Raw genomic sequence first — 571,881 nt, 5'->3', positions numbered from 1 at the left:
GGGTGAGGCTCGGGGTCCTCCTGAGTTCTGTCGGCAGCATTCATCTTTTTGTGGTTGGAGGACTGAAGTCCCATTTTCCTTTTGGCTGTCAGCCAGGGGTCTCCCTCAGCACCTGGGGGCTGCGCTCGGGTCCTAGCGACATGGCCCTCTCTTAACATGGCAGCTTAATTCTTCAGGGCCAGTCAGGGCTTTCTCTGCAGTCTGCTGTGACGGAGCCTCGCATCGTGTGGTGTAATCTATGCCATCGTCTTTGCCTTATGGTGTAACCTGACCCGTGTAACCTATCATATTTCAGGTCCAGCTCACACTCAAGGGAAAGGGATTATACGGGGCACGTACACCAGTGGGTGGGAATCTTGGGGGCCACCTTAGATTTCCGCCTATCACACCGGCTCAAGCTGGCAACTCTACTCATGTCCTTTTGAGAGCCCTGAGCTATGGTGTAGGAGGTCTGGGTGCCCTGAAAGAGCAAGCAGGTGGAGAAGCCACCTGGAGAGGGGGCGGCCCTGAAACTAGAGGGGGCCCAGCTGAGTCCAGCCGAGTCCAGCCTTCCCGCCATCCCTGTCAAAATGGCAGACGTGCAAGTGAGCGATCTCGGATGTTCCAGTCCAACAGAGCCCCTTGAAGATGGCAGCCCCAGCTGAGCACAACCAGCACCCTGGGAGTTGTGAATGACCCCAGAGCCTTTCACCGATTCCACCTGCCACAGCTCCTCGTTCTGGGAGGAAACATCGTTCTGCCCGTTATATTTCTGGGTGATGGGAAACCTGTCTCTTGCCTGGAAATTGTCCCTAGTACTGTCTCTCTTCGGGGGGTGGGGTGGGGCCATCATTGAGGGGTCTCTCTGGTCCCAAGGCTCCCCTCCTCATTCTCTTGAGAAGTGGTATGGCTGAACGGAGGAAAATTCTAGACAGGAAGGCCAGGGACCACTGTTACCTTGCAGTGTGGTATTAGAACTATAACCATAATTTCTCTGGGGCCTTCCATGTGCTGGGCACTGTTGTCAGTGCTTTACAGATACTAACATATGACATGTCCACATAATAACTCAACATAGTAACCCTGAGGAGTAGGTACTATTTTTCCCATTTTCCACAGGAGGACCTGGAGGCATAAAGATACTGACTAACTTGCCCAGAGTCACACAGTTAGGAAATGCTGGAACCCATCTCTTCCCTGGACACCGTGATTCTGATTTGAAATTTCTAGAATTTTAGGGTTCTAGGAAGTTTAAGATTCCATAACTCTTAAGGTCCCGGTAGCCTAAGAGTCCATTAGTTTGAAGATTTTAAGATTCTCGGATTCCAAGATGCTAGAACTCTCAGATTCCAGGTTGAAAAAGCAAAGGCTTGCCCTCTGTGGGAGTGGGAGTTGGGGGACAAGAGGGGGGATGACACAGCTTGAACCTCCAGCCCTGCTCGGTCCTCGGCTCCAGCAGTTATGGACAGCTGCCCCTTCAGGCCCTGACTTCATTTCTCTGAAACCTGAAACCTCTCTTGGAACGGGGAGCCCCTGGCGGTAGCGGAGCAGGAGGGAGGCCTCCTGGCCCCATCGCGCCTGCAGCACCCGCGGAGAAGGGCCAGAATAAGCATTGAGAACAGGACTTGGAGTTCCCTGAGAATGATAACATTCTCTGCATCCCGCAGACCCCAAATAAACCCACGTCGCCCTCAGGCGCTGCTGAGGCCTGGAGGCCCGAAGAGGGAAGGGAGGCTAATGTTTCCATAGGGCCCACCACCCTGGGTGTTGTGTTTTCGCTGGAGTGGGGGGCCACATGTCCCGGGTGGCCCAGGCAGAGCTGTGTGCTCCAGACCCGTGGGGAGGCCGTCCAAGGCCTGGAAGCGGGGCTGGCCGGCTGCATTCTGCAAGCACAGATAAGGAGCCGGGGCAGGGTTGACATGTGGAAGCATTTAGGAGTCGGGGAGATCGGGCTCTGTAGAGTGAAATGTCCTGGAGGGGCTGGGGGCCCCGGGGTGACTGACTCCAGTGGCCTCATTCTACAGATGGCGAAACTGAGGGGCAGGGGGTGGATGCCACGCACCATTTGGCACAGTGTGCAATGAGGCCTCTGGAACTGGCCCCGGCCCCGATACAATCAAACCCCCTGCTTCAGCTACACCTGACTGGTGCCTTTAACCCAGGCACTTTCTCATCTCTGGGCTTTTGCCCATGCTGGGCACTCTCTCTGGAATATCCTTCCACCTCTTCTTTGCCTGTTGAAATACTTAGCTTTCAAGGCACAGATCTGATGCTGCTTCCTCCAGGAAGCCTTCCTTCATCCTCCTCCAGTCTCTGATGTCCTCTTGCCCCCTTCTCTGAGCACTGAGAGCATTTCATCTGCCCCTTTCTTTTGCTACATACTACGTTTTCCTTTCAGGTGATAATTGCTATTTTTCTTCAGATACTATAGGCCAGGCGATTTACATGCATTTTCTTCTCCTTTTAAAAAAATCCTCATTTTATAGATGGGCAAACTGAGGAACAGAGAAGTTAAACAACTTACCCAGGGTTGCACAGCTAGTGAGTAGCAGAGCCTTGCCACAAACTCAGTCTGGCAGCAAAGGCCATATTTCTAACCATTTTCTGTATTTCCTTTTTATTCCAGGACCTCACATGGTGTCTTGCACCTAATAGGTATGTTCAATAAATATTTATTTAATCAGTGAAGGAAGAGCTCTAATAAGAAAATAAAATTTATCTGTAATCTTACCACACAGGGATTCTGGGAATTCATCCTGTAGATTTTTTCTAATATAAGGATAGACTTTTTTTTTTAAAGATTTATTTATTTATTTACTTGTCAGAGAGAAAGAGAGAGAGCACAAGCAGGAAGAGCAGCAGAGGGAAAAGCAGGCTTCCCACTGAGCAGGGAGCCCCATGCGGGGCTGGATCCCAGGACCCCGGGATCATGACCTGAGATGAAGGCAGACCCTTAACCGACTGAGCCACCCAGGTATCCCAGGATAGGCTTTTTATCATCATTTTGAGAAGCATAGAGCAGGCATCAATGTACAATATGTTTGACATTTTATTAATTTTTTTGGATATTTAATAAGTTTTTGTTGGGTGAATGAAAATTCATAAACAACAGTCTATGCATATTAATAAGATTTGAAGAGCACCACAAGGCTTAGCCAAAACATTTCCTCTGCCTGACCACAGTGGTCCAGAAACTTCTATCATTACACTCACTCCTAGATCAAGTCACTGCTTCCAGGAGGTCCTGGCTCAATATATCAGTTAACCGAGAGAATCAGCTTTTGGGAACAGAACTGTTCTAGGTTCTAATAGAATGACAGTCATCTTTTCTAGGTTAAGGACATTCTCCTTTATTTCTAATTTGTTAAAAAGTTTTTCATTTTAAATCATGAACGGGTGTTAAATCTCATCAAATACCTTTCCGGCATCTAACAAGAGGAGCATGCTAATTTCCTCCTTTCATCTGTTCACATGGCAAATCAGCAGTAAGCACTGCTCGTGTTGAATCATCTCTGCGTGACTAAGTTAAACCCAACTTGGTTATAATGGATTATCCTCTTTTTAGATTTCTGCATTCAGCTTTTTAATACTGTTTAGAATTTTTGCCTCTATGTCAAATTGGCCTATAATGATCCTTTCTCATACTGTTCTTATCAGGTTTTGATATCATATTTGTGATAAACTTCATGTGGGAAGTTGGGAATAGTCCTTCTTTTTCTATATTTTGAAATAGCTATATAAGGACTGGAATTGCTTGTTCCTTCAGGGAAAACTCTGGGTCTGAAATCTCTTTTAGGGAAGATTTTAAACTACAAATTTAGAATATTTCATCACTACAGGGCTACCTAGATATTTTCTCTTTTCTTTCTTTCTTTTTTTTTAAATATTTTATTTATTTATCTGAGAGAGAGAGAGAGAGAGCACATGAGTTGGGGGGAGGAGCAGAGGGAGATGGAAAAGCAGACTCCCCACTGAGCAGGGAGCCTGATGTGGGGCTCCGTCCCAGGATGCAGAGATCACAAGCTGAGCTGAAGGCAGATGCTTGACCGACTGAGCCACCCAGGTGCCCTGATATTTTATTGTTTCTTGAGGCAGTTTTGGCAAATTGTAATTTCTTCATTTCAAATCTATTTTTATATTTATGTGCAAACATTTGTCATAATAGTTTCTTTGAATATTTGTAGAATATTTAATAATAACTCCTTTCATTCCTAATTTTCTTCCCTTTTTATTGAGATACAATTGACATACAACATTATTTTAGCTTCAGCTGTATGATGTAATGATTCAATATTGGTATATGTTGTGAAATGATTGCCAAATGAGCCTGGTTAACCTCCATCACAATACAGAGTTACGTGGTTTTTTTTCTTGTGATGAGCACTTTTAAGATTTATTCTCCTAGCGACTTTCAAGTACGCAGTCCAGTGTTGCTAACTGCAGTCACCATGTGGCACGCTAGCATTCTCTTATTTAGTCCCACAGTTGTCCTCTGATGGATCAGGAAATTGAAGCCCTAAGCGGTAAAGTTACCTGCCAAAGGTCACACCCCCAGAAAGTTCGAGAGAATAGATTCACGTCTGGGTCTGACTGGCTATAATACCTACACCCAAGCTGCCGGACTCCCACCTCCCTAAAGGTCACTTATCTTCCAGGCCGTGGCTCTTGCTCATGCTGCCTTTTTATTTTTCACCGACGCATCTGCCTCTACTGTTTGTCAGCTTCTCAAGGGCAGGGCTCCTGCCTTCCTCGCTGAGCTGTTCCCCAGAAAAGGTGCTCAGTGAAAGCTGGATTAATTGGACCCATGAAGCGCTGAGGTAGAATATTGTAAGGGCCCCCATGAAGGGTCTAGATGGTGAGTGTCCAGGGTGTTCCTGGTCTCTTTTGTCCCTGAACCACCAGGACAGTGTGCTGAAAGCTGGGAGCTGAGTTCGCCTTGAAACATGGGGCAAGAGGAGAAGTCAGAGGATGTATGGGAGCCACGGAGAGGTCTATTCAGTTGGAGTGGAGCCCCTTGATGCTGAAAGTTGGGAGCCATAAGCCACAGCAGGAAACATGCTGAGGCTTGGGAGAGAGGCCGTGAGGACGTGTGGTGGTGGGGGACGGGTGGGGATGTGCGGTGGCCGGGGATGGAGATTCCAGCGCAGCCCCGGGAGGAACTTCACTAGACATCTCCGCCAGCCTCTCCCAAGGTGCTTGCCTCTGTTTTCGGCGACAAGGAGCTCACTACCTCACTGGAGGATGATCCTGTGGTGTTTTCTGGAAGAATTCCTGGGATAGGGGCACCTGGAGATGATGGAGGAATAGATATGAATCAGTGGAAGGTCAGGGAAGCCGTCAGGGACCCTTTAGCTCCTCAGTGCAGACCGACTGGATGCCGTGTGTCACCAACACAGCGCCACGGCCCAGTGTCTCCAGCTACCCTGTCTTCTGACCGACAGCGGATCGTTGGGTTAGTTTTGCAGCCCATTCACCTGTGCACAATGCATACATCAGGCCCCAAGCTTTGGGACCCGACAGGCTGGAGGCCAAATCCCAGGCTCACCACGACCAGCCAGGTGCTTTTACATGAATGGCATAATCTCTCCAAACCCCAGTTTCCTCATGTGTAAAATGGGCATAAGCCCCGCTAGTTCTCAGAGCTGTCGAGCAATCGCCCACGGGCGTGCCTGGAAGGTGATGGCCATCCCTACAATGGCAGCTCGTCCTCATCCCACCCTTCCACATCTTACCTCTCTACCTGGCCACCAGAGGTCTTCCTGTGGTTCCGGTCACAGTGCATGTGCCCACAATGGCAAGCCTCCATCCCCTCTAGAAGTTTCTGGAATTGTAGATGGGCTATCAGCGGCCTCCTGGTCAGTGGCTCTTAGAGCTGAGACCAGGAGCATGGGCCAACTGCCAGAGTTGTTTGAGTCTCTGGTGTCCTGGTTCCAAGGTTTCCAGGCCCCTGCTTTCTTCTCCACCCTCTCTCCCTTCTCCTGTCCCCTCTGTCCCCTCAGTGTGATTCCGCTTGCTCTCCTGTCTCCCAGCCTTTGCTCATAGTCACGCTTCTGCTTGGAGCACTCTCCCCCTCACTCCCCGTCTGGCTACCTCTTACTTCTCCTTTAGGTTTGGACGCCACCTCCCGAGACCCAGATGGTTTGGGTGCTATGGCTTTCCCCCAAGACTGCAGGGTGGGTATTGGGTGAATGTCTTCAAAGGGCCTGGGAAAGAAGAGACATCTTCAAGTGTCCTCGTGGTGGGCAACCACTTGTTCGTTCATTCATTCGTTCATTCATTCATTCATTCATTCAGCAAACATTCAGGAGGCTCATGTTCTGGCCAGCTCTTGGCTGGTGCTGGAACACTGAGGGGACATGGTAGAGTGTAGGCTTAAGGGCAGCAACTTGGGTGTTAGGCTGACAAAATTGTGAGTCCTGATTCTGCCACTTTCTGTGTAACCTTGGCAACTAAACTACCCTCCAGCTTTATATCCCACATCTGTAAAAAGGGGGAGTACATGGGCCCTGGTCTCTTAGGATTGCTGCGAAGATGAATGGGGATAATCCGTGTTATGTATTCGTTTGCTGAGGCGAACACCACATACCGGGAAGTTTAAACAACAGAAATGTATTTGCTTACAGTTCTAGAGGCTGGAAGTCCAAGATCAAGGTGCCAGGAGGGTCAGGTTCTGGGGAGGCCTCAGGATGACTGCCTTCTTGTGTCCTCACATGGCCTTCCTTCTGTGCATCAGTGCTGTTGGATTGGGGCCCCACCCTCATGACCTCATTGAACCTAATTACCTCGTTGAAAGCCTTTTCTCCAAATGCGGTCACATTGGGGGTCAGGGCTTCAACATATCAGTCTTGGGGGTACACAACTCAGCCCATAGCACTATGTTAAGTGGTTGGCCATGCTGAGCACAGTGCTTGGTGACCACTGTAACGGAGTCTCAGCTTAATGGCTGCAGGATATTATTATTATTGTTAAGATTTTATTTTATTTTTTTACTTTTTTAAAAGATTTTATTTATTTGACAGAGAGAGACAGCGAGAGAGGGAACACAAGCAGGGGGAGTGGGAGAGGGAGAAGCAGGCCTCCTGCTGAGCAGGGAGCCCGATGTGGGGCCTGACCCCAGGACCCTGGGACCATGAGCTAAGCTGAAGGCAAACGCCCAACGACTGAACCACCCAGGCGCCCCATTATTAAGATTTTAAAAAAAGATTTTATTTATGTATTTGAGAGAGAGAGAGATCATGAGCAGGGCAGAGGGATAGAGGGAGAAGCAGACTCCCTGCTGAGCATGGAGCCCACGTGGGACTCGATCCCAGGACCCTGGGATCATGACCCGAGCCGAAGGCAGATGCTTAACCGACTGAGCCACCCAGGCGTCCTGTTATTAAGATCTGAAGAACACTACATGGCTTGCCAAAACCAGTCCTGTGTCCCTCAGAGTCTCTGGATCTGCTGGTGGAAACTGGCCTGAAGATAGGAAATAATAACAAGGGGATGGTGGTACCCAGAGAGGGGTGTGCAAGGGTGGGGTCAGGCAGCCACCCGGGTCTCTGACCACAGTGTTGTGCTGCCCAGAGTTGTGACCTCACAAGTCAAGTGTGATTCCCCAGCAGGCGGGGACCCTTGTCTGACCCACCTCTGCGGCCCAGCATGGGGTCCTGCCCCGGAGAATGTGTGACGGCTAACTGGATGAACTTGAGAGCGTGAATGGGTGATGGAGATGGGGGGGCTGGAAGGGAAGGAGGGTGGATGGCTGAGCGGGTGATGCGCTGGGAGGAGCAGGAAGAGCTGCTCGGGTTAGTTAACCCTTTTTAACCTTGGCTTCTCCAGCTAGAGAATGGGTCAGTGGCCGTAGAGCCCACACAGGTGGCCTCGGGGGGATGTGATGAGACAGCGCAAAGCCCTTGGCATTACTGGACGCTGCTTTTAGGCAAAGGAGCAGGATGCGTTCCTGGACCGGGGCTGGCGGCTGACCGCGGCAGACCAAGTATTGCCCACTCGGGCCTTCTGGTGTCCCTCCACCCTCCAAGGGGACAAAGTCAGCGTCTGGGGAGACGGGACTGCGTCTGGCTGGGCAAGGGGGGCCTCGGAGCAAATAGTCACCCACCTGTGCCCCTGCATAACTAATTTCCTGCTTCAGCTCCTTTACAAGCCCTGGGAGGTAGAGTAGCATTTTTAGAACCATTTGTCAGAAGATGCCGCTGAGGTCCAGGGAGGGAGTATGACTTGCCGAAGGTCACAGCGCAAGCGAGCCCCAGGCAGAGCTGGCTCCAGGACTCCCTTGTCTTGACTCCCAGCCAGGCCTCTTTGCCCTGCCCCTGCGGGAGGGCTCTGCGGCCAAGCGGACGCATGCGGTGGCCTCCAGCTTCCCGGAGAGCCCCAAGGCGTCAGGTGCACTACAGTCTGTCTTTTTGGTCACCCCTCCACTCTTTGGGTGGCCAGCTTCCTCTGTGAGGATTTCTTGTGTCCCTCAACTCAGCAGAGACTCCGGAAGGGGTCTGAAGTTGAGGTTTTGTGCAGGCAGAGCTGGGCTAAGTGGGGACTTCGATGACTCAGGGCCAGTTCAGTTCCCCTGGAGCCAAGCACAGGACATTTCGATGTGCCCTCCTCCACCCCCCACCGGGAGCAAGTTACATCTCTGTGCCTCAGTTTTCACGGACTTAAAATGGGTACAGTCATAAAGTACTTAGCTCACTGTGTTGTCACGGGGGTCAAATGAAATAATCCACAGAAACACCCAGGAAACATTAGATATGAACAGGATTTGCTTCCTCCTGGCCGGGAGAGAGGAAGACAGACGTTTTACAATTGGGTTCTTCTTGGCCTTGGGGAAGTCCACAGCTTGGGGGTTATGCAGGGGGAGAAAGGGGGGCCATGCCCATCTCCCCACATGCCTGAGCTGAAGTGGGAAGACACCAGGCTGCAAGCAGCTCCCTGGCCGTCTGATCCCCAATGATAAATCATGACCATGTCTTTAACAATTATTTAAAGCTCTTGGCTGAATGCCCATCCTGGAGGGGCCACCTCAGCCTTTGTCCAGTCGTGGCGGAGTGGGGGGAAGCTTGCACATCCCTTATGGAGCGTGGCTTCTTTTATTCCATTATTTTCATAATAGACTCACTGACACAATATTATTCTTGGCCCCAGCTCAGACCCTCTGCTTGTGTTCAGAGGCCACAGGCCTGGCCAGGGAATGGCAAACTTCCCATCAAGGGGGTGGTGGGCACAAAGGCTCAGCAATTTCTTGTCCACCAGAGTATTACTGGCAGGCTGAGGAGGGAGTGAGTCTTGCACAGTTAAGAGCCTGGTTTTAGTGAACTGCAGGTCTGGGGCTGGGCTCCGGCTACTCAGTGCTGAGGGGACAGAAGTGAGGCAAAGTGGGAGTGGGAAGGAGTTTGGGTATTTTTCTGGGTTATCCTTTCATTAATTTAGCAAACATGTATATTGAGCACATGTGCTGGGCATTGTCTCCACTGTATACATGGCCAAACCTGGAAGGGCTTTTGAGGAGCATCTGGAACAGTGATTGTCACACTGTGCCTCACGGAACCCCAGGGTTCCTTAGAAGGTAGAAAAGGAGTGATGCTCTGGGTCTCTCATGCCATCCTCAGACTAGGCAGCCCTGATTTTTTTTTTATTATGTTATGTTAATCACCATACATTACATGATTAGTTTTTGATGTAGTGTTCCATGATTCATTGTTTGCGTATAACACCAGTGCTCCATGCAATACATGCCCTCCTTAATACCCATCACTGGGCTAACCCATTCCCCCACTCCCCTCCCCTCTAGAACCCTCAGTTTGTTTTTCAGAGTCCACAGTCTCTCATGGTTCATCTCCCCCTCCGATTCCCCCCCTTCATTCTTCCCCTCCTGCTATCTTCTTCTTCTTTTTTTTAAAACATATAATGTATTGTTTGTTTCAGAGGTACAGATCTGTGATTCAACAGTCTTACACAATTCACAGCGCTCACCATAGCACATACCCTCCCCAGTGTCCATCACCCAGCCACCCCATCCCTCCCACCCCACCCCCCACTCCAGGAACCCTCAGTTTGTTTCCTGAGATTAAGAATTCCTCATATCAGTGAAGGCAGCCCTGATTTTATTTTACCTTTACTTTGGGTTTCTTTGTAAGATTTTATTTGAAGAAAGGATTCAGCTGGTAAAGAAAATTTTGAGTACCACTGGTTAACTCCCTTATTGTACAAAAGGGGAAACTGAGGTCCAGAGAGAGCAGATACTTGCCTCAGATCACCAGACATTTGTAGAGTAAGGATCCATCTCCTGGCTCCTATTTATGTGAGCCCAGAGCCCCATATGTCAAACTGTCAGAGACTAAGAAACACTGTTCTAGAAGCAAGTGTGCAGATGGCCTGCCCGGTCATGACCGCCTCATGTGTGAGCTTTCTGTCCAGGTATGTGTGGGGGACCCCCATGAGTCTTAGTTTTCTTCAGCTTAGTAAAAATGGTCTCCATGAGCATTCAGCAAGAGCATCACCAGGGGGCATCCAACTGTCCTGCCCAACCTCGAGGGTCAGCTTCCAGAAACCACCAAGGGAGGAGAAGTCCAGGGTCAGGAACTTTGGACCCACTGGGGAAGACACTGCTCGGGAGAGTATCTATCAGGCGGGGTCCCAAGAAAAAACAGATGGCACCCTCAGGCTTGTTAATGGAGGTGTGAGGGCTTTTTTCTTTAAATTGTGCTAAAATAGGGGCGCCCAGGTGGCTCAGATGGTTAAGCATCTGCCTTCTGCTCAGGTCATGATTCCGGGGTCCTGGGATCCAACCCCACATCGGGCTCCCTGCTTGGTGGGGAACCTGCTTCACCCTCTCCTACTCCTCCTGCTTGTGTTCTCTCGTTCTGTCAGATAAATAAATAAAATCATAAATAAATAAATAAATAAATAAATAAATAAATAAATAAATAGTGCTAAAATAGGAGCGCCTGCATGGCTCAGTCGGTTAATCGTCTGCCTTTGGCAGGTCATGATCTCAGGTCCTGGGATTGAGCCCCACATCATCGGGGGAGCCTGCTTCTCCCTCTCCCTCTGCCCCTCCCCCTGCTCATGCTTTCTCTCTCTCTCACAGACTCTCTCTCTCAAATAAATAAAATCTTAAAAAAAATAAATTGTGCTACAATAGACACAAAATAAAATTTACCATTCTATTTTTAAGTGTACAGTTCAGCGACATTATGTACATCCACACATTGGGCAACCATCACTACTACCCATCTCCAGAACTTTTTCCTCTTCCCAGAGAGAATCTCTGTCCTCATGAGACACTAAGGGCCCACTGCCCGAGCCAGGCAGCCACCAGTAGCCATTGTCCCCCTTCCTGTCTCAATGCATTTGCCTGTCCTGGGTGTGGAGGTGAGGCTTTAAGATTTTTTATTTTATTTATTTATTTATTTGAGAGAGAGAGCAGAGTGAGCGAGAACACGAGTGGGGCAGGAGGTGCAGAGGCAGAGGGAGAAGCAGACTCCCCCCCACCCGCCCCCCCAGCAGGGAGCCCGACACGGGGCTGGATCCCAGGACCCCGGGACTACGACCTGACCCGAGCTGAAGGCAGACGCTCAACCGAATGAGCCACCCAGGCGCCCCGAGGCTTTGAAAGGCACTATTTACGAAGGTGTGGGTGGGGTTTAGGAAGAGCAACAGGGTACGGGGTACAGGGCAGCAGCCTGGGCTGGTAACTCGGGAAGCCGTTACCTCCCCAGACCTGCCCGGGGAAGGTGGGAGTGGCCTGCAGGGGCACAGGGCGAGGGCGGGGCTGTGAGTGGAGGGGCCATGGAAGAGGGTGAACTCGAAAGCAAGCCCATGGAAAGCCTCAGAACTACTGAATGACACTAAAATAAGGAGAGAGGTAGCGGGACTTAAAAAGCTCTTGTGGCACTTTGTACGGGTCGTATGTGAATGACCATGGGAAAGTATAGTGACTTTCCGTGTCCTGTCCCTCGCCCCCTAGCAACTTCTCACACTCAGCGACTTGCCTGCAAATTTGTTTTGCTCTGATCTGCGCACGGCGAGGTGCCCCCCTGGGTGTCAGATCCCCCATCCCGGTGGCGGCCCGTGCCGCTCTGATTGCACAATGTGGCAGCATTGCTGACTTCTGCCCGCCCGCCCTGCACCCCAGAGATGCAGAGTAACTTGGACGTTGAAGAAAGAACAAGCCTCGAGTGTCCTTTATTTAACTTTTCGCAGCTGGGTTGAGGAGGTATCTCTTAACTTCCCTCACCAATACCTGGGCCATGGCATCTTAGCTGTGCCCATGTGACCGACTTCCGGCTGAACCTCTCATCACCTCCCATATACGTATGTGCTCTCTCTCTCTCCCTCCCTCCTTTTTCTTCCTGCATCCTTGAATATTCTAGGCCCAGCCTACCACCTGAGAGCGTCCCCTCCGCACCCTCGGAGACCCTGCTGCCTAGTGCCTTCCTCCATCCCTGAGAGGATGGGTGAATTCTGATTTTCTCTGTCTGGGGAGAATCCTCGGGGGATCCTAACCTTGCGGCCCCAACTTTGGGCTGGGCGCTCAGGTGGGAAGCAGGCACTGCTGAGAGGTGACATCCCTGTGTTCCTTTCTGTTCTCACCTTCTTCGATTTAATAGAAATTGTCATGTGCCCATTACTTTCTGGGAACTTTGCACATACTTAATTACCATGACAACCCTGCTTGGGAGGCATTATGAAGAGGAGAAATTTGAGGGGTAAAAAGGCCAAATGACATTAAAGGTCACAGAGCTGCCTGTCACAGAAATTAAATGGAGGTAGATTGGTCTTTCCGACCATTGGAGGTAGTGAGTTCCTGGGCTCTGGAGGTGAGTAAGCAGAGGCTGAACGGCCCCATGTCATGGAGAGAACATGGTCAAGAAGAAGGTTCCTTCTTGTCCTGAGCTGCCAAGATTCCAGGACTAGGTCTAGCCTAGAACTAGGTTCTGACGTGGATATTTTCTAATTGGCATGTGCATCTTGGGAAGTGCAGCTGGGCTGGGCACCTCAGTGAGGTCTGGCCCTGCGGGGAGGGGGCAGGAGTCCTGGTTGCCAGGGGTGCAGAGAAGGGTAAGAGGACGGTGCGCTGGGAGAAGCGGTCAGGTAATGAGGTCACCTCTTCCTTCCGGTTCTTGCTGGTTTTTCCTTGTTGCCCTGGGCTGGCCTCTGAGTCCAGATGGGCAATACAGGCATACTTCGGAGATACTGTGGATTCGGTTCCAGACCACAGCAATTAAGCAAATATTGCAATAAAGTGAGTTAAATGAATTTTTTGGTTACAGTGCCTATAAAAGTTATGTTTACACTATATTAGAGTCTGTTATGTGTGCAATCACATTATGTTGTAATCACATTATGTCTAAAAAACAATGGATATACCTTAATTAAAAATATTTTATTGCTAAAAAATGCTAGCCAACCTCTGAGATTTCAGCAAGTTATAATCACCCATCACAGATCACCGTAACCAATATAATCATAATGTAAAAGTTTGAAATATTGAGGAGTTCCAACACACGACACAGAGCCACGAAGTGAGCAAATGTTGGAACAATGGCACCCATAGACTTGCTCAGTGCAGGGTCGCCACGAACCTTCAATCTGTAAAAAATGCAGTTCAGTATCTGTGAAGCGCAACAAAGCGAAGTGCAGTGAAATGAGGTACGCTTGCATTTAGAAATACATTCCGTTCCAAACGGAAGTGTTACCAGCGTTGCAATGTGCTCTTTATAAACCAGCCCAGGGCGGGGAGCAGGAGCGCTGGGTTTAATCTTGTTGCTGCTGCAGCTTTATGGTGTGACTTTGGGCAAGCTTCCCCAGTGTCTAATGAGAGGCCGGGGAGGCTCGTTGCCGAGGACCCTCCTGGTCCTGATGTTCAGTGTTCTGGGAGGGGAGGCAGGCTTGACCCGTGGCTGCACTAGGCGGCTCTGGAGTAAAGGTAAGTGGTGGTGGGTGTTGATTCGGTTTTCCCCTGCTCCTGCCAGCCCCCAGACTCCCATTCTAGCTGAGCTTCTCCCCAATTCCTGAGCCTCGGAAACTGAATGAGATTGTAAATGTTGTCTCGAGCTGCTTTGGGGGTGATTTGTTATGCGGCTATAAATAACCAAAGCACTCTTATGTCTGGGATCGGATGGCAGCAATGGCCCGGTGGCTGGCGGAGGGCTGAGGCCACAGCAGTACCTGGTCACGGGTCTCATCATTCGGGAGGCCAGCCCGGATTCTTCACAGGGTGGCCGTCACAGGCTCCCCAAAGCAGCAAGGGGAGCCGAGTCCCATGGTGATGCTCTGCTTGCATCACATTTGCTAACAACCCACTGGCCAAAATACCTTACAGAGCCAGCCCGGACTCGAGGGGTGAGGAAACAGGCTCCACCCCTTGACCACTGGGGAAGAATCTGAGGCCACTTTTTGCCATTACAGAATTCGAGGCTCATGTACAAGCTCCCACTGCCCTGATGCCCCTTCCCTCTCCACATCCTCACTCTTAGCCTCTGAGTCTAAATCAACAAGTTACTGAGCACCTGTTATGTGGTAGGTGGTTTCCCCATCATGGCTCTGGTTCATCCCTAACAGCAGCCCTTGCAAGGAAATCCACCTCACGGGTGAGGAATGGAGGTTCCGAGAGATCAGGTGGCCTGAAGTCATAAAGGTGGTCACTGGCAGAGCCAGGACTCCAACTCAGGTCAAGGAATTCCAAGTTTGTTATTAGTTTTACTTTTCCTATCAAGGTGCCCAGAACTTTCTATTTAACTTGTTCTTTTCAGAGACACACAGGCAGAATATGTGGAGACTGGTCCCTGGCTGGATCCTCCCCAGGAATCCCTGTTCTGGGACTGCTGGTTGGCACTGAAGGGGATCCATCTGTGGGGCAGGAGGTTTGGGCAAAACGAACAGACTCTAGGGGGCGACAAAGGCCAAGGTGCCTTCTCATTGCTGCCCCTAGTTCCTCCATTCCTGCCTTCCTTGCCTGTGTCTGTCCTCAGAGAAGAGAGAGATGCTGGCCATTAGGAAAAAAAAAATCATTCACCTTCAGGCACTAAGAAACTAGAAGAGGAGTGAGAGAGCAGGGAGGGAGGGAGAGAGGTGAGAGAGACAGAGAGAGGGAAAAGGAGAGGGAAGGAGGAGGAGAGGAGGAGGGTTTTAGTGAGGCTGTGTGACCTTGGCTAGGTCAGTTCATCTCTCTGAGCCCTATTTCCTCATCAATAAAAAAGGACCATCTTATGGATGGCATGAGAAAGTACGTGTGACTACTTTGGAAACTCTAATGTGCTGTAAAAATATCCATGAATACTGCTGATAGTGTTATAATTCTTATGCCACAGTAGGAGAACTTAAGGTTGGAAGAGTGGAGTGTCAGAACAGGTGTTAACGACACATTTAACACCTCATCTCTAACGGGCAGCTTAGGTGTCAAGAGAAAACTGGAGTTTCCTGGTAGTAAGAAGCTACCGCAGGTAAGATGCCTCATTGACCTAATTATACTTCAGGTTGGGGGAGAGTTGCCACATTACAGGTACGTAATTGAGAAAAATACCCGATAACGTACAGTTGTTCCTGCAATCACTCACTTTGTCTTCAGGGTCACAGTCCATGTCTGTGGGTATACTGGGACATCTATATCCTGTAGAAGCTCGGCAGGTCATCAGCAATTATGCAGAACATCAGAGTGCCTTTTTTTTTTTTTTTTGCATCCCATGCATATGAAATTTATTTTTTTTAAGATTAAAGTATGATCTCAAGACATATGGAAGCATATTAGTGTTTCATGTGCATTTCTGCTTTGGATAAACACAGAGTTCCCTTCGTTTCTCCATTAACTGCATTGCATATTGCTGGAGGTTAAACAGCTTTTCTTGAAAGTTAGCGAAATACTTTCGACAGATAGGTGCTTAATGTCTAAGTTATAGGACTTGATGGATCAATTTGTCACAAAGACCCACCTCACACCACGCGGAAAATTCTCTGACCTCTTCAGGAAGACTGGGCAATTTTTACTGCCAGTGACAGCCCTGACTGGTGTGTGGCAGGTCATCTCCTCCACAAATGCTAACTTTTTTCGTGCATCACAATGAAATCTTTTTGAAGACATTTACAGCAGTAATTAGGGATCCAAATTTAAGTTAACAACCGAGTCTGTGCTATTATTGTAAAACACACACCTGAAGTCTCATTGCTTAAATGTGACAACTCTTGACAACTTGTTCCTCTTCTTGGAGGCTTGCCCATTCTTGTAAAATACATTCTGAACTCAGAAATTCTAAACCGTAAAGAACAAATCTAGGAAATGCTAGTGACCAAGAACAATGGAAATGGCCTGGTGTAGCTTACTGATAAGAGAGAGAAAACCAAATGTTTTGAACAGGCCTTGATTCTACCTAATATATTAAAACAATTCAAAATTGATACTTGGGATACTTTTGCCACATGTGAACGCATGAAGTGCTATGCCTGCAATGCTTGTTGCTGCCACTAGGCGGTGGTAGTGTCTCCAATGGCCCAAGAGTCTGAGCTTTCTCCTTGTGATCTATTAAGTGTCAGAGACTGACACACTGTATCTAGCCAATCAATTACTGCTCTCCTCACCCACTAAAATAAGTCTGCTTTGAGCCATGATTCTGGCACTTAACTAGTTGTGAGCTCTTGGGTAAGTTAGCTTTCTCATCTGAGGAGAGGGCGATAAAGTGTCTTCTAGTACTTAGGCATTTTCTATTTGTAGAACACTTCCCACCTCACCTACTGTAGTTTGGCTATGTACGTCCAGTGCCTACTCACTCTGGCGTGAGGTCAACGTTCACAGCTCTGCTATGAGCTGTGGAGGGCAGAGAGCACGGTTTATACTGGACCAACCCCTTACACTGGTACATTTATCAACCCATACTTCCCCAGTAGCAATAGCTACTATTTATTGAGCATGTACCCATCTCAATACCAGTTGTTTTAATCCTCATGGCAACCCTATAAGATCAGTATCATTTTTATGCCCATTTTACAGAGGAGGAAATCCCCAGGGTTGTGAGAAAATTAAATGAGTTAATGCGTAAAACGTGCTTAGCACTGTGCCTAGGACATAGCAAGTGCTCCTTATTTACGGTGCTTATTATCCACAGAAGAGGGGAGACAGGCCGGTAAACTGAGAAGTATAAAGCAGCAAAGCACAAGGGCTAGAGAAGCACACAGGAGGGGACAATGAACTCTTCTTTGTGAGGGATCCAGGCAGGCTTTGCAGAGGAGGCAACATGCAAGCTGGATAATAAAGGACAAGTAGTGATGGCAGAGTTGTTGCTTGTTTTTCTAGTTTGGTTCTTCTCTCTTTTTTTTGTTTTCTGAGAGAGAGAGCGAGCATTCTTGTGCACGAATGGGTGGGAGGGGCAGTGTGGAGCCCAACATGGGGCTTGATCTCAGGACCCTGAGATCATGACCTGAGCCAAAATCAAGAGTTGGATGCTTAACTGATTGAGCCACCCTGGTGCCCCACTTCTCTTCTTCCTTTTAATAACAGGAACAGCCTTCCCAGATTTAGCAGGACACATGGCCACCTAGCTAGAGATGATAATTTCCATGTTTCCTTGCAGCCAATGAAGCAATGGGACTGGGTTTCTACTTCGTAATGTGAGTGGAAGAGAAATTGCTTGCCGCAGCTTCCTGTGGTTGGAATGTGGATATAGTGTGGGTGAACTCGTTTGGTCATGAGGGATGGCAGAGCAACAAAATACAGAGAGAAACTCACCAAGAAAAAAGAGAGTGAATGAAAGTAAGTATAATCAGAAATGAAAGATGTTATAACTGGTACCACAGAAACACAAAGGATCATAAGAGACTACTATGAACAATTATACACCAACAAATTTGACAACCTAGAGGAAACTGATAAATTCCTAGAAACATACAACCTACCAAGACTGAATCGTGAAGAGAGAGAAAATCTGAACAGACTGATTACTAGTAAGAATGAATCTGTAACCAAAACCTCCCAATAAACCAAACTCCAGGACCAGATGGCTTCAATGGTCAGTTCTACCAAACATTCAAAGAAGAATTAATACTAATCATTTTCAAACTCTTCCAAAAAATACAAAGGAGGAAATGCTTCCAAACTTATTTTACAAGGCCAGTATTACCCAGATATCAAAACCAGAAGGATGCCCCCAAGAAAAGAAAATTAGAGGCCAATATCCCTGATGAACATAGGTGCAAAAATCCTCAACAACATTTATTTGCAAACCAAATTCAGGACATTAAAAAGATCATATACCATGCTCAGGAGGATTTATTCTAGGGATGCAAGGATGGTTCAACATCCACAAATCAATGTGATATACCACATTAACAAAATGAATGATAAAAATCATATCACCATCTGAGTAGATGCAGAAAAAGTATTTGACAAAATTCAACATCTATTTATGATAAAAAATTTTAACAAAAGGGGGTATAGAGGAAACATAACTCAAGATGATAAAGGCCATATATGAGAAGCTCATAGCTAACATCATATTTGGTGGTGAAAAGCTGAAAGCTTTTCCTCTAAGGTCAGAAGGTACAAACTTCCAATTATAAAATAAATAAATCAGAGAGATATAAGGGATAGCATGGTGGCTATAGTTCATACTGTATTGCATATTTGAAAGTTGCTAAGAGGGTAGATCTTAAAAGTTCTCATCACAAGAAAAAAAGTCATAACTATGGATGGTGACAGATGTTAACTAGATTTATTGTAGCGATCGTTTTGCAATATATATAAATATTGAATCATTATGTTGCACACCTGAAACTAATAGAATGTTATATGTCACTTATAACTCAAGATGTGTGCAACTGATGAATCACTGAACTCTACCTCTGAATTTAGTAATACACCGTGTTGATGAATTGAATTTAAATTAAAAAAACTACTCAATTAAGAAATAAGATTTCTGTGAAGTAAAAGTCACCAAAGAAAATTAAAAAAAAGAAAAAAAGAAGGAACCTGGGTCCCCGGACGATCTTGGGGAGCACAGCTATCCCATTCACCTTGGACGACATGCCTGTGTCCAAACCATTACAGGAGAGAGACAGAAACTGCTGTCCTATTTGAGCCACTATATTGTTGGCTTTCTTATCTGAAGCCTCTTACTTAGTCTGAAGACTAAAGAGTACAGTAGGCAAAGAATAAGGAATACTTGTAGGGCAGAAGATGATCATGTCCAAAGACACGAAATGTGAAAGAAGTTAGAAAGTTTTAGGAAAATATCTCACAGGATATTTTTGAGGGCCAAATGAGAGAAATGTATGTAAAGTACTTAGTACGGTACCTGAAATGAAAGTCACTTTTTTTTTTTTTTGTCTGAGGTAAATGTCTTTTCAGGGCGTCATCTATAAAATGAGGATAATGTCACCTGTATGATAGAAACAGAGGTTTGGAACTTTCTGTTCTAAGACAGTATGAATAACTTGGGGGAAATTCTATTGGGAGCAAGATTTAAAAGAGAAATAATTACCAAGAAATTACTGCGTACTCTGCCTTCCATTGATTTAAATAATTTAACTTAACAAAATCTCTGGGGCTCTTCCATTACTCAGCTCTAGCTAACACTTGTCCTGCTCAGTGGGCCCTACAAAGTATTAGTAGTCCCTTGAAGGAGCTGTGTATATTCAGGGCTCCATACTCTTTATAAGTGGGTTTTTCAGTGCTTTCTCCTCCAAGATAACTCCTTGTATTCCCCCTGCGAGACTCTGTGCCAACATCGTGTTTGCTGAGACCTTCTGGGCAGATCTGCCTGATTCTCTGTGTGTGACAGGCATCTCCAGCAAGCTGTATATTCCCTCCTATTACGGGTTCAGGCATCCGTTTTCCCTGCTAGGTTGTGAGCTCCTCCAGGGCAGGGAGCATGAGCGGTTCACGTTTGCTGCCCCAGCACCCCACCAGAGTAGGAGCTCGGTTCACCTTCGCTGAGTCAACAAGGTGTTTTGGGGCAAATACGCAAAATCAGCCGGGGCATGGGTAGATTTTAGGGATGTTAGAACGCCAGATGTAAGAAAAGAACATTGCTTCTCATTCATACATCAGTGCCTGAGCTTTGTCATTTAGGTGGCCTTAGTTCTTCTTTTGGCTTTCTGAAAATGCTCTTCTGTAGTGGTGGGAGGTCGGGAGGAGTGGCACCACACGGGCTTGGTACTCAGACCTAGCTTCTCACCGCAGCTCTGTACCAACTTGCTGGAGAAACTTGCTGAGATGGAGCGGCCAGCCTTTCTCCTCTGGGGCTCAGTTTCCTCAGCTGTAAAATGAGGAAAAAAATCCTGTCTCCTGACAGTGTTGGGAGGATCAAATTCATGTGTAAAGAGAAGTTCCTAGGCTTTTGTAGAAATGTGAGTGCTATTAGTTGTGTTCCTTAAGCTGTCCGCCCCCCGCCCCCATCCCGGTCTCCTCCTTATGAGTTTCAGATTGTGTGGTGATCAACAGTGTGGCGTTTTGGATCGAACGCTCTGGGTTACCTGCCACTCACTAGCTGTTGACCTTGGACAAGTCGGTTCACTTCTCTGTGGTCCAGCTTCCTCATCTGCAAAATGGTGAGCACTGACCTTAAGGGATTTTTGTAAAGATTAAGTAAACATGATGTATAAGTATATATCTGTATATTATTGTATTATTTTCTTTATATTTCTAATACTTAATAGAATAGTATATTATAGGGCACCTGGGTGGCTCAGTTGGTTAAGCATCTCTCTTTGGCTCAGGTCATGATCCTGGGGTCCTGGGGTTGAGCCCCGTATCAGGCTCCCTGCTCAGCGGGGAGTCAACTTCTCTCTCTGCCCCTCCCCCCTGTTCGTGTTCTCACTCTCTGTCAAATAAATAAATAAAATCTTAAAGAAAGAATAGTATATTATATATTCCATTCTACATTCTATTCTTACTACCTTATCTATAGTGTATTACATTATAGACAATAATATCATCATATATAGGATATATTTATATACAAATACAACTTATAGTAGTATCTGGCATGCGGTGAGCACTGCGTAAGTATTTGTCAGTGTTTCTCTCTCTCCTGGTGGAGGGAGGTAGGTAGCAGGAGAGCAGCAGGCATCTGAGGAGATCAGAAGAGGGGGCTTGACAGAGGGTGAGGCCCCGTGGGAGAGAGGGGGCACCAAGGGCACACTCTCCTGGCAGATCTTAACTTGGGAATCTCTGCATGCTGGATTCACAAGGTACGTGCTGCTAAAATTAATGAAAGAACCCAGGTTTGCAAATGACCTTCTTTTAAGAAACTCGGTGTAATTCTAGATCACCTCTCTAAAATACTGCTCTCCAACTCCCTTGCCTTTTGCAATGCTTGCTAGGGCGTCAGGAATAGGCATGGGGCCCCGAGTGTGCACCAGGAGTTATGCAGGCCTTGCAGGCCAGGTTATCTGCTGCAGCACCCCCCCTCCCCCTCCTCCCCCTCCTGAGCAGTGAACCATTGCTTGTTTGTATTGAGGTAGTAATATGGCTGAGAACTCCTGGAATGGATAATGCAAATCCCCAGATAATCCCAAATTCCATATTAGCCAGTAATTTTCACTTCCCTCTCTGCAGCTGAGTCTCTCCCAGAGCTTCCTGATGGGGGTCCGATTACCTGGCTGGCCTTTTCCACACAGGGACATTAGCACGTACATTCCTTGGCACCAGGTGGGTACTTGGGAATCACTTGTTTTTTTTTTTTTTTTTTAAGATTTTATTTATTTATTTGACAGAGAGAGACACAGCGAGAGAGGGAACACAAGCGGGGGAGTGGGGGAGGGAGAAGCAGGCTTCCCACTGAGCAGGGAGCCGGATGCGGGGCGATCCCAGGACCCTGGGACCATGACCTGAGCTGAAGGTGGACGCTTAACAACTGAGCCACCCAGGTGCCCCACTGTTGAGTGACTGACAGGATAGCTTCATTGTGGCACTGACGAACCAGGGCTGTCACAGGAGAGGGCTTACCACGGGCTGTGGCTGCATGAGCCCATTTCATCTGCACCATAACTTAAGGAGATGGGGATTGTTATCCCCATTGCACAGATGGGGAAACTGATTCTCAGAGGGGCGAAATAGCCTAGCCAAGGCAGTGGCAGAGTCAGAAAATTGGGCAAAGGTGGGAAAACATGTGGGCCAGTTAGAGGGGGCAGAGGACCTCAGAGATGTAGAGTCAGATGTAAAGAACCCACACAATAGGGCAGGAACTCTGCCATTCAGACATCAGCAAAGGAAAGGAAGAGGCCGTGTGGCAGAGTGGAAACTGTCTAGTTTAGGAAACAGGAGGCCTGGCTGCCCTCCAGTCTTGCGGGGACTGGTCTGTGTGACCCTCCCTAAGTCTCTCTCCCTCTCTGCGTCTTAGTTTTGGCCACTCTCTTCCCAGGCTTCTAGGAACTTGAGTCCTCTCAGTTTCGCTCGGGTCACTCTGAGATTCCCAGGTCCCCATGGGCCTGGCTCTCTCAGGGGCCCCAGTGACGCCTCTGCTACTTTCCCTAACCCAGAGGTGGCACTGGGGGAGGGGGGAAGGGCACTGTCCTTCCTCTTCCTCTGTATTCCTCCTCCCGGCCCCCTCCCCTCTCTCGTCCTCGTCCGCCCCTTCCTCCGAGCCTCTTCTTCCGAGCCTCTTCCCCAATCCTCCCCGCTCCCCACCCCTCCCCCAGCGGCCGGGGCGCGGGCCGGGCGCGCGCTGGGTGGTCCGGCGGCCGGGGGCGGGCGGTAGCCTGCAGGCGTAATTGGCATGCACGCCGTTGTAGCTGAGACCGCTTAATAAAGCATTACATATCTCACCGCTTCCATATTTCATTACCTCACGCGGAGCCCGTGAGAGGGCCCTAATGGGAGTCAGCTGTGTTTTTACTTTCTGTTGTCGGCCGGGACGGGTTTCTCTGCGCATTCTTTGAAATGAAATAATGTGATGCACGCCGCGATAAGGGCCGGCCCGTAATGAGGCCCAGGCCGCGGGGCGGCTGCTATTGCTCCAGGTGTCGCGTATTTGGGCTCCGAGGACGGCGAGGAGGAGGGGGCGGCGCCGAGGAGGAAGGGGAGGGGAAGACGCGTGGGGAGGAGGGGGAGGGGGGTAGGAGGGGCAGGAGGGGGGAGGAGGGCGGAGGAGGGGAGGAGGAGTGGAGGGAGGGGGTGGGGCCCTCCTCCTAGGAGCGGGGGCGGGGGTGGGCGGAAACCGGGGAAGGAGGAGGTGACAGCGGGATGCGGCAGAAGAAGACAGATTCGGCGAGAGGCAGGGACAGTGTCTGGCTGGAAAGCCAGCCGCCAGGGGTTCAAATACTGCCTCAGCCCTGACTGTCCCTGGAATCCCTTTGCCCCCTAATACTCAAAGGGTTGCTGTGCTGAAACAAATGAAGGGGATTTGTAAATAGGAAAGGGCAGCATCCCACGCATGGAAAAAATGGAATCATTTATCGTGACAAAGGAACCGATGCCCTTTGAGCACCCCCTCTGGGCATGGCACCTGCCAACAATTTCAGCAGCCTTGCTTACTAAGCTCTGTTACCTGCCCTTTACAGAGGAGGAGACTGAGGGTCAGAGAGGTGGCAGAGTGGCTCCAATGCACACAGTAAGAGGCTGAGAACAGCCTTCGTCATAGAACCAGATGGAGACAGGAAGACATGGGGAAAGAGAGAAAGTTGGGCCACTGCCATCTGATTTGTCTACCCCCGGCTCCCCGCCACCCCTCCGGCCCCCCAAATTGGGCTTTCTTCTCCATCCTGTGTTTTATAGGCTTCCTTGCTTGGGCCTGAGGATTTGTCTTCCTATTGGGATGAAGTGGAGGGTGGGCAGGCTTATGGGGGCGGGCAGTGGTATGGGACCTTGTAGGTGGAGCAGGCTGGTGGGCTGGGAGGGGTGGGGCCCCGGAAGCCCCCTGTTCTGAGTACTCTCTGTTCAAAATTCTGTAGCCACAGCCCCTTGAAGTAAAGGTGGCTCTTTGTAATTCAGCCAGCCAGACCAAAAATCATCTCTGCTTCTGTGTCCCCTCTGTCTCCATCCCTCTTTTCTCTTCCAAAAAATAAAGTCTCTTCGAGGAGTCTTGTATCTCCTTAGGGTCTCTCCTATCCACGTACTCTCACCGCCACATCCCACCCCTGCATGGCCCTGGGGCAAGCTTCCAGGCTTGCTTCTAACCCCTCAGGATTCTTCTGAAAATGCCCACCCAACTCGGCTGCTTGGTTCGGGGCTCTCTGTAGCTCTCAGGAGTGTCCAGCTTCCTAGACATGCTGCCCAGGCCTTCCCTGCCAGGACTCAGGGACCTGCCCCACCTCCCCAGCTCCATCTCTGTTACACTCCAGCACAGACCCTAACAAACTAGGCGGCTCATCTTTCCCCAAGGTCATCATCAGTGATATCTCTGAGCCACTTGTTCATCCCGCTCCTTCCGCTTGAAGTGCTCTTCCCATGTGGACCCACCTTCAGAGTCCTGCTCAATCTCCGCGCCTCAGCACAATGACTGGGCGTCCCAGGAAGGCTTCTCTCCAAGCACTCCTGTGCCCCCATTTCCAAGCTGGATATGCACTCTTCCTTCTCTGAGCCCCAGTTTCTCCATTTGTCTGATGGGCGGTAGGGGGCTGATTTCTGGGCCACACCATCTCGTGACTTGACCCGACTGGGTGTTAATTTCTTCCTGAAGTAGAAACAGATAGTTTGAGATTGTCGCGGGGTTGGATGATAACTGTACTGCGTGTGCCCCCCACGTGCCAGGCATGGGACTGGCACCGCATGTGCACTGTATACGTGCACGGCTCAGGGCGAGGGGGCAGTAAACGGAGAAGCTGGGGTTTGAAGCCAAGTCACCCCAATCCCCGAGCCTGTGCATGTGCGTGTGTTTGTGTGCATGTGTGCACATGGGCACGTGTGTGTGTCTGTGTGTGTACGTGTAAAATAATGGCACACAATGTCGGTGGAGCCCTTTACCCTTCTCAAAACTCTTTCACCTCCAGGAGCCCTTTGAGGCAGGTTAGGACGAGGTGACAGGGATGTAAGGACACAGATGGGCCGCTGCCTGCCTGTGGACACTGGCTCATCCTTTAAGACCTGGGTCAGATCTCGCCTCTCCACAGAAGCTGGCTGGAATCTCTGCTCAGAACCCCCTTTTTTCCGTCCCTGTTCCATGCATTGTGCACATCTCTCAGGCCCGGCTTGCAGTCTGTCGCTCTGAGATCCCTGTTCGGAAGACCATGAGCCCCTGAGGGTGGGGCCGAGCCCCACTCTTGGTCAAGAGAGAGCTAGGTGGGCCCAGGGGCGTAGGATGTGCTTGTGAATGACCGGCCAGGCAGGGCAAGTTCTGAGGATCACTGGAGATGTACGCAAGTCCCCACTCACAGAAAAAGTGCAATAAATGGCAGCTCCTAATATTGTCACGATTTAGCACTAAGCTCTTGCTTTGGGCCAGGTTTGATGTTGCAATCCGTCTTTTATTGAATTCTCACAACATCTTTATATGAGATTGATGTTACAACCCCATTTTACCCATGAGAACACTGAGGCTAAGGACAGCTAAATAACTTAGCTGAGATGACAGAGCTCATCAGTGGCAGAGCCAGGGCCCAAATCCAGTTGCATGCGCCTTAGAGGCCCGTCGCTTCCGCACGCATCACACAGATCAGATTCCTGGCTGCTTGTGTTCCCTGGGCCTGTCAAGCAGGGTTCCTCTATTGATTAACATGCAAATGATTTTTTGAGAGAGGGCTTAAGTGTAGTTTGGTCCCAGCCAGCCACAGCTGAGATCTGCAACCCAAGCCCCAGCCCTTGCCAACCCGCTCTATCAGGTTTTCATCTCTAGAGTGATTGACGGGTATTTTTTTCCCTCCCTGACCCAGAACGCCAGGCCTCCAATACTACTGAAATGTTTGCACAATCTTGAAGCATTTATTTAAAAGTTGCTTTTCCCCAAAGGGCCCGGCCTCAGCCAGATCCTGAGCCAGATCCAAAAAAACAAACAAATCCTATCTTTACAAGCTCCTCAGCTGGGCTGTGTGGGGCGGGTGGGGGTAGGGGGTCTCTTGGGCCTACCTTTCCCTTGGCTGGCTGACAGGCCCGCCCTGGGGGCAAGGAGCCTGCCTGCCTGTTTACAGCCCTTTCCAATTCACAGGCCAAACAGGAAAGGGGTGGGGGCTCGGGGAGGGGGCAAATGTCAGAAATCACAAATAACACAGTTGCTCCTCAAAGCGATAGGCGGTGGAGATGTGATGGGGATGTGGCTGGGTGGCTTTCTTGAATGAACATGACAAACTCAGGCCCCAGCCCCAACTTGGCAGGTCTCAGCACTAAGTGCTCAGCCCCCTACAACCCCCAGAGTGTCGAGGCTGGGGGCAGGGGTCCCTCGGGAGGTGTCAGAGCACTTGAGTGCTAGGCCTGGTTGGGTCTGTGAGCTTGGAAAAGTCCCTTCTCTCTGGCTTCCACCATTGTGGGACCACAGAGGCAGCTGGTCTCCAGCCCTGGCGTTCTCTGCTGCTGAATAATGCCCATTCTAGACTTTTCTTCCGGGCAAATCAAGGGGGAGAGGGGGGACTCCTATTTACGGACGGCATTTGTGTGGGGCTGGTACCGTGCTTGGCACTTTATGGGGATTGTCTTGTTTACTTTTCACAACAGCTCTGAGACCTACTCCCTGTTAACCCCTTCTGCAGGTGAGGAATCCAAGGTCAGGATGGGAGCGCCAGGCCTGTCAGGGCCCCTCCTCGCTGTCTCCTGGTACCTCCTGGCAAAGTAGTGTCGTTCCTGTGGACCATGGAAGGCCTGCTTTAGAACACGGTCTGTGCAGAGCGTGGCGTGGCCTGCCTTCATGTGCCCCATCATGGCACCGAGGTGACGGAAGTGCCGTGCAGACGGGGAGGCCGAGAGCTGGCAGGGGGCAGTCTTTTACCCAACTTCTCACGGTTACTGAGGGGCCAGTTGGCCACACATGGGCAAATTGAGGCCTGGGTCTCAGAGGGCCCCAGCCAGTCCCCGGAGGTACTGCCTAGGAAACCAGACTCAAATGTTTTGATTTTTATCCAAAGCCCCCTTCGTGTGCAGCCTCCATGCTGGGTTCCCATTGGGCATCATCCACCCCTGAGGCTGGCTCTCTGCTGCCAGAGTTCTGGAAGAACTCACAGTCTCTAATGGCCTCTGTGCCCAGGTCCCTGCCCCAGGCAGGGTGATGGCTACTTCAGCTGGGTGTCATTTCTCACACAGACCGGGCATTCCCACACCTCCGGCTCAGCCTTCTCGAGTATTTCCTGTGTCATCTTGGGCGAGCGATTTCAGTGGCCTCTGTGAAAGGGGGACCTTCTACCATGGTGACCGTGCTCTGTGACGACTAGTCCAAGCTGATGGATGGCAGCTGCTTGCCCCTCTTGCTCCTTCCAGCTGGCCGTTCTAAGTCTGGCTGGGAGCTGCCGTGGAGTGACCAGTCGCTTGACTGGCTTCTCCTCGCCCCAGCCACCCACTCTGTGAGCAATCCGTGCTGAGTTTGGGCCAGCATGATGACCTCAAAACAATTGTGCACACAGGCTGGGAGCTCTGGGAAGAGGCTCCCCCTCTCCCATCTGAGAACCCTGCTGGGGCTAGGCCCCTCTGACTGCCCCCCGTGTCTGCAGAGCCCAGCACGGAGCCTGGCACCGAACAGGTGCCCACTAAGTACGTGTTTCTGAAGGAACACAACCCCGGGCAAGTCATTTCAGTTCTCTGAGCCTCCGTTTCTCCTCTGTACAATGGGGATAATAACACTCCTTAACTCATGTTTATTGTGAAGATTAAGAATAACAGTCCGTGAAAAGTGTTGAGGAGAGTGTCTGGTGTGTACTGATAATGATCCCGTGTGAAGGGGATCTCAGTGAAGGTTCAACATCACACAGCCAGAAAGTAGCAGAGTTAGGAATGAAATTCAGGGTTGTCTGATTCTAGAATCTGGAATATTGACCAGTATTGAATGTGCCCTGAAGTAGAGATCCCTGGCTGACCTGCGGCATCCGCTTTCTCCCTATTTCAGAGTCATAGAACCTCCAGGTTTTAGTTGAGCACATGGCCAGCAAGAAGAGACCATGTTTTCCAGGCTCCCCTGTGGCTGGCTGTGGCTGTGTAATCGAGTACTGGCCAGTGGCTGCGGTTGTGTGGGGAACGACCTGGAAGTGTCCTGAAAGGGAGTGGGCATGCGCATCCCTTCCCCACCCTCCTCTCTGGTGGTTGGGACTCTGACCTAAGAGCTAGAGCACCAGACATCAGACATCTAGGATCATGAAGTGACAGCAGGAGAATGAAACCATACATGGACATACAGACAGAAGGAACTGGGTCCCTGACAATGCAGGATCCATCATAGCAGCCTGTTCTTGAAGCCGAAGAGAAACTTTACTCTGTTTAAGCCACTGTTACTTTGGGTATGGACATAATCCTGATTACTTCACTGCTTCTCGTTGGTAGACTGTCAGTAACTAAATGTGTCCTGCCGTAACATCGATCAGACTGTGGCGTTTTAAAAATGACCTGGCTTTATCACGAGATCAGGCCCCGTGATGGCAGGGACCCTGACTTCTCACTGCTGGTCTCCACGGACTGGTTCGCTGCCAGGTACCCAGCAGGTTCGGTGGTTCTCGATTGTGACAGCTTAGCTACCCTGGAGCCCCATTTCCCAGAATTCCCTTCCCTACATGGTTCTAGGTTAGCGGGGGCTGTAGGAGATGCTTTGCTTGAGATTTGGAAGGTGGCCGTGCAGCGGCGGCTGTATTTTTTGTGTGTGGGGCCCGAGTTCACACTCCGTCACTTCTTTGCTGGCTGGGCTTCATGGGCTCCGGGGCTCCTCCAGCTCTCGCCCCATCTCCTGCTTCAGCGTCCCTGACCTCTGGACCTGCGGGGTGTGCAGCTTTGTGCCAAAGAGCACCAGCTTCTCCTAGACGACATCCAGTCATTGAAGTTAGAAGCTTAGAGTGGTAAGAATCCTCGTGGCTCTAGTTGGTCCTTCCTTCTCCTAATTCACAGCGACTTCGCCTCCTCACTGCCTGCCCTGGGGTCTTCAGGTTCTAGACCAGACATGGAAGCACGCAGAAGATCTAACCAGCTTTCATGATTGCATAAGATCAAATCCTTACAATAAATCCCTTATTCTGTGTACTTTCTTTTTTTTTCCAAAAAGATTTATTTATTTTTTATTTAAGAGAGAGAGAAAGAGAGCTCACGCATGCGCGAGCAGGGGTAGGGGGTGGGAGATGGGAAGGGGCAGAGGGAGAGGGAGAGAAAGAATCTCAAGCAGACTACCCACCCAGTGTGCTGAGCCCAACATGAGGCTTGATCCCATGACTCTGAGTCCATGACCTGAGCCGAAATCAAGAGTTAGATACCCAACCAACCAAGCCACCCATGGGCCCCTCTACTATCTTCTGATTAAATCCTGATTGAACATAGGTATTCAATAAGCCCTTATTAAATGAATTAAGAAATGATTTATATGACTGGTCCTCTGATATGTGGTACCTGCTAATGGACATCTATCTCTACCTCCTCGGAGGCTGAAGCAGGTAGAAGAGGACTTAGGTTCAAACTCTAGGACCATATTTTTCCCCATCCTCATGGACACAGCATGTTTAATTATGTCCAAGGGGAGTCTGAAGGGGCCAGAGAACTATAGGGAGCTGGGGGAGAACATAAGATGGGGCTGTGGGGCAATTTTTGGATGGCTTGAGTGCAGGCTCCAGTCAGTCTGACAATACCTATCTCTGCCCCAGAATGGGGACCTAGGGTAACTTCTGCTTTTTTGATCAGCCTTTGTAGAAAGGACAAGGAGAAATACCTTGGTTAATGTATCTGAATCTTTGATTTCATTTCCACTTAGAGGATTCAAGGGATGTTGTTGGCTCCTTGTAATGCCCAGAGAACCCTCCAACAGCTCCCCTTTAGCCTCATGATAAAGGTCAAGCCCATTAAATCTGTGTGCAAGACTTTCTGTGACCTCATTACTTCCAACTGGGGTTCTCCTTGAACCACAGCCCATGTAATAATGTCCCACATCATCTGGGCTTCACTTCAGTGAAATTGAATGAATCAGATTGTAGGTCTGTACACTGATAAGTTATCTTCTGTTATTCTGTGCCATCAAGAGCCTCAATTTTAAGATTGAATCCCCTCCCCCCCTACACACACCCAGGTCAGGAGGCCCTTCCTGGAAGTAGGGGAGTTAAGTCCAAAGTTTATATCCCTTAAGAGAGAGCTGTTTGCCTGTTCATCCATCCATCCATCTGTCCGTCCATCCATCCATCTATCCATCCAACCATCCATCCATTCGTCTATCCACTTACTGTCTTTCCAGTACTCTCTGATTTTACTCTGGGCCAGGCTTTATCCTGGGAGCTGAGGACCCAGAAATGAATCAAATAGATTTCCTGCTCTTGAGCAGTCCATAGGAGGATAGACAGTCTCATTTTCCTGTGGCAGGTTGGGTGGGGCTATATAATTTATCCTCAAGTGATGTTAATGCTCAATAAACATTATTTTTCTTCTTTCCCTTTTCCTTATAAGACGACTCCCAAGGGTTACTCCAGTTGAGTACCAGGGAGATGCCCCTCAGAATGGAGACTGACTTTCTCCTCCAGTTCATTTTGGTTGGAGGGACTACAATATAGTTCACTCCTCAAGAGCCTTTGGGAATTCCTCCACCTCACTGCATATGGAATAAAGTACAGATTTGTTAGTAAGGCAATCAAGAAATCCCAGACTTCTTAGTAGAATCTCTGTCTCCATCCATCCACCTGTCCATCTGTCTGTCCTTCCACCTATCCATCTGTCCATCCAGCCATTTATTCAGTCAACAAACACTGATGTCTTTTCTCACCTTCCTTTACTTCTTTTCTGTCTCTTCATGCTCAGTGTTTCTAAATGGCTAGCTTCCTTGGCCTCATGCCTGTGTGGGCAGGCTCTTCTTGTCATGTTGGGGTGAGGGCTGCTGCTCCCCATCTTTGCCTATTACTTCCTACTTTTTCTTCAAGGCCAAACTCAGAGGTCACTTCCTCCATGAAGCCTTGTCAACCGTCTTCCCTCTGGGTTTCCATTCCTAATGGCTGGTCTCATGACGGGACATACATATCATAGCACTGTTTCTGGGTCTTTCTGTGGCATACTGACCTCCACCTCCACTTTACCAGGGTGGCCTCTGTGTACCGTTGTTTAGGTTGCGTGCTGCACAAGAACAACCAGCTGAGGGATGTGCCCTGATCAGGGCTGCCTCTGCCCCGAGGACAGAGTGTCCCTCCCCTCCCCAATTCATACAAAGGTACCTACTCTCCGAGTGATAGGTTCAAGTGGCTGAGCCTACCCACAGGGGGCACGTTTTTCTATTATCCCACGCAGGAGTTATTTGAGCTGGTGGTGGCCTCCCCTGATTCTAATTTCGTAGAGGCCGGGATCATGTTGGGTTCTCTGTTCCCCCAGCAGCACCGGGTCTCAGAGACCTCTGTGAATGTTCTTGGAAAGAAAGAAGGAGGAAAAGGAGAGGGAGAAGGAGAAGAAGGCTATCAGTAGCAAATCTCGGTTCCCTGGGCCTTTGAGGGGGAAGGACTCAACGCTCACCTCGCAGGGAAAGGAGGCTTCTGGGCTGATACAGTGGTGGCGGCAGGTTTGTTTGGAAATTCTCCAGTAAGTGGGATGCTTGGACCTGTCACCCAGTGACCTGGAGAGCTTGCTGGAGGACCTGCAGACCAGGGCTCCTCCAAATATTGTTTTAAACTGATTGATGCCACACCAGGCAGAAAAGGGGCAGGCATTTTTCATACATGAAAAACAATACATTCTGGGGCCAAAATGAAATTATTTTCCATTTATACGATAACAGGCAAGGAGACAAAGACGATGTTTGAGGACATTTAAACCCTCAAAATCATTAGTCACTGTCCCAGCGGGCTACACAAATAAATGATCAATGCACAGAAAAACAAGGCCCTCCGAGGTGTTTGCCCAAGACCACTTATGTGTCAAACAGACTTATTAGATGTGAAGGGAATGATTATTTGTACAAAGTGAAATGAACATGTGCAATAATATTGTAAAATGTTTATTAGTCTAGAGTGTGCTGAACGTTCCTAAAATATATCAGCTTCTCAGCTTGCATTTAATGTACTGTTATAAATGATATCACATCCTTCCAAGCCGATTTTCCGCTTAATGTTAAGCTTCTTTGCTGGGGAAATCGTGTTTTCAGATCTCAAGTATGAAAACATTGTGGGGTTAAACTCTCCCCTCTCCTCCTCAACGCCCACCTCCATCAGTTACCTCCCTATAAAACTTGTCCTGAGTCTGGCCGGGAGGGACAGGGCAGTTGGTCGGGCCAGATGGTGGCTAGAAAAGGAAAAGGCGGTGAGTGAGCTCTTGCGGTGGGAACGTTAGACTGGAAATCCAGACTCAGATTTCAGGATCTGCTCATGAATCCCCAGCTGTATGACCTTGGGAAAGTCCCTTCCCTTCTTTGGGCCCCCATCATCTCCATCAGGAAATGAGAACCTCTAAAGAGACACCCAGAGCTAAACATTTGTATATTCTAAATCCCTGCTTGCTGAGTCACGAGTCTGCATGACCAGACGAGACACTGGAAGTGAACAAATAAACTGCTATAGAAAAAGTCTTATTTTTTTCTATGATGTTGGCAAACTTCTACTCAGCCCTCAAGGCCCTGCCCAGATTTCCCTCCTTTGGGAAGCCTTCTCTGATCTCCTAAGCAGTCTGTCAGTGAGTTTTCTTTGCTCTGACAGTACCTCATCCTCATGTCTGTTACTGTACTTCTCACCCCACCAGCCCGTGGTGTCACCATAGCTCTGTCACCAAAGCCAGGCACAGAATTGCAGCTCAGGGCATAGTTACCGGATGCCGGATGGGGAAGAGCAGAGCTGGTGTCCGGTGTGACCTTAGACATTCTCCATCACCTGGCCTGCATTTAAAGGTAGGAGTTTCAGCTGGAGCAGGGAACGGACCTGCCCAGTTTGCCCTTTGGCACCAGTGGAGTTCAAGGGATGAAGAGGGGCTTTGCAGGCTTTCTGGGAAGGGTCAGGTGGAACACTTCCTACGATCTTTCACCTCCCCACTTACTATGGTCTGCATGTTTGTGTCCCCCTTAAATTCATATGTTGAAACCCTAATCCAGAATGGGATGGTATTAGGAGGTGGGCCTTTGGGAGGTGATGAGGTCATGAGGGTGGAGCCCTCCCCGAGGCGATTGACGCTCTTCTAGGAAGAGACTCGGGAGAGCTAGCTACCCCTCCCCTGCCCCACCCTCTCCACGTGAGGACACAGGTGCTGTCCTCGAGCCAGGAAGAGAGCTCGCTCTCACCGAACCTGACCGTGTGGCGCCCTTATCCTGGACTTCCCAGCCTCTAGAGCCGTGAGAAAGAACTTCTGTTTAAGTGACCTACTCTAGTAAGTTGTTGTAACAGTGCAAACTGACTAAGATAGCACCCAAAAAAGGGGGGCAGGGGAGCCCAGCCAAATCCCATGTCCTAGGCCCTGGCAGTCATGGGAGGTGGAGGTGGTGGGCAGTTCTGGGCATCAGGTACGGGTATGGGGCTGGCTTGGGAGGTTGTGGAGGTGGATGGGCAAAAGGGGAGCTTCCGGTTTCCTGGCTGAGTGTTTCCCACCCCCCACTTCCTGTTTCCTTGAAGGTCTCCTGCAGTGTGGTCTTCTGTGGGCCTAAATGATGGTCGGGCCCCTCAGTCCAGGGCAAGCTGATAGCTGGACATGCATTCGAGAATGCTGGTCAGCTCAGCGGCTGCATTTGTGGGGGCAGGAGGTTCAGTTGAGGGAGGAGTCGAGCAGGTCCGAGCAGGGCAGGGATGGAGCCCCCTCCTCCTCCCAGGAAGGACAGAAAGCATCCTACATGAAAACATACACTAACAGAGGAGAAAATAAAGTTAGCAGTAAGTCATCAAGGCAAAGAGAGCAAAGTGGAGGAGGGTCGAATGGATTCAGGAGGGACTCCTGCCCTGAGGTCTTGCCTGCATTTCATTCTTGGCTTCCCAGCAGAGCAGACACAAGCAAGTAGGCCGTTTATAGCGTCCACGAGGTAAACACAGGCCCTTTGCTTAGAAGAATCCCTGTGGCTGGGCACCTGGGTGGCTCAGTTGGTTAAGCGACTGCCTTCGGCTCAGGTCATGATCCCGGAGTCCCGGAATCGAGTCCCACATCAGGCTCCCTGCTCAGCAGGGAGTCTGCTTCTCCCTCTGACCCTCCTCCCTCTCATGCTCTCTCTCATTCTCTCTCTCGCAAATAAATAAAATCTTAAAAAAAAAAAAAAAGAAGAAGAATCCCTGTGGCGTTGAGGCCTGAGAAAAATGTCCCCTGTGAGTTCTTTTTTTTTTTTTCCAAAGATTTTATTTATTTATTTATTTGACAGAGAGACACAGCGAGAGAGGGAACACAAGCAGGGGGAGTGGGAGAGGGAGAAGCAGGCTTCCCGCGGAGCAGGGAGCCCGATGCGAGGCTCAATCCCAGGACCCTGAGATCACGACCCGAGCCAAAGGCAGACGCTTAACGACTGAGCCACCCAGGCACCCCTGCCCTGTGATTTCTTAACACGGGGCAAACAGCGTCCTCCACAGCTGCCTGGCAGCAACCTAAGCTGGACTTTCTCCCTCCTCTTCCTCTTTCTTGTCCTGCTTCCTTTGTTGCACCTTCTTTTTCTCCTCTCTGCCTTCTCCTGTCCGTGCACGGTTAGTGAAGCTGTCCTGAGGACCCAGGAGGTGCTCAGGTTGAACCTGGGGAGCCAGTAGGGCACTTGGAGGGGGGGGAAATGGGCCCTGGCCTGGGCTTTTGTCGGCCTGGGAGTGGTCCCCGCCAAGCAGCTGGGCAGGGCACGTTCCGGGGCATCCCCTCGGAAGGGCAGATGTGCTATATTGAGCATCTTCTACTGAGTGCCCTCTGCGTGCCACGTGTTGGGCATGTCCTACCTTAACTCATGTAATCTCACAACCTCCGTTCAAGGTGGCTCATCTTGTTCTCAAGGTCATGGGCCGACTAGGAAGAGTGGCTCTTGGTGCCAGGTCCTTGGATTCCCAGCTTGCCCATGATGGCTGCACTCTGCAAGCTTGGGCATGTCTGTGGTCTTGGGTTTCAGTTTCCCCACCTGTACCCTGAGGGCCAGGTACCCCTGAGGGTTGCTTTACCCGGATGGTCTGTGGTTGCCTGACTCTCTGAGTCCCCCTCTTCAGTGGGCTGGGGTGGGGGCAGTGGGGGAAACACAGGGACTGCTTCTGGCTTTGCCCTAAATAATGTGGATCCTCCTTCTCATCCTCCCACCCTCACCCTCTGGGTAGAGGCTGCTCCTGCCTGGTTGCCTCGGGTCTGTCCCTGGATCGGGCCTCTCCCTGCCCCGTCGCTGCCGAGAGGGACTCTGCTTGCCTGGTACCTGCATTCCGCAGGCGGGCCTGGAGGCTCACTGTGTAACTCAGAGTCCTTCCCGTGTCCACGCGACTGGGCCCCTGCTTACCCTCTGACGTTCCCCCCACTCCCAGTGCTCCCAGCACCCCTCGCACCGAGACAACCCTTGTGACTTCCACGTTACTGACGGCGACTCGGACGGCCGTGACTGACCACACTCCCAGGTTTCCGTGGCTTGGTGCGTCAGCTGGTGTCTTGCTCACATTCTCCTGGCTCATGCGGTGACTCAGGGACCCAGGAGCCTTCCATTTGGTGGCTCAGCCATCCCTAGTGTGCTGGGGTCCTCTGCGCTCCACTGGCCCGTGGGGGTAGAGACCTGACGGAGCACGAGGTGGGTTTCTGGCCCAGGCCCATGGGTGGCACATACCACTCCCTCGCATCCCATCTACGGGAACCTAGCCCTGTGGCCACATCGGACTTTAAGGGAGGCTGGGAGGCACAGCCCAGGTGGGTGCTCAGGATGACGCGGAAGTGCGTTTGCTGAACAGCCCGTCAGCCCCTGCCGTGGCCTCCAGAGACTTCTGCTTTACCTTCGGCAGGACTGAGGCCTGGGCAGGCAGTCTTAGCACCCCTGTTTCACAGGCTTGGAGAGGCTGTCCTGCTTGCCCAAGGTCACGTAGTGACCCACTCACTAGTGGGTGGCAGAGACCAGGGCCTATGTGCTCTCAAGTAGGAAGCTGCCCAGCCCCCCCCCGCCCCCAGGACCTCCCCAGACTGGGGCTTCCTTCAGGCTCTTTCCAGGCTCCACCCGTGTTAGAGGTGACCAAGAACCTGGCTGCCACTTTCAGGTGGCAGCTTCTGGAGCCCAGGACCGTCTCTGCGCCTCTGTCGGCCTTGGTGCGTGGCGTGGGGCCGGCCATGGGCCTCTCACAGAGCACCGAGCAGGGGCGGGTTGCTGAAAGGGAAGAAGGCGGAGAGAAGGAGAGTGGGAGGAAGGAAGAACCAGTATGCGAACCGTGTGTGAACAGGTGGCGAATGCATGAACGTGTCTCCTGCATGAACAAAGAGCTTCCCTCACCATGACCAGGTGAGCCTTTTAAGAGCAGGCAGCCCATATCACTGTCCTGCTGAAATCCCTCTAGCAGCTTCCCTCTGCAGGCAGAGTGGAATCCCAATCCTCCCCTCACCCAATCCCACACCACTGGGCCCTCCCTGCCGGCCCTGCAGCCACAAGGGCCCGCCCTGACCCCTGGGAAGAGTGGACACAGGCCTGTCTGGGCCCCAAGGCTGACCTGTGTGTGTTCCATCAGCGGGTTCCCTAGTAGTCGGGCCTCTAGTTGGGTTTGTCCAATGGGAGGCACCGCAGGAGATCACAAGGAGGGAGTAGAGCGGGTGAGGGTGTTTGCTCCCCTTGCTCCCCCCCTGCAGGTGCCCTGGGCTGGCTGTGTCTCTTGACCAAAGCCTATCACTTCTCTCAAGGAGGCTGACTCTAAGTTCCAGCCACCATCACCCCCTGCAGAGCGGTGACCGCTTTGCCGCCCCCGGGCCCTGGCTATCGCTCTGGTCCTTAGGTTTCCCCGCATCCTCTCCTTTTCCATTACCTGCTCTGTAAAGAAACCCTGCTTGAAATCTCCTGTTTTGTATGTGCTCCTATTTCCTGTGGTGACGCAGACTGATGCACCGCCCATCTCCTGGCCTCTGTCCTTGCTGTTCCCACTGCCTGCTATATACTCTTCCCTCTGGTCTTTGCATCAGCAGCAACTTTTCAACTTGAAGCTCTCGGCCTGACTGCCACCTCCTCAGGAAGCTTTCCCAGAGAGGAGCCAGCTTTAGCCAAGGGGAACCCCTCACTGGTGAGTCTCACTCCCTTGACCCTGAGTGATTTCCTTCATTGTACTTATCCGGGTTTGGAATGTTTGTCTGGCTTTCTCCGCTGGCACGGAAGCTCTGAGAGACCAGGGGCTTTGTCTCCCTTGCTTGCTTCTGTGTCCCCCGAGCCTAGGACAGTGCCTCGCACCGAGTAGGCCCTTACTACAGATGGCCATTGAATTTATAAATAAGATGGATTTAATGTTCAAATCAGTGAGTAGCATAAATGAGTGAACGTGATTGGCAAGTATATAATCTGAATTAATTTAAAGGAGGAGTGGGTTTTGGCAAATCTGTAACAAATGAATGACTGGGTAGATGTGTGAGGGAAACAAAGAGTCAGTGAATGACTACAAGAACGGGTGTGTGGGCTTGTTTGACATTCAACGGACAACGCAGCTGTTTCTGTCTCCTCGGCACAACAGTGGCCTTTTGCACTTGATCTTAGCCAAAAGGCTGAGAAATTATGAACAGGAACCCAGGAGGTGAGGCAGCGTCCTTAGGGTGTGTGTGTGGGGGTGCAGTCTGGAACAGGAGGTCCCCGGACATCTGGGACGTGGGCAGAGTGCGGCGCTGTGACAGACCCTAGCCTCTTGATGGAGGTCAGCAAGGATGGACCTTCTGCCCCACAGGTTCTGATTTTGGACCCTGGCTTCTCTGCCTCAAAGTAGCTCCTTTTCCCACCAGAGCCTTTTCTTTTTTTAAAGATTTTATTTATTTATATGACAGAGAGAGACAGCGAGAACAGGAACACAAGCAGGGAGAGTGGGAGAGGGAGAAGCAGGCTTCCTGCAGTGCAGGGAGCCCGATGTGGGGCTTGATCCCAGGACCCTGGGATCATGACCTGAGCCGAAGGCAGACGCTTAACGACTGAGCCACCCAGGCGCCCGTTCCACCAGAGCCTTTTCTGTTGGAAAGTTCTCCTGGGAAGGGCACACCTATCAGCTACCTACTCCTGGGTGCAGATTCATAAGAATTGCTCACACAGCCAAAAAATCATCACTGGCAAGCTTCTCCGAGAAGTCGTTGTGCTGAGTGAGCCAGGCCCTGTCGCCACACTCAGGGGCTGGTGGTCCCGTGGGGCATGGTGAATAAAGTGGGGTCCACCTATGGTGCCGTGGGAGTTCAGCAGAGCTTGGGCTATCAGACCTCTCCTCAGTGAGGGAGCACCCTACGGGGCCCCGTCAGAGGCTAGGGGAGGGAGGACACATGGCCAAGCAAGTTGGGAAGGTGATGGGAGGCCAAGGACACCGTCTCCCAGGCCAGCATGGCACCAGTGTCTTCTTCATGCTCTTCTTGGCAGGAACGATCTTTTCTCATCCCTGAGCTCCTGTAGCCCCCACCAGGGGCAGAGAAATGGCCATTCCCTTTCTCGGCTGGACCCCAAGGCCAGAGAGAGGAGGTGCCCTGTCTGCGGTGGCACACAGAACCAACACCTGCCTCTCTCTGCCATGGACAGAATCCATGTCTCACCGCTGTCCCTCGGCACTTGCACGAGGCCAGGAGCTTGGTGAGGGGGCAAGGCAGCCGCGTGGAGTTGAGCAGCACTTCTCTGATCCAGGTGTCAGTGTGTGTGTGTGTGTGCGTGCACGTCCTGATGGGAACTGCAGAACCCTTCCGCTGCAGGTTGAATTGCGTCCTCCCAAAATTCATATATTGAAGTCCTAACCTCTAGAACCTCAGAGTGTGGACTTATTTGGAGGTAGGGTCTTTACAGAGGTAACTAAGTTAAAATGCAGTCGTTAGGGTGGGCCCTAATCCAATCTGACCGGCGTCCTTATACCAAGGGGAGTTTGGGGATGAAGACTCACACCATGTGAATGAAGATGAAGGCAGAGATTGGGTGATGTTTGCACAAGGCAAGGAACGCCAAGGTTGCCGGCAAACCACCAGAAGCCAAGGGAGGAGCAGGTTCTCCCTCATAGCCGCCAGAAGGAGCCAACTGTGCCAGCACCTTGATTTCGGGCTTCGATACTCCAGAACCGCGAGACAATACATTTCTGCTGTTTAAGCCACTCCGTTAGTGGTATTTTGTTATGGCAGCCTGGGGAACCTAATAAACTCTCCCTGGTCTGCAGGCTTCTAGGGCTTTAGAGGTGAGGACCTACTGTGTGCAAGCTTGAAGGGGCAGCACAGTGTGGCAACAAGAGTGGACAGGGGGCAGGAACTGAGTTCTGGTCCCAGATCTGCCACTCACTTGTTGGGCTCCACCTGTCTGCTTATGAAGCAAAGGAGTGGGGGTTCAAGATTTCTAACCGGTGCTTTCTTAGGAGAAGTGAAAAGGGGGCCCACCCAGCCAGGGTGACGCAGGGAGTGAGCCTGAGAGCTCAGCCTTCATTTCTTGCATGGTGATCACTCCTTTGCCCTCAGTACCTCCTAACTGGGTCCACGGCAAGCCTGACCTCGCCTCCTCTGATGTTCTCTTCTCAGCCCCTGGGTGGCCTTGGTGGTGATGGTGGTGGTGATGTGTGTGTGTGTGTGTGTGTGTGTGTGTGTGTGTGTGTGTGATGAGGCCTGGCTGTTTGGAAAGGCATCTTCCTGAAGGAGGGAGCAGTGAGTAGGCCCCACTGGTATTCTGTGAGTTCCAGTGCGGCCTCCCCAGGCTGCCTGGATGGGTGGCCTGCGGCCCTTGGACCCACAGTGCAGAGGCACAATATGTCTTTGTCTGGCCAGGGCTTCTGAGGACCATGGAGGCTGATTACATGCTCCACCAGTATTTTCTTGGGGTCCCTAGTGGGAGGCTTGGTGCCCTAGCTGTCTTTCTGACTTCCCTTCCTGCCTGCCTCCAATGCTTTCTGAGAGCCAGCGCCGGGACTCAGGCCACTTCGCACCAAATGGACAGCAACATCTTAAAACCAACAATTTACAATTGTCAGATGGTTGCAGAGTGTTCCTCTGCCTCCCTGCTTTTCAGTGCCTTGAAGACTGAATTCCGAGGAAGGTCGCCAGTGAGGTACTACAAGGCTCTATCCTCAGCCAGGGCTGGAAGCTACTGTCAGTTGTTAATTTCATGGAGCTGAAGGGACAGTGAAGATGCTGGTTGGCAGAACCAAAGTCAGAAAGGTTCAGTGTTTGAAACATGGGTTTGAAAAGTGATTGCCTGAGTTTATGGTGGTGAGGTATGTTTCATAGTTCTTTGTGTGAAAAGAATCTGGAGGTCATAGTGGTACCCAAGTGCAGTGCAAGCTGACCATGCCAGAGCAAGGAAGCACAACTGAGGTTGCATTAATGTAGGTATGGTTTCTTGAGCAAGGAGGTAACAAGTCTGTTGTTTCTGATTCATCTGACTCCCTATTTACCCAACACAGGAATTCTGCCTGCAGGCCTCCAGTGATTAGGAGTTCTCCCCCTGCTCAGCTGGCTCTGTGAGAAAGTTCTTCCTTGTATTCGGCCTCCTTGTGATTTTATTCAATAATACTTTTCAAGTACGTACTGGGTGCCATACTGTTCTTATCTTTGTTCTCTGGTACTCATTAAGCTTATTTGCTCTCCTATCCTCTGAAAGTTTTCTGTGTTTTCTAAACAGTGATCCATCTTTCAGGCCTTCTCTTCTCTAGGGAGGCAGCCCTTCCTCCTTTACCAGTTTTTCCCAGGACATGGCTTGGCGAACCTTTCTTTTTTGGTTGTGACCCACATTATCATTCTCCCATTAATCTTTGTCTTGAACTCCATTTGGAGTCTGGTGAGATCACTACCTCCCTTGTTCTGATGACGATATTCTTATTGATACAACCAGAGGTGGGAGGCCCAGGTACTGTGAATCCCTAAGCCTCAGTGACCAGAGCTTGTGACCCTCGCTTTTTCTTCAGCAATGGCTTATTCATTCTCTCCCGAAGGGACCTGCATTAAATCCCACAGTGACTGAGACAGCTGGGCTTCATTTTCAGCCTCATCCTGGCTACAGCCTTTCCTTTCCCCATCCTCCTTACTGTTGTACCAGAACTGTTTCCCCCCACGCCTGGCACCCTAATCAGGGCTTTCCAATTTTAACCTGTCTACATTGAAAGGGTTAATTAGTTGGAGTGCCCTAAGGCCTGGATCAGAAAGTCACTTTCTCTCTCTAGGACTCAGTTTCCTCATGTGGAAAATGAGGAGGCCAGTCCAGCTTCCCTCCAGAGCCCTCTCTGGCCCTGATATCTGATGTGCCAAGTGTGAGATGTGGGCCTTCCCACTCCCATGACCTGCCAGTAGGATCGAGGTTTTGGTGGCACCACTCACATCACACACGGTGGAGGAGGCTCATCAGGGTCAATGGGGAGAAAAGTCCTCCCCCTGCTACCCACGGATTGCAGGGAGAGGCGCACCCCCCCCCCCCCCGCACCAGGAGAACAAACATTAACATCCACGTGTTCACCCCTCCGAGGAGCAGCAATTAGGTCTAATCAAAGGTGGGGGGATGTGTGCTTTCGCCGGTGAATCCCCTTGGCCTGGGAGCAAATCTCCATCTTGGCAGGAGGGACTTTTACTTGATCGGGGCTGAGTTCTATGAGCAACTGTAAATTCTCAGTAAAACAGCCCCGTTGGGCCTAATTTCAACCACTTAACCCAGAGGTTGCATTCTTGAAGTGTTCTGCCAAATGCATCCGTCTCCCGGCCGGGGAGAGCACAGCTCCTGAGCTCTGTTGCACGCAGCAGCCGTATCGCCATCAGCCCTTCAGCTGTCACCTGCCTCAACGTGAGCTCGAGACTTGGAGTCCCCCACGCCCCTCTCCTTCCCACTCCCACCCGAGGGAGTTGCCCAGGGTCACTTCTTGGCAAATGCAGGCCTGCATTGGCCACCGCTGCTCCTGTCTTCAGAGGCCAAACAGCGGGGCAACTCAGGGGAAACCTGGTCAGCTTTGGAAGCCCTGTCTAAATGCCTTGCTAATTCGGTCGGGTGCTAAGTCAAGTGGGCCACACAACAGCTGAAACGGGCAAGCAGAGCCCAAACGCCTGGCCGGCTTGGTTAAATATCAGTCAGCTGCTCCGAAATAACCCATCGGTGTGGGCCCAGAAATGGGTACCTTCAAAGGAACTGGGTCACATGATAATAAAACACTGATTCAGTTTGAATAACGAGTCAACTTAGTCAAATCATACCAGAGCAATTGTTCAACTCAGTCAAGCAAGCAATCAGCTTGATCAAACAGTGCTCAAACAATCTGTCTTTAGAGCTAAACGAAGCCCAAATACCGAACCAGCTCCACATCTAGCCATTGGCTTAGACAATGCCAGAACAACAGGTCAGCTGGGTCAGATGATAGCAGACACCCGGTCTGCTGTAAACAGCCAATCGACCACCTCAAACAACGTCAAAATATTTGGATTAATTCATTCAAACATCCAGTCAGTTCAATCAAGCCCAGTCAGCTCAGTTAATGGATGCCAAAACACCCCCCAACTGAAACAGCCAGTCGGAGGGAGCTACCCGCAACACCAGCAACTGGTCAGCTTGGTGAAACCAGCAATCACCACGGCCAAACAAGCAGGCAGCCCAAGAGAAGCAAAAGCAACAGGTCACACTGGTCACCAAGCAGTAACAAAACACCCACTCCGTTCTGTCAAACAACCTCTCAAGCGGGAGAGGCTGTGTCTAAACATCCAGTCAGTTCGATGAAGAGCTAGTTGTCTTGATACTGTGAAACCAAAACAACCACTTAACTTGGTTGAATAATGACAAGGCCGAGTACTTAGAGAGCACGTCAGCTGTGTCCAGCGTTTGCAGGCCAGCGGTACCGGAAGAGAGGGTGGACGCTGCCAGGCAGATGGCTCACTTGTCTGGACGTCACCCACACGCCCATCTGTTCAGTCTCCGAACATCCAGAGAGAAATTAGACCTGTGCCTCGATTGGGTAAATAAACTTTCTGACGTGGAGGTTGGGTTTCTTGGAGAGAAACGGGTGGAGGGGAGAGGATTGGAGAACACTGTTTCTGTCCCTGCCCCCAGCCTGCAGTTGGGTGAGAAAAGCCCTCGCCCATGTTCCTTGTTGCAAAGGGTTAGGGATGGGGAGACTTTTCTCCAGGGACTGGACCAGCAAGGGGGGAGGCTGCCCAGTGTGTGCAGTGACCTAGTGAGCCACGGCCCAGTGTGTTGGGGTCGTTAATTCTCAGAGCCAGGAGGCACTTGCCCCGTGGCATGAGCCTGGTTTCTAAGCCCGGAGCCCTTCACTGGGACCAGAACTTTCCCAGCAATTCCAGGAGCTCTGGTCGTCTCTCGTACCTGGCTTACTGACGCCAGTGACGCCGCTGAGCTTCTCCTGCATGCCAGGCACTGGGCTAAGAAGTCCTTTGCAGACTTCAGCACACGCTGTCTTTATAAAACTCAATGAGGTCAGCGCTGTTATGACCCCCATTTAACTGATGAGGTTATGGGGCCTCGCAGAAGTAAAGAAAGTTGACGGAGGCCCCGGAGCTATTGAGTGGCAGGGCCAGGATTCGAAACCAGCTCAGACTTTAGGAGCCAACTGTCCCTTCAACACACTTGTTGGAAGAAGGGGTGAAGGAAGGAGTCGGCTTGCACTGCAGGACGCCAAGCTGTGACGGTGCATCAGAAGGCCCAGACGCGTCTGTCTTCGTGGTGGCCCTAGGGAAGAGGTCCTTCACTCTGGTGGAGACTCAGGTGTAGATAGGTCAGGAGCCTGAATTTCAGGAAAGCACACCCTCACCTTCGAGTCCACCCTGGTGCTAACCCCTCTTGCCCAGGAATGCCAAATGGGTATCACTCACTCCCCCAGAGGCCGTGGGCCCTGGGGGACATGGACCTACAGGCGGCCTTGACGTTTGGCTGATAGGACAGGGGGCAGGCGGCTTCCTGAGATCTGCCCAATCCTCCCCACTAAAAGCCCCTTTGGAGCCTGCCTCCAGTTCCTGGGCAGCAGGTTTGAGTCCACTATTGACCACAATTGACACCCTCCCTTCATTCAAGGAAAGTCATGTTGACTCACTCCCCACATTAGGCACAGACCATTTTATTGAACGCTAACGCAAATCACCGGGGCAGGAAATGTCGTAAAGAGAAAAGTAATCTTCTGACGGAAAAATAAATTATCAGCAGTGTTCCGAAGGAAAAGAAACATTCTTAAATAATTTCTCTTGCTGTTGGTATTGGCTGGCAGTGTGGGCCAGCCAAGCAAATGGTAATTTCCAAATTAGATTATACATTATGTCATATTAGTTTTATATTAGAAAAACAAACGGGATCAGAGGAGAAGTGCCAAGGTTGGCGGGCCGTGCTCGCCACGTGACCGGCTGTGTTTCCACTGCAGAATGTTTAATGATTCCGGGAGAGGTGGAAGAGCAAACATTCAGACCAGAAGGGGGGCGGGGGCCGAGTGGCTGCGGAGAGGTGGGCCCTCCCGGGCGGGAAAGGACAGGTCCCAGGCCAGGCCTCCAGAGTGTGGGTGGCAGGCAGGTCGGGAGGCAGGGAGCATGCTCGGGGCCCTGGTCCCATCCTTTGCCTTCAGGGGACCTGGACCCTCCCTGGAGGGGCCGTTCCACAGCGCTGGCTTCGGAGTCAGGCGCCATGGTAGTAAGTGTGCAAGGAACAGCAGGTGGAGGTGCCCATGTCAGGTCCCAAGAAGGGAAGACCTGATGGGGTCCTGTTGATGTCCTCCCTTCCCCACAGAGCTGTCCTTGGGCGGGGCAGATGGGCATGCCAGTGTCCCTCCAGAGTGCAAAGCCAGGGGAATGCTAGGGAGGCAGGCTTTGATTCGGAGCCCTGCTGCCAGCTCACCTTTTCTAGGGGCTTCTACGTGCCAGGTGATTTACCCGTACTTGCGTATCTACTCCTCACAGCAATCCCAGCCCGGCAGGGGACAGAGGGAAATGGAGAGCCGGAGGGCTTGAGGAACCTGCCCGCGGTTGATCTGGTGGGAAGTGGCAGGGCCACACGGACCGAAGCTGTAGGTCTGCAGTGTTCACCGCCGCAGAGTTGGGGGATGCTTGTGCCCACAGGAGGAACGGACGTTCGGGGATGGGATGCCGGTGCGTGGTAGAGAGCGGACGATGATGACCTGCCGGTCGGGAGGGTTCCTACAGCCATGGAAGACCCCTGACTTCTAGAGCCCCTTTCTCCCTAAGAACTCTGCTCCGACTTCTCCACTTATTTGTGTGTGAATTTGGGTAAGTATCTTTTACCAAACTGTGAGCTTCTCACGGGCAGGGATCTTGTCTGATGATCTCTGAATACTCTGTACCCCGGACAGAGCTTGAGACTGCAACTGATGGTCACAGCAGAGACAGGAAAAATAAGAAATCAAGGTGGCTAGAACTGGAAAGGTGTCAGGGGCTTCGGAGCCTGGGTCGGGGTTCACGGACCTCTGGCATCTGCTCGGCTGCTTCCCAGCCCATGACGAGCACCACTAACGAGCCACAGAGCTCCTGCCCTTCGAGTTCTCAAGCAGTCACAACCGGCCCATCCACGTCAGCACCCACAGGGAGCCTATCTGCCACTGCGGATCTAGCCCACCTTCTCGTTCGCAACCGAGAAAACTGCTAGCATAGGGAGAGGGAGGTAGCTTGTCTGAAGTCCCACCACCAGTCATGGCCAGAGCGAGATCAGGAACCCACCTTCCAGAGCACACAATGAGGTTAAAGGGGAAGACTTAGAATGGATTATTTAACAAGGGTCTGGTAATTAAGAACCACATGCCTACCTCTGACCACGTGGAGTTTGGATGAAGAGATAAAAGAGAATCTAGGGATCAATCAGGCAGTAATGCAGGCTGGTAGCCCATCACTTTGGACACTCCTGTCCTCAAAATATTTTCTATATTCCCCAGGACTTCTGGGTTCTAGTTCCAGATCTTTCCCTTTGGTAGTGTACATCTTCTCTCTGGACCTCAGTTTTTCCATCTGTAAATGAGGGCGGGCACGGTGCTCAAGCTCTTCTGAGATGTAAAATCCCTTCTGGCTCCAATATTCTAGGATTCTGTGGTCCCAGAATTCAGCCCAGATTCTCCCCAGACTCCACTGCTCCGTGGAGGGAGCCAGGCCCAGGGGAAGCTGCAGTAATGAGCTTGGACCACCAGGGGGAGAGGGAGCATTCTGCATGATTCCTGCTTACCTTCTGTTCTGAGCCCCCTGGTGGCCTGGAGGGTTACTGCAATTCGGACTGACTTCCTGTATCCTCCTGGAGTACTCAGTACTCAGCTCCTGGGGATGATCTAATCTGAAAACATGTGTATTTACTTACCGAATCCACCTTGAGTCCCTCCTCTGGCTGGGTCCCCTTGCTGAGTGCTGGGGACCCACCCCTGCCCTTGGAGGAGCTCACAGTCCAGTAAGGGGGAGAAATGCACGGAGGCCACCCAAAGGCAGCACGAGCTGTGACTGGGGTAGTGGAGGTCCCATGGGAATGCTGGGCAACCTTCCTGGTAAGTCTTCCTGGAAAAAGTGATGTCTGAGCCCAGTCCTGAAGGATGAGGCAGAGCTTGGCAAGAGGGCCGGGGGCTGGGGAGTGTTGGGGGGGTTAATGCTCCAGGTAGAGGGAAGAGCATAAGCAAAGACCCAGTTGTGGGAGATGGAGTGAGTCACAGGTGAGCTGCAGGGCGTGCTGTGGGCACTACCGTGTGTGTGAGTGGCAGGGCTGGTGGGCAGCGACAAGCATTCTTTTGCTCAAAAATATTTATTGACTCTCTACTGAACATCAGGCTAAATTGTGAAAGGCCTTGAATGCAGTCCCAAATCCCAAATCATTTTCCTTCCTGGGCTCTGGCCCGTGTGCCCAAAACAGTTATAAGAAGAATTGATTTCTAAATTTAGTTAATTACTATTTGGTTTCTCCCGTCTTCCCATGGAGATAGCTACACTCGAGGGAGTTGGGACAGGAAACTGGCCTCGGGACTGGGACTAGCATCGGGCACCTTGTAGTCTAGAACAGGTGAGACTGCAAGGGTGGGAGTCCAGGCTCAGCCTGGCCAGCTGGCCTCTCCGCCTGGATGCCACTCTCCCTAAGGACACGAAAGCCGGCAGCCTCCCCCCGCCCGGAGCTGCCCGCCTCACCAGTCTCTGTGGTTGGTCCCATGTCTGGCTGTTTGCACGCGAGGCTGGCTGGTGCATGGGGCACAGTTGAGCGCCGAGGCTGGAGTGAGTGGTTGAAGGGCAGGAGGGCAGGGAAATCCCTTGAGGTAAGAGGCTTGTGAAGGAAAGTCCCGGAACAGGGGGGAGGTGGTGTCTTAGCCAGGAGGCAGAGCCCTGTCAGCGCGGGGCGGGCCCAGACCCTGGAAGAACTGGTCCTGGTGGAAGGGAGACAAGAGGAAATGATCATGAACCGCACGATTACAGTGTGCCAGGAGCTGTGCTCGTGGTCTCTCACTGAGGTGCCGCCATAACCTTGTGAGGGAAGGCGATTCCCCATGCTGGGTTGGGTTTGATAGCAGTAGCCCAGGCATGGAGAGCTTACGTGACTTGCCCAAGGTCACAGTCAGAGAGTGGTACTGTTGGGGTCAAAACTCAGTCTGTGGGACTCTGCCGTCGCTTCTCTGCAGGGTGCCACTGTGGCTCTTCGTATTTCTTGCCTCCCTTTTTTCCAAGATGTGAGCCACAGCCCTCCTGTTCTCTCTGTCTGAGACACCATCTCTTCTGTCCATATTCTTTACTTGGTGAAATTCTCATTGTTTTCAGGTCTGTTTCCTATGTCCTTTGTGAAAGGTTCTTTGACCCTTCCGGGTAGATTTTATTTTATTTTGTCCATCCATCCATCTATCATCCATCCATCATCTGCCATCCATCCCTTTCTCCTGTAACTTGTGCCAGAGGGATTTCTGGCTGTCCAGGTAGCTTGTCGCTGGCTCCTCTGTGATCCACGGCCCTTTGCCCACAGCCAAGCACCACCACCCTGACGGCCCCTGTCGGCCCCCCAGCCTGGGAGCTCGCCGAGGGCAAGAGCGGGCCTGACGCTTTCTGTCCCTGGTGTTGCTTGACACAGAGGCTGCTCCCTGTCCCCCTCACCTTGCCTCTTTTATACAGAAAAATCCTTAAATTTCGCCTGTTCTGCAAAGAGAGAATTTCCATGTCTGGAGCGACTTTGGGTTGAGATTGAGAGCATTTTTTTTGGTGCCAAGAGAGACACTTCCAAATAGCCGCTGTATGATGGGAGAGCTGAGCTGGGGATGCTGCTAACAAGGGGTTCCTTTTGCTTTCCCTAAGACCACAGGGTTACCCTAGAACTGTAGAGCATTCTGGATATTTCAGGGATGCTAGGCTCACCTCGTCAGCCAGGGCTGGACAAATCCTTGCCTAAAACTGGGGAAGGCACAGTGACTCAGTGTGTTTCTGGGGGCTCACAGGGGCTTGTTGGGCGGTGAGCCAGTTCGAGATGGGATGGGCTGAACCTTCGTCAGTTTTTTCTAGGTTATGTTGTGGTAACAGACACACCATAGCGTGCCCCAAATGGGGGCTTTACAATAACAAGTTCACTTTTCCCCCACATTATATTTTGTCTGTGGTGGCTGTGGGCTGACTATGGCTCTGCTCCGTGTGTCCTCTCTATTCCAGGATCCTCTCGAAGCAGCTGTCCCTCTTTGGGACATGATGAACTCAGGGCAGAGAGCAAAAAGAAAAATGACTGAGCCACGCAGTAGCTCTTAATGTTACCTTCACTCACACTCTGTCAACCCAAGCAAGACCCATGGCAGAATCCAATGTGAAGGCCTCCCGTGGGCGTGGGGAGGTAGAAAGCCTCTTATGGGGAAGAGGGAGTGAATAATCTGGAGCGAGAACACAACCTATCCCAGGTCAGGACCCTCATGTGGACTGAAGCCAGCTCCCTCCATCAACCTTGTGTGGCCCAGGCACAGGCTTTCTAAGGTTAAGAATCTGTGGTGCCTGCGGAGAAAACAGATCCCCAAATTGGACATCCTAAGTGTGACTCGGGCTGTGGGGCTTACATAGGAGTGCAGAGAAAGTAGGGCAGGAGGGGGCGAGCCAGTCAGGAGAGCCTTCCTTCTATCCCTAGCCCGGCAAACACCTACTTTTCTTTCATGGTCCAAATCTAAATGCCACCTCTGAGAAGCCCTTCAGGATCTACCCTCCGAGCCAGGTTTGGTGCTCTTCCTCTGTGCTCCTGTGCCCTTTTGCTTTTCACGTTTCGCCCCTACTTCACAGTGTGTGACAGATGTTTATGTGCCTGAGTTCCCAGGGAGCAGGGGTAGGCTGCTCCGACCCGCTTGTGACACTTGATGGTGTGCGTCTCTTCCCAGGTCCATTTCAGTGGCGTCCTGTGGGCAACTTGAAAATTGGCCACGGTAGGAGTATTTACATCCCAGAAAGCAGCAAGCCCCACAGATAAGGACGGTTTTCCTTCCACAGGGGCAGTCTTAAAGCCTTGCCACCAGCCACCGCCCCGGAGTGTGGACAGCACGCGGGCCCCACTTCTGTCTTTGTACAGGGTCTGGTGGAGGAATGGTTGTTCCACAAGGCGTGGCTGACTGAGAGTGAGTGCACTTAGGACAGCGGACAGAGCGGCGAAGGGCCGCATGTGAGGCCGGGCTGGAGTGCCCACCTGTGCTTGCTTCCTCCTAGGCCCTCCTCCTGCTCCCAGGCCCCTGGCCCGGTGCTCACTGTCCCCTGGGAGCCATATGACAGGGCAGAACACAGAACATGCAAGCCTTTCTGGCCTTTGTCCTCCAAATCTCTGAGCTTTTGGAATTGAGGGTGTTTTTAGAGCAAGTGAGCTGGAGAAGGCTAAGCTGAGTGTCTTGAAGAAGCGTCAGGGGGAGGAGAGGAGGGACGTGGCCAGGCTTTGCTGGGAGGTGTTGGGAGCCCCTGGAGGCAGGGCTGGGGGGTGCCCCCAGGACCCGGTGCAGGTGGAGAAGGGTGGCCAGATAGGTCGGGTCAGGTGTTGTGGGGGGTGGGGGGACCTTCAGGTGTGATTGGTGTGGAGCTGTGCTCAGGGGCTAAGTGCCCTGCCCCCAACCCCACACCTTAATGTCACATAGGGTCCCCCAAGTATGGAATCACCCCGGAAACTTGGGGTGAGAAGTCCCCCAGATTGAGACCTGAGGTTTATATGGCCACTCATGCATGATTCAGGTCAGAGGCTGGTGAATGTTTTCTGTAAAGGGTCAGAGAGTAAATAGTCTCAGCGTTTTGGGCCACACTGTCTCCGTCACAACCCTGTACCTCTGCCACCGTCCAAAAACGAGCGAGTGTGGCTGTGGTCCCATAAAACTTTATTTATGGACACAAATTTAAATTTTATATGATTTGCATGTCTCTTAAAATGTTCTTTTGATTTTTTCCCCCCAACCACTTAAAAATGTAAAAGGCAATCTTCACTGGCGGGTGGCGCTAGATTTGGCCCCGGGGCCAGAGCTGGCTGACGCTGATGCAGGTGGCTGAGTGTGTGGACAAGCCGGTCCATCGGTACACGTCAGTGGGGTCCCTGCACCTGGACAGAGGGGGAGGGAAGACACACTGGTCCGGGGAGCCCAGCATGAACCTGTCTAGAGGGAGGACCCCCCCCTTCCTCTCTCCCCCTGCAACCGGCTCCTGCTAGCCCTGCTCTGGCTCCCTGGGCCGTGCTGCATTCCCCAGCTTTCCAGGGTGCTTGCCTACAAGAAGCTGGGCCCTCGGCGGGCGGCTGGCCGAGCCGCTGGACTCAGCGCGGCAGGTGGGCCGGCGGTGTTCAGTGTCCGGGAAATGAGTGTGGACACGGCGTGGGCCCAGTGGGGCAGCCCACCCTGGTCTGCCCAGATCAGGTTCCCGGCGGCGTCTGAGCACTGTAAACACAGCGGCTGGACAGGCCACCTCTCCTGAGGCCCACTGAAGGTGGCCGTGCCCACGAGGAAAGCAGGATTGGGGCTGACACTTTGACATAAACCACAGGGCAGCGTCCGGTGGCTGGGGAAGCCCAGAAGCCCCCCTCCCCGGTGCCCCCATGCTTGCTCTGGTGGCAGCTGCTCAGTTAGCTTCCCCTGTGGAGCCAGGGGGTCTTTGGAGTGGGGAGATCCCTGAGAGATCCCCTAGCTACCCCTCCTGGCAGGCTTGGGGAAACTGAGGCCCAGAGAGGAGTAGCCACTAGCTTAAGGCCAGGCAGCCATTGCCAGACTGGACTAGAAGCTTGGTCTCTAGCATCCCAGGACAGGCCTCTGGGCCCCTCCCAGGGTGATCTGGAGATGAGAGACCTGGGACTGTGCCTCTTTGCCTTCGGCTGCCCCAGTGGAGGTTCCTTTGGACCCATCAAGGAGCACTGGAAGAGGAGTCAGGAGACCTGATCATCAAACCCACCCCCGACTGAGGGCCCTGGCCACACTCCTCGAGTTGTGGAATGTTCATTTTGAGATGAGGACACAGGTTAGGAGTGGTCAAGTGACTTGCCCAAGGTCACTCAGCTAGTCAGTGGGAGAGCCAAGATGAAGCCCAGGCTTGTCAGATTTCAAAGTCTGTTCTTTGTCATGACCTCTTTTTCCAGCCCCAGCCCTGAACTTGTTGTGAGACCCCAGGCAGATCCCTGCCCTTCTGGGCTGCTGTGGGTGGTCTCCAAGAGCTCTCTAGGCTCTTGGGATGCTGAGCTTGCTGCCCACCTGAGGATCCCTTGGTTGGGGCTGAGCCGTGGCCCAGATGCCCTCATACAGACCCTCCCCCTGTCCGTCTGACTTCATGGGAATCTCATGCTGTCGGCCGCAGTCCGTGACACATTCCCAGCCCTCTGCCCAGGACCACGCGGACCCAGAGCTGGGCCTAGCCCTAGGCTTGCTACGCGCTCCGTAAAGGACTCCAACAGGGCAGGTCTCACTTCTCCTTCTCGTCTTGCCCTGGGCCCAGCTGCTGCGGAGGCCCTTCGGTCAGCCACAGCCAAACCATACCCAGGCGCATTCCCTGCATGTCCGTGCTTCGGTGAGTGCACGTAGGGAGTACGGTTGAGGAGCACCTACTGTGTGTCCGGCTGGTAAATGCCCAACACGTGCTGGCTCTTGCACCTGCTGTTCATGCGGGAGCCCGTCTGTGGTAGCTGCAGGCCCGCGTGTGCTGAGATGAGCACTCAGTCACAGGCATGCGGACACGCGGTGCTTGTGGCCCTCGATGCCTGCAGCCGCTCGTCGGCGCCCCATGTCCGGGTGCGCACCCTTTGGAGGACACACACGTGCCCCCACGTGCCCCCACAGACGCGCACCCCCGCCCAGGCACGCTCTCGCGCCCGGGTCCTCTGGCAGCTCTGGCAGGCCTGTTGCCACCCAGACTCGGGATTAACAGTCCTCTCTGGGGTTTTAGACTTTTACCTTTTTGTTCCTGACACATTTCAAAGTTCTCTTCAGAATTAGATCTAAGGATGGGGGGCTGGGGGACCCGAGAATGGAAAAACAGGCAATTTGGAAAATTCCTGTCATTTTTGAATTCTTTCCAAAGACACCCACGAGAGCCGCAGTGGGGTCTGCGATGTCCAGCCTTGGGCTGGCCCCGCCACTGCAGCAGGTCTCCCGCCTCCCCCTGGACCGGCCCAGCTTGTTTGCTGACACCAACCCCCCCCAACCCTGGTTGCCTCACCCCCACCGCGGGGTCCTGCTAGAGAGCTCTGTGCGCGCTTAGCTTGCTCCTCCCCAGACAAGGCCACCCCAGCTGCACACGCCCTACTGTATGTTGACAATGACAACATCCGCCGCTGAGTGCTTGCTGAGTGCCAAGCACCGAGTGCAGGCAGCGTGTTCCAAGTGCTTTGCATAGATCGATGTATTTTCACAACAAACCTATGCAGTGTGAACTCTGGCTATGATTAACTTACAGACAGAGACCGAGGTACAGAGAGGTAAAGCAACTGGCCCTAAGTCACACAGCCAGGAAGTAGAAGAGCCAGGATTCATGTCTCAGCAATATGGCGCCAGAGTCACCATCTTCATTGCTCCACTGTGCTGTGTCTTGGGACACAGGGCAGGGTAACCTGGAGAGGGTCCAGGACCTCGGACCTCCAGGGGAGACCAGGAGGAGAGGACTCGTGGGCCTACTGTGTGCCAGGCCATGTTCTGGGAGTGCCCGCTGGCCCATCTGCCATCAGATTGCACCCCACAAGCTCTCCTCCACCCTGCAGATGGAGGGTTCCTCCTAATGTCCAAATGTGGCCCTGCGGGCTCAGGCCCTCTGGGCTGGCATGGTCTCCTTCAGGGTCCTGGACTTCACGCCGTGAGTGTTCCCACTGGGGGGCAGCCAGGGCTGCAAGGGAGAACGCTCTGCTAACCGGCTGGGCCGTGCAGTCATCTGAGGCCCTGCGGCGACCCCGTGACAGGCACAGACGTGGCTGCATCTTTGACTCCAGTCCCGCCTGGCTGCCCGCCCGCCTGCCATCCACATGGTGAAAACACCAAGGAACAAGGGCCTTCCTGTCTTCCTCTCTTTCCCCCTTTTCTAAAAATAAGCTGGAACCTTCCCCTCATCTGCCCCCAATTTTCTCCTGCTTGACCCCAATGACCCCGCGCCCTCAGATGAGGCCACATGTGTGCCCACTGCTGGACAGATGGGCCGACCCCGCAGCGCAGATGGTGGGAGCGAGGAGCCTGCCCTGGCCTCTGCCCCGGCTCAGCCGGCCCCTCCAGCTATGCCCTTTCTGGGAACAAAGCATGGAGCCAGCCCCTGGGTCTGCGGGTGGGGTGAGGGAGAACTTGTTTATGACAGGAAGCTCCACCCAGGTTTTATGAGCTGTCATGATCATAATAATCATCGCCCACATTTGTATACACTAAGCACTTTCACATCTGTTATCTCCTTTGGTCCATGCAACAGATCCTTGGGATTGGTATTATTGTTAATACCCCGATTGAGCGGATGAAGAAACCAGAGAGGTTGATCTACTTCCCCGAGGTTGCACAGCTGGGGGCAGGGCAGGGCCAGGATTCAAATCCAGGTCCTCAGGTTTACATTTCTGTGCCTTTGCACCATCCCTCTGGCTGGCTTATGTCGGCACTCAGGAGCGGTTTTGTGGTTCGTGCGCAGGCAGCTCTGCGGTGTTCTTCCAGCCGCCCTTTGTTGAGGGCGTCCACGCGCGTGGGGCACGGCACTGGGAACTCCGGCACGATCCCAGGGGAGGGAATTATTGAACTTATTTTGAGGAGGAGGAAGCTGAGACCCAGCGCCGTCGTGGGACTTGCCAAGGCCGCTTGCTGGCATCGGGGTTTGGGTTGAGGGCTACCCAACTCCAAGGGTTTCCTTCCGCAAGAGAGTTCGCGACAGTTGGTGTCACGTACGTCATTTCAATTAATTAATTTCACCAAACATGTCTCGAGTGTCTGCTCTGTGCCACGCAGGGGACACAGGGATGAACAGGACACACAGACCCCACTCTAACGGGCTTCATGATCTAGCAGGAGACAGACATGTGAACGGCAATTATGGCTCAGGGCGCTAAACCATTATTAGCCCTGATAGTCAGCTTTGCACGGTGTTTATAGCTCACTGAGGGCCCCAGATGGAAATCTGGCCGTTTCCATGCCTGCTGAAAATGGCCTAATGGCTTCCCCGTGGCTGTAGCTTCACATCTGAGCCTCCTGGCCTGGGATTCGGGGACCTCGTGACATGGTAGAGCCTCCCTCTGCATCCTTGACTGCCTGCCTCGCTCTGTGCTCCCCACTGCCGAGCTTCCAGGGGTTCCTCACCTCATGGCTTTATCCCGCTGGCCTCTGCCTCCAATGCCGCCTTTCCCACCCCAACTTCTCCTGCTTAACTCTTACGCAAAACTGTGCTCAGCTGATACCAGCTCCCCAGGCTGCCTGGGGATAGTGGTTCCTGCTCTTGGAGTTGTGTAAGCCAAGGATGGCAGATTGGGGCAGAGAGACAAATCACTTAACTTCTGTGGTCCTCAGTTTCCCCTTCTGTAAGGTGGGCTGGAGAATGAGACCTAGCTGTAAGAAGAGACAGCCGGTTAGAGGGCAGCTCAGGGGCTGGTGGGGCTCCGAGGAGGCGTGTAAGCAGCCTGTGGGGCCGGGAAGCTTCCCGGAGGACTAACACCGAGGGAGAGCCTCGGATGGGGTTGCCGCCTGCTGACACCGAACGTCATGCTTACTATGTGCGGGACGCCGCTGCAGGCCCTTTGCAGGTGTTAAGCCATTTAATCCTTGCAATAGCTCTACGAGGCTCACTATCCCCATTTTACACCTTAGGAAACTGAGGCACAGAGAGATTAGGTAACTTGCTTAGGGACACACAGCTAAGGAGGGGCGAAGCCTGGATTCTAACCCAGGCACTTGGCCCCAGCATCCACACTGTAGTCGCCTTGCTATCTAGAAGAGGAAGAGGAGTGGGGGAGGGGGGAGGGCAGGGCCCACTTAGACTCTGGGACAAACATCACCATATTCAACAAAACAAGAGTGGATGCTCTCATCTCTCCATGCCCCAGTGAACAGGGCAATACCCTCCCGGTTGGGAAATGTTTGCTCCGGCTCTGCCCTCCCCAGGACAGGGAAGGCCATCGCTGTGTGGGGAGCACCTGGGCACCTCCTGCCCTGCCTGGGTGTTGGGGCCCCGGCTGGGCCGCGGTGACAGCTGCCACTCTGAGGCCAGCAGGGAGGCATTCTTCTCAGGAAGGGAGATCCAGCGAGAGAGTAAAGGACCAGTGTCCAAAATGGCAACTGGAAGCTGAGATTCTGGACTTGGAGGCCAGAGCGTCTCCTTGCTGGTGGTGCTCGCCATCATCACTGACTCCTGGGAACTGCTGCATGGTCAGCATTGGGCAGGAAAGCCTCTGTTCAACATCTAGCGCCAGGCCGGCTCACGGCGCCTGCTCAGTCACTGGGCACTCCCTTCCCTTCCTTGAGGAAGCGAGTGAGTGAGCAGATGAGGGTAGGAGTCAGCTAGGAATGGGAGAGGGCTTTTCCTGCTCAGCCCCACCTGCCGAGCTGGGCAGCCGGGAGCTGGCAGAGTCTGCTCCACCCTGTCTCCTGTCCCCTGCCCTCCCCGTGGAGCACACAGTCCAGTGTCAGTCCCTGGCCGACGCCAGAAATCTCCCTGCACCCCAGGCTTCTGTCCCCAGTCTCCCAACCCCATGCTGGTGCAGGGTCCTAGATGTAGAGTTATGGGGCTGGGTCTTCTAACCTGACCAGTGGACTCATTTCCGTCTGGAAGCCTGGGGGCATTGCTCAGTCTGTGAGGAGCCCTGACAAAAAGTGACTCTTCTCCCTCCCCTCATCAGTAGGGGCTTATCCTGCCTGTCACAGCACTTTTCCTGCCTGCGACCTTTCACAGCCCATCCTACTGATGGAGAAAAAAGCCAAGCCAGGCGAATGGCTTGCGCACGACCAAGGACCAGAGCTCAGGACCCTTACCACAAAATCACAACCACCTCCCCCTCCCTCCCTCTCTTTGCCTTTCCTTCCTTTTTTCCATGAGTATTGATGTGGAGGATGGAGGGAATAGGAGAATAGATGAGGTGGGCATTACGAAGTGGAGAAATTCCTGGGTAGGAGTCAGGACCCTTGAATTCTGGTCCTGGATTTGTCATTAATTTACTGTGTCACCGTATGGAAGTCACTTTTCCCCCTCAGCCTCAGGTGTTCTTATTAATAATTTGGGGAAGGAGGCTGCCCCTTCCATCCTTTTACTTGGCAGACTTATTGTAAGAATTCATTCAATGAAACGTTTCTTTGTTCTAACATCTGCCTACCCATCTGACCATCTAATACCCTCCCTCCCTGCCTTCCCCTTCCCTCCTTCCTTCCTTCCTTCCTTCCTTCCTTCCTTCCTTCCTTCCTTCCTTCCTTCCTTCCTTCTTTCCTTCCTTCCTTCCTTCCCCTCTTTCCTTCTTTCCTCCTTCTCCTCCTTCCTTCCATCCATCCATTCATCCATCCATCCATCCATCCATCCATCATCCATTCTCTGTTCACCATCTCTCACACCCACTACTCACTCATCCCTCCACCCGTCAGCCCATTCCTCCATCCTCTGTGTCCCGGCTGTATGCCATGCACAAGAAGAGAAGGACCATACCATTCAAGGCCTGGCTTAATCACCTCCAGGTGATTTCCCATTTTCCTTTGTGGAAACTGACTACTCATTCCTATTTCTTCCCGGACAATGTCTGGACCTCCAGTATCACACTCACCAGTCTACTCTTTGTTGTAGTGAGTCCTTAACCAGACAGGAAGGTCCTGAAGGGTGAGGGCTGCAGTTGATCTATGTTGGCATCCTTAACATTGTCCAGCCCTGAGCATCAGTGAACCTTCTCTGAGTTTGCAGCCTTGAGCCCATCCCAACCCAAATCCTAATTCATCCTCAGCTTTCTGGGATAGTTTGAACTAGGTAAGGAGCCTAGGCATCTGCATGGCTAACAGTCGCCTCTGGTAGCCTCTTCTCCTTGGGATCATAGTTTTATTCTCCTAAGAGAGAGACATCTTCGCTCCCTCTTCGGAGATCCAGAGAGATTGCATCTGACCCAGGGTTCCACAGCAAACTCGGGGGAACCTTGGGCCAGAAGCCCAACCTCGTGCCAGCTGGTAACCCACATGGTCTCACTCGCTCAGCAGCTGCCCATGGCCGGCCGGCTCTGAATCACTGATCTCCCTGTCCATCTTTCCCTCCCCCGACCTGCCCAGCCAGCCAAGCTAACCCTGCGGTACCAAGGCCTGCTGGTCATACTGGCCAGACACTGGGGCTGGGTGGGGATGGGAGTGTGTGGAGTTCCTTGTTTTCTGACTCAGGCCTGGTTCAGAGCCACCAGGCCTCCTCTGGTTGGCTGGGCTAGCCCATTCTTTCCTGGTTCTGGCCGGCTCTGGCGGTCCCCTGGGCCACTCTGAGTGACGGGGCACCAGGCATTCATTCCCCTGGTGCCTGCAACGTGTCACTGGTAGCTGAGAGCTGGCCCCCCAGCTTCTCTACTCCCAGAGGCCAGTCCCCGTAGGGAAAGTGCCCTTGATGGGCGGGCTGTAAACGAGCTGTCAGCAGAGGTGGTCTCACTCCAGCTGTTCCTCCCGCCTCTCTCCTCAGAGTCTTGCTAGCTCTCAGCCACATTGGAAGAATTAGGGGCGGCTGGCAAAGGGAGGTGGCTGGTTCCCATGGCAGGGACCATGCATAAGTCCTAACACATTGGCACAGCGTGCGTGCGCTGGCTGCAGGAAGTGGGTGCTGGCCATGTGGATGCGGTCCTGGGTACTCTGCGGACAGGGTCTGCCCAGAAAGCCTTTCTCCCTGACTTGCCTCATAGCCTTTCTGGACCAGGGAGAAGCCTCTGGTAGTTTTCTTTTTTGCATTTGTTATAGCTTCTACTCATTGCGTGTAGAAAGGGTCGAGTCTGGGATGTAGTTCTTGGGCCCTCTGTTGATGATTCTCTGTGTGACTTTGGAGGACCCCTCTCATCTCCACATTCCCATTTCCTTGTGGGGCTGCTGTGGTCCTAAAGGTCATTGGATCTACCTCTTGGCATGCAGATCTTTCCCGATTATGAAGAGCCTTGAATCTGCTCTCTTGACCCTTGACATCGGAATACCTTCTAGATTTTGTCTGTTGGTTTTCTTAAACCCATTTTACAGATAAGGAGACAGAGTCTCAGAATAAAGGTCATGCTGGGAGTCCCATAGCTAGAAAATGGCATAGCAGGTTTGTCATATTACCAAGCCCATGATCTTTCAACTTCTCTGTGCCCTTCTAGAAGTCCGGTGTCCTACAAGTCTTGAGTGCCTGCTGTATGCCCAATCCTGTGGGGCTAGAGGGTAGGTGGGGGCCATGGTCCCTGCCCTCATTGAACCAGGAAAGGCAGGACTATCCCAGTCTGGGCAGGGCATGCGTCCTTCGGTGGCTCTGGCATATCCAGCACTCACCTCGCAGAGCTCCAGGGCCGGAACTGGCGACACATGGATTTGATTGCTTGGGAAATCTGCTTGGGGGGCCTGGGGTAGGGGAGCAGAGGTGGAACAGCTGATCAGCCTAAAAATAGCATAGCTTGGAATTCCTAGGGGCTCCAGGGTGCCCCATTCCAAATTTGGAAGTGGCCCGGAGTGTTCTTTGTAGCAGGCACCCTCTGTGGGTGGCTTTGCAGGGACTGGGCGGGCACCATCGTGGTAGCACTGGGCAGGGGAGATCAAGGGCCAGGTCCGCGTGCAGCCTCCTCCCAGCTGAGCAGTACAGGCGAAGCAGGCCCACACCTTCTCCGGACTCCTGCTGGTCCTCTTGCCCTGGCTGCCTGATAATTCCTGCCCTGGCCACCTGGAAAGGTGGTTAGGAGGATGCATTTAGATAAATGTAAACTGTCAAGTACTGCATATATGTCTGTTGTCACTGCAAAAGGGAGGGCACTCTGGGAGGATAGATTTCATGACAGTCTCTGGATGTTTGGGATAAGCCTAAACTCTCTCTGCTGAATTCACAGCTTCCAGTGCCTTCCTGTGACTCCCAGCCTCTTCTAGATGTTCTCTGTTTCCTTCCAACGAGCTAAAATCAGAACAGTCCAAGTATGGAATGAGCTGCGCTGACAGGTAGTGAGCTTTCTATCATTGGAGGTATTCAAGACAAGGTCTGACAACAGCTGGCAGAGAAATCATCTATGGCTCAGGCTAGATGCTGCTGAACTTCCTGACCCGCAGAGTCATCTGTCTAGAAAGGCTATACTTCACCTGCTCTCTCTACCATGGATATGCCTTGTGCAGATCTGAGGCAGATACTGTGCCCCTGGCCCTTCGGCAGTGCTCTAGAATAGACAGCCTCAGCACCTTCACTGCCCCTCAGTGCCCAGGGCCCCGTCCTCGCCATACCTGGGCCTCCTTTTCTAGGCATGTAAGCCCCCGGGGCCTCAGTTTCCTACCTGCAAAATGGAGATGCCAACGCCTGGCACTCCGGCTTGGCAGAGCAGTGTCGGGACAAGATGACACCATCTACAGACACCTGGGAAACCACGAAGTCCAATTCCCCTCCAGCAATTCTCCTATGGAGGAGAGGATAGGCCGAGGTCCCAGGAGAGGGTACCGGCTCAGGGCCATAGATGGCACGGCCAGAGCCCACTCTCGATGCCAGGATTGTGGGTGTCCAGTCTTGCGCTCGGAGCACATGCACGTACCAAAGAGGTCTGGAGGCACGATTAGGAACCTGAGGCTGCGTCTCCACTTCCTGGCTGTGAGGCTTGGGGTAAGCTCTGTGCTTCTGTGCTTTAATTTTCCTCTTAGTACATTGTAATGTGCACCTGCTGGGTGGTGGAGGGAATCCAGTGTGATCACACGGGGAGGAGGCAGCACAGGGCGGGCAGGCCCGAGAGGCCTGAGAGCTGCCTCGGGAAGGTGCAGGGGGCTGGCAAGTCAGCTGGGCTTCGAGGAGAGAGCGGGGAATCATGTCTGTCTTCAGCGGGCCTCCTCTCGTCAAATTCTCATCCTGCACGTCTTAGCCCAAAGGGGCCTCTTCTAGAGGTCCTCCTTGAGCCACAAGCAGCGCAGGTCCCGTCTCCAGCTCCCTTGCACTTTGTGATACCTGCTGACAGAAACTTTTCTTCAGACTGTGGGGGACACAAATGTGGGTCTGAATGCCTTCCTAGCTGTATGAACCCGGGCCTTAGTTTTCTCAGCTGTGAAATGGGCACCCACAGAGTCAACCTCATGGATTTGTAGTGAAAATAAAGTGTTCGGCTTAATATCGAGAATGTGTAAAACAAACGGTAGCCACTGTGATGATGAGCATGACATTCATTCATTCATTCATTCATTCATTCAAGGAGCCTGGACATGCCCCTTTTCTGGGCCCCAGCTGGGCACTAGGGACACAGTGAGGGAGCAGTCTCCAACCTCCGGGAGCTCAGAATCTAGGTGAACAACCTGCAAGCCCACCATTCCAACCCAACACAGTACAAATTGCAGTGGGGTCCTCTAACACAGGAGGAGCCCCCCCACCCAGAGACTGGAGCCAGCAGGAGCCAGGGAAGGCTTCTCAGAGGAGGAAGCCTTGCAGCTGAGAGCTGATGGATGGGTAGACTTTGGTCAGGCGCCTGCAGAAGGGCTCCCCAGGCTGAGAGTGCAGCATGTGCCATGGTCACGAGGTGGGAAAGACGGCAGGGTCCCCTAGGCAGGTTGGGGTGGCTGAGGCATAGAGCAGAATTCCACCAAGTTCTGGGGACCATCTCCTCTCCCCAGATAGCCCTGGAGAGCCATGGCCAGAAGGACCCCACAGGAGGGGCAGGTTTTGATGATGATGATGAGGAGGAGGATGAGGATGATGAGGATGATGATGAGGATGGTGTGACAAGGATCTGATGCTGTGGGTGGCACTGTTCAGGCCTGGATTCCTCCATACTGCTGCTTGCAGTTGGCTTGTACATCCTCCCTCCGGGCAGGCTGTGCAGACACTGGGAAGTGATGCGCCTCGGGGCTCTAGGTAATCAGACAGGAGCTCCACAACCAAGAATGACCTGTCCCTGCATGCCAGCCTGGAAGGGCCTTGAGGTTGTTGAGTCTCCTGCTGCAGGGCTGTGTCCACCTCTGTGTCCCCTGCGCCTGCTATAAGGTGGCACTAAGCAGGTATTCATAAACGTCCTAAAATCAGAGCCCCTATGGCCATTCAGATGGAGAAAGGGACCCACCGAGAGGGACAGGTTGTCACAGTGACAAAGCGCCCCCCCCCCCAATACCAGTTGGCCTCGTCTATTCCACCCAGCCTGTCAGACTCCTGTTCCGCCTTCAGCCTGGTGCCCAGAGTCCTCCCCTGGAAGAGCCTGCGCCGCCCGTGCTGGCCGTCCCCTCTGCCCTCCCTGGGTTCTGAGCCCTGATGCCAAGGGCCACCGGTTGGCAAGCTGTGACCTTCCGAGGACTCCTTGAAGGCATCCTTGTCTTCTTGACGAAAGGCATCTGGGGCCCACCAGCCCCTCCTCGCCCAAGCGGGAAACACAATACGCCGATAATGATCTAATATTTATACAACGCCTTTCTACCAGATGCATCCCAACAAAGTTTACAAGCTGTCCCTGCTGACGGCACGATGTACTCCAGATCTCTCCGGCCCCGCCCCTCATCCCAGGTCCCAAATGCCTGCAGCAACTCCAGATCCACCTGAGGTCGGGGAGCACCCCATCCCCCCTACCCCCCAGGCCCAGCCATTCTCACAGCCTCCCTGGGCTCCTGTGGGGAGCTCATCTATGCTCCTGACTGGGGAAAAAAATGCTCTCCAAAGGAGACACAGGGCCACACCGGGGGCCAAACAGAATGGAAGTTTGGCCAAGACTCACAGCACCCAGCAAGCCTCTCCCCAGCTCTCCCCAGCCTCAGCCCCGCGGGTGGGACCGAGGGAGGGCCCGGCTGCCCAGCGTGAATGCGCCTCCCCAGTCACTTCCTCCGCGGCCACCGGCTCCATGAATGAAGATTTGTGTTCGTTCCCTCCCATAAATTGCCCCTGGTCACCAGGGCCATGTTCTGTGTCAGAGTCCCTGACCACCGGCCTTGGACAAAACCTGCTTTGTGAAGTCCGGGTAAAAGACAAACAAATGATTATTACCTTCATTTATCCCTCCCCCCACCTTCTTTTCTTGGCCTGGAGTTAAGACCTTTTTTCTCTGTCAACAATCTTGACTTTGTTCCCTGAGAAGGAAACAGCTCCGGGAGGGCCTTGCAGAGATGCTGCTGGCAAGAAAACCGTTTGGGAGGAGGGTGAAAAAAGACAGAGGTTACAGGAAATGGCAGACATTTTTTGTTGAATTAAACCATTAGGAGTGACCCCCAAACCAGAGCCAGGCAAAGGGAACAACTGGATACATTTAGGTCAGGACAAGCAGCCAAGTGAGGAGCTGAAACCAATTACCATAAATGAATGTTTCTCTTTTATTCACGACCACCGTGCCTGTTCCCAGGATGCTCTTGGGCGTCTTATAAAAACAGATGAACTCTCTGGTTTTGTTCGGGGAGTTATTAGCTAATGCAACTGTTGGGCAATTCATCAAACATTAGCACATGCTGCCATTAATGACCAAGAGACGTTGTCACTGGCTGGTCTAAAGCCACAGGGGCTACCTGGACTTTGGAGCTCAGGGTAGGGTCTTCTCCTTGGTGGGGCCATTCACTTAAGCTGTTGGTGCCCTAAGAGTAATAGCCATTCTCAAAACCTGTCCCTCCTGTGGGGTCCTTCTGGCCATGGCTCTCCAGGGCTATCTGGGGAGAGGAGATGGTCCCCAGCACTTGGTGGAATTCTGCTCTATGCCTCAGCCACCCCAACCTGCCTAGGGGACCCCACTGTCTTTCCCACCTCAGGATCATGGCATATGCTGCGCTCTCAGCCTGGGGAGCCCTTCTGCAGGCGCCTGACCCGAAGTCTACCCATCCATCAGCTCTCAGCTGCAAGGCTTCCTCCTCTGAGAAGCCTTCCCTGGCTCCTGCTGGCTCCGGTCTCAAAGTGGGGGGGCTCCTCCTGTGTTAGAGGACCCCACTGCAATTTGTACTGTGTTGGGTTGGAATGGTGGGCTTGCAGGTTGTTCACCTAGATTCTGAGCTCCCGGAGGTTGGAGACTGCTCCCTCACTGTGTCCCTAGTGCCCAGCTGGAGCCCAGAAAAGGGGCATGTCCAGGCTCCTTGAATGAATGAATGAACGAATGAATGAATGAATGAGTGAATGGCCGATCCCTGTACAGCAGTGCCTTCCTGTGACTCCTATAGTCACAGGAGTGACTATCTTTCCATCTATCAAAGAAAAGGGACTGTGGTTCTTCCCATGTAGGCTTCTCCCTGCTTTGGAGCTGCAGGGAACTGGCATCCAGCTGAGAGCCACACAGAGACATCACACGGGGAGGAGAAAAACCTGGGTTTGTGGCCTGGTGCAACTGCTTCCTCTCTGCAGGCCTCAGTCTCCTTGTCTGTGAAATGGGCTAGGTAACTCAACTCTGAAGCTTCTCGAGAGAAGAGTTGCAGAGGGATATATGATCTTGGGGGAGGGAAGGAAGCAAACTGAATTAAAGCTGCCCTGCCGCATACCCTGAATAATTCTGACTTGGGGAAAGACATGGTTCAGCTTCTTTATAGCCTTTGGCCAAAATGACCCTCCCTGTGTGGGTGGGGAAAAAAAGCTGATCTTCAGAGTCAGGAGGAAGTGGGTCCAGTCCTGCTCAGCTGCATCCCTGCTTTGTAACCTCAGGCAATTCACACCATCTCTTGGAGTCTTGGTTTGGGTTCTGAAAAATGGGACAATAGTATTTCACACCCCAGGGCATGTCAATGCCTGGAAAGGGCTGAGTCTAACTCCTGGCCCAGAGCCCTCAATCTGTCACCTTTTCTTTTTCTTTTTCTTTTTTTAAGATTTTATTTATTTATTTGAGAGAGAGAGAGAGAGAGCACATGAGAGGGGGGAGGGTCAGAGAGAGAGGCAGACTCCCTGCTGAGCAGGGAGCCCGATGTGGGACTCGATCCCGGGACTCCAGGATCATGACCTGAGCTGAAGGCAGTCGCTCAACCAACTGAGCCACCCAGGCACCCAATCTGTTACCTTTTCTGTTGTTTCTCACAGATAAGAGATTTTGTAGCAGTCTCGGTGTTGCAGAATGAACAGTCTTCCGCCCTGCTGATTCCGCCAAAATGTGTTTCCAACCTAGCCCCGGCCGCCCTGCCAGACTTTGCAGCAGGCCTTTCCCTGCTGAGCTGCGCTGTCTCGGGCTGGCTGGGGCTGACATCTGCCGGAAAAGCAGACCACCTTCTTGGATTTTCCGTTTGCAGTTGGGAGGGTGGCAGGCAGAGCAAATCACAAAGCCGGCTCCGGTTCCAACTCCTGCTCAGGCAGGGCAGGGCCCTCAGTGCGGGTGAGAGATTGCCAGGAGCTGGCCTGCGAGGGGCTCAGACGGCAGTGGGGCACGGGGCACAGACGAGCCAGCGAGGATGGCGGGAACGGCTGCACCCGAGGCACGGAGGGTGTTCCTGGCTACGGGGAAGGACTAAGGCTAGAGTCCTTTCTCTGGGACTTCAGGCAGCTTCTTTTACCTTTCAACCTCAGTTTCCTCTCTCTGTAACATGGAAACAAATGTAGGCCCCTAGTCCCTTATCTGACATGGGTGGGGCCAAAAGTGGTCTGGAAGCCAGAATGGTTCAGATTTTTAGAAAGTAAGGTGCATGCTGTACTTTCTAAAGCCCCTGCGGCTGGGTGAGGAGAGCAGCCTGGAAACAAACACAGGATGATTTCTGCGGTGCAACGCATGACTATTCATATTACGTCCGATTAGGAGAGACTGTACGTAGCCTTGTGTAGGTTCAGTTAGGGTTTTTTGATGTGACATGAATTTCTGCAAATGTATGGAAAGGCTCTTCTTTCTCAGAGCTTTTTGGATTTCAGAATTATGGATAAAAGACTGTGCACCTATAACATCTATGCAATAGGATTGTTGTAAAGATGGCAGGAGACAGTGGAGGGAAGGCGGCGGGCAGACTTTCAGGAAATTGGGAGGTATCAGCTCCCCTTGACCAGTGGTTCTCAGTGTTGACTACATATTGGAACCGCCTGAGGGGCTTTAAAACTACTGATGTCCACACCCTCCCCCAGGCAGCCTGGGCCTGCGGCTGTGACAGTGAAGCTTCCAAATGCATCTTGGGTGATTCTTTTTTGGTAACACCTTTATCGAGACATCATACCTAGACCCAGTAATTCACCCATGTATAGTATACCATTCGGTGTCTTCTAGGATAGTCACAGACTGGTGTAACCATCACCACAATTTTAGAACACTTCATCATCTCAGAGAGAAGCCCTGCACCCTTGTCCTATCATCTCCCTCCTCGCCCAACCCCTCAGTCCCAAACAACCACAAATCTACTCCCTGTCTCTTGCGTTGGCTTATTCTGGGCATTTCATATGAACTATACAATATGTGGTGTTTTGTGACTGGCTTCTCACTTAGCATAGAGTTTTCAAGGTTCATCCATGGAGGAGTTTGTCAGTGCTTTTTGTAGCTGAATGATAGTCCATTGAATTGACGTACCGCATTTGGTTATTCATCTCTTGATGTACATTTTAGGCCACGCTGCCGTGAACATCCACGTTCAAGTTTTCGGGTGGACATATGTTCTCATTTTTCTTGGGTATTCACCTAGGAGCAGAATTGTTGGGTCACAGGGTAACTCCGTGTTTAACTTTTTGAAGAAATGCCGGACCGCTTTCCACAGTGGCTGTGCTGTTTTGTAGTCACACCTGCGGTGGGTGAGGGCGCTGGTGGCTCCAGGTCCTTGCCAACACCTGTTAGTGTCTGCCTTTTTGAGCACAGGCATCCTGGTGGCAGTGGGGCCGTATCGCATTACAGTTTTGGTGTGCATTTCCTTGACGAATGACGTGGAGGGTTTTTGTGTGTGTGTGCTTTTTAGCATTTGTCTATCTTATTTGGAGAAGTGTCTTTTCAGATCCTTCACTCATTTGAAAATTAGGTTAATTTTTTTTTATTACTAAGTTTCAAGGGTTCTTGATGTGTTCTAGATATTAGTACCTTATCAGACGTATGATTTACAAATATTTTTTCCCATTCTGTGGGTTGTTTTTTCACTTTTTTGATACTGTCTTTTGAAGCACAAAAGTTTTTAATTCTGAGGAAGTCCAATTTATCCATTTTTTCTTTTATTGCTTGTGGTTTTGGTGTCAGATCTGAGAATCCATCTCTAGATGCAAGGTCAGGAAGATTTACACTGTGTTTTCTTTTTCTTTTTTTTTTTTTTTTAAGATTTTTTATTTATTTAGTTGACAGAGAGAAACACAGCGAGAGAGGGAGCACAAGCAGGGGGAGTGGGAGAGGGACAAGCAGGCTTCCCGCTGAGCAGGGAGCCCGATGTGGGGCTCAATCCCAGGACCCTGGGATCATGACCTGAGCCGAAGGCAGACGCTTAACGACTGAGCCACCCAGGCGCCCTACACTGTGTTTTCTACGCTATGTTTTTTTTTTTTTTTTAAAGATTTTATTTATTCATTTGAGAGAGAATGAGATAGAGAGAGCATGAGAGGGGGGAGGGTCAGAGGGAGAAGCAGGCTCCCTGCCGAGCAGGGAGCCCGATGCGGGACTCGATCCCGGGACTCCAGGATCATGACCTGAGCCGAAGGCAGTCGCTTAACCAACTGAGCCACCCAGGCGCCCCTCTACGCTATGTTTTATAGTTTTGACTCTTATGTGTAAGTCTTTCATCCAGTTTGAGTTAATTTTTTATATGGTATGAGGTAAGGACCCAACTTCATTATTTTTGTGGGTACCTATCCAATTGTTCCTCCTTGAATGATGCACGTAGACTCTGAGAGCTACTGGTCTAGAATGTAAACCCCAGGAAGGCAGTGTTTGTGTTTGCTATGTCCTTGGCACTGAACACAGCAGCACAGACATGAATGAATGGATGGAATGGATGGATAAATGAATGAATGAATAGATGATTAATATCTATATCCCTAAGACTCCAGTAAAGGCAGATGTGCCATGAGTCAGAGACTCTGAGCATCAGATCAATAAAAGGGCTAGGTGTGGACGGGGACCAACTTTCTCTCCTTCTGAGGAGAAGCCCCTCCTGGTATGGCAGAGCTTATCCAAGCCTCTTTTGACATATCTCTGGTGGCGCGGAACTCCCTCCCTACAGATCTAGTCACTGGGGAGGGGTCTTGTTGACCTGAAGGGAAGGTCTTCCTTGCTCAGAGCTAAAACCTGCTTCCTGTAGCTTCTCTCTCTTCCCCCAGCCCCAGCTCTGGACCCCCGCCCAGTAACCAGCGTCATCTGCTCTGGGCCAGCCCTGGAAGTGGTGAATGAGGATGAGTGTGGTTTTGCCTCCTGCAGGCTGAGCAGCCCCCAATCCTCACAGCATGGGTTTCCAGCCCCTCACATTCTAGCTGCTTCTTCTGCATCCAGCCCAGCTATCTCTGTTCTGCCAAGGGGAAGGCCCAGGTCTTGACACAGTTTACCACTTGGGATCTAACCAACCAGCTCAGAGGAAAGTGGTTCATTTTCTCCCTTATTTTGCACCCCTGACCTCTATTAATTTAGCCTGAGTTCACATTAGCTTTTTAAAAATTAGCCCCAGAGTGCCTGGGTGGCTCGGTCAGTTAAGCATCTGACTCTTGATTTGGGCTCAGGTCATGATCTCAGGGTCATGAGATGGAGCCCCGTGTCTGGCTCTGCACTCAGCGTGGCCTCTGCTTGAAATTCTCTCTCTCCTTCTCCCTCTCCATCCCCCGCTCACACACTCTCTCTCTCTCTCTATATATAAATAAATATGTAAATAAATAAATAAATATATAAATAAATATATATATACACTCTCTCTCTCTATATATAAATAAATAAACAATCTTAAAAAAACTAGCTCTAACACACACTGCTTACTCAGATAACGTAACATTATTATGTACACAATATATTGTTATATGTAACAATTTAATTAGTGTCATCAATAACATATTGTGTTATGTTAACACTGATGATGACAATCATCCACTGAATGTTTACTCTGTGCCAACATTATGCTCGGTGCTTTATAAACACTGTCTCATTTGATCCTTTATTAAGCATCATTTTTATACCCATTTTAGAGAAAGTTGAAACTCAGAGAGGTTCAATAGCTCACCCAAAGCCATAAAGCTTGGGTTTGAACCTGCGTTTGTCTGACTTCCAAGCCCCTGATCCTAAGTTCTGTGCTCTCCTGCCCCCGTGACTGTCCTCCGGAGGGTGGGACTGCTTCCTGTGGAGCCTGGGGCACACCACGCCCCAGTCCCTGCTCTGCCGTCCCGAGGCCCTGCCACCCCTCTGCAGCTCTGGCCCCCCCATAGTGTCTCCAGCCTGGACAATACTCTGACCCCGTCAGGGATGTGTAGAGGCAGAGTCTTTAGAATTCCCTCCAGACCCTGTCTAGCCTAAGTAATAATCCTTCCAGTCACTGGGGACTGCCTTGTTGTACCTCCTCTTGGGATGGAAGAAGAAATGAATGTAGCACCTTCTCTTTCCTGACGCTCGGTCCATCCCAGAGCATTGCGGCCCGGCACAGGTGCGCAGGGCCACCTCCTCATTCCGAGGAGGAGGAGGGACTGGGAGTCTCGGACGGAGGAGCACCGAGACCAGCGAGGCCTGGGCATGGCTCTGCAGCTTTGCCCTGTGGCCCCCTCCAAGGAGACACTCACTCTTCATGCCGCCAGCCTGCCTGAGCTCCTGCACTGGGAGCGAGTTGAGTGCCGCCTGCCGGGCCCCCGGAGGCCTCTAAAGAGAAGAAACGCTCGTGGAGCCACTTCCCAAGTTCGTTAGGCCCAGTTTCAAGGCCCAAGTGGGCTCCAGAAGGAGAAATAGCTGGTGTTTTATTTCCAGCCAGTGTAGTTTGACCAATTCACTTCACTTCGCTTCACTTCAATTCATTAGAACAAATAAACTAAACATGATTCCTACCTCTTCAGCCACTCATCTATTCATTCATTCATTTATTCCGTGATTCCCTTGTTCATTCAGCACTATATGTAATTATTGGTTCATGCATTCATTTCCTCTTTCGTTCATTTGTCCACAGACCTGCATGTCCTCTTTCTCCCCTCCTGGCACATTTGTAGAGCAGTCCCTCATCCCCCCTCTACATTTTTCTCTTTACTTTTCTCCACAGCACCTTCAAAATAGACTGTCTGATGTACTTACTTGTTTTATGCATTTCTGACTCTGCTGACTATAATAAATGGGGATTTTTTAAACGATTTTATTTATTCATTTTAGAGAGAGCGAGTACACGTGGGGAGGGGCAGAGGGAGAAAGAATCTGAAGCAGACTCCACACTGGGTGCAGAGCCCGACACGGGCCTCAACCCCACAACCGCAATATCATGACCTGAGCTGAAACCAAGAGTCAGCTGCTTAACTGCCTAACCGCCCCCCCAGGCACCCCAATAAATGGGGACTTTGTCTATAGCTTTTATTACTAGATCCTCAGTGCCTAGCATAGTGGCTGGGGGGATTCAGAAATGTTTATGGAATTAGTGGACTCACTCATTTATTCCATAAATCCAGCCCTAAGAGACTTCTGGAGAAAAGGTTGCTTTTGGAGGGGGTCAGGATGCAGGATAGCTGCTTGGGGGTCCTGTGGACTAAGCTTTAAAGGCTAGAATGCTTGTGTTAGCAGAGATGTTGGGTGATGGGTAGCCCCCACTAGGTTGACGGGACAGCTAGCGCAAGGCAAGTGGAAAAGTGTAGATCGTGTTTGCAGAGATGTTCCTGAGGCCAAACGGCTGGACCTGGTGAGTAACTGAATGTGGAGGCTGAGGGCGAGGGAAGCTTTGGGATGAGTCGGGTGATGCGTTGGAGAGTCTGGGTGGAAGATGATGTCATTAACCAAGGGGGACATTGGGGGTTTCGAGAGGAGAAGGAAAGGTAATGGCTTCAAGACCTCCCTTTCAAAAGCAACTTTCAGTTACAATTTGACCCACCTTTTTGTGTTGTGTCGATTTTATTTTTGATTCATGTTGTCTGGTTCTACCAAGTGTCAGGAGAAGAGAGCGTTTTGGCCGCCTCATTCATCCCTGCTGTCCTACCTCTGGGTGTCTGTGAAATGTGGCTTGGTGTGGAGGTGGAGGGGGTCACGTAGTGGAAGGCCCGCCTGTAGGCTTTCCTTTGCTGTGGTCGGCAGGCTGCGGTGAGACTGGGCTGGGGGTCGAGGCATTAGTGTTTGACGCTTGGACCCGATCACCTCCCAATGATGGTCCACCTTTTGAAAATTATAGATAAGCCGGCTTTGGAATTTTGAGCAAACATCAATCACAGCTCCGCAGCTATGGATTTTACGTGAAATTATAGCCAGAAGAGGAAGAAGAGCGGGAGGAGCAGCTGGAAGACTTCCTGGGGGAGGAGTCTTTGGAGGGCCGTTTCCTGGTGGAGTGAACACAACCTGCCCTGCGGGGCCCAGAGGGAGAGGTGAGGAGGCACTTGTCAAGCAGGAGGAAGGACCTTCTCACAGTTGGACTTTTCCAAGGATGGAAAGTAGTGACCCTCCTGATCTATGAAGTGTGCAAGCAGGGGCTGAACGGCCAACTCTTAGGGAGGCTGCCAAGTGGCTTCTTGTTCTGGGGGGGTGTAACTGGAGTGGACTTCACTGTAGAGGTAATTCCAGGACTCATATCCTCAGCTGCTAAAAGATGTCGAGATTAAACATGTCCCATAATTGCCCCTGCCCCACCCTGAGAAGGCCACGTCCCTCCAGGACCTAAATCCATGACCTTGAATGATGGAAATCAAGGCATCATAATAAGCGTTCCAACTAATGAATGAATGAATGAAGAAAAAAAGGACAAAGGCTGGTATCACCTGTCATTTTGTAATACTTGAGGAATGAATGGATCTTGACATTGAGTTTCAATGGGTGATAACTATCCCAGAAAGACACACAGCCAGACATTCTGAACTTCTGATGAAACAGCACAATCCCACCCATCGTCTTGCCTGGGGAGTTTGAGCCTGGGCCTGATCAACGCTCTGGATCCAGCTGCCAATTTGAAGGAAAAACGGAGGCCAGACTCCCATGGTGAATGGCACCATGCATGTGCGATCAGTAAAACCAAGACTTTGAAATCTACAGGTCAAAGAGCCAGGGTTCTTCCACAGCAGGAAAAGTAAGGGAGGGAGGGGGCAGCTGGGGATTAGGAAAGACCTAAAGGACATCTCGGGGGTAGACAACAGGCAGGATTACATGACAGTGTCTAGGGATGTGCTCTGAAGGATAAAATCACAAGGAAAAGCAAGAAAGAGATTCTTAGAAAAGTTAGGATGGTGGTTACTTTTGGTGAAGGGAGAAGGTGGTGACTGGGACAAGTCACCCGGCCGGCTCGTGGGGTGGGGGTGGGGTGGGGCTGGGGGGACGGCCCTGTTCTAGTTCCTGATCGTGGTATGGTTGCAAGAGTGTTCCCCTTATAATGGTTCATTCCACTATGTGTTCGCTTTGTGTGAATCCCTGTTCCTTTATGATGAAAACGTTACAAAGATGAAGTCATGTATGTAAGGTTTCGGTATTGCTTCTTGAATCCGATACGTGTGTGTTGGCAGCCCCTTGTCTGCTCCGAGTTGGGTGACCTTGACTGGTGGTCAGGGTCTCTCTTCTAGCCTCCTAGATACTCTGAGATGTAGAAATGAAGAGAGAAAGAATGGAGATAAAGGGCCGAGATGGAGAAAAATCATTGCTTAAAACCCCCCAGCCACAATAACACCAAGGAAGCAGCCGTCTGCGAAGTTTGCAGTTCTCCAGCTAGATGGATGCAGCCCTTTCTAATTAGCCCCTCTTTGGGGAAGGAGTGTTATGGGGCCAGGTCGGGGAAAGGAAGAGGAGGTGAGGAGGGAGCCCGGTGCTTGTGAGGAGCCTGAGGTTGTCTTACCTTCTGTCCCATGGGGTTTTCACCGCCTGGCAGTATTCCCCTGGGAAGCTCAGCTTGTCTCTTGGGCCTCCTGGGAGAGGTGCTAGTAAGTTTCACGTGCGATAAGGCACAGGAACATATTTAGATAAAAGCAAAATCAAGTTGAAATCTCTTAGGGGATGGTGTGGAGAGGTTCTGGAGCCAACTCAGTGACTCCAAGGTTTACAGTCTGGTGAGCAGGGAGCCTGGCCCTTGTCCTGTGCTGGAGGTGGTCATCAGGCCACCAGAAGCGTGTGTGTGTGTGTGTGTGTGTGTGTGTGTGCGTGCCTGTGTTGGGTCCTGGAAGGCACAGGCCTGACCTGGCCCTAGGAGCTTCAAATGGGGTTTTTCTGGGATGGGCCAGGCAGGGGATGCAGTAGAGAAGTTCAGCTCTGGGAGTTAGGACTTGTGGCACTGTCCTGAATGCTGTTGTGTGACTTCAGGGAAGCCACATAACGTCTCTGGTCCTCTGTTGTCTCACATGAAAAAATGAGAAGACAAAATAAGATGGCCCAGCAGTCCCTCCCAATTTTAATTGTGAAGGACTCTAAACTGGAGGAGTTCTTGGGCTGGTATTTCTTTGACCCTCATCCTGGGTACCAAAGAGCTTGCTTTCTACAAAAAGCCTCCAGCCTACACTCAGGCCTCTCTCCTGAGGGAGATGCTTAGCTGCCTTGAGATCTTTCTCATTTCTTAGTCTTTAAAAAGGAGGTGCATCTTTAGCTTTCTGGATTCACTCCCAGAGCCTGCGGTGCCCACCCGCCCGCTGATGCGTTTGCTCCCAACCCCGTGCCTAGCCCCCAGCCTACAGGGTGGATGGGGCGTGGGGGTGGGCACTGCCATGTGTGGCTGAATGGACGGGTGACCTGTGCAAAGTGAGGGGTAAATGAATGGGTGACAGAATGCTGTGAGCTCTTGTGGCTCATTTCCCTCACCTCCTCTACAACATGGATCCCGGGACACCTGGAAAGTAAAAAGTGGAAGGAGAAGTACAGATCGTCCAGGCTCATCCTGCTTCTCTCCAGTTTCGGAGACTGAGACCCAGAAACAGTAAAGGAGGACTAAGGCTGCCTGCAGCTGGGCCTTGAGGGGACAGCAGAGCCAAGTCTCACGAGTGACCCTCGCCCTGGCCCAGGGCTCGTGCGGGGGACACTGTCCACGGGACAAGTTCTTGCTGGCAGCTCCTGATAACAGTAAGTTATACCTCCATGTGCACAGTACTTTACAGTTTCCAAGAGGCCATCACCTCACCCTGGCACCAGCTCTCTAAGGTGGGCGGGCCGTGCACGGCTGGCCCTCGCCAGTGTTCCGCTGGAGGAACTGAGGCCGGCATCTCTTCTGTGTGGCGGGGGCTGCCATTTCTTCCCATGGGCCTGAGGAAGAACACCTCAGCAGCTGTGCAAGCGAGGGCCCCCAAACCTGGGCTTCCTCAGCTTCATGGTGCCCCTGCTTCTGAAAGTGTGTGTGCACGTGTGTGCGTGTGTGTGTGTGTGAAATGGGGTCGGGGCCAACATCAGCTGAAGTTGGATGAGGAGGTGGGTCAGGCATGGAATGCCAAGGTGGGGGGTTTGGGTTTTGCTCAGCCCCGCAGGTGTGATGGTGACATGCCCAGAGTGGGCTTTAGGAAGGCCCCTCTGGCATGAGGGAGGGTGGACTGGCAGCTGTGAGTCTGAGGCCGGTGTCAGGGGAGGTGTGAGGCTGATTTCTCTCCTCTGTTGGGTGGGTGGCTGGCAGGCAGGCTGCTGGGTAGAGCAGGATGGGGGTTGGTGGGGGGCATCTCTAGGAACAGTGTAGTCTTCAGCCCGTGGGAGAACAATGAGCTCATATATGGGGAGCCATAAGGCAGCAGAGCGGCATCCGGCCTGGGACCTGGCTGCCTAGCCACATACTCTCCATGGAAATGAGTCCCACCCAGAGCTGTCTCCGCAAGGGCCGGCCACTGGCGGGTGGAGAAGGCCAGGCAGGCCCAGGCCCTGGGTGCTGCTGGGGACCCGGGTGGCTGCCAGAGGCATCAAGACCACCCTTCCCCATGCTGGCCGTGGGCACCCAGGGAGCTTTATGTGTAGCGTGTGTGTATGGGAGAGCCAGACAGCTGAGAGAGGTGTGTAAGAGTGACGAGAGGACACATGTGGAGCCGAGTGTAGGTGAGTGTGAGGCTGGGTGAGACAGCTCTGCACAGGCACGAAACGGGCAGTGATTGTGTCTACATGTGTGTTCCTGTGTGTGTGAGACTGTGAGGTGAATGTGAGCATGCGTGTGTCACTCCGTGTGGGGCGTGTGAGAGTCTGTTGTGTGTGCGCACCCAGGAGCCATGTAGAGGTGGGGGGGGGGTTGGGGAGAACAGACACCTCGTTTTCTCTATCCAGCAGTTTCCGGCAGACTCCCTGGAAATGGGTGGCAAGAAGGTGGCAGGGGATTGAGGGCTGGAGGTGAGGGGCGAGCTCCCAGCCCAGAAGCCCTTCTCAGGGCTCAGGGGTTCAGGGGCTCAGGGCTGCCAAAGGCCCTCAGAGGCCCTCCCTCCTAGACTAATGCTCACCTGGGTCCACAGCAGTGCTTTGGGGGTCTGCCTCCCGGCCAGGCGCTCTGCTGCCCCTAACCTCTGTGCTCCCCGCCATGTTTCCAGGCCCAGGGCTGGGACAAAGTGGGCTCAGGAAAGCCTTTCCAAGTGAGTGACTTTTAGAACTGGCAGTAGCCCTCGCTGTCCGCTGGGGCAGAGACTTAAAACCCAATTTGGCTCTTGGGGTGGAGGAGACAGCCCAGTGCTCAAAACAAAACAAAACTGGATGGCCAGAAGCATGACCCAGAGGCTAAGCTCTGTTCCAGACCTGCTGTGTGATACTGAGTAAGCCCCGCCCTCTCTGGATGATGGATGGATTAGCCTGGATGCTCTCTCATCTTAAGCTCAGAGGGGACAATGAGGCCTAGCTGATCTCCAAACTCCATTAACAAAGCCTGTGACCCAGCTGAGCAGAAATGTATCTCTAGGCTCCTGAGGGCAGGCACTGAGCAGGATCCAGCACTGGAGGGCACACAGTAGGGCCTCAGGAAGTGTCTGATGAGCTGGAGTGGTGACTCATGTCCTCTGGGGGAAGGCCACTGGGTCAGCGCTCCAGGGGACTGGGCTGGGACACACCTCAACTCCAGGCTCTGGAAGAGTGAACAAGGGGGAGGCAGGGCCACTACGAGCCCCTTAGGATTTCTTTGTGAGAAGTAGAAAAAGGCGCCCCCTGTGGGTGGACGCATTATAGCAATGATGAGACCTGTGAAAGTCTTGGGAGCACCCGCCAGTGCCAGGGAGGGTTTCGAGCACCTTCCAAGAAACCCTCTCACCGACCCCTCCTGCGAGGGAGGCAGTATCAGCCCAGCTTACAAGGCGAGGACGCGCGGGCTCCGAGGCAGGCGGGCCGCGGGGCCTTCAGCAGAACGCAAGGGCCACATCCTGTGCCCCGACCCCCGCCGCCACCCCGCATCCGGATCCCCGCGCCCCTCCCGCCCCGCCGCCGCCCGCGTCCGGATCCCCGCGCCCCTCCCGCCCCGCCGCCGTCCCGCTCCCCGCGCCCCTCCCCGCCTCCCCGCCCAGCCACCACCCCGCGTCCGGATCCCCGAGCCCCTCCTGCCCCGCTGCCGCCCAGCTCCGTAGCCGCCCCGCGTCCGGATCCCCGCGCCCCTCCCGCCCCGCTGCCGCCCAGCTCCGTAGCCGCCCCGCGTCCGGATCCCCGCGCCCCTCCCCGCCTCCCCGCCTCCCCGCGCCCCTCCCGCCGCCGCCCCGCGCCCAGCGCCCCGCCGCCGCCCGGGGCTGACCTCCGCAGGCGGGGCGGGGGATTTTCACAGCGCGGCTTCCCGAGAGAGCGGGATTAAGGGGAACTGCTCGGGTGGGCCGGGGGTGGGGGAGCGGGCGGAAACCCAAAACCTCCGCAGCTGTTTCCAGTTTGCCGCCCGGCTGGACCTCGTGGGGCGCGCGGCGACGAAGGCGGTGCACCTCGGAGCGCTCTCCTGCCCCTCTCGGAGGCTGCCTCGCTGCTTCGCGTGTCCTGGCTCTGCCGCTCTCAGTCCCCACCCCTCCCGGGCCGTTTCTTCATCTCATTGAATCAATGACCTCGTGGAGTTCCCCGGTTCCTCTGAAAGGGGGGATGCCTGGTCTCCTGATCCCACGCTTTCTGCGGTCTGCACAGGACCCTCTCCGCCCCTGTCCACGCACGGAGGTGGCCCTTCTGGCCAGGAGCAGAGCGGCTCTCGAAGCCCAAGACTCTGGGCTCAGGTCAGGACAGGAGGGCGCCTGCACCAGGAGTCATGCCAAGGGCCCTGGGGATATGCTTGACCTCTTGGCCAGGCTCTCCTCTTCCGTGCTCCAGACCGTGTTTCTTGGGCACCTGCTTCACCTGCTTCCACTCTCCACTCCCCAGATTCACAGCATGGGAGTCTCCATGAGGGGCCGGGTTCCGGCGCTGCCTTCAGACTCCTCGCAGAAGTCAGGGAACCTCTTCCTCCCCATGATCTCCAACTCCACCCCTGGAGGCAGCCCAGACAGGGATGGGGCAGTGGTGAGGAGCGGGAGCCTGGGCTCTTGAGTCAGACAGACTTGGATGCAAACTCTGCGCCACTCCATCCTAGCCGTGCTGTCTGGACAAGACACCCCGAGACTCAGCTATGGAATGAGGTGGGCTTCGGGCAAGCAGCAGGCACAGGGCTTGGTACAGAACGGGCTTTAGGATACAGGAGTCGCTGCACCATTCCTCTCCAGCTCAAGACTCCATATGACCCCGCCACTCTCCTGTTCCGATGCCTTTCAGGGCTCCTTGGCACCTACAGAATAAACCCCAGATGCCCCTATTGGCAGTCCAGGCCTTCCGTGATGGCTGTCAAATTTACGGTTCAGGTTCTTACATAACTCCCATGAACCTGAAGGAAACTAAAACAACATAATCTCTGTTCTCCCACTGCTAGGCCTTTCCTCAGCCTGTAACCTTCACCGGGAACACCTTTCCCGCGACCTCCCACTTGTCCACATATTTATGCCACTTAAGGTCTGCAAGGCCTTCCATGATGTCTTCTGTAGCCATTCAGCCAGAAGAGGGACACTTCTTCATTGCTTCGCATGACCACACAGCTTCACTGAGAACCTTGGTGCCAAGCCCTGAGCTAGGCACTGGGGACAGAGAAAGAGTCAGACCAGCCACGCACTTGGGTAGCTCCAGTGTGGTGGGCAGGGGGATGAACTTCATCCCTGGCCTGTGGGCAGGAGCAGGGGGTCTGCCAGGGAGAGGAGCCTCAGGGAAGACAGGGCTGAGGGCAACCGGCAGGGGCTGCCGAGGGCACACTTCTCTCCTCGGCATGCTCCCCACCTAGCCCTCAGCACTTGTAACTCCCTGACAGTAGAGTTCCTGGCTTGTCTTAGAGTGTAGTCCCAGGCCAGCAGCCGGGCTCACCTGGCCACCACTGAGGCAGGAAGACCCTCCATGAGCAGGGGGCGCCAGCTTCCACTGCTTACCTTTAGGCCAAGGAATTTAACCATTACATGGGCGAGCACAGTCAGTGATACCTGTATTTGATCATTGCTTCTGTTATTTCCTAGCTTTACAGCCTGGGCAAGTGCCGGGGCTCCTGGAGCCTTAGTCAGTTGAGTGTCCGACTCTTGATCTCAGCTCAGGTCATGATCTCAGGGTCATAAGATAGAGCCCTGAGTCAGGCTCCGCACTCCTCATGCTGTCTGCCTGAGATTCTCTCTCCCTTTCCCTCTGTCCCTCCCCCAACTCTCTCCCTCTCAAAATAAGTAAATAAATAAAATCTTAAAAACAAAACCTGGGCAAGTTCCTTAATCTTTTTTTTTTAAAGCCTCATTTTCTTCTTTTGGAAAATGAGGATAAAGGAGATAATATAGAATGGTTCTCAAACTTGAGTGTGTATCTCCTGGAGGGCTTATTAAAACAGACTGCTGTGCCCCATCCCCAGAAATTCTGATCCAGTAAGTCCCAGGTGGGTGGTGTCTTTATTTGAAGGTATTAAAGAAAATCCAAATAAATCGAGAGACATGGGAACAAGTAATGTATACACAACAACAACAACGACAACAACAACACACACACAGACACATAAATATGGAATATTATTCAGCCATAAAGAAGTAAAATCTTGCCATCTGTGATAATATGGATGGACCTTGAGGGTATTATGCTAAGTGAAATAAGTCAGACAGAGAAAGACAAATACCATATGACCTCTCTTATATGTGGAATCTAAAACAAAAACAAACACAAACTCATAGATCTAGAGAACAGATTAGTGGTTGACAGAGGTGGGGGATTGTGGGTGGGTGAAATGAGTGAAAGGGGTCAAAGAAACAAACTTCCAGTTATAAAATAAATAAGTTATGGGGATATACAGCATGGTGACTACAGTTAATACTGTATTACATATTTAAAAGTTGTTAAGAGAGTAGATTATAAAAGTTTTTAATCACAAAAAAGTGTTTTTTGGTAACTGTGAGGTGATGGATGTTAACTAGACTTACCCTGGTGATCATTTTGCAGTGTATGCAAATATCAAATCACATGTTGTACACCTGAAACTGATATGTTATATGTCAATTATACTTCAGTAAAAAGTTAGATGATTAGAAGAACCAAATATTAAAAACACAAAACAAAAAAACCCCCAAAACTTTAAAGTATTAAAGAAGATCCAAGTAAATGAGAGACATATCATATGAATGGATAGAAAGAGCCAAATGCCACGAAGATACCAGTTTTCTCTAAATTAATAATACAGCTACTGGATTAAAGTCAAAATCTCAACATTATATGTGTGTCTTTGTGTGTTTGTGCATGTGTGTATATAATTTTAACAGTGCATTCTAAAATTTGTATGGAAGAGTTAAGATTCAGAACAGTTAAGAAGCAATTGAAGAAAAGGAATAGGATGGTTAAATTTGCCCTAGCAAAAAGCAAGACTTATTTTAAAACCTTAGTAATTAAGACACTGTGTACATCTGGAATAGATATGGTTGTGTAAATCAACATTTTTCTCTTTCTCCTAGAAATCATCCAAAAGCAACAAAAGGAGTGAAAAAATAAACTATTTTTGGCAAAACTTGAGGACAGGTATTATCCAAGACTCCCAAATATGTGTAAGAACTGTCCAAAGAAGCTGAGATTAGGATGAAAACAAATAGGAGGAAATGAGAGAAAGAAGCTCAGAGAAAGATTTCTTTGATGTGATAGCCAGGCAAAAATATTTTTCCAAAAGGTAAGGGGTATATGTAGAGATACACTAACTGTATTGCTTGTTTTTAAAAACAGGTGCAATGAATGGGCTAAAGGGAAAGCCTTCCTGGATCTGATTTGGTTGAGAGAAGCTGAGGAGCCAGGGCTATAGAAAGAATCCTGAGGGTGAACCCCTTTGTGGAAGCAATTTATTTCTGTGGCAGCAGAACAGTTCTTCTTGTGAAAACCAGCCACCCTGGGATTCTCTCTTATTACCCCCTTTCTTTTCCTGTCCAAAGCATCTTTCTGTCCAGGAAAACTGAACCCAATTCATTTAGTGTTAACAGGGATCTTTAGTGCTATTATCAGGAGTAATAGCAAGGATCTAACAAAGCATCAATACAAAGATACTATAGGAAAAAAGGAGAAAAATATTCAGAAAAGTTTATTGAAGGGCAAAAGAGAGAAAAGTTGCCACAGAGCCAATAAAAATTGGGAACATTTTACCATGAATTAAAAAATCTTAGTGAAAATGTTTTATCTATGAAGACAACAAAGCAAAGATAAAAGAATACAGGGAAGAAAGGATAAGATCATTGGAGGACATAACACATGAGCTGGTAAAATTCAAGAAAGGAGTAGAAGAGAAAGAGTCATCTAGAAGTGAAGAGAGCTCAGAGCACAAAAGAGAAGGGACATTGAAGAAAAAAACCCACAGTAGGTGATACAGAGAACAAATATGAGAAAAGCAAGCAAGCAAACAAACAAAAAACAGAAATATAGATGTTTTAAAAAAGGATTTGAGAAAAGATGCTTAATATAGAAAATAGATGATCCAACTTATGTACTTTTGGAGTCTCTAAAGCAGATACCAAAGGAATAGCACCAAATAAATATTGAAAGTTTGGATTCAAAAAGGCTTTTCATGAAATGAAGTAGACTTGACTATATTTAACTAGAAAGATAATTCCAAGACATAGCTTAGTAAGTTTATTCTACTTCAAAGATAAAGAAAGGAGTTTTGGTAACCCTGGTAAGTTTGGATCACAGATAAGAGGAAAATGTATCAGAACAGACTCAGACTCATTCAGACTAACTTTTAATGTTATTAGACAGTGGAATGGCATCTATGAGACTCTCCAGGGTAGAAAATGAGACCAGAGGACTTCTAGGTCTATCCCAACTGCCCTTCAGTTAGTAGTCCTTCGATTTTAAAGGCTTCTAGACAAGCAATTTTGACATGCACAATTTCAGGATGATCAATCAACAGCGAATTAGGGAACCTACAGCAAAAAGACTGTAAAAGCGAAAACTGTGAAGATTGGGTTGAAGAACGGAAAATAAATTACACTCCAAAGAAATAGAAATGGAACAACTCACATAAACTGGGGGGTGGGGGTGGGGGATGGGAGTAAGAAGGTTGGAGGTGGAGCATTTGTTGTGTGCCTTGACTTTATAACTGAGAGCAAAAACATATTATTTTGAAGCTGACAAATCAAGTAATTGAAGTGTATGTATATTTGCCAGTAAGGGGTGTATGACAAAAGGGTAATATTATGGATAGAAATTGGGAGGTGAAAGAGTGGAGGGGAAAAGGGAAGAAAGAAGTGCACTAATTTTGTCATTGTCTGTGGGAGGACACTAATAAATACTGTCTAAAAAATAGAGAACTGAAGGAGTCCTCTCAAGTTATAATTATGAATATAATCACTAAAACAAAAATGGTTTTTTCCAGCTATCAGAATAACTTCACCCCCCCCCAAAGAGATCACCTAGTAAAGAACCTGAAATAACTTCAGTATTGAAAAATGTGCACAAACCAAGACCAAACGTATCAGTCCTATCAATAAATGTGAATGGGCTAAACTTACCTATTGAAAGAAAAAGATTTTCAGACTGGATCACAAAGAAAAGAAGTTCTATGCCACCTAAAAGAGATACTCATAAAACAAAGCCATTGAGATAGGCTAGAAATAAAAGTTTTGGCAAAGATGTATCAGTCAAATGTAGACACTAAGAAAGTACACATAATCAGACAAGAAGGCTAATTTGGCTTCGGGCCCCAAAAGCATTAAATGAGTCAGAGACAGACACATTATCATGTAAAGATTGCAGTTTATAATTAACATATTTATTAGTTATTGGCCACTGCATATCAAATTATTCTAAAACTTCATAGTGTAAAACAATAAACATTTATTTCCACATAGTTTCTGAAGATCAGGAAATCTGGAGCGGCTTAGCTGGTGACTCTGGCTCAGGGCAGCCCACAAAGTTGCAGTTAAGCTGTTGGCTCAGGGCAGCAGGCAGCTGAAGGCTTTGTGGGGACTGGCGGGTTCACTGCCAAGCTCACTCGCTTTGCTGTTGGCAGGAAGCTTCAGTACCTCACTCACCATGTGGGCCTTCTTGAAATATGGCAGCTGGCTTCCCCCATAGCAAATGACAGGGCAGGGGGCAGGATAGAAAGAGAGAGAGAGCCCAAGATGAAAGTGGTGGTTATCTTGTATAACCTATTCCCAGAAGTGACATGTATCATCAGTCCTTCCATATTCAATTGGTTGTAGAGACCATCCCTGACATAACGTGGGAGAGGACTACATAAGCGTGTGAATACCAGGAAGCATTGTTCATATCGCTTATAAAGATTTATCTATGCACAAAATAACATAGCATCAACATTCATAAGACTGAAACTTTAGGCGATATGAGGAAAAATAAATCATCAATACACTAGTAACAGCAGACTTAATTCAGTGATCTTAGTACATGATAAAACAAGTGGATAAGAAATAATTAAGGCTAGAGAAGACTAAATGTCATTTTATTTTATTTTTTAAAAAGATTTTATTTAGGGCGCCTGGGTGGCTCAGTTGGTTAAGCGACTGCCTTCGGCTCAGGTCATGATCCCGGAGTCCCGGGATCGAGTCCCACATCGGGCTCCCTGCTCGGCGGGGAGTCTGCTTCTCCCTCTAACCCTACCCCCTCTTGTGCTCTCTCTCTCTAATAAATAAATTTTAAAAAAATAAAATAAAATAAAAAGATTTTATTTAAGAGAGAGAGAGCACGAGCGTGGGGAGGGGCAGAGAGAGAGGGAGAAACAGATTCCCCGCAGAGTAGGGAGCCTGATGTGGGGCTCGATCCCAGGACCCTAAGATCATGACCTGAGCTGAAGGCAGATGCTTAACAGACTGAGCCACCCAGGCGCCCTGACTAAATATCATTTTAAAATCTATATTCTAAAAGCAGATAATCCACCTATTTTATTCAACTGCCCATAAAATATTCATGAATAATAATTTAGGCCACAAAGAATACATTGAAAAATTACAAAAAGTAAAAATAGTTTGGACAATATTCTCTGGTTACAGTAAGTCTGAAATAGAAATTTAATACTAGACTCAGAAAACAGAAGGGTCCCTCCATCTCAAAATCGAAACAAACAACAATAACAAAAGCCGTGGGTCAAAGAGGAGATGAAAACTAAAATTGCTAGGATATTTAGAAAGCTAAGTCTGATGAAAACACCGCATGTCCAAGCCCATGGTATACAGCTGTGCTCTCAGGCCAGGGCCGCTCATGGGTGAGTGGATAAGACAGAGAGAAACCCCGTCTTCTAACACCTAAACTTTATCAGCAACAAAGTGATATTTTGGCCTCCATCTGTGTTACTCTCCATCAGTTCAGAATTTGGGCAAAGCGAGGTATTATTTGTTGGGATTCCCCAAGGCCCCAATACCACTAGATGATGCAATGGGACAAAAGAAAATAATTAGAGGTATAAAAGCTGGAAAAGAGGACATAAAATTGCCACTATTTGCAGATGATCGTGTTCCTGGAAAACCTAAAGTGTTCGAGCCCCATGTTGGGTGCAGAGATTACTTAAAATAAAATGCTTAAAAAAAGATAACTAAGTGAGAAATAATACTTGATGCTCATATTTCATCAAAACGGTAGTTTCTCTAAGTTATAAAGTAGTCCTTGAAATCAGTGAGATGAAGAACCAAATGCTCAGTAGAAAAATAGGCAAAGGATGTGAACAAGTGGGCCACAAAAAAAGGTTCTACTTCACTCATAATAACAGAAATACAGATTAGAACTACACCAAGATATCATTTTTTTAAAAAACTTGTCAGAATGATAAAAAATACCCGAGTTTGAAAACATGCTCCATTGGGAAGGTCAAGGAAACAATGCTGGTAGAGTGTAAACTGGTACAGTCTCTAGGGAAGACACTCTGGCAAAAATCGATCAAACTGCAGGTGTATGTATTCTCTGTATTAGTCAGGGTGCTCCAGAAAAACAGAGCCAATAGGATATAGAGAGACGGACAGAAACATAGGTACAAGAGGAGGTTTATTATAGAAATTGGCTCTCGTGGTTCTGGAGACTAAGAAGTTCTACAACCTGCCTTTTGCAAGTTGGAGAATGGGGACAGCTAGTGGTATAATTCAGTCCAAGTCTGCAGGACCAAGAACCGACGTCCAAGGGAGGAAAAGATGGACGTCCCCAAGAAGAGAGAGAGGGAATTTGCCCCCCTGCCTTTACCTTTGTTTCCTATTTGGGCTCTCACTGGATTGGATAATGCTAAGCTGCACATAATCACCCGAGGGTGGTTTTCCTTAATCAGTCCACGGAATCAAATGCTAATCTCTCCCGGAAATACCCTCACGACACACCCAGAAATGATGTTTCATCAGCTACCTGGGCATCCCCTTAGTCCTGTCAAGTTGCCACATGCAATTAACTATCACATTCTCTGACCCAGCAATTCCATTCTAAGAATCTACTCTAAAACCTAGTGTGTACATAAAGGATATGATGTTATCAGAGTTCTTTGTAATAGCTAAGATTAGTAGCAAACTAAGTGTCCATCGATAGAGAAATGGCTTAAAGAAACTATGGTATACACATTATTTCCATGCAAAGTAAAACCATAAAACTGTACAAAAGAATGAGGAGGTTCTCAATGTACTGACCTGGAAAGATCTCCTGGGCCTAGGTTCGGTGCCTAGTGTATATGGTACATTACCATTTGTGTAGAAGATAGAGGAAAGGATATATATTTATATTTGCTCAAGTATACAAAAAATGTGTTTATCTGTTTAGAAGTGGGAGGAGGACAGATGTGGGGGGGATACTTTTTATTTTATACCTTTTTACTTTGTCCTATATCAATGTGTTACCTATTCAAATAAGTTAATGCAATTTATGAAAATATCATAAGTGAAAAGATATAATACTTGACACAGGTTTAGATAACAGAGCAATGGATCAGAGTAGAGAGACTAGAAAGAGACCCCTATGTATATGGAAACTTTTAACACTGTGGAGGTGGCATTCCAAACCAGTGGGAAAATGCTGGACAATTCCATCAGTTGGGTTGGGAAAATTGTTATCTACTTGGAAAAAGTAAAATTGGACTGCTAACTCTCACTCTGCACAAAAACTAATTTTAGAATCAATATGGAAAAATATGGCAAACAAAAACGTAACCGTTTCGGAAGAAAACATAGAAGAATATCTTTATGCCCTCAGGGTATGAAAGGATTTCTTAAACAATTCACAAAAACCAGAAACAAGCATGGAAAAAGATGGATAGATTTGACTCCATTAAAATGTAAACATTTATGTGCATCAAACGATACTATAAACAAAGTAAAAAAGAGAAGTCACAGGCCGAGAGAGGAAATTTGCAACACATAACCAAAAAAGAGCTTTGTATTCAGAGTATATAAAAAGACCTGCAAATCAATTAGATCATGCAAAGGACTGCACAGAAAAATCAAGGTATAGGAAGAAGGTATAGGAAGGAGCAGTTCACAGAAGAGAAAAACTGAGTAGCCAATGGATGTTTGAAACAGGGCTCCATGTACTGCGAACCAGTGAGAAGCCAAGTGAAATCACTGTGCTTGTAGTAGGGCACACAGCCCATTTGCCAACATGGGAGAGCCTGACAATTTCAAGCGCCGAAGAACCACACGGACCAATGTGAGCTCCTGAGCCTTGCTGATGAGAGTGTGAGTTGCTCCCGAAGAACAAGTGCGTGATTCCTGATAGACACACACACGCATGTCGTGTATATATGAAATCCCCCCACAAGGAGACACGCACAGGAATGTTCCTGGCAAAATTGTTTGAAAGAGTAAAAAAAAATTAGATGCAACTTCAATGTTCTAGAGAGGAAGTGATGAGCAAATGGTGGCTACATTGAAAGCACTCTGTGGAACAGTGAAAACGAAAGAACCAGAGCTGCATCAATCTATGGGGGTAAATCTCACACACACAGTATTGGACAATACCACCACCAAAAAAGCAAATTGCAGAAGGATATAGAGTGTGATAAAATCTGTGTGACATTTAAGGTCAGGCAAAATGACACTGTATAATGTTTATGTTCGGATGAACTTTATATAATATGTGAAGGGGTATAATAAGAATGTAAGAGCATTCATAAAGATAGGAGTGGAAAGAATACATCATATCAAAGAGGAGGATTACCTCTCGTGGGAGGGGAAGGAATGGGGTTGGGAGAGGTGCTCAGGGGTCTCCAACTGTATGCGTGTTGCTTTATTTCCAGTCTGGATGCTGGGTATGTGGGTGTTGGTTTCTTATTCTCTACACCTTCTGATGTCAGACATATCTTATAATCGTAAAAGATTAAGAGTTCCCTAACAACAGTAATAACTAACTAGAAAATACAGAGGGTATAAGATGCCTTTTGTTTTTTTACAATAGCAGGAAAAACTATTAAGTATCTGGGAATTAACTTACAAAGAATGTAATGTCAAACTCTGTGTAGTACCAACAAAATGTCCTCCTCCCCCACCCTCACTCTATTTTTTGATAAGGACGATTGATGTCTTCTTAATTGTATGAGCTAATGCTTGTGAAGCACTGAGCACAGACCTCACACACAGCAAACATGAGTTCAATGGGATGAATTATGATAGTTCAATACACCACCCCATGATGTGGCCTCTTGCACTTTGCCTTTGTTGGGGGCTTCTAAAAGGTTGAGGTAGTGTGAATGTTAATAGAATTAACATTAAGTTAATTATTCATCAGAGGTGTGTGTGCGTGTGTGTGTTCTATTTACAAAAGGAGAGAGCAGGACCTAGAGAGGGAAAGGGACTCCCTGATGATGCCCAGCAGGTCAGTGGCTGAGCCAAGACTAGAACGTGGGGTGGGGCAGAGAAGGTGAAGGAGGGAACGTGGTGAAGGGGACTGGCAAGGAAAGAAAGATGGGAAGGAGGAAGAGGAGAGAGAGAAGGGTAGGGACCTAGCGAGGGGCTGAGGAGGTGGCTCCGTCTGCGTCTGTCTGCCAGCTCACTTGGAACGGAAACAGAACACCTGTTCTCCCTCTCTCACAGTCAAGCCCACCTCAACGTCCTCTTCTGGGGGAACTTACTTGTCAGCCTTCGTGGCGCTGTTTCATTTTCCCAATCTAGTGGCATCCTTTGGCCCGCTGGGCACCTCCAATTCTGACTGCATTTCTCTGCATTCTCATGGAAAACCACAGGTTCCTAAATGGTCCCAAATACAGTGTCAGCCCCAGCAGGTTTCACCCAGGAGAATCCCTGGAGTTTGATGAGGGATGAGGCTTCCTCCAGGCCAGTCCCTGGTGAGACACTGAGCCCCAGAGGAACAGGGTCATCAGTAGGGGTGGAGTGGGTCCCAAACCTGGGGACAGATGATTAAGGATCTCAGGGCCATGGGAGAGCTCCCCACCCTGCTGTTGTAGACATCCCCACTATCCATCTCACCTGCCCCATCAGCTGCATCTCTACTCACAAGGTAGTGAAGAGCAGCCTTTTGGGATAAGGTTGAGGACTCCTCAATGAAAAACATTGCATCCCTGCTGAGGGCACAGAATCATACATGGAGAATAGACATGTTACCTCCCATAATGCTGGGGCAGCCACTCACCGGTGAGGCAGGAGATAGACCAGAAAGTAGGGAAGAGTGTTGTTTCCCCTTCAGAGTTTGGAATTCTGTGTTGTGTAATCTTCATACTAACTCGGCAAGGTGGGCGTTATTGACTCCAGTTCATGGAAGACAACAGTGAGGCTCTGACAGGTAAATTACTTGGCAAGGAAACTTAGTGAGTGTTGGGGCCCATGGTCATGGAGTCAAGCCTTGAACCTAGAGACATCTGATTGCCTAACTAGCTCTTTCTGCTAATATTCCAGAATGCATGCTGCTGCAATCACATGGAAGGGAATAACATTAGGATTATTATAGAAAGAGAATGCAGAGTCCAGGGGAGCAGGCTGTTGCCCAGACACAGTGGTGGGATCATGCAGCAGCCCAGAGACTGCACTGGGAAGACGCTCAAGAGGTGATCTGGCCGGTCCCAGTCTTCAGGCTACCGACTCTCTCTAGGCAGCCGATCATCTGGTCTCGTCTCCGAGTTCTCCTTCCGGCTGGTGAAGGCTTAAGCCCACGAGCTCCCTGGAAAATCCCTTCTTCATCTAAGCCTGCGTCCCCCCCATTGCAACCATCATCACCCCGTGGGATGTGAACCTTGGCCCAGGGCGTAGCTGCTGAGCCTAACTGCAGGCGCAGCTGGCTGTGCTCCCCGCACTGAACTCCTCCTTTGAGGCTAGGGCCAACCTCCTCAGGTAGAGATGGAAATATTTTAGTGGCATGGTGAATGGTGGCAAGGGGACCTGCCTCCGGGCTCAGGGCACAGCCCCCAGTTAGAATGGACTGTGCTCTGGGGAGCCAGATGTGGATCCTGTTAAAAGTCATTATCTGTAGTCCGCGATTTCTGCATCCTGACCCTTGTGCCACGCGGGTGTGTGCATGCTTGCGCGTGTGTGGTGGACGTGTGTGTGTTCATCGTGGGTGTGTATATGTGTTGCCATAGATACAGTGAAATTGCTCACGCACCCACGTCCCTGCCCCACTGTGATTGCTCATTTCTGTGTCTGTGATTCTTCCCCTGGACCGGGACCTTCCTGTGAGAAGTGAGTCCAGTCCATCTGTGCACTTCTAGGGCCCCACCCAGGGCTGGGCACAGTGTAGGTGTCCCATGAATGTTTGATGAATGGATGAATGAATGAAAGAATGAATGAGTGACTCGGTGTTACGGTCACGATGCTGGCCCTGGGCTCCTGCTGCCTGGGTTGGAATCCCAGTTACTCCACTTACTAATCTTCCTGTGCCTTCGTTTCTCATCTGTAAAGTAGAGCTACATAATGCCTGCCTCTGGGGGTTGTTCTGAAGACTCAGTGAGTCAATATATGAAAAGCATTGAAGATGGCACACGGGGAGTGGCATGGTAAATATTAGTTGTAATTATTATTATTATTGCAACTAAATCATTTATTCATTTATTCAATCATTGCTCATTTTTTTTTCCCATAAAAATTTCCTCTGGTGCCTTTTCTGTGCTAGACCATGGGTTGGGCACTGGGGTCATGGGTATCAATCAGGCAGCCCTTGTCCTCATTTGGGCAGGGATCGGGGAGACAAACGCAGATAAGAATAATTGTATCCCAGGGGAGGGACCCAGTGCTCAGCAGGACGGGGCTCAGGGTCAGCAGACCCTCGTCTGGGTCAGAGAAGCGTCTCCTCTCGGAACTCACCGAGAATGTGGGAGCTCTAAGGAGAGGCACCCACGTAAATGGGAGCTGGACCTGGGAGGTCCTTGGGATCTGGGGGTCTCTGCTCAGCCTTCATGGACAGCTGAGCCCCCAGATCTGGGGCCTTTGATTTCTCATTGACTAATGTGGCGTTTCATTGAACAGAAGCTTCCTGTTAAATAAAAACAGATGAGGTTTTAAAAATAATTCTAATTGATTCCATCCCTAGAGTTCAAATCGGTAGCTCTATGACCCAGCCCAGAGAAGAGGCTTAGGTGTGCAGGCACGTGTGTGCCCACATGTATGTGCACGTGTGTGAGCGTGTGCGTGTGCAGGTATGTCTGGACAGACGACAACAGCGGTCGAACACCAGCAGTGCGCCTGTCACGGTGCGAGGCATCTTCCCGACTTGACTGCCTTTGGTGGTCACATCACCTCTAGGAGGTGAGGACTACGGTGAGCAGCATTTCCAAGGAAAGAGGTCAGAGCCCAGAGAAGTCCAAGATCAGGAAGATGTACGTGGTGGAGGCAGGGCTTGGTCCTGCTCCTTTCTGACTTCAAAGCAACACACAGTGAGGGATTATGACAGGGGTGAGACCAGAAGGTCAGAGAGTCACTGGGCTTGGGTGATGAGGCCAGGGACTGGAGAGGCACATGGTAACAGCAAAGATAATGCCGGACACCATCTAGGGAGCCCACCTGCCGCATGCAAGGTGCTGTCACCGTGATTGACGGATGTCAAGCCCTCACACTATTTCAGGGAGGGAAGTGGTATTATTCTAATTTTTCAGATGAGGAAACTGAGGTTCAGAAAGATTTAAAAACTCCTCCGAAGTCATGTCACTAATAAATGTTTCTGACTCCTGAGCCCTTGTTTCTTTGTGGATATTACATATGTTGTCCGCACATGTACGTGTGACGGGAGGTGTGGATTGTGGCTGTTTTTTTCATCATACTGTGTTTAATTCTCATGCTAGGAGGTGTGAGCTGCTTCATTCATTCATCCATTCGGTCACTCAATACCTGCCCTGGCCTGGCCTGTTGTAGGTGCTGGGGACACCTGCCCGCAGGAAGTCAGAGCAGAGAACGAGACAGGCAAGGTCTCCGCTGGTGGGGGGCTGTGGGCAGAGAAAGACAGCAAGCCCTTCAAGTAAGACACCAGGAGAGCTCCAATAGGTTGGGAGTGGCTATTTTGGTAGGAAGGGAGAGGCATTTGCAAAGATAAAAGCCAACCAGGCGGTGGTGTTCCCAGGAAGGAACATTTGAAACAGAGGCAGCAGCTATGGCAAAGGTCCTGGGGTAGGAACGGTCTTCATGCATTTGAGGACCAGAGATCGTGAGAGCAGGCGAGGACATGAGATCAGGCGGCAGGTGCCTGGGTCAAATAGGGCCTGGTAGACCAGCCCAAGGAGACTGGATTATGTTTTTGTTGCAGTTGGGGGCCAGTTAAAACAAGCCAGGGTGTGGCTTGAGCTGATCTGCCCTCTTGAGGATCGGATCAGATCGGTCAAGCTACAGATTGGAGAGTGTGGGGGAGGAGGTGGGACAATGTGGCAGCAGCAGGCCCTCTGGGGAGCTCCCACAGAGTCCAGAAGAAAGCGGCTGGTGACTTGGATGAGATGCCATGGCAGAGGGGCAGAGAGGTGGACAGACTGGGATAGGTTTCTGAGCAATGAAGATTTCTGTGAGGGACAGAGGCATCAAAGATGATCCTTGGGTGAGCAGCCCGGTGAATGGTGGGGTCTTTGCCTGGGATGCAGGAAGGCTGGGGAGGAGCAGGATGTGCAGGTCAGTTGAGAGTTGAGCGGGGAAGTGGGAGGCGCCAGTTAGACGCCCAAGGGGATGCACCTGGAGTCCGTGGCTGTGGATTTAGATTTGGGTGTCATCAGCATATGGACAACATTTGAAGACAGACCAGCTGAGATCACCTAAGGGAGAGTGAAGGACAAAATTCAAATGAGCCAGGGAAAGAGATGCATATCCATGAGTCGGCCATGGTTCTCTCTTGAACCAGCAAGTCCGAAGTGCAGCCTCATGTGGATCTTTCCGGGCAACCATGGGCCAAGCACAGGGGCTTCCAGGGAGATCAGCTCTGTTATTTCTATTAATTCCTAACTACAGGGACTGCTGTTCACTGAGCCTCAGTTTATTTATCTGTACAATGGAGCAAGAATGTTCCCCCAGAGAAAGGGATGAGTTAATGATTGTGCAAACACTATGAGCACGAGGGACGGTACTGTTGCTCTGGGTAGGTCCTGAGAAGGAAGGAAGATGGTTCAAATATTTTGAAGTTCTTGTTCAAAACTGGTTTCTCTCAAGATTTCGATAGACCTTGCCAGCTGCAGAGCCCAACCAACCTCAAACCCATCCATAAGGGGCCTCCTTTTGAGACTCTTTCTGGCCTCCTCCCTGAGCGGGAGGGAGAGGGGAGGAAGGACTTTGTGCCAGATTTGGGAGAAGGAGCTAGGCTTGAGCAGCTCAGCGCCCCCTCTCTCAGAGATCAGCCTGCTCACAGAGCCGTTATCCAGGCGACCTGGCCTCTTATCTGCCAGGTCCACACTCATTTTCACGTGGGTGAGCCAAGCCTACAGCTCTGGGGACCTTTACTTTCTCTCCACTCCTTTGTCTTCCTCCCTGAAGATGGTGGTGAGCTGGCTAGGGAGACGTAGCTGGGGTTTCCTTTCAACCCAAGTCCGTGTGGCACACCTGTATGCACTCTGTGCAGACCCTTGACGGGCTGTCTCGGGAAACGGGTACAGCTGGGAACAGGTCCAAGAGGGGATGGGACCTAGAGCTGGAGGGTGCAACCAGCACCCCTCCTGTGGGCAGGGTGGAGACAGCCAGGGGCACACCAGTCCAGACCGCTCTGGGGGACCCCGGGCCCTCACACCCAAGTTGCAGGGCAGACATCTCCGCCGGAGCCTCCACGTTCACGCAGCCCTGCAGAGCCCCCCACCCTCCCCACACGTCCATTGCCCCTTCTGTGTGGACAGAGCTGCCGCGCCTCTCTGTCTCCTCCTTCTAGACTGTGGGTGCTGTGAGGGCAAATGCACATCCGTGTCCTTAGCACGGGGATTCAAGCTCACGTGGAGCTGGCCTGCAGAGGAGTGATGGGATGAGGGCCCGAGGCCACAGCCCCAGAGCTGTGGGAGCGATGGAGAGGTGGGGAAGCAACGCGGGGCGCTGGGGGGCCATCTCAGTGGGCACGGGGCGGAGGGGGCAGTGCCTGTTGGGCCCAGTCCCAATGGATGCAGCCCTTGCAAATGGCTCTGGGGCTTTCTGAGGAGTGTGGGAGCGCTGCGTGCCTGGTTACCCCTAATTCTAGGTCTGGTGTCTGAAACACAGGGGGCCGAAGGAGTTGGTTGTTTACATGGGGAAATTGTAAATGGGAAAGATAAACGTTGGAAAATTAGGCACTGACCCGTGGGCTCACCGCTGGGACAGGGAAATTCGAGCCGAGCTCATGGAAAAACTATAACCAGAGCCGGCTGGACTGCTCCGGCCCAGAAGAGCAGATGGGGGCAGCCATAAAACCTGACCCCTTCGAGTCAGCCAGGCCAAGCCACGCACTATTTTTAGATGCCTGTATTATTTTAAAGCATTCCTACTCCTTGAAACGCCGCCCTTTGCCCTCAAGTGCGGTGTGGTCAGCAGCAAGTCACCTCACTTCCCCGGGCCTCCACCTCTCCGTCTGGGGAATGGGGTTACCTCTCTGCCTCCCTGTCAACCAACGCGGTTCTACTCGGCTTAAGGGGAGTGCTTTTTGCTGGAACATCCCCGAACTCTGGGATTGTGATTCCCACCTTTGTGTTTCATCCTGCCTTGGAGGAGAAGGAATGTGGGCTTTGTAGCTAGAGCTAGCATCCTGGTACTCCAACTTCCCCAGCTGGGTGATGTTGGGCAAAGTTACTCAGCTCAGCCCTCTGTGAAAGGAGGGTGTGGTGGCAGTGGATGGCCTTCTCCAGGCCCATCTTAATCTACCTTTCTAACTCCCGTGCTCCCTGTCCCCTTGTCCATGTGTGATGACTGGAGGCTTCCTCCTCCCGCCTGGGCCATGCACTGGCAGATAAGTGCGAGGCTGGGGCCGAGTGTTTCCCACAGGAGTAGTGCCTGAATGATGGATCCTGAGAAGGGAGCAAGGGTTCGCCAGAGGGGAGACAGGAGGGGGTGGTATTCCGGGACAAGGGGGCCCTGTGAGCAAGATTGCAGAGGGGAAGTTCATGCAAATGAAGGCCCACACAGGGGGGTTGGGGGTGAGGCAGGGGACAGCGGGACACAGCGGTGCTGGAGAGGGACTCAGGCCTCTAGTAGAGTTTGCACTTATGCAGCCTGAGCGTGGTGGAGAACCACTGAGTGTTGAAGCAGGGGAGTGGTAGCCGATTTGCCATCTTCCCTCCCTGGAGGCCTCAGTCCGGCCAGGGGCCAAAGCAGTTTTTCTCTGGGTGTTTCACAATCCCCAGTGCCCAGCATGCACTTTATTCCCATGTGGCCTCTGGGTCCTAGTCCTCCCAGACACCATGTCTCCTAGGGCAGGACAAGTCCTTTAAGGTCATCTGGTCCAAACCTCCATTTAATAGATGGAGAAACTGAGATCCAAAGAAGGGCAGATTTAGGACTGGGGTCTAGGTCTTCTGACGCCCAGCAGGGCCTGTGCCCGCCCCAGGCTCTACCTCTCAGAGCCCGGAGCCCGCCTGGCACAGGGGAGTGGAGGCAGGCGGGGCTGGGCCGCAGTCTGCGTGTGCTGGCTTCTTGGGATTCGGTCAGTCTCTTGAGAGACCCCTTCACATCCCTTCTCCTCCCATCCATTTTAAGGGCAAGTTGCTTGTAAAACAGTCAAAATTAAGTCATTTATAGCAGAGGAGTTTGGAGCAGGTTATAAAAATGTGTGGCTGGGGGGTAGGGAAATTGTTTTTCTTTTTCCATTTCTCTTCTGACTTTCTCTTCCAAGAGCTAAACTGGAGTTGTCTGGAGCCTGGTAAACTCTTGAGACATGAACACCAACAAGGGCCTAGTTGTGGAGAACTGTGGGAAGCATCACATAGGCAGGCTCTTCTAGGAAAGACTGGCTCAGAATGGGCACCTCCTGAGGAGGAGCCTGGCATGGCTGACCCTGGAATTCTAGATCTATGGTCTCAGTAGTGTCTCTGAGGAGTTTCTTAAGGAGAAAGAGGAGAAGTGGAGAAAGTCAAGGAGAAAGCCAGTGGGGGAGATCCAGACAAAGCAGAGTTTGGGAAAGAGAGCCCCGTGGGGGCAGGATGGGGCAGCCAGGTGGAGGCTGGTGGGGGAGAGCACTTCAGGCCCCCTGCGAGCACTTCCAACCTCAGGGGCCTCCTCCCCCCACTTCAGAGGCTGCTCCTTGACCTGCTCTGTGGCTGTGAGAGTCTAAGGAGATTATGGGGTGTCATAGCACCCTGTGAAAGCCTCATGAAGCAAGGGAAACATTTTGAGTTATTATTTCTGAGGGACCATCAAGCTTGGTGCTGGGCCCTGGGATAACCTCAGCTGAGAGTGAGCCCATCCTGGAGCTCTGAGCGGGTACCTCACCCTGCGGTCCTGTCCTGTGGATTCACCGTCCAGGATGGTTGCTGACCTACCCACCTGGGAATGTGCTGAATCAACAAGCACGGCACTTCTCTGTCCGGTCTCCTCTCTGTCCACTGTCTCCCCGAGCCCTTGCTCCGGACCTAGGAAGCAGGCAGGGCAGAGATCATTTATACCATCACCGGGCAACCTGCGCAAAGCCAGGCAGCTGCTGAGTGCAAGAGGCAGATCTGGAGCCCAGACTTGCAAAGCTCAGCTCTGGCTGCTAGGACCCCCGGATCCCTAACAGATGAAGGTGGCCGGTAGCCACAGAGTTGGTATAACTTCACAGCAGCTGCTAACATTTCCCAACACCCACCTTGTGCCAGAGCACTTTCCTAAGCACTTTCAAGGGAAGCATTACACTCGTTTGGTCCCCATATCAACCCCATGAAATAGGTGCTATTATCATCCCACATTTTATGGGGAAAGAGGATAAATAACTTACTGGGGTGGGGGATGTCACACAGCCAGGAAGTGGCAGAGCTGGGATTTGAACACAGGTAATCTGGCTCTAGAATCCATGTTCTTTTTTTTTTAAATTTAATTTAAATTCGATTAATTAACATGTAGTGCATTAGTTTCAGAGGTAGAGTTCAGTTGTATATAACACCCAGTGCTTATTATATCACGTGCCCTCCTTAATGTCCATCACCCAGTTACCCCATCCCCTCACCCATCTCCCCTCCAGCAACCCTCAGTTTGCTTCCTAGAGTTAAGAGTCTCCTATGGTTTGTCTCCCTCTCTGATTCCATCTGATTTCATTTTTCCCTTCCTTCCCCTATGATCCTCTGTTTTGTTGTTTAATTCCACAAATGAGTGAAATCATATGATAATTGTTTTTCTCTGGTTGACTAATTTCACTTAGCATAATACCCTCTAGTGCCATCCATGTTGTTGCAATCTGGACCCTCAAGTCTATGGTCAACTAATCTTCGACAAAGCAGGAAAGAATATCCGATGGAAGAAAGTCTCTTCAACAAATGGTGTTGGGAAAATTGGACAGCCACATGCAGAAGAATGAAACTGGACCATTTTCTTACACCACACACAAAAATAGACTCAAAATGGATGAAAGACCTAAATGTGAGACAGGAATCCATCAAAATCCTTGAGGAGAACACAGGCAGCAACCTCTTCGACCTCAGCCGCAGCAACTTCTTCCTAGAAACATCGCCAAAGGCAAGGGCAGCAAGGGCAAAAATGAACTATTGGGACTTCATCAGGATAAAAGGCTTTTGCACAGCAAAGGAAACAGTCAGCAAAACCAAAAGACAACCGACAGAATGGCAGAAGGTATTTGCAAATGACATATTAGATAAAGGGCCGGTATCCAAAAATCTACAAAGAACTTATCAAACTCAACACCTAAAGAACAAATAATCCAGTCGAACAGTGGGTAGAATCCATGTTCTTAAACACTAGCTGTATGTCAATTCCCTGGGGACAAGGCCTAGCCAGGGGACAGCAGGGGGAAGGGGGCTGCAGAATTCCTGGAAGAAAGTGGCATGTGATGACTATCTTATTCTTTCCTGAGATTAGCTTCTGGCAGGGAGGCTGGAAAGCCCCAGGCCTGTGGTGGGAAAGGCAACAACTCTGAGCTCCAGCAACAGGCTTGCTTAAATCTCTTGGTCCTGGAGGATCTCATATGTCAGGTGCAGTTGACAAGGGCAGAGCACCCGCCAGTCTCCGTAGGCTTCCCCAACTCTGTAAGTGGCACCATCAAGCCCCAGATTTGAGAGCCAGAAACCTGGGCCTGATCCCTGATCCCTCCCTGTCCCTTGACTCTTCTGTCCCACAGTCAGCCCTCTGTAAGTCCCGTCAGTCCTGCACCCGAATACGTTTTGAGTTTGCCCACCTCTCTCTGCTCCTGCTGCCACCCTACTGGATTAATCGCTTTCTGGTAGGTCTCCCTGCTCCCCCTCTCACCCCACCTATAATCCATTCTCTGTACAGCTGTTGGAGGGATTTTCTTAGATTATAAATCAAATCACATCATTCTTCAGCTTAAAGCTCTTCGATTGCACTTAAATAAAATCCAGATTTTTGGCCATGGCCTAAAAGGGCCGGCATGACCTGGCCTCTGTTAATCTCTCCCACTTCATCTGTGCCTCACTTACCGTGCGGGCCAGACTGTTGTGTTCCTGCAGGATACCAAGTGGGATTTTCCTCCTCAGGGTCTTTGCACATGCTCTGCCCTCCATCTAGAACAGTTGTCTCTCATTCTTCCCCAGGTGATCCGCTCTCCCTTCTCATCAATGTCACCTCCTCAGAGAGGTCTTCTCTGATCACCCCCTTGTTGGTTTCCTTCATGCCGTTTGTTATGACTTGGAATTATTTCAGTTGCTTGTCCACGCTTCACTTTTCCCTCTAGAATGTCAACTCTGCAAGGAGACACAGAGTGTCTCTCTCGTTCCTATTTGTATTCCCAGCACCTAGTGTTGACTGGCACGTGGCAGGGATGCAGTAAGTATTGTTGGATGCATGAATGAGTGAATGAATGAAACCCACACAGCCCAAAGGGAGTCTCTGGAAGCCAGAGGCAGATTACAGTTGCTTCCACTTACCAATTATCTCCTTCCCAGCCCACCGTGGCCCAGCCCTCTGCTCACAGGCGGCCCCTCTTTTGTGTCTGCCTTTCCTCCCTCAAATCTCTCGGGTGGCGTATTTGCTCATGTTTCCTGAAACAGCCTCCCCGTTTCTGACCCTGGTCAGGCTCTCATGAGCTCATTTAATGTACATGATCAAACTTTAAGGTAGGTGCTGGATCATTCCCATTTTACAGGTGGGAAGAGAAGAAAGGTCAAGTCACTCTCCCAAGGCCAGTGCTAGAAAGTGGAGGAGTCAGAACTCCAGAGCCCATGCCCTGCAGTGATGCACATTTGGACGTGTCTCTCCCACATGCAGGACTGTTCAGTGAGTCGGCTTCTCATCCTGTTGTATTTCCCCAACTTGCTGGATTCATAAGAATCACCAGAGCACCTAACATAAATACAGATCCCCAGTCCCTTGCAAATGAGGGATCCAAGGATCTCTATTTTTAGCCATTGCCACATTCTGATTCTGAAGATCAGGCAAGTTCGGAATATGCTGGCCTACACGATAAAACCACAGCTGCTCAGTCTAGCCTGCAGGGCTGTGGATAGAGCAGCCTCTCTCCACTCCCCTGGCTCTATCGATCCATGGTGCCCCTCGGGCCAACCCTCCGTTCCATCCGGTGCAGTAAATGACGCCTGAGAAGTGCATGAGGGGTGCCGCCTCTGAGCCCCTGCTGCCGTTCCCACGCTGCTGTGCCTTTCCACCTCCCCTTTCCCGTCTCCTCCTCCTTCCTAGACGGTCCTGACCGATGCTGGCCGCTTCTGCTGACGTGTCCTGCTTCCCCACTTGATGTCCACCCTAGTGGCAAGGTTGTGCCTAGGGCTTAGAATTCCAGAAGTTCAGAGCTGGAAGGATTTGGAAACTGCCACGCAAACTTTTCATTTGACAGATGAGGAGACTGAGTCGCAGCAAGAGGAACGGACTATCTGAAGTCACAGAGTGTTGTAGCAGAGCCAGGATTAGGTGGATCTAGGGACTCCCACAAAATTCAGTGAACTTTTCGCATTTGCCTCTCAATTGGGTATTTCTAGAACAATCCATCCTCTGGTCATGAGAACGTACGGGCAGATAGTGGGCTTCTTAGTCATTCACTCAACTGACTCCGAGTTCCAGCTAAGGGCTGGAGGGGGATGTCGGGTCTGCCCCTTGGAGCTCACGGACCAGGGCAGAGACGGGACCCCGGCATCAGGAGCCGTTGGCCAGTGGCCATCACCACCATCGTCATCCCCTGATGATGCCTTACCTGATGGCTTACTTAACTGAGTGACTTCCGTACGCCAGCCCCGAGTCAACGCTTACTTCTCGCCACAGCCCCGGGAGGCAGGCCTTGCTCCCTTCCTCATGTCAAGGCAGTTCCTCTCGGAGCCGTCAGTCCAGTTCCCAGGGTGGGGACCCGTGGACGAGAGGGGTCTTCCTTCTGCTGGCTGGAGCAGGGATAACTTCCGGAAGAGGGCCGGTGAGCTCGCCCTGAAGGACGAAGAGCTGGGGCTGGACGATGTCCCGTGAGGAGGACAGGGCGGGTAGAGAGAGGGCTTGGCGGGGAGAGGGGCGACAGGGGAGGCATGTGGAGAAGGGTCCCGGCGCCAGGGCAGGGCCAGGCGTGCAGTCCGCCCTGCTTTCCCCGGGGGGCCCATACCAACAGCACCGTCGTCAAGAGCCGGCGTCTCTCTGAACTTGGAAACGGGGGCCCGGGAGCCCGGCGAGGCCCGACAGTGGTCACTTGCCAAGGCACGGTCGGGGACAGCTTCCTGCCACCAGCCCTTCCCGGCACCCACCTACAGGACTCTCCCCCAGGGTGACTGTGTGAGGTGCGGGGAAGCAGGCGTCCTGGTGGCGGCCGCCGAGGGCCATGTGAACGCCCCGGGCAGGAGTGTGTCTGTGTGCGGGGCACGGGCCCGGGTGTGGCATGCGTGTCGTGTGCGAGGTGCGGGGTGCCTGAGTGTGCACGCACGTGTGTTGCCGAGGACCCTGCTGTCTGTGTGTCGCTGTGAACGCACGTGTCTCTGAGTCCCGGGGGGAGGGTGTGTGAGTGTGTGTGGTGCGTGTGAGGGCTGGGGGTGTGGGGCCGTCCCGCGCACATGTGCGCCCCTCAGCTGGTGTTAAACACGCTTCGGCCAGCTCACTAGGTAAACATTCAATAATGTAATTTGGAAACCCCGCTCCCCAGGGCCCCGCTGTGTGGCCAGGCAGCTGGTGGGTGGTGGCCGGATTAAGATATTAGCGCATTAATGCCATATCAAAGCCCAGCACCCTCAGCCTCGGGAGTGTTTGCTGACAGCCCCACAGTGCCCAGGGCTTCGTGGGCCCAGCAGCCCCCGCCGCATCTCTCTCTGAATCACAAGGAGGCCTTGTGCTCAGAGGCTGCTCTGAGAGCCGCGGGCTCCGCAGACATGAGCTCATGCCTGCCAGTCCCTTCGGGAGGCGGTGGGTGGCCTGCCAAACCACCAGGCCTCATCCCCACCACAGGGGCCGGGCCATGGGAGGAGTGGGAGCTGGGCTTCGGGTCTGAGCTGGTCTTTTGACCTGGGCGAAGCAGGCGCTTGCGTGTTTGTTGAATGAATGAATGACTGAATCTCTTTCCAGGAACTTTCTTGAAATTCCTCAATAGCATGGGCTGAGTTCCTCTCACCCTGATATTCTCAATGCCGAGCAGTGCTTGGTACACAGTCGATGCCCAGTTACTGCGCACTGGATGGAGGGACTGCTGACAGAGAGAGGAGGACGGGGCTGGCAGTCAGGAGGCCTGGATTTGTGCCTTCCATTTGCTTGGTGGTCCTGAGGGAGCCTTCTACCTGCCTGGGGACAGCCGGCTCTCGTGAAGTGAACAGTGATGCTGAGTCAGGCCTTTAGCACTAGTGTCTGGGGGTGGGGGTAATGGCTGGCTCTGACGCCTTCTCCTGGGAGCCTCACATGAGGAGGGTTCGGGGTATTGATGCAAATCCTCGTCAGAGGAGGTGCCCAGGACTGACCAGAAAAGCAGAAGCCATGCAGACTCCTACCCAGGGGACTCTGGAGGGGTGAGGGAGGAATATGGGCCTCAGATGCATGGCTGGGGTGTCCGAGCTGGCATCTCCAGACAATTTAGCCTGACCCTCCACTGAATAGCTGTGTGAACTGAGGTTGAGAAGAGAAGGGACGTGTCCCAGGTCACCCCACAAAGCGACGTCCAAGCCAGGAGGAGGGCCAGTCCCTGAGCAGAAGGAGTCAGCCGTGACTGGCAGCTGAGCTCGGCAGGGAAGAGACTGTGTCGGGAAAGGAAGAGGTGAGGGAATGAGGCTGGGGGCTCAGCGTGGGTTAGGGCGTCGGGCTCGGAAGTGCAGAGCATTCTCTGACAGGCTGCTAGACAATGATCAGTTTTGTCAGTAGTAAAAGTAAGAGTCAGGGGCGACAGGATTAGTGATAGTGATAGAAAGCACCTCTGACGAAGATCTCCCTGAACACCAGGTGTTAGGTTAAGTGGCCTACGCATTTTGTCTTATTCATGTCCACAAAACCCCGTCCTCACAGAAATCTCAGAAAGGGAAAGTTATTAGTCCCGTGTTGCTGCCAAGGAGCCAGTGTGCAAACCCGACTCAGAATTCTTTACCACCAGATGACACTGTGGTCCCTTGAGGTGGGGGGCGTCCTGCCTCTGGGACCTGAGCAGAGGCTGATAGGCCCCTTCAGGGAACCTGTGGAGGGGTCCTGGCCTTGGGGACAATGGGGGAGCAGGGAGATGATTTGTGAGTCCCTCCTGCTGTTTGCTGCAGGTCTCGGACTCCAGTGAATCTATACTCTCGAGAGTCAGTGTTTGAGGATTTTGCGTTGACTTCTACCAGACAGCAAAATCATTGCTCCTCCAACCTTGAAAGGAGCTAATAAAAATAATGAGACAGTCTCAGAGGCCCCCATCCACTTTCTAGCCCAAGGGGGAGTCAAGTCCAACAGCAAATGAGGGACATAATGGAAAGAGCAGCCTCTCTGCTTTTGGGGACTCTTGATTCCTGGAATCCTAGTTTTTCAGAGTTGGGGGTTCCTTGGAGGTTACTAACTTGAGGCTTACCCACACTGCTGCTTCAGTTCATTCTTACTCCGCTCAGCTCAACTGACTTTAGCTCAACTCAGCTGAACTCAATGCCATGGAACTCAGCTCAGCTCAACATGCCACAGATCAAACCCAACGGACACGATCCAACCAAACCAAACTAATGACCACACTCTCCAGCTCTCCTCACCCCATTGCAACTCAAATCACAATCCAAGCAGGAGAAGGAGCCTGAGCCAAGATACGGCGGCCGTGGTGCTTGCACGGGGGACAATGGGGATGGGCACACAGCGAACAAGGTCAGCACACTGGGAGAGAAAGCACCAGGATGGGACGGATCGGGAGGGGGCCCGGGGCCTCGCTGCCACAGCCGCATGCCAGGCTGCAGACACAGCTTTGCCCACCTTCTCTACCCGCCTGCATCCCAGCTGGGGCTCGCCGTTCTTTGGACAAGCTCGACTCCTGAGAGAAGGGAGAACCTCAGAGCTCCACCTAGGAGCCGTAGGGAGTAGCCGCTGCCTGCCAGAAGCCCAGAAGAGTTCTCAGGAAGCCCCTGTGAGGGCAGGCCCAGCCACAGCCCCTCCCACATGGGTGAGATTCCCCATAGCTCAGCAGCATCTGGAAGCCAAATTGCCTTCCTTTTCCAGAAGCTCCAGAAAAGAAGGAAATGAGTGTCCTCTTAGAGCAAGCTGGGGACGGCCATCTCTCCATGCCTGGTTTCCACCCTGGCCCTGCTACTTGATAGCGTGTGGCCCGGGGCAGGGCACTTTGTCTCTCCACCCCACAGTCTCCACATCTGTTACATGGAGCCCTCACATGGTATTGTTCATGTCCAATTCGGCCACTTGAACTTGACCCCTCGCACAGTGCCTGGCACCCAGCAGCTGATGACCAACTAACAGCCTCCTCCTGCTTTACTTCCTCAACAGTGGCCAGGCCCTGGGCTATGGAGAATGAGAGCGATGGAAAGTATCCCAGCTCTGTGACTGGTACCCACCATGTAATCTTGGAAAACTTCCCCGCTGTCTCCTGGGCTTCAGTCTTCTCAAGTGAAGATAACACAACATTTGTCTCATAGCATTTGATATGGGACAGTTGAACATACCGAGCATAGATCGTGGCACCGAGTAAACATTCATTAAATGTTTTTATTATAAATACATACCTACATACATCCTTTTCTTGTTGTTGACCTCCTCTCATCCTATATGTAAACTGGAAAAAGGAAAAAAATTCATTTTCCTCTGCTCTGGGCCTCAACTTCTCCACCTGTCAAGTGGGTGTGCTCTGTAACTTTCAAAGCCCCCTTTCTCTTATTTTCTAGGGTTTCCAGGTTAGGCTGGCTCAAGTGTCTCAGGGTCCGGTAAAGGCAGGGGGCCATGGGGTTGGGGGCAGTTTCCAGTCTTCTGGGGTGAGGCCCAGAGCGTCCCTGAACCACAGCCCCTGCAGGGCCCAGGGAGCCCCTCGCCCCTCCGCCCTTCCCCAGCGCTGCCATGGGAACAGTGCACACCGATGTGCAGCAGCTTGTGATAAATATGCATGAATGGGCTGTGGTCGCGCCCCTCCTCAAGTCCATTTGGGGCACCTCAGTGAGCTAATTGAGGGCAGCCATTGTCCCTGCACGCCCAGCGCCTGGGCCCCATTTTCACATTCAAGTGCCTGGCCCTGGTTTAAAGTGGCCCAGCGGCGGGTGCTATTTCATGCAACAAAAGCCCCCCGAGAGGGTGGACAGAGAAGTCTGTGGGCCGGCCCATTGCCCGAGCCCCTCTCTGCCCCAGGCCCGGGGGAGGGGCCAGACCAGACCACCTGATCTCAATTGAGGCAGAGGCGGCAGGATGGGTACAATGGGTGCTCAAGAGGCCCGTTCAGCCGCCGGGATGAATAGAGGGGACGCTTTCCCTTCAACCCCCTCTTAGAACCTGGTATAATTTCCCCCTGATGGGGAGGAGGGTGGGCTCTCCAGGATGAGAAGGGGAAGGGGAGAGGACAGGCGGTAATAAAGCCAGAGGCTCTTTGGAACCCACCCAAAAGGCCCTGCTCCTTTGCCCCCCTCCCCAGCCAGGAAAACAGCCACTTAGCCTGATGATGGCACAAGGGGCCTTCAGTGAAGGGCCACAGGTAGAGAGGGAGAGTGTAGTCCAGACTTGGGGTGTCTTACCCCAGCCACAGCTGCCATCCTGAAGGGGCTCTTAGCTCAGATGCAAAGGGGATTTGAACAGCGAGACCCCACCCCACCCACCCACTCAGGGGTGGCCCCCTTCAACTGTCAGAGCTGAAGGCTGGGCCAGGCCATGGAAGTGAGCTCTGCATCCCAGCTGTCAAAGAAATAGCACCAGTATGGAGGAGAGGCCAGGAACAGGGGAGAGGGGTGCCCCACTCTCACTCCACCCCCCAGCGGGGAGCACAGAGCTGGTGGCAAGGCTGGTGTCCTGAGCACTTCTGTCCTAGCACTCCCTAAATTTCACCAGCCCAGGGCCCAGGTCAGTCCTCAGTTTAATGATGAAGAGACCCAACTCGGAAAGCTGAAGCCACTTGCCCAAGATCAGGAAGCAGAAGGCAGCGGGCCCAGGAGAGAGGACAGCCATCGTGGAGACGGCCCTCGGCTCTGGCCGTGAGCCCGGCTCAGCCAGCAGGTGGGTCAGAGTCGAGGACAGAACCTTGGGGAATTGAATCTGTTCAGAAGTCAGAGAAGGAAGTGGCCAATGAAGAGGACAGTGGGAGAACTGGAGTGAGCAGTCTCAAAAACCAAGGGAAGAGAAAATGTAAAGGGCACCAGATTTATACTAGCAGGAACAGACAGGCCTCCCTAAGCAGGCTGTTTGGGGGGAACAAACTTATCTGGGGTTCTGCCTTTTTTTCTTTCCTCTGGCTTCTGCTCATTTTGCGAGCATGGTTCTCAAGTCTTCCCCTTAATTCTGTGGTTCACTCAAAAGCTTCCTAATAAACCCTTCTTCCATCCCCCTCCCTCCACCTCCTCCACCTACTCTTCCTCCTTCTTTATCTTTCCTTAAGTTAGCCAGAGTTGGTTTCTGTTACTTGCAACTACTACCCACAACTGGTCCATTTGGAGACCTAATCACTGCTGTCTCTAAGCTGAGGTACTAATTCATACTAAGAAGTGGGGTTGATAGAGTCAGGAGGGCCTTTAGAGATTACTGAGCACCACTTCCCTACTGTGAGGACTATGGGGAAGCTAAGGCCCTGAGAAGTGACGGGATTAACCTAGGATCACACAAAATTCATGTCAGGGCTGGAACTTGAGGGCCATCCAAGGTTTTCATGAGTGTCCATCCTTCTGGAGATATTTTTGAGGTTTTCTATGATTTTCCCAAAGGAACAACTATTAATATCTTACAGCAGGAGCTCTCTGTGGTTGGATTTGAGTTGATGATGAATATTTTTGGCACAGGAACAGACCACGGGAGGTACATTCGTGTTGAGGCTTGGTCATCTAGTCCCCCAGGCTGTGGGGTGGTGGCTGCACGGAGGGCTAGCCCGTATTTTGAGGCCAAAATATGGAGTGGACCAATGATCAGCTTTGATGAAAATCCCACAAATGTGAAATTCAGGGAGTTTCCTTATAAAATCTCAAATAAAGGAAAAATTGCGGAGAAAGGAGGGAGTTGAGAATGCTTTGGAGAAGAGCGTGAGGGGCCGAGGGTGTTGTCATAGGCCAGGGAAAGGGGCCATGATCAGTGTGGTGCAGGTCCCTCGTAGATACGCATCCCTATGAGATTACAGACATGCAGGCGGCAGCCATACATTGGGAAGGGCTGTGGAGCTAAAACTCTTCAGGAAGTGAGGTCCCCATCAACAGAGGTGTGCAAGCAGCTACTGGTGCCTCCTGAGATGATGTTTACTGGATGGAGATGAGACATATTCCTTTTATCAGGATCTAGAATTTCCTCAGACACTGGGTGGTTTGGGTTTGCCGAGTGAAATGAAACCACCTGGAACTGCTTGGCGAATAATTTGCCAGGGGAAAGGCCGCCCACCATGCCAGGCCAGGAAGAATATCCACGAGGGAGCCACAGTGGATGGGCCAGACCACAGCCTTGGCGAGACCAGATTATTCCATCACACTGGCAGACGTTGCTAGGATGGAAGAACTCCGGGGGCTGTTCAAGAGACACGATGCCGTTGGGAATTATGGCAGCGCAGAGGGGGTGATTCTGAGCGCAGCCGGATCCCTGTCACCCCCGGTGGGGACCGGTCAGGTGGGTGGGGTGGATGTGTGTGCTTGGCTGGGCGCCCCCTGCCTGACCATCAACAAATATTTTATTGAGCAACTGTTGCGTGCTAAGCCCCGTGCCAGGAGCCGGAGACAGCAGGCCCTGCTCTCGGTACCTAGCATGCAGCCGTGGGAAGGCGGTGATAACAGGTAGCGCTTCCGTAGCGCTTACTCTCCGCCAAGCCCTGCTCTAAATGCTTCAATCAGTCGGGAGAGGAGAGGTATGCTGCGGAAACAAGGCACCCCCAACTCTCAGAGGATTGAAACGACCCAGGCCTATTTCTCGTTCATAGCACATGTTCATTATGGGTCAGCAGGAGATATATGGCACCCCCTCCTGGGAGAGGCAGGACCAGGGGACACGGCAAATTCCACAGGGTCTCTGAAGGCCTCCTCCTGGAGGTGGCACACACAACTCAGCTCATACATCACAGGCCAATGCAGCTGCCTGGCCATGCTGGGCTTCGGAGGCAGTGGGGGGTTCAGTCCCGCCGAATGCCTGAAGGAGGGGAGACCCAGCCTCTTCATGAACAGCCAGGGATCGCCACAGGGCTGTGTGTCCGTGACAGAGTTGAGCGTCACCTCAGCCCTGTGGAGTAGGTCATTTGATCATTCCCACTTTGCAGACGAGGGAACCAGGGGCAGAGAGGCCAAGGGACCGTCCCCAGGACCCAGAGCTGGTGAGGGGCAGGGCTGGGATGTGAACGAGGTGGTCTGACTCCAGGGTCCGTGCCCTTGACCGTTGTGCCTCACGACCACACAGAGAAACAGGAATGATAGGAAACATGGTGGCACTGGCCAAGGGGCTAAGGGAACTTCTTGCAGCGAACCCCGGCCCAGGATGGCGTGATGGTCAAGAACGGCCTCTGAGGATGGATCCTTTGTCCTGAGCCAGGAGGGCTGAACTCATGCTGCCCGAGTGGAATCAGAAGAGGGGGCCTTCCGGGCAAAGGAAGAGTGGCTGTGACGGTCTGTGGGCAGGGGGAGGGGGGAGAGCACATGGCACAGTGAAAAGCCTGAAGCTGGAATTCAGCAGGTGAGGGGCCAGGATGGAGTGATAAGGGATGCACTGTTGTGTGATCTTTACAGTGGTTTCTGGGGGCTGGAGCGGGGCTGTGAGGGCACAAAGATGACTCCAGCCTGGGGGCATCAGGGAGGGCGTCCTGGAGGTGGTGACATCTAAGCTGGATAAAGGGTTAGGGGAGAATGAGCGTGTATCAAGAAGAAGGAACAGCATGAACAAAAGCCAGGAAGGAGGACGAGGAGGCATGGAGGGCCCAGGGGAGTGTGGTGGGCTCCACCTGCCTGGAGCTGAGGGTGGGAGCTGAGCACAGGGCAAACTTGCAGCACCGAGGGTATCTCTGCTTCCCTTCATCCTGGATACTGGGAGTTTGGAACTCATGGGACAGAGAAAGGTCTGTCTGATCTGAGACACTGATTGAGAACTTACTGTGTACCAGCCTTGAACTTGGGGGTCTCCCAGCCCTCATCTCCTGTGTGGAATCCGTGACCTTTGGGGCTAGCTGAGTGGGCTGTTTCCTGCAGCAGGCATGCTCTGTTCTTCTCTGGCTTCCTTGTGCAGCTGCCTGGACTCCGTGGATAGGCCACCGTCTGACTTCTGGGCACCAGAACGCCGACCCCGACCTGCTCTCTGTCTGCCAGGGCCACCAAACCCCTTTTCTTGGTGGGCAAATTAGGAACACACCCAGTGTTCCATCAGATGAAGCCTGGGTCCTCAAGAGGGCAGCTTGTCCACTCTGTGTTTCCGGATGGGGCTACCTGATCCTACACACCCTGGGGGTGCCCACCTCCAGGCTTTTGCTTAGGCTGGTTCTCCTACCCGCATGGCCTGCAGGCTCATCCTGACCCGCAGGAGTGGGGAACGCATCTGCTCTGTTGCAATAAGGAGACCAAGCACCTCAACGGAAGTCAATTTACCTCAGCGGCACTCCTACTATGTGCTCTGGCCCTTGCTGGGCACTCGGAGAAGCAACTGCTTAACGGCCACCTTCACCTCCTCTGTCCCACCTGAGGTTTCAATATGTAATGTGTCCAGAGAAAAATGAATTGTCTTCAGCACGTACTGGCCGTCCAGGTGGGGAAATTCAGAGGCATTCTCAACTCCATTCTCCCTTTGTGCCTCAGTCTGTGCCCAAGCCCTGTCAGTTCGCTCTTCTAGGCCGGCCTCGAATCCATCCCTTGATCTCATTCCGTCCACTTGGCCTCCATGCGGGCCATCCTCATTCTCCTACGGAGCTTGGGGCGGCCTCTTAACTGGTCTCTGCACACCACATTGCAGCCAGGGAGACCCTTCAAACACTCAGATTGAATCCTGGTTTAATTATAAGCATTGCCTTATAATCTTGAAACCCTTTCATAGTTGACCTCAGAATAGAGTCCAAACTCATTAGCTTAGTATTTGGGGCCTTGTATCAACTCCCAGGCCACCCCGTTCTCCTACCTGAAATTGGCCCGGCCCCTATTTTCCACTTAACTGAGCCTTTCTCGTCATTCTGGGCTCTACTCCAGCCACTCCTCTTCCAGGGAGCCTGCTCAGCATCCCCAGGACTCAGAGATTTCTCCCACTTCCTCCAGCCTTCCTGTCTATCCTGCTCAACTCTGTCCCAGCTGGATTCAGCTATTTACTTCCTCCTCCCTCTCATCCTTCTTCAGTAGATATTTTTGGGCAGCTAGATGCTAGATGGTGGTGAATGAATGAATGAAAATATGACATGGTAGGGGCGCCTGGGTGGCTCAGTTGGTTAAGCGACTGCCTTCGGCTCAGGTCATGATCCTGGAGTCCCTGGATCGAGTCCCGCATCGGGCTCCCTGCTCGGCGGGGAGTCTGCTTCTCCCTCTGACCCTCCCCCCTCTCATGTGCTCTCTCTCATTCTCTCTCTCTCAAATAAATAAATAAAATCTTAAAAAAAAAAAAAGAAAATATGACATGGTAATAAGCGCTATAATAGAAGGAAGCCTGGAGACTGTGGGAACAGAAATGAGGGTGCATCTGACTCTCAGGGGGCAGGTGTTCAGGCAAAGCCTCCTAGAGGAGGTGAACATTGAACAAAAGTCTTTAAAAGGGGTAGATATTTTCTAGGAGAGAAGAGTTCCAGGTAGAAGGAACAGCATGTGCTAAGCTGAAAAGTGGAGAGTATGAGAGCAGACGTAGCAAGAGATGAGACTGGGGGCAGAGGGCAGTTAAGCTAGGGACAGAGCATGGAGAATCTTGTAGGCCTTAATGCTGACTCCAGAGGAGAAGGTTTTAAGGAGGAGCAGGACCTAAGCTCTATGGGGCTTTAGGAAGATGACTTTAGTAGGCTGGGGCCAGAGATGTGAGCTAGAGGTGATTCAGGGGACCAGATGGATTCCAGAGACATTTAGGAGGTAGGCCAGGCAAGTCTTGGTGACTGATAGGATTGGTGGGGGGTAGGGTGAGGAGAGGAGAATGGTCAGGATTGTGGAAATCCTAGGCCCTTGGGCTCTGACTGCAGTCCACAGTAGGTCCCATCAAGTACCTGGACCCTGTCCCTGGAGCTCTCAGCTTGGAACTCTTGATATTATTTACACTGAACAGATGCTGGTATTTTTTGTTTGTTAGTTTTTGTTTTTGTTTTCTTTTGGGTGGGGCCTTTAAGGCCTCAGAGGGGATGCCCTGGAGGCTGGCCCAGGGGCCTTCCGTGCCAGAGGGTCTTGGCTGAGATTCATGGAGCTTGAGTCAAGTCTGGGCGCTCAGTGTACACATCCCTATCTGCTCCTAGGAATGTCAGGGTCAGGAGTGGGGGGATGGAGCGGGGGAGGCCACAGAGGCCAACATCTTGGTAACCAGAGGGACAGTGGATACCAGGCAGGCTGAGCTCTCCTGAGGCCTTGGAGAGTAGGGAGTGGATCAGAGTTCGATTTGCACATTTATTGAGCTATTACCATGTGCCAAGTCCTGTACTAATTGCTGGGAAGTTGGAGAGACACACATCTTTGCCCTTGGAGTGTACCCAAGACTCTCCAAAATAAAATAAACAAAGGGTTTCTGCTTTTAGCAGCCCCAGAGCAGGTGATGGAGTCTGGAGGGTATGAGAGGAGGGGAGAGGGGGCTCAGGAAAATTGGGGGGCAGTCCTGGCTCAGGTTTTATGTGGGCACTCTACTTCTCTCAGCTGGGCCCTGGCCTGCACCCCACCCCCTACTCACCCTCGCCTGCTGGGGGACGGGAGGCTTCCCATGGACTCTGTGACTGACTGCTGACTGCTGGGGGGTGAGCCGTAGGTTGTCATTCTCCATGGGCCACATCCTTCTTCATGTGGGCACTACTAGAGACCTTCTTTCCCTCTGCTCCACCAGCCCAGGGATGCCTGCCTTTGGAACTCCTCAGCATGGACTGTTAGCTTTATTCCTGAAGCCTCAGGCTCCCTACCACTCCGGATAGCTCTGGGATCTTGATGTTTCTCTCATTCATTCATTCATTCATTCATTCAACAATTTTACTTATCCTTCCATGTGGGCACTTGAGCAGGCACTGGGGATACAGTGATAAACACAGCATTCAAGCCTCAGTTTTCATAGAACTCACCACCCAAGAAAGAGAAGACAATAAACATAATTATAATAGAGTGTGAATGAACAGAGCCTTGAGAGCCCAGAGGAGGGGCTCATACCAGGATGGGGAGTTCAGTGTAGGCCTGTGACGTCTAAGCTGAGATCCTAGGATGGGTGGTAGTTAAGTGAGGTGTGAGGATGAGGGTTCCAGGTTGAAGGAACAGCTTTTGGAAAGACATAGACGTAAGAGAAAGCACGGGCATTTGGGCACTGAAGGAAGTGTACAACTGGGGTTATCAACTATTCCTGACTCTCCCCTTCTGAGCACATGGGAGGGTTGCCTTTCCTGGTCACCCTGTGGTTGGATGGTTTCATATGACTAGTTCTGGTGAGTTGTGAAAGGAAGTGGCTGCCACTTCCAGGCTCAAGCATTTAATTACCAGTGTGAAACCTTCCAGGGCAGTCTTTCCTTCCAACACAGTAGCTGACTGACAACTCTCAAGATGGCGGCTGCTCCAGTAGCTGGGGACCCTACGATGAGTAGAGCCCCCTGTCAACCCTCAATGTCTCAGCGTGAGTGAGAAACATTGATATTTTAAGCTTCTGAGATTTCCGAGATGTTAGTTACTGCAACATAACTTAACCCATCTGGACTAGTACAGTGACAGAATGGGGAGTATTTCCTATGGATAATTATTTAAAGGGTTTTAAGCAGAGAGAAACCAGGTAAGATTTGTGTTTTAGAAAGATGGCCCTAGCTGCCTGGTGGGGGATCTGGACATGAGTCCAGAACAGGTTGCAGTGACCCAGGCATGAAATGGTGAGGCCTGAGAGTCGGGGTGGAAAGACGTGGGTGGCTTTGAGAAATCTGTGGGAGGAAGAACGGACAGGTCTTTGGGGCTTGGGAATTGGGAGGAGAAAGCAAGAGAGATGTCAGGGACAACCCCCAGTTCCAGGATAGGGCACCTGGTGGATGGCAGTGCCTTCCCTGAGGTGGGGACACTGAGGAGGGATCACCTCAGGGGGATGAAGAGTTCTGTTTGGGATGCGCTGGGGCTCAGAGGCTATGCGATCTCAAGGAGTGGGGGGTTCTGGTAGGTAGTTGGCTCTATGGGTCTCCACTCAGGAGAGACAGAGACAGGCTGGAGTTGAGATCTGGGGGGCCGAGCACAGAGGTGGTAACTGAAGCCACCACCAGAGAGCTTGTTCAGCTCCCTCAGAGCTCCGAGGGAGAAGAGCAGGGGCCCCTGGATAGCTCCTGGGCAGAGAACAAAGGAGGCGCAGAGGCACCAAGTACCCCAAAGGGCAGCACGTTGTGATTGGCCCAGTGCTCTGGGACAGGGACTCCTGCCCAGAGGCGATTCTTGTCCAGCGGCTGTCCCTCGACTCTCAGGCCCTGGATGTTCGGGGACCTGAGTGGGTCTCGGTCCCCTCTGGTCTTCCTGGGCCTGCAGGCCGCCTATTACCTTTCAGAAAATCAGTATGTCCAAGGGTGGCGACAAGGTCAGCATTCAGACGTCTCCGTGCATATCTTCAGATGCTGTTATTCTAAGACCCCGTGACCTGGGCCCACAGGAACCTCCTCCATCTCAGATCTCTGGTGGCTGAACAGCCTGAGTCGTGCACTTGGGCCTTGCCCACGCTGGCTGTGTCTTGAGCCTACGTGTCTCCCGTGTGTGAACTCATCTCTCGTCAGATCTCCTGGGTAGGGCAGACGGTGCCTTTGCAGACTGCCACCCCCAACGGTGCCCTTGAGTCCTCTCGGGAATGTGGGGACCTGGGGAGTCGGGCCTCCAGCAGGGACTTCACTGCATAAGCTCCAGCCTCTTCTGAGCCCCTGAACTCAGAGGGTGCCAAGAACCCAAAGCCTCTTTGCCAAGTAACTGGTTCGCAGCAGCTTCTTCTCCAGGGCGGGAGAAGGCGGGCTAGCGGAAGAGCCTAGAATCTGACCTGAGCCTGTTTCTGTGAGCAGGTGGTCAGGGCTTCCAAGGAAGGGGCAGTGGGGTGGGCCAGGACTCCGGCCCCGGGCCCCTGGCCTGTCCCTACTGTCCTTTGATTCTCCATCTGGAACGTGGGCCATATTAATGATTTAAGGAACAACGGTCGTAAGGCCGAGGTTCTCTTTCCAAACGCCAGTGTTCCCTCCTGCAATGAATTCCAGATGGCGGGAGCTCTCAGTGAGGGAACCGGCCCCTCCGAGGATGGCCGTCCCCCCGCAGAGGGACGGCGGGCCGGGGGCGCGCCAGCAGTCTCCTGACACGCCGGCCTTTACAAGTTACCCGACCCCTTTCCAGTGGGTTTAAAACCTTTTTCTTTTTCCATGCAGATGTTCCTCCGGGTGAGCGATCTTTATAGTTTTGAAAAGATTATATCAGTTTTCCAGGCGATTGTGTTACTGTATTTCTTGCCCCCTCCCCCTCCCCTTAATGGGCCTGGAAAGGCCGGCTCCTCGCTCAGACAGCACTAGCCGAGCGTCGAGCCGGAGGCCTGAGGCCCGAGCCCCGAGTCAGGCGAAAGCCAAACAGACCGCCCCCCGCCTCCTTCCGGCCTCCTTCCGGCCTCCTTCCGGCCTCCTTCCGGCCTCCTTCCGGGGGCGGCCGCTCTGGTCCGCAGGCCCCGAGAACTGCTTGGGCCGTGCATTTTTCGATGATTATCAAAGGTGTTAAAATAGAGACAGAGGCACATGTTTGGCTCGAGGGCGGGAGAGGCCGCCGCACAGTTTTGCAGGCTTCAGCTGTCTTGAATCAAAACTATCACTTTGATACTGGAAAATCATTATGAAAATGTTAGTTTTGGGCCTGGGAGCACAAAGCAAAGATTGCTTGGAAGGCCGAGGGCTCTTCATGTAGCATTTGCGTCCGGTCCAAAAACAACCTCTCCCGACTGTTGGGTTTCACCTTTATCCAGGCTTAGGGGTGGCCCCGTCCTGCCCTGCCGCCTTCCAGGACGCAAGAGCCAGCCGGAGGCCACCTAGTCTTCAAGCTCCCCAAAGATGGGAGCCGGACGAGGTCAGGGAAGGCTTCCTGCGAGGGAGGGATACGCTTCAGGCCTTGGAGGGGAAAAACAATTCATGCAGGCAGAGAAGGCAGGAAAAGGGAAATTGACTTTTTCCAAGGGCCTATTCCGTGGCAGGCTGCTTTATAGGTGTGAGGTGTAGAGTGGTTATGTCACCCCCGGAGGCCCCCGGAGAAGGACGTGATGTTCAACCTGCACTCATCTGACCCCACTGGCCAAGAGGGAGAGAAGGAAGAGAGGAGAGGGAGGCCGGAAGCATGTGGGCCTGGGGTGGGGGGCGCATGGTCAGCAATGGTCCTGGCGGCAGTGACCCTGGAGATGCCACGCCAGTCAGGAGGACTTCATTCTAGGAGACCCTGGAGGATTGAAACCACCGCTAGGCAAATTCTAATTTCTTCATGTTCCAAGGCCCTTTACCCCACTCTCTTCACAGAAAGGAGGAGATGATAGACATTTACTAACCTACTGTGTGCTGTGTTCTGGGAAACCGAAACAAGGAAGGCACAGACCTTGCCCTCGTGATGCTCATGGTCCACCAGGGAAAGCAAAGGAAGGACAGGGGCTGCAGGAGCCCAGAGAAGAGAGGCTCCTCCCTCATCCTGAGTGCATAGGAGGTTTCCTGGAGGACTGGATGCCTGCTCTGAGCTTTGGAGGATGGGGAAGAGATGGCTGAGCTGAGTCTTCCAGGTAGATGTGAATCGAGGAAAGAGGCTGCCTTGAGGGAGGGGCACTGCCGGCCAGGGCTACCGCAGCCCCAGGAAGATTGGGGGGAGCAGTCCCCGGGGCAGTATGGCTGTTGACAGAGCTGAGTCTGGGCTGCGCCAATGATGTTCAGCCAGGGAGATCTTGAGCGAAACACGGAGTCACCGCCCCTGGGGACTCTGAGCTGCCCCGGCCCCACTGAGCAGGGGGAGGGGCGGGGCTCTGTCCCGGATGTGGTGGCTGTGGGACTCCGCCATGGTGCCAGGAGTTGCTCAGACTCAGGGCGGAGCTGCTGCCTTTAAACCCGTTCGGGTATGTTCTGGGACAGAGGGAGCAGATGTGTGGGGGCGTGTGGCCCCGAGGGAGGGCCTGGGACCAGTAAGGGGTGGACGAGGTTGTCCTCACCATTGTTTGCATGGTGGTTAGTCATTGGCATGGTGTTCCCTGATAGGCCATCCCATTTCATTCCACATCACTCCCAGATCTTTTCTGGTACCTTCTGTTTGGCACCTTGGGCCTCATTCCTGTCCTCATGTGGTGTGGCTTCAGCCTCTAAAGTCCTCCTTCCCCGAAATGTTTTACCTCCACGGTTGAGGCTGTCCGTGCTGGTGGGGCAGGGGTCTCTGTAGAGTGTGCTGGTTCTTGGGAACAACCTGACCTAGCTTTAAGTCTGAGGACTTGAAGTCAAGTCACTAACTTGTTGCACGACTTGTGGTAAACTCACTCACCTCTCTGGGTCTTGGTTTTTTGAGCTAAGGATCCCTGTCCTATGTGCCTCCTTCCCCCAAGGGTTGGAAAGATCAAATGAGGTCAAGGATGATGGCAGCCATATTATATTTGTTAGAGGCAGCCTGGGGCCAGGGAAGGAGTTGCATAAATCCTGGTCCCTGGCACTTACTGGCCATGCATGGCCAATCCCTTTACTTCTGGAGCCTTAGATCCTGCACGTTCTTGCAGGCCAGTGGTGGGGAAGTTCCACGCTTGATCTCAGCTCCCCACTAAAGTCATCTTTTAAAGGTGTAAGTAGAGAATTGAGTAGAGGCCCTGTTGAAAACATTCTGAGGGCTTTTTATTGTCACCAGACTAAAATCTCATGACGTCGCCTGCTCTCTCGGCTCTCTGCCCATAAGGAGGAAATGAGTTGAGCATTCCCTGTTTCAGGGCCTTGGCACATGCTATTCTTTTGCATGGAACACTCTACCCCAAGCCCTTCCTCTGGCTTATTCCTACTCAGCATTCAGGTCTCAGCTTAACTATTATTTCTTCAGAGAGGACTCCTTTACCTCTCCCCCCCACGCCCCCACAAAGCATATCCTTTTCAAAGCATTAACCCAATTCATAAACTGCTTTTATTTACTTGTCGATGGTTTGTTTTGCCCATCTGCTCTACACTGTGAACTCTATGAAGTCAGGGATAATGTCAGTTTTGTTCACTGTATTCCAAGTACCTAGCCCAGTGCTTCACCTACAATAAATGCCTAGTAAATATTTGTCCAACTGAGTGAACTCTCCAGTAAACTTGGAGGTCATTATTAATGTGTCCATGTTGCTTATAGGGAAACAGAGAGGAGAGGTAACTTGCACGACTTCTCACAGCTAGGGAGTATAGTTCGGGCATTAACAATCCCGAGGGCTTATGCTGGGAAGTGGGAGAATCACCCGAGTGGGGGACTGGCCCAAGAGAGGTCTGCTGCCTTACCCCTTCGGCCCCTCAGTGCCTCCACGCTGGGCAGCTCAGTAGGGCTGAGCTTGGTGGGCAGCCTGAAGCTGTCCTGAGTGCTTGCCGCCTACAGGTGCAACCCACATGAGCAGGTGAAAATGCAGAGGTGCTGACAGCTCTCAACCCTGCACGCCCGGGGGCATCTGGTTTGGATTTGGTCAGGGTTTTTACTAGTTGTTTTAGAGACACTTAAGCCTGCACATTACACCTTGAGCCCACCACATGGCTCCTCCAGGGCCTCTTTGAGCCACCCAGGGGCAGAGAAAGGGCATCCCACGTATCTGCCACAGGGAGAACGAGAGGTCCCTGCCAGCGCCCTGTTGGGGACCATGTGATCAGCGATCCCTGCTGTGCCGCGGGTCACGCCGTGCAGAGATGCGGCAGATACGGGCAGAGTCCAGCCCCGACCCGCCGGGATCTCTGTCATTTGATCCTAACATCACATTCTAGCATCATCTCTCTCTCTCTTCTCTCCTCTCTCTTCATTCTCTCTCTCTCTCTCTCTCAGTGCCCCTCCATGTCGCTGACACCTGAGATGTCCACCTCTTGGGAATATGCCCTCTGCCTCCAGCCTCCCTGCCTTTGCAACACACTTGTCCCTGCAAGAGTGGCCTCGCCAGTGTGGGACAAAGAATCAGGAACCCTCTTCCATGAGCGAGGCAACTGCAGAGGGCAGAGTGGGGAGGTCGATTGCAGCTCCATCCAAGCCAGGTCTTGCCATCCGAGCTGCCCAGCAATGGGCCCACCTGCCTCCGATTCACCCACCTGGAGGCCAGGAATGCCTCCATTAGGAGGAAGTGGGGCCAGCCCGGAAAGTCTGCTTCCAGCTGTGGCCTCTCCGTATCTTATTGGGAGTCCTTCTGCCCCTGGCTTGTATTTTAGAGGTAGCCACATGCCTCAACAGAGCTCCTGCCATTTGCCCCCATTCTCACTCTTCAGGCCAGTGTCCTCTCCATGGCACGTGTCGCTTGCCCCCTGCCCCGGTGCTGTGGCGGGAACACGTTTCCTCTGAACCCGGTTGTGCCACAGGGCTGGGCTGGCTGGTTGCACCAGAGCATGAAACAGGGAAGCCTCCGACAGCTCCTGTTGTTTCTGTGGACCCTTCACGCAGGCCTGTGATTCTAGATTTCATTCATCTAATTTTGTAGGATTCTATTACTGGATACTTTTAAGGATTCTAACACCTTAAGAGTCCACAACTCTCGGTTTGTAGGATTCCCCGACTCTAGACAGCCCTGTACTTGCAAGTTTCCGGGGCCCACCCCGGCCCCCATACACATTCAAGAAATGTTTGTTGCATGATTCCCTGGCTCTGGAATTCTGTGTATTTCCCAATTTCCAGGAGTCCCTGAGTTTGTAATTGATCGCTTCATTCAGCATTGACAGAGACGGAGCTGCCCACTTTCTAATCAATCAGCTGTGGCAGACAGAGCTTAGGAGAGTCAGTATTTGGGATTGGGAGGTAGAGGGGGTGGCACGCCACAGAGCTGGGCCAGTTCCTTTGTAGCTCATTTCCTCTACTTAGATGAGGGCGGTAGGACAGAGGCTTTGGGGTCAGCTTTTGCTGGGGCAGGGCTGAGTCCTTGATAGAGTGTGGCAGGAGTCAGCACGTACGACTCTAAATCACACACGCACCAACCCGCGGGGTACAGCTTGAATGCGTCTCCTGCCAGCACAGAGCCATGGGAAAGCTGCTAGGTACTCCCCGCACTTCTTGGGACTCTTGCAAAAGGAGATGGGAGGCTTCAGGGTCTCTAGCCCCTCCAGGGATGGAATCTCTGAGTGTTTGAAGGCAAAAGGGATTTTCATTGCTTTCTCCAGGGAAGAAACACAAGTGGCTTCTAGGTTGTCCTCTCCTCCTGCACCAGAGGTGAGCTACACCCTGGACAGGTGGGATCTGGGTTGGCTTGAGGCTGAGCATCTATGAGTGAAGACAAGGTCTGACTCTGAGGAGTGATCCCCCAAGGCAAGAGTGATGGGGTTGGCATCTTGAGGACAACAAAGAGACTCTGTCCAACATTCTTGGGGAAGCCCTTGGAAGCAAGATGCTAGCCTGAAAATTAGAGCTATTTAATCACGGCCACACACAGAGAACATGCAAGGGGCTACAGGAATCCCAGACTGCTTTGGAAGGGAGGTTGGCCATGTGACTTCAAAGGTCCCTTTCTGTTGAAGGAGTTTATGATCACATTCAGGATGTCAGAGCAGGATGGGGTCTTCACTATAACTTAGGGCCACCTCCTTCACTGTACATATGGAGAAACTGAGGCCCCAAAGAGGAAATGACCCCCTGGGTGAGTTGATTGCAGAGGTGAGACAAGATGCCCATGATTTTGTCTCTGATCACTGTGGACCTTTTGTTATTAGCCATACATGGAGGTCAGAGATGTGACTCTCTTGGCCCCCAGATTAGAATGATTGTAAGTAACAGACCTTCAGAATGAGTAGGACCTGGGTTGGAAGACCAGCTGGACCACTTGGATGGGTGTACTCAAGCACGTTAATCATCCCAAGCCTCAGCTTCTCATGTATAAAATGGTAATAATAAGACCCACCTCAGAAACTTCCATGCCCCCTCTTCTCAAACTATTTGTGGTGAAACACTATTTTTTATTTTCAATCTTTTGTTGATCAGTAATACTTTCATGAAATAGAATAAAAGTTGTTACACCAATGCCAGCTGAAATGTCAATTTCTGTAAACTCAAACTGGTAACTAGTCAGGGGCTGGCTGGCACTGGGCCCTGGGATGCACTTGCAGTGGAGTTGACCTAGGGTGCTCAAAGAATTTCTTGAGTAAGTTCAAGGCAGAGGCAGGAATCAGCACGCATCACCACATTGTCATGTATGAAGCCCCTGCTCAGGGGCTGGTGGGCTACGTACATTATTTTGTGTGAGATCCCTCCTGCCTGCCTGGTGGCATGATGACCTCATTCTGCAGGCTTCTCTTGATTTCCATGTTCCTTGCCCTGAGAGAAATGCCCTGGATGATGATCAAATTGTATTCTCTGTTCTGTTGTGCTCTGGAGTTGGCTTCGGAAGGGTTATTCAGGTTGACACAATGAACATTTCCTGTTGCTGCTTGGGAAAATGCTTCTCTGGCCCTGGTGAGAAGCTCTGGTCCCCATCCAGAGCAGATGGCATGGGCCAGGCATCTCCCCCAGCTCCTCTGGCAAGGGGACCTGGCCTGCGGGAAGCTCCCGGACACTGGTCCCTTGGGTGGTTGGGCATAACACTCTTCAGGTTGGCAGGAGAAACGAGTCTGTACCTTGCTGTGCCATTCCGAGTGCATGCTGGAAAGGAGATTTATGGTGGCAATCTGGGGGAAGGGATAGTTTATCTTCTAAACGAAAACTTTGGGAAGCCTCTGCTTAGGACCCAGACCTCACAAGGATCTAATTAAAGGCCTATTAGTCAAACTAATTCCTGACATGACATCGGTTTGCATTAGACAAACATCTTTGACTTTTCAAACGCTCTCTTGGGAGCCAGGACTTGATTGTGTGACATCTATTGATACATAATCGGGGAAATGGCTGACAAGAAATTGGGCCATCTGATGCCAGGGGTTTTGAGTGCTGGAAAATCATGAGGGCTGGTTTTATTTGGTTGGCAAGTGTTCAGCTCATAAACCCCATGGGGCACCATTTCTCTGCAAGGTGATCCCTCTCATGGGTTTGTTGATTAAGTAAATAATTAAAGACCTAACAGGATTTTTGCTGGTGTTTGGGCCAGGCCATGCCATTGGTCCCTGGGTTCCTGTGACCAGGCCAGGACCCAGAACACAGTAGGTATTCAGGAGTGGGGCCGAAGGGAGGGTTTGATTATAGGAGCCTGGCCACAAGCAAATCAGCGCCGTCTGTATCCTTGCGAAGAGCAGAGGCCAGTGGAGTGGGTGTGTACATACAGTGACGCGGTGACCGAACCCTGGGGCAGGACAGGCATGGGCTGTGACAGTGTGTGTGTGTGGGGGGGGAGGGGAGCGTCTATGCATGCTTCCAGAGGCAGAGGCTCTGCCTCATGCAGTTCCGTGTCTGAAAGATGAGATGTCCGCCTCAAGCATCAAGATCTGGACGTTGTTCAAGTGATGCTGGCCCATTGGTACCTCCTCATTTCCCATCTCCCTCATTCCATAATAGGCACCTGTGTATGAGGCCTGGGGTCAGAGTCAGGACCCAGTTGTGACCAGGATCAGGACTCATGCTCTAAAAGGATTAGGATTCAGCCTGCAGGTAAGCCCAGTCTGAGTTGGGCCTAGGGCTTAATCTATAACTAGGTTCAGGGCTTACTTTCCTATCCAAGATTATGGCTGAGTCAGTAAGAGGATGGGGGCTCCATCAAGAGCCAGGGTCAGGGCTCACTCTGCAGTCAGGGTCAGGAGCACAGTCTGTTTTCCCTTCTGAAAGGTCTTGGAGGCAGGAACCCGTTCCTGACCATCTCTTGTTTCATACTCTTGCTGCACAGTAACCTCTCAGATAGTGTTTATTAAATTGAACTCTGCTGATTTGAATCAAGACCGATCACAGTCTTTAAGGATTGTCCTGTGGCAAACACAGACTCGGGCATTTCCTGAGTGACCCCATCTGGCACCCTGTCCCATAGCCTTTCTAGGTGGTGAGCTTCTCACTATTGGAGGTATGCAAGCCCAGTCCCACATCAAGCTGAGGGAACAGGGGATTGTGGTCTCAGCAGGGATAAGCCGCAGTTCAGAGATTCAGACCATGGGCATCCGGCTCTGGGACACCAACCGTTAGGGCAAAGAATCCGCAGAAGCAGCAGCTGCCCAATCCCCAGCTGGGGGCCAAGCCCTAGCTTCCGATTGTTCCCCATGTCTTCAGCTCGTTGGGGTCAGCCTCATCCATCAGCGATGCTGCTTGTCATTGGCCCTCTGACAGGCCTCTGGCCGCCAGGGTCTGCTGCTTGGTGAAAGCCCTTATTAAAATTAATCTCATTTTTACGACGGCACCATCTATCTTCTGTCCAGTGGGAACTCAGGGGTCACTGTATTTTTGTTTACTGTCAGCCTACTTCCTCTGGCCATAAATTGCTTTCCTTCCCAGCTGAGCTGGAGCCCTAGAGAATAACGCTTTTCTCTTTCTTTCTTTCTTTTTTTTAAAAGTCAGCCCTGCTTGGGTTGCCTCATTTCTCTCGCCTCCGCCGCTGCCCTCCATCTGCTCTCTATTTAGGGAGTCTGACTAGTTCAGTTTTTCCTGTCTCTAGGTGGCAGCCACCCACACTCTGTCTTCCGTTCCTCTCTTCTTGTCCAGAGAGTACAGCGTTTCTGCAAGTCTAAGAGATAGAGGCTAAGTATCTGTCAAAGGCAGAGCCTTGTGCTAAGGCCACCAGGGAGCACAATCTAGTAGGAGAGACTGAGAGGGTACACACGTGGTTCTGTCTAGGGTGCTCTTTCTCCTAGAGAACTCCTACTCACCCTTCAAAACCCAGTTCTCATTGGGCCTGCTCTGGGAAGCCTATCCTGATCCTCTTCCAAGATTGAGTTACTTGCCATGTTCTCTGTGTTGGCACAGAGGACTTCTTATTATAGCATTCCCATGCTCTTTTATAATTATCTGTTTATGTATCGTTCCTTCAAAGTGGGGAAAATTTCTGTATTAGTTTCTTAGGGAAGCCATAACAAAGTACCACAAACTGGGTGGCTTGAAACAACAGAAATTTCTTCTGTCCCAGTTCTAGGGGCTGGGAAGTCTGAAATCAAAGTGCTGGCAGGGCCGCGGTCTCTCTGAGGCTTCTAGGAGAAAACCTTTCCTTGCCTCTTTCAGCTTCTGGTAGTCCCAGGCATTCTTGGCTCGTGGCAGCCTATCTTCAGTCTCGGTCTCTGCTGTTCCATGGTGTTCTTCCTGTGTGTCCCTGTCTCTGTGTTTCTTCTCCTCTTGTAAGGACACCAGTATATCAGATTAGGGGCCCACCCTACACCACCATGACCTCATCTTAACTAATTTCATCTGCAATGACTCTGTTTCCGAATAAGGTCATATTCTGAGGCCCTGGGGGTTAGGGCTCTGACTTGTCTTTTCTGGGGGACACAATTCAGCCCATAACAATCTCTTATTCATTACATTCCCAGCATTCTAGCCCAACCCTTGGGTTGTAGTAGGTGCTCAGGAGACTATATCACATAATTAACACTTTCTTAAATGAATATATAAAATATATAAATAAATAAAATAAATAAAATACAAGGTCGCAAAATATGTAAGCCCTAGTGAGAAAAAGGGGTGTTCCATGTACCAAGTGGAAGAGAGACGAATTCCCCCTGGGGGCTGCTGGGAGGGCATTTCCACGGGACTGTGAGGAATAAGTAGAAGTTCAGCTGATGCAAAACCTAGAAGAATGCAACAAAGGAACAAAGTCATGGACGTAGAGTTAAGGACTATTCCCTGGACCCGAGGGGTCAGCAGAAGCTCGGCAGGTAGACTCTTCTGCAGTCCTATGGCTAGGAACAGCAAAACCATCACCGTAACCCAAGTTTCGGTGGGTTTCTAGGTTTTCTCCAGTATTGTGTCTCTCGCTTGCGTTAAAAATCAAGTTCCCTTCCTGGTCCCTGAAAGACCTGGGGTCTTTCTTGGGGGTAAGATCTTGTCTCAAATAGGCAAATCACGGGTGTTTCTCTTTGAGACTTGTTGAATTTATGTTCTTATTGTGGGTCTGTGGGCCTCTGCGGATTCCCAAGGTGGAAGCCCATTCTTCAGACTGGCACGTGGAGGCAGACCGCGCAGCGGGGTCCGATCCCTTCCAGTGGCTACCGGGTATCGGGAGCAGACAGACCACAGAGACCTGCTGCCTCCCTGCCCTCCCAAAGTGCCTCACACGCAACAATTCCTCCTGCATTTAAAAAACAAAACCAACCATGTGTGCACAGGACTGTGGTCGGCATGGACAGAACACCCTTCACCTTTTCCTCGTGAAAGCCTTGCGGGTCGTTATCCCCACCCACGAAGCTGCGCATCAGCCTGTGTGAAGGAAAGAGCGGGACCCAAATGACTCCAGGGCGGACACACCGGGCTTCCATCTGGGCTGCCCCGTTCACTGACCCAGGCCTGTGCTTCCGCGTCCCGAGCTGTGGGGGAGGAGTCTGGGGGGCACCGCCCCGGGGGGTTCTGGGAGCAGTAAAGGAGCTAACCCGTGGGACGCGCCGGGCAGCGCCTGCGCAGAGCTGGCCGGAGAGGAGTGGCCGCCGCGGTGGGTGCCGGGAGCTTGGCCGGCGGCAGGAGGCGAGAACGGGATATCACGACGGGAACCGTCGGCTGCGGGCCTTCCGAAAAGTCCCCTGCAAGGGAAGGCTGCTTCATGAAAGGAGCTATTAAGAAGGAGCCAGGGGACAGGGTCTCCAAGCAGCATCTTCACGAACAAAGGCCTTAGGGCCGCAAGGTGAGGGTGCTCGGTCTTGGAGGGACCTGGACTCAGGAAGCAATCACTGGACACCAGTGAGACGAGGCAAAAAGTATCACTTTACGCCGATTCTGTGTATTTATGTCAGTCTTGCTTATCTTTTTTTTCTTTCTTTATATGTTCTGATAACTGAGTTTAATTTTTCCTCTTTATATTCTTATAACTGAGTTTGATTTAATCTTTTAAAATGTGCTGTTATTTGAATCTAAAAAATGGCAATAAATCAGGCTGGGGAGAGTCAGAGGATTCTCAGAGGACAGCTTCTTCGTCACCATCCTCCATGCGAGCAGACCTTGCCGACTGCTTGGTCCCCCTTCCTCCATCGGCACGGAGCCCCTGGCCAGGCCTGGTGTCCCGCCGCCTCCCTCCCCCGGAGCCTGGCAGCAGCTCCTCGCAGGAATGGGGCGGCCCATCCCTTCTCCCTCTTGTCCCCGTGCTGAACTGCTCTGCTACTTCGGGACAGCAGATTGGCATTCGGGGGCCCCCCAGGATGTGACCCAACCTCTCTTTCCAAACCTCTTTCCCACCCCTGCCTTGAACGGATACTTCCCTCTCGCCAAACTGGACAGCTTGTATGGGAAAAGAAAGGAAAAACCATTAGGCCCCGAGTGCAAAACCACAGTTAAAAAAATGTCCATGTGTCTATAAAGTTTGTGATTCTTTCTTTTACCATGTTTCCTGACATGACTTCCCAGCCCTCCCCACGTTCTATCTACTGCCCCCACACCTTGGTCCAGCCCAGCTCCTCTGCCTCGTCAGAGAAACGTGTGTCTGCACAAAGCTCCTGCCACCCTTCACTTTCCCATTCCTTTTGTCCTGTATCATTTTCTGCCTTGTATTATGCTTCCTTTTTCTATGTTTCCTCTACTGGGCTCTGAATTCTTTGAAGGAATAAGCCATTTGCCGTTCGTTCGTTCATTCATTCATTCATTCATTCATTCATTCATTCATGCCATTGAACGGTCAACATGGTGGGCCTTTCCTGGGCTATGATGATACCAAGATGAATGAGATGGGTCCTTGCCTTCAGAGAGTTCAACTCTCAGTTGAAAAGTTAAAAAGCCAGTGGTTGTTAGCCTCTGGGGGTCTTTAACCCATTGAGATTTCAGTGAATGCCCTCACCCGCGAGAGTGTGCACACAAAATATTGTCTACCCCTCCAGTTTCCAGACCTCCCAGAGCCACGGGGCAGGTTCAGGAGCTCCGGATGTAAGGGAACAGAGATGAACAGAACACCTACTGTGTGCCTGTTCCTGTAGAAGGTGCTTTAGCTGTTGTGTCTCTCCATCACCACACCCCCAGCCTCCCTTGCTGCCTGGCAGGGGGCTGGCACACCCAGAGACTCGGGATGAGCAAACCTGTGCCTGTCTGAGGGGCATGGCTCACCCAGAGCATTCGACCACTGCTCGGGCCACTCCAGCCTTCTTGTCCCTGCCCTGCTGAGGGATGGAAGGGCAGAGTGGAGACTGTTCTCAAAGGCAATGGTTTTGTGTTTCTCTAAGAAAGAGTTTCCTGTTTTAGACTTGTCACTGGAACAGAATGGCCTCTGGCCAGCTAGCCTCACTTTGGGAGGCAACTGTATTTGGGAGTTAAAATGTCACAGGCTTATCACATGAGAGCCTCCGTCTGGGCCCCCCTGGCATTTATGCCTGTGTCTGCTCATTACAGCACTGGAGCGGCTGGAGTGGGTGAGAAAAGTCGCTCAGACTCACCCTTCCAGGCCTGGAAGTAAGGAGAAGGGACAGCTCAGACAGTGGGGAAGAGAAGACTCTAGTCTCCAGGGGCTGCTGTCTGGAGGTCTCCCCATGGCGGCATAGATGCCAGACCTTCATCCTTGAATGAGGCCATCTTGGGGTGTGTTTGCATGAAAGAACAATCTAGAAGTCTCTTCTTAGTCGCTTTTTCTTTTTTCTCCCTCCAGCAGAAGATTTGTGGTATCTGGGAAAAAAAAAAAGGAAAAACTATTAGGTCTTGAATGCAAAACCACAGGACTTTTAAAAAAAGTGTTTATTTTTCTGCAAAGTTTGTTTTTCTTCCAATGGGAGCCAAGACGCTCTCTGATGCCGGCCTCTGCTGGCAGCTGGGAGCAGTGGAAAAGATTGCTCTGGATGGAAGAAGTTTGCTGACTGGGGAACAGCAGGCCCAAGTGGACCGGGGGTCTGACTCACATGTCTTCCTGCGAGTGGCTCATGTGTGGGACAAGAGGTTGTGTCTGAGGGGAAGGGGACCAGGGGAGACCATGTGGGCAACCCATGGCCTGTCTTCACTGGAACAAGAGCTTTCTGGACTTCAGGGCAAAAATGATGGCTGCCGGTTCCTGAGTCCCTGCTGTGTGCCAAGCACGGAGCTAGGTGCTTTCCATTTATATCATTTGCTCCTCACTGGAACTGTGAAGTTGTTACTATTACTCTTTCAGAACTTGAGGCCGGAGAATATAAGTAACCATCCCCCAGGGGCTAGGTGACACAGCTAGGATTTGAACCTGGGTCTGATCCGATCCCCATGCCTGTGCTCTGAAGTTCTGTTCTGTAGTGTCTCTCAAATAACCTTGGGCAAGTTACTTAAGCTTTCTGTACCTCAGTTTTCCAATCTGTACAATGAGTATATTGGGATTTGGGGGAAGGTTCAGAGAAAGATTTCTGCAAAGCACTTAGAGTTGCATCTTCCATGTAATCATTATGTGTTTGCTGGACTAATAGTAGTGGTTATTATTCCATTGCTCACAGGCTTGTGCTTGGCAACTTGGTGTTGGAGGACAGGAAGGAGAAGGAGACGCCCCTGTCCTCAGTGGGTGCACAGTCTGGTTGCACGGCAGGCCCCACCCTGGGGTGTTGCCTCCCCTGGTGAAGTCCTGAGTACCTAGTCCTCCCTGATGGAGATGTCTGGCCATCAGGGCCTTCCTTCACAGACATGTCTTGCCTGCCCAATAGGGGCTAGGCGTCCTGTCATTGCGGGTTCACAGGGGAGGGTCGCGTGAAGTTGCTGCTCTGGGGGCGTACGTGGCTCATTGGGAAGAACAGATGGTCAGCAGAGGATGACCACACGGTGTGGTCAGCGCTGTGATAAAGGGACACACTGTGATCGTGTCCACCCCGCCCTCACGCCCATACTGCATTCCACTTTGGCTCTGACCTCAGCTGTTTTCTCTTCTTAGAATTCCTCTCCACCCCTCCTTTTCCCTGGGGACCCCCTCCATTTCTCAGGACTGACTCAGCTGCACGCTTGGGGTTGGTGACCCCCTCTGCTGTCCGTGCTCCTCGTGCTTCTCCCTAGCAGCCTGAATCTCCATCACAGCCTTGCCCTGGTCTACTCCTGGGCCATTCCTTGTACAGTGGGGACCAGGGTGCCTCACCCTGGACTTAGCATGTGCTCAGGGAGTCTTCGCTGAACTTTTAGGACTCTGATCTGTTCCCCTCAAGCCTGTCAGTCATGCCAAAGGAACTGCCAGCTCTGATTGGAGGCAGGAGGGAAGGGTTGGGTGGGCCCTAGCTGTTGCAGCAAGCCTGGGCATAGAGGATACTTCTCGGAGGCTGACGAACAGAGGTCAGAGACCAAGCTCATCAACACTTTCACCGATGCCTTGAGCGACTTATTTAACCCCACTTTCCACATCTGTAAAAAAGGTAACAATAGTACCTACTTCATAGGCTCGCCAGGAACTTAAATGAGATTATAAATAGAAAGCACTTAGCACAGGGTGTCTGACACATGGTCAGAGCCCAATAAATGTCAGTTGTTGTCGCCATGGTTACCATGGCAACGATAAGACCGGCCAACCGCTGCTGGCCTGGTTGAGCCGTGGCCGCGGTCAACTAGTTTATCTGTTGAAGACTGATTTCCCGCGGAAGTGTTAAGAGAGCCACTGAGGTGTCACCCTTCCTGCTGGAGGAGAGACGTGTGTCACTAGGCCATAGTCACATTTTAAACATAGAGCTCCTGTGTGGGGCTCCTCCTCCGAGAAGCTTTCCCTGACCACGCCAGCACGGCTCTTGTCTCTCCTCTTTGAGCTCTCACAGCACGTAGCATCTGAGCTGCCCATTTAGCACTTGATTACAGACTGTCTGGTTTGCTCTCTAATTGCTTTCTCTGTGTATGGGCTTGTCTGCCTGGCGAAATCACAAGATCTGTAAGAATAATTATTGCATCTCATTTATGGCTCTCAAACACCTAGCTCCACACTGTCTGCATAGTAGGGATTTAATAAATGATATGCTGATTTGACCTGCTTAAAAACGTTGTGTGTTCACCTGTTGTAAGAGAAACACTAAAAGGAGAAACATGGATAAAAGATAGAATTCACAGAAACAGAAATGTAAATGGCCGAGAATATGAAAAAAAATGCTCAATCTGGCTTTTTAGAAATCAAGGCAATGGAGATGAAATTGAAATCCCATTTTCCTTATTCAGAGGCACTCATTTAAAAATTATAAAAGCGCTGGGGAGGTAGGTGGGGGGATCTCTCTCAGACGTCATTAGTGGGAGGGCAATGTCATTCTTTTGGTGGTAATTTGCAGTATGCAGCAAGAGTCTAAAAAAGCCCATGCCCTCTGACTCAGTAATTCTACCTTAAGTAATATTTCCCAGGAAATACTAAGCGATACAGACAGGACTCATGTGCAAAGGTGGTCATCATACTGTTATTTTTAATAGTGAATTTTGAAGAATGGGCTAAATAACAGCATAGTAAGGCTCAATAAAATAAGGTTTTATTGAAAAGATGTCAACCTCTCTCATGAAAACGATGAAGATTAAAATATAATATTTTTAACTACGAAAATTTAAAAAGTAAAAAATTTGATAAAACACAACCAAGTAAAACAGGCTTAAAGATACTGTTGAGATAGCCATCATCAATAATTTTGCAAAAGCAAAATTTAAAAATCTTTGTGCAAATTAAAAAAAATGCACATACCTTTTGACCTAGAAATTCTACTTCCAGGAATCTAATCCCTAGATATGCCCGCACTGATATGCATAGATATTTGCACAAGGTTATTTACTATGGCCTTGTCTGTAATAGCAAAAAAACTGAAACCAATTGAAATGCAAATCAGGAGAAGACTAAAGAATGAGGTAGAGCTTAGTCGTGCATAAGGAAAGCATATCAACGTATGTTAAGTGGGAAAAAAGAACAAGGTGTACAGGAAGATCTATAAGCTATATTACTAAGTAAATAGTCACGATTAGTACATATAACATGTTTTAATTTGTGTAGAACAATAGAGAGTTTGAGACAAAGATATGGATATTAATAGAGACTTCTGGGCGAGGTAGTGTATGCAGTATTTAAAAACATAAATTCAGTAGCCAGATTATTTGAGTTCAGTTCCCGGCTCTGCCACTTTTGAGTTGTGTGACCATGTGTGAGTCATTTAACCTCTCTGTGCTTCAGTTTTTTCATCTTTTTAAAAAATATTTATTTATTTATTTGAGAGAGAGAGAGAGAGAGAGGGAGCACAGTAGGGAGGGGCAGAGGGAGAGGGAGAGGGCAAGAGAGAATCCTAAGCAGGCTCGATTCCAGGACCCTGAGATCACGACCGAGCCGAAATCGAGAGTTGGAGGCTTAACTGACCAAGCCACCCAGGTGCCCGCAGTTTCTTCATCTTTAGAGCACTCTATGTGTGAGCTCTTCTTACTATTTTTTAAACCAAAAAGTAAAGTTTTGAGGGTGGTCACCTTTGGGCAGTGAGCCCAGGGGTCTAATTTTCATTGTATAACTTTTGGAGTTGCTCATTATCAGGGCACATGACTTTTTATCCATGGACATGCTGCAGCAGAAGGACACAGACGGCATAATCGACCTGGGTCGTTTGATGAGAGGTGAACAAAAGGACTTTGATGACCATGTAGGCAGCGCCGAGGGGGCAGCACTCCAGCACCAACACCTGCAGGGAGCTTGGGCACCTCGAGGCCCGCAGGGCCAAGAGGAGGGCTCGGTTAGCCAGAGCTGGAGAGCCAGCTGTGGGGAGAGAGCTTCTGACAGGGGCTGTGGCTCTGGGCAAGTAGGAGGCAGCCAACCTGCTCCAGCCCCAGCAGGAAGGGGCCCAAGGGGATAGAAATGGATCTCCTGCCATGCCTCCCATTGGCAGGACCCAGCCAGATGGCGGAGGGCAAAGTAGCAGGTGCAGGCATCCCTACCTACCCATCAGCGCACCGAGGCCTGGGGCAGGGAGAAGAGGGGAGGAGAGCGCATCTGTACAGATCCCAGCCCCTGGAGTAGTACATATGACCCCTACTTTCAAGGGTGTGAGAATGAAAGAAGTTAATACATGGAAACTCCTGGAACATAGTAACTGTTTAATAAATGTAAATAACCACCAGTACTAGCGTTATTTTCTAAATGCCTAATAAGACATCCCACACAGGCAGATTATTTCCATAAGAATTTATAAAAATGATGTTTTTGAAGAATTTTTAATGACATGGGAAAAATTCTTATGGTATGACATTAAGTGAAAAAAATACAAAATTGTATATTGGGAATGATTTCAACTTTGTGGAAACAAACCACAGGCAAGCAAACCATACTGGTGCAGGATAGGGAGACCGGGAAGATAGCTGAAAGTGTCCATCATGGTTGTTCCTGAGTGGTGGGACTGTGGGGAATTTAAAAATGTTCTTCTTCATACTTGCTATATTTCAGTAATTTTCTAAAATGAGCATGTTTGCTTTAACAACAACAACAAAAAGGAACATTTAAGAAAGCATGAAAACAACCAATACCTCAGTGGCTCTTCACGGATAAATACTATCTGTGCTTTAACAAGCTGATGCCAGGTTCTGCCACTATTCAAAGAGGTAAGTGACTCAGCAAGGGTTGGCCTGGGGAAGAAATGACCAAGCTGGGATTCGGATTGAGGACCCTGATTCCCCGGGCTGCTCGCTGAAAGATCTCGCCATGTCATTGCCTCCTTAGACGATATGTCCAAACTTTCACGGATGCTGTCCACCATTCCAGCCTCCCTTCTGGCCACTCTGACTGCTCCTTCCCCTTATGGTCTAGGGATGCCCTCCCCCAGGCTGTCAGCCCTGCCACACCAGCCCTGACGAAGGCTGTTCCCTCTGTGGGGAATTTTTCTCTCACCTTGTGACCTGGCTTACATGTCTTCCTTCTTCCAGACCCAAGCCCGATGTCACCTGCCATAAGGAGCCCTCTCTGACCTCCAGTGGCTGCATTAAGCTGCCTCTCCTGGGTTTCTGCAGCCCCCGTGCCTAACCTTCTCTGCACTTAACTCCCTCTTTAAAAACTATTATTATTATCATAATCGGTGTTGTTTTGTTTAAAGTACAGTTGACCCTTGAACAACACAGGGGTTGGGGGTGTGGACCCCCCATGTGGTAAAAACTCTGCATATCATTTTGACGCCCCTCAAACTTAATACCACTAATAACCTGCTATTGACTGAAAATCTTACTGATCATATAAACCATAGATTAACACATATTTTGTAGGTTGTGTGTATTATATACTGTATTCTTACAATAAAATAGAGAAAAATGTTATTAAGAAAATCATAAGGAAGAGAGAACACATTTATAGTACTGTACTGTATTTATGAAAAAAATCTGCATATAAGTAGATCTGTGCATTTCACTCTGTGTTGCTCAAAGGTCACCTGTATTCCCTTTTCTTCCATCAAACTAGAAGTTGATGTCTGCTGGCTGGATTGGGCCTGCAGATTCTTAACTTACATGGTGTGAAAGATGATTACATTGTCAACATTTAAATATAGGGGGATCTTGCATAAATATCTTATTTTTGGCTTCTCTTTAAAACCGTCTGCAACACTGGGTGCACACTCGTGAGTGGCCCCATTGGAAGGAGCTGTAGAGCCTGTTTCCTTTTTCTTTTTTTTAAAGATACTGTTTATTTATTGGTCAGAGAGAGAGAGAGAGTGAGCACAAGCAGGGGGAGCAGCAGGCAGAGGGAGAAGCAGACTCCCCGCTGAGCAAGGAGCCCGATGCGGGACTCGATTCCAGGACCCTGGGATCATGCCCCGAGACAAAGGCAGACGCTTCACTGATTGAACCCCCCCGGCGTCCCTAGAGCCTGTTTCCTTTAGGTGAGGACAGTTGGCTGTCATCTTCACAACTCCCTGCTGTCCTACACCAAGCTAGCTGCACTGACTGATGCACCGGCCTGGCTCCCGAGATAGAGAGCCCTTTTTGAGCTTAGTGTCTGAAACGACAACCATTTGCCTATCTCATGATTCCGTGAGTCTACACTTTGGTCTGGGCTCATCTGAGCGGTTGCTCTGCTGGTGTCAGTCGTCTGTGGGTGGCTGGTTGTTGGATGGAGTAATGAAGCAACACGATTCTCATCATCCAGCAGGCTAGCCTGAGCTGCGTCATACGGGGTGGTAGCAGGGTTCCCAAGAGCAGAAAGAGGGCCGGGCTCCATGTCCACATGATTTTCAAGCCAGATGCTGTCAACTCAAGTACTCGTGTTCCATTGGCCAAAGCAGATCACTGGGGGGCAAGCCAGAGTCGAGGGCTAGAGAAACGGACTCTGTTCCTGGATCGGAAGAGCTGCAAAGTGACCTTGCAAAGATGTAGGCATGCAGAGATGAGAAGAATGCTCATTTTGCAATCTCCTACGAGCGAGGACCTTGTCTTATTTACTGCCACTCGTGGCAAAACACAGACCCTGACCTGTGGGAGGATAATCAGTAAATGTTTGTTTCATTAAATGGAAATGAATGCAAATGAGTCTATTTTTCTCTGGCTTTGGGATCTCTTCTCAACAGACTCTTCTAAGGCTTCATTCGCTTACCTTGCTGCTCTAGGGGCCCCCGGTGCTGGGGAGAAGCAGGGTGGCTGGGGCCTCTTAGGACCCCAAAGACAAAGGCGCTAGCTGGGGGCCTGCTTCGGGTTAAGGCGCTGAATTATGTGGAGCGAGAAGCCGCGGTTGGATCTGCGGCCATTCTCAGCACGTGCCAATGAAGCCACAGCGGAAATGCTAGTTTATTGGAGTGGTCCCCTGTGATTTTGAAATTGTGGTATGAAGGTCATCTAAAAGGCGATCTTCGTTTTGGGTGGGGAAGTGGGAGAAACCTCTTGCGGCTGGGCCACGCCAGCCGTGCAGTCCTGCACTTGGCCCCGGCCTGGCTCTGGCCTGCAGCCGAGACCACAGCCACCTTCAGGCAGTGCTGGACAGAGAGGTGTGCGAGATGACAAAGGGGCTCAGCCCTGCTAATGTGGGATGCCTCGGACTCCCGCTCACGAGACGGCCAGCTAGCGAGCCCTGGGCCAGTGAGTTGTCGTGCCGGCCACTACCTCGCTGTCCCTCTTCCCTCGGCCTCCTGCAGTGACGTGGGAGGGGGATGGGTGCAGTGCATCCCAGGCACCCCTCCAACGCTCAAGAGGTCGTCTGCGTATACCTATGCCCCCTGCATCCAGTCCAGGACGCTCACAGGCCCCAGTCCAAATCCCCACTCTCCTCTGGCTTTCTCATCTGCTCCCATGATTCAGTTACTCACCTCCTTTAAGCCGTTGCTGAAATGTCACCTCAGTGAGACCTGCCCTGACCACCCTGTTTAAAACGGTCCTCCACTCCCCTTCACTACCATCCTCCTCAGCCTGCTCTCCTTTCTCTTTTGCATCATCCTTGTGATCTTCTATGCATCCTCTACTTCACTTATGTGGCGCTTGCTGTTGTGCGGGTCTCCCTCTCAGAGAATGCAGGTGCCACTGGGTGGAGATCTTTGATCCACTGACAGAGCAGTGCCTAGAACAGTGCCTGGCGCATCAGTAAATTGCACAAATGTGGTGAATGACTTAGTGAACCTCTGTGACATCAGTGGTAATGACCCTGAAGTCCTTTTCTTCACTCTAAGGCTCCCTGCCGCTCCCTCGAGGGCCTGGGTACTCACTGGAGAAGAATGTCAAGAAAGCCTCAGCCTGAGTTCTGCTGGAGCCGTGGCTGAGGTAGCCCAGGATAGCAGGACTAGTTGTGTCTTGACTCCAGTGCTTCTTAGCTGAGTGACCTTGGGTAAGCTATGTACCCTCGCTAAGCTTCAGTTCCTTCCCTGACATATGGGAGTCAATAATTATAACTACTTCTTAGGACTGTAAGGATTTAATGAGATACGGTACTGTGTTTGACAATGGAAAGTGCTCAATAAATGTTTTGGCTATCAAAATTACTGCTGGCACTACAGGGTATTTACCCCAAAGATACAAATGTAGGGATCTGAAGGGGCACATGGACCCCAATGTTTAGAGCAGTCATGTCCACAATAGCCAAACTATGGAAAGAGCCTAGATGTCCATCAACAGATGAATGGATAAAGAAGATGTGGTATATATATACAATGGAATATTATGCAGCCATCAAAAAATGAAATCTTGTCATTTGAGAGGATATTATGCTAAGCAAAATAAGTCAATCAGAGAAAGATAAGTATCATATGACCTCACCGACATGAGGATTTTGAGAAACAAGACAGAGGATCATAGGGGAAGGGAGGGAAAAATGAAACAAGATGAAACCAGAGAGGGAGACAAACCATAAGAGACTCTTAATCTCAGGAAACAAACTGAGGGTTGCTGGAGTGGAGGGGGGTGGGAGGGAGGGGGTGGCTGGGTGATGGACACTGGGGAGGGTATGTGCTATGGTGAGCGCTGTGAATTGTGTAAGACTGATGAATCACAGACCTGTACCCCTGAAACAAATAATACATTATATGTTAATAAAAAAATTTTAAAAAATTACTGCTGGCATTCATACAGTATTTTGCATTTCCTGAAGGGTTTATAGATACATAATTTTAGTTAATTTTAACTACACGTGTTTGAGGAAGAACGGGAATCCCCATTATATGTAGGAGGATACTGAGATTTAGAGACAAATAGGGACTTACTTCATGTCACAGAGTTGATGAGTGACAGAGCCCAGAGCCAAACCTGGGACATATCTTACCATAGCCAAGCCCAACACTCGCTGCTTCACATTTCTATCTTTTATGAACTAAAATAAGAAGGTTTTTTTTGGAGGGGAGGGTTGTGGTTTGTTTGTTTTTAAGTGACAGTGCTGAATTAATCTTGAATTAAGGCTGTCCTCTGCTCTGAGACACATCACATCTGTTGAAGGGGGTGCATTACTGAATCAACAAGCTTTCAATGAAGATCTAAAGACCATCTGGGTGCCCAGCCGGGTGCTGGGGTCAGGGTGGAGATGAGAGAAGGTGGGGGTGAGGGGAGGTCCCACAAGGTGAACCTTATTTGGGGATAGCCCCTCATCCTTCAAAGCCCAGCACAAACCAACTCTAGGAATCAGTTCTCGGGTGGGAAAGAGAGGGAGCTAGGTCCTGTGGAATATCTAGTACGTGTCAGGCATTTACATATGTCATCATATTCAGTCCTTAAAGGAACCTTTGGCAAATTTCCCATTTTACTGATGAAGAATCTGAGGATATAGAGTTTAAGGGACTTGCCCAAGGTCACAGCTAGGATGTGGTAGAACCAGTTATGTGCCAGGTCTGCCTGATGCCAACCCATGCTCTCCATCTTCTACTGACAAAGATCCCCTCAGTAGGCGCGGGGAATCCGCTAAACATTGCCACATATCTTATTCTTTTTCACTCGCTTCCCCTGAAGGCAAAACTCCTTGAGGACAGGGACTATGTTGTTTGTCTCGGTAACTCCCCTGCCCAGCACTGGGCTGGGATTTTCCTTATGAATAGTGCTTTTGTATCTTGTTTAAGAAACCTTTCCCTGCTCCCAGTTCATTGGGTATGTTCTCCTTTGTTATATTCTCGGAGCTTTATAGTTTTCTGTTTCACTTTAAATCTAAAATTCATTTTAAATTGATTTTGTATGATGTGAAGAAGAGATTAGTTTTAATTTTTTCCCATATTTTAAACATTTGACTGAGTCCTGTCTATGAAAAAGTCCATTCTTTTGTTCAATGTCCTGGGGTGCCATTTTTGCCTTTGATCAAGCACTCATTAAAGCTTGAGCTTATTTCTGATATTTTTTTCCCATCAATCTATTAATCTATCCTAGCCAGTACCAACTTGCTTTAATTACTGTATCTTGCTAGAGCTTTATGGTAAGTTTTTATAGCTGGTAGAATAAGTTTTCCCATCTTCTTTCTTTCAGGAGTGTCTTGGCTATTCTCACCTTCTTGCATTTCTATATAAATTTTAGAATCAGCTTGTCAGTTATCATTAGCCTATCATTGAGATTGTGATTGAAATTCATTGAATCTATAGATCAAATGGAGGAGAACTGACATCATTGAAATATTGAGTCTTTCAATCTATGAATTTGAACTATCCCTCCATTTCTTTAGTGCTTCTTTAATTTCGCTCAATAATGTTTTGTAGTTTTTGATATAGAGATCGCACATGCTTTTGATTGTTTTTATTCTTACTTACACTTTTTTTAGTGCTGTTGTAGTTGCCATCTTTAAATTGTCTGGTATAGATTTATAGAAATAAAATGGAATTAAAAATTTTTTTTATTCTTGGGGCGGTGGGTAGAGAGAGAGATTCTTAAGCAGGTTCCATGCCCAGTGTGGAGCCCGGCATGAGGCTCAGTCTTACAACCCTGAGATCATGGTCTGAGCCGAAATGAAGAGTCAGACACTTAACCGACTGAGCCATGCAGGTGCCCCAGAAATAAAATGGAATTTTAGATTATTGATCTTATATCTATCAACCTTGGTAAAATTTTACCTTAAAGTCTGCATGGTCTGATATTAATATAGCGACACCAGCTTTTAAAAAATTAGTTTGTATGTTATAACTTTTTCTATGCTTTTGTTTTCAATCTTGCTGTATAATTGTATTTTAGGTATATTTCTTATAGGCGACATATAGTTGGATTCATTTTCAGTGTAGCCTGGCAATTTTTAAATCTATTAATTTGAAGCCATTAGGTCATTTATATTTTAGTGTAACTACTAAAATATTTGGGTTTAAATCTACATCTTACCATTTGTTTTCTATTTGTCCTGCCTGTTCTATGTTTCTTTTTCTCCCTCTTTTCTTGCTTTTTTTTTTGGATTTATTGAGCATCTTTATTATATAATTTATCTCCTTAATTAGCTTGGTTATTTTACCTTCGTTTACTCTCCTTTAAGTGATTTACCTAGAGTTTTAAAAATGTGCTGCTAACTATCAAACATTATATGGTCTTTAAATTCATACTTTTATTTCCTCCTGAAAATGGAATCTTAGAGCACTTTAACTGCATTTACCCTTTCTCAAATTTAATGCTATTATTTTCATGTGTCTTAATGACCTGTATTTCTAAACCACACAAGATGTTACTGTTATCATTTTATACCATCCATATTCCTATGTATTTACCCATATATTCAGTCTTTTTGTTGTTCTTCATTTCTTCCTGCCTATCCAAACTTCCATCTGGGATCATTTTCTTTCAGGATTTCCCTTAATATTTCTTCTACTTCAGATTTGCCAGCGATAAGTTCTCTCATTTAAAAAAATCATCTAAAAAATGTCTTTATTTTGCCTTCATTTTTGAAGACCATATGCCCTGGAGTCAAATTCTAGATCAGATTATTTTCTTTTAGCTGTTTACCGTTACTACTTCATTGTCTTGTGATTTCCACCGCTTCAATTGAGAAGTAAACTATTAATCAAATCGCTGCTCCTTTGGTGGTGATATGTCTTTCTTATCTGGTTGTTTTTAAGAGTTTTCTTTATTATTCTGTATTATTAACTGTAATATGGTGTAGTTTACCTTGAATTAATCCTGCTTTGGTTTCGTAAAGTTTATTGATTCTGTGGCTTGCTTCTGTCTTTTCTCTATCTGGGACACTAATTGTAGGCCTGTCTTACATTCTTTTTGTATTTTACATCCCTCTGTCTCTCTGTATATCATTCTGGCTATTTTCTTTGAACCTATCTTCTAGCTCATTCATTCCATCTCCAGCTAGATCTAACATGCCATTAAACTGATGCACTAAGTTCTTAATTTCAGAGATTTCATTTTCAGTTCTGGAATTTCCAATTAATTCTTTTTCATTGTTTTATTTTTTCCATTGCCATTCTCCACCTTGCTTTATAATTCCTTGAACATATTAAGCATGGTTTTATTAAAGTCCATATCTAATTAACACAATTAGCTGGCTCTCCTGTGGGTCTGTTTCTATCGCTTCATTTCTTTTAATTCACATAGTCTCATGTGCCTGGTTATTTTGGATTGTGTTCTGAATATTTTATGTAAAAAAACGTAGAGATAAGTTGTGTGCTGGGCTGATACGATCTTTGACCAGAGGAGATGTACCTTTGCCTCCTGCAGGTGTCTATGGCTCTGACTATGGCTCTTCTGGATCACATTTATCCAGTCAGTGATTAAGATCATTTAAAGCTGGGCTACCATCCCTATTAGTGCAATGTATTTTCTGTTCTCCCTATCTCCTGGGGTGTAGCCCATTAGGGTCTCAACCAAAAGCCTTCTTGGCAGACTCTGGGCTCCCAGTTTTGTCCCCTTAGTTTTATGAGTCTGTTGAGAGTTCGGTTCAGTATCTCAGCTTCTCAACTGCCTCTATTGGGATCAGCAGATACATCCAGGGGAAAAACCAGCTCAAATGCTAAGAACAGCTGTCTGAGTTTCCTTTGTCTTTCAGTTTGTTCCCATAACTCTTCACTGCCTTGTTGGCTTGCCAATGCCTTCAAACAGATGTGTTTTGTTATTATTGTTTGGCTTTTCTAGTTGTTCTTATCGGGGAGTTTGGTCTGAATTAACTAGTCTGCCAATACCAGAAACCATATTGAATTATGAATAATAGCAATGGTGATAAAATTATGATGACCCCGATGATGAGCTGATAAATGTCTAAAACCATCTCTCAAAATCGTGTGTATATAAAATAAATTTTATAGATATAGAGAATGTGTAGCACACAATTTACAAATAATAACAAAATATAAAACATATTTTATTATTAACTCCATATAGCCAATTAATTCTTACAGGATGCTATTTTTGATTTCATATTTGTAGTCAACCTATGGTTGCAACTGATAAATGAGCACAGGTCCGACATAGATGTTGGTTAATCATTTTGTTTATATTAACAAGTAAGATTAAAGTAAAACAAGAATGATGTAAGTTAGAACTTTACTCTGTCATCAATGATGTGAACAGATTCTTTGCCTAGTCGCATAATAGTTTTTGAATACTGGAAGAGTATTGCCTCATTTTTTTGTGTTATAGACACAGTTTTTAAGTTTAATTTGCATCATGAATATTTTCTCCATCACTTTCTTAAATCTAGATAATCAAGAAAATAATAAATCAAGCGCAGATTTGTAGCTTTGCCAATTTCTGAGGTGTGAATATTCCCCTCATGGCTGGTTCTAAGCTACCAAGATGACATCACTCAACACAGAATTGAATTGGGAAGGGATACACGATAGCACATCACATGTAGTATTTCCACCATACAGAAACAATCGATGTAAATAACCTCAAGAGAATAGATAATCATAGTAAAATGTAAATAGAAAATGGTGGGCTTTGAGTATTATAATTTTTTAAATATAATTTCTTTATTTTTTTTTAATTTTTAATTTTTAATTTTTAATTTATTTATTTGAGAGAGAGAGAGAGAGAGAGAAACAGCATGAGAGGGGATAGGGTCAGAGGGAGAAGCAGACTCCCTGCCAAGCAGGGAGCCCCATGCGGGACTTGATCCCGGGACTCCGGGATCATGACCTGAGCCGAAGGCAGTCGCTTAACCAACTGAGCCACCCAGGCGCCCAAATATAATTTCTTTAATTGTAAGTTTATATATTTTCATTTTTAAACAATAATTTAATTTTTTTAAAGATTTTATTTATGTATTTGAGAGTGAGTCTGTGTACAAGCGGGGGGAGGGGCAGAGGGAGAGCAGACTCCCCGCTGAGCAGGGAACCCCATGCAGATGAGCAGATGCTTAACTGACTGAGCCACCCAGGGGCCCCCAAAATAATTTAGTTCCTAGTGGCAGCTGTTTTCAACAACCCGCTCATACAATTCCTGAAAACGTAATAATCCCGTTCACAAGACGGTACGAGCTGATCCCAACACACCACTTGAGCACCCAGTCCCTGTACTTCCTGTGTCGGGCGCCACACCAAATTCTGTACATGCATCATCTCATTTTTTCCAAAGATTAATTTATTTATTTGAAGGGAAGAGGGGCAGAGGGCGAGGGAAAGAGAGAATCCCAAGCAGACTCTGCACTGAATGCGGGGCCGGATATGGGGCTCGATCTCACAGCCCTGAGATCCTGACCTGAGCTGAGACCAAGAATCGGATGCTTGATTGACTGAGCCGCCCAGGCGCCCCGTGTCTCATTTAGTCACAACAATGATATGAGGAAAGTTTAGTTATGCCCTGTCTTTGTAGGTGTACACTCGGAGACTCAGAGAAGTTAAACACTTTGTCCAAGGACAAAACTTGGGTCCAGATCTGTCTGACTTGATCCCTGATGATGATGGTAAAATCAACAATAATACTAGTAATAATAATGGTGACAAACAACATTTAATGAATACTAGCTCGGTGGCAGTATTTACCCACATGAGCTCTTGTAATCCACTAAATTCTTTGAACTATCACCTGTGTTCTCTTGAGTCCATGCAGCCAGCACTTCAGGGAAATAGGACATTCTGGCAGGAGACAGCACTCAGAGGACGGACTGGGGACCAGGAGTCAGCGGCGGTCAGACGGCAGGGCCGGCTCAGTGTCCCTTGCATAGTCTCAGCTCCTCTCTGGGTGGTCTGCGGGGGATCTCTGGGGCTCTCTACCGCTGCCATCCCATCTCTGGCCTGCTGAAACCCACTGGTGGGCTCTTCTGGATGGCAGGTCTGACCACCACCCTGAAGAAGCATTTTCTCTCCCACAGGGCTGTCCCAAGAAGAGTGGGTGCCTGGGAAGGGTAGCGAGATCTCTGGCCCGGGAGGTGAGAGCGGAGGCAAGAGCCCTTGCAGGGAGGTGGTGACTCTGGTCTTTCCTTCTCACCCCACACCCCCACGCAATTTTTCTGCTAATCCTGTTGGCTCTGCCTTGAGGGGTCTAGACCCTGACCATTTCTCACCAGCTTCCTATTACCTCCCCGGTTCCAGCCACCACCGGCTCTTGCTGAGACTGGGCCAGGCAGTCTCCACCTCAAAGAGCTAATTCATTTCATGGCACTCCTCTGCTCAAAGCCTCCACTACTCCCCCATCCCACCTGGAGTGGACCTGGCTCCTCTTCCCACCGTGTCTCACCCCTGGGTCCCTCTACTGGGCCCCACCATCCTGCTTGCTGCTCCACACACCCTCCCGCCTCTTTCCTCTAGACGTTCCCAGCTCGCTCGTTCAGGGCCGCCCCCTGGGTCTTCGCTGGCCGCCCCATTCCAAATCCCCAGCCCCTCGCTCCTCCCCTGCTCCCTGCTCTGTGTTTATTCACAGCGCATAGCTCTGCCTCACTGGCCATCAGTCCACGCCATTATTTTGTCTATTGTCTTTGTCCTCCTGCTAGAAAGTAAGCTCCATGAGGGTATGCTTTCTGTCTCCTGTCAGCTGCGGTGTCCCCAGCAGCAGGAAGAGGACCTTGGTGTTCAGTGAGGGCTCACTAAATGGAGGCTCACCTGCCTGGTTTTCAAATCGAGTCTGATCCTATGAGAACTGCAATGGCCTTTGGCTCCAAGAAAGTGGGGATCCATGTCTCCTTCTCTTCCTCCTCTCCGGCCCAGCCAGAATGCCTGATGCGTCTCCTCACTGTCCCTCAATCGCCAACCACCACAACAGCCCCCCAAATTGTTCCTCACTCCACCAGCCCCAGACCCAGTGCCCCCCACCCTAGGCTTTCCACGTGGCTCCTTGTCCTCTGGGAGCCCCACTGAGCTGTGACCCACTCCCAGCCAGAGGTCCAGGGACCACAGCTGTCTGGGAAGGCGGTGAGTAGACAGGTTTGCGTGACAGGCCCTGGGATTCGTTCTAAGTCAGTGTGGAACCAGGCCATGCCTTTCGTTTGGGGTCCCAGAGATGTGCTTCTCCCACAGCAGGACTCCTGCCTGGCTGGGCCGTCCTGGCCCCACCTGTCCCGCCTGCCCTGCCCCACTCCGCTGCTCCGTGGCTCTGTTCTTCTCTCTCCCCCGGCCTCCTCTCGCCTCTCTCTGATCATCTTCCTGCTTCTTGTCAGTCCGGCTCACTCCCTTTTATTCTCTCTCCCCAACTTCCTGCCTCTCGGCCATCCTCATCCCTACATCAAGGCCTTGGCTGCCCTCTGCTTGCCTCTTTTCCTCTCCATCTGTCTCTCTTTCTGTCTTGTCCTGTCTCTGAGACTCTCCACCCCACTATGTCTTTGCTCTTAAATGTTTTCTCTCTCCCCTTTTGTCCTAGTCTCTGGGTGGAATCGGAGGAGAGCCCGGGAAGGTTCCCTCCCAACACCCAGGAGCTCTGTCGCCCCTCCGCACCTGCACGGCCTCTGCCCACTGGAATGTGCTCGGGCTGAGGCCCGGGGTGGAGGAAATCCATTTGTTATTTCTGATGGAAACAGCCCCTTCCCAGGAGGCCTCGGGCCCCCACAGCTCCCCCTTGCCTGCCCATGAACTCTGGGAGCACCTGAGGGAGAGCTGCTTGCCGGGAAGAGGGTTCCACGCGGGAGCAGCTTTCCAAGGAAAACACTGCCTTGATAGATCATGTGTTGGGAGGGAGCTGGTTCCACACGCCATAAATTGCCAACCGGACCTCCCCCGTGAGGCCCCGTGGCCCCCAAGTTGAGGTTGTCCTGCAGGCCCAAGCCAACAGTTGGTGCAGCTGGAGTTGGTGCCAAGACGGGAGGCTGGGAGGCCTGGGTGTGAGTGAAGCTCCAGGGGCCTGGCGGTGAGGCCAAGAGTCCGGGGCAGAGGCAGTCAGGGTAGGCCAGGCACGGGGACTGGAGCAGGCTCCAGGTTTGTCTAGTGTGTTTGTAGCTAGCACCTCTTTGTTCTCAAATCAAGGGGGGCTTCTGAACCCCGTTTTAGGTAAAGAGGCATTAAGATTCAGACAGGGGGATGACTGTGAAGGGTCCACAGTAACTTAGGGAGAAAATGGAGTATGTATGACTCGGGATCCCATCTCTGCTCCCCTGCCACCCACTCTTCATGGTCAGAGGAGATTCCTGAAGGAGAAAGGCATTAGCTTGGGCCTGAATGGCAAGTGACATCATTCATTCATTAACCGGACATGTACTATGTCTCTATTCTGTGCTAGGTGTTCAGCAGCCACAGGGATAAGTCCTGTATGTCAAAGAAGCTCACAGTCTTAGGGTCAACACTCCCAAGGTAAGAAGTGATAGAACCGATAGAACCATCTAGAAAGTACCCATGGGAACTGGGAAAACCTAAAGAAAAATCCAGGGAAATCTAAGGACCCTTTCTGGATGGGAGGAGAGCAGTTAGGGAAGGCTTCCTGGAGGAAGTGGTCTGCGAACTTCCCTTGGAGGAAGGTACTACAGGCAGGGTGGCGTGGAGATTTGCATTTAGATCTGGAGTATATGGAATGGACTGGCAGGGGAGGGGCTGATTAGGAAGATTCCGGGACGTGGTGTAGTGATTAGGGTGGACTGGAATCCTGCCTCAGCTACAGAGCAGTGGTGGGCCGTGCGAGTTGCTCTGTGTCTCGGGTTCTTGGTCTTTACAAAGGGACTGTCACAGCACTTACCTCTTAGAGCTGCCCCTAAGATGAGATGAGCTCACACAAGGGCCGATGGTGGTTGTGAACAGTACACGGGGTGTGAATCTCAGTCCACGGTCCAGGTGTGCACGATAGAGCACGTCCCTGTGTGGCCTTGACAGGAACGGAGTGCTTGAGTCCCCTCCTCACTGAGCTGGTAGGAAATGTGACCTTTGTCGCTCTCGTGTGCCAGGGCCGGGGGGTGGGGGGCGGGGGCTGCTCTGGTTGTCAGTCAGCTGCGTTAGAGCTGTCCCTTGCCCCTGCCACATGGCCCCTGGTGGCTCTGGGTGGCTGCCCTGCCTGCCTTCCACTGCACAGGCTCACCTGGGCCATCCTCGTCCTCTCCGCTTGGGGGCGTCCTAGCTTTGGCTCTGGGTCTCCGCACAGCCCAGGTCTGGAAAGTCCTGCCCCTTGCCCCTCGCTGGGGCTTCCAGGTCAGTCTGTGTCATTTCTCTGTCTCAGCTTCTCTGCACAGCCCTGTTTCTCTTGGGAAAAGAAGAACGACGGACCCTTGCTGGCCAGACTTTTTCTGCCCTGCCATACACCTCCCCTGGGGCAATGAGTGTGGAGCTGTTCCCCGCTGGAGGAAGAAGGAACCTCGGGAGGAGGAAGAAAACATCACAATTGTCTTAACATACCACCTGATGTCATCATTGCCATCTCAGTCCCAAGAGAGAAAGTAAGGGCACCGGAGGAGGGGGACAGAGTCCATAAGCACAGTCTAATGGCCGAACTGAACAGTCTGTATGGGGGCAGGGGTGTGGGGTCAGGAGGGTGGCGGGGAAGCAACCCATTCTGGGAGAAGGGGGACGGGGATTAGGGGGCATCCAAGGGGAGGTCAGCCTTTCCCCTCCACCGCCCCTCAGGGCTAGTGTGGATGGGGAGCACCTCCCCTGCCCAGCTTCCTTCAGGAAGCTCTTCCTGTGAGCCACTGCCTCAGGGAGCACCAGCAGCGAAGACCCCTCCCCAGCAAGCGGCCAGGGCAGAGACTGCCTCTGTCCCAGATGTGGGGTAGGACAGACACAGGTGAGTGCCAGGGCACGCTCAGACACGCAGACACAGGACGCCGTTCATACACACACTCATATTCCTGTGTGCACGTGGAGACGGCCAGATGCACACTGGGGTGGGAGGCTCACAGAGGCGCACACAGCACCCTCCACACTTACTCACATTCCCACACCCACCACACCCCTGTTCACAAACATGTGAACATGTGCCACTCACAGTCTGCTCTCCTGCATGCAAGCACACCCACGCAGACATACACTTGAGTTCATCCGAACACAGATCCTTGCATACATGGCCATCCATAAGCGTAATACACACACACACACACACACACACACTCATGCACACACTTAATCAGCAAATATTTACCGATCGCCTAATCATGGGCGAGGCCTGATGCTAGGCCGGGAGAACAGGGCAGCGTCCTGCAGGGAGTGCGTTCGGGGGCTCAGGCTGCCGTAACACAGGACTGCAGACGGAGAGAGGCTTACACAGAAGAAATCTGTTTTCTCACAATTCTGGAGGTGGAAAGTCGAAATCAAGGTGTTGGCAGGGCTGCTTTTCTGAGGCCTCTCCTCTGGGCTTGTGGATGGCCTTCTTCATTCTGTCCTCACAGAGTGGTCTTCCCTCCGGACGGGGCTGTGTCCTCATCACCTCTTCCTATGAGGACACCGGTCATTTTGGATTAGGGCTCATCCTAGTAACCTCATTTTAACTTAATTATCTCTTTGAGGAGATGCCATCTCCAAATATAGTCACATTCTAAGGTACAGAAGGTTAGGACTTCAACGTATGATTTTCGAAGGCACACAGTTGAGTCCCTAACAGGGAAATTCCCTCTAATGGGGAAGACAGACACCACAAACAGAAATATAAAGTGATTCACCTCTGATAAAGGCTATGAACAAGCAGAAAGGGGCTGAGATAGAGGCAGAGACGGGCAGAGAGCGCCTTTAGACAGAGTGGTCGCTTAGGAATCTGCAGGCACAGGCCACCGCCCTGTCCTGGGCTGAGTGCACTTAGCAGGGGCCGAGTCTGTTCCAGTCCGTATTCCTGGGCCTGGCCTAGAGTGGGGCTCAGCAAGTGTGCTGAGGGTGGACGGATGGGTAAGTATGGGTCTCTTCAGTTGCAGAGCCCCTGCTCTTGTGTAGGAAAGACTTGAGGGAGAGGCAGACAAGGAAACATTCCGTGCCTGAGTTCCTGGGTGGTCACAGGGTGTGGACGGCCTGGCAGGAGCCCAGAGCCTGAGCCTGACAGAAAAGTGGGAGGGATAGAAGAATGGAACCCCTGAGGGCTGCCCTGAATGCCAGTCCCGGGTCTGCTGTGTGACTTTGGGCAAGTTACCTAACCTTTCTGAGCCAGTTTCCTCATCCATAAAATGGGGGATAAATGGTAGCTACCTCACAGAATTGCTGGGAGGATTAAATGAGATCATGCGTGTAAAATGCTTAGCATGTTGCCTAGCACATAATTAACGAGTAATAAATGCTACCTAACATTGCCACAATTGCTGGTATTCCTTCTGGAAAACAAACATGCCACATACCTGAGTCATTCTTGGCTCCACCTCTCCCCTATCACACACACATCTACCAACCGTTAAGCTTTTGTTGATTCTGCCTCCTATGTGAGGCCATGCCCCTCCTCCATCCCCCTTGGAGACAGCCTCAACTTCTCTCACTCAGACATCCCACCAGCCTCCTCCTTGACTTCCTAGCCTCCAGGCTTTCACTCAACAGTCCAGCCCCCACACTGGCCTCCAGAGAAACTCTCCAAACTGCAAATCTGATCAGATGACTTTCAGGCTTAAAATCCTCCAGAGCTCAGCCTCACCCACATAATAAAGGACATTCAAGGCCTTTAGGCTCTGGCCTCAAATTCTAGCCCCAGTCAACATGCACCATACCCTACTGGATATATGGGGCTACTTCCCAGGCCCCAGATATCTCAGGCTTGTTCAGACTTCTGGGCCTTTGCATATACTGTTCCCTCATCTTAGAAGACTCCTCCCATCTTTTCTATCCTGACAACTCTTACTAAGCTTCCTTCAAGATTGAGCTCAAGGGACAGGAAGGCTGGAGTTAACTAGCCCCGCTGTGGGGCTCAAGGGAAGTCGGGACCTCTCTGCCACATTGCCCTCATGCGTGTGTTAAGAGCAGGAGTTTGCCTTGTGCTTTTGGATGTCCCTGGCACCTCATAGGGCCTGGCTTCGTAGTGCTTAGGACATTCTTTGAATGACTGAATGAAGGCCTGACCCTGTGAGGTACAGACTGTTCTCTTAGTTTTACAGACAATTAAACCAGAGTTTAAAAAAGCTGAGCAATCCACCCAGCTTATATTACCAGGCTGCACCATATTCAAAGCCCTTTCTACACACACTTTTCTCTGTCTGGAATTCTCCCACTTTTCTCTTTCCCAGCTCATTCTTTAGACAAAGCTTTGATAACACTGCCTATGGGAAGCCCTCCAGCTTCTTTCTTCTAGGCTCACCCAGTGCTGCTTCTCTCATAACATTTAGAGTAGATTGTTTCTCCCCTTGGACTGTGAACGCTTCTTCTGGGTGCTCCGGGCCCCTGTCTATATAAACAATTTGAGTCATCCAAAATCAGTATGTCAGCACCATTCTGGAGACCATACAAAAGAAATACCATGTTGTTAATGGAAGTTATCCATTTGCCATGCTGCTCTAGCGGGACCAAGGCCTGGCTATAGAGCCCCAGGACAAACCCACAGAAATGAATCCTGGAGCTCTTGGGGCATCTGGTCAACCCTGGGCATGAAGTAGACGGTGGAAAGAGCCCTGCAGGGGACGAGTGGACTAGAGCCTATGCAAGTCTCAATCTGGTCTCAGAGAGTCTCACCTTTATGGCACTACCAGCCCTGAGCAGTGCCAGGCATTGGAGAGGGACCTAGAAAAATTTGAGAAAAGTACTCCAAAGTGTAGGCCTGCCTGGAGAGTCAGACAGAAGCAGGGGGCCTGCTTGCCCAGGACAAAAAGCCTTATTTCGCAGGGGCTGTATCTATCCTGTTCACAACTGGGACAATTATCTATCCTGTCTATCCTGTTAGCCATGGGACCACTCATACTGCCTGGGTGGTTTTCACAGCCCAAACCGAGTGTGAGTCTATGGAGTAATGAAGCTACTTAAAATGTGTGTGGCATTGACAGAAGAATAGTCTCTAGATTAAGGGAGGTCAGCATTGGCTATTTTCTGTGATCAGTCCACATCTAGAATTAGATGTTCAGTGGTGAGTTCCATGTTTGAAAAGGAACAGGGAGTGACTGGACCATGTTTAGCTATCAGAAGAGTCATTATATAGAAAGAAGAGCAAAATTAGTATTATGAGACCCCAGAGGGCAGAGCCAGGGTCATGGATGCAAGTGGGGAAATTTCAGCTAGATTTTGGAAAGTACATTCTCATCATTCTAGCTCTTCAGAAATGGACTAGGGCTGCCTGGGGAGACAGTGAGGTCTCTGCGCCTAGAAGTGTGCAGACAGTGGGTGGATGGACCACCCTCTGGGAGGCTCTGGGGCAGATTCTTGCCCTGGGAGTGGTTTAGTTGAGCTCCCTTTCCAACCCTAAGCTTTGAGACTAAATCTTCTTTGAGAATCTCTCTTGTGCTGGCTATCATGGGGTGGGGGTGAAAAGAGAAGAGAGAGGGGGCCCCAGCCCCCAAGGTGCATGTGTCATGATGGGGGGCAGTAGAAGTTCCTCCCACATCTCAGAGGAAGGAACCGTCTTGCACCATGACCACAATTATGTCTTCAAAGGCCAACAATTTGGACCCTCAAAGCAGTGCTATCCAGTAGAACTTCGTACAATGATGGATATATTTTATATCTGTGCTATCCAATGTGGGGGCCCTTGAAACATGGCTGGGAGACTGAATTTTTGATTGACCAGCTCTGTGTGGTGAATGCCTACTCTAGTGGGCAGCATTGTTCCAGAGAGTTACAACAGGCAGCTCCATGACCCCGAAGACCCTTTGTTTCCTTCCCTCATCACATCAGTAACACTGAGAGGGAAGTCTCTAGACTGGGAGTCAGAGCACCTGGCTTCAGTACTGGGTAGACCAGCTTGCTGTGTGACTTTGGATAAATCTCTCACCTCCCTGGGCTAGAGCTTCATTAAAATGAGGAGTCAAATTATAGTAGGGCCTTCTTTCTCTCTCTCTCTTTCTTTCTTTTCTTTCTTTCTTCCTTTGAATAAAGATTCAGGGGGTCTGGGATTTAGAGATTCCTCTTTTTCTCCTTTCAGTAGAGAAAAGGAAGCCTTCCCTCCTTATTCCTCCTTCCCCGCCTTTCCTTCCATTGACCCCAACCTTCCACCACCCAGACCTCAGCCCCAGCCACCCGAAGAACTTTTGTATTTGCCGCTTAGCACTTGCTGTATGGGTCTATGACCTTCTTTAGAAACTTTTTCTTTACGAGTTTATTTTGGCTTGTGTCAAGCATTCATAAAATTCCTAGGGAACTGGAGGTTTAAAAGTTGGGCTTGTAAAAGGAGTAGGTGGGAGGGGGTGGGAATGGGCCGAGAGGGGACCGGCCAGCGGCCAGCCCTGGGAAGCTAGAGGAAAAGGATAAGGCTTCCAATCTCTCTACTCAAGGCCTCACAGCCTGTGAGCTTTGGGTCCTCTGGGTCAAGCAAGGGGAGAGAAGGAACAGAGGAGAGGTTGTGGGGGGATGTGAGGAAGAGGGACTGGGAGGCAGGCACGGAGGCTGAGATTTTCCCATGGGGCGAGCAGAGCCGGGACCCGTTCTGATAAGGAGTTCCTCTGGCTCGACTCGGGGTTTTCTTGTCATTCATCTCTTTTTTTGGCCTAGCTGCTCCTCAGCAGGTTGGAGGCACTGGTGAATGGCTCAGAGAGCACCGGGCATATGAAACAAATTAGGTCTCCCTTACAGCCACCCAGAGGCGGGTGATGGATGGGGGCCGGCGTTCACAGCAAAGCTAATTGGCAACACACAGAGACATCCAAGAAAGTATATTATTTTGCCAGACTTCGAAGTCATTGGGTTTTTTTTTTTATTGTAGAACATTATACAGCCAGAGATAAAAAGCACAGTGAAAGTTTTAAATCTAATAAAAGCATTTGACTGTGGAGTAAAAATAACATACCCAGAGAAGTTTGATTTGGATTCAGGTTTTATTAATGTTCTTTCATTGCAAAATGTTTCCAATTAAAAAACAATTCCAAGAGCGCCACATTAATAAGCTGCTTGTCTTTTCGGAAGGGCCAGAGGTTTTGAAATGCAATGGTGGACAAATACGCACACATACATCCAGAGTGCCACTGGGAATAGATTCCAAACTGGGGCTTGTGGAGCTTATCCCTGGATAGAGGGGAAAAACCTCGTGGCTGAGCTTGGAGAAAAAGTACCTGAAGTTTATTCAGTATCACCTGATCCACGGAGCCCCCAGTCATATACAAACCCGGTTCCTCTCTCACCAACTGGGATCAGCAGAGGTTGGAATATGCTGGCCTGCCTTCTCCCCATTTGTAAAACAATGCTGTCGGGTTCAGTGGTCATTTAGGATTTGGGGATTCCTCCTTAGTGATTGTTCCCAAAGATTTCTTGATCCCTGTTTTAGGAAAAGTTAGCTAAATATGAGACTGATAAGCAACAAGGCGAGCAGACCACAGTTGGAACCTATCAAACCAGGGGCTGCTGCTTGTGCCTAGTTGTTTGTAAAGTGTAACTAGTAACTTGACTGACTCCAACTGGAAGTTTGCGAAATAACCAGCCATCTTCACAGTATGCGGGGCAGGGATGTCAGATTATTTTTAAAGGGTGGTTTTCAAAGGAACTTCATGTTTGCAAAGTGAGTGGTAAATTAATCAGTTCCTTGACTAATTCCCAACAAGTCATTTTCAGAGTAATTGGTCATTTTCAATACAAGCTCTTGCTTAACTATATCCAACTGTTCTGTTTTCTTCCCCCGCATAACCGAAAGTTGTAACGCTGGGGAGGAAATAGAATTCTAACTCCGTGCTTCTTGAGGTGAGTGAGCTGTTTGGCCGGGAGGCTTGGCCTCTGCAGGTCGGTTTGGGGAAGTTACTATCTCCTTAGGAGGCCTTTCACACACTGATTCATCCCCTGGGCCCAGGAACGCTGGTCACAAGCCCAAAGATAAGCACCTCCTTCCCCAAAGGCCAGAAGCAGGGTCTTTGTTCTGGGAGAGTGTCAGGGGCCCAGGAATGCTGGTCACAGGTCCAAAGATAAGCACCTCCTCCCCAAAGGCCAGAAGCAGGGTCTTTGTTCTGGGACGGTGTCAGAGAGCATTGGGCTCAGGTTTGCTGCTGGTGGATTTAGAAGCTGAATGCAGTCCTCAGCCACATCCCCAAACCCCCACAAGGCGTCTCTCCCATTCAGCCTCGCAGCCCAGGCCCTGATGGAGAGCTCCCAGAGGGGGGCAAAGACAGCCCTGAAAACCCACAGAGCCCCTCAGTCAAGGAAGACATTCCAAGCCAGGTTTCCAGCACTTTCACTCCCGAGGGGCCCGGGGCAGCCAGCTCAGCACCAGCTGAAAAGCCCTTCTTGGGTCAGCTTCCCAAACGGAAGAGAGGAAGGGAATTAGCTCATTTTTCTTTGCGGTGGCCCCTGATCCTACTCCAACTTGCCCTTCCCACACCTTCCGCGTCTCACGCTGACTTCCGGGGTCCTGGGGAAAGGGCACAGTCCGCCAGCTTCAGGTCTGGGCCTGGTTTCCCGAGGAGGGTCAGCCCACCTTTCCGTCCAACCCCATGACCCTGTGACCTGTCCCATGCCCTCGTCTGGGCCCCGCACCTCAGCACCTTGGAAGGCTGGCGTGGTCTGGCGGTGACCACTGCCCCGGGGCTCTCTCCTCTCCACCTTCCCAGGGCCTGGCAGGCCTTTGAGTAAACAGATAGCCCAGCGAGGTATGTGATCAATTAGCTTTGCTGAAAATACAATCATTTTGTTTTTCCAAGCTGATGAGAAGGCCTCTTCGGCCTGCTCTCCCAGCCTCCACATGCCAATCAGCCCGTGTCACCGATATAATTTTCCACATAAACACAACCTTTGTGCAACATCTACTCTTGTAAATAGATGTAATTCCCAAACCAAATAACGCACTTGGAGGGGAAATGATATTATGCATGCAAAAAGAAAAGCCAGCGATTTTTACACTTTCCAGGCAACAAAAGATTACCCCTAATTGCGATGGGGGGAGGGGGGCCGAGGTGGGGCGGGGGAGGCGGGTGCTGCTGGGAAGCAGGGAGGCCAGCTTCCAGGCGGGTTTTTCTCCTCCCTCTGCACATGTGTGAGAGCGGACCACCAGGAACTGCTTAACCCGGGGTTTGTCCTGTTTAGGCAACGGGGAAGACGCGGCGGTTGTTGTTGATGTCTTCAAGGAAACGGCAAGTTCCTTAATTATAAGGTTTGGTCTCCTTTGCCAGGAGAGACCCCCTCCAAACCTGACACTGTACACATCCTGTGGCAGAATTGTCCCCCGAAATTCCTGGACACGAATGGCCTCGGTGGGCTGTGGAGTGTGAGTTCCTCTGAAATGCACTGCTGTGCCTTTCTCAATGTTCTGCTCACTTAAGTGGATCCCTAAATTAGACCTTAAGAGCAGCGGAAGTCCCCCAGCAGCCGGGAGGGAGAATGCTCCAGAACCTGCTGTGTAATCCTGGCCAGGTTCTGGGCACCAGCTGCCCCCCGGGGCTCTCCGAATGCCACGGAAATGAAAGCTGGGGTGCCCCCTCTTGTGCCTCTGGTCTCCCCAAGCTCCCTGGTGTTGGAGAGAAAAAGCCCTTTGGGGTCACAGTGGGCCCCCCAGGGGTCTCACGCCAACTGCAAGGACAGGAGTGCTTCACAGGGAGAGAGCGGTGCTGGGAAGGAGCTGCAGCCTGGCCGAGCCACCCCTGCTCAGAGCCAGTGGGCCTGGGCCAGCGTCCCCCACAGCCAGCCCCGCTCAGGGGTCAGAGAGTGCAGTACCCACTAGAGTCAGACGGCACCACAGCGAGCCCCTGGGCTTCTCCCCCGTGTTCCTGCACAGCGACAGTCACAGAAGATGTAGATTCTGACAGGGATTATTTCTGTCTAGCAAAGATGCTCTATCAGCAGGTGAGTAATGACATCTTGGCCTTAGGAAGGCCTCAATGCTTTCATATAATGCTTCTGGGTCTTTATTCCATCCAAGTTTGAAACAGTGAGTGAGGAGTTAGCATGGTGGAGTGACCAAGGGCTCCTTTCCAGGTTCTGACTCCAGGCCCGGACGGGAGGGCTGGGGGCCCATAGCACTTCAGCTACAAAAGATTTTTCTTTCTGACCCCCGCCCCCACCCCTCCCCCCTGCCCACAAAACTCGGCCTAAGAACCCTTACCCCCCAGCTTCCATCCGTCCCGGGCTCCTGAAGGCCATCTGAAACTCATTAGCTGCTTGAAATGATTGTCATGGGAGCCCTTGATGGGGAACAAGAAAGGGGAGAGGGATACTTTTAAAGGACAGCAATCGGGACCCAAATGCTGGCAGATGTTTGGAAACCTGGCTGTTGAGGAGGGGCCTCCGGGAGGCGTGGGGGCCAACTCCTCGGCCTGACCCTGGGCCCGGGCCCCCACCTCCCCACGCCTTTGTCTGCCGGCAGCTCTGGAACCCGGGCAGCGCAAACCAGCCGCTTTCGGGTCTCTTTCCCTGAGGAGGAAGGCTCAGCGGCCCTGGGACAGGCTACAGCCTGATTCAGGGGACAGCTGTGGGAGTCACTCCATTCTTTGCCAGTTGCAGCTTAATCACGGTACTTTGTAACAGAAGCGACTTTCTGTTTGCAATAACGAAATCATAAAATAAGCAAAATGTTGGAATTATGAGAACATACGATGTTAAAATCACGGAGCCTAGAATCTTAGAATCATAGACTCTTTAAAATATAGAACTTGGAATAAAAATATCTTGGTGTTGTAGGATCTTGGAAACCCAGAATATTAGAATTATAGACTATTAGAATTCTTGAAAAATGATTTATAGAATCACAGGAATGCTTTAGGTTCTTAGTAGCACAGAACATTAGAATTATGGAATTTTAGGGGGCACCTGGGTGGCTCAGATGGTTAAGCGTCTGCCTTCGGCTCAGGTCATGATCCCAGGGTCCTGGGATCGAGCCCCGCGTTGGGCTCCCTGCTTGGCAGGGAACCTGCTTCTCCCTCTCCCTCAACTGTTGCCCCTGCTTGTGCTCTCTCACTCTCTCTGTCAAATAAATAAAAATCTTAAAAAAAAAAAAGAATTATGGAATTTTAGGATTAGGGAATCAGAATTCTAGAATTGTAGAGTGTTAGAAATGTAGAAGACTTTATAGAAAACCAGAATTGTGGTCTCTTAGAATCACAGAACTTGAGAATGGTGGAATGTTAGAATATTAAACTAAGGAAACGTTGAATGATATAATCTTAGAATCACAGAATATTAGCATCATGGAATGGTAGAATTAAAGAATCATAGACTTCTATAATCATAGCGTTTCTAATTACAGACTTATTGGATTATAGACTCTTAGAAGCACAGAACATTTGAATCAAAGAGTGTCTGTTTTGTTAGAGAAGTATAGGATCTATGAATTACAGAATTTGGGAATTACAGGCTTTTAGACATAGCCTTGAAGAATTTCAGAGGCAAAAAGGGATTTAGAGATCATTCGGCCCCACGCCTGGCCCAGTCTAAATCTTTACCTAACCCTACACACACACACACACACACACACACACACACACACACACACACACACACACACACACACACACACACCCCGCACCCACACAGCAGCCCCTTGGAATCCCCGTGTTTACGTCTAGACAACACAGTCTGATTTGATCATTCTTTGCATTTCCTAGAGCCGACGATCTCCTTTCCTGCCTCTCTCTGCTCCACCTCTCATCATTATAAATGAATTCCTACCACCCTTTGCTTTTTGAGGGACGGTTTTGCTTTTCTTTCTGCAAGCCATCCAGAGTCTTAACTCCCCATGCTGGCATCTTGCAGGACAAGACTCTTTCAATGATTAGCGTATTCATGAATTGGACCTTTGGCCCCTTGAGGCAGAGGACCGGGAGCAGGGGGGACAGGGCCGTCTTGTGTGTCTGGCGTGGGTGTCTGTGGCCTCTGTGTCAGGAACAACAGCAAACAGGTCCAGATTTGAACCTACGCTGCGTTTTCCCTCTGGAAGGACTTGCAGCACCGTCGAGGCTGGGACCCGAGAGCCTGGCCTATCAGGTGAGAGGAGATTGGAAACTATACACCATTCCATGCTTATTTATTTTATGATCCTCACGGGCTGGGGTTTACACAATCCGGACAACATGTGGATTAGATAATTGGCTGGGAATTACCAGCCTCTGATGGTTATCACACTTCGGGGAAGATAGAAGCCGGCTTGAGGAGGATGGCTCAGTGATGAGTTGATGATGTTATCATGTCCTCGTTGGGGTTTGGAGAGATGTGGAGGCTCCTCACTGGCCATAAATCCTGGGGGTGGGGGGACAGTATATGTACAGCAAGGGGATGGATGGTAACACTGAGGATTCTATTACCACGTGGAGGAATAAACCAAAAAGCAAAACAGCCAACTTCAGAGTCACCCTGCTACTTTAGAAAACATTCGTTTCTGGGGCGCCTGGGTGGCTCAGTCTTTGGCTCAGGTCATGATCTTAGGATCCTGGGATCGAGCCCCGCATCAGGCTCCCTGCTTGGCGGGAAGCCTTCTTCTCCCTCTCCCACTCCCCCTGCTTGTGTTCCCTCTCTCGCTGTGTCTCTCTCTGTCAAATAAATAAATACAATCTTTAAAAAAAAAAAAAAAAGAAAAGAAAACGTTCGTTTCCTAGTGAGTTCATCCCAAAACTCTCTAAAAGGACTACCCAGAGATCAACAACCTAAATATAAAACCTCCTACTTTTTATTTAAGCATTATAAAGACAAGAGTCTGTGCAGTGGTCACTTAAATGTGAGGCTGTCTTCTTAGAAAGATTTTTTCTCTGGCTCAGCTTACACTCAGAATCTCCCAGTCCGGTGTTCACCTAAAGCTCCCCAGAACTCCTTAGGGAGGGAGCTGCTCAAGTTAGAAAGGCTAAGAGATCTTGCAATTTTCCCCCGCAGACCAAACGTTGTAAACAACCTCTTTTGCCAATTTCAAATCTTTCCTTAAAAACCCATTTAGTTTAGAAGCTGCAAAGCCCCCCAAACCAAATTGCAGTGCCCAGCTAGTTCTAGGGATACCATTTCGATGAAGCGGAGATTTTTCCAAAACTGAAACTCCTGCCTGAGAGGCAGAGCGCGGTCCGCCCCAGGTACGCCAGCCCAGCCCTGCCTGTGAAGCTGTGTGCCTCTAGGCAAGTAGACCTCCTCTCTGGGCCACAGTAGGCCCACCTACAGATAGGAAGTTGGATTAAATAATCTAAACGTGGGAGCAAAAATATTAGAAACAGGAAGAGAACAATTTGGCTTTGTTTCCTTTTTGTGAGTTGAATTTCAAATTAGTGAGGCCAGTGTTTCTATTTATTTTTGAAGTAGTTCAACCAAGAATTGCTGTTTTCATGGCTTTAGCTTTTGATTTCAGATGCTAAACAACAAAACCACGACCCCAAACTTCCTCAACTACTGACTGCAGTTTTTATACACATTTTCAATGGTGCGGCATATTGGATTAACACAAATGACAAACGCTGTTGCCTTCTCCATACTGAAAGAAACAGTGGAAATGAGCTAATGGGATGGCAAACCGGGCGTCACGGGGTCCCACTGTGTGACTCTTCATCTCCCCATTTGTAGCCTAGGGAGGGGAGAGAAGCAGGGAGAAATCTAGATCTTGTCTTTCTGTTCCAAAGCACAGTCCAAGTTTCGGAGCGAGAGTGTTGGGTGTGCAATGCTCTGTTACATCGGCCACCCCTCTGGGGCCACCCCTGCTGATCCCAGTGGTGGGAGGGGTGGGGCTGAGGGAAATGGAGAGCCTTGACAAAGAGGACAATGGCAAATCTCCAATTTGTGGACGAGTCCCTTTCACTGGGAGCCTGAAAGGCCAAGGAGGGGGTGGGCAGGGTGAATGGGGCAGAGGGGATGAGGACTCTCTTGCCACGGCCCCATTGAAAGTCTGTGAACCGGTCAGCGATGAAAGGAAGTGAGTTAAAGAGGCAAGTGAGGGGGCTGTGCTGGGGGCGCGGCGAACCCCTAACTCCGACTAGGGACAGGACTGATGGCTCAGGCCCCAAGGATAGCCGGCCAGGCAGGCAGGGCTGCCCCACAGGGCTGAGGAGGACAGGCAGCTGGGTGGTTTCTCAGATGTTCAACTGGACTTGCTTTTTTCTTGCCGTGAAGCCCAATTTGTAACATATGACAGTCCTGCACAACCTTTCACGGTGGATGAGGTAGGGTTTGTGGCCGGAACATTTGAGGTGGGGTCTCTGGGAAGGCCGTTGTTGGCGATAAGGTTGAGGGGTGGGGTTGGTATAAGCCCTTTTGACCGCGGGCCTCGGCCCAGTTTATTTAGCCAAAATATCCTGTCAGAACAGCCCCCAACCCACCCCTTCGGTCCCACAGCTGGTCACTATAGACAAACAGCCAGTCAGTTCCTCTAGCAATGGGTCCATTTAGACAAACAATAGGTCAGTCCAACCAAAACAGTCAGTTCAGCTATAAAAATGGTGGGGGGGGGGGCAGAAAAACAGCAAGAATATCAGTTCAGTTTTTAAAAAGTAGCCATGCAACCTCCTTGGCTGGTCTATAAGGAAACAACCCAGTGGTTCACGAACGTAACTGCCTGGTGTCTAAGCAGTCCACGATTTGATAGCTCTGGAGGTGGCAACATGGAGAAATCGGCCTCTGATCCAGGCCAGCAACCTTGTGACAGGGATTTCTCACTGTGCTCCCCTCACAGAGACCCAGCCAAACATTTCCCAGCAGGGGGAATATTCCAGACTCTATGAGAAGACTGCCGGAGAGGATTTGGACGCTTCACAGGTATTTCCCTGTGGCCCCACTACCTTCCTATGGCCACTGTATTAACTGCATTAAAAAACAATTCAAATAAAACAAAAACCTCTCAGTTTGTAAACAACATTTCTCAGTTAACTGGCCAGGTAGAGAAAGGGGCATACTGACTCTCCCTTTTAGGGGAAGTAAAGAAAGGAGGCAGGGTCAAAGGAAGCTTGAGGAGGGAGAAGACAGAAGGAGGAAGCAAGAAGGCAGGAAGAGTGGAAATAACAAATCCACTTCACCCTTGTAGAGCACTTTGTGGACAGTACTTATCATAGTGTACTTTGTGTCCATTAATTCATCACTACCCTTTGATACGTATGCCCATTTTAAAGATGGGGAAGCCGAGGCCCAGAGCAGTGAAGTAACATCGCTCATGTTCCCACAGTCAGCTGCTGGTAGAGCTGGGATAGAGCTGGGGTCTCCTGCTCTCTTTTCACGCTGTGAAGCTCAGAATCATAACATTGTTAGAACTGGTAGGGAGTGGGGCTTGGGAATCATGCAGTCTCATCGTAGGAGTGAGGAACAGAAACTCAGACAGAATGGCTTTGGGTCCTTACCAAGAGAGTACAGCCCTTGACGAGATTCCCCTTTCTTCTCTGAGCTGAATGCTCCCTCCGGGGCAGAAAGTTCTTCCTTGTGTCTGACCAGACTCTCTCTTGCTGCAGGGCCAGCTTGGATGCTCCTCCTGGTGGCCAGTCTCTGGAGGTGAGCATGCCAGTTTTGCCGAGCCTAGCAGTGGGCTGGAAACCCCTCTTCCCCAGAGGTAGCAGAGGGTCTGGATGGCGGAGGAGGGCCCAGAGGCCCGGCTCTGTGTTTGGTGAATAAACACGGGAGTCAGGTTTCTGGCCCGTCACTCTGCAGCCTTTCAGCGAGTGAGGGGCCAGGCGGGCCGGAGGGAGTTCCTGCGGGCGGCACATGAAGAGCCGGGGCCTGCGGGGGCTGGGGCCCCGGGCAGGGCCCGATCGGGGCAGCCGACGGAGCTGGCCTTTGCAGGCCACGGAACTTCACACCTTTGAAAGGCTCCAGAGCGGCACGCAGAGAAAATAAACTGTTCCTCCCATCCGTGGCAGGTCGGCCATCCTCAGGGGCTCCCCGTCATGCACACGGAAACCCTGTAAAAGGGCCCAGTGTTTCCTTTTCCACTCCCCGAAAGGATGCGTGCTGAGCCCTGGGAGGACGGCTGGGGTGGGTGACAGGGCTCTCTCCCGGCCGGTGTGGTCTGCTTCCAGCCCCGTGCCTGCAGGGACAAGCCACCCCAGCTCTCTGAGCGTTGCCTCACACATCTGGAAAACAGGAGTAAAAATACCTCCCTTTGAGCTTGATTTTGTGTGTGTTTGATGGGGAAATAAGACATGTATGTGAACACACCTAGCATACAGTAGAAGCTTCAACAATGTGTCCTTCCTTTTTGTCCTATCCCTGTAACTTAGAGCAAGTCTGAGCTCCTCTCAGAGCCTCCATTCCCTCCTCGGTAAAGTGGGGTTCCTGCCTACCTAGTCCGGATTCCATGAGTCGGAGGGTTAGCTCGCTGCCTGGCCCACGGAGGCTCTCCAGCAGTGATTTCTTTCTTGCTTCTCTCTTCCCCTCACCCTCCGCTCTGGGTCTCAGGGGCACCTCTTGCCCATGGGAATGGCAGTGCCCCTTCCGGTGGAGAATGCTATGAGGATGCCAGAGCCTTGGTGGGCGCTGCGGAACTGTAGGAGGGGCTGGGTCTCAAAAACACTTTAGAAGAGAGCACACAGAATACAAGGATCAGAGAGCCCAAGGGATATTAGAACCAGTCTCACATTGGGCCTGGTCTCATCGAGTGTGATGGTTCAGGCAGGAATGGTGGCGGCCTTGGGGAGAAAGGGTGGTCCTTGTTGTCCCTTGGCACCAAGGAGGGCTTCCTGGAGGAGTGCTCTGTCCAAAGCTATAGAGCTTAGTCTTTTTAGCCAGGTCTAGTTTGTTGCAAATGCCTGAGGCCCAGACTACTGCTGGCTCCCAGCAGGTTGGGAGATGGCCCCAGAAGTGCCCTCTGTTTCCCACCTAGGCTTTTCAGAGCTGGGAAGACCAAGCGGTGGGCAGATGCAAGAGCAGATCCCAGGGTGAGCTCTCCAGCAAGAGAGCCAGCTGTCTCCAGAGGTAGCGAGCTCCCTGTCACAGGGGGGTCCAGCTGCGGCTGGAAGGCCCTAGTATGGTACAGAAGTGGGGCTGTGGCAGGGGGTGAGAGGTGGGATTATCCGACAGATAGGCTCTGGAGTCAGGCACACCTGGGCTTGAGTTCCTGCTTTACAGTTCACCCCTCTGTGACCTTGGGTTAGTCTCCTAAACTTCGTAAAAATCCCAGTTTCCTCATATGTAAATAGGCAGTTAATTCTGATTCAAAAAGCTGTTTGTTTTGGAGAGTAAATGAGATAATGCATGTAAAGCATTCTGCGCAGTCAGAAACTTGTGGGTTCCCCTGTTCCAGATGAGAGGCTAAGATTAGACAGGCTGAAGTTCGCAGGGGTTTTAAGATCCTATACTTTGAGGACTCTGAAAGTATAGGAGATTGAACACTTACATAATGCTTCCCCTGTGTCAAATACTTTCTTAGGGGCTTTACAAATATTTTTTTTTTTAAGATTTTATTTATTGGAGAGGGAGAGAGAGAAAGAGAGAGCACACATGATGGGGGGTGGCAGAAGGACAGGGAGAATCAGGCTCCCCACCAAGCAAAGAGCCCAAGGAGCCCGACACGGGGCTCGATCCCAGGACCCTGGGATCGTGACCTGAGCCAAAGTCAGACAGACGCTTAACTGACTGAGCCACCCAGGCGCCCCTCACTTGCTTAATCTTCGCAAGAACCCTGTACGATAGGTACCGTTATTACCCACAATCTCTAGATGAAGAAGCGTAGACAGAGGAAAGGTAAGCAGCCTGGCCACAGTCACAGCTGAGGAAGTAGGGGAGCTGAGACCGGACTCTGGTTCCACAGTCTGTGCACATGGGATTCTATCACAAGCTTCTAAAACCACTCCATGGTCCTAGGAGCCCAGAGAATTCAATATTACGGGGGCTTTTATTAATACTAATAAATGTCCAGGATGAGAAGATTCTAGAGCAGGAGTTGGCAAACTTTCTCTGTAAAGGGCCAGTCAATATCTTAGGCTTGACAGCCATAAGGTCTCTGTCAAGGCCACCCACCTCTGCCGTTGTAGGCAGTCGCTGAATGAATGGGCGTAGCTGTGTTTCAGTAAAACTGTATTCCCCAAAACAAGTGGCAGGTGGATTTGGCCTGCGGGCTGTAGTTTGCTGTTCTCAAGACAAGACAGAGATCATGCATCTTCTGCTCTGCTGAGCACCCTGGTGAGGGCTCCCTTCCCGGCTGATCGGCGGGAGAGTCCCGAGCTGCCCAGCTTTGGAGAGGCGGCGGGGCCTGGGATGGCCAGGGTGGCTCCCCGGGGCGTGGGTGCCTCTGACTGTGGCTCTCTCGTTCCGGCCTAGAGAGGATGTTGAAAAGGCTCCTCTCTCCAGCAGCGGAGCCTCATTACTCACGGCCTGGAAAACAATGTTAATTTCCCCCAAGCGGGAAGCAGCTACACTTGTGAGCCAGGGCTCATTTTGCTGCATGAATATTTATGGCATGTCCCCTAATTAAGCCCAGAAATAAAATTTACCCTGCGCACAGGGGCCATGGAAGACTGGAAGGCCACGTCAGGAACCAGCCTCTTGTGCCTGTAAAGTAGGGTTGTCAACGAAACGTGTCCAGAGCCACTTGGCCTGGGCCAGTGTCCATAGGCGTGGGGGGGCGGGGTGCTTTCCCAGAAAGGGCAAGCACCCTTGGTGTGGTCACATGCTGGTGGAGGGGGGACACTCGGGCCACCTCGCTGAGGCCTGCTGGGTGACTATTGTCCCAGAGCTGCATGGGGTGACACAGAGAGGCCAGGGCCCTAGCAATATTGTTTTTCTTTGGTCAGAGTGACTCAGGTATTTCGTGACTGGGCTTCAGGGTTCATTCTAGTGGCAACAGCTCAGGGAGGGGGGCCCCGGCTGGGAACTGGGTCGGAGCTCCTCCTCTAACACTGGTTCTGTAGGACTTGGGCTGGCCCACCAGCTCCCCCAGCCTCAGGTCCCCCATCGTCTCAGTGAAGGAGGAGATCCCCGGGGTCACAGCATCCTGGAGTTCTTGCTGGGAACCATGGGAGGTGACAGAAGAGAAGGCATTGTGGGGAATGGTTCCCACCACAGTGCTGGGGTTTCCTTTACCTCCAGGTCCTCCTCCTCTCAAACCTGGGAGTGGAGGACAGTTGGCTCTGCCTGGCCTTGAGTAACCTTGAGGTTTCCGGAAACCATAAATCTTAGTTTCTCCTTGAGGGGGTCTTATCTCCAGAGAGTTGCTGGGGCCTCATCTCCTCCTCCGAGGAGCCAATAAAGCAAGCAAATACCATAAAGCTTCTCACTCCAGCCTGAGCTCTGCTGGATGGCTGGAGTTAGACCTGGAGTCCGGAAGTCAGAGTTTCAGAATACTACCATCAGGTTGACCAGGAACCCTCCCCCTTTCCTTTCCAGAATGCAGCTTGTCTTTGACTTCTTCCTTCTATCACCTTTTCAATGATTTTCCTCCTACAATTTTTCCTAGCACTCGAGAGATCCCATCGTGGGCCCCTGCCTCTACCTCCAGGCCGCTGGTGAACCCTGGGATAGGGAGAGTGCCTTCCTAAGGTGGGTCCAGGTGTGTAATTGTCCCAGGGCTGTGACAGTGGGCACGCCTTGTCAATTCCAAAGTTCTAAGATGTGGACACAGAGGAGATCCCCAGGCTAGAGAGGAGGATGCGGCAGGGGGTTAGGGGCCCGGTCAAGGGTAGCTTTAGTGCCCTCCACCTCCCAAACGAGGAGCCCAGGGATGTCCTGCTCTCACTCTCCACCTTCACATCCTGTGCTCCGATCTGGTTACAATAGCCTGGACCCTGAGAGGCCTCCTTTTTCACACCTTCTGATGCCAGATGGGGAGGCTGCCGGTGTAGAGGGCCTTGCCCAGGTCAGATCAGGGCAGGTAAGGTGGCAATGACACTGGGCTGGCATCAGGATGACTGGACTCAGGTTCTTGTCTCGGCTGAACCCAGATCCTAGTTACCTACTGAGCCCTGATCCCCACAACTGCTGAGCCTTGACCCCACCGCCGATTGTAGCCTCAGCTTGTAACACACAAGTCATAAGAAAGTAGGAGGAAAGAGCCCAGCTTCCTGTGGCGCGTGGCAACTACAGGAACCACTTACTGCTATTCACACCAGGACACACACCAGCTTCACCCAGCCAGGATGCCGTGCTCTTACTGGCTTGGAGGTTTGAGGCAGAGGCATGACTTTGGGAAAAGTCACTTTACTTCCCTGGGCTTCAGTTCTCTCATCTTTAAAATGGGAATTATAACCCTCCTCAGCCACCTATCCCCTCAGCTTCTTATGAGGATCAAATGAGATCGTGATTACAAAGGTACTTTGTGAGCTGAATGCATTTACATAGGAGAGAATAAGCATTAACGTTATCCCAACTGTTTTGTCATTATTTCATGTTTACTCTCCTTCCTGCCTAGCCAGAGGATCTCAGGTCCCCTGGAAACCTAACCCTGGGGGCAAATTCTGTTGGTCAAGGGGCCAAGAGGAGACCAGGAGCTCTGCTGGGGCCCCTGCAGGGCCCAGAAGACCAGAGAAGCTGCAGTTAGAGGCTGAACACCCTTTGTCCTTGTTTAAGTCCACAGCTGCTGGCTGGGCCTGTGGCAGCCACATGGTTGACACTTCCCCAGTTAGTGCTAAGATAGGCTCCCTAGTGAGCTCAAGGGCCCTTGGTGCCCAGGCTTGGGTTCTGCCTCCCCACGCTTCCACAGAAACCCCTACTCCTCCTGAGAGAACCCAGGAGGTTCTGATGGGTCTGGACACCCAGCTCTCTGCCCCTAAATACTCTCCTGGTTTCCACCTGCTCTTGTGTTGGGGGAGGGACATGTGGGCCACATACCTCGGGGCATTTGCTGTTAGGCCATATCACAGAGCTGTGGGTGTAAGAGCTGCTTGCGCTTGTGTGTCCTGTTGGGGAATCTCAGGCATCTTTTGAAGGCCTTTGTCTCCCCTTAGGGAAAACGGAATCCCACTGCACCAGGAGCAACCAACTTGAAACCTTTGGTGCTTCCTCGCCTCCCCCCGCCCCGCCCCGCATTGGGAAAAGGCCCAAGTCAGTCTCCCCTGGAGCACAACAAAACCCCTATGCCTGGCCATTAAAGGCCTCCGTGGTTTGCCCGAAGCTATCTTGGGAGCAGGCAGCCCCAGCATCCTACTGGGCAGCGCCGTTTGCCATCAGAACCCACCTGGCTGGGAAGGTTCTCGTAGTCGCTGTTGATGCTGTTCCCTCTCCCTGACTACATTTCCTCCCTGCCATTCCTGGAATTTTACCTGTTCTTTGAACCCAGCTCCAGCCCAACCTCAGCCTTCCCGTGATCATCCTCAGTGAAGGAATTTCTAGCAAAGGATTTGGTCCTGAGTGATATCAGTAAATGTTTACTGAAGAATGAATACATGAATGGATAGGTGGTGAGCTCACATAAACTCTTACCTATTTTCTTTTTTCTTATCCCTCTTCTAAAATGTGCCAGGCGGAGATTTTGGCCCATGCAGAGGCATGAAGGCATGAATGGGTGTGCCGTGAATGAAGGGTTACGGGCATCCATTTACAGTGCACGTACCCTGGGCCAGGCTGGGGGCCAAGTGCTGATGTAAGCCGTGAATGAGACATGCTTTCTCTGCCCTCATGCCCTTACCTTTTAGCTGAGAAGTCAGCCTTACAGAGAGCTGCACGATCTAGTACTTATTTAGTTATTCTTGTGATAAAATGCCATGAGAGAGGAAAATTAATAAGCAAGTAAGTGAGTGTGTGAGGAATGAGTGAAGACAGGAGTAAGCAAACAGAATAAGAGAGGGAATGAATGTGTAAATGAATATCGAGGAGCATAAATGAAGGAATGAAGGAATGATGGATGAAGGTTAATCTCACCAGGGCAAGAATCCATGCCACGTGACCCAGTGTTTATGGGCCTGAGGCCTAGAGGCCCGGGTTGCTTGAAGTCAGCCCCTCGCCCTCTTCCCTGGGGGACAGAGGGAGCCAGGCCCTCTGCACCCCGAGGTCAGCACCATTGCCATTGTCTCAGCATGGATCCGTCTTGGAAAGGGCTGCAGACCTTAGCATGTAGAATCTCAGGGCCTTTGGGGTCTGATTTTGGCTCAGCGCAAAGAATGAACCTCAAAGCTTTTGCATTGACACCCAGCACAATGTGTACCCTCTGTGGTGAGAAATCAGACTCAGGACCGGGAGGGGTCTTCCCAAGGCACACCCTCAGGTCCGCCCAAGGGGACTCCAAGGACCTTAAGGAGTATTTGCTGGGATCATCAAAGCCCTTTTTCATCTCTGACCTTGCCTCTCCCCCCGTGAGCCCCCCTCCAGCCCCCTGGCTTCCGCCCTGTTCCTGGCACATGCCCACAGCCTCAGCTGGGAGCCTTTGGACTCCCCCGTCTCTCTGCCATCCCTCTGCCGGGGATGCGCTCCCAGACATCTGCAGGCTGGCCCTCTCACTTCCTTCGGGCCTCTTCTCAAAAGTTACCCTAAGGCTTTCTGTGGCCACACTACCTGTAATTTTATCCTTGGCTGCTACCTTCTGTATCCCTCTCCCTTCCTTTGGTTTTTCTTAACAGCACTCATCTTTATCTAACGCACTGTATGCTTTTCTTATTTATTTTGTTTAGTATCTGTCTCTCCTCCAGGAGAGCAGGGATTTTGCATTGCTTTGTTCACTACTGGATCCCAGGAGCAGGAATAGCGCCTGCCACTAGATAGGTACTGAGTGGGTAACAGAGGCTCAGATCCAGCCCCGCCTCTCCTTCCAGAAGCCACAACCACTGTCTTCTCTTGCCTGGACACTGCAACAACCTCCTCCCTGGCCCCTCAGCCTCCTCCCTGAGCCCAGCCTCCTCCTGACCCCTAGCTGCCTCTCGGGCCCAGAGGGATCTTTCCTCGACCATAAATATGACCATATGATTCCCCTCCTGGAAACTCTTCACTGGTCCCCTCTTTTCTTTCTCTTGCCTCTGTGTTTCCTGACCTTGTGAACTAAAGATCTGACATAATATAGGAGAAGAGTCTGACACACAGCACACAGTAAGTGATAGTTATGTCATCTCCAAAGACATGGGCAGCCAGGTGGAAGGTACAACGAGGCAGGAGTGGACCGTTGTGTGTGGAATAGCATGGACCAGCACATGGGAATGGCAGCAGTGTGTCACGAATGGAGGAACTGTGGGTAGGCCGGGTTTGCGGGAAGCTGATTTCAGTAGGAGAAGCCTGGCCACTGGATAGGAGAATTGGTTGGGTCAGATCCGAGAAGGTATTGACTGCAAAACTGAGGAGCTCTGCCTTATGCTGCAGGCTGTAGGAAACCTCTGTGAGCTCCTTCGACAAAATTCAACACATTGCCCCGCACTGATGAGGAGTCACGTGCTCCACTGGGCACTTTCATATGCAGGCTTCAGTAGATTCCTTGGAACAATCCTGTGAAATCTGTATTATTGTCCCCATCTTACATGTGGGAAAACCGAAACACAGAAAGGTTGAATAGCTTTCCCAAGGCAATCTGTAGCCGAGATTTGACCTGAAACCTTAATATCTTTGTATCACCCAGAGGCCTAGCACTCATCAAGTGTTTGTTGGTCGAGTGCAATCCTTGCCACAGAGCGACCCCAAAAACCTGGGGGCTGGTGATACCTAACCCCAACAGCCTTCCTCATTCCCAGAACAGTCTCCCTAGCTCCAAGCTGCGAATCGGGCCCTCACACGTCTTTTGTGGACTTGGAAGTCAAGAAGAGAATTCATAGTACTTTGGAAAACACATTTTCTTTTAAAGAAGAATTTTTTGTTTTCATTTCAAACAGCCCTGGCTGGTGATGAGTGGTGAGGAGAGGTGCCCTGTTTTCCATCCTAACACCTATTTCCAGGTGGGGGCAGGGAGGGCTCCAGCCCGAAATGTTATTTCAAAATCTTTCCGGGCCTCACAGCTCCATTTCCAGGCCACATGCTGCAAAGAAAAGCATGATTTCCCATTACGTCGTGTTGCCCTTTCTGGTTTGAGCACCTTTCAAAGTGGGAAGACCCAGTCTGCTCCAGCCACCCCCTCCTATCCCTGTAAATAAAGTTGCACCGTTTGATGTAGGGCTTAAATAAATAGCTTTGCCAGGTACCCGATGGCCCACACTCCTGATAGGCGTGCTTGCCAAGAGCAGCAAACCCGGGCTGCACCTCCTAGCCCTTCAAGAGATAGATAGCGGCCGAAACCGGCGTGACGTGAACGCTCCCTGCCCGCCTTCTGCCATCTGAAGCACATTCCAAGGGAAGCAGGCCAGCGAAGTCTTGTCTTCTGACGGGGTGCAGACAGAGATGGATGTCACACTGCCTGCCAGGGAAGGCCACGTTCAGACACTCCCAGATAGCCAGCTGCCGCTTTATTAACAGCAAATATCTCCATCTGATCCAGGCTGGGAAAGAAAATATTTATGCTTGCCTGTCAGGAAGACCTTCATTTTTCTTCTGAGGGAGCCAGCCAGGGTGTTGGTCCAGAGCTGAAAGAATGTGACATGTCTGTAGGCCCCTGTGTCGCGCAGGCTTGGTGAAGACTCCAGAATATCCTCAGGACAGCTCTGGGCAGGCACGAGGGGCTTCAGGAGGGAGGGACGGGGGAGCCCAGGAGAGGTGGGGCTCCACTGAGCAGGACATGAGGGAATCTGGGTGTGGGTGGGGGGGCTGCAGCTAGAGATCATGTCCAAATGCACTATTAAATGGTCTCATTATTAATTCAAAACATGGAGCTGTATTAATATGAAAAGTGACTTTGTGCTGAGAATAAAATAATCTGGTATTTCAGAAAATGCCAACACTGGAGCTAAGCCTTGTCCTTTAGCTGGGCATAGATTAAAATCATCTTATGTTATTACTGTATCACGGTCATTCTTTTGAACGAAAGTCACAAGCCAGTTCTTCAACGGCTTCAGGGATGCCTGTGGAGCCGCGGCTCCGGGAGACAGCTGTACCCAATTATGGTAATTGGGTTATAAGGTGCGAGGCTGAACAAGTCAGGTGGCCCCGGAGAAGGGAAGCTTTGGTCTCATGGGCACAGCTGGACTGTTCTCCCCGGACCTTGGCGAGGCTTCCCTCCCCCAGCTTTGCTGGGATCACTAGTATCCCTACGGAGCATGCGCATTGCAGTCAGGAGACCTGGGTTCAAATCCTGACTCTGTCATTTAGCAGTTGTGCAACCACCCCTGAGTGTATTATTCAAGATTTAATCTTTTTGAGAAAATGGGGCTAATAGATGTGTCCCTCTTGGGGCTATCTTGAGAATAAGGTAAAGTCTGTAAAACACTAGGCACAGTGATAATCAGCAGTAAAGGTGGCAAATAGCACACATAGCATTGCTCTCTGTCTAGCGGTGCATCAGTAATTTGTATTCATACGTGAGTCAGTATTTGCAAATGTGTGCAAGTGTAATTCCTAGTTCATTTCCATATTGGTCTGCTTGGCTGCCATGAAAAAATACCCTAGACTGGGTGACTTAAACAACAGACTTATTTTCTTATAGTTCTGGAGGCTGAGAAATCCAAGATCAAGGTGCTGGCGGATTTGGTTCCTGGTGCGGGCCCTTTTCCTAGCGTGCACATGGCTACCTTCTCACTGCGTCCTCACATGGTAGAGAAAGAGGAAGAGCTCTGGTCTCTCTTCCCCTTCTTATAAGGATGCTAATTCCATTCAGAGGACCCCACCCTCATGACTCATCTAAACCTAATTACTTCTCAAAGGTCCCACCTCCTAATACCATCACATTGGAGGTTAGGGCTCCAATGTATGTGTAGGAGTGCTGACGATATCAGCTCCATCTTTGGCCCTCCATCTTGGTCATGTTTGCTCAATAACCTCTCTTAAGGCCACGTGGTCCAGCCCCCTTAGGGATGAATATACATGTCTTGGAAATGCCCGCCAAGGCCAGGATCAGGGGAGGCTTGCTTTGGCCTCCCATGAATCTGTTAAAGATAGTCTTTCCCCATTCTGATGCACAGGTGTTCCACAAGATCTGATGAAAGGTTAGCTGGCAATTTAGTGTATGCAAATCCTTTGAAATGCATGTCCCACCTAATGTGTATGTGAGCTTAGCACGGGTTGAAGTCATGGGCTCAGGCTGCAAGTGTGAGTGTGTCCATGTGCAGTATGTGTACACATAGGTGTGTACGGGGTGGGAAGGGCATGACTCCAACCACAGAGGCTGCTCCTGCTCCCACCAGCCCACAGAAGCTGCTGAAGGGACCTGGGTAGAGGGGCTCTGGGGCTTTCTGGGACTGGGCATCTGGTAAGCCTGAACCCTCAGCTGCGTGTCCTGGAGGATGTGTTCTATGCTGCAAAGGAGCCCCAGCCGCTGGAAGCAGTTTTCCTGGCGAGGGGACACGGAACCCGTCCTTGATATTGTGGGGAACTTTATTAGCTCATCTTCATCCAGCCTGGGACCCATCTTCATCTATTCAAATGGATCATTTATCTCATTTATAGCCTTCCGAGCTTCAGCCCAAATGACATTTGCTTAGCAATTGGCCTGTTTGAAAAAGCCGATGTATTAGAGCGAAACACGGCACCATCTTTCTGAGCGGGCAGTGCAGGGAGACAGACCCATGGGAGAGGGTAGGAGGGAGGTGGGGGGCATTCAGGTGGTCAAGGATCCCACGGAAACAGGCAAACACATTATCCACTCCAACACAGGCAATTTTTTCCCCAGGGTGGCTAATTAGTAGGTGGCTGCCCGGGCTTTCTACTTGACTTGCTGAATTAGAATGCTCAGCACAGAGATCTGTGTTTATGCTCAAAATCTGTTGTTTCTCTTCCCCAACCTGGAGAGGAGCTCTGGCTGCTAGCTCCGGAGCCTGGAGACTGCTCAACTGGCATCTCAGGGGCCTGGATGGAGCACCTTCTCCACCTTCGGCCCTGTTTGCCGGGCAAATGGCAGGCTCGTTAGTGCAGGCACACGGGACATGTCCACACACACACACACAAATATCTCCCCTCTCACATAAACAAGACACAAAGTCATAAGCACAAGACTTCGCCCAGATTCATGGGCCCCCACCCTCGGAGGCCCACACATGTGAACAGAGAGGTAGAGGCCCTCACCCAGCACATCCACTCACACAAATACCCCGAGATACCCTGAGACCTGTACCCATGGACACACATGAAAAACACACACCTGCACACGTGTGTGCACATGCACACACCTAGACTTACATGCAGACAGTAGATGCGCCTTCACAGCCCCTCTGGAAGAGGTGCGTAAGAGCACACGGAGAGTGAGGGCATCCAGCAGGATAGGTACAGAGAAGCTCTCAACAAAAATTCTCAGAACCCAGCCTGATTCTCAATCACAGTCTCCTATCAGCATCGGATGTGAGGATGATAGATCAGATGAGATAGCAGATACATGATATCAGATTCAGAAATCGTATGCAAATCAGAATTCTCCTGTTAGGCTCACCAGTGTCAACCCTCGTATTGGGCCCCCCCAGAATCCGATACGCCATCACTAAGACTTGTGGTACAGTGGTTGCCAGGAGAGTTGGGAAAGGCTCCCTTATATAATGAACACAGAAGCATTTTATCATTAAAAATAAAAATAAAATTAAACAGCTCACTGCTGACTATTAGGAGGAGGAATAACTTGGTTGGGTGAGAATTCTTAGGATTTTTTATTTTTTTATTTATTTTTATTATTATTATTTTTTTTTAAAGATTTTTTATTTATTTATTTGAGACAGAGAGAATGAGAGGGAGGAGGGTCAGAGGGAGAAGCAGACTCCCTGCAGAGCAGGGAGCCCGATGCGGGACTCGATCCCGGGACTCCAGGATCATGACCTGAGCCGAAGGCAGTTGCTTAACCAACTGAGCCACCCAGGCGCCCCAAAGAACTCTTAGGATTTTTTAAAGTGATGACTTTTTTTTGTTTTGTTGTTTCGAGAACATGGAATAACTGGGAGCCAGCTTTTTCCCTGTTGACTTCCTTGTCTTCATTAAACAGATAGGAATGGTGACAACAAACACACCTTGTCCAGATTTTGGTTCAGTCACAGATGTTTCAGACTCACTATCTAAACTGGAAGGTCCCACGCCTTCCTGCTACAGATAGGGAAACTGAGGCCCGGGTAGAGCATCCTATTGCTCAAAGTCATAGAGCTGTTAGTGATTTCTTTGACCTAATGTATGGAGAGCACACAGCAGGAGCTCCCTAAGTGTTAACTGCTGTATTATTATGATTAGTCTTCTATCATTAGTCATTATCATTAGCTGAGCAAGGCTAAGAATCCAGATCTTCCTCCCATCAGGTTTATGGTCAGGGTTTCCTTCCCAGTTGAGAAGACACTGAGGAGGCAGTAGAAATCTGGGCACCCCGCCCAGTTCCATCTCTACGTCCTGACTGATGGACTCCAACCCTTCTACCTCCCAGGGCAAGGGGCAAAGGAAGGCTGTTGAGAGTGGGTAGGGTGGCAGCAGGATGCACTGCAGCGGGGAGGGGAGTGCCCCCTCTTGATGAGGGGCTTCAAAGCCCAGCATCTTACTTCTGCCTCTGGGAGAGAAGGGCCTTCAGAGACACAACCTTGATTAACATCAGGCATGATAGAGCAGTCGCAGGTACTGGGACTGGAAGCGTCCTTTCTGCAGGCAGCTCCCAGGAGAGTCTCTTCCGGCCAAGGAAAGCTTTGTTCTAACCACTTCTACTGAGCCAGGGTTGCTGGGTGGTCTCGGGGCAGGAGGGCAGAATGGGGGTGGGGCAGGGCAAGGCCGGGAATATGGGTTCAGAGACTGGGGGTGGGAGGAAGAGGGAGGAATCTGCCCATGGGTAGGGGCTGGACTGGTGCAAAGGGAGAGTTGGGGTTGACATAGGGAGGTTTGGAGGCACTGGGGGAGTAGGAGGGACCAGCAGATGCCAGAACCACTAGGAAGGTCCAGGGAACCAGGTGGGGGTCCTTGAGAGTGATGGCATGGACAAAACCCCCTTCCCTAGACCCTGCCGTCCCAGGTGGCTAGCGGGAGGGGTCCACCACCAGGCGTTGAGCTCCCTACACTTTGTGTCTGGGGCTCCAGAACATGTGGCCGGCTCGCCGCCCCCTCTCCCCAACCCCCCCTTCCACCCCCGCCGAAGGACTGCCATTTGGAACACATTTGCAGACACATGGATTGTTTTTAAGTTAATGCTTTTTAATTCACTCTGTTTCCCAGTTGTCGTTTTTTATTGAAAAGGCGGATTCTGCCGGTGTGTGTTCCTTTGCGGGGGCGGTGGGGGTGGGGGTGGTGGGTTGTGTGCTTCACAGGCCGAGATCCGATGAGAGGCAGAGACAGAGACAAAGGAACAGCGAGACACCGGCGAACGAGTAAACTGGGTCAGAAAGCAAGAGAGAGACTGGGAGAGGGATGCGCAAGAGGCGGGAGGGAGACACACACAGAACCCTGGAAAGGAAAGGAAAGGGACACGAGGCCCTAGAGGCAGGGCGTGTGTGCTGAGAAATCCTGCTGGGGGGGGGGGGTGGACCCCGGAGGACACCCCCACCTCCAACTAAGGCCCCTGGGGCTGAGCTCTCTGATTCCCTTCACCGTAGACAAGGCCGAACTGGCCACAGGGAGAGAGATGGAGGGACGCGGCGGGCGGCGGACTGGGTACGCAGGACCGGGGTCGCCGAGGGCTAGGGATCCCATATCTGAGAAAAGAGGACCCGGGAGTCAGGGGCGTCCCCCCCCCCGGCCCCCGCAGACCTCCTGTTTCCCAGCCGAGCGAGGGGAGAGTGGCGCCCCGGCCGGCCGGCCGCGCCGCCTAGAGCGAGTGCCCTAACCTCTCTGGGCCGCCGGCTCTGCCACCTGTAGACGGTGCAGACGCGAGGTGGCGGCGGGTGGAAACGGCTGCTGGGCCCAGGGAACTGAGCGCGGTCGGCGACACCTGGGCTGGGCAGTCACCGCAGAAGTCCGGGGTGGGGGTGGGGGGGATTTTCGGCCGCGCCGCTGCCCCGCGGGGCTCATGTTTATGCAGGACTGGCGGCGGCCGCGGAGAGCACGACGCGAGCGCTTCCTTCCTTCGCAGCTGAGAATCATTTCGTCCCGCCACCCCCAGCCCTCCCCTCCGCATCTGCGCCGGGTTCCCGCGCACCTTCCCCCGCCTGGTTCTCCCACGCGCGGGTGTAGACACAGCCTCCGACACACAAAGACGCTCGTGTGCCAGCACGTGGTGGTCGTGTAGACATCCGGGCGCACACGGACACACGACGCAAGAGGCCGGGGATGCGGATAGAGCCGTTCCCCGGCCCCGGCCGAGGGGCTCGCGCGGAGGGCCAGTGGCTCCACCGCCGAGTTCCCCGCGGGCGCGGCTCTCAGGCCCGGAGTCCGCGAACCGAAAGCCTGGGTAACGAGAGCTAACGTGTGTGCGTGCAGTGTGTGCAAACAGCCGCAGCAAAGGGCGCGGGCGTGCGGCCGGGCGGGCCACCTCCCCCGGCCTGAGCCCCGCGATCCCAGCCCCAGCAGCGGGGCTTGGCCGGCGCGGCTCGGGCTGAGGGCGCGGAAGGGCGCGCAGGCGGAGAGCCCCGGGCCCGGGAGTCGGCTGAGCCCTCTGCCTTCGGCGCGGGCCCCCAGCACATACGTGGGCGCGAGCCGTCCGGGAAGCCCGGGCCCGGCGGGTCGCGGCCCGGTTAGAAGCCAGGACCGGAACTGGGTCCGAACACCCGCCGGCCTCGGCCGAGCGGGCCCGGGCGGGGTGCGTCCGAGCACTTGGGCCCTTGGGCTTCTCTTATTGTCGCGGCCTCCTTCAGAGCATCCCCGTCTCTGTGGAAGAGCCGAGGCGGCTCTCGGTACTCTGTCACCCGAGCTCAGTGCTCCCAGGCAGTGCCTACTGGACGAGAAAGGGACAGAGTCTGGTGCTGGCGTCGGGAGACCAATGTGTCCCTACCCGGATGAGCCACACGACCCCCGAAAGAGCGACCTTTCTGAGCCTTCATTTGCGCGTCCACAAAACGGGGATGCGGCGACCAGGCACGCTTTGACCGAGGGGCTTCAGATGCGCAGGCCAAGGGGACTGACGAAGAAAGGCGCGAATACCTCCTCTATGAACGGGGGCTAGTTTGCCCCGCTAGCCTGAATCGGCGATCTCATTTTGTAGGAAGCTGTGGCCGACAGGGTTGCAGTGGCGGAGGGGAAGGGAATTATATTTCTATATTTATAGATGCAGCTCAGAGAGGTCAAATATTTCATTAGAGGTCACACAGCGGGGAGAGGCAGCTGGTTTTCCGGACTTCAGATTTCAAGTTCAGCCTCTGCGCCTTCTCCTGCACCGCTCCCGGACGCCCCTGGAACCCCAGGCACCTCCGGCGCTCTGCGAAGCCTGGGAGCTGCGAGCCGGCGTGCAGACCCGGAACAGCTGTCGCTGTCTGCGGGTCCCGCGGCCCGGGCTCGCCGTGGGCCCATGGCGCCTCCTTGCGCTCGTGGCCGGAGGCGCACCCGGTTCCTGGCCTGGCGGGGCCACCCGCATCTCGCCCGACTTCGGGTGAGGCATCTGATTCCTCCGCTTCAATTTGCCCTTGTGCAGGAGAGGGTTGATGAGCGGCGGGAAGGGTGACATGAGGGGCAGAGGGATGCGCTTCCTTTACTGTACACTCGGTAAACTGTAAAGCATGGTGCGCACCAGGTCCCAGAGTTGGGACGCCACAGTTTTCCCTGCACTACCACCTCTCTCGTTCCTTATAGATGTCCAGTGAGGCTGGCAGGGCAGGAAGGGTTATTCCCAGCATACAGATGGGGCAACCGAGGCAGACCCAGGGCCACTCACTGGCGAGTACTGGAGTCAGCAGCACCCAGACTGGACCCGTCCCCTCCCCACCACCGGCGGTGCTTCCCACTGCACTGGTGGACTTCGTGCCCTCTCCGAGGCTAAGAAATAGGCCTTTGGAGTCAGACATGTATTCGAATTTCAGTCTCGTGCTGGCTGTGGGATCTCAGGCAAGCCACAGAACCTCTGTGGGCCTCCGTTCTGAATCTGAAAAACCGGGGCGATGGCACCCTTCAAGATTGTTGGGGGAGGGGTGGATTCATGGGGCTGGGGGGTGTACAGAGAATGGAGTGCGGTGACCTGTGCCTGCGCGGGAGGTTTCTCATCAGGGAAGGCAGCCGCTGCGGGGGCTGGGAGGGGGAAGGGTGGGAGGATTGTACCCCTCCTGGGGCTGATATGAGCCTGCCGTCTCAGGCGGCTGGCTGCTGCTGGGACTTGAGCAGCCGCTGGTTGCCTATGCCCACAGCCCTGAAATCCAGGTTCAGCGTCCAGGGCCTTGGGCCCCTGGTGGAGGCCTCCTCCTCCTTATAGGTGGGGACACACAGGCCCTGAGACAGAAGCCACTTCCCTGGGGAGGCACAGGAAAGATTTGGGCCTTGCTCCAGAGACCCCGGGGCGGGGGGGGGGGGGGGGGGGGGGGCGGGCAAGGAGGCTGAGGCTATGAGGACCGGGTCTTGGGGAGGAAATGAGGAAAGGAGGAGGTAGCAGGTAGGATCCTTGCTCTATAGAGATAAGACTCAAGAGGCTTGCAGGGAGGCAGGGTCTCCAGGGCACCTAGGGGGGACACAGTGGAAGGGCTGAGGGCAGGAGACATACGTGGGGCAGAGTGATGATAACAGAAAAGAACGCTGTAACCCGTCCGCCTCTGCAAGACTGCGGATCTGGGTCGGGGCCCTCCTCAGGATGAACCTGTTTGGGGAAGGTGGAGCTTCCTGAGACTGGCTGGGAGCACAGGTGCCTGGGTGCAAGCGCAAGGAGGTAGTGCAGTCTGAGCCCAGTGACTCTCAGACTTCTGGAGCATCGGAGTCAGCTGGAGGGCTTGCCAAAACACAGATTGTTGCCCGCCCTCTCTGGGTTTCTGATGCACGTCTGGGGCTAGAGGTGGCATTTCTAACAAGTTCCCAGGTGGTGCTGATGCTGCTGGTCCGCGGACCAAACTTTGAGATCACTGCTCTAACCCTTCCGAGACCTTTCCCTGGAAGTTCTCACCAGCTCCACGTTTATAGCACATCTGTCTGGGCTACTCTTATTCTGATCAGTTTCAGAGAGCATTTCCTGGTCTTGCCCTCGACATCGGAGGTGCAATGTGACTGGGCCTCCAAGCCCCTTCTCCATGTCCCTTCACTCCAGTGGCTTAAAGAAGAATAAGTTCTCCATCTGCCAGTTGGGGCAGTCAGGCAGGCTTCCTGGAAGAGGTGGACTGAACTTGAAGGACTGCTAGAGGGGAGTTAGTTAGCTGGCCAGAGGCTGAAAGGGAGAGATTGAGATAGAGTACCTCTCTCGGATGGCTGTGTGTAACATGGCAGGGACTTGGGGCCCCGCTCTAATCATCTGCTCCCCCCACCCCACCCTACCCCATGACAGGGGGAAGGGGGACTGCAATAGCACTCAAATGAATGTAAACGAATGTAGTGTTGCCAGCTGGTCTGGCTGGGGCAAGCCCGGGGGGGGGGGGGGGGGCTGCAGAGTCCTTTAGACGGTGGCTCTAACAGGAGCAGGGAAGGAGTGGGCTCAGCGGCTGCCCTGCCTGCCTTGGTTTCTCCATCTGAGGAACTCACGTCATGTGTTTGCTGTTTCCCTGACCTTCCCAAGCTGCCAGCAGGATAATATATGGAAATTGCTTTGACCTCCTGAGAAAAGAGGGTCTCCAGGAATAGAAAGTTCAGCCACTAATCCCGTCCCCCCAGACTTCCCACTAATTCCTGCTTCCGATGTCAGCCTGGCAGGTTGAATTTAGCAAAAGAAAGAACAACTTAGAGGGATGATGGTTTTTCTAATGGCCCCAGTTCTCCAAACACATCCACACACAATACACATGCACACATAGCCTGGTCACAGACCCACCCTCACGCACAGCCCTTCTCTACTCTGGCGCACACACGTGCTTCCCGAAGAGCGGTCATAATTGTGAAGAATCATTAGAACTAACATTTGCACAGTGCCCTGCCACTGACAGAGTGGTTCCGCCATGCACTCTCGCCGAATCCTCACAACAACCTGAGAGGCAGAGATTATTGCCATTATTAACTGAGGCTCAGAGAGGTTAAGTGACTTGCCCAAGGTCACTCAGCTAGTAAGTGAGGCATGGCTCCAATTTGGGTCTCCTGACTCTAAGTGCTATCCTCCTTCTGCTGCCCCTTGCTCCTTCCTCCATGCAGTATGTGCATCCCTTTGTTCATTCGTTCATTCACTCATGTATTCACCCAACAAATATTTATTGAACATCAGTCCTGGGCCAGACTCGTGCTAGGTGCTACCTGCTTGACTGTACCTTCTCTCCTCCCTCTCCTGGCAAACTAACGAGCTGGGCACTTTTCCCATCCCCATTTTACAGTAGAGGAAATGAGGACAGACTAAGGGACAGAGTCGAGATTTGAGTCTCCAGTATGACTCGAGAGCTCCCGCCCCACGCTCTCCTGCTCCCATGTGCACGCACACCCAGAATCACGCACACCTCTGCCTGTGTGCTGTGCGTGGGCACTCTCCTAGGCAGGGGCTGGAGCAGCAAGCGACCTGCCCAGGCCCCACATATCAGAGCCCCCAGCATGTCCCTGTCACCCAGACATTTCAACTGAATAGGCCCAGAAAATCAAGGATAGGATTTTCTCCAAAATGCCATTGGCATCTCTTGGGACAGAGTCACATTTTCCTACTGATTACACAACACCGTAGCATTTACAATAGTCACTCCGTCCGTCAATACCAGTTGGAGGTGGTAAGAAACGTCTCCCCCACCCCCCACCCTATGCTGACGCAAGCTGAGAGCAGAGGCAGGATGCAGGGAAGAGGGGACATGGCCCCTGCCCTTCACAGAACCCAGGGATAAAGGAGAGATGTACCCCCTCAGGGATGGCCTGGGGGTTACTGTCACTAAGACCCATGGACCACAGGGTCGCCAGACTTAGATTCTGATCCAGGCTTTGTGCTCTCTAGCCATGTGACTTGTGAAATTTAATTACTTCTTCTTTAAGAGCCTCAGTTTCTTTGTGTGCGAAATGGGGACAATGAAACCTCCGTCACAGGGCTATGTGTGCAAACTGAAGGGGGCGCTGTTTTGAGCACCGGGTGAGCAGAAGACTGGCAGGCTGGTGGACCTAGCTGAGACAGTCTCAGAACTCGTTCTGTCCTTTCTTGGAAGGGCAAGGCCAATTTCCAAACGGAATTGCCTGGGGTCTCCTCTGCTCCTCAACTCCAAGAGAGTTGAAGTGAAGGCAGGTGACGAAGTGGGTTGACATCTGTTGTGTACCCATCATGCGAGTATGGTGCCAGGCAAGCTTGGAAGTCTGAGTCCAGAGGCCTCTCTTCTCTTGACACTGAGCCTGTGGGTCAGGAGGTGCATGAATCCATGACCTCATCCAGGCCACCCTAGGGAGCAGAGACTTCAAAGAACAAGGAGTCCATGTTACAGGGCCCATGCCTGTGTGCACATGTGTGAGTGTGTGTGTGTATGCATATCATTGTAGAAAGAACATGGTTTCTGAGGCTTGGTTTTTCTCCTCCTTTATTTAGTAAATGTGCACCTACTATGTGCTAAGATTGTTCTAGATACTGGGGCTACAACCATGAACAAGAGGGGCAAAATTGCAAACCTCATGGAGGCTGGATTCTAGTCCGGGAGACAGACAGTGTTCATGTAAACAAGAAATCATAGATCCTAGCTCTGCTGTGGGTCTTTGAGCAAGCCACTTGGCCTCTCTGAGCATGAGCATCTCCATTTGGGCTATTACATAACGACTCCTGCCTCCCAGTGCAATTCTGAGAGAATATATATATAAACTGAAAATGTGTTGCAAACTGGAAAGCCCCGTGCTCATGTGCATTACTCCGGGTGTGTATAAACCTGTGTGCTTGCCGGCACCTGCCTTCCTTGGCTTGGTGAATATAGCACCTGTGGGACTCCAGAACTGGTCCCGAATTCCACAAAACCCACAGCTCCTCCCACCAGAAATGAAGGGAGGAAACCACGTGGCTCTGATACACTGACTTTGGGTTTGGTTTTGCCCGGAGACAACACACCCTGCAAGTTTCTCTGCTGGGAGTGTTTCTCAAGCCCCTTGTGCTAACAGGTTTCGTTATAAGGAGGGCAGAGGACGTGGAGCTGAACTCTGGAAATGCCCTATGCCTATGGGGAGGGGATGGGAGGCCAGTCCCTGGCGGTGCAGAGAAAGCCCAGTGAGGGGCATGGACAGAGGTGTCCCTGAGCAAAGTTGTCATCCTCCAAGTATTCCTTCCCTATCTCTGCTTCGAAAAACCTCACACTCCACTGGACGCAAAGAGCTTGGCCGCAGCACCTGGGCATCGGCGTCATAGTGACTCCCGGTGCAAATCACCCATCTCAGTCCAACCCCTGCCCACAGCGCCCAGCCCAGCTCAGTCTGGCTCCAGCACACACATTCCAAACCTTCCAAGGCAACCCAGTCCAACCCCTGTAGCCAACCCCGGCCAACCTCGCCCGCCCCACTCATTCCAACCCCTCCCCGCCTTGCTCTGTGCTGGTAGATACTGTGGATCGGCTCAGTCAGCCCGAGTTCCTCTCTCCTTCTCGTGTGTCTTTTTGTCCCACAGAAGCTGAAAAGCTAAAATTTACATTTCGCAGACTGCCCTATGGTTAGAGGACTGGATGTGATGCAGGTTTCACCGAACGCCATGCACCCATGCAAGGCAATTCATTTGGAAGTGAAGCAAATGGACAGGAAGGCCGGAAATGAGATATCCATTCAAAACAATATTTGCAAAAATAACATATGCAAAACCAGAGAGAACAGTACGGTATACCCTATGTCCCTATCACCCAGCTTCAACAACTGTGAACACTTTCTCACTTTTGTTGTTATCTTCCCCAATAATTTATCACATTTCCCCCCCCCGAAGACAGACCCTGTCTATGCTTTCATCCTGAGGTGTGCATTTAGCTGGTTTGGACATACAGAGGAGCGTGTTTCTGGAGCCAGAAGCTCAACGGGCGGCTTCCTGACTTGGCAGATGGCTTCCTGATGACTCTAAAAAGAGCAACTGCCTTGGTGGTCCAGTTCTGCAGCATTGCTTTGGGAGTTGGTCCCGAAGATGCAGACTAGAATCTGTTTCTTCAGCTCTTCAAGTATTTCTGTAAGCCATTAAAAACCCATTCATACATTATTTCTGCTTAAACTATCCAGAGTGGATTCTGTCTCTGCAACTAAACACTAACCAATCCCTGACCTAACCTAACCTAACCTGCCCAGGCCAGCCCATCCCCAAACCATTCCAACCCACCCAAGACTATTCAGTCCAGCCTGACCCTGATCAGTGTCTCCTGACTGAACCCAGCCTTTACCAATGTATACCCTCCTCACTTCTTTCTACCTCTGTCCATCTAGACACCATGCAACCTACCCCAATCAGCCTATGCTAACTCTCTTTAGCCTAAACAGGCCACTTATTTCCAACTCAACCTGTATGACCCCATCAAATTCATCCCAACTCAGTCCTTCCCGGCCCTAATCCTACCTATCCAATGACTCTCAACTTAACCCATTCCATGGGAACTGGGCAACACAGCCCTCTACTTCCACACATATTTACTGAGTATCTTTTGGGAGCCATCACATGGGAGCAGAGCGAACTTGAACTTCTCTACAGATAGAAGGCTGAATTCTCTTTTAGCATTTCTATTCTGTCTCCCTCTTTCCTCTTTCTCCCCCATCCATGCTCCCCGCCATGAACCCTGCCTCCTTATCTTTGTCCATTCCCTTTGGGCACCTGGTGCTCCCACAGTACGTTTCTTTCTCTCTCTCTCTCTCTCTCTCTTTCTTTCTTTCTTCTTTTTAAAGATTTTATTTATTTATTTGACAGAGAGAGACACAGCGAGAGAGGGAACACAAGCAGGGGGAGTGGGAGAGGGAGAAGCAGGCTTCCCGTGGAGCAGGGAGCCCGATGCAGGTCTCGGTCCCAGGACCCTGGGATCATGACCTGAGCCAAAGGCTTAACGACTGAGCCACCCAGGCACCTCCCCCCACAGTACTTTCTGTGTGTTCCACGCCTCCAGGGGAAGCCTCTCTCCATCCCAGTGCTGTCTTCCTGGAGAGTGCCCTTAGAATCTCCACTTCTACAAAGCTTAACCATTGTAGCGGGCAGAACTTCTAAAATGCTTCCCAAAGGTGCCCTATCCTAATCCTGGAACTTGGGAATACGATGAGACATGACTCCTGTGATCACACTATGTTGTATGGTCCAGTTGACCTTAAGATGGGAAGGTTATCCTGGATTAGCTAGGTGGCCCACTGAAATGACATGAGCCCTTAAAAGTAGTGAGCTTTCTCCAGCTGAGGGCAGAAGGAGTAGTCAGAGAAATGCCCCAGGAGCGGACGTTAGAGGGAATGGGAGCATGAGAACTTGCCTTGTAGCTGCTGGCTTCACAAGTCGGGGAGACCATGTGAAAACGAATGTGTTTGACCTTAGGGAGCTGAAGTCACCAGAGAGATGGACACATTGGGCCATACCTGCGAGGACCGGGATTTTGCCAACAACCTGGAAGTACATTCTTCCAGAGCCTCCCCATAAGACCCCAGCCAGCTGACACCTTGATTTTGACCTTGTGAGTTCCTGACCAGAGGACCCAGAGAGCCCATTTGGATTTCTGGTCTACTGAGTGGGAGGTAATGAATGCGTGTTTTTAAGTTGCTAAATTTGTGGTAATTTGTTACATAGTAACAGAAAACAAATGTGCTTGTCTTATGTCCACTCTTTCAGAATTATCATGACTTTTTTTCCTAATTAAGCTGAAGAATTAATTATTGTAGAATTGGAGAATAGAATATTGGACACAAATACATCTGGGTTCCTGTTCTGGCTCAGTCACCTACTGGCCAGGTGACTTCAGCCAAGTTATGAGATCCTTCTAAGCAGAACTTCACTCATCAGTAAAACATAAAGATAATGCCTTTCCTGGTCAGGGTTTAACTGTTTTTATTTGTTTGGGATAGCAATAAACTCATATGAACAATCAGCTCTTAAGTATTAGCGTAAGTGAAGCTGTTATTTTTTTAATTTTATTATTATTATTTTGTGTGTGTGTGTGTGTGAAGCTGTTATTTTTTACCATCATCACTAACAGTAAGACAATTATAATACAAGACCATCATCTTAACACAGAGAAAGAGCCAATCGTGGAGTTTAGGGCACTCTGATGGGGCGGCTACTCTGTAGAGATCACCAGCTCTGCCTGGGTTCGAATCTGGGCCTCCGAGTAGTCAACTGGAAGCACTGGGAGGCCACAGGAGGAAGGAAATGCAGAGAAAAGGACCCAGTGTTCAACAGATAAATAACTCGGTTCAGTACTCATGAAATGCCCCACCTGGCCGACCTGTCTGGACGAGGTGGGTGGGGGGACAGCTGAGCCCAGCCGAGCTCTCTTCCCTAAGGGACTGCGAAGCAAGCAGAACTGGGCTCACAGTGCAGCATCTTGTCATAATCAAGGAGGTTAATAGGAACCAGTTCCCTCCCTGCCCCACCAAGGCCAAACTTTACAAGTCATCGGATAGCACACAGAACGAGCAGCTTTTGCTTCGGAGAAGGATAGGTTGGCTAATGCCGACACCCTGCTGTGCTTCAGAAGGACCCCGATTACCTGAACCTGTGATCTCCGGGGTTCCGCATTTGAGCCCCACCCCGCTTCCGTCCTCTGCTCACCCTGCAGTCCACCCCACCCCAGCTGTCTCCAGGCTCGCTGCAGAGACTGGGCTCCAGCCCAGCTGGTTTGCACCCGCTCTCCAGAGCCATTTAATGATCTCTGTCCAGCTCCACTATTCAGTGACCTCACTTGGGGAGCTCGAAGTCGAACATGGTGAGTCTTTACTCCACAGAAATTGGCAGAGGCTGTACCTGGTGCTTTATCCTGTCTGAAATTGGTGTTAAACATTCACCAACACACTGAAGCTTCTAGCTTTGGTGGGCAGAGGGGTTGGGGTTCCCACTGCCTTCTGGGCCACAGTTCCCTCCTTAGTCAAATTCAGGCTGCCTTAGCTACCTTCTACAGGACTTTCTTTCTCCCTCCCTCCCTCCCCCTTCCCCCTTCTTCTTCCTTCCTCCCTCCCTCCCTTCTTTCTTTCTTTTTTTGCTTTCTTTCTTTCTTTCTTTCTTTCTTTCTTTCTTTCTTTCTTTCTTTCTTTCTTTCTTTCTTTCATTCATTCATTAGACACCAAGGGAAAGAGAGGAAGTCCTGATAAGAAAATTACTGTTTTTGTGGTAATACTTCAACAACAAAATTTGTGTCATAATAATCACATTCAGGAAGTGCTTTCTCTATGCCAGACTCCACGCTACATCGTTTATCTCAGTTCTCTGCCTTACTTAAACCACACACACATCTTGTTCAATCAGCCAGTGAGCTACTTGGGGCAGAGAACATTTTTCCTTCCCGGCTCTGAAATTTGAGTACCCGGATATAAATCTGGTCTCTACCTCTTTATAAGTTACTTTGACTAAGGTACTTAATTTCTCTGTTTCCTGATTTGTAAAATGGGAATAATAATAATAGTTTCTTTTTTTTTTTTTTAAGATTTTATTTATTTATTTGACAGAGACACAGCGAGAGAGGGAACCCAAGCAGAGGGAGTGGGAGAGGGAGAAGCAGGCTTCCCGCCAAGCAGGAGCCTGATGCGGGGCTCGATCCCAGGAACCTGGGATCATGACCTGAGCCGAAGGCAGACACTTAACGACTGAGCCACCCAGGCGCCCCAATAATAATAGTTTCTACTTCTTAGGGTTGTTACATTAAGTGAGAAAATCCGTGTAAAATGCTTAGGCCAGTGCTAGTCACGTGGTAGGACCAAATTAGCGTGATATACCATCACCCTTGTATCTGTAGAGGCCACAGAGGCCTGGGCGGTGGTAGGTGGTCCATCAGGGTTGGAATAGGAAAAGATAGGTAACAGTTGATAGAGAGGAATCCTTTACATTTACTTCCCTCAGTCTTCCTGTTGACTTTTACTTATCTCACTCACTATCTCTCACAGATGCTCTACAAAGAGTTGGAGATTCATTCATTTAGTCACTCATTAAACCTTCTGGTGCCAGGCCCCGGGCTGGATGCTCCGGAGTGAGCTCTGGGTTTAGCTCATGAGTCATGGAACCCTCTGGACTTCTAGTGGGGGCCAGGGTGAGCTGCCAGAACTGCCAGAGGCCACGAGCTTCGCACTTGCTAGAAACAGGGGTAACGGCAAGTTGAGAAGTTGGGAGGCCCACCTGCGGAAACTGCCGTGTTCCCACCGCCACCTGCCGCTGTGGGCCCGAGGGTCAGATGGCCCTTCGTTTGAACCCTGGCTCTGCAGCTCACGAGGTGCGTCGCTTGCTCTTGGATGGGCTCTCTCGAAGCCACAGCTCCTTCCTAAGTCAAACAGGAGGAAACCATCTGCTGTGCTGTGCTGTGCCTAAGGTGTGAGTCTCTGTGTGTGTCCTTCCTCTGGGCCTACTATGACCTTTGCACTTTATGTAAGAATTTGATCCCTCATGGTCTAACCTGGTAGGCCCCCCAGTTTGCAGATAAACTGAGGCCCAGAGAGGTGACGAAACTTCCCAGTTTCTCAGACTTGCCCATTGTGTGTAGTGGGGAGCATGATTCCAGCCCAGCTCTGGAGTCCAAGTTCTGCCCAGGGTGTGGCCCCCCCACCCCCGGCCCAGGATAGAAGAGGAGCCACGAGGGACCTCTGGTTGGAGGAGGCCACCAGCTCTGCTCGGCCCAGGCAGGCCCAGTGCAGGGATTCAACTAATCCCACACAAATAAACCCAGGTGTGGGGCCCGGCCTGGGGCTCGTGGGGATGGCTCTAGGGCTCGTGGGGATGGCTCTAGGGCAGGGCTTGAGTTTCCCTTTGCGCCCGGTCAGAGATGGAGAGTGACAGGGCTGGGGGCTGCCTGAAGGTCGAAGAGGTCATATGGCTTGGAGGTTGTGGCTGGGCTGAGATGTGGTTCCCAGCGCCCTCAGCTGGGAAAACATATGCAAGCTGCTCCCCCCTCCTGGTATCCTTCTCTCCTCCCCTTGCTTCTCCACTGTACTGCTGTGGGAGGGGGCCCTGGGGACCTCCTGGACCTGGCTCCAGCCCCTCCTCCTCCAGGAAGTCTACCCTGAACTCTCCTGCCCCCACCAAGCTCTTCCGCGCCTTGCCTTTGATTTCCTCGAGCCCTTACTGTATGCCGGGTCCTGGGCCGGGTCCTGGTGGTGCTGGCATGGATCAGACTCTATCAGTAACAGAGCCCTTGGGCGGGGCAGGAGCAACAGACAAAAAGAGATGATGTCAGTACAACACGGCAAGAGCTAAGACGGCCTCTTCTGGTTAGTGAGGGCTTCTTACGAGCCACAGGTTTTATATGCATTTTATCATTGGATCATCACAGGAAATACAACCCTGAACAGTCGTTATCATTCTGTCTGATAGCTGAGGAGACTGGCATTTGGAGAGCAGGCTGCCTGTGTCTCATGGAAGAAGCCGAGCGGTCCCACTGCACTCTCTCCAGCACCTGTTCCTGCCCAGTGGGCTCCGAGAAGCCAGAGAACCTCATTCGGCTCTGGGGAGGAGGGCTTAGGGATGCTTTCTCATGGAGACTGCACCTGGGCTGTGCTCGGAAGTGGTGGGCATGCTGGGTGGAAGGCGATGGGTCTCGGACCGATGAGGGCTTTGTAGAAGGCCTGCAGAATTGCCTGTCCTCTCTTTGGGGCCATGCTTGGTTGGTCTGGCTACTTTCTCTTGGATCTTTTGCTGCCTCATCCTCTTCTCCCGGGCCCTTACCTTTATCCTGCTTCTTATTCCACTCAACTTCCTTACCCTACAGGACTTCACCATGCCCTTGGCTTCAGCTGCCATTTCTCTGACAAGGACACATTTCTCTCCACTCAGCCAAGAAGCATGCACCTTACTGCCTGCTTGACCTCTTCACGTAAGGGTCTTGAAGGGACCTGAAAGGCATATGGGGCCCAAACAGAATGCCCGTTCCAGGGCTCCATCTCTGTGCCTGGCGCCAGCAGTCAGCCTGCGGCCCATCCCCAGGACAATCAGCCTGACACGTCCCCAGCCTAGCCGTCACCAAAGCCTGTTGATCTTCTCTGCAACACGTCGCCTTCCACAGCCCTCCGCCTTGTGTGAGCCGTCGTTGCCAATGGGCTTCTTTCAAAACACAGCCCATTCTGTTGCTTAATCTGTGGCTTGCTATTGTTTTCAGGATAAGGTTCCAGTTCCTTCCTGTGGCTCCCAGGGATCTGCTGACTTCTCCAGGTTTATCTTTCACTCTGGGACCCCTGGAACCACCGCACTGACCACGGTGGCTCCTTTCTAGTTATCTGATTGGCCGAGGCTGCCTCCCACCCAAGAGCCTCCAAAGGTGCAGACCCTACTGCTTGGATGCCACTCCCCATCACAGCCGGCCCCTGCGGAGTGAGTTCCCGGCTCCGTCAGCCATCATCCCAGCCTGCACCTCCTCAGGGAAGCGTCCCCCACCCTCAGAGTACATTGCCTTGGCCTGTTAGGTGCGCTCATTGTCCCCTGAGCTTTTGCTTGGTAGCACTTACCCATGTGTAATTACATATTAGAGTAAAAATGACATTGTTTCTCCACGACACAGGACCGTGTATGTTGCTCGTCCCTGTGCCTATCCCAGTGCCTAGCATAAGAACTATTTCCTTAGTGAAGTCCCCTTTCCTTTTTGGTCATGTTCTCTCCCGCATTAGACTGCTGGCTCCTCCAGGGCAGGGCCATGTGTGGTTCAGCCCTGTCCTGCCGGCAGTGCCCAGCCCAGCCCAGGCTGTTGGCCAGCACCTGCCAGGGCAGGCCCCCCGGGATCTGGTCTGGTTTGGGGGTGGTGACTGTGGGTGCAGGCTGAGGCCGAGATTAGTGGGGAGGTGCTCCCGGCCTCTGGGAACAGCCCTGCATCTGTAACTGACTCTTATATCTCAGGGAGTAGACACACTCAGGCCTCCCCACTGACTTACTGGGTCGAGTTAAGAGCTCTCTGGACTTTAAATTACTCAGGGGATAGGACTCATGACCTTGTTCTTCAGCCTAAGATTCCAAACTGATAAGTGGCATGGTGCCATTAGAAAAGGGGTGGGGGGTGTCGAGGCCCATTTGTAGAAGCCTCTAGAGAGGGTAGAATGATTTTGAGGCTGTGGGAGATGTGGGGGCTCAGGGTCTAAGGGGCTCCTACTCCTGTTCCCACTGCACATGGAGACCCCTTCCCCAGTAGGCCTCCCCTTCCATCCCTCACTCCTCCATGACTGCTGGCACTCACCCAGACACCTCCAAGGTCACTTTAGGACAGAGAATGTCACATCTGGTGTTAACAGGTTAGTGGCAGTGACGGATGGGGACCTTGGCCTCCCAGGGAGGTGAGCACTGCTGGTAATGTGCCTTTCTTTTTATTTCAGGTAACTGGCTTCACATTTTTGTTTTACAGTTGGGTAAACTGAGGCCCAGAGAGGGAAATTGTTCCTCTAGGGTCACGCAGCCTGGTGATGAAGGCAGAGCTGGGACTGAGCATCTGGGGGCAATGATCAGGAAGACACTGGTTGGTGAGTCAGGCCTGTTGGCTTCTCTGGGCCCTGATGGGAGAGAGCAAAGAGTCAAAATGAGATAGCAGAGCAGGTGAGAGTGTTGGTGGTGAATGCTCAGCTCCCAGAGCTCTGACTCTGGGTGTGGTGGGCCCTCCTCTGTGTGGCATGGCCTTGCCATGGTGACCGGATGGGGCTCAGGGCCAAGCCCCTTTCCTGCAGGCTCACACATTTGTCATTCATTTACCAGGGCGGAGGTACCACGGGAAGAAGCCTGGGCCTCTTAGATCTTATCTAATCAAGATAGAGGCAGCTGGGGGGTTGGAGGGAGGAGTGGAAGGAAGGAGACCAACCCCTCTCTTTGAAGGCCCCCCACTTCCCTGACTCCTCAGAACCTCTGGTCAGGTCCTTCTGGACAAGGCTGGCATTTGGGGCAGGCAGGTCTTTCATGCAGGGCATTGGCATCCTGGGGTCATCCACATGTGCCAAAATGTCCTCAAACATTCCCTAATCTCCCCTGGGGGTAGGATGTAAGCCCCTCTGACCCACCCCATCACCTCTTCTGCTCAGCGCCCAGGAGTCCATGTGCCTTGGTGTTCTGCTGAGGGACTGAGCCACGAGGGGGCTGGTGTCTTGTCTAAGGGAGAGCAAGGCACACATTTCCCAGTGGGAAGACTGGGTCTCTTTCCCCTCCAACCCCCTCCCCACACATGACCCTGTCACACTCACTCGAATGGCTGCCATCTGGAACCAGAGCCCCCTCCGGTAGGACACATGCCCCAGGCAGAAGCAAGTGACACACGGCTGGGACCTAGCCTCTCACAGGTTTAATCCCTGCTCTGATCTGGCTCATTTGCAGAACTGCCTTTCCCTCTCAGAGCTTCTGTGCTCAGCTGCACAGAGATAAACAGGAGCTCGAAAGAGATCAGACTTTACCTAACCACCCAGGTGGGTTCACACAGCTTTCCCTTCACCCCCTACCTGCTGTGGATCTGGCATTTTAGGTCACCTGTCCCCAGAGAGCCAGCCGCAGCAGCAGGGTGCCGTGGGGAGAGCATGGTTTGAATCCCAGTCCTCCGCTTGCTGACTTGGAGGTGCTGGGCAGGTGGCTTCCCCTCTCTGTGCCTCAGTTTCCTCATTTGTAAAAAGCAGAGAAAAGCATAGATGTGAGGATGAATGTGATTTGTGCGGCACTGGGCACTTCCAGGCGTTCACTAAATATGCTCTATGACAACCGTCCTCATTGTGAAGGTAAAGTTGATAGATGGAGACAGGAAGGACCAGGTGTGTCACAGTGGGAGCTGCCGAGCTCTCCCCTGCTCCAGGGGCTTTCCAGCCAGGAACCGCCCAGATTTACTCCCACCTACTGTGGGGCACCTGTCACAGGCACACCTGGGGCACAGCCACACCGAGCCCACGCACACAGCCACAAACCCAGAGTGAACACATCCCTGCCAAGCCGGAACCAGGCTCCCCCAGTCCCACCCGTTTCTGAGATGAGCCTGAGGCTGGGGGGCAAGGAACATGTCCCTGGAGACAGGGCAGGGGCAGAACCAGAGCTGCACGGAGCTCCAGCTGTCCGGAAGGGGGGGGTAGGTGGGGGGTGAGGGTGCACACCAGGCACTCTGGCACCCCGCAAGCAGATCATGCATTCAAAAGGGGGCTCCTGGGGAGCAAAGGCCTGGCACAGCGACACTCTGCAACCTCCGGGAGCGCGCACGGGGGCCCGCAGCGGGCCACGCAGTGAGCAGCCAGGGTGCCTCCCCCGGGGCCCACCCACGCCGCACCGGCTGCCTGCGCTCCTCCCCCTCCGGCCAGTGCGGGGTGGGCTGGGGGGGTTCCTCGGCCTCCGCTTAACCTGGGCGCGCGGGGCCGGCGGGGCCCGGGCCATTATGCGGGCGCATGGCCGGCCGCGCCGGGGCGCAGAGCAAACTTAACCTTCATTTGGGAGCGCCCGGCGGCCGGAGCGCGCGGCGCAGCCATCGATCGCGGCTAATGGCCTCGTCTAAATGCGGAGCCGCTGCCTCCGCCCCCCGGGTCAGGGCGCCCCCGCCCTCGGCCCGCGCTCCGTGCAAAACGGTGTTTACCAAAGTCAATATTGGCCGCGGCGCCCGCCCCGGGGCGCAGGGGAGCCCCCGCTGGCCTCCCCTAGCCCCGGGCCGCATCCGGACTGCCAAGGCCTCGTCCTTGCTGTCCCAACCGCCCTGGGGTCTGAGGAGGGGCCTCGCCCAAGGTCGCCCAGGGCCGGCGTCTCGGGGCGCTGGACCCTCCGGGCAGCCCCTGCGGTGGGAAGAGAAGCAGGGCGTCTGGCCTGGGAATCGCTCAGGTTGACCCCTGGCTCCGTCTCTCTACATATTGGGCAGGTCCCTTCACCCTTCTGAGCCCTCAGAGTTGGCACTTTTATTTTTTTTTATTTTTTATTTTTTTAAGATTTTATTTATTTATTTGAGAGAGAGAGAATGAGAGAGAACACAAGGGGGGGGGGGGTCAGAGGGAGAAGCAGACTCCCCGCCGAGCAGGGAGCCCGATGCGGGACTCGATCCAGGGACTCCAGGATCATGACCTGAGCCGAAGGCAGTCGCTTAACCAACTGAGCCACCCAGGCGCCCAGAGTTGGCACTTTTAAACGTCTCCCCCAAAGGGTTGTCGAAAGGATCGCGACAGAGAGAGTGTGAGGCAGTGCCCCGCACAGAACCTGACTCGCAGGGGCGTTTGCCCAGTGGCTGGGCTAGCCCGAGGTAGTGAGGTGTCTGCTTCTCCCGTGCCCCTCCTCCCGTGCCTGTTTCAGCTTATGGACCAGCACACTCTGGAAGATACTCCACCTGCATCCTGGCCTCACCACAGATGAACCTGAGACAAATCCTTGACCCCTTAGATCCTCTGCTTTGTCTCCTGTCAACGTGGCAATGATAATTCTTGCCCTCCCAGACCAAGGGATGTCTGACTGGGGGCACCGAAGACCACACAGCTTCCAGACAGCGCAGAAGCTGGGAACATGTGGCCGCGGTGGGGTATGGCTCCCTGGCTCCTGTTACACCTTTCCAGCCTGCTGCCTTTTAAGTGTTCATATGGCATCTTCTTAAGCTCATTTGACAATAAAACCACCTCCCTGCTCAGGTCCCTTTTCATTCTTGCACTGTTGATCTTCGGACTGATAAGAAAAGCATCCTAATTACAATTTCTCCTCCCTCCTCTTTCACTGTGTTCCCATCAGAGAGAGGAATTTTTAAGTGAGAGCCCCAGAGAAGACTTGGGGGCTGGTCCCACCGCTGAGCTTTGGCCGAGCAGGTCTACCCAGGGACCGGTAACCCGAGCCCGCCACCTGGTGGCCACAGCTAGGCCTACAGCCCTGTCCTTAGAACTGGATGGAAGAGCCCTAGTCCCTGGGCATTTAGACTCTGGTTCAACCTCTGAAGAGTCACAGACTTAAAATCACAAGATAGTTTGCTCTTAGGATTGGAGAATTTTAGATGCTTGAGGATTGCATGTGTGGAATTTTAGAACAGTGTTAATGACTACCAAAGAGGTTTCTCTGTGCCAGAAGTTACAGCAAGTTCTTGGTAGGTGCTCTTTCTTGTAATCCTCTTCACAACATCATCACATGGCAACAGTCGTGTCCCCATTACATGGATGAGAAAACTGAGATTCTTGTTAAGCAGTTTGTCCAAAATCACACGATAGTCAGCAGTGGTTGAAATGTGAACCCCGGGTCTCTGGGCTCCATGCCCAGGCTGTTAACCACCATAGAGTCTTAAGGTAGTTTAATCTAAGATTTCACAGTCTTAGTGTCATAGAATCATAGGGAATTAGGATCTTAGAATTGGAGGATCTTAAAATTTTGGAACCATGAAATCCTGGGAAGAGGGCATCTTAGACTTATAGACTGAGGAACTGTGCAGGGTTAGGAATGGGAGGGTCTCTGGTACATGGGGGTCCCTCAGGGAGGGCAGGCTGCTGGCTGGCTGGGCAGGACAGGGTGGGAAGTGTGGGCTTCCTATCTCCTGACCCAGCATTCTTTCCACCTCAGGTTTCTCAATCAAGGCTTTTCTAATCATGTTCTTTTATAGCACCGCAATAAAGCTGTGGACTTTTGCTCCAGAAAGCACATAAAATATCCCATTATTTGCCTCTTAACCCAGGCTTCTGTTTTACATCCTAAGTCTAAAGTGTAAGCCTCATAAAAGGTAATCATCTAAGGCCTGTTCAAAGAGAAGCCATAAATTGGCCATTTAGCCCGATCAGCCTTGACTGTACTCCTACAGGCACCCAACCAGTAGAAGCCTGTGTCCCATTGCAAGGGTTGGGGGGGACGGACACAAACCTCCATCCCTGATAACGTGCTGCTTAACTTCCCTTTGCGGAGGAGTGCACAGATGCTGAGTCAGTGCAAGCGGCAGAAATGTTACCGGGGATGCCATTCTGTGGCTAGATGCAACAACGGGAGAGGCCAGTGTGGGCCGCGAAGGAGTGAAAGCAGAAGCGAACGTGTGTGTGTGTGTGTGTGTGTGTGAGAGTGTGAGTGTGAGTGTGTGTGTGTGCTGCTGATTGTTAAGTCATTAGTATACACTGGACACTGTGTTGCGTATGTGATGCGTGTTATCACACAGAATCCTCACCATAATTTTCTGAGGTGGGTATATGAGCAAACCGAGGCTCAGAAAGGTTGAGTGGTTTACCCAAAGTCACACAGCTATTCAGTTCTGGAGGTGACTTGGACTGAGGTCTTTCTGATTTCAAAGCCTTTGCTTTTAATCACTATGTCACAGCACTTTGGGGTTGGGCCTTAAATGACCATAGTGGTTGTTTGAAGAACGGAGGTCAGGGGGGTTCTGTGGATGCACAAGGCCAGAAGGTGGGAGGAAGGTTGGCTTTACTAGAAAACGCCTTCCCCCCAGCCCCCATTCGGGCTCACCCTGCTCTTTCCAGTCTCATTCTTAGCTTCTGTGGCTCCGAGTTGATCAAGAAAACAGGTCTTCTTCTAGGCCTGGCCACCCAGAATTCAGCTCTATCCTTAGGCTGTCTTCGCTGGGCCTGGGCAGCCCAGGCTCCCATGTGAGCCCCTCTCAGGGGGATGCCCCAATCTCTCTTCCGATCCTCCTCACTAGAGTCTCCTCCCGCGCTGCCTCCCCTCTCTCCCGCCCACCCCCAACCCTCTCCTCGGCCCATACAAGTATCTGAGAGCCCAGGGTTGGGCCCTGCTGCCCCTCTAACAGGGCTTTGTCACCATCTTCCTGACAGTGTGTACTTCAGGCTCTGCCTTCGACTGTGGGGCCTCCTGTCTCCACTCTCTCCCTCATACTCAGAGGTCACCTGCCCACCTTGCTCCTTCATCACCCCACCACCATTTCCTGAGGTCTCAGCCCTCATTCAGGCCTCATTATTTCATACCGAGACTAGGGCACGGGTCTCCTCACTGATGTCCCAGCCTTCACTGTCCCCTCTTTTACCCTCTACACACAAATGTGGGCGGTGCGCAGCTGAGAACCCTCCCATTGCTCTCAGGACACCTTCCAGCCCCTTTCGGGGTGAAAAGGCTCCTCCTCATCCACATCTATTGACCTCTTTAGGTTTCCCCCTCTTCTGGTTCTTTTGCAGACAGGGTGTGGGCTGGACTAGAATCTTAGCCTCACTATGAGCAGAATGATCTTGGTCAAGTTATTCAACCTGTAAATCTATAAACTGGGGATGATAACTGAGGCTTCTTTGTAGGATTGCTGCAAAGATTCAATAAGCACCCCCCCACACACACACACAAATAAAATGCTTTTAACATTGTCTGGTAACTCTCATTACCATCACCATCATCACCTGATACCAGACTCCTCTATCAAATGACATGCCATTCTCTTGACTCATTCAGCTGTTTCACAGTCTCCTGGATATTTAACGGTCAAGGCAGATTCAGAATAGCTACAGGTTCTTTGGTCTTACTTCTTTGAAGAGATGGGGTCTGCATTCCCCCTTCTTCAGTGTGGCTTGGGCTGCAACTGCTTTGACCAAGAGGCAGAAGTGACGCTCTTCCTATGTCTCCCCTCCCTCCTGCCTTTAAAGAAACAGGTGGCTTCCACTTTTGTCTCGGAGAGCCTTGCCCCACCCTGTGACAAGTTCGACTACCCTATTGGAGAGATCATGTAGAGAGACCCTGGGACCTCACGAAGGGGGTCCAGCTAAGTCCAGATCTCCAGCCATGCCCGCCAAGACACTAGGCATTGGAGTGAATGTGTCTTGGATCCTCTCTCCCAGCCGAGGCATCAGCCAAAAACTAAGTGGCCCGGTTGACACTATGTGGAGCAGAAGACTGGCCCTGCCAAGCCCTGCCTATACTCCTGACCCATGAAATCAAAGATATATAATAAAATAATTGTTGGTTTAAGCTGCTAAAAGTTTGGGGGCCATTTGTACATAGCAGTAGAGAACTGAATTGATGACCAAGGGGTGTTTCAGTTTGCAGAGAAAGACCCTCTACTACTGGTATTTTAAAAATATTTTAAAGTACATTACTAAATTAGTAACATTTAATAATAAGATGCTAAAACACAGTTTTCTCAAATATTTAAATGTTATATGTAATCTTAAATAAACACACTGCTTTGCATAAACTGCAAGTACAAATTTTATAATGTGCTTTGGATCTTCCAAACTCATGAAACAAACAGGTAAAACATATACAAAAACAGAATTATTAAAACTCAAGACTATGTTGACATTTATGCTTATCCTAAGAGCATCTGGTCTTTGGGTTATTTCTTCATTATTTTTATACTTAATTTTATACCTTCTTAGTTTCTTAGATTTTTTTTTAGATACTCAGCTAGGGTTGCAATAACTTTCCAAATTGAAAAGAAAAGTTAGAATGACTCACATCAAGATCTGGGTTACAATTGTTTGGTTCTTGGTTGGACATGGAATATGATTCTCTCTCCCACGGCCTTCGAACAAAAGCTGCTGGTCAACAGACTGAGCTGCCCTTTTTTTTTTGGGCTTAATCTTCACTTGTTACATCAGTAACATTTGTAGGTCCAGGCCTTTTACACAATCGTTAGTTTTATTGTAGCTGGGGGTCTCTCCCCCAAATTTTATACATTGTCAATTTTACTTGGTCAGTGTTATATAACCCATTGTCCTGTCATTGTGACATGTGGATCTGATCCAGGAGCATTATTTAAGACTCCTAGATACCTTTTATTATCTTATAATTAGTGAAGTCATCTGGAGGTTTGATTGGAGATGAGGGATTTTCTCCTCCCTGAGACATTCAGCTGCTCCATCATTGTAGGAAACCCGGTGGAATGCCCTCTACTCAGCTACATAATAAAAATGAATTTACCTTTACCTTTTACACTTACTTTTTAATGACAACCACCTTTTTGTTTGCTTTATATTAACTTTAAGTGTCACAAATTTGCAGCGTTTCATTAACTTACTTTGTTCTAATAAACCATATTTTTTCCTCTCCTCCGCCTTGTCTTCCTTCTTGGAAGGAATATTCAGATGATCAGAACTTTGCCAGTGGAAGGTGCTTTACACTGCACCCCCCCCTTTTAATACACTGATATCTTGTAAGCTACTCTTGTTTTCTGGGAACAGCAGGATGCCCCATATCCATCTGTATTTTTTTTCCTCCGGGACATAGAACCACCTGTCCTCTAAAACATACTGATTCTTTTCCATGGAGAATGGTAGTAGAGACCCTGCTGTGAGCACTAAGTGGGCAGACATTGTCTTGGTGCTTTGACTCTAGCTTTTCTGATTGGGTCTCATGTGATGCACATGGGGACCCCAGAGGTGGTCATGCTTCAGACCCACAGTGCTCTGCTGCGATGTGCTGTTGGCCTTGGGAAGTGGCAGACACTGCTCTCCCCTCTACCATGCTGTCCTAGCCTCCCCTTAATTTCTCCAGAAGAGCAGACATAGTCTAAATCTTTTGATTGGAAGGTTCAGGGACAAGGGAGGGGCATTTAGTAGAGAATAAATCCTCTCCACTACTTGAGCCTTCCTTCAGAGCCCTAACACCTAAATCCACTCTAAGATCTCTCTCAGAGCATTCCCTACCTCCCTCCCAGCTTATCCCTGTAGGGGACACCCACTCCTGTCCCTCGCCAGGAATCCGTGGAGGATATCTCTATTAGGATTTCAGACCAAGGGCCAGAAGGACTGATGAGAAGGAGTTTCCTCCCATTCCAAGGGAGGGTCACTCTTGCCAGCATCAGGATCGACAGCTGCCTGGAGGGTGGGCAATTGGGATGTTGACTTCCTTATCCTTACTCACAAAAATGGGGCCTTGTTCTAAGTGCCCCAAGGACTATCACACCAGAAAGCAACAACTGAGCATCATTGGGCACATTCCCGGAGTCCAGGTCATGTAGCTTAAGTGGCCTGTGGAGGACATCCAGAACTGACTTCAGTGTGAGCTATGTCCAGTCCGGCCCAGTTAGTTGTTTCCAGTGGTCCTTTGGGTATCATGCTTGGGCATCTTTCTAGGTTCTTAGCTTAGACGATCCGGTAAACTAGTACTAATAATTATTAATTAATAAAAATTGCACACACACATGCAAGCACAAGGAAGTCAAACTCCTACAGAGTAAAGAAGTATTTATCACTTTTCCTTTTAAAAAAAATTTATTTTATTGTTTATTTTTATTTTTTTAGAGGGTGTGGGGAGAGGGAGACAGGCAGGGGGGCGGACAGAGGGAGAGGGAGAGAGAATCCCAAGCAGGCTCTGCAAATCCCGATGCAGGGCTCTACCTCAAAACCCTGAGATCATGACCTGAGCTGGAACCAAGAGTTGGATGCTTCACCAATTGAGCTGCCCAGGCGCCCCCTTTTTGTTTTTTAAAAAGGACAAAATCTATAGAAACACAGCACGCCACAACTACATGTGTCGATTTACGTGTCGGAAGATCCACTTCAAGCTACTCAGACGTTGCCCCCCCTAAGGAATTTGAGAGCGCTTGCTTGATAAGATGTTACTAAATGGTCAGCTCTAGCGCTTTTCCAAAATAAATGGATATTCTTTCCCCCAAAAAACATATGTAGATTTAAAAAATGCAATGCATTCTCACGGCTCAACTTCAGAAATTACAAAGGATATACAGTGAAAGTCTCCATCCCGCCTGTCTCTGCCCGCCCCCCCACCGCTGTCCCCTTCTTCCTCAGGATCCGATGCTACCAATCTCTTATGTCCCTTCCCCTTTCATAAAAATGCATATTTTATGCATTTGCAAATAAGTGTGTACACATGGTCTTCCCCACTCCTTTAAAAAAAACTTGAATGAGAGCACACTCTACACTGTGTTCCGCACATCACTTTTTTTTACCTAACAATGTGTCTTGCAGATCATTCCACAGCACCTCATAAAAATGTTCTTATTCTTTTCCCAGTCAGAGTGTGTTTAACCATGTCCCCTGTTGATGAACACTTAGTTTCTAATTCTCTGTTACAAATGATGCTACATTTAACAGTTTCTGTACATACATCATGTAGCACGTGTCTAATTGCATCTGCAGCATGAAGTCCTAGAGGTGGGGACCGAGGGTAAGAGCCTGTGGACTTTGACATTGCCAAACTGCCATCCAAGGGAGTCAAACCAGTTTTCCATGTGGGCCGTTGGCTTCTGTGTGTGTATCCTTGCCAACAGTGTATATTGTTATGATCCATCTGGTGGGAGACAAAAAGGATCTTAGAAAGTCTTTTATTACAATTCTGAGCATCTTTTCATATGTTTAAGAGCTATTTGTATTTCCTTTTCTCTGAATTATTTGTCTTATATCCTTTGCTCATTTTGGAGAGTGGGGTGGAGTGTTAATCTCTTTAATTGATTTTTCACGCTTATATTTTAAAGGAAACGTACTTTTGCCTGTGATATGAGTTGAAAGTATGTTTCTCAGCCCATTATTTACCCTTCATTATATTATGAATATTTTTGCATGTTTACTTTTCCATATGAACTTTAGAGTTTTGTATAGTTCTGCATCCCCCCATATTTTATTGATATTTCTATTGAGTGTTCTTGCCATGAATAAAATTTGTATTTTTGTAGTCAAATTATTCAGTTTCCTTCATTTGTGGCTTCTCAGTTTTATAATATTTAGACAGGCCACCCCCTATCATGAGACTATAACATTATTTTCTTTCTATGCTTCTTTTTTTTTTTTAAAGATTTTATTTATTTATTCGACAGAGAGAGACACAGTGAGAGAGGGAACACAAGCAGGGGGAGTGGGAGAGGGAGAAGCAGGCTTCCCGCGGAGCAGGGAGCCCGATGCAGGGCTTGATCCCAGGACCCTGGGATCATGACCTGAGCCGAAGGCAGATGCTTAACGACTGAGCCACCCAGGCGCCCCTCTTTCTATGCTTCTTACAGTACTTTTAGTTTTTATATTCAAATCTTTGATCCATTTAGAATTTATTTGGGTGTTGTCTCCTGTGTCTGTCTTGTTCCTCTCAATAGACCATGGTGCTATGTGGCAGGCACGGTGGCTGAGATATGTTCCCTGCCACAAAGATTCAGCCATCCAGAGTATGTTCCCAGCTGCTAAACACCAAGGAGATGCTGGCTGAGCCCACGGCAACGGACAGACTGACTCGTGTTTCTTGACCTTAAATCCGGTGGGTCTCACAAAGACCTCAGAGCTCTCTGTGGAAAAGAAATAGTCTAGAGATCCCCCCATCTCTGATGAGGAGTCTTGTAGACTATTCGAGAACAATTTCTACCCAGGTTTTCTTATTTTTAATTTTTTTCTCTCAGATTATTCTTGTAATTGGGGGGTTAATTCTAACACTTTACTGTAAATAAAAACCAAGCTCTTTGCAAATATTTTAGGAAACAGAGAAAAGGAAAAAAGTAATCTCCTAGAACAACATACACAAAGGATCTTTGAGTCTTCTCTTGTAATCTCTCCCCACTTGTATTTTTATTTTATATGGTTGAGATAATAATTCTTATACAAGATATAACTTGTTTTCTACCCCACAATAACTTACAAGTATGTCCTAACATTATGATAAAGCATTGGTGTGCATTATTTTTTTTAAAGATTTTATTTATTTATTTGAGAGAGAGAATGAGATAGAGTGAGCATGAGAGGGGGGAGGGTCAGAGGGAGAAGCAGACACCCTGCTGAGCAGGGAGCCTGATGTGGGACTCGATCCCGGGACTCCAGGATCATGACCTGAGCCGAAGGCAGTCGCTTAACCAACTGAGCCACCCAGGCGCCCAGTGTGCATTGTTTTTGGTGGCTGCATACTATGCAAACAAGAGGATGTGCCAGACTTTATTTAGCCAGTTTTCTATCGTTGGGCAGGTAGGTTGTTTCTACATATTTGCCATTACGTACAGTGTTGCACCAAGAATCGTGTACGTAAAGCTCTGTGCAAATGATGGAATGACTGGAACAATTTTAAAGACACTTGGTCCAACCTTCCAGAGTGAAGTTTGTGTTTTTAGAGAAAGCAACGGTAGCTAAGACTAAGTGGAAGACTTGTTTCCGTTCACATTGTTTTCTTAGTAGTTCTGTAAGTTCCTCTTGTAGAGGAACCCTGCGTGCGTCCTTAAATATTGTTATTACTCATGGACTATTTGATGTAATATCAATTGAAATTATAGCTAATGTTGAATAGTGAGCAACAGAGCTAGAAAGAGGAAGGGATAAACAGCAAGACCAAATGTTAGCGGAAGATCCCACCTTGACCCACATTAATGGCCCTCTCTGTATGCTGTAGTTGTCTGTTTTAAAGTCTCCACTAGACACTTAGAGGGTTGTAGAGATGGTGAGGTCTCAAAGCCGGGAAGACGAGGCGTGAGGACCCAGAGATGTGCCCAGAACACAGGGTAGAGCAGGGCTGGACTGGGCTGGGCTGGACAGCGGTCAAGTGCTCTAGAGTTGGCCCATCTCAGAGATGGACTCTAGGTGGCGCTGTGGCTGCAAAAGTTTTGGGCTGAGAAATTTTGGCAAAGCTGTCAGGATTCTAGGAAGGGAGAAAGGAAGCCAGAGAAGCAAAGACAGAGGAATAGTGTGCTGGAGGGAAGGAGAGTAGGGGGGAGTGGAGGGAGTTGGGGGGATATAGAGGAGAGAGAAAGAGAGAGAGAGAAAGAGAGAGAGAGAGGGAAAGAGAACGATAATAGAAGGAGAGAAAGGGGAAAGCGATGCCCCAGCCTGTGCTTGGTCCAGAAGAGATTAAATAACCTGAGGACTCATTCATTCATGCAATAAGTACGGACCCACGCCCACCCCCCTGTGCCTAGTACTGGAGATAAACGTGGGCTGAGCAGCTTCATTCCCAAGGTCTTGTTGCATATGAAAAGTGAGAGTGACCAATATTAATCAATCCACACGTGAGTAAATAGTGGCACATGTGCGTGGGCCCTGAAGGAAGGGACCGAGGATCTGGGAAGGCCTGTGATGGACCTGGTTTTGGAGGAGGGGAGGACTGTTAGCAGTGACTGCCCAGTGGAAGGTACCAGAGGTGATATTGAAGGTAGCCAAGAGTGAACGAGGGGAGAAAGGAGAGGGAGGGAATTTCTGGGCAGAGAAGACAATGTGCGAACAGGCTTATGGTCCAAGGAGATGGTATGTTTGAAGGACTGAGAGGAGAATCAGGGAGAGGGAGATGTAGGGGGAGAGGGTGGGAGAGGAGGCTGGAGAGGGAATGGTTACAGGCCATACAGCACCTTATTCACAACGGAGATTTTGGTCTTTATCCTAAGAGCATGAGAAGGGGCTGAAGGGTGTAATGCAGGGTAGGGGACTTGCTCACAGTTGTTTCTAGAGATCACTCGGGTTCAAGGGTGGGAAGGGCCTGAGAGGCTTGAATGGATACAGGGAGGCTGGCTGGGAGATTCTGCAGGAAGCAGCGGAGTTGCTTCAGCTAAGGAGTGCCGGCAGAAATGAGCAAGTCCGAAACACTGAAGGGTAAAGTTGGCAGAACGTGGTCAGTGAGGAAGATGATCCATTCCTACAGCTAGACTCCTGGTGTTGGCCCTTGGAGGGAAATTGCCGCCATCACCGAGACAGTGAATCCTGGAAGATGACCAGGTTTGGGGAAGAAGATCATGAGCTTTGTTTTGGACACATCCGCAGGGACATCATTCTCTCTTCCTGGTGCTTCTACCTCAGCTCATGGAATAGGCACTGCCACCTTTGTCAAGATGAGAAGCTTCCTCTTTTTCTGCATCCCCTCTAAGGAAGGAAAATGACTTATCTGTTAAGGAGACCGCAGGGACCAAGTGTGACCCTGCCACCTTCTCTTTCTTGTTGAGCTCTGCCTGCCCGAGGATTGAGATGTTGAAAGGCTGCTTACCTCCCTTTTTCATGTGGAATGTATATGGGCAGGGGTGTGTGTGAGTGTGGGGGTGGTGGTGTAATCTTTAGGATTTTCTACATAGAAGATCATGTGGTCTATAGTCAGAGATAATTTTACTTTTTCCTTTCCAGTTTGGATGTCTTTTATTTTGTTTATTTTATTTTATTGTTTTGCTTAATTGCTCTAGCTAGGACTTCTAGTACTATGTTGAATAGAAGTGGCAAAACTGGACATCCTTGTCTTGTTCCTGATCTTAGAGGAAAAGCGTTCAGTCTTTCACCATTGAGTGTGATGTTAGCTGTGAGCATTCCATATATGGCCTTTTTTTTTTTTTTTTTTTTAAAGATTTTATCTATTTATTCATGAGAGACAGAAGCAGAGGGAGAAGCAGGCCTCCCGTGGAGCAGGGAGCCCAATGCGGGACTCGATCCCAGGATCCCGGGACCATGACCTGAGCCGAAGGCAGACGCTTAACCAACTGAGCCACCCAGGTGTCCCATGGCCTTTGTTTTGATGAGACACTTTCCTTCTATTCCTAGTTTGTTGAGTGTTTTTTGTTTTTGTTTCTTTCTTTTCCATTTTGCTTGCCCCCTGCTCCCTGCTCTGGCAACACCGATCTGTTCTCTGTACCTATGAGTTCAGTTTTTTTTTTTTTTAAGATTTCACATATAAGTGATATCATACAGTGTTTGTCTTTGTCTGTCTGAGTGATCTCACTTAGCATAATGCCCTCAAGGTCCATCCATGTTGTTGCAAATGGCAGGATTACCTTCTTTTTAATGGCTGAAATATACATACATACACCACATTTTCTTTATCCGTTTTTCCTCTGATGGACACATAGGTTGTTCCCATGTCTTGGCTCTTGTAAATAATGTTGCAAAAAACCTGGGGGTGCAGACATCTTTTAAAGATAGTGATTTCATTTTCTTTGGATTAATACCCAGAAATAAAATTGCTGGATCACATGGTAGGTCTATTTTCAATTTTTTTGAGGAAACTCCAGACTGTTTGCCACAGCGGCTATACCACTTTACATTCCTACCAACAGTGCACAAGATTTCCTTTTCTCCACATTCTCTCCAACTCTTGTTATTTCTTGTCTTTTTGATAATAGCTATTGTCAGGTGTGAGGTGATATCTCATTGTAGTTTACATTTTCCTGATGATGAATAATGGTAAGTACCTTTTCATGTACCTGTTGGCTATTTGTATGAGTTCTTTGGAAAAATGTCTATTTGGATTCTCCGCCCATTTTTAAATGGGACTGTTTTTTGTTGTTACTGCTTTTGTTGACGTTGAGTTGAATTGTATGAGTTCTGTATATATATTTTTTCTTTCTTTTTAAGTTAACACTTTCATTTCTTTTTAATTAAAAAAAATTTTTTTTAGTGGGGGCTGAGGAGCAGAGGAAGAGAGAATCTTAAGCATGTTCCATACCCAGCACAGAGCATGACATGGGGCTTGATTCCATGACCCTGAGATCACCACCCAAGCTGGAATCAAGAGTTGGACGCCCAACCGACTGAGCCACCCAGTGCCCCTATATATTTTAGATAGTAACCCCTTATCAGATATATATCTTGCAAATATTTTTTTCATAGATTGCCTTTTTATTTTGTTAATGATTTCCTTTGCTAGACAGAAGCTTTTTAGTTTGATGTAGTCCTGCTTGTTTGTTTTTTGGTATTGTGGCCTTTGCTTTTGGCTGTCAAATCCAAAAAAATATTATTGCCAAGACTGATGGCAAGGAGCTTACCTCCTATGTTTTATTCTAGGAGTTTTATGGTTTCAAGTCTTATGTTTAAGTCTTTAATCCATTTTGAGTTGATTTTTGTGTATGGTGTTAGATGGTGGTCCAGTTCCATCCTTTTGCATTTGGCTATCTAATCTTCCCAACACCATTCATTGAATAGACTGTCCTTTCCTTGTTGTATATTCTTGGCTCCTTTGTCATAAATTAACTGACGATATACGTGTGGTTTTATTTCTGGGCTCTTTATTCTTCTCCACTGTGTCCTTTTTTATGCCAATACCATGCTGTTTTGATCACTACAGCTTTGTAATATAGTTTGAAATCAGGAAGCATGATGCCTCCAGCTTCATTCTTTCTCAAGATTGTGTTGGCTATTTGGGGTCTTCCATGGTTCCATACAAACTTTAGGACTGTTTGTTCTATTTCTGTGAAAAATGATATTGGGATTTTGATAGGGATTGCATCGAATCTGCAAATTTCTTTGGAGGTTATGGACATTTTAACACTACTAATTCTTCCAATCCATGAGCATGGAATACCTTTCCATTTATTTGTGTCTTCTTCAATTTCTTTCATCAATGTCTTAGAGTTTTTAGTGTATAGATCTTCTATCTCCTTGGTTAAAATTATTCCTAGATGTTTTATTCTTTTTGATGCAATTGTAAATGGGATTGTTTTCTTAATTTCTCTTTCTGATAGCTCATTATTAGTCTTACAGGCATGCATTGATTTCCGTATATTGATTTTGTATTCTACAACTTTACTTTTATTTATTTATTTATTTAAATTAGTAACTGGTTTATTATTTCTAACAGTTTTTTGGTGGAATCTTTAGGGTTTTCTATATGTTGAGTGTTTTTATTACAAAGGGTGTTGAATTTTGTTAAATGATTTTTTTCTACCATCAGTTGAAATAATCATGTAGGCTTTTTTCCTTCATTTTGTTAATGTGGTATATTTTATTAATTAATTTTCATATGTTGAATCATCCTTGCATTCCAGAAATAAATTCCATTTGGTTATGCCATTTAATTCTTTAAATGTTCTGTTGAATTCCATTTGCTGGTATTTCGTTGAGGGTTTTTACATCAATATTCATCAGGGATATTGGTCTGTAATTTTCTCTTCTTTCAGGGTCTTTGGCTTTGGTATCAGAGCAATGATGGCTTCATAGAATGAGTTTGGAAGTGTTCCTTCCTCTTCTATTTTTTTGGGAAGAGTTTGAGGGATATTGGTATTAATTCTTTTTTATGCCATGTCTTTTTGCAGTGAGGAGAGCATACTTCTTCACACTGATATTGGATTTGTCTATGTGACTTGATTTGGCCAATGGCAAGTTGGTGAATATGACTGCAGAACACTTCTGGTGGTCGCCATGAGATGAATAGGTCTAGAAAGCCACTGCACCTTCAGACTGCCCCAGAGGGAACACGCACGGACCAGACCTGAACCTAACCTTGTAGCCTGAAGTTCACCTGGATGATCTTCAGCCTGAGTAAACCAACCCAGCCCAACCCAGACTAGAAGAGCCAAGCTGAAGCTAACCTGCAGCTTCATGAGAAGGGGAAGAAATGTCCGTTATTTTAAACCACTATGTTCTGGGCAGTTTGTTATGCAGTATATTTGTGGCAATTACTGACCGATATAGGACTGGATCTATATCATGCTAAATGCTGACTTGAATGAAAAAGATGTTAGCTCAGTGCCCTGAAGCTCACGATTTAGTGGGGCTGGGGGTGGTATCACTTGAGATCATTTTTAAATTCAATTCTAATTTCTAAAATTCATATCTAAATGAAAGAGGCAAATACAAATTTTCTAAATGTTTCTTTTATGGACAGCCTTAGACTATACTTGAAAGGTGAAGTCAACAAATTAAAAACAAACACTTGCTGAATCTATGCAGCGTACCAATGGCAGGATCTAATTCATGATTGCAAGAGGCATCCAAGCTGGGAAGGCGCCTTTATTGAATGACACCATCCAACAGCACATTTAATGAGCTCAAAGACAAACAACTGATTTAATGAATGAGGTTAACTTGACTCTTTACCCTTGAGTTGTATGAAAACATGGATTTTAATGATTTGGCCATTTTTCTTTTTTATTTGTTTTGTTTTGCTCAGTGTAGAATGATAATGTCTATGAAAACATGTTAAAACGTGCTTGGAGCAATTTTCAGCTGAACATGACGTTTTGGTGAGGGTTGAATCCACTGGGCAAATACACGGCTGTGTGAGCAGGGACAGACGGGGGAGGGGGAGCCTGGGTCCAGGCCTCTGCATGTGCTCACTCACCGGGAGCAACTTACCACCACGGGTTGCCTCCCATGTTGATGGCGCCTTCCACAGGGTAGCTCAAATGACAAATTTTATTAAAATATATGAGTAGTGACTTTAATATTCAACTCTGAGAGTAAATTTCTAATAATTTACAAAGCACAGATGTTCTTTGGAGAACTCAGAAGATGCTTGCTAAAGTTTTCAATCTTAGGGTCAAATTGTTTTATTAATTCCTTGATGGCTTGAAGGAGTGGTGTTATAAGGTGGAAGGCATTTAAGCCTCATTTTATTCTGAAGGAAGGAGCCAAAGAAAAGATAAAGTGTCTGAAGATGAAGGACAGAGTATCAACTGATGTGTGGAGACCTTGGAGGAAGTGAGGGAGAGGGTAGGGTGCTGGGTATGAGAGGAGGGGCTGGCCTTGAAAAGGAAGAGGGGGATCCCCCATTAGCTGAGACTGGGGTGGATGACGTAGAAGCAATCAGTTTGGCTGACACATTGGGGTTGGGGCAGGGCAAAAGGTTGAGGAATTTCTAACCAAAGGCCTTAGTGAAGTAGGAGGCAAAGGTCTTCCCTTGTGAGTGAAGGCCACAGGAGTGGGAAAGAATAGTAAGAGGAAGGGCAGCAGAATGAGAAGACTGTTCAGGAACAGGGCTGACAGAGGTGCAGGGGTGGGAGGTGAGATGGGTGGGTGGTGGGGGTTGGGTTCCTGTGTCCTACTGAGGCTGACTGAATTTGTACTTTCCTGTCTGCTCAACTGTGTGACTTTGCCTTTCAGAAAGATTCTTCTTCATGATTTCACTCCTGTAATGCCTTCTCCAGGAAGCCTTCCCTAATTCTACTCTGCTTCCCCAGGCTGAGTGGGCCCCTTTTGGGTGCTCTGGAAGCCCTGAGGGTTTCTTTCTGCTAGCAGCCTTCCCAGGGTTTACAGTCCTCCTTCTTTGTATCCCTAGACTGTGCAGGACATAGATGTGGGTCTGTCCTGGGCCCTTGATAATTAAGACGAGGAGGCCGCGGTGGGAACCTCCCCTTCTCTCAGTCAGACTCAGGCCAAATGACTGACAGAGGGCAAATCTACTTTTCCTGCCTGTCATCCCTTCCCTGCCCCACTTCCCCTGTGGCCCTGTCTTTTCATTTTCTTCTTACTTTGAATCTCCCCTTGGCCTTCTGAGGAGGTGAGTTCCATCACTCCTGAGAGGAGCCCATGGGCTTCCTCTGCTTTCCCTCTGGGACTTAATTTTCCCATCTGCAACAGAGGATAATAACACATTCTATTTAGGGTTATGCGGAGACTAGAATGAGGCCTTTCAAATGGAGCACAAAACCCAGAGCCTGGCATAATAAATGGAAGGCTCCTCCCCAACTCCAGCCCCTTCTCATCCCCCTTACCAAGGTGTGGTTCTCTGACCCTGTCACTAACTGGCATGAAGTTTCTCTCTCTGGGCCTCAGTTTTCCCATCTAGAAATCACCACTCTTTTTTTTTTTTTTTTAAAGATTTTATTTTTATTTATTTATTTATTTGAGAGAAAGAGAGAGAGAGAAACAGCATGAGAGGGGAGAGGGTCTGAGGGAGAAGCAGGCTCCCCGCTGAGCTGGGAGCCCGATGTGGGACTCGATCCCAGGACTCCGGGATCATGACCTGAGCCGAAGGCAGTCGCTTAACCAACTGAGCCACCCAGGCGCCCTAGAAATCACCACTCTTAACATATTTATTTATGCTCCACTAGACTGAATCCCTTGCAGGCGGGGCCTGTGTTTGACTCACCACCCACAGCATCCCTAATACTCAGCACAGGGCTGAACCTAGAGGTGAACTCAATCAGTATCCGTTTTCATGCCCAATATTACTGTTTCGGTGGTGATTCCTGTCACTGTAACTCAGAACTGTGCCCTTAATAATGCAAAGGTGGGGTGGTAGTCCCTGGTTAAGAAACCTTACTGCAGGGGCACCTGGGTGGCTCAGTCGGTTGGGCATCTGGCTCTTGGTTTCGGCTCAGGTCATGACCTCAAGATCTTGGGATCAAGCCCCATGTTGGGCTCCCTGCTCAGTGTGGAGTCTGCTCCAGATTCTCTTTCTCTCCTTCTCTTTCTGCCCCTCCCCTCTCAAATAAATATATAAATCTTAAAAAAAAAAAGAGAGAGAGAAACCCTGCTGTTAACTGATGGGCTACTCACACAGGGCCAGAAAGAAAGTTGTTTGCTTCAGATTCTAGTCATATCCCCAGGAGCATGTATTCATCTGTGGGTCCTCAGGGTTCACCAGGAACAGACATGAGCACACATCTAAGATCTGGCCAATAGGTCAGTCTCTGAGTTGAGTTCTGGAGTCAGACCTCCAATTTACCCATAATTATATACCTCTTGTTAAAATATGTAACCCTAATTTCACCACAAACAGAACTTTTCAACATTCACACCACAAATACGTTTTGAGTGCGAGCTCTGAGTCAGCCAGTGGAGATGGGGCAGGGAGTGTGCAGAGAAGGTATGAGCCATGGGGGCTCTAGTTCTAGAGGAGCTAGACACAATGGACAGTAGAATGCCAGGTGGTGAGTAGTGGTATGAAGAAAATGAATATAGGATGGTGGGTAGAGAGAGCCCTAGGGCAACGCTTCCTACAGATGATCAGGGGGGCTTCTCTGAGAAGGTGGCATGTAAGCAGAGAGGTGAAGGGGGTGAGAAGAAGTCAACAAAGACCTGGGGGAAAAACATTCTGGGCTGGAAGAACAGCAAGTGCCAAGTCCTAACACTTGAAGGTGTTACCATTGTTCAAGCAATGATGAGGAGCAATATGGTTGGCTTGGAGTAAGCAAGAAGAGGGCAAGGAGTGACACCAGATAGGACCCGGATCAGGGAGGGTAAGCAATGGTGATTTCATTGAGTCTGATAAGAAAGCACTGGGGGTTCATGGCTGGGGACTGCCATGATCTAATTTACATTGAAAAGGATCATGTGACCTTGTGGGGTGTAGACTGGGGTTGGCAGCAACAAGGAAGTCAGTTGGGAGGCTGGAGAGAGGAGGGTGGCTCAGCCCAGGGTAGTAGTGGGGGTGAGAGTGGTCCTTTTCTGCATAGATTCTGATGGTAGAAGTAACAGGATGGAAAGTATATAGGGGATGAGGAGAAGATCAGTCATGATCACCTCCACAGTGTCTGCTCTGAGGGAGCAAGGGAATGGTGGCACCATATACTGAGGTGGGACATGGAGGGAGGAACGGGTTAGGGGCGGAAAGCACAAGTTTGGTTTTGAATGTGGTGACTTGGAGATGCTTTCTGACATCCAAGTGCAGAGGTTGCGGTATTAGCTGGATGTCAGGGCAGAGGTGGGGCTAGTGTGTAGCTTGGGGACCCATCACAGATTATTTAGAGCCATGGGACTGGCTGAGGTCACCAAGGGAGTGAGTGTGGACAGAGAAGAGGTCTCAAGCAGAAGGAGCCATTAAAAAAAATAGCTGGCTACCTATGAATGTGATTCTATAAGTCAGAGTGACATGAGCCTTGAGGGCAAGTGCTGTAGTGTAATGAGGGTCACAGGAGAAGGAAGATTCGGCCTGGCAATCTAGGGACAGCTCTCTGAAAGATGGAGTCAGGCCAGGGGCCAAGAGTGAGTAAGATGGGGACACGACAGCGTTTGAGGGTCCAAAAGGCGGGGGCTGAGGCTGGACCTAGTGCTGACTTAGGGTAGCTGGAAAAGCACAGATTTAGGGTCTTATGGGCCATCTCGTTCTTGCAGCCACTTGTAAGTTATGAGGTCCCAGCAAAAGCCCCTCATCTTTCCAAACCTGTGTCCATGTCTATGAAACAGGGCTGGCAGAACTGACCTCTCAGGGCCATCGGCAGCAGAGAGCGGGAGACACTCATGCCCAGCACCCTGCACGGGAACGCCTGGAAAATGAGGGCTCCGAGAGGGTGGTTGTCCATGGTTGATACTGGCCTTCTCCATGTGAGACAGGAGCTTGAGTGCCCCAGTCGTGAATCAAGATCTCATTTTCAGCCAAAGAGAAGCCATTTTCAAGGGTCTCATATGGAGAGTCCTTTGAGCCGATGTTTCGCCATGTGGTGGTGCCTCTCGGTGATGGCGTGGTTCTCTCTGGACTCCAGAATCTGGATGATCTACCCCATTTGGATGTATCCACACAACTAAATCTCCAGGCTTTTTTTTTTTTTTTTAAATGATAACTTGGACTTTCATTTTGAGAGAGTTTGAACCATACCCTGGAATGAAAATTATACACAGCCTGCTATGGAGCTAGCACACTCATCATTGGATTTACTGGCTTTAAAGCAGCATATCAGTGACTTCTGAGGTGGGTCTCTCATGGCCTCTTACAGATGAACACGTAAGAATGGTTACCAGGGCAGCCGAGAGCGGACTCTCCAAGACGGTCTGCTTTGGATTCTTGTTCACCTTGTCCTGCCTGACGCTGCTTATGTGGCCCACTCCGCTGGCCAGGTTTCCAAATGTAAACTTCTGATCGATCCAGGTGGACTCAGTGGGGTACAAAGAGAGAACGACTTGAGTTTCTTTCCCCCAACTACTCCCTTCAGCTGGTTATATGGTCCCTCACCATCCCTGGACCACGTCCTGTATGGATCCAATACTTTTCCCATCACTATCTGGGATTGAAAGGGTCTCCTTTCCCTGGATTAAAAACTCTCATCTGATCAAAATCAATCTAGGTTTCTCACCAACTTCAAAATGTTTGTCTCCACCCCCCCCCCCACCCACTCCTGCCCCCAGCTCAACTCAGAGTAAGCCCTGTCACCTCAGGGTGCCAACGGCCCCTCCCAGGCTGGGCGGGACCATGAGATGAAGAAAAAGAGGGCATCAGTGCCCTCTGGTGGCAGATGTCCAAATGTTAGCTCTTTCTCTGGTTGGGGGCATACGTGTGGGTTTCTTCAGGGACACTGAGCTCCTCCCTGCTGTGGGCAAGCCCTCCCTGGCTGGCATGTCCCATCTCCCCCATAGCTCCTGCTCTGCTAATCTGCTCCTTACTGCTTCACCCCTCTACCCCCGAGGGTCCTCTGGCCTCAGCCCTACCCATATGCTAGTTGACTGGGGAGGGGTGGTATATGGGGTGTTTTCTATCCCTCCGCGATTCCACAGGGGTGGTCTGGTTTCTTTCTTCCAAACTGGGACACACTGTCTTTATCTTTGGAACCTCAGCTATGATTCATAGACACCAAGAAAAATTCTAAGCAATATTGGGTTATACTTTAGTTCCGTAGTCTCCATTGTGCAACTTTTATCTCAATACAGCAGGGCGATTAAGTGTGCAGGTTCTGCAGTTTGACATTGGCTAGGTGACCATGGGCAAATAACCTAAACTCTTGGAAACTCAGTTTCCTCACCTGTAAAGCAGCAACAATAATCTTCACTCTCAAGGACAGTGTGAAGATTGAACTGTTCTTTACAAGCCAGGTGGCACATAGCGAGCCCTCAATACACGGGAACAATTATGTCAATTTCTGAGGAGTCTTCATTCCGTCCAACCAGACTGGATGCCAGTTCTTCTTGCAAACCCAGAGATGGCTCCCTCCCACTTGCCTGGCCTGTGGGGCTCTCTCTGATAACACTTAGCCAATCTTGAGCACTGTTATCTTACTCACACCTCACATGTGCAGGATAGGTCTTATCATCATTCCCATTTACAGATAACAGAACTGAGGCTCAGAGCCTGAGTCACTTGCACAGGGTCAAGTAGTTGGTAACCTGGGATTCAACCCAGGCTTATCTGATCCCAGAGCCCGTATGGCTTCCACCACTCATTTCACATCCTCGACCTCCTTGCTCTTTGTCCTGTCTTTGTTCCCTCTGTCAATGGCTCTTCTTCACTCTGGACATAATAGGGCATCTCTTTGAGTGAAGTCACTTCCTGCTTGGAGTGCACCCTGGAAATGGATCCCCCCTGCTTGGTGGAATGACACTTCCTGTGTTGCACAGTAACAAGTCCCCAGAGCAGCTGCTTATAGGTAACATGGTCTCCATCCACGTTCTGTTTACTGTTATTTAAGCTATATACAGTTGCATTTTCATGAAAAGCATCCAGTTAGCATTGACTCAGCGTCGGTCTAGGTCCCACACTAGATTAGTTATGAAAGGTAAGATGTTTTCTGATCTTAGGCCTCAGATCTATTTACAGAGATAAGATATGTAAAAAAAAAACACAAAAAACCAAAAAACCAAAAAACAACCTGCCAGCAAGGCCCAGATGTATGTAGTAGGTGAAGGCGTGTGGGGAGTGGTACCCGAGGCGCTCAAAGGCAAGAGCAGTCTGGTGGCTGGTGGCTGAGAGGTTAGGGTCTGGGAGGGGAGGTCGTGGAAGGTTGCCTGGGAGATGCTGGACCGCTGCTGAGCCTTGAAAGCCGGGTGGGATTTGGGTAGGTGAAGGAGAAGACAGCATGCTTGGTGTGTTAGCAGCACAGAGGATGTGGGTGACCAGAGCGCTGGGAACCCAGCATGCGTGCAGGGACTCGTTCTTCCAAAGGAGCCTCTCTTTTACGACCATGAGCCTCTCTGCTCCCTGCTTGGGGGATTTTTACGACCCCATCCATCTGTTTGCAGTCAGGTCTGCTTTGAAATTCAAAAGCTAAAAGGGAAGTGCTATATTGGAGCCAGAGTGGCGGGCTGGGCAGCTGTCTCGGAAGGAGGGAGCGGCTTCATGGAGCATAAACCGCAGCAGGCAAAGCACCTCTTCTGGTTGGCCCGCGTCCCTGGGAAGCTTGGGACCAGGAGTGCTTGAAGAGGTGGCGGACGATGAGTTCCCTGGAAGAACTTCTAACATGGGTCTGAGCTGGCAACCCGGGTGCCCGCCAGCAGGCAGCCCCCGACGGTGGAGGCCGAGCGTGGACGTTCAGGGCATCTTCTGCAGGGGCTTCGGGCCGCTCCGGATCCGGCGGCCTGTGTTTGTTTCTCTTTCCCGCTCTGGCTGACGGGCCCAGGCCCGCTGTGAGAGTTGGCTCAGCCCTCCATGCCTCCCGAATTCTCTGGCGCAGCTACACCCCCTGCATTCCTCACGAGCCTCAGTATCCCAGAGAGACAAGATTTTTTCCATCTTCTGGAAGAAAGACTTTTAGTGACAGTTGTTGATCAAACCCAAAATTCACAGTAGGGACTTCCAAATAGTGCTCCAGGCCCCTGACTTCCCTCAGTCCCACGTCCCCTAAGACCGGCCTTCTAGCTAACGGCCTTCACCTGGCCCAGAAGCGCCCTCGAGCACATCCCCACATCCCACTGCCCAGACGTGTGCACGGCCAGTGGAGGTCTGCAGCCATCTCCTCCTCCCCGGTGGCTCCTTCTCGCCCACCCTGTCCACATCCCACACTCCCATGGCTGCTCTCCCCCCATTTCAAGCACCCCCTGGGCCTGTTCTCCAGGCCACAATCAACCACATACCTGGGTCTGCCTTTGGACCTCTGTTTAAAGATGGGCTCTGCTTGAATGTGTTTGAGTGGCAGACGAGGCTTCTGGGGCAGGGCAAAGACTATTAGCTAGGAGGTGTTTTTTGTTTGTTTGTTTTTTTAAAGATTTTATCTATTTATTTGAGAGAGAGAGAGAGAGTGAGAGAACGAACAAGGGGGAGGGGAGAGGGAGAAGGAGAAGCAGACCCTTGCTGAGCAGGGAGCCCGACAGGGGACCCAATCCCAGGACCCTGGGATCATGACCTGAGCTGAAGGCAGATGCTTAACCGACTGAGCCACCCAGGCACCCCAGGGAGGTGGTCTAAAGGACGTAGGGCCGAGGGAGGCCAGGGGTCTGTAGCACAATGTGGAAGTCCCTACTGTGCATTTTGGATTTGATCACCATGGAGCTGGAGCTCCTGCTGCCCTGGAGAAGTCAGTGGCCCTCCCACAAGTCAGGCCGCTGGGCAACAAAGGGCTAACAGCCCCTGCAAGGCTTTGAGCCTTAGCATGTGGCGCAGACCAGCATCTTAGAGCAGGTGTTTCAAAGTCTGGGGCAGACTTCAGAGGTTGGAGGTGGGAGGAAGATTTCGACATTCCAGCCTGTAAGAGCTAGATGATTCTTTCAAGATCATCTGCTCTAAGTTCTGCTTTTTTCAAATGGGGAAACCGAACTTTGGAAAGGGGGTGTCATTGGCCTAGTGTTATGATGGAGTCAGTGGCAAAGCAGGACTGGAACCCACTTCGGGGCTTGAATTAGCCAAAATCTTCCACTTATACCACTTGGGGGCCCTGAGTGAAGATTGGGGGACTGTGGAATTCTGGGAACAGGCTCGTGTCCTCTTTCAACAACCGTAATAATGTGCATTGATGTTGGCTTTGCAGAAACGAAGCTCTTCTGGCCCGTGGTCTCAGTCACCATGACGAGCTATCAGGTAAGTTATCTCGATTCCCATTTCTCAGATGAGGCAAGTAAGAACGAGGGTTAAGTGACATGCCCAACCAAAGGTAACCAGTAAGTAGCCAAAGAGAGTCTTGGGCCCAGGCCTGCTGCCCTTTGCAATATATCACTCGACCTCCCTATTCCTTGAAAGGTGCTACTGTCTTTTGGAAAATCATGCAGAAAAAGGCCGGAGTAGAAAGTAAGACATAAGGACTTTAGGTGCAGATCCCAGGATCCAGTACTGTATCTTAGGACTTTTCACTTTTCATAGTTAAAAGAAATATGCACAGCAGGGTCTCTTAACACTTCCAGGTCCAATGTCCCACCTTGTTACAAATATTTTATAACGTCCCTTCTTGTACTGACATACCCTAAGTCCTCATGGTAACTCTGTGTGATCAGGATTGTCCTCTCCCATTTTGCTGATGGGAAAACTGAGACTTGGTGAGGGGAAGAGATTGGGCCCAGGGCATCTGGCTTTTACGCTACTTCATGCCACTTTGTTCCAAAACTGCCTGGGGCTCCCTGCTGCCCACAGGGCAGAGTCTGCTGCCTTAGCTGGCAGGTGACAGCCCCTCACACCTGAGCCCAGCCCCCAACCTGAGCCCGGCCTCCTGCTGCAAACTTCCCTACATCCTCTAGGTCCGAAGGCAGTTAGGTCGCCGAGGATGCACTGTTCAGATCCCTGTGGTAGTGGGCACATCTCCTCACCCCCACCTCTCCTGAGAACTCAGACTCAGAACCAGTCTCAGGTATAGACTGCAGTGTGAAAATCAACTCCTGAGAGCCGTTCCCCCTCCTGCTCTGCCTCTCTTCCTGTCTTGCCCTAGTCCAGGACCCGCCAACCCCTAACACTTCACAGGGCAGCTGGGGTGATTTGCAAGATCACCAATCCACCAAGTACTATAATGCTGGCCTGCTCTGACCTCTGTGTTCAGACCTGGCTCTCTGCACCCTGCCTGAGTTAGCTCATTTAATCCTAGGGCCACTGCAAGACAGAGATCTCCAGTCACGTGGTCAAGGTCACACAGCTGACTCGGTGGCTCCCATTGTCTCTGGGATACTGTACCAATTTGTAGATGTGCACAGCAGTGGTCCAGGCCTGCCCTTGCTCACCACTCTGGCCATATCTTCCCCAGCGGCCACCTGGAACCCTGCTCCCCTCCATGCCCAAGCGTCTGCAGGCTCCCAGCTGCTCGAGTGCTGGACCCTGCGGCCTGTGGGGGTGGCAGTAACAGCTAATCTGGGTGCGGGCCTTGCTTTGCAAAGCATTTTTGCCTGCACTATCTCATTAAAACCCCACTCCAAGCTGTGTCAGAAGTATTTTTATGATCCCCATTAAAGAGATGAGGAGAAAGACTCTGAGGGAAAGGAGGGCAATGCCCGGGGCCAGGCCCCAGGCCCCTGATGACCAGCCCATGACCCTGGCCGAGCCTGCACCACCTTTGTGCAGAGAGGGACCAGGAATGAAGAACGAGGGGCTGTTCTTCTGAGTCTGGGGAGCCAGGCAGGCCCTGGAAGCAATTCGTGTTTTCAGGTTTCCCTGGGAGGAGTAAACTGCTTGCTCCCAGGGGCTGTCCCTAGCGGCCCATACATCCGGCCTCCCACCCACCCCAGCATCTGTCCCAGGCCCCACGCTCTTTGGAGACCCCGCTGTGTTCTCTCTCTGAAAACTGGGCCTGATCCTCTGCCTCGACCTTCTCTCTGACTGCTCCCTTGTTCTCCCCGTTATCTCTCTCCAGCACTGTCTGGCTCTCTCTCCATGGCCCCTTGCTCCTTCTCTGGATCCCCACTCTGTCATTCTGTGTATTGTTCTTTCTCTTTCCCCGGCTTCTCCTGCACCCCTTCCCCCACCCCTGGTCGCCACCCGGCTCAGCCCCTTCCACCCTTCCAGAACACTGTTATCTTACTCACACCTCACTGAAGTGTCCTTCAGTGCTGGCCTGGTGGCTTGGGTCTCCAGGTTGGAAATACCATCATTCTTCTCTTGTGACCGGTCAGGGAGGAAGAAATGGAAAATATGAAAAAAGAAAACACAAGAACTGTTTGTCAGCCCAGAACCAACACGTAACAGCGTTTTAGGACTATTTTCTGAAAAGAACCTCCTCTTACGGTGCTGTCACAGTGGCGGCCGGGCCCTGGTCAGCGGTCAGGGTCCTCTCCCTGCGGTGGCAGCCCTGGAGCTCCCGTGGCCGGCTGCCCGAGCCTGGCGGGTCTGCCCGTGACCCGGATGCGTCCCGGGCACTCCTGCTCCAGCATTCCTGCTTAGGATGGTCTTGACCTCCAGCTGTGGGGCTGAGGTCCAAGGCCTCCCGGAGTTTGTGAATTCCTCGGGGGCTCTCCCTGGGGTGTGTGTGTGTGTGTGTGTGCGTGCGCATGCTCTTCTTGGCCTCCAGCTCCCTGTCGTTGACCTTGCCTCATCTGCTTCACACCATGTCAACTTGGCCATGAGAATCAGCCCCGGCTGTGCTTCTCCCTGTCCCGGATCTTCCCCAGCAGGGGGGAGCTTACCGGAGATGGCAGGGCAGGGGGAGTTGGGTTCCCATAGCAGCCAGGAAAATGACCACCGTCTGCAGGTTTTCTCTCCACGGAGGAGGCCTAGTCCCCACCTCCCTCAGTGCCCCTCCACCTCCCGAGCTCCTCACCTCTCTTCCTCCCTTCTCTCGATTCCCTCTTTCTCTGGCCCTCCTTTTCAGGGACAAAAGGACCAAACTCCTCCCTTGATCATAAGGAGCATCTTCCCCGCACCTCCTGTGAGGAGGGAGAAGGGGGTTTCCCTTCCTACCTCCAGCCCCCATGGAGGCAGTCTTCCAAAGATGTTGCCCCTCCTGTTGTGCAAATAGGAACAGTGAGGTCCAGAGAGGGGCAGAGCTTGCCCAAGGCCACACAGCAGGCCATGGCAGTGCTGAGGCTGGAGCTCAGGGCCATGGTCCTCGTTGCAGGGGGGCGGGCGCCGGCTGAGGGTGTCTCTGTACGGTTGGGTGGCAAGGCTGTGGATGTTCAGGGGCGGGAAGGAGGGGATCAAAGAACATAGAAAGATGGAGAAGGAGTAAGGGCACAGAGGCATGAGAGAGCAACAAAGACAGACAGAGAGACAGAGGCAGAGGGATAGAGAGATGGCCGGTCGGCCAGCCTCTAGCCTGTGGTGGGGATCCCCTGTCCACTGAGTTACCCCATCACACACCTCCCACGTCAGAGAACTCACTACCTCCTCAGCCGTGTGACCTGCTTCTGGCGTGGGGTCGGGGGGCGGGATGTATGGGCCGCCAGGGGCAGCTCCTGGGAGCTGGAAACTCTTTCCCGATGGGCTCAGAATCTACACAGAGAAGCCTCCTGCCTGGGGCAGCCCTATAGAGCTTTGGAATCTCATGATCACATAGCAGACAGGGCCTCCAGTTTCTCTCCAGTAGAGCACTGTAGCGGGAGCCTGCTCAGAGCAAGGGACTGGGCCTGTCAGGACAGGAGAGGGGGCCAGGGCTCCCCGGTTAGGAGTTGCAGACACTCGCGTGTACTAGGTACAAACACTTGAGTGTTCCCTCTTGCCACCCGCTTGTCCCCTCAGTCACCCATTCCATCGTGTCTGAGCCCTGTTCCTGGCCACACCTTCTTCTCCAGGGAGCAAGGGCAAGGGCTCACTCTCTCACTGAGCTTCTAGAAAGGTAGATGACAGGAGCCTCTTTTCTTGAAAACAGCTGGTGTGTGAGGGGCAGAGAACACAGGGGATCACAGGCCCCCACAGGATGTCTCAGACCATTGATGTCAGCCCCACAGACCAGTGTGGCCGTGGGGGCAGAGGGCAGGCAGGGCCTCTTCCTGCACCCCATCCAGAGTCCGGCGAGTGGGACAGAGGTCAGGGCAGGCTGCATGACATCAAAGAGGCTCACCACACTGGGCCTCGGATGGGTCCTGACCTGGCCTACCTGGTCTGTGACATGGGGATGCAGACACCCCCTTGCCCTCCTCATAGGCTACAGCCCACACGTGCTCGCATAGCCAAGTGAAAGTGAAGAGAGTGGTCTAGGAGCTTGACTACTTGGCTTTCTGTCCTGGCACTAGCATTTACAAGCTACGTGATTGTGGTCAAGTTGACCTGTGTGCGCGTCGGTTACTTCGTCTGCAAAGCAGAGATAGGGAAGAAGAGCTGTGAGAACGAGGGGGTTCAGCTTGTAAAGGCTCAGAACATTGCGCATCATAAATGCCCTGGCTGCGTTACCAGATTTATCTGGAGGCGGGCCCACCACGGGCAGCCCGTGTCAGTCCTGGTAGGAGCCGGGCAAGAACCCGTCGACCATGGCCAACGTGTCGCCGGGGCTGAAGGGTCTGTGGTTTCAGAACCCAGGGGGGACTCTCCCCTCCCCACCCCTCAGGTCCCGGGGGCTGTCTTCTTTTGGGGAACTTGCAGCAGGCGCAGCGGGTGGAGACCCCAGCCCACTAACCCTTGAAGTATGGCGTATGTTACCATAGAGAAGGACATTTTTTCTCTTTAGTCTTCCCCCCTCCCCCCGCTCTTCTTCCTTTCCTTCCCCCTTGACTCCGCCATTTTCCCACAAGTACCCGGTAGATGTCAAATCCCATGCTCGGGGCTGACAAATCAGAGAGGAGCAGCCGTGGTCCTGGCCCAGGTAGGTGAGGGCAAGGGCAGGCACGGGCAGCGCATTTCAGCATAACCCAAGTGCGCAAGGAACAGGTGCTGTGGGACCGGAGGGGAGGAGTGGCGAGCTCAGCTTAGGAGCTCAGGCTCAGTGAGGCAGACACCACCGGGGCTGGGTCATGCAGGCTGTGTAGGAGCCCCCCAGAGCAGTGTGCCAGGAAGGGATGGAGGGGGGGACAGATGGTCAGTGTGGGGGAATGCAAGTGCAGAGACAAGGGAGGTGAAGGGTAAGGTGCATTCAGGAAGCACTGAGGCAGACAGTAATGGGAGAATAGGAGGTTGAAAAGGAGAGGAATTGGGGAAATGTGAACCTCATACTGGAGATACTTCTTGGTGGGGAGGGGCCAGGTCGCAGAGAGCTTTGTGTGACCTTGACCTTTGTCCTGGGAATAGTGGGGACACATTGGTGAGATTTAAAAGCAGGGGGATACGTGGTCATTTTGGTGGTTTATGGACCTCGCTTTGGCTGTGGGGGTGGGGGGGAGGGGACTGGGGCACAGCTGTAGGCAGCCGTGGTTCAGACAAGGGTGAGGAGGTCTGGCCTGGGGTGCCGCAATGGCGGTGGGGAGAAGTGAAGGAATGGTTGGTCTGGGCGATTGAGGGAGTGAGAGAAAGGAGGCCCTCAGTGTGAACCCCAGATTCTAGCTCATTCTGGCTGGCCAGGGCTGTCTGGATCCCACTTGGAATGAGGCCTCTCCAGTCACTGGATCCCTGCCTAAGTACCCCCGCCCACCCCCCAAATCTGCACAAGCTTTTGCATGGAAAATGGGCCCATTCCAGTTCCTCCACACCACTGTGTCTGGGCTTGGACCTCCCAGCAGAGTGATTTCCCTCAGTGGTCCCTGGTGGGGGTGGGGGAAGCCATCAGCACTCAGAGACACCATCCCGCTGAATTTATAATGTCTTTTATTAATATATTATGCTACAAAAATATTTTTGGCAAAATAACATTAATAGCATCTTTCTTTGTCTTCTATATTCTTAAGGAATCTTCATGATATTTCACAGAGGTGAAGGGAAGAGGTGGTTAAAAGAACAACATCACCAATACCTTTCAAATACATTAAGATCTGAAGCTTGTGTCACAAAATGAGTCAGCTGGGGGACCTTCTGCAATCTCTTTGAGGCCCAGGAATGGGGCAAGAGTTCCAGCTGCCCCTGCTCTGGCCTAGAACCTCCCTTGGCCAAGAGTTAGCCCCTGCTGCCCCAGCCCCTGGGGCCCAAGACGTCTCAGAGCCTCCCTGGAAATGTCTTAGATTCAGGTCCCATCCAAAGTCCACTTTCCCTGAAGCAGGTCTGGGAGGGAGCAACCTTTAAGGCATGCTCCTCTGTCACCCTGGCCTGTCTGCGACATGCTCCCGACCCCAAGGCGGTCTGTGGGGCCTGGGAGGAAAGCTGAGCACAGAGCCTGAGGAGAGGTGGTACCTCACCTTCACGGAGCCCTGAGATTGCACACAGCATTCCTCCAGGCCCCAGAACGGCCCGGGCAGGAAACAAGGTCTCCATTTAATCAGAAAGGAGCAGGGGCTTGCCCAAGGTCACCCAGCAAGGTGAAGGAGTATCCAGAGCACCTCTGGAGAGGAAGAGCCAACATTTGGAGAAAGGATGGGGAGGTCTGAGGGTGTGCCCATACTCCCAGGAAAGGGCCAAGTAGGGGGTCGATCAGTCCTCGTGACCCCTCTCTTCCATCCCCCATGGTCGGGGGCAGGGAGGGAAGGAGCTCTGGCTGGGGTCAGGGGCCCTGGGTTCCAGTCCAGCCCTCCCCCACCACCCAGAAGTCTCCCTGCCTCAGGGTAGCCGGCAAGCCTGCCAATTTACTTCAGGCCTGGCTGGGCTCTTGAAGAACAGGGGTGTGAGGCTGGATGGATTCCTGAACCTTACTGGTGTAGACGGCCAGCCTGGGTGATGTTTTTGGCTGCTTAGATGAATTTTTGGAAAAATAACAATGTTCAAAGAACCTGAGCATTACAGAGCCAGGAGGGACCCTCAATGTCATCCACACCAATCCCTTGCCAAGACTTCAGCTCTCATACCACATCTCCAGCTGGCGGGCCTATGCCCTGCTCACACCTCTGCTGACAGCAAACTCACCACCTGCAGGGGACAGCTTTGGCTTTGTAGAGATTATTCCACTGCCAGAGCTGAGGTCTTTGTCTCTCCTTGCCTCTCTTCATTCCTTCCTTCCTCCTTTCCTCTCTACACATCTACTGAGTGCCATCTTTGTGTCAGATGAGGATCCAAAGACGAATTTACATGACCCCTGCCATCAAGGAGCTCATGGCCCGGTAGGAGACCAGATACACTATTATAGTCTCAACAGTGATCAGTGGGTGTTGTGACAGATGCTAAAAAAGCAAAAGAACATCACAGGGGGCTTCCTGGAGGAAGTGCTATCTGAGTTAATCCTCAAAAAATGAGGACTTGGGGAAAGAGAAGGGAGTTTCCAGACCCAGGGAGTGGCACATGTGGAACAACCTGTCTATTCTAGAAATGACAAATAGGATTTAGTCTGGCCAGGCACAGAGTAGGAGAGATGGGTGACATGGCTGGCAAAGTCAGCAGGGCCTGATCATGGAGGGTCTGGAAGGCCAGGCCGAGGACTCCTGCTCTTATCCCACAGTCGCTGGAACAGTATCATGAGCCCCAGTTCGTTCTCGCCACATGGGACACCATCAGAGTGGCAGTTCCCAGGTGGAGCCTCTCTTGTCTTTCGTGGTGGTTTTCTTAAACGGGCCTTTTGGTGGAGGACCATTCTTTGGGATCCATTGTAACAAGGGCACTGGGCTGGAGACTGGGCAGGTGGAACTGGGGTCCCGAGCCCTGAAGCTTGCCCGGGCCTAGCTAGGGTGAGGCAGGAGATGGCAGAGCATTGTGTATGAGAAAAATCAGCTTGTGGTTATTTGGTGCAAAAGCAAATTTGCCAGTCAGTGCAAGTTTCCGTGCTTCATCCACTCCGGGTCTTTGCATCTCAGCTGGAGGGGCCCGTGGTGGCCCTTTGCAGCTCCCTGCAGCCTAACATCTCCACTGTCCCTGCCTTCACCTGGCTGCTGGTGCGTCAGAACAGCCTGGAGGAGTACTGGAAGGACGTGGCCATGCTGGCAGCTTCCAGAATGCCCCTGGGCCATTCGGTCAGTTTTCCTGAGACGGGAATCGAGGACCACCACTGACATGCTGCCTAACCTCGGGCAGGTCACTTAGCCTGCTGGGTCTCAGTCCTTCCATCTTCTCTGCCACCTGAAGGTCAACCATGAAAGCCCTAAGAAATGTACACGGGGCTCTCAGAGCAACAGGGGCTTTTTATGAGGACAGGCACATAGAACATGCTGGAAAAATGTCAGCAGTGGTGGATAGATATCCAAAGTGTGTAAGTGGCTACGGATGGCATGGTGGTTCCCTGGCTCGGGATGAGAGAATTCAGTGTCCCAGCTGTGCAGATTTCCACAGACATGCCTCAGGTCTTCTGGGATGTAAGTTTGTTTCCCACCCCGGCCGGTGGGTGGGCTGCAGGGATCCGTGAGCTCAGGCTGTAGACGTCCGATCGACATCGGCTCCGGCTGTCCCGTTGGCACTGGCCTACCTAATCAGCCGGCCCGCCCCTCTGCCGCCATCCATCTTTCTTTAGACACTTGAGCGCTTGCTGGAGGGAACGTTTGGAATCTCCTAATCTCTCCAGAGGATGGATCTGGGGAAGACTAGGGCTGAATCTGTCTGTGGTCAGGGGCCTGGGTAGGATAACCTCTAAAGTTCCTTTTAGGAACCTACGACTGGGCTGCTTGCTCCACCTTGATGATGAGGGGCTCCTCTGGGCCAGGAAAGGTGCACAGAGGAGGTCTTAGCACCTCGCCGGGCGCCGCGCACGCACGCTCGACTGTCACACGGTGGGTTGATTCACCTCTCTGGGTTCGTGCCCGCCACAGAACTGGGCATGCAGTCAGGTACCTGGACTGTTCGCTCAAATGTCTCATCTTTAATTCACCTCAAGCTTCGGCTGAGTGCATCTCATGCCACACACTGCACTGAACTGAGGGAAATCTGGCTTCTAATTCCTTGACACTTATCTACAGAGTGCTCCACGCCATCTGTTTGATGTCCAACAGGCCTTCCGAGCCTGCTTTAGAAGTCAGCGAAGCCCCTTCCCACTCAGAAATAGGAAGTCACATTTCTGCCAAAGATAAACGGGCTCCAGCCCTGGTTGGGGTCAAGTTCAGTTTACAACGTGATGCCCATGGGGCTGGCTGGATCCTCTGAAGCAGATCTCAGGACTCCTGCCAGGTCTTAAGCTCAAACATGTCCATCCAGGGCCGAGATGAAAAGAAGTTAGCTGCTGGCCAAGATGCTCACGGGACCTCTGGCCATCCAGAGCTGTCCAAAATTCTGTCTCAGAAGGGAGACAGCTGCCAGGCTGGGCACAATGGCATTGGGGCTAATCAGCCAGTACCAGGCCTGCCAGGGAAACCCGGGGTGTGGAGCACTGGGCTGGGGGTCAGCAGACCGGCCAGCTGTGCAGCCTTGGGGAAGTGCTTCTCCTCTCTGGGCCTCATGATTATTATTGCCGTTCTTATCTGTCAAATGAGGGGCCCTTTCTACTCATGGGTTCCAAAACTCTGTAACTGATCAGCCACCAGCCCAGTGGGGATTTAGGGCTAGGAGGCAGCCAACCTCGGTCCTCTGCTATCTCAGCTACCACCCTGGAGGCAGAGGAGTGAGGTCAGTTTCCCTAAGTCTCAGTTGCCTGCCTGCCCAGATTCCCCCACCCACCAGCCTCTGATTTGATAGGAAAGCCTCTCACTGGCTCCAAGATAAGACAAGCTGGGGCATGGGACACGTGGTCCACACTGTTGCCAGAGCCCTTCGTTCAGAGGGGCCAACATGAGTGACTGTGGCCAATAGGTCTCTTTGGTTGGAGCAAGGAGCTTGTACTGGCCCATCTGGGTGAGATCTGCCTTCCTCGGAGCTTCCCTGTGCAGCAAGAACATGGCAAAATATGGTTCAGGGGACAAGCATCGCTTCTGAATCATACTGATTGGGGGTCATGTCCCAGCCAGGTGACCTTAGGCAAGTCCATTTATCCATTTGGTGGGCTCAGTTTCCTCATCTGTGAAATGCGGACAATCACATCTCACAGAACTGGCATGAGGATCAGTGATAAAGTGAGTGTGCAAAATGCCTGCCACACTGCAGGCTTTGGACAAATGGTGGCTTACATTAGGATTATTATTACCATGCGACTCCTAGAGCCTCAGTCCCTAAAATTGCCTTTTTGTGCCCATGCCTGTCCTTTGGCCCAGCTCACTCTGTTTGGCCGTGCCTTCAACAGGCTCTTCTATAAGCCAGGCTTATAGAAGATTAATGAAACCAGAACAGAGAGGTCCGGATTCACACCCCGGCTCTCCCACTTGCTGCATGACCTTGGGCAACCACCTTCTTCTCTTTGGATCTCAACTTAACCATTTGTCACAGAGGGCTGGGGGATGACCCCCGTCAGCACCACCATCCCTCCCCCACCCCCGTGCTTTGGTCCAAACACTTACCAAGAGCTCTGGAAGGCCAGTTCACAGACACTCAGGGCTTTCAAAATAGCAGCATTCTTTCCTAAAGTATCTTCCCACCCTAGGATGCATCCAGGGGAGGGAAGGATCGTCAGCGTTCACATCTCTGGCTCCCAGATCCAGCTTCACAAAAGCTAAGCCTGTCTGCCTGCCCCTCTCTCTGAGATCCCCATGGTGGGAGAAGCCAAACCCAGACACTGGAGGCTTCTGCGGGTCTAGGAGCAAGCCAGTTCAAAGCCACGGTCTGCCTGAGGTTTGCAGACATCCTGGCAGCCTGGGTTCACTTCCTGGGTTGGCACTGGGGCTACTTAAAGGGTTAACATAGGCCACATAAAAATAGTTTTATCGGTAGAATAAATACATTTTTCTTTTTTAATATGGACACATATTTTACAAAAGAGCCCCATAGCACTATGGGAAATTAAGATCCTTCTACAAAAAAGAAGATGTAACTTGGGTACAATAAAGCTCTAGTGTTCTAACGGATCCCGTCTGGACTGCCCGTGAGGTGTCAGGCACCCTGGACGTGGGGGCAGGGGCAGTGGGGTGTAGCCACAGACCCTCCTGTGGTTTCTCTGGCTTCTCTGCACTGGTGGCCCAAGTCAGGAGGGCCCAAGGGCGTGCCGCAGGAGGGGGGCAGCAACACTGGCCAGGATGGCGGGGAGGAGGCCCAGAGTGGGCTGTGGGCGACAGGGCGCAGAGCTGCTGGTGGGGCCAGGCTCTTCCCGCTGCTGAAGCCGCTCTGAGGGCTGCAAGGGGGGCCCTGCTGTCCCGGAGCTGTGCGTAGGCTGCAGGGGCGGCGGGGGCGGTGAGGCGGCCGTGCTGGAGGGAGAGAGAGAGCAGGAGAACCGTGGGGTGACCGCTCAGTAGCCTCGTCCTGGGCTGTGGCCTGGGGTTCTCGGCCACTTTAGGGAATCTCTTTTCTTATAAATGGAGAAGGAGACGAGGGGTTGCGCAGGCAAGTGAGCGGCCCAGATCCACACAGCCGGCTGGCTGCGCTCCCGAGGCTGCAGGCCTCAAGTGTGACCGCTCGACACAGGTCCCAGGGCAGAAAGGATGAAAGTGCCACGGAGGAGCTGGGTCTGGGGTCACGCTGGGGCAGTCAGCCTCCAGGCCTGTGAGCGCAGGCGCCCTCCTGCCACCGTCCCCACCCAGCCCGAAATCGACGGGAAGCCAACCACACAGGCCACCCCATCATCTCCCGGCCCTCCCGATCACAGCTCCCAGGTCCTGAGGGTCCCTCTGGCCTCAAAACCCACCTTCACAGTGGGTCTCATCACCCCCTACCCCCAGATGAGAGGGCCGGGGCTCGGGGAGGCTACATGGCACCAGGTCCCGGGAGAAGCAGGGACAGACCCGGGGCAGCCCTGGGTCAGCCGCCCTCTACACAAGCCCAGGGAGGTTGAGGGAAACCTGTGATCCTTCATGAACTCATAAGAAGAGAATCTTCTTATGAGTTCATGAGAACTCATGATCGTTGAGTGAGATCGTTGAGTGAGATCGTTGGCTCAAGAGAACCTATGAAAGAGAGAGGCAGGGAGAGAAGGAGGGCGGAAGAGACGGAGAAATAGGGAGATTGAGTGCGGAACGAGCCTGCTGGCTGAGGCCAGCGCCTGGTGCCGTGGGGAAGGGCAGGGGAGGACAGGGGCCAGGTGGGGGGCAGGACCAGGAAAGCGGCTCAAGTCCTGGAAGGAGAGAGAGAGAGCACATGGTCAACAAAGAGAGGGCCAGGGACAGAGGAGGAGAGGGGACAAGGACAGACAAGGACACAGGCATAACCCAGAGCCATAGGGGTAGAAGGCTCCAGGATGAAGAAAGAGTTGGAGCCCCAGGGGCGCTGGGCCCCACCTGCTCTCGTGGAGCCCTGGGTCGGGGAAGCAGGCGGAGATGCAGACAGAGGACCTGACAAGTCCCTTCACAGCAGGGGTGCAAGGGTGGGAGGGGAAGCCGGGCAGGGGGCACCAAAGAGGGGTCCGTCTAGGGCAGGGCCAGGAAGTCCTCCGGGAAGAGGTGACACAGCAGTTGGCCTGAAGACGGAGTCTACCTTGCACGTGGCTGAGGGTGCCCCTGGTGGCCAGAGAAATACTTACCCCCAGCCTGTGGCAGCTCTGGGCCAGCACCTAGTGTATACCTCATGGCAACACTATGAGGCAGGTCCGACTCTTATCCCCATTTTACTTAGGAAGAAACTGAGGCAGGAAGAGGTTAAGTAACTTGCTCCAGGACTCACAAGAAGGCTGGGATCTGAACCAGGCACACAGTAGGTGCTCGCTAACAGTTGATGCACGGGCAGGAAGCTTGCCCTTCCCTGGGTGTCTGCGGTGTGAGCAGCCTCCTCCATATGGGACGCTGCCCCGTTTTCCAGTGCTTACTGCCCCTCCCCAGGAGGCTGCTCACTCGCTGGGTCCTCAGGGAGTCTCCTGCTCTACCTTGGCCTGCCCTTCCATGGGCTCGGCACAGGGTCCCAACAATTGGCCATAATCACTGTGAGCTCTATGATCATCACCACCAAGATCCAGCCCCACTGCCATGCCGGCCAGATGCCTCTCACACAGCCTGGCTCAGTCTCAGCCTGGGTGGGTGTACAGGGGAGCCCAGGGGAGCCCAGGGTCACCACGTACACCCCTGCCTCCGAGTGGGCTGGGACCTCTGCTCTGGGAGTGGGTGTCCACATGTCCTCAGTCAAGAAGGTCCTCGCTCCTGGCCTGTCCCTCGTTCTCTATTCCTGGTCATGCTCCAGCCACAAGAACCTGCCACTTCCTCACATGAGGTTCTTCTCAGCCTGGCATCTACAGTTGTCATGTACTATGTTCCTCTGTCTTTAGAAACTCCTAGAGGGGCTATCAGGAGAGGAGGGAGCAACAGCATGTCATGCACCACGGACAGAGGGAAGATGCTCCTGGATAGAGAGTGTGCCTATGGAACAGAAGCGGGGTAGACCAGGAGGCTTTGACTGTCCCCGACGACACACAGTATCTGGCAGATGATGCCCCAGCCTGTAGCTGCCGGCCGAGCACCGAGACCCCTCATGCAGTCGGGGCTGGCCGACTTCACCTTCCCTGCTTCTGCCAGCACGCGTCACCCTGTCCAGTCACACTGACTCCTGCTGCCATTTCCCACCCACGTCTGAAGGCCTGGCTCAATGTCCCCTCTCTTGGAGGCCTCTCTGGTGCGTTCTCCTTCCCCTTAGGCCTCCGGGGAGAGTTAAGTTTCCCAAGGAACCTTGTATGTACCTTACTGATGCTGCCGGGTCCTACACAGGTACCTATTTCTGCAGAGGAGGCCTGAACGGGCTCCTGAGTGGGAAGTGCTTCGAGCAGCGCCCCGCGCACTGGAAACACGACACGGCTTCGTGTTTAGCATCATCGTTCGAATGTTTCTGTGTGTAGCTCTCCCGCTAACAGCGTCCTCCATTTGTGAAGCGCTTCCTAGGAGCCCGCAGAAACTGCGATGCTGTACACGTGTCCCCTCATTATCCCCATTTCCAGGATGAAGGGCCAGCCTGCAGGGGATCGGGATGCAGAGACGCACCCGTCGGAGGGCACAGGGGTCAGCGTGGCGCTTCCTGCTGAGACCTGGAGGAACTGTGTGTGGAGGCTCGCCGGAGTGGGAGGTGAGGCCCATGTGGCCTCGGTCCCGGGAGGGTCATGCCTGTGCCCAAGCCACCACCTGAGCCCCTTCTCTCCCTTTCTCTAATGAAGAGAAACTCCACACGCTACACAAAGGGTCCACGACGGTCCCTTCCTAGTGCCTGCCCTGTCCTTTCAGCCTGAGCAGCCAGGAGGCTAGGAGGCCCAGCCTGAAGAGAGGAGGCTCTGTGCCACTTGGGGTGCCCAGAGAGGGGCCCAGACTGGCTGCAGCCAGCCCTGCCATCAGAGGGGAGATCAAGTAGGAGTTATGAAAATTATGTCTCGCAAGGCGCCCAAAGGCATTTGCTTTCACACTTTGAAAACCGAAGATGCACATTCCCCCTTGGAGCCTGAGCAGGAGTTTTATTGCTTGGAAAGAGTCCCAGGGAAATGGGGTGGGAGGTGGAAAGCCCCTCCAAATGCCCCGCCTCCCAGGCCCACTCTGCTCACAAAGCTCAGTCCCCTGGTCCAGATCCCCCTCCCCCACGCCCCCAGGCCCATAGAGGGGGAAACTGTCTCCTGGCAAAGTGGCCTCGAAGCCAAACCAAACACACTGAGTGTTCCCAGGCTCCGCAGATGGCTGGCACCAAGGGGCCGAGTCTGCTCTGAGCCGAGGTGGCCCCTCGCCTGGGGAAGGGCCCCACTGCTTGGCTGAAAGGCTGAAGCCCCGTTCTAGAATGCCTTTTGTCCCTGTTTGCCGTGTGACTTGGGGCAAGTCCTGTCCTCTAGGCCTCAGTTTCCCTATGTGTACCATGAAAGAGCAGGAACAGACCCATGCATTTTAAAATGTTTTCTAGCAGCCGAAGCCAGAAGGGAGATCTCAGGCAGAAGCTCAAGGTGTAAAGCACAGAGAAGGAGGGCTGCCACTCTGGGCACCCCAAGTGGCACAGAGCCTCCTCTCTTGAGCCCGGGCCTTGGAAGATGGCGGCTTTCTTCCCAATGCAAAGGGCTGCTGGCTGTGCCCTGGGTGACCTCCTCCGAGGCTTCCGGGGAGACAGAGTGGAGATGGGGCTTGGGCGTGCAGGGCCCTGCTGACAGGCGGTCCTGCTGCCTGGGGGTGCAGCTCTTGATGTGGCCCGGCTGGAGGAGACCCCGCTGCCAGTCTGGTCTGGCCTCAGCCTCTCCGAGCCAAGCGGGCTTTGCCCACAGCCCGATGTCCCAATGTCAAAGGCCCATGCCCGCCTCCACACCTTTGGCCTCATGGCCTTCTCTGCTGGCAATGCTCTCATCCTCCCCATGGCCCTGGCTGACCGATTCCTTTGCAGGCACAGGAACACTGACTGGGGCTCCAGGGCTCCTTCGGCCACACCGTGTTGGGGAGCTGTCCCTGCCTGGCCGTGGCCTGAGACTTTCCCTGCTCTTGTCCCCACCAGTGGGTGGCCAGTGTGCTCCTGTTAAGCAGGGGGGCGTGGGCGGCACCCACCCAGTGGCTCACCGAGGGCTTGAAGCCTAAGAGGCGCTAAGGGCCCACGAGCAGCTCCTGCCGGGGTGGAGAGAGCGGAATCTGAGGCCAGACCGCGAGTCCCTCCAGCGGCGCTCTGGCACTGGCTTACTGCTTAATAAGCATCCCCTCGTTTCCTCTCTAATCCTCAAAGCGAGCACAGGGAAGGGCTGGGCTCTGAAGCCCATTCTGCCTGCATTTGTCTGTGCTTTTATTCACGGAATGATCCAGTTTCTCCTTTCTCATGGGGTATCTTCTACCTCTAATCCCATGGCATTCTAGCCTCACACAGAGATGCTGACCACGCTGGACCCTCCCAGGAGAAGGTCTGGCTTTACTGAGAGAAACTGGAGCTGGGGAGCTTGGGGCAGGATAGGTGGGCCAGCCAGAGGTATGCAGAGCCCTCCCAGGGGCCTAGGGGTTGGAACACTGTGTCTTTTCCCCTTCGAGGGGGCCCTGGCCACCTGCTCAAACCTCAGGGAAACCTAGGCCCAGAAGGACAATGACACATCGTGTGTGTGAGTGTGTGTCCCGCATGGTGCACCCACAAGGCCCTGGGTCCGTCCACACCGATGCGCACCTGTGCCTTGCTTCTGGCCACACCCAGCACTTGGAAGGAGCTCTCTTCCCTGCCCCTGCCTCCTTGTGACTGTCCTTCTGTCCTGATGGCCCGGCACTCTGCTCCCTTGATTATGCACCCCTCCACCCCCATCGCGCGCACACAGACCCCAGCCGTGGACGGGGAGAGCAGCAGAGCTGGCATGACCTTCGGAGGCCAGTCAAGGCCCTAACTGCCCAAAAAGAGAGACCGAGGATTGTCACGAGTCCCATATGGCACACAGCCAGTGGGAGCGAGCCCTGCCCTGCTGCCCGCCTCCTGGCCCTCTGATGTGGGGGTTCCCTGGGAGTTCCATGCTTAAGGCACAGCCGTCTGTGGATACACGCTTGGCCCTTTCCGGGGGTCCTCGTAAATCACCCTGCCAAGGGCTGTGGCTTCCCTAAACTTCCTCTGGGGTGTTTCCGTCTCAGGGAATGAGGGGCGAGGGGAGGGTCAGCAAACCCCCAGCGAGGCCCCTGGTGGCCAGAGAAGTCCGACCCCAATCTGATGCCCAGGGTCCCCAGGCCTTGAAACACAAGTGAGGAATTGCAGCCCGTGTGAGTGAGGGGACTCCTGCAGGGGCTGTGGGGTGTGGGGGAGGAGAGAGGGGACACAGCCAGTGAGGAGGGAGGAGACACTTTGAGGTGACGGCAGGAGGGGCATTTGCGTGGACACGGGCGAATGTGACCCTCAGTGTTAGACAGACCCGGGTGTGGGCTCTGACTCTGCAGCTCACTTGCTGTGTGGTCTTGGACGAGTTACCTGACCTCGCTGGGTCTCAGTTTCCTTGTTTGTCAAACAAAGCTTACTTCTCAGACTCCTGACAGGACCTGAGGCATGAGGACATAGGAGCCTGCCACGGTGCCGGGCACAGAGCGGGAGCTCGGCCGATGTCCCCTCGCGCCCACCCCCGGCAGAGAGAAAAGCAAGAACAAAGGTGGGAGGTGAGCCAGGCATGGCCCGCTGAGGGCGGCACGCAGCCTGGCCAGGACAGGGCCTGCAGGAAGGGGAGCCTCGGGCCGGAGGGGAGACCTCAGCTCTGTGTCCCTGGCGGTGGCAGGGAGCACCGAAAAATCTCAAGCTGCTGGGGGCAGTGTGCTTGGGCAAGGGGTGGTCACAGGTGGAGGAAGAGCTGGGAGAGGTGATGGATGGCTCTGGCAGGATTTGGGGGGAAGAAAACGAGAAAACTTGGAATGGAATCACAGCTCCAAGGAAAATGGTTTTGTTAGAGTGGCTACAAATGGGCCTTAGGTTCCCCCTCAGGTCCCTTAGGTTTCCGGTCCTCTGCTCCCCCTCAGAGGACCGGAAACTTGGAAACCCCAGGTGGGTGGGGTGAGTCCCCTGGGAGTGACAGAAGCTGCGCCCTCACCTAGGCCTCTCAAGGAGCTCAGGGCCTGCTTCCCTGAGAAGCATTGAGAACTCAAATGGGGTGCCCATCCGTGGAAACTTCCTTCTCCAACCCCACCAGATGGAAGAAAGCTAGGCAACCACAATTTACCCGTTAGGTTGGAGAAAGGGCTCCATCTTGCCAAAGAAAAGCTATTTTCTTCTCCTGAAACCAGGCTCTGTGTTTCAGAACTACGTGTTGTGAAAAGGAAACTGTTTGGAGTCGTTTGCCGGAATTTACCTTTCAGAAGCAGTTAGGGTTGGGGGTCTGTTGCTGGAGCTGACAGCCAGCTCCCTGGCCCCTCATGGGCTGGGCCCACCCCTGGCTGGGTCTCCTGGTTGCCCCAGCAGGTTGACGAGGGCCCTGAGTCACCCTCCCGACTGGAGCTTTCTATGGGCCCCCAACGCCTCTGTTGGCCCCGCTGCTCCCTGGGAGGCTGCAGGCCGTCCCCAGTGCTGAAGAAGTGGCTCTCTGACACAACTCCCTGCCCACGCTCCCGGGCCGGAGGGGGCAGCCATGCTGGGCATGTGAGCCAAACATGTCACAGCTAATACAGTGACCACGGTGCCTCTGCCTTTGGGGGGCCAGGCTGGCCAGGGCTCCAAACAAGTCCATGTCCCACTAACCCAAGTCAGATGCTTTGAAACCAAAGCCCAAAGGAGCAATGAGCTCCACTCCTATTTGCTGGAAGTCTTTGTAGAATAGTGCACCTCCCAGACTTTAGGAGAGTGGACTGGACTGTGTCAACGTTTTGTCATTGACTCAGAGACCTGGCTGCAGGAGGACCATGAAGTCGACAGGGCAGGAGGCAGCCCCTGACGGCTTGTGTGACCCTGGACAGACCCCCTGCCCCACAGCCTGTAAATGCAGAACTGGGTCCACGTTCCCCAAAGCTGCTGAGAAGACTCTTGAGTGCGCATTCAACCCAAGGGCAGACTCAACACTCAGCTCCCCAGGCCCATGTGGTGCAGGGTCAGATTTATGAGGTCTGTAGTGGGGCCTGGACATTTGTTTATTTACAGGTACCCCAGATGATTCTTTCTGGGGATGTGGAGGAAATCCCAGATGATGGTCTTTAGGGCTCAGGGGAGACTCCGAGTCTCCAAGGGCCCACTTCTGGGGCACGAGGTCCAGGGCTGGGCTACCATAGTGGGTAGGACTCTGACCTTCACTGACAGGGTGACACTGTTCTGGTGACACTGTTCACTACACACGGAAATTCCTACCCCAACGCGGAAGCTAGGGAGACTGTTCTGTACCTAGTCTGCAGGTGAAAGTTAGGAGATGGCATCCTGGTTACAGCAGGAGCTTTGGTGACAGGCTGAGAGGGATGGCAGGGGCACCCAGGCAGGGGACAGACAGGTATTGGCACAGCAGGATGATCTCTGCACCTGCCCATGCTCACCATTGTTCACCACAGATCCCCCATCCCCTGCCGAGATGGAGGATTAGCAGTAAGGGCAGTGGTCAGCCCCTGCCACCTCTTCTTGTAGAGTGAGACCCCCTGCACCCTCCCTGCCAGGGTGTCGTCCCCTCAGACCTTCCAGGGACAGGGAGCTCACAACCTTTCCAGGTAGCCAGCCTGCTCTACTCGCCCCTAGTGTCACCGTCTGGCTCGTGGGACAAAAGGAGCCCGCTGTGCACCCCAGGTGCCTCCAGGGAAGCTAAAGGCAAAGCAGACTTCTGTCCAGTGCACCTTAGGGAAGTTTCTATTCCCTTACCTTTAGAATGGAAAGAAGTGTACTTGCTCTCATTTTGAGAATAAAAATGAAAAATCAGATGTGAGCATGCTCTGTAAGCCCTGCTGGATGACCAGGAGGAGGCTTTGTGAAGGGGGGAGGGTCAAGCTATCCCAGAAGTTTCTGCTCAAGTACCCAGCTGGCCCACTTCCTCGGAGCAGGGCTCGTGCAGGAGAGAGGCCCCGGCCCGGGGCTGTGCGTGTGTGTGTGTGAGGCCGGCCGGGAGAGGTGGCCAGCCCCGGACGGGCCGGCCCTGCCGCCGCTCACCTGTCCTCGAGGCGGACCCACAGGTCATTGAACTGCCGTGGCCGCTGCTGCTTGTTCTGCCTCTTGTGCCACTTCTTCTGCCGCCCAAACTCCTCCAGCTGGCTGAGGCTGTCGGGGAGCAGGAGGTGTGGGGACAGGGCTGGGTCCTCCTCCTCAGGCGGCGCGGTGGGGGCGGCCGAGGGCGCTGCGGGGACGGCGGCGGCGGCGGCAGGGGTGGCTGGGGCCGGGCTCACCGAGGTCCCCTCGGCGGGGGGCGCAGGGCTCCGGGCGGCAGGGCTGGAAAGGGGCAAGAGCACGTGAGGCCCACGTGCGGGACTGTGTCACTCATGCGCAACAGCGAATGCCACCCAGCGGGAAGGCTGTCACCGCAGGAGGAAATGCTGGGTGCCCCTGCCACACCGGGCGAGGGTGTGTGCTGTGGAGAGATAGAGGGAGCTCTGCCTCCTTCTTTCATTGAGGGACTCCCTGCACCGGGCACTCTTCTAGGAATTGGGCAAAAGCAGTCTAAACTAGGTCCTTGTCCATTCTGAGCTCGCGCTCTGGAGCGGAAGATGGACAGTAAGGATGGCAGACGGTGGGAGCCCCGGAGGAGGGCAGGAGAGGGAGGGTGCGGGTGGAAGGTGCTAGGCATGCAAGGGGGTCTGGTCACTGCCGGGTGACATCAGAGCCCAGACTCGTGGGAGGGGAGGGCGTGAGCCATGGGCAGGTCTCTGGGGGCATATCTGACCTTCGTCAGGGTCTTTCATTCCACAAACTCTGGCTGAGGGACTTGGGGCAAGTGACTAACTGCTGTGTCTCATCCCACAGCCCGTGCTTCCGAGGGGCATCATAAGGATTTCATAAGTTAACATAGGCAAAGCCCTTAGAACACTGACTGGCTTATAGTTAGCAGCTGAAATGTTTTAGTAATGAACATTATTCCTTGAATATTATTAAGTATTAATGTGGTTGCTTGTGTCACTCATCCAACCACCCACCCGTGCATTCAACATCTACCTCCTGAACACCTTTCTGGGGAGGCGGGACAGTGTTCGGCAAGTTAGAGCTCCAGCTAGAGGTAGACAGACGTGGGGTCACACCCGGGCTCTGCAGCTCACAGGCTGTGTGACCAATGGCAGGTGCCACGGTCGTCTGGAGCTGCAGGGAGCTGTAAGATGGGAGTAGTCATACCACTTACTTCATAAGCTTGTCACGAGGCTGAATGAGATGAGGTCTTAACACAGTGCCTGGCACATAACAAGCATTTCTTTAATGTTGGCCTACCAGCAAAGGGACTTGGCCGTAGGAGGCACTAAAGCACTGATTAGGTGTGTGTTCGTGGAATTCACATTCCATACAGCACTCTATATACAGGTGTCTTGGCCCGGGAACATCCTCTGCTCGTCTCCCTTTTATTCTTTCCTCTCTGGCGCCCGAACGGACTTCCTCTGGAGGACCTCAGACCCTGGCGGAAGGCTGGAGGCGGCATGGGGACTATAAAGGTTCGGTGACACCTGAGGTGGCACAGAGCCTGTCCCCTTCCTCCTCTCCTGCATGCACGATGGGGTGAGGGGCTTCTCCCTCCTTGAAGGAGAGAAGGCCATCAGCTCAGCTTGCCGTCCCCAGCCCCCACAGCAACCCCAGATTCCCAGGGTCCAGGAGATGTTGCAGCTGCTAGGGAGATAATTCAAAACAGGCGGACAAAAAGATGGATCCAGGAAGCACCTGTGGCCGAGGATGGCTTTTATTGTTGGGGTCTCCTCAGCATCCCAGCCCCTCAGCGCCCCCCCCACCCCGGGACTTCATCGTGTGCTGGAGACTCAGCCTGAGAGCTCTCAGAGCGGGGCCAAGCAGGGAGGGGGAGAGACGGGGGACCTTCCTCTAATGCCTGGGCTCTGAGATGAATAGGAGCTGAGACAGCCCCACCGGCCTCTCTGCCCACCCTGCCTGGCCTGGGCAGACACAACGAGCTCCGAGATGAAGTCCTTGGGGCTGTGTAGGGGAGCGTGAGGAATGCCTTGTCCCCGAGGTTGCCTTGGGCCTCTCACTCCTCCAGCGTACACCTGTGCTGGCCCAGGGCAAACTGCTTCATGCTGCACTCAAAGGTGCAGGAGGAACAGTCTCATCAGGCTGACTCAGATGATCAGAAGAGGAAGGAGTCCAATGTGAGGGAGTTTTTAAGTTCTTCTAGAAGAGCCATGGAGACAGGGGTGAGCACTGGCCCAGAGCTAGGAGACCAGAGGCTCAAAGCTCTGGGCGAGGGGGCCTCATCTCTGCAGAGCAAGGAGCAAAGCCTCAGTCATTCCTGAGCACTCCCACTCCCAAGCCCACCTCCAGTCCCCAGAGAGAGGACGGGGAGTGGTTAGGAGTTTAGGGAGGCTCTAGAGCCAGACTGCCACTTACATGAGCTGTGTATCCCTCTGCTAGTGACTTTACCTCTCTGGGCCTCAAGTTCCTCAATTTTAAGATGGGGATACTCATAGTTCCTAACTCATGGAGCTGTTGTAAGGATTTAATGAGTTAAAAGTGCTGAGAGCCTGGTGTACCATGAACCATCAATAAATATTCGCTATGATTGTTCAAACTTCTTTCTGACTCTGGCTCATGTCATGTGTGAGACAGGGGCTGAAACTGCACTGTGGTCACCTTTGTGGGCTGGTGAAGAAGGTTCCCGCATTACGGTTGGAGCATGGGCTGCATGGAACTTCCAAGTTCGAGGATCCTGTCATTGCCCCCCACAGAGCTGCCCAGCTTGGGCTAACGCCCATCATGCCTGCCCTGGCACCGTGGGCCACAAGTGGCCCCTGCCCTCAGGGGACACCTAGCCTAGGGGGGGACAGGAACCCCTCAGATGCCCAGTGACGGCTATCTGAGAGAGTAGGTGTGCCCTGGTGGGAAAGCAGGGGTAGGGGGCACAGCAAAGAGGTGCGCTCAAAGAAAGACGAGGACCAGGTGTGGGTGGGGCCGGGCATCCCCCAGGTGTCCTGCAGAGTCCTTCCACCCCCCGCTCACCAGGGTCTAAATCCTGAGCATCTCTCAGAATCTAACGCTCTTCCCATTCCCACTGCCCCAGCCCCCAACCTCACCTCCCAGCTTCCTTCCCAGTCCCCTCGCCTCCAGCCCAGCCCCTCCACTCTTGGCTGCCTGGTCACAGCCTGTCCCTACGAGGCTTCTTCATAACTTGCCCGCAGGCCTGAGCAGGAAGACAGGGTGCAGCCCAGCCATGCAGCACGGGGTCCGGTGGGCTTCGTGGACGGTGGCAGCAGGCCAGCCAGGCCCGTGCCCCCAGACGCCCCAGCTGCTCACCTGCGGATGGTCTGCCCCGCAGGTGTGTGCATCACCTCCAGCCCTGCTTGCCGAAGGACGTCGATGACCGTGTTGTTTCCCAGGAAATGACCTAGAACACGAGAGACAGAGTGGACTCAGCCACATGCCAAGTCACCGGCAACTGGGGACAGCCTCAGGCCAGGGACCAATGCCAAAGGTGGTACAGTCCTGGGGCCAGCTCGGCATGGGCCCAAATCCTGGCTCCGCTGCTCACCCGTCCTACGTCGCCAGGCCCCAGTTTCTGCGTCCCGTTCCTCTGTGGAGTGGGAATGATGCTAACAGCAGCCTGCACGTGTTGGGAGCATGGCGGGAACGGCGGCTGGCACTGCGGCAAAGGGTCACAAGTGTTTCCTGTGGCATCACTGCGCCTCGCACCCTGAGGCTGACCCCAGGCCCAGGCTGTAATAACCCGCGGGGCTGTCTCTGGGCACAGGTCCCAGGTGCCGGCGGCGGCCACCGCAGTTTTATACCAGAAAAATAAAGTGAATTAAGCCTGTGTAAAACAGACAACAGAAACAAGCGGCCGACAGTGGTCATGCCAGGCCCAGCTCCGAGAAAACCTCCTCCAAGAAGCCCTCAAGCCCTCAACAGGTCTGTGGTTCATCTTCGTAGGTTCTACCAGCAGCGCGAGGCTCCCTCTCTTAGCACGGCGGTGGGTTCTGTGTGTTCACGTCTGTCTCCCCACCAGGCGCCACAGGGCAGAGGATGGATTCATGGACTCATTTGTTCACTTTCTATCCAACATTCAGGGACCACCCATTATACCCCAGGCCCCGGGGTGGCCCCAGAAGGCTCACTAGGCGTCAGATTCTGGAGAAGGAGAGAGCAGCGCGTGGTTGCAACGGCCGCAGGTGCAGCCGACAGAGGCGGTGGCTCAGAAGGGGTCTAAAGCCGGAGCCGAACACCACCAAGCTGGCCCCTGCTGGGGGGGACGGTCTTCATCTCACCCCAACCCCTTAATCATTCATCCAACACACGCTTCTGCTGCACTTACTCCGAGGCCAGCTCTGGGCCGGTGGCTCAGAATACAGAGGCCTCGGCCCCAGATGGTCCCAGAAATCGCTCTCCTTCGGCAGGACTCGGGCAGGAGGTCTGCGAACACAGAAGGCTCTCCCGGCCTCCGGTTAGGAAGGGTCCTCGGGAGGCTAAGTGACTGGAGGCAGTCTCTGCTGGGAATCAGCACCCTGGCAAGCCTCTCGTCCTCCCTGGGCCTCGGTCCCCCCACCTGTTTGATGTGGGCAGAGTGGCAGTGGCCCCTTGTCGCCTCCTAGCCCGTGTGCCTGCCCTGCGGCCCCACTCACACGGGCAGCACGTTCCCCTCCGCTCCGCATTCAGCCCAGAACCTGGGGGGAAATCCCTGTGCCATTACTCTAATCGCCTGTGACAGGCGGTGACAGGTGGGAAGCCGGAAGGTCAGCACGCTGACAGCCCCAGGGGGGTCTGAGGAGAGCAGACAGTGGACAAGCTGGGTGGGAACGGAGAGGCTCCAGCACAGAGGGGGTGAGGCTGGGACTGCAGAGCAGGTGGATGGGGGGTGAGCCTGCCGCACTCTGCCGCCCACCCTGCACACCTCTGGGCCAGCTTCTGCGCTCTCGAGCTGGCCTGCCCCTGTCCCTGGAGTCCACCTTGGGATTACCGAGAAAGACCACTGGTCTGGGAATGAGAGACGCGGCTTCTAGTCCAGGACCCACCTCACTCACTTTGAGACCTCGGGCAAATCCATTATGCTCAAATGCTCTCGATGCCTCTGTGTACAAGGGAGGGATCCATGGGCTCCCCTGGCTCTCAGACTCTATGGCGAAGGCTTTGGTTTGACTCCAGACACTCCGACGAAAATGTATTCTCCCTCCCTTCTTCCCTTTCTTTACCGATTCAGTTCATTAATCTGACAAACATTGAGCAAGTGGACATCTAGTGCCAGCCAGGGGTGAAGAGACAGGGGCCTGTTCCAGGCACTGGGTCTCAGAATCAAGGTCTTTTGATCGGGGCTAAGTACTATGCGGAGAGAAGCACAACCTCAAGTCAGGGCAGACTTCCTGGAGGAGGCAGTGATAGCTGAAGGGTGGGATAAGAATTAGCCAGGTGAGGATGGGAGTTGGGCACGGGGTGAGGGGTGTTCCAGACAGGGGGAGCGGCATGTATAAGGTTAGGAGATAAGTGAGGCTCATCCGGGAAGCTGACTGCAGGACACAAACAGATACACAGGCATGAACAGTCCCTCCCAGGGCCCTGGCCTTCACCCAGTCCTGTTGAGGACGGAGACCTAAGCTCCTGGAATGGCTATGAGTCTCCTGAGCAAGTGGCTTTCCTGCCCCCAGCCCCAGTCTTCCTGAGTGTCAAATGGGCATGCATCCCTTCAGGGGGCTGTAAGGTCCTGATGAGGCAGGACGAGTGACTGTCCTTTGGAGAAGCCCAGCGTGCACTCCTGGGTGACACGCTAAGCCAGTCTTCGGCGGGACCCCAGAACCGTGCCCATTCTTGCCCACCCCGCGAGTGTGACGGAGCTGGGACCGGGCCTGGGCACGGTGGCCTTTGGCACGCGGGCTGCAGGAACTCACTGCCAACAGTTCTTGGAACTGACTTCTGGCAGCAAAGGCAATTCCTTCCCTGCCTCCATGGAGACCCTTTAAAGGCGAGGGCCTCCAGGCCCAGCAGAGGTCTGTCCTGAGGATGTCAAGTGCCAGGAGGGAGAGCAGGCTGCTGCAGGCTGCACGGGAGCAGCACAGAGTATTTACCGAGCAGTGTGACCTGCTCTGAAAGGAACATTCCTGATGCTGGTGGAGGCGGTGTTTGGAAGGGCCCAAGCCTTACAGAGCTCCAGCTGGATCCCAAGCGCTGCCTGACAGCGTTTCGGGGTCTGGTCAGCGCCCCATCCACGTCCTCAGCCTCAGCAGCTCAAGACCCTGAACAGAAGACTTCAGATACTTTGAGAAACTAGTTGGAAGCAATCAGCAATGAGTTTTTCAAATCCCATCTTTCCTTCTCTAAGCCAAACCCACCTTCACTTCCTTCCCTGTGGGGCAGAGAGACCACTGTCTGCACCTACCCCCCCGCCCTCCCCTGCCCCGGCAAGAGGCAGCTCCCGCACAGCTCCAGGGGGCGGCCCCCCCGAACCCCCGGCCCAGGACGGCACAGACCAGCCATCCATTCCTGAGCCTGTGCTCCCAGCACGGCCCCAGCCCTGCCCTCTCTGGGCCTGACTTCACAGGACCCCATGACACTTCTCTTCGTAGCCCTTTCACTGCCCCGTGTCCCCTACCATAGCGTCCTGCTCCCCCACAATCTGTGGACAAACCATCCACCATATGGTTTCAATGACCATACGGTGCAGACCACTCTGGAACTACCACTGCCCTAGCCCAGACCTGTTTGTCCGGCGGCCTACTGGACATCTCCACCTGACAGCCCCCAGAGCCTATAAAATCCAGCTCACCCTCCCCTCCCAGGATGTGTCTCAACTGAGCTCTGTTGTCCAAGTCACATGGGCCCTGTCTTGACCAATCAGTGACTGGAGTGCCCCTGATTTTTTCCTCCTAACCATGCTTGACCAGCCCAGGTCACCATCAGCTTCTGCCTGAGTCACTGCAGACATGGCCTTCCTTGTTAACTCTGCAGCTGGAATGATCTTCCCACGCTCCAGAGATGCCCCTGTCAGAACTCGTTCCCAACAAGTCATTAGAGGGGAGACTGTGAGTTTTTCGAGGGCAGGAGCCACATCTGATTCATCCTTGGCCCCAGGGCTAAGCCCGAGTCTGGCCCACAGTGGTGGCTTCGTGAATGTTTGTTGAATGAATGAATGAATGACAAGACCTGTTTCTCCATATCCTTGCCGTGATCTCATCCTAGCCCCAGAAGACTTGAGCTCACAGATCCGCTTCCCTTGTAGCCCCCGCCCAGACTCCTGGGGATGCTCCAGCAGATCCCACCAATCCCAGGAGCTTGGGCCTTGCACCAGCCCAAGTCAGGGCCCCGTGCCCACTGTCCCCAGGGGCTGGCAGACAGGGCCTAGGCTTGCCTCCAAGGTCACAAATCCCGAAAAAGTCACCACGCCCATCCTGGAACCTGCAGGGAAGGTGTGGCAAGTTTCCAAAGGGGCCCTACAGTGTTGGGGCTTGCCCAGGCTCCTGGGGTCTCCTGGCCACCGCTCAGCCGCTCCTTCCAGCACTGACAGCTGTTTCTGGCCCGCTCTCCACAGGGAGGCACGTTCCCTTTCATCCGCTGAGGCTACATGGATGAGGAGAGGAGGGAAGAGAGGGAGGACAGTGAGGGGGGTGGGGGGAGCGCGCAGAGCCACAGGGACAGAGAGTAGGGGAGAGGAGACAACAGAGGGGCCGGGAGAGAAGAGAGACTCTCCCAGGGAGAGACCGGGAGAGGGAGAGAGCGCCAGGACACAAGGAAACAGAGAGAAGACAGACAGATGAGAGGGGGAGAGAGGGGCTGGGAGACAGCCTGTCAGAGACTCAGAGACAGCGGGAGGGAGAGAGGGAAAAGGAGAGACACTGAAACAGAAAGCAAGAGATAGAAAAAGACAAAAACAGGGCAGAGATACAAAGAGACAGAGATAGAGAGGGAAGAAGAGAAGAGAAAAAGAACCCAGAAAAGAAAACATGGGGCATGGCGGTGGAGAGACTAATCTACTGAGGATATCACGGAAGGCTTCCCGGAGGAGGGACCCATGTAGCCAGGACTCCCAGGATGGGTGGGATGGAGGGAACATACGTGGTGGCGGGGCAGGAGGAGGACTATAGGTTTGTAAAACAGTGGGGCTGGCTTGGTGATTGTCTCCGGGACCCCACAAGCCACAGTACCATTAAAGGACATTCCTATACAAACAGGGGAAGTGTCCTGCTCCCATTGGGCACAGCCCCATGATGTGTTAGTGCAGAGAAAAGGCTCCCCTTCTTCCAGGTGTAAGCAGGCCAGGGCATCAGACTCGGCAAACGGAGCATAGGCTGGATCTAGCCTCCACCCATCAGCTGGCCTGGCCAGCCTGGCAGCCCCCATTTACCCTCCCGACATGGGAAGGCAGGGTAAGGCAGAGCAAAGAACCCTGTTGTGGGGTTAGAACAGAAAACCTCGCTCAACGGCCGACTGGCTGTGTGACCTCAGGCAGTTTGCTTCCCCTCTCTGTGCCTCAGTTGCCCTCCATGGTCTCATGGGTCTTCCCACCTCTATGATTCTATCACTGGATAACATGAACACAAACTCCTACTCGGTGAATCTCGTGGGTACACTGTGCTTCTCAAATGTCATTTCACTTCAGCCTTGTGGCAGCCTTTTGAGGCACCCCACAGTTTACAGACGTGGAAACTAGAGCTCAGAGAGAGGAAAGGACTTGCCCTAAATCACACAGCTGGTACAAGGCCAAGCTCTGACTTCTATCCAGCCATGTCCTAGCTCACTGCATGCTCTAGTACATTGCTCTGAAGTCAGCATCTGTGAGGGATCCTGCGTTCACATTTGGGGGGCAGGGAATTGTCAGCAATGCGTGTCTTTTCAGCGTTCACCAGATCGGAGAGAAGAGTGTTGTGAGTGCTCAGCAAGAAGAATACGCCAGTTAACAGGGTAATTTCAAGATAGTGTTGGGGGGCCGGGCAGAGGGGAGAACCAGATGTTCCCACAAAGGCTCCAAAGTAACACAGGCTCCCCTCGGCCAGCACACATGTTTTCTCTCCAGTGAGCCCACTGGGTTTCCAGTTTTCTCCTCCTGGAAGAGGGTCCCAAGCTCATATTTATGTTCTGTCTGAAATTAATGCAAGGGAAACTTTCAAATGCTAATCTAGCTGCCAGGATTAGCCAGCCGGATGCCAAGTGACAGAGGTGTTTGTTTTCCTGAGGAAGTGTGACAGGAGGGCTGGATGGAGGGACCTGGGGATGGACGGGCAACTGGGGGTACCATGGGGCTTTGGATCTCCCAAGCAAGGTCTGCCTGGGAAACTGGCAGAGTTGGGTTTCCTTTCCCCTATTGCACCAGCCAGCCAGGGCAGGGTGGGGGCATTTTTAGTTCAGGAAGGACTGAGAGGACGCCTCCCCTGCACCCAGTCTTGTGCTGGAGCTGAGACACATGGTCCCCACCCTGGAGGAGATCACAGTCCGGGTCAGGGTGGGGGGGACATGTATGCAAACCCTTACACAGCATCGAGAGCCCTGCAGTGAGGGAGGGCCTCCAGGGGCTATGGGGTTAAAAGGAAGGGCTTTCACGATGGAAGACTGAGCACTTGCAGGGGCACAAAGGGAAAAGGGGTCCACCACCGTGGTTCCAGGTTGATGGAATATGAAGTGGAAGGGGAGGCGGGCCATGCTGAGGTTCAGGGCAGTGGGACAAGCTATGGGATTCTGACTCATGGCAGGACAAGACTAAGAGGGCAGGTTTCAGCTGGGCCCAAAGAACACTCTCCCAGGCAACTGTCCAGCTCTGTAAGGGAGTGAGGCCTCCCTCCCTGGAGGTGTGTAAGCAGAGAGTCACTGAATGCTTATCAGGCCTGTGCAGAGGGGATTCAGACACCCTCCAGGGAGCTGGGCATATCCAGGTGGAACCCGATTCTGCCCCCTTTACCATCTGCTCCTCTCTGGAGGCTGCCAGAACCTAGGATGTCAGAAACAAAGAGCCCTGAGCCTTCGGCTGGTCAGCTCAGCTCTGCTGTTAAATAATGGGAGGATGGATACAAATACCAAGAAAAGCAACCCCACCTACCATTTCTCCAGAACTCAGACGGAACTGGACACTTGGATTCATAGTGTCACTTGACCTCACTGCGATGCTTCTGAGGCCAGCAGAACTGGCCCAGTGTCACACAGAGAGAAGGCGCAGAACTGGGGTTTGCCTGAGCCTGTTCATGGCTTAGAGTGCATCTGTTTAAAGGGCACTTCATGGGGGCAGCTGCAGAGGCGGGGGCTCCCTGGGCACAGGGCATCCTCCCTCTAGGGCTGGAGCTGCTGCTGGGCCTCTGACACCTGTCTGACAGTTGCCCAGTTTGGGGGTCTTGTTCAGACCTCCCCCAGTTGTGTCCTTCCTCTTAGAAACATGCCCCCCATCCCCCACCAGGCCCATCCCTCCACGCCAATCCTCTTGGTTCTTCTAAAATCCCCAGGGTTTGAGCCTTTTCATTCTCTGGACCAGCTCGTCTTTCAGTTAATATTGTTTAGAGGTGAGGAAGTCTCCTCCATGCACCCTACCCTATCAGTGAGGACATAAGCCCTGGGGGTTTCAGCAGTGTCTCCTCCACAAGCCCCTCCTGGGATCTCCTACATGTCAGGCATGAGCCAGGCCCTGGGGACCCTGAGATGGGTCAGACATGGCGGCCTTTCCTCCTGGGGTCCGACACCACTCTAGACCCAAGGGATCACTGTGCAGAGGGGTTCGAGATCACAGTGAGGCTCTGGGGGAGAGCCCCAGAGACAGAGCCTGTGATGGGTTATGTGGCTGCAGGGTGTGGCACCCAGCCAGGAGCTCACTGTGGCCAAGGTAACTGCTCCACGACATCCAGAGGCTCCTCTCCTGGAATTATAGCACCTGGGACCCGGGAGAGCTCCCTGTTGGCCAATCTGCTCCTGAGCCTCACTGTCACTTGGAGCCGTGACCTATCTGGGTCCTCAGAGGCCACAGAGCACCTCTGCCTTCCCCCACCCCCTCTGCCCCGGGTGGCCCTGCTCTCTCCTGGGTTGGGGGAGTCCTGTGGGCTCTGACAGGTGAGGACTTGGAAGTATTAATAACACCAAGAGCTCACATTTATCCAGTGACGGTGCTGTCCCAGGCACTGAGCAGTCCAAGGACCAGCCCCCTGACTGGGGGAAATTTGACGTCGGAGAAGTGAAGCACCTGGTCTGCTCAGGCTACTTCCTCTAAGGAGAAGCGCTAGGTTTCCTACTCAGGCAGTCTGGTTCCAAAGCCCATGCTCTTAATCGAGGCCATTTCCTTCTCCTGCCTTCCCTACGCGGCCCAGCAAGAGTGCCGAACCCATGGCCGACGTTCCTTAAGTCCCGGCTCACTGACAGATCCAGCCTGGGACATGGGTCCTCTGTTCTTTCCTCCCCCCCATCCCAGAGGGCAGGGTTGGCTCCAGGGAGGGACAAGCTAGCAGATGGGATGTTCCTCTGGGCTGAAACAGGAAGGGCGACTCTGGCCAAGGATCACAGCTCGGAGCAGGCGTGCCAGCAGCCAGATGTGAACATGGTGGGGAGTAGGCTCCTTTGAAGCTCTGTTGGAAATTCTGAAACACTTCCGGATGCTGTGGCCTCATGTTCCAGCGTGGGGAGTATGGCAGGCCATGGGCGTTCCCCTGGGAGAGGAGAAAGCGGCTGGGTGTGTGCTGCCTGTTAGCTGTGCCCCTTATTTCTAAGGTGAAAGAGGCCCTACACGGGACATGGCTGTTCTTCTATGCTCAGCCATGAGCTCTGTTCCTGAGGCTGCCGAGTGGAGAACCCCAGCGGGAGGGAGGCGGGTGTGGTATTGTCCCGAGGACTGTGGGGATGATGAGGAACTGGAAGGCAGCTGGACCAGCACCAGGAAAATTTTAATTGGTTCTTACCTCCTCCAGGAAGCCTTCTCTGATTTACCTTCCCTCCTAGACTGGGAGATGACAAAGGGGCTCGGCACAAGCAGGGCTGTGATTAGGAAATCCCACGGGGCTGTGGGAGCCTAGAGAGGAGGTCATGGAAAGCCCAGGCAGAAGAGGAAAAGGGTACTGTCAGCAGAACAGAGGTCCAAGCAGCAGCTGGATCTTTTTTGGGGGGTGGGGGGACTGGCCATCAGTAAGAATGGCCTATCAGCGTGACCATCATTTCACTCCAGTTCTGTGTCTCTCACTTCCCATCTGCACCTCGATTTACCCGTCTGCCAAATGGAATAATAAATACCATCCTGTCTCCCTCCAAGAGGAATTGAGGACATAAAAGTCATATGAATGTCCTTCAAGCAGAATGGTGCCACTTGCAGGGAGCTGTGGCCGCTGTTATTAATGAGAAAGATGTTACTGGTGTTTGGGGCACTGGGCTCCTATCCCTTCTCTCGAGCCGGGGCCTTCACCACCAATCGGCTTCTGTGTCCCGGCCCCCGGTGTGCTGCTGAGTGGGGGCCTGCAGCGCTTGGGCTGGGGCAAGGAAGACTCCCAGCACGCTGTCCCTGTTGCTCACACTGCCCGCCTGAGAACGATTTCTGCCTGGACTTCTGCTTCTCATGGGGGCCGGCGGCCATAGCCCTACCGAGAGGGGTCTCCAGGGGCTGGAAGCTCTTAGCTCCAAAACCCTCCCACGAATCCCAGAGTGACTGAAGCAAACTATACTAGAAGGTGAGAAGGCTGGGAGGATAGGATGGTGGGTGTTAGAGCCACCCTGCCCTAGAAAGACAGGGTCAAAGGGCTTTGGAAGGCCAGAAGGTAGAAACATATTCAGATTATAGCACTTTAGGGGTCTGGAATGTACGGTAACCACTGGCTCTAGAGTTTGAAAAGAGTGGGCCCTAGTGGTTATCTGGTCCACCTTTGAGTCTGGTTTGTATCTCAACCCAGCTCCTTCAGCTCCTGCATTACTTAATCCATTCCAGATTCCGGAATAGCTGATAAATGAACACATCTCAAGGAGGCCCAGTTCCCTGGAGCTAGGGACAAAACTGTAATTTTCTTTTAGTGCCTGGGACTGAGGCCTCCCTATCCCTCTGGGGCCTGGGGCCTAGGAGATACTGTGTGACTAAATGGAATGAACTTGATTCTGGGCGATTTGGTCTAGTATGCCTTTGTAGAACATCTCCTAGGCGTTGGCGATTCTGAGAAGCTATGGGCCCTGCCCTGGGGTAGCGCGCATGCAGTGGGATGCTCAGTGAGCAGTGGGTGCTAGGATCAAATCAGGAGAAGGCCCAGGGGACAGCATTTACATTTACACCCTAGCTGTTCAGTGTTGCTGTAGAAAATCTTGCAGCCTGTGACTGGAGCCCCTCAGAGGTTCATGGGCTCTCATCGCCAGTCAGGGGTCTGGGTCTGTGCTCCTAGCCATCAAAGCAGATAGGCGGCAGACGTGTGCCCTCCTCCGGGGCCACGGCAGGCATCACTAACCAATCAGGACCTCTTCTCTGCTGAGCCCCGATGTGGTTTTATCATCCCTCACACCACCAGGCTCCAGGCAGCCACCACCCACCAATCACAGTTGGCCCATGTGATGAGACCTCTCTAACTTCCTGTCCATGCCAGTTCTTATGGCCAGTCTGGCTTGCATTTAGGCCAAATGGTCTCTCTTTAAACCAAGAACCCTCCACTTGCTTCCTCTTTTTCTACAGATGACTTTACCCTCCCTAGAGAGGAGTTCTGATTAGAAAGCCACCAGGTGACTTTTCCATTAGCAAATCACCCATCTGCCGGCCTTCTCCCTCCTTCCATTACAGGTGAGGAAGTGCCCTTCTCTACCCACGGCCAGACCCTCGACTTGAGCTCTGGTCCCCCCACCCTTCCTGCCTTTTCTGAAGCCTGGGCTAGTAATTTCCCCACTGAGCAGCCTCACCCCTCCTATGACATTCTTTCCATCATGTTTCAGGCGTGCTCAATTCTGTCCCACCGTAAGAAAAGCGGGGTGGGTAGGGGGAATGATATAGTTACCAGCTTTTACTTTGGCCAAGTAAGGGCTCTGAAAGCTCCCTTTGCCTTATATCACCATTTTTGTTTGTTTGTTTGTTTTAAAACAAAAGATGTTTAACTTCGAACATGGTAGAAAGGAGATAATTTCAGAATATTAGATAAGCCTGTAAATTGAATAAATGTAGTTAATAAAAACTCACCACCTAGTACTATTTTTCTAAGTTATTTATAGAGCAGAAGAAACCCAAGAAATCCAAGAACCTGCATGAGATCTGTGGGGGCCTTGCAGGATCAGCTTGTCTTTGAGCCTGATAGACGAGAATCAGGTCTTCCCTCCCTTTGGGCTGGCACTCCTCCCCATGACAGTGGCCTAGTCATTCCAGAACGTCGGGGTTTGCACACTGGCCACAGCCACCTCCTGGAGAGGCAGGGCTTCCGTCTGGGCCCCTAGATGTCACCCAGGCCGGCTCAGAATTGTCACACATATTCACACACCAGTTGCCACTGAACAAGATCCACAAGGGGTCAAATAGTGCCACCACTCTTCTGTGGGATGTGCCAGATAAAAGGATGCCCTTCCCACAAAACCTTCCACAGTTCTGGAATTCTAGAGCAAGGGCACCACGTATGGAGGAAATGCTTGGGACTGGGACCCTAGAAGCCAGGGTTCAAGTTGAAGGTCTGCCTGCATGGCCTTGAGGAAGCCATTCTTCCTCTCTGGGACTTAGCTTTCATCTGCAGAATGAGTATAATAAAGCCCATCTCATGGTGTTACCATGAAGATCAAAGGTAATATAATCTCAGAGCCTGGAGTGGTGGCTGGCACACAGTAGGAGTTTTTATTATAAAGATCCCTCTACTGTGGTAGAGAATTTTAACCCTGTGATTGAAAATGCACATATTTAGCACAATCTGACAAGGCAGGTATATTATCCCTGTCTTGCAGATGAGAGACTGAGGCCCACAGAGGTGACATGGCTTTCCTGGTGTCTCTAAGCTGACAGTGGTAGAACCCCACTTTACACCCAAGCATCCTGACACCAAACCTCTTTCTCTTTGTACCGAATGTCTCCGTAGAGCAGAAGGGAGAAGGGGCGGCCGACTGCCCCTCGGCACTGGAGACCCCAGTCTGTGCCCGGGGGCTTCCAGGAAGGGCTGCTGGAGCAGAGGTGGGCCGAGGAAGGCCTGAGAGGGGACTGCAGAGGCCCCCGACAGTGGCGTGTGGAGCGGACTGCTGTGTCCGCAGGCCGGCTGCAGGTTGCATGCTGCCCGAGGGTGTTTGTGCCCGCCTTGCACGTCAATCTCCAGCCTGCCATAGGATGTGGGGCTCGGGCGTTACTTGGCCATAAGAAGGCAGTGAGGTGGGCGTGGACTTTTCTCGCTACGGATCGTGTGTGGGCATGTTCTGCACCAAAACAGGTCTGTGCAGTGGGCTCCCTGACTGCACATAAGAACAGAGCCCCTGGATCATAGCTCCTGGGTGCAGGGCTCCGGTCCTGGCTCTCTCCCTGACTTGCCATGAGCTTCACCCAGATCTTGGCCTATTGGGCCCTCAGTCTGTCCGGGGCTCTGATGAGGCGGGCAGGCTTGAGCTTAGAGGCTGCAGCCAGCTTTGAAATTCTCAGACCATTGTTTCAGGAGGGGCTGAGCCTCAGCGGCAGCTTCCAGCAAGATCTGCACTTGGCTCTGGGCTTATTATTGGACAGCAGACCTCTGAGAGCCGAGGTGGGGCTCGCGTTGGCCTGACTCTACCACTGTCGTGTCCACCAGGCCCAACGAGACCAGGAGGGGAGGAGCCGGTCAACATTTGTTTGTTCATGTGTTCATGCCTTCACTCATTCATTCTTTCATACACTCATCAAGCTTGAAACCTGTTACATGCTACTGAAAACACAGATGGCCACATGGTGCGGGCCCTCAGGGAGCTCGAGGCGGGCGATGGGGATGGACAGAGTAGACGGATGTGAGTCTTTCTGGCGGTCTGTCAACAGGACCAACCAGGGACCCGCTGGATTGCAGAGATGGGGAGGAAACTAGAGGTGGGCATGGTGCTTGCGTGCTGGTCGAGTACCTGAGTGGGCATTTGTGTTTCCACGGACTTGGGTTTCAGGAGAAGCAGGCCAGTGCCCAGGGCCGCCCGCACTGCTGTGATGTTCATCTCCAGGCTCCCCTGTTTCCTCACCCACAGGAAAGAGCTAGGCTCAGACCCCGGGTGGCTCTGGTCTCGGGCCCTGGGACCGCTGGGGCAGGCGGCCCTACCACTCAGGTGGGCCATGTGGAATGCTGGAGCTCTTACTGGCCTCCCTCAGGGATCATGCTCACCGGGAGGCTGGATCCGCTCAGAATGGCTCCCCTTCTGCAGTCAGTGGGGGACCATTCCGGAGCAGGAGCACTGCCCAGATGCCCATGGAGGGAGGAGTAGGGAGGCAGCTGGATGGTGAGAGGGTGTGTTGGGGAGCACTTCCTCCCCTCACCATCCCCAAACCTGTCCTGACTCATGCCAGGTCCCCAGTAGGTATCCTGCACCTGGAAGGTAGCCTGGCCCTCTCCACGTGGTTGGTCAAGGTCCTGCTCCTGCTGGCTTCTCCAGATACCCCAACAGGAATCCCTCTCTTCTCTGAAAACTGTTCGAATAGTCCCTGGAGTCACCAGCGGCCCCCGTGCTTTCTGAATCCTTCTGTTCAGATGCGTAAACTCAGGCTGTCAGAGGGGAACAGGCCGTGGTCGTGCTCCATTGCTAGCCGGGATTCGTTCTGTCCAGCTGCAGGGGTGGCTCGCCGACGCTGTCCCATGAGCCGCCCCCATGCTGAGGGCCACAGAGGAGGGAAGACAGGCATAGTCGGAGGACCCTGGCCCTCCCCTTGATGTGTATGGGGTTGAATGGCGGGGCGGGGGAGGCAGGCCTCCCCCAGCAGACACACCCCACTGCAGGATCAGGACCAGCCCGGGCTACAGGGACCTGAGCGGGCAGGCGGTGCGCAGGCCAGGGGCCGCGGAAGGAGGGCGGAGAGGCAGTAGCCGTGAGTGCTCTCGCCCGCCCCCCCACGGTGGTCCCTCTTCCTTCATTGTCATGCAGCAGGGGGTGGACTGAGCCCACATGAGTAAGACATACATTTCTATCCTGTGGCTCTGGAGCCAAAGCTGACTGATAAAGGAGGCAAATGCCATCCCCTGGTCCCATCATCACGGGAGACAGCCACAGGGAAAGGAAGGAGTGAGGGAGAAGAGGGAAGAGGAGACCGGGGGCGGGGGGCGGGGGGCAGCAAGCCTTGCACCTGGACATCCGGACTTCCCTTTGCACAGAGACGCCAGAGCCCCCAGGAGAAGCATCAAGCTTATGGCCCACGGTGGGATGACAAAGCGTGTATTAACCGTCCTGATGCTTGGGATGACAGTGAAGCTAGCTGCCATTCTGAGTTCCTGCTATTAGGTTACTGAAGTGTTACTGCTAATCTTTATAACTCTTTCACATGATAGAGATTTTTAATTCATCAGCTAGTCATTGCTATCACTGTCCATTCATAGAAGAGGGGTCTGCGCCCTTGGTGGTACTGTGCCAAGGTCACATAGCCCAGAGGGAGCTGGACCGGGCCGTGGGGTGCCAGAGCCCGCCTCTCCCCACCAGGCCCCGTGGCGCTCCTAGGCTTGGCCCTGGCTCTGCTGGGTGGGCTCAAGGCTGGGCTGGCCATGGGAGCCAGCCTCTGTTCTGGGCGCTCAGCATGGCCTCCTGGGGCATGAAGGGGCCCCAGAAGCTGTCCTGGCCCTGGCAGGGCCACCCCTTTTGCCCATGGGGCCTATTAGGGAAGAACCCCTGGCTAGAAACAAGAGAAGTGTGGGGCATGGCTTCTCCTGCTCCATTCTGGACCTCCACGTTTTCCTTTAGGAAGGAGCGGTCAGGAGAGGGCCTAACAAATCTCCCAGCCCTTAAAGATTCTGCAAATACTCCCTTCCCCATCCGGCCCAACCTGCTCCGAAGGCAAAGAAGCAGATCTTGTCTTCATTCTCCTGCAGAAGCGCCATGACCCTCTTCCCCATCCGCTCATTCCTCTTGTAGATGAGCTCGTGGCGGAAGTAGCTGTCGATCTCCTGCGCTGTCACCTGCTCATGCGGCGGGAGCGTGGTGTTGATGAAGCTGGGCAGCTGCAAAGGCCAGACAGAGGTGCCCTCAGTGCTCCCAGGGCAAAGACACCAAGCCCAGCGGAGCGGGCCACTTACCTTTCTTAAATGGCCCACAGAGTGGGCTATACCTTTTGTCTGGGTTTTTCATCAATTCCAAAAATGCTTTGAGAGGAGTGTGGTTATCCCGGTTTTACAAATGAAGAAAGCAAGAGTGGAAAAATCCAGAGACGTGTGCAAAGCCTCACAGCTGGTGGGGTGCAACACAAGGAGGTATGGCTGCTGTGTCTCTGCCTTGTCGACCCTCTGCTTCCAGAACGCAGAGGGCCTGGGAGGCAAGACGGCTCTCGGCTCCTTTACTGTCCTCCCTTCAGCACCCAGCCCGGCGTGCAAGGAATTCGGGTCAGCAGGCGGATGTGGAGGGTCAGCTGAGCTGCCTGGTGTAGCAGGAAGACCACAGAGTACAGGATCAGGCTGACCTGGATTCAGGCCTCGTTCTGATGCTGTGTGACTTTGGTCAAGTTACTTAACTTTCCTCAGCTCATTTCCTCATGTGTAAGATGGGGATTAGATGAGATGGTGGGTGCTGTCATGGGCTGCGTTAATAGCCCAGCCCACCCTACAGAGAAGACAGGAGAGGTCACAGCCTCCGGTTTCCCCAAGACCTGAGCCCTGGCTGGCCACCACCATCTCTCCATTCCCAGCTTCACTACTTGCCAGGGCAGAACCAAATCCCTCCAGCCCTTCTTAAAAACATCAACTACAGGACCACAGCTGCCTCCCATAATGATGGTTCATTCCACAACCTGGCTTGGAACTTTCCACATTTCTCAGCTCTGGGCCCACTGTTCACACCCAGTTCTGTGGCTGGGGGCAAGCGTCACTGACATGTTATTGAACTAGGCAGAGGGCTCTTTGAGTCCAGGGACAGAGCCGTTGTCATTCCTGGGCCCCCAGTGCCTGACACACAGTAGGTGCCCAGAAAGGTTTCTGGAACCTTGAACATAAAATTGCACTGTCCTCCCTCACTGCATTGCCTCTTCCTGGGTTCCTCCATACCCAGCGTTTTGTCTTTTCAGCCTGGATGTCAGGTCCAGGTGTCCTAGCACCGTGGCCTCCAAGGGTGGGCGGGGCCTGAGAAAAAGCCACGAGCCACGGCGGAGATAGAGGCATGAGTCAGAACATCCTCCCTATTTCCCCATAACCGCTCACTGTCATTCCACCTTCCAAGCTCTTGTGCACAGGATGTCTTCCACCTGGAGTCTCCTCTTCCACTTCTCTCTTCATCAACTCAGGCTAACGCACAGAACACGAGGCCTCACTGACTGATGGGCTAGCTAGGTGGAGAGTTGGCATGAGGAGATTAAAGTCCTGCAGGGCTTAGCCCCCAAGGGTCATGCGGCCCAGCCACATGGCTTTTAGAGCCACTGACAAGTTGTCAACACTCTTTCTGAGGAAAATGGAGACGTCAGCAGAGGCTGAGCCTTCAAGGATTTGGATAGGGCCAGGACATCTGTCTCTGATATCTGCCTGCCAAGCACCAGGGTGCTCCCAAGAGTGGGAGGGGAGGGGCTTCTCTGATTCACTGTTCTGGGATGACAAGGCAATGCTATGACTGATAAAACCGTTAACTTATTCAGTGCACAACCTGCACAGCTGTATGCAGCAGCCCTGCCAGTACCCAATCAGAGATTGGTGCCCAACCAGAGTCGGTGTTTGGTAAATGGATAAACAAAGGAATGGAGCTCCTACCCCTTCTGCCAATGATGGAAGGGATGATTGGCAGCCCTGACAAAGCAGGACACATTTGGACATGATACAGCTCCAGGAAAGGCTTCTGAATGGGGGAGGAGTTGTGGCTCAAAAGGGTTATTTCTGGAGGCATGGCCCTCTCTGTTTCTCAGGTATGGGAGAGAATGTGGGATGATGTTGTACCAAGAAATAAACATTTGTTCCATCAGTGAATGAATGCATGAAGAATGAGCTGAGAGGCAACAGGTGGTTATGAAGGCAGGTCCTGGCTTCAGACAGCCAGGATAACTTGGGATGGAATCCTCCTTTTGCCACTTACCAGTTGGGTTGCCTCTCTATAACTGGCAAGTTATTTGTACTGTCTGAGACTCTGTGTCCAAATTGGTAACATGGGAGTAATATATATTGTTGTAGGAATTAAATAAGATCAGTTTTGGAAAGTGCTTATTAGCACAGTGCAGAGCACAAAAAAAGTCTTGACTAAATGTCAGCTTTGAACAACTAGCCTGGGGGCTGGAGCTGGCTTCATCATTTTCCCCTACAATGGCAGAGGCTACAGTGAAGGGTGGCCTTGAGCAGGGGGTAGAGACAGAGATGACAAATAGAAGCCCTCAGAATCACCAGAGAGCCATGAAGGAAGCATCCTATTTTCCTTCCCTTCTGCCAAGCGTCCTGGCAGAGGCTCTTCCTCACCATGAATGTGCATTTGTGGAAAGATGAATCTTGATTCATTCCTTAGGGAGCTAAAAAAGTTTAACAAGGACAAAAACCAGAGAGTTCAATGTCAAAGCCACGAAGGAGTTCGGCTAGCCACCAGGGTTTCTGGGACTGCCCGGCAGCTGGCTGACATTCTCTGCATGTTTCATGCTGATGGGCCCTGGTTCCATGCCAAGGATGGGACTTGGGTTTGGGCCCAGGCTGGGATGGAAACAAATTAATGATGTCATTAGACTTGTCAGGAGCCTTAAATCTCCCACAACAAGTTTAAGTGCAGGATGCACCATAGAATTTGAAAGAGGACATGTCAGGTCCCTGGGGTCCTAGAGCCATGAGTCCGAGGTGGGACGATGAAGTAGATGGGCCAGGCAGGGCTGGGGTGGGGCCGTGGGGAGTGACTTCAGTGTAGGCTCCCCTGGCCTACAACCAGGACAGGGTCAGATCTGGTGGTCAAGTGCTAGGGTCTACTGACGTCACTGACCTCAGTGGCCTCATCCCTTCTCTTCAGCCCATCCATCCAACAGACAACTTCCACAAACTTCTGTGAGCATAGCCGTGTCAGGCTAGGGGTCACAGAGCACCCTCAGACTGGGTCTGCTGCCCTGGATGAGGCTCACAGCCCAGTGAGGGAGTCACTGTGGGGTCCATGCTTTGAGAGGGATGTGGGAGTGTGGAGGGGGCACCTCACAGATAACCGTGTGTCCTGCTTTGTCCAGGATGGTCCAGTTTCATGGCTAAGGTAGACTGCCCCATGCCTGTTAATTTTTCTGACCCTTAATTATATTTGACCTTTCACTCTCCAAAGTGTCAGGGGACAGATGATAAGTATATGGCTGCTGTCCACCTAACACAGGCTGAGGGCTCAGACAGCGCTTCCCTTGGGTCACCCTGTGATCGTGGGCACTGATGGTGCAAGTGACTTGGGAGCTTTGGGAGGTTGGGGCATGAGCCATTTCTGAAGGTGAAATGGTGGGGTGGGGAGGCAAGAGAGATCAAGACAGAGGTGCAGCCAGCCCCTGTCCCCCATCCTGGCCCCTGCACATGTCAACCCTAGCCTCTAGAGGCCACTGCATCATCCTCTGCTGTGGCCAGAGACATCTTTCTGACCACGTCCCTCTCCCGCTTGAACTCCAGGGCTTCTGCCCCTCAGCAGGCATTTTCACCCCCCACCCCCTATGATCTGCCCCCTGCTCTGCAGATCATTCCTCAGGACCCTCCACATCCCCCCACAACCAGGAAGCCAGCCCCTCCCTTTGGCCCCGCCCGGTAAGCTCCTTTCTCAAGCCTAGTTCCAACACCACTTTCTCCCTGCCTACGGGCGGTGACCGTACCCCTACAGCCTGTGTGTCCTCAGCTCCCCACAGCTTTCGAGGCCTCTCGCTACTGAGGCAGCCCCATGTCACCCGGACCCTTTCACCATCAGCGCACGGCCCTGGATTTAGCCTTGCTACCCCGACTCTAGGCTTTTCTCTGTCTGGGGGCAGAGCTGCCTAATTCCTCCCTTGGGGGCTAGACTCTGCCTGTGTACCCAGGGGGTCCAGGGGAGTGTCGCCCAGTTTGCTATTCTAACTGGGTGCACCTTTCCAACTACACCCTCTGTCCCGCTTCAAGGACGGGCACTGCCAGGGGACCCCCAATGCAGTTCACCTGCCAGAGACAAATCAGTGGTTCTGGATACAGGCTCAAAGTAAATCTGAGCTTGCTGTTGCCTGAGGTCATCCCCTTCTTCCCTCTCGCAGCTCCTTGCCAGCCGCGGCCGCAGCAGGGCCCTGTCCTGCTCACCCCTGCCCCCAGCCCAGCTACTTCGTGCCCAGGCTACCCTGAGTGCTGACCAGGTTCCTGCAGCCACAGAGTTCACCGGCCTCTCTCCCAGCGAATGACGCAGGGCGGGCTCTGGCACAGAAGCTCACAGATCGGAATCGGGGCTCTCAGAGTCCTGAGCCTCCTCTGCAGGGTCTCTGGATCCTTCCTTTTACGGCCTCCACTGCCCAGAGCACAACACACCCTCACCTTCGCTCCCTGGACAGCCGTTCCCCGATACACACTCTGCGGCCCTGCCCTGGGCCTGGGGACGGAGGGAGGCGCGGCACGCTCTTGCCTCAGGGAGTTCTGGCTCTAGACGGTGGCAGGTGCACACAGAACCTCTCAGCCTGGTCCCCGGCTACACCTCCAGCCCAAACTCACACCCCTCCTCCTGCTCTCTCTTGCCTCTGCTGGAACATTCCGCTTCCTCCTGCCTGTGGCCAAGTTAGGTTCTTCCCTGACCTCTCACCTTGCAGACATCCTTTCTTCTTGCCCTAAACTCTTGCTCCTGCCACAGGCCTCAGCTGCACCCACTACTCTCCCTTGGAGCAAGGATCACACTTGGGTGCTATTGCTCATGGAACGTCCCCTTCTCTCCCGTCCGCCCCACTAGGGCGGCTCTCTCTGGCTGCCCTGCCCCCCACCGTCCCATATCCCTTTTCATAGCACTGGGCCTGGTATTTACAACCCACTTCATTCATTCATTCAGCAGCTATTTGCTGAGTCCTGCTCTGTGCCAGGCACTGGCCTAGCCAATGAGAATATACTGTTGGATCAAACAGATGCAAATCCCTGTCCTCAGGGAGCTTATGCTCTAGTGCGGAGGACAAACAATAAATAACCACTTATCAATGAATCCAAATATGTAAGTATGTGAGAAGATGATAAAGACCATGGGGGTTAAATGGAGCATAATAAAGAGGTTGAGAGTGTGGGAGCGGGGTTCAGGCTGCAATTCTAGATCAGGGAGTTGGGGCCCAGCTCACTGAGATGATGATGTCTGAGTTAAGATGGGGGGTGAGTCATGGTGATACTTGGGGAAGGGCAAAAGTGAAGCATGCCAAGGGGTCCCATGGAATAGCATGGAGGCCCATAGAGCTTGAGTGGTCAGTGTGAAGGGAGAGCAGAGGACATGGGGTGGGGGTTGGGGGAAGACCCGGGGCCCACACAGGTCATTACAGAGACTCTGGCTGTTACACTGAGAAAAATGAGAAGCCACAGCACTGTCCTGAGCAAGGAACTGCTCTTGAATGAGTGCTTAACCAAGCATCATGACAGAAGGCACAGGGGGCCTAGAGGGGTCCGGGAGAATATCTAACACCATCCAGAGGGTCAGGGAGGGCTTCTCAGAGGAAGTAACAATGGACCATGGCCCAGCAGGAGGAAAGGAGGAAGGAGGAGCCTGAACGGAGGCACAGTGGCATCAGTGGGCGGATGGCGTGGGGCACAGGTCAGCAGAACAAGGTCTGCGGGGTAGGGCACCTGGGCTGGGACAAGGTCAGCAGAGGGCAGGACACAGAAGGCCTCGAGTGTTAGACAGAGTATCTTGGAATTTATCCCGAAGGCAATGTGGATGCCTGGTGGAGTCATGCTCAGCTCCTTGGGGTGCTCCTCACTCTCTACCCGCTTGTGGGTGGTCCTTCCTCTAGGGCTTGACTCAAGGCAGAATGCCCGCAGCTGGACTCAAGCCCAAGGTCTAACCGTGAACTTGTTTCCCCTGGCCTCTAATTTCCCCAGATACTGAACTGAACTTCTCAGAGGCCTCCCTGCTCTTACAAGGCTAAGCTTCTACCACACACGCCAGACTTGAGTGCTGCTCTTGATAACTTGGGGAACTCGACCATTAAGTGCTGTGGGCTTGGACAAGTCTCTTTGCCTCTTTGGGCCTCAGTTTCCCCATCTGTAAAATGGAATACCAATTGGTCCTGCTTACCATGGCAGAGAGAAGATTGCCTGCACCAGGCACATAGTAGGTGTCTAATAAATGCTAGGTGGGTTCGGAACTGGGTGGGAGGAGGGGAACCTCACCTGGGACGTGTCATGGTTGAAGATGACAGCGTTGAGATCCCCGCAGTTGTAGTGCTTGATGAGGTCCTCCGTGGTGTAGGGCGCCTGCAGGCTCCCTGCCCGCACGCTCTCATGTTGCAACAGAGTCTGGTTCAGGGCAAACAGCACCTGCACAGAGGAAAGAGAGAGGAATGAGGGCTGTAATTCTAGATCAGGCTGGGGGGCCTGACACCTCCAGGCCCGGCCCTCCTCGCTCTGAACTTTGGGGCAACAGGCCCTGAAACAGAGAAGGTGTGTGGGCCGGGCACCGGCTGGTGTAGCCTGAACTCTTCCACTGGCCTCCGGACACGTTCAGCCTGTTCTCATCTCCAGCCCTTTGCCCACATGGGTCCCCACTTCTGCTCTGGCTATCAACATCTTATCTAAGGAAGGGGCAGAATGAGAACCCAGTTGTGTCTGGGTTTTAGAATGATGGATGCGTTTGTCTTTTGACTAAATTTTTCTTATTCCTGTGCTTAGGAAAGTTCTAGAATGAGCACAGGCTAATTTTGTAATCAAGAGCACGGCAAACAAAGCAGGACAAACACACGAACAAAACAAACAGAAAACCCACTTAGATGTCAAGGCCCCACCCAAAGGACACTTTCTCCAGAAGTCACCCTCACTGCAGACAAAGGCCCAAGGAGCCCGGCCTCTCTGAATCCGACCCATGCTGGCACTCCGCACGTTTCCTGAAGCTCCTTTGCGCTCTGGGCCGCTATGCGGGGCCCTGGGAACACAGCTGCACCCTAACCAGACCGGCCTGGCATCAGGATCACGTGGAGCACCATACAGAAATATCAGCTGTCCAGTCCCCATGCCCAGAATTGGCATCTCTGAGGGGGAGCCCAGGATGTGTATTTTTAACAGGCTCCCTGGGAATGACATTAGAGGTCTGATTGCTTCTGCCATGAGGACCACACTCTGATGGCACATGGCCTGCCCAAGGTATGGGGGCCCTGAGAGATGATCTCAAATGTCCCATTTTAGATGGAGAAACAGGCCCACGCGGGGCAGGGACTTGTTCGATTCTGCCCAGCTAGCTTTATGTGACGGTGTATCCCAGACCCCCCTGGCCAACAAAAGGGAGGAGTCTGACCGTGATTTGGGTGCTTTAATACAGGTGCGGGGAAAAGCTGCTGCAGTTCCTGGGCAGAAGGTCCGGAGGCTGTCTCAAGTCCCCTGTCCTTGTTGCCCGGCCCCAGCCGGCCCGCCGCTCTTCAGGCCTCACAAGCTCTTTGCCCATCATCTGTTTGCCACCCTGGGCCACAGTCCCCGGCCTCCCACCTCACCAGCTCGGTCCCGAGCATCTCCCACCGGGCCCAGTGCAACCCGTCCCCCTCCCTGCAGACCCCCTTCCCTCCCCCCATCCCATAGTTGTCTGCCACACAGGCACCTTTTGAAAGCACAAATCTGATTGTCCTCCGTCTCTTTTTTTTTCCTCAAAACGTTCACAGGTGCCTCCTCCCCTCAGAGTAAAAGCTGTTCAGTAGAGGCTGCAAGGCAGTGGCCTGGACCCTGCTGTGGCCGATGACCTCGCTTCCTGCTCAGTCCTCGTGACTCCAAACACCAACTGCCCCACACTCTTCTGTCTCCGAGCTTCTGACATGCTGTGTTCTGCGCGTGACAACCTCCTGTCTCTGCTCTCCACTTGCAAATCCAGACTCGGCCTTCCAGGCTCTGCTCAAATGTCTTCCCCAGGAAGCGTCTCTGACCACCTGGGGGCTGAGTCAGGCCCCTCCCGGAGGCCCCCACGGGCTCCTTGCGTGGCAGACCGACACAGTAGTGGCGCCAAACTTTAACCTGTCCGCGTGTTCATGCCCTTGGCCGTGGAGCTCTTCGGCTCCCTCCCGTGCTGATATTGTGACTCTGGATATTAGTCACCAGGACGTACAGAGGCCTGAAAGTCAGGCTGCCGCTGCCTCTCGTACGTCCACGGCCCTGACAGTAGCCCGTGCTAGCCCACTGGAGGATGGGCAGGGCCAAATTGCCTCAGTTGTCTCACCGAGGCCATCCCAGTCCAGCCAACAGACGGCCGGATCCCGGACGCTATGAGTAAGGCCAGCTGAGCCTAGGAGGGCCCACCTGCCACTGGGTCCAGACACCTGAGCAGACGCTCAGTGCTGGTGCTGCCCAGCACCGTGGTGATGGACAAGCGACCTGCCATGCTTCTGTGTCCCCCACCCCGGCGCGAACATGAGATGGTGTCTGCTGTTAGCTAGCTGGCTCTCCCATTAGGCTCTGAGCTTCTCGAAGGTAGGACTTGCGTTTTGCTCGTTTTGTGTCTGTAGCTCTCAGCACAGGGCTGGCAACGAGAGGATGTCGCTCTACTCTTTGCCTAGTGCCTTAGTGCCACCTAGTGCCACCTGCTGGGGTCAGTCGCCTCCTATTTAAAGCTACTCAGTAAGCCCCTCAGACTAGACCCTAGAACTTTGGCACTCTGTCTGCATCTGGGGCATGATGCCATCACGTGGCAGAAGCTCCCACCTGTGACGCCAGTCGCCTCATTCCAGAACACACAATCTGAACAGAAAAGCTCATGTAATAAGGTACACAACGTGCTGACGTGGGCAACGGGGCCAAGCGTGCTTGAGAGATCACCTCTGCCCGTCCCCTCCCACTTTTGTATCTGGCAGGCGGAGAGCTGGATAGTGCTGGGGTGCAGTGGCCCAGGCTGCTCCCCCTAATGAGCTGGCTGGGGATGAGGTCAGACCCCACCTCTGGGCCTTCTCCAGGCTCTGGCGAGCACCCTGAAATTCAATCCGTGGCCACCTTGTGCAGGGTGTCAACGGCAGCCTGGTGGCTGGGATGAATCGCAGGAGGCCATGGCCCTGTTGCTGTGCACGTCACTAAGCCAACAGGCACGTCTTTCCACATGGAACAGGCCTCGCATGCAAGTATCCACGTCCGGCTGGAGCGCTCTACTTCCCTGGGGGTCTGGGGTACACAGGCTTCCCTTGACCATGCCCGCCCCGGCATACACCTGCTGCTCCTTGGAGGCTGCACCACCTGGCCTGGGGTGAGGTCATCCATTCAGGTGTCCAGAAGACCTGGCTGGAGGGGAAATGGCTCCCCTGGGCCTCCCTAGACCCATGGAGTCACTTCCGCAGTCCTGTGGCTTTTGTGGAGCGAGGAGGTGTTCCGGTGAGTTAAGCACATTACAATCTGCAGGGTGCTAAGAACAGTCCTGTGTGTAGTGACAGCTGGAGGAATGCTTGCTAAATAAAACTTGGAAGAAAATACTCAGGCTTGAACCTTCCCAGAATGGAGCTGGAAGGGCCCCTGTAGGTCATCTGGTCCAGGGGTTTTTTAAACCTTTTTTGGCCATAGAATCCTTTTTTATTGTTATTGTTTTCCAAAGGAACTTTAGTTGGAACTCAGTATGTGGAGTAGATAAAAGTGGAACTTTCCCCGATTGATGTGAGGAGACCAGCTAGAGCCTGAAGTCCTAGAGGCTCAATGCCCTCATGCAGCAGAGGCTCCCATGGCTTCTCTGTGGAGACCTATGGGTCTCCTGGAGCCCAGTTTGAGAACCACTGATCTCATCCTGTGCCCTCATCATATAGAAGAGGAAAGGAGACAGGGGCCCAAAGTAGGCAAGAGAGAGCTCACCCAAGCCCACACAGGAAAGCTGGGGGCAGAGCAGACTCAAAGCCAAGCCTGACGCCCAGCCTAGGACGCTTTGCGGTGCCCCAGGTTGGGGCTGGATTTCTGGATGTTCACTGGCACAGCCCAGGTTCATCCCACACACTTTACCACACCTGTCTTCCTTTTGGAGCCTCTCGAAACAGCCAGAAATAGCCACAGGGTATTTTTTATTAGCATGTTGCATACAGAAAACGGAGAGCAGATCATTCCCAGTGTGGCACACGCAGTGTGGTGGGGTTTGGACAGAAACCCACGCCTATCATTCTGGACTCCCATGACCCTCAGGCCAGGTTTGGTGCCTCCCACAGACACCTGTCCCACCCCCCCGACCCCTGTCCCGGTCTTGGCACTTATCCCATGAAGTGTCCGTCTCCGGTGATTCCGCATTCCCTGCCTGTGTAGACCGAGAGCTTGGTAACGGCGGGAAGCCGACCTCTTTGTTCACCGGTCACTGCTGGAGAGCAGATTTTCAGGAACTGTTTTGGAAGGCAGACTGCTGACTGCCTGTGACCTGACTGTGACTGAGTCACATGCTCTTTCCCCATACCTCCCGCCTCCTTCTGGCGAGCACCGAGAAATTCAATCCGCGGCCACCTGGTGCCATCTTTTGCAACTCATAAAGAGGTCCTCATCTGTTCATCACTACGGTCGCCATGTTTCTTGAGCACTTACTCTGTGTCAGGCATCTTCTAAGGTCATATTAATTTATTTCATCTTCACAGCAACTCTGAAGGAAGTCTGATATTAGCTCCAACTAATAGATTAAGAAACGCCAACCCGACAGCAAAGAGACAGTAACTCACCCAAGGTGACAGAGCTGGAGAGGGATGGGATGTGCACTTGGCTTGGGCAGGCCAGCCCTGGAACCCATCCTCCTAACTGCCCACTGCCCGCCCACTGGGGCTTCGCTCTGCTCTCCCTAGGAGACAGCCAGCAGAGAGGGTGTCCTGATTCATAGACGGGAAACCAAAGAAGCAGAGGGGGCCCAAGGCCACATGGCTTGTAAAGGGCAGAGCTGGGCTCTGACATGATGTCTGGCTCCAGACCAGGGTCCCGTAACTGGAACTTCAAAATAATATGTGCTTCTTCAAGAGCATTCTTGGTACTTCCAACAGATACAGGGAAGCTCCACTTATTCATTCATTCAACAAACATTTACGTTCTGTGGATTCTCTGCAGGGATCTGGGGTTGGTGGATTAACTGGGCTTGGTCTCCACCTCTTTGGAGCTCATTTCAGAGGCAGATATCCCAGCTGACCATGACAGTAGAGGGTGGTAAGTGGGGCCTCTGAGGTCCTGTGCACAGGGACGGAAGAGCCTTGCCCTGATTTCTGCCTCCCTCCCATTCACCCGGAGTTCCCAAGCCTGGCGCTGCTCACAGCCTCTCGAGCCTCCATGCCTTGTGCCCCCAGCCACTTTAGAATAACAAACCCTCCTCGCCAAAGCTGCTGTGGCCCACTCTAGGATAATGTTTATGATAAAGCTTTGACATGGAATAACAAACACTGGGTGGAGGCTAGAGTCGCCTTGCTCCCCCTGGTTGACCGTGTGTGGAGGCCCAGCCACTGGGGAGGACCCGAGCATCCCGGGGCCGCCCCCCTCGCCAGGGCTGGCCTGCCAGGAGCTGGCCCGCGGTGTCTGCTGAGTGTAGGCCGGAATTTAAACACATCTTCAAACACAGGCCTAGGATGGAGTGAGGCAGGCGCCGGGAGGGTGGGGACAGGTTTATTGTTCCAGATTAGTCTAGTAAACAGTCCTGAGTGGGCTGGGATGGTGAACACCGAGGCCTTGGGCTTACTTGCTGGCCCAGCACCATCAGTGTGAGGAGAAGCAGCAGGACCCCCTCTGTCAGCGAACATGCTGCAACCCAGGGCTCCTTGCGACAGGCCTGGCTCCCAGGCTGGGGTTCTGAGGTGGATGATGAGCACCCCTCACCCACCCCAAAGCACAGAGAAATCACAGCAAAGGCCCCAACCTGCTCAGCAATGCTTACTGAGTCCCTGCCACGCACCAGGCACTGTTCTAGATGCTGGGGATTTAGTTAGGGAAGAACAGACCCAAATCCTCCTCTCACTGAGCTTACATGCTGGGGGCAAACAGAATAAACAAGATGATTAGCGAAGTATTAGTATGTAGCATGTTAGATGCACACAACAATGATTCCATTGAACTGGGGACTAAGACTGCCTCCAGCCACTTGGAGCTCGTCATGCTTCCTAATCAACAGGTAAAGAAAGGAGTCACTGTGCTAGCTGGCGTGACGGATCCTGACCAGCAGGGAAAATGGACCACGGCCCCACAGGGAGGTAGAGAAGAGCATGTCTGGAGAACACGAGATCCCTCAGGGTGCCTCCTAGTATCACCACGCCCTGTGATTAACCGACCTCAATGGAAAACCGTGACAACCCAATCCAGGCAGGACTACTAATGGTCCAGATCCTTCGGGAATGAAGGTCTGGGTCACCCCACCCACTGTGAACCACAACCAACCGAGGTGCCTTCAAAAGGTAAAGGGGATCACAGGAGTGTAGTGGAAGTAGAAGGGAGTTACAAACAACAGCTATGAGCACAGGACCAGCGACAGAAGCAAAAGACAGAAACAAAAGCAAAAGGTCAAGAATATTTCTTCCTTATTTTAAGAATACTTGTATGTGTATAAAATACTTTCTTCTCTCTCCTTTTTCTTTTTTTCTCCCCCATGCATGTAGCATAAGACATATTGACTCTATATCATAGTATTTAAGTATTGTTATCTTTACATTGTTGTATTTAAGCTACGGTATATGAAGGAGAAGAGTAAACATTACCCAAAGGCTTTGCCTCCTCATCTGGGGAAGCGCATTCTGGTTGCATGCAGGAACACTGTATCATGTTAGGTAGAATTATGACCTTGCTATTGCCTTTATTTGGAGATGAAGTATGGTTTAAGGAGATGCTTGTGGGTGCCAAGTTAACAAGGGATGCACTTATGATGGTTACTTTTATTTGTTGACTTGGCTAGGCCATGGTACCCAGATATTTGGTCAAACATTATTCTAGATGTTTCTGTGGGGAGACTTTTTAGAGGTGATTGACATTTAAATCAGTAGACTTTGAGTAAAGCAGATTATGCTCCAGAATAATTAGATGAGGGTGGGCCTCATCCAATAAGTTGAAGGCCTTCACAGAAAGAGGCCAACTTCCTTCATCAAAGAGAATTCTGCCCTCACACTGTCTTTGGACTGAAACTGCAGCATCAGTTCTTCCCTGGGTCTCCAGCCTGCCAGTCTACCCTGTAGACTTTGGACTTGCCAGGCTCTGCAATGTGTAAGCCAATTCCTTAAAAGAAATCTATCCATCCAATCCCTCCATCTATCCATCCATCCATCCATCCATCCATCCATCCATCCATCCATCCATCCGTCCGTCCTATTGGTACTGTTTCTCTGGAAAAGCCTGACAAATACAGTATGTGTTACAGAGAGAAAATAAAGCAGGAAAGGGGGCAGGGAGTGATGAGGTAAGGGGGGATAGCAGGTGCAAAGGCCCTGTGCGTGTGTGAGGAACAGCAGAGGCCAGGGTGGCGGGAGCTGAGTAAACAAGGAAGACACTGATAGGAGATGAGGTCAGAATTGGTTAGTAGGCCAGGTTCCACGGGCCACTGTAAGGATGCTGAGAAACCATCCCCTACCACAATCCTTTCAGAGAATGGACTGTTATTTCCACATGACATATGAGGAAACAGGCCTTGAGGATGGTGAAGTCACCTGCATAGGGTCTCAAGTTGACGAACTGGAACTGGGATTCCAATTCAGGGCCAGCTGACAGGTGCTGGGTTCTTTCTGCTACCCCTGGGCCTGACCTGCCAACCTATCCCCACCTGGTCATTGGTAGGAAGAACAGACATTGAGACAAATAGGGACCAGGCACTGACAGACTGATGCAGCTCGGGAGGTCCAGCATCTAAGTGGTCGGCTGGGAAGAAGGAGGGGTGCTAGAACCTCAGCCATGGGCCTGGTCAGAGCTGACATGAGGAGAGGAGAGAGGTCACTCTTGCCAAGGTAGCCCGCCTGCTAGAGGGCCTTCCTGCGCTATTGCTCTCTGCCCCGGCCTGAAGGATTCTCATTTGTGCTGAGTTCTTCCCAGCCTCAGGCCCATCCCCTCACTCCTGCTCTGCCTGAAACCACCATTCCATGCCCCTCTCTCACTTGGCTGCAGGGGCTCCTTCCTCAGGAGGGCCTCCCTGGGCTGGGGGCCGGGCAGGTTCCTGCATAGTGCCCCCAGAGCACCCAGGGCTGTCGGACGCTTGCACTCCCCCAGCCTCGCAGCTGTTTCATGCTCATCCTTCCTGCTCTATGGTGATGCGCCAAGGGCAGGCAAATCATCTGACTTGGTCACAACTGGTCCTCCAGCAGAGAGCACAGTGCCCAACACACAGTAAACGCTTCAGAAATACTTGTAGAATGAATGAATAAAAAACTGAGCAAGTTAGCTGTTCCAGAACCCCAGCAGCTCCCTGCCTGGACCCAGTCCCCGCCATGGCACAGAGCTGGGAAAGCTGAGCCCCTGGAGCCCTGAGCTGCATCGGTCTGTCAGTACCCGGGGTTGGCGTGGAGGGTAGCTCCGCCTCATGGGAAGGTTTCTCCAGCCTGGGGGAGATTTCCTCAAAGGTTAGAGCCCACCGGGGTCTGGCTGAGGTTTATTTGTTTATTCTCCTTGCCCCATTGACAGTACCAAAGCAGTGCAGACGACTTCCCTGCTTCCTGCTCAGTATTCTGAGTCCCCTGAGTCTCTGGCACAGAATCCTGTCTCCGGACACTGGGCTACTGAGCAGCAGGTATCCAAATAAACACAAGGTTTCCTGGAGCGAGGCACTGGCTCTGGGCTGGCAGGTAGGACCAGAGATCTTGTCTCCATCTGAGTCTAGACTATGAAGTCCTAGGCAAGTCATTTTCCTTCCCTGGGCCTTGGTTTACCCACGCATGCAAAGGACCAATTCACACATCCAAGGAAGTATGTATTGGGAAATTATCAGATGCTGTTCTAGGCCCTGGAGGTACAGCAGTAAACACAACATTCACTCCAGTGGGAGGAAGCTGACAATAAACAAAAACAAAACTAGCAAAACATCCATGTTAGAGAGGGATTGATAGTGGCTAAAGAGGAAACAAGGTAAGGAGCATAGGAGGTGTGTGTGTGTGTGTGTGTGTGTGTGTGTGTGTGTTGGGGGTTGACATTTTTGGGATGATGCCCAGTAAAGGCACAAAGAGAGGTGATGTTGGAGATCTGAAGGAGAAAGAGCTGAGGGAGGTGGTTCTGTGGACCCTGAGAGAAGACTGGTGTGAGGCAGAGGCAGCAAGTGTAAAGGCCCTGAGGCAGAGGCAGGCCTGCTGGGTGTGAAAGGCAGGAAGGAGGCCAGTTGTCTGGAGAGGAGTGAGTGAGGGGGAATAGGAAGTGAGATCTGTCTCAGGTAGGACCCAACAGAAAACAGATGGTGTGTGGTCAATGAAGTGAGTTCCAATGAAGTAAGTTCAACTGCAGGCACGTTGAATGATGGGAACATCGACAGAGGTGCGGACGGGGTGGTGGGGCACTGAGGGGTAGTGGCGGTGGAAGATTTCCTGCCCCAAGCCTTAAAGGGAAAGGGGGGGGGCGGTGAGGGGCCTGAACATCAGAGGACAGCACAGCTACCCCTCCCTGGCCTAGCAGGGAGAGGGGCGGGCGGGGGCACGGACTGTCCCAACTCTCTTCCCCTCCTGCCTACAGCCATCTCCTGCCAGCATGCCCCACGGACGTCGGGATAAGGGAGGCCAGGTGATGTCACATCAGGTCTGGGGTCCGAGCAGGGAGAACAGAGGGTCCATCTGGAAAGGAAAGGGGATTTCCAGGACCCGGTCGGAGGTATGGTGGGGTGGGCGCTGGGGAGCACATCCCTTAAGGCCTGTGGCTCCCCCTGAGTGAGATGGGAAGGCCCGAAGCCTGAGCAGAGGAATGCTGTGGTAGCCCTGCTGATCTGGAATCCAGGGGGGACAGGAGTAAACAGGATCAAATGGAAGATGAAGGCAGCTCTGTATTCCTCCTGAAGGGGGAGCAAGTGAGCATTCCCCCCCCCCCCCCCCCCCCCCCCCCGGCCTTCCCCTTACCATCCCTATCCTAAAACCCAGCCACAACCCAAAGAACCATGGACTTGGCTTCCAGCACGGCTGGTCCCGGCTCCGTGAACACCCCGGCGCCGCCGGCCACATCCTCTCTCCGCACTGCAGTGTGGGCTGGCCGAGCCCTCTGTGCTTTCCTGGGCGGGCAGCGGAGGCTGACTCACCCTCGCTTTCTTTCCTTCTTTTCTCTGAACGCCTAGTTTCTCCACCCAAAGACCACCCTTAAAGATCCCGGCGTTCCTCTTCTGTCCTTCAAGTCATGCCAGGAAATGCTCATAAATCCGGAGCCACCCACACGAGAAGATTAGCATTCTGCTGGGTAGGGAGGCTGATAGCCAGGCTGGGTATGGGAGAAGGGACAGGCCCAGAGGCTTGGGGTCTCCAGGAAGGGAGCTGATGTGGGTTCTGTCCTGTTGGAGGGCAAAGGGGTCCCCTGGCTTTCAGTTTTAGGCACAGGTAAGCCCGAGGCAGGCTGGAGACCCAGATCAATTGTGGGACCCCCCTCCCGGTCACAGGGTCCCCCTCTGAAACACGAGAGTGTGGGAGTACCTCTCAGCTCTGGAAGTCATGCTCTATGAGCATAACATTTTAGGATAGCAATACCCTACCACCACACGATTTAAACAGTCTATGATTCTAGGCACTTTGCATATGGAAGCTCATTTATTCTTCATAAGAGCCGTGTGAGGCCACCATTGGCGACCCCCTTTTACCTACAGGGAAGCCAAGCTCAGAAAAGTAAGTGACCCTCCCCCATCATCGGGTCGATGTGGACCAGTGCCTCAGCTCTGCCGGACCGAGCACACCAAGCCCTCCCAGCCTCGGTGTCCATTCTCTGCTGTGAAGCTTCTTTGCTCCCCACTCACCACTTCTGATCTCCTAAATTGAATATACACTGCAGGTGGAGAAAAAAGAGCAAAATGTATCAGAAAGACCCAGAGAATAATCTAGGCCAACCTATTCTCATGCATAAAGCTCAGGAATGTCAGGTGGTGGAGGAGATGGACAGAGAAACAGGCAATTATAAGACCAAGTGGTAAGTTAATGATAAAAGGAAAAAACTGGGGCCTTTGGCAGGGAGTCTGTGAGGCAGCCTGGGCATCGGTGAAGGAATCAGCTTCAGGCTGGGCTGTGCAGGACGAGTGGGGTTGGGAGGGAAGCGCGTTCAAGGTCGAGGGGCCCGGAAGCACATGCTGTTCTTAAAGCGCATGTGTCAGGCATTAGGCCCGGAGAGGGTCCAGGGTGGAAGGCTTTCCATCTCAGCCCACGGGCTCTGCACTCCACCCAGCTGGCGGACTCGGCCCTTCTCTGCTGGCTCATCAGCTGTGAGGCTGACATGGGTGGGGACGCCAGATGCGCAGACTGACACCGCACAGGGACAATGGTGTGCGTGGCGGGCGGCGAGTCAGCGGTGGCCACGGTGGCTACCACCATCATTATTACTATGAAGTGGCTGATCCACGGAAAGCTGTAGCTTTCCTTTCCCTGCTGTCTCAGACCTGCCTGCTGACACAGCTGCCTAGACTTCAAAAGGCAAGTCTCCATTTTCATTTGCAAAATCAGTATGAAATTCCTCGAGGGCTCGTCTAATTCCTTCTGGTCTGACCACGCGGCAATTACCAATGTGCAGGGAGGAGGGGGAGGGTCTCGCAGGCCCTCCAGCAGCGTGAGGACCTCGGTTCTGGGTCCCGGGCAGCCACCAGGGAGGACGGCACTAGAGCGGGCACCTCGGGTGGCCTGGGGCGCGAGGCAAGGGCTGGCCCTGGGAGCGCTCCATGCTGACCAGAGAAATCTTTCGTCGGCTATGCCCCAGGCTACCAACTGCTTCAGAGACGGAGTGTGTCTGTCTAGCAGCAGGAAGGGCAGGGCTCTGGCCCAGGTTCAAGTGTGCGTCCTGCTATGTGCAGGCCGTGTGAAGTTCCTGTTCTGGCTTTTCTGGTGATGCGCTGCTACGAGAATGTGGCACAGGCCCTTCTCCTCTCTGGGCCTCAGTTCACCCATCTGCTAAGTGGGGAGACTAAGATTTGTCCTCCCCAGCTAGGGAGCTGGCCCCTTAAAAACCTCGTAAACACTACTGTCCTTCCTTAGGGCACTTTAAGACACTTCTGTTCCCCTAAGCAGCAGCAGGTGGCTCTGAGAAGGGGCAGAAGCTGACACGTGTGGATTGGATTCTCATTCACTCCTCAATGTCCAGTGTGGATTAGCGCCAGGCTCTGTGTTGGCTGCTGAGGCCGCAGAACCAAATCAGCACCATTTCTATCCTCAAAGAGCTCAAGGTCAGGGGCACCTGGGTGGCTCAGATGGTTAAGCGTCTGCCTTCGGCTCAGGTCATGATGCCAGGGTCCTGGGATCGAGCCCCGCATCGGGCTCCCTGCTCCGCAGGAAGCCTGCTTCTCTCTCTCTCCTGCTCCCCCTGCTTGTGTTCCCTCTCTCGCTGTGTCTCTCCCTGTCAAATAAATAAATAAAATCTAAAAAAAAAAAAAAAGAGCTCAAGGTCAGGGGTGGAGTGGAGCAAGGAAGGAGGTACCCAAGGAAGCCTTGCAACAAGATGCTAACACACCGTGTGAAGACTGGGCACCGGGATGAACTCGGGGCTGTGGGAGCCACAGCAGGAGGAACTCATCCTGCCGGGGGGAGGGCCACATCCTGGATTCAGGGGAGGCAATCCGATCCACAGTGGTGTCATGGGATGTCTGTGGGAGCATGCCCTTGTCATGCAGAAGAGAAAGAAAAGGAATCCCAGGTGGTGTCGATGTCCATGCAAAGGCCCGGAGAAGCTGGCCACTTAGGGGGAGTGTGTGGATGACCCCGTGGGCTGGAGTGCAGGTGCGGCTGTGAGGAGCACGAGATGGAAGGGAGCAGGTGCAGAGGAGGAATCCGGAGCTCAGGCTTCATTAGAGGAAAGGCAGGAAGCCCCGGAAGTGATGAAACTGGGAATGACTAGTCAGGCTTTCCACCTAGAAGCTGCCCTCTGGCTGCTTCGTGGAGAAAGGATAAGAGAAGCACGGACTGCAGGCAGGAGACAGTCTTGGCCCTCTGTGGGCCTGGGGTTCTGGGGATGCATGGAGGAAGTACATGCAGGCTAGAATTCCAATTCCTTCCTGATTTAGATGTTCTAGAACCTTCCAACTCAGGGCTCTGAGTCTCTTTCCTTGCCCACTGCTGCCCCCTCTCCCCTGCTCTGAGTTTTGGGGACCGGCCCTCCTCCACCCCTCCTCCACTTCAGGAAAGCCTCGAGCCTCATCCAGGGGGAGCAGCTAGACAGAGAAGGGGCCTGCTAAGAATGGCAGGAAAGAAAGAAGACTGTGTGGGGCTGGCATGGGGCCCGTGGCCTTAACAGCCCTGGGGGATGGACACTCTTGCTAGCGTACATCAAAGGAGACAGCTGCATAGAACTTGGCCTCACAGACAAAACTAAAATGCAGTCCCAACATCTCCCGCTTTTCACCTGTTTAAATTCACAGGTGACACATCCCGGCAGCAGGATGGGAAAGTTGAGAAGGTCAGGCGAGGGAGGGGTCTTAGATCCTGCAGAGGCTCCTCGCTCTATGGAGAGGATGCTGAGGTCCAGAGAGGGCAGGAAGGTGCCCAAGGTCACACAGCAAGTAGGGGATGCAGACTAAGGCAGGAGTGAGGCATCTGTCTGTTTTACTTGGGCAGCTCGGGTCTCCTCTGCCCCCTTCTCCCTTCTTTCCCCCCATTGTGGAAAAGGAAAATGTTTTTAGACCTGAAGCAAAAGAATGTGAAACTGAAACCTGAGCCTTGGGTCTTGGGAAAAGAATACAGAGAAGTCAGACACATTCTGGATGAGCAAAGAGCTGCTTACTCTGCAGACAGGAAGTACTCAGGGCTACCCAAGCTTCCTTCTGTGCCCCTCTGACCTGGGAGGGCAGGCCGAGTGTGGGCCTGTGGGAACAGAGAAAGACCCCCACGAATGCTGGGCCAGTGTTCTTCCAGGATCCACTGTGGGCAGAGGGAGGAGTGCTCCAGCCTCTTACTTAGCTCCCTGCCGGCAGCCTTCTCATGGGGCCCCAGGCCCAAGTTGGCACTCCACTGCCCTTCCTGGACCTGCCACGAGGTCCCCGCCATATGGGCGGCAGGACTCCTTGCTGGCCCCCACTCATCCACACCCACACATCCATCCTGCCCCTCCTGCAAGCTCACCTCCTCAGAGGACTCCCTTCAGCTCCAGCCCGTTCTGCCTTCTCCTTTTGTGAACTTCTGCAATTGGGAAGGGCAGCAGTGGGCCAGAGTTTCTTTCTGCCTTGGGGTGTCTGGGACTCTAAGTGACCAGGAGTTGTGTAAGAATGTGTGTGTGCACATGTGTATGAAGGAGAGAGTTGCAGATGGAGATAAAGATAGATACATAGAAGACAGATAGATAGAAGATAGATTGATCAATAGATGATAGATTCGGGACAGGTATAAGGTCTTCCCTGTGCACTATCCACACCATGAAGAGGCTTAACCACAGACTGATATTTGCACATGTAACAGAAATCCCCTCTGGGCCAGGAGCTGGACATCAGTCCTTGGGAAGGCTGAGGTCAGCATGTTCCATTCTCCCCTTCCAGGTCTACTTTGCTCCTCCTCGCATATCCAGTACCTACTCTGGGAGGTACCCTTCCTGATACCAAGCAGCCCCATCAATCATTCTCCATGGTCCAGGCTTCAACCTGGTCCTGCCATGTGTGTGTCTTCAGGCTTCTCTCTCTCCATGCGTTCCCTTTTACTATTATCTCTACTTGATGTTGGAGGATGCTGCACAGGGTGATCCTGGGCTTTGAGGCCAAGGGTCTGGGCTGCATACTATACCCTGAGCATCCCTGACCTGATGCAGGGCCCACTGGATCTAGGCCTAACAGGGAAAAGGGATGGTGTGTGTAGGTGTGAACTTAAAAAAAAGCAACACATAAATGAGACCACAGCACCCCCAGGCTTAAGTCCTTCATGGCTCTGTTCTGCTCTAGGAATAATGATTGACTTCTTCAACCAGGCCTTTCAGCTCTGCTTGGCGGGGCCCTGCCTACTTCTCAGATTCACCTCACTTCCTGTCCTCCTTGCTCTGTGTTGTCAACATTTGCCTTTATGGGGTTTTTTGGAATATGCTCTTTCTTTCCCACTTCAGGGCCTTTGCACATGCTGGTCCTTCTGCCAGGCATGCCCTTTTCATCACTCTTTCTTTTGCTTCATTAATTCCTCCTCATATTTCAGATAATGGTTCAAGCCTTCATCACCTCCTGAAAACTTCCCTGATGCCCCAGTCAGTTCCGGGGCCCCATTCAAAGTTCTCCCACACCCTGTACTCTTCCTTCAGAGTGCTCATAATAGTCTGTCTTCATATATCCATATATGTAATCACCTGTTCAATGTCTGCTTATCCTAATAACAATTTTACTATCACTGACTAATCATTTGTTCCATGCCAGACACTGCACAAAACTCTTCTCAAATATTATTTCATTGAAGGCCCAACAACCCTGTGAAGTACTTAGAATTTTGATCCCATTTTACAGATGAGGCAAAGGAGACACAGAGTGGCTAAGTGACTTGCCTGAGGTCACACAGCAGGTAAGCAGTAGACAAATCAAGATAATTTGGCCATTTTAGCCACGCACCAGTCTGCAGCCCACTGCTGTATAGACAGGATGAAGGTGGGGACCAGGTCTACTTTGCTCCTCCTCGCATCTCCAGTACCTACTCTGGGACTTGCCACTCTCAGTTACCCACAAAAGGGAGGGAAGGCCAGAGAGATTGGGGTGCCAGTTGTCAGAAAGCTATCCCTGGGCAGCCAACTCTCCAGGAGCCAACCCCCAGAGGCCACATCTCCCCTGCCCTCTGGTTCCGGAAGCAGGAAGAACCAGTGTTCAAAGCCAGCAAGTAGGCTTTCTCAAAATAGGATGGAAAGAGCTCAGGGAACCCAGATGTGGAGCCGGAGCTGGGCAGAGGCCCTAACGTTGTCCCAGAGTCTCGGGCTTAGGTGGGGTCTCAGAAATGGTCTAGTCCGGGGGTTTTCAGCACCAGGATTTCTTTTCCAAGTCCAAGCACCACTCCAGGTGCCTGCCACATCCCTGTGGGGGACATGCCACAGGTACAGAGAGAGGGGCTGTTATGGTGGTTGGGAGCTCATCCTCCACCCACAGCGCATGAATGTGGACCGTGGTGAGGGCCTTCCTTATGGAGCCCTAATGTCTGCCTCCTGGAAGCTTCGTCTCTCGTTGGGAGGCACCGACCTGCTCCTGAGACTGGCATCCGTGCTGGAGGTGAGGGCCCAGTCCCTTCAGAGGACGCCAAGGGGGCCCGTCGCCTCCCTCCTCGTGGGCGGCACCCAGGCTCGAGCAGCCGGCGGCCGGGGCCGGGAGCAGGCCCGGGAGGTCAGCAAGCCTGGGAGGCTTCCCCCAGTTCCCCGGCCCCCCTTTGAAGGGGATCAGGTTCCCCCACAAACATAATTGAACGAAAATATGAGAGAGAAAAGGTCTTTGTTCTCCCATTTACAGCGTCAGAAAATATGTAACAAATTAGCCGTTTATGAGGTAAGAGAACAGGGCTGCGCGCTGCGCCGGGGAGGCACGGCGGCCGCACAAGGGGGCCTTTCAGCACGCCGAGCGTGGGGGGCAGCGCGGCCCGGGAAGGACGGGCTCGGCCCCGGGCCGGCCTGCCTACAAGCACGGCCTGGCACCAGCAGCACGGAGGCAGGCCCCATCTGACCCCCGGCTCGGACCGAATGGAAACATGGCGTCAGCCAGTCAAGGGTGAATACAGCCCCGTGGAAAGGCCAGGCGGCCCGAGAGTGGGAGTGGGGACCGGGGGCCTGGCTTCCAAAGCCACCTCTGACTGCTTCCCTGGAGTGACCCTGAGTGATTTCCTCTCCTGCTGGGGACCTGCTTTTCCATCACCTACAGGAGGGTGTTGTTCACACTGATCTCCGGGGGCGCACACATCTCCCTGCAGGAAGGCCTCAGTGGCTTCCCTACTAATGTCCCTGAACCTTAGGAGTGGGAAGGTGGTTCTTGGGACTGCACCGGATTTTTCTCTCCCATAACTTCGATTTTTCTTCCAGGGTTTGATCAAAAATTCCAGCCGAAGCATCGAACAGAAGATGTCGTTAAGGCTGGGGGTCGGGGGGCGCACGTGGAACCCGTGAGGGGCTGGTTGGCTGAGCAGGAAGCAGCCCCCTCAGCAGGGAGAGGGGAGAACGTGGCTGGTGCCTTTATTTGCTTCCCGGTATGTCCAGAAGAGCAAGGGCGGTGGGCTGAGAGCTTTCTGACGGAGGTTCTTCGGGCCACCCAGCGTGGGGATTCTCCGAGTTGGGATTTCACGGCCCTGACTTGCCCTTTTGTGGTTCCGGTGCCTGAGGTCCTGCGAGTCCACAGCGCATCCATCCCATTCAAAGGCTTGGCGTCCTATGATTTGGAATTTCTGATTCCGTGGTTATGCCATGTGTTTCGAGGCCGCTGCTTCCCCAATGTTTATGCTGCTGCAGGCCAGTAAGTGCCCTGCAGCGTTCAGGGCCAGAGTCTCCCGTGCTGCAAAGAGCCCGGGGCCTTTGGGACTCTCCTCCGAGTCACACCGTCTGTGCTCAAGCCTTGCACTCCCCTCTTCGGTCGCACGGGGCAGGAGGCTCACGAGGGCCCCAGGCCTCCGAGAGCACATGCCGCTGAGATCATGGGGCCGTGCCAGTCTAGTGTAAGGAATCCCTGCGAAAAGCGGGGTGCTGGGCTTCAGCATGAATATCCTGAGTGTTTCGTCTGCAGTCACAAACACATCGCTTTCCTGGATCTGATTTTATTTATTTTGATTGGATCTTAACGGTTCTTTACAAGGCTGAAACCGAAGCCGCCTGGGGTCCCCGGGAGACTTGCTAAAACTTCAACTGCACCCAGTTTAGCAGAGCAACTTGAAAGTCAATCAGCGGTGAGGGACAATTTGCCTCATTATTTCCAGCCCTGGAATTTGGCAGCAGATGGAATCCTGGGCCTGGTGTGGACGCGGTGCTGGGCAATCAACACAGCAGGGTCTGTCGCCCCTGGGTATGTCGTGCAGGGCCGGGGCTGGAGGGGCTGCTATGCCTTCTGCGGCTGGTGCCGGGAAGGATCTCCCGTCCCGGGGAACAAGGCTGACAAGGCCCCCTGACTCCAGGTTCAAGGCTGCTGCTCTAGACCCCGGATCAGTCCCTCAGATCAAGGATTCCGAGCCCCTCTGTGGGCCGAGCCCCGGCTGGGAAGCAGAGGTGGAACCCGACAGAGTTGCTGTCCTCCAGGAAACAGACCAGAGACACTGGGGTACATTCTCCAGGAGGGAGCCGAGGGAGTGCACAGGAAGGAATACCTGTGCTGACACCTTCTGCGTTAAGCCTCGCTTTCTCAGTGAGGCCCACGCTGATGCCCTGATTTTAAACGCTAACCCCCTCCCCAGGCACTCCCATGCCCATTCACTCTGCTGTCCGTGTCTCCATCCATCGCCTTCCAACACACGACGCTACTGCTCTTTTATTACATCTCCTCCCACTAGAAGGAAGGCACTCCCTGCAGGCTGGGATGTGTGTCTTGTTCACTAATATCTCTCCAGCCCCAGCACAGGACATATACTCAGTAATGATCTCACACGAATGATTGGATGTACGTGGTGGCATGTCATTACCAATGACTGCTTCCAAGTCCTCCTGTGCAAGTCCAGTGACCCTGAGCCTCCACCCCTTCCGCAGCAAGGTGCTGGTGCCCCGCGGAGAAGGGCTTACATACCGCCAGGTCCAACTCCCTCGACAGACAAACCTCAGAGAGGGGCAGAGACCTGCCCGAGGTCACACAGCGCAGGAGCACATATTTGGATAGACCTTAGGATGTGCCCGTGGATGCCAGCTGCTGAGGTCCTGGCCTACTTCAAGCCGACTGGGGCACCGGCAGAAGCCCCCACGGAAAGGATTGGGAGCCCATGGTGAAGCCCGCAGTGGTGGCCCAGGCTGGGGCCCTGGCTGCTGGGCTGTCTTTCCCACCTTACTTCCTGCCCATCCGACCCTGCCAGTCTCTGGTCCTGCCCTCCCCCCCTGTGCAGGAGTAATCATAAGTCAACAGATACCATTTGTTGCATACTGAGGACTCGGTACATGCGCACACATATAAAATCTCATTTGCTACTCCCCCAATCCTGCAATTAGGAGTATTTCTTTTTATTTATTTATTTATTTAAAGATTTTATTTATTTATTTGACAGAGAGAGACACAGCGAGAGAGGGAACACCAGCAGGGGGAGTGGGAGAGGGAGAAGCAGGCTCCCCGCAGAGCAGGGAGCCCGATGTGGGACTCGATCCCCGGACGCTGGGATCATGACCTGAGCCGAAGGCAGACGCTCAACGACTGAGCCACCCAGGCGCCCTAGGAGTATTTCATTTTTAAAAACAACAGAACTAGGGTTCGGGGAGGTCAGACCTTGCCGAGGTCACGGAGGGAGTGGCAGGAGGTTGGGACTTCAGCGTGTTCTTTCACCGGCGTTCAGTGGGCGCACCGGCCAGGTGTTCGTTGTGCTGTGTTGTGGTGGTGCTTGGGCTTCTGTCCCCTCCCCCACTGCTCCTCTCCTGCCCAAGTCCCCCTGCTGAGCACAGGTTCCCAGCTAATTGTAGGCATTAGCAGCGAATTGAGCTATTCTGTATGAGGCTGTGTTGTGCAGTCTTGAGAGGTGGACAGAGAATCACATTAGCAATCAGAGGCTCTGGGTTCGAGTTACGGCAAATCGGTTCACCTCTCTGAGTCTTCCATGTCCTGCTCTGGAAAATGGGTATAAGAAATCCCAGGGCTATTTGAGAAGTTGTGGGAGACCCAGAGGAGCCTGACTCAGCTCCAGGGGTTGGCTTTGGAAGCAGGAACCATGGCTCCGGATCTTGGGATTGGAAGGAACCCTCCTATTTGGAGGCACCCTGGCAGTGGTCTGCCACACAGGTACGTGGGGGCCGTGCCCACACCTCTGCACCAGAAAGCCTGCCACACACTTCCATCCCCCAGACCGCTCCAATTTCGAGAAAGTGCTTTTCACATGGCACTGGACCTTGCCTGCCCATCTCAGGCCAACCTCCTGGGCCTCCAGAACTCATCTGAGCTCTGTGATCCTGGAAAGGCTGCAGAGATTTGGGGTGGGTCAGCCCTTGTATAGGTGGACAACCCCTCTCAACGGCCAGTTCTCTCAGGGCTAGCCTGGATTCAAGATGCCCTTAGCTCTGTCACCCTCTCTGTATGCCCTACAGGCTGTCATCATCCCTCTGCAAAAGCAGATGTGGACACCAGAGGAAGAAAACATTCTACAGGATTGGATCAATGAGGCCCTGCTGATTGGCTGTCAGCCAACCAGAAAATATAACTAAGCTCCTTGCACAATCCCGAGCACCAGGGTGATGTGTTCTCTCTCACAAACCTTCACGCGTAGACTCGCACACACACGTGCAAGTCTGCATTCTTACGCACATTCTACTCGAAGTCACATCACCGAGATCCTGTGCCGTCTCACGTACGGACAACACCTGGATGGGTACAGGCTGTGTGTGCACGCACGCGTAGCTTCAGTCACACACACACACACACACACGCAGCCACACACACGGTTACACACACAGTCACACAGTCACACAAAGTCATACACAGAATTTCACACACACATGCATGGCCTCTCCCATCACACACACACACACACACGCTCTCTCCTCCAGTGGAGATCCTGCGCCCCCCTAGGCACAACCACCTACTATGGGTTGCTCTGGGCTCTCTTCCTCCCCCACACAGCGGGCTCACTGTGGGGAGAGACCCACCTCTCTACCCCAGGTATCTCTGAACCCCAGAAACCAGGCCACTGCCTGTTCGGGGCTTCTGGTGGAGAGCGCAGGGCCTGCATCAGCTGCCTTGGGCTCACACGGGCAGGTTTGGGCGCACCTGCCCTGAGCTCCCCGGGCATAGGCAGGGAGGGGGCGCAGACCTAGAGCCTGGTTGTGGACTCGAAGCCCACTCGCGCGGCGACTCGGGCCGGGCCCCTGGCCCCGCCAGGGCATTTCCTCGTCTGTAAGACAGGGACCGCTTTCTTGCAGGGTTGCTGGGAAAGCTGGAGATAATGTACGTACTATGCTTTGATTTTTTAACTCTTTGGATCCCCTTACCCGCCCCCCCCAGAGGCAGCTGCTGGTATTGTCAGCGTTTTAGAGATGAGGAAGCCGAGGCCCAGAGGCGTTAAGCAGAACACAGCGCTGTGACCACTGTTGTGGAACGACCCTTTCCCGAGATGACTGCACAGTTCTGTTCCGGCCCCGGAGGGTCAGGAGGCCAACGATAAGAACACGCCTGTGAGCCTCATTTGCCCCTTGATCCAGGTGGCCTTGCTGGAGAAGGCTATGGCCCCATCAAGAGTGTCACCCAGAGAAAGCACCACCCTACCCTGGGCGCCACCTTGGGTCCTGGAGCCAATGCCACCCCAGCCCCGGTTGCCCTGGAGCGGGCCTCATTTCCCGAAGCTGGTGTCAGGCCACGCAAGGAATCAGGAGTGTCTGGTGGCAGACAAGAAACCCCGATGATATCCCCGGGGGCTGCAGAGACAGTCCGGAGAAGCCAGCACCTGTGACACAGGGCCTGGGACAGCTGCGAATTCAGAGCCTGGGGCTGGGGTGCTTGGCCCTCCCGGGGAGTATCTGCCTTGAAGACCTCTCACCCCAGGGGTGGAGGCCTCCTCCCGGAGGGAGCAGTGACTGAGGGGTCATGATGCTGGAGAGACTTTTAGGGAGTCGGATGATAGACTGTGCTGGCCTGGCAGAGCCACGGATGAGATGTAAGTCTTGCTGTTGCTTGTGCATCCCCTGGGACGCGGCGCGTTTTCCCAGCGGGGAAGACAGGAGTTCAGGACGCAGAGCTGCATGGAGGAAGCTCACGGCAAAAAACCCACCCCGCTGGTCTAGCGTCAGCACATTCTTGGAGCAAAGGCAATGAAAATCCCATCCTCTGACTTCACTTCCAAGTGAGAATGAGGGCCTTGCTGCCCCAGCCAGGTCATGCCGGGGTCACTGCCTGGAGCTGGAGGCTTAGGCAGGGAGGGGAGAGGCCCCCCGAGGCAGGCTCCTCCTGGTCTCCCTGACCCGGAGCCCCTGCCCCTGCTTGCACGGCCCTGGTGGTGGCTCTCTCTCCGGCAGGCAGGCTTGGCTCTGGAGAAGGGCAGCACGTGTCTGCAGATGCAGAGGGAGTAGGGGGCTGCTGGCCGGGGAGGGGAGAGAAGGCCTGGCCGCAGCCTGCAAGCGGGCTGGTGTGACAGAGGCCTAGAGCCGGGCCGGCCGGGAGAGCGGACGTCAAGGCTGCAGAGGCCCGTGCAGGCCTACGCAGGCCTACCCCCCGGGGTCTCACAAGGCCACAGCCAGACCCGAAACGCAGCCTCTGAGTTCCGGTGCAGAACGCCTGCTGGGATGCCGCGTGCGGTTTGAGGGGCTCCAGCAACCACCGTCACCCCCGGGAGGGCGCCCCGGGAGCGACGCCGGCCATTCTGTCATCCTTCCTGGGCCTGGATCTCCTCCGAAAGCCGAAGCTGCTAAGACCTGTCTCACCAGCAGGCTCGGCGATGCACGGGGTTCCCCGCCTGGCCCAGGGCTGGCATGCATGTCACGGACGAGGACACTGCGGCCCGGAGAGGGGCAGCCTCATGCCCGGCACACAGCTCACCGAGGCGGTGGACGAAGTGGCACTGGAACCCGTGTCTGCCTGACTCCAAAGTGCACGCCCTCCTCACTCCACTCCTCACACTTTCGGGACACAGGGGACACGGGGGGGGAGGGCTGTGGGAGAGACGGCCCTGAAACCAATAGCGGCAGCGCGGGCAAGGGACAGCATAGATTACTGAGGGCGGCATTCGAGGCTCCTGGACCTTCCCTGCTTTCTTTCCCTCCGGTTTGCTTCCTTGTCCCCAGGCCCCGGAGCTGCCTGTGGAGGGGCTAACCGTGGGCGGTTACCACAGCGGCGTGTCACCAACAGTCTGTAAAAGGCATGGGGGGCCAGAGCCAGACAGCACCCCCAGTACACACAGGCACGTGCACAGGGCTGCCCATCAGAGGAGGCCAGGCTGGCCAGGACAGGCCCTGGACGTGCTAGGTCTCCATCCCGGTCCCAGGCTCCCAGGAGGAAGATGGACGGCCAGCCCAGGTCTTCCCCTGGGGGAATCTCAGGCTCCAAGAGAGGGGGTGACTTTTCCAGGGTCACAGAGCGGGCCGTGGACAGAGCAGGGAAATCAGCGGGAATAAAGTCTGACCCTACCGGTAGTTTACAAAGCACTTCCTAATCTAGCTTCTCGTTCGTTGTCACCATAGCCATCTGAGAAATACAGAAAGTGGCGCTCAGAGGAAGAAAGCCGTAGTCTATCACAAGCCCTGCCTTGGGCATGACCTTCCCACAGCAAAACTGACCACACTGCCTTGCTCCAAAGCCTACTGTGGCTCCCCACTGCCCCCTTACCCTCTTCTTTAGATCCCTCTCCTACTCACCCATATTATGGTTCAGAAAAGTCAACTATCTACTCCTGAGTCCCCCCAGACAACATTCTCTTTCACACCGCCACACTTTTGCTTGAGCTATGCCCTTTGCCTGGAAGATCCTCCTGCTATCCTCTACTTGGCTGGCGCCCACCTGGATTGAGCATCCAGTCTCTCATTTCAGGGATCACTGTCTATCCTCGCTGGAGGCACCCACCCCCTCAACCCCTGTGAGAAGCATTCCTGTGGGCTCAGGGGACCCTCCAGGTGGGCACTGAGCAGCAAGAAGCGGCTGAGTTCTCAGCATGGAGCGCCACCCCCTCAAGGGAAGCCAACTCTCTGAGGCCGTGACAGCATGTGGGGTCTGGGGCTGCGAGTCAGGAGCCTGGTTCATGTTCTGCCTCCACCACTGACTTTCTGTGTGGCACTGGGCAATTCTCCACCCCTGCTGGGTCTTGGATTCCTTGTCTGTCCCATGGGGAGAGGTAGAAGGCTCCAGCAGAAGAGTACTGGTCTGTGTGTGCTCATCAAAGTATGCTCTGTGCCTTGCAGATGCTGGATGTTCAGTAAATACTTGGTGACCCATCAGCAGCAATTCTCAGTGGAGTGGGTGGGTGTCCGGCTTACTGGGGGTTGGGTGGAAGGTCGTGTGTACTTTGCAAGTCAAATAGCCCACCTGGCTTGAAGTGGCCTAAGGTGGGCTCCCGTCTATCACATGGGCCAGGGCAGAAGGGTGGGCTGGAGCAGAGTCCACAGACTTAACTCTGGGTGAAGGAGAAATACCTATCTTTCTAGATGAATAGATATTTGTAGTTTTACCATTGCTTTTGGTTATGGTTGAACTCATGATATATAACTTATTTAATACAAAATATATTGAATTCATATCTAATCTATTTTACATATATAATTTATTTCAAAATATATATTTACTTTGAATAGGTAAAAGAGGGTCTGAGATGTTCCTGTTGAGTTAGAAGGCGCCATAGTGTTCAGTCCCACTGGCCTGGGAGACGGGATGCCTCTAGGAAGACATTCCATAGAAGATGGTATTCAGGAAGTATTTGGGCAGGGCCCCCTGAGTCCCTTCTGTAGTGACCTTACGTGCTAGGAGTGCCTGGGTGAGGATGGGGAAAGTTTGGGGCCTCAGCATCCTGCTCTGCCAATGGGTCCAAGCTCCACTCTAGACCAGGCAGGTGAATGTGGGCCTGCAAGGCAAGGAGGATGAGGGCCCTTGCCAGGGCTGCTCAGGGTGCCGCCTGGGCTTCCCTGCCCCCTTTAACACCACCCATCCCAGCAGGCTCCCTAAGGCCAGCCTCGGGCCTCTGAGAATCAGGAGGCACACGATGGAGGAGGCAGCCAGGGAACTCTCTAGCCCGCTAGCTCAGGACTCTAGAAATGTGAACAGAGCAGGCGGGCTGCTTGATTGCTCAAATCAAGAGACACATTAGAGACAGACCCTCTAGGTTTGAACGCCTGCATCACTTCCTCTATCTACATGGCCTGTGGCAAGTGCCTTGGCTTCTGCCTTGCACGTGCGGCCCTTAAATTGCCAAGAAACATCAGGGTGGAAGACTGCCGAGCAAGCTCTCAGAGTTCCAGAGCCTGAAAGAAGCAGCTCCCTTGCCTCTGACTTGTCCTGCTGTGGAGAACTCAAGGCCTCTCAGAGCCTGGTAAAAACAGGGCAAATTGAGAAGGGGGCCTCTTAGGGAAAAATCACCCCAACAGCCACTTATCCCTGCTCAGAATGGGGGCCGAGGCCCCAGCAGGGGGGCAACCAGCAGCATTTTGGCCCACAGTGAGGCTCCCCCTTTCTTTAATAGGAGGGATGGGAATACCTGGTTTACTCATGCTGGGGCATTACCCACTGGGTGGGACAGCCACTTCAAAGGTGCCACTGTAAGGCTTGGCCAAGAGAGTTGGGATGCTGGGGCTTAAGCAGGTGGGAGCCCCAGGAGGGTCAGACAGGCACTGTGACCTGAGACCAGGAACCCCAGGCTATACCTCAGTTTCCTTATGTTCCCTTCCTCACAGGCTTGCCCCTCAGCACAGGGCCACACACAGCAGGTTCTCCAAGGGAAGATGTTCCCTCCTTCCCCTCCAAGGTTCAGTGCCCACCCTCTGGGCTCCACTGCAATGGGGACTTTCCCCTTGGCTGGCTATTCCCAGGGATTCTAGAGTCTTCCAAATGTCCCTCCTTCCTCATCAACAGGCCCCTGAAGTGAAAATCCCCCACCAAGTCTGGCTAGGGGTCCCTTAATCTGTACTTTGGCCCCCCCAGCAAGGGAGGGGCAGTACGGGCAGGCGTGTTGGGGAGTGACGAGTCACTGTCCCTCCTGCCTCTCCCTCCCTCTTCGACTGTGCCAGGGGCTCACCGCGAGTGGAAAGGCCACTAGGCCAGTAGCTGCTGAAGACTTTGAGGGGACATATGGCCTCAGTTCACAGAAGAAATAATAAAGAAAAAAACACTTGGCAAAGGGTCCCCTTCTGCGGCCAATCTTGCCAAGGCCAGAGGTGAAAGCGCCCTTCCTCAGGGCCTCTTCCTAAGTGGCTCCTTGCCAGGATGTGGCACAGAGGAGCTCTCCATCCCCAGGCCTCTCCCAAAAGCTGCCTGCAGTCTTTCCTGTTCCAGATGGGCTGACTTTAACCCAATGACAAAGTGAGTCTCGACATCAAGAACCTTAGCAAGTGGGGTCCTTAAAAGATCTGGGAGTTGCAGCCGTTCATGTGACAGGTGCAGCCAAGAGTGGTCTCCCTGCAAGCAGGTAGCAGAGGCAGGGCTGGACCTGACCCCTTTATCACCAGTCCCTTGGCTACGACAGGCTCCCTTCATCCTGTGCGGGCCTCCTGTGTGTCTTGTTGGGCGACACGCTATGGACAAGACAACAGTGCTGGTGGGGACTGCAGTTAGAAGATGATGCTCTCATCTGATGTCTAATGGGGATGGGGAGGGTCATCTCGGAGGTCTGAAGAGGAGAATGACCAGTCCATGGCGACCCAGAGAAATCCTGCGCCAGCCTTGTCCCTTAAGCTTGGACATCAGGAGGGGCCTGGCCTTGGCTTTTCAAATTCTTATAAGCAGCTAATTTTAAATATCCCAGAGGGCAAGACCCAAGGAATGTGTTGGCTTCTCAGACCTCGGAGGCTGCCCACAGGGCCCTATTTGGCCTGGAGGAGAAGCCTCTGGCTTGTTCCTGTAGGAGCCCTGAAGTCGCTCACGCCCTCCCCAGGGAAGGGTCCAGCTGGGCATAGGAGGGGGCCGGAGGAACTCAGGGGCTGCTGCTTGAGGGATGGGGAGCTGGGGCTCTGCTCTGGCACCACAGTGACTTGTGGGGGAAGCTAGCATGTCACTCCTCTAGGACTCCGTTTCCTCAGCAATCACATAGGGCTCCTAACCCAAATCCAGGAGCAGCCGCCCTGGTCCCGGGGTCAGCCTGGACTCCGTGTCCCGGTGACCACCCCTCACTGGATCCCTAAGCCTACCTCCCAACTCCTCAATCTACCGCTCCTCTTTGCCCCCACTCCCCTGTGCAAGCTGTCTCTCTGGTCCTCCGTCCCTTGTTCCTGTCCCCTTCACTTCATTCTCCATCAGCACTGAGATCCAAATCAGAACACAAGTACCCATGGCACCTTTAGTGAATATCACATGGATAAATTCACACACGGCACTTAAGACACTCCTAAAGAAACCACGAATAGCAAAAAGTCCTTCACTGCACCCCATCATTCTTAGGAACAAAGCCAAGTTGTCACCGAACATCAGGGCCCCTGGCCTCTCCTTGCTCATCTCTCATCACTACTGGTTATGCCTCTGTTGTTCTTCCAAAACATCTCTGGCCTCTGGGCCTTGAACTTGCTTCCCTCTTCCAACCGCTCTGCCTAACTTCTGTCCATCCTTAGAAATCCCAGCTAAGCATCACTTCTGAGGCCATTTCCTGCCTGGCCAAGAGTCCTCTTGTGCTCGGGACACTCTGACTGGTCTTTCTGGGGTCTCACTGCCCTGCCCTTGGATGACCCTCTCACTGGATGGGGCCTCCCTGAGAGCAGCAGTGTGGCATCCTCATTCACTCCTGGCCTTGTCCTCAGCCCCAAGGATGGGTCTGGCCCAGAGGATGCCCTCAACATGTCTCAGATGAACACAACTGTATTGACATCAAATACTAGATGCTTGGTAGACAGTCAGACCAGAGGGAGCTCAGGGGTTTCATACACACGGGGCATATGCTTTGCTACTGAGAAATGAAGCAACTTAATACACTCACTAGAATGAGAAAACCCTCCAGGCTGGGAACCAGAAGAAGTGGGGTTCTAGGCCCAGCTCTGCCTCAAAGCTAAATCACCTCCCTTCTCTAGGGCCTCAGTTTCCCCCCTAACATAAAGGACATGACCCCACTTTGTGTGTCTTCGAGGATCAGACAAGATAGCGGTGGTGAAAGGGGCTTTGACGAGTACAAAGCTCTAGCTGGACATATAGGATAGCTGATATTATTCAGGCACAAAGAGAGGTTTCTCCAAGGCCTTATCTCTTCTTTATTTTCTTTCAAGGAAATGGCTCAGACCCGCCCGCCTGCATTATTGTTGGCACTGAGAGCCAGGGGGAGAGGGAGGCAGAGAGGGAGAAGGAATCTTTAAGAGAGACTCTCTGGGGGACACTAATATTTTTAATAGTTTGTGGGTTATGAAGCAAATCTCTGTTCTCCGTATTATATATCTCGGCCGAGCCTGAAGAATGTTTCCAGAGTCTTTAATGAAATTGAAGCAGTAACCCAGCAGAGAGAGAGAAAGGCAGAAAGAGGAGATTTATTTGCAGAGATGTTTGCTCAGAGAGAGGAGAAAGCGGCTGGAGGCAGGGGGCCGACTCAGCCACATTGCCTCCCCAGCCATCGAGTGTCCTGATCCTGTCCTTGGTGGAGGCCAGACCACCCGTCCTCACCTTTGAAGCGCACGTGACCTCCTCTCCCCATGGCTGGGGTGGGGGCTGCGTTTCCCCTCTGATGTCTGCAGAGGAGGGCGAACTCGCCAGCAGTTGGCTGGGGGGACTGGCTTTTACAGCACAGAAGAGAGCAGGCTGTAGCCCAGAGCCTTGGTGGGAGAGCGGAATTATTAATAGGTCCTACCGAGGCCTCGGGAAAAATGCAGGACTGCGTGGAGTTTAAAAGGTCAGCGTGAATAACAAAAACAGACTTTCTGGGGAGTCAGAATGGATTTAAAATACACTCAGAGGAGCCTGGGGCTCCTTCGCTGTGGCGGGCGCAGCATGACCGTCTCTGTGTGTTGGGTGTGTGCTCACACCTCTGGGTTCTGGAGACATTTGTCAGCTCCCAGGGAGCTTGCTGCAGGTTTCAGCCTCACAGAGTGTGTGCTCTGGGCACCTTCTGAGTGCCAAGAATGGCAGCTCAGTGGCTGGCCTGCCGTGTCGGGACAATCACTCACCTCTCTCTATAAATGGAGGAGACTGGATTAGCCAGCCCTCCGCATATTTCCCACTTCAACAGTCAGAGTGCTGGAGGATGGAAAGAACCTGACTCTGGCACCGCGTAGACCCGAGTTCAATCCTTAGCTGGTCAGGCCGCTGGCTGGGTGACCAGGCAAGTCGCTTCCTGCCCCCCTGGCGCCTGTGGCTGTTTCCACCCCCAGAGCTGCCGTGGGGATGAAGTGAGCAGAGTGGGCAACATGCCTGGCTCCCTGAGGTCTTGAAGAGCTGTGGTTCTTTCTCCTCATGCCAGGCCTCTCTGGAGGCTGGCGTCACTCATCCTTTACCTGCATTTTAGAAGATTCCTTCATTCGATCAGACTAATATTGAATGAACACCTACTACGTTGTCAGGTGCTGTTCTAGGTAATGGGCGGCAGTAAAACACTCCTGCCCCATGAAGCTCATGTTTTATGATCATCGGTGTCTGCCTGTCCTCGGGTGGAGTGAGTCAGACTCACTGGAGGTGGGAGGTGGGGGCAGTGATGGGGAGCCCCAGGTCTTGGGACCAGTCAGACTGACATTTGCTGTGACCACAGAGGAGACCCATCATCTCTCAGAACCTTGGTTTCCTAACCTGCAAAATGGGGATAATATCAATAATCCTCTTCGGGGGTGATTTGATAGGCAAAATGCTTAATAAATATTTGTTAGTGAATGACTAAGAGGTGGGAAACCATTTGTAAACTTTAAAGGGCTATAAATCCTTCCTTCCTTCTTTCCCTTTCATCACCTTCTGCACGTTAACAGGTTGTGGTGAGACGATCAGGAAACTCGAGCAAGTCCTAAGAACTTTATAGCGGAGACCAAAATTATGTGAGCACCTGCTATATATAAGCCCTAGTGCTGGCTGCTAGGGATGTGGAGATGAATCTCGGAGGTTCTCGCCCTTGTTATATTCAGTGTGGCTGGGGAGACACAGCTTCAAAGAGGCACTATGTGTGGTTATTTGTAGGGGACAGAGGGAGGCACTAGAGCTCCTGGGAGCCCAGAGAGTCACCTAATCCTGCTTTGAGAAGCTGGGAAGACTTTGTGACGACCCTCACCCAGTTGTCACAGTCCTGGGCTCTGAGTTTCAAAGGCTTCTTACAGACCTTCCCCCTCATTTTACAGGTCTAGAAATTAGGACTGTATAAATTAGGGCATACATATGGTAAGTGGCAGAATCCACCAGGTGTGACTTCCAGGCTAGGAACCCCTTGGAACTTGCATTTCGGGAAATCAGAATTTATTAAATACAGATGACTGGACAAGGCAACAAATTAGTGATGATGGTAGAATTCCAGACACTGTGGTGGCAGAGCGGTTCTGACATGGGGAGTCCTGATCCAAGAACGGATTTACCTGGTCCTGAGCTCAGGTCAGTAGGGGAAAGGACAGATCACCAATGAGAAGAAGATGGTGCTAGGTTTTAAGATAAAGGCTCAGATCCTACCTGGCTGAGTAGGTCAAAAGGTGCAGCCTAGAAGAGAGGCTGAAACTTTAAAACTAAGAAAAAGTCTCCCAGATGGAGCAGTGGCATTTGGTGGAGTTCAGAGAAAAAAAGATCATAGTCAGAGGTGTAGCCAGTGAATGATTACTTGCATGAGAAATTGTTAAGTGGCAGAAGGTGCTGGGATGAGTGAAGGCACTTTCCCTCTTGGCAGTGATGGCAACCCAGGATCTCACCTCCTCCAGTAATATTTACCTATACCTCAGTCTACCTTGATCATCCCCTCCTGAGGATTCCTATGACCCTTATTATTATAACCATGACTTTGGCACTTAGTAAAACCTCAGGATATTGCCTTCTGTGTTCTCCTACACCCACCTTTCCCCTTCATGCCCCTGTATCCTGCCTCCAGGCAAAAATGCAAGGATTTGGACATCACTGAACCATTTGGTGAAGTAAGGACCTCCAAAAAGTTCTCTTTTCCATAAAAGCAATAAGTACACTGGAAAAACTAGTTAGAATCAACTTTTTTCAGAAGTCTGGAAGTTAATCAAAGTCTTGCAGCAATCCAGGGAGCATTTGTTTAAGAAAAACAACTGAATTTCAGTAAAAACAGAAGATTTTGTGGCATTTTAACTTGTCCGATTCCCATACCCTACACTCCTCCAGGGTAGCTTTGAAAACCAACACCTGCAATCATAGTGAAAATCAGCAGCCTGGCAGCCACTGGAGGCTAAAAAACCATGTCAGAACTCCTTTAGAGCCTCATTCCCAGACAACAGTTACCCTATGACCTGCCTGGTGATTCCCTGGAAAATCCCACTCTCAATGCTGTCTGTCTATATTTGACCTGTCTTTGGAGCTTGTCTAGTGCTAACAGACTTGTTCTCAGGGGTGTTTGTTGAAAACAATCAGAGGCAATAGTTTACCATCAAAGCAGTCTGAGTTAGTGGATAACAGTTGGGGTAAACAAGAGCTCATTAGCTAACCATTAAGCTAACTGAGCAGAAACTTCAGTGGCCACACATGACAAAGAATATGCACTTTACTGAACTGGTTTAGAAAAGTCACTAAGCAAACAGTAATATCAACAAATAGCAACTGTCCTGAAAAGGCGGGAGAATCTGATTTCCAGAGTTGTCATATTATATTATTTTAAATGGCCAGTTTTCAACAAAAAATTATAAGACATGCATAAAAACATGAAACTATGGCCCATAAACAGGGAAAAAAGCAATCAGTAGAAAGTATCTCTGAGGGAGTCCAGAAGTTGTACTTACTAGACAAAGACTTTAAATCAGCTATTTTAAATATGTCCAAATAATTGAAGAGATCATGTCTAAAGAACTAAAGTATGGGAATGATGTCTCATTAAATACAGACTATCAATAGAGAGGCTGAAATTATTTTAAAAAGAAACAATCACATCTGCTATATTTGAAAAGTACAATAAATGATATGAAAAATTCACCAGCATGGCTCAACAGTAGATCTGAGCAGGGAGAAGAAAACATCTGCGAGCTCGAAGATAGGTCAACTGAGATTAGACACTATGAGGAACAGAAAGAAAAAAGAATAAAGATATATGAACAGAGACCTGTGGGACACCGTCAAGTGTATCATCATATGCATAGTGGGAGTTCCAGATGGAGAGGAGACAGAGAAAGAGGCAGAAAGAATATTAAAGAAGTAATAGCTGAAAACTTCCTAAATTTGATGAACAGTGTTAATCTATACATCCAAGAAGCTCAATGAATTCTAAGTAGGATCAATTCAAAGAGATTCACATGTAGACATATCCTAATCAAATTGCTGAAAGCCAAAGATGAGAGCCTTAAAGCAGTGAGAAATGACTCATCATATTTCTGAATAAGATTAATAGCAATTTCTCATCAGAAATAATGGAAGCCAGAAGACAGTTAGCTGACATATCAATGCATTGAAAGAAAAGAATGTCAATGAAGAATTCTATGTCCAGCAAAACTATCCTACCAAAACAAACAAACAAACAAACAAACAAAAAAACGAAGAAATTAAGCCATTCTCAGATAAACAAAAACTAAGAGCACTTGTTGCCAGCGGAGCTTCTCCGCAAGAAATACTAACGATAGTCTTTCAGGCTGAACTGAAAGGACACCAGAAAGTAACGTGAATCCACATGAAGAAATCAAGAGGAACAGTAAAGGTAACTTTATATAATATAAAAGACAATATAAATGATTTTTTTTTGTTTCTAACTCTTTTTTTTCTACTATGTGATTTAAAAGGCAACTTCATAAAGTGACAATTATAAATCTGTATTGATGGGCTTTCTAATACCTAAGGATCTAATTTGACAATAACAGCACAAAGGAGGGAGAGGAGGGAAAGAATCTATATAGGAACAAAATTTTATATGCTCCTGTAATTAAGTTGAAATTAATCTGAACTAGATTGTTATAAATTAAAATGTTAATTATAATCCCCAGGGAAATCACTGAGAAAATAACTCAAAATAAGTAGTCCCAGACTTGGGTTCACATGACAGAGCTATCATTTTATCCCTAGATAACCTTGGGCAAACTACTTCCCATTTTGTGTCTTAGTTTCCCCACCAATTAAATGGCTGTAATGAACCCACAGGTTTATCCATATCCCCGATAAGGACATTGATGTGCTATGCATGTTGAAGGGAACAGAGTCCACACTGGAAGCCTGGTTGTGAATCTTGCTCCTCAGCCTTCTTATGTGTGTGACCTTGGGCAAGTTATTCAACTACTCAGAGCCTCAGTTTCTTCTTTTGTACAATGGGAAAACAACAGTCTATATGGAATTAAACGGGGCCATAAGTATTGTCCCTATTCAGCAGAGTGCCTGGCATATAGTAAGTATCCAATAAATGTTGGGGATTATTCTGAACTGGGAGCAACCCAAGGGCTGGGATGTCCCTTTAATCATCTCTGGGTCCCTGGGGCCTAGAATAGAGTAACTGTCCATGAGATGGTGTTTGTTAAACTTGATGGAAGTTTGCTATGCCTTTTGTCATCCACACGGAAGGCTAAGATCTTGTGAAAGTTCACACCACAGGGAGAGGTCTGGGGCTCAGGAGGCCAGGGCTGGAAGTAGAAAGTCACTGGTGGAATCCATCCCTGTCCCCTGCTGGGCTCTGGGAGTCCATGGCTAGGCTTGGCAGGACAGCAGACTCCTTAGCAGGAAATGCCATAACCTCAGCACCAAGACGGGATGGATTTGCGTTTTTCCCACATGAGGACATCTTGCTAAGAATGGGTTCCTGGCCCTGAAAGATGTTTGGGATTCAAGGGTGACCAGGCCCATTTAAAATCTCTTAAAGGGACCACCACAGCCTCCCTCAGCCCTGCACCACCTACCTCTCCTTCCCTGCCAACCTTCCTGATGGTCTCCACTCTCCACATCCCCTTGTCCTGCCCAGGTCACTATGTCTTCCTCCCCTATATTGCTCTTGCCCAAATCCCCAAGAGCCTCCTCATGACTGAAGCCGAGCCCAGAGCCTTGGACCCACTTCCTGGCTGACTATAGCACCCGGACCATCAGGCCTCTGCAGGGCCTGGAGAGAAGCTAACTGGGCTTCTGGGGAACGCACCTTCCATGGCTTGAGAGTCCTGAAAGGTCTAAGAGTGATGAGTGAAAACAATCCAGAGGGTGATCACTGCCCAAGATTCATAGTGCAGGCCAGTGAGCAGGGAAGTAGGAATCATATTGCTCACTCTGAGCCAGATCCCATGAGGAAACCAAGGCACAGAGAGATTAAATAATGTGTTCAAGTCACAGAATGAGAGTGGAGCCAGGACTGGCATTCAAGCAGTCTAAGGGGAGATGTCACGGTTTTTTGTTTTTTGTTTTTAAGATTTTATTTGTCAGAGAGAGAGAGAGAAAACACAAGCAGGGGGAGCGGCAGGCAGAGGGAGAACCAGGCTCCCTGCCGAGCAAGGAGCCTGATGTGAGACTCGATCCCAGGACCCTGGGATCATGACCTGAGCCTAAGGCAGACGCTTAACTGATTGAGCCACCCACATGTCCCTAGATGTCATGTTCTTAAGCAGAACCCACTTTGCCTCTCAAGGTGGGACATATGCCCAGGAGGGCAGCAGAGCCTCGGCCTTTGCTTAACTTAGGGCTAATTCACAATGTGGGGTTGAATTTCAGGAAAACAATCAGCTTCAATGAAAGCGACACCAGGAGAAAACAGCATGAGAAGGAGAGGGTACAATTTGTTTGCAATCAGACTTGGGCATTGTCCTCCCTGCCCCCACTGCTGGGGGACACCAGCTTCGCTTATTAGATGTCCACGGCTGGATTCAGAGCCAGGGCAATCTTCCTAGAAGTCATTCACCCAGGGACCTGGAGACGTTCCAGCAAGAAAGTGTCAATTGTCTTGCTTGGAAGATGGGGCATGTGTGAGGAAGGCTGAGGCCCCTGAGGGAAGCATCCAGCATTGGGATTGGGCTCTCCAAGAAGGGGGTGAGCATCCTCTCTCTGCAGGGGGTCGAAGCAATGGGGCCGCAGATCATCTCTGGGGTTCCTGCTGGCTCTCTGAGGCACTGAGTGCCTGCAGCTCACCCGGTAATCTTGGGGACTTCATTCAGGTCTCTGGATCTCCCATGTCCTCCCCTCCCGTAACACAGGACTGTTGAGCAATGCTTTAGAAAGTCAGGGTCAGTTACAACTGATAGGTTTAGATAGTCACCCCCAAGCTGTCCCCTGGGGAAGACGAAATCCCTTTGGTGGCACTATTAAAGAGGCGCAGAGTAGACCATGAGCCACTGGCCCTGGCAGGAATGGGGCTATCAGCTGGTGCGACCGGATGGGAACAGGGCTTGACAGGACAAGGGACCGACGGAGGGCCATGCAGCAGATCCAGGGCCTCAGGGCCCTGACCGTGTGTGCGGGAAGGAGACAGAGGAGTAAGTGCCTCCAGCAGAGGGTCAAGACTGACCCCCAAGGACCCCCGAAAGGAAAGAGGGGTAGCAAACCAGGGGCTAGAGCTGGACATGCATGTGGCCTGCGGCCTGGCCGGTTTCTGTCAGCCCCTGACCCTCTCTCCTGTGGCGGGGGTTGCTGGTCGGGCACACACACCGTGAGTAGGTCACGCTGGGCTTTGGGCCTGCAGAGTTGGGGTTAAGTCAGATCGTGAATGCAAAGCATTCTCATGAGAGGACGTGCTACACAACGTAGGAGGTGTTCCCCAAGAGGCCACAACGCCACCACACATTCTCAAACAAGAGCCCACTGCCTAATAGGTGGGCTCTGCAGACACAGCCATGACCAAGTGCGGGATGGTAGGGGACACACGGGGTCAGCCTTCCTCTGGACCATCCTCTACTTCATGCGCTAGGAGTCCGGCTTCTCCTTTCATCCTGCCCCCTTGGTCCCCACCACACACTCATGCGTGCACACACTTACACTCATGCATTCACACACACAGAACGCATGCCCGCCGCAGCCCACTCATGCATATGCCTGCACACGCCTGCACTCACTCACCTCACCAGTCTCCTCGTCAGGCCAGGCAGGCCTCCTACATACCTCCGATGCCACGGCCTTCTCTCTCCCAAGCTCGCCCGGCTGTCCTCCGCCTGGCCTGGCCCATCGGCCTGCTCACTGGATCCCTACAATCCATGCTCTGGCCTGCAGCCAGAGGGAATTTTATCAAATTCGAATCACATCTCAGAGGGGAAGGGAAGAGACAAGAACTAAGGAGTAAACCCAACAGCTCTGGAACAGGCCCAGCTCCCACGTGAAGCGCTTGATGACCCATGCTGGCAGTGGCCCCCCCCAATTACGACAACGACCAGCCACGCGACGCCATACCGAGCGGAGGCGGAGGACCCTGTGCTTGCCATCTGCAGCACCACTGACCTCTCCGAGCCTCCAGGCTGCGAGGCGGAGGCCCGTCTACCTGGTGAAGGTGAGGATGCTGAGCCGACCGTGGGCGGTGGGCAGCGCAGGGTCCGGCCCTCCAGCCATGGCCGAACTCGTGGTGTCATGGCCGCCCCTGTTCCTATAAATCCTGGTGGGTATTCCCCCCTCCCCCCCATGGACTGTGAGTTCCTGGAGGGATTTACCTCCTAACTTTCAGTGCAACTGAGGACCAGGCCAGAGCCCAAGTCTGCTGAGAATCTTGTTTGAATCTGTCAGCTGGGAAGAGCTCAAAGGACCAGAGAGATACCAGAGGGCACGGTGGCAAGTCCACTTCACAGATGAGTAAAGTGAGGCTCAGAGATATTTTAGGATGAGCATGTGCTGTCCATAGTAGTTATTCCTTATGAGGAGTGGTTGCTTTGTCTGTCCATCTATGGGCGCCACAATGTCGGGAATGAGAAAGTTAAGCACGCCCATCCAAGAGCTGCCCTTTTTCAGAAGCAGAGACTAGGCTCTGAGAGTTTCAGTAATGTGTTCGAGGTCACACCAGTCAAGCTAGTAAGTGGTAGAGCCGTGATTCAAACCCACATCCCCTGAGTCTCACATTTTTTTCTCTGCTCAGACAGACCCTGTAGCCCAGCTCCTTGGCCCTCCTTGAAGCAAGGCACGGTCTAAAGTATGCCCCAGACTTGGTCCCCAATATCCCCCGAAGCACTCATGTTTGAAACAGAATTTGGCAGGCCCACTGGGATTAATTAATTACAGGCCTATCTCCAGGGTGGCCTGGTCGGCCATCGAGGCTGCGCATACCTGTTGATTGCATAATCCATAAATATATTTGACATCTTTAATTGGAATCAGGCCCCCCAGGCCCTGCCCACGGTTGAGTTACAAGCTCCAAACTCCCTGTTGGCAATCCTGAGCTTCTGCCTGAACCAGGGCCCAGGGAAGAGGGAGAATCAACTTGGAGCTCGATGACATTTCTCCGCGATTAGGAAGCAGAGAAAAAACCAGCGTTCCATTGTAAGGATGGGGATCTTCCTCTAGCTCTGTGGTTATGGACCACATCCCAATCCCATCCTCCCAAATCCAGAAAGCCTTCCTAGGCCTGCTGGACCCAGGGCTGCCAGACCCCCATGAACAGTAGAACAACCCTATTGGGTCTGACAGGCGGGCTTTGGGGGCTCTCTTGCTAGACTCCCACAGCAGTCTGCCTTGCCTGGCTCATCCCCTAAGGCAGGCCCAGCCCAGTGCGCACAAGCCAGATGCTACAGCAACAGGACAAGGCCCCTGTGTGACGGGACACTGCAGGAACGCCCGGGCTCCAGGCTGAGTCCTGGAACGGTCACCTACCCGGTGGGTAACTTTGCACGAATCACCCAAACCGCCGAGTCTCCACGCACTCATTCATTCCATCCCTCACTCAGTCTCACGGCCTGCCTGCTGCTTTGCCAGGTGCCGCGCATGGATGGAGGGCAGCTGTAGCTGCCCCGGAGCAACCTGTCTAGAGGAGTCCACAGCCCAGAGGAAAAAGTGTGGACACAGGGGCCATGGGAGGCACGGGTCAGGGGCCACGACCTCAGCCTGGGGAGGGGTGAGGAGAGAGAAGAGGTTCCCCAGAGCCAAGGGCCTGAGCTGAGCTGGTCTTCATGGACAGATCCTACAGGGCCTGCCCCACTTTCTCTTCTGCCTTGTGATCTTGATGACAAAGTGGGTTATTGTGAACATTTAAACAGAAAGCTTGTAGAAAGTGCCTGGTACAATGCAGCTTTTTGATACTGGGTTCCCTTTCTAAACCTTTTTCCTCTAGACGCATCTGGAAAATGACAACATTGGGCACACTGGGATGAAAGGCAGGAGTTCTGGTTACCCCTGACCTTGTGGGACCACCCGAGGGCTTGGGGGTCATGATTTGGCTCACCTGTCAAGAAGCTCTGTCTCAGGGCATCATACCTCCCCGGGCTGTATGACCCACCCTCCACAGAGCATCTCCCAACCTACTGCTGATTTCTCACTCTGCCTGATCCCCTGTTAGGGCTGTGACCTCCCAGAGGGAGGGGACTGGTCTTACCGATGTCTTCCCTTCCTCCCCCGCACCAGGCCTTGATAAAGCTTCCAAGTGACATGGTTGGGAAGACCAAACTCTAGGAAAGAAAAAGCACATTCTGTGACAGGACATGGCAACCAGAGTTGGATTGAGTTCCCACCACGCCTATGTGCTAGCTGTGCAAACCGAGTGGTGTACTTCTCTGAGCTTCCTTTTCTTCCTCTACAACGCTTACTAAATGGTTAACTGGATGATTCATTCATATGCATGTGTCTACTCCATTCAGAAATTGTTTTAGATTCCAAGGATACAGCAGTGAACAAAACAAACTCTCTGACATGTTGAGATTATGTTCTAGCGGAAGAGACAGGACTTGACAAGTAAACATATTTGCATGCTGTATGGAGAAACTACGAGGCCGGGTAAGGGAGATCAGGAGGGTGCAGGTGGGGTATTATTTTATTTAGTGTGGTTAAGGAAGGCTTCACTGAGAAGGGGCCATTTGAGCATAGATCTGAAGGTGGTACGAGAGCAGCCATGGGGGATTCCTGGAGAACCCTGGAGACAGAAGGAGTCTCCAACATGAGACAGGAACATGGCTGGCATGGCTGAGGAACAACAAGGAGGCCAGCATGGCTTCGTGGCAGCGAAGGGGGTGAAGGAGGAGAAGGTACCAGATGAGGTCAGCATGGTAACAGGGTGGGGATGCGGAAAAATCCACGGAGGATCTCAGGTCATCATGAGGACACTGGTTTTTCCTCAGAATGAGGAGGAAGCCATGGAGGGTTTTAAGCCAGGGCTGGTGAGACCTGACTCGCCATTGAGAAGCCGACTCTGCTGCGTGGAGCACGGCATGCAAAGGGACAAAGGCAGAAGGAGGGAGCTTGGGAGTGAGGCCACCTCAGTGATGGCGGGGCATGGTGGTGGGTTTGGGTCTGGGCAGGTAGAGGAGAGATGGTGATGCTCTGGATCCACCATGGAGGTAGAGACAGTAGGATGTGCTGACCAACTGGATATAGGGTATGAGGGGAAAAGAGGAGCTGGGAAGGAGGCCACTTGCTAGGGCCGGAGCACCTGTTAGATGGGAAGCTCCATCTCCTGAGTCCAAGAACATGGGAGGAGCAGGTTCAGGGGCAGGGAAGACTCAGGGTCTGGTTTTGGGTTTGCTAATTTTGAGGCACCCGCTAAACAAGCAGATGGAGATGTCAGGACACAACCAAACACAGCAGTCTGGGATTCAGGAGGGAAGTCCAGGGTGGAGATAGACATCTGGGAGATGACTCTGAAAATGAGTGAGGAGGGAGAGGTTTGAGGATGGAGCCCCACAGCTCTTGGTATGTAGGGGCCAGGGACACCAGGAGGAGCCAGCTGGGCCGTGGTGAAGGAGTGGCCCATCGGTCAGGAGGCAGAGAAAGGGGGGCCCGAAATTCTCGTAAACATTTTTTTTCAAGAAGAGGAAATTACCAGCTTCATCAGAAGCTGCTGAAAATGAGATGGTCTCGGAGGCGAAGACAGATGGGGTGTGTGCAGGACCTGAAAAGCAGAGGGACCCCAGCACAAAATCATTTACTGCCCTCCCCTGAGGTGCTAACTCAGAATGGGTCTTTCTGGAAATGGAATGGCCAGAGTTGTTGAATCCCTCTGATGGGCTCCCGGCCCCAGGCCCATAAGCTGTGGAAGAAAGCCCCGATAGAAGCCGCCCTCAGCCCTAACTCCTGGAATGCTTTGAACCCCTCAAGGAAAAGCGGGAGCTCGGAAGCAGGTAATTTTAGCCAAGTGCACTGTGTTTGGTTAGAGTTTGGGTGCAGCGAGCAGTTAATGATGCAGGTAAATCATGTCGCCGTCCCCTACAGCTGGGGAGCAATAACACCGTGCTGACCACACTGTTAAGGGTGATCTAAGCCTCTGAGTGTGAGCGAAGAGGTTGTAGAGGCTCCCCTTTGAATGGACCTCTTTCTCCCAGAGCCCACAGGAGTTGCGCGTGCCCATGCCCGCCCAGTGGTGGGGTGGGAGGGTGGTCTTGTCTTCGACAAGGGCCATAGCACTTGGGACCAGTCCAGCGCTGGCTGGTGGCTCGGGCGGGAGGTGGGAGAAGTCCATCTTTTGTGTCCTTTGCTCACATCATTGCGACGTGTTTCTCCCACTGCCCAGACACTGCACAACCTTCCAACTCAAATCCACGTCAGCAGCACAAACATCCATTGCGCCTGGCCCCGTGCTGGGTGCTGAGCGCTTAGAACCCAGGCGTGCCGAGGTTTGTCCCTGCCCTCCAGGCAGATGGAAAACACGGGCGGAAAGTCTGCTCCGAGCCTGCAGCAGGATGAACTAAGTCCTTCCTAAGAGGCTGAAGCCTCATGCAATGTGAGCACCGAGGAGGGCATGATGGATTCTGGAACATCGGTTCCTACAAAACGTACAAGGATAAGATTTCAACAGGCAGGATTCCGGGATAAAGGAATTCCCGGTGGTGGAAGCAGCATGAGCAAAGGCCCAGGGGCTTGACCGTATTCTACACTGGGACACTTGCAGAAGCTTAGACCCCTTGACTCAAACAGTTGGAATCAAAGACCCTCAGCATTCTGAGACAGTAGAATGCAAGGATTTCAGCTCTTGGAGCATGCCAGAGGTGCACCTGGTCAGTTCTCTCCCCCAGGGGCAGGAGACCCTCCCACTGGTCACCAACAGCAGGCACCTTGTGAGTTGGGCAGCGGGATGGGGGGAGGGCCTGTCTTGCACAGGCATCTGCTTGGCAGCTCTGTCCCCATCCATCCATCTCCAGGCACTGCCCGGGTGCATGCTTGAGACCAGCTTTGCCCACTGTGTTCCAGAGCCTCGGCCTGCCCCTTTCTCCTGCAAGCAAGGCTCCTCTTCCCAGCACAATGGCATTTCTGCTGAGGGTCAAAGAAAGTGACCAGTCTGACAGCGTGCCTAGGGACTGATAGCAGTCTGGCATCTTGGTCAGGATTTTGGTCTCTGTTCTAACCTTACCCTCACATATTTTACTTCCCTAAGTCACAACTTCCTTTTCTTTAATATTAGGATAGCAACAATGACAGTGAACAATTGTTTTGTTCTTACCAAGCGTCTGGCACTGGGTTAAATGCTTTATAGGCATGATCTCTGCTAAATGATCTACAGTATAGGGCACTATTCTCCTTTTTCCTGTTGGGAGGCTGAAGCACAGAGAGGTAAAATAACTTGCCCATGATCACCCAGCTAGTAAATGGTGGAGCTGGGATATGGACCAAGGAAGTCTAACTCCATCGCCTGCTACTAATGGCAATGAGATTAATTAATAATAATAATACTAAGAACAAAGTACTATCCTTTTCCAGGAGGAAATGCAGCAAATTCATTGTCTGAGTGGGTGTTTAAAGTCTATTTTAGGGGTTTAAGATATAAAGTATATGAGTATAGGGCCTGAGGTGGTGTGGCTGCTGAGAAATTTTTTTTTTTTTTTTGTAGTGAGGAATATATTTTTATAATCTGAGTAATTTCCTCCTAATGTGTTTAGCTCCCATTAAACTGTGGACTTCTCCAGGGAAATGAACGTGTTTTATTGAAGTTGAATTCCCCAGAATCATGCCCGACACATAGTAGGTGCTTAGTGGATGCTGACCTTCCTCCCAGACTCACCCAGTGGGCCTCCTTTCTCCCAGGCTGACCTGCATACTGTGGACATCAGGGACAGAGGAGGTGCATCTGTCCTTTATGCATTTGCAAAGGGGGTCTGGGTGACTGACCAGCTACCACGAACATCCCACGTCTGGCTTTTTGGCAATACTTTAACAGCTGTTGTGCAAAGACTCCTAAAGCCTCTCGATGCAACGGCTTTAAAAAAATAAAAAAAAGAACCAACATATAGCTAAGATGTGGTTAATACATTCAGCGTGCTTCCCCCCCCCCCACTGCCAAGCCCCCAGTTAATTAGAAAACTTTATTACAGGAAAGTTGAAGTGGCTTTTCTTTCCAAGGCAAACGTACCAACTTCTGAGAAGTGGGAGAGAGGCATGCCAAGAGCTGCACCATCATCATTTCCATCCTGCTCTCCCCTGGGTTTGCTGACGCTCGCCCAACTGCCGCGAGTCCAGTTCACACGTGGGGGGGGCGGTGCTGGGCTCGCACCTGGGCTGTGAGAACGAGCTGCCCTGGCAGAAAGGATGTGTGCCCATGTAGGAATCGGAAGGCCCGAGTTCTGATCCCGTTTCTCTGATCTGCTGCCCATCCACAGCCCGGCAGGCAACTGCTCTGGGCCTGGTCTCCGTTCCTGAGAAAAGCACTGGTAACCGCCCCTACCTCTAGAGGTGGCCGGGAGATGAGCGAGGCAGGGAGTGAGGCTTGTGACCTATGGAGACTGGGTCTCAGAGACACCCGAACATCTGGTCAATGCAAGGAACAAAAGAAAATAATCCTGGCGGGGGCGCACCAAGTCCTACAGGCCAGGCGTCCGGAGGACTCACTGGGTTTTCAACGGTTCCAACCACTGCTGAGCTGCTATGTGGATAATGATTGACCGTGTGGGGCTGCCACGCCTGCCTAGACCAGGAGTGAGTCACATCTTGTAAGACATTCTGGCTTAACATAACGCAGGCCAGGTGAGGTTAAAGCCCATGCTCACTCAAAAATGAGGGCTGGGTGCCCTCTGACCCTCGGTTCAATAGCTACCTCCCGGGCAGTGATCCTAGGGAGATAGCAGTGTCCACATCAAAGGATGGAGGGGGCAGATTTATGGGTAAGCAAGGGCTCCTCCCAGGTGTTTCTGCTCCCACCCCCTCCCCACTGGAGCATCTGGAGAGGAGGCACTGACTTGGAAGGGAGAAAGGAAAGGGCCTTTCCTGGAGCCAGCTCCTCTGGAGTGTCTTGGGGGGACCTTGAGGGTGGTCTTGCACTCAGGGAAGCTGGGCCCATTGCCAAGTCCCCAGATGGGAGTGAAGGGGATACCACCTCAACTGACAAAGTCTGAAATGGGTCCTTCCTGGCCAGGCAAAAGGATTTCTCCTTCACGGTGCTCTTTGTAAGCACCTCCCCCGTGAAGACTTCCCTGCTGCCCTCTGAAAGGACCAGTCACTTCTGTGTTCTCAAAACATGCGACCTCTTTCCTATAGCTCCTCTTGGAGGGAGGACCTCTATTGAATTCGTCCTCATGCCTGCAGTGCCCAGCACAGCGCCTGACACAGGGCATGTATGCACAAAATGTGGGGTTGCGACGAGTGGAATTGTTCTTGACAGTATCCTGTAGATTGATCTAAATAGTGCCCTCTCACTGGAAAGATGGGGAAACAAAGGCCCAGAGGGAAGAAGTCACTTGCCCAAGGTGGCTGCCGGGAGTCAGCACCCGATGTAGGACAGAATTCGGGATTCTGTCACACCCACTGCGGCCCTGGGTGTCCCTTGCACACTGATCCGGGCTCCCTCCCTGCCTTGCCTTAATCTACTCGACCACGCCGTGCACAGCCCAGCCAGGAGGGGGAAATGTCTACATTACAAAAATCATACGAAAGAAATTATGGATGGAAAAATCATTACCTTATAAATCGGCCGAGCTGTTCAGAACTTGTAGGAAACAGGGCATATAAAATTCATATGGCATGTTGGGGCTTTGATAGCGCCTCATTACAGCCCTCAGACTCCCATGAAAAATGTCTTCACCCAGAGAGGGCTAATTTTCCTTTATTAATGACATGGGGCGGGGCTGAAGCCATAAATTCCAGCTACCTGAGCACCCCGGAGCTTGGGAGAAACTCTCCCGAGCAGTAGATCTCTAGAGGCTTCGGTGCCCCTACCCTGCCTTGCCCCTGCCGCACCCAAAGGAAGCAAGACAGGGGAAGATGGCCTCCCCTTGCCCCAGGCCTCAGACGCCCAGCTTTCAGACCAAACACGATGGGGCAGGAAGGGTGGGGGCTATCTCTTTTCTGGTGAGGGCCCAACCTGCAATGTTTAAATTAGCCCCTTCATGGGGGATGGAGCGCTGAGGAGAAGGGGATCCACATATGACCCCACATTTTAGGTGTGATTCCTATCATGGAAGTGGCATGCACTAGGCCATCCATACTCTGGTCTCTGACCAGGGCAGGGCTCGGCCTATGACCGGGGTCAGGATTCAGCCTCTAACCAGGGTCCGTACTCAGGCTGTGACCAGGGTCAGGGCTCAGGCTGTTCCAAGTGGGCAGGACAGGACCTTGGTCCCAGGCCCTTAGAGAATCCAAGAATCTAGAGTCACGGTCATAATACCAGAGAACAGTCAGCCAAGCTTGGCCCCTGGAAGCAAAGCTGGCTCCTGGCCTGTGGTTTTGCCTTTGTTAGAGGCTGCGGTCAGCACTCAGGCTTGCACAACTCAGAAATCCTCTAGGTTAAATTTTCTCCTTGCCCATGACACAAATGAGGAAACTGAGGGCCCACAAGTATTCTTGGAATGCGGGCAGTGACCTGGAGGGGCAGGGAAAGTGAGTCCAGGCCACCTGTTCACCCCCTCTCCCCACCCTCCCAGCGTGATCCCGGCTGCCCACACCTCCTCTGCAGCAGAGAATGATGATAAGTCACACCAGTCACCCCCGGGCCACGGTCCTAGCTCTTCGCTCTTCTTGACCATGTGCCCCAGGAGAAAAGGGAAGGGAGGGCTTGTCTGTCTTCTGAGATAGTCACATGCCCCCAAACATCTCCCCTATGGCCACAGCTTCCTGAGGTGTCCCAGCTGCCTCTGTCCCTGTGGGCCCCCAGTTAGCAACCCTTCACACCTGTGTGGTGGTTCCTGGTTTTGTGCACGTTGCCTAACCTGAGCTCCACAGTACCCTTCTGGCTGGGCGACCAATGAGAAATTTGAGGAGCAGAGCTGTTGGGTGATTGTTGCGGGCTGTTGTGTGAACAACCCCCTCAACTTCATATGTTGAAGCTCTAACCCAGTGCCTCAGAATGTGACTATATTTGGAGATAGGGCTTTAAGGGAGAAATTAAACTGAAATGAGGCCTCTAGGGCAATCTACTGGTGTCCTCACACGAAGAGATTAGGAGACACAGACAGGCCTCGGGCCATCAGCACAGAGAGCAAGAGGGCAGCCTTCTGAGAGTCCTAAGAGAGGCTGTGGAGGAGAACCCAGCCCTGCTGGCCCCCTGACCTCAGACTCCCAGCCTCCAGAACTGTGCAGAATGAAAGTGTGTTGTCGAAGCCCCCAGTCAGTGATATTTGTTACGGCAGCCTGAACTAACTGGTTTGCCCAAGATTTACCAAGACGAGACTTGAATCCAAGTGTCTGATTCCTGGTTCTGCTTCTTCCCTACTGACAAGTGGGCACCTCTCAAAGCCCTGGAGAGCTAGAATTCTGAGATGACAGAAATTGCATCTTTGCCTCAATATCTCCATCGCCTGGCCCCCTGCTTGGCAGGCAGTGGGGGTGTTGTGAGTCTGTGCTGTTTATGTGCGAGCTTCTGAGGTTGGTCTGCTGGCTGAGGGGATGGATGGGGCTGCTCAGGGAGCAGGAGGAGGGGAAGGAGCACAAGGCATGCTGGCCTCTGAAGACAAACTTGGCCCTCACCAAGTGCTTTTGCCTTTGTTACAGCTGCGGTCAGCACCCGGGGTTACACAACCACTTTCTTGCTCGGTCTCCACCCCCCTGTAGCCAAAAGCAGAATCCCCTGATGGGACATTTGGCACAACCTAGGATTTCACAGGCCTGTTCCTTCCAGAAGAAGCTGCAGACCCAGCCAGCGCTGGCCCACAGACTCACAGGAGAATTGCAAAACTAAGGCATTCACCCCAGATCAAATTCCCCCTCCTTGGGTCTTTGAGCTACTTGTTTATACAGAAGAAAGTCTCTTTCCCACCCTCAGCAAGGAGGCAGCTGGACACAGACAATTGTGTCATTAGGGTATAACACAAGAGGTGTGGCTTCCGAGGGAGTCTTCCACCAGCCAAAAGTCTCCAGAGGATGCGGCAGCCTTCTTCCAAGAGCTGACCCAGGTCCTGTCACCCAGAGTAGGGACAAAGCCTGGACACAGAATCAGTGAACACAGATGGTGGTGACAAAGTTCTTTCTCACAGTCAGAGCTGTCTCATGATGGGGCAGGCTGTCCCCAACAGTGCCGAGTTTGCCAAGAGGGGTGGTAGGGAGGTTGCCACTAGAAATTGAGGAAAGGACCCATACATCGTATGGAAGGTGGGCCAAATTGACCCAAAGGCCTCTCTCTGCCCTGAAAGGGTAGTAGTCTAAGAGTCTAGAATCGTCCATTCAATGTATCTATGAGCCCTATGTTGTGACAAATGAGACCTGCCCTAAGGAGCTGGAGGGGAGAGCAGGAAACAGATGACCACAGTCCAGAATCATGTGTGCAGTGACAGATGGATGTCCAGGATACTTCCTCCACACCACCCCTGCTCCACCCACATCCCCTCCCCTTAAACACTCCCAGCCAACTTTCAAGTGCCACCACCTGTGTTTCTTTGCCTGAGGCTTTCTCTAACCATGAGATCCCATGTTGCCTGAGCAGGCCGGTGCTGGGGATGAGTACTGCTCTATGGACCAGTGATGGACAAGAACAGGAGTATCAATACCTCAGCTCCCCTGACTCACAGGTGGATGGTTCTGAGGCACGTGTTCTACACCATTCCCAGGTATCCGAGCACACTGTGCTCCCTCTGCCAAGTTCACTTCCCCAACTCCTGGGTTCAGGTCTCCAAGAAACTTAATTATACTCAAATCCTTCTCTCAGGGTCTGAAGAGTTGAGTCATAGCTTGGGGTGGGGGGAGCAAGATGGGAGGGGGAGAAGAAGGGGGAGAGAGAGAGAGTTCTGACATTATGCTCAGCAAGAAATCTAGGTCTTCTTTTGAGTTATACTTAAGCTGAAGAAATACCAGATAGTTTTCTAGAGTTGGAGGCTTCTCTAAAGTCAGTCTCTGTCACCTGCCAGGTGAGTGAGCTCAGGTGATGAAACTCAGTATCCCCAACTATTATGGGAGTGATGATCCCAACTTCCCAACTTCACAAGGCCATGATGAAAATTAAATGAGACGAGTGTGTGTGTGTGTATGCATCTCACAGTTGACTTACTACATACTAGACATGAGCAAATTACTCCACATGCATCACTTTCCTAAATCCTTCCACTAACCTTGCTATTAGCATTTCCATTTCTTTGTTGAGAAAGCTGAGGCTCAGAAAAGTCAAGTGATAATCCCAAGAGAACTCAGCTAATATGTGCCAGAGGCGGGATTTGAGCCCACGCCATGTGGCTCCAGAATCTGTGCTCTTAATCAACATGAATCACATAGTAGGTCCTTGAAATGGCAAAGGAGCAGCCAGAAGCTGGCACAAGCCAAAGCAGGGGAAGATGTCAACAGCCATTTCAGAGCCCTTTGCTAAGGGCTGAGCTGAGAAAGCAAAACAGAAAGACAGAGACTGTCCAAAAAATAACCCCAAACCCAAACACCCACAAGCCACAATGGTGGCCCCTGGCACGGCTGAGCTCCCAAGAAACCTCAGGGGCTCTGGAACTAGAGCAGGGCCCAGACTGTGGCCCAACACAGAGAAGGAAGGGGAGTGATCAGGGCAGAGCTGCTTGGGGAAGCCGGGGGGCTCCCTGCCCCGAGGAGTCCCAATCATAAGGACACTCAGGCCACCTTTGTTGCTGTCAAAGACCAGAATTCCAGGCCAAAGTAATCAAACTGACCATGAGCGGAATAGAGTTTCAGTCTCCCCCCTCCACCTCCCACCCACTATGGGATCCATTTTCACGATCTCCTTGGAATGATGCGAGCTGGAGAGAGCTGGAAATTGGCCCGGTGTGTCCACTCAGCGCCAAGGATTGGAACCGTCCCTTCAGCCTACTAGGCCCACCGCTGCTGGACAGGTCAGCCAGAACTCTCTGGCAACTGCACCTCAGGGCGGAATCAGCGAATTCTCCAGCACACCGTGACTGCCCCTAGCTCCCCCTGAGTCAATCCGTTTCTGCTTATCGAGCACCAGCTGTGTTCCAGGCAATTATTCGGTCTCTCAAACTCGGAGGAGGCAGCACTGTTGTTGTCTCTACCCTGCAGATGGGGAGGTGGGGCAGGTGAGGGGAGGTAAGGTTGAGTAATTTGTCCAATGTCCCTTTCCTGGGGTCTGTCTCAAAAGCTCTTAACAGAGAGCTTGCCCCCAAATGGAGTGACTCCAAGTGTTATTTTTCTTGGTCGTCTCTAAAATGAGGGTGACGGCGACAAATACCTCTCCAGAGGCCTGGCTGGATTCTCATATTCTCTTTGACGTTTAAGAGCCCCACTTGCATGGGTTCCTAAAGGCAGCCAGAACCGGGCGGGGCAGGTAAAGGGAGGTGGGTAGGAAGCCCCCGCTCACACCCTGGAAATACGCCTCGCAGAGAGAAGCCTTTTCTAATGAGTGTCGGCTAAGCAGAGCAGCCCCTGTGCAAACACCCCGAATGGGGGGCTTGGCTGGTACTGGGGCCCAGGGCCACTCACAGAGGGTGGTCAATCCGGGGAATGTCAAGCTCTGGGGGATGAGCAAACAGACTGCAGTGCAGTCCGCATTCCTCGGCCTGCAGCCTAGGGCCCAGAGCCACTGATGCGCCCTGGCATTGTCTGGAGGGGAACTGCTTTGGGCAAAGGGGCAGGATCAATATTTGCTGGTACATATTATGCCCCACCTCCAGCGGCATCTGTGTTTGGACAGCCCTGCCTCCCACTGCTCAAATGCACTCTGGGCCCCACAGCTCCTCACAGGAGGGTGGTCACTAGCCCCAGGGTTGGGGATAACTCCAGTGGCATTTCCTATATATTGTGTCTGACCTCTAACGTTTCCCCATAGTTCAAAAGTCATGCAAGAAAGGAAAGTCATGCAAGAAAGAGTCTTAAAGGATGTCAGGGTGCCTAGCTTAGGGCTTGCTTGAAGGCCATGCTAATTGGTATGGGTTATTTTGGGGGTCATCCTTGATTCCTTTTCTCTCCTTCCAGACCCCACCACCCCTGCCCGTCTGTCTGTCCGTCCATCCATCCATCCATCCAATATTTATTAAGCTCCAAATAGCCTGAAAGCCTATCTTCTCAACTGTGATTGGTCCTAGGCACACCCAAGCTCCTGGATACTGTAGCAACTTCCTGCCAGGCTGCAACAAGAGCCCACTTTTCAAACCACGAAGATGATCATGCCTCTCCCCTGCCATGGCTCCCACACCTGCAGGACCACGCCTAGCAATTCAGGGGGCTTACAGAGACCTTAATGATCTCACTGCCGCTTCTTTCTCCCTTGACCTCGCTTGCAAACCCATCCCCCAGCTCCCCACGATAATATGAGGTAACAGTTATGAGCAGGGCTTTTGGAGTCAGAAAGACATGGCTTTCAACTCTGCCACTTACGAGCTATGTCATTTTGGGCCAGCCCCTTAAATTTCCGAGGCTCTGTAAAATGGAGGTGGGCTCTTGAGCATGACACTAGGAAAATGTATTTCAAATTCTCAGCACAATGCCTACCACCCCCAGAGTTGGCAGGATGGCTACAGTGCAGAGAACCAAGAGGGGCCACAGGAAGGTGCCTGGATGCCTCACCTGCTCTCAGTCTCCCCCGAGACTTTCACCGCCCCTGTCCCTTTCTGCTCTCCACTCCAGAGAGTTTAGTTCCATTTCGATCAGGGAAGGAAAATACTGGGGACGAGGCCTGGGGAGTCTAAACTAAGATTTGCAGTGAGGGTGAGTAAAGCTCCCAGAGGGAAAGGAGCTCACCAAAGGTCACAGCCAGTTGGTTGCAGATGCAAGATTCAAGGTCAGTCTCTAACCTCTCACCCTTGAGCTGGTGGTTTTCATTTCGTTTGGTGTTTGAGTCAGTAACATTTCATGAAGAGAGGCAGCTTGTGTGGGTGGTAGGAGTGGAGGAGAGAGCATGGTTTGGGGTTACAGGCACCGGAGTCTAAAGCTCAGATTTTCCACCAAATAGCTGTGTGACATTGGGCAAGTTGCTTGCCACCTCTGGGCCAGTTTCCTCATTTGTGAAATGAAGATAATAGGCCCTGTTCTTGGAATCACAGGAAGATTTGCTGTGAAAAAAAAAAAAAAAGGTTCAACAGGGCACCTTGCAGAGGACTGGAACTCAGAGGTCCTCAGACATGTGGTTCATGTGGGTTTTCCAGTCAGACTGTCTGGATTTTGTTTAAACATCTTTATTTAAAATGAAATATTTCAAACCTACAGAAAAGAACAGAGAAATCTCACAAATACTTATGCATGTACCACTGAAATTTAACGCACATTGATCTCCTACTGTATTTGCATGACCTATTTTTTAAAAAGAAATAAAATTAGAGCATCAGAAGTTCCCTTGCCCCCTCCTTGATCCCATTCACCTCTTTTCCCCTCCAGAGGAAATCCCTTCTGAGGCTGGGGTGGATCCTTTTTGTCTGCATTTTTACTCTTTTATTACATGCATATGTGTGTATATACACGATATGGAATATTGTTGTTTCTCAATTTGCATCAGTGGTAGGAGACTGCATATATTGTTCTACGATTTGCCTGGTGAACCCGATGTTATGTGAGATTGGCCCATGTGGACACATGGAGGTCATTCATTCTGTGTGTTCCTTGTGTTCCATCCCATGAATATAGTACGCTTTACTTCTTCATTGGGCGGACACTCCCCAGCCCCCTGCCCGTGGTGTTTTCACTAAACTACGGTGAAGAAGAGAAATGAGAGAAGAGAAGCCACTTTCCCTGGAGGATGGACAAGCTGCTCTCTGAGCACGAGGCTGGACTCACAGAGAAAGGCCCCTGAAAAGCTGTTCAGCCTGGGTGAGTGGTGTTAAGGCAGACGGATGTCTCCTCCTCTTGCAAGCAGGGGCTGAGGCATCCTCTGCTGGGGACAGAGAGAGGATCTGTAGGACACCTGCGTGCTCCACGTGGACCCAGGAGTCCACTCCGCATGGGCTGTGCAGTGCTCCCCACCCCTGCTCCTCTGGTCTTTCTGTCCCCTGTGCTCCCCATGGACCCAGGCTCCCCACTCTGCTGCCAATGCAGGCTGGGTGCTTGGCACCCAGTAGGTGCTTGGGAAATATCAGTGATGAATGCACAAGAGAGTGAAGTGACGATGAATGTGTGTGAATGATGAGGGGCTAAGTGGATGAGTGCAACTAGTTCTTGGGTTTAAAGGAAGTTTGGGCTTCCAGACCATCTCCCTCGACCTCGGGAAGGCAGTTTAGAGTCGGCCCGAGGTCTTCCTGGCCCGGCCGTGATGTTCTGGTTCTGGACGACATGGTTCTGGACGATGCTGGGGCCACCTCACTGTCCCCGCACACCCACCCCCACGCCTGGGTGCACACTGTCTGCACACACCCTCTCATTTTTCAAGAGCTCAGTCTGGGATGAATTCCTTGCTCACCACCTATGGTAAAGGAGATTTATTACCCCCACGAACTCATTTTATCCTCCTTCCCAGGGACTTTGATGGATTTTATCTTGATAAATGATGAGGCCTGGGCCCTGCAGGCACAGAGGAGGGCGGGGAGCAGCTGGGAGCGTGGAAAGGAAAAGGAAAAGTCGAAAGAACCGGAGGCTCTGGGCTGTTGATGTTCGGGAGGGGCTGCCACTCGGAGCTCTCCCAGGCTGGGAGATGGTGCCTGAATAGGCGAGTTTGGGACATTTTGGCCAAGTTTCAACAGCTGCCGTGCTCACCCGGCAGCACTGCCTTCTTATCTGTGGCCTTTGTGCTTGGATTGGACTGTCAGAAAGGCACCTTCTGCATCTAAGTGATCAGTCTTGGTGCAAGCCACGTGAAGTGGCCTCTCCTCCTCTCAGACCCGGGCCCTTAGTAGGTGCTCCCTCATCTGCAACCTGTTTGTGTCCTGAGCCTGCCACCTTCCCGAAGCTACTCCCACAGGTTGTTGCCCGAGTGCTCATCTTCTCAGCCTGCAGACTCCTCAGGTGCCCCGGCTCAGGCAGGTGGCTCGGGGCCAGAGCACCATTGCAGCTTTGGCCCTGCCCTACCGTCTGTACCCATCTGGAAACTTCCAACCCGTCTTTCTAGGTGCGGGGCCATATACCCCTCTTTGGGGAAGCTTAAGGGTCCCTTCTCAGTACCTACTCTGGGTAGCCCTCCAAATTCCTCCTGGCACTCTGCATGAGGCCTGACTGCTCACCTGTCTTCCCTTCAGGTGACCTCCTGGGACACCAGCTCGGATCCACGTCAGCATCCCAGGGCCTGCCCGGCACACGCTGTGTACAGGGAAGGCCTCCAATCACGAACAAAGGAGTGAGAGGGTGAGAGAACCCTTGTGGGATCCTGCCCCTGTCCTGAGTGGCCAGCTCCCTGGACACAGGGACTGTCCTCAAGTTCTCTCAGCTTTGGTCCTGCCACACAGTAAAAGCTCGGGAAATGGTTAACTACTCTTAATAGTTTCTGTGCGCAAAGGCACTCCGCCCACCACTTCCTATCTCATTTAATGCTCTTACTAGCCTGCGGAGTAAGACTTATTATCCCCAGGGCCAGACAACGCAGGCTAGCCTGAGCAGGGGAATGCATAGCTCGTACACATAGAGATGCAAACGTGAGCGCCCTGCCCCCGAAGCCCTTGGTGTCTGCCCTCTGCCTCATCCTGAACTGGCAGACAGCAACTGCCATAGCCTCTTCTGGAAGCTGGCCTGGCAGGAGGGGCTTGCCTTTGCCCTCTGGAGTAGCCGAGCCAGCAGACAACCCCAGGAAGGGCCTCAGGTGGGTGGCCTGGTGGGGGGCGGGGGGGGGCGGGGGGGAGGGGAGCTCTTGCCTGGGCGTGGGGACCATGGTGGCTGGGTCCAGGGCGGTGGCCTTGTCTGTAGGAGCCACAGATACCCTCGTACACTGTGCATGCGGTTCGCGCAGCCTGTTAGGAGGCGGTCTTTGCCACCAAGCAGGCAATGGCCTCTGCTCAGCTTGGGGAGGAGCACAGGGGGCTCCTGCGGGGAGTGCACCACTTTCTGGAGACATGGGACTGCCTGTCCCGAGGCTGGCATCGAACTTCGTTTCAGCAGACCCCAGCTTTGTGGGCCCATCCTCCTTTCTTTTGCCTCCTCCTGCCCTCTCTTTCCCATCTGGCCTGCCCCTCCCACCTCCAGAAGCCCAGCCACTGCCAATGCTGTGGTCCGTGGTTACCCAGAGCCAGCCACACGTGGCTGAGAAATGCATGTGGCTAACCGGGGGGCCCCTCCAGCCCAGCTGACCCATGTGAGCTCCAGTCAGACCCCAGCTCCTGCCTCCAGCATCAGCCCCAGAGCTCAGTTCTACCTCCTGCCCTCCGTTTATACCTCTCCCCAACAACTGTGTCTGGGAACAGGCTCACATGCCTCTAGGCATTACCTGTCTTGGTTTCAACTTGTAAAGCTCTGGCCATGGAATTCAGAAGTCTTTCTGCATTGGCCCCGTTCTGGCCTGGCCCTGGGGTCAGGGGAGGCTTCTGCATGCACCAGCAGGCACAGCCCGGCGGGGGCCTGCCGTAGCTGCTGCTCACGGTGGTGCGAAAAGCAGGCATCCCAGCACCCGGCTGACAGTGGCACATTCCCCGTCATCTTCACCGGCCCAGATGGGACAAGGCTCGGCCCAGCTGCCCCCTTGAGGGCGAAGTCCTCGGCACCGGCCAGCCCCGGCACCTCTATCCATCTGGGTGCGGATCCCACCCCACTTGGGATGGTAACGCTCACTCCTCACACCGGGCAGCTCCTCACAATGACCCAACCCTCGGGTGCCCAGGAGCTCACTCAGCTCTCATATGGGACCTCGTGGGACAGCCCACGGGGGAAGTGCAGCTCAGGGAGGATAACCCAGCTGGGGGCGTGGCGGAATGAAGATGTGAGTCTGCATGGTAGGACTGCACCCCGTGAGCACCGGCCTGATGCTGGGGCCGTGATGCTGAGCAAGACAGGCCCTGGTCCTTGGTGCCTGACGGCTGCCATCCTCCTAGATGGCTAAATGTGGGGTGATCTGAGTGCACTCAGATCGCTGCCTCGCGCCTTCATTCTTGCTCTTTCCCTCTCCTTAAATTCCCCTCCTAATTCCCAAAGGCTCAGCTTAAGTCTCCTTTCTCCAAGGATTCTTTTTTACCAAGACCCACACCTCCCTCCAGACCAACAAAGCTGCACAAGTTCCCCCTGCCCCATTGCGTGCAGCCAGTCTGGAGACCCACGTGAGTGGAAACTGTTGGAACAGCCCTGTCTGCTCCTCCCCCTTGTCTCTTAACTAGCGCTGCCTGGCATAGTGCTGGGCACCCAGACAGTGCCACACAGACTAGCCGGGGGTTTGAGTCTGTATGGGACACCGAGCCAGCCGCCGAACCTTGGTTACAATGACACAGAGAACGGATGAGTCCTGGATCCCTGACTGACAGTAGGCCCCGTCTCCCTTCTGGGCCCCAGCATCTTTTAGTGAAATGAGGCTGTCTTTGACCAATGGAATGTTAGCCTGGTGAGCATCTCTTTCCACCTATAGGGAGAAGACCAGGCCCGGAGATGTTTGCTGGTTCCGGCAGAACCAGGACTCTAAGCTGGTCTGGCCAAGGTGACCTCAACAATCCCTTCTAGGCTGAAATTCTTTGCCCATCTACAGCAGTGGTTCTCAGCCTGGGGGCAATGCTGTGCTCCCCTGTCCAGGAGACATTCAGCAATGTCGGGGGGTATTTTTAGTTGTCACAAATGGGGGAGAGTATGCTACTGGCATTGAGCTGTCAGAAGCCAGGGGTAGAAAACACCTTACAGTGACCAGGACTGGGCAAATAAGTGAGACTCAGTTTCCCCAGCAGCCTCCAGGCCTCCCCTTTCCTGTCAAATAGCCACTCCTGAACCCCAGCCTGGGTGTGCAAGGCCCTGACTGCCCTCTGCCCCAGGCGTCCCATCTCGGGCTGGCTGCCTGGCCTTGGCCTCCACTGCTCTTAGATCACGGGGTGCAGGCTGGGTCTATAGGAAGGCCTGACTGCTGGTGGGAGGGAGGGTTCAGGGTGTCCTGGGCGTATGGTCTAGCCATCTACTTCCTTCTCAGAAGCACCTCTAGGGAGCAACACTCTTGCCTTCAGCATCACGCTCCATCCCAGGCCTCCTCTCCAAGTGGGCATCTGCTGGGCTTGCAGCTGGGACCAGGAAGCCAGGAATGGGGAAGGAGGCCCAGCTTCCTCCTTGTTGGTGGTCTTCCCTCCGCTGCCTGGCCTGCCACGGCTCACTGCCTCTCTTTCTGTAGACTGACCTGAAGGCCTGCCTGCTGCATGCAGCCTGCTAGCTCCTGACCTCCCCCCCACCACTGGGAGATGGCCTGTCAGGGGGCTCTTTGTTGACTCGGCCCATCAACGCTCATGACAAAGTTTTACCCGAGCTTTCACAGTTTGGTGGGATTTTGTTTTGATAGAAAAGAAGAAAACTTCCTGGCATAGGCAGTGTCCCAGAGAGTCCAGGAATTGTGGGAATTCAGAAAAGGAGACACAGGTCCTCTGCCCAGCTCCAGTCCCCGGCCTCTCTCTGAGCCTCCTTTTATCATTTGTAAAGGGGTGAGTCTGGGCCAGTTGGTTTCCAACCTTGCTTCCTGGGCTCCTGTTGCTGCCTGTGAAAGGCAGTGGTACTTCTGGCCGGACCAACGCTCTGAGTTTAACACGCAGACCAGAGAGACAGGCAGCTGCTTCGGGTGGTGGGAGGACTCTGCTGTGCACACAGTAGATTTGGAATCCCGTGGGCTTGGGCTAAGTCTCAGCTCTCCACTTGCAACCTGTCACCTAGGCAGGTTTCTTCATTCCCCTGTCCTTCAGCCTCCTCTTCTGGAAAGGGCCTAGCACCATACATATTGTTACTATGATGACTGTTATTTGTCATCACAGGTCAAGGAACACATTCGCACTGATCCTGTGCCCAGCTCTGTGTGCAAACAGGACAGTGAGCCTGGTCCGTGTGCTTGGGAGCCCCGCCCCCCCCGCCCCCAGTGTGGCAGGAGGTCAGCCTTGACATAAAAGACCTCAGGGAACGAGCTGCACTATTCAGACCTAGTTTTTAACATCCATGTTCCATTGCCCAGAAGACACAGTCCCTGGGGGCAGGTGTAGGCCAGCGGTCTCGGATCAGGACTGGCTAAGATCATCAGGAGCAGAGAGAACACATTTCTGTGAAAGTCCCCAAAGGGGGCTTTGAATCCCTACGAAATCAGGAAAGGCTCAAGAGATATAATTTGACTTTGGGAAACTTGACTGTTTCTCTACACCCAACGTCCTTCGGGACCCCTGTGAGGCAAAGAGGGAGCTCATCCCGGCTGCTTCCCAAGGATGAGGGCAATGCTCTGGAAGAGAGACAATGGCTCAGTTTTCTTTGAGGCTTCCCAAATGGTGAGTGGCCCAGCCAGGACAGGGGCCCCTGTTTGCCAAACCCACTATCACCAGCAAAGACCTCCCAAACCCTTCCTAGTCCAGGAGAGTCCTGGAAAATTCCCAAGGCACGTGCTGGGCCGAGGGTGAAGGATAAGCCAGGAGGCCCCTTGGCTGTGTTCCTCCTACGCTTTAGAACTTGGCTGTGTCTGTGAGGCAATTCAGTGGACCCCTCTCCACCCCACCCTTCCCGTCCAGGCCTGTTATTCCCTGACTTTCCAACAAGCGCCCAAATGAAGGCAGGCTGAAAGGCCCCCGGGGGCCTCGACGTCCAGGCACGGGCTATTAGTGGATTTCAAAGACCCAGATCTGATGCAAAGCTGCAGCCAGCTAGACCCTCAGTCTCAGGCCCTGTCACAGCCAATCCACCCCTCACCAGCTGGTAAGAGCTCTCCCTACACTCAGCTCTATAGTTAGACGTCAGAGCCACCTGCTTATCTCCGCAAGGAAGTAAAACGTGTAATGACAACTGCATTTACAGAGCTGCCCTAGATTGTGAACCCAGATGCTCTGAAATCATTCTTGGCCGTAACGTGCACAGTGGCACATCAGCTGACAAATGAGAAAACATGGCCTCTCGCCGAGAGGGCGAAAATGTCAGTCCTTTTCTGGCTCGCACCCACATCCAGGCTTCTACATCTGCATCTCTTCCTACAGGGTGGGGGGACATGGTGTGGCATCAGGGTGTGACTCTATGAGTGGCTTGGAGAGAGGGAGCAGAGAGATGAAGGTGCGACAAGATGAAGGCTGCCTCTGGCACTTCCTGGCTGGGCGACCTGGGTCAAGTTCGTCAGCTTGTCTGAGCTTCAGAAGGGGCTGTTGGGGGGATTAAATAAGATAATGTTTATAAAGTGCTTAGCATGACATACATTGGCTTCCTTCCATTTTTCTGGAAAGAAGGACGGAAGGACAGAGGGAGTGAAGAAAGAAAATCGTGATCCTTTCCAAGGACAGGCAAACATGCTCAATGGACATCAGAAGTGTAAAATTGTGTTTCTGCAGGCTGCAGAATAACTTTCCTGTGACATTTTGGGTTTTAATGGATTCCAGAAACCTTAACATTTCTCTGCAGTCAGAACAGGATGTTTAACTTTTGTCCTTCATGAAAAAAACAAAACAAAAACAAAAACGATGCACTAGCTAATCTCTTCATTCATTGGAAATATGTGGGAAACAATGAGAAATGGGCTCAAAAAAAAAAAAAAGTCAATGTGAAATGTTCTGTTTTTGAATATGAGCAACCAACAAGAGTATTGCAAAATGTGGCTGGAATCAATAACAAAACTTTTGGAGATGAACCATTGAAAGTGATGCTTTATCAGGGGCAAAACACTTGCGAAGCTCCAAACTTGGAGGCCTGCAACGGGGTTTAGACTTCCTTTCGTACCTCAAGGACAGGAAGAAGAAATGCCTTTATCGGAAGTGGGTAGGAGGTGAACCGGCAAAAAACACCATCTCCTTGTTCCTTTCTCTTGAACTCCTTTCTAATATGAAATGGGGACCGGAACCATTTTACAGAAAATGTCAATGTGGAGAAACCCAGCAGTCCCCAAACCCCACTGGCATTTGGTATCGAGAGGGATAGTATCATTCTTTAGCTTAAAATAACATGAATTCCTGAACTAAACGCTGTAGGAAGCCAAGGCCTGTTGACCCTGCTCATCACTGTTCCCAGAGTTGCTAGCACCTGACCTGTGGCTGGTGCTCAGTATACATTTCTGAATGAAGGCAGGAAGGACAGAGGGAAGAGGAACTGACATCATGGAATGTAAACTCGAAAGTGTGGCCCAAATCGGGGACCATCACTCCGCTCAGCTGTGATCAGCCTAGAAGCAGATGGGGACTTTGAACTATGAGGCCCCACCTTCCCCAGCTGGGCAGACATCCTCTGTCATTTTTGTAAAAATCAAGATGTCCTTCTTTACTTGTTGGTAACCGGGGAACTCTTAACCCCAACCATCCTTACTTCCTGGGGCCTCGCTCTAGACTCTGCCCATGAGCATCACACAGTAGCCAGGGGAAAATTTAATGCCTCTTGTAAGATTCCCCAACTGATCTCCCTTCGTCTTCCCTCCTTCTCTCCTTCCCCCAAGTGAGCTCGGTTCATCTTCTATCTGTGTTTACCTTATAGAGCCCCACGTCATGGAATTGTCCCTTAAAGTTTCTACTCCTCCACTTGAAGGATGGGAGCTGTTTTATACATATTCATATTTCCATTGCCTGGAATGTAGTTGATTCTCAGTAAAAGTTTATTAAATAAATAGGTGGATATTGCTATGATAAGCAGGGGAAAGACAAGGAAAACTCTCAAGACTTGTTAAACATAAAACACAACAAAATATTTTCTGCTTCTGAGCAGTCGGCCCATCATGCCCTGGAGAGTGAAGTTGTCATAACTACTAAGACAGTCAGCCATGACAGGCGTGTTCCTCCATGTAAGCAGACGTGTGCCACGCTCGTCTGCAGGTGGGAGTGATGCTGTGTTGGTTCACACCCTGGTCTTCATCCTGGATGTCCACAGCCTCCCAGGGTCAGTGACCCATTGAGGGGCAGCCGGAACGGTTCTGCCCAGTCTCAGCACTGTCGAGTTGACCAATTCTTGGCCAGGGCTGCTTCCTCTTTGTCAAAGAGAAGGCAGAGAGGGCAGGAAAAGAAGGCTTGAAGAACATATTTTTGAGGTTCAAAGGCCATCAGATATCGCTCAGAATCACATCGTCTTTGAACAGAGGGGAGCTGAATCAGAAACACATGGCGTCTATTCCCTCCCCGTCACATACGGTTTGAGAAATCAAGGCAAACCGGAGCACTTGAAGGCCACAGAGGTAACCAGAGCTGGGTCCCAGCGGCTGTTCTAGGGAAGGAGGGCAGGGCTGGGGAGGGGCCGGTTTTCTTTAGATCTAGCCCATCCCAGACCAGTAGGATACTGGAGGCCCCAGTCTATCAGTCAGGGTCCAATCAGGAGACAGAAACTGTAGAGACGGAATGTTTGCGTCTCCCCCCCAGATTCAAATGCTAAAAACGAATCCCCAATGTGATGGTATTTGGAGGTGGACCTTTGGGAGGTGATTAGGTCATGAGGTGGAGCTCTCCCGAATGGGGTTGGTGTCCTTATAAGAGAGACTCCAGGGAGCATCCCTGCCCCTTCCACCGCTTGAGGACACAGCCAGGAGGTGGCCGGCTAAGAACCAGAAAGCAGGCCCTCACCAGACATCGAATCAGCCGGTGATCTTAGACTGCCAGCCCTCAGAGCAGTGAGAAGTCATTTCTGTTGTCTGTAAGCGCCCCCCGCCGTCCCCACCCCCCCACCCCCGTCTGTGGTAGCTTGTGACAGCAGCCTGACGGACCAGGACAGAAGCCGCGGGGTGATCCAGGCAGGGGATAACGGGCACACGGAGGGGAGCTCTGCACTGGCGTCTCATTTATACCTTCGACGCACTTCCATAAGCGGTGAGCGCCACAACCTCACCCACCCCCCCATCTTGCTCAGTTTCCTACCTCCACCGCTCCCCCCCACGCTCAATCAGAACAACTCCCTCTCCTGAGTACCCACCTCCACCATGGTCACCACCACTGTGCACGGGAACCGCTGGTGCGCATGTCCCCCTCCTGTCTCCCAACACACACGGGAGGAGAGGAGCGAACATCGCTTGCACCCCTGCCCTAGGCCTTGTGCTTATGTTGGAGATGCAGAGACCGAGGAGATCCCAGACGGCACGACAGACACCAAGCAGGCTCCAAGTGCAGCCGGAAGCACTCTCGGCACAGGGTCAGCCTGTCCACCCCGTGTGGCAGAGATGATGGGTCAGCCTGAACCGCATCTTGACGGAGGAGTCGGGATTTCGGGGCAGCTGAGACAAGGAAGGGCGTGGAGGCAAGGAGGGCGCAGCTGAGAGCGAGGGAGGCCCCGACCCGCACAGGGCGGGGCCGGCGCAGAGAGGCTCCTTGGGGTTAGAGCACCACCCCGCCAGAGCCACAGTGACAGCGAGAGCCGAGCGCCCAAGTTCCGGACGTCGCTCTCTATAGGCTGGACAAGATCCTACGTGCTTTAGGTGCGCTAGCTCTTAATCTTCACCAACAAGGCGACCAGGTAGGTGCTAGTATTTTCGTCGTACAGTTTAGGCACAGCTGCTTGCTCAAGGGGCAGAGAGTTACTAGAGCTGACCAGAGAGGGGGCAGGAGCGGAGCGAGGGGTGAAATTCAAAGGACCCTGGAAGCCCCTGCAAACCGGTCAATCAGAAGGGCCCCTCCCAGACCCTCTCCTGTCCACTCTGCCTGCTCTAACCAGGACCAGACCCGGATCGGGTTTGAAATCTGATAAGAGGCAAGATGGCTTAGAGTCAGCAAGGAAATACATTCACTTTCAAGAAAATTACATTGTTGTTTAAAAAAAGAAAGGAAAAGACCCCCCCCCCCCCCATCTTGATGTAACAAGGGAAGAGAATGAGGCTGCTGGCCTCCTGGGGTTGAGGCCCTCTCAGCCGTGGGGGGCTGGTTGCTGCAAGACTCACACAGGCTGCTCAGATGGGAGGGGAGAAGGTCAGGGCAGGTGGGAAGATGCGTCAGAGGGGGCTGGTCCTGCCCTTTGCTCTGTGCTTCACAGATGAGGAAAATGAGGCCCACAGGAGGTGGTAGCTCCCCACGGGGCCGAGCAGGTTAGTGGCAGGGCCTGCACGAGGGTCCTGGGCCCCTGACCTCCACTCCGGCGTGCTCTTTCTTTTTCTTGTTCATTCCCTTCCGCCTAGCCCCCTCCAAGTCATTAGCTCTCAGCACCAGCAAGGCCTGGATCTTGGTTCAAAGGCAAAATCACAGGCCTCTCTGAAGAGGGGGAGGGACAAGAGGGCCCACGGGTGTCTATGCCTCCGGGCACTGCTATGCTTCCAGGGATATCTGGGATTCGAGTCATTCCACATCTGCCCCTGGGGGGGCACAAGTGTCTACGCATGACCCATGGGACTGTGGGCTCCTGGGAAGCAAGGCAGCTCTATGTTCAGGTGCATGTTATACCTGTGACACCCAGGTGTAAGCCCAGCGCACCCTGATGCTATCCCCACCACCAGGAGGAGAGCAGCCCACAGGGAGTCACAGCAGTGCTGTTCCCATACTCTCTAGGGAACCCTGACTCCTAACAGGCTCATGTCTATTTTGCTGTGTGCCATCTGGCTTCGGTTCCTCTGGACCTGTGTCTGGTCTCCTGGATGGCTTTCCACTCCCCTTCCAGGACATGACTCAGGCTATTAGAGTTTCAGATGACCTGGACCAGGCTGCTGCATCCCTTGGCCTCATAGACCCCACGGTCTGCCACCATCCCTGCCACCCAAGGATATTTGGAAAGAATAATGTATGAAGGAAGAGACGAACGACAGGCCCAAGGGCCCACTAGGAGCAGGGACAGACAGAGCTAGAACCCAAGGATCCTGACTCCCAGCCCAGGTACTTGTTTCTGCTCCCTTTGTGGGCTCCAGGAGGCAGCTGAGCAGAGGTGGGTGGGGAGTCAGTATGGCTGGGGTGAGGTGGAGGATGGGGTAAAGAGGGTAAGGCTAAGGGACAAGCAAAGGGAGAGAGTCGGAGGACTGAAGTGTCTGCTAAGAATATTCTTTTTTTTTTTTTTAAAGATTTTATTTATTTATTTGACAAGAGAGAGACACAGCTAGAGAGGGAACACAAGCAGGGGGAGTGGGAGAGGGAGAAGCAGGCTTCCTGCAGAGTGGGGAGCCCGATGTGGGGCTCGATCCCAGGACCCTGGGATCACGACCTGAGCCGAAGGCAGTTACTTAACGACTGAGCCACCCAGGCGCCCCCTGCTAAGAATATTCTTAAAGCCACTTGGCCTAGTGTTAAGATCGGACTCAGTAGCCCAGCCGCCTACCCAGATTCACTTACTAGTTGGTGATTAGTAAGTTACTTGACCTCTTGGTGCCTCTGCTTCTCCACCGTGTCACAGAGGTCCCATGCGAACGGATCCTTAGAAGCCACTGTCTTTATCTCAAAGGAAAAGATGACACTTGAGGAGAGCCTGGCTCCCTCAGGGCACAGAGAAACCCTTGAGAAGCTTGAACACTGGAGGAAAGAAGGTCAAGGGAGAGGGTATCGGGTTGGGGGTCTGAGACATCCAGCCCGGGAGTGGGGAGCCCTCGGGGCTCCTGCACCTGCCTGATGCCTCCCATGTTTGAGCCCAGGATCCAGGATGGGGAAGAGGGAGGTGTGTGGTTTGCCCAAATGCCACCACCAAAGGGCTTTCCCAAAGTGTCTGCCATGTTGCTACCAGGCACACGGTCTTGATTTGTTACTCTTCACCAGATTTACTGGGTGGATTCATCCATTTCTGGCTCACTGTCTAGAGAGCTCCAAGCACACGCCCTTCACAACCAAAAGGAGTAAGGGCAGCAGCAAGTGCATGGCTGGGGAGAGGGGACCATGCTACGAGGGGCAAGCCCCCAGGGCCAGCATGAGGAAAGCGGGGTGCTGGCTGTGATTCAGAACCCAGCGTCATCTTCCAGATGTGTCTATACCCCCAGATTTTCCTGTCTAGACCATTCAGACAGGAGAACCGGAAAACTGTGAAGGTCTGAACACATTTCAAACCATGTTGGGCCTCCCTGGCCCACTGGGGCCTGGGCAAGCGCCACCCCAACCAGTCCCGGGGACTAGAAGGCTGCCTGACATGCTATATATCACTAGGTCAGACCTGCAGGAGTGAATGCAAGGGGCAGAATTCCAGCAGTGTGCCGGGGACCCATTCTGACCCTACATCAAGTTTGTCTTTGCTTTTTTTTTTCCTTCTTAAGATAAAGCCCTGGGTTTCTCAGCAAGAACACGGGCTACGAGAGGATGCTGACGCCAAGGGGAAAGTGACAGGAAAGCTTGCTGTCCCAGGCCTCAGAGCAGAGCGGGCCATGGCCAGGCTGTGACCTTGTCATAGAGAACAAAGAATGCTGGCCCCGCGGAGGTCAGGGGAGAGTGCACAACTTGTAAAAACTGGGGCCTGGCGGAGAGAGCCCGGTCTAGTGCCGGGGCAGGTGGTGCAGGGGCTGGATGCCCAACGGGCAAAGTGGGTAATGAGGGAGCAACTCATTGAGCCAAAGGAGGTCAGAGGAAGCGGACTTGTGGGTTGGACTTGAAAAGACAAAAGGAATTTACCAGCAGTTCACGAGGTGGAAGGGGGACAGACCATTCACAAACTGGTATTCACTTGAATGAGAAACCTCATGCAGGCTTAGTGCTGGGCTGGGGTGAGACAATACCACAGATTCTCTCAGCTGGTGCTTGCCTTCTGGATGCTTCAGATTGGCACTCAAGTAGCTTGGCAGAGTGTGGAGCGCAGGGATGGTTGGGAAGCCAGGCACCAAGCTCGGCTGCTATTCAAGGAGCTGAGTGGTCTAGGGCATAACCTCAGTTTTCCCAACCACAAAATGGGAAAAAAATTGCTGTCCCTAACCCCTCTTCTCCCCCATGTAGTACACAGAGCTCATTAGCGTTTATTGCAGAAAGAAGAGAAGGCTGGTTATACACATGGGATAGTGGGAGATCATGGCAACGTGTACTTGCCTGGCTATTGAAAACTGGAGCTGGAAGGGACCCGAGAGAGAAAATAGTTTAATCCTCCTCACCCTTCCATTTTGGAGATAAGACTGAGGGGAGCGGTGGTTCTTCTCGACTCCTCACTCACTGCTTCTGAACTGGAAGCGGCTCCATCCACAGCTGTACCCAGTGGTTTTCAGGTCCTGACGGGCTTTGGTGCTGGATTTAGTGCCGTCACCCAGGGCTCTGTACACCCAGCGAAGAAGGTCAGTGCTGTGGGCTCATGGGTGCAGACTGAGAGGCTGGGAATGTGTCTCTTGGGGGCGCTGAGCTTTAGGCGTTAAAAGGAAGTCAGCCCCCCGCCCCAGGTAGGAAACACTCTCTGCTCCAAGTTGTTAAAGGCATGTTAGCTCTCCGCAGAGACTTCTTCCCGAATCTACCGCAAGCCTGAAGTTTTGCTATTACGATGAGGGCAGGGAGTGTTTAGTACTCCCCACACTTCTCTTTCTCCCTCTCACACACACATACACACACACACACACACACACACACGGCTCTGAATATGCTGCCCTTAAAGCCTAAAGCTTACAGCTTAGATGCCGCCAAACTTGCTCTTCAGCTAAGAACAAGGTGACTGATTCTGTCCCTGGGGAGGTCACTGCACTCCCTCAATGTCCCAAGCCCCCGAGAGCTCTGATCTTGCGCCCCAGCTGAGATCTGAACCCAGTCACAGACCAGAAGCAATTCCGGCCACAGTCTCGGCCTCTCTATACATTCATGCCCATTCACATTTGTGCTGCCCACTGACCTACCATGCTTTGCACCACATAGGCGCTCAATATATATTTATAAAACGAACGTGTGAAAGAATAATGTCACAAATCAAATCCAAGACAGATGGATATGCTTTTCCACAGCTGAGAAGCAAGACTGATGGCACACCAGAAGGCAATGGTGTCCCCTCAGCCAGGAAGGGCCCCGCCCCCGCCCCACCTCCGAGAGGCCGGCAGGAACTGAGTCCATCCACTTCACTACTCCCACTATAACCGTAATGAAAAGAAGAGTCCGTGTTCGGACACGACTGACTTTGTCACTTAGTAGCCTTGTAACCTTGAAGCCAGTTGCCCTCTCCAAGCCTCAACTGGGCAGAACAGCTCTGAGATCTTAGAGCTGTTGGAAAAAGCAAATAAAATGACTCGGGGGGGGGGGCACCTGGGTGGCTCAGAAGCGTCTGCCTTCGGCTCAGGTCATGATCCCAGGGTCCTGGGATCAAGCCCCTCATCAGGCTCCCTGCTCCGTGGGAAGCCTGCTTCTCCCTCTCCCACTCCCCCTGCTTGTGTTCCCTCTCTAGCTGTTTCTCTCTCTCTCTGTCAAATAAATAAAAAAAATAAAATCTTTAAAAAAAAAATGACTCACGGGGAGCCTCCTGAACCCTAACTCAGAGCCATGTGACATCACATTTGCCATGAGTCTGAGAGCACAGAGCAGAGATCCAGCAAGGGGGGACCCCAGCCCAGGCGACCTAGGAACCGGAGCTATTCCTGACTCCTGGCCCAGGGCACAGAGTCTGGCTTGGCCACCCATCCCATTCCTGGAGCACCCAATCATTAAGTCAGCGGGTCAAGTGGTCTCTGTGTGGGACAGTGCACGGAGGCCGGGGGGACGGGCTAAAAGTGCACAGAGGCTGGGGGGGATGGGCTAAAAGTGCACGGAGGCCGGGGGGACGGGCTAAGTGCACGGAGGCTTTGTGTGTGGTGGGACGAGGGGGCAGAAAGCCCTGCATCTCCAGCATTCAGACCTTCTGGAGATGGAGCCACAGGTTCACGTAGCAGGATGCTGCAGTCCTGCTCCCCAGAAACACCCCAGCCCAGCACTGGCCCCTGGGGCCTAGCAGGGCTGGGATGGGTCTGAGGTCAGTGAGTGTTGCCTCCTACCCAGAGAGCTCTGATGGTGGCGCTCAGTCATTTTTTCTGCTTTCTCATTAAATATGCACATACGAAGCACCACTCCGCACTCCGCACTGGCTACATGCTAGGTTATTGGTCCATTCATTGGTTCGTCGATCATTCCTCCAGTAACAAGTGTGTGGTTGAGTTCTGACTCTGTGCCAGGAACTAAGTGTGTGTAGTAGTGGATGAATCACACATGGCCTCTGTTCACATTAAGATTATAGGCAGGTGGGGGAGGGAGACAAATAAATATAGGTTACAAATTGTGCTGAGTATCACAAACGGATCTAATCAGAGACAGACAATAATATTGGCACAGGCAAGAGGTGCTGAATCAGACATCTGGAAAGGACTCTTGGGTGGTGGAATTCAAGGAAAGGCACAAAGGACCAGAAGAACTCAGCTCAGGGCGGTGCAGGCGGGCGGGGTGGGGCTCCTGGTAGAGGAGACCCCCTGGGAAGGCCACTGGTGGGGACAGAGCTCAGTGCGCTGAAGGAGCTCACAGAAGGCCAGTGTGGCTGAGGGAAGGTGAAGGTGGCAGAGCAGGGGGTGGCGATCTCTGGGTCCATGCTCCATTCTCCCACGGCACATCCAGCTTTGAGTGATGATGGCCGTGGACCCTTTGAAAGAGACAGACGCACGTGTCACCTGCCCACCTGTTACCCCCTCCCCATTTCTAATGAATGATGTCGCTCTGAGTTGGCAGGCACTGGGAAATCAGGGATTCGCAGAAAGTTTCTGGACATTATTTTACCATCCCTATCATAACCCTTAAAAATGTGCATAGTTTTTTAAAGATTTTATTTATTTATTTGACAGATAGATAGCACAAGTAGGCAGAGAGGCAGGCAGAGGGAGAGGGAGAAGCAGATTCCCCGCTGAGCAGGGAGTCCGACGCGGGGCTCGATCCCAGGACTCCAGGATCATGACCTGAGCCGAAGGCAGCCGCTTAACCGACTGAGCCACCCAGGCGCCCCAAAAATGTGCAGTTTTTGAACGAGCCGTTTGGCAGCTCAGAAGGCCCTCTAGGAGAAAGGCCTGGGAGGCGTGCAGAAATTATACATAGACTTAAAGTCAGTTAATAGGGAAGTGATAAAAAGATACAGTCTTCCATAAATAAAATGTTATACAACTGCTAGGAACATGTTTGTGAAGTGTGTGAAGTGAGTAGGTTGGGAGACAATCATTATCATACGGCACATCATGCAGCGTCCCCGGGCCAGGAAGAGGGCCACGGCGGGGCGGTTCTCAGGGTCACAACACTAACGGAAAGGCAAGTCCGAGAAACACATGCACAGCATCGTTTTCTTTTGAGGGAGTTTAAAGACATTTTTTTTGTAGACTCAAACAATATTATAGACTCAAACAATAAATAGCATCTAGATGATACAGATCTATTTTTAGAAATTAAATGAATGAGAAATACAAAATTTAAGACGGACTTATCTCTGGGATGTCAGGGGCCAGGAGAGAAGGGAACAACACATGGGGAGATGTGAGTCACCAGTAATACTTTAGTTCTTGGGTTCAATGGTAGGTTCCTAGCTGTTTATCACATTATTTACAAATAAAACAAAAACAAAATAAGGTCTAACAAGCTTAGACCAGTGACAACAATGTGGAGTAGAATAAGGATTATGATAAAAAATATGCTACAAATTTATATTTGTACTTTTCTAATTTCCCAATAAATGTGTATTTTGTAACTAGATTTAAAGAGAGAGGGCTGATTCAAACACTATCTAGAACTTCTTCTCAGGGAGCTCAACAAGGGCCGGCAGAGGGGGACTGGCTCCGAGGTCCAGAAGGTAACGTGGCGCGGGGTGGCGCTGTGACCGAGAAGTGGGCAGAGAACCGGGGGAGGCCACTGCTGCAGGCTAATGTCCAGCTGCACCTTTTATCTCCCATTTCAGATATCAGTGTCTATTCCTCATCTGCTATCTCTCCCCATTCCCTTCCCCGAACATCTAGAGAAGGGGAGCTCCTTGAAGAAATGAATAAACCTATCAACCAATCTATCAATGACAAAATTCCTTTTGGATGAAGGGTTTTCTTCATTGGTTTGTTCATTTGTATTTATTTTTGTAAGTTTTTATTTTCAAGTAATCTCTACACCCAACGTGGGGCTCAAACTTACAATCCCAAGATCAAGAGTCATTCGCTCTATCAACTCAGCCAGCCAGGGACCCCTGGCCTGAAGGTTTTTATTTGTATTTTTTAAATTGGAAAGTGATAATGACACAGGGATTGGGAAATAATCAGTGTTTTCAGCCGCTACGTTGAGGTCATGTTGTTACTCAGCATTAAGCCACTGGTGCGTGGTCAGAACTGGGGCCACGAGAGGACAGGGCAGGGAGCAGCTGCTGTTTTGACTTCAGGGAGGGCTGGAAGGTGGTGGCGCGGGGGGGAAAGGGGGGCCAGCATGTGCGCACGTCCTCTGCCCTCCAGGCTCCAAGTCTTACCTGGACAGACCTTCCCACGTGGGGTGCCTGTCCTCCCCCAGCACTGTCTGGAACTGCGTGGTTAAGCCTGCCCATTCTGGGATGCAGTCAGACGACCTCCCTGCCTCTTGCAATACATTATGAGCCCCGCCCTGAACTTTCTCAGTAAAAAGGTTACATTGGGCCCCCATTTGCCATCATCACCTTTCATTCCCCAATCATTTAGAACTCAAGTGGCACTGTTTTGGGGACCCCTTGGAGCAGTGTGGGGGTACGCTGAGGGGGGAGGGAGGCAGAGGCAGAGCACGGAAGATCATTAATTTTAGGCTGGGGAGACTGGTTCTTGGCTTGTAGGTCCATGGCCTACAGAAGAGTCTGTGTGTTTTAGCGGCTAGAAACCACACGGCACAGTATGTGCTTCCTTGGCCAAGAAGGCCTCTGGTTTGCCTCAGCTCTGCATGGTTCGGTCATGTGCCTGCAATCAGCTTAGCTTGGTGGTGGTGGTAGAGGGAGAAGGGGGCGTGTGTGCGGGGTCTGCACAGGTTTGTCTGTGAGCCCCAATGCGTATGGCTCTGTGGTCTCTGTGCGTTCCCGTGTGTCATTCGGTCCATATGTGTTTTTGTGTGTCTGAATATATTTGAATGTCCCACTTTTCCAAATGAGCATCATGACTGGTGAGGGCGTTAAGAGAGGTTAATATCAGCTAATGTTCATGGAGTTCTCAGTTAGCACCAAGAACTCTGCTAAGAACTTTATGATCGCTTTCTCATTTGTATCTTCACCATGAGATTGGGACTATTACCATCCCAGTTTCCAGCCGAGGAGACAAAGGCACAAAGAAGTTAAGACACAAATCTAAGAGAGAGAAGTCAGACAGAGAAAGACAAATACTGAATGATATTCCTTATACGTAGAATCTAAAAAAAGCCAAACTCATAAAAAACGGAGAGTAGAATGATCATTATCAGGGGTGGAGGAGGGAAGGGAGGGGGAATTGGAGAAATATTGTTTAAGGCTACAAACTTGGAACTAGTAGATAAAGAAGTCCACAGCATAGCGATCATAGTTCAAAGGCGCTGGGAGACTAGATCTGAACTGTTCACTAGCTAAGGTAATAATCATATTGCAATATATAAATACATCAATCAACATGTTACACCTTAAACTTACACAATTTTATGTCAATGATATTTCAATTAAAAGAAAAGAGTGGGGTGCCTGGGTGGTTCAGTCGGTTGAGCGTCTGACTCTTGATCTCAGCTCAAGTCTTGATCTCAGGGCCATCAGTTCAAGCCCCACTTTGCGCTCAAAACTGGGAGTGGAGTCCACTTAAAAAAAAAAAGGAAGAAAGAAACCAAAGTGTGGTTAAACAAGCATATCTATCCTCTTTCCCACCTAGCCCCACGCCCATGATGATATCAGAAAGAAAGGGCATGTGGAGGTAGGCGATGGGGTAGACAGGGCAAATGGGAAAGGAAGGAAAAGAAAAGAAATCTGAGGTCACACTTCCAGCAGAAGGTAGATCCGGGAGCAGACTGAGATGTTGTGTCCGAAAGCCCGTCCAAGCGTGTCGCTGTGAGTCTGGGTGTGTGGCCATGTCCTGCACGGAACCCGGGCTGGGCCTATCTGTATGCGGCCGAGCTGTGCTGGTCTGGCCGTGGAGGCGCCACGCGCCCACGTGTCAGTGTGTGCGTCCTTGGGGACCGGTGCTCCTCGGCCTGGCTCCCGTGCTCCTCTCCCACCCGCGGTCTGTGCCGCACGGCTGCACGCGGGGAGCCGGCCGGGCTCGGAGAACATCTGGCTCCGACACGCCGCCTGTGGGGGGCGAGTGGCGGCCGCACTAATCCCCGCCGTGGGAGCCGTGTGCCTCCTGCCCTGGGAGGCCGGGAGGAACCCCACGGCCGCCCCACCGCAGCAAGGCAGGCAGGCAGGCGGTGCTCTGCTGGGGGCCTGGCTGGGTTATTTTCAGCCACCGAGGAGGCCCTGCGGCGTTTAATTAATTCCACTCCCTGTGTAAACACCAGCAAACACCAGGTTCCAAAGGCACAAGCACGTCCCGCCTCGCACCCCCTGCGGCTGCCGCGGCGTGGGGACGTCACCGTGGTGACCGCACATGTGTGTCGGAGCGCCCGCCGAGACCGCCGCCCCGATCCTGCCATCCAGTCTTCCCAGGACCTGCTCCCCGAGTCGGTCTCCACCTGTCACCCGTCTTTACCCTGTGGCGTCTCCCCTGGCTCCCGGCTCACCAGCTCTAGCCTGCACCCCTACAAAAGTCCTGCGGGGCTGGCAGTGGGGGGCTGTCTGTCTTCAGCGAGCCCTCCCCCACCCGCCCAGCACAGGGACCGAGCTTTGGAAGTGCAGGCCTGTCCGGTGTTCGCTTCAGACGGAACAGTGCACATGGGGCGTCTGCGTGTGTGTAACACAGGGACACCTACAACAGGGGCCCAGTGCTGGGTTCACCGGGGACGGGCTCCACGGACGCTAAAATACTGAGGAGTACCAAGACAGCGGGGCTGCGGACCTCCAATCGGTTGTGAGGAAGTAGCCATAAGTGGGGAGTCGTGGGAAAATTTTTCTTTCAAGGAGGAGGAAGGTGGGAGTGAAGAAAGAGGCACCTGGGGGGCCGAAGCAGAGGAAGCTATCAGGCAGGGGTCAGGCAGGAGGTCCCTAGAGGGAGCCAGGGACCCAGGGATTGGGAGGAGAGTCTCAGAGAAGAAGCTGCTCCTGCTGGTGCTGCTCTAGTCCGTGCTCAGGGTGACCTCAGGCAAGTCACCCTCCCGAAGTGTGAGTGCGCCTTTCCAGGCTGACACATGCCAACGATCGCCAGAGCGGCTCCTGCTGGCTTAAGACACGGTGCTCTCGGTGCGTCACCTCACTCACTGTTCACAGCATCCCTACCCGCTCCGTTTCCACGCCCCAGGCTGTGGAGGACCCATGGAAGGTCAGGGATGTCAACTACCTGGTGCGAGGCCACGCCCCAAGCAGGCGGCAGAGTTGGGATGTCACCCCGGCTGGGGCCTGGGGCTTCTCCCAGAGCCCGGGAGCTCACACTGCCTCAGTTCTCCAGCTCAGACTGGGAGAATTCTACGCTCCACGTTCATGCTCATTTTCAGTCATCTGGAGAATTTTTAATTCCACTGATGCTCAGACCTACTGGTGTCACTAGGGGCTAGGAAGGAGGACAGGGAAACTGAGAGAAGATGGAGAGAAGAAAGCATGGCCTTGGGTCTGGGAGTCGAACAGGGAGGTGGCTCGGGGCCTTCTCTGAAAACATAGAGGGACCAGGCGCTTGGCGCCCTCAGCTGTGTCACAAAATCAGGACATCTGGTTGGTTAACCAGACCCAGAAAAAATAAAATGCCCCAGGGCATAAGTCGCATCCGCACCAGAGCAAAACACATGCACAGTTATTTTGTTCCAACCGCTCCGACAGGGGGTGGCAAATGCAAACCTACTGTTCTGTCTCCACCGTGTCTCACTTAGAAGTGTAAACGCCATCGGCTTTCTCTTTATTTAGCAAGTTGCTTTTATTGCTCATTTTAGGGAAAGTAACAAATATGCACAAAGCATTTGGGAGGTCCGCACCCAGCCCATCTTTCCCAGAGGCTCTGATGTTTCTGAAACACTAATTCTTCCTCTGTGGGGATTTTAGGATGCTGAGCCTGATGGCTCGGAAGGGATGACTGTGCCTGCATCTTAGGGCTGGTGGGAGGATGGAACGTGACCAGGTACATGGAAATAAATTCTAAAAGCAGCAGACCGGTATCTGTGGTGGTTATATAATGAGAGAGCCGCACGGTGCTGGTCATTAGGGCCATCCACAAATAGTCTGGTTCTCCAGGCTTCCTGAGTATGGTGGCACTTTTCTACCCTCTTTGAAAACAGAAGTGGCCATTGCTTTGGACAATGAAATGTGAATGGAAATAATGTGTGTCACTTCCAGGTGCAAGCTTTAAAAGCAGTGTGAAGTTGGCCTGTCCTCATTCTTTCTCCATGTTCTATGCAGTGGCTGCTCTGAGGCGCATGGCTGATTTGTGAGTCACACAGTATGGGTGAGAAATCAGCTTTTATGGTTTGAAGCTACTCAGAGTTCCAGAAGCAAACCCTAGCTATCCTGACTATAAGCTCCCACAACCCGTGCACCTGCTGGTGGTCCCCAGAGGCATGGTGTGAAGGGCATCTGGTTCGTCCCAACCCTCTGCTGGTGGCCAGTCCAGTCCTTACTGCCCCTTCTCCACACAGCAGCCAGGGTCATCTTCTTAAGCCACAGACCTAATCACAGCAGGGCCCCCGGCCCCCCCAAGCCGGTCAAAAGCCCCGAACAGGATAAGGTTCAAGGACTTCATGGAAGTAGCCCCAGCTCATCTCTTCAGTCTTGGCTCTTGCTTCACACTCAAAACTCCTACATTTTTTTCAGTCATTCAAAGGTGCCATGCTTTCCCTCAATTCCAGAGATTGTGCTATTCCTTACACCGAAAACACTCTTCTCTGTCCCCATCACTTAACCAACTCCCACACCTCCTCTGGGACTCAGCTTAGCTCTCACCTCCTCCAGGAAGCCCTCCCTGACTCCCATGCCAGGCTAAGTGATATCTTGGTGTCTTCACTCTTATATTTTGTATCACTGTGTACTGTCTACTTACTTGCAGACCCCCTTTTGGGCAGTACATCTGTTGAAGGCAAGGACTGCGTTTCTTTTGTTCTCTACAGTGTCCCCAGTGCCCATTATAGCAGTGGCCACTTAGTAACTATGAAGCACTACTGAATGGACAACGAATCGCTCCAAGAACAGGTCCTCTGATTGCAGGAGGGGACAGGGGTTTAATGAAGCTGGGGAAGCTTCCATATGCACTCTACCCCCAAATCACTGGCTTGAAAGGGGAAGGCTGGGAGCCCATGGTGATGAATGGAGGCCTTCTGTGCGGCTCAGTGGCCGGGACGCTCAGGGGTGGCAGCCTGGGGTCTCTTGGGGAGCTAACAGTTTTCAGGAGCAGTTTGGAAATGAGTCCCACAAACAGCCAAAACAAAACATAACCTCTCCAGGACCCCTCTGTCCCGAGTGTTCAGCTCAGAGAGAGCTCAAAGGGACTTAATGAATTATTATGTCCACATTTCTTGCTGATAAATGACAGTCTCATGCTCCATTACCAAATGCTGGTTGTAATATTTAATCAAAGTCTAGTTTCATGCACCAGTTGGTTTTGGAAATAATATTTATGGGTCTGGAATGCCTTCAACCTTCAGGCATACGGCCCAAGAGAATCACTGTTTTGTTGCTACTGGTCAAGAATATAGGAGTGAATTACAGAAACTTTGAAGTTCATTATTGCCTGCTCAATGCCAAGTCCTCTCCTGGATGTCAGAGATGCTGGGATGTATACAAAGGACTTCTTTCATGCCCAAAACCCATCCTCAGGTCCAAACCTTTGCCCTCGTGTGTTCCATCCTCCGCCAAATTCAGTTCATCATTCAACCCAGCAGTTCAAGTCCTGCCTCCTCCAGGGAGCCCTTGGTGACCAACTGACCCCCAGAGAGCTCCCCTCCCCTAAGCTCCACTTGCTGTCTGCCCACCACACAGGTATAAGGGCTGTTCAGCACCAGGGGTCCACTTAACCCCTTAAGTCCTGGCCATCCAATAAGAATGGAGACAATGGACAGTTTGCTTCTTGTCCCTCTCCATCCCTCCTCATGCTGGACACCTAGTGGTGCTGGGGCAAGTCCGCTTGATTGGACAGGATTGGATTTATAGCCTCTGGACCCTGCACACAAAGGGAGTTTAAGAGTTATCTGATTCTATTGTAAATCACTCTCCAAATTTTGTTCTTTTCCCTGTGCTCCCTATTTCAGTGACTATGCCAAGCCAGACACCTGGAAGTCATCTGTGAGTCCTCCCTCTGCCTCTTTGAATTATCCATTCATTCACTCATTCATTCATTCACCCGTTCATTCATTCTTCCATTTCAACAATAAAAAAAAAAAATGTATTATTCGATTACTCACTGCCAGGCCATGTGCTCAGGGCCAGAGACAAATTGTGGTGAATTAGCCAGAAATGGTCAAGTGGGGATTTTACCTTCTAAATAGTTGTTCAAATTGTTTCTTCTCCTCTACATTCCCCAAGGCCCCTGCCTTGGTCTGGGTCTCTACATCCTTAACAGACTTCTAATCAGTCCCCTGCCTCCAGCCTTCGGCACCTCCAAGCCATCATCCATCACACCTGGTCAAGTTCTGAGACCATGGAAGCGGGAGTGGGGTAGGGAAGAGAAGCCCTGAGTGGGGGTTGGAAAGGCTGGCTTCTAGCTCCCTGTGTGAACATGGATAAGTTTGTCCCTTCTCTAAGCTTTGGTTCCATAAAATGTGAAGTGGGCTAATAATCTGTACCTTAGTGTGGGTCTACCTTGGAGGCAGGTCTGGAAGAAATAATAGTAACAGTTTACTGAACAGGCCAAGCACATCATTACACATATTAACTCCCAGCATTAGGGGTGGGCAGCCATTCCTCTTACTCCTATTGCCATTTTGCAATATGGAAACTGAGGCTCAGAGAAGTTAAGTGGCTTTCCCCAGGTCACGCAGCTCTAAGTCGTATAACTGGGATTCCACACACAAGACTGATTGACCCCAGAGCCCCAGATCTTAAACTTGACATTTTACTAGCTCTCTCAGTTGGCAAGGGTGTACTTATTCTAACTAAAGCCTTCACCTGTGGCTCTGAGTGGGGTGGGGCTTGAGAGTCATGACTCAGTTTCCCCTAAATAGAGATAAGAGATATCCTCTCTTGGGAGGTCATCACACTTAAATCTATGACTTGTCAAGGTGTTTTCAGATTCTTCACCATAAGTGAAAGATGTGAAAGCCCGGGTGTGTGTGTGGGGGTGATTACATGATAAAGCCAATAAAACGGCCTTAACCTGAGCATAGCACGTGGATCTTGCCAAGGGCACCGAGTGCCAATGGTAATCCTGCCGGTGGGGGCACCCTGGGGAAATGGGTCTGCTTCTTCTCAAGGCTGGAGAATGGTGCTGAAAGGATCAATCGGGAGGGAAGGGGCCAGGTTCCTATCTTCCAGAATTGCCTTTAGGCCCCTCCCCTCGAACCGGTCCTGGGTGCTCCCCACCACCCCCGGCAGCTTCCTCTCTCATTAGGATTTCTCTGACAACCCCGAGGATTTACAATGTGAAATGTTTCCATTTCCCTGACATGATGTCTCCGCTTCAAAGCCCCCGCGCCTGCCCTCCGGAGCCTGGGATGGAGGTGATTTTGAGAGGGAGACAAATGAATCAAGGGGCTGACACCCATCCCTTTCTTTCCCCCCATAATACATCTGTTTATTATCGAATGGGGGCTTGCGGGGTTCCGTGATGAATTGTCTTCTCCTCCGTAGCCATGTCCCCAGACGGCTAGGCAGGCCGAAGTGTCTTCCAGGAGCATCTGCTTTTGATCTCTGGTCCTTTTAAATCTCGGGTTAAAATCTTTAGCCTGACGGGTATGAAAGGCAGCTTCTAGTGGCAAAGGAGCCTTAAAACCCTTGGGGAGGATCATCTGGATTCTGGGTTCTCTCCAGAGAGAGCGTCGTAAGACTCCCTCCTCGGATAGGCTGAAAGTAGAGCAAGGAGCCCTTCGGTCTGGAGGAAGCCCCCACTTTGGATCTGAAGGCACAGTTCTCATCTGCAGGCACTGTGCCGCTTGGGACCTTGGGAGGAACAGGGAGAGGCTGGGGCTGCTCTCCCCCCAGGGCTGGGTGCTGCCTGGAGAGAGGCTGGACCCGATCCCCTGGTCTCCTCCGAAATGTCGCTTCTTTAAAGAAATTGCTCTTGACCACCTCCAAATTGGGGGTGGCAGAGACTGCCACCTGCCGACCAGACCCCTGTCCTCTTCCCCCCTGGCACCCGGCTAGACTGCCTCTCTAGCCTCCCTTGCAGGTTGACAATCAGATGACTGATTCTGGTCGGTGGAACTCGAGGCTACTTGTGAGCCTGTTCCTATGACCCAGAGAGGTTTAGCCCCAAGGTCAAAGATCCACAGCTGCTGAGAATCAGTGACGATGGGGAGGTGGGAGCATTACTAGGGAGATCTCCGGAATCCTGGGCTAGAGATCCTTCCACCGTGACACACTACCCCTGACCCCGGATGTGGGCTCTGGAGCCAGGCAGTGCCCTGCCACCGACCAGCTGGGCAACCTCAGGCACCACCTTTACCCTCTGAGCCTCAAAAATGGGGGAGACAGCATTCACGTCTTAAAGTTGTGTTATTAAATGGGTTAAAACTTAGGCACGTGCCTAGCGCAGTATCTGCCCTGGAGGAGGCCCTTTGTAAATTCACCGATTAGCTCTTCCTGCCGTCTGAGCCTTTTACTACTTGGGTGGCAATGTCTACACCGCTGCCTGGCTCTGCCAGAGTCTCCTCTCCTCGTTGGTGCCAGACGCCCTGCCCAGCTCAGCAAGCCGCGTGGCCTTCACAGCAAGCACAATGCCAAGTCTGCCGGGAAGCCACCTCTGTCCCCGAGCCCCAGCCGGCAGCAGGCAGTCACGATAACATCAGACACTGCCGCTCCTAATGGCCACAGAGTTGGGGGGCAGAGTCAGAAGTCGGGGCAGCACCGCAGCACTGCCTGCAACGGAGGGACTGGTGGGGCAGGGGGACAGGAAGGGGTCAGGGCAGCGAGAACCCCGGAAGCGGCGACGGCGGCGATCAGGGCATGAGGGTGATGGCAGTGGTCGCGGAGGGGGCAGTTACAGTAGGAGTGGAACCCGTGACAGGCTGGGGGCGGAGGAGGTGACAGAGGTGGTCGCTGGGCGTGAGCCACACTGACCTTTCTGCGGCCGGGCCCCTCCCAGCCTGCTCTCCAAGGACAGGCCATGTGGCCGCAGCCGTCCCCAAGGTCAACATCCCACAGTGTGAGCCGGCGGTGGGAAAGCGCTCCTTCAGGCTCCTGCTGCCCGGGGAGCCCACGTGTCCACGGGTAACTGAGCCCCCAGAGCTGTGCCAGAGGATCTATGGGCCTGACTCTCCGGGCCAAACACCGCCTCAAGTGCTCACCCGAAACGGACCTCCCCGAGGAGCCTGAGAATCCCCTAAGCCAATCTGGATGTTCTCGCCTCCACTGTCCCTTAACACACGCGGATTTGTTCCGTCAATATTCACGGGGGCCCTACTGTGGGCCCTGGAGAACGAAATGGTTGTAAAGGCTTTAAAAGGCTACAGTCTGGCGAGGAATCTCACACACAGCTTTGTTCCAGGAAGTGGGTTGCTATGTTAGGGACACTTACGTGGCTGTCCTCAGTATTCTGAGAGTCGGGTACACAACAGATGCTCAGTGGTTGGATTTCTTTCATCCAACAGATATTTCTGGGTCAGGTGCCATGAAGAGGCACGGGGGGAGTGGTTAGAAGCCTCTGCTCAGTCCCAAGCCCGGCTTTGTAGGACAGTGGGCAAGTTTCTCAATCTCTGCCTCAGTTTCTTCAACTGCAAAGTGGGGATAATAATAGTACCTGTTTCAGAGGTTTGTTATAAGGACTAAATGAATTATTCTCACAAGTAAAGTATTTAGAATAGTTCTCAGTGCACACAGTGATGCTATAGAAGTGCTAGCTACGAACGCGTGCCCGGGACCACACTAGGGCACTGGTCACATAGGGAGCAGCCGAACCAAGTCCGAGCTCTCTTGGATTTTACCCTTTAGTGGGGGAACCAGTGATAAACATACAAATACGTATGCCAGGTAGTAAAAGGTACTAGGGTTATAACATAAGGCAGGGTGTAGAGATCAGACCGTAATGGGGGTGGCTGTGTAGGTAGGGAGGGCTTCTCTGAGCAGGTGACATTTGAACAGAAGCTTGGGTTAAATGAGGTGGAAGCCATGTGACTGGCTGGGGAAAATGGGATCTGGGTGGAGGGAAAAGCAAGGGTAAACATCCTGAGGCAGGAATATGCTTTGTGTGTTCAAGGAGGAGCAGGGACCAGGGCGGCAAGAGAGGGAGGAAAGAGGTCAGCGCTAGGAGATGAGCTAGTTGGGGTTGGATTAGGCAGAAGCTCTCAGGCCACAGGGAGGATCTGGTTTTATTAGGAGTAAAATCAGGAGGCCATGGAGAGTTTTGAACCAAGAAGCTTGAGTTGACCACACATAATGTTTTGAAGGATTATTCTGGCTGCTGTGTGTAGTGCAGACTCCGGGGCTGGGCAAAGGGCGACGGGAGGGGACATTTAGGAGACTAGTTACTGCCCCAACCGTGATGGTGGCTTGGGCCACAGCACTAAGCAGGAGAGGTGGGGAGAAGCAGGGGAGTCCCGGACACATTCAGATCATGGATCTGATCCATGGTCGACTGTGGGCGCAGGATGTGAGAGAAAGGGAGCATTCGACATGACCCTAAGACTTCTGGCCTGAACAAGCGGCGGGATGGAGGGATCTGCCACCTGCTGAGGTGAGGAGCCTGGAGGATGCAGCGGCAGGGAGAACCACTGGTCTGGCTTAAAGTTAAGTCTGAGGTGTGTATTTGCCATCCAGGGGAGATTCCCTCTGGCAGGCGGGTACACGAATCCAGGAAGCTCCTATGAAGGGGGAGTTTGGGTTGAAGACAGACGTGTAGACCGCCTGGGCGCAGAACAAGAATGGGAACAAGAGTGGGAAGGGCCGAGGACTGAGCCCTAGGACCCTCCAAGGTTAAGAGGAGGGAGATGAGTAGGACCCAGCAAAGGAGACAGAAAGAGTGTCCGGGGAGGGAGAGCCAAGAGGGTGACATTCGGGAAAGGAAGTGTTTGGAAGGCAGGCGTGCTGATGGGTGGAGGAGGATAAGGACTGCAGGATTTATCAATGCGAATGGAGGGCGAGGAGTTGCTAACAGTGGGAGAAGGCCTGGCACGAAGTGGAGGAAACATGCCCTCATGGGAAGGTAGGCCGCCCAGCGGCTCCCAGAAGGCCAGCGCAGCGAAACAGCCGCAGGAACCAGGTCTCCAGTTTTAGGGCCCTGGGAAGTGCAGTCTGACATGCAAAGCTTTCAAGATTTTATGAGGGCATCTAGAGGAATAGGAAAGGGAAAAGAGGTAAAGTGGTGGGGACTGATTTATGCTCACTGTGGAATTACATAAAAGGTGCTGATGGCTCCGGGCACCCTGCAAAAGGCCCTAGGAGGGCAGCGGAGGAAGGGTCCCATGGAGTCCATGTGGGATGGCGCCGGGCCAAATGGCCCCGCAGCAGCTGGTGGGCATGCCTCACCTCCCCAGGGTTACCGAGCCGAGTGCATACACTTACTGACCTCTTCATTAGTTTCTGTTTCACAATTTGATTCAGTTGATTATATATATGATTTTCAAATGCCTGGATTTGTTTTCTAGGAATCGTCCTCGTCATCCCAGCTCCTGGCTTTACCCGGGTCAGAGGGTTTTCGCAGGGCCTTCACCTCCCAGCATGTGGCAGTCAGACTTGAGGGTACATCCTCACTCCAGCGCTTCCTGGCTGCGTGACGTTGGACAGGCAACAGCCTCCCTGAAGTGACTTTCCTGGTTGCTGTCTATTCAGGAAAGCCTGGCTCCTGTGCACCCTCCACCCCAGGCTGGCGAGGTTCCGTTTGCACCCCTGCTCCTACCACGTTTTGCGTGTTTTAAATGCCCGATTGCATGTTGATAGCTCGACTGTAAGCCCTTGAGGAGAGCACCCGGGTTAATCTGTCACTGCGTACACTACACAAAAAGCCACTGAATACATAGTTGTTGCATAAATGGTCTGTTGCTCACTTCCAGGGTTGTCCCAGGGACGAAAGGAGAAAAGCTATGAGAAAGTCCCCTGTTCCCAGCGTGACAGGCAGGGGCTCAGCAGTTTGTGAACTGCCTGGATTCGTGAGAAGGGGGGAGCTCTTGGATTCTGGGAGGGCTGCCCCAGGATCCTGGCTTGGGTGATGGGTTCCCGAAAGTGATTCTGGGGAGACCATGATCCTCCAGGCATGGTACGGTCTTCATAGTTGAGGACAGGCCTCTCAGACCCCAGCCATCCCAAATAACACGCTGTGGACCCACTCTCTGAGAATTAATTATGCTCTTCCTTGAACCTGCTTATATTCTTAGCCTATATTCATTAATCATTCACTCATTCATATTCTTTCTTGTCTTCGAGAATCCACATAGTATTAGCGAGCCCTCAGTACGTGTGGGGTACTGTGTTATGTGCTGGGGATGCAGCAACAAGCACTATGGGGTAAAGCTACTATGACACGCATAGCAAGAACACTAGAGATTCTAGAACTGAGGGCCGAGCTGCCGGCGTCACATCCTGGCTCTGACACTTAGTCCTGTGCTCTAGGGCAAGCTACGTAACTTCTCTGGGCCTCAGTTTCCGTATCTGCATAATGGAGATCTAATGGTCCATACCCCACTGGTTTAAGGGGATTAAACGAACCAATCAGATGGAGTTCTTTGAACAGCGCCTGCCACACGGTACGTGCTCAACACGTGTTGGCCATTCTCAGGTACGGAACAGGACAGATCTTCCCTGTCCTCGCAGCGCTTACGTTCAAGGACAGACAGACAACAAGCACATCACCCCCAAGCTACATGATACCCAGTAGCAACAAGTGTCAAAGAATAGGGCAGGGACAAGGGAACAGAAGGTGACTGGCACAAGCCTCTGGAGACACGGTGGTCAGGAAGGCTGTCGGGGGAACGAGGCTTCCAGGCAGAGGGGATAGCAAGCACAGAGGCCCAGCAGCCAGGCCGACGGGCCCATGCACAGCAGAAGCCTGCCTTTCCTTCCTTCCCTCTATTTTCCCTTTCTCCTACTTGGCAGAGCACGGCTGTGGACGGCTGGGACCTCAGACACTCCTGTGACTACAGCCCACCTTGTCCTCCCACATTGCTGTTCTCGGGCTCCCACGCCCGCCTCCATTCTTTACCCAGCCTGGGGAGGGCCCTTGCGGGTCTTGGCGGGGCAAGATACTGGAGGGCCGGCAGCCTGGGCCTTAAGGCTGCGGCTCGGCCTTATTTTTCCCATCTGTGAACCGAGGAGGCTGCGTCCTGGCAGCGTGAGGACTGGTGGTTCTGTGATCTCTGGGGTGGTCCTGGCGGCAGGCACAGAATGAGCCTCAAGCACAACTAGTGGATTCCACGAAGAGCATGTCACTTGTCCGTCCACACAGTCCCTGGGACGGGATGAAGCCACATCACCTGGCACACTTCACATGCAGGGGGGAGGCTCTGGGGACAAACTGCACCAGGAAAAGCCTTGAGGTCGAGGAGCTTGGGGGTTGGCTGATTCTTACGGTTTTGCTACAGGTATTTTCTGAGCATCTGACCGGTGTCTACGAATGCCAGGACTCATGGGACCGCAAAGGGGCGGGACAGGTGGGGTCTCTGTCGCATCTCCAGCAGGGGAGGCAGGGCTCCAGCCAGGGTCTTGACCTTGAATCCCAGCTCCACCATACATTCAGTGTGAGCCACTGGGAGCGACTTCCCCTCTTTGGGCCTCAATGTGCCCGGCTGAAAAATGGGAGCAATGATGATCCCTGCTCATCCTGCCCCAAGGAGCGGAGGGCTAGCCAGTAACAATGATAAGAACGATACTGCCCATTCGCATCTGCCACAAGTGTGACAGCCTGCGTACACTTCAAAGGCCATCTGGACCAGAGGCATATCCCTGCGTAACAGGACCCTGGGGTCAGAGGGCCCGCTTCCAGATCCAGCCCTACCATCTGTTCGCTGTGTGTTCCTGCCTGGGTCACATCGTACCGCCGGGTCTGAATTCTAGCATCTGTAACGCAGGCTCTTGGGGCTGCCGTAAAGATGAACTGAAATTTGTGGGAAGTGCTTCCTCATGAGCTACAAAGAGCCTCGCGCATGTTAGCGGCTCTTATTATTAGTAGCATTTGACATAATTGACAACACCAGGGTGAAGGGCCGCTCCCTTTGTCATGGGATGCTGGGACCCCCGGGTTCTACCAACACAGCCCAGTGCCTGTGGGACGTGGGAAGCTCCCTCCTCCGGGAATAAGGCTGGCGGGGGAGGGGACCACTAGGAATATCTGAAGTACTGTGTCATGCTGCATTTGCAGGCGACACGGGACCGAGGAGCACTGTGGGCACGCAAAAGGAGCACTGAGGCATGCCGGCCACCACCTCAGCCAGCTTCTCCCGGACGGGCGGGTGGGATATGCTGAATTAGAAAAAGGAGCATGTCGTTCTAGTCGGTGGGCAGATTTTTTTCGGTACCCGCTAAGAGGAGACCATGTGAGTGATGCAGACGGAAGTCTAGTCTGCATTCCTTTGGCTTCCCCCAAGCCCCCAAAACAGACCCCGAGATAAGGACTCAAGCAGCCAATCTGGGTCGTGATCCCAGGAACAGTGGCAGAAAAGTGAAGAACTGTGACAGGGTTAGGGAAGAGCCACTAAAGGGTCTGTTCTGAACAGATATCTACAAGTGCATCTTCAAGGGGCTGACAGGTACTCAAAGATCCCTCTGGACAAAATCAGCTCTGGTAGCCCTTGTCCCACCCCAAGGATGTGGACTTGACACTCTCCAGGGAATTCCCAGGAGAGGGACACTTTGGTTTCAGGGGACAGTCCTCATCACAGCTTGAGCCCCACACCCAGGCACAGAGGATGAGCTCAGGGAGAGCAGAGGGTCTCATGCAGTTCACTCCCCTGACCCCAGCTCCAGAGCCCAGGCCGACACCCGCTTCTCACTGAAGTTACCATAAAGCACAGCCTGTATCTGGTCACCCTGTGTGAGTGCTGCAGCGAGCCCTGGATTGCTCTGTTGAGCAGAAGGAAGCATGCACATTTCCAAGTTCAACAACCCTGCTGCCTGGCAGGGGGTGCCTTGGGACTGCCCAGCCCTGGACCCCACTGCCGCCTCCCACCACAGTCAGAGAAAGGCTCCTTGTTGAGGAGAAGAGCTCGTAAGGCTGCCTCCGTGTCTCGCGCCCTCAAGGGCCAGGTGTTTTGCTCGGCAGCAAACCAGAGGTGTCCTGGAACCAACCCTGTTCAGACTTGGTCACCCCGTCCATCACCCCGGCCTGGCTGCGGGGCCCGGAGTGGCACTCACTCCTCATTTATTTTCAGCATTCCTCCCTGGGGAGGCTGGAGTAAAAGTCTCTTGGCATGACAGTAGCCCTAGGGTCATCTTCTCTCCTGATGGGGACCCAGAGGGCGGAGACGTCCTCAGGGCCCACGGTGGGGAGGGCGGGGCGGCAGGGGCAGAGCTGGAGAAGAGCCCGTGCTCCCCCACCTTCCAGCCCTGCCTCATCGTACCAGTGTTTGCCTCTCCCTCAGGCCTGCCCATATTCCCTGTCACGGGGAGGGAAAAGCTGCCTGGTACTTGGGCCCCAGGCGTCAGGACTCACTCCAGCGCCCAGCACAAGGTTGCAGAGGCACACAAGGTGATCTCCAGCCCCGAACCACAAGCTGTCCCTGCATCTGTCAAGTGTGACCTCTCCCGGGCCACCACCGGCCCCTCTAAACAAGCTATCTTTATGAAATAAAATGACTGCCCTTAATATATTAAAATAACACCTCCCCAGGAAGGACCTTGCGTCAGGGCTGCCGCACAAAGGGACATTCACAGGCTGGCAGAGGGAAGCCGGTGAAGGCTTGGCCTAGGGCCCAGAGGGAAGCGAGGATGGGGAGCTCGGGGCTCTGGGGTTACAGACAGGAGGACGGGTTTGGGGAGGCACAGAATGGGCTGTGAGGCTCCAGAAGGCAGGACGGCCTTCTCCCGCGGATGGGGCAGGCCAGCGCCATTCTCACCGGCTTCTTAACGCCATGGTCTACCTGCCTCAACCACCCCCTGGAATGCAAGGAGGGACCCCGGCAGGGAGGTGCGGGTCGAAGAGGTCTCCGATGCCAGCACCTGCTTGCTGAGGATGCTGTAGCAAGAGTGGGCACTGCAGCCCAGACTGGGGTCCGCGGGATCAGGAGGGCTTGGGCAGCCTGGGTTAGCCGGCCTGTCTGTGACCTGGGCATGGGCTGGGCTTGCCCTCTCTGAGGTGCTGCCATGAGGGAACCATACAGTCCCGTAGGAACTTGGGGGAAGCCAAAGGAATGCAGACTAGACTAGACCTGGACTGTATGGTTCTAGGTTCACATAGACCTGGGTTCTGAGCCTGGTGCCTGGTACTGCATCATCTTGGGCAAGAAATTCCACCTTCCGCGGCATCAGTTTCCCCAGCTGAAAACTGGGGATCATGGCAATGAATTCAAACGATTTGTCATGATGGGTTAAACAAGAGAGAGCCAGTAATAGTAATGCATGCAGGAGGCGCTCCACGCTGGTTTTCTTTCCTTACGCTCCACCGCGTATCCAGATTTTTAAATAAGCTGAGACAGCGAACTCATCTCCCTCCCAGACCCCCCAGCCTGGAGCTAGTTACAGAGGCTGAAAAGAAAATTTAAAAGATATAAAATATAAATATGAATAACTATTTTATATATGCACACATATATAAATTCACCATAAGCAGAGGAGGAAGGCACCAAGTAAAGTTTCTCAGCCATCGGCGAAGGCATCAAAGATTAATTCCACAAATATATACTGAGCCAGTACTATGTGCTGAACACTGTTCTAGATATTGGGATAGTCAGCAAACAACAGACCCAAATCGCTGCTCTCCTGGATCTTACAGTCCATTGTGTGTCAGGGGGTGAGACAGACAGTAAACAGAGGACATAAGTCGATTATATGTACCCTGTTTGGGGGGTGGTGGTGGGGGGAGGTACATGGTAAAAGGGGGAAAGTGAGCAGGAGCAGGGGATTGGAACACTAGGGCTGCGATGTAAATACAGGTCTCTTTAGGGTGACATTTGGGAGACAGGGGAGTTGGCTGTGCCGCTTTTCGAGGGTAATGCATTCGAGGCCTGGGGAACAGCCAGCACAAAGGCCCTACGGCCAGAGAGTGCAAGGAGACAGAGCAGCCGGAGGGTGGGGTGGGGCTGGGTGGGGGGAATGAGAGAACCGGACAGAGAGCTGGGGCAGCTGTGCATTTTGGGCCCCATAGGCCACTGTACAGCTATTTCTTAAACCTTCATAGAGCAGGAACCTGCAGGATGGCCCTTGGTGGATGAGGAGGAGCTCACCGAGCCAGGAAGCAGGGAGACTTGGAGGTGTGTCCAGAGAAGAGACTCTTCCCCAGGCCCCCAGAGGGAGGCTGTCGAGACGGAAGGTTTTTGATGCAAGGTTTGGTAAAGGGCAAATTGCATCCGAGGAAGAAATAGCTCTTTTTCTAGGCAAGGTGAGCCCCCTATATCACATCCTGTATCCACTGCTTTTCTTCCCATGGACACGCCTGCCGCCATCTCCTTCACAGGGTTGTGGGGAAGGATTAAATAACACTTGAAAAAATGCCTTGCAAACCACAGCATCCTATACAAATACAAGTTTGAGATATCGATCTGATACGAGAAAAAATAACTGAAATTTACTCTTATCCTAAAAGGGTTTTCCTTCAGTATCCATACTGCCCAACTCACCGAATAATCATAACACCACCACCCAGTCATGTTGGCACATAGTACATGCTTAGAACATTGTTGGTTGAATGAACGAATGAGCCCACGAGGGAAAGAAAGAACCGCTGTAGAAAAGCACGCAGCCCCTAGCTCGGACAAGTGGACCTGGAGAGGGGTGTGGAAGAGGCATCTGGTCAGTCGGGGCTATGACAGTGCTGGAGCTGAGCCCTAACAGACGGGAAAGACAGGCACAAGCTCCCGTGTCCCAGGAGGCGGCCACCGCAATCCCAGGCTGCTCGGTCTGTCCCTCGGCTTGAGTCACTACCCTCTCACTTAGCAGGTGCCATTAGAATGTGAACGATGCGTGATTAGACCTGATCTCAGCCTCCCATTTCACTGACCTTGGTGTGGCAGCCCTGGAGGCAGAGAAAGAAACACACAGCAGGAGGAGGGACCCCGAGAGCTGAGGCCCAGCTCGGGGACTGATGGGAGCCATGGAGGCATGGGCAGGGCAGTCAGTCTAGTAGGGGATCCGCATCCTCAAGGGGACTTAGGAAGCCAGAAAGAACCTTGGCCCTCACTCCCTTATTGGCAGTTCCAGAATCCAAAAAGCTCTGAAGAACCACTGGACTTTGGTAACCTGACCTGAGCCTACACAAGGCTATACAGAGTCTTGGTCTATCCCGCTTTTTGTGAATATCATGTTTTGCAGCACAACTATTAATGTGATTATGGGTGCTGTTCCCGGCCCCAATGGGGTGTTAGATGGATGCATATCTAAAACCCAAAGAATACTGAATTCTGAGACAAATAAGGGATTGGGGATCCATTCTACTCAGTTGCAGATTTCTTTGTTTGTTCACTCATTCATTCATTCATTCATTCACTCACTCATTCACTGAGCAAGTCTTCACTGCCTTCACTACCTACATTTATCCTTTTGCTGTTGGAGAAGAAAGCTCTGATCATTTGCTTATCCATTGGCAAGCACCCACTTGCTTGATGTGATTTGCATAAGTAACCATGCTGGCTGTGAGGCCCGGAGCTGGGCTCAGACCTGCATCTCCTCCACTGGATTTGCTTCCTCTCTGACCCCTTTTCCAGACAGAGGTGTGGATCCCAAGGGCCTCCTTAATAAACACTGGGCACACGAACCTGTCTCAAGGGCTGCTTGCCAGAGATTGCAACCTGTGGCCCTGGGAAGCTCACAAGAGGGTGCCTGAGGGGACTGTTGGAACTGAAGAGTGGGGAGGCAGGAGAAGGTACCCTGCACTTCATGCGACAGGAGCCGGCCAGCCCACAGTGCCCCCGTCCCAGTAGGCTTAGGGTTCTTAGCATAGGGCCAGCCTGCTCTCGCGGGAACTTAAGGGGCTGGTGGGAGTGCCGAGAAGTGGCATTGGCCGAGCAGGGCTGTTAGTGAATGGGGTCTTTGCAATGACTCTCCTAGCAGTCCTTGTTCTTAATAGATGAACAAACTGAATGCTGCGGAGGCTCAGCCACTGCCCAAATCATGCAGCTAGAAAGTGGCAGAGCCTGGCATTGAAAGCCAGTCTGACTCCAAAGCCTGTGAATGTCCCAGTAGGAGGCCCCACCCCTCTGCAGAGCAAAAGCACCAACATCTCTAAGGTCCAAACCTGTTCTGATAACCTAATTTCCCTCTCTTGATGCTCAGAACATGGCTAGGGTCAAGGCCGAGGCTGGGGCTGGGGTCAGGGCTCATTGCCTGACCTGGGGCTGGGCCCAGGTGTGTGGGAGAGTATGGGTTCAGTCCGAGACCGCAGGACCGCATGTTTGTCTCTGTAAAATTAACTAACCATGACCCTGCTGGAGCCATCCTGCTCTCTCAGCCCAAACACCATCTTTTAAGAGCGAAAGGAAGCAGAAAGGGGTGGGAGTGAGCACCGAAGAGTGAGGAGACAGATTGAAGGGATTCTATTCAACCTTTTATCCATCATCAAAACCCTCCATCATTAGGATAGCTGTGCCCGTCTGTCCCATAACATTTACAGACGATCATAAAAGGGAGGGTAATGACCGCAATTACAACTGAAGGACTGGTTTAATGAATATTAAACAGCTTTGAACATCAAAGTATTGACTTAAGTGGAAACCTAATATCTATCTTTCCAGCCCCTTCCGCCTGGCGAAAGGGCAAGGCAGATGGCCTGGCCTTGTGGGGCTGTCAGGAACAATTTGCACGAGTCACCAAGTGGCACTTGGAGCAAACCCTTCTGCCTAGAGGCCGGCCCAACAAATAAAGGGATCTGCCATTATCTTCTCTGCAGCAGTCAATCAGCAGGCGAGGAGGGAGCCCAAGAGAAGCAGACAGGGTGTCCCCTCCCAGGGGAGTCCGCTCAGGTCACACTGCAGGGGAGAAGATCCTGCGGCTTGGCAGTAGGGACCCAGGGCCATGCCACCTGTTTGGCCTTCGTTCACTTCCCACAGCCCTTCCGGACCCCCTCCTGATTCTGTCCACCCACAAGTCCTCTGCCTCCAGGTGGGGTGGCTGGAACAGCCTCCATCCTCCTGCCTTCACTCATTCATCCAGGGATGTGGGAGCTGAACAACACAGCCCCTGTGCTCAGGGAGTTCTAATGGTGGAGACGGAGATATAAACAGGTAGTCGGATGCAGAGGTGTAACAATGGGGGCAGACTCATGGGGAAGGGAGGGGAAACATGGATCAGGCCAGGGAAGAGCACAGTTAACAAGGCACGTCTGACTCTCATGGAACCCAGGTCTAGTTACGGAGCCGGACATAGCCGCAGTCTGCAGGACTAGTGTCATGTGAAATCTGGAAGGCTCCTTGATCAACCAGGGGAGGTTTCATGGAGGAGGTGACCCTGGAGCTGGGCATGGAAGAGGGGGAAACTGATCTCTGAGGCAAGTAAGCAGAGGGCAGCCCAGGAAGAGGCAGCCACTCTCCCATGCTAAGCCTCCTCATCCTGCTGGCCCCACCACTCCCACTGCCCCAGCACACCCTGCATTCGGCCTGTCCCCCCGGCCGCCCCAGTATTTGTTGTTCGTGAACAACCAGACGACTCTGAGCCTCCACGGACTGCATCCTCCTGTGCCGGGCCTGCTCAGCCTTCACTGAGAGTGTATTGGCAGGGGCGGGGTGATGGACAGGCGCTGTGCTTGCTGCTTTCTCACAGGACCCTGGTAACCTCACGGCCTTGACATTACTGGGGAAGGTTCGGATCCCTCTCCAGAGGCCAGGCTCTCAGTATACACCTCTCTTGTAACCAGGGATGTGGGGCACAGAATAGGAGTTCATAAAGCAAGTAGGGAATAAATAAGCAGCCTCCCTCTTGGAGTCGACGGAGGTCCAGGGAAGAGCTGACACCCTCCCTCCCACAGGAAGGGACCCAGAGTCCTCACATCACTCAAGACCCTTTGCAGTCTGATCCTAGGGACCCTGCCAACTCTTCCCCACTGGTCCCCAGCCACTCTGTGTTCTGGACCAGCGCTGGACAATCCAACTTCCTCAGATGGTGGAAATTCTGTAATACAGCCGAACCGCTAGCCATGTGGGGCTGTTAAGCCCTTGAAATGTGGCTAGTGTGACTGAGGAATTGAATTTTAATTCTGTTTAATCTTAACCGATTAAACTTTAACCCAGGGTAAAGTTTAAAGTTTAAATTTAAATTAAACTAATTTAAATAGTACATGCAGCCTGTGGCTACCACCGTGGAAAGCACAGATCTAGTCACAAACTCACCATGTTCTTTCACAGGCCAGATTTTTTTCATGTCTCTGGGCCTTGGTATACATCATTCCTTCTGCTTAAAATGTCATTTCCCTCTTCTTGGGCTGGTTTCACAAGGCAGCTGGAGATGACCTCCTTGGAGAAGCCTTCCCCAGGCTGAGGGAGATGCCCCTCCCTATTTCCCACAGCACCCAGTCTTCCTCTGGTCCAGCCCCCTCTCTAGTGTTGCCCATTGTCAGTCTCTGCTTCTAACCCTGTGATGTCTGTTGGATGATACACTCTGAGGGTGTGCATCAAATCACCTTGGGGCTCGGCACACCCCTATACCTGAGGCTTCTGCACACCCCCTATGCCCTGTCCTTCCCCAGAGATCCAGCTGTGCCACTCTTCCTCCCCGGTGAGCCTGAAATCTTCTGACTCAGCTGTGACCTGCGGTGTAAGAAAAAGGGCTAGGCATTATTTCTCAGGGCAGAGATGAGAAACGAGGAGCTCCTGTGGGGAGGGAGCTGTTTCTGCCTCACCTCTGTGTCCCCAATGCCCAGTAGAGAGCCAGGCACAGAAATGGGGTGAGGATTCTGTGAGGACAGAGCCAGGGGGGAACTAAGATCTGCCTGGGGTGGAGTCAGGACTTGAGAGCCCAAGAAAAGAATTCGAAGCTGAAACTCCACCTCCACAGGGCAGTTGGAGTGTGTGATGGGGGGGTGTGTCTGAAACTGGTCTGAAGGCAGGTGGAGGGAGCTCCCTTCCCAAATCCCCCAGGGTCGCACATGCCTCCCATTACCATAAATGAGAATGGCTGTTAAATGCTGCATTAGGCTAAACACTTAACACCCAGTAAATATTTATTGATCACATGTACCCCTGATTAACCCCTGCTGTGCCAGAGGCTGCGCCAGCAGGCTATGGGATCTGTCTGCCCCCTGGAGTTACTGGCTCTCCCTTACCTGCAGTCACTGAGCATGCCCTGTGGGCCTCAGAGGTCCTTCAAGAGTTCACTCTGGGGGAAGGAGAAGGATGGGTACCTTCCCCCGAAACCTAACTTGAGCATAAAATTGCATGAGGCACGCAGAATAAGCTGAAACAGGGTACTGAAGGGAGGATGATATTTGCCGCAAGGAAATGAGGGAAGGCTTCCTGGAAGAGGAGGGATCTGAGCCTTACCTTAAGGATGGATGGGAAGGATGTGGTAATATGTCAGGATCAGGGAGGCCATTAAAAGAGATGAGAGCAGGGTGACCAAAGGCTAGGATGGGGGAAGCACGGGTGTGGGTGAAGAAGCAAGGGGGAGGGGAGGGGGCAGGAGGCAGTGATGGTAGGATGGTCAGCAAGGTCCACATTCGGGGGCACCAGGCAGAGGAGTTTAGATTTTATTCTGCGGGTGAAGACATCTATACTGTGAGTCCTTTCCAAGGCAAACTCTTACTGGAGCAAATCTCCAATCCCTGCAGGAAACCACATTACATTTCTGGCCCCACGTTACAGCAGCGGAGCCAGAAAACACTGCTCTACGAAAGGTCCTCTAACCAAGTGCCTAGGATCCCAGGACTCTCACCCTTCAGCCGAGTCTCACTTTCATAGTGTGACCATGTGTTCCCTACGAGGAGACTGTGTGGTCACCTCGCTCCTCCAGCGCAGCCTAGCACAAGATGGGGGAGCGTCCCAGAAAGCCAAACCCACCCCCAGCCCAGTGAAGGGCTCCCTCCCAACAAGCATCCCTACCCTTCCCTCTGCCAGAATGCCCCAGGTCGTTCCCCCTCGCACTTGCCTCCATTGTCAGAAACCCCACCATGAGTGCCGCCCTTCCACTTGACTTTGGCATTGCCCTCAAAGTATTATGTATTCTGCTTCAAAATATAATCTCCCCCCTCCTCTCTCCCAACAGAGCTGACTCCTAATGCCACAAATCACAGAAACTGAATTTAGTAAGCCGCCTGCAGATTAATTAGATTTAATTCATGTAAGATTCTATGTATTAATTTATTTTAGGGAGAAAGAGAGAGAGGGTGTGGGAGGAGGGGCAGGGGGGTGGAGGGAGAGGGAAGGGGAAAGAATCTCAAGCAGACTCTGAGCCTAGAGGATGCAGGCCTCGATCTCACAACCCTGAGATCACGACCTGAGCTGAAACCAAGAGTCGGACACTTAACTGACTGAGCCACCCAGGTGCCCCTAGATTTAATTCAACAGAATCCAGTCAACAGGATGAAGCTGGAGCCTGGGTCTTGGAGGACACACAGGTAGACCAAAGGCTGAGCTTGCCCTGGAGGAGCTCACAGTCAAGGTCAAGGAGAGGAGAAGGGGCACGAATAACTGTGGACTTAGGGAGACATAGAAAGTGCCAGATCAGACATTCCCGGGGCAAGAGGAGCTTGAAAGATCACAAATTAAGTGAGGCAGCACCTGTCAGTGCTCAGCTCATGCCCGGAGGGCAGTAGGTTCTCTATAAATGGTTGCTAAGTCAAACACCACTCCTTGGTTTTCTCCAAGGATCCAAGTCTTGGGGAAAACTTCAGTGAGAGGGGCAACGAGAACCAACTTCCCAGAGGAGCAGGCCTGGCCAGGCCCTTGGCAGCGGGGGACAGGGAAGGAGATGCTAGCTAGATGTCGGAGTAGGAAGGTGTCTGAAGATTCCCCCAACTGAGTGCTCTTTGGGCCTGCTTCTGGTCGGAGTTCTCTGGGGAGTAAGAACTACTACGCCCCCATCCCAGACATCAGAAATGAATTAGCACCCTGCATCGCCACAGCTCCCCCAGCCACCCACGGCCCCGGCCTCCTCTGGCCGCACTCCCACTTTGGATGGGAAATCTGTCCTTTCACATTCTTGAGGGCTGACCCCACGTCTCCAGCTCTGTGGTTCCGTATAAACTCTCACCTTTCTCTTCTCTCTCCTGCATGTCTGTCTCCCCCTCTTCCCTCGCTCCACTGTATCTTTTGCCTTGTCCACCGCCTGCCCAGCCCCTGGTCTGTCTGGCTGGTGTCGGGGGCGGGGAGCATAGAGCACACACATTGGGAATTGCTCACCTTACGTGTCTGCAGCACTAAACCAGTTCCAGAGGGAAAGAGAAGAGGCACCAAAGGAGAGGCTTTAATTCTGGGCAAGGCCTGCCTACTGATCCTACCTGGAGTCTTACCAGCCCCCAGACCCTGTACGTGCCACTCTTAGACCCAGGCACCGCTTACCCCTGGGCTTAGAGGCCTTCACGCCCTTCTCTCCATTTCTGGGCCGAGAAATGAGTCAAGGACCGCTCACAGAGGGGCACGGACCTGCCTGAAGTCACACCACAGGCCTGTGGCAGAGCTGGGATCAAAAGCCAGGTCTCATGACTGCCAGCCCTGAGTGCCCCCAGTCCAATGCCCCGCCGGCAGCACTAGGCCCTTGTGAAATGAACGGTGACGGCGCCGTCCATGCGCTGCTTGCCACAGGCAGGGCACAGGGCGCCCCATTGAGGAGACTCATAATTCACTTCATCTTGACAGCAAATCCTCTGAGGACACCATTATTTTCCCATTGTACGGAGGAGATAACCAAAGCTTAATGAAGTGAAGGAACGTGCTGAAGATCAGCCACAAGGACACAGTAGAGCGGGATTCCGCCAGGCCCCTGAGCGCCGAGCCCCATGCCCTTTGCGATGGCGTGCTAATCCCTTTCCAAGAACCCAGAAGTTCTGATCGCAGTCTTACACGGGCCCTTCCTCCCCTGCTCACAGCTCTATTCGCCCCTGGTAGTGTGTGAAGATGGCAGGGCTCCATCGGCCTCCCCACGGGGACGAGCCCGATTCCCCAAGTCTGGACCGGCATGGCTGGAACCCCTCTCAGTAGCAGCCTGGCTGGGGGCTGTCAGGCTGTCAGGCTGTCACCTGTCAGCTGTCAGGCTGTCGGGCTGTCAGGCTGTCACCGCCCCGCAGGGAAAGCGGGATTTCTCCACGCTGTTCCTGCAGTTCAAAGGAACAGGGGCCCAGAATCTCGGCTAGAATGGCCTGTATTATGACAGGTCCGGGAACCTTAAAAGCAAAAGACAGCTTAATAACGCAGCAAAGAAAACACAGGTCCCTTGGCCTGGCTCTTGAGGGTAGCCAAGAGCTTGGCAGGGGGGCCACTCCCCTGTGCTGTCAGTGCCCTCTGGCCGCAGCACGACGTGCCCTAGGAACACACAGTTCTTGCCCAGTTTCAGCCCCTTCTGCAGACAACTGGGGCCTGTCCGTTGCAGTTCGCTTGGAGGCCTCCTGCCTGCACAGGCCACGCAGCCCGTGTGAGGAGTCTGGCTCCAATCACACACGGCTTCCAAGGGCAAGAGTGAGGATTTGCTGTGGCTATTCGGGCAGGGGTGCCATGGCCTCCAGCATTTGGGCGGCAGGCCCAAGCCGCCTTGGCAAAGGCACTGGCACGCTTATTGGAAACACTTTCTTTCATGATGGGGGATTTGTTCATTAGTTGGGCTGGGCCATGAACGTAAAAAGGGAGTCTTATTGTCACTGGATTCTGACTTCTGAGTTCTCGTCCACCACCGAATAAAGGGGCTATTTAACCAAGAACAGGTGGGCCCACCTCTCTTAAAATTCTCTGAGAATAGAAACTAATATAATAGAGTTTCAAAAATTATTTGTTGAGCACCATTCTCTTCTGTGCCATATGCCCCCACCAACCACCCTTCACATTCCCTGTATCCCTTCCACTTAATAACTAGGAAACTGAGGCTCAGACAGGAATCAGGGCATGAGGTTATCCTGGAAATACGGGGGAAAGGCGGGATTTGAACCTCATTTGTCTGACTTTTGGGTCTGGTGCTTTTTTTTATCATGCCATGTAATGGAGAGAGAAGCTAGTGCCCCATGGTGCATCCATGCTTATTCTCGTTCTTTATCCACCTGAAGGAGGAGGATCCCAGGCACCTGGAGACCATGAGAAATGCAGAGGAAGGAGTCCTTATTCCAGAAAGCAAGTTGGCAGGAAAATCCTCACAATGTTTTGTTTGACCTTTTCCCCTTCTGTGGGAAGGGAAAAGGGAAACTGACTTAAAGAAATGTGCTTTTTGGATCCTTCTAGCCATAAAGTTAGGTGATTGAAAGATTCAGTGGAGGCAGGGTGGCTTAGAGCTGCCCTCCCCCGTCCCCCCCCCCCCAGGTGAGGCAAATCCAGGTGAATGGTACTTGGGTGTGTGCGGGAGAAGGAAAGAAGGACTGGTTAGTTTTTGCCTTTTTACTCCAAAGTTTCCAGATTTCTTTTCCTTTCTCATTAAAAGGTCCTCTTGATCAGTGTTCTCTCCTGTGTGCCTGTGGAAATTTGGAAATGATCTAAACGTGCTCTGTGACCACTAGAAATGAGAGCATGAGTATGTCTTCACTGCAGTGGAAAGATGTTCATGATATACGGGGAACTGAATAAAGGACAGTATATAGAGTGATGATCCCATTTTCATAAATACGTATTCATCCTCATGCACGTGTATTGAGAGAGACATAGATTTGCATGGGGGAAATGTCACGACAGATATTCATCAAATGTTAATGGCAGTTATCCCACCGGATGGTAGAATTCTATAATTTTTTTGTTTATGCCTTTTATAAAGATGACATACTCTATAATAATACATACCAGTCAGTGTGAGGCTTTTTTAGGAGAAGAAAATGAGAAAGAGAAAGCTTTGGAATCAGATCACTAATCGGGTGAACTAAGTAAGTCACTATGTCCTCGGAGCCTCAGCTTCTTCATCTGCACATGGGGCTCATATCCCCGACCTGTGGGCTTGTTGCTGTCCCATTACAAAACCTGAGTGCTCAGTCTTTCGTGGCTCCTACTCTCTGCCTCCTGGCCCCCCGTCTCTCCGGTTTCCAGTCTCTCCCACCTGCTGTCCCTTTCCCCCTCCATCCTGTGTGCCGAGCTCACCCGCAAGCCTCTCTGGCCTTTGCCCCAGCCCGTGCTCATGAGGAGCCAGCTCAGCCACACAAAGCCCGTCAGTTTCCCCATCTGGGCTGGAGGAGTAGGCCCACTTAGCAGAGCTGCAGGACACAGATGGAGGCCAGCAGAGAGGGGCTGATGTGAGGGGAGATCTTCCTAACCCCTCTGCCTCATCGCCTGCTGCCCCTGATCCCTATCTTCCTGTCTAGCCTCCTGAGTGGCCGGTGCATTGCTCCCCATTTCGCCTTTGCTCCTGCCAGATCTTCTGCTAGGTGGGCTCTCACCAGTAACTGACATCTATGAAATACCTACAGAGACGTTGAGAGTTCTCACTTTAGCTGTATGAAGTAGGGACTCTACTATGCCCGTTTTACAGAGGAGGAAAGTGCGGTTTAGACCTGCCCAAAGTCGAAGGGCTAGGAAATAACTCAAATTCATCCTCTAAGACTGACTTCCCAAAGGGTGACATCCTCAGAAGGCCTTTCCTGACTCCCCAGCCCAGATCAGGGACCCCGCCAATCAGCCCCATAGTTTTGTTTGTTCAGAACCATCTGGTCATTATTTGCTGAACTGAAATAGTAGTAATTAATAGCCGACAAGGTTCTAGGATGACCAGGCTAAGTAGTGAGTATCCCGTCCCTCAGTGGGTACAAGAATGAGTCAGTAACCCTCCGTTACAGGGCCTTGCAGTGGAACTGCCCAGGGGTGATGTACCCTCTCCCCGGCTTCCCTGGAGTCCAGGAGGCTTCTTCCTGGAGCCCACACCCCTGCGCAGTAAAGCAGTGTGGGAGCTTAGAAAATGCCCAGACCTGCAGGCTGCATGACCCGGGCCAAGTCATTGCTCTCCTGAGCCTAGGCCCTCATTCAAGAAACTGAGACACATGTACCTACCTATACCTCACATGGCACGTGGTCGCCCGGAAGAGACCCCAGTTCCTATCTCCCTTACCGTGTGGTGGTCAGGGTTCCCAGTTGTGGCTGATGGGATGTGAGCACGCCGGCCCCTCTCCTTGCCCAGGCCTGGAACACCAGCGCCGCAGTGGCCAGCCCCCCTGGAGGGAAGGCAGTGCCTCGTGTGGCAGAGAAGTAAAAGGAGGCTGCGTCCTTCCTGGGGCAGCCACCACCCAGCTAGGACTTGTCCCTGGGAGAAGACAGAGCTGTGTCACCTAAAGCCACTCTACCCTTTAGAAACTCAGTGAGATGACCCAGTGAGACAATGCATGGTAAGGGACACCTTAGTGGGGCACAACACATGGGTTGCGTTCTGATGGTTAAAATGAATTTTCTCCACTGCAGCGACCCTTGCAGAACCCCTCTGGACAGGCCTGAGAGAGACACCCAGCAAGACGAGGCTCCTCAGAAACTGCTGGTACCCATTACACTTTACTCTCCCGGGCAATCTTAGGATAGAAAGACACAGACATTTGGGAGCAAGTGTCTTTTGTTGTTAGGGGGGAGAAAAGGCCAAAGACCCCTCAAGTCATTGAAGTTTCTGGAATCACTTAAGACAATGCACTGTCAATTCTCTAAGGGCAAAGATCCTTTTGACAAACACTAACCACAGGCGGACGTGTCCCCTACAAGGCTACGCCCTCCTGGGAGGGCAGGCCCTGGTCTCCTCTATCCCTTGTCTCTCCTCCGGGACTGGTGGCATACTTTGCAGGGCCCAGCGCAGAGTGTGAGTGTAGAGCCCCATATTCCTAAATTATTAAGAATTTTAAAACGGTGACAGCAGAGCATCAGAACAAGCCGTGCGTGGCTACGTGGGTCTCACGGCACGGAGCTGGCTGTCCCCCAGTGCCTCGCCCTCTGGCCTGCACGTAGTAGGCAGTCAGCAAGCCCACCTTCACTGAAGCGACTGCCATCTGTGTGGACGGGGCGACACCAGAACAGTCTGGCCCCCTCATCACCGTGACTGGGCTGGAGGTGGTTTTGTTTTCTTTTCTCCGGTCTCAATTCTTTACATGTCTTGGAGGAGGGGGCGGAGGCAGGCACAGGGTTCAGGGTCTAGAGGTCACGCAGAAAACACGCTTCTTTGCCTGAGTGAGTGGGCAGGAGCGAGCGACAGGCATTTCTGAGCTGTTCTCCTTGTTTCTTGCCACAAGATATAAACTAATCTATTTAGTTAGAAAAACATGGTTTATTGCAATCTAAGTAATTTGTATTTCTTTTTCTACCACAAGATGTAAACTAATCTAGTTAGCTAGAGCAAGTTGGTTTAACTGAATTCAGAGTAATTACCCTCCAAAGCAAAGCGATGTGTGTGTTTTTTTGGTTTGCTGGGCTTTTTTTTTTTTTTTTCCTTTCCTTTCCTTTCCAGTATTCAAAGGTTGAGACGTATCTGCACTTATGATTAAATAAAACCCAGCCATCTTTTGGTTTGCCGGGGCCTTCGGCCTTTCTGGAGGGTCTCAGCCCGCATCCCCACCACCTGGGTTTTCCCGAAAATGTGCTGGAGGTGCCATGGAAAATCCAGTATGTGCTCTGGTGGAAAAACAACTTGTAACATTTCCTGGAGCAGTGGAGTTCCAACTCACGGGGAGGGTATTTACCAGACACTGAGAGGGCTGATAGGGCCGCCTGAGGTTGGGGAGATCGGACACTGGGCCTCATCCGGTCACTTGGGCTAATGGCCCCCTCTGTGCCTGGGCCTGAGCAACAGAAGAACTACCCCCTCCCAGGCTCGGATATCTGTGGGGGGGTTTTGCCTGTCACAGTCCCTAGCCATTAGCCTTCCCCTGGGGCAGTGGAGAGGACCGGGGCTCAGAGAGAGATGACCTGTCTGGGGCCACGAACCTGGGAAGAGTGCAGCCCACCAGGCCGCATCCCCAATCCCAGCTGCCCCAGCAGAGGCCAGGCCACTGGCCACTGCACAGGTAGCTGACTAATCCCCACGGGGCCAGCAGCTCTTGGCTGTGGGAAAGCTAGATCTCACTTCAGTTCTTCCCCACCAGGCCTAGCTGCCTCTTCTGAGAGCCTGTCTTTCCCTCTGTGCCAGGCCAGCCCTGCAGGTTTTCGGGGAAAGCGGTTCAGTTCTCCCCAAGTCTCTTCTCCATGCTGCCCCTGTTCCCTCAGCCCCTGGGGCTCCTCTGATCCATTCCCACCACCCCCTCCAGACACAGACCCACTCTCTCCCTAGCACCCACAAGCAATGGGGAGGGCACAGCCTTTTCTGCAACTGCAATAAGCCAATATGGTTTCCAGTGATTATCCCACCAGAAGAGGGACACTTGGGAGTGACCTAAATGATATCATTTTAGACGGTAAAGAGACACCGTCTTAATTAGAACGCCGGGCTCTGGCAGATCCAGCTGGTGGCTTACCTGGCATCTACTCTGCTCTTCCTCCTTAGATCAGGGGTCTACACTTCCCCACGCGACTTTCATCGATGACATACTACGTGTCTGTTTTTGTCCCTTGAGGCCCCGACACAGAGGCAGGATGGGAACACGTGGGGTGGCGGGCACCCCATGACCATGAGCCCCTATTAAGGGGTCTGGCACAGTGCGGAATTCCCACTTCTCTGCTCCCTCCCCCTCCCACCTGTCCCATTGCCCCATCACCTGACTTCAGGAGAAGAACAGACGTGTTCTTTCTGACTGAAACACCAGGAAGAGCAATAAGCAAGTAAATGAAGGAACTGGGAGAGGAGGGGGAAAGAACCTAGTGTGCACTCACATAGGCAAATCGTCCCTTGTTTCATCTTCACGGCCGGGCCAATGTTCACAAACGCTTCTCACCGCCACCTTGGCAAAATGACTCCTGGCCTAGCCCTTGGAAAACCAGAACCAGCCCGGAGAAGGCAAGTGTGACGCAGACCCCAGGGCGTCAGGAGGAGGAAGGATCCAACCTGAAACCCCTCCACGTCACCAGTGCCTTTCTTGGGACATTTCCTCCCCTCGGCTCCTTCTCTCAGGTTCCCGTCCTGGTGACCTGGACAGAGTCCACTGAGCCTGCCGCGGGAGGAGAGCGGGCTTCCTTGGGTGCAACATGATGGACTGTCAGAATTAATGAAGGAAGGGGCCCGGAGCCAGCTTGTTTGCCCACAGGCACTTTTAGCAGCACTGTGCAATTGGATAATTGAAATCAGGGGCGAGCACTGGCATGCAAGGAGCCTGCTTCCAATACAAATACAGAAGACCACTCCAGCACCCACTGGCCTCCCTCCCTCCACTGCCAAACCTTCCAGGGTGTCTGGACCTGGCGGCCCCCTCCGTGAGTTGGCACTGCTGAGGAGGCTGAGCCAGCAGAATCTGAAACTGGCCGCGGTGGGGGCATGGAGATGGAGTTACCCTTCCGGCACGAGCCGCGGGGGAGCCGAACTTGCCAGGCCCCTTCACTTGTTCAGTCCACAGGCACTGGCCGGGCCCTGAGCCCACCCGGCTCCCAGACCGATGCTGGAGTTCCGCGGTGAATCCAACAGACAGGGTGAATCCACCCCCTCTGTGCCTGGTGTTGTGGGTGGAGACCTGGTTAGACATGGTCCCTGCCCTCCAGGAGCTTAGTCATGGGGAGGACAGATGGGCAAACAGCCCGCCCCAGGACGGTGAGACAAGTGTCACAAGGCAGATGTGGCAAGGAATAGGGGCTCCCAGGAGCAGGGGAAGAAGACAGGGCTTGTTCACCTATGCATTCCAAGTGCTCAGAACAGTGCCTGGTGCATAGTAGGCGCTCAGGAAGCATGTTTTGTGACTGAAAGGAGGGAGACAATTGGGGAAAGGCATTCCAGGCAGAGGGAACATCATACACAGAAGCTGGGACGTGCAACAGACGGGCTGAGCCAGGTGGGAGACAAGCAGCTGCTCCTTAGGACTGGGCCTCAGGAGGCCAGGGGAGGGGTGGAGCCTAGACTCTTAGAAAAGGCCGGGACAGGTGAAAACGCCTTGCCTAAATTCAGACCCAGTCCCTTAGTGATGGATCCGGAGCCAGAGGTATGGGGGCTAACTTTTAATAAACACGTATTACCCAGGCCCTGCACTGGGGCCATTTACACACATGCACATGTAAGCTACCACCCCTAGTCCCAGCCCACAACCGATGCAGAGAGTCTTTACTGACCCATTTTACGGATGAGTAAAGTAAGACTCCAAGAAGCAAAAGAAGCTTCCTGGGCTCACAGAGCTTATAAGGGGCTAAGTGGGGATTAAAGCTGGGTGATTAGGACACTCGTGCTCTTTCACTCCCTGGGGTGAAGCAGAAATCTGAGACAGTGAGAGGGGCACGAGGGCCACCCTTTTGTCCATGGCTAGCTGTCCCCCCAGTGCTGTCCCCAGCGAGGGCCCAGCTGGAACCAGAGCCCCCTGGCTCCTCTGGCCTGGGATGTTCCTGTTAGTCAGTCTCCTGTGACCAGGGTGGGAGGTGGCTGCTGAACCCCGTGCTGGGCCCCAGGAGCTGAACACTCTGGGTGAGCACTCATGAACGCTGCCATGCCCACACCCCTTCCCTGCCCCCAGGAGGTGACCCAAAGCTGCCACCCAGCCTGGGCTGATAGGTCTCTGGGAGACACCTGTTTTTCATTGCGAGCCCTTGTGGCTTGGGGGCAGTGGCTGTGTTTGTTTTTTGGGGGGAAACTGGGTGGGAGGGGAGAGTTGTTTCTTCAGGCCTGCAGGGACCTGGGGTTGCCGAGGCGGCCGCAGACAGCCCTGAAGGAAGATGCGGCATCCCTGGCGCAGCGCGGCCAGGCACCCTGGCCAGGCACCCTGGCCCCTCAGGAGAAGAGGGGGAGCGCAGGAAGCAACAGAGGGAGATGAAAACTGCTGAGGACAGGCCCTGAACAAAGCCCCCCTGCTCTACCGTCCTCCTCACAGTTGTTTCATTGATTGATTCATTCATTCATTCATTCAACATTCAAACACTCACCAAGCGGAGTGCTGGAAGCCAGGGAGACCCAAAGATGAGTCCCACAGGCCCTCAGCCTCAAGGGGCTCACCGTCTGTCCCATGAGGGGGCAGCTAAGCAAACACACCAAAGGTGGTCGCTTACACATGCTAAAGAGGGGCAAGGAGGGGGCATGCAGGAAGGGAGGGGCTCACTACTAGGGACAGGGTCCATCAAGGAGGGCTTTCAGAAGGAGGGGGCACCTTCAGAGTCCTGAAGGTTAAAGAGCAGGTGGAAAAGGGGACTATAACATCTGACTCGGGGGGGAGAGGCAACAGTTGAGGGGACAGAAGTGGAATAGAACTTGGTGGGAATAGCAAGAAGCTGCATCAGGCTGGAGAAGAGGGTGCTGAGGAGACAGCAGGCTCAGTGCTGGAAGAGGAAGAGGGCAGGAGGGCCGGCTTTGGCCTTCTTCTCTTCCCCTGGTCAAGCCCACTTCCCATTTGTCTTCTTTCCATCCCCCTTTCCAAGCCTCCCCTGCCCCCCCAAACCACCCCCCCCCCGCCCCTACTGCAGCTGTGACAAGAAGAGTCACATCTCGAAAGCTCCTACGATGTCTCAGGTACTAGCTGAAGCACTTTACACACTTTAATGTTTGCACTTAAAACCATTTTGTGAAGTGGGTATTATTTTCCCATTTACAGAGGATGAAACAGGCTCCAAGAGGCTCAGTAATTTGACCAAGTCCACCCTGGAGCTCCTGCCGAGCAGAGCCAGGGGCCACATCCAGAAGCCACATGGTCAGCTCTCACAGACTGAGTTCAGCACACAGAGGACCCATCCCAAACATTCCACCTGGAAGGGGCAGTGTGGACTCAGGGAAAAACCTATTTATTCAGCTTTCAAGGCCTGGTTAGGATGTCACCTTCTTTCCAGAGCCTTCCATGGCTACACAGAGTGCCCCAAGTGGACCTCAGACCCAGGCCCTAGCAGGTTGCATAAAAAGGGCAGGCGCACCTGTCGGTCTCATGGCTGGGCTACAAATGCTTTATTTATGTGGATCCCTACGCCTCGCCGGCAGTCTAACACACTGGAAGGGCTACACAACCAGGCAGTGAGGGGATGCATGATAAAACTTTTACCACCATATTTTGGGAACCTACGGTGTGTCTGAATGGGCATGTAAATAATGCAATCAATCTGCCAGTTAGATGTTATTAGTCCCATTTACAGAGAAAGAAACAAGTTCAGAGGGAGCCATCCAAGGTCACATAGTTAATTAAGGGGCAGAGCAGAATTTGAATCAGGGTCCGTCTGATTCCAAACACAGTGGCCTTCACTGCTATCTTACCAGATAAAGACATCTTTTGTTGACTTCACTAATCCTCCCTCCCACTCTCCTTTCCTTCCTTCCTCTGAGGAAGACAAGCAGCAGCAGACGAGGCCACGTGGAAATATGCACCCCAGATAATCATCAGGAAGACTGGCCGTAAGCCAAGATGCAGCTGAAAGAAAGAAGATCGAGCTCTTCACACCCAACTGGACTCGCCACCTCCTGCGCCCCCACACAGCCTGGGGAAAGCCAGCGACCACAGCCACGGAGTCAAGGCCAGAGATGCACAGCTCCAAGAGCTGGGCTGGGCTGTAGCTTGCACTGTGCTTCCTTCTGCCCAGGCTGCCGGGAGCAGAGGGGCTTGGGCAGTGCAGGCCCAGTGGCCCCTGAGAACCTCGTTAGGAGCTAAGGGACAGTCCTTCCTCCTCTCTCACCAGGACAGCTCCTGCTCATCCTCGGAGGCCAGCTTGGATGCCACCTCCGCTGGGGGTCTCCTCCAAGCCCACTCGCCCTGAGCCCGTGCCTGCCGCTGGGCTGCCGGCCATCTGAAACAATCATTTTGTGCTGTAGCGGTCTGTTTGATGATCAGTCTCTCCCCAGTGAGCATGGGTTCAGCGCTCTGCATTTGCTTGTTAAATGAATGGATCAATAGACAAGTAAGCGGGCCAGTGAATAAATGATTAAATGAGTGAGTGAAAAATTGAGGTAAATAAATAAAGAGATGGACAAGAGAACGAAAGGGTGAATGAAGGAGTGCGTGGCTGGCTGGCTGGCTGGGCCAATGAATGACCGGCATGCCCTTGGCCCTTCCCATAGCAAGCTCTCCAAAGAGACAGAAATCTCTCTGCCATAGGGAGCTCCAGAAATCTCTGGTGAGCCAAACAGTGAAGTTTCCTGAGGGCTCCCTGGGGCCACAGTCTTCCTGCAGGTAGCAGGAGGCAGATGGGAGTGTCCTTAAATCCCTCCCAGGGAAGCTGGAGAAAGCAGCTGGGCTGCTGGTCAGCTCAGCCGTTATCTGCCAGGTGACCTGGGGGAGATCAGTGCCTCCCTATGGGCCTTCATCTCCCTATCTGTAAAATGAGAGGACTGGACCAGACCAGACAGTTCCAGCAAGCCAACCCTAGTACTTTGCAGACCCCCGGGCCCAACTGCCAGCAAATCAGAGGTCAAGAGTGCTATAGGGTAAAACACAGAATGAACGAATGAATGACAAGGTGGGAGGCCTGGGGGACCTCCTAGGCATCACTATCTCTGATTTTATGATGGCCCAGCTGGGTGGGGTGTGGGGTATGGGGGGCTTTCCCAATTTCACAGAGTCAGAGATGCATCCAGAACCTCAATCCAATCGCTTCTCAGCCTTTTGGCTAAGATCAAGTGCAGAACCTCAATCCACCCTCTTGGACTCCAAGTATGGTGCTCTTTCCACTGCACAACCCACCCTGACTATGGCGACTACCCATTTTATTAGAGGACTCGAGCCTCGCCTTTGAGGTGGGCATGCTCAGCATACCGCACCATGCCTGGCCCAGCCACACTCACCCAGCGTCTTTCAAGCTGGACCTCGGCATTTCATCTGTGCTTGGAGCTTGTGAAACGTCTCCCCTGGTGGGTGTCTCTCCCCATCTCCAGACTCCCCAGGTACACCGGGTCAGGGTGGACCGACGGCTGGGTCAGGCTGACCTGTGAATTTCCAGAAGTGGAGGCATTTCCAGGCTGCAGATGATGATCTCTGAAGATGCAGCACTTCGCGGGGCCGGCAGTGTTGGAAGGCAGGCCGAACAGAAGCTTCCTCCGTCCTTCCTGACTCTTCCCCGCGCCCCCCAGGCTTCCAAGGAGTGTCTGGACTGTGGCGTGCACAGCATTCGTCACAAGAGAGGAAGCACAGAGTCACCATCCCCCTCCAGGGGCCCAGACTGACGCCTCTCCCCGCCCACTCTGCAGCAGTGTCTCCACTCCATTTTAAAACGGACTGGATTTTTGTGGTCTGTGGCAAAGATGCTCCCGAAAAATTGATAGTGTGGGGCTCAGGGAAGCCAACTGTCTCTGAAACCCTCTTTGGCTCCTTTCATTTGCAAAGCACGTACTATGTGCAAGGGAGTGTGCTAGAAATTCTGACAAGGCCGGGAGGCTCTGGTTGTCACCTCTTACCCCAGTACCCAGTAAAGGACCCCGCATCCATATACATAGTAGCTGTTCAATAAACGAGTGCAAAGGAAAGTTAAGGGGCTGATATTTATGGAGTACCTAATCTATGCTAATTCTGTGCAAACAATACCTCTAATCCATCCCTCAACTAAAACGTAGGTCCTGGGGTCCCCAGCGGACAGTAAAGAAACATGCTCAAAGAGGCCAGGTAAGGTGCCCGTGGCTACACAGCTAAACGGTGGCAGAGCTGGGGTTCAGACTCAGGGCCGTCCATCTGCAAAGCACACTGCCTGTGCTGCTGGAGCACCCCCCGCTCCCCCCAGCACGACACCCTCTCCTCTGGCGCCCCGATGACCGGCAGTGTGAGCCGGCTAGAGAGCTGGGGCTCTGCGCCTAGCCTCGCGCCAGGCACAGAGCGACCACTCGCTACCCATGTGTAGGGGGGCAGAATCAAGAGGCCTTGGGCGGGATGCCACCAGAGGCCAAGAGCAGGACTGAGTGGGTGACCAGGGTCAGGGCCTGGTTCGGGCTCAGGTGGGATCACTCAGTCCTCGGCTGCAGCCAGAGCTGAATCCCGGAGTCAGGGCTGAAGCTGGCGGGCAAGCACTCAGAATGGACGAGATGGGTCCCAACCTGGAATCTAAGCTTTCGCTGTATTAGCGCCACACAGAACCAGCTGAATTTAAAGACAACCAGCCAGAAATGTGCCGCAGGTGCGGTTCCGTGGGCCCGGCTGCATCCCGGCTTCGCACATCACTGGTGGGGTAAGCTTGGGCAAAACGCCAGGTCTCTAGGGGCCTCAGTGCCCCATTTTATTAATGGGGGGTAACTGCATGCATCTTTGATTTTTCCCTTGTCCTCATCTTCCACAGACCTCAAATGTCTTCTCTGCTGTCCATCCCCATGGCACCTCCACAGCTTGAGTCACCACGGTCTCCCTGCTGGAAGTCTGCAATCCCCTCCTAAGGTTCCCACATCTCCTCTGATTCCTTCCCGTCCACTCTCTGTAGTCCATGGATGGCAACTTGCCTAAAAGACAAATCTGCTCATGTGACTTCTTTGCTTCAAAACTTTCAGGGGCCTTCTTGTGCCGTTAGGCTACAGTTAAAGATCCTGAGTGGGCCTAGAAAGCTTGGGAGTGCATCATCTGCCTTCCTCTGCAGCCTCAAACAGGTTCTCCTTCACTTGCACAGTGCACAACCTGTGGACACTGCCAGCTTCCCTCCAAATCTCAATTGTGCCAAACCCTTTCCCACCTCATGGCCTTCACATGCATGGCTCCTTGGTCCCAAACTCTCTCCTCCTCCACCTTCCCCTGCCCCACTTGCTCGTCCTTCAGGGCTCAGCTTGAACATCACCACCTGAGAGAAGCCCCCTTCAACCGTGACCCTAGACCAGGTCCCATGCCAGTCATCCTCACATACCTTGTCCTACTTGTGCTCTGTGGAACTCACCACCCTGGACACTAAATAGGACAGATTTGGGTAATTACTCATTCAATGTCTGTCTTTACCACTGGATTCTCAAGAGGGAAAGGACTGGGGCAGTGACTTGCTGGGCCTAACCAAGTGCCTGGTGCAAAGTCAGGGTTCAATGTGGTGTATTTACAGGATGAACTGATTAATCCTAGCCATTCCCGTCTTTTCCACAAGGCTGTCAGAGGATCATGGGGAAGGATGGCTGAGAAAGGGTTTTTCCATTATCACTGGCTCTTTAGATGTGAAATGGTGTGATGGTAAACTTTGTTTATTAATTTTGGCTGGGTACCTAGATATTTGGTCAAACATTATTTTATTTCTGTGAAGCTATTTTTAGAAGACATTAACCTTTAAATTAGTAGACTGAAAAAGCAGATTACTCTCTTTAATGTGGGTGGGCCTCATGCAATCAGTTGAAGGCCTTAATCGGAAAAAAGACCGACTTCCCTGCATGGACAAGGAATTCTGTCAGCAGACTGCCTTCAGACTCAAACTGCAACTCTTTCCTGGGTCTCCAGCTGCTGGCCTAGTCTACAGATTGTGGACTTGCCCTCCACAATCATGTGAGCCAACTCCTTAAAACAGATCTCTCTCCCTTACTCTCTGTAGACACACATGTGTATATGTGTTTCTCCAGAGAGAAAGAACCCTATTGACTCTGTTTCTAGAGAAATACCAACAGGGCTCTGTTTCTCTAGAGAAACCTGACTACTGCAAGAGGTGCCTGGGATTTATGATCTAGAACTTCCTGAGCTATACTCGGTCCTCAGACTCCCATTCAGAGGGGCAGCTGCAGAGCCTGGGGTCTGAGGACTCGGGGTGAGGTTATGAATGTGCCACTGCGTACATGTGGCCCCCCCTGCACCAGAGCTCTGGCTGGGTTTCCACAGGTGAAAGGGGTCCCAGTGACACCTGCCCTGTTTACTCACTCCCCACAGTGACTGTGACATGGGATCAAAGCAGAAGACAACACAGCAGTGCTTTGTGAGCCGAGAAGCTCTTCGCTCCAGCTGACATCCAACATTCAGAATGCGGACTCCTGCCCTGGGACACGGTCCACTAAGGAGCTCAAGCCAAGCCCACTTTCTCTGAGAACAAGAGAGACGGCGATCGGGTACCATCCACTGATAAAAGATGACCCTATCCACTGGGGCACAGCCCCCAGGCTTTGCATCCTCTGTCTAGTCCCCACCTTCTCCTACTTGACCCCTAGCCGAGGTGAGTACTCTTGGAACCTAAGACGGGCTGCCGGAAGAATGGGGTGGCTTTTTCAAAGAGTAATTTTGCCTGCACTTAGCCAGAAAGAGGAACAGAAGTAACCACGTGTAGGATACATAAACTCAGGACCTCCTCCCCCTGCTCTGCTTACCCAGCTGCTTCTTTCACCGAGAGGGGTTCTTCTGGGTGGTGGCAAGGAGCGGACCGGTGCTCCCTGCCTGGTGGAGGGAAGGGTGCAGGGGGCCATCCTCACCCTGTGTAGGCTGTGGGCCCGGGGTGACCGAGGACCTGCAGTTGTGAAAATGGCAAGACTCTGCCAGGGACCAGAGGCAGGACTTGGGCTCATTTTGGGGCCACGGTCAAGGGTCAGGTTGTGACCCCCGGTGGCTTTGGTTCTTTGATTCCCAAGAAGTCATCCAGCCCAGCAAGTAACTGCACGTTTTCCTGATGTTTCCAGCACACGGACCACGCCTCTTTGAAACCCAGTCCAGAAATTTCAGCTTCTCTACATCATAAAATGGGCCAGAAACCGCTCACGATTCCAGTTGTTACTGGTCCTACCTCCAATTCCTTCTTGTTACTTTCCCTCAAAACCTCCCTATCCCATCCCCTGGCCTCCTCCCAGCTGGTGAGAACCGGACTGGAATAGACTCTGGTAGCACCTCAAGGAGACTTCTCTCCTTTTTAAACAGAGCAGAACTGAAAAAGCATCAGGAAATTAAATTGAAAAAGGGATGAGAAAGAACAGGGGCTTGAAAGAAGAACTGTTGTATTTTATATGGAGAATAATCCTGGTTAATATCTCCCTTCACGAGATTCCAGAACTGGTCGCTGAGAGAATGGGAACATATCTGTCCTGTAGCAGCAGCTGCCAACATGCTGAGACCATACCAAGTTCTAGTTCATCCGGGCTCTTCCGTCTAACCCTCCCTGAGCACATCCCGGAGAGGTTGCACCCACTCTCCCCTCCGTTGTATGTAGTGCAGAGGAGCCTGGGGCTTCGTGGCCTGCTTTGGCTTCGATGAGATCTCGGTGGCACAGAAAGCCTTGGAGTCATTCGGTTTATTCTGTGGAGTAAAGTCTTCTCTGGGGGTGCAAGAGAGGGAGTTAATATTTCTTTGTGCACATGCTAAGCCATTGGCATTATTTTGTTTAGCTTTTGGATCAAGTTATCTGACGGGCATTATCCTTCTTTATGGGGAGGAGAAGCACACGCCCCCAAAGTCTAAGCCTGCCAGGGTGCAGTAGAAGGGGACCAAAGAGGAGGGATGGGTTTCTGCTAAACAGCTGCTCAACATGTCAGAGAGGAACAGGCCCTCAGGTCCGGGATGACCCCGGGGCTGTAATGCTTGACCCCACAGGCAGCAGGGTGCCCAACGGTGCATCTGCCTTCCCTCTGCGACTCGGCCCTGCCAGGAAGAGGTGTTCCCACCTCGGGAGGGGAGCAAGGGCTACCTGGGGGCTCTGGCTCCCAGGGAGGAGTTCGCATGCCTCTACCCTACCTGAACGGCCGGGGCTCTCCGCTGCTGGACCTGGCAGCCGGAGGGGCCAGCCTGTCCTTCTATATCCTCTCCCCGGGCCGACCACCCAGACTGCCTAAGGCCCTGCCACTGCGCTAAGTAGCTACCGGCGGTGCTAAGAGCGGGTGGCGGGTCCCATTCCAGCTGGGAGGCACAGCCACTGAGACCCAATGGCCCTGTGTACAGAGGCACTGGGGAGACTGGGAGGGTGGGGCGCAGCTTCCAAGCATTTTTATAAAGGAAGGAAGCCAAGATCACTTCTCCGGGGCATGCGGCACTGCAGGCAGCTGCAAAGCCTTCAGCCCCGTTCCCTCCCTCCTCCAGGCGCCCTGCCTCAGAGAGCCCACGGCCTAACAGCCTTTGCTAAGTGCTGACTGTGTACCGAGCTGCGAGATGCAGATGCAGTGTAAGGGCTAGCTCCTACGTTCAAGAAGTGGATGCAAAGCAAAATCTACCCACAAACAAGTCCTTGCAACCCATGTATCCACACAAGGTGCCATGTTAGGCACATGCTAGAGTGTTCGCTGCAGGCCAGGTCACAGAAAGGGCAGATGGAGGTGGGTGGGAAAGCCCCCTGGAAGGGCCTTGAAGGCCCTGGGAGGACGAAGATTGAGTATGGCAGGGGGACCAGCATGAGCTCAGGTGAGGGCAACTGCTGAGCGGGCCCTGAGGAGGCCTGGTGCACGTGGGTTCAGCCCACCAGAGGCGCCAGGTGCGGCCTTCGTGCTCAGGATGACTCAGTTCTGCAGCCCGGATCTCCCTGACAATACGGGTAAATATGAGGCCTGTAAATCCATTTGCAAACATTCACTCTTCCAGTGCGTTCTCCCTTCCAAGTCCACAAGCCTAAAGCTATCCCAGAGAGCATGAGAACAGCAGTGCCTCCCAGAGAGGCTGTGGGCATGACGACAGGCTTCCCAGGGGCAAGCCAGCTCCTCCTGGGCTCCTCCCTCCAGAGAGCCCACATCTGCCTCCAGCCACATGGGCTGCAGGGAAGGAGTGGGCTGACACCCCAGCAGCCACAGAGGATGCTGCTTCTTGGTCAGAATGGACCACCCCAGTAGGGGAAATGTGGGGCCATCCATAATGGGAGATGCCTACTAAAGATGCTGACCCCCAGAGCCCAAGAAGAAGAGGCTGCCCAAGGGAGAATGCCCTCCCTCCCAGAGAGACATGGGAGTACAGGAAAGAACACTGGCCAGGCATTGCCAGGGGTGGGCAAGTCTTGTGCCCTCTGAGCTTCTGGTTCTTCTAGAAAGGGGGAGACAGCCTCCTTGCCCTTGACCTCTTCACAGAAGCTAAACAGAACCGAAAGAAGTGTCTTGAATGATCCTGGATTGAGAAGTGCCTCCACTCCTCTCCCGAGCAAGAGTCCGTCTCCACGGATAGGTGGGCCCTTGGAGATGACCCAGCCCTGGTGCTCTCAGTGCGGTCCACGGACCAGAGGCAACAGCATCGCCTGGGAGCTTGCCAGAAGTGCCGACCCCTGGGCCCCCTCCCAGCACTTCTGAATTAGAATGTGCATTTGAACAAGACCGCCAGGTGCTTCATGGGCACAGTAAAGTTTGAAATGCCTTGTTCTTCTAGTCCGTCGAGGCCAACACTCACGTTCTGGGTGAAGAAACTGAGGCTCGGTGGCACTAAGTCACTTGCAGGGCACACAGCTAAGAAGTGGTGGACACAGGCCATGGAAGCAGTGTGGCGCAAAGGAAGGACTACAGGCAGGCTGGCTTCAAACCCTTTCTCTGCCATAGTGTGCTCTGTGACCTGGGAGAAAGCTCCTCTCTGAGCTTCGGTTTTGCCATCTGTCAAATGGGTATAACAGCTACCTTTTATGACTATGGTAAGGATTAAAATGAGATGACATATCAGGTGCCTTGCATGGGGAGTGCCTCGTGCCTGAAGGTCACAGTTGTGTCTTTCCTACACTCCACTCCCTCCAAATTCCATACCCCCTGACCATGGTGTGCGAGTCTGTGAAAACACTGCTTTTTCGCTCTACTCCAACAATATAGGCACAATTACTGGACTGAGAAGACGAGAAAGATTAGGCAGGGGGCAGCAAGGCTCTTAAAGTTAAAGATGGCCTTAAATTTAAAGTTTAGATCACCTTAGATCACTCCGAAGACTTGCCAGTCAGATCCTCTAACAAGAAGCCGATCTACAAACAGGTGCTGCCTCGCTCACGAACAGTGCCGGGCACACGGCACACACTGTCCCTCAGGCCCTCACTCTGAGCTCGGCCATTCTCACTTCGCCCACTTTCATGTGCCTGGATTCTACTCACCCTTCAGGGCCCAGCCCAAATATCATAGACTCCAGGAAGTCCATACTGATCCCCCCTGTCGGAACGATCTTCCCAATAAAACCCTAACTGCTCTAATAGAATTTACAAGGCTCTGTGTCCCTCTCAGCCTCACATTTTGAACCTCCTCGGCTAGATCAGATGACCTATAGTTCTCTGAGGGTGGGCGCCTCTTGCCTCGGAGCCTTTGCACATGCTGTTCCCTTTGCCAGGAATGCTCTTCCCACAAGCCCCCCCTTCATCTAATTCCTCCCCAACCTCTACATCTCCAGTTGTATGTTACTTTAGATATGAATTTTTTCCTGTAGGGCCAGACTAGGATAAGGCAAGCTTTACAGAGGTCTTGGCTATCAGCTGATGGCCCTGAAGGATGACTCTCCTTACACTGGGAGTCCTAGGGGTCTCCCTTACCTCACCCTGGTCCCCTCACTGTTTCCTTGAATCCCAGCTATTTCCAAGCTCCCCACCCCACCCCCACCCAGTGCTAGCCCCTCATCCTATCCTTTCCCAAAGAGCACTGTCCTTGCCTGGGTGTGTCTCAGTCTCCCCCTCCAAACTGCAAGTTCAGAGCCAGGACCACTTGCTGCTGGCTCAGCACATCAGCCCAGACCCCGGCCCAGAGCAGACCCTGTGGCCATGCTGCAAAATGGACATGAAGGTTCGGTCTCCCTCCTGTCTTCTCAAATCCCACTGAAGATGCCAGCGTCACCCTCTGCCTTCCACTCCATAAAGCTGCCCTGGTCTCACTGGACTGCACTCCCTGGGGCCAGCCTTCAGCTCCGAATGCCCAGGACCCGGCCACAGAGGGGTGCCCGTAGAGGCCGGCCGCGGTTAGGCTCCCGTGGCCATGCTCTGATGGCGGCACTCGGCCCTTGAGCAGCCAGGGCTGGACCCCGTCTGCACACCACCACCAGCCCCTCACCTGTCTCCTCCCCTCCAGGGTTTCGAGCCAGAGGGGCCCATGAGGCCTCCCTCCCCACACTCACCTTTGCCACTGGCTTGCCAACCCTAAACGGTGTGCCCTTTCTGTCCTTGCCCCACTCCGCTCCCCGTCCCTCCCAGCCACACACACACACACCACACCACACACATACCTGCGCCCTTGCCCACTTTGATCCTTCTGGCTGGAATGGACTCTCCCCAGGCCTCCCTTTCAGACTCTGCCTGGGCACCTTCTTTTCCAAGGAACCTTCCCTGACACTCCTTTTTGCCTCTGGGATTATACTGTTTCCTCTACCTGTATACTCTTCCTGCTGCTTTTCACCTGTATCTTTGTTTCTTGTCCTTCAGCTTCCTTGAGCCAGTAGCCCTCTCCCAGGATCCCTTGTACTGACTCCAGTATGAAAATAGCTGGTTATTGCATAGACTTCACTCCCCACTGCCCCCAGCTCCATCCATCCACGTATAATGGACTCTTTTATACTGCAATGCTCACAGGATCGACCATCCCTCATCCCCGGTTCCCTAGCACCCGGCCAGGTAGGTGCTCAGTGTGGAGGAGAGGCTGAACTGCAGATCCTTCCAGTTCCCTGCAAATCACATGGAGACCTTCCCCTCCTCTTTCCCAGAAGGTGGCCCCTGAGCCACGGTCAGCTGAGGTTTAATGTTCAATTTTCTGAATGCCTTCTGGTATCTGGCAGAAGACACCAAAGAAGAGAAAGCCCAGGAGGCTAGGTGATTTATGAGGGAAGTGTTGGCTCTGACAAAGTTTGAGCCCCAGAGATTAGGGCAGGCAGGAGCAAAGTGCGCGGCCCCTTCCTGAGGGGCGGTGGGATTTTTCTGGGTATCTGCACCTTGATCCCTTTGGATCAGGGCCTGGCTCCTGGCTGACTCCAGCAGCTCCCTGGCTCCACACCCTGAGACAGAAAAGAAAGAAAGAATGAAAGAAAGAAAGAGAAAAGAAGGCCCCTGGCAGTTTGGGGGTGGGGGAGGGAAGAGAGCCATGGGTAACCAGGCCTGCTTTGTCCACCCTCCTTGTCCCAACTCTGCTCCTCAGGGGCTGCCGGTGGAGGAGACTGGAAACGAGCTGTGTGACAGGACACACACACAAATCTCTGCCTGTAGGCTGGGAGCATACAGATGAAGACTAACATCCATTCATCCCCTGGCCCCCCTCCCAGAATCACTTATTCCCCAAAAAACACCTTCAGGCTTCCCATCCCACAAGACTTGTCTCTCCCCCACTTAGGGGCCTATGTCTTCAGGGACCTAGGGAGTCAGAACACCAAGTCTTTCACTTTATAGATAGGAAAAGTGAGGCCCAGAGAGGGAAAGGGCCTGACCCAGGGTCCCACAGCAGATTGTAAGCAGAGCTCAGCCCAGATCCCACATCTGTGGACTCTGGTGCTCCCCGAGACCACACCCCAAGGGTCTTGCCAGCACCCCTGTCCAGGTGGAGGAAACATAAGGTAGGTGTGGCTGGCAAGAGGTGTGGGGGAAGAGAAAGGTCTCACCACACCTTCATGGGGCTGAGTTGGAGGCTCTCTAAAGTTCTCCCTGCTCTAGAATACTCTGAGACTCCACACAAAAGAGCCAAGGAAGAAAAATCATCTAGATATTTTCAAATAATGAGTCAAAACCTACACAAGGGAAGTGGCTTATTCTACACATAACCACGCATTCATTCTTTATTCCTTTGTCTGTTGCTCCGATCCGATCCCTCCCCCACACCAGGCGCTGTTTTAAGTGCGAGGGATAAAGCAGAAAGTAAAAGTGAAAGGTCTCAGCCCCCACAAAGCCTGCATTCTGATGAATTCCGTGGGACACAGAAGAGCAAACAGATGCAGCAAACTGAGGGTGGCCATGAGATCTCTGCCATTCCTCCCCACAAGCAGGTGAGGTCTAGAGCCCCTCTGCTGGAACCCCGGCGCGTTCCGGGACTACCCTGCACTCTGACACTCCGCTGGAGGCGCACCTCTGCCCGTTTTCTGGCCCGGGGCTCAAGAACACCGGCAGCTCCATGTCCTGTCTCCTAGAACGCTCACTCCTGGAGTCCGGAGCCGGCACGCGAGAAGTACAGCTCTGCTTCTGGAGACACCACGTGGGGAGCCCCTGAGACTACACGGAGTGGGTGAGCGCCCCAGCTGAGCCCAGTCTTCCACCGTACCTGCCTTCTAGAGCAGGCCTTCATGAGTTCCCCACACCAGCCCCACTGCCAGTTCAACACCCCTGGGTGACCTCAAAGGATGGTACTTGGAGTAGAATGGCCCAGGTGCTTCTTGCCCCCATCCTTGACCTACAGATCATGAGCATAGTAATAGGACTGTTGAGCCACTAAGTCTAGGATGGTTTATTATAGGGCAGTAGAGAACCCGATGGTCAAGTAGTGACAAGCATCGGGAGAGAAGAGAAAACAGAATAAAGGGATAGAGAGGGAAAGGGATATTACTTTCCAAGGCTGTATCTCTCTGGAAATGTGGTATTTGATTAGAGGTCTTAACAAAGGAGGAAGCCAGCCATGGAATGATCCAGGGAAAGAAAATGCCAGGCAGGGAACAGTAAGCACAAGCGTCCTGGACTGGGAAGAAGATCAGAGGGCTCTTTCTTTCCAGAAACAGCAAAGCAGCCACAGAGGCTGGAGGAGGCAAACAGAGGTGGGAAATGTGGTGAGATCCAGGAGGGTCAGATCACAGGAGGCCTTACAGACCATGGAGAAGGCTTTGCACTTTATTCTAAGTGTGAATAGAAGATGCCATGGAAGGCTTAAAAAGCAGGAGAGCAATATGATGGGGATGAATGAGCATCCGCATGATTTCCGTAGGAGGAGAAACTGCAAGGGAACCAGCACCAAAGCAAGGACACCCTTTGGGAGGCTACTGCAACTAACCTGGGTGGCCCGGGTGGGGGTGATGGCAATGGAGAAGGTGGCGAGAGACAGGATTCAGAATTTAAGGAGAAGCAGTCCTGCCAGGACTTGCCAGGATAGTTTGGATCTGGGGGTGGAGAGGAAAAGAGATGGATCAAAGGTGGCTCCTGGGTTTTTGGCCTGAGCCATGCACCTAGATGAAGTCTTGGGGGCACTGGAAGGTACAGGAGGGATACCTGACATCAAGAATTCTTTTACTAACATGTGAAATTTCAGATGCCTGATAGGCATCCAGGAAGAGTTGCTGAGTTAGCAGTTGAATGTGCTAGTCTAGAGCTCAGGGCTAAAGATAGTGATCTTTAAAGGAGTAATCTGCATGATGCTAGCTAGTTCCACACTTACTGAGTCCTTACAAATCTTGGCCCCAGTTCTAAGACCTCTACGTGTGTCCGTGATAGAAACGAACAGCATACATGGAGGGCAAACATGGGGTTCAGGACTGGAGTTGGAGGAGATTCCCGGAATGTAGGTAGGCAAAGAAGGGCCACCAAGGACAGGACTAAGATGATGGATGCTTCGATTTGACAAAACAGAGGTCATATAGTGGCTTTAATGGAAGTGGTGTCTGAGCAGCAGTGAGGATGGCTGGGAAGGGGAGTGGGGAGTGGGAAGCAGGCCGGGGGCGGGCGGTGAGGGCAGGTGAGGTGCTAGCAGAGCTCAGCTATAGAGGGAACCTGAGAAATGGGCCAGGGCTTGGGTGGGGGCTTGAATCAAGAGAGTTGTTTCTAGATGGGAGACACAGCAACTTGCAAGCATGCTGAATGATCCTTAGAGAGGGGAGATGATTCTGGGAAGAGAAGGGATATGCACAGGAGAAAAGTCCACACGGTAGGGGAAAGGGTGTGTGAATAAGGAACCAAGTGACCAAGCAGGTGCGGTTAATCCACTGTAACAGCCGTAACGTGGCAGGGTTCTGGTGTTCGGGGAGGACAGATCCCAGGGGGCCAGCCCCAGCCCAGCCCGTTGGCTGGATGGCAGGCTTACTCTGGGCGACCCACTGCTTCCTCATCTTCACTTGGGGATTAATTACCCCTGTCCTACAGGGTTGTTGGAAGGATAACACAAGCTGTCGGCTGCCAAGTGACTCGCTCAGAGGATGGATGGTTCCAGCCGTTCAGGCCTGGGTCGTATGACAACCCTCTTTGGGTCTGAGCTTTGTGGTTCCCACGCAAGTGGGAATCCAAGGAGCAGGATGCTAGCAGGCAACTGGGGGCCCGCCCACCCCACCACACTCGGGCCGTGTCCCCAGACGTCCGCTACTAGTGGGCTGCATCAGGCCCGCCTTACCCATGTGCTGCAGGGACCGTGGGAGGGGGACAGCGGAGTGGGGAGGGGTCTTCCACTGAAGCTTCTTCAGGGCCAGGCCCTGGAGAGGGTGTGCGATCAGCCTGGTGTGCTGGGAATCAGACCGGCCGTGCAGTTTTCAAACAGAGGGACTGCGGCAAGTCACTGCCTCTCTCCAAGACTTAGTTTCCTTGTTTGTAAAGTGGGAATAATAGTATTTCCCATCTTCCAGGATCACTGTGAAGATGAACCTGTTAAACAGAAGGCAAGGCCTGGCACATACCAAGTGCTTCACGACGGCGGTCCTCCCCAGCCCCTTCCTTCTGCCCTGTCTGTGCTGTGCCACCGGTGACCATTTAAATTTAGACTCAGCTGCGTCCGTTTCTCAGTCACACCAGCACCACACGTGTTGAGTGGTCACCGTATTGGACAGCACAGGTACAGAACATTCGCATCATTGCAGAATGTTCTGTTGGGCCGTGCTGCCCCCAGGTCCATCTGCTCCTTGGGAAAAGCTTGGGCATTTATAGTCACTGGGGCAGACCCTGGGGTCACAAAGATTACTGAAACCGTACTGTTCCTCAAGGAGCATTCGGTCTACCAACAGAGATGGGCAAACAGTGTGAGCAATGCCAGGATGCTAGGCCCAGAGGCACGGCACCAAAAAAAAAAAGCCAGAGAGTGTTGGGAGAAGGTTCTCTGGAGGGGGAGTACTGAGCTGATATGTAAAGGAGGTAAGGTGGAGAACGACGTTCCAGGTAGAGTAGCCGAGGGGACGGTATCTCCAGACAGAAAGCTGAACAACTAGTGTGGGTATGTGTGTGTGTGCTGGCTTACGGGTGTGTGAGACCTCCAGCAGCTCATTACTAGCAAAGCATGGAGTGCCAGGTGGGGACCGACAGGACACGGGCCACCTCAAGCAGGGTCCTGCCTGCTGAGGAGGCTGCAGACAGGGAGGGCTCAACACTCCTGATCTACCTGCCCCACTCCCCCTCCCCACTCCCCTGCCCCCCCCGCCCCCCTCCCACGGTCCCCTCAGCACACACGGGCCAGGCGGGCCTGATGCAGCCCTCTGGCGGGGGACGTCTGGGGACAGGGCCCGAGTGTGGTGGGGCGGGCGGGCCCCCGGCTGCCTGCTAGCATCCTGCTCCTTGGATTCCCACTCGCGTGAGCAGCTTTGGGGAGTTCTCTGGTGCTGTTGTAATTTATTGTTTCTGCTCTAATGATTGCTCCATGTCTGATTATAAATGCCTTCTGGCTGGGGGCCCAGAGTCAGAAAATTCCCATGATCTGCTTCCAAAGTTGATGGAGCCACAAACGGGACTGGTGTCTCCGTTTCGTCATCAGCCACATTTCCAAGGTGGGTGGGGGTGGGGGACGTTCAGAGCCAGACACAGGACTCAGAGTAGGGTTGCCAGAGGAGGATTCTGGTGGCCTGGAGTTCCAGTAAAAGTCCCCAGCAGGCATCTATCTCCTGCCTGCTGGAGAGCCTTCGAGGTGGCACTTGGATGAGCCTGCCTCCCCTCCCCCAAAACAGAAGGCAGAGTCTGAGTCAGAAGCAGCAGAAGCTATAGCTCCTAGTGAAACGGGCCCCTGCAGAATGCAGTCCAAGCCTGCCAGTGCCCTTCTCCGTCTTCCTGGCAATCTCCGCCTCCTCCTTCAGGAGGCAGCTTTGCTGTCACCTCCTGCCACAGGCCTCGCTGGACCCCCTGGCAGGTAGTTAGTGACTCTCTGCTCCCTATATAAGCCCTCTCTAGCCCAGCACACCATAACAGTGATCACACCGGCTCTTGATCGAGGCTCTGCTCTTTGCCAGAACCTGCGCTGAGTGCAGTATGTACCTTATCTTGTCTATGCCTCGCCCCATCCCTGGCGGGGAGAGACTGTCCTTACCCACATTTGAGGAGGGAGCAAAAGCTCGGCAAGTGACTTAACTAAGGTCAAACAGCTGTCAAACAATGAGTTAGACTGGAATTCGGGAGATACCTGCAAGAAACGTTAAGCTCATGGCACGTGCTTGCAGACCTCAGCACCAAACTGCGCTTTGCTGGAAGAGAGCTTCTGCGGGCGGGCGGGGGGCCGGGCCAGGTCCGACCCCACACAGCGTGGGTGCTCGGGAACTGACCGCTGAGTGCGCTGCACGTGAAGCAGGGTGTGCTGGACAGAGTGGGCCGTACAGTGAGGGCGGTGACCTATTACCGGCAGGATATTCAAGCGCACTTAAAACAGCAGGGGGCACGTGCTTAGTGAGCGAGCCAGATGTGACTGCAGAGGAAAATGCCACATCTCTACAGGGGCTGAAGGACCGGAGTTTTCTGGGTTAGTCCTAATTTCAAATACCCTCTCCCACTAGCCACTTACATCACTGGGATGGCCTAGAAATCCCAATATTTAGGTATCTAAACCGTAATGTCCTAAATGATTTCTCATGTCCAGAAGAGGCATCCCAAAGGTCCCCCCATGTCTTGTAAGCCACAGAGGAAAAGAACATCAACGTTAGAGGCAGGCAGATCCATGCTGAAATTCCACTTCTGCCGCTCTGTAGCTGTGTAATCTCGGACAAATGACTTCCTTCGCGGAGCCTCCAATGCAAACATGGGGCTAAGAGCTGCTGCTTTGCAGGGCTGTTAGGAGGAGTAAACAGGAGAACATATGGGAATGCACCCAGGATGGTGCCTGGCACCCCGGAGGGGATCAGGAATTATGAGAGCTCTCCCTCTCCCTCAGGTGACATCAGGGAAGAGAGAGCCACTCCTAGCAACAGACTTCAGCTGCATGAAGAGGGTGCTATGCTCTTGCAGACCAAGATCAGAGAGAGAAGATTGGCTTTCCTGGGGCTGAGATCATGAACCGGATGCTTCATCACTTACAGACTCACAAAGAGTGTGGATCAAACAATAATTTACCCTAAGACCAGCTCTACACTAGGGCAGAGGGAGCCAGAGAGATGGCCAAGATCCTGCCCCCTTCCTAGCTATGAGCTCACAGTGTGCTGGAGCGGGAAAACAGGAGGAAAGGGGAACGGACGACCTGGCAGGTGTGAGGGGAATGACAGACAGTCATGTGGGGACCCAGATGCCAATGAGGACCTTTACTAGGACTGGAGAAGTCAATGGGGGCTCGTGGAAGAGCTGGGTCTAAAAGAACAGGTAGAACTTGCATGAAAGCGTGTCTCCAGTTACTGCGGGACAGCACACAGACAAAGCAGAAGGCGTGAGAAAAAATAAGAACATTGAAAAATTAGACTGTCATTACATTTTAGACTCAGAAGGGAGCTTAAAAAAATCCACCACACTCCCTGGTTATCAAAGGTATTTTACTTCTCCCATTTATGATCTGTGCGATCTTGCCAAGTTAATGACTCAGTGCCTTGGTTCTCTCATCTGTAGAATGGGGACGATACTAGTACCTACTGGAATGCTATAAGGAATAAGTGCATGGAGACCATTTACAACATATTGATCAGTACATAGGGATCATCATCATCACCATTACAGACCAGGAAACAGGCCTAGAAGAGGGAAGGGATTTAGAGGGAGTTAGAGGCAGGTCCCAACACTTCTATTTTTCTCACAAGGACAGGATTTTTAAAAACAAGCTTCCCATGGCACATGGAAGCGCAGAGATCCCTGATGAGGGAGCAGGGTTCATGGAGACTAGGCCAGTGTTTACCCAGAGGCGTCTCCTCTCAAGGCTGATCTTCCTGCCTCCGGCCTTGCTGGAACCAACTGTCCTTGAGCGAAGTTCTCACTATCTGCAGTCAACGACAGAGGGCAACATCCCAAACCTAGACACCAGGGAGAGGAAACGAACAGCCCAGACGTGGTGAAGGGTTGTGTGTGGGGGCGGGGTGCACATCTGTCAAGACTTCCCCTTCCAAGAGGAAACAGGAACCCCCCAGCTCCCACCCCAATCCCACAGCGGTCTCCAACAAGATTACCATTCTCCAGCTCTACCACTCATTATATCTTTCGCCAGCCGCAAACGGGACCTAAATTACATATCGTAGCCACTAAGTCCCGGGCATGGGCCCACAGAGCGGAGCTTGAGGGAAATTAGGTGAGGCGAAAGGGAACTCAGGACTGGAAAAGACCAGAAGCCAAACAAAAAGGGACACACGGCCCACTCACAGGCTTTTTCTCTCTTCGAGGTGCTATGCCTACGACGGGGTTCAGGCTACGCGTGTAGAGAGGGCAGGGCAGGTGGAGGTCCGAGCAGAGGGGTAAGGGAGAAAGAAGAGAGAGCTCAGAATTAGAGTCACAAAACCTCTGGGTTATTCTAGTCCCAGCGCCATCCCTCTCTGGAACAGTCCATAAACCTTTTCTCCTTCCCACTGTTTATCTGAAAACTATGGTCCCTTCTGTCTTGAATCTTGGGCTAAGCATAAATGGCAGGTGGGGGGTAGGGGAGTGCATGAAGACACCTTCTTTCTGGAACCACTGGGAAAAGATAGTTTTCTCTCCTGCCTCGAGAAACAGTGTTTCCTGTGACTTTACCTTACCAACCGCCTGGGAGAGTCCTACATGAATCCTGCTCTCTAGGAGTGGGGCTGGGGAAGGGAGCAGAGGGTCTCCCACCTTTCTTTTCCCAAGGGCCACTTGGGATCCAGTGACCCTATCTGTAAAATACTGGAGTTGGGTTGGATTCAATTCAGCTCCAGCATGAAACAATGGCACTTGGGAAGTATGGGGTGGGGGCCGTGCACACAGCAAGAGAGAAGGCTTCTTGGAAGAAGTGGAATAAGGGGTTGACTTTGACAGGTTCTGAATCCTACAGATAGAAAAGTAAGAGCGTGTGCATTTGTATGTGTGTGTGCATGCATGTGTGAGAGAGGAAGAGAGAGACAGGCAGACAGACACAGCGTGTCAGGAGGATGAAACAGCTTAGGGAAAGACATCACACATAAGAGGCTCGAATTCCTAATGTCCCCCAAGATTCTTTCATTACCGTTAATTAATCAGTTCCACTTAGGACAGGATTTGGAGTGGGAAGATGGGATTGGTGGCAGAGAGTTTTAAAAGTTTTGGGAGTTGAAATCCAATAAAAGCCAATATGACAACAAGGAGAAGGCACTCAGGGAGCAGCCTAGGGCATGGGAGACAAGGAGGTAAGGATGGATAGGGCGGACTCCTAGGGGAGTGCTACCTAAACACTTCGTCATCATGGAATGGTGAGAAAAGATTTTATCTTTATTTTTTTTTAAGATTTTGGTTTATTTGCTGGGGGGGGGGGGGGCATTGAGTGGGAGGGAGGGGCAGAGAGAGAGGGAGAAGCAGGCTTCCCGCTGAGCAGGGAGCCCGATGCGGGACTCGATCCCAGGACCCTGAGATCATGACCTGGCAGATGTTTATTAACCAACTGAGCCACCCAGGCACCCTATAAGAAAAGATTTCAAATGGCAGTAATAATAATAATAATAATTAATAAGCTTGCAATAAACAACAGCAATGAGAGCAGTCATGTAGGCTTGCTATGGACCAGGCACTGTGCTCTGTCTGGATCTCTTTTTCATCCCCTTGACAAGCCTTTCAGACAGGGACTACTGTCAACCCCTTTTAAGGATAAAAATCACAGTGGCATCGAGTGGTTAAGTAACTCACCCAGAATCACCCAGCTAGTGAGAAGGGGGCCAGGAGTCTAGCTGCTAATGTTAATCACGAGGCTATTTCAATGCTACAGTCACAGATGGAAACACTGAAGCCCCCCGAGGACAATCGATGGACTCAGGGCAACACCAGTAAGTCTGTCTCCTCCTCCCCATGTCTTTCACTCCAACTTGTATTCAGAGCATGTTATGGACCTGGGCCTGTTCCAGCCCAGGGCTTCAGGACCCCTTTTCTGGACTTCCACAGCCTCCTCCCTGACTTTCCTGCCTCCCACTTCTCTCTAGTCCACCTTCCACACCACACCACACCCAGAGTGACCAAGCAAAGCTAAAAACCCTGCAGGGCCTCAGTGCCCCAGGAAAAGCACTGTCCCTGAAGGCCTATCACCGTCTGGTCTGGCCCTAACCTCATTTTCCAGCCCGAGGTCCCACCCCATCCCTGATGCCCCTTCACCCCAGCAGCCTCAGGCTTCTCCCTGGCCCTGGGCACCATGAGCTCTCCAGGGGGTACTTGGCTCAAGCTCTCTGCTTCTCTGTTTACAATACCCTGACACATCTTCTGTGTCCTGTCAACTCTGACTCTTCAAGGAGCAAGCTTGGAAATTCTCTCCTGGGCCCCCAGGCGGAATGAAAGATGCTAGTGGGCACCCAGCCCCCTACAGGACTCTAGTGCAGCAAAATTGCACTGTTCTCATCTCCCAGGTACCAGGTGGTCACCCGTCCCCACCGTCACACTGTGAGCACCTCAAAACCAAGAAAAGGATGGTGGCATATGTTGGGGGTTACTACAGACTATTATTACCTCGATTTTTATTCATGGGGAAACTGAGGCACAGAATGATAGAGGAGTCTGCCCAGGTTTGCACACGTTGGAAAGCACTGAGCTAGAGCCTATCTGTCTGATGCAGAGGCCACATGCCTACGACTCTGTCACCCCTATCAACCACAGTGACGGCCATGACACATCCCTCCAGCGAACTGAAGAGCCACAGTGCCATCTCCGGAAGTCTCCGACGCCCCGCGTCTGGGCCCTGCCCCCGTCGGCCAGCCTGGCCTCCTGGGCAGGACCTTGCTGCCCAGCCAGGCCCCGAGGAGTCACACGTTCCTGACACAGACGGCAACGGGACCCGAGCTGACTCTTCTGTGTGCAATCAAGGCACAGAGGCGGCAGGCGGGAATAAAAATAGACAGGCTTCGGTCAGAGAGAAAAGAAAGTGAGCAGTGTGGGAGGGGAGCTTGGGGGGCATGGCAGTGCAGGAATTTGGAGGGGGAAAATGCCCATAATGGCATATTTTCCAGCAGTGAAAAACATTAAGACCCACTTTAAAAATGTAGTTCTCACCACAGCTATTCCTGGACGTCAGCCCAGAAGAGCAGTCGGGGCGTATGAATGACACTCCCTGCCCACACTTACCCACTGCCGACTGTCTGATTCAGTCCCAAACATCTTGTTCTTGGGGCACCTCCCCGGGCCCACCTCCTCCCTGCGCCCCAGAGCCCCTCAGCAGCAGTGAGTGTCAGACACTCTCCTCGCCGATCCCTCATCCTAACTCGGAGACTGGGGACAGCAGAAGGGACCTGGTCAAGGCCCCAGGACCTCGGTCATAGAGCCAAGGTGCTTGCCTGACACCTTCCGTCTCAGGCGTCTCATTACCTTCCGCCAGCTCAGCCGACTGCCTCCTAACACACGCACACACCTGCATGCACACTCAGACACACATGAGCTTGTGAGCACACAGAAACACACACACACACACACACACAGCCAGATGCCAGGAAAACTAAACTAAGAGCCAGGAAACCCTGGTTACAGACTAGCTGTGTGAACCTGGCCTTGTCATTTCACAGCTCTGGTCCTCCCCTTTATACACCCAGCTAATAGTCCTCGCCTACCTGTCAGGGCTGCCTGGAGGAGGAAAGCAAGCCTCGGAGGGGCTGACGAACCTGCCTTCATCTCTCGAGAGCCTGATGGCGTGGCAGGTCTGAAGCCCGGCCACTCGGATGGGAGTCCCTGCTCTGCTGCACACCACCTGTGTGCCCCTAGGCAAGTTACTCCACCTCTCTGGGCCCCAGTTTCCTCACCTACAAACTCGGGATAATCACAGCACTTACCCGGTGGGTTTTAGTGTGAGGATTAAATGAACGTGCCGTTGCAAAGTTCTTAGAACAATGCCTAGCATACATAAGTGTTCGACAAATGTTAGTCAATAGGACAGCACTCTCAATTAATACTCGGTGACTTTGCTTCGCCTGGTGCCACGCAGGAGCTCAGTGACTATCGGCATGAACACTCTGGGGATGGTAAGGCAGCCAGATTCAGTCACATCCGGTGGTGGAGAACTGGTTTGAAATGACCTCTTCTAACCCCTGTTGCGCTCGGACTCCCTGACTCACTGGGGATGTCAAGAATCGCAGGTATGCCATTCCTGGTCCCGTTTTCCACCGTCTTGCCCCCTGGAGAAGAAGCGGGGCAGTTCTTAGGCTCATCAGCCCAGAGCACTTGAGCACTTAAGATGGAGCGAGGTCGGGGTTGGGAGGGGTAGGGTGGGGTGACGGGGTCGGAGCAGGGGAGGCAGTGACTTCACAGCTGGGCTGTTTATACATTTTCAGGGTCCTGCTCCAGCAATCGTCGAGCATTATTCCAGGAAGCTCTGGCCTCCCTGGAATAGGCGCCGTGCCGTCCCTCTCCATGAGTCAAATGGGCTGGACTGCGGCCCGAGAGCAGCAATGACAGCCCCCAGAAGGACATCCCTCGCCACCCACCTAGCGCCCTCCAGAACGGAAGAGCAGGTGGAACCTGGCCAAGTCTCAGGCTTAGACCAAAATAACGATGGCCACGACAACAATAATAATAATCTTACTGATAATAATTTCCAACACTTCTGGCACACTTACTAGGTACTGGGCAAGGACTACTATAAGCTCTCCACGTATGCTAACTTAGTTATGACTTATAATAGCCTGGGAAGTAGTTACTAGTAATGTACCTGTTTCACAGATGAACCGTGGAAGCAGAGGGGGTTGAGGAACTTGCCCAAGACCAGAAGGCTAGGAAGGGCACAGCTGGGATTTAAACTAGGCTGGCTCCTTGAGGGCACATGCTTCTTACTTTCTGTGCCCAAGCACTCCCTGAGTGGTCATTTCTAAACAGTTTAGAGTTACCTGTTGGGTTTTTGTTTTCTTTAACTGAAAGCCTGAAGGCAAGAGCCCTTGACCTCAAAAGAAGAGCACCGGCTCTGGAGCAAGGGAGAAGTGGGCTCAAAATCCAATCATTTGGTCGTTCGGAGCCATTAGGAAAATTCCTTCCCCTCTCTGAGTCTTGGCTTCCCAGTCAAAAACATGAGGATAACTGGCTTCCCTAGAATGGGGTTCTGGAGGTTCGGTGAGAACATGCACACAAATTCTCTACCCGAGGACACTGGCACACAGCTAACATTTAATCAACACTGATTTGCCTCCCCCACTTTTGGCAAGAAATCTCAAATGCGGGTGAAAGACAACCTCTGTTCCCCTCCCCCACAGGTAAATTATAAAATGTAATTAATACCAAATTATTTATTGTGTTTATTGAGATGAATTCTCAGCCTCATAGAGAAAGCAGGTGGGAGTGGAAAAAGCACAATCTCAAAGCGAAAAGCAAATCCAAGTTCATTTCTATTGGTCCTGGACTTGATTGCGGAACCCGAGTTCCACAAGCGTTGTGAGAATCAGTCTGATTCTCTCTTACCGATGGCGGGTGACAGCGAGGCCCCCAGAAGGACAAGGTCCCGGCAGAGCCAGCACTTCGGTCTCCTGACTACGGACGGCTGCACGGCGCTGCCTGAGGCATGCATGCTTGTGTCCTGGGTCTCGGGAAAGAGCCAACAGAGACGCTTTCACCAACTCTCTCCCAACTGTACGAGATGTATCAAGTTAAAAACAAAACACAGAATACAATAGAAGGAAACATCAGCTCCAATTTGTGAGATATGACATCAAGTGGAATTTACTGGAAATCAACCATAAGCATTTACCATGAACCTGCTGCCTGCCAGGCCGCATGCTTGCTGCTTTACACGCATTACCCCTTCTGATCAATCCGGGCAACAGTCATGTGAGAGTCACTCAGACACCCAAAGAGTAATTTCTGCCCCCTGACGTACGCTGTGCGCTGTCATGAGCAGTCACCGGGGCCTGGTGCCGCCACCTGGAACTCATTCATAGAAGTCCCGGAAGGAGGAAGCTACCTAGGGAGTAAGACATGGCATTTCAAGACCCAGGGATATATGAGCCCAGGAATGGAGAGGCCACAGGACATGGAATTCCTGTGTGTGTTTGTGCTGGGGGAGGCCAAGGCAGATAAGTGGGATCCAGGTGGGTGCTGTGGGAAGAGAACGACCTTGGCACTGAGCTGTGGCCAGGGGGCACTGTGAATGGCAGGCCTTGAGAAGTAATTGTTGAATGAATGCATGAATTAAGAGCCAGCGGAGGAAAGACCAACAAGAGAAGGAATAACCAATGAGAAGTCCTTCAGGAAGCAGAAGCCAGGACAGAGGTAGACGTGTGAGCGACTTATTGGGAGTGATGCTTGCAAAAGGTCAAGGGAGAGGGGGCCGAGCAGCCGCGGAAAGCCTTCAGTGCAGGTTGTTCATGGTGAAGAGAGAGGGTGGAGGAGGCAAGGAGGACTGAGAGAAAGAGCAACAGACCAAGCCCCTTGGAGGAAGTCTCGGCTGGCCCAACAGAGATGGCATGCAGAGTGGGCTGGGCAAGTATGGTGAGGTCCCAGCACAGACGCTGTGCTCCGTGGGCCAGGGCTGCTGGGTGGAGCACAGACTCGGCTCAGAGGGGCAGATCCCCAAGGCGCAGCAGCTGGAGGCCTGGAGGCCAAGCAGTTCTCTGCACTCCCTGGCGGCAGGCTTTCCCCCGAAGGGCCATGTGAGCAGCTCATGGCCGTGGCCACCTGTCAGAGCTGTGACAAGTAGACTGATTTGGGAACAGCAAGGAGGAAGGATGCAGCTCTGTCCCAGGAGGACTCCCTGGGAGGGAGCATCTCAGGGAGACCTAGAGGTTGAGAAGATAGAAGAAAGAGGGCTGGAATTCTCAGAATAGGGAACAGCCCCCAAGGGCACCGATGTGGGACTGAGTCTGACCTGGGCACAAAATGCAAAGCACTTCAGTGTCCCTGGACCTTAGGTGGGGCCGGGAAGCCAGGTGGGCAGGGAACAGATGGCAGAGAGCCTAGTGAGCCATGGGAGGGATTCAGATCTCCCAGCACAGGCAGTGGGGAGCCTTAGAAAGGTGTGGCTCTGTGTGCATTGCTGTTTCAGCTCGCTGGGGCTTGAAGGCGGGAGGGCAGGGAAGGCAACAAGGAGGCTGTTGCCATGTCCTAGGGAGAGGAAGGAACCTCCGGAGTAAACCATTTGCCTATTCTAAAGACCTTAAAGTTTTACTAACCTGCTCTTGGAGCTTTTTTTTTTTTTTTCCCTATTAAGATATATTTGGCATGCAGTAAAATGCACCCTTTTTAGTGTATAGTTCTCTGAGTTTTGATAAACACATACAGTCATATAACCACCCAAACTGAGATCTAAAACAGTTCCAACACCCCAGAGAATTCGCCTGTGTCCCTCTTCAGTAAGCCCATCACCAGCCCCCAACAGCTGTTACTGTTTTCTGTCTCTCTAGTTGTTCCTTTCCCCAGGATGTCATAGAAATGAATCATACAGCGTGCAGCCTTCTGCATCTGACTTCTCCTGCTTTGCATAACGCAACTGAGATTCATCTGTGGCGCTGTCTCAGTGGCTTTTCCCTTCTCATTGCTGAGCAGTATCCCATCATATGGGCGCGCCGCAGTTTGCATATCAGTTGCCCAGTTGAGGGACATCTGGGTTGTTTCCAATTGGGGGTTATCACAGATAAAGCCCCTACAAACCTCTACGTACAGTTTCCGTGTGAACACAGCTTTTGGTTTCACTTGGGTAAACACCTAGAAGTGGGACTTCCGGGTGTGGCAAGTGTATGTTTAACTTTATAAGAAACTGCAAAACTGTTTTGACAGTGGTTGGGCCATTTTGCATTCCCAGCGGCAATGTATGAGAACTGCAGTTGCTCCATAAACTCGCTGACACTTGGTATTTTCAGTTTTAACTGTAGCCATTCTAATAAGTATGTAGTAGTATCTTGTTGCAGTTTTAATTTGCATTCGCCTACTCACTAAAGATGCTAAGCATTGTTTCAGAAACTTATTTGCCATTCTTGTATCTTCTTTTGAGAAGTGTTAGAATATTTTGCTCATTTTTAATCATCTTTATTTTCTTATCGTTGAGTTTTGAGAGTACTTTATATATTCTGGATATTAGTCCTTTATCAGATATGTGATTTGCCTTGTTCCTGATCGTAGGGAAAATATTCCATTTTCACCATGATGTTTGATGTTAGTTGTAGGTTTTTTGTAGGCATCCTTTATGAGATCAAGAAAGTTCCTTCTTATTCTGGTTTACTGAGAGTTTTTTTCATCAACCGTGTTGAGTTTTGTCAAAGACTTTTTCTGCATCTACTGAGATCATCATATGGGTTTTCTTCTTTAGTCTGTTGAGGTGGTAAATTAACACTGGTTGACTTTTGAACATCATACCAGCCTTGCATTCCCAGGATAACCTCCTTTTCGTTCTGATATATTAATCTTTTATATATTGTACTCGATCTGATTGGCTAATATTTGGATGAGAATTTTTGATCCACCCACATTCATGACATGAGGAATACTGGTCTATGGTTTTCTTTTCTTGCAATGTCTTTGTCTGATTTTGGTACCAGGGTGATGCTGGTCTCATAAAGTCGGGAAGCGAGTTCCCTCCTCTGTTCTCTCGAAGCCTTAGATTGCCCCTTTCTTCCCTCTTTGTGGTCTCTTCCATCTGAGTTATTAGTTTTGCTAATTCAATTAATTTCAGAAACTACATGGCGCTATACACAATAGCCCAACAGGGCACACAAAGATAAATAAGACTAGGTTTCTTCCATAAGGAGGTGAAGCGAGGCAATAACAGGTACTCTTTTCCACTCATTTGATTCACACTAGCACTAAACTTTGCTGCAGTCCTGTTATGCCAGTTTTCAGGATTTTAAGGATGAGAAAGCTGAGGTCCAGAAGAGTTAAGTAGCCTGCCTAATGTCACACAACTTTCATGGGGCACAGCTGCAGCTTGAACCCAGCTTCAAAGCTTATGTTCTTCCCACTTTATTTTGTGATTTCTCCTAATATTTATGAGTGCCTAGATGCTAGAAGGCTAGTAATCTGTTCATCGCTAATCGTCACAACTGTATGAGGTATGTGTTACTTTCCCCAGGTTCACAGTCAGGAAACTGAGATTCAGAAAGACCGGGGACCTGGCCCAAGGTCAGTCAAGGCTATTAGACACCAAAGACCCACAAGTGACGGAGACAGGAGGTAATTAGCATAATAACATAATTAACACATACATATATAACCTGTATACAAAGCAGCTTTGTGGCGTGCTGTAACAGAGGCGTGAACACAGGAGGTGAAAGCAGAGGAGGGACTGATCGTGACTTGGGCACCCCTGGAACATGTACAGGAAAGCCGGGAAACGGTGAAACCAGATGAGAGGGCTGGAGGAGCTGAGGAGTGGATTGAGTTAAAAATCTGGGTAAACAGCAAAGGGTGGACATGGCCCATGGAGCAAATGAAAGCCAAGACAAGCAGGGCACGTAGCTGGATTTTCCAGTGTCATGATGTTGACGCTGAGCAGGGCCGACAGGCACTAAAACAGGAATAGCTCACATCTGCAAAGCACTTTCCTCCCCAGCACTTTATCTTCCTGATCCTCCCTAAGCACGCTCTGAGGTCCTGTTGTCCCATCTTTTATAGGTGAGGACACCGAGGCTCAGCCAGGTGAATGGTTTGGTAGAGATCCATCTCAACACACCAGAAAGAAGGCTCAGGGCCAGGCCTGGTTCCTAGTCCAGGACTCCTCAGGCAGAAAGGCAAGGGCCAGAGTAGAGCTGATAGCATGGGTTAGAGGTCAGAAAGTACCTCGGAAGGCTCTGGGACTTCGGTGACACGGGCTCTAAAAATTGTGGCAACCAAACTTCTTAATACGAGGACCAACGGCTCTGCTTTCTTGAGGTTGAAAGTCCTGAAATGCTGATGACACAGGCTCTGCAATTTTGGGGTCAAACACTACGAAATGGTGGGGATGGGCTCTGGGGTAGTGGGGACAAGGACTCTTGGCATCTTGGGGCAAAACTGCTATCCACAGGGCATTGTCTGGATGGTGGTGTGCTAGGGATGTTCTCGAGGGAGTAGATAGGAGCTAAAGACCCCTAAGCAAAATGGTATCCTAAAAGGTAAAAGGGGTTGAGTCCAAGATTAAACATTTAAATCTGCCACCCCAGCCAACCTGCAGTACGTGGAGTACCTAGGGGTAAACACGCCTCTCTCTGGCCATTAACGTTTCACTTCCCAATGCCTTTGACCAAAGGGCAAGGGGACAGGGTGTACAGGAAGGCCTTCAGATTTAGACCCCAAGTGCGTAGACCTCCTTGCCTCTCTCCACTCCTTGGATTTAAAAATCAGGACCATATTTGGATTTTCAGGAGGGTGACGGAGAGGAAGCCCAGCTCGAAGACCTCACCACCAATCCTCTTCTCGGCATTTGGCTTGTTGGGAAGCAAAATACAAACTCCTCACCCTCCATAAGGTTCCAAGACCCTCCCAAGTGGCAGAATAAGATGCTCTTTCTCCCTCCCTTCCTTTGTGCTACCTTAATTTCCGTATTCCTCCCTCGAACTTCTAAGATGTTTCCCTTTCTCTTGGTTATGTACACACTCTCCATTTCCCCGGTTGTGAATCCCCTCCTCTCTCTGGCCCCAGCCCACCTCCAGAGTATCTCTCCTTCTTCCATCAGTCTTTAATTCCCACAACCTCACTGAGCACATGATGTATTTTTTCCATACATCCTCATGACCAACATAAGGGTACATGAGCTGTACATGTCAGAGCTGACTCGGAATAATAACTGTACTGTTACTACTACTGCTAATAAACTTAGCTAATAAATGGTAATACTAATAACAGTGATTATAGATAATACTCACATTATCATGGGCCAAGCATTATTCTAAGTACTTTTTATTTATTAAGTCATTTATTCCTCAAAACAATCTTTGAGGGCAGGAACATTAGTATTCCCATTTTACAGACGAGAAAATGGAAGCACGGAGAGCTAAGTAAATTGTTCAAGGTCCCGCAGTTTGTTTGACCCTGAAGCCTGGTCATATAACTTCTCGGAACAACTCTGCTGGCCTCTCCCGGTCAGTCTATGCTATCACTACACCTGTCTAGGCCATGGCTCTTCAGATCTATGTCCTCAAGTTCCCAGAAACTTACCAGAGGAAACAGTAAATGTTCTGAGAAAAAGTCCCTGAAAATTAAGACATAACATTTCAGGTTTCATTTATTCATTCTAAAAATATATATATTAACCAAGCTCCTAGAATGGACTGGGCGAGGAGCTTACATCCTAATGGGGGAAAAAGAAATACAAGTATATAAGTACTGTGGTTTCAGAAAGTGACAAATTATATAAAGAAAGGGAGAGAAAGGTAAGGAGTTAAGGAGTATGGGTGAGAGGAGATCATTTAAACTGACTGACCCCCACCCCCATCTGTCAAGGACAACCACACCAACATTGGAGAAGAAAGTTCCAGACAGATGAGCTGCAAGTGCAAAGGCCCTGAGACAGAAATGAGTTTGGGGAGCTGAAGAAGAAACAGCAAAACTGGAACGAGACCAGAGAGGGGAAAGCAAAGTAGAAGTATTTGTGAAGCTGAAGAGGCCCATAAGGAGCATGCAGAGGCCAGGCTGGACTTTGGTTCTCTTCTGTGTAAGGTGAGTGGCTCCAGCCAGGTTATAAAGTAGGTGGGAAGAGAGACTGCGGACAAGCCGACAGGGCAGGCTGAGGTCACCAGTGGAGGCTGCCTTGCTCACCTCAGCTTCTGCTGACCCACTGATCTTTACCTCTCCGCAAAGTGGTGAAAGGACGCAGCCCCACATCTCAGCCACTGACACCCCACCGTGTGAGCTTGGCAAGTCATCCACCCCCTTGGCATCTCCATGTCTCTAACTGCAAGATGGTCATGAGGGCTCAGCTGGTGGTGATGGGAGGCAGCCCGGGGCTCATCTGAGGCCCAAACGTCAGTCTCGCTGCAGGAGGGGGAGGGCTGCACCTCTGTGGGCACAGTGCCCGGCACAGGGCATGCGCTCAACACAAGTCTATGGACTAGGGCTCCACAGAGAGTGGCCTGGGGGGGTCACGGGGTTACAGCAGCCCCAGAAGGCCTGCAGGGCCTAGGCCACGCTGAACTGGCCTGACCAGTCAGGGACTCGGGCGTCTCCTTCCCAGCAGCCAAGTCAAGCGGGCAGCGGCAGGCCCACTGGACCAAGGGTAGACAGGCAGGCGGGCAGGCGGGGGCGAGCCGTCGGGCACAGGGAGAAAGGAGGGCATTGTCTGCCGAAATCCAACCAAGGGGCCATGGCCACAATGCAGGGGATTCTTTCAGGAGAAACAGACATGCCTTTCTTTTCACCAACTGCTGCTACAACAGCCCATTGGATTTGATTCTCTCTCATTTCACCCCAAACAAATGACAAATAAATAAACCTTGGTGAGCTCAGAGCGCTGGAGCCAGGACCTTGGGCCCAGAGCAGACTGGATGCCATCCTCCCGGGGCGAGGGGGCCTGCGTGCCAGGGGGCCTATCTGCCGTGCCGCAGCCCGGCGCGTGGGTGCATCTGCAGAGGGCGGCAGGCCCTGGCCCAGCGGCCTGAGGACGGCCCTCCACCGGTGGGGGGGAGCTGGCCGGGCTGTGCTGTCCTCAGACTCAGGGGACAAACAGTGGAAAGGGTGGGGAAGCACATCAGAGGAAGCGCCGGGGCCTGGCTGTGGAAAGCAGGCTGGCAGTTCCTGGTGGGCACCAAGTCAGAAAAGCTCCCAGCGTCTCCTGAGCCCTCATGTTTATCTGGAGGTTTGCTCTGGAGTGACGTCACCAGCACCCTCTGGCCTCCCAGATGCTCAGTGAGCTGACAGGTGCCTCATTCTCCCCGTTTTACTGACCAGGCAGCTGAGTCCCAGAAGGGATGGGCCTCGCTCAAGGTCACGAGGCAAGGTAATCGCAGAATGCCAGAGGTCCCCCCAGTATCCTTGTCTTCCCGCTTGTCAAACTGAGGCACAGAGTGGTGAGGGACACGGCCCAGTGCCGGAGGAGCCAGGCCTTCTGACACCTTGACTCAAACACTCAGCGTCCTCAGTGACCTGACCAGAGAGCGGCCACTGCTACTGCAAGAGCTTCCTGTTGACCCAAGGAGGAACCCCTGGCATTTATGGCCCCACGAAGAGGTGAGAGACAGCCTCGTCGAAGGTGCCAGACATCGTGCCACGTGCCACCGCAAAGCACCCCTCAGTTGCTCCCCACATCACATTCTCATCCGGTCCCTGGTCCTATGCTCTTATGGGGCTCGTGCCCTGCTTTCCTTCCTACTTGTCTAAACCATCTCCTTCACGGAAGCTCCAGACAGATACACCTCCTCCTCCGGGAAGCCTCCCAGCTCACCCCTGCCCCCACGCCCTCCTTATAGCCTCTGCTGCCCATCCTGACAGCTGGGCTCCGCTGTTAGGGTGGAGACCCCGGGTGGAGACATGTGGCGGCCCTTAGGTAGGGTGCAGGGGGCAGCCGAGCCCACGCTCAGCCCACAGCAGGAGCGCAGCAGGCTGCTTCCCATGGGTCCCTCCCACTGGCTGTCACTCCCTGTATCTAAGATGCTCTCTCCTCTTCTCCCTAAGTCAAATTCCTCCTCCCCTAGACTCAGACCCAACACTAAAGGCCCTCGATCACACCCGCCACCCACTCCCAGACTCACATGTGCATGCCTGTCTCTCCCACTACAAGATGAGCCCCTCAAGGGCGGGATGCACAGTGCAGAGAGCTGAGCCATCCCCAGGGCTTCTGGATTCGTGCCTTGATCCACTCTTAGTATTTGCTGAGCTCCTAATGAGTAAGACCAATTACCTCTACACTTATATAACCGCTCTCCCACATGACTTGTCTCCTGTCTGGGGACACGGTGACCTCCCCAAGGGCAGGTTCCGTCTTTCTCTTCTGTCCCCTTCCTGCTATTAGTTCCCATGAGGAAAGCCAGAAAGCTGTGACAGAAGAGAGACTCTGCCTGGTCCACAGCCCCTGCCCCAGGTTCCAGCTCAATCCGCAGGCGCCTCCGCAACCCCCTGCTATCGCTCAGGGTTGGGGAATGTTTGCTGTGCTTTAATTTTCTTAGCTCCTAACAGTGCGTGATTGAAAAATGCCATAGAGGCCGGCGCCAAGAGCCCGGAAAAATGGGACGAGAGGAGCCAGGCATGCAGGCCTGTCCCAGTTCAGATGAAGCACAGAAGGACCTGGACCAACTCCGAAGAATAACCAGCGGCTTTTTGAGAGAAATCAGGGCAGCTGAAAATTGAACACATACGTATGTGCAAAAGCCTAATTCCTTCCTTGGAGCTTTGGAGAGACACTTTCATTGCTTTTCATGACATCATGTCAAATGTTTCCAGGCATCCAAGACAGAGTTTGGCCCTAAACACTGTGTATTCAAGTCACATGGTCCTTTGCTCTTAGAATCGTAGGGCTCAACAGGACACAGGACTCTCGCCCACTCCATACCTTCCTGAGGGCTCACTCTTGCCTCTTCTCGGACACAAGAAAATCTCTTCTACTTCCAGTGGCTCATAGGGCTACGGGATGGCCAACCATCAGATATCAATGTAGCTCTGTACTTATGTGAGAATCAGTCTTGGTGGCAAATAAGAAACACACAATCAGGTAACTGGTAACCGGCCAGCTCTGTGACCTTGAACGAACCACTTCACCTCTTGGAACTTCACCCAGTGCTCTTAAATAAGATGAAGATAATGAATCAGTGTGTGAACCAGGTTGTTCTGTGGATTAATGAAATGCAGTGCTGTTTGTTGAAAGTGGCAAGCTTCATGCTTGACTTCAGAAAATACTCAGAAAATGTGAGTTGCTTCTTGTCTTACCTAACCTGGGGTTGATGGCTGAGTAGGGGCTAAACCCCAACCCAGGGCTCCTGTCTCTCCCTCCTGTGTGCTTTCCAGTCAATGGCCCAACCTGCCTTGTCCATGTTCCAATGACTTCCACTCTTCCTCAGTTTCTCCTTCGTCTACACCTCTCACTTTACAGGAGGCCACAGTGCATTCAAAGAAGCATTTTCTGAGGGCCTACTCTATGCCCCCAGCTAGAGGAGTTTGGGTAACAGCTTCAAAAGACTGCAGAAACGAGAGACACCAAGGAAAAGGTGGGTGAGGGGACAGGGGGACAGTTGGTATAGGGCAGCTGGAGACGAGTGAGTGGTTCTGGCAGCTGGAACCACGGGGTGTGTCCCCCCACCTTCCACGCAGGTTGCAGTCTCAAAGGCCATGGCTGAGCACCCCACAGGGGCTTGTCCAGGCCTGTATGGGCCCCAGCTCCCCCCTCGGGGCCACTCTCCGCAACCAGCTGAGCGCCATGCAGTGTGTCTGCCTGCCCCGTGGGCTCTGCAGCACTGCACGTGTGTGCACACGTGTGTCAGGGAACAGGGATTTCAGCAGAGGGGCTGACCTGGGCAAAGCTGCAGGAGCTCTCCAGGCAGGGCCCGGCGGGGGCTGCACAGTCACTATCACCCGGCCTCCCGGGGCTGCAGCCCCTCCTCTCCCTCTGCTTGGCCCCGAGGATGGCCACTGTCCCCACTTCTGTCACTGTCTCCTCTCCTTCTCTCTGTGCCTTTTCTCCTCCCAGCCTGTGGTTGCGCAGCTCGGCCCCAGGGTCTCCTGAATCTTTATCTCCTGCCCAGACCCCACTCCCAGGGGCCGCACTGCCTGGCATTCTGTCTGCTGGGGCCCTCCACATTGGCCTCGAGTCCTACAGGAGGGAAGGGGGATTCATTTCTACTCACTGGGGCTTCGCCTCCTAAACACCCCCCACACACCACGTGTCTTCAGTATCTCAGCAGCCCCTGGCCGGAGGGCTTCTTCCTTCGTCATCTTTCTTCATCTCTCCTTTCCTCACTGTTCCTCTGTGTCTGCCTCGGCCTTTGCACTTCGCAGGTATTGGTTACAATGATAAAGCTATGAAACCGCCTCTAGTCATCTCCTGTCCCGAGCTCTTGCTCCTTCCACCACCCTTCCAGAGCCCTGCCTCTCCTTCCTGATCCAAGTGCCTCCAGTACAGACATAGAGAAGAGTAAAGACTCTGGGCCACCATCTGCCTTGTTAGAAGTCTGCTCAAACCATGCCCACTGGCTTTTTTTCACTAGCGTGGCTTTCAAGGCTCCCTTGACTCCACCCTTGACTCCTCAGTCTAATCCTGGGCTTCTTCTCCAGGTGCATGACTTTATTCATATTTCTGGATCTCATCGCCGCACACAACCCCACTTCCATCTTCACTGGCTACCTCTGCCTGGAATGCCTCAGCTCTAGTCATCCAAGTCCTGACCGTCCCCGGAGCCAACCCAACTGACAGCCTTCATGGAGCCCCTTCCACCTTAACTCATTAGTCTCCGATGTCTCCAGGCCTCCTCTCCACCTGCCTTCTATTTGGAGGTGGGTCCCTGTGGACTCTGCTCCCAAGATCCTTCGGCCAGGCCTGGAGCCCACTGATCAGCAATGCCAGAAGTAGGGTGTGTGGTCTGGCTGCCAAAGCCCCGATTTCAGTTGTGCCTGTCAGAAACACTGGGCAACTTGTACCAGGCTTCTGCCTCCATTTCCCTAGTGGGCACTCACACAAATCACTGGATCCTGGCCTACCTGGTTGGCTCCAGACTGCCCTGCCTGATCTTGCCAGTTTCCTGGATGCCGTTTGTTATACTCCCTGCAATTCAGCGAGTAGTGAGTGAGTGTGTGTGTGTGTGTGTGTGTGTGTGTGTGTGTGTGTGTTGGGAGGCAGGTATTTGCTGCTCAGAACCAGAACTAGGACGAGGCTGCTGGCCACCTGATTTCACCTATGACCTCCTGCCTCTACCACCGTAGAAAGCCCCCAACCAGATAACCTGAGAGCTATAGAGACCTACAGCCTTAGAAACTCAACTCACAAACTGACCACAGCCCACTGAACAATCTCTCTCTAACTACAGCTCCCCCTCCTCCCACCCCTTCATCCCTCCAGAAACTGAGCTGTCCAACAGCTTCCCTGGACCTTCAGATCCTGACAACCGTTCCTCTCCCCATAATAATAGCATGAAAAAGAGCTAATAGTTAATTAGTACTTACTATGTACCAGGTACTGTTCTGAACACTTTACACATATTGATTCACAGCAACTCTTTGAAGTAGGTCCTGATATGCCTCTGTTAAATAGATGAGGAGACAGAAACACTGGTCCCAAGTGGTGACATGAGCACACGAACCTAAGCACTCCAGCGTCAGCGTGTGCTCTTGACCCCTCTGTTTCTCCCCACATGCTATCCCACCCAGCAGGGCCACCACACACACACCGATGGCGGCTGACTCCTGCTCAAGGGCTCCCACTGGGAGGGCTGCATGCACTCAGAGGAGTGGGTATCTAGTTCTGGCTCACAGAGACACACCATGCGGGTGGGCCCTCTGTCCAGCTGTGTAACAAGGTAAGCCTGGCTGCAGCTTTACCTCTGAGTTGGACCTGAATTTCTATAATCCATTCATTCAGTAAATATTGATTATATGCCCACCACTGCTAGGTACTGGCTGTGTCCATCCCAGGACAGTGAGCAGAAAATGACATTTATCTGATGGGCCGTCTCCCAAACAGGGATTAACAAGCTCCCGAAAGCAGGGACCACCTTACAGACAGGTGCCTGGCAATATGCATCCACTAAGTTTTCAAAAGCTGCTTGTTGAAGATAGCGACAGATAGCAGGCAACAACTGGACAAGACTTGGATGTCTTTTACTGCCCCCTGCCCCCCAAGTGACATGTGATAGATAGACCAGAATGCTGGGGGCCAGAACCCATCTCTCCGGCCTCCCCACTGCCTGGAGCTGCCTCCTGGGGGAAAGGAAAATGATCTCCCCACCAAAGCACTTCAGAGAAACAGAGCTGGCCATTCCTTGGAGCAGGGGCACAGAGAGCCAGAGCAACTTCTATAAGTCCCGAATATGGGAAGAATTCTGAAGGTCAGAGGAATGGAAAAGGTAAGTTGAGAAAAAAAGTTGGCATTTAGCAGTGGAGATAAACTGAGCTGATAAATGGCCTTCGAACAGTTGGGTTATTTATTTATTTGCTTCCAGTTCTTGCGCGGTTGTTAATTCCAGCTAAAATTCCCCCATGCCCTGCTCACATGTGTGGTGCATTATGTACCCATCTGGCAGCAAGACGGACACCTCCCGTGGCAACTGCGCTCTGAGGTTTCAAACACTTGTTCACGTTTGTGTCCCAACAGCAACTACGCAGAAGAGAACACCTGGGAAGTGCCTGCACTGATTCTCTCTGGCCCGGCTACTAGTTAACAACGTGTTGTCTGCAATCTGCAATAGGAGTTTAACGACCATGTGAGGAAGTGAACTTGGGCTGAGCCCAAAGCTGGGCGGATGGAGACCCCGCGTGAAGCCAAAGGGACAAGGGAGAGCCTGAGAGAGACATGGACTGGGGTAAGGGTGAGGTTGCCCTCTGAGGCTCCCTTTGCAAGATGAAGATCAATCGTTGAGTCTAGAGATTTTTTTTTTTTTTTCAAACAGATCCTGCTGAAAAGAACTCCTGCTCCGAGTGTCCGTGGAAAGGTTCCCTGGAATGTTGGCCCAAGTGTCTGGAATATATAGATTTAACAAGCCAATTTGGAAATTAACAGAGATGATAAAGGAGTGTTCCGGTCACATGACACGAAAGTCACTACCTGAGCCCATGCAGGGGGCACCCAAGGCACGGTGGCGCTCCCCGGGGACAGGCTTAGCACTTTCCAGACCTGAAGGCTGGAACCCTCTGCAATTTTAGGGTTGGAAGAGTTGGCAGAGATAGCCCACAGTGTTGTTGAGGGAAGGACACAACCTTCATTAAGAATTCTGAAATGCGGGCGCCTGGGTGGCTCAGTCGGTTAAGCGACTGCCTTCGGCTCAGGTCATGATCCTGGAGTCCCGGGATCGAGTCCCGCATCGGGTTCCCTGCTCGGCAGGGAGTCTGCTTCTCCCTCTCCCACTCCCCGTTTGTGTTCCCTCTCTCGCTGTGTCTTTCTCTGTCAAATAAATAAGTAAAATCTTAAAAAAAAAAAAAAAAGAATTCCGAAATGTCTAAACTTTATTACTGAGCAAAGACCTTCCCATCCATGGCCTGTTAGAGTGTCATGTTTTTAAATACCTCCCCTGCCAAAAAAACTGCATCCCTGTCCCCAATGATTTTGTCAAAATGCCAGTCCAGGCTTCTGCTCAGGAAAGAGATAACAGTTGGAGCCGTGGATATCAATACATCTGAGGGGGAGAAACTTGCCATCTGCGTTATCTTTGCAGTTTTGCTTCCGATAAATATACTATCCCTTTAGTTGTTCATTTTATACTGAACAGCCTTGGGATTTCAGCTAGAATCCTCTACACAGCTGGGGAAGGTGGGGCCCAGGCTGGGGCTGCTCACTTCCAGCAGCCTCTCTCCTGCAGCAGAGCAGGGGAGGACCACGGGGAGGACCACAGGGAGGACCACAACACCCCGCCAGATACTGGGGCCGGGGGGGGGGGGGGGGAGGCCCCGCCCCTTCCACAAGCAGACACCACTTCCCCTCATCCCCGGTTCTACCTGACTCTCTAGCACCTTTCCCGCCATGCAGGGCACTGAGCCAGCTGACCTGGTCTTCAAAGAAAAGAGCCTTTTTTGTTTAGAAATGTATTCAGGGACTTGACGCCCTGCACAAGATTCCTCCTCAACAGCCTTTGATTTTTCTTCCACTACTTGATCAAATAGGTTCAACTCAAGCATCAAGTCCATGTTGTGGTTCAAGTCCCTGGCGGGGGAGATGCCCCTGTCGGATGGGAGGGTGTAAGGGTTGCCAACGAGGGCACAAGTCTGACTTTCCCGGGAACCTGGGGGCTGCATCTCCACCTTACAAAGTGACGGGAATGTCTCGCAGGGCCCAGGACCAGATTATAGATCCAGATTTTCAATTAAGCATCCCCCTCCTCACAAGAAAAGTCCCCTTTGGGGCCAGAGATTCCGGTAAACTCCTGTGGAGGATGTCAGGGCAGAGGGGAGACCAGCCAGATGCCCCCTGGCTCGCCTCCATGGTAACTGACATCTGACTGCCCCCTCCCTCCCATGTCCTGAGGGTGGCTGCCCTGGCCTTGCCCCCTCCCCAACCCGGGAAAGAAACTGACCTCATGGGGAGTCTGTCTCGGCAGGGCCTCTGACAAAGGTACCCAATCTCTAAATGTGACTTCCTACCCTCTTGCTACTTCAGTACCTGGGGACATGGGGTTCCTTCCACCTGCCTTCTTGACACGATGCACTCTGGGGCTGGCTAGAGCCAGCGGGAGCGCCTCCCACCCCTAACTGCCAAGCCTGGGCATTCGAGGTCATGGAGAGCTGCGGTACTCCACAAGGGATGTGGAAACTTGGGGGAGTCCCCGAGCCATGAAGAACAGAGCAGGGAAGGAAGAATTCCCTTCTCTCTACCCTCCCTAACCCGCCAAGAAGAGGATTCTACAGGCAGACACTCCTCACTGTTTATGAACACAAACAAAAAGCCCGAGCCGCACTCAGCATCACAGCTGCATGAGGCAATACATGTCACTTGAACAACTGTTTGGCAAGGTTTACAAAGAGGCCTATTAAATCGTTTTGAACATCAGCACAGGGTCTGAGGGTTTGAGTCAGCCACAAACAGCAGGGAGGTGGCAGGGCTGTGCCTTGGGACATCTGGAAGCTCTGGCCAGCCCACGAGAACCCAGGCAGCTGCTCCCCAACACCGGCACATACGGGGCAGAGCCTTCTGGAAGGCAGCGGTCCAGGCTTGTCAGCCTTTATGGACTTACAGCTGGGCACTTGACTTGCCCAGCTGTCACAAGACAGAAAGTGAAATGTCATCCGTTTTCAGTTGTTGAAGATGAAGGTCTCATCTCAGGAGCCAGGGAGAAGCCCATCTACGCTCAGCTTGCAGTGAGAATGAGAAGAGGAGGAGCCTCCCAGACTGCCTGGTGGACACACGACCAAAAGCTCAGTAACTGGGCCCCACCTGGGAAGAGGGTCACTGTCTTAGCTCAGGCTTCCAAAACAAAAGATCATGGACGGGTGGCCGAAACAACAGAAGTATGTTTTCTCATAGTTCTAGAGGCTGGAGGTCCGAGATCAGCATGTAGGCATGGTTGGGTTCTGGTGAGGCCTCTCTTCCTGGCTTGCAGATGGCCAACCTTCTGGCTGTGGCCATCAGGGAGAAGGAGGGGCGGAGGGAGAGAGACAGGGAGAGAGAGAAGAGAGAGAGAGAGAGAGAGAGCTCTCTGTTGTCTCTACTTATAAGGCACTAAATCCCACCATGAGGGCTCTACCTTCAAGACCTCATCTAAACCTTTATCGCCCAAAGGCCGATTCTCCAAATACCATCACATTGGGGATTAAGAATTCAACATACAAATTTGGGGAGGACACAAACATTCAATCCACCACAGTTGCTAACCTGAACTGCAGGATGCAGTGGATATGCAGACTTACATTTGGATAACATAGCCTTGCCCAATCTTAAGAACAGATTTTCCTTTTTCTTTCTTTCTTTTTTTAAAGGGGGGGGGGGGCAGGCAGAGGGAGAGGGAGAGAGAGAATCTTAAGCAGACTCCGTGCCCAGCGTGGAGCCCAATGCAGGGCTTGATCTCACAACCCTGAGATCATGACCTGAGTCAAAATCAAGAGTTAGACGCTCAACTGACTGCGTCCCCCAGGCGCTCCTTAAAAACAGATTTTAAAAGCCAATCAGGCCATCCCTTCAAATATATACCATTTAGTACACCTCGATTATACTTGAACAATGCTGACAAAATTTTAAAAATTTAAAAACCAGGTCAATCACTTGACAGATGTTTAAAGCCCCTCAACCATGTGCTTGGATGAGTAACCTGGCCTTTGTTAGAACAGCTCTGGTGATAGGAACACCTGGCCCCCAAGGCAGCCACTCTATGACCAGACTTCTCTCTTAGCAAATTCTTCCTTTACTGAGCTGAAATCAGCCTCCTGGAAGCTTTGACCCACTAATCAGGGCCATGAAGAACACACTGGATCCTTGTGCCAAGAGAGGGCCCTATAGAAACCGAATTACCTAATCACCAACAACCCCCGCCCCCCCCCCCCACAGTTTTACTTTGTGTATCCAGAAGTCCCATGTCTAGTAACTTCCCATGTCCAGAATGCATGTTCAAACAACAAAATTGATACCACATCACATTCATGCACTTGATTCCTAGGAGAAATCTTCAGTAGTCTCATCTGAAATGATTTAGTTTAGATTTGGACTCACTTTTCATAAATCTGATTCTTCAGCTTCCTAATTCACAAAAGATTAAAAGTAGCCAGTAAACTGAAAGGATGCTGAAGCCAGTAAGAAGTCAAAACATTCGGCTTGACTCTGACGGGGTTGGTGGAGAAATGGTCAGCAAGACTTGGAGAATCTGGAGAATGACAGTAGCCCTGGGTCATCTTCCATAAGCACCCAATCATGTGATGGCCGGGGCCACTGGAAATCACCCTGAGTCTCCGACTGAAAAATCTGCTGTTGTATGGGACAAACATACTTTTGAAAGCTTCCCATCCAAAGTGAGTATATCAGCTAACACCGTGATACCTAACGGTTATGATTTTATTATCTAGATAACTCATTTTGGGCGGGAGAGCTCACTCTAAACTGATGTTGCCCAAGTGAGGTGTCTCTGTGCGTTATCTCAGTGTGCAATGTGGTTTTCAAGGACCAGTGATTCTGATGACTATACGCAGAGTCACCGCCCTGGTTGCCAGATTCTCATGGTAACTGGAGCTAGGCGGGAAAGTACGGTCTAGTCCAGACTTCCATTACCTGCTCTCCGAGAGATAAGAACTGTTGAAATCAGCATGTTAATATTTGATTCAAAACAAATAACATCGCTGCCTTGTGATAACTCCATGTTCACGACCCAGATGCACATGTCCTCATGAATATTTATTTTAAATTCTAATTTGCTCAGTAAACCGTTTTCCGAGAGAGCCCAAGGAGGTAAACTGCAGGCTGCTCCTAGCACAATAATTGTGGTTTTGGTCCCTCCATCACTGGGGTCCTCAAACCCCCAAGCCAGCTGCCAGAAGGTCAGGACTTGGGCATGAGTAGCCGGGAAGGAACAATGAACTTAGCTACCTGGGCAGCTAGGAAAGTACAGCAAATGCCAAACAATGTTTAATCCAAAGTCATCCATCTTGGGTTCGGGAACACACAACCACACTGTGGTGTGCACACGCACGTGCACACACACACACACTCCACGACAACATCCCTTGGAATCATCTCAGTGGCTCAGCAGGCATGAGCCCCGGGGGCAGAAGCCCCCACAGCAGTTCGGGGTCATATGCTGCTCTGAGTACATTAGACGAGACTGCCGCTGGGGGTCACAGTAGGGGTGCTTCAGGGTACTTCCATTTTCACGGCACACATTACCTTCCCGCCCACTATTTTATTCACTTACTGTGTTTCCTATTGGCTGCCTGACTGTTCCCACTAGAACGTAAGATGCACAAGGGCCCTGAACACGGTTTTGTTCCGGAGTGGCAATTTCAGCACCCAGGGCACTCCCAGATACAGAGCAGAGGCATCAGTAATCAGGTGTTGAGTGAATGATAAATGAATGGGTGGCTGAGCCATGTGGAGTGGCCCAAAGAAAGATACGGGCCCTGGCAAGCCCCTGGGGCAGCTGCCACCCACAGTTTCTCCAGTGGCCGTCATTAACACATCACAGCGCTGTGTCCCAGGGCCGTCCCAGGGCCGCCCCAGGGCCGCCCCGGGGCCGCGGAGCCTCAGAATCGTTCTTGGCCCAAGATTTCAGGCAGCCTCTACCATTAACTCCTCATTAACATAGGAAATGGGCTCTGCTTACCATTCCTGACCTAGGCTATTATCACTGAAGCCCGGAGGTTTTGTGTGCTTGTTTGTTTTTCTTTCCCCAGCAGATCCACAGGTGGGGGTGCTATCTCCTGACCTGGGGCAGGTGCAAATAAAGGGTCACTGGGTGAGTCTGGTCTCACAAGCAGGATGCAGCTGGTAGCAGAACGGGCTTACCCTCCCCTCAACCCGCCTTGGGCACTTTCTAACACGCTGACACTCACGCTCAGCCTCTGTCACATATAGCATCCTCGAGATCCTCACACCTTACAAGAACGGAACCACACCACCTTTCAGAGACTCAGTCAAACGGTGACTTGCTCAAGGTCACAGAGCCAGCCAGGCACAGACTTGGGATTTGAACCCAGGCCTCCCAGCAGCCATTTCACAGGTAAGGAAATAGGCCGGGAGAGGGCCACGGTTTGCTAAAGTCACACTCTAGGGATTTGTGAATGACTGACCTATGCACTCCTCTAAGCAAGGGACTGCCTCTCAGTCATCTTGTCTCCCCTGCACCCAACCTGGGGCCTGGCCCAGGCAGATGAATGAATGAAGGTGTGGGCATAAAGCCTGAAAAGATCAGACCGCCTGGTCTGAAAGGAAAGATCAAATATAATCAGAATTCACAAACCTGGTCTCTGCAGAACGAGCTGTGGGTTTCGGCACGTTGCCAGGTCCCAGAGGAAGCCAGCCCATTGTGTCCTCACGACCAAGCGAGGGGCGCATGCCCACCCTTGAGGCTCCCCCTTCCCCTTGCCTGACTCCACTTACCCACTGTTCCTCCCTCCCTCATTCCAGCCCTTCCTCCCTGTTGGCCAGAACCCTTGTGCAAGACGTACAGGGAAGGCTCCTACAGGCCTCTCCTCAGATTCTGTCCAGTCTTGACCCAGGTTCAACTACTTATCCTCTTGAAAACCTCAACAAATCCTGGTGAGCGAATGACCGCGTCAATGGAGGAATTAATCAGAGGCTCCGACTATCTTAAGTTCTCACTACCCAACCCCGGGGCAATTTTGTTACACATCTCTTCGCTCAACAAATATTTACTAAGTACTTAGTATTTAAGGGGCACAGTGCTAGGCTCTGTGGCAGCAAAGAATAGCAGCACCCCGACAGGCCCGTTGACCTTGGTTTCCTCTTCTCTCCATTTTAACCCTTTTGCACTTATCTTCAAATTACCCTTCTACAGCTGGTCTGGGTCTCATCCCTCCGTGCTCAACAACTTTTAGTGCCTCCCACAGCCTACTGAGACACGCTTGAATTCCTTACGCTGACAAGGAAGACCTTCTGAGACTGAGCTGACACCTCTACCTCTAGCCTCCTCCCTGGTCCTCTGCTCCCTCCTTCCTCCGTGACCGATGGGCCAGCCCCTGCCTGAGATGCCCTGCTCATTGGTCCCAACCAGCTGTGGAACAAACCACCCCCAAGACTTGGCGGCTCAAGGCAATAACGACTTACTGTCACCGTGGGTCAGCAGGGAGCTGGCTGATCAGGGGTGAGTGTGGCTGGCCTCAAGCTGTGCATCCGTCTGGGCTTGCCTCTGCGTTGTGGGCTGGGCTCAGGGCTGCTGCGTCCATACTGGGACCCAGGCCAGAGAAGCAGCAGCTACATGGGGACTTGGCTTCTCATGGTGGTGGCAGAGGTGTGAGAGGGTGCTCGCTTCACGTCTACTAACATCTCCCTGGCCAGAGCGAGTCTACGTGACAGAGCCCAAAGTCCAGGAGCCAGTAAGCACACCTGCCCCAGCAGGAAGCCAAAGCAAGTCACATGGCCAAACCCTACATCACTGGAGCCTGGGGAGTGAATATTTTTTAACAGTCATCTAATTTAACACCCCCTTTCTGCCTCATGAAACTGGGCAGGTGGTAAAAGAAATCAGGCTTTGGAAATGGAAGGCCTGAGTTTGTGTCATGGCTACATATCTGACTTTCTGAGGATCTCCAATACAGTTTCCGCTCCAAATACTTCACTCATTCAATACGTAGGCACTGAGAACCTACTACGTGTAGGAATACCATGCCATCCCCTGAGCCAGACTGGTGAATCACTCAGTTACATCCCTGTTCTCCTGGTGCTATGAATGAAGCTCTTCACCCTCTCAATGCCAGCTCTCTCATCCACAAAGTGGGGAGAAGCAACCTGGCAATGCACAAGAAAACAGTGGGACGCAGGTGGCCTTGGGGACAGTTATAAGTGGAGCAAGCCCTATATGGAACGCCATTTCTCCCATGATGCCCTGGCTAGTGAATCCTGCAGGAAGCGATCACACACCAATCTGAATCCTTAAAACAATTAATTACCATGTTGGTCCTCCCATCAACGAGAATTTATTGAGTTCACCTTGTGGCAGGTAGGCCTACCTGGCCCCAACCCCCTGCCCTCATAGACACTACCTCCTAGAGGGAAGACAGGTGGCTTCTTCCTGCATTCCTACAGCACCCAGCCCAGCAGCATGCCCACGCAGGTGATCGGTGCCTCCTGGTGCCCAAGACCCCGGAACCTCCTTGGTCACTCTCTCATGATTTCCTGGAAACAGCCTTGAAGACTGAGATTTCCACCAAAGCCCCCCACCCCAAGCCAGAAAGAAAAATGCAGTTAATGAAAGCAATCTGGACTTTTCTTTCCATCCCCACCCCTCCCACCTCCACCCCAAAGTGAGACCTTCCTAAGTGATTAAGTGTTATAGTGAGGATTTGGCATATCGACCTTATCAGAGAATGTGCTTTTGTGGTGTCTCATGGAACCAAACAGATGAAGAGCCAACGGTGTGACAGACTATCAGCGGAAACCAAGAGGAAAGAAAACAAGGAAACTGCAAGATAAAAAAGCCCCTCGTAGTCTCAGTCAATAACCCCTAATCACACACAGCCGGGGCCAAGCATGAAACCCGCTGTGTCTTCCCGGCAAAAAAAAAATGCCAATTAAGTAGTTATAAAAATTATTGTTATTATGAGCAGTATCCTTATTTATAATAAATTAAATACTGGCTAGAAATTCAAAAGTCTGTCTTCAGGATGTGATTCCTTCCACTTTTCTTCAACACTGGTTATAGCTGGCTTCGGTTCCCCATGGCTCACAGGGGAAAGCTCCTCATCCTGCGCCGGAGGCCCTCCAGACCTCGGCAGAACCTATGTTCCAACCACTCGTCCAACAGTTTGTGGGCACCTCTTCTGCCCCCCCGTTCTGGTGGGATGGGCCATAATTTGACTTTTCCAACCCTTTCTCCCTCCAATTCCCCAACAGAAACCTTGGCCACATGGCCCAGCAGGCCACTCAGTGTCCTTCAAATTCACAGCTCTGTTTGTACCTCTTCCAGGGAGTCCTCCCTGATGGCTCCAGGTGTCCTGGGGACGCGTGCGTTCTCTCTGGTGGCCAACTGTACATGTCTCCTTGTGTCCTCTTCACCCACATTGTGTCCCCTTACTACGTTTATGTTTTACCTGCTCACCTACACAGGGACCACAGCCCACGCCGAAGACAGCACCGCACAGTAGCTGGTGTTGACTAAACACTCACCGACTGGCTTTCCTGCAAACGTATCCAGGCTTACTCAGCGGCAGCTGGGACAGGAAAAGACAGACTCCTCAGGGCTGGGTGCTGGGAGAGGCACGAGGGCATCCCACTCAACACCTGTAGCTGAGCCCCTCGGTAACTGGCCCACGTTCCCCACCAAGACTGCCTGCCATGGCCGTCTGCCTTCGGCATCTCCTACGTCAACACTGTGAATGCTGCGGAGAAGTGGAATGTCTGAATCCACAGAAGGCTATTCCGGGTCTTGAGGGGAGGGGATACAGCCCGAAGGTGCTGTAGCAGCAGTCCAGACAAAAAGCCTTCCAGTGGAGCTTCTCTGACGATCCTGCAGGATCTGTACTTTTACCACCGAAACTTGCTCCTTCCCCAGCCTCCCCTACTTGCAGTTACAAGCGCTACCATGGACCCAAACGTGCAAGCGTGTACCAGTGTTCTTCTCTCTCCACCAGCAGCTCATCGGATGCCTTGTCAGTGCCACCTCCAAAACTGAGTGAGACCCACCTTCCCCTGCTCCCGGCAGGTCCAAGCCACCATTATCCCTCAGCTACACCCACACGGTCCCCCAGCTTCCTCTGCTCTTGCCCCCAGGAGAACCCATTCTGCGCACCATAGCCGAGAGGCTGTCTTTCATGTATGAAAGCAAACAGGATTGCTCCTGCTTCAAACCAACGGCTTCAACTGCTGGAAGAAAACCCAAACACCTTCCTGGAACCGGAAAGTCTCACCCCACCTGTCCTGTGCACACAGGGCTCTGGTCACAACATTCTTTCTGTTCCTTCAGTGAACCCCAGGGCCTTGGCATCTGCTGTTCCTTCTGCTCAGAATGGGCTTTCCCCAGGTGTTCAAGGCTAGCTCCTCCTCATCCTTCAAGATTCAGCTAGAAAGGCACCTTCTCCCCGAGCCTAAGAAAACAAAGCAGCTGCCCCTCTCCTGCTTCCTCCCTCTGCCCTGCACTGTGGTCTCTCCCTAACTTATTGCCTTTTTTTCCCCTTTATACCCCTTATCACACTCTGAAATTACTTACGTATTTATTCATTATTAAATCCTCACTCAAATAAAAATTCCGTGTAGGACAAGAATCTTTTCTGTCTCATTTGCCACTATATTTTCAGCATCGGTGGCAGTGCCCAGCACATAGCAACCATTCAAAACACATCAGCTGAAGGGGAGCAAAACTCCCCCCTCCTTAGGCATGGGATGCTCACAGTGACTGCTTTCAGTGTGTACAGTATGGAAAGATGGCGGGGAGAGCAACTTCATAGTGGAGAAATCAGACAGACACCTCCGCAGCCAGGTGGTCAAGATCAGTATCAACAGTGATGAGCCAGGTTGAAGTATGTGCCCTTGATAAGACAGGATGAAAAGGGCACTTTGTGTATCTCTGGTCTTCCTCCTTTGAATGCATAACATCCAATAATAAGAAAAACCCCCAAACAAGTCCCAATTGAGGGACACATATCTGGTTAATACTCAATGTCAAGGTCATCAAAAACAAGGGAAGTCTGAGAAATTGTCACAGCCGAGAGAAGTCAAAGGCAAGATGCCAGTAAACAATATGGTATCCTGGAACACAACACGGACCTTAGTTCTGAATGAAGTACGGACTTTAGTTCATAATAAAGCATCAGTATTGGTGCACTCATCATGAGAAATGTACCATATTTTTTTTTGAGAAATGTACCATATGAATGTTAGATCTCAATAATAGGGCAAACTGGGTACTATCTTCTCAATAATTCTGCAAATCCAAAATTGCTCTAAAATTTAAAAATTTTATTTAAAAAAAAATGCATGTTAGGTGACTGTAAGTAAGATATTTTCATGGAAAGATATCCCATGTCTTTTTGTAAGAATTCACTGAGCCCAGACTCCAGCAATGACGTCAGAAAAGAGAGGAATTCCTGAAGTCTGTTAAGCGGTCTGGGGCTACTGTGTGTGCCGAGTTGCTTTGTCAACCGCCCACCCTGAGACGTCCGTGAAGGCAGATGTCAGCCCTCCCCTCGCTGAACTTCCAGGGTTTCAAAATGAGGAAAGTTGGGGTCAATGAAAAAAATAACAAATCCTGCCCTCTCTGAGGATGAATCCCATTTTTCCACTGCTCTTAAGTCAATCCAGCCGCAACCACAGCTCCAGCTTAGCAGCAAGCTCCTACCCTATTTGGGGGTTCAAGCGCCACCCACAGTGAGGCTGGTCCAACGCAACACTCTCTCCCAAAGGGTCAAATGGTATGGTACAGACTACAAATGGCACAGATGTCAGAGAGGATGAAGTGTGGGAGCTGGGGCAATCAAGGAAGCCTTCCTGCAGGAAGGGCCAGGCTAGATCTGGAAAAAGAAACAGGGTTTAGAGAGACAGGATGAAGGAGAGGGGGCACACTGGGCCGAGGTCATAGCATAAGCACAGCCAGGGTGTCCAGGTCTACCTTCAGGGAGCGGTCTGATGAGGGCTTTGGCATCCCTTAGGAGACCCATGGAAAAGGAAGTTGGTAAGCTGAGCCCAGCTGGACCAGAAAAAAACTTTGAAATCCTCCCAGACTTTGAAGGCTGGGAATCAACACCTCCTCCTTCCTGAACTGCCTAGGCTACAGTACGCCCTCCCCCCGCAGCCCTCCCCTAGCTCTCCCGCTTGGCTTCCTTCTTCCTTTTCACGGGCTGTTTGCATTCCTGTCCCATCTCTCCCACCTACCTGTAAGCCTCCCGGGGCAAGGTCCTTTTCCACCTGCTCTAGAGGGTCCTGCACATAGTAACAGCTCAAAGAAACATCTGGTGAATGACTAAAAGGAAGAGAGCTTTAATGATGGGTTACAATCTAAGACACCAGGACCCTACCCCTCCCACAACGGGGAGGCCTGCCAGGTCTGCAGAAAGTCCACACTAGATAGAACCCATGATGCTTCCTCCACCATCTCACTAGCCCCTCTCCCCCACCTCCGCCCAGCTTTGCTTTCCTTCAGCACTCACCCCGCCCCTGAACCCCGACCCTGTTTCTTGTCGGTCACTCTCAGTCATTTAACAAACATCAGCTAGCTGACCACTTACCATGTGCCAGGCATGTTCTACGTGCTAAGGATACAAGTCATACAGACAGAGATTTCCACTCTCACGGGGTTGACATTCCAATGCTCGGGTGAAGGGCAAAAAAGAAATAAGTGAGTAAAATATACGGAATGCCAATTGGTGACAGGTGCCTTTGGAAGAAAAAGGCAGGGAAGGACAGGGAGTTCGAGGGAGTAATTTGAAATTTTGCATAAGGTGGTCATGGGGAGACCTCATTTGAGCAAAGGCCTGAGGAAGGTGGAGGCAGGGATTTTTTCTTTCTGTGTTCACTGACCCATGCCTCGCACCTAGAGTAGTACCTGGCGTGCAGCGGGCGGGGAAGAATGAGTGAGGGAATGAGGGTGTGGCGAAGGTTAATTAATTTTTTAATTGAACTTCGTATTTTTATTTTGAGATAATTATAGACTCACATGCAGTTGTCAGAAAGAATACCCTTCACCTAATTTCCCCCCATGGTGACATCTTATGTGACCATAGTACGATATCAAAACCAGGAGACAATGCACCGATGTGAGTCAGATTTCCCCAGTTTGACACATACGTGTTGTGTATGTGTGCGTGGCATATTTAGTTCCATGCAATTTTAAGGATTAATCCATTTTTTAAAAAAGATTTTATTTATTTGACAGAGAGAGACACAGCGAGAGAGGGAACACAAGCAGGGGGAGTGGGAGAGGGAGAAGCAGGCTTCCCGCCTTGCAGGGAGCCTGATGCGGGGCTTGATCCCAGGACCCTGGGATTATGACCTAAGGCGAAGGCAGACGCCTAACGACTGAGCCACCCAGGCACCCCTGGATTAATCCATTTTTAATGCCCAATGAGGAGGTCACTTGGAAGCGTCCAGAATTGAAGGAAAAGTGGGGTGAAGTGTTCACCGTCACTGAGAAGGCTGGGGATCCTCACATATGTGAGCTCCATTCAATCCTCGTGGCCATCCTAAGAAGGCAGGTATTCTTATCCCCATTTTACATACGTGAAAACTGAAGGGCTCAGAGAAAGTACTTATTGGAAGCCATACAGTTGAGAAGCAGAGACCAGAACCCCAAGCTCATGACTGTCTGGTCCCTTCCCTGGCCTCTTTCCTGAACACAAGAAGGGCATGGATAGAAAAGCAGAAGAAGCAGGGACCCAGCCGAAGGCCAAGCTCCAGCAGACACTGGAAGAGAGGAAATGAGGGAGGGGTTGACGAAGAGGTCTCTGGGATCCTAAGTTAGAGAGAACAGAAGTCTCACTCATGGAAAGAGGACTGGAGAGCTAGAGGGTCCTAATGAGGAGTGAAGGGGGATGTCCTGGCTCAGCATGGATCTGCTATGTGGTCTTGGGCAAGTTGATTTGTATCTCCGGGCTCATGTCCCTCACTGGTACAGGAGTGAGAATGGCCACCCATCCCATTTGCTCTAAGACCAAAGAGAGATGAAAAGGTGGCCCTTTGCAAAGCCAAAGTGCTAGACCAACTGCCAAAACCAGAAAGAACTCAACCCAACGGCCCAGACTGCCTGTGGTCTCCCAACGAGAATGACTGGCTCGCTTTCCCAAAGATAAAAATGCCGAATTTAGGTCAGCACACACAGAGAATCTCACTTTGTTTATAAGAGACAGAGAGTGTGTGTTCCTATTAACTGCCTTCAAATCTCAGCGATGATGAGAGACCGAAGGCTGTTTACCACTTTGGATATTTACTTTTCTCATATACAAATCAGCTCGGGGGCCGTCAGAGCTGACGGCACCTCACACGGCAGGCCTCCGACACCCCCGCTCTTCCCCAGTGCCCACACATGGTTTGAATTTACTGGTTTTAGCAGCTTTCATTTACATCGTGTGAGGATCACGGAATGACCGGCAAACAGAAGCTCCGTTCTGTGCCCTGGAAAAAAACACGGAAGTGTGAGGAAGGGGTGGGGGGCTGGGAAGATCGCTCCGCCCCCAGGAGAAGCGGCTCCCACCCACGGGGTGGCCCAGTGGAAGCCCCGAGGGCCCCCCGTGGGCTTGAGGGCTCAGCGGGAAACCACAGTGCCACCAGAGATGGCCAGAACACGAGGGCGAGAAGGCGTTCAGGAGCCACGGCCACTCGGAGCCATCAGGCCTGGGAACCACAGGGGGAAATGCAGGCCACTGCATTAAACAACCTCCTGGAACCAAACATCTGGAAATCTGGGAACGATGTGGGGTGCGGTTAGGGACTTTCTGTTTTCCACCCGGATCCTCAGGCGATGATGTGTAGATAGAGCCGGGAATTTTATAGCTCCACACAGCATCCCTACGTGCCCACCTGGAGCCCAGCCCTCCACAGACCCGGATTCATTAGAGGAGGCTCCTGCCCTCAAAGAACTTCGGTCTATATAAACACGTAAAAGACAATAAAATAAAAAATGCCCTTTCCCAGTGAGGTCAGAGCCAGTTTAGCAAGTGGCTTTGCAGCAGCAGGGGTGTGGTTTATGGTCTACCAAGCACGCTCACACCCGCTAAGGGCTGTCTGTGAGGGGAGGGAGCTGCCCGGGTCACGCTGCTGGACTCCTAACCCAGTGCTCTCACTATTTAAGAACCATTTATAGACCACAGGTCCCTCTGACCCCCACTTCTGCTTGGGGAGCTTTCAGGAACCACCTGCTTCGCGCCACCCCCACTTTCAACAGGAGGAATCCCTCAAGTCAGCCATCCAAAGGGTCACATGAAACATGGGGCCCTGTTGTCTTACAGTGACCACTTTAGAAATGGGGGTCAGGGACTCAGACTCCCCCACAAAAGACCCTGTGATATATAACTACAGCTGGTCTCATTCAGCTGCCAGATACTTTTAGGATCTAGTTCTGAGAGAAAACACCAAGCGCCTTCCAGTTCCAGAAGCTGAGAGTCTTGCTCCGGCCCAGTAGTGAGAACATCCTGGATCTGAGGAAAGAGAGCCTTCCTCAAGCCAAGGGGCTTGAGAATTTCCAGACAGGCCTGGGTGAGATGCTCCAGTCTGATGAATGAATGAAGTGCAAAGTATGGGAGTGGGGGACAGTGGCCCCCCCAACACACCCTGGACCAAGCCCAGACTTCTTAACTGGTTGGTGAAGCCTCCACAATGTGGCCCATGAGCCTCGCTGGCCAATTCCCTAGTCTCCCACGCCCCCTGCAAACATTCTCCACATGTCAGTTGGGATCAATATCACCAGCAGGGCCTGCCCCATATATGCTGTTTGTCCTGAGCCCGGGAATACCATCTGTCCTTCAATACTGAGCTCAGGTGGCATTATACTAAAGCCAAGCCAGGTACTGATTAGGAGGGGGTCATCTACCATCTACAAATAGAACATCTTCACCGGCAAAGACAGTTCCTGGACAGCAAGGATGCAGTCCCCTGCACCTTAGTAGCATCTGTAGGGCTTCCAGAACACCTGAGCCCTGGCAAAGGCCCAGCCACCACGGGGGTGGAGGCTCAGGGTCAATGCTCAACAACAACACACAGGTAGGAGCTGATATTCTGTCCAGCTCCTGTGGCACATTGAATGGGGACTCCACGGAGCCGGGGCTGGCCGTGGCCCTCTGTCCCATTTCCTGCTCCCGCACCCACACTGGAGAGCTGTGCAGGCCAGCATCCCCCACACTGGTGAGGTTACAAACGCAGACCTTCCACTTCTGTTGGGCCCGCAGCCTGCCCTGCCATCCCCTCACCGGCCAAGGCCAGCTTCTGCCCTTGGTTCTCAGCAGAGCCTCACTCCTCCCCCAGGTCCTGGCCAAAGGACCTGCTCCCCCTCTTCTCAGAGCTGCAGCCTTCCTCAGGAGGGAACCTCAGAAGTCTCAACTCCCTGCCCTCCCAACCTTTTATACCCGGGGTCTGGAAGAGGCACAGCCCCCACCCCCACTCTCAGACTCCAGTTCCTTTTCAGCAGACACAGAAAAGTTAAAAGTACAGGCTCTGCTGTCAGACTTCTGCTTTAAATTCTAGATCCTCCGTCCACTGGCTGTGTCACCTCGGGTAAATGAATTAAGCCATCTGTGTCTCAGTCTTCTCCCCTGCAAAATGGGGCTGAGAAACAGCAGCTGCCTGGGGGACGGTTGTGAGGGTGAGATGGGGCAGTGCAGGTGAAGGAAGGCGTCAGGCCCATCCCTGGCACCTGTCTCCTCCTGTCTCCTCAACCGCGACTTCCCCTCCAGCTCCAGAGTCATCACTGAACCCCAGAGCCTCGACCGGAGCCTGACACAGCGTCGCTCCCAGGAGTGCTTGTCCAACAAACAAATGAAGGCATCGTGAATGGACGAACAGTTTCATGATAACTAAACCTATTGGCTACGCACTGACAGGGTAAGGTATCCCTTGCTACTTGAAAATTCACTTTACGCCGCTTCTCTTTTATGGGAGACCTACATTAGTACCTGTTTCCACTAACAGAAGGAAATCTGAAGAGGATTTCTTTATGAAAAGGGACAAGAAGTGAAAATAGCATGCTGTATTTGTTTTGCAGCGAGCGAGCCATCAGAGAAGGGCAGTGAGCACTCAGAGCAGCCAGCGGAGGGGCCCCAGCCCGCTCCTTCCCTGGAACCACACTCACATCTTGGCACCAAGCCACCACAGCTTCGGACCGTGCCTGTGAGCATCTGTGCTTGATCTCGGGTGATTCTGTGCACCCATTAGCAAGATGTGTCCTAAGGTATCAGAAAAGCTTGAGAGCTTATTTTCTGGTCTGGGAGTACTCACAAGTTTTTCCATATAAATTAACGATGATTGCTTCTTTGCTTTACACGATAGGAACTCTCCACTGCTGGATCGCAGGAGAAACCTGTATTCTTTCTGGGACAAAGAGAAGAGGAAAAACACCTGCACACCAAGTACTACTGAGAGCACAGAGCACTTGGGGGCTAATAAAGTCCTTCCCAGGTTTTATCGCTTGATTCTCCCCACAACTTGGAGTTGCTGCTATTAACATTCAACTGATCTGTGCAGCGGAGGGAAAGGACCCTTAGATAGGGGCTCTTCCCAGGTCATGATCAAACCTGTGATGGAGCTGGGCCCATTTTTCAATCCCTCCTTTTGATGTGTCCTCACTCCAGGGAGCAGTGGGAGATCACAGGGAAGCCAAACCAGAAAGGATACAGTCAGACATTAAACACCACAGATGGTCAGCAAAAAATGATCACGCTCTGGGTGGTCGGGCCACACGGTTCCAATCAGGTCAGCCAAGCACACCCATCCCTGCTCTGGATAACGCTCAGTGGCTCAGGGCATGAGAGCCTAAAGGATCAAGGCCCACCTTCCCTGTGGGCTGGGTTTCACCTCAAGACAGTGTGAACACGAGCCAATCACAATAATTAAAAGGACCACGACTTCAACCAGCACAGTTAACATTCAACACCTCATACTGCGTGCCAGGCGCTCAGCGAGGTGGTTTATAGGCATTACCTCATTTACTCTTCACAACACACCAGGGGGGATATACTACGTGAACCCCGTTTTTTCAGATGTGAAAACATACCCCAGCCGTCCAGCCAAAGTGGTGGGGTGGGAATTCCAACTCCAGTCCAGTCTCTCTCTTAATGTACCAGAAGATCTAAGTACAAATCCTGGCTCCACCATTTTGCACAAAGTACTTAGCCTCAATTTCCTCAAAATGGTGAAAATAATACCTGCCTTTCAGGACTGTTTTACGAATTTACTGTGATACACTGGAAGCCCAGCACATAACAGGCACTAAATAACAATGGCTCTCTTGGGAGTTGGATAGGAAAAGGAAGAATCAAGTTAACAGAGAGAGGGGTAGAAACACTTTTCTCTGCATGCCCTCTGCATGTTCCCACCTGGCACTTCCCCGCATGGCTTTTTGCCACCCCCACCTCCAGGCCCCGATCCTCTTCAACCTGCAAGATCTCCACCAAGAATCCTGCATTCGTTTCTCACCACCCTCCCGGCAAAACTACACTGATGGGAGCAGAATAATATAAAACCACCTGCCAGACTACCTGCAGGCCTAGGCATGGGGGTTATGCCGTGCTGGGTCAACTAAACATCCCAGTCAAGGTCAAGCACAATGACCAAGTATTATTACCACTGAGGTCTGGCAGTGTCTCAGTTTACCGTTCCCATGACCAAGCCACAGCTCCACAAGACGCATGGCAGCCCCACTAGCGGGTCTGGTGCTCGAAAATGTCTCATAATCCACTGGATGCTTCCAGCCACCCAGCTGGAGACGCAGGGGGAGGGGAGTACTGGGAGTTCGAAAACGGAAGGAGAGGCAGGAAACTGAAGCAGGCCCCTCGTAGGTGTCCTCGTGGGGGCGGGGAGGAAAAGCCCCAATGCGGGTCAAAGACTGGAAACTGCAAAGCGGGATGCAAATGACTGGAATTACCTCTGCCAATTACGCTTTTGTCTCTCAAACTCAAGGCTGAGCAGTTCAAGAAATGGAAACCCTGTGAACCAAGGCTAAAGGCTGAGCCAGAGAGATTTCCAAAAGGCTTTCTCCCGTCCGCATCTTCCTTTTCAAAAAGGGCTTTAAAATGGGACCGAGACTTGAATGACGAATGGCTTAGAAGGCGCATTAAGTCCCCAGGAGATGATACTGGCCAGGAAACTTTAAATAACCTTAATAGGGAGGAAGCAGATAAGTCCTTTAAACAGAAGAAGCAGAAGGAAAAAAGGCCTCGCCTTTTATCTTTGCCCTGCGGCTTCCCCGGCAGGGCTGGCCCCTGGTGGGCGCGGCTCGCCCCGAGGTGCGGCTGGTGCCACCCGGTGCGGTGGCCGGGCAGGCCAAGGGGCGCGCGGGGTGGCGCCGGACCCACCTGCCGCGGCCCTGCCCACTCGCCACACTTTTGAGTGAGCCGGTCCCGAGAGCTGGCCGCATGGCCCTGGCAAAGCAGACCCAAGTCCCGGACTGCTTGGCTCCATCCTGCGCTCGGCCCCCAGGGGCGGCGGGCTGCGGTCGCGGAGGGCAGGCCCCCTGCAGGCGGTTTCATTCGGCCTCTTCTGGCCGCAGCCCACGCAGAAAGGCCAAGCTGCACTGCAGCAGGTCCCAGATGCATCGCCAGCCCGGGCCTCTGGTGTAGGCACCGCCAGTCTCCCAGGCCTAGCACCCCGCAGCCCTAGCCTGCTAACTTTTTTTATTCCTTAAGATCTCTACTTCACCTAGGCTTCCTCCGGGAAGCCTTCCCAGATCTTCCCAGGACTGAGAAGTGTGCGCCTTCTGTGCTCCCCCACACCTCCTCCCCACTCGGAAAGGAAGCAGCCCTGGGAAAAAGCATCATCGTTCTTGCTCACATTTCGGTCTCCAGCACTTATCCCAATGTCTGCACAAAGTGGGAGCTGAAAAGCATTTCTCAGGCTAATTTAGAACTCCCATAGTAAGTACGAGCTAGGGTTTCCTGAGTGCGAGTTTTGTGTCCAGCGCTGTAGTACAGTGCTTTACACCAGTCAAGAAATCCTCCCAGCGGCTGGATGAAGTTGACCGAGGAGAAGACTGAGGCACGAGAAAGGTCACGTAACTAGTCCAAGGTTACTGATACTCCTAAGAAGTGCAGTGATCCTGGACACTGAAGGAGCCCTGGACTGTCCCGAGCCGATGCCTGGAGGCTTTGCAGTGATGGGGCTTCCTGAGCCGAGTCTGTGCCACTGCTGTGTAAATAAAGACTAAGTCTTATTTCTTTTTTTTTTAATGTTTTTTAAATTAATTTATTTATTCATGAGAGTCAGACAGAGAGAGAGGCAGAGGCAGAGGGAGAAGCAGGCTCCCCGCCTAGCAGGGAGCCCGATGCGGGGCTCGATCCCAGGACCCTGGGATCATGACCTGAGCCGAAGGCAGACGCTTAACCATCTGAGCCCCCCAGGCGCCCCGACTAAGTCTTATTTCTAAAGGTAGAATCAGACCAGGATGTTCCTCTGAATGAGGGAGGCAGGGAGGAATTTTTATACAAAAGATTTAAGAGCAAATGAGAAGTAAATTTTAACACTTCCCCTGCTCTTCCTGACCCGATGGGAAGAAAAGAGTGAACCCCAAGAATAAAAGGTGACAAACAAGGCCTCAGCACTCAGGGCAGGGGCGTATTTGCTGATCTGCAAGCTGGCAGGTTCCCCCACCTTGCTGAGTCAGGGAAGGGACAGACTCCAGCGGCAGGCGCCACTGCACATGCTGCACCTGTCCTGTGGTCCCAGGCTGTCACCCAGAGATGGCGCAGGGCTCTTTTCAGGGTACTCAGGCATTCAGGGGGGCTCCGGGTGCAACTCACCCACTGATATAGACCAAATGTGTCTCCCTCACCCCAATTCATATGTTGAAGCCCTAACCGCCACAGTGATGGTATTTGGAGATGGAGATTTTCTGAGATAATTTGGTTTGGAAGAGGTCGTGAAGGTGGGGTCCTCGTGACGGGCTTAGTGCCTTTATAAGAAGAGACATCAGAATGCTAGCTCTTTCCCACTTTGAACTCATCTCTCTCTCTCCCTCTCTCTTGCTCTCTCCAACTCTCCCACCCCATTCTCAGACTTCCAGCCTCCAGAACTGTTGGAAAGTAAATTTCTGTTGTCTGAGCCGCTCAGTCTATGGGATTTTGTTATTCCGGCAGTCAGCTAAGACACCCATCGATCCTTTTAAGATGCGATGCTATTTTGCAATATATACAAATGTTGAATCAGTACGTTGTATACCAGAATGTTATGTTAATTATACCTCAACTAAAAAAATACATAAATAAATAAATGAAAAAGACCCACAGTGCTAAAAGCCAATTACATCATTGCACCTAAACACAAACTGCTGAGTTGGGATCAGGTGGCATCTGCCCATAGGTTATCTGATGACCATGGATGAAAGTCTGGCTATAAAGGAGCATTGGAAGAGTCCAGGCTTTTAAAGTGACTGCCCTTAGGAATCCTTACCACTTTAGGAGTCAGAGCTAGCCGAACAATAAAACTGGGAAAGGCTCTCAGGTAGAGGGAAGAGCAGAAATGCGTGCATGGAGGCGAGACCAAGGATTGTGTGTGAGGGAGGGAGAGAGCAAGAACTAGAAGAGGTCAGCATCACAGAGCCCCCAAACCAAAGTAGCCAGGAAGGGACAAAATTAAACATTTTAAAATGAAAATAAAGGGTGGTGAGCCTGGAGAGGCTCAAGTGCGCTTTGGGCAGTAAAGAGGAGGGAAAAAGAGGCCTTTGTTTGCAAGTAACAGTTGAGGAAGAGAAAACAAAGTGTTCCAGGATGGAGAGAGAGAAATCCAATAGGGTCCACGGATTTCACAAAGTCCTGACCAAATGGGCCGGCAATGGGACTGAACTCGTCTGCTGTCTCAGGTAGCAAGTCTGAGGGCTTTCTGTGAATACAGAAGCCAAGAAGCAGCCCCTTCTTAGCATCCAGAGCTGCCAACACCCCAACCACAGAATACACCACAAAGCCCCAACATTAAAACTGGAGCACATTCTGTCTAATTTTGTAATCAATTGTGAGCATAGCCGGGGCTAGGTTTTGAATCGGGGTCTATTAGGAAAGAAAAAACTGTCTCGGTAATATTTATAATATAAGGTAAAATATGTAAGTGTTGAGAGAATATCATAAAATGTCATAAAAAAAAATTCCACAGAGGGAAAGAACATACGTGGCTGGGTCATCAGGGAAAGCTTTGGACTGAGTCTTCCCAAGCAGATTATTTTAGGAGCATTCTGGGAAGACTTCCTGGAGGAGGCTCAGCTCTGACCGGAGCCTTGGAAATCTCACAGGATTCAGAATTAGAAGAGAAAGGGAGGAAATTCCTGGAGAGGGAGGGGGCTCAGCAAAGCAACAGCATTTCCAAGCTTGGGGCAACAGTTTGGTGTTCCAGGGGATATACTGCACAGATTTAAAAGCCTGTGATCTTGGAGGATCTGCTCGGCGAGACGCCTTGGCAGCCGCTGAGCAAAACTGAAGGCTGGGCCACCAGCTGCCTGCGGATTAAGTAGGCGGACAGAGAGCCAGTGATGAGGGATAAAAGGGAGTGAAGTGGATACTACTTAGAAGCAAACTCGAGGGGGGAAGAACGTCGGCAGCCCACCTGGCAAGCCATGCTGTCCTCGCATTCTTCAGCTTCCTCCCTTGGAAAGCTGCATTACCAGGCGACCTCTTCCTCGCTTTGAGATGTCCAAAAGGGAACTATTAACAAAGGCACACTCCCATTTTTATCTCCATCACAGAGTGCTTCCCTGCTCAGGCTTTCTCTCTGTGGCCTGGGATCCGGCTGGCAGGTTGTGGGAAGGAGATCAGTGTGTTTGCTGATGGGGCTTCTTGGAATTCTTGGGGACTGGTCCCTTCCAGCACTAAGATTTTAGAAGTCTGTGTCTATGAGCTGAAAATTCTTCAAAGCTCAGAGGGTAGGATTTCATGATGTGAAGATTCTTCGAGTCAAAAAATGCCTCTGAGCCTAATGTTCTAAGATTTCACCATTCTTAGATTCCCTGAGCCGCCGGATCCCGGCATATGACTCAGAGAGTGTGCAAGTGTGGAAGACTTCACGCTGGGAGCTTCTGATTCTGAGACTAGAGTATTTCATGACATCTGGGTCACCTCTGGCTTTCTGGCCTCATTCTCCTTTGATGGTGGTACCTAAGCCATCCTGTGTGTCTGCTCCTGAGTTTGTTTTCCTCCTGCCATATGTTGGGAAAATATATTCCATGTTCAAGTGTGAGTTACCCAGGTCAGAGAGAGCGGACAGAGCCTGCCGAGCCAGCAGGGGCTCTTTGCAAACAGCTCTCTGTGCACACAAAGAATCTGGGACTACGCATGCCTGGGGGTCAATGCTAGGGGGTCCCCAGAGGGACTTCCCTACCATGCGACAGACATTGGCTGAACAGCTCCCAACCACAGGGCTCCAGTGGGAGACACAGCGGCTAGGGTGGGCTGCAGAAGCACAGGGTGGAGGCAAGCCCGGAGGGACCTTGTCTCTCAGTCTAGGATCTGGAGTCACACGGTGCAGACTAGGCCAGCTTGTTCTGATCCAACATTGACTGAGGGGCTCGCACTCCCTGGGGGACTCCTGGGGAGAAGAGGGCTCAGCATGGCCTGGGAGCCTTGTGGAAGTGTCTGTTCCCTTCACTCCGGGGAGGCCCTGAGTAGGGACCAGCGCTGCAGGCTCGAGGGACCAGAGTTGGTGCTGTTGTGGCTCCCATGGGGACTCGGGGAGGGTGGGAGGACTTGAGAACGGTCATTCCTGGAGGATGGGAAATGAGAGACAGGTTCTGAAAGATGGGCACATACAACAGGAAGAGAAAGGAAGAACAGAGTCTCCATTCGAGGTGTGGAGAACCAGGACACGGGAGAGACTAATGCACAGGTGCTCCATGCCTCAGTTGCTACGGCTGTAAAATGGGACTAATAATCCCCACTCTCCCCGGCTGGGCAGCGAACTCTCTGCAGCTAAACACTAGGCCATTCCCAGGTCTGCCCTCAGCATTGCACTGACCCGGCACAGGAAGGCGCTCTGGCTGAGTGAGTGAAGAAGCGAGTGAGGGAGAGGAGCCCCAGTGAAGGCGAGGCTCCAAGCTGGGCAGGTGTCCAGGGGCTGTGCCACGGCAGGCTGGGCTCTCTGCTCCGCAGACTGGCAGCGGGAAGCAGCAGGATCACCCACTGGAACCAGAAGGCTTCCAGATAATTAGGTATCAGCAGTGGCCTGCCGAAGATTAGACTGTCAGAGCCGCCCAGGCTCAAAACCTCGGGGTGGCCCCAGGCCTTCAAGATAAGGGGACCAGAGATGAGCACCGGAGGAGTCAGAACTGGGCCAACCCTGGAAATTATCCAGCCAACAGCTGAGGGACAGAGGGAGCTACTGAGGCCCAGAGAGGGAAAGGACTAGCCCAAGGTCACAGGCAAGGTAGGAATGAGGTCAGGGCTAGAGCCTGCTTTGTATGTGACCTAGCCACTTGATGATTTCAACATTTTGTGTCCCTGTAGCAATGCACGGACCTATTCAAGTTCAAGGAGGAGGTTCTTCACTGTGGCTTATACGGTCTCCATTCATTCATTCCATAGTGTAGGATGGCAGAAGGGAAGCAGGGTTGGTCATATCATGGTTTCTGACCATTCATTCATTCATTCATTCATTCCCCAAATATTTGTTGAGCACCTAATAATACGTGCTGGCCCCAGGATATAAATACAGGCACTCTGACTATAGGGAAACTCTTCTTTATTCAACTGTACTCGCTTAGCCAGTGTTAGGGGCACATCTTCACAATGGTTCCTTGGAAAGCTAGGGATTCCTTCCAAGGAAGCAACTCATGCCCAGAATGTCTTTGGGAACTCCTATTTTAGAATCACCTTCAGATGCAATTTATAAGCCAAGGGGAAAAATCAGTTTTGGCACTTTTCAATGATCTCTATCATATTTTATTTCATTTTTTGGCAAAAAAATGATGATCTCCCCCAACTCCAACACACACACACACACACACAGGTCACCAGATAATGCCATTTGACTACTAAAAACAAAAATGAACTCATCTTTCAGATGCCTGAAAAGCTTGGGCTCTGGCATCAGACATACCTGAGCTGGAATCCTGAGCCCACCGGCCTTTGCTGTGTAAGCACAGCCCCCATTTATTGTCTGTAAAAGAGACATGATGATATGACTTATCACATCTCTGTGAGGATTAGAGGATGTACTTACGGGGTTTAATGCAGGGCCCTGTATGGAGACAGAGCCCAATCAATGATGGTTTTGTGGTTTCTAACTTTCTAGTGAGGGGGCTGAAGAATTTTACGAACATTTTGGAAGCCCTTGGCCGCTGTGCCCGAGCGCTCAGGCTTTATACACATTGGGTGGGTAACGTGGGCGTGTCTGTTACAACACGGCAAAGTACAGAATGGCAGGGTCCTTGCTGTATCATGCCTGGAGAAGTACGGGGTTTGGAAGCATTCTCTTCCAGTGCGTCCACTGTTCCGGGCGGGGACTACTGAGGCCCCCTAGAGGGAGAAGGACATCTCCTGATCAGCCCCGCTAGTTAGTGGCAGCCGGTGCCAGTCTCGGGAGGCAGCCGACAGAGCTGATTGAAATCTGCAGGTCCCAAGACTGTCACAAGACCTGGACTCAAGGCTCAGGCATCCCCAGGTCCCCGAGGGCAGGGGCCGCCACCACCCCACTCCAGCATTGCTCTGTTCTACAAAGGATGGACAGTGGATATGGCTGATGGAGAAGGTACCAACAGGACAGAGATGAGGCTTCCCGTGTGGCCTTCCTCTTCTGTCCTGGAGCCCCGCCCAAACTGTCTTCCAAGCACAGGGCCTACATCGAGGTAGTCATTTTACATGCTCTATCACCTCCCACAAGCAGTGTCTTCTCATAGCCTCACAAAACCTGCTCGATTGTGAAAGGCTGGTCACCACTGCCCCATTTTACAGATGGCAACATGAAGTTCTACATGAGTCATTGGCTTGAGAGCCAGAGCAGGGACTGAAACCTAGAAGCAAGTCTGCTATCTCTCAGCCACTATGTGAGCTAACACATCAGGGCCTTCACCATCCTCACTCCAGCCCCACAGCCAAACAAAATACTTTCTCCGTAAGTAGAAATGCTCCAAGAAGTAAAATGTTAAGCACTTGAGCCCTAAAGGGGAGAAAGAAACAGCAGAAAGGACTGAAGGAAGAATCACTGAAGAACATGAAATACATGGTGGGCATGGGGCGGCAGGAAGCAGGAAGGCTTCATTTAGGGCCAGGTAGACTGATCTCTGTTCCTTTAGCCACATGACCTTGGGCAAGTCATCCAGCCTTTCTGAATGCTCACCTGAGAGAGCATCCAACAAAATGGAAAAGCATGCCTCCTTCATGTAGGATGCCCGGCAGGTGGAATTGATTATAACTGTCCCGTGGAATGTCAGGACTGGAAGGGGCTTGAATAATGACCTAATCCTGGCATCTCATCTCACAGACAGGAAAAACCAGGCCGAGAGAAGGGAACTGACTTGCCCAAGGTCACACTGCAAACCCATGTTGATGCTGGGTCCAGCACTCTCAGTTTATACTGAAATCAGAGACCAGAAACTTTTTCAGTGGTTCCTCCCACCCATGGAATCCTAAAATGTACACTTTCTTTCTCCACTTAGCAAGGAAAAATGTGGTATTTCTGCCCAGAAGAAAATATAAAAATTTGAGAAATACTAAAATTCAAACTAAAACCCCAGCTTTTAACAAAAAGGTTCTCTCTTTTAAGGTTTCTTTTTCCCGCCTTCTTCTCTCATTGTTTGCCCGCACCAAATATTTTGCAATAACAGTAATGCTGAGAGGAAAGAAAAAATAAAAATCTGATGCACTTAACAGATATTTCGGTACAATAATGCATCACAGATGTTCATATCAAACTGTGCACGCGCGCATACAATTTTACGGAGAAGGCTGCTCATTTCTGACTTTGGGGTTGAGGACCCTAAACACCCCCATCTGCCTGAGCTCTGGAATCTCTCCCTTCCCAGTTAGCCCACAGCTGCCCACAGGGATGGAGGAGAGATTTCAGCACCTCGCCCCAAAATGATAACAGGACAAATTGGCGGGGTCAGACGCTCTGGCAGGTGGTGAAGGGTGTGCAGATTAGGGAACCAAGAGGAGTCCTGTTTTCTTTTGTTCCGGCCTTGCTTCCTGCAGCCCTCTTGAGGAGCTAGACCCGAGAACAATTTTAAGAGCGGGCCCAGGCTGGTGATGGGGTGGGCCCATTTTTGAAACCAGAGATTTGAGTCCGTTTGATCTTCAAACATGGGCTTTGGAGACTGTCAGCGGGCTCCTTGCTGGCCGATAAATGGCTCTCAGGAACTTTTCCTAAAACATAACTTCACACACTTTCCAGCAAATGTTTTCAACCTACCAAAGCCGTCATTTGGTTGAACAGCAGTGTTTCCTTCCAGACACCGAAGAAAGATAGTTTTGTTGTTTTAAGAGAGACAGATTAAAGCCAGGGGCTCTTTGACCAGAGGGTTTCTGTGCTCCCTCCAGCTCTCCTCGGATTCCTCTGTGGTTGGTACAAAGAGGGTGCAGACAGTGATGTCGGATGCCCCACCTCCCCGGCCTAAAAAAGATATCGAGGCCAGACGTGAGGTCTCTGAACAGAGAGGCCTCCCACAAACCTGCCTCCAAAATGAGATGGGCGGTGAGCACTGGGGAGCCCGACACAGATAATATCAGCTCCTGAGGCTGGCAAGGGAAAAGTCACTTCAGAGGGAGAAAGCCGGTATGTTCAGAGGATTCAGCGCCTGGGCCAGAGAATGCACAGGATTTTCCCCCGTGGAGAAGGAGTCAGGCGGAGTCAGAACCCTGCGGGGCGTGACTAACTGCCCCAATATTCCTGCCACCGGGGTCCTCTGGGTAAGGACTCCACAATTATGGGAGAGCCAGCAGGAGAACCGACAAACCCGCCTTTCATTTGGCCGGCAAATCAATCTGGCTTCTTACCTCCCCGGGGACGATATTGCATTTCCCCTGGAAAAACAAAGGCCAGAAGATCTCCAAAGGGGGATCGGTTTCTGCCGCTGTTTCCCTGGGGAAGAGTCTGCAACATCCTGGGAGCGGCAAGCAGGTCTGGTCCCAGTGGTAGAGCTTCTAGCCTGGCCAACTTATGAGGCTGTCTCCCGAACGAAGAAGCACGTCTCGGGGACCGCACCTCACCCAGGGCATCAGCCCAAGCTGTTTTGGTGCCTCCTTGCAGGAGCCCCCATCTCCAGATTGACAGCCTGTTCTCAAGGCACAGATGTGAACTCATTGTTCCCAGGGTCTCAGAGTTGAGTTTGGGGCCAGTGAGTTGCAAGTGACCTCTGCCCATGGAGATGGGGCTTTTAATGACATTTTGCTGGATCAGGCCTCGCGTAGCCAGAGACTTTAAACCTCCGAAGCCCTTCCCTGCTCCCTGCCCCCTCTCTTGAGGTCCAGAAATCAGAACTGTCAACCTTTAAGTGAACACACTGCTCTGAAATTATTAACCCCAAAACTATCCTTGTTGACTTTCTCCAGGCCTAGGAAGGCAGTCCGAGGGTCGCCTAGAGCCATGCAAGGCTGGGGCAATTCAGCAGTGCTTAGCCTTCAACAGCCAGCCAGAGCCACATCGACACCAGGTCCACGGCACCTCCCCTGCCCCCAAAGCCGCAGGAACCACGACTCCCTCTATGCATCCTCTGTACATACACGCTGCTGCCCAGCTGGGCCCACATAGCAGCCTCGGGACAGCCTCCGGCTCGGGGAAGCTGGACACAAACTTGCAACTCACTCTTTTTGTTTTCCTCACTCTGATGCTCCCAGGAAAATTCTTTCCGCTCAGGCAAGCACAGCAAGTGGGGCGTGCCTATCCCCAACAGGTAGCACCACTGAGCTAGAAGCAAACACCCCAACTCTCACCCCGAATTCTAGCACATGCCAGTTTGGCCCCGAACCCACCACTAACACAGCCAGAGAGCCGCCTCCCAGGCCGAAAGAGCCTCTCCCGTTGGAAGACGGCCAGGGTGCCGGCTACAGAAGGAGGAAGGCAATCGGAAAGGAGGACAAAGGGGCTGCCTGGTTCAGCCAAGCGCCTACCTGGGAGAAGTTGAGCCCATTAAGTGGGTGGCACTGCTCCTCCACCCGCTCCACGGCCCCGGTGCTCTTCTTCATCTTCTCGGCCTGCTGGGCCAGGTAGAGATCCAGCACAGGCACGCCTCGGGAGCGCACGTCCGTCTCCGTGAGCGAGTTCACCATGAGCATCACCCACACGGGCCTCTTGCGCTCCCAGTTGCCCGCGATGGCGTTGAACAGGTAGTCGGCGTAGAGCCCCTTGCCCCGCTGCGCGGGCGTCATCCACGAGGGCATCATCAGCTTCACGTAGTCCAGGTGGCGCTTCAGGCGCCAGTAGAGGTCCTGCGGCAGCACGTCCTGCAGGTTCTCGCCGTGCGGGAGAAGCTGGCAGCTGGCCAGCGCTGAGACGGTGTAGGGGTCTGTCAGGTCCAGCTCGAAGTAGACACGGGCGCTGGCCTGGAAGGCTGCCTTGGAGTTGTCCGGGATGAAGTCCCACACGCGGGTGTATGGCACATGGATGGTGCCAAACAGGTAGGCTGGGGGCTCGCGCCGAATCGTCCACAGGAAGGAGTTCAGCTCCGTCTGCTGCAGGTGGAGAGAAGGCCGGCAGTGAGGTTGAAGGCAGCAGGGGAGACGGGGGGCAACCCGGGGAGAGGCGGGTGGGGCTGGGGGTGGGAGGCAGAGGCCTACGTGGGGTTGGGGCAAGAGCGACGACTTGGGAAGCTGAAGGACCCGCATTCAAATCCTGCCTTTGCCCTGTCGTAGCTGGATGATCTTAAGCACACTGTTCTACTGCCCACAGACTCAGTTTCCCCATCTGTGAAATGGGGGTGAGAGCAGCCACGTCAGGGGAGGATGAAAAGACACAGTATATGTAAGGAAGCCCTAAGAGCAGTGCCAGGCACAGAGGCAGTAGGCAATGAAGGACGCTCTCGTTAGGATTAGCTTGCCCTGCGAGTGCCAGGGACGGACTTCACAGCACCTGAGAATATTCAAGCTCGGCCAAGCCAAACCTTCACCGGTGGTGTTTCGTGCGGACAGTGGGGGAGAGGGAGGAGCAAGAGTCCTGCTCTGGCAAGAAGGGAGGAAGTCATATAACTTTTAAATCCAGCCATTAGAAGACACATGCCAAGAGCACTTTGAAAGCAGAACACCTATTAAAAATAGCACACCTATTTAAACAGCTACTTCCCATTCACCGGGGTGGACACGGCGCTCTTGTTGGAGGGCAGGTCTGGGGGGCCAGCTACTAGCTCTGCCACAGATGAGAAAGGGCTTGAAAAGCTGCAGGTTAAATACGGCCTCAGGGCCCTGGTTCAGGAGGGGAAGATTCCCCGGAATTAGTCCCAAGAAAGGTACACACTTTGGGGCTTCAGGCTCCTCCCCTAAAACGCTGTACCTGGCCTCTAACCCCACCTCTGTCGTCTTCTATGACCGAAGCTCTGAGGAGGAGCGTTTGTAGGGGGGAGGAGGGGCATGGACACAGGGGTCCTTTCTCCAGGTCTAGCATAGGACCAGGGCTTAAGGGGCATGAGAAAGAGACTATCATTTCTCTCAGGCAAAGTCTTTTTCCAGCCAGAGAAGCCCCTGGACGGGCCACTGACCACTTGCAAGCTCGAGGTCAACTCAAAATTTTTCCACCTGATTCCAGCACAAATGAAAAGTGTGTGATGGGGTGGGTGGGGGAACAGTACCTTATTTTATTAACAACCAAAAATCGTGAATGCCGGCATATTGCAGCTCGACTCACTCTGAGCTCCCAGCTGGCCACCGACCTCCCCGCTCCCGCAGAAATCAGGACGCTGGAGGTGCACCTTGCCCAAGGTCAACTAACTCCCTGCTAAGCCGGCAGTGAGGGAGGACCCTACAAAACCTTTTCCTGTTCCCTGGCCTCCAAATAAGTGTTATTTTCAATGCATTCATTTACACTTTGAGGGAGGGAGACTGAGAGAAATCAAGGGATTCTTGGTTGAGAAGGAAAATTAAGAGAACCAGTAATTATTCAACCCCCAAGGAGATATTAGGCCAGCATGCCCTGGCACTTCCTTTTCCTCTCCTCTGGAATCTTCCCCCTTTTTGTGAAATGGGGGCAGTTGGGAGATTGGGTGCTGGGGACTGGGCTGGAGAGGGAGAGAGAGGAGGGAACCAGCACCAGGGAGAAAGTTTGCCTTAGGTTAGAGTGGGAGGACAGGGGAGAGGGAAGCCTGCGAGGGGGACAGAGTGGGAATGGGAGAGAGGGAAGGTCTGATGGAAGTCAGAACAGAGAAGGGCAAGGAATGGTAGAAACAGAGTCAGAAGTGGGCAGAGAGCAAGCAGAAGGGTAGAGACAAGGACAAAGTAAGAAAGAAGCGAGTCAAAGGGGCACAGGGAGGAAACGTCCAAGCAGGACCAGGACCGAAAGTCGAGGAGAGCCCGAGAGCGTCAGCGTGTGGAGAAGGAGCTGGAGAGGGAGCGCCCCATCTCGGCTCTCCGCACGGAGCTGGAGCCGGGCGGGAGGCAGGAGCCGGGGAAGGGCGCCCGAGGCAGCAGCGCCCGGTGAGCGGAGATGGAGCGGGTGGGCTGAGGTGGGTGCGGAAGGCAGGGACCCCTCCGCCCCACCACCAGCAGCCCTCGTCCCCGCGGGTTGGAGTGGCTGGGCGGCCGGGAGAGTGGCCGGGCAGGCGCTCGCTCACCGATCCGGGCGGCCGGCACTGTCCTCCGTCCGGGGGCTGCGGGCGGGCGCGGGCGGTGGCGAGGAGGGCGGCGAGCAGCGGCCCCGCCAGGGCGGCGTGCATCCTGCCGGGGCCCGCGGGGCGCGGAGACCCTCCTGGGCGGCGCCCCCTCGGCGGGGCGGGGAGCCCCCAGCTGGGCACGGAGGTTCCTCTGGGGCGCGGGGCTCCAGCGGCGGGATGCTGGGAGCCCTCTGGGGCGGGGCTGGGTGTCCCTGCCGGACCTGGGGGGTCCCTCTGGGGCGGGGCTCCGTCTGCTGGAAGAGGGGGGACCCTCTGGGGCGGGGCGGGGCCCCTCCCCAGGCGCGCAGCCCCGTTGGCCGAGCCCGCGGTTCTGAGAGCGCGCGGGTCCCGGAGCGCGCCGACGTCCCGGAGCTGCGTCGCGGTCCAGGGGCGCGCGGGGTCCCGGGGCGGTACCGGGCTCCCAGGGCGCGCGGGGTCCCGGGTTACGCGGGGGAGCCGGGCGCGCAAGGGTCCCAGGGGTGCGCGGCGCTCCAGGGGGCGCGCGGTGGGACAAGTGCGGCGGCGGGCGCGGCGGGGCGGGGGTCGGGTCTGGGGCGCCCGGCTGCCCCAGAGCCGGGCTCAGAGGGGCGGCGGGTGGCCGCGCGGCCGCTGCCCGGGCTCCGCCATGCTGCTCCGCGGCCGGGAGGGAGGGAGGGAGGAGGGCGGGAGAGCGGCGCGGAGCCGGGCCGGGCGGGGGGCTGGGGCCGCCGGGGCGGGGGGAGGGGAGGACCCGGCGCGGGGGGCGGGGGGCCGGGCCGCGCCGGGCCGCGCCGGGCCGCGCCGGGCCGCAGGGAGTCGGGGCGAGCTCCGCGCCCGGGCGCGGCGAGGCGGGGTCTGATGGGCATGGCAGGCGCTCGCTCGCTCCTCTCTCGCTCCCTCGCTCGCTCCCTCACACACGCGCGGAGGGAGGCGAAGCCCGCAGCAGCCACTTCCCCACTTTCCAAACTTCCCAGTGCAACTTTTTCCTCTCCTCCCCTGCCCGTGCCTCCTCCTCCCCCATCGCTCCCCCTTCCCCTGGCCGGCTCCCCGCCGGCCGTAGCTTCCGGGCGCGGCCACCAGGGGGCGCCCGGGCCGAAGCCCCGCTCGGCCAACTTCTGTGGGCTCTTCCGTGGACACCGCTGGGCGATGAATTCGGGGCCACGGACCAGCATCGCCTAAAGCATCTGATGCGCAGGTCCTGGCGGGAGTTAACAGCGAAGGAGGCAGGAGTGGGCAGCCACTCCCAGACTGGCTGAGAAGGCAGCGCTCAACGGAAATCCAGGGAAGCTGGTAATTACAACTTTGTATCACACTGTTCCTGGCTAACACTGGCACGCGCTTAGTAGGTGCTCTGCAAACTCTAGTTGAATTAAAACAAAACAAAACAACAAAGTAATCTTCCTCACAACTCCTTGGCACCTTCCATTTAAACAGTCTTCTCCCATTAACTTCCTTGGACCCGCACAGGATCCCTGTAAATGGCCGGGCAACGGGGAAGATTCATATTCCCAAATCCTTACACCATAGGAATTGAGAGAGCCCTTAAAACCAACCTTCTGTTCCTGAGAGGCAGATGAAGCTTCGAGGAAACCAAAGGACAGGGCACACGCTTCTGGGCCATTTTCAGCAAGTGGGGAAACTGAGTCACAGGCACCCTTGCTTAGTTCTGTTAAATGAAAGTTCACTGATTCCTCCTATGCTGACAACAGAGACTGAAGTATGAATTAGGTAGACTTGTCAGGAGCCCATAGCCTAGAGAGACAGACAAGGACAGTCATGCAAAGAGGCAATTAAAATCAGACAATGAGTGTCAGGACAGACAGAAGCACTGCCAAATGGGAACAGAGAGGAAGGTCTCCTAACGCAGCTCAGAGGCTCAGGGAAGACTCCTGGGAGTGGTCTTGGATGATAAGTCACAGGCAGCTGAGTGGAGGGGCTGCACAAAGTCTTCCAGGTGAAGGAAGAGCAGGTGCCAAGGTGCAGAGGGAATTGGGCATAGGTGCCCGCAGGGTACTGCAAGCAGCTGGGCACAGCTGGAACAGAAGGCCAGTGGCAGGAGCTCAAGTCATGTCTTCTGGCCATGCTGGAGAGTTTGTACTTTACATGTACTAGGCGCTAGGGAGGGGTCATGGCAAGATTTGAAGTAGAGGGTAGCTGGAGCTGACCTGTTCTTTGAGGAGGCATGACTGTAGGTGGTGAGTTGGGGGCAGAGAGGTCGGTGGGCAGATAGGCATTCAGTGCAGAGGTGACCTGATTCCCAGCCCAGTGCTTTCCCAGCACTCTGGAGCACTCTTGTCTGCAGGCACCAGATTGAACAGCTGGAGAATGGCCACTCTAGAAGGCTGGGCAAGGAAGACTGGGCTGGGCCAGGCTGGAGGGGCAGAAAGGCTTCCAGAGCGCAAGATCTGGGCCTTGGGGCAGAACATGGAAGGGAAGGAGGGGGACACCAGAGACGTGCAGGTTGAACCACACGAGATTGCCATTTTTGTAGGCCAAAACCAACTAATGTTGGCAATTTCGTATGGTTCAACCAACTAGGTATTCGGAGCAACCTCAGTCTCAGCCCAAGCATACATCTGGCGACAGATGCTGAGCAGGCCAGAGTGCCCAGATGGGGTGAGACAACAGAGTGGCTCCATCTTTCCCTCACACAGAGCTCTGAGAACTGCAGCTGTGACAAAAGAGAAGTCTTTTAAAGAGCCCCTGTTCCCTGAGGCTGCAAAGCTCCCACAGCACTTGGTAAGGATGAGGTGAAACAGTTGGGAAGTGGGAGGAGGAGTTCATTCCACTGAGATGGAGTGTGATGGTCTTCATGGGGAGTTAGAAGATAGAGGATAAGAAAGGACCTTATCAAGTTAAGAATAGATCCATATAATTAAAGTGATGGTACATGTGAATATGTGCGTGTGTGTGATTTTTTAAAACGTTCGAAGGCTTTTTTTCCCCTAAAATTATAAAAGTTTCATTGGCTAATTGTCATGAGTACCAGCTATGACTTTTTCCTTCATGGCGCTATCCTATGGCTGTGTGACCACGGTCAAAACAGTTACCTCTCTGTGCCTCTCTTTCTCCATCCAGCTTCCTGTCCTTTTTTTTTTTTTTTTTTGAGAGAGAGAGAGAGAGAGAGAGAGAGAGATTGAGCTGGAGAGGGGCAGAGAGAGAGAATCTTAAGCAGGCTCCACACTCAGTACAGAGCCTGATGTGGGGCTGGATCTTACAACCCTGAGATCGTGACCTGAGCTGAGATCAATAGATGGACACTTAACCGACTGAGCCACCCAGGCTCCCCTCCTGTCCTATTTTTTGAGTCAATGTGTGCAATAATACTTTGAATCTCTACCAGCACTGTTACCGATATTGTTAATAAGATGCAAGAACAAACAGGTTTTTCCACTCCTAGGTGGAAAGAGAGTTGAAAACATTCATCCATACAAACTAGTAGTATTGTTCAAAGTAACTAAAGGGACAAACAACTCAAATGTCCATCTATAGATGAATGGACATACAAAATGTGATATATTCTTATGCTGGAATATTATTTGTCCAGAAAAAGGAATGAAGTACTGATACACGCTACAATGTGGATCAGCCTTGAAAACATTACACTGAATAAAGGAAGCCAGCCACAGAAGGGCATATATGGAAATATGATATGATTTATTCATACAAAAGGTCCAGAGGCAGCAAATAATAGAGGCAGCAAGTAGATTAGTAGTTGCTTAGCATTAGGAGGAATGGGGAGCTTGAGGGACCTTGGCTGAATGGTACTGGGTTGCTTTGGGGAGTAATGAAAATCGTCTAGAATTAATTGTGGTGAAGTTTGTGCAACACTATGAACATACTACAAACCACTGAATTATACACTTTAAGTGGGTGAATTGTATGGTATATGAATTATATTTCCATAAAGCTGTTACCAAAAAAACAAAGAATAAACAAGTTTGGGGCCCCAGGAGAGGGTGTTCCTCAAGAACAAGGGTCTTAGTGTTTTCCAACAACTTTCTCTCCCACCTGGTGGGGCAAGAGAAGCCCTGGATGGACAGTCCTAAAATCCTAGAGATTCATTGTGCTTCTGCTAATACCTCACTGAGCAGCTTCGGGGAGTTCTGTTGGCCTCAGTTTCCCTGCCATCAGTATGAACAAGCTCATGGAGCAGATAACCATTAAGAGTCTTCTGTGTCCAGCACTAGAGTTCAGAATTCCATGGCCACTGCCTGCCCCGGGGCCTGTAGGCAGGATGGGAAAGGCACTGGGCTCAGGAAGCAGGCAGTGGACTCAGCCACCCGCTTCCTCTCCCAGTGCACATCCGGCCCACTTTCCTTTTATTGCAATTTAATGAAGTTGTTCAATCAGATGGGTACCAGGAATCTGTAGGCTGTAACAGCCCGGGCAGACACAGAAGCCTTGTAGCGTAACTAAACTAACAAAATCTGCCTCTTGAGCAGATCCAGGAGCCCCAGGGCCTGCCAAAGGGCGTCTCTCAGGGAAGGAGATGAGGGGGCTCCCTGCTCAGCTGACCCAAAGGAGGTATTTTGCCCTGGGCCGGAGGGCTGCCCTCTGGCTGGCCATTGCCTGGGTCACTGACCCTCCTGGTGTTTTCAAATGGGCCCCACCAGGCCTGACTTCCAGTTCAACTGCTATCCCAGTTGTGCCCATCTCTCACCCACCCAGAGCTCTGCCTTCTCCACACCAGCCTTCCTTGTCTAGAAGTTAATCCTTGATGACTGAAAAACTGCACTGCGTTGGGGGTAGGGGGTGTGGGGGGCGGAAAGCAGACTCCAGGACCCTGCAGCGTCAGCAGTGCTGAAGACAGTCTAGAGTGATGGAAAGAACTAGAAAATATCAGACACTGAGATGATTCAGAAAAGGGCATTCCCTCCTGGAGTGGGATAATAGACACAGGATCATAGGGTATGGATTGGAGTTGCTATACAAGATGGCATTCCTAAAACAAACAAACAAACAAAAAACAAAGCAAAACAAAAAACAACTTAAAAAGAATAATTTAAAAAAAAAGAAGAAGAATTAAAAAAAAAAAAAAAGCCCACCTCTGGTCCAGCTCAGTGGAGGTGTGGAGAACAGGGAGGAATCAGCCAGATGCTGTCCTCACAGAGCTTGCAATCCAGTGAGGGAGACAGGATATGCAAATTGTGTGATTTGGGAGACATGGGGTGTGTGTATGTGTTGGGGGAACAACTTTAGGAGAGAAAGCCAGCCTTAGGAGAGAGGAAATCAGCAAAGGTCTTTGTAAGAAGGTCGTATTTGAGTTGACCTTTAAGGATAAGCAGGATCTGGACAGGAAGGTCATTTCAGACAGTGGGAACAGCATGTGCGGAGGCATGGGAGTGTAAGTGTCTGACGTATCTGGAGAACTGTGAATGATGATGGGGGAGAGCTAGCATTCGAGAAACACTGGGAAGGGTTGGAAATAAGAGTACAGCAAGAAGGGCCATGCATGATTGTGGAAAGTCCTTCATCTCACCATTCAGAGGATATAATCTTCTTAGCTTGCTCTGCATAAATTGCAGGTGCTGGTTAAGAGCGACTACATGTCAGGTTCTAGATGAGATGTGCCGACATCAGTGACAAACAAGAGTGTTATGCATTGACCATTAATTCACAAATGCTTATCGGGTCCCCACGTGTACTATATAGTGTTAGGCATGAAGGAATATAATCCTGACCTCTGGCTACCTGCAATTTTGAAACAAGATGGAAATACTCAGGTGTCTAGTTATAATGCATTTAAGTGCCAGGTGAGTGATGTAATATTGTAAGAGTCCAGGAGAAGTCAGGGAGAATTGGAGTGTTGAGGACATCTTCCAGGAGCAGTGGGGATTTGAATTAGGTGGTGAAGGAAAGGTAGCATTTGAATAGATGGAAAGAGAAAGCACAGGGACAGCGGTGGGGCTGGGAATAGAACGTCCAGGCTGGAGAAGAGGGTGGGCTGGAGTGTGGGCTTGGGTAGCACAGTCCGGAGGACTGGCAGGTGCAGAAGGAAGAGCAGCTAGGGATTGTCGTAGACCAATTCTGTGCATGACCATTTATCTAACGGGTCTTGGCAACACCGTGAGACAGCTTTTTACCCCCATTTTAAAGATTAGGAAATAGAGTCTCAGAGGGGACACATGGCATATTCAAGTCACACAGTTGATGATTGGAGGCTTGTACTGTCTAGTTCTTTCTACGAAACCACTTGCTTCCTTTCAGACACAAATGGGGAGGTAGCACAGGTAGCGTGGGCTGACTGGGCGTGGCTTCTGGACACACACACAGTCACTGGGGGACACACTCACACCACATATAGCACATCCTGGACTGTCTCTCCCGACCTCATTAGGACATGGGACGATTGTCCTTTAGGAGACTTTAGCCTTTCACTCTAGCTCAAGCTGTGCCAGTCTCCATTCCTCCTTTTAGGATTCAAAGAAGTATGGGAAGGGGAAAAAGAAATGTGATGCCTGAAACAAAATACCCCATTGAGCTGACCACTAAGTAGCACTTAGACCCCAAGTATACACACAGCTGCTTTATGGAATGAAGGCTATAGCCCATGTTCCTGGATATAAAATAACAAACCACATATAACGTTTTACATTGCTATGTAATTAGCACGGATCTGTGAGTGTGTGAGCCAACCAGGGGGAGGGAAGGGGGTCTCGGGCCTCGAGCACAGTAAGCCGTGGAGAAAAGAGCATGTGCTGTGGGGCCAGAAAGACAGGAGTTTGAATCCTAGCTCTGTCTCTTTGCATCCCTAAGGGCACTAGGGCAGTGCTTGGGATGAAGATGCTGGTGATGCCTCCATCCACGGAGGTTGTAGTAAGACCTTGGGCCACTTATTTAAACTCAGAGAACTTCCAATTTCATATCTGTCAACAGGAGTAAAAGCGTATGCCTTACGGAAAATGGTTTTGCCCTTTCTGCCCCCACGGGAACATTTGGCAATATCTAAAGACATTTTTGGTTATCACAACTGGGAAGGTGCTGCTGGCCTCTGGTGGGTAGAGGCCGGATGCTGTTAGGCATCTTACCATGAGTAGGGCAGTTCCCACAACAAAGAATTATCCCATCTAAAATACCAATCATACTGTGATTGAGGAATCCTGTCTTACAGAGTTGCTGTTTTGCGTTATTAATCTTTACGAACTTTTATTGAGAATTTACTGTGTGCCCAGCACTGTTGTTATCACTTTATTTAAATGCATTACCCTCTTACTTGTTCATAGTAAATTGGTGAGGGAGATACCATTATTATCCTTACTTTACAGATGAGGAAACTGAGCCCCAAAACCTACTCAGAGTCACATAGCCAGTCATAAGTGGGGCCAGGGTTTGAAAGAAGGCAGTGTGGCTTCAGAGCCTTCCACGGGCTAGATGGAGCTCATGCTCAGCAAGGGCCTGCTTCCGTGCCTGGAGCATGCTAGTGATGGTGACTCCTGAAAGAGCATGAGAGAATTCATTCATTCATCAATGCAACGCGTGTGTGCTGCGAGTCTACTCAATGCTTGGTGCTAAAGAATTGGTGAACAAGATAGGTAGAGTCTTTGCTCACACAGACCTTTCTTCCTAGTTAATGACGACAAATAACATAGCAGTAACCATTACCAGTGGAGACAATGGAAGTGATAGAGTGTCCAGTGAACTAGGAGGAGTTTGGCAGGAAGAGATCTGGGGAAAGAGCACTCCCAGCAGAGGGCAAAGCCCTGAAAGAGAAAGCCACCTTGGTGTGTTTGGGAAACAGACAGAAGTCCAGCAAAGCTGGATGTGTAGGGCACAAGGGAGAAAATTCTAAGAGATCACAGAGAGATGAGAGGGGCCAGGTGAAGTAAGATTTTGTAGGTCAAAGGAAGACACTGGAATTTCAGTTTTGCTGAGAAGGTAGAGGAGGGTTTTAAAGAAGAGTAACATGACCTGATTTACATTTTTAGAAGATGGATCAGACTGTAGTGTGGAGGCTGGTGAGGTGGTAAGTGAGGCCTTCAGGAGCCCGGTAAGGGCGTTAGGGCAGCACTTGGGGTGAGGATGGTGGGGGCTGCAACCACAGAGGTTGTAGGAAAATGAGGAAAGTGAGCAGATTTGGATCATACAGAGTTAGAGCCAGATGCGGCAGATGTGCCGTGGCGGTGAGGGCGCCAGAGGAATCGAGGAGAACACTGAGGTTTTTGTCCTGAGGAACTGGCTGCATTTACTGAGAGGGGAAGGCTGAGGGAGTGGGGGTGGGGGGTAGGGGCGGTGACAAGAATCCGGTTTTAGGTCATGTTAAGTACGAGCTGCCTACTAGGGTCCACGTGGAGGTGCTAGGGGAATGGCTTCCGCGTGAGCGTGGGGCTCAGCAGAACAGTCCAGGCTGGAAGGGTCCCTTTGGGCTCCATTGCATGGAGATGCTATTTAAAGCTAAGGGCCTACCTGAAAGAGATTGAGAATTGAAGAAAGCCTGTGTCTAAGCCCAGAGGACCTTATCATTTCTAGTTTGAGAGAGGAGCCTCCACCCCAAGCAACAGAAGTAGGAGAAAACCCAGGAGAGAGAAGGCAAGATATCCAGTGAAAGAAACCAGGGAAGTGACCATTAGATTTGACCACAGGGAGGTTGACAGGAGCCGTTTCAGTCAACTGCTGGAGACAGAAATTCAATAGGTTGAGAACGAGAGGGAGGAGAGGAAGCACAAATAGCCAAGCAACCCCTTCTTGGGTTGTGGGAAAGGGTAAAGTAGTGGACTGGCATAAGAACATATGGGCAATGCAGAGACTTTTTAGAACATGGGTCATATAGCACACTTGTATGCTGATATGAAGGATCTGGCAGAAGGAAAGAACTTAGGATCCTAGGGAGAGAGGGCTCCACCAGAGAGAGCCTTGAGAAGCACGAGAGAGTGCAAGACACTTGAGATCCAAAGACAAAGGATGGGCTAATCCTTGGTAGGACATTTCAGCTGTTGTTTACATGAGGGAAGGCAGCGAGCATGTGAATGACATTCATGGTGGATAAATCCTTTGTCAAGTAAGTACTCGTACTTTCTCAGAGGAACATCAGCACCCTGACCTGGGCCACTGGTCAGCCCCTGGCCCTGACCACTGATCCAGACTGAGCTCGGCCCCGTAGACTGGATATCTAATGCCATCAACCATCTCTCTCTGTTCATAAGAGAGCCCCTGGGAGAGACCATGGATGACTCAACATAACCCATCTGTACAGCTGACAAGCACTTTTGAGGCAGAGGTTCGGCAGTACCAGCATCCACCAACAGATGAGGGCTGCCTTTAAGACAGTCTCAAAGAGGGGAGCTCCCAGGACCTTTCTGAGGAGGTGGTTATTCAGAGTAGAACCATTTGCGCAGCGTGTCTTCATAGGAGGGAGTTAAGAACAGGAGGCTATCAAATGGGGCCAAAATTTGGGATTCATCAGAATGAGAGGGCCAGGCTGAGGCAGGAAAGAGAAAGTACAGAGGTTGTCCAGAAGGACTCAAGTAGAGCTAAATGAAGTATAAATAGTTAAGGGGGGTTATTGGTGGTTCAACTAAATCTAGGAGTGCTGCATGCTTTTCAGCTTTCTCCTTTTATTTGGGCTCTTGAAGGACCAACGTGGTTTGTATGAGTTAGGTATGCATTTCTATAGTGATTAAGAGTTTGTAATTGCCAAACACAAGCTGTATGAGAAAAAGCTTCACAACTTCCTAGCTTACTCCCTCCAGATCTCCACGTCCTCATCTGTGAAGTGAAAACAACAGCAATATGGAGCTCCTGGATTTGTTGTGGGGATTAAGCTGGTGGATGTGAAAGCACCTGGTGTACTGTCAAGGCTGGGAATATTACTTTTATGATTATTATTAATAATACTAATAAGAAGAGGACTCTAAAGTACCTCCTTGCCTAGGATAAACACTGTCATGCTCTTCTAAAAAGTTATAAGGGACCCCTGGGTGGCTCAGTCGGTTGAGCGTCTAACTCTCGATGTCAGCTCAGGTCATGATCTCAGGGTCATGAGATGGAGCCCTGTGTCAGGCTCCGCACTGGGCATGGAGCCTGCTTAAGATTCTCTCTCTCCCTCTCCCTCTTCTCCTCCCCCACCCTCTGTTCATGCTCTCTCTCTATCTCAAAAAATAAATAAATAAATAGTTATAAAAGAGACGAGTCATCTGCAACATGGACACCTTATGAAGAAGCCTTGAGTGTCTGTGGCAGGGTGGTCTCCAGAGCCCCTGCACTGAGTAGTTGGCCAGGTCACACTGTGCACAAGGGTGCTCGGCTGAGGAGGTGGGGTGGGGGATGGGGGGTGAGGGGGTGGTTGGGGGTGGGGGGGGCAGTGATATCCAGCCAGTGGCAAGGGGCTGCATCTGTGTTTGATTCCACTAGGCACTATACAAGCTGTCAGGGGCTCAGAGGGCACCCAACAGCACACTTTTTTTTTTAATGTTATGTTAATCACCATACATTACATCATTAGTTTTAGATGAAGTGTTCCATGATTCATTGTTTGCGTATAACACCCAGTGCTCCATGCAGTACGTGCCCTCTTTAATATCCATCACCAGGCTCACGCATCCCCCCACCCCTTTCCCCTCTAGAAACCTGTTTGTTTCTCAGAATCCACAGTCTCTCATGTTTCGTCTCCCCCTCCTATTCCCCCGCCTTCATTTTTCCCTTCCTGCTATCTTCTTTTTTTTTTTTCTTTTAACATATAATGTATTATTTGTTTCAGAGGTACAGGTCTGTGATTCAACAGTCTTACACAATTCACAGCGCTCACCATAGCACATACCCTCCCCAATGTCTATCACCCAGCCACCCCATCCCTCCCACCCCCCACCACTCCAGCAATCCTCAGTTTGTTTCCTGAGATTAAGAATTCCTCATATCAGTGAGGTCATATGATACATGTCTTTCTCTGACTGACTTATTTCACTCAGCATAATATCCTCCAGTTCCATTCACATCATTGCAAATGGGAAGATTTCATTCCTTTTGATGGCTGCATAATATTCCATTGTATATATATACCACATCTTCTTTATCCATTCATCTGTCGATGGACATCTTGGCTCTTTCTATAGTTTGGCTATTGTGGACATTGCTGCTATAAACATCGGGGTGCATGTACCCCTTTGGATCACTACATTTGTATCTTTGGGGTAAATACCTAGTAGTGCAATTGCTGGGTCGTATGGTAGCTCTATTTTCAACTTTTTGAGGAACCTCCATACTATTTTTCAGAGTGGCTGCACCAGCTTGCATTCCCACCAACAGTGTAGGAGGGTTCCCCTTTCTCCGCATCCCTGCCAACATCTGTCGTTTCCTGACTTGTTAATTTTAACCATTCTGACTCCACCAGCACTCTTCTATAAATATTTAGAATCACTTGGCCTTTACTTACCAAAACCAGTAATGGGGAGTCTGTTGACCATCTTTAGCTATCGACATTTTCATGATGACGTTCCAAATGTACCCCCAGTACCTCCTCTACTTGCATGCCCTGCTTTCCATTCAAACTCATCATATCCAAATTCAAAACTCCATTTTTCTCAATTCAGAATTTGGGTTGGATTCTCCTCAGTTATGTGTGATGTGTCTTTTCATTAATCCTACCTGGACACTGATTATGACATTTAGTGACAAGAAGTTCACTTCCTTCTGAAGTAACCAACTCCACTTTTAAGCAACTCTTAACCTTTAGAAACTTCCGTAAATCAAGTCTGCCTGCCTGAGGTGTGCACCACAAGCATACCTTATACCCACAAGGTGCTGGTTCCCACCCTCAAGATCACATGGAGCAGCTCTTCTCCACTGTCTTCATTACAGCTATTCATAGATTCACAGAGACCAGGTCACTCTGGTGACCTGTCTCATTGTTCTTTCTTCCCTTCCTCATACAAAAGGCTTAGCCTATTTCTATTCTCCTGATCACCATTTTAAAGATTCCTTTTGTGGTGATGGGCATTAAGGAGGGCACGTGATATGATGAGCACTGGGTGTTATACTCAACTAATGAATCATTGAACATTATATCAAAAACTAAGGATGTACTATACCTTGGTTAATTGAATTCAAATAAAAAGATAAAGATTCCTTGTGTCTAGAACCCATGTTGTTTCCAACATTCTACAGTTTTCTCATTCGCTGATTTACTATGTCGTTCACCTGTCATCTACGTGCCCAGGGATTGGAGGCTAAGAGAGAAAAAATAATTTGCCCAGGATCTTCCGGCTGCTAAGCTGTTCTGACTATAGACCTGCTCTTTCACTATTCCACAGTTGCTTCTGGCGAGAAGCAGTGGCCCTTTGACTCCAGCCAGCCTTCCAAGTGGCAGAAGGGCCCCTGCTTAGTTGAATTTTCTGCCTCAGAGCTTTTCCCTTAATCTGTCTGGAGTGTTTAGCAGTCCCACTTCTTTCTTCCCCTGTCAAATCAGCAGCTCATGCTAGAGGTCTAGCCGAATCAATGCCAACCGTTTCTTCACAGTTCTAGAGCCTTTTTCCTCCAGACCTCTAGACATGCCGCAGCTGGAGTAATCACTGTTTCCAACCACAACCTGAAACATTAGCTCAGGACTAGGAAAACAGGAGTTCTTAGGATAGTGAATTCAGGAGAACCATGAGAGATTATGGACTCCGAGAAACAAACTGAGGGTTTTAGAGGGGAGGGGGGTGGGGGGTGGGTTAGCCCGGTGATGGGTATTAAGGAGGGCACGTACTGCATGGAGCACTGGATGTTATACGCAAACAATGAATCATGGAAGACTACATCAAGAACTAATGATGTAATGTATGGTGACTAACATAACATAATAAAATTAAATTTAAAAAAAGACAGTGAACTCAAGGGATTGTCACATCTAGAGGGAGAGAATATGGCTAGACAGAAGCCTTATGAGGGTAGAGTCCGTGTCTGTGTTTTTCCATTGAACTTTGGGCATCGTAAATATTCTTAACGGCTGTTAGGATTAATTGATAATGTATTGGGGGCACTTCCACTGTGTCAGGCATTTAACAAGATGTGAGAGTTAGGAGAGCTCCATCTCTTCTATCTCCTCACCAACACTTAACCTGGCCCATTTTTGTGATTACAGTCATCCTTGTGGGTGTGAAGTGGCATCTCATTGTGGTTTTAATGTGCATTTCTCCAATGACTAATGATGGTAAGCATTTTTCATGTACTTATTTGACATTCTTATTTAGTGAATCCTTTGTTCAAATTTTTTGCTAACTACTGGGTTGTTTGACTTTTTACTGAATTGTGATAACTTCTTCAATGTTCTGTTCACAAATCTTTTGTCAAACAGAGTTTTGCAAATAAATCTTTTCTCCCAGGACATGGCTTGTATTTTCATTTTCTGAACAGTGCCATCTGAAGAGCAAATTTTTTTTTAATTTTTAAGAAATCCAATTTCTCAGGTTTTTTTGTTTGTTTTATAATTTGTGCTTTTTGTGTCTTATTTAAAAAATCTTGGCCTAACCCATGGTCACTAAGATTTTCTTTCCTTTGTTTTCTCCCAGAAGTTTTATAGTTTTATGTTTTACAATTAGATCAGTGATCCATTTTTAGTTGAATTTTATATGAAGTGTGAGGTAAGGATCAAGAGCTGCTGCTTCTTCTTCTTTTTTTTTTTTTGGAAATGAATATCTATTGTCCCAGCACCATGGGTTAAAAAGAGTATCCTTTCTGTATTGAATTGCCTTTGCACCTTTATAAGAAATCATTGGTTATTTATGTGTGGGCCTATCTTTGGACTCTCTATTCTGTTCCATTGATATATATATCTATATTTACAGCAACACCACACTGCCTTTATTATTATAGCTTTAAAATCAGTTGTGATAGCTAGGCAGTGTACCTCTTCCAACTTTGTTCTTCATTTTCAAATTTCTTTGGCTACCTTAAGTCATTTGCATTTTCATACAGATTTTAGAATCAGTTTGTCAATTTTTGCACAAAATCCTGCTGGGTTTCTGAGTGAGATTGCAATGAATCTCCAGATCAATCAGAGGAGAATTTACCTCTTTGATAATATTATCTTATGATTCATATGCATGGCTTATCTTTTTTTTAGATTTTCTTTAACTTCCCCCAGCAATATTTTGTGATTTTCAGCGTATATAACCTGCATATCTTTTATAACAATTTTCCCTAAGTATTTCATGGTTTTTAATGCTCTTATAAATAACATTTTAAAATTTTCAATTTATGACTGTACTTTGCACATATACAAAATACAATTGAATTTTGTATATTGCTCTTGTTTCCCACAACCTTGCTTTTCCTTTTTTGGGGTATCTATTGAGATGATCATATGGATCTGTAATGGTATTCCCTCTTCGTTCTTGTTATTAGCAATTTAATGTGTATTTTTCATTTGTATATGTTCTTAAAATATACATTGCTGTTTTGTATGCATGTATTTTTACTGTATATAAATGGTATTGTTTTATTAATCTGATTCCGTTTTTGCTTTTTTGTACCAAAGAATACACTCTACAACCAATTTCTGTTTCTTCTGATTGCTACATAATATGCAATGGTGGTATCCCATACATTTTACCTGTTCACTCTCTGAGTGATGGTCTTCCAAGTTGCTTCCAACTCCCTGACTCTACAAATAATGCTGCAATGAACATCCTTATACATATTCTCTTATACGCCTGGATGAAGTTTTGGGGGGATGCATACTCAGGGCTCAATAGCTGAATTATAAAATGTGCATATACCTAATTTGACTGTATGATAAGGAATGTTCTCCAGAATGGCTCTACCACTTCATAATCCTGCCAGCCTGAGGGATTTAGGGAATCCTGTATCTCTGCAAATCTTGCCATTATCCAGCCTTCTAATTTTTATTGGTGTAAATTATAGAAACTGATATCTTATTGTAGTTTAACTTAAATCTCTCTGATTACTAATGCTTGTAAGCAGCTCTCCCTATACTTTTTGTCTTTGGGGGGTTGCCACTTCTAAAAATTGCAGTATATCTTTGCTTTGAGTTTTCTCTTTTTCTTGTTCATTTGCAGGAATTTCTTGTATCTTCTAAAGGTTAATCTTTTTAAAAGATTTTATTTATTTATTTGAGGGTGGGGGAGAGGCAGAGGGAGAAACAGACTCTCCACTGAGCAGGGAGCCCGACCTGGGGCTCAATCCCAAGACCCATGAGATCATGACCTGAGTCGAAGGCAGCCACTTAACCAACTGCCCCTAAATGTTAATCTTTTGTCAGTTTTAAACATTGTGAATATCTTCTATCCTGTTATTTATTTATTTTCTCCATGGTGCCCTTCATTGATAAGAAATCTTTTTTTATTTTTATTTTTTTTAAAGATTTTTATTTATTTATTTGAGAGAGAGAGAGTGAGCATGAGCGAGGGAAGGGGCAGAGGGAAAGACTCCCAAACAGACTCCCCACTGAGCATGGAGCCCAACGTGGGCCTTGATCCCATGACCCTGAGATCATGACCTGAGCTGGTATCAACAGTCGGGTTGCTTAACCCACTCAGCCCCCCGGGCACCCCGGGACATGTTTTTAATATTAAGTCAGCCTGTCCGTGAGCATGAATGTCTCTCAACTAATTCAGATCATCTTCTATGTTTTATATTAGTATTATATTCTTTTATATAGTAGTCTTTTATATATTCTTTTCTATGTAGTATTTTCGGTGTAATTCCTAATACTTTCTATGTTGCTGCTACTATGAATGATGGACATATTTAGTGAGTGCCTTCTATATGCAGGCCCTGTTTTGGGTGCTAAGGATGTAGTAGTGGACATAACACGGTCTCTGGTCTCATGGAGCTGACCCTGCAAAGACAGACATAACACAAGTAAATAGACAAATACGACCACACATTGTGAAGAGTGTGGTAAAGCAAAGGCCCAGCTTTCCACCCTGGCCCTTTGCCTTCCCTATGTCATTTCTCAGTGCTCTGTATCTCTACTCTTACAAAGATCCTGACCAGATGTCAGGAAGCCAGGATTTCCAGTCCCAGATCTGATTCTATCTAGCCAGTTTGTTCATCTTTAGAACAAAGGGCTGAACTAGACAAACTTTTAGGACTCTTCTAGCACCATCCATTTTCCTTTATTCCTTCTCTCATCCCTTCCTTCCTTCTTTCCTTCCTTCCTTCCTTCCTTCCTTCCTTCCTTCCTTCCTTCCTTCCTTCCTTCCTTCCTTCCTTCCATGACTGAGTGTGAAAGAAAGAACAGTATTACCTGGGGAAGGGAAACTGGCATGTCTAGTTTTAAGATGTCAGGATAGTCAGGTCAAATGCCCACAGTAAGAACATTCAGGTGTGAATCTTAGGAGAAGAATCTATGGTAGAAATGGACAATTGAGGGATACACTTAAAGCCAGCCTGTGAATGAGAAGAGTGTATAAAATAACAAAAGAGGAGGACTAAGAATAGAACCTGGGGACTGAGCCATTTAAAGTAAATTAGAGAGAGGAAAATTTTCAGAGCAAAACAGCCATAGGTTTAGTTTTATAAGCCAAAGGTTTTTAATCTCCTATGAAAACACTTTCAGAGGAAGTTTAATTAATGATTCAAAATCAATCTTTTAGAATCTTTTTACATCATCTTCCCTCTGGAATAAAACTGGTCAAATTGATGACCTTCTATGATCTCAAAAGCATATTGGCTTTTAAGGATTTTGTTAACAAGATATTGGAGCAAGTCACCTTATTGCACATTGCCTCAGTTTCCCCATTTGTAAAATGGGCATAATAAGATTTATTTGATGAGGCTGTAGTTAATGTGAAATTTGGTCTAGGAAAGTAGGAAGTTTTTATGGAATTAGGAAATCTTCATGTTTTAATTCTTTATGATGATATCAAGAGTTAAATTTGTTTTCTGTCTTTGAACTTTCTTCCCCATCCAGTGACTAACCTTTTTGTAAACTAGTGTTCATTCCATTCTCACATACCTCCTCCTTCTGTCTCAGCTCCTCTAGGCGCCCCACGCCCAGTAGTTGGGAGATCGGAAAGACACCATCTGCTGATTAATAAACAGACATGTATTCATTTATAAGTTGATTGGATGAGGGTGTCTCTTGATGTCCCTGTTCTGAATGTTTGTGCATTCCACTACATCCTCACTTACTGAAGTCACACTCAGAGGCTTTGTGGCTGGGATGAATCACATCTGAGCTGACCATCCTTCCTGGAATCCGTGGGCTGCAGAGTACGTGAATTTAGCCAAGGTGGACACCTGCCACTGACTCAGAATAGGAGTGGCTCTGGAGGATCACGTCTTTACAGACTCTGTTTGGGGCCCTGACCACAGGGCCCGAGGATCATGGATGGAGCTTCTATGGAGCATCTTCTGCATGCTCAGTCCTGGGGTGGGGGAGCGTGTGGTGAAATTGGAATAAATCGAGAGACCTGGGTCCTCGCACTTCAGAAAGAAAGAGGATAGCAGGGGATGGTGGCAGGCTTGGGACAGAAACTTAAGGCATTTCATGGGCAGCTTTTTATTTATCTAGGCCAGACTGGGACCTAGCACCAATAAGTTCCCCCCAATGGATTAATATTCTTCCTAAAGATCCACAAATCTCTCAAGCCCCTCTGAGCTCACCGACTTCCATTGGCTCCCCTCTCTGGAGCGTGATGATTTCTCTGGGAATTGCAGGAGCTCGTGCTTGCAGCGCTTGGCCGGGGCCTTGGTCTGCCTCCTCCAAGTGAAGTTGAAGAGCTGCAGATGTATCTGGGCTCCTCACCCATTTACTTGCATTCTTTATCCCCAGCTTGGTGTCCCAGAGACATTAATAGTTGAAAGGGAGATTGTTCGCTTTGTTTTTTAAAGAGATGTTGAAGAAACAGAAATCAACAGGAGTCAGCCCTTCCACTGCCCCAAAATTAATAGGCGCAGAAAATCCTTTCATGAGATGGGTACTCACACCAATCAGTTTCCAAGGCATTTCCATTTTCCAGAAGGGACACTTGAGGCCCCTGCATTTAAAAGCACTTGCCCAAAGTCTTGTTGAAAATCAGTGACAGAAGTGAGAATAAAATCCATGTATTTTTTATCCCAGTCTGAGCTTCCACTCTGTACAGCAGTGAGGACTTAGGGCAGCCTTAGAAGGGGGACGAGCGGCCCTTTGGGGTGGGGTGGGCATGCACGTGGGCAGCCAGGACAGGGCCAAGGGCTAGGGCCATCTCTGCGGGGTCTGCACATCTCTTCCTGGGAGCTCACGCCAGTCCTCACTTTCTGTCTTAGTCTTCTCTCCTCCAGCTTGGGCTGCCATCCACACGGCAGGGCAGATCTGCGGGCGGGGGGGGGGGGGGAGCGTGTCTGTGGGTACACGTACCTGACCCCTCTGGCCCAGCTCTAAGCCACACACCCACCCACCACTGAATGCAGGGTCTGAAAGCCAGTGGGTGGTGAGTGGATCCCAGCACCACAGCAGGAACATGAACTTTAGGTCACACAGACCTAAATTCAGAACCCCAATCTACTGTTCTTAGTTGTACCGGCTCACACAGGCTACTTTCGGAACCTCCGTTTCCAAACTTGATTTTTACACCAACCCAGGTGAAGAACACGTGTTAGAAAAGTGAGAATCAGAGATGGAACAGCCATGCAGGGGCAACACTGATGATAGGAGGGGTAGGTCATGGTCAATGGGGCCCTCGTTCCCTGGGGCTCTGTTCGAATCCTCCCACCAGCCAGCTCTGTGAGGCAGGTGCGAGACTTGTCCCATTTTATGGATGAGAAAACCGAGGCTAGAAGAGTTGGGCACCAGTTTTGCTATCTCTGTATGTCCCTCATGTGCTTCCTGGGACAGGCGAGGAATTCCTTCCCGCTGTACTGGGGAGAAGTGAAGACACAGAGTGGAAGATGAACCGTGTGCCCAGGGTCATCAAGGAGTTGATAGAGGGGTTGGTTCTGAGTCCAGATTCCCTGCTCCATCTCAGGCTCCCCCGCCCCCGGCCTCCACTTGCTGGGCCCCGACAAGCCCCAGGGAAGGCATCCTGCCCCAGAGTGGTGCTCTCCCAGGCCAGCCTCACCCCTCCTGCCAGGGAAGCTCTGCCCTTATCCCCTGCCAGACAGCCTTGTTGCCCAATGCGTGGACAGGAGCCAAGCCTGGCAGCCTTTGGTGGGCATCCAAGTTGAACTGCTCTTTCCTGCGCTGAGTTTAGCACGCAGCATGGCTTCATCGTCCAAATATGTCCTGCCAGACAGGCCTCAGCTGCTGGCCGGCGGGGCACTTGGAGGCCCGAGAGAGCTTGGCCCTAATTGGGCCCAGCCAACATAAATCTCTGCTCTCATTAAGAGGAAGTCCAGCCATTCTCTGGCAGGGAAGGGGTGAGAGGTGGGGAAGGATGGCAGGGTAAGAACCTCTCACTGAAAGGGGTTGAGTCCTGCAGTGGCCCTGGGACCCCAGCAAGTGTCCGGATAGTGCTGGTCCTCGCGTCCATCCACACTTCTGAAGGGGTGAGAGGCTGCCCCCAATGATCTCTGAGAGTTCATGCCAATCATAGAGCTGTCCTGTTGCTTTGGGTGGGGGGGGATCTTGTTTTCCCCTCTCTTTGGGGCACCCTCAGGGATAAATCCCATTATAACCTGTGGTGCGCTGGGCTGTGTCTGTCACCTGACTTGGGGGGTGGTTAACACAAAGTCCTCCCCATGAACAAAAGATCTCCCAGGGGCTGCTTTGCTGTCTGGAACCTTGGTAGCAGAAGGCTTGGATGGCCCCAGCCACAGAGCAAGGTCCTCTAGCAGGGGTGGCTTCCCAGGGAAGCCGGGTCACTCACAGGGAGGCAGGTAGGAGGTAGCCTGTCAGGGTCTGTCCTAAGAGCAGACTTGAGCTGGAAACCATGGTCAGCTGTGATGACCGGAAAATGTTGGGTCAGTTTGAAAACAGATTATACCAACCTTACAACCTCTGACCTTGCCAAGCATGCAAGCCCCTAACCACCCACTCATGCATCATGACATTCACTCCATCCTCGGTGTTTATGAAGCACTAGCCACTCACACCAATAACGCGGGGCGCTGGGGCATGTCAATGAATCCCACAGAATCATTGCCTTATCCAGAGTCATGATCTACGGAGAAGGACACGCATCTGAAAAATTGATGACAGTCCTCTACCAAAGATATGTGCAAGGTCCTCTGGGTACAGATGCAGAAGTTATGGGCTCTGATGTGGGGGGAGGCGGTACAGGGCACAGACAGGGTTCCCAGAGAAGGTGGCATCAGCAGTGTCTTGGAGAGTGAGTTGGAAGTACAGAGAGGACAGCAGAGGAGAGGGGAGAGCCGAGCAAAAGCGGAACAGAAAGACAAAAGGGGCGCTCTGATCAGAGAACAGAGCAGCAGAGTTCTGTGTGGTTAGAGGGGAGGATGCAGAATGAGGGGTGGGGATGAAGATCTAGTGAGGCTGAGGCTTGGACTTCTACGATGTCCCAGTTAGGGGGGACCTAAGTTTGTTCCAGTGATATTTTACAGCAGTTCCCAAACCCTGTCTGTGCCTCAGAGACATCTGGAGAGCTTTCATAAAACACAAATAACCAGTTTCTACCCCTGAGATCCTGATTTCGCTGGCATGGCGGGGGCCGGGAATCTACATTTTTAAACCAGTTCCCTAGGTAATTCTGAGGTAGCTAGCTAACAGCTTAGCATTGCTCAAAAATGTAAGATGCCAATACATGCATCAGAGAAAAATAGGGCAGAATTGGGAGACAGAGAATTCTGAGCGGGGCGGGGCGGGGGATGTCACAATTTGCAACAGAGTGGGTCAGGGCATGGAAGATCTGAAGGAGTGAAGGAGAGAGCCATGGGGAAGCCTGGGAGAGGACCACTCCAGGAAGTGAAAACAGCAGGTGCAAAGGTCCTGCGGCAGGGCTGATTGATGTCTTGAGGGGAGAATAAGGTCAGTGCTGCTGAAATGTAGGAGATGAAGTCAGAGAGACAGTGGGGGTAGGCAGGTTGTGTAGGGCTTATCCCCTGGCCTTTTTAAACCATTGATTTAGTCCCACCATCTCGTGAAGAAACAGGCCCAGAGAAAGGACCTTGAGTAGACACATCTACTCTGTGTCCCTCTTTGGCACAGGGCTCTGAACGAGGCTGTGTGGCTGGTGCAGACGGGCATGGAGATGAATAGAATATAGGTTTTGTTGCCCCAAGGATCTCAGTCTAGAGGGGGAGACCCCACTCATGAGATCCTTTCCAACAGATGGCAGACTGTAATCCATGCTAGTATCCTGATTCCAACTATCACAGAAATAGCAGTCCCAGTTTGAGGGTGTGTGGAGGAGGTGGGCATGGGACCGAGCAGACTGCCACTGAGTAGTACCTTGAGGGGTGAGGAGTAGGACTTTAGTGGGCACAGCAGGAGGCACGTGCCCAGCGAAGCAGCGCAAGTGCAGAGATGGAGCCCGAAGGGAAGGGAGGTCTGTGGTTTGGGGAAGGCAAAATGCGGGGTCAGAAAGTCCTGAGTTTCAAATCTTGCGCAGCCTTGACATTTGAGAACTGGGGGCACAGGGCTTTTTGCGTCTCTCTGGTCTCAGTGTCCCCATCTTTTCCACAGGGTTAACCCCTCCTCTGAACATTGGCTCTGGAGCTGAACGAAGTGGTGCCTGGTCCTGGGTCTACGGGCCCGGGGCGTGGCGGGGGGAGGACGAGCTCAGGAAGGAAGTCTTGCAGGGCCCTGCTGGGGGTAGAGCCCTCTCTCTTTTGCGGCACCAGGCTGCTTCCATTAGCTGCAGGAAGAGGAAGAAAGCTGGTGGGGAAGGCAGGAGAGCATGATTTGGTCTGTTTTCCTCTTTACCTACAGCACCACTTTCCGGCCTTCTGGGAGCCGTTGTGGGCAAGGGCCACCAAACAGTGTCCCATCCGCATTCGCACTGCCCATCTCATTGGCCAATGTGCTCCAGATCTCAACTGCACCCTGGAAGTGGCATCGTTATTATTGCCCCATTTCACACGGCGGGGGTGGGTGGGGGTGGGGGTGGGGGGTGATATGGGAGGTGGGCAGCAATGGCCGTGAAGGAGCCAGGGCTTCTTTATATTTTTTCCTCTCTACCCTGCTGACCTACCCACTTCGCCCTGCCAGGGCTTCCAGGTTGGCCAGACCCCAGCCCTACCCTCTAGGCCCAGCCTGGTTTGCTCAGCCTGGGGAGGGAGCCTGGGCTGGGAAGAAGAGGCGCATCCATACAGGTTAACCCTTTCTCTGCCAGACAAGGAATATTTCTGAGGTAATTTGGTTAGATGCAAGTTCTTTACTCTCTTGATCCTTCTTCTTCTTTCAGTAAGCCCTTCCTTAGGTCTCTCGAGCGCTGTTTCCTGGGTTCAGCATGGGGGATAAAGAGGCAAGTCAGACCTTGTCCCTGCCCTGGACCTGCTCACCACCTCTGGGGGGACAGAACGGGGGACGTAATCAGTGCTATGCTGAAGGACTTGAGAAAGATACAAGCCCTGGGGAGAGGCCAGGAGCAAGAGATGAGTTTTAGCCAAAGAAACAGAACGTTCCCTCTCCCTCAGAATGGTCATTCATTCATTTACTGTTCACTCAGCCTGGGCCCTGGGGAGGCAGAAATGACCCAGACTGTTCTTGAGACCCTTGAAACTGGTGAGGGGTGAGGATGGACACACATTCAGCTTTGAAATCAACCATTATGGAGAGTGTGGCAGGGGATCGAGGGGGTGGGGGGGCAGGGTTAGAGTGGGGGCTGCTCCTGGGAAGAGGGGGCATTCACTTAGGCCTTGAAGAAGGGAAAGCCTTTGACTACTTGAAAATACAAAGCTGGGATCCTGTGGAACCATGTTTACCACCTGCACAGAGATGATGTTTCTGAACCAGGACCCCCAGGTCCTGGGAGAGCTCTATTTAAAGTATCTGGGTCGTATTCCAACTGAAATTATCAGTTCAGGGCTGACCTTTGTGATCATTTTTATATAATTGTCTTCTCACTCAAGGCTACATGTACTCACAAACTTTCTATGGTTTGATTGCTCTGATCCAACTTTTCAGAGACAGATATGAATCAGATAAGAACATGTCCCTTTTCAGTCCACATGTCTTGATTTCTGGTTCAGAAGCATCATCTGGGTGCTGACATCTACACAGCTGGGGTCTACGTTGACCCTCTAACCCAACCACAGTGTGCCCTCAGGAAAGACGTGGCCACAGTCACTTCTCCTGAAATGTAGTGGTAGGTGAGCAGCAGAGAGAAAGGTAAGAAAAGATCTAAGTTCCTGGGTCCCCTCACCAAATGGAAGGTTGGGGTGGTGATAGCATTTTTGGCTTGAAATGACCTGGCCGAGAAAGGAAGTTCAAGGATCCGGAAGGTTTGGTTGTATCAGTGGTTAAGAACAAAGGATTTGGGGACACCTGGGTGGCTCAGTCGTTAAGCGTCTGCCTTCGGCTCAGGTCACGATCCCAGGGTCCTGGGATCAAGCCCCGCATCGGGCTCCCTGCTCCGCGGGAAGCCTGCTTCTGCCTCTCCCACTCCCCCTGCTTGTGTTCCCTCTCTCGCTGTGTCTCTCTCTGTCAGATAAATAAATAAAATCTTAAAAAAAAAAAAAAAAGAACAAAGGATTTTGATTTGGTTAAAGCTGGGTCTGATCCTTTGCGCAGATACATGTAGCTTTGGGCAAGTCAAAATTAACATACCCCATGTCTCATGCATTTTCTGTAAAACCATTGAGAGCATTCTGTGCAATAATGTAAAAACACTCAGCCTTGTATCTGTCACTGGGTGAGGACTCAGAGGAGACGGGGCTGAGAAATTAGTCATAGTAGTGTAAGCACTGGGAGCCTGCGGTTAAGATGACTTTGGGGACCAGAACCTTCACCGCCCCTGAGATCCTGTGACCAAGGACTGTCATCCAGGCCTCCCTCACCCCTTCCAATTCACACACCTGAGCAGGTGCAATCAGAGGCCAAGAAGCCGAAATGCTCAAAAATCAGAAAACACTAAGGATGAAGATGATGCCAGACGGAGGGCTGCCTCTCTGGGAATCTGAGACACCCCCCGCCAAGCTCCCCCAAAGCCAGCCGGATCTTTTCGGTCCCATACTGCAGAAGAGATCTAGAGCTTTGCCCCCAGGCCTGGGCCCTACCCCTCTAAAAGGCCTCTTCTCATCTCCATTCGGCTGCTTCTATCCATTACCCCTGAATGGAAATGGAAGCTTAATTTTTCTCGCTTGAAGCCTTTAACACTCTGGGCCCTTGACAGGAAACACCGCTCAGCTTTAATTAGCCACAGCAAGCTCCCTGCAAGAGCTTCTAGCACAGCCCGGGGACTTCAAAGATAAAGGCTGCCCCATTCTCTCTAATCACAGCTATTAATGAGCCAATTAAGGCTTTCTCTGGGGCCGAGGCGAGCAGCTCACTCAGGACGGTGGGCACACAGCTCAGGCTGCGGGGAAGCTTGAGAATGGCTGGGGTTGGTGGCCCCAGCTCTGCAGCTCATCGGCTGTGCGCTTAGGATGGAGCAGACGTCCTCTCTGGGCCGCCTTCTGCAACGGGGAAGGAGAACACTGTTTCTCCTGCTTCAGAATCACCAGGAGGCCTTATTAACACTCTTTGCTGGGCTCCACCCCAGGTTTCTGAAGCAGTTGGTCTGGGAGGGGCTGCCTGCAAAGAAAGCTTATTCTCAGGTGGGGGCGTTGCTGTTGGTTCAGGGACACGTTTTAAGAAGCGTTGCTCTAGACAACAAATGTGAGATATTACTTGAAGATTTTGATTACACTCCCATCTATAAATGTGCCGTCCCCCCTTTCCTTCACCTGCCTCATCTGACCGTTTCCAGAAGTTTCCCATCTGGGCAGTCAACACTTGGACACAACAACGTTGGTCACGCTGCGGTGGCCTGACAGTGTATAGCACTCCAGGTGTGCTCCTTTGGGAGGGGAAACGGATCGGGGCTCCCCGATTCCAGACAGATCAGACAGCGTGGAGCCCTCCAAGTCTTCTTGACCGACGTGCTGTGCGGTGGATGTTGAGATGGAGCTGTGCAGAAAGGAGCACACTTGGGTGAGGCAACGAGGGAAGGTGAGCCAAGCGTGGCACGGGGATAATGCCTGTGGCTTGTGGGGGACTGGTTAGAATCTTCTAAAGAATCTTCCACGTAAAGTGGTCCCTCACGTTGCATTTTGCGTTTCCTTAGGCAACTGAGACAGACTCATTCAACTATTGCTTCCAGCCTGCAGTGCAGCGACCTGAGTCGCTGTGCTTGGTGGCTTCACAGACAGACCTCTGTGGTCAAAGCACAGTTCAGGTCCTTAGGATGCTGGGTCTCAGCTGGGGTGGTTGCCACCCGTTCAGACCCCTCCTGGTGCTCCCTCCCACCTCCTGGGCCCTTCCTTCGACCTCCTCTCATTTATGTCTACTTCAGCCCTCATAGCCCACCTCAAGTTCCACAGGGGGCTTGTTCTGAGTACTCCCACGTTAGCCATTTTTGCCTTATAGATAGGGCACCCCAGAGTGCGTGCCCAGGGGCTATGGAGGACGTTAGCAGCTATAATGTGACTCAAAGAGTGCTGAGCTAAGCAAAGTAAGTCAGGAATCTTCTCTGCAGAACTTCTCAGAGCCTTGAATATGCTACTGTGGAGATCCAGGAAGGATGCTTAACAAGCAGCATTTCCCAAACTAATTTCACCACAGAATGTATACTTTTTCCTAAGAGGATCTTGCTTTGATACAAAGGAGGTGGCTAAGCTTCAGATTCCAGAAGACCTGGGCTCCAATTCTGGAACCCATACCCCTTGGAGCCTTTGTCTCTTCATCTGTAAAATGGAGATAGTGGTCCTTCCCCTGGGAGCTCTTAAAAGGCTTAAGTGAGGCAATATAAGACAGGTGCTCAGCTCAGAGTGAGGTACATAGTAGGGGCCCAATAAATGTGTATTTTCTCCTGTCCCTATTGCCTTTCCTGACACAAGCTTACAATCTGAGTGTGTTGCCGTTCCCTGGCATATGAGTGTGAAGCCACACTCAAATGCACAGGGTTGGAGGAATGAGAGCTCATAAGTGACCAGGCCATCCAAGCAGGCTTCCTGGAGGAAGAGGGTCTTTGCTAGGCGAGATTCTGAAACGAGTTTTCCAGCAAAGGTCTGGGACAGTGGGGGAGCTTGGCGGGGAGGCTCTGAGAACTACATCTCTCTGCAAGCAAGCTACAGCAGGACTCCTTTGCTTTATTTTCCTTTTCCACCCTGGAGGCCCATTTCCCCACCAAATCTAGCCGACGCAGCACTTGCCTTCCCCTCCCACGGCTTGAACTTGGCCAACATCTCAAGTTCCCGAGGTGTGAGCCTCAGAGTGGGGCCCTTCTGGCTTGTAGAAATTCACTGGACCACAGAAACCTGCTGTACCAATGCACTCAGAAATCTCAGGTCAAACTGACCACCAGGACCTAGGGTGCTGGCCCACACCCCACCTATCCAACTGTGGCCGTGGGGGCGGGCAGGGAGGAGTCCAGTCAAGGCTGAGGAGGAATTCTGCAGATATTCTCCCCCCGGACTCTTCATCACCCCTGCCAGTGGCCCCACGATCAACCATTTCCAGAGACCCTATTTTGAACCAGGCTCATTTCATTTAACCAACTCACTTCATCTCTATAACATCCCTAAAGCTAGAATTACATTTCTCATTTTACTCATGAGGAAACAAAGGCTCAGAGAGTCAGCTTGAAACCAAGCCCGCCTGGTCTGAAGTCCAAGCTCTTTCCACTGGTGCCACGGACCTGTGGCTTTCTCTTGGCAGATCTCCTAGTGTGGCTCGTCCCCACCTCCAGAAAGCCTTCCTGGTCACCTCCCGAGACCATGCTGACCTCCCCTTCTCTTGAGTGTCCACAGTTGGAACTACAACACTCTTCTCCCAAGCGTCTGTATTTCTTGGAAGGAAAAGGACTGGCTCCAGGTCCCACACTTGGCCCCCAGGAGCCAGCACAGCACACATGGTAATCTCTGTCGAGAGAAGGGGTGACATGTAATTTTTGAGATTACACGGATGGGTCACGTGCATGGCACCCCCCGCCAATCCTGAGCTCCGCATCTTCCAACTCCACCCTTCCTCGCGCTTCCTCACGCCACCCTGGGCCCGGCTCGCAGGTACTAGCTGACTCAACTCTCCTAGGTGTCATCTGTTTTACCCCTCTGCGACCCCGCTGGCTAGATTTCAGCAGGACCCCAAACATTCATGAGCACACCCCTATGGGCCAGACACTCTCAGGGGGCTGCTCTGTAAGATCTCAGCTCCAATTTTCTTCCTCCAAATGAGTTGCAGTCCGCATAGTCCTCAGCAGACCTTGAGCTTGCCCCGCCGCCCACCGAAATCCCCTTCAATGACTAGCCAAGGTGCCAGGGAAATTATGAAAACCATGTGACAGGTAAATGGTTGCGCCTGCAACTTTCTTAGATTTCAAAGGGAGGACGGCTTGCTGCAGCGTGTGGGCTGGGAATTCAGGCTTGCAATCACTTTCCAGAAAGCACAGGGCACAGCAGACCCTCATAGGATTCTGCTTTTCCGTTCGGTGGAATCCAGCTGAGCCTTTTGCTTCTGGGGACCAAGAATGGTCATGGACCTGGCTCCATCCAAACACTGTGGCTTTGTTCCCTTGCATGAAGAGCAGACACGCAGATGGGTTCTGAAAAGAAAAGGAGCAAAGTAAACAGGTCGGAGGGTTCCAGAGCTGGCAAACACCTTTGGTCACTAAGTCCAATCTTTCACTTTCCAGATGGGGAAATTGAGGCCCAGAGCAAGGTGTTTGCCTAGAGTCAAACAGCTTCTGGGAGACTGAGCCATGGCTAGAGTGAACACATCAATATCTCTCAAAAATCTTGCAAAAGTGGCCATGAAGAATTGTATCCAGAAGCTTCTATTTGTATTGGATGGTAGAAATACAACAGGTACATGGGACTGGACTTATTCTATCTGTGGATAATGCTGGGCATGTCCTGGTGAGGTATATAAAGACAGTGAAGGCCGGTTGGGATCCCTAGCTAGATGCTCTGTCTACCAGCCTCTGGCCACATGGCTCTGTCCCCCAGGGATCCGGATGCCCAGAGAGCTCATATGCGGGCTGCATCCCGATCAGAGCTCAACCTGGGCAGCAAGTTGCCTTTGGCATGGGGACAGGAGAATCTCCAGTTGTTACACATCAGGCTGTTTCTACAGGATCCCATGAAAAACCTGTAAAAGCATTTTCTACACCTTGATAATACTGGGGCTCCTGTGGGTGGTCCTTATATATACATACATTGAGCAACTCTTAGATGTGTTAGCACCTTCAATGTCTCCCTATTGCTATAATAGAGACAAAGCCCCTCCCACGATGCTCATCTGTGCTTCTCTGACATACCTCTCACTTGTTATCTCTGTAAACTCATCAGTCCATGCCATTCATGCTGAAAGCACCATCCATTTTTTTGCCTCTGAATCTTTAAAAAAAAAAAAAAACTTCTGGAATGTTCTTTTCTCTTTCTCTTTCTGGAAGATTCCTCATCCTTCGCTACAACCCATCAACCCAGAGAAGTGTCACCTTCTCTGCCAGGTCTTCCTTCTCCCAATCCTCAGGCAGGTGTACCTTCAAAATAGATCTCCAAGCTGACTCTTTTCACCATCTGCTCTGCTACCCACCAGGTCCCAGCCACCTCATCTCTTGCCTGTTTTGCCTCCAGCATGCTCCTAACAGGTCTCCCTGCTTCGGATCTCCTCCTACTACGAAGCGTTCTCCATGTGGCAGCCAGGGTGATGTTCTGTACACCATAAATCAGATCAGATCACTTTTGTGCTTAAAACCTGCAGATGGCTTCTCATTGTGAAACTTACCATGGCTTATAACATCTCCCCTGCCTGTCTCTCTATTGTCACATTATCCGTTCTGCCTTATTCTTCATGTTCCAGCCACAGTGGACACCGTCTTGTTCCTTGAACAGACCAAGCTTATTCAGGGACTGCTGCCTTTGTGTGTCCCTGCGGGGCTCCCCACCCCACCAGATCCTTATAATTCAGGTCATGGCTCAAATATCACTTCTTGGAGAGGCCTTCCTTGACCCTCCTATCTAAAGTAGCCTCCCAGTTTTATTGTTTTTGCGGCAATCACCTCCATATCAAGTGATTTATGTATTTATTTGTTTCCATATCTCCGGCTGCGATATAAGCTCAATGATAGCAAAGATGTCACCTCTCTTTATAGACATGTCCCCAGTGTAGAAAACAGTCCAGGTGTTGAGTGGGACTTCAGTAATAAACATCTATGAATGACTGCCTTAAATGGTGCCCCAGCATACAAAGCCTATGGGAGAAGGAGATCTTTGTGGACTTCTTATGGGAATGGAAACCTGGATGAGCCATAATAAGATGGTAGGGTTTGCGTAGGTGGAGAGAATCAGAGTTGGCATCCCAGGAGGTAGGCCCGGCCAGGAGCGTAAGTTGAGTGGTTGGAAAGAGAGAAGAGTGCAAGAGAGAGAATGCCTAGAGCGGGGGAGGGGAGCAGAGTCTGGAGGCCCTCGCAGGCCAGACAAGAGAGCCCCTTTTCCTCACTCACCTTTGCACTATTTCCCAATCCAATCCCTGCAGCCTCCCTTTGCATGCACACAGTATTACTTGCAGTCGAAAAGGTAGACAGGAGCCACAGGAACGTGGGGTGTCACATAATATCATGGCAAATGGAAATGAAGCTCACCCCTGCTGGGGCAGAGCGATGTTCGTGCCAATACAGGCTCTCAGAGAAGCCGGGCAGAATTAGTCCGGATGCACGAGAATAGCGAGTTACAGTCTTTGCTTGCAAACGGGCTCAGTGGAATCCAGCCGCAAAGTCTTTGACTCACAGATTTTCAGAACACGCTGCTCTTCTGGCTCACAGTGGCTATCCAGTCCAACCTCCAATGCCCTTTAGCATTCTGTTCAAAATGTCACCAGTGGCTCCTTGCATACCTCTACTGACAGAGAGCTCCCCACTCACGTTGCTGGAAAGCTCTGGCTCTCGGAAAGTCTTCCTGACACTGAGATGGACCTAGTCTCCCTGGAGCACCCCGAGTGGACTTCATGCTGCCTACTCTGCCCCCAGGCAGCACGGTAAACCCACACACACAGAGCAGCCATCCCAGCTCCGGGCTTTCTGGCCGGACCCCACACCCTGGGCTCTTGCCCCCTTTCTCCTTGGTATCGCTTCAATCCTCGCCCGGCCCTCAGCACCTCCTCTGGGCTTGCCCCCCTTTGTCACTACTCTGCTTCCCTTGCACCGGGGCAAGTCTCCCCGGGAGGGCACCAGCCACCCTGGGAGTCCATCACACCCTCTTCACTCCTACTTTAAGGCCATATGGCCTGGCTGGTGAGAATGTAAAATGGTACTGTCGCTGTGGAAAACAGCATAGCGGTTCCTCAAAAACAATCAAATGTAGAACTGCTCTATGATCCATCAATTCCACCTGTCAGAATACCCTCAAAAGAACTGAGAGCAGGGACTCGAACACTTGTGCGCCCCAATGCTCATTGCAGCATTCCTCACAAGAGCCCAAAGGTAGAAGCAACCCATTCAGCCATCAACAGTGGAATGGATAAACGAAGTGCTGTGTCCAGACAATGGGATGTCGTTCAGCCTTAAAAAGGAACAAGATTCCGACACATGCTACCACATGATGAACCCTGAAAACACTATGCTAAGTGGAATAAGTCAGACACAAAAGGGCAAAGAGTGAGTGATTGCACTTCTAGGTACCTCGAACAGGCAAATTTATAGAGACCGAAAGTAGAACAGTGGTTACCAGCCTCTGGGGGGAGAAGAAGGTGAGGAGTTAACTGTTTAGCGGGTACAGAGTTTCTGTTTGGGAAGATGAGAACGTTCTGGAGATGGATAGTAGGGACGGTTGCACAACAGTGTGACTGCACTTAATGCTACTGAATTGTGCACTTAAAAACGGTTAAAATAGCAAATTTTGTGTTATGTATATCTTACCAGCATAAAAAAAATTTTTTTTTTAAAGACCACACATACCTACCCCCCATTTCCTGCTGAAGAGTAATCAAGTACCAGACATTTATAAAATACTCATTGCAGGGACCGTCTGACATGCTGCGGGCCATTGGGATGAGCAGTAGAGACTGTCCTTGTTCATAACAGCAGGCACAGCCAAGTGCTAGGCTAAGCAATTAACATGGGTTGCTTTATTTAATCCACACAGCCTTCTCGAGTAACTATCGTTGTACCAGTTTGACAAATGGAACTGCCACTCTAAGAGGCTAAGCAGCTTGCTTAAGACTACACAGGGACAGATTCCAGATTCAAATGTGAATGCTTGATTCCAGAGACTAGGTTCCCAATCATACTTGACTACTGCTCAAAGAAACTTAAGGAATGCTTAAAGAACAAGAAAATACACCCCCCCCCCCCTTAAGATGCTGTGCTGGGTGACATGTGTGCCAAGATCTGTGGCAGAAGGGGGCAGCCGTTAATTCCACAAGTCCTCTCACTAGGCTATTCTTGATCAATATTTGTTGAAGGAGTAAGTGTTGAGCGACCATCAGCGTGTCCTGAAGAAGTCAAGTTTCCTGAAGGAGGTGGAGTTTCAGCTGGGCCCTGCAGTGTGGGAAGAAGGGAGGGAACACGACCTCCACCTCCCCTCTGCCCAGAAGCCCATGCTGACCTCCAGGCTGTGCACCCGTGCCCCCCCCTGCCCTCCTCCACTCCCCAGCTTCCTTGTTGATGGCACCTCTACCATCGTGAGCTGGGCTCCTTGGCTCCCTGTCTCCTTCTCCACTAGATGGGCACTCCTGGTGGGCAGGGCCCCAGTCTAACCCTGTCTGTGCCCAATGCCCCGCCAAGAGCTGGCCCAGAGGCAGTGCTCTGGGGTTCCTCACTGGAGAGATGAACAAAGAGAGAGTGCTGGAGAAACCCTACAGATGACTTCTACCTTGAGGAGCTCTCCTTCAATTCTCCTTATTTCCCTATAATTAGAACCAATTCCCTGTTAGCTCAGTTTCCACTCCCGAAGGTGGAAGGAATTCAGGAAACTTCTACCAAGATGCTGAGCCCCGTTCTCAGTCTGACTGTCTAGACATATGACCTGCAGGCTGCCCTTGGCGTGATCTTGCAGAACCGGCGGGGGCTGCGGCAGCTGGTGCGTGTTACCTCTGGGGCTGGCAGGGCCTTCCATTCTTCCATTCTCGGGAGTCCCCACCCCGACGGCAGCAGCCCTGACCGAACGGCTGAGGGGCACACCTGACTGGCAGTCGCCTGAGCAGGTGATGGCTGGGCTGCTGCTGCAAAGCACGACCCCGGGGGGGGGCGGCGGGGTGCACAGTTCAGCTTGAAGGCAAAGCAACCGGGTTCCCTGGAGGTGTGCGTCACGGCCACATTGGGGCAGGAGGGAGGGGGCTGGGCAGGCTCCCGGTTGGGGCCGCCTCCCTGCCGCCTGCAGAGCTTGCCTGCCTGACCTCTGGCCTGTGGCCCGCATCCCGCCCTGGTGACACGGCCCTGCATCCGGACTTAGCTTCTCTCACCTCCAAAAGAACAACCCCAAGTGGAGGAAGGAGTACAGGACAGACCTGCGTGCAAACCTAGATTCGTCACATGAGCTGTGTGACTGCGGAACAGCTCCTTCATCTCCTGGATGCAAATTGGAGATAATAAAACTTACTTGCAGGGAAGGTTAAATGAAATCATATTTATAAAGTGCTTCGACCCGTGGCTGGCCTGCAGTCAGTTTTATGTAAATGTTTGTTAAATGAATACACATTTATCTCAGCATCCCAAGTGGCAGCCTTGGAACTTGGGAGATAGTTTAAAAACAAAACAAAACAGAAGGTTGTAGGATAAATGAAGAACTGAGACCTGGATCTGCATCATTCCCTCACCGCGAACAGATGGCGTGACTTTGGATAAGTGCCATGCCTTCTGGGGGCCTCGGATTTTCTGTCTGTGCAATGGGGGTGCATGACACATTCTCTTGAGGGTCTCCCGTGGCTTGAACATGCTGGGACACAAGAGCTCACAATACTAGACTTGTCGTCCTTCCTCAGTGGGCTCTAGATTTGGCCCGCTTCATCCCCAGCTACTCCTGATCCCTGGAGGATCCGGGACTTCTGTGCTGCAGAACTCAGGCCTCTTGGAAATGCCTGGGCCGGGGATTGTCAACGTGGATTAGTTCTGGGAAACACGACAGCCCGGACAGCCCGCAGAGTGTCCCCAGAGAGGGTGCTTATCCTGCCTGGCCACGGAGGGGGTGGGCTGAACATTCCAATCGGCCAAGTGGCCTCAGGGGAGAATTTAGAGAAAAGGGCAGTGGGAAGCTGGTGCTGGAGGTCTCTTAATCCCCGGGAATTTAGAGCAAAGTGGACTCCTAACTGAGCAGGGATTTGCTTCTCCTCTCAGCTTCAACAGCCTGCTTCTGCAGAGAGAGGTTTTAAATAGCAAAGGTGACTTGGCTTGATTTGGCCAAGCTTACAGTTGGACACATTCCTCCTTTGGTTCCCAGGAAATAGCCTGGTGAGGATGGGGGGATGGAGGTGAGCTTAGGTGTCCCCGATAGGGGACATAAGATGTGCTGAATAAATATGGAGGGGGCCCCCTGGACCATTGTGGGGCATTTTATGGCTTAGGAGGCCTCAGAGTTGTCTTGTGTGATTCTCCTAGGTGGAGAAACTGAGTCCCATGGAAGAAAAAAAGACCTGCTCAAGGTCACTCTTGAGCAAAGTAAGTCCATGGCAGAGCCAGGGCTAAGGCCTGGGTCTCTTGACCCTAAAGTTGGCTGACCCTTACTCCTCAGACACGCAATTTCTGCACCAGTTACAATCAGCATAAACCAGCGCGTATTTTATTCAGTGCACATTTCCATGGCATGTGCTAGGCATGGGGAGGGTCGGGGCTAGGATGGAACAGAGATGACCAGGTGCCACCCTTGTCCTCCAGCTACCAAGGCAGGAACGCTAGCAGCCTGAGAATACATGCTTTAGGGAAAGGGAGAGGAGGAAGGGGTGCACATCTGGCCAGAGCAGGGAAGGGGCTGGTGGCTGGGAGCTCAAAGCTGCCCCTGTTCTCTGTTTTCTCATTTTCACTGGTCTTATCTCCCATGCTAGCCAGAGAGAGGGGTTAAGGCTCCCTCATTAGCCAGGGTGTGCCATCAAGCCAGCTCTCTAAGGCTGTGGCTTCTCCCCCAAGCCCAGCAGGACCTCCCACTGAGTCTCCTTCCAGTGGCCTTCTGGTTGGTCCCAGGTCGGCTGCTGCCTGACTCAGGTAGATCATCTCTCACCTGGTTTTCCTGGGGTGCCGGGCTCCTGGGCTCACGTTTCCTGCTCACTGCTGCTAGAGAGGCCTTTCTGCAGCGAAACATCTTCAGGAACTGAGCGTTGGGGAAACCTGACGTTGACCGCAGTTCTTGTCAGGGTTGCCCGGGGACAGGTGCAGCCTGAGAGGTTCTGGCAGCCCCAGGCGTCAGAGTTAGGAAGAGGCAGAACACCTGGGGTAGGCCGTTCCAGCTGCAAGGGAGGTAGCCAGAGGGTCCCGTGTTCTAGCAGGCTGCTGGGGTGAGGGAAGGGAAGAGGGAAGGGAGCACGGTTTCCCCCATCTCGAGAGGTGTATGAGCAGGGGGAAGCCCTGTTGCTTGCTTGGACATTGGAGAGGGTGTTTAAGCATCCAATCGGCACCAAATTCCCGAACGGGACCGAAGACTGTAAGCACTCTAGGGCCCTCTCTCTATTTCCACGTCTGCCTCCCTTCTTGGGTGAGGAGCAATTGGAGAGCATCTGTGGTTGCAAATAAGCGTGTGGGTCTGATTTATCCTAGCCTCCTTAGCCGTTAGCACAGACCCTAGCGCTTACTAGTTCAGAAGTGCTTGCTGAGGGAATGAAGGACTTGGGAGCTTCTCAGGTCCCAGAATTACTCCAGAACTGGGCCTGGCCTCTGCAGCGGAGGAATGATGGGGACTCGGGTGTGGAGAAAAAGCTCCCTCCCCTCTGGCCACCAGTCCCTGGGACCTCCCCCACTTCAAAGGACTTGTAGATAAGAAGGGCTTTCTGGGCCAAGTGAGATCTGGCCCTCCCCCGGCCTCCCCCCCACCCCCACACCAAATGTGCACATGACAATCTAGCTTCCTTATCTGCCTAGGCTCAGATTTGACACCCTGGGGCTTGAAAGGCTGCGAGAGCAACTGATGGTCCATCCAGATGTCCTTAAAGGCCTCCAGCTGTGGACTGCAGGGCATTGTTCCTTCCGAGTTGCCAGCCCCAACTTCCACCTGCATGAAGGTGTGAGGCCCTGCTCGGGTGAGAATGAAAGAGGCCATACTGGAGATCGAAATCGGAAAGGCAGAGGATCCCATGAGAGTGACAGACCTGGCTGGAAGGATCCCAGGAGAGGGAAGAATGCAAGAGGACACAGAAGGTGGAAGCTCTCACCTTTGAAGGGGGAGTTCCCTATATAAGACCAAGTCCTTAACTCACTTGATGAGTGGATGATTGCATGGCTGGAAGGATGGATGGCAGGAATGGATGGTGGTCCATTCAAGGTTATTGAATGCTTCCTAGGATCCTGCGCAGTGAATCACACCCAGCCTCCATCCCCAAGGAGCTCGCAGTACACAGGCTGGGATGTCACAGTGGTAATTCAACTTGGGGATGGGCATTGAAAGATGGAGGGGGTTGTGGCTACATGCCGAGGACAAGATTGAGCAGAACTCTCAATGCAGTTCAGGTCTGAGATGCTCTGAGCATGTCATGAGCCACCTTGAGATAAAATTCAAAATGATTGAATATCTTGGTTGGTGTTGAATTCATGCCTTCTTAAATTGGGTTTCAGTATGGTTAAGATAGAGTGGGCATAAAAGTTCATGAGAAGCTATAAAAAAATTAAAAATTGAGAAAACTGTATCTCTTAATGTAGTTTGTGTGCGTGTGAATTGAAAACTTGAAGGCGAAGAGTACTCTCTATGGTCTTTTATTTAATACAATCCATGTGAGGATTATCATACACACTACTCATGTAAGAACACTTGGGTTCATGGAGGTTAAGTAACTCATTCAAGGCCACAAAGACAAAGTGGCAGAGCTGGGATTCGGTGCCATTGCTCTGACTTGAAAGTCTGCAGATCTCTCTTACCTCACATGGATCTTAAGATTTGTATCAGCAGAAGGACCCCTGGATACAACTCCTGCAACTCCAGACCCCGTAGAAACAGAGATTGAAAGTCTGAAGTCTGAACAAAGACCTGGAAGCAGGAGAACCAGGGGTCAGCTCAGTGGAGATGTAGTTACTGTTCAGCATGAGGGCAGGGAGGAGGAGGAGTTGGGGTCGGGAGGGAGATTGGCCCAGTTTTCGGGGACTTTGAACAGCACACCTCAAGCTGCTCATACTCCCCACTACCCTTGCTGTACGGTTGACACCCAGGGGCTATTTGTTGGAGATGTGTATAAACCAACAAAATGCGAAAGAAGCTCAGAATGGCAGTGGGGGTGGGGGAAGGTTTGAGTTATGTGAATTCAGGTTCTGCTGTTCCTGGGAACAGAATTTATGACAAGGATGTAAACTCTCAGCTAACATGTATTGATTGCTTACTTGGTGCCGGGGACTATTCTAAGAACTTTACATCCTCCCAACAGCCCTGTGAGATGGGTACCACTCCCTATGAACCCACTTTACGTATGAGCAAATGGAGGCCGTCCTGTGCACTGTGGACCGATGGCATGTTCGCTGGATCCCAGTTCTTACATCTATCATATAGAGAAGTGAGCAAGATAGAATAACTCCCGTGAACATGGCCAACACACTCTTGGTGTGCGAGAAATGTTCGTCATTGAACTTTAGTGGGACAAGAGTAATGAAGTGGCAAGGCCCATGTTTTCTGACCCTGGACTCTGGGGTTCCTCTGCCACCCTATCTCCCATCCTGAGGGTCTAGCACATAGTAGGTGAGCATCGGATGTCTGTTGAAGGTTGATAAAGTCTTCGTGCGTTCCAGGGTCCTCTTTGGCCTGGCTGCCTGCCTGCCCCTCAACCGTGGGAGGGATGGGGTTTGGCTTTTTTGAGCCAGGACGTTCCCTCCTGCAGACACTGCTTTCCCGACTCCTAGTGGCCTGATCTCAAAGGGGGAGAGTTGGCCGGCAGCCTCTGGGGAGGCGTGGCAGGGATCCCCGGACCAGGTTCTGCTTCCCTTTTTGCCCGTGTCAGCCCTCGGGCAGGGTGGATCCCCAGGTCTCTAGGCGGCGTGTGCCGTCTGAGAGCCGAGTGCGGATGGGAAGCGCACGTGCCTCCCACCGCTGGGTGTAGGTGCAGCCTGCGTCTGTCTTAGTGTGAACGAATCAATCTTCGTGCCCATGTCCTCCTGGTCCTTCAGAAACAAAATCACTCAACTCTGGGACCTCGTCCTCTGCAATGGCTGGCAGGGAAGTTCCGACGTGGTGTCAGACAGGGAGCATGCTGCACCTACTCTTCGCAGCACGTCTTTCTTTTAGCACCCACTCCCGGCCAAGGATTTCTGCAGAACTAGTGACAGGACCCTTAGGATAACAACCTCTGGCCTTGCGTGGGCCTCGGAGGGAGAGAAGGGGTGGATGAAGCGAGTGCCTGAAAGAGAAGACTCTGGAGCAGAGAGGATAAAGAGAAAGGGCGCAGGCAGGCAGGGGGAGCAAGCCAGCGGGGCTTCCGTACATTCTGTCCCTTGCATGGCTCCCAGTGGTGGGGTGGTGCAGTGGGAGGCGCATGACCTCAGATGTGCACCGAGTTCAGGCCGTGCAGGGCTGACCAGGGAGGGGTCCTATTGCCCTGGAATGATTTTTAAAGTCATCCTCCTGGCTGAGATCACAGCACTTGGAGGCAGCCAGCCAGGCTCTCAGCCCCTGTCCTGAGCAAGCCTGCGGAAGGATGTATGCTAGGCCACCTTGGGATGGGAGCTCTTCTCAGGAAAGCCCAGCTCATCCTGACCTGTCAGACCTGCCAGACCCTCCTCCCCGCCCTTCTGGGAACCCCCCAGCTGGGGTCAGTTTGCACGGCTGGGTTGAGTGTAGAGCATGGATGGGGAGAGGCTGCTCTTTGGGTCCTGCGGCTCTGGCCAAATATCCTTATGCCAATTGGAAGGAGCCCAGAATGCTGAAAAGGGCCCTGCAGATCCATGAATGGGACATAGAGTTTTGGGGGGAGACTTCTCAGCTGCCTTACCTCTAGCAAGTCTCCGGGCCTCTGTGAGCCTCCATCTCCTTATCTGTAAATGGAGAAATAATATACATAGCTGTCTTGGGGGCACTAAACTGCCCATACACATAAGTAACCAGCCCAATGCCTGACACACAGTGGAGGCTAAAAATGTCAGTTCCTTCCATCTCTTCTCCTGCTATCCCTTTTCTCTTGTTCCTCGCTCTGCAGAGCCATCCGTTGATTATTCTGATGTGTATTCACTGAATGCCATTAGTGGCCGGTGCTGGGGATGCTGGGGTGAATGAAGTGGGCCCGGGCTCTCCAACAACTTACGGCCTCATAGCAGGGGTGGACAGACAAGGACAATGCCACACAGAAAGTGGACCCAGGGATGGCTTCTGGGGATGTATTGCCTGTACCTTCTCTAAAGTCCCCTCAGCTGACATTCCTTGTGGTCAGATGCCCTCCTGCTTCCTGAGCAACTGGTTGGGCAGCTTCCATTTGTCCTCCAAGCACTGCCTCCTCCAGAAAGCTATTCAGGCTTCCACGTGGCCTCCCGTAAGCCATTGTACTAAGCACTTTACTGCCCCGTCCTTGGAACAACGCTGTGGGGTGGGTAATATCATCACCCCAGGTTACAGATCAGGCAGTGGGACTTCGAGAAGTCAGCGAACAATGGCAGGATGTCATCTGAATTCAGCTCCAAGTGCAGGGTCCAAGCTCTTTCCACAAAATGAATTTGCCTCTTCCTTAGGCCCTCCATCTACGCTGGGCTCCCCTCAGCCCCTCTCAGAGCAATTATCACCTGGTTCTTTATTGTTTATGAACTGTTGTTTCCACGGGCCTAGAAAAACCCTTCGGGAGCTGGACCGTATCGGGTCCCTGTGTGTGACCAGGCTCCAGCGCAGGTATGGCACGGAAGAAGAACGAGTGAACGTCTTGTTGTTCAGAAGCACAGCTCAACCGGGTAGTCTGTGCTTGGAAAGCTGCCCTTCTCAATGGATTCTGCCTTGGCAGCGTGACCCCACCTTGTTGGCCTGGGTCTCTCCCTTCCTCCTTTCTTCCTGGTTCCAGGTGCTCTGGGGCCAGTAGGATGTGACAAGCAGGATGTGGGGTGGCCACCTGTGTCCAGCCAAGGAGTCCAACCCAGGAGGTGAGGCCATGAGCTCCTGACTCACGCTGAGGTGAGGATGAAGGCCAGGGGAGGGAGACACATCTGACAAGACGTCACAGTTCATAAACCCAATGAAACCCAGGGAAGCTTTGGAAAGGAGCTTAAAGAACTTAGGGCTGGAAAAAAGGCCTCAGAGAATCGGTCCAAAAAGCAAGGAGGCAGATCTGGCCGGTTCCTCAGACATGGATCTGGCTATTGTTGGCATCTAAGTGGCTGCTTCTCTTCCCTGTCAGAGGACAGCTACACATGGCCTGTTTGCTGGGATCCCAGCAGGCCTCGAGGCCACGGGAGCCTGGGAAGGGAGCTACCCAGGGAAATGATGGACAGATCGTTGGGGGGCCGACTCTGGGTGGGAGCTTGGTTCTCGGGCAGACCACACAGCTGCTGAGACCCCGGCGATGGATTTTGGGGAGGACTAGCCCCAGTGATGGATGCTCTGATCCCTTGCTGTCTGCTCCATCTCCCCTGCTCACCCTCCAGCTTCAATCCTGCCTCCTTGCTCTCCCCTCAGTCATGGGCCAGTGGTGCTGAGGGCAGAAGAGCCAGCAGATCCAACAGGGAGGGGAAGCAGGGAGGCTCAGGCCACCAGTTCATGAGTCAGCTCAGCTCTGGTGCTCCTGTCAGTTGGACATGACACAGTGGCAGCTATGGAGGAGAGAAGGGGGCCTCTGGGACCAGAAGAGCTGGCCTCAAGCCCTGGTGCCCCCACTCACCAGCTCTGTGACCTCTGGCAAGCGACTTGACTTCTCAGAGCCTCAGTGTCCTCCTCTGTAAAATGGGGATAAGAGAATCTCCCCCCCCCCCCCCCCCGGTCTACCTAATGGGTTGTTGAGAGGATCAAAGGGAAAGAGGGTTTTCAAGTTGCTGTCAGTGGGCATTACCATTGTCGCCAACCACACAGCAGGCTGGTGGCAGAATCCAGCTCAACCCAGGTCTCCTGACTCCCAGACATTTGTCCTTACTCTTTCCTATCCCCTCATATTGACCAAGCCTAGGTTTTAGCCTGGTCTGGAGGCTGAGGGAGAGATTTGATGACCTCAAGTTTCTCAGCCCCCCAGGTCTGCCTGATTCAGCTCCAGGGACTGGGGAGCACGTGAGAACTGAGCCCTTGCTATGTTTACCTGATTCAGTGAGTGAGCAGCGAATGTGCTGATAAAACCATTCTTACCCGTGGAGCCCTTAACAGATCACTACAGGCTCAGTGCGAAGGGTGGGTGATGGAGAGGAGGCAGATAGAAGCTCCAGCCCTTGAGGAATGTGCAAACTCTCTGGGGAGGCGGGACACCCATATAAGAAATATTAACTACAAATATAGGGCAGAGCGTCCAAGATACCAGGTCTGGGTCTGTTCATAATAGCGACTCCAGGGCCTAATGCACATTGTCAGCAGTCAATAAATACCCGTCAAATGAAGGCATAAAGAGATGAATGAGTGGCACAGATAATCCTTGTATGTTATCCATCTGCCCCTTGGGATTCCCATGCTCCTAGGAGATTGGAGAAAGCTTGGTCTAACCTCAGACGGCTCAGCTGTCCCACAGTTGTTTGTCATGCTTCTCTGTCCCTGCTCATGAGAGAGTGAACTCCATGCCACATCAAACCATCAGTCCCACACACAAAACTTTGCCTTTTCCTTTTTCTAGAAAAATGTAATTGCCCTGGGAATTTTGCCATGTTTTGTCAGTTTGGCAATGCTCTGAGGGTGTCCCAGGGGAGGATTCCCAGGTTTGCCAACTTTTACAAGCTGCCCCATAGAACTAAATCCCCACCATCCCAACTCCGAGCTCCTGACCTGTGCCCCTCCCCAGCCTTCTGGAAAACATGGTCTAGAGAGCATCCACCCCCAACCCCTTCCTGACCCAATCCAAGGCTTTTCTCGCAGGAAGAGGGCTGCTGGTCTGCTTTCCCCTCTTTCAGGGAATTCCAAGTAATACAAAATTTTCTGTTTTTTCCCTTCCATGTTAATCTCTCTGGGCCCTGTGAATTCCCAGACAAGGTCCCAGAGGGTAGTGAGTCAGGTTCAGACTATGGGTAGAGAAGCCCTTTCTAACACTGAGCACTATCTAGATTGCTCAGAGGTGCTGAGCTCCCTGTCATAGGAGGTGTGCTAGCAGAGTGAGATCACAAAAGCTCCTTGTAGGTGCGGATGTGAATTCTCAGGTATTTATACAATGTGGGGGTTGGAAAGGGTATGAAGCCAGAAAGCAGGAGACCTGGATTTTCAGCCCCAGCTCTCTTACTGACTCTCAGTGTGGGCCTGGCCATGTCCCCGTCTGTCTCAGTGCCTCAGTTTCCCCACTTGCACAATGGGTGCAGAGCCCAGGACAGGGAGGTCAGAGTGCTCTTTTAGGGTCCTGATTGCTCTGAGCCACGGTGATTTTCTGGTATCTCAAGAGTGGAAGGTGATTTGTTTTTTCTGCAATTGGAACTGAGTGTCAAGTTTGTGGCCAGTTGAGAATGACTGGGTCTTCTTATCTCTCTGGCTCCAGGCCCAGTTGGGGCTCCGTCTGGCTGTAGCAGACAGGGAAGGAGCACCCCAGACCCTCCTCTGGCCTGCGGAGAAAGTGGAACAAGCTCTCAGCATCCTGCTGTTGTGGCCCAGCCAGGCAGGGCCTGGCCTCCCCAGCCTGGGAAGAGCCAGGATGGCAGGGGCATGGGGCCGTGCGGCCTCTGTATGGGGGTGGGGAAGAATGGGGAGCATCTGCCTGCATCTTCGTGCTGCCTGGTGCCAAGCTCTGCCCTGGGGATGGGACTGGGGTTTGAAGCTCACTCCTGTCTGTCTTCCTTTTGCTGGCAGACTCCATGAGAGGATTTGGGAAAGGATGGCTCTCTCTGACTCTCATTGAGATTGGCCCAAATATTCCAAAAATTTTCCCATCTAAGGTCTCCCAAGAACCCTTTACTTATTAGCAAACATACTGTGAACATGCCAGGCTTTGTGCTGGGCCCCGAGAAGTAGCAGCGAATAAGGAAGAAATAGCCTTCGGCTCTGGCCCAACAGCACACCCATTGCCCACCCCCAGCAGCTTCTAGGGCCATGGCCAACTTCAAGCACACGTCCATTGCCAGCACGCTGGAGGGCCTGCAGCGCGGCCTGCTGGGGGAGGTCATCAAGCACTTGGAGCAGAAGGATTCTGCCTTGTGGCCCTGAAGTTCCTTAGGCCTCCGAGGAACACCTGAAGCAACCCTACACTGACCTGAAGGACCGTCCATTGTGTGTGGGGCTAGAGACAAACATGAACACAGGGCCGGTTGCGGCCATGGTCTGGGAAGGGCTGCAGGTGCTCAGACAGATGCCCGGGGAGACCAGTCCAGGGGGATGCAATCTGGGCACCATTCACGGGGACTTCTGCACTCGTGTTGGAAGAACATCGTTCTTAGTGGTGATTCAGGAAACAGTGCTGAAAAGAAATCAGCCTACAGCTTATGTCGCCCAAAGAACTGGTGACTCCCAGTCTTGTGCTTTCAACCAGATCTATGAATAATGGGGGGACAAAGCAGCAGTCCCCTCTGCCCAGTGCTTGGAGTGTCCCCTAACACAGCTCTTCATTCCACGGACTTGGAAGCTGTAGGATCAACCTTTCTTTTCTACTATCTATTTGCCAATGAAGTCTTTGGAAACTGGGGGAAAGAAAGAAAGGGAATGGGGGATGGGGGGCAGAGGAAAAAGAGAGGAAGGAAGTAGGGAGGGAGGGTGGGAGAGAGGGAGGGAGAAAAAAAGAGAAAGGATGGAAGAAGAAAAGAGAAAGAACTGAGAGAAAGAGAGAAAAAGGAAGAAAGGGGGGTTCTATCTCCTGTCCAAATTCCAGCTAAGTCGCCACTGTCCCAGGAAAGGCTTCCTAGACAGACACGCTGGGTTAGAGCCCTCCCTGTGCTCCCCGCTGTCAGGCATCCCCCTCATAACTGAACTCCGAGTGCCCCCCACCCCACCCCCTGCAGACTGTAAGCTGTCCGTCTGGGTGGGGACTGGGTAGGGAGAGGGCAGTGAACGTGGGGCAGAGGGACTGAACTCCTGGTAAATGTCTGAGATCCTTAGCCCTGCATTCCAGGTCTACCACAACTCCCACTCCTCATTTGGGCTATTCTCTTCCTCTCCCCAAATTCTCCAGCATTAGCTGGAGGAGCTACACTCCCTCTGGCCTCCAAGCCTTTCCATATGCGGTGCCTTCCACCATGGCTGTCCTCCCCCTTCACGAAGTCCAGATGCCCTTCCAGTCCAGCGGACGGGGCCTGAGGACAGGAACGCTGGGCAGTGAAGGCTCATTAGGGCTGCAGGGCTGACTGGTTGTTTCCAGGGCTTTCTTTGTCCCAAATGCTCCCTCGGTGACTCAGAGGTTTGCCATGAATAATAAAGGTCACTGGACCAAAGAAAACGAAAGAAGGCTCAGGTCAATAAAGTGGATATTGTTTCTCTGGGTTGTGGGGAACTCCACTCTCTCCACTGTGAACATTCTCCGAGCCCCACCTCTGCTGGTTGTCCTAAAGCCCACCCTTCCTTCTGCCCTCTCAACTCCGTGCCTTTCCCCTGCCACAGGTTCCTGGAGTTAATTTGGGATCAATAGGATCTCTGCCTGAGGTCCAGCGTTCAAGTCCTTACGCTTGATTAATTCATTCATATATTATTCCCTTTGGGCTGGTCACTGGGGGTACAAGACTGTCAGTCTCTGGAGAGAGACATGTAGACAGACAATTGCAGGTTCATGTCACAGAGGGGATCACAGGGGCTGAAGAAGAGGGGGTAAGGGGGCTTTTTCAGAGGATGTGCTATCTACACTTACGCCTGTAGGATGATAGGACCTGGCAGGCAAAGGGGCAGGGAGTGTCCCGCGCAAAGGAGCGGGTCTTCAAGAGCAAAGCAGGCCTGGAAGCAAGAGAAGGACCCGACCCAGGTCCTGGAGCTGCACAGTGTGAACTGAGTGTGAAGCATCTAGAAGTAAGGGTAGAGAGCTTGGCTGGGGCCACATCACAAAGGACTTAGGAAGTCAGGATAACGAATTTGAACTTCATCCACAAGACAACAGGAGACACTGATAGGTCTTTGTCTATCCAACTGCGAACAAATCAACAACCCGTGCCTTCATTCAGCTGTAAAGAACCGTATTCTAATGCCTCCTCCCTTCTCTTGCTGTGTGACCTTGGGCCTGTCCTTCTCCAGCCCACATCCCACCCCTCCCCCCATGACCAGGCCTCTTCATCTAGAACATGAGGCATTGGGACTAGGTGACCTTTAAGTCTCTGCTAGCTCCGAGATCTCCGAATCTAGAATAGTCTATTCGATTAATGACTCGACTAAACAACATTTACTGAGCACAGATTTTGTGTCAGGCATTTTCCAAGAAGATGGGGATCCCCACTGCTGCCCTGCAGGAGCTCACAGTCTGTCCGGGAGGCAGATACACACGACACAAAGCGGAACGAGCTCGGAGCTGTGGGAGCACAGCAGAGCAGTGATTCATCCTCCCTCAGGGATCTGGGGGTGGCTTCAGAGAGGAGGTAGCAGATGATCCGGGCCTCGAAGGATGTGCTGGGAGACAAAGATAGGGCCTGCTTTGTTCAGGAAGAATGAGTCACCTGGGGAAGGCTGGAGGTAGCAAAAGAGGCCTGGAGACAGGTAGCCGGCAGACCCCGGGAGCCCCGAATGCCAGGCTGAGGGTGTGCCCACCCCTGCAGGGCATGGGGAGCGCAGAAGAGTCCCGAGGAGGGGGTGAGCTCATTCTCTCTGTTTTTCGGACGCTGGACTGGACTTTGTTTCATTGGCCAAAGTCAAAATCGTGTGGTAATACTGGAAAGGGGTGGTTCTAGAGCCCCAGCTATAGGCCAGGCTGTGAGCCAGGTGACCGAAATACATGATCTTTCCTGTTTTAACCCTGAATCGAGCCCCCAAGACAGGAATGATAATTCAGCTTTTCACAGGAGGAAACTGGGGCGCATCATGCCTGAGGTCACACAGTCAGAAGGTGATGGAACCAGGGCCACCCCCCACCCCCAGTGTGCCCGCTCCAGAGCTGTGTCCTTGCTGCCGGCCACTGCCCCGTCCCCAGCCCCGTGCTCAGAGTTGGGGACTTTCCACTAGACCAGGGTCTCTCTGAGCACTGGCCTCTGGTGTTGGTGGGGTGTAGAGGGCACTGAGTGTTGGAGAAGAGGGAAGGAAGTGCTCCCCATCTGTCCTGTCACTGGACACCCTCCAAGAATGGGCACCAGCCTCCCTGCTGCCCTGGGTGGGAATAAACTCTTGAACTCTCTGCAGAGATAAAAGGTGCTATCTCCTCCCAGCCCTGAGTGTCGGCAGATGGGGCCTCTCGGGCCAACCTCCGGCTGCCTCCACCCACTGTCTGGAGAGGGTGGGAGGGCCGGGTCCCTTAGGTCCTGCCCTCCCTGGAGATGCCCCATCCCTTGCTTTCTAAGAGTTCACCTGCACAACCCCTGACCAGTAAAGCCTAGAGTATGGGAGACCTGAGACAGGTATGGATTCAGGTCCCAACTCGGCCACTTTCCCAAAATGGGAGGGTGAACAAATCACTTCTCTGAGCCTCAGCTTCTTCATCTGTAGAATGGGAGTGCTAACCTCACCTAGGGGCCAAGGGAAGTTGGCGTCTGGCACACAGCAAGCCCATTGCCAGTGGACCACCATTTCAAGGTAGTGATGAAACAGAGCCGGGTTGCTCGGGTTCACATGTCCCGCTCCAGCTTCTATGACTTCGGGAAAGTTTACTTCTACTCAGTGTCTTTTCCTCTTTTATAAAATGAGGTTTGTGAGGATGACCCAGGTTAGTTCCAATAAAGCTCCTAAGACAATGCCTGGCACAGCGGCAGGGGCCCGTTAGTACCAGTTATTGATTTTTTTTAAAGATTTTATTTATTTATTTGAGAGAGAGAGAGAGAACCAGAGAGCACAAGCAGGGGGAGAGGGAGAGGGAGAAGTAAACTCCCTGCTGAGCAGGGAGCCCGATGTGGGGCTGGATCCCAAGACCCTGGGATCATGACCTGAGCGCAAGGCAGACGCCTAACTGACTGAGCCACCCAGGTGCCCCCCCAGTTATTGATTTGTAGCATTACTCTCGAATTCCCCCTCTGATGGCTGATCGGGGTGTCCCAGCCTCCCCCTCCTAGACCCTCCCTGCTCTGGGAAGCTCCAGTGTCTCTTGCTCTCTTGCTCTTCCTGGGCAAAGCTGGCGCCCACCCACATTCCTGCTCCCGTCTCAGGAGAGGGTGCTCAGTGGATCCCTTCCCAGTGTGTGTGGAGGGATTTAAGGCTGCCAGACACACAGCCTTTCTGGCCTAGCTCAGAGCCAGTAGGTAATGCCACTCTGTCCCCCACCCACCTGCCCAGACCATCCTTTTCTTCATCCTACAGACAAAATGCCCCTTGGGATAGACTTGGAATCCCACAAAGTCAGGGCAGAAAGGGGCCTCAGAAGGCACCCCACCTCCTCCATGCCCTTACCTCTTGCTCCCTACCCTGCAACAGAAAGCACCCGACCTCCAGTATGAATCTCAGGGCAGCCAGACTAATCTGTCTGCCGCTGATGCTGGGGAAATGTCGAAGGGCCACTAAGTCTGGGTCTCCCAGGCAGGGGATGAGCCGGTATGCCCTTCCACAGTCACCGCTGGGCAGATATCCTTGGAGCCTTTGCTATTTGAGGGATGTTTTGATAACCTCTGATGACTCCTCCCCTCCCGCATGCTGTGGGCCTCCTCTTATCTCCTCTCTCTAAGCTCCCCATCCATTACTGGGCACGAGTATTATCTGAGCCTCCATGGACGGAGATTGATTTCTATGAACAATTGGAATAGCTGGCTGGTGACCCGATGTTGCTGCCACCAGGGTGGCTGGAGCTTCAGAGCTCACAACCAGCTTTTCCTCTCTCCATTCCCGTGGCTCTTGTCTGGTCCCAGCCACCCTAACCTTTTGCACGGATCGTGGTTACAGCTTTCTGACGGCGCTCCCTGCCAAGCTTCTTGCTCCTCTCCCCTCCCCACCCCACATCATCCACTCCCAGCCAGACTCTACAGAGCAGCCAGACCACTCTGTAACTTGAAGCTTCCTAGAGAGCACCCTGACCTTGACTTGTCATGTAGGGCCTTCCTGATCAAATCCCAATTTAACTATTCAGCCTGGCTGGTAGCAATTCACCCTCATGTTCCCGAAGCGCAGTCAAAGGAGGCCTTCGCCCAAGCTGCTCCCTGTGGGTGTGCTCATTCATTCACTCATTCGTTCCGTCAACCACAGTTGGGCACCTGCCTTGTCCAGGCCTCCCATGGCACACTAAGAAGGTGGACAGGAATAAGGCACAGACCTTGTCCTTAGGGAACCCATGCTGGTGGGAGAGGCAGATCCATAAACAGGCCACCTGTAATGGAATGAGATGGATGGGGTGGGGAAGTCTCAGAGGTCTTAACCCACCCTGGGGTTAGTAGGGAAGGCTTCCTAGAGGAGGCGGCAGAGTGGGGTCCTGGAGGAAGAGAAGACTGGCCAGATAAGCAAAACTGACAGTATTAAACAATACTGACTTCTTGAACCAGACCATTTCAAATGCTGCTTCCTCCAAGAGTTTTTCCTTAATTTGCAAGACCTATACTTCCCTCCCTCCAGCTCCCTGGGCACACAGCCATTGCGGCACATAAGGCCCCACACTTAGAAGAGCCCCACACTTGGTTTAATTCTCTGCTGGTGCTAGTTTGAAATTATTTATAATTTCAATAATTTTCAATTTTTTAAAAGATTTTACTTATTTGTCAGAGAGAGAGAGAGAGAGAGAGAGAACGTGTGTGCATGAGCAGGAGGAGGGGGAGGGACAGGGAGAGGGAGAAGCAGACTCCTGGCTGAGCAGGGAGCCTGATGCCGGGCTTCATCCCAGGACCCTGGGATCATGACCTGAGCCGAAGGCAGACGCTTAACCGACTGAGCCACCCAGGTGCCTCAATAATTTTCATTTTTCACTAGGTCCTTCCAAATTATGTAGCTGGTCTCTTCTCCCTCAGCTCTTGTCACTTTCAACCTTGGGTTATGTTTATACTCCCCAAATGCCTTGTCTTTTCCCTGGGAAGCACTTGCAATCCTGGGTGGGTCTGACTCTGTTGTCAGGGTTCGGCACAGAGGCAGGCACTGAAGAAGCCTCTCTCTGTGAAGATCTGGGGGAATGAGACCCCACTGGAACACTGCTGGCTCATCCAAGCCAGGACATCTCCCATGGAGAGAAGCATGGTCCAGCATGCATGTGGTCCAGGAATCTGGAGACAAGAGAGATGTCTGTGGCTGGAGGTGACAGGAAGTGTTCCCCAGAGGACCCTCCAGTGCTCTCCTGCCCAGTGTCCCTTCTCAGCTGAAAGTCCTTCCTGATATCTAATTGCAGTTATTCTTGCTACACTGATACCCTCCTCCCTTCTCAGGGCCTCTGCACAGGCCTCTGGGCATAACAGAGAGAAGCTGGGAGGTAGGATGACAGCGCCTTAATTTCCCTGCTAATTACAAGCGCTGGGAAGAGGGGTGCTAAATGCCAGGTAATTATCCAGGAGGAGACACGCGCCAGACTCCTGGCTGCTCCCAGCCCCAGGAATTTGACTTTAATGGTTTTCTTTTCTTCCTTAAAAAAAAAAAAAAAAAAAAGATAAGAGTTAAGGCCTGGTCCTCTCTCTCCTTAGCCTTAGGAGGTAAAGAAAGCAGTCCCTTTCTTAAAGCCCTCTCCTTACCAGGAGCCGAGATCCAGACCATCCACACTGGGTCTGGGGAGAAGGTCTGAGGATTGGATCAGCAACCGTGTTCCTACTTGAGTTAGGCTGAGGTTGTGGAATGGGGTGGGCGGGAGGAGGAGCCCCAGCCCTGTCCTCCCTGCTCCTCTCCGGCAGACACACATACAGGTACACACACACACACGCACACGCACACACGCACACACACACATGCACACACACGCACGCACGCGCGCACACCATCACCACCACACCACCGCCACGGCTCCCCTTTTGAGAAGGGGCAACCTAAAGCTGATGTCTTGTTCAGGGTTGCATGGCCCGAGGAGACAGGGAGGCGTCCCCTGTGGTGCCCTCCGTGGGCTCTGCCACTCATCCTGAGGGCAGTGTCACCCAGCTGCTTGGACTCAATCCTGGGCCCCGCTGCCTGCCAGCTTCAGGCGGAGCTTGAAAGACTCCCAACAGGAAGCTATTAAGTTGATGAGCATTCTTGTGGTCCTGGATTGATACAGGGACGTTCTGTTTTGTAAAGCTGTTGTAATTTCCATAATAACATTTTCCTCCTCTTAAATAAACTTGGACCCCAGCCCGAAGAATATCTGGCTTTGCCTGGGGAATTCAAGACCTGAGATCATGGAGCGAACACTCCCTGGAAAGGTGGGGAGGGGAAAGGAGAGCCACAGCTCCCCCAGCCCCGGGGCTGGAACTCAGATGGGCCACTGGAGTCAGGCCGAGCAGGAATCTCAGAAGGACCCATGACTCAGCTCGGGCTACCCGGGCACTTCTATCCTCCTGAGTGTATCCCTTTTACAACACAGAGAGGCAGCCTAGGACGGTGGCTAAGAATAGGGACTCTCAGTTTCAATTGTAGGACCACTACAGACCACTTGTGTGAGGTTGGGAAGGTCCCTTAACCTCTTGTGCCTCAGTTTCCTTGTCTAAAATATAGGATAATAATAGTACAGAATTTACAGGAACACTGTGAGGCTTAAATAAGATAATATATACAAAGGGCCTAAGCACAAAGCATGTGCTCAGCACATCTTTAAAAGAAATCGACACAAATGGCTGTCTCATAGGTAATTTTACAAATCTAAGTTTCCCAGGTTCTAGAGTCAGGGAATAATAAAATCTTAGCATAGTCAAGTGACTGGGTGAAAAGCCTTAAGGTACTAATGGAATCATATACTAATTAGCAATGTGGAGTCTGATTCACAGCATTCCAGTCTATGACACAAGATAGTACTCACATCTTAAGGTCTTAAAGGTCGGCCCAACACTGGCTGTCTAACCTTTGCCCCCATATCTCCATGACTGTGAGTCCACTACCTCTGAAGTTTGGCTCCTGGGAAGTTGTTCTTTTTTTTTTTTCTTTTTTAAGGTTTTATTTATTTATTTGAGAGAGAGAGAAAGTGAGTGAGTGAGAGAGAGAGAATGAGCAGGGGGTAGGGGCAGAGGGAGAGGGAGAAGCAGGCTTCCTGCTGAGCAGGGAGCCCAATGCAGGGCTCGATCCCAGGATCCTGGGATCATGACCTGAGCCGAAGGCAGATGCTTGCTTAACCGACTGAGTCACCCAGGCACCCAGGGAAGTTAATGTTGAATAGAGATCTGCCTCTTGTCAGCCCCTGGTGGTCCTAGTTCTCTCTGGGTGTATCTGCTCCCTCATCCCATGAGAGCCTTGAGAGATTGGGAGAGGTGGGGACATCCAGGTCCACCCAAAGCCTGCTCTTCTCTGAGCTGCTTTCTCTCAGACCCAGGCTTTCCCTCGTGGCACAGATACGCTGCCTTGGTGCCTCTGACCATGGCGGGCCCAGTGAGACTGCTGTCACCCTTGATTATCTTTTAACTTGGTCCAAGACCACGGTCTTTCCAGCAGGTGAGCTTCTCTGAGGCTCACTTCCTGGAGCCCATTCCCGTGAATGATTACAGGAGTGAGCGCGTGCGTGTGCGTGTGCCCTTCTGTGTGCAGATGTGTAGAGGTGGGGAAGGGAGTTTTGAGGCTGGATCTCAGAAGTTAAGAACACGAGAGGAAATGAGGCAGCTGAAAGTCCTTCCAAAGGGAGACCAGCCCAGCCCTCGCCGTCACTGAAGTGACTGCCCGGCAGCAGGCTGGGAAGGTCCTGACTCACATGCCTTCCACCTGCAGAACATCCACAATTCCCATGACTGTGTCAGTTTTCCCACTCCCATTTCTTTTTAAAAGAAGCAAACAGTCAGCTGGTGGAGGCCCATGAGCCCCTGATGCTAGTGTGACTGAGCTGAAGATATTTCTCCCAAACACACCTGCGGCATCTTGGTGGGGGTTGGGAACAATGCACAGGACGGTATGGGCGTGCTGTCCACCATGGTGCCTGGCCAAGGGGCAAGTTGGGGCCAAGATCCAGCCAGTGCTCTGCTCACCAGACACCCTCCCTGGCGTGCAGCTAACCAGAGGAAGGGGCATCTTTTTCTAAGGCACACACAGGCATCTTAAGGCCTAGCAGCAGGCGAGGGGGCGGTGGCGTGGGTGAAGAAATCATAAAAAATGTAGGCCCAGGAATATAGAACTGGGAAGGGAGACAAGTTTCTTTTGCTGTGAGAGTTACAGGACTGACTCAAAGTCAACCCCTCTCCTTGAGAAGCTCCAGTCGAATTCAGGAAACATCTCAACAGATGGTGATGAGCCGCCACAGGAGCCCCGAGGAGGTCGGGATGGGGCCTCCAACTCTGGGTGCTGGAGGATCAGAGCACAGCAGATAGGAGAGGCCCGGAGGGGAAGCCTCAGCAACATGTGATGTTGGGGAACAGGGAACGCGATATTGTGATTAGTAAGAAATATATATCTGGTCATTCAGATGGCCAAAAGATATTCCTCTTGTAATTTTGGTCTTCAGCCACAGCTCTCAAAACCCTTGGAATTTCCTGAATGATAAGAGCAAGAGGAGCTTCTTTTATCATAACATTTGGCCTCTTGTCCTCAGTTTCTGAAATCCCTTCAGAGCCATCAAAGTGAATGGGTGTCTTGTTATTCATAACAAGCCCCTTCCCACCACAACTGGCTTCATGTTAATGAGGTGACTTTTGGACAGCACTTAAGGATGGGGGATGGTTGCCAGGGGAACCAACAGAGAAGAGAGGGTTGGAACTTTCAGTCCCACCCCTGGCTGAATCAACTGCCAACTGCCGAGGATTAATCAAGCCTTCGTATGAAATGAAGCCTCCATAAATACCCCAAAAGGTTAGGTTCCAGAGAGCTTCCAGGTTGGGGAAGCAGAACTCTTCCACGTGCCGCCATGCTATGCCCCAAACCCCATGAGGACAGAAGCTCCTCTGTTCTAGACCTTGCCCTACATCTCTCTTCATCTGGCTCTTGGTTCGTATCCTTTAATATCCTTTGTAATAAACCAGTAATCTAGTGAGTAAATGGGCTTCCCGAGTTTTGTGAGCCGCCCTAGCACATCAATTCAACCCAAGGACGGAGTGGTGGGATCCTCCGGTTTATGGCAGGCCGGTCAGAAGTCCAGAGACAATCTGGACATGGGATCAGCCTCTGAAATGGAGGCAGTCCTGTGGGACTGAGCCCTTAACCTGTGGAATCGGATGCTGCCTCCAGGTCGATAGGGTCAGAATTGAGTTGAGCTGTAGCGCTCCCCCCTACCCTGTGTTGGAGAATTGTTTGGGGCTGTGGGGAACTCCCCCTTAGCCCTTGCCCCCAACACAAGGTTGGAATTGGGTGTGGGAATCATTTGAGGAGTGATTTAGCTTCCAGCACAGGGCTTAGCATGAAGAAGGCCTTGCACGCGTATTTGACGAATGAATAAGTGGTTGGATGAAGGTGCATGGGTGATGGTGGGGGACTGGAGGGAGGTGGGCAGGGCCTGGATTTGGAGGGTCCCCGCGGCCTCTATGTGAAGATGCTCAGAAGTTTCTCTTGTTGGTGATGGAAAGCTATTGAGGGATATGACCAGATTTGGTGAATGATCCCTGTGGCAGAGGTGAGGATGGGGCTCTGAGGGTGAGACTGGAGCAGGGTGACCATCAGCCACATGTGTTGTGACCACCCTGTGGCAAGCCTTGAGCTGGGAGCTAAGTGGATGGGACTGGGCAGACCATGGTGCGGGTGAGGCTTGAAGGCAGAGCTGGACACAGGGCCGAGCTGCCTGTGTGGCTAGAGGAGGTGCCAGAGGCAGAGACACCCCTGGGTGCTCCTCAAGTCTGGCCCTTGTGGATGTGGGCCTTCTTCTCCGCTGGCAAGACCCTTACCTGCCCAGACCCGAGCCCGCGGGTCCGAAGCAGCAGCTGGAGTCTCTCCCAATATGGATGTGAGATAAGCTCCCTCCTGATTCCAGAGCTTGGAATCCAGGGACCTCTTGAGTTGCCAAGTCAGCAGCTCTGCACCATAACACCTGCCTCCTCCCACAGGAACTTCTGGAAAGCAGCGTCCTGGTGGCTGGGTTCTATGGAAGAGGAGCTGGAGGCTCAGCTAGGCAAGACTGGCAGTGGTAGAAAGCAGGGATGGGCACTGGGAATCCAAGAGAAGCAAAGCCTGAGAGAAGAAGATGATGTTTGAACCCCAGGTCTGCCAAGTGACCGTGACCAGGTCACCACCCCCAACCTGCCCAAATCTGGAGAGCTTAGAGGACAGCAGTCCAAGGCAAGAGAGCAAGAAGCTCTGCAGCCCTTTCACTTCCCTGATGAGGACTTGAGGTGCAGGGCTGTGCAGCCTGCTTTGGAAGGGGCAGGTGGGTGGAAGGTATGTTTGGAAAAAGACAGGTATCTGAAGCACAAGGCGGGCTTCTGGGTGGACGTGTCCCAGGATCGAGGAGGGGGCAGCAGGTGTGTGAAGGAGGCAGGGGCTGAGGCCATGCAGCCATTCTGTCTTCCTTATTCCTGCAGCTTGGCATTCTCAGTGCTCCTTGATCATCCTCACCAGTGTCTGTGACCACGACTCTGACATAGCTTCCCCTTCCCCACCCCAGCCTCAACTCCAGCTCCACCCCAGCCTCAACTCCAGCTCCTTACTCTTCTCCAAACACCTCCCTCCCTCTCTGCCTGCACCTGTTCGCTCATCCCACATTCCCTCCCTCGCGTCTTTCCCCATCTGCTTCGGAATGCCCACCCGCCTCCAGCTCACGTGCCTCCCCTGGCCGGCAGCCCTTTCCCCCTCTGAAGCCCCTCTTCCCGCTTCAACTAAAGCCTGGAACCATGTCTCCCTTCCTTACTTAGGAGACACTCTGTTTCGCCCTGAATCTTCATTATCTGTGCCCATGTGATAGGAGTCTGAGGGCCCGGTTTGAATCCCTGCTCTTGAGAGCGGTGCAAATGTGGGCACAGTCCTTAACCTCCTGAAGCCTCCCTGCCTCATTCCTAAAATAAGGATACATGCCTTTGAGACAGGCCATCCATCTGGGCCGGCGAGCCTGCGACGGCCTCAGGGTGTGCCTGTCGTCCTGGGCTACTGACTAATAGTGCCCCCTTTCTCTCCCGGAGGGTCTCGGTCTGTTGACACAGTACATGCGTGCCCTACGCTGGACGCTCTTGTGAAGATGAGGTGAGGTGCTCGGCCAGACAGTCCACGAGAGGTCCCTAGCAGAGCCCGGAGCCCGGGAGTACTCATGAGACAGTCACTGCTGCTCCCTCCCACACTGAGCTCCTTGAGGGAGACTGTCTGATTTCTGATGCGGCTATAATTCCCAGATGAGAATGGCCAATTATCCAAGAATTTAGAGTACAATCAAGTCTAATAAATGCTGAAATGATGTTCAGGTTGACTCTGCCTTTCATGACTCAAAAGCCTGTCAGCGAGGTCATCACTCACCTCCTTTTGTCCCTGTGCTGTGGCCGGGAACAGGGGAGCCACGTTTCCTGGGCGCCTACTACGTGCGGAGCTTTCTGTTTCTGCCACAGAATCCTCACACGCATCCGGGAGGTGGTGGACGCTAAAGGCCTGTGGCCCTTACGGAGTGGTTCTGTTTCAGGACCCTCAGGAGCAGGGTTGGGAGTGGAGGAGGAGGAGGAAACAGTGAGGCACGGGAGGGAATCCAAGCTGTAAAAACCACTAGAGCCTTTTAATGCAGCTGGTGACATGGATGCAGTCGAATCCATATTTTAGAAAGATCATGTTGGCCCTGGTGTGGGGGGCCTGGAGGGGAGTGAGGCCGGCCAGGAGCGGAGAGGACTGTAGCGCTAACCCAGGGTGGGTGGGGATGAGGAGGGGCGGGGCCAGCAAACTCACATCTCCAGATGTAGGGTGGTGGTCCTCACGGTGCTGAGCACGATGCCTGACACACATTCGTTATTCGTGCGCAGTAATAATAGCATCATTCGTTATGAAAATAGTAGTAAGAATAATACTAGCACTCATTTGCTGAGCATCATGATGTGTGATGTGCATTTTATCCACATTTTTTTCCCTTTAATCCTCAAATCCTAACAAGTAGGTGCTATGACCAGCCCCGTTTCACAAAGGAGGAAATGGAGGCCCTGAGAATTTAGATGTTTTGTCCAAAGTCACACACAACTGAAAAGCGACAAATCCAGGATTTGGAGGCACAATGGTCCAACTCCAGAGTGTTTACTGTCATTAAACCTCCACACCAACTGTCTTGGAGGAACTTCTCCACCTTCCTGGGCACGGAGGAGAGACCCAGCAGGAGAACCCCATGTCAGCTGGCCGAGGAGGGGTGAAGGAGGACGGCTCACGTAGAGAGAAGAGCTCCCTGGGAGCTGCTGGCCAGCCTCTGGCCCCTGCAGTTGCCTCCCACAGACACAAGCCACAGCTGACCTGGGGGCCAAGGGGTTTGGTTCCAGAGTTGGGTTCCCTGGTGCTTTGAGGATCATCTCTCTTCCTTCCAGTTCCGTGCGACGCAACCATCCAGCTGCCTCCAGAGACCACCATCTCTCTTCTAATTGGTGGAAAATTGGTTGCTAACTGTCAGGAAATCGCCGATTTTCCATCCATTACTGGAGGGACCAGGGCTGTGTAGCTGTGGGGGCCTCTGGGTGGGAAGCAGATGCTGATTAGACCTTGCAGTTAACGATTAGGTTCGTGGACCTCCTCAGGCAGTCCCCCAGACTGCTTATTAACTCCCTGTGAAGACCCACTGGGTAGGAGATACTGGTTAAGTGGAATGCAGAGCCACAAAAGCATTACTATTCATTAGGCTTTGGTTGTGCGGAGGGAGGAGCCCAGGAGAAAAAACGGTGGCCTCGATCCAGGAATGTTAAACAGCCCCATAAGTTGGCAGAGAACTTTATAATTGCTGCTATTAAAAAATATGTATTTATATAGGTGATTTGTTGAAGGAAAGAATTTCGGCATTCAGGGGCAATCCCTGCTATGATCTCACCCAGGATTAAGTTGTTAGGGACTAGATATTAATTAAGGCTAAGGGCCCCAATCCCTTCCTAATTAGCTCATGGAGTATAATTTGCCTGCAAATGCTACTGTTACAATCACCTTGAATTTGTCTGGCACTTTCCTCCAGCTGGATTGGGTGAGCTTTACCCCATTATGGGAGCAGGGAGGAGAGGAGGGGCAGGAGGCCCGGGTTCCTCTTGCACCCTGCCCCTGACTCTTGAGGAAGGGGCTTCTTTCTCCAGTTTCCCCACCTGCAGAGAAAGGGGTATTAAGGGAAGGAGGAGACATACATCTGAAAAGCCCTTTTCAGCTGAGACGTTCTAAGACCCACAGTTAGTAGAGTCAATGCTGGCCCGAGCCTGGGAATATATTGACGCCCAGACTCTTCTGGGTTCTTCACAAACTGAGAAATCCAAAGGCCTTCCCTTAAGGGGAGTCAGGGAGTTTGTTTTCCTATGGGTCCCAAACTTTGTCAGCAGGGTTTTTTTTCCTGAAGCTCAGGAAATGAGGGCATTCGTCAGGCTCGGTGATAGGTAGACCCGTACAGCCAGCAGTTCTCACCCAGGTGGACCCCTCTGTCCCCTGACCAGTCCATCTCCCTTCCCATGTTTGTGCTCTCCCTGCTCCAGAAATTCTCTGCTTTTGATCACTGCCTTCTCTACCAGGCAAACTCCTATCCATCCCTTAGCGCGTAACTCAAATGACCCTTGTTTATTAAACCTTTCCTGATTATCCCAGGCACGGCTAGTTAGGCCCTCCCCTAGATTTTGCCGTTCTAGAATCCTCTAGTCAAGCCTTCAGCTAACCTGCCTTGGGCTCACTATCAGACTGTACACTTCTTGAGGGTAGGACAATCCCTCGTCTGATTCAGCTTGAAATCTGCAGAGCTCATCCCAGAAGAGGTACCAAAGTTGGTGGGGCTTACTTTAGGTTTTTGGATTGTGCATTTCTTTGAGAAAGGACTCCCAGAACTTTGTCTCTGGTGTGCATAGGAAAATGGGCTTTGAGGCCAGGGGACACCCTGGTCCTCGGATGGTCTCTGGGCTGTGGGCCTGGATCCTGTTTTCTTGGCCCTAGCAAGGCACTTGAGAGGGGGTCCTGCACAGGGCTTCTGGGCTTGAGGAGGATGGTTGAGAAGGCAAGGCCTATACCTTCCTCTCCCTCCTCCTGAAATCCCTGACACAGACCTGAGCGCCCAGATGGGGTTCAGGGGGAAGAAGGCTGTGTTTCACTGAATTCCATTGGCTGTAAGGGACCCCACAAAAGAGACTGAGACAGGCCATTCAAACCCAGGCCCCCCTGGCAGAGGAGCCTGCCTGCAGTGCCCTGGGCTGGGGGCTGGGGATGAAGAGCAAGAGAGGTGCTGCTGACTGGGAATATAAACAGATTCCAGGAGGGCTTACCAAAATTCCTGGATGACAGATCCCTAGCAGGTAACAGGTCATTAATAACCATGAAAGATGAGGAGGAGGATGATAATAATTAATAATGATACCTCCAAGAGGGCTTTTATACTTTTAAAAGCTTTTTTTTTCTTGCCACTATCTCACTGGATAGTTGCCCCCCGCTTGGAGGAGGGTGCAGATGCTCCAAAAGGTGGGGGGACTTGCCTGAGGCCACACAGCTCGTTGAGAGCAGAGCCGGCACCGCATCTGAGGGGCCACCCTGACTCCCTCTCCAGGACCTCTCAGAGGAGGGTGGGGTACACTATCCAATGGCCCCATCGTCACGCAGCTTCTGTAAGCTTTTCACTCCAAGGTGTGCTCAGGGTCCTCCCCTGCCTGTCCACCAGCTGCCACGCGGCACCGAAGGCTGGTCTTCCCCTCCCTTCAGTTTGTGCTAGGTGGTGGGCGTTGACTATTCTGGCAGTCAACCTCTCAGACCTGCTGTCTCCCCTCTGTAGAGGGGGTGGTAGGAGTAAACAGCAGCTCCCTGCCCAGCACGTAATGAGCCCTGGACACAGGAGTTTGGGGCAATGCCCGGGGAGAGCAGCCCCCACGCTGAGACACTCCAGGCTGATGCGGAACAGGCGGAGGGGGCAGTTCGTGGTCCTCCGCTGGGCTGGCCGCTGTTCTCCCACCCAGGGCTGTCCTACCTGGGTCCTGTGGACCCTCGTGGACTTCTGGGGAACCTTCCTCTGGTTTCATGCACTCTGCAACAGTTCCCTAGAAAGTTATTGGTGATCTGGGGTGTCCAGTTAGATCCTGAAGGGGCTATTTTACAAGTTAAGTGAGGTTTTAGAAATTTTGTGAATTCACCAGAGGTGCTCACTTCTTCAGTGTGCGAGGATATTTGTTCTGAAGCTATTTCCTCTTGTTTTGTCCTTGTTTTGCACTACCCTGAACTTTGGAGCGCTTGTGCTCTAGTGAAATCCCCGTCCCCCTCGGGGAGTGAAGGGGACCAGTGCTGCCATCTATAGACAGAAAAGTGATTAGGTTTGTTTTAAGAAGAGCTTGGTTAAGAGCAGAGATGAGAGACATAGCTGCCCATCCCAACCACCTTCCTCATCTTATCACCCTAATATTTTGAACCTGTCATTATTTACCACAGTAGTTTTCAGATGTCCCACCTTAATAGAAATTTCTGGTTTCACCCCGGGACACGTATGGTGCCATTTTCCTTTGGGATCAGGGCTGGAGCCCCAACACCATCACCGTGCTTTGTGTAGGGTACAGAATGATTAGGTATCTGTTCTTTCACTGCTCATTACATACTGTGGAATTGCTTTGGTATTAGATCAAGATCTCTGAAGGGCCTGTGACGTTTTGGTTGAGCAGATCCCATTGAGATGGGATGACCCAAAGGAAAGTACCAGGAATGAGCCAAATGGGGAATTTCTGTTCTTGTATATCAGTGGGCTCAGAGGCGCTTCCTCCACATACAACTTGGGCCAGTTCCCAGAGAGCCAAGGGAGCATGTTCTGGGGTCAGAGATACAATCTGGCTAGTGTGGGAGCAAGGAAGTGAGATGGGAGTCCCTGCACTCCGGGTGTTGGTGACATTGTGATTTACTACCAGCTTTCCATGGCCACAAATATTGTGAACAGTAAGTGAACTTGCACTGGACAACCTGGGGGAACAGAGCAAACATAGACTGAGAAAAAGTAAGCATGTATAAACTATTCTTAAGGCAACATATGCTAGAGCATCACAAGGAAACCTACAGAATTTTCTTTGTGTATCAAAGGAGGAAATGGGAGCTCAGAATGGATAAGTGCCATGCCCAAGGCCCCCCAGCAGGCAGAGGGCAGAACTAGACCAGAACCCAGGCTTCCTAGCTCCTCACCACAGACTCACTCAGAAGGCTTTCATGGGAGGTGACCTCCTGCAACAGGACCTCGCTCTCCACCCAAAGCTCCCTTTCCCTGAGGGCTATGGAGATGAAGCTTAATCTTTAATGAACTGGCTTTCAGTTTAACTTCTCTTTTGGCAATGATTAATACCCGGTGACCTAGCCTGGCCTCAGGTGATCCTGACCAGGACTGACCCATGAGAGCGCTGGTGGCCTCCAGGTCCAGATGTGGGCTGCTGTGCAGCTGGATGAGGTTCAAGGGGAGCTGGGATGGCTTCCTACCTAGTAGAATCTCTTCTGTCCTGTGCCTGGAATTCTATCATTAGATGTTGCTCCTTAGAAATAGGATGGCCCAAATGACCTCCCCTGGTCAGGGGAGCTAGGAAACAAATTATGTTTAAAATACTCATTGGGCTGTTGATTTGACAGTTCTGAGGCCCTGTAGCTCAGAGGGATTATAGGATTCTCAATCTGTAGTCAAAGCTAGTGTGATGGCATAGGATCCAGAGCAAAATCAGACTATAAGCTTCTTATGGGCAAGGATGGGGTCTGGAGAGCGGAGACACATGGGGAGAGAGCTCTGAGACTTGGAGCTGGAAAGACCTCAGTGCAAAGTCTAGCTCTGATAGTCACTGGTTGTGAGAGCTTGTGTAAGCCCGTGGGCCTCAGTTTCTTTGTCTAACAAGTAGAAAGAGAAACTCCTCCCTCTAGGATCCTTAGAGGATGAAAGAGGGAGTGCATGGAAAGTATCTGATCTGGAGGAGGCACACACTGGATAGTGTTTCTGCCCCATTTTCTCCCGGCTTGGACTCGCTTTAGCTGGCCCTCTGCAGGAAGGTAGGGAGGATTCCAGGTTTATCGGCAGAGGAGGATATTTCTTGTGTGCTCTGGGATGCTTACAAGAACTGGTTCTCTCCTTCTGAGACTGGAGAGTTAGCCAGGCATCAGGCCTCCGTCTTTTCCTTCCCCTGGAGCCACTGGAACCACTAGGCAGTGCTGGGGTCACCTCCCTCTTCTCCCTGGGTCTGCCTACCTCTCCTGATGATTGTAAATTTTGTGAGCTGAGAAAGTGCCTCGGTCCGAGTCCATCGGAGCCTCTTGCCTCTGGTTTCTTTTTCGGTTTTCTGTCTTAGCACCCATTGGTCCCAGCACTGGGGTCGGCAGCAGCTCCCCACAGTGCTGCTTCCCGGGCGCTCTTGCATGTTGGCATCCCCGGCTTGGGGACTCCATCCATCAGTCACCGGCCCAGCCTGTAGGGACTGCTCCCTGATTCATCTTGAGAAGTCTCATCATGACCAGATGAGACCACTAAATGGAACAGGGTCATCCCCTCCCTCTCTGCTCCAGGCATGTGGGGCTGCCCTCAATTGCCTGAAGACGCCCTCCTCTTTCCTGTCTTGGTGTCTTCTCCCTGGGGTATCCCTCAGCTCTGGTGTTGCTTCCCTGATCCTTCGACTCCAGGCCCCTCTGCCCGTGGCTTCCCTGCACCAGCTTTCATGCTCTGCCTGGGGTCTAGTTGCCCTCCTGTCTCCTACAGACAGAGAGCTCTGAGAGGAGTTCCCAAGTCCCGGCCTGGGGCTCAGTGCCCAGTGCCATTTTCCTGGCACCATGGAGATGGAGTCCGTGTGAACGTAGGAAAGTGTCTCCCATGACCTCAGCAGGGAGGATCGATTGCGAGGCCTGGGCTGGGGGGCAGGCAGGCTGAAGCAGGGAACCATGGAGCCCCCAGCGGAAGCCATGGCTCCTTCTCTGTTTTGGTTTTGCTTTTGTGGGCTTTTCATTTCAGAAGTTAATCTAGTTAACGCCAACAATGTCATTTCGGCAAGCCAGCAATTTCCTTTTGCCCTTTATTTAATGAGTCCCCGCCCCCACCCCAATTTCTATCATAAAGGCATGCAGGTGGGTAATTACAGAGGTGTGAAATAGGAGTACTGGGCCAGGGCCAGCTGAGCATTCTGGATCATCCGTTGGGAAGGGTTCTGGGGAACTACCCAGCCCCACTATTCAGGTCCAGGTAGGGAGATTGAAGCTTAAGAGAAGGCAAGGAACTTATATAAAGCTACATAGCAGTAGAAGGTGGGGCCAGAGCAGGAATCCAAGTCCATAACCCCCAGCTGGGGTCCTTTTCACGACTCAGTGCCAATCCTTCCCCCTAATTCTTGAGAGCATGCCATAGGGGTTCCCACCTGTCATCATTCCATCTGTCCTCCCAACTATCCACCTACTCATCCATCCATCCATCCATCCACCATGTATTCTATAGATTCTTACTGAAAGCCTACTACGTGCAAGGAATTGTGAATACAGCAGAGAACAAGATGGCCACAACTCTGTGCTCATAGATGTCATGTCTGGATTACAGTCTCACACTCAGCCTGATGGAGGCACACCATGGGAACAGATGATTTCAATATAGGGTGGCAAGTGCTATGTTTGTTGTAAGCCTTGGGTCCCTTCTTCTCCATATGGGACCATAGAGAACTGTTCAGAGGAGGGAACAGGGCATCGTAATGAATCCTGAAGGACAGAAAAGAGTGCAAAAGGTAGTATGCTAAGACATGAAAAATTTTTAAAGAATCTGGAGGGATATTTCCCCAAATGTTAACAGTGTTCATCTCTGGGGAATGGGATTTTCAGGGTAGTGGGCGGGTGGGGTAGGGGACAAATTTTTACTTTCTACTTTCCGTCTTTGGTGTTATTTCAATTAGTGTGTGTATAGATTAGCATTTTATTCTCTTCTATCTATTCCAAATATATGTGTATTTGGAAAGAATTATAGAGGATATTTAAAGAACATTAAATGGTGCTCAGTGTGACAAGTGTGGAGTGTTGGAGGGAGCGAGGGGAAATATGAGGCCATGGAGTTTGGCTGGAGTCAGTCTAAGGTCCTAAAGTGCTGGGCTAAGGAGTCTGGCTTTTAACCACAGGGGCCCATGGAAGGAGGAGCAGAAGCCGCCTCCACAGAGCCTAGCAGTGCCTGGTACCTACAGATGCTCAGTTAACCCAGACCTGATGTTGACTGAATGGGGGTGGCCAGATAATGTGGGATCATCTAAGGCTTGAAGCAGAGGCAGTGAAGGTTTGGAGCTTTGCCTCTGTGTGCTGGTGGCCGTGGTGAGGCAGTGGGGAACCCACTATGGGAAGATGTGTACCTGCAGAATGGGTAAAGTAGTATGGGGAACCCTAAAAGAAGAGAGAAAAGAATGCTGTGGTTTCTTCTCAGACCAGAGGAGCCTGGAATGGGTCCAGAGCTATGAACTTGGGCATAAGCTGACAACCATGGGGAGTCCTTTTTTTTACGTCAGAAAATTCTCAGGACCTAGTCTTTTCCAGACCAGACAAGGGTGTCTTCAGTGGCCACAAACCAGTAAAAGCAGGCCACCATCACTTCTGCTTCCCGGGTGTGTCTGCTCTGATCTCTCTTCCCTTCAGCGCAGCTTCAACACTACAGCGGGACGAGCCTCCAAACATGCAGTTCTGACCACCGCCTCCTTACTCGCATCGCTCAGGATAAAGTGCAGGCCCCTCTCATTGGCTCCAGAGGCCTTTTTGATCTGTTCCTCATGTATGTCTCCAATCTCACCTCCCACGATCCCTTCCTCAAAGCCTACTTTTCAGCCAGTTCCCTTGCTCTCAGTGACTGAGCAACTCCCTGCCTTTCTGTCTCTCTTTGCCTGGGTCAGCTCTTTCCTTTTCCTTGGGATGATCCTACCCCGATGCCCTCTTTCTACCCCCCATTGGCCCGATGAACATCTAGCCCTCTTTTAAGGTTCCATTTTTGTTTTTGTTTTTTTTCCTTCTGAAGCCTTTTCTGATCACATCCCACTACTACGTATGCTTTGCTCCTCAGGGTAGACCTGATCATGTCTTCCCTGGGGCTTTGTGGCCAAAATGCTCTGTACTCTCAAATCGATTTACTCGTAAAGGCACCATGGCACCTCACTGGACTCAGAATTTGCATATCTGCCTCTCCCCTGCCACACTCCCCACTGCCCCCCTTGCCCCAGGCTATATAAGCTCTCCAATGTCAGGGACTATTTCCTGCTATCCTTAGCACCTGGCACAGACGCTGGAACATACTAGGTATTCAGTAAGTACTGGCTGAATCAGTGCGTGAATGAATGACAGAGTACCTCTGTAATAATTTCCTCTTATAAAACAGAAAATCATATCACACCCCTACCCTCCCTCACCTCAAGGTGCAAGGAGGCTCTAAACAGCCCTGCAAGAGACAGCCTCCTGCACTGGGAAGATGCCAGGCATGCAAGCAGGAGGGCTGAGTTCTCATCCTGATCCCTCTGCCCTTGGGCAATCCCCTGTCCTTCTCTGGGCCTCAGTTTCCCCATGTGCACAGGTCCTAGTGCTACTTCCCCATGTGACAACTTGCCATAGATATGTTGTGAAGCTCAAAGATGAGACCAAAGCCACTTACTATACAAGCTTCAGGTAGTACTGAAGTGTCAGCTAGAAGACGTGGTCCCCTGCCAAGCAGCCACGCCTAGGCTTTTTTTTGGGGGGGGGTTGCTCCACTCCCACCACTGATGGGGACCTGGTCAGAGACTCTTTCTCCCCCGTTCCAGCTCACTCATGTTGTGCGGCTGAGAGAATGTTAATTATTAGGCCCAGCCCACCCGGAGAGCCCCAGATGAAAGCAAGCTCAGAGTGTAAAGTCTAATCGATGCCTTGTGCCTGGTGTCGGAGCCTCGGCTGGCTCTGCCTGGAGACGGATCATTAATCCAGACACTCCGAGCTGGAACACTGGTCCCAGGAAGTCCTGAAACATTCCTGACCACCCACGGCTCAGCCAGGCAGCCCCACGAGGCAGCCTGCTGGCCTCTGAATCTCAGCATTTTCCAGTCTCAAAGCTAGATGACACAGAGAGCAGCTAGTCCAGACAGACCCCCACCTGGGGCAGAAACCCAGGCTCAGTGTAGACGCTCACCACTGACAGTTGGAGAGGTGCGTCATGAACAGTCCTGGACCTGGAAAGGAAAGATCTGTGCGACTTTGGGCCTTGCTTTCCCCTTCTGTAAAAGTGGGATGAGGCCACCTCATTCACAGGACTGATGTTAGGAATAAATCAGTTTGCTTGGAAGTTTTGTTTTGAGATTTATAGAAACGATATGCACATGTGAGCTGTCATTATCATTGTTGTTATGAGCTCTTGTTTCTGGGATGGATTCTTTATCCCCAGAGTCTTCCTCAATGACAACAGTTTGCTTCTCTGCTTGAAAACTTTTATATCCCTGGGGCCTGAAATATAAAGTCAGGACTCCCTTGCCTTGCACCTAAGGCCCTTCAAGTAGTAGCCACCATCCCCTCCTCAGCTGCCTCTCCTGCTTCTCCCTACCCATCAACTGCCTCCCAGACACAGAAAACTGACCTTTGACACCCCATTGGCTTGGCATGTCTGAGCTCTTCACCCCTTTACTCTTGAGTTTCCCATTTAGGGAAACCGACGTGGGCAGGCAGTCCTAAGATGTAATCAAGCATCTTAGAGAAGTCACAGGAGGCCCTGAGTAGAGACAGCGTTTAAGGAACTCTGGGGGTTCTTGAACCTTTGTCCGGGGTCTCTATCCATGATCTTGTTATCTCAGGTCTTCGAAGGGGGTAGCTATAGACTCTGAAATAGAGAAGGACCCATGAGGTCAGGTCGTCCACAGGGAGAGGGGAGCTGGGGAGGCTGAAACTCCTTGAAGCAAGGAGCCCATGATGATCACAGACAAGGACAGAATTGCAGAGCTGAGGAGGGTTGCAGGCAGAGGTACTGAAGTTTATGGGGAGGAAGAAACATGAGGGTCAATTTGGGAAAAAGATGAATCTGTGGACCACCCTCCCCACTGACTTATTGTGAGGTCTTCACTTAAAGGACAGGACATGGGGGCACTTCTCTGTCCTCGTGGGCCCAGCATCAAGCTTTGCAAGTATTGGATGCATGATAAACACTGCTTGAACTCAATTTCCCCTCTTCCATTTTACCCTTTTATTTTAAGCTCAGATCTTCCTCCTCCAGATGGAGTTCTCCCATATGGTTATAGAAACTGGATCAGTGGAAAGAGAAATTCTTGGATGTTGGAATTTCAGGAACGTTTCCAGGATGCCAAGAAAAATAGCTCTGTGATGAGCCAATGGCATCATGATGGCAGATCTGGAAAATAGATCTGATTCTTCCTGAGTCGCAGTCTTCTAGGATCCCAGAGACATTGAGGTCATCTGGTCTACTCCATGATGTTACAGATGGAGGAGCTAAGGCCCAGGGAGGGGAAGAACTCGTTGGTGGCAGAGAGTACTGAAACCAAGTCCTTCGGTTGCAGCCATTAACCTCACTCTGATCAGATGCCAGGCCCCCGCCGCCAGGCCCCGCTAAGAGCCGTCTGACATGTGTAGTTTTGCCTTATCAGCAGAAAGAAAGATGACAGTGGGCAGTCTTCACTGGCCAAGCATCCATCAGGACCCACATAAATATTTTCCCAGCGTCTGCATGGCCAGCATCTAGTTGGCTATGTTCCAGGGGACAGTAAATAATTCGGACGACTGGTTACTTCCTGACAACTTTCTTGGGTGTGTTTTCTGCCAACTATGTTTTTGGAGAGGATGTTGGGGGAACCTTGATGAGAGCAGTGAGCCAAGCCCTTACTGGGCTCTCTGACGGCATTTCTGGTCAGGAAGGAAGTACCCGTGGTGTCTAGATGTCAACGCACTTGGGCCAGAAGGCTATTTTCCCTCAGTCGGATAGGCCTCTCAAGTGGGGCCAGGAATTAGTTTCAGGGATGAAGGTGGAGTGAGGTTAGACTCTCGGAACAAAAAGCCAGGATAAATCAGCTCTAGTGCGGTAAATTGGGTCAGCTTGAGCAAAGGCACGTTGGGGTCTTGGCAACCAAGCTGGTGAGGAAGGCAAGGTGAGTGTTGGAGCTGGCGTAGCCCAGGCCATCAGAGTGACCAGTTTGGGAACTCCAAGTTCAGGAGGGGGTGGGGTGTCCAAGTTCCAGTTGTTCTGATGCTTCATCCAGGGCCACAGCTGGGGCTGGCAGTGGGAATCTCAGGAAAGCATACAGCAGTTCTGGAAGTCAGATTCTGGTGTCCTGACTTCAGTCAGCAGTTTGAGGAAATGGGAATAAAGGTGAGGGAAGGAAATATCTAGAAAGAGTGGCAGGGCCAGGGAGTCTCAGGACAGATAAATCTGACACCAGGCTTAGGAAAACAAGACAAATTCTCTATTTTACTCTTAGGTGGGGGGGAGTCATCATCCTCTCTGCACTGGACAGGACGGACTTAGTGATGGAGCAGGTCTGGGTGTGCCATGGGAAGGCTCTCGGTGCCAGCACTCATTCAGGGTCATGGAGCCCCAGTTGGCACTGATGCGGAGGTCCAACATTCCTGTTGCTGAAGGAAAAGCACAGCATCTCTGATGGGTGCAAGGACATAGAAACCCATATGGCTGGAAGGACCTGTACCAACAAGGTTTGGCCTGAGCTTCACGATGAGATTACTGGGGCCATGTGTCCCAAGTGTCCTGACTTCCAGTCCCCAGCCCCACGTGATTATCTTTGGGAACCCAGTAAAGATCACATTTGCTCAATATCTGAAGGAGGCAAGGAACAGAACTTTGGAGGCCCCATCTGACTTCCTTTATGTGGTTCTTGATGATCAGGGGTGGGACCCTTTAATCTCCAGCGTGGGCCTGCCACGAGGCATTTGACAAAACCTTTATGAACCGGCCGTTATTCTAAGCTTATATATTCTCTAGGGATAGAAGGTCCTAAATTCACTTCTTCCTAAACTATGTTGCAAACATATTTGCCCTGATTTTGAAGGGAAATGGAAGACTGTTGAAAGACTCTGGGCATCCGAATCAGATGCCTTGAGTTCAGGTGTGGGTTGAAGTAGCTCCGTACCCTTGGCCATTTATTTACCACCCCTGAGTCTCATTCCGCTCAGCTGGAAGATGGAAAAGTGGCCACTGGAAGGCTGAATGAAGTAAGGTGCATAAGGTGACAAATCCAGTTCCTAGCACAATGTAGATGCCCACTAAGTGATTATCGACTTACTCAATATTCAGCTTGAAGCAATTAAGATGTGAGTTCTGGTCTCAGATCTGCTGGGGCCAGGCTGGGGGGTCTTTGAGCAGTTTCCTCCCCATTCTGAGCCACAGTTGTGTCATCGTCAGCAGGGAGAAAATAAGGCCCACTTCACAGGGCTGTTGGGAGGTTTTAATGAGGTGCTTGTATAAACTCCCAGGTTCCTGCTAGTTCCCAGGTTAAGGGGAAACTGTCTCATCATGAAAACCATCCAAAAAATGAAAACCTACCCTCCACATCCTATTGGGTGTAAAGGCCACTGATTCTAGGCGAGAAGCCTCCTGCCTTCCGTTCTCTCCTTTCTTCGCCCCTCCCTAAAGCAGGCCTCATCCCCCCTCGCCTGGACAGGTACACCTGCCTCCTTACCATCCCTCCCCTCCATTCTCTGGCCCGATCTACATTTCTGCTCAGTCCCCCAGATTCTTCTCCCAGCCCCTCGATTAATTTACATTTGCATTTTCACACATCTTCAGTGGGGAAGACCCTTGGGCTCAGAGTCAGCAGATGTGTATTCTGGTCTTTGTTTTGCTGCTGGCTGGCCTTCTACACATACTTCCTTTCTCTGGGCCTTGATTCTCTATCTTAGACATCAAGGACTGGACGAGATGAAATCACAGGGCCTTTCAAATCTTCTGGTGTTTTAACAAAATTTGATACCCTCTAGAGTGGCCAAGAATTCTTTCTCTCTTTTTCCCACCACACACACATACATACACAAACAGACTCCCACTCACTCACATGCAGACTCTCACACAAATACATACTCCCTCATATACATGGACGTGTGTGTTCACGCACATATCCTCACACATACATAAATACTCCCTCATACACTTAGGGACTCACACTGCCTAATATACATTCTGAGCCACATGCAGAAACTGGTGTATCTTGTTCTCATTTGAATCCCCAGTGCTTAGAGCAGAGCACCTATTGAATCCTCAAAACTCACCGACAGAATGAACAGATATTCCTTTCCCCCCAATACCGATGCAGGGATTCACATTCGCCCATATACACGAGCAGTCAGATGTGCCACGCAGGGGCACTGGTGCGTGCTGACCTGTGTTAGACCCACCCAGCACACTCACTCCTACCCACATTCCCACACCATAGGTCTCCTCGGGGGCCCTTCCAGGAGCTCAGCTAGGAGAGAGCCCTTTCTCATATGTCACCCTGAAGGTTCCCTTGTTGATGTCAGCTTGGCTCCAGGGATAGATCCCCAAGGACCTTGGTCCAGGTGTCAGGGATACTCCATAGTTTTAATATGGACAGTGCTTTGAAAAGTCAAATCACTTTATCAGATGATATCCCTCGTGAACCCTCAGCGGACCTGAGTGGGGCCTCAGAGCAGGGATTATCTCCCCATGTCACAGCCAGGGAGACAGAGACTGAGAGAGTGTAGGCCATCTGCGCAAGGTCAGAAAGCCAGCTAGTACGTGACTCACCCAACCAGAACCATGCTGCCCCTGTCCAGGACCCTCTCCATCGCCTCTCTCAGTGACTGTTTTAAGAGGATTATTTATTCTTCAGTTGTTTTCCCCCCTCTAATTTATTTCTCTCTTTATCTTTTTTTTTTTTTTATCCCCTGTTTCCGCCTGCAAAATGTTGGGTTTCAGCAGGGAGTGAGGGAGGCCAAGTTCACCGTCAGAAGAAAAATCTAAAAGTAACTTTCCTTGTAGCCCTCAGCCAAGATTCCTGGCAAATGAAATGAAACTTAGCACACTCTCACACATCCACCTTCACAAAGAACCAATTTAACTTGCAAAAGAATAAATGTTAATAAAGTTAATACCCACTTCAGAGACTGAAGCACCCTCAGGCACATGATTTGCCAACTAATTAAAAAATTATTCACACCGCTTTATGATTTTTTAAAAAAGATTCTTTTATTTATTTGAGAGAGAGAGAACATGAGAGGGAGGGGCAGAGAGGGAGAAAGAAGCCCAAGCGGATTCCGCACACAGCACGGAGCCCACTGTGGGGCTCGATCCCCCGACACTGAGACCAGACCTGAGCCAGATGTCCAACCAACTGTGCCACCCAGGCACCCTTGCTTTATGATTTCTTAAATTTGCATTACTTTTTGTTCTTTGGAGGGAACTGGTGAAGTGTAAACCTATGCCAGTGGTCTTGGCTTCCGGGATGGTTGGTGAGTTTGTGCGTCAGTCTGGACTGGTTCTTTCCCATAAAGAGGACACTGTGGGATGGCTGGGGCCCCATTTGGGGACCCAGACCTGACCATAACCCTGATGATCCTTCTCTTTTCTGACTCCAGCAGCCCTCAAGAGAGTTGGTAATGTTGTATGACAAGACCACTAACTTGGAAGTCAGACTGACCTGTTTGAATTCCCATTCCACTCCTTAATGACCATATGACTATGGACAAGTCACTTAACCTCATGGATCTCAGTTTTCTCATCTCTACAAAGGCTATTGATGTTGCCACCTTGGTGGGTTATTGTAAGAATCAGGATTAACATTCATAAGGGACCTGACACATGTCTGCTGACTCTGATGAATGGTAGAAACCATCAGATGATGCAATCTAGTACTTGACTCCCCTCTGTCTTAGATTTCTAGGAGGAAACTGTCTGAAGTAATGGTACATGTATGAAAGAGGAAAGAAAGAGAGCAAGGTTCCACATCTAGTTCTACAATGGATTTGGGAAGCTCTTGCCCCTCTCTGGGTCTCTGTCATCCCATCTGGATATCCCTAAGAGGTTTCCAGTCTTGTGAACTGTGTGTTCACCAAGGCTTAAGACTGGACCTTCTCTTCCTATTCCTACTTCTGGGTCAGATGGGGAACATAGGTCAGATATACAGTAGCTGGTTAAAGATAACTTAGCTGATTAACACTGCCCATTGCCCTGGTCAACCAGGCCCAGAGAAATGGTGGAAGCAAACCCAGATGTACTCAAGTCCAGCTGTGTGCAAGGGATGACATATGTCAGGTCTTGTAAGTATGATATTGAACAAGTGAGACTCATGGGGGTATACCCAAGAAATGACTTTCACCAGCCTTTCTGCAGGGCTAAATCTCCTCCACCCTTTTTGATGAAAACTTGAAATTGATCCATGACTCTTCTGTTTTCTCTTGGGTAATAAGAAGTTTCCCATTTATTTTAACTCACAAAACATCATTTCGGCTCAATAATTAACATATCCTATCCAGTGTCCTACTATTACTACTATTAGCAACAACAGTAGTAATAAACTTCAAACTTCATTCAAAGGAAATGCTTTTCTCACCACCCACTTGGACCTGGAACTGCTGTTGGCCAGTCTCCTTCAGTGAGAATGAGGTCAGTTTCTTCTTTCTTGTTCTACCTGGAACATCACTTCTCCTTCTTCATCTTGCTAACCATTGTAGATTTTTTTATCTCTCCATTGTCAGGGATAGAGGGAGAGAGAGAAGGAAAAGGGGACAGGAAAGTTCTTACTTGACTAGTATAGACTTGAAGAATCAGGGTCAATATTCTCTGGGCCTGGCAGGCGTTGAACCTTGCTTGTTTTCTCATGAGGCATTTTTGTGGGTTCTTTGGAGAAAATCCATCCCCCTCCCCATATAGTCGATGCCTTGATGTGGGTAAATGCATTTCTATTCCAGCCTGGCTGACTGTGACTCCGGGCCAGCCCGTAGGCCTCTGCCAGGACCATCAGCCTCTTTCTGCTAAGGTGTTTCCTCTCTCTACAGGGCCCTCGGACAGAGTCTAGGATGATCTAGACTTTCTCCCTCTCATGTGGTCCAGATCGGGTTCAGAGAAACAGCTTCGTAAGCTCTGCTTGATGAACTCTGAGAAATCAGCTTGCCACAGTACAGCAAGCACCCGTGACTCTCCTATTAGAAGAGCTGGTCAGCCAGCCTCTTGCCCTTTACACTGAGCAGTGGGAGTCAGATTCCAGTCCACTGGATCCCCCAAATAGAGGAAAACACAAACTCTCCAACTAGCCCATTGAAACCACTTTTCCCAGGCTTAAGTTAAGGGAGGGAGTAGACAAAGATGCTCAATGCACTTATAGCTCTTTCCAGAAACCTCCTATCTAATCCCTGGCTCTGTTCTTGGCCTCTCCCACCTTTTTTTTTTTTTTTTTTTTATGTGCTAGAGGTGGGTGGTCAGCAAAGAGCCACAAAAGCAGTTTTCAACACCACCTTTGACAGCCCTTGCGTGGTGGTCTTGCGTTTCACTTGGGGATGTGTTATCCATTATCTTGGGGCCTCACATGTAGGCTGAACTACCAGGGTTAAATTTTAAGATTCTCTTTCCACTTTTTTTTTTTAAACAAAATTTTGAGGTAGATATTGCTATCTCCATATAATGGTGGAGAAAACAGGTTCAGAGAGGCTGAGAAACTATACAACTAGTTAGGATTGAAAACCGGGTTAATCAGATCCCCAAACCTGAGTTCTTTCCACTGGACCACGAAGACTGATTCTTTGCCTCGCAGCAGGTGGGGGCCAGCATAATGCTTGCTAGCCCATCATACCGACAGCAAGAATGTGAGCGGGGGCATTGGCATCAAAGTCCAGGGTGGCTGTCAGCTACTTCTTAATCCTGAAACACATTCTTACCCACAAATTCATCTGATGGGAAGTCAACCGGGACAAAAGTCTTCCTGATGCCCAGGGAATTGCTTTGGAAGATGCTGGCAAATAGACAGGCTCTCCTGGGCTTCACCCTAACATTGATTCCTTCTTCTCGACTTCTCTCCAAAGCTTTTATTTTATTTATTTATTTATTTATTTTTATTTATTTTTGTCTTCTGATTATGACTTCGGAGAGAAGCCCTCTATTAACATGACCTTTATCATCACCAACACCACGTATTTAAAAAGTACTAAGTTGTTTTTAGCATCTGTTTTCAGCTTGCTCATCTCTGTGTTTGCCACTCTTCAATAGAGGTTCGTTCAATTAATTTATTGGCCGAGCACAGTTTATGTGAGTGGGTGAGGCGTTGAGGAAGGAGGATGGGAATGAAAGGAAATGTGTGCCCAATGGGGGCTGTCACATCAACCAACGATAGCTCAATAGCTCGGCTCGGAGTCCTGACCCCCTGGGAGACCCCGGATGAGTCATCCTCTGTCAGCTTCAATTTTCTCATCTGACCGATGGGGATAAAGGTCCCCGTCCTGTCAGCCTCACCGGGAGTGTAAGATGAACCTCAGACAACATCATAGACGTGAAAAGGAATGAAAAAGTATCAAACGTGTGGGTTTGGTCTGTGAAAACAAAACTGACTCAGCCTGCCAGGCAGGCTCTGCAGACAGTGGACTGTGAGGACCCGGAGAACCACCCTGGCCTGTGTGAGTCGCACAAGAGGCCTCTACTTTCTGGAATAAATTATCCGCAAGGCAGAGGCATCAGGGCTGTCTGCTCCCTGTCTGGCCTCCTTGGCCATCTCCCTTTATGAGACATAAATCCCCAAGACTCACTGGTCATTTTTAATCTTCATCAGTGTTTACTTTTTAGTTCTGTCCCCCTTTTTTTCTACCTTTGAGGCTGCTTGCTATTTTATAGGGTTATGAGCCAAGAGGGTAGGATGCAGCTACAAATCTCACAGCTCTCCCTGCTGAGAGAATGGACGGGAGAGTGAGAGGCTGGGGTCTGAAGCCCAGATGCCCCAAGAAGCTTGAGCCAGGCTGGAGGACCTTCTCGGGCGCTGGTCCTAGGAAGTGGGACCTGGGGTTCGTTCTCCTGGTGTGCCCCAGCCTCACAGTTCAGGAACATGATGGACCGAGGGGCATGCTCGTGTGGAGAGGACACTCAGCGTGGTGGTGGACGTAGCTGGGTGACGTTGACCAAAAGCTGCTGAATGTCTCTTAGCCTTGTGCCCCTCTCGTTTAAAATGGGAATGACAATACCTAGTTCACAAAGTGATTGTGAGGACCAACTAAAATGACCTAGGCCAAAATACCTGGCACACTGCCTGGTCCCCATGAAGCATCCAGAACCGATGAATTCTCTCTTTTCTTCAGTGGTCCATGATTGGGAGGTAGTGAGTTTATTATCTGATCTTTCTCTAGACCCATTTTAATGTGAGCCCTTTGCAGGCAAGAATTCTGTCTGGTTCGGTGCCTCATGATCCACAGCACCTGGTATAATGCCTCACATATCACCTGTGTCTCTGTGCTCAATAAATATTGCCTAATGATAAAACAAACAAACAAACAAACAAGTTCTCTGTACAATCCCTGTGGGTACAAAGCCGTTTGCATAGAAGAGAATATTGCCACAGAGACACACCGATGTGTAGAACAAAAGGAGCTTAGGACAGCATGCAGCTTGATGTTTTTGCTGTTGAGAAGCCCTTCAGTTCAGGAAGGAGAGGAGACTTGCCCAGGACTGGCCAGAAGTTCCGTGGAGCTGGGGCTGGCCCCCAGGCCTTCTGAGTCCCCAGCTGGGGTTCTTTGTGGTATGCTATGCTGCTAGTCAGCTTTGGCAAGTAGAAGAGAAGTGAGAGGTAGAGAAGCAAGGAAAAGGCAAGCTTAAGAAAAGGAGGAGCTAAGAGAAAGAAAGCATTCCTGCTCACATCGAGAGAGAGAGAGAGAGAGAGAGAGAGAGAGAGAGAGAGAGAGGCTCAGGGCTGGGATGGACAAGGAATTAAATCCCAAACAGACCATGTCACAGGACAGACAGCCTGATGCTTCTTCAGCACAGAGAGCTCCACCTTCACTCTGGCTCAGCAGTGCCCTTGACCTTTGTCCAAGGGGGACACAGGACAGAGTCTAACTGGCGGAGGTGGGGAAGCTTCAACTTCCCCTAGAAGCCAACCCATTGCCTATTTCGAGCTGGCTGGCAGGTCCTTGGGTTTTCTTCATGCCCCCCACAATGATGCTGCCACCACCACAATTTCTCTTCCTACTGTTACCATGACTGCTACAAAAGTTGGTATTTGGGGGATGCTTACCAGGTGTTAGGCTCTGTTCTAAGTAGTTCATATGTATTAACTCAGTTAGTCCTCACAACTGCCCCCATTTAACAGAGGAGGACAATGAGGTTAAGTCATCTATTTAGAGCCACATCGTTAGAAAAGGGAGGAACCAGCCGTAAAAGCCCAGACATCCTGCCGGCATGAAAATTTGGCACCACCTGTCCCCGTGTCTGTCTCGCCTTGCCCCTGCTGTCCAAAGATGGCTCTTTGCTTTCACTGAATCTACACAGATCCTTCCACTTTATCCAGACATGCTTTGACCCTGCCGCCCACTCATCCGTGTCAGCAAATATCCTAAATAAATATTGTGCCAGACCCTCAGCTAGGGGCTGGGGATACAGATAGGAGTAAAGGTGCGCTCTAATGGGGAGACTGACATTTGACTGGAACCTGATAAGAATGTGCTTTCAACATTCCGGAGAAGTGCAACCCGAGCGTGCGCAGAGCAGGATTCAGAGAGGAAGAGATACGGGAGGGACCAGTGGGCCAGATGGGGGGCTGGCAAGTGACGTGGTCAGGTGGCAGAAGACTTGAAGGCCAGGTGAAGCACTGGGGCTTTAACTTGAGGCACTGGCGTACGAGAACAAGAGCCTCTCCTGTTCCCCCCGTTGACTGGCACTTAGTAGGTGCTTAGTAAAACCAGCTGACTGGCTGATTAAAGCATTTGCCAGAACTTCTCCACAGCACCAGACCGCATATTGATTGGAGTCATTTCTCCTGAAGGCCCGGCCCTGCCACAGCAGAGAAAATTCTCTTTCGGCCCTCAATTTCCTCCACGCGGGGACTTTGTTGCTTCTGGCCGCAGATTGTGCCCCTGGCTCTGGGATGTGTTGGGCCAAGAATTTCTGCCAGCCCCCTGGGCTTCTTATGAAATCTGAGATTCGGGCCGGGCCCCAGTTTCCTGACACATGCCTAAATCACTTCCACCTCTCCGAAGCCTCCCCCTCCGCCCCCACTCACCACAGCCAGAGGGGTCTGCGGCCAAGCTGGGAGGGATCAGACCTCCAGAACTCCCAGCCCCAGGAGACAGGGGGCTAGGACTAGGCCTGAGGAAGGCCAGGGGAGAAGAGCTTCCCAAATGCACGGCCTCGAGCAGCTTTAATAACTCTGGGGCCCACTCGTGGACATAAACTCTCAGTTTTATTTTGCTATTTATAGTTACTTGTAAAATAAATAACACATTTGATTGGAGGCTGTTAAATTGGTTCTCACTGCCTGCCAAGGGCCTGGGAAGCCCTCTAGGGTATGACTCTGGGCATTCTACAAAGAAGCTTGATTGCTCTTCCTTCCATCCTGGGCCTGCAACACTTTCCATATGCTTGTGCTCACACCTGAGGCCCATGACTGCCTCCCACAGCCGCACTCAGAGCCGGCTAAGGCCTCCCTGCCTGTCTTCATCCCAGAGCCTCTAAGAGCAGGTAGGAGATACTCTAGCATCTTCCACTATCTTCGAATCAGTATTCCAGAAATCTAAAAGTTTTTAAATCCTAGTCTATTAAGATCCAAGAGTATTGAGGCTGTAAATTGTGAGAAACATGAAATTCTAAACTACTTGGAACTACTAAAATACAAAAGTATTGAAGTACTAAAGGATATAAAATATTGAATAATAGGAATATTAAGAACTTAGCTCAGTTTGAGTCTAGGCCTCTGTCTACCACTGAGGTTTAGACAAAGTTGGACATGTCTAGCTAATTGGTGTGTGTGTGGTGGGGGGAGAGAGACAGGAGTGGGGGTGACCCAGAGATGTCCAGTAGTAATCAGGCAGACCTGGCAGGAGGGCAGGGTGGGCCAATCCATTTCCTTTCTTGGTTGTCCTTTATGTTTCCATTGACTAAAGGCCCAGTGAGAGGCCCCGAAGTTCCTGCCTTCTAGTAGTTCCACATGTGTTCACAAACAGGGCACAGGAGATACTACTAGGAAACTGGGGCACATGGGGGCAGGAACCAGGGCAAATCTGAATTAGTCCTGTTGTACAGCTTCATTTATTTCCCGGAGAAATTCAAGTTATACTTAGAATTCTAGGCTCTCATGGCTTTAGAATTTAAAACTCCAAGGAGTCAAGAATTTTAGGCTCTCAAATATTTAGACTAGAATCTGGACTATTAGTGTTACAGATTATTAGAGTCTTAGAATCCTAGAATTCCAGCATGGCATAGTTTGAAAGGGCCTAAGAATGCATCTGATTCAGTCTCTTCCGTAGTGGAATAGAGTGGAGCTTTGGGGAGAGTCTGGGCTAGTGAAGACCTGTTGGAGGCCGGTGTGACGTTTGTGGAGTTTCACATCCAGGGCCTGGGCCAGGCATAGTGACATGAGCAAGGGAAAAGCAGCAGGACATGGTTACCATTAACAGTAGATGTATAAACAGGATCTCCAGCTAATTCTGCTCAGTGCAGGGAACATTACAATTAAGAGAGATGCCCAGTGTTCTTACTTTATGGTAAGGAAATAGAGGTCTCCAGAAGGAAAGCGATTTGTCCAGTTTGGAACAATCAGTGAGTGACAGATCAGATCTGGACATGAATTTGTGGGGTTTTTTTTCACTTGCAGCCAGTTACTTCCCTTCTACTGGTCTCCTGGACTGAAGTCACTCATTTCACTCCTTTGACAGCTTTATGGGAAGCAGTTAGTATCTCACTGAGCTGGTTAGTAAATGGGAATATAAAGAACAATGAAGAAAGGACATGGATTGTATGATGGGGCTGTAGATAAAATTCACCAGCTAATCCAGGGCAAGGCTGTTGGTTTTAACCTTCTATGGCCCATTCTGTCTTTCGGTCACAGACCAAGTCCTGTCCTTCATGGGCTGAACCTGGACTTGGTCACAAAATGAGGCCTCAGATCAACCCTTGACCTTGGCCAAAGACTGAGCCTTGACTGCAATAGCAAAATAAGATAAAGCACTTAGTGAGAAAATGAGAACATAGGCCATGTTTTGTGCTGAGCAGAATATAGGCCATTTTCTGTACTGAGCTAGATCTTCTGATGTAGAGAAAAGGCGGTAGGCTCTGGAGTTTCCCAGAGCAGAGCCTCCTGGTTTCATGAGTAAGGTGTTTTTAAGAAAAAGACTCTGCCACCAAGCATATTTCAGATTTCTCTGCCCCTGTGGATGAGAAGTGACTTACTGTTGGGTGAATTTGGGTAGAAGCTTTTGTAGAAGCTCGTGCAAGTCTCATGCAGAACTCAGCCCTACACTTTTCCTTATCTTGAAAGCTATCTGCTCACAGGAAGTGACTGTCTGATGTTCCTCTTGGACCTGGTACTTGTAGGCATGGGTGGTCCCTGGGCTAATAATGTTCGGCCTGATTTGGTAAGTCTGTGTCTTTATGGGAATTATCCGGCAGCACTGTATCAGCCAGGGTAAGCTAACTTTTGAACCAACAGCTCCCAAATCACAGTGGCTCTATGAAGTAAAAGTTAATTTCTTGCATGTTATTAACAAATGTGGGAAGGGTACTCTGCTCTGTGTAGACATTTTGGACCCAAGTTCCTTCCACTCTGTGCCTTTGGCATCTTTTAGACCAGTGGTTCTCAACCAGAGATGATTTTGCCCCTCAAGGGATATTTGGAAGTATCTGAGGACATTTTGGTTGTCAAGCTGGGGAGTAGGACCCTATTGGCATCTAGTAGGTAGAGACCAGGGGTGTGTCTCAATATCCTACAATGCACAGGACAGCCCCCACAACAGAATTATCTGGCCCAAAATGCCAGTAGTGTTGAGGATAAAAAAGTATGTTCTAGGGCCTTCTGCGGGCATTCAACCAACAGATGAAGGAGAGGGAAAACAGAGAATTATATGTGGAAAGATTTTATGGTCTTGCATGAAAGTGGAGTACCTCTCTGCTCACAGTCCACTGGCTAGAAGTAGGTCACCTGATCACACTGGGAAGTGAATGAGGCTGGGAGTCTAGTAGTCTAGCTGATGGCCCGAGGAAGAGGAAGCAGGTTTGCTGGGCATCTATCTAGTATCTGCCATAAGGCACATTTGTCTCCAATTCTAACCAATAAAGGTACTATTTTAGTCTTTATCTGCAGTCTCTTTTACCTCTGAAATCCTTCAGATTGAATCAACCATGCGTTCAATGCTGACTAGGGCAAGCTATCTTAACTCTTTGGTCCTCTGGTTGCTAACCCACAACATGGAGGTAATAAAATTGACCTCAGGGGGTTGTCATGAGGGTTCCTCCTGCTCTACTTTACCTGGAGTCTGAGAAGTGACCCTTCCTTCTTCCACTCAGAAGCAAGTTCTGAATGTACCCCATTCCAGAAAATGAAATTTCACCCTGATCACAGAACTCAGTTCTACAGGAGAGGAGAAGGAGGAAGCTTGCAAGAAGTCTCAATATCCATGGTTACCAATAGCAGAATTCTAAGAAATCTCCTAGTTTCTAAAAAATGTTCTTTGAAAATGAAAATGACTGTGGGACAAGACCTCGACCTGGAGGTGGGACACTTGACTCCTCATTTCAGTCCCGCCCCCCATTCGGTGTAGTTTTAGACATATTCCCTTTCTGGGCCTTCGTGTTTTTGGTATGAAGTGAGCCAGGTGACTTTCCTTCTAGCTATCAGGTTTAATGTGAGCTTATCTGCCCCTTGTATTTCCCTCTCCCAGACTCCTTACCCCACCAAGCTGACCACTTTCTTGGCATCAATACGCACTTGAAGAATGGGATTTTGTTTATAAAGGAAGGGCACAGCAGAAGTGGGGAGCTTAATGACCATCTCCCCTCCTGGGGAGTCCAGTTGGCAGAGGGAAGTCCTCAGGAGTTTGTCATAAATAACCGGGCTCATAGCTTCACTTCCTCAGAAGAAGGTCTCTGTCGTGATTGTCGTGCCCCATTTGGGCAAAGTTGGGAGCCCAAAAGAATGCTCTCTGGCAGATTTGTTTGTCAAGTTTTACATTCACCCCAGCCTGGCTGGAAGCCAGGTCTCAGATATCTATGCAAGGCTTGCTGAAGAGTCTCAAAGAAGAGGCAGAGAATTTCAGATCAGGTGAGAAGTGAGAGGTCAGTCTGTGGGCATGGAGAATAAAGGATAAACTCAAGGTAGGGTTCACAGAGAACACTTACTAGAGTTTCTTATGGGATCTTTACAAAAATTTTTCTTCATTCTTCATCTCTCTCAGGATGTCTGGAACAGGACTCGGCACACAGCAGGCATCATTAAAACCTATTTGCATTGCCATGACATGTACATGATTTGAATATTTAAATTGTTTTTTGGAAAGCTAAATAATTATGTGTTACAAAGAATACATGGTGGAAAAACATCAGACATAAAAGAATTGTCTATTCTCCCTAGTCAGCAATGCTGAAAGCTGGAAGGAGCGAAAGAGGGAAGAAGAATGTGGGAGGAGAGTCTGGGACAAAACTCTGCTGACTTCAAGATCTGGCTGACCCAGATCTTAATTCCCCCAAGAGAGATGTCATTAAAGACTTGTTGACTTAGCTCAATATACAGCCTGAAGCTTTCTGGGCCCGTAGCCGCCCCTACCCTTTGAAGCGCCCCATCCCTCAAGTTTGCACAAGAAGATAGGTCAAAAGAGAGGGGGAAATTTGCCATAACCATCGTGGGAAGTGCAACGTTCATAGAAAGGATACTCCCTCCACGCTACTTCTCCCCTAACTTAATTTAATTGAGAGAGGAGTTTCCAAGAGAGACCCCTGGAGACTGAGAATGTCTATGGGAAGAGGGGACTGGAGGTTCACTCCTTGGTTCAATGCCTGCCGAGGTCCTGAACATGGAGGGCCATCCCAGACCGGTTGTCAGAGCGCAGGGAGCTTAGAGGGAAAGTTCAAGGAGGAGCTTCAGGTCTGCTGCCTGGAATTTGAGGGTACACATGAGCTCAGAAGATTGACACTTGCTTCTTCTTGTTCTTCAACAGCCTTATTGAGGTATAATTGACCTACTGCACATAACTACAGTGTAGTTTCACAAGTGTTGACATAGGAATACTCATAAGCATGAAACCATCACCACAATGAAGATAGTGAATGGGTCCATTAGCCCCCAAATTTCTGAGATTCAACATCAAAGTACAACTCAGAAAATTCTGATAAATTAGACTTTTCAAAACTTAAAATTTCTGCACCTCAAAAGAAAACTCTTAAGGGAGTGAAAAGACCAGCAACAGACTAGGTGAAAGTATTTGCAGAGCATATATTTGACACTTAAGTCCAAAATCTATAAAGAACTCTCAAAACTCAATAAAAAGAAAACAAGCAACCCAATAAAAAATGGACAAAGTGTTTGAAAAGACATTTCACCAAAGAAGATAGATAGACGGTGAATAGACACGGAAAGGTGATCATCATTAGCAATTTTAAAACCTTGGTGTGCTACTACTTACTACCCACCTATGAAAAGACTGATCATGCCAAGGGTTGGCCGGGATGTGGAGAAAAGGAAGCTCTCACACACTGCTGGGGGGAACGTAAAATGGCAGAACTGCTTCAGAAAACACTCCGGCAGGTTCTTAAAATGTACAGCTTCCGTACAATCTAACCATTCCACTGAAGATAGATGAAAGCGTATGTCCATACAAATGGACAGCACAGCTTTCTTTGTAATAGCTAAAAGCTGGAAACAACCCCAAAATCCATCAGCTGGTAAATGGATACAGAAATTGCTGCGTACACATGTAACGGAAAGCCGCTTGGCAGTAAAAAAAGAATGAACTAGTGACAGGCACAGCCTTGTGGATGAATCGCAACATATTGATGCTGAGTGAGAGAAGCCAGACATAAAAGAGTGCATACTAGATGATTCGATTTAAATAAAACTCTAGAAAATACAAACTAATTCTACAGTAACAGAAAGCAGATTCCTTTGCAGAGGAGGTACACTGAGGCACAATTGACTTGCCTAAATACAGCGTCTGGAAATTTCAGATCTGAAATACTGATTGAGCAATTTCATGCATCACTCCAGTCTAGGGAAAACCCATTCTACTTCATTTCACCGTTCTAGTCATGATGTTTTCCAAACATTTTACCTATGTTCAGGGTTTCTTCCATCTCCCGAGGCTATTTTCTGTCAACCCATCTCCTGGTGCGACTAGGACAGCTTACCTGCTGGATGGAGTGGATGAAGAAAGAGTCATGGGAAAACATTAATCATCAACAGGTGAAATGTTGATCCAGGCTCACGGAACCATGTCTAAGTGAGAGGCATCAAACGGGTGGGTGGCCTTGGACAAGCCACTTGACCTCTTGGTGCTTTCCTCCCTTATGTAAAATGGGGCTAGCAAAGGTCTTAGTCTGTTCGGACTTCTCTAATGAAATGCCACAGGCTTGATGGCCTATAAACAAGAGAAATGCATTGCTCACAGTTCTGGAGGCTGGAATTCTGAGACCAGGGTGCAGCACTGTCGGGTGAGGACCCCCGTCTGGGTGGTAGACTTCTTGCTGTCTCCTCACGTGGCAGAAAGCTCTACGGTTCATTTATGAGGGCTTCACCCTTATGACCTAATCACTTCCCAAAGGCCCCACCTACTAATACCATCGCCTTTGGGGGTTAGTATTTCCACATATGGATTTTGGGGGGACACAAACATTAGACCATAGCAATAATAGTACCTACTCCATAGGGCTGTTGTGAGGAACCAAGTGTTAATATAAAGCCCTCTATCAGTATTGGCACATGGTCTACTCTATCAGGAGTCTGCCATATTCTTGTCCACCCTCTATTACTTGGTAGTTCCCTTCTGCTACTGAAAAATAAGCCTGAATGAACCCAAATACATGCATTTCTTTTTTCTCCACATCCTTACTGCCTCCTCACTCGTTACCTATCTCCATCACCACTCCCAAGAAACATATCTTTACTTTTTACACCACTTTTCCTATTCACAGGAGAAAGAGGGGGAACATTTTTTTGCTATTCCTGGAGAGAACCCACATTTGACACTGGATTCCTGCCCATTGTTTGGAGGTACACCTCTGGATACATGGCTGGAGGGTATCAGGGCAAGTAGTCAAGCCCAGTTCTGTCTGATGGCCAGTTACCCAGATTAGAAATCTTGAGTCCTAGCTCAGCTTCCGCAATGCGCTTCATGACCTGTAGGGTCCCTGTGGTACCTGACCTGTTCCCCAGGCGGCAGGTGCTTGGTCTGAAATGCGTGTGAGGCAGGCACACAACCCATCCTGCAGGTGGCACGAGAATCCCCTGGCAGATTTCTAACCACCCAGATGCCTGGGGACTGTCCTGGAGATCCCGGTGCTTTGGGTTTGGTGTGAGGCCTGGGCACATGTGTTTTCTGAAACCTCCGCAGGTGATTATGATTCAGCTTGTGGCAGGAACCTCCCTCTGGAAGCCACTGGTTTAGCGAATTCCAGAGAAGGGCAGCCACACGCAAGCATGAAGTGCATCCACGTGCAGGACGGGTCACCCTCCTGCACTCCTGGAGCTCAGAGGGTAAGAGACTTCACAGCATGTCAGAGTTGGTAGGGACCTTGGGGCTCCCTGACAAAGTACTAATAAGGAGAGTAAGGCCAGGGAGGACATGTCCGTGGTTGGGGTCCCCCCCACAGCAGCTCACTGTGGCCAGGACACTCTCATTGCCTCCCTTGTCCTGGGATCTGAGAACACTTTTTGGGGGGCTACAGGAAGGACCCTCCCCTGAGTTGATGCCTTTAGCTGCTTTGGGAACAACTCCAAGTCCCAAATAATTCAAAAACGTGTGGACGTGTTTTTGCCTGAATCAGGGTTCACACCCTGGCAGCAGAGGGTTCCAGAGGCCGTGTGCTGAATTACATGGCAACATGGCCCATCTGCCATGGTCCTGGACCCCCTCTACCTCCCACTCGGGTGCCGCCCTCTTCTCAGAACCCTTTGGGCAATTCGAGCTTCTCTGGGCCTCAGTTTCCTCCTCTGTGAGACAGCAGTAACATTTGCATGGGAAAATGTAGGCATTGCTATGTGTTGTTGTAGAAAACTCTACCCACTCTGAACTTTCAACAGTGTCAAGCTGGACTCCAGCTGGAGGCCAAGAACCCCAGAAAGTCAATAGCCTAAACTCCCCACTTTATAGAAGGGCAAATGGGGCTCAGAAGCTGTTATGTGCACCATGAGGTACTGCAAGGTGGGTTAGGATCTAGCTGTCCTCGCTCTCAGAGCCTGCAGCCTCCCGCGGAGCCTCTTACTGTTACTATTTTATGTTTTTAAGTTTATTTTTATTTTTAAAAGATTTTATTTATTTATTTATTTATTTATTTATTTATTTATTTATTTATGTATTTATTTATTTAGAGAGTGAGCGTGAGCAGGGGGAGGAGCAGAGGGAGAGGGACAAGCAGACTCCATGCTGAGCACAGAGCCTGACATGGGACTTGATCCCACAACCCTGAGATCATGACCTGAGCTGAAATCAAGAGTCGGACGCTTAACCGACTGAGCCACCCTGTTACTATTTTAAATATTCCTGATGTAGCTGGTTGCCTCCTCCCACACCTCTTCCTGCTTTCCTTCTGTCAACATTTAGTGAGTACCTGTTTTACTTGGGGCCCTGTATTAGGTCACTGTTAGAGAATTTTATCCATAATAGGTACCAAGTAAGGGTTTGATGGGGCTTTATCTACTTACAGTTAATGACATATTTAGCAATAAGCACTTGCTTTGTGTGAAATTCTTTTCAGGGAAGCTGTGAGAGATCCAAGAGGACATGATCCGTAAAGCCCTCAAGGAGGCGGCTGAGTGTGGGGGAAGAGAGTCCACACACACACACACACACACGCGCGTGCGTGTGCCCCCCGTGAGCATGCTGAGTGCCCAGCAAAGGTGTAGGGGCCCCATCGGTAGTGGTTTGAGGCAAGTTAGGTTTGGGGCTGGGAAGGCGGAGAAATCAGACTGCAGCTGCTGTTTGTTGCACCCATGGGTGATGGTGCTTTCTCGAGCCAATCCCAGACACTCTTCCTCTTTCAACCCCTTATGTGCCAGGTTTGTCAGGCTTCTGTCATGGACCCTCTGCTCTTCCCACTCTATATGGGCTTCCTGCTATGTCATCCATTTCCCTGCTTCTGTGAGCATCTACATCTTTGTGGCTTCTAAACCCGCATCTCCTGGGGGGAAGCACCTCGGTGAATTTTAGACCCTCACATCCACCCCCTTGAACATCTCTGACCAGACCACTCCAATGCCACTTGTCCCAAACAACACACTTCCCTGCCAGCCGGCAGAAACCTGGAAGGGGTTCTTGACCCCTCCCTCCCCCTTGTTCCTCCGACAACCCCCACAGTCATGACATTGTTTGAATCAGAGACTTTTAGACCTACCACTGACTCTTTCCTGCTACTGCCAAACTTCCGGTGTGGTCAAGACTCACCTGGATTATTGTAACAACTTTGACCTAATGGGGCTTCCAAGCTTTGGTCTGCTCACAGTCCGTCCTTCACACTGGATCCAGAGGACTCCTTGAACAAAACAAACTGCCCAAGAAAGAAAACCACCCCATCACTTACAGCCCTCAGTGTCTCCCCTCTGCCTGCAGAGTAAACTTCGTGCTCCTGACGGTACCTTCTGTAACCTGTGTTATGAGTTGAGTTGAAGTTCTAACCCCTGTACCTCTGAATAGGACCTTATTCGGGAATGGGGTTGTTGAGATGTAATTAGTTAAGATGAGGTCATACTAGAGGAGGGTGGGCCCTTAATCCAATATGACTGGTGTCCTTATAAAAAGGGGGAATGTGGGCGCAGACGCAAACACAGAGGGAGGATGGCCACCTAAAGACGGAGGCAGAGATTGGCATTATGCATCCGAGCCAAGGAATGCCTGGTGCCACAGGAAATGGGAAAAGGCAGGGAGGGACCTTCCCCTGGAGGTTCTGGAGGGAACCTGGCTCTGCCAACACCTTGATTTCAAACCTCCACCCTCCAGAACTGTAAGATGACAACATCTATTGTCTTAGCCACCAAGTTTGTGATACTTTCTTTGGACGGCCTTCGCAAAATAATACGACCTATCATGATCCAAATACCAGCCATTTTTCCAGCCTCATCCGCAATCACGGGCCTCAATTCACCTTGCTAGCGCAGCCTCAGTGGGTTGTTTACGGCTCTCCAAACATACCACGCAAGTGCACACCTTCTATCCCACTGCCCCTCTGCAGGAAGGAGGCTCCTCCCCCTCCCCGCCCACCACCTCTTCTTCATGGACTCTTCGAGAGCAGGGACTCTGTTTTTCTCTTTTCTATCTCCCCAGTGCCTTAGCACCACATCTGACCTAGCAAAATGCTGTAAGAATTTATTTGAGTTTGGTCACATATTCTCCCATAGTTGAGGTTGGCGGGTGGTGGGATTCAAAACACTCCTCACTGGGTTGCCAAAGAGGGTGTCGCCCTGCTTCTGCCCACCACTAAGAGCTAATCAACCACAAGACATGAATCCTAGGAAACTTCCTCCACACTGCTAAACATTGCTTCCCCCCACCCCAGCATCCCCCCCCCCCCCCCGCTGTTGCTGAGGCTCTCGGCAAGCCTGAGGGAGATGGACCCAGAGAAAGAGATTTTGCATGTTCTTTTGAGGCCAACACCTAATCACTGTCCCTCTTCAAATGAAAAATGGGGAAAACACTAGCTAACTGTTGTTTAGTGACCCCAACCCCCACCCCTTTAAAATAAACACTCTTTTCAATTAGGAAGATTTGTCACCGGGGACAGTAATTCCTTGTCCTACCAAAACAAACACAGTTGTAATTAGTTTTATCCAGGAAGAAAATTAACTCTGTTTATCTTAGCATAATGAATCATTGACCCTTTCTGTCCAGGCAGCTTGGGGGAGGGTACGGGAGTGGGGGGCTATGATCTACAGCAAAGGGGCATTCTGGGACCCATCTATCTCTCCTCTTGGTTACACAGCTGTCCATATGAGTTATTTGAAATAATATTCCTGGCCAAGAGTTATGAAGCTGCCTCTGAGCTAGCCTTGGAGACACACTAAATAAGGCTGTGATTTTATGGTTTCAGTCTGCCGAGGATTTTAGATGAGTACGTATTAGATGGGCATTAAGGCACGCCGTGGACCCCAGGGTTCGCTTGGCTTCTGTTGTGCCTTTCACCATGACCTCCACGAGTCTTGGGGATGGGAAGGCAGCTGTAGGCAAAGGGGTTGATTCTTGATTGTGGAGGAGAGGTTGTTGCTGCCTGAGAAGGGCAGAAGCTTTGGGCTTAGATGGATTTAGAGTCTAGTCCTGGCTCTGGCATCCTCTAGCTACGTAACCTTGGATGAGATGCCTTATCTTTTCAAACCACAGTCACCTCCTAAGTTTAAAAAAAAAAAAGGAGTGGATCAGGGTTAGTAATCCATATCCTCGAGGATTTCATAAGGATCAGGAGTGAGGTGTACCAAGCCCCTAGCACACCGGGCACCAAGTAGTTAGTCAATAAATGTTGGTAGGGGGGCACCTGGTGGCTCAGTCAGTTAAGCCTCCAACTCTTGATTTCGGCTCAGGTCAGGATCTCAAGGTTGTGAGATCAAGCCCTGCATCAGGCTCCATGCTGGGCGTGAAGTCTGCTTGAGATTCTCTATTTCCCTCTCCCTCTGCCCCTCCCTACTAAAAAATAAAGTAAAATGAATGCTGGTAGTTTCTGTTATTCTTGCATGAACCAACTGAGGGCCCAGGGTAGAAGAACACACTGACGGTCTTCTCTCTAGTTTAATAGTTTCTACCTCACAGAGACCCTGTTGTGTGCAAGGCTCTGCACTAGGTCCTAGAAATCGAAGGAGGGTTGGATCACAGCCCCTGTGCTCACAGAGCCCACAGATTACTGGGGGGAGAGAGATCCCCAGACGTTCTCAATCTGTTCTAACAAATGCTAAGCTGGGACACTGGAGTGAGATCCCCCTGGTGGAGGTGCAAGCAAAGACTGAAGGAAATCTGATTTCACGTGCTCTGGGCCATTCAGTTGACGTCTAATGCCTCACTTAATCCTCATGATAACTCTAAAAATAGGCATGAGGGAGGGGGACCCAGCGACAGAGGGATGGAGGCTCACAGATGTTAAGTCATTAGACCCACACTGCATAGCTGGCAAGCGCTGCAGCTGGGATATGAACGGGGCTTGTCGGACGCAGAAGCCTGTCTTTTGTCAGCTTCACCTCAGAGGTCCTGGCTGAGTTTTAATGGCTGGTGTCCTGCCCGGGGACCCCGAGTCAGGGGCATTAAAGCAGCGTGCTCCCCAGGGCTGGTGTCAGGAGTCCCCACACAGTGAAAACTGCAGCTTCTTAGGCTTCCCCTCAGACTTCCAAATTAAAATCTCTTGCAGGGGGATCATTTTGAACAACCATCTAAGATGACTGTTAGGCTCTCACCATCTGTTAGACTCATACGAATCTACCTTTCGTTCTGGACATTGAGATGACTGTTCCCAGACAAGGGGCTTAGGGTGGGGAAGCTTGTCCTCTAGATAAGGGGACAAGAGAACTGTGGAACCAAGGAGCCCTCTTGTCCTGAGATGTGAGAGACAGAAAGAGAAAGTGAGGTGGGCCAGGACCCCTTGAAAGTGGCCTGATGAGCTCATGCTGGGATGAGTGTCTCCGGGCCCAGAGGCAGAGACGGATTGGCACCTGCTTTGAGCACTAGGCCTCTCCCCTTACACAGCCCCTGAACAGGGGGCTTCTGGAACCGAGGAGAGATGGAGAGGGGGTTTCTTGAAGTTGGAGAGAGCTTTAGCAGGGAGGCAGCACCTTCTACCCACCACCGACGGGGAGCACGGCGGCCTTTATTGACATACGTGCTGTCGGCAGGCTGTGGGACTCTGACCTCCAAACCAGCAAGGAGCAGGGGCAGGGACAAGCCCAGTTTGGGTGCTGCATGGGTCTCTGGGGAAGAAAGCTACTGTGGAATCTGAGGGCATCAAGGATGGTTTTTCTGGGCCATGATGAGGCCTGGGGTGGATACCCAGATGGCGGGAGACCCCACACATTCCAACCAGGCAGACAGAACCGTGTGCTGTGTCCCACTCATAAGCTATGCGAACTTGGAAGATTGCCGTCCCGTCCCAGTGCCTCAGCTTCCTTATCTGTAAAACGAGGATAACAGTATCTCTCTGACCAGGCTGCCAGGAGGATTAAATCACTACGGTGTGCACATTACCTCCTTTAACCTTTGCCAACAACCTTTGAAATAAGGGTGTCATTATTCTCAGATTTACGATTGAGTGTGTGAGGGGTTCCGGTGGTTTGCTCGAGGTGACATAGGTTTTTAGTGGCAAAGCTGAGATTTAAACCCAGTTGTATCTGATTTTAGAAACTTTGTTTAAAAAAAAAAAAAAAACAAAAAACCTTTGTTTTGACAACATTCCATAATGCTTCTTTTCTAGGAATGAATGAGTGAAGGAATGAGTGAAGGAATGAATGAATGTGCTTACAGAGAGTCCTGCAGCCTCTGAGGTTTTCTGACAATGATAATAGCCTTTTCTTGAGGCTAGGTTTATCCCCCCCCCCATGACTTCCTGCTGCAGGGCACGAAGCTGCTGGCCTGGCTGGTGAACGTGGCCTTCACCAAGGGCACCACTACCTGCAGACAGACAGCGCTGGAGGCCAGGCGGCTCGGTGGCTTCTAGCAGGTGTGGGAGTTGAACAAGCCTGGGGTACGGTATTGTTCAGGAAACCCTTGGTCTCTAGGACTCTTGGTGAAACAGCTACTGATGATGGGGTTCCCTAAGATCCCAGGTTTCTTAGGATGTGCAGTTGGCCAAGAAGGAGCTTGAAACCCCCGGGCCAATTGCATCTGAGAGGCTGCAGCCAAGAGCTAAGGGGCTACATCTCTGGACTCCGAGATAGAGCCTGAGTTGTGTGGGAAAGGAAAGGAGGAGGGTCTCACAAATATTTTTGCAGTTTAAAATCTTCCAGTTAGAACTTTGGATGCACGATTGAATCAGCAAGAAATCCAGACAGGACTCATTTTTCTCAACACTGCTCTGGGCGGCAAGCAGGGAGTGGCCCCCCAGGGGCTATCTTCAATCCAGCTCTAATTTATTGAGAGTGTACTGGGTGGCATGGCACTTTCTGGGGCTACAGGGATGCAACAGGCACAGTCCCTTGTTTAAGATTTTCAGCTCTCTGCAGCTAGGTGGAAAGACAGCATGTGTGAGTGCGTGAGTGTGTGTGTGTGTGTGTGTGTGTGTGTGTGTGTTGGGAGTAAGGGAGAAAGAAGGAGAAGGCCTCATGCATCTGCATAAGAGGCGCGTTCATATTTACAACTCTAGGAGGAATGAGTCACTCCTGCTCGTCAGAACCAGCTCTGGTAGCACTGGGCTGAGAGGGGGCAGATAACTTTTCATTTGGGAACTGGTTTGTATTTGCCCAGAAACGAATCTAAGAGTGGAGATTGAGGTCTTTGAGATGGAGAGAGCTGAGCTCTGTGGGTGTGGGTTAACAGACAGACACCCACTATGTGCTGGGGAGAAAGATAGGGAATAGGGAGAAGGAAAGGGGACCAGGAAGAAGGGCCTGGAGGAACTGGCCCTGCATCATGTCCAAATCCCCAGCTATAAATATCTGGTCTTCGGGAGCCCAGTCTTGTACCGTTGTTCACATGCAAGAGAGCAAGCTGAGACCCTGAGGCGGCCACCAGGTGAACCAGAAGTAGCCGGCTGACCGGCTGCTCTCAGGTTCGAGCCTGGCCGCCAGCGACAAGGGTATTGTGTAGTATGCAGGCCATCAGCCCTGGTCAGAACACACTGAACCAGCCATCCACAAACTGGGGGAGATTTTACCAGATTGGGGAGGGAGGGATTTGTTGGTTAAAGTCTGAAGAAGATTCTTGGGACTGTAACCCTGACTCCAGATCCCTGAAGGGCCCAGTGCAGAAGCTTTGGTGGAAAGCCAAGCTTTAGCTTAAAACAGAGGCCGCTGTGGGGTGCCTGGGTGGCTCAGTTGGTTGGGCGACTGCCTTCGGCTCAGGTCATGATCCTGGAGTCCCAGGATCGAGTCCCGCATCAGGCTCCCCGCTCAGCGGGGAGTCTGCTTCTGCCTCTGACCCTCTCTCCTCGCGTGTTCTCTCTCTCTCAGATAAATAAATAAAGTCTTTAAAAAAAAAAAAAAAACAGGGGCCGCTGTTCTGACAGGACTGCCTTGTGAGGCCGTGAGTTCCAAAGCTGGGAGTGTTCAACAGAGACCAGAGGCCGAGGACTGCTCATCAGTGGGGCTGGCAGCCAGGTAGGGATGGGGAGGGCAGAGCTGTGATGTCACAGATCCCCTGACTGAGGAGTTATATGCTGGAAGGATTGGTGACAAACAGGGCCATCCGAGGCCTTATTCCTCTCATAATTGGAAGATGGAAAGTTTACAGTTTATAGGACAGTCCTTCAGGAGAGGCCACAAAATGAATTCTAATCCACGGTGAGATGTGGATTCTCTGACAGGCTTTCAGGAAAAGGAGAAAAGGATGGTGTCTTAGCCCCTTCCAGATGCTCTAACCAAACATCACAGACTGGCTAGCTTATAAACAACCGAAATGCATTTCTCACAGTTCTGGAGTCTGGAAGTCCCAGATCACGGTGGCAGCAGATTCCATGAGAACCTGCTTCCTGGTTGGTGGGCAGCCGCCTTCTCGCTGGGTCCTCATGCAGCTGATGGGGGAAGGCGTTTCTCTGGGGTCTTTTTGATGAGGGCACTAATCCCACTCCTGAGAGCCCCACCCCCTGACCCCATCACCTCCCAGAGCCCCACCTTCTAATACCGTCACACGGGAGGTAAGAATCCCAACATAGGAATCTCAAACGCAGACATTCGGTGTCCAGCAGATGAGGATGAAAGGAAGAGGTGGGAGAAGGCAGAAGGGATATCAGAAGATCGAATCCACTCTTTACCGGGCACCCTCACATAGTGGTCCCACTCGATTCTCACACAACCTCCTGTGACTGGTTTTCGGAGGACCGCCTTCGGTGTGCCACCAGCCAGTAAGGCCCCAAGACCCCCGGCTGCAAAGCCTGCTCTATTCTGGGTAGCCCAGTGCCTTCTTCAGGGTGGGAAGCAGCACCTGGCACCTGAAGGTCATCAGAGGTCATTTCCTGAAGCCCTCACCCCCTGCCTGGAGGGCCTACCTCCTGCCATCCGGGCGCCCTCCCTTGCTTCGGCCAGCCTGCGAGTCTACACCAAAAAGAGTGGGGGCACTGGGCTTCCTCTTGTGGTTGCATTAGTCAGGAGATGCTGATCGCGGGAGGCCATGCCTTTCAGGGATGCTGAGAAAAGCACCGCGAAGAACAAGGTTTGGCCGACCTCAGAGGAATGGGGTTCTGGGCACACAGTAGGCACTGCATACAGGTCTGCTGGTGCAAATGCGGGGCTGATTTATATCAGTGGTGTTCCTGGTGTTCATTCTAGGCTGCACTTATTAATCACCAGGGAAGTTTTAAAACATCCTGCTAAGGGGGCCCGATCCCTAGAGATTCTGGCTTAATAGGTCTGAGGTGGGGCCTGCGCAGTGCTGTTTTTGAAATCTCTCCCAGGTGATGCCGCCAAGGCTGAGGAAGGCGCGGGTTATTTTTCCCATTTCCTCCAGCTCCCGTTGCTGGTGATTCAGAGATTGTTTTTGAGAAATTTCCCTAAATTGAATTTGTATCCTGTGGTAGTAAATGATGTTATTGAACCATTAGGACAATGGGCTGATATTTGTCACCAATAAACCTAAAGATGGATCTCGAAGCTTGTATCCATAAGGTAATCCCAACAATCAGCAGCAGGAATATGATTTATTCCCCACGCCTCTAATGTAATTAAGTATGCATTACAAAGAAAGTTGCACTATTGAGATGCAAATTCGTAATGGCAGTTTACCTTGGGATTGCCATTTTGTCGAGGTTACCATCGTGGGTTTGCTTAAAAGTGCTTAAAAGTGCATTGTGGGTTTGCTTAAAAGTGCTTAAAAGTGCATTATTCATGTAGCAAACACAGGAAGTCCTCCGGGAGAGAAAGTGCAACTCGCTCAAGAGATGGTCTGATGCCTCTGGACTTCATCACATCCAAGGGAACTATTACTTCATCCCTCCCTCTGTTTGTTCTCCCTGGATCCTGTGCTGAACAGGGCAAGAAACATTACACTGGTGAGCAAGAAGGACAAGGAAAAACAATCTGCAGGGTGCACAATTAGGCTCAGGTACACCACTAAGAGCAACTAGTTCTTTTCAGAAATATCCGAAGGGCAAGCATTATTTGAGGGCATTCCTCGAATGTCTCCCTCCTAGGGAAAACCATGCACCCAAAGAGAGAAGGATGCGGAGAAGAGTTGGAATTCTGAGCCACGTCTGGGTCTGGCCGCCCCGCTCCGCCCCCGCTGCCCTGAAGTCTCTCCCTCCATCCCCAAGCGCTCTGGCCTAGCCACTGAGAAAGCATTCACGGCAAGGTTGCTAACGGGGCCCAGATGAGGCTGCTGCCAGATGACATGAGCTCTGGCTTGGATTATCGAGAAACCACATGGAACAATATCAGTAATAAGAACCACCATTGACTGAGCGCTACCCTATTCCAGATGCAGGGCTTGAATGACCTCCTTCACCAGTTGGAGGCATTAAAAAAAAAAAAAAGGTTACAAGGCTTTTACTTCTCATTTAATTGTTGAAGGCCTACCCACCTCTAAGGCTACCTTCCTTGACTTTTCCAAAGGCATCATGTAGTACAGAGGGTTTGGTGAGGCTTCCAAGTGCACTCAGTCTGTCGGAGAGATTGTGACCTTGTTGGTTCTCAGAAGGGAAGAGATTGGCTTTAAGCCTTTTTCTTCCAGGGGATGCCTCAGCTCTGTGCAAAATTAGCCCCTTCTCCAAAGCAGCCACATTTGAGGAGATTTCGCAAAGGACAATCTTTGTAAGTGTCAAAGAATCTTATTACACCTATTCCATATCTCAGTGTGTACTTTGTGGGCTTTTGTTTGCAAGAGCTAAGAGGTGCCACTGAAGTGTTCAGAGAAAAACCAAAGATCCACTTCAAGGTGATAAAACTTGCAGTGTTTGTCAGATAGAAGCCATGGGCAGCTTCTCTTGAAAAAAAAAAAAACAAGTTCTGTCTCACTTGGCAGTCTATCATACATGTGTATACATAATTCAACCCTCAACAATCTTGCAAGGTAGCTCGGTTACTCTCCTAGTTAGAATTCTTATTATCGGAATGATAGTAAAAGCTAATATTTTCTTAGCGCCTTTTTGGTTTCAGGAATCATGCTAGGTCATGTATAAATAATCAATACTATTGCTAATCCGAATCATAAGACCATGATGTGGGTATTATCATTCTACTTAGCAAACTATGAAATCAAATCTCAGAGAAGTAATTTGCCTGAAGTTCCATATTTGGCACGTTCCACAAGTGGCCGAGCTAGGATTTGGTGGCCCACCTTACTGACGACCAAACCCACGATTTGCACTGCATAGGGATCCGCCAGCAAATGTTAATTGACCTGGAGATGCTGGGATCTGCTCTTCCCGGGAATCCTGTCTTAACAAAGGCAGGGAACAGGTAAAGATGTACCGAGTGTTCCTGCCGAGCATAGGAGGGGCTGCACTATGTCTCTTCCAGCCCAGGGACTGACTTGTCGTGAAGGAGCTGATAGTTCCATTGCCAAGCACAAGCTGGCACACACACACAAAAATGTTAAAAAATACTGTTAAAGATAGAAAGTGCTCTCCTGTGGGCCTGAATTAATGTAAAGGAAATACACTAGGAACAATCAGGGAAGAGGAGGTTCCGTGGTCTGCCGTGGTCAGGTCTGCGGTGGAGGCAGATTTTGACCCAACATGTGAAAATATCTTGCTTCCTTCCCTCGTTGCTTATAGTAATGACCGCCACCAAGCTGTGATAGGATTAGGGATCTCGGAGCAAATTTCCGTGACCCTTTCCGTGGGAGCAGCCTTCAGAAAGGCTGCAATACTCGTTTTACCTCTAGATGGCACTTGTGTACCTTTATCGCTTTTACAGCTTATAGATTTCCGAGGAACTCAGGCAGTGGCCCTGTCCAAAGTCTCTCCAACTTGGTGTCCAACACTATGTTCCTCTAGGACAGGGCGTCTACTTATGGTTAATAAAATGCCAGAAGGCACACACGTTTTTATCTTATTTATTATTAATTCATCCATGTATACCTCTTCTCAGCCTAGAAAGTTTTGAGGCCAAACAGCCTGGCATCCTGAATCATACATATCTGAGGCAGATGACACAGATTCCCTTGACACGGTCCTTCTGTCTCAGATGCAGTGTCACTCCCATCCCCTCTGGATCCTTGCAGACGGTCAGGCCTTGGGCCACGGGTCTATGAGGGGACAAAACCCTGGCCTAGCCATGTTCCGGGGCAAAGTGCATGTTTTGTCTCAAGTGACAAGCAGAGGACGTTTGTCTTCTTCAATTCCACATTTATCACCTGGTGTTTGCTCTTACCTACTCTGCACAGAGAGGCAGACAGGTCGAAGATAAGGCAGGGTCAAGAGCACAACCAAAAGCCCTGTGTTTGTAGAGGCTGTGAGAAACAGTGAATCTGAAAAGCACCAAAGAGACATAACAAACAAGCTAGTTGGACAGGAACAGGAGGGGATGGGGGGGGCAGTCATCCTTGACTCACCAGCCTTGGGAAGCAGTGAGTGCCTTTGATCTGGGACGAGGAAAGTGTGGGAACAAGGCTCAGCCTGGGCCAGCTGAACTTTGAGCTGGAATGGAAACATCTCCCCTTCTCCCACCTGCCTAGTATCCCATGGCTACGCCTTTATCCCATAAATACCTGAGCACCTCTCATGTTGTAGGTATTGGTAGAGGGAGGATATAGCTACGAAGAAGACATTTTAGTAATTAGGGGAAATAAGTAATACATAACAAGATCAGATGGTGACAAATGCTATGAGGATGACAACATTGGGAGACAGGAGAGGAAGCAATTAGAGTTGGGGTTTGTTCAGCTAAGGTGGTCATGGTAGACTTTTCTGGGGTGACATTGGAGCTGAAACCTGACCAATGAGAAAGAACAGGCTCTGTATCGGTATTCTTCATTCCAAGGATGCTGCAGCTAAAGGCAGTAGACCTCCTCCGTAAGATGCTAGAAAAGCTTGAGACGTTATGCATGATAAAGATTGGGGATGGAAAGTGGGAAAGAAAACAGGGAGATTAGCTGAAATTTTGCACCTGCAATGGTCAGATGGGTAATGAAAGAAATAAACTATTGATACACAAAAAAACATGGATGGATCTCAGAATAATCATGCTGAGTGAAATAAGCCAAACCAAAGAAGAGTGCATATTGTACAATTCCATTTATATAAAGTTTTAGAAAATTCCCAGCTATTTTCTCTTCTTTTCTGATGTTTACATTTTCCATCAGCGGTGTGGGAATCCTCCACTTTCTTGCCAAAACTTGGTACGGTCAATGTTTTTAATTTTAACTTTTTTAATACATTTGTGGTGGTATCTCATTGTGGTTTTAATGGACATTTCTGAAACGACTAGTGATGTTGAGCATACCTTCATTGCTCATTTAGTGAAGTGTCTGTTCAGTTCTTTTGTCCATTTTTTTTATTGGGTTTTCTCATTATTTAGTTATTATTTAGGGACTTCTTTACATAGTCTGTCCTTTATGATCTATATGCTTTGTAAATATTTTCTACCCATCTGTAGTTTGTCTTTTCAGTTTTTAAAGTGTCTTTTGAAGAGAAGTTTTAAGTTTTGATAAAGGCCACGTGTATGTATATAAATATAAATATAAATATAAATATATATATATATATTTACACTTGATTTCCTGGCCCTACAAGACTCTCCAGGGTCATCTGGTATATTCCTAGCCGCAGTCCTGGGATAGATCATTTCTCCAAAGAACCTGAGTTCCTTTATTGGTGGATGGTACTAGAAACTGAGAGCCGGGCTCTAGCTGAGCTCACTGCCACTGGAAATGTTTCCTGTAGGTCCTCTCAAGTGATAGGGCAAAGAAATATATGTATGTGTATTACCCTAGGTAGACTCCTATCTATAAATATTTCTGTATATAACCATCTGTATCTATATGAAGCTCAGCAGGAATTCATACTGCTACTTCCAAAGCTCATCCATGACTGCAGGAATCTTTCCAGCCTCCTCCCCTTGCTTCTCTGTAAATCCTGCTCCAACAGTGAGGCACTTGGTTCCCACCATGGTCCACCCGTGTACCTAATTGCTCAATTGCAGTATACATGGATAGCACTATTCAGAATTTTTAACCCTTACCCCCCTGGGAAACAATTTTATCAATGACAGCACCATGCTTAGGAGCAGTTCCTTTTGCATTTGGGCTTATAGACTCCATTCATTTGCAAAGTTACTCAGGTCAGCCCCTGGCCTACCCATCCCCTTGTTTCATACATTTGGGATACACTTAGATTCCCCTGTCACACTTCAGTCCTTCCTTGGATTATCTGACCTCCTAAATTTTTTTCATATTTGCATACATTACAGTTTGTTTGTGTTATAAGGTTCTATGAGTTTCATCAAATGCATGATGCCATGTATCTGTCACTGAAGAATCATACAGAATAGTGATACTCCCCTAAAAGTCCCCGGTGCTTTGCTCATACATCCCTCTTCTCTTCCCGACCCCCCCGAACTTTCAGTGACCACTGATTATTTTACTGCCAGTATAGTTCTGCCTTTTCTAGAATGTCATATAATTAACATCAAACAGTAGCTTTTTCAGAGTGGTTTCTTTCACTTAACAATATACATTTAGGATCTCTTCATGTCTTTCCATGGCTTGTTAGCTCATTTCCTTTGGTCGCTGAATAGTATTCCATTTGTTTATCCGCTCACCTATTGAAAAATGTCTTGGTGACTCCAGTTCTTGGCAATTATGAATAAAGCTGCTACAAACATGTATGTGCAGGTTTTTAGGCAGATATAAATTTTCAGATGGGTTAGGTAAATATCTAGGAGTGCAGTTGCTGGATTACATGGTTAAGACTGCATCTAGGTTTGTAAGAAACCACCTGTCTTCCAAAGTGGATGTTCCATTGGACATTCTCCCGAGCAATGAATGAGACTTCCCGCGGCTCCCACATCCTCACCGGCTTATGATGGTGTCGGTTTGGGAGGCGTCAGCCATTCTCTTGGGTGATTAATGGTATCTCGTTATTGTTTTAATTTGTAATTCCTTAATAACAAATAAGGAATTTGTGCACATTCGCCACTTGTATGTCTTCTTTGATGAGATGTCCAGAACTTTTGCCTATTTTTTGATTGGGTGTTTGCTTTCTATCTTTAATTTTAATATGTAGATACAAGTGTTTGATCAGATATGTGCTTTTCAACTATTTTCTCCTATGCTGTGACTTGTCATTCATTCTCTTAACAGCATCTATTGCAAAGAAGATGTTTTAAATTTCAATAAATCCCAATTCATCACATTTTCTTTCATGGGTCATGCTTTTGGCATTGTATCTAAAAACTCTTTGCTAAACTCAAGGTCACATAGATTTTTCTCTTCTAGAAATTTTATAGTATTGCATCTTACATTTGGTCTATGATCCATCTTGAGTTAATTTTGTGAATGGTGTCAGGTCTGTGTATAGGTTTTTGTTTGTCTGTTTTGGTTTTGAGGAGCATGTGTGTGTATTTTTTTGGTTTTTTTTTTTTTTTTATATATGGACATCCAATTGTTCAAACAACGTTTGTTAAAAAAAATCCTTCCCCCCATTGAATTGCTTTTACTTCCTTGTCAATGATGTCTTGATTATTTGTATGAGACTATTTCTGGGCTCTCTGTTCTTTTCAGTTGATGTATTAATCTCTATGAATCTCTTCTTTCACTAAACTGTGTGGTCTTAAAAAAACACTACGTGGTCTTAATTACTGTCGCTTTATAGTAAGTCTTGAAGTCAGGTCGTGTCAATCCTCTGACTTTGCTCTTCAGTATTTGTTGGCAGTTCTGTCTTCTGTCTTGCTAGATAAACCTTAGAGTCAGTTTATCAATATCCACAAAATAGCTGGCTGAGATTTTGATTGGGATTGTGCTGAAGCTGTAGATTCATCTGTGGAGTCTATAGTGGGGGGAAGAATGGAAAGCTCATGATCTCTTGAATAAAAGTTTTGCATTTTTGTTACATTTATTCCTGAAGACTTTATATTTTTGTTGCAATTATTAATAAACGGTGGTTTTGAAAAGCTGTATGTGCTAACTCTGTTGCTGGCAGAAATGCAAGTGACTTTGTAATTAAAAAAAACAAAGTAAGTATCGTTTAAAAGATATAATTTCTGTGTAAAAACCTGAAAGAATATGCAGCTAAACAATTGTAAATGATAAGAGATTTTAACAAATTGATTAATAAAAAAATCAATTATTGGGGCGCCTGGGTGGCTTAGTCAGTTAGCATCTGCCTTTGGCTCAGGTCATGATCTCAGGATCCTGGGATCGAGCCCCAGGTCGGTCTCCCTGCTCAGCAGGGAGTCTGCTTCTCCCTCTCCCTCTGCCCCTCGTACCCCTTCGCCCCTGTTCGTGCTCTCTTTCTCTCTCAAATAAATAAAATCTTTAAAAAAATCAATTATTAACATTATGTTTGTGAAATGGTTGGATGGATGTTGATATTATTTGGGGTTATCGTTAAGGATGTTTGTATTGATCCCAGTTTAGTCATTGCCAGTAACGGAATCATGAAATTTATTGTACGTATCTCTTGTGCATATGTACGTATATTTCTATTGAAATAAGTAGTGATATTTGAAAGCACTTGAATATCTTCTCCCAAAGTTAAAAATAAACAGCCTACAACCCAACAATTCTACTACTGGGCTCTACACTTTTTCTTATCTTTACTGCTATTTGGATATTTTTTATGCTGAGACTGTTCAGGTCCCTGGCTTATTTTTCTTTTGGCTTATCTGCCTTAAAAATAATTTGCATAATTAAAATTTAAAATATATGTATTCAGGAAGAGTCCTTCATTAGGTGAAGCTTTGCAAATATCTACTCCCCACCGCCTGTGGTACTGCTTTCGTCTGTTGTAGTCTCTCCAACCCCACTCTCTTTTCAATGGGTAAATTAGACTCTGGCAAGAGACATGGGACCTGTAACTTCTTTTTTAATACCTTATTTGATAGTCTTGTATTATAAAACAGAAACTTCACCATAGATTATACCATTTATATTTTCCATTTAAACATTCCATTTTTTTCTAGCAAGTAGAATTCTATTTATTGGCATGCTTGAGATCCTTCATGAATCAGACCTAGCTTAACTGTTGAGTATACACAACCAAATATATATATGTTCCCCAATCCAGCAGGCTAATATATACTCCATATCTTAGCAGTATCGTTTTTTCTCTGTCTAGGATACCTAGAAAAAAAGCCTATGCCAAAACTTATTACTAACAGTTGATTGGAAGGAGGCTGCAATTATAAGCAGCAAAAGTGAAGGGGAAATTAGAAAAGGAGAAGCCTTTATCTGCTTGCTTCTTCCTATTTCCTGTATCTGATTGATCCACAATGATCTCACAAGCATTTAACACACCTTTGCATTGGAGTCATTTCACCCAGGCCCTCTGGGGAGCCCCTGGGGAATCTAGATGCCACCTCCATGATGTGGTGTTTCATCTGAATGTGCAAATAGTGAGTGGAACCCGAAGGTCATGGACCCAGGCAGGTCAGACCCTGGCCGTGACAGCGGGGTTATGGAGGTTTGGTGAGAGCTGGCCTATTTGCCCCTGCCAAGGAGAAGGCACACAGGTGTTCCCGTTAGGAAATGAGACAACATCAGAGGCAGCAACCAGGCTCTCTGTCTGGCAAGTGGCCTAGGCCAAGGGCAGATGGGGCCAAGTGAGCACGGGGATGGGCAGAACTGGGTTCTGCACACCTTTTATGCTCTTGTCCACCGCAGCTGCCCTTCAGAATAGTCATCTGAGGAAGGTACTGAGCCCCCACAGTAAAAGCACAGGAAGGAAAGAGGAAAAGAGATAATCTCAGTGGGTCTGACACCTGTGGTTTGACTAAGTCATTTGGTGACACATCAAAGGGAATTCTCTCAAAAGGCAGGATTTCTAAATTGTCTGTTTTTTTTCCCCCATGTTACAATGATTCTTGCTGCCTGATGCCACGATTATGACTTCATTTTCGAGGTCGATGGAGCCCCCATTGTCCTCTGTACCTGGATACTTTGTGGCCATTCTTCTCTTACAGATAATAGTACTCACTTCAGGTTCGGTATCTATTCCTGTGTCATGTCTGTAAAGAAAAATAACGGGGGTGCCTGGGTGGTTCAGTTGGTAAAACTTCCAACTCCTGATTTTGGCTCAGGTCCTGATCTCATGAGTTATGGGATCATTGGGCTCTGTGCTCAGCAGGGAGTCTGCTTAAAGATTCTCTCCCTCTGCCCCCCTCCACTTGCATTTTCTCTCTCTCTCTAAAATAAATAAATCTTTTTAAAAAAAAAGAAAAAGAATGGAGGTAAATGACACTGAGGGAAATGAGAAAGCATTCTCACTGCTGATCTTCAGAGTTTACCCTTCTGTTCTAGTTGTGAGGATAGAAACGAGTGTTAAAACAACTTATGATTAAGAAATGTCATTTCAATTACTGTGTCTTTCTCAGCCCCCGCTCCATGCCCCAGCACTGCCACGATGGGCCTGAGAGAAGAGAGAGATGAATGTCTAACATCTTCCCTTGGGAATCTCATAGTCTCACTGGCAAATCATAATGAATATATCCCTTATACTTAAGAGCAAACCACAATCGCTTACATGACGATATGAATTATAAGTTTAGTAGGACCTCAGATAAAGGAGTTGTTGTGAGCTTGAACCATCCACAAATTTTCCTGAGCACAGCGGGCCTTACGTCTAATAATTCTGGTTCCTTATGGTGAGAAGGATCAACATTCTTGGCAGCGTCAGGAATGAATGTGGCATGGTTGAAAGGAGCGAAAATTAAGAGGCTGGGAGACGTGGGTCATAGTTATTTACAGCTTCAGAACAAATTGTCCGTATGTTAGTGATTTAAAATGACAACCATTCTACTATATCTCAAAACTTTGGGTCAGGAATTCTTGCCAGTGCTCAGGGGGCAATTCTTCTGTTCCACGTAACAAAGACTGAGGTACCTTGGTGTCATCAGCTAGTGGGGTGGCCCAAAGGGCCCAAGGAGGCTTCACTCACATGTCTCATACTTTGGGGGAGTACGTTGGAAGACTGGGGTCGGCCAGGGCTGTCAATTAGATTGTCTATACATAACCTTTCTGCTGCGGTGGTCTCAAGGCAGTCAGACTTCAAATATGGCAGTTCAGAGCTTCCAGAAAGAATGTCACAAAAAATAAAATGAAACAAAAACAAACAAACAAACAAACAGAACACACCACCACCACCAACAACAACAACAAAAAACAAAGAGCTGAGAAATGAAAGCTGCTCATTCCTTAAAACAGGCCCAGGAAAGTTTGCAGCCCATCTTCTGCCATATTTTACTGAGCAAAGCAATCACAGAACAGAGAGTTTTAAGAGGAGAGGGTATTCCTTCTGTTTCTGGAAAGAGCATCAAAAAAAGTCTGTGGCCGTATTTAATCCGCCAAACACAGACACTGAGAAAAGCAACTGGTATATCTGATAAGTCTCGGCCGTTGTTCAGCTCAGTGGTCCACATCCCACCTCTAGACAATGGGAGTATCCTCTGCTCCTTTGTTAAATATTTACAGAGTGTGTACTCTGTTCCGGCAATGTTTTATGCCCTGGGGATAATAAAGAGAAATTTTAAAAGGAAATAAAACAGAGACGCTGCTGTGGCAGGGCTCACATATTAGTGGGCCATGAGAGAAAATAAGGACAGGAATTAAAAATATCAGGTGGTGATACGTGTCATGAAGATAGTTCAGTATGATCCAGGGAAATGTTGAATGGGATGGTCATAAGAAGCTGAAGTCCAAGAAGTTGACATTTAAGCTGGGACCTGAGAGGTAAGGAGGAGGCAGTGATGATGGGAGGGTCTGAAGACAATAATGCTGAGGTCAGAGAGCAAAGTTCCAAAGTCGGGAAGGACTTGGCATCGAGAATCAGAAAGAGGGCTAATGGGACCAGGGCAGAGGGATCCAGGCAAAGCGTTTTCTGTGGCCTACAGACTAGATCTGTGGTCTCTGACTTCCTCTGCAGAGCAGTTGGCTGTGGGCAACTCCAGAAGTTTCCAGGTGGTCACAGTGAGCCGACAGGCCGAGCTCCGCTACCAGCTTCCCCACCACAGCGAGCAGAGGATATGGAAGCAGGCTGACCCCAAGATCACAGTCCCAACTGGTTTACTTGTAGGAGGAGAGGAGGGAACTCTCTGGACAAAGCACTCACTATGATATGAATTGCACCGTTTTTCTGAAGGACACCCTGGGAGAAGGCAAAATGACCCTCGAAATTCACAACATCAGTGTTTTTGATCAGTGCCACTGCTTGTTTAAAGAGCATAACACCCGTGAAGAGGCCACCGTGGTTCTAAGGGTAGGAACAGAGGGGAGTCCTCTCCAAGTTTCCTTGGTAATGCCCCTCTGGAGCCATGACCCTGAATTCATGAGTGCTGGATCGTGAGGTAATCATCTCAAGGCATTTAAGATATATGTAGCTATTTATATTTAAATTAATTTGATTAAGATTTTTGTTCCTCGATTGCACATTTCAAGTGCTCTATAACCACATGCAGTCAATAGCTACCATTCTAGACAGCACAGGTTTGGAATATTTCCATCACAGCGGAATGTTCTATTGGGCCACACCAGCCTCAAGGCTAAACACAGAGACATTCCGTCCCGCAGCAGCTCAGATTTCCAGCTGCCCAAGCAGTCCCCACCAATGCTGAACACTGCAGGCAGATGGGGTCCCAGTAGCTAAAGGCGAGCAGCAGGGGAGGAGGCTGAGATCTGCTCTCTTGCCTCACCTGGTGTCCAACTCCTGATAGTGCATGTTCAAAGCAAGCCATTCATAGCAACAAATAAATGCCTGCCTTAAGAAAAAAAGAAAGATTTCAACTAAACAATCTAGAGTCGCACTGCAAGTAACTAGAAAAAGAAGAACAAACTACGCACAAAGGTGTTAGAAGAAAGGAGATAACAAAAACCAGAATGGAAATAAATAAAACGGAGACTAGAAAGATAATAGAAAAAGTCAACCAAACCAAGAGTCGTTTTTTTTGAAAAGATAAACAAAAATTGGCAAACCTTTTGCTAGACTGAGAAAAAAGAGAGAAGACTCAAATAAATTAAATCAGTAACAAAAGAGGCAGATTTTCATCCTGATAGGACAGAAATACATGTGATTATAAAAGGTAACTATGGACAATTATACACCGACAAATTAGATAAACCAAGAAGAAATGGGTAAATTCCTAAAAACATACAACTCATGGAGACTGAAGCAGGGAAATAGAACATATGAATAAATCACTAATAGGTAAGGACATTGCATCAATAATCAAAAATCTCCCAACAAAGAACCCCTGGACCAGATGGCTTCACTGGTGAGTTCTACCAAATATATGTAAAAAATTAATACTGATTCTTCTCAAACTCTTCCCAAGAAATTGAAGAGGAGGGAATACTTCCAAAGGCATTTTCTGAGGCCTTTATTACCCTGATACTGAAGTCAGGCAGGACACTACAAGAACAGAAGATTATAGACCAATATTCCTGATGAACATAAATGTAAAAATCTACAACAAAATACTAGCAAACCAAATTGCACAGCACATTAAGAGGTCCATTCACCATGATCAAGTGGGATTTACCCTTGGGATGCAAGGATGGTCCAACAAATACAAATCAATAAATATGATGCACATTTTACAAAATGAATTAAAATCATATGATCTCAATAAATGTAGAGAAAGCATTTGACAAATTCAACATCTTATGACAACAAAATTTACAATTTTCTTTGTACAGATCAACAGTTCAACAAAAGTTGAACAAATTAAGTATAGATGGAATATACCTCAACATTCTTTCATGATAAAATTCTTCAGGGACGCCTGGGTGGCTCAGTCGATTAAGTGTGCCTTCAGCTCAGGTCACCTCAGATCCCTGCAGTCCTGGGATCAAGACCCAGGTCAGGCTCTCTGCTCGGTGGGGAGCCTGCTTCTCCCTCTGCCTCTGCCTGACACTCCACCTGCTTGTGCTCTCTGTCTCGGTCTGTCAAATAAATAAATAAAATCTTTAAAAAAATTCTTCAGAAATTAGCTATAAATGGAATATATCTTAACAAATTAGGTATAGATGAAATGCATCTCAACATAGTAAAGATCTTGAACTTAGCACACAGCTAACATCATACTCAATGGTGGAAAGCTGAAATCTCTTTTCCCCCTAAGATCAGGAGCAAAACACAGTTGTCCATTCCAACCATGCCTATTCATATAGCACTGGAAGTCCTAGCCAGAGCAAGTAGGTAAAAAAAGAAATAAAAGATATCCAAATCAGAGAGGAGGAAGCAAAATATCTCTGCAAATGATGTGATCTTATATAAAGAAAACCCTAAAGATTCTACCAAAAAACCGTTAAAACTAATAAGCAAATTCAGTAAAGTTTTAGGATACAACATCAACATATAAAAATTAGCCACGTTTTTATACATTAAAAATGAACTATCTGAAAAATAAACTATGAAAATGATCCCATTTACAACAGTATCAAAAAGAATAAAATACTTAGGAATAAATTTAACCAACGAGGTGAAAGATCTGTACAAAGAAAATTGTAAAACATTGATGAAAGAAATTGAAAAAGACACAAGCAAATGGGAAGATACGCTGTATTTATGGACTGGAAGAATTAATATTGTTAAAATGTCCATGCCACCCAAAGTGACTTATATATTTATTATACATTATATAAATATTAATGTAATATTAATATCACTATATTGTGTTAACACTATATATTACATAATTTATAAATATATATTATATAAAAATATATATGGTAATATTATTCAGCCTTAAAAATAGAAGGAAATCTTGGCATTTGTGACAACAGGCATGAACCAAAGGGCATTTTGCTAAGTGTAATAAGCCAGACAGAGAATGAAAAATACTGTATGGTGTCACTTGTATGTGGACCCCAAAAGAACTCAAACTCATAGAAACAGAGAATAGAACAGTGGTTGCCAGGGGCTGGGGGATAGAGGAAATGGGGAGAGGTCTGTCTGCTAAAGGTACAAATTTACAGTTGTATAATGAATGAGTTCTGAATGTCTGACATACAGCTTGGTGACTATAGTCAATAATACTGTATACTTGAAATTTGTTAAGAGAATAGATATTAAGCATTCTCAACAAAAAAAGGGAACTATGTGAAGTGATAGATGTGTTAATTAACCTGATTGTGGAACTCATTTCACAATGTAAATATATATGAAATCATCACGTTGTATACTTTCAATATATTACAAGTTTATTTAACAATTATACCTCAAAGCTGGAAAAAAAAAAAAAAAGAGTAACTCTTGCAGGTCCACAGTCTCACCAAATCTGCAGAGAAGGCAACATCATGGGCTAACACGAAGCAATTTCTGAAGCGCAAGGGACTCTGAACACTTCCTCTCCCTGCCAAGGGTTTAGGAAACACACACGCAAACCTCTCCATCCTCTGAACTCCTACTTACTTGAAGTCCTGACAGTAGCAGGCGTTCACCAGGCATTTATGCCTGACTACCTCTTACAGTCTCTACCTTGCAGTCTGCACACTTATTTTCACTGGATTAGGAGAGAGTTGGAGAGGCAGAAGCAACATTCTCAAGGTCACACAAATAGTACGATAGGGACCAGGGAATTGAGCCTCTTTTGACGGACTCCAAGTGCCTGGTTCTTTTCTCTGGCTCTGATGCTTGGTGAAACTTCCCTGGTGGGAAGGCATCTGATCTCCACCTTCCTCCGAACTAGTGAAGGTGTAGCCCTGAGCTAGGGGGCAAGCAGCTTCCAAAGCTGGTGAGTGAGGAGGGTTTGTCACAAACAGCCCTTGTTTTGCCCAACATCCATTTGCGAGATGATAATGAGCTATGGTAGACAGATGGACTGAGAGTCACTGAGATTCAGAGAGAATGTGTAGTTTCAAAGACTAGAGAAATCCAGAAAAAGACATCCACGTAGAGATTTTGGATCTCAGAGACTTACAGAAAGTATTTCGAGGAGCTTCAGAATATTTCAGAGAGATAGCCATAGCATTCCAGAGAAAGTTTCCAAAAGTTCAGAGAAATACAGAAAACTGCAGATATTTGCATATTTTCAGAGTTATATCGGGAGAACGACACAGACAACTGGGAAAAAGTATTAGAGCAAGATTGAGAGTAGAGAAAATGGAATCAAGAGATTTTTCTGCCACGCTGGCTCCCACATGCCAGGAATGTCTCTTGGGAACTTTTGACATCTTACTGCAACACGAAAAGCCCAGTGAGTCCCCAGCTATCTACGGATATTGTATGTGGAAGCTGAGTTTCAAATACAAGGTGAAAGGTGGGGGAGGGGGAGTGAGGTAAGGGCAGTCACCTAGTGGTTTCCCTGCGCCCTGGGACAGCCAGCTGGAAGAGGCCAAAATTTGTCCTAGTCCTCCTCCCAGTGGCCATCTCTTGTACTGCATGTTCTGAAAAGGGCAACTTTTCCCGTGGCCTCAGACCCACAGGGGTCAGAATGACCTGCTCTGCAAGCCAGGGTCTTTTAAGAGAACCCACAGATGACTCTCTCCCTTCTCTGAATTCTGATATGACTGTAAATAATTATAGTTGTGCGCCTTCATCCTGCATTTGCCAGCCATCACCAACTCAGGGCAAACTATGGGCAAAGGGTTTTATAGCCTCTCCTTTCGCATTCACACCAGCCAAGCCAGGTCTCGGAAGAGGGAGGCTACAAGAGGTGAGGCCATGTGCCTAGGGTCACACAGTTAATAAGCTGGTGTCGTTCGTCTTACCTCAAATACCCTATTCCTTTCTCTGTTCCTACCTCTAAGCTCTCCAGCTCGGTCTCTTTAAAAGAAGGGTCATTCTCCACTTTATTTTCTCTAGTCACAGGCCAAGCACAGGATTGGATACACAGTAGAAGCTGTGAATGCTGATGAGTACAAACTAATTGATGATTGATTGTTGAGTTACTGATTGACCATTTATTGATCATTAGGGATCAGTGCCTAACTGGAGCCAGCGACTGGCTAGAAAGCCATCCCAGGACATGCCAGATGATTCTCCTCAAGCCCTACTAGGTTTGCTGAGGTCAGTGAGCTAGAGTACACCCTATTTGCTGCACGCGACAGAAGCCGTATTCTGCCCATCACATTTGCCACATTGGGATGCAGGGGAGCCAGGAGCCCAACAAAATGAGGGAACGTCCTCAGACCATTCCTGCAGGGAAGGCAAAGGACATGCAGTGGAGTCTAGCCGAGCAGGCACCACAAGCCTGACAAGGGGCAAGTCTCTCCTTGGCGAGCTTTCCTCTTTCCAGTTGATGGGACCTGAGTCCGACAGGTCCTCACAGGCTATCAGGCTTCTAGCTGCAGAATAATCCGGGTGGCGAGCCTGGTCTGGCCTGGTGGGCTGGGAGTGCCGGCCAGGGGTCAGAGCAGTGGGAGCGGCCTGGGGAGGGAGGGGGTCCAGCAGAGCCCTCGGGAGACCTGTGCTCAACTCTTGCTCTGCCACGCACCTGCCTCTGGGCCTTGGACGAGCGACCGGAACTCTCTGAGCTTCCGTTTTCTCACCAGAAAACTGAAGGTCATAACTTGCCTTGAAAAGAGAACGAACATTTCCGGATCCCGGAGCAGCTGTGTTGCGTCACGGCCCCAAATATCAGCATCCGTGTCCTTCGCCTGTGGTCTGGAGCTCAGCGCGAGTTCTCCAGCCCCATCTCCGTCCCAGAGGGACTACTCCCGAGTCTGCAATAAGCCTAAAATGGTGTGTCGCGTGTCTCTCAGCTTAGTGCTCACCAGCCTCCTCCCCAGTGCTGACTGAACGCACAGCTTCTTGGGGGAATTGGGAGGAAGGAGCCCAACCACCACCCTTTCCAAGAAGCCCTGGACCAGGGTGACAAAGAAGACAGAGCACTGCCCCTGTAGCTGGTGGCTTTGGGTGTCCATCTCTGTCTTGTTGTAAACTCTGCCCAAGACCCTGTGGTCCTGGGAAACGTGCTGACTTCTCAGGGCCTTCGTTCCTTCCACTGTCAAGTGAGGACAATGCACCTACTCCTTATTTTATGTGGTAAAATCGAAAAATGATACTTCAGAGTAAGGACATTTAATTGGACAGAACCATTTAGGCTTTACTCGTGAGCGTCTCCTTTCCATAGGGATGGTTTCTGAACCAGCATGTCAAAGTCCTGGCTCTTATGGGTTTATATGTAGTAACGTTATCTTCATTTCTTTGTCTATTATGTAGAAATTAGAAAATGAAAAATTTGTGGCTGGCATTGTGTGGAATTAAAAAGTAATAATAATCCGGGGCGCCTGGGTGGCTCAGTCGTTAAGCGTCTGCCTTCGGCTCAGGTCATGATCCCAGAGTCCTGGGATCGAGCCCCGCATCGGGCTCCCTGCTCGGCGGGAAGCCTGCTTCTCCCTCTCCCGCTCCCCCTGCTTGTATTCCCTCTCTCGCTGTGTCTCTGTCAAATAAATAAATAAAATCTTTAAAAAAAAAAAAAGTAATAATAATCCAATCATTGCAAATGTATAGCTTTTCATCTTGGGGTACACATTTTAAATCAGGGCCAGTGGACGGTGATAATAAGAAAATGGTGTGCTGTTTAGACTCTAAAGTGCGGGACTCCTGGTATTCCCCAGCATCCATTCCTCTCTGTTCATGAGTAAATAAGTAATGCAGATTCTTGCTGGGGCACAGACCACCCAGAGTCATGACGGCATTTCCCATCCTTCCCTGCAGCCTAGACGTGGCGACGTGACTGAGTTCTGCACAACAGGACAGTAGTGGAAATGGTGTGTGCAGTTCTAGGAAACGTACACAGGAATGTTGAGGCAATGGCTGGACTTGGAGCAGCCGTTTTATACAATGAGATGGAAAATGGGAGGGCGACAAGATAAAAGAAATTCGGTTCGCTTAAGAAATTTGGGACTATCTTACCAGTCTTGTTCTGTCCATCTCCAGACTTTTATGTGAAAAAAGATCTTTCTTGTTTAAGCTGCTTTTCACTTGGGTATGTGTTACAGACAAACTTAGTCCCAGCTGATGGATGTTAGTTTGCATGGTTTTGAGTTTTATACTTTATAAAGAGCTCTCAGGGGAAAGGAGGAAACTGATGCCTTATGTATTCGTTCATTTATTTGATGAAAATGTAACAGTGATGCATGGTGTACCAGGCCCTGGGCTGTGCGCTAGGGCCGGAAATGAATCCAACAAACCTGTGCCTTCCAGGAATTCACCCACCCCTAAGAGCAGTTATAACACAACTGATGAGAGTTATAGTGGGGCACACACAGGCAGCCACGGGGTGTCACATAACCCAGAATTCAGGAGAGGGATGGTACATACACAGCTCCTCACAGCTCTCACAGAGACTACATCAGACAGGCAAGAGATTAGCTGGGGGAAACAACTAGAGGACAAAAGGGAGGAAGCAGGGATAACCGGGAGGAAAGGAGGGAAGGACAGAGAGATTCTAGGCAGTTCTAAGAAGGTTTCTGCTGGCCTGGGGAGAGTCCTCCAGCCAGAGATGCCCATTCAATGAGCCACACTTCCTGCAGGAAAGGGCATGCATGGCATGCATGGTGTCAGCCACACTCAGCCTCTGTCGCCAAGATAGGCTGGGGCCAGTGGACTTCAGGGTGAGCACAGTGTTCAATGTTGAGGGGTGGGGGGGTGGGCACGGGCACGCTGAGCACACCACTGCCAAGGCCACCTCGGCAAGGCTCGCTAGGAGTTCCGCCTCACATTTAGGTATGTGTGTGGGGGGGGGGGGGTGCTGGGCCAGGCACCTGTTAGATCATTCTCACCCTTTGGACGTCAGTCAAACCCAAAACAGAAATAGTCTGGCATCTCATAGTTCAGCATCTCATTATACACACGTTATCTTATTTCATTTTCCCAACTCTCTATTTTTCCAATGTATTATTACCTCATTTTACAGATGCAAAATTTTGTGCTTAGTGGGTTAAATAATTCTTCCATCACAGTGTAGCTAGTGAGCAGCAGAACCAGGACTCAAATTCCTACCCCATCTGTAGCTCTCCTACTTTACCAATCAGCCATCCCAATCTGGCCACAGGGACTCACGATGGAGGTTGAAATCCTGCAGGGGCTCAGCTAATGACCATGCCTCCCACAGACACTGTACTTGGCAATTTATAAAACGTTTCCAAATCCACTGTGTTAACTCAAACTCATTCTTCCAACCACTTGTGAGATAGTTACTATCTCCATTTTATTTATTTTATTTTTTATTTTTTTTATTTTTTAAAAGATTTTATTTATTTATTTGACAGCGAGAGAGGGAACACAAGCAGGCGGAGTGGGAGAGGGAGAAGCAGGCTTCCCGCCGAGCAGGGAGCCCGATGCGGGGCTCGATCCCAGGACCCTGAGATCATGACCTGAGCCGAAGGCAGACGTTTAACCGACTGAGCCACCCAGGCGCCCCGACTATCTCCATTTTAGAGAAGAGAAGAGAAAAGAGGACTAAGAAAGGTGAAGGGCTTTGCCCCCACCACCCAGCTGGTGCATGTAGGCCCCTAAATGAACTTGCGCTCATCTGACTTGAGATTCTGTGTATTCATGATGACTTCACAGCGTTGCTTAGAAAAGCTACTGGTTAAGTGTATGTACACATGCACGTGTGTGTGCACGTGCCAGTCACACCTGTGCCCGAGCTGTGGCCCAACCCCAGAACTTCTCCTAAGCTCCAAACAATGCCTTGGGAAACCTGTCTGTCTGCCCAGATGGGGACGGGCTGTCCCCACAGTCACTGCAGCTGACTGGGAGCTGCAGTCTTCCCGGCCTGACCCTGGGGTCCTGGAGAACCCTGAGCACAGAATAAATTCTCTTTTCCCCAAGACAAGGTCACGAAGCAAGGACAGGTGTGGACCCTCAGAACCAGGCCCCGCGGGCTGGAGGGAGCTTTCGGGGCTCCCCACGCCCTCCCCCAGGGCTCATCCGCGGCAGCGTGAACTCTCAGAGGCCAGGCCAGAGCCGCCAGACCGGGAGCCCGAGGCTGACAGCGGCCGCAGGAGGTTCTGTCCAGGCCGGGCCGCACAGGTAGGGGTCGGTGGGTCTGACGGGGATGTGTTTGTAGTGACTAGAGCTCATAACCCTCTTCTTTTCCTTTCCTCTCTTGTCCCCACCCCTGGGGCTCTGTCACTGTCTTTCTCAGTCTGCTCCTCCTATGTAATAATCCTTTCTTTTTTGGAATTTAGCATCTAGCCTGCCCTCCTGGGGCCTCCCCCCTTCCCCACTGTGCGATCCTGACCTGGGAGTACTACAGAAGCCTTGGCCCTTTGGGGGCTGGGGGTGAGGCGGCGCCATGAAGAAGCCAGTGCCCCCACTGGCCTCCACAGACGCCGTGGTTCCCTCCTCTGCGGAGCTTCTCCGGGACCAGGCCGTGCTCACCTCTCTCTCTCCCCACTGCAGAGAGCACAGCCTTCCGCTCTTCCAGGGCACCACTGACACGTTCTTGGGGAAAGGCACCCCCGGAGTTGTGCGATGGCACAGCCCTGACAAAGCCTAGTGCAGTGTGCTCAGGGAATGGCTGGGATCAATCAAATGGAATTGCATTTGGGTTTGAATTGATCTGATGATAAGGCACCTGGTGCGGGGGGGGGGGGGGGGGGGCGGGGAGAATCATCAGCCATGGGAGCTGAGAGCTAGAGCAGTGGTGGGGGCAGGGCAGAGGTGGCCAGGGAAGGAAGGGTGGCTGAGGGCTGGGGAGGCAGGAGAGGGGCCGAGGTCTCTGGAACCAGATCCAGACCCCAGCCCAGCCATCTTTGCGCCCTGCTCAGGGTTCCCACCAGAGGAAGCCAAGTGGAGCTGATTGCTCCCCCTCCTTAGACCGATCCACCTTCTGTGTTCTCTCCCCAGAGACATAGGATTAGGAGAAAAAGGACGGGTGGTATAGCACAGCTATTAGAGTGAACCAAGCCTGAATTCAAAATCCAAATAAACCGGAACCGTGGGACATCACCAATGAGCTCCTCTCCTCGCCTAACAAAATGGGAATCATGAAGCCAACCCTACAGTTAATGTCACAATTTCGATCACATGTGGGCTGTGACCTACCCAATACTTCTGGCAAGTGCTGGCAAACTTAGTCCTTACCCCTCATTGTTCTGGAAGAGGAGGTTCATAGCAGGAAGGTTGGCTTCGAGTGGTTTTTCAGGAAGAACTTGTGAGAAGGCAGGGCGAGGCCAGCCAGAGCTACAACTGAGCCTGCTCGGGGTTCTTCCTCAGGCTGGGGTGCGGGGTGCTGGAGGATACGGGGATACCCAGGCAGCAGCGTGACAGGCGGTTTCCTTCCATGTGGAAAACATCGATTCCACTGTGGATTCGGGGGGCCCTAGCCTACTTTGTATCATCAGCATTTCATGCCTCGTGTTCAAGATCTTGCCAATAGTGACTCATTCCCGTGGCCAAAGGCTACAGGTTCGGTCCTTTTGGGAATGGAACAATCCCAATGCTGCTCACTCGTGGCTCTGTGGAGGGGATGAGCGCTTGTAGGCCCTGGGAGTTGAAAGGAAGGACCACCAAGGGGTGGGGCACCTGCCATGGAGGATCCTGGCCCTGGCACCACGGTCGGAGCAGGGACCCCAGGGGAGAGGAAGCCGCAAAGATAGACACACTTCCAGCTCAGTAAGAACAGCCAGGACCCTCTCCTCTCCATCCTTTCTACTAGGCGCCAATCTCACCAAACCTGTTGTGCCACTTCCTCATCCTCATCCAACCCCCATCTCGGCCCCCAGAGGGATTTTCTAGAATGCCAGTCTCACCACCCCCTTCTTCTCATGCCTTCTGCCCCCACATTCTCCCTCCAGACCCTAGGCTGCAGCCCCCGCCCCTTCCACCAGTCATTCCCTGAACACACCACACCTGCTTACACTCCTGCAGAGCCCCTGTCTGCTCCTGCCACCGCCGACTGCCTCTCTCAGCCCAGCACAGTCGGTCAGAAACGCCCTCCACTCTTTAAGTGCCCACCTGGCTCCAGTTGCCGGGGACAGGAACGGGAATGAGCTACTTAGGTCCCTGGAGGGGCTCACATCTAGTAAGGCCGCAGCAGTGAGATAAATGGGGGGCAGAGTGGGGGGGGGTTGGGGGCCTTCCCCAGGCTAGAGGAGGAGAGAAGTTTTCTGGGAAGGGTTGGTGGAGGAGGACACAGCACAGAGGAGAACTGGAGGTGAGGGGGTGTGTGGCCCTTCCAGGCACGTAGCAGCAAAGAAGTGCAAGGATTCTGACCCGAACTCTGAGGACACGAGGGAAGGAGGAGCCTCACATGAGCAGGCTGCCTGGGGGACAACCTGGACACTGTGACAGCTGTGGACAGCCTGCCAGTGAGGAGCAGGAGGATGGAGAGGCCATAGGCCCTGGGCCCTGGGCATGGCTGGGTATGAGCAGCCAGCAGGAGGGTGGGGGAGGGGCAGGGCAAACACAGCCTCGGGAGGATAGGGAGGGGGCAGCTGGGCTGTCCAAGGGGACTGATATTTTGGGTGGTGACCTCCCAAGACAAGGCCATAAGTCTGGATGAAGTCGCTGGCCCCGGGATTCCAAGAACTCTGGTTTCCAGAATCTTCAATGATGGCACAGCCTAAAGCCTAAGGGAGACATGGGCGGTGAACACCAGAAGTCAGGCTCCTGGGCTTCTAGTTACTGCGAACTACACACGGAATAAAGAGGATGCAGGAAGGGGGAGCCCAAAAGCAGCCTTCTCAAGTATGGTTCTTCTGTCCGCCCTAGACTGGAACGCGCCCAGTTCCATGTGTGTTCCCATGACCAGTGAGCCATAGCCATCCCCGCTCTGGCTGTAACTCCGAGAACACAGTCTCCCTGCAGATATTACTCAGAAATTATAATGTCCCGCAACCGTATGTTATTCACCTGTATCTTCATTGAAAGTTAACCACTCTCCTTGCAGGTCCCCCACCTTCCAGGGCGGGCTGCAGGACCTGCGTGTCTGGGGGAGGGGGAAGGGGCTATTGTCAGCCGGTCCCGTGTCTCTCCATCTCCCCGCCCGCCACACCTCTGCTGCACTTGGTGTGAAGGCCTTTCCCTGTAAGCCCGCTCAGCCTCGCGGACTGGTCTCCGTTGCTCCTTCCGTGAGCTCCTCAGCTAGAAGGAAGGGCGTGGGCGAATCCTGCGTGAGCGGCTGTCTTCCTGCCAGCCTGGGAGCCACAGCACGCGCACCGGTGTCCCCCCCCCCGCCCCCCCAGCCAGGTGCAGCGCAGGTGCGCGCCTCCTGCAAGAGCGACAGCGTGACCACATCCTCCGTCTTGGGAGCTCTCCGAGAGGATTTCCTGCATATGTGCGGCCTCGTCCTTGAATGCCAACACCTGCCTACACTGTTAAACCATTTTGGATGCAACTCTTCCTGTCTGGATTTCATAATCCACGCTAATAGAAAAGCCATAAGGGTCGCAATGCAATCTTTCCTCAGTGACTCTGGGCCATCAGTATGCACACGAATCCCCAGCTGCTGTGCAAGAACGCCCTCGGTTGAGAGCTGATGGAGCCTAATTTGTCGGTTTGTTCACTCCGGGTTGGCCGGTCTTTTCTCCTCATCCTTCTACGTTACCTGGTTGGCAGGACGCGCATGCGCTGTGCGGCCATCGGCGGCCGGGCTCCCCCGCGGCCCTGCAGGGCCCTGCCCGCCTCTGGCAGCCCCACTCCCGCCGTTCAGTTGTTGTTTCTAATTTGTTGTGAGCACAAATAACGCAGCTCTGGGCAGAGCAAAACTAGACAGGCCCTGAGGGGGGATCACTCACTGATAGGTCAAACATTGGGCTTTGTGTTACAAGCTTCACAGTATCTATTTTGAAGGTTTCAAAATTTCTCTTGCTCCCTTCCTGGCCCTCTCTGGACTCTGGGCTGCTAAAATGCCCGGCTGGCTAACCGATGGGTCTCAGGTGCATCAGAGGAGGGGCTGCGGCGGGCCCAGGCAGCTGGCTTAGGGCCAGGTAAAATGTGTGGGGAGGGGCTCAGCGTCGGGCATCTGGGACGATGGGGCTGGGGGGCCAGGCGGTCTGTCCACGGTCACTCTGCAGTTCAGTGAGATGTGCTGCTGGCTCGGGAAAGCAGGCCGCCCTGGTCCTGGGGTGGCTGGTCTTGCCTGGACCTAGCGTGCTATCTGTCCTTTCCTGGACCATTCATTTATCCCAGCACCAGGCAGGTGTGAATTCTGGCCCCCCACTGTGGCTTGGAATAAACAGGTCTCTTCCCGGGCCTCAGTGTCCTATGCTGTAAAAAAAAAGGAAAAGTGACACCTGGGGGTGGGGGAGTGGAGGCAGGAGCACGCAACGTGGTAGAGGCTTTGCAAGGGTCATGGCACTCTTTCCCCCTCTCCTCCCTTGTCTTCCTTCCGGGAATAATGAAAATTGCATTGAACTCACTACTGAGAAACCTGGACTCTAGTCCCAGCTCCACCTTACTTCCCCGTGTGACCTTTCCCTCCCTGGGCCTCAGTTTCCCCTCCACATAAGCAGGAGCTTGAACAGCTCGACTTCTGAGGTCCCTCCCAGCTCCAGAATTCCAGCATTCTCCTTCTTTCCTCCTCCTCTTCCTCCTCCTGCTCCTCTCAGAGGTGGGAGTGTGCCCGTGTGTGTCTATGTGTGTGCATGTGTATGCACGTGTGTGTGTGCATGTACGTGTGTGTGTGTGTGTGTGTGTACTGGGGGCAGGGAAAGGGAGAGTCCTGCAGAAGATGGGGTGGCAGTTAGGAGAAAAGGGGACCAGGACTTCCCGAGCCAGTGGAGCTCAGAGCTTTCTCAGCAGCTAATGGCACTTGGGGCTGTTTAATCATTAAAGGGAAGGAACGAAGCCAGGAGCGCCTCAAAGTCCAGCCGGTGGTGAGTGACTCTAACGGAGGAGCATGGAGCTGGCAACAATGGGGCCTGGAGCGTCAGGAAATGGGGTCAGGACTGTGATAGCTCCACGCTCAGCCCTGGGCTCCAGCGTCACCCTGCACGCCTACGACATCACGGTCCTGGTTGTCTACTTCGTCTTTGTCATCTGTGTGGGGGTCTGGGTGAGTAGTTCCAGAGGTTGGGGCCTGGCAGGGCAGGTGGGGCAGGCTCTCATCTCTGGCTGGTGGTGGAGCTGGGGGCAGGGTGGGCAGAAGGAAGGCAGATCAGGGAAGCACAGGGCTAAGATGCAGAGGCCTTCAGAAATCCATCTCTCCATCTCTTTTATAGATGGGCAGACTGAGGCCCAGAGAGGGGTGTGACTTGCCTGAGGGCACACAGCAAGCTGAGGCTGGCCCAGGCAGGAACCCCCATCTCCCAACTCCTTGTTTCTATGCATCTGCTGCCTTGGGCCCCACCCGTCCCTGGCAGCCCAATCCCCAACCCTGCCCTCCTTCCCGTACCAAGATTGCCAACTCTGTGAATGCTCCACTCTTGGCCCACCCCACCCTCCACAGGTTGGTGTCTTGGCAAGGAGTAGTGCTTTCTAATGGAGCTGGGGTTCGTGTGCTCATGGGAAGGAAGCTAGGCGAGTCCAAAGGTCCTTCTGCTCTCCATTGTTCACCAGAGCCTCAGCCCTGGGGCAAGGGGCCAGGCTCTGAAGGCAGGGAGCCCTGAGTTCAGATCCCGGCTCTGACAGAGCCATGGAGCCCTGGGAACATGCAAATGCTCGGTGAGCCTCCGTTTTCTCGTGTGGACAGTGAGAACGATAAAGACTGCCCCACAGAGAGGTCATGGCCCTGAGTAACAGGACACATCGAAGCACCTGGCCCAGTGCCCTGCATTGCGGGCAACAATACCCAGCAGGTGTCATCACGGCCCCTTCGGGAGACGGGCCAGCCCCCTCAGATGCTGCTGGGCAGCAGTGATTCGAGTCCCAGCCCGTCGTGACCCCGTTACGGTGGCAGGGTCATGAACCCTCACTGGGCCTCAGTTCCCTCAGCCGTTCAGTGGGGTGAACAGTCCCTGCCTCCCAAGGCTGGTGTGAGGAAGAAATGGGCACACAGCTGATCACCGACTCCTGGCAGGAAAGGCACCAGCTCCTCAGTTACTTTGGACAAGTTGCTCCCTGACTCAGGCCTCAATTTCCTCATGTGTGAGAAGAATTCCTTCTGCTCATCTGGCCTGCCTGAGAGCTGGAGGTGACAGGTGAAGTTCAAGTAAAGGCTTCAGAAGCACCAGCCCCTCCCCCTCAACACACCCTAGTGACTAGGGACATTTCCTGAGGGGCAAAGAAGCCCCTTGTACATTTCTCTTTTCCCTTCTCCTTCAGGTATCTCTCCCATCTCTAGACCCAATCAGAGACCTGTTGGCTTCAGCATCTTTTTTTTTTTTTTAAGATTTTATTTATTTATTTGTCAGAGAGAGACAGAGAGAGCGAGCACACAAGGAGGGGGAGCGGCAGGCAGAGGGAGAAGCAGGCTCCGCACTGAGCAAGGAACCCGATGCGGGACTCGATTCCAAGACTCTGGGATCATGACCTGAGCCCAAGGCAGACGCTTAACCAACTGAGCCACCCGGGCATCCTGAGCGTTAGCATCTTAATAAAGTCTTCAAGTTTCTGCTTCCTGGCTCACTGCCCCGGCTCCCAGCCCTTGAGGCCCCAGAGGAAGTTCATTCACGTCCACTTTCCTCTTGTTCTTCAGAGGAGGGGTCTGTGCGGGCTCCTGAACAGGCTTCACAGCGTGGTCCCACTTCAGACCCGGGCAGGAGAAGCCCCAGACGGAGCCCTCCCTCTGCCTGGGGCTGCGGGGCTTTCTGCCGTCTGGGCCCCAGTGCAGGAGTCCTGCAGAAAGGAGGGAGGGGGCAGCCTCTATGCAAGCCCGAGAATCAGATACAAATCATTTCCTGAAACGAAGTTTGGACAGAGGGAGGGCTAGGGGGACAATAACCGTATCTTGCACACACGTCCAGCACAGTGCTGTTCGCGAAGGCTTTAACCTCTGTTGGCCCCTTGGCTCTTCACACCAGCCCCAGGGGACGAACAGTGAGGCCCAGAGAGAGGCTGTGTCCCTCCCAAAGGCGGGTAGAGTAAAACCAGTGAAACTGCCCATCTGGTTCTCATGGTATGGGTACCCCCCAGCACCTGAGCCCAGGAACAGGGAGCTGAGGCGGGGCAGAGGTGGGGGAGCTCGGGAGACCCTCACCTCTCTCCCCTTCCTTGCCAGTCATCGATTCGTGCAAGCCGAGGCACCATTGGTGGCTATTTCCTGGCGGGGAGGTCCATGAGCTGGTGGCCGGTGAGTAGATCGTCCTCCCTGTCCCCTCCCACCCCTGGATCCTCGTCTTGTCTTCTCTCGCCTGGACCAAGGTGGCAGCCCCCTGAGTGGGTTTCCTGGCTCTCTGGGCTCCTTCTCTGTGGCCCCCAGGCACCCCACAACCCAAGAGATCTTGCTAATGCACACCTCGGGTAGGTGCCTCCTAAGTGTGCGCCCTCAGCTGGACACTGCACCTACAGAAATAACCTAGAATGTTCCTGTCCCAGAGAAGCTCAAGTTAGCTGGGCAGACAGACTCACAGACAACAGGAGGGAAGCAGAGGGGCTGTGAGTGCCTCTGGGAAGCCTCTGACCTCAGCCAGGGGAGGTAGGAAGGAGACATATCTGCTTAGTACCGTGGAGCAGTGAGGTGAGGGGGATCACAGACATCAATCCCCAGCAACCTCAGGGAATCGATCCTGACACCTTTGCAAACCCCAGTCTCTTCTATCTGCCCACGTCACTTGTTCCTCTTGGTCCTCAAAACTGATCTCCTCTTCCTGAAATAGCACGGAGGGAGGTACGCCCTGCCTGGAAATCAAATCGTGGGATTGTCAGCCCTGTGGTGCTGAGGCTGTGACACGCCCAGTCACGCCCGGCTCACACACACGTGTGTGCATGCACTCACACACCACTAGCCACCCCTACACCCCGTCCTCGTTCTCACCACTTTCCCCACCCGCGCTGGTGACAGACTCCCTGAAGAGAAGAGGAGGTCCAGGACGCTGACAGAGCTCTCTGGAAGGTTCGAGTATCTGGGACAGGAGGAGGTAGGGGCAGGGAGCTCTCATGCCTTCAGCATGATAGAATCCCCAGGAGTGCAGGGGGCGGAGGGCCTGGCAGTTCACAGGGATGGTGACACTGGGTCCCTCAACAGGAGACAGCAAGCCACTCGGAGGCCATTCTGCTCAGCTGATACGTCCCCTCCCCACCGTCCCCCACCACAGCTCTGGAGATGAGTCAGTAGGGACAAGAAGCAGGAGGGAGTACCTCTCTGGTCCATTCCGGGAGGGTGACCAGGGGCTGGCCTGGGTGCCCGCCAGTCCTGCAGAGAGCAGATCTCCCTGCTCCGTGTGAAACTCTATGTCTCCCCGTAGGGGTGAGGAAGCAGGAGGGTGCTCCCAAGATGAGTGGCTGTGGAGCCGGGCAGCCCCCATGGGTGGGGCCGTGAGCTGGGCCTCCTGCATTGGGGCCTCCTGCACTGCTGAAGCCTGAGCAGAACCAGCCCTGCTTAGGGGGGTCTCCGTCCCATTTGCAGCCCTGGAGCTTGCATGTCTAGGTGTCCGGGTATCTGTGACAGAAGTCCCATAGCTTTGTGCCCCTCCCTACTAGGCCAGTCCTGAGAAGTGCCTCACTCCCCTCCCTGTACCCCAAAGAGAGTGTGTGGCTGGGAAGCCAAAAGCAGAAGGAGCAACAGCATCCCTGCTCCAGAGGGGCCTGTCTGGTCCCCCTGCCAGCCCTAATGGCCGATGTCTCCTTGAGTCGTGAGCTGGGAGCCCTGCGCTGAGCGGGGCCGAGGCCCCTCCCCACTCCGAGAGCAGCCTCGGGGAGGGCCCAGTGCTCTGTGCTCTGGCTAGGTGCTCCAGCCCAGCCCCGCCAGCATCCCCAGGACCACCTGAGTGTGAGCGTGTGAGTGTGTGTGTGTGTGTGTGAGTGTGTGTGTGTGGCAGCAGGCTGTGGCTTCAGCAATGAGCAACATCAGGCTGGTTGTAATCTCTGGGCCTTTATGTTCTAGGCGATCTGTTCTCTGAATGTCTCAGTACCTTTCCTTTCTTTTCACTTTCTATCGCCCAGCACCCCCAGAACAGGCAGTGGGAACAGGTGAGTCCCCACATTTTACAAGTGGAGAATCTGAGGATTTGCAAGAGGAAGTGATTTTATTAGGGTGATACAGGGAGCAAGCCCAGAGCCGAGCTCTTCCCCTCTGGCCCCGGTCGTGTCCCCAAGGCCTCGCCTCCGCCCAGGCCCCAGAGCGCCTCCCTCCGCCCCTTTCCCTGCCCAATGAAGGGGACCTCCCCAATCCCTCTCGTGGGGACTTCCCCTCCTCCCCTCAGCATCCTCGTCTCTGGAGGCCCCTAGATGGACGGCCCCAGTGCAGAGCCTTCTCCTTCCTACCTGACCCTGCTCTCCATGGCTTTCCCTCTTTCCCACTTGGCCACTCACTGCATGGCCTGAGGGCAGTGGCTTTATTTTCCCCAACATTATCTCCTTCCTCTGTAAATTGAAAAGATTAATGCTCATCTCTCGAAATGTTTATGCAGATTAAGTGTGTTGGTGCATATTAAATGCCTCGCACAGTGTCCGCATACAGTAGGTACTGAGTAAATGTCAGGTCCCTCCCTCCTCTCTGTGCTCCCTCACATACCCTCCTTCCTCTGATCTCAGATTTCCTGAGCCCGGCTCCTGCTCTGTCCACAGCTCCTGAAGCCCGTGGTCCTGGCTCCAGGCTGATTTGGATTAAAACTGACCCTGACCCTTGACCCCGCTTGTGCCCTGCAGATTGGAGCCTCTCTGATGTCCAGCAATGTGGGCAGTGGCTTGTTCATTGGCCTGGCTGGGACAGGAGCTGCTGGAGGCCTCGCTGTGGGCGGCTTCGAATGGAACGTAAGGAAGCTGGCCTGGAGGCTTCTCAGGGATAATGGAGGTCTGAAGCCCCCCTGCCCCCCCCATCCCAGGCTTTAGTGCTGAGGGGAACCTCGGAGGTGCCTGGGGAGGCTGCATGGTAAATACAGAACCCATTTTACAGATGAGGAAATCAAGGCCCGGAGGATGCAGAGGGACTCATCAGAGGTCACACAGCACTAAGATTAGGTCCCAGGTCCCTTGCTTCCCAGCTCAGTGCTCCCCGACATCATGATGTGGGGGAGGGGGCTGCCCCTCCATCTGCATCTAGGACATGGATACCTACTTCTCTCCACTCTCCAAGGCAACCTGGCTGCTTCTGGCCCTGGGCTGGATCTTCGTCCCCGTGTACATCGCCGCTGGTGTGGTCACAATGCCGCAGTACCTGAAGAAGCGATTCGGGGGCCAGAGGATCCAGGTGTACATGTCTGTCCTGTCTCTTATCCTCTACATCTTCACCAAGATTTCTGTGAGTACCCACTCCAGTGTGACCATCTTGTCTCTCTGAAAATGCTGAGTTTATTTTTTTTAAGAGTTTATTTATTAGAGAGAGAGAGAGAGCACGAGCAGGGCAAGGGGCAGAGGGAGAGGGAGAAGCAGACTCCCCGCTGAGCAGGGAACCTGATGCAGGACTCGATCCCAGGAACCTGATGCAGGACTCGATCCCAGGACCCTGGGATCATGACCTGAGCCGAAGGCAGATGCTTAACCAACTGAGACACCCAGGTGCCCAAAAATGCTGAGTTTACATCATGGCTTATTGCTGGATGTAGGGATGGATGGATGGATGGATAGATAGATAGATAATAGGTAGAAAGAAGGAAGGAAGGCAGGGAGGGAGGGAGGAAGAAGGGACGAATCCACATACCTTCAATGCAAGCCCTCGCTCAGCAGTGGAGTGATCACAGATGAATGAGAAATGTCTGTTGCGTAAATGATGTCCCTCTATTCAAAGAGTTCATCATCTAGAGCACATTCATTCATTTATCTTTCCGTTAATTGATTCTCCATTCAGCACCATGCACTGATTACCTAGAATGTTAGAGTTAGAAAGGTCCTTGTTCTTCCTCCACTGACCTACACCCAGAAAACAAACCTAGGGCAAATGGCTTGCCCATGTCCACACAGAACGTAGCCGTAGGACTGGAACTGAAGTTTGGGTCCCGTGCCCCGGGCCAGGGGTCCTTGCACACTGTCCCGTTGTAGCCCTGGGATGGGTTCATGAAACAACCGTGCAGTGGGGTCAGCAAGCAAGCACTGAAAGGGGCCAAGTCCGTGAGCTTCCAGGTCAAGAGTCGGGAAAACTGTACAGCGGCTTGTCCACCAATGCTTGAAAACGAGCCCAAGTCAGCTCAGGCAAAGGACGCTCTCCAAGTCCTCTAATAAACCCGAGCATGCAGAGCGTCCAGAAGTCCTCTCACTGGGCTCCCGGCCCGGCCCGTCAGCCAGGGCCCACCTGCAGCTGCACGGGCCTCTGCTCTGCTGGGGAGCAGGCAGCGAGCCTCTGGGTGCCTGCTCTCTCTTCTCTGACCCCTGCTCCCTGCTTCACCTCCTCTGTCTTCACTCCTTCACCCCTGCCTTCAGGGCAACAGACTCTCCTATCTGCACCACCAGCTGACATTGCTCCCTGTTTCAAAGTTTCATGTGGTGCTCCTTTGCTTAACAATCCCTATGGCTCCTCAGCGTCTGCAAGGTCAAGCCCATCCTCCTCAGCACGGCACTTGAGGCTCACCCTCATCATGTGATGAGGACTGACAGCACTTGATATCGCTGAGCAGGAGGCGACATACCCTGGTGGCCACAGTGAGGGCCTCAGGTGACCTGGACTCCTGGGTCCCGGCTCTCTGCAGACTGACATCTTCTCTGGAGCTCTCTTCATCCAGATGGCCTTGGGCTGGGACCTTTACCTCTCCACGGCGATGCTGCTGGTGGTGACAGCCGTCTACACCATTGCCGGTAGGGCCGAGGACAGGTCGCATCGGGGTGCGGGCACCGGGAGCAGAGACCGAAAGACAGGGAGAGGTGGAGAGGGATGCCTAGGGATGCAACAGTGAGCAGGGGTGCAGCTAGGAGACCGTCAATAGGACTGGAGTCACCAGGGACTGCTCCAGACAAAGCCACCAGCCCTCCTTCCCCTGTGTCCCCCAGAGCACCTCTCGCAGGCCTGGGCACATGGGACCCTGGCTCGTGGCTAAGTCAGCCTGCAAAGATGGGGAATTTCCATGGTGTTGGGAGGGGAGGGAGGGAGGCTTCCCGGTGGAGCTACCAGCACAGCAGAAGAATAGCCCTGGGATGTTAAAAACAACAAGAGCTAACTGAGGCACAGTGGCCACACTCAGGGGCCGCTGGGGAGAGAAAGAGCTAGACCAGAGTGCCTGCGGCTGGGACCGGCCAGTCGGGCGAAGGCAGGCGGCCGGAACCCACCTGCTAAGAGGGCTCCCTGATGTGGCCAAGCACAGGGCAGACACCCAGAGAGGAACCCCCTGTTGGTGCCGACTGATGAGCCCTCTCCTTGGGTCTGCAGGGGGCCTCAGGGCCGTGATCTACACAGATGCTCTGCAGACGGTGATCATGGTGGGGGGTGCCCTGGTCCTCATGTTTCTGGGTAAGGAAGAGACCTGAATACACCCCACCATCATGTAGAAATTGCTCTCTGATCTATCTTGGGCTTTCACCTCTGTGGTTTGATTGGAACTTTCCAGAGCATCCCACCACCCCCACCGCCAGGATGGGGTTACCAAAGAGCAGAGTTCTCACTACACCAACTAAGGGTCTGAGCCCCACATATCTCCCCCATTCCCAAGTCCCATACCAGTTCCAAGCCCCAGGGCCCCACATGGGACTGGAAGCCTGGGTAGGGGCAGGAGACCCCCAGTGGGTCTCAGGGCTGTGTCACTAACTGCCGTCTCTCTCCACAGGCTTTCAGGAGGTAGGCTGGTACCCAGGTCTGGAGCAGCGGTATAGACAGGCCATACCCCATGCCACAGTCCCCAATACCACCTGCCATCTCCCCCGGTCTGATGCCTTCCATATGCTCCGGGACCCTGTGAGCGGGGACATTCCTTGGCCAGGCCTCGTTTTCGGGCTCACAGTGCTGGCCACATGGTGCTGGTGCACGGACCAGGTGATGCCCCAGCCAGGCTTGGCCCAGCCCGTCACAACCTGGGGGCGCTCCCTGTGGGAAAACCATGCACCTAGACGCAGAGAGGGTCGGGGCTTGTTTCGGGACCACCTCAGGGCCCGCCTGTGACTGAGCTGAGCCCCACCTGACCTGGGTGGCCTGCCTCCACCCCTCCCTTTCCAGGTCATTGTGCAGAGGTCTCTCTCTGCCAAGAATCTGTCCCATGCCAAGGGGGGCTCCGTGCTGGGGGGCTACCTGAAGATCCTGCCCATGTTCTTCATCGTCATGCCCGGCATGATCAGCAGGGCCCTGTACCCAGGTAGGAGCTGGACGATGCTGCACTGGCAGTGGGGGTGAGGGGTGGGGAGGGGATGCCCGTGCTGTTTCTATTAAGATACATATGCGTTAGGCTTTGTGGGCCAAACATACAATAAGTATTTCAGAAGAAGAAATTGTATCTAAATGTCATGTTAAAATCCTATGCTCCCTTTATAAGGGAAAGACCAAAGAAGGCATTCTTGGTACCTTCCAAGGATTTTTACCTTTTAGCAAGATACAAGGCCTAAAACCCCCAGGAGTCTGTCAGGCTTTGCAGGGTAGTATGTGGTCAAGAGACTTACTGGAGACGGCTAAATCGTGTACCCAGACATCTGCCTGCCCCTTGACCCTCTGGCTCCTGCAAGAGATGCTGGTTCCTGCCAGAGTCACCAGGATACACTTTCCTGTAGTTTTGTTCCTGTTGGAAAGCAAATATTGGGCCAACCCAAGGAGGCACAGGAAGACTCGGCTCTGATGGCCATCACTTCTTCTATAGATGAGGTGGGCTGTGTCGACCCTGACGTTTGCCAAAGAATCTGCGGGGCCCGAGTGAGCTGCTCCAACATCGCCTACCCCAAGCTGGTCATAGCCCTCATGCCCGTCGGTGAGTCCTGTCTCCCCACGCCCCCCTTCACGCCATCCCCCGGCGTCCTCCAATCCCCGCTGCCCAGGAGGGGCTGCATTAACGGTGGGCATGGACAGGACTAGGGAATAAGAACCTTCGCCTCCACACCTCCTTCCCCCAACACACGCGAGCGTGCACACACACACATTCTCACAAGTGTCTATAAAGCACCCACTCTGGCTTTAATTGTGGAGATGCAGGGATGAAAGGCAGGCCCGAGCTCGGGCTTCATGCCATCCCCAGGACACCTGGGCTCACTGAGGACACAATGCTACGTCACCAGAGTGGGGACACAGTGGGGGTGAGGGAGCCCTAAGGAGACACCCGACCTGGCCCAGGGGAACATTGGAGAAGGTTTCCCAGAGGAGAGGAAATGGAGCTGAATCCCAAGGAACAAAGGAAGCAAGAGAAGGCCCCGGAGGAAGGTGCTGGCCTAGGTTTGTTTGGAACGCCTTGAGTCTTTCAGGGAGACCTCCAGGAGGTGATTAAATACTTGGACTGGGAGGAAAGAGGGCCGAGGTAGGGCTGACAGAGAGTGGTCTCCCCAGGGACACATGAGTGGTTGTTTCTAGAAGCTTGATCATTAGAGTCATAGAGACCTCAGATATCAGTAGGTTCCATCCTCCCCTGCTATGCAGGGGGAGAATAGGTCCAGAAAGGAAGGAACTAGTTTAAAGATCATACAGCTAGTTGCTTGCAGAACCAGGAAACAAACCCAGGCCTTCTGCCTCCCAGGCTGGGGCCTTAACCTGGCACCACCGTGTCCATGAAAAGGCACACAGACTGAAAACACTCCATTCTTAACAGGCACCCTCCTCCCCACCAGGGGCCCCTAACCAAGTGTCTACAAGCTCTGAAGCCCAGACTGAGGAGTCAAAACTGCAGGGTCACCTAGGCCCACCGCTCTTAGTGATGCAGATGAGGAGGCTGGGCCTGGACAGGGGCAGGGCAGGGGACTCACTCAGGGCCGCGGCGCTTATCCAGAAGCGGGCCTCCCGGTCTCCCGGATTCCTCATCCGCACAGATGGGAACCTCATGCAATAGCATCCCCACCCCCATAGCCCTGGCTCTGCTGGACTCTGTAGCCTCCGTGGCCCCTGGCAGAGCTGGCCTTCCCAGGCCGGCTGCCCATGGAGACCTCGCCTCTCCCCAGGTCTGCGGGGCCTGATGATCGCCGTGATCCTGGCCGCCCTCATGAGCTCACTCACCTCCATCTTCAACAGCAGCGGCACCTTGTTTGCCATCGACGTGTGGCTGCGCCTCCGAAAGAAGGCTACAGAGCAGGAGCTGATGGTGGTGGGCAGGTGCGCTGGCCCCTCCTTCTGGAGCACCCCCTCCCTGCAGGCAGAACCCCTCTCCCCTCTCCTCCTTGTCCTGGGCTGCCCTGGGGGCGGGCGGGGGGTGGGGGATGAGGTGGGGTCTGGGCCAGGCCTGGCAGTCAGAGCACCTGGTTCTAGCACCAACTTCCTACATGACCTTAGGTGAGTCCCTTCCCAACTCTGGACATTCCTCTGCTTCCAGAATAAGGAGAAAAAAAAAAGTCTCTTCCCGGTCTGTTCAACTTTCTCTTTCTCTGATTAACAGAGTAAGTGAGAGAAGCTGACAAAGCATTTAAGAAAGGGAAGGTGAACTGTATGGGGGGGCGGGTAGTTAGCAAGCAGCTCACCCCCAGGAGCTTTAGATCAGCCCAGCCTTTATCCCAGGAAAACAGAAAGCCTGTTAATTTACTCCATCAGACTCACCCTGAGCATCCCCCTTGCATCACAGCTTGTGCGGGGGACACCGGGGCGCCTGGTACTAGCCTGCCCTGAGGGCTGCTCCTGGCAACAGGAGCGCAGGTAATGCAGCGTGGGGCTGCCTCAGCCGGGAAGTTTGCAGGAAGGCTGTCTCCAGTGGACGCAGAGCCTTGAACGGCAAGCTGGAGAACTTGAACTTTATCTTCTTGGTTTTGATTTTGTGCTTTTCAAAGTATCACTTGGTGGCTTATTTTCTTTTTCTCCCTAGGCTTGTAGTTTACACTGGGTTAAGGGGCACTTTCCGAACTCTTTGCTTCATAATTTAAGGCTCCGTGACTCAGGTGTCTGGACTAACACGCAGGGCCTGAGCATTTAAGGATCTGCGAGGGGAGGGATGAGCAGCTACCACTTGGGTAGCTGCCTCTCTAGTGGGGCCTGATGGGGAAGATGTGGGAGGGAGAGGAGAGGTGAGGACAAGTGCGTTGAGGCATTTCCAAAGACCGCTCCTTCGTTCTTGTACTCAGCAGGTTCCACGGCCATTTATTTCATCTATCAGTGGGATTTGAGCACCATCTGCTGGCCATGTGCATTATTGCATCCAAGAAAAGTTTTCAACTTGTTCACACAAAATCATAAGAGAGTGCTTTAGGGTACTTGGGCCTGAGCCAGGATCAGTTGAGGGGCAGTCAGGAGGACAAGGTGGAGTCCCCACTCTGAGCTAAATGCCAATATAAGGGAGCAGTGGGTTAGAACTGGAGGAGCACAAAGAAGCGAAAAGTCTCTGGAACTAAAGCCATCCTAGAGAAGGGGGCTGTCCTGCACGGGTTTGGGATGCGAAAGAGAAGAAAGGGCATCCAAGCCAAGACCAGAGGCCATTTACTGAAGTGGGGGGTGTTGTAAAAAGTATGGCTTTCTCCCTGAAGAGCAGGTGGCCTACATGACCTCACAGACCCCAATTCAAAAATCCTGGGTTTCTTGGATTCTGGAATTCTGCTATTCTGGGATTTTAGAGGCCTAAATTTCTGGAATCTTAGCATTTCCAGTCTCCTAGCATTCTCTGATTCAGTGACCATGCATTCCTTTCCCTTTTCCCTTCCCGGTTTCTGTGTCCCCCCTTTGCCCCCCACCCCATGCCAGTGCCGCCCTGAGCGTTCCTCACAGTGCCCTGTGCCCTCCTTACAGAGTGTTTGTGGTGTTCCTGGTTGTCATCAGCATCCTCTGGATCCCCATCATCCAAAGCTCCAACAGCGGGCAGCTCTTCGACTACATCCAGTCTGTCACCAGCTACCTGGCCCCGCCTATCACCGCCCTCTTCCTGCTGGCCATTTTCTGCAAGAGGGTCACAGAGCCTGTGAGTGCAACAGGGACCCTGTCTCTCCCTGTATGCCCGAGGGTCAGGAGGTCCGGTCTGTCTGTAGCCTGGTGTCTCCCTGGGACATATCAGACACACACACTGCCTCCTTTAGGCTTCCGTCTCCCCATCCATAGCGTCGGGTTTTGATTCATTCATTCACTTGACAAACATTCATTGATCCTATTATGGAAGCTTCTAGATGCAATGGTTTACGAGGTTCATGTAGGTCCACCATCACTGGGCCAGATGGGAGGAAAGATGACTCAATAAGAAATAAGAATAAAGTCTAATGGCTGCTGTGAGAGTGGGGGTCAGGGGTACCTAACCCATGGGATGCCTGGGAGGGGGCCAGGGAAGCCTTCCTGGAGGAAGTGACATCTGATCCTAGACCGGATTAATGGGGAAGAGAAAAATGTTCCTGACACATGGAAGTGTGTGTAAAAGGCCAGGACAGACGGGAGGATCTCTGGGGTCTGTTCCCTCTCTAACCCCGTAAGGTTCTGTATGTAGGCAAAATACCAGCCACAGATGACCCCGCACATGCTTCATTCACACAACTGCTGAAAGGCCTGGGAGGAGCTAGAGGTTCCAGGACCATTGCCTTGGTTACCCCCAGGAGAGCCTAGAAAAGAGGGGCCCGATTCTGCTGGCTGTGCTTTGGGGGCTAAAGGATGTCATGGACACAACTCCGCAGGGGCCACAGGAAAGCTCAAAGTCATTGCAAAGGACATCTCAGAAGCCCCTTTCCCCAGGGAGTACCCAGGCCACTTGTCGACTGTTTCTGGACGTCTAACCTCCCTGCTGATCATGATGGTGCACAGCACGGCTCGGCTCGGCTGAATTCTGGGTGTTTATGCTCATTCCAGAATTTTTTTTTTAAGATTTTATTTATTTATTTGACAGAGAGAGACAAAATGAAAGAAGGAACACAAGCAGGGGGAGTGGGAGAGGGAGAAGCAGGCCTCCTGCGGAGCGGGGAGCCCGATGAGGGGCTCGATCCCAGGACCCTGGGATCATGACCTGAGCCAAAGGCAGATGCTTAATGACTGAGCCACCCAGGCACTCCTCATTCCAGAATTCTTGGTATCAGGATCGGCATCTCATTTTTGAAAATGGGGTATTTTGAAAATGGGCCCTCTGACCCTCACATACAGGGAACAGATATAGGTCTGGGTCAAGTGGTGTTATAAACAAGATAGGGGAGGTGCCAGAGCTTGGCTTTGCTTTGCTTTACTTTGCTTTGTTTTTCTTTCTTTCTTCTTTCTTTCTTTCTTCTTTCTTTCTTTCTTTCTTTCTTTCTTTCTTTCTTTCTTTCTTTCTTTCTTCTTTCTTTCTTTCTAAAGAGCTCTATTCTGATTTTTTATTTATTATAACGGAAAATCAGGATGGGGGATCCTGGTTTTCCCTGCTCATTGCAAAAGCATATTCCATTCTAGTTGAATACTAAGCATCTATACTTAGTATATACTAATTTCTCTTACCATTGCGCATGAGAAAACTCCAAGCCAGTGAGGTTGAGTCACTATTTCAATCATTCTGGAACAGAGCCAGGATCCAAATCCTCGTCTATCTGATTCTGGAGCCTGTGCCCTCCCCAGGGCACCACTCTGCCTGCCTTTAAGTTCAGACAAAGCCTCAGCATTAACAGGGAGCTCGCTAAGGTGGGCCTGCAAACACTGTAACAGACCGTGGCTTAGGCTTGCTCGGGCCTCCCATGTCTACCCTCTCTCCACAGGGAGCCTTCTGGGGCCTCATCTTTGGCCTGGTTGTGGGGCTTCTGCGCATGATCCTGGAGTTCTCCTACCCCGTGCCAGCCTGTGGGGAGGTGGACCAGAGGCCGGCCGTGCTGAAGGACTTCCACTACCTCTACTTTGCCCTCCTGCTCTGTGGGCTCACTGCTGTCGTCATTGTCGCCATCAGCCTCTGTACCACTCCCATCCCTGAGGAAAAGGCAAGTGGAGTGCTTGCGCTGGGGCTCCTCAAAATGCTGTCCCTACCCCCGGGGCCTGGGATTCGACCCCTGAATTTCATTCCAGCGGGTTGTCTCCTCTGTGGCCATACACACGTCCTTGGGAACGGGGAGCTCACTGGATTAGTCAATCCCAGGTGAAAAGTAATTCATTCAATTGGAAAATTACTCCGGGAGCACCTCGTGTGCCAGGCACTATGCTAGGGTTACAAAGACGATGGTCCCTGCCAGCGACTTTTGGGGACAGACACCAACGCCAACAGTTAGTCTACCGCGAGAAAGTGCAGAAGGACCAGGCTCAAAGGGAGGGGCTGAGCACCGGGGGTGGGGCAGTCACCCTTGCGGGGCTGCAGAGGGCTCCCCGACAAGGTCACTTGGAGCTGGTCCTAGAAGAAGGAGGAAGGCTTCGTTGGCCAGTCAAGAACCAGGTAGATGAGAAAAGACACAGAGTCTCCCAGAGCAAGCGCTCCCCTCTCGCACGCTGACAGATTTTGCAGTCCTCAGTCATGGAAGCTGTCTTTTGAAACCTTTCATCTTTACATCATGGGCGGTCATGACGCGGCCCCGCCATCTGTGGGACTTCAACAACTGAAGTTTATTTTCTCACAGTCTGGAGGCAAGAAGTCTGAGATCAGGGTGTTGGCAGAGTTCTTTCCGCCGAGGCCCCCCTCCTTGGCTTGCAGATGTCTGTCTTCGCCTCTCTGTCGTCACCCCGTCTTCCCCTGAGTGTCTGTGTCCTAATCTCCTCTTCTTAAAAGGACGCCAGTTGTATTGGATTAGGGTCACTCTAATGTCCTCATTTAACCTTAATGACCACTTTAAAGGCCTTATCTGCACATACAGTCACATTCTGAAGTCCTGGAGGGGTTAGAATTCAGCCCAGAATAGAGCCCATGCCAGAAGCTAGTCCCTGAAACATTGGGTGAAAGGCATTACTAACATCCCTGGAGAGTTTGCAAAACCACTTTAGACCCTTGATGTCACTAATTCCTCCTACAAACAGAGGAGCCAAGAGAGGTGGGTCTCTCTGGTGGCTCACTCCAGAAGTGATCTCTCCCCACTGCTTGAATCTTCAGCTTCTCCGTTGTCTGCTGCCTCACTCCCACACAGAAGTGTCTCCCACTCGAAACCCCCTCCCCGGACCCCGGCCCTCCCTAGGTACGCTGCCTCCCGCTGGGCTCCTCAACAGCCGACTTTGCAGGGTGATCACTCGCAGCCTTCACTTCCCACCTCTTGTCTCCTTCTCATCCAGTCTGGCTGATGTCCCCCCTTCCCCCGAAATTGCTCTCACCAAGACCCCAATAACCTTCTTGTTGCTAGAAATTAACGATCATTCCCCCATCTTCGTCCTCAGTGAGTTCTGAGGAGAACCAGCCACCACGGATCACTTCCTGCGTCCTGAAGACCTCTCTTCTGCTCACGTCCATGACACATGCCCCTCCAGTTTGGTTTTCAGTGTCCCTTAGGGTCCCACTTATGACCTAAAACCCTTCTCACCCCACACTGTCACTGAGCTGTCCTATCCATACCCGGGAACTCAACAATCCTCTACAGGAAGATGAAACTCCATTCTCTCTCTCGCCCAAGATTCAAACCCAAATCCAGCTGCCTCCCATGACATAAAGAGACACCACCCATACACGGCTAATGACACATTGTGTAAGTATGAAGTCACATTTGCTAAGAGGTACTTTCAAGTGGAGAAGCAGTCCAGGATCTCCTGAGACCGTACAAAGACGTAGATGGAAGCCAGCGGAAGGGTCCTGGAGGATGGTCGCTCATCCTGGGCTGCTGGACGTGCCTGTAGGAATTTGGGCTGCTGGACGTGCCTGTAGGAATTTGGGCTGCTGGACGTGCCTGTAGGAATTTGGCAGCAGGGCAGGGTTTACCTGGGCCAATATGTAACCAAGAGCTGCTGGGCCAGGAAAAGAGTTTTTTGGAAAGGAGACAGTACAGAGCTCAGATAGTCCTGGTTGGGTCCAACCAACTTCAGCTAGAGAACTTGCTGGATTTTCTGCTGCGCCACCAAAAAGGGAGAAGAGAGAAAGCCACCAGGGCTGTCCAGGGGACGCGGGCTTGCTGCTCCGTCCCTGGAGAGAGACGTCCCTGCCGCTCTGTGGCAGCAGGCTCTGCAGGTACTCTGTAGGCAGACTCTTCGAGCTCGTCCGCCACCTACCTGATGGTCCAAGGCAGGAACCTAAGAGCCATGTTCGCTGCTCCCTCACCTGAAGACCACCCCCTTCTCCTCCCCCAGATGCTCTGTATTTCTTGCTCTGCTGTTCCAACAGCCTACAGCCTGAATCCCTTCAATTCACTCTGAGAGATCTTTCTAAATCCAACTTAGAGTCTCTTCCTTTTGTCTAAAGTCTGCAGGGCCTCTCCATTGCCTATGAGTTTCTTTTTAAGAGTATCAGCTCCACAACCCTACCTTGGAAGCCTTCTGTCATGGGGCACCTGCCTCCCTGTCTGGCTTCTTTCTTCCCAAGCTATGAGCATGGAGCCTGGAGCAAGTGCTCAGGGGGAGCAGGTGCTCAGGGGGCGCAGCTTTTCAAAGGAAAGGGCATTCGGGCTGAGAGCCAGGCATCCTGACTCGGTCCTGTGCCTGTTCCTTACGCTCCTCACTGCTCTGCCGGCCTCCTGTGAAGGGGAGTCCTCTTGTTCCACAGTAAGACTACGCCCAAGGGTATCCGAGTCAAGCAGTATTTTCTTTCCCTCCAGCTTGCTCGCCTGACGTGGTGGACACGGAACTGTCCCCACCCTGAGCTGGAGAAGGAGGCCCCGGAGGGCACGCCTGGGACATCAGAGATGCCATCTGGGGTGAGCCCTCCAGGAGATGGAGGGAGAGAGAGCTCCAACCAGGGCCAGGACCAGCATGGAGGTAGGCTGGGGGCATGCTGGGGGGCACACATCACAGAGGAGTAATGGGGATGCCATGTCATGGGGCCCCAGAGACCCTCCTTTGGGGTTCCCTGGGGATGGGGTCTCTGAGGGATGCCAAAAAAATGACCATTCCTCCCTTCCCGCATGGCTATTAAACTATTTGAGAAATAAGACAAATAAGGAAGGCAGATAGGAGCCAAAATATAGGTAGAAAGATTTTGTTTGTATCTGTGGGGAGGTGCGTTTCCTTATGGTGAAGCCCGGAGTTAGACAGAGGTGCCCATCAGCCTCCTACCCCTGTGAGCCCAACATTGACAAGGAGGAGGGAGGGACACAACCAAGCATGCCCCCTCCATGCTTCCCAAATCTACCAGGAGGGGAGTCCCCTCTCTTCCCCTGGGTTGAATGAGTCTAAGGACAGAAAAATCAAAGAGTGTTACGCTGAGTTCCCTCCAGATGGAAGGAAACATGAGGCACATCAAAGAAACTGGCCCCACTTTATTATTTACTTATTTCCCATGGGGCTTAAAAATTCTGCCTAATTCTGTCCCTCACGGGATAAGAGCAGCCCTGGGTCCATACAGTTCTGTCCATCTTCATAAGGTTCCTCCAGCCTGACAGCCGTTCCTATAGGTATCGTCCTTGAGCTGCTGATGGGCCATGTACGTTTTGCCTCGTAGAGGTTCTTACATGTGTTAGAATAGTACCTTAGTGAGATGTACTCCAAGGTCACACAGTCTCTAAAGTTGAAAATTGGCATAAGACATGATGTTGCTGCTTTAGACATAATGCAACTATAACCTTCCTACAGCGTGGTTAAATAACCATGTTAGAATAGTCTGATATAATGACATTATAGAGATTTCCTAAATTATAAAATTCCTAAGGGAAAATTATAGTCAAAAAAGTTAAATCAGGTTGCAAGTTAAAGCCCCAAATCAATTTCTCTTGCCCTCAGGAATTAATAACTTAACGACATTTAAGTCCTAAATTTACTTCCTGCCTCAGAGGGAACCCCACCACCTGGGTGGAGTTGGGGTGCCTTTGTCAGCTGCCTTCTCCTTCAGGGCCTCAACAATGTCTTAGTTCCATTCCCAGCCTCTGGTGTCCACACCTTTAATAACTCATGTAAGTCAAGAGCATAGGTAAGATCGTCAAAGTGCCGGTTGTCGGACCTGAACAGGTCCCTCATCTTTGCCAGGTTCGTGGGGTGGGGGGACGGCTTTTGCTCCCCTGAGGCCTGAGAAATTGCCCACCTTTCCTGATTCCCTCCACTTTGCTAAGGCCCTGCCTAGAGAAGCAGCCAGGTGCCTAGAGTTAATGACATCATAAGCTCCAGCATCCCACCAAGATCGAACACTCCCATCTTCTTGCCCCAGCTGCAGCAGTTAAAAGCCAGTGGTCCACTATAAAAAGCTATGCGTAATGGAGAATGTAACCCTTTACAAAATTCCAAGGTCAAAACCCACATAGGCTGACTTCAGAAAGCACCACTAAAGCTCAAAGTCAACATCCTCCCCCGCCCCCTTGTCTAATCAGTTGCCCCAATACTTCCAGTGTGTTTTGCTTTGCACAATGTGACCCCTTGTCTCTTTTTCAAGCTTTGTGGTCCATGCACCAGATGGGGTCTCAAAACAGTTTCTCCCCCCATCATGGCAAGAACCAGGTCTTGCCCCTATAAAATGTATGGCAGGGAGGAATCGCAGGCCCTTCTAGGGAGGTAGATCCAAGAGAAGAAAGGGATGGGGAGAAGCTAGGAAGGTAGCTTCAGTGGGAGGAGAAAGGGCACCACTCACGCTGTCCTGGCGGAACCCCAGCATGAGATAGATGGACACGATCGATCGTTGAGGCTTTCCCTGGCTGGCCCCTTGCCGCAGGGCAGGGCCTGTCCCTTGAGAAGCAGAGAAACATCTGCTCCCTGTGGGGGGCTTTCTCCCCACAAGACGAAGGAGCACTTCCCACTCCTACAAGGCAGCCTCTGGAATCCCCCTCTCAAAAGGCCCACGGGCAGATGAAATCTCATCCGTGTTGTCCTCAGGTTAAACAGCAAAATGATAGTGTAGTTTTGTGTCCTAAAAAAAAAAAAAAATTTTAAGGACAGCCAAATAGATCTGAAAGAAGTGTACACATCCAGGTTGTAGACTGACTTAGATGGACTGGATCACCAATAACCACCTAGTGACTTCTGAGCCTCGGAATTGGCATGTGACGCCCTGTGCATCATCTGCTTCTGAGCGCAGCCCTGAGAATCAGAAGAGAGTTCTTGGATAGGCTTGTAAAATACTAAGACCTAGTACACTTGAAATGCCACACGCCTGGTATTGCTTAGTGCAGCCTTATCGCTGTGTGACCTCAAGCAGGTCCCTTCCTTTCTCTGAGCCTTTCCCCTCCTGGGTAAGGAGGGAGCAGGACCAGATGGTCTCTTGATGGGACCAGAGATTGCACTCTGTCGTCACACTGAGCTTACCAGGTACCAAGTTCCAAAGTCATTAAGATGATAAAGCATTTCCAGTGGGTTCTGTCCAACCTCAATGAAATATTAATTTTATTTTAATATGCTGTCTGCTAATGCAAAAAAACCCCAACTTTAAAAATACTTTATTACCTCCTTTAAGCTTAGTTTTCAAAGAACTGAGCTACCCTTTAACCTCAAAACAGCCCCATCCTGGTGCTGGGGAGCCAGGTCCGCACAGGCTCAGTCTCATGCATGTTTAGAACCTTATAGTCCCCAGAGCCTCTCCCTGCTGCTCCAGCATGGGTCACTTTTCAAAATGCTAGCAAATGTCCATTCTCACCTGATGCTCAAAGCAATCTGGAGAAGAACCGAGCATCACAGTTAACCTGTTTGAGAGAGAAGCTGCAGCTCAGAGAAGCCGAGTGGGTGACTTGCACAGGACCTCAGGCAGACCAGCACGGAGCGGGAAAGTGGTTCCCAGCCGTCCTGGGAGAGATCGCGCCCCGCTCCATCCTTGTGCTCTGAATTAGGATGAGCCTCATCATCCTCACCCCGTCCCCACTACCTGCATCACTGAGAGGCTCTGCTGGATGACTGGACGCTGGGGCCACAGCTCTGTCCCAGTCCCAGCTGTGCGCCCAGTCTGTAAGCTCCCAGCAAGGCCCAGTGCCACCTGCCTTTCTTTCTGTGCTCTCCCCACCACCCTGCCTTCCGTGTCTCACCGGCTCCCCCTCCCCTGCCCCCTGTCACTCCCCTGTCTGCCACCTGGCCTCACCTCCCCCTCCCCTTCTGCTTCCCCCCCCCCACTGCGGTCTTCAGCCCCACGCAGGCGGTGGGGCCGGCTGCTGTGGGACTGGTTCTGTGGGCTGGCCGGCCACCCCGAGCCCACGCTGAGCCCTGAGGAGATGGCCACACACCAGTGGGAGCTGACCAGCATTGCCGAGGAGCCGCTCTGGAGAAGCGTCTGCGACGTCAATGCCATCCTGCTGCTGGCCATCAACATCTTCCTCTGGGGCTATTTTGCCTGACTCCGCAGACCTGGCTTCAGTGGAGACAGAGTAAACTGGACTGGAGCCGGGCCAGTTCATCTTGCTGTGAAAACCGGGGACCACTGAGGCTGAGCCGGCAGGGGCCCCTGGCCCAACCTGCACACTGGCCATGTGGGGAAAGGGAGACCAGAGAGGGCTCTGGGTTTGCTCAGGGCCACACAGCAGGACTCGCACCCAGGTCTTCTGACTCCAGCTCTTTTTCCATTATACTGCCCTACGTTCCTACCCTCAGAAACACAGTCTCCACCCTCTTGGTGCTTCTATTTAGGAGCTTTTACTATACATGTATTTTGAGGCTTAAAAAAGTGGAAGATATAAGAAAAGGGGTTGCAAGAACATTGCAAAAGTCCAAGTGCATCTTTGCTCACCTGTATCCCTTCCCTCCACCCTTTGTCCTCCCCTCCCTACCTAGTTCCCAACCCCTAGTCATCTATTTCTGGCAGGCATCGACCCAGGAGGGCCTTTACTTCCACTGCCAGACCCCAGGGAGTGAGGGACCAGGGTGGAATGTAAGCATGGTGACAGATGGTGTTTGGGCAGGGAGCTCTGGGGGGCTCTCCTGGGTGCCACTCAAATTCTGCCCCTTCCCACCGTCACTTCCAAACACGTGGAGTTCCACGGCCTTGAGGCATTTAATGTACTTGCCACACTGGGTCAGGATCCCACTCCTGCTCCCACACCCTCTGGACCTGCCTCTGTGGCCGTACTGATCACTGTCCTGTGACGTTTATCTCCCCGGCTAGGCTGCGTACTCCAAGGGGCAAGGACCAAAGACCAAGGGCCACGCCCCAAGTGACTTTGTACCCAGAAAGTAACAGTGTCCAATAAATGGTGCATTAGTAATTCTCTAAGGTCCCGGAAGGCTTCGCATGGTGGCTGGCTGCGTCGTGACTTGGGGAGCCAGCTGGTGGGGAGGAGCCTCCTTCAGCTGGAGTGTGCATACCATGCCTCCGATGCCTGGAAGGGGACCACAGTCCTGTCCCACTGCCAAGGACACAGTGAGAAGGTCCGTTCCTTTCTCTCTCGTGTCTAGGCTGCCCCTACTCTCACCTGACCCTCTTCGATGCGGCCTCTGATCATCACTCTGTACTGATCACTCACCGTAAGTGACTACAAATAAAATTCTCGTCCTTTAAGGCTTAAACACAGCTGATTCTATGACCACCTCCTGGTGCTGTGCCTCCACATTTCCGTGTCCCCTGACCTTTGACCTCACCAGGCCCTGCTTTCCTCACTGTTCCCTACGGACCGTTACTGGGAACTCAGCTTTTCCCCCTCATTTTCCCCAAAACCATTCCCTTGAAGCATTTGTGTGCAACCAAATGTACCAAAGGTGTGGGGAGGGAAAGAATCTTAAACCACAGAAGCACAATGTAAAATTAAGTATTGAACATCCCTATGTTCGAAAGCTTCTAGCAGCCTCTGAGAGTTCCCCACAGGCCTCTGAGTCTCTAACCTCCTGCCGTCTGCACTGCGGTGCTCACTCCCCTCCTCAGACTCTGCTGTCCTTCAGGGCCTCCTCCTCAGTGTCCCCTCTCTTTGTGATGCGAGCCTGTCTGGGTCCAGACCTCTGTCCTTTCAGCCAGAGATGCATGAGCATGCTATCAAAGGTAGTAGGGCCATGAGAAAGGTAGCCACTCTCCTTCTCTACCCTCTTTGCCTGGTTGGTTCCTACTTATTCCTTACCTGGACGTAAAAATTCTACACATCCTAAGGGAAGCCATATTTCCCAGGGGTGACCTTACTATGGTCTGCCGCCTTCCAAAGCAGCTAAGTCCCCAGCACCCAGCATAGAGTCTCATGGTCCCCTGACTTTACCTTTGAAGAAAATGTCAGAGTGACCCATCTGTATAATGATGTCATGAATATTCATCTCATCTCCCAGATTGTAAGCTCCCCAACCGAGTCACCATTTGCACCCAAATGCAATGTGGTGTTTGAGTAAGTGAAAGAATAAATTAATGAATGAGAGAAAGAGCATCCTTAGCAGAGGAAACCAAATGTTCAAAACACAGAGGTGGGGGAAAACCATGACACAATCAGGAAACAAAAAGTAGTTTAAAATGTCTGCATTGGCAAGGCCCCCACTAACCCTTCTGGCTTCTGCATGCAAGTGAGCAAAAAGTGCCTTTCCTTCTTGGTGTGTGACCCCTTGCCAGGGCTCATGGGTGGCTGCATTTCTGCCCCTACACGCCCTCCTGGCCAGATGCACTTGTGCAGGGCACGTCATGTAGCCCCACTGTGTTGGGGAGTGGCGAGGGAGGTAAGCGGGGGCTAGCTTGTGCTAAACCTGGAACTTCATTATTTCTTTCCCGGATCACTTCACCAGCCTCTTGACGGTCATCCATCTCTGTGTTCAAGCTCTCTTCCAATTCACCCTATTACCAGAGCAAGAACGATCTTTGTAAAATGTAAATCTTGTGTCGCCCATCCGTGTAAGATTCTCTACAGTGTTTCCTAGCCCAGCAGGAGGCCCTATAAAAACTGCTAGCAATACCCTCAGGGTTTAGTCCTTGGGACTCCTTCTCTACTGCAGCCAAAGAGAGGCTGTTCTATACGGTGGTTAAGACAGGGACTTGGAAGCCTGACCTTCTGGCACCTTCTGGTTCTGCCCCTTGCTAACTACATGATCCCAGGAAAGTTGCTTAACCTCTCTGATTCCTTTCGACAAATTGGAGATATTAATTACAGCTACTGCATAGAGTTGTTGAGGGGATTTAAGGAGGTAATTAATATAAAGTATTCTAAACAGTGCCTGGCACATAAAGTCATAATTAAACTCAATAAACATTAGCTATTATAACTACTAATAGTAGAGCTGCGATGGGCGCACAGGAGGCTCGACACTACGTCATCCTATTATTTCAGAGCTCGCACAACATGCTGTCAGAACAAAGCAGGGGAGTGATTAATTTTTCCTGAGGAATCAGGAAAGGACATAACAGAAAAGTTCATATTGGAGCTGGACTTTGGAAGATGAGTCAGAGTTTTCTAGGACAAGTCATGCAGGGGAGAGGGACTGCATGAGCAAAGGCGGTAAGGGACAAAAGTGCATGGGACGTTCCCATAAAATAGGGATACTATGTGCTCATTTGCAAATACTGACCCTACACATTTAATCTCCCTTTATAAATCACGTTTCATTTTAGCCTCTCAGCTCGAAGGCAGAGAGCTCTGCAGTTTATTGCGCAGAGACAGGAGCGAAATCTGCATCTGACCACTGATGCAGAGGCTGCCCAGACCGCTCACGTCTCCCAGGCCTGCACCAGCGCTGTTTGCTGGGTGACTTTCTGCAGAAAGCCCTATGGCTCTGTGCTGAGGGCTTTCTCTGGCTGCAGAAAAATGCTTTGCCGCCTGCACAGAGCAGGCTGGAAGTGGTGGGGCGGGGGGGGCAGTTAAGAGCTTGGGAACAGCGCTCAACCAATGACAAACAAGTTGGTGAAAGAGCCATGAGGCTTGTTGTGAACCATCTCCAGAGCTTCTCAGGGGCTTGAGCCCCAGTTGCCCACAGCGTTAACCTGCCCATGAATAAATAGCTGCCTTCCCTGTGAGGAAATGCTTTCTCATTTCCTCACGTTCCTGCTGGGATCCTGGGATCACCTGACAAATAAGCTCCTTGCACCTGCTTTTATGTGCTACTTCTGGGAAACCAAACTCAGTCTTTTAAGACTCGAAAGTCCTTGTGACCAAGCTTAATTTTGCTACTATGTGCTTTGTGAGGACCCCCTGCCCCCACCATACCTCAGTTTCTTCATCCTTAGTAAGAGTGGGGTGGGGGGAGCTGCAGAGATTTGAAGTAGCTGAGATGAAATCAGGAAGTCCTCTAATGCTAACATGGCATGCTTTTGACTCAAGCCCAGCTCTGTCCGGGGGTGGGGGGTGGGGGGCAGGGAGCAGGCGGGCGGTGGAGGAGGGGTACAGGGAAAGCAAGCTGCACACTGGCACACCGGAGCGGAAACAGCACGAAGAGAGAAACACTGAAAAGTAGCTTTTGGAGAATTGAAATGGGTTTGCCATGAGCAATAACGACATGAAGTTGCTGCTTTGGACTGTAAAAGGGTGATGTTTAAAAACAAATCGTACTCTTAAAAATACCATGAAGAAACATTTTTAAAAGTGATTTGTAATTGAGCTTGGACCACAAAAGCATTCAATTTAATATGTGAGGCTCATAACTATGTCCCTGGGTGTGAGAGTTCACATCAGTTAGAAGGCAGTGGAAACTGCTGGGAGCCCAGGCAAAACAGGGTCAGCGTTCTATTAACCTACAACTAGTGTCTCTCTCGACTTCCAGGCCTAAGTAAGATGACTGTAATTTCTTCTTTTCTCCAGGGTGAAAAGTTGGGAGAACTTTTAAAGGTTATATATAAATATAAATCCTGGAGACTTAAATTGAGCTAGTAACAGTTTACTTTCATATTTCAAAACCAAATCTCAGCTTTAGCTCAGACTCACATAGTAGAAATGTCAGATTTGTTACTGTGATCTTACATAAAATCCACAACTTTCACTTAAAGAGGAAAGAAAACCCCCACCATTTTACCCTATCCCCTGAATAGAATACAAAAGCCTGATCCATCTCTCTGAGTGGTTTGTATGTAAATTTTAGAATCAAGTCCCTTCAGAAAGAGAAGGATCCTCAGGCATCAGCTAGCTCAGCCCTCCTTTGCCTTTGCCCCTCAGGCCAGGTCATACTTTCTCTGATCAGCCTTCTCTAGGAGTAAGGCTCACCAGCCTCTGCTTGTATGCCTCCAGTGATGGGGAACTGTCTACCTCTGAGCCGGAAGCCGCCATTGGACTACATGGACAATTAGAAAGTTCTTTCTTTTACTGCCTAAACTCTGCATCCCTGCATTTCCAACCACATACACAAACAAACCCAACACTGAAAATAATTCAAATGAATCATTTACTCCAAAATTACATCCTCACTATTGGTGATTTATTCTTAAAAGAATAATTCACAAAACTGGGAACTTCCCGTAGAAGGGCAGAATAATCTGGAAGGAGAAGTACATGAAGACTAAAGAAACCGGCCATTTTAGACTGCTCACCATCGTTTTATAAAGACGATTCCACATCAATCACTTTGTGTAGCTCTCAGTACCACTCTAGGATGTTGAATTATTTACAAATGAAGAAGCAAACTCAAAGGGAGAGTGAGGTGCCCCAGCCCTGTCACTCAGTAGTGGCAGTGGTCTTCGAGCCCAGAGATGGGACTCCGCTGCATCACCCCACCACCCTGCTCACATATGCAGCATTCTTTGTGGATAGTACTAGCTTCCAGGCACACGGAATAGATGTGCAAAGAACTGACAGTCCAAGCAGAGGTCCATCTAATAAAAAAGGCGGGCAAGTAAGTTACTGCAGTACATTGCAGTAAGGACTGAAAGTAGAGGTAGGAACAGAATACTTTGGGAAAATAGAGAAAGGAGAAACAAATTACCTGGCAGAGTTGGGGAGGTATGTTCACAGATATGACATTTAATTTGGATTTTGAATGGTGAGTAGAGATTTCTGTACAGAAAAACGGAATGTATTATATTTCAGGCAGAAGAAACAGCACAAAACAAGACAAGTTGGTAATAGGTCACAGCACGTTTGGGGTAGAGTGAGGTGCTTGGTGTGGCTGAAGCATCAGATGTGAAGGAGTATAGAGCAGACCAGCTTGGAGAAACAGGTAGAGGCAATGCTAAGGCCACAGAATACCACTATAAATTGAGCGCCATGATGAAGCCGAGAATGGGATAGGGTCAGGGAGGGTGAGGAAAGGGCAATGAATATATCCAAGGAGCATCTTATTGTTTGTTTCAGAAGAAAGAGAAGAAATTAAAGGATCAGGGGCTGCTAAGGGATGGCTGTTTGTGGGATTGTTGCAGTATCAATGCAAGAAAGGAAAGAAATAAGGAAGAGTTCCCAGCAGATGAATGGATAAACAAAATGTCTATACACACAATGGAATACCATTTAACATAAAAAGGTATGAAACTCTGATATATACTACAACATGGATGGACCTTGAAAACATTATGCTTAGTGAGATAAGCCAGTCACACAAGGACAAATGTATGATTTCACATATATGAGATGCCTAGAATATGCAGATTCACAGAGCCACAAAGTAGACTAGAGGTTCCCCAGGGGTGGGGAGAGGGGGGAAGGAAAGAATATTGTTTAATGGATACGGAGTTTATGTTGAGGATGATGAAAAAGTTTGGGGTATAGATGGTGGGGACAGGTACCCAGCATTGCGAATGTACTTAATGTCACTGAATTGTACAGTTACAAATGGCTAAAATTATATTGTTATACATATTTACACAATAAAAATAAGGATTGGTGGATGGGTGGATACATGCTAAAGCAAATACAGTAAAGCGAAGAGTTCAGATTTGAGCATGCTGTTGCTGAGTACCGTACCTGTGAGCTGTCCCGTTGGAACTGCCTGACAGCTCTTCGTGTCTGTGGGTCTGGAGCCTGCGGGAGATCCGAGCTGTAAGACGTCCTTATAATTCCTGCTTGGGGAAAACACAGCCCGCCTCACAGAGCTAGTATCGGATCTATGCTTTTGTGTTGGGGGGTGGGGGAGGGTGCTGCCCAGTGGTTAAGTAATTTTGGGGTAGTGAGTCACTTGAGACTTTATTTTGTTGGGGTAAACTGGGAACGGCAGAGGGTGGAGCTTCTCTCTGTCCAGTGAGGCTTCTGGAACTGGTTTGGATCGCGTATGTGACAACCGAATTTGGAGGTGGGGAGAGGCGAGGACAGGAAGGACATGCCCCAGCTGCTGGCAGTTCTGTGGGGAGGCAGGCAGCTTTTAACCTTCAGCCTCACCAGGGACTGGCCCAGCTGCAGAGCCACCTTGTCCGAGGTCCCACCCTTCCGGGGGCAGCCCACATCCAATGACTAATAGGTATAAAGGCACAGTCATTTTGGCCTAATGTGAGACCTGACGGGTCATGTTAGCTCAACAGCCCCTTGGGGTTGGCCAAGGCTGCTACCAGGCCCACATCACAGCTCAGCTTCTCCCTAGCCCAATCCTGTGTCCTTCCTTCCACTGGTGTGGACCCAGGGCACTCCCTATTAAACATCTTGCACTCTGAATGCCAGGCTCAGAGTCTGATTCCAACCTGTGACTAATCAAGCTCCTTTTTCTTTTCTTTCCTTTTTTTTTTTTTTAAAGATTTATTTTAAAGAGAGAGAGCAAGAGAGAGAAAGTGAGTGGGGGGAGGGGCAGAGGGAGAGAATCTTCAAGCAGATTTCCCACTGAGCACAGAGCCCAATGCAGGGCGGGCTTGTTCTCACAACCCTGGGATCATGACCTGAGCCGAAACCAAGAGTCGGATGCTTAAGTGACTGAGCCACCCAGGCCCCCCTGACCAAGCTCCTTTGACTTTACCTAGTCATGGTCCTTGCTATAATCACAAACTCTGCTGACTCCATCTCTGAAGACAGACCCTAAGCTCTGCCTTCTCTACGTGGACTGGTGAGTAGCTAAGGGCTGTGTTCTATTTTACAAGACAGACTGTTAGCAGGCTTCAATTAATCCAGTTGGACAAGTAACAAAAAGACTATCATGTGTTCAGCAAATAATTCCATCCTAGATGCCCCAAACAGCCCCACAGCAAAAGCCATTAAAAGTTGTGTGTTTTATTTTCTCTCTCCAGCAACCCTGAAGTGTTTGCTGACATTTGAAGTCTGGTAATAATCATTGTCCCCTAGCCATGTTTCTGAATCTTCAGGCAAATTCATGGCTGTCCCATTTTCTGAGTCGGATGTTCTAATCAACTAATCCATTCTAAAACAGCCTTGCTTCTGGATATAAAAGGAAATGATAAAAACAAACATCTTTAAATCTCAGGGTCCAAAATTACACTAGAAAAAGTTCCCAAAGGAAACACTGGATGGTCACAGAAGACAGGCTTTATTAATAAAAATAAATATATTTTGACACTTCGATACATTCACATGAATCAAATGAACAAAGACTGGGGACAAAAGATTGATCATTCAAAGCCTCTTAGAGGGATTTAATTTTTTGTTTTGTTTTGCTCTTGGTTGAAGCCCAGAATATTAGGCAAAGTGCATCTTGCATTGTACTCAAATAAATCTCAGAACACAAAGCTGGCTTAACAAGGATAGGGATGTATAAACCTTTATAAATAAAAAAGACTTCAAAGAGATTCATTCCTTAAAATTGCAGCAGCCTGCTTAACAATAGCTCATGTTTGCTGAGCACATAGTGCCAGCCGCTAGGCTAAGTGTTTAGGTATTACCTTGTTGAATCCTCCCAACCCACCTGAGATAGGTAGGACCGGTGTGCAATGTGAAGGATGCCTCCCTCCTACAGTTGGGCAACATGCAACCCTGGGCCAGGCATTACTTTCTCTTTTTCAGATGAGAAAATGGAGGCAAAAAAAAACTTGTCCCCTTGCCACCAACACACACCATTGGTGCGTGATTCCGCCAGGACGGGAAGTAGGCTGACTTGACTAAGCCAGGGCTCCTACCACGCTACCCTGCACTTCCCCCTCTGCTAGAACACAGAGAGCTCACTGCGGCAGGCTAGGTAGGCCAGGTAGTGTAGTCTCTATTATGACGTCCTCCTTATCCTAGCTGTTCTCTCTGCCTGCTCAAAACCCACGAATCCTTTAAGGCCCAGCTCAAATGTCAGAATTTTCCCTGGACCGTTTCTTCTTGTAGCAGAATTAACCAGATTCTCCCTTTGTCTTCACAGTACTCTGTACCTAGATATTTTGTTTTTCCATGATAGAAGGGTAACAGCATTCAAAATGTTAATGAATGCACCTCTGGTATTCCTAACAGTGGGTTTGGGGACAGGGATTTCTCTTGGTCCTGGAGACAGGAAAGAAGCATTTTCTTCTGCCGTTTTACTTGCCCTCCAGCCCCCATCTCTCTCTCTCTCTCTCTCTCTCTCTTTTTTAATTTTCCTCTTCCTTCAGTCTCCAGAGTTCACAACTGGATTTGTTTATACTTACTATCACATTTTCCACGTTGAAGTCTAACCCACCTTGTTGTCTCATTCTCCTTAGGACTCGAAGTTCCTCAAAAGCAGGGATGGAGCTTCATTGATCTCTGTATCCTCTTTCCTCGGCACCTAGTACTGGGCCCAGCACACAAGTGCTCAACAGAGTTCAAGAAATGCTCCTGTGTGCTTGATGCATATTTCTCTATGTCTTAGTTCAGCGACAGCAAAGCGCTGATCAAATATATAAATCTATAGGACATAATTCAGAATGTTAAGTTCAACTGTTACTGATGGAATAAAGAATTTATTAGCCCATTTCAAAATGGCAGCACAGAACATAAAAAACCCTGTATGTTAGCTCTTTCATTTGTGCTATGATTGAAGAAAGGTTTCCATTTCAGAGGGAAACCACCATGTGCTTAAATTAAATGTGCCATAATGTCCGTCCTGGGCTAATGCTAAGTCTTGCATTATAGGTTGTGCAAGATGATTATTTAAAGATATGCATTCTAATCAATGGAGGTGAAGGTGTATGATATACTAAGTTATCATATAAAGGACTCAGGGTAGTCTAAATGTACCTATGCTTCTCTCATGTTAAAATTTATATCAAATTAGAACGTTAGGCCAAAGTAATTTTATCTCCTAATTTGGAGAAACAGACTCACATTTACACTGACCGCTAAACTCTTTGGACAC

At 51.6% G+C, this 571,881-nt stretch overlaps 2 protein-coding genes, 2 long non-coding RNA genes and 1 pseudogene across 8 annotated transcripts; 3 read left to right on the top strand and 2 right to left on the bottom strand.

The window, feature by feature from the left end:
* Positions 1-14,245: 14,245 nt before the first annotated feature.
* LOC135364183 (uncharacterized) lies at positions 14,246-22,943 on the bottom strand. Its single transcript, XR_010410944.1, has 3 exons — positions 22,752-22,943; positions 20,440-20,526; positions 14,246-20,222 (listed from the first exon to the last, which is right to left on the bottom strand). It is a non-coding gene; the product is annotated as an uncharacterized LOC135364183 (long non-coding RNA).
* Positions 22,944-217,430: 194,487 nt separating this feature from the next.
* On the bottom strand, positions 217,431-425,945 carry TRABD2B (TraB domain containing 2B). 4 transcript variants are annotated; one of them, XM_064589177.1, is made up of 8 exons: positions 425,222-425,940; positions 422,574-423,134; positions 418,567-418,626; positions 255,459-255,605; positions 249,008-249,182; positions 234,460-234,550; positions 231,175-231,450; positions 217,431-222,935 (listed from the first exon to the last, which is right to left on the bottom strand). In XM_064589177.1, the coding sequence occupies exons 1-8, from the start codon at positions 425,321-425,323 to the stop codon at positions 222,716-222,718; spliced, it is 1,632 nt and encodes a 543-aa protein (XP_064445247.1). In that variant the 5' UTR covers positions 425,324-425,940; the 3' UTR covers positions 217,431-222,715. The 4 variants fall into 4 exon arrangements, with proteins under 4 accessions (XP_064445247.1, XP_054368846.1, XP_064445248.1 ...); XM_054512871.2 differs by lacking the exon at positions 418,567-418,626 and having other exon boundaries at positions 425,222-425,933; XM_064589178.1 differs by lacking the exons at positions 217,431-222,935; positions 231,175-231,450 and adding an exon at positions 231,498-232,737 and having other exon boundaries at positions 425,222-425,945.
* Positions 424,718-439,659, top strand: LOC123858361 (uncharacterized). 2 transcript variants are annotated; one of them, XR_010410943.1, is made up of 4 exons: positions 424,718-425,084; positions 426,435-426,529; positions 427,894-427,978; positions 438,297-439,659. It is a non-coding gene; the product is annotated as an uncharacterized LOC123858361 (long non-coding RNA). The 2 variants fall into 2 exon arrangements; XR_006794147.3 differs by having other exon boundaries at positions 427,778-427,978.
* A 27,529-nt stretch (positions 439,660-467,188) lies between these two features.
* LOC135364007 (nucleoside diphosphate kinase B-like) lies at positions 467,189-468,625 on the top strand (annotated as a pseudogene).
* Positions 468,626-541,728: 73,103 nt separating this feature from the next.
* On the top strand, positions 541,729-562,190 carry SLC5A9 (solute carrier family 5 member 9). The gene is made up of 14 exons (XM_045895422.1): positions 541,729-541,875; positions 543,979-544,050; positions 546,567-546,671; positions 546,994-547,158; positions 548,540-548,645; positions 549,214-549,294; positions 549,608-549,813; positions 549,994-550,129; positions 550,625-550,732; positions 551,907-552,057; positions 553,672-553,840; positions 555,579-555,794; positions 558,531-558,690; positions 561,967-562,190. Exons 1-14 carry the CDS (start codon positions 541,735-541,737, stop codon positions 562,173-562,175), a joined length of 2,025 nt encoding a protein of 674 aa, XP_045751378.1. The 5' UTR covers positions 541,729-541,734; the 3' UTR covers positions 562,176-562,190.
* Positions 562,191-571,881: the final 9,691 nt, after the last annotated feature.

This window comes from Mirounga angustirostris, unplaced genomic scaffold (assembly GCF_029215605.1).
Source record: "Mirounga angustirostris isolate CCGP_5_RB_7025 unplaced genomic scaffold, mMirAng1.0.hap1 SCAF_4, whole genome shotgun sequence".
NCBI lineage: Eukaryota > Metazoa > Chordata > Mammalia > Carnivora > Phocidae > Mirounga > Mirounga angustirostris.
Note: the sequence above shows the minus strand (reverse complement) of the source record. Positions and strands in the feature narration are given on the sequence as shown.

Excerpts from the sequence above, each read along its gene's own strand:
- TRABD2B (XM_064589177.1), bottom strand. The coding sequence starts at position 425,323 with ATGCACGCCGCCCTGGCGGGGCCGCTGCTCGCCGCCCTCCTCGCCACC. Across the intron at positions 234,551-249,007 it reads CTTCTTTGCCTTCGGAGCAG|GTCATTTCCTGGGAAACAAC; the intron begins GTTGGGCCGGAT and ends CTCGTGTTCTAG. Across the intron at positions 231,451-234,459 it reads GCGGGGCAGACCATCCGCAG|CCCTGCCGCCCGGAGCCCTG; the intron begins GTGAGCAGCTGG and ends GCCCCTTTCCAG.
- SLC5A9 (XM_045895422.1), top strand. The coding sequence starts at position 541,735 with ATGGGGCCTGGAGCGTCAGGAAATGGGGTCAGGACTGTGATAGCTCCA. Across the intron at positions 549,814-549,993 it reads GGTGCTGGTGCACGGACCAG|GTCATTGTGCAGAGGTCTCT; the intron begins GTGATGCCCCAG and ends CTCCCTTTCCAG. Across the intron at positions 553,841-555,578 it reads GCAAGAGGGTCACAGAGCCT|GGAGCCTTCTGGGGCCTCAT; the intron begins GTGAGTGCAACA and ends CTCTCTCCACAG.